A 452189-nucleotide genomic window follows, 5' to 3' on the forward strand; every position below is an offset into this window, starting at 1 on the left:
GGTGCCTGTAATCCCAACTACTCGGGAGGCTGAGGCAGGAGAATCGCTTAAATCTGGGGGGCAGAGGTTGCAGTGAGCAGAGATCGCGCCACTGCACCCCAGCCTAGATGACAGTGTGAGACTTCACCTGAAAACAAACAAACAAAAAAACCCCAAACAAACCTGTGTACCCTAAACCTAAACGTACTAATTGATCACATTTTGCCATATTTGCTCATCTGTACTCTCTCTCCCTGTGTGTGTGCATTTTTTCTCCCTAAATCATTTGAGAGCAAGTTGCAAGCAGGCTAGTTACCATTGTTACCGGTCTGGAGTTCCTTTCATATAAAACATGTGACCCAAGCTAGATCAATTGAACAGATTACTCTTCGGAATTTGAATCTTGGAATAGGGTAATGAGAGGACAGGATAAAATGAGTGGTCTTTTCTAGATCTACTGCTGGTCTCAGATAAGATGTTCAAGTATGGCCAGGCGCAGTGGCTTACACCTGTAATCCCAGCACTTTGGGAGGCCAAGGCAGGTGGATCACCTGAGGTCAGGAGTTCAAGACCAGCCTGGCCAAAGTGGTAAAATCCTGTCTCTATTAACAAAAATTAGCCAGGTGTGGTGGCACATGCCTGTAATCCCAGCTACTTGGGAGGTGAGGCAGGAGAATTGCTTGAACCTGGGAGGCGGAGGTTGCTGTGAGCCATGATTGTGCAATTGCACTCCAGCCTGGACCACAAGAACAAAACTCCATCTCCAAAAAAAAAAAAAAAGGAAAAAGAAAAAGATGTTCAAGTATCTTCAAGTATCTTCTCTTCCCTTGCTTTCTTTTTCTTTATTTAAATCTTTTTTTCTTTTTTTATTTATTCACTTTTACTTTTCTTCTTTTCTTCCCTTTGTTTCTGACATTTCCGACCTGGCCCTCCAGACTTCCCATTGATTCTTTGAGTTCCTGGATATCATTTTGCTACATTTCAAAGTCTATTGCTGTTGCTTGCAACCCAAGAATCCTAACTGGCACAGCTGCCCTTGAGGAAGTTCACAGGGCAGCATGTAAGTAGAGGCTTCATGCACTCAGAAATATTTGTAGGCAGGATCTCTTCATTTTTGGAGGGCTTGTTCTAGTTGACCTTCTAATCGTATCCTCAGAGAATTTGTGCCTTTGGGTCCCCTAGGTCAAGCCAATTTTATTGAGGAATAATTTCAGAATTTGAAATTATTCTTCCTACCTATTAAAAGTTCTCAGCCACAGTTCAACAAAACTTCACACTTACATAGTATTTCAATAATCCATTGCTGCATAGTAAATCACTGTAAAGATTAGTGGCTGAAAGAACAACATCTTTATTATCTCCCATGATTCTCTTGGTTGATTAGGTTTGGTGGGATGGTTCTTCTGTTCCAGTTCTTTTTTTTAAAAAATTATTTAATTATGATTTAGTTTTTTTTCTTTTTTTTTTTTTTTTGAGACTGAGTCTCGCTCTGTTGCCCAGGCTGGAATGCAATGGCGCGATCTTGGCTCACTGCAAGCTCTGCCTCCTGGGTTCAAGCGATTCTCCTGCCTCAGCCTCCCGAGTAGCTGGGATTACAGGTGTGTGCTACCATACCCAGCTAATTTTGTATTTTTAGTAGAGACAGGGTTTCACCATGTTGGTCAGGCTGGTCGCGAACTCCTGACCTCAAATGATCCACCTGCCTTGGCCTCCCAAAGTGCTGGGATTACAGGCATGAGCCACTGCGCCTGGCCATTTATTTTTATTTTTAAAAACTACCTATTTTCCTTTTTTATAACTTTTTTTTCACAATGTTCTGGTCAACACTATAGTCACCTGGGGCCTCTAAGGACTGAAATGTATGAGAAGGCTCATTTGCATGGCTGACAGTTACTGCAGGCTCTTGCCTGGAATCTCAGCTGGGGCTGCCAAGTGGAGTGCTTCAGTTTTTACTTCATGTAGCCTCTCCATGTGGCTTAGGCTTCCCATAATCTGGCAGCTGGGTTCCATGAGGAAGAAAGTGTAAGCTGCCAATCATCTTTATTTTATTTTATTTTATTTTATTTTATTTTATTGAGACAGAATCTCACTCTGTCGCCTGGGCTGGAGTGCAGTGGCACAATCTTGGCTCACTGCAACCTCCGCCTCCCAGGTTCAAGCGATTCTCCTTCCTCAGCCTCCAGAGTAGCTGGGTTTACAGGCATGTGCCACGGCGCCTGGCTAATTTTTGTACTTTTAGTAGAGACGCGGTTTCACCATGTTGGCCAGGCTGGTCTCGAACTCCTGACCTCAGGTGATCCACCTGCCTCAGCCTCCCAAAGTGCTGGGATTACAGGCATGAGCCACCCCAATCATCTTAAAGCCTAGACTTGAAAGTCCCATGACATCACTTCCACTATTTCCATTGGTCAAACAGTTACAGAGTCAACTCCAGTTCAAGGAAGAGGAAATAAAGCCTACCTTTCGATGTAGGAGTGGCCTGTGCAAACAGCAGGAAAGAATGATAGTGGGCACCTACACAGACTATCTTGTAGAGTGTGTCACTCATTTGGCTTAGATTTTGAGTCTAGAGCAGTGTTTCCACATGTCACTCACTACAAGATCACCTACAGGTTCCATCAAACTCTGCCAATGTTTGCCAGGCGCAGTGGCACACGCCTGTAAATCCCAGCATGTTGAGAGGCCAAGGAGGTTGGATTACTTGAGGTCAGGAATACAAGACCAGCTTGGCCAACATGGTAACACCCCATCTCTACTAAAAATACAAAAATTAGCCAAGTGTGGTGGCACGTGCCTGTAATCCCAGCTACTCGGGAGGCTGAGGCAGAGGAAGCCCTTGAACTCAGGAGGCGGAGATTGCAGTGAGCTGAGATCACACCACTACACCCCAGCCGGGGCAACAGAGCAAGGCTCTGTCTCAAAAAAATTCAGCTGAGCCAGAAGTTTGAGGTTACAGTGAGCCATGATTGTGCCACTGCATTTCAACATGGAGAAACCCCGTCCCTACTAAAAATGCAAAAAATTAGCTGGGCATGGTGGCATGTGCCTGTAATCCCAGCTACTCAGGAGGCTGAGGCAGGAGAATCACTTGAACCCGGGAGTCGGAGGTTGTGGTGAGCCGAGATCACGCCATTGCACTCCAGTCTGGGCAACAAGAGTGAAACTCCATCTAAAAAAAAAAAATTTCTAAAAAAATTCAGATGGTGTATGGTATGAATCATTGTGAAGACAAAGCAGGGTGATATGACTGTGTTTGTGCCTGTGTGTGTGTTTAGTGCTTTAGAAGTTCTATCCGAGAAGGAGACATTGCAGCAGAGACTTGAATGGCAATAGAGAGCAAGCCAGGAGGAAAGAAAATTCTAGGCAAAAGGAACAACAGGTGCACAGGTCCTGAGGCAGGAATATGCTTGGTGTGTTCAGGAATGTTAGTGTGACATGGGGTGAGATATAGGGAGAGATATATCACCTGAGATCAGGGAGGGGAGCAGAGACCAAATCAATTAGGGTCAGAGTAGTTTGTTTTCTTAAATGGAGTCAGGGTCTCCCTCTGTCACCCAGGTTGGAGTGCACTGGCACAATTACGGCTCACTGCAGCCTCGAACTTCCGGGCTCAAGCAATCCTCTCACCTCAGCTTTCTGAGTAGCTAGGACTAGAAGCGTGGGCCACCACACCCAACTAGGGTCTGAGTTTTATCCCAAATGCAATGGGATGCCATTCGAAGCTGTTTAGGTTGGAAGTTTTTTGTTTTGTTTTGTTTTGTTTTGTTTTTGAGATGGAGTTACGCTCTTGTTGCCCTGGCTGGAGTGCAGTGGCATGATCTTGGCTTACTGCAACCTCTGCCTCCTGGGTTCAAGAGATTCTCCTGCTTCAGCCTCCCAAGTTGCTAGGACTACAGGTGTGTGCCACCATGCCCAGCTAATTTTGTATTTTTAGTAGAGACAGGGTTTCACTATATTGGTCAGGCTGGCCTCAAAACCCTGACCTCAAGTGATCTGCCTGCTTTGCCCTCCCAAAGTGCTGGAATTACAGGCGTGAGCCACCGTACCCGGCCTAGGTTGGAAGTAACATGATTTAATACATGATTTTTCAAGGATCCCTCTGGCTACTGTATTGGGAGTGCCCTGTAGAGGATGAAAGGGAGAGAAGCAAGGAGAGTAGCTAGGAGACAGGTGCAGTTGCTGAGGTGAAAGGCCATACACGTGTGAGCATTTCATCTCTGGGTTCTCAGCATCTAACGCAGTATTTTATTTTATTATTTTTATTTTATATATATATATATTTGAAATGGAGTCTCACTCTGTCGCCCAGGCTGGAGTGCAGTGGTGCAAGCATGGCTCACTGCAGCCTTGACCTCCCCTACTCAGGCAATCCTCCCACCTCAGCCTCCTGAGTACTTGGGAATACAAGCAGGCGCCACCACACCAAGCTAATTTTAAAATTTTTTGTAGAGACTGGGTATCTGCTTTGTTGCCAAGGCTGGTCTTGAACTCCTGGGCTCAAGCAATCTCTCGGCCTTCCAAAGTGTTGGGATTACAGGCCTGAGCCACTGTGCCCTGGTGGAAATATATATATATATATTTTTTTGAGACAGAGTTTCGCTCTTGTGGCCCAGGCTGGAGTGCAGTGGCGCGATCTCGGCTCACTGCAACCTCTGCCTCCCGGGTTCAAGTGATTCTCCTGCCTCAGCCTCCCGAGTAGCCAGGATTATAGGCGCCTGCCACCATGCCCAGCTAATCTTTTGTATTTTTAGTAGAGACGGGGTTTCGCCATGTTGGGCAGGCTGGTCTGGAACTTCTGACCTCAGGTGATCTGCCCACCTTGGCCTCCCAAAGTGTTGGGATTACAGGTGTGAGCCACCGTGCCCGGCCCAGAAATGAGATATTTAATTTTTTAATTTTTACTTTTTTTTTTTTTGAGACGGAGTTTCACTCTTGTTGCCCAGGTTGGAGTGCAATGGTGCCATCTCGGCTCACCGCAACCTCTGCCCCCAGGTTCAAGTGATTCTCCTGCCTCAGCCTCCTGAGTAGCTCGGATTACAGGCATGTGCTACCATGCCCAGCTAATTATGTATTTTTAGTAGTGACGGGGTTTCTCCATATTGGTCAGGCTGGTCTTGAACTCCCGACCTCAGGTGATCTGCCTGCCTTGGCCTCCCAAAGTGCTGGGATTACATTCGTGAGTCACCGCGCCCAGCCAAAATGAGATATTTTAAATAACATAAGTAAACAGAAATATATCATGATTTTAATGATAATTCATGCTCTGAAAATAAATGAAGAAAGGAATAGGAGTAGGGAAAGCTGGGATCAGAGTGGGCAGGAAGTTAAAATAGAGCAGTTAGGGAAAGCCTCACTGAATAAGTGACATTTGGACAATGACCATGGGGAGATTAGGGAATGGGTTATTTGAATTTTCTGGGAAAATACTGTTCTAGGCAGAGGAAATAGCAAGTGCACGATCTTTAAGGCCAGAGTGTGCTAAGCACGTTGGAGAGGCCGAGTCCATTGTAGCTGAGTTACAGAAGTGAGTGGAAGAGAAGAAGGTGATGAGTTTAGAGAGGGAAGGGCAGGGCAAGAGACGGGCTGTATGGGGCTTTGCAGGTTACTGCAAGAATTTTGCAGGAGGGACAGAGACTGACTTGGTTCTTACCAGGATTCCTCTGGCTGCTGTGTTGAGTATAGACTCTAAGAGGAAAGAGTGGAAGCAGGCAGAACACTGAGGAGGCTGTTGCAGTGGTCCAGGTGGGAAATGATGGTGCTGACCGTGGAGGTGGTAAGTGGTCAGATTATTCTATTTTATTTACACTCAACACATCTAATACTGACTCAATATTATCTAACATACAGTCCACATTGAAATTGCCCCCCAAATTCTTTTTACATAAAAAAATCATCCTGAATCCAATCAAGTCTCACCTATTGCTTTTGGTTTTCACCTCTTTCATGCTGTCATATTTTAAAAGACTCCAGGCTAGATGTTGTGTAGAATGTCCCACATTCTGAATTCGTTTATTTTTTCAAGTAAGCTTTTTGTGTGTATGTGGCAAGAATACGACAGAGGTAGCAATATGCTTTCCCCACTGCATCATATTAGGAGACACATAACAACAGTCCTGACCCATTATTGGTGGTGCTAAGTTCGATCACTTGGTAAGGGGGTGCCTGCCAGATCTTTCCATTGTAAAGCAAGCTGTTCTTTATTGTAAGTCATAAATACGCTGTGGGATGATACTTCGGGACTAAATATACCCTGAATATACTGCTGCCCAACAACATTTCACCCAGTGACTTTAGCAGCTAAGGAACAGCCTCGTGGCTTCCGACCTTGTGCCTCAGTTCGCTCATCTGAAAAATGAGGATGATCATGGTCCCTACCGGATGCTTGTTTTGAGGATCCGTGCTTGGCATACCAGAAACGCTCCACAAATGTTAGGTATTACTGGACGAAGGCAAATATGAAAAAAATTAAGGGCAGGGCTAGGACTGCATTCCGGTTCTCCGGATCCCGAGGGAGCTCCCAGTCGATGCTGGGCGAAAGCGGCCGCACGAGCCCACGTCGCCACGCCCTCCGCCGCGGAAGCCAGGGTGGGGGTCGCTGGAACCCTAGGCCGGCCGCGCAAGGCCCCCTGGGACCGGTAGTGCTGGGCGTGGCCTCGGGACTACATATCCCAGTGGCCCCCGTGCGGCGACTTTAGCTGCTGCTGTCTCAGCCGCTCCACAGCGACGGCAGCGGCTGCGGCTTAGTCGGTGGCGGCCGGCGGCGGCTGCGGGCTGAGCGGCGAGTTTCCGATTTAAAGCTGAGCTGCGAGGAAAATGGCGGCGGGAGGTGAGTGGAGATAAAGGAGGAGGCGGTGGCGGGCGAGGGGGTGGAGTGCGAGGCGGAGGGAAGAGGGGCGAGTTCCCCAGGCTGCGAGAGCCAGCGGCTTCAGATCTGCCAAGGCACTGAGGGGCGCGCCGGCCGGGGGACGCGCTGAGGTAGTTTCGGGGTGTCGGGGCCGCGCCGCTTCCCCTCAGCCCGGGGGGCGGCCCGCGGCGGTAGGAGCTGAGACGAAGCTGGGTGGCAGTCCGCTTGGGGATCCGAGGGGGTCCCCGCGCGGAGGGGTCACCCGAGGAGTTTGCGGGGGGACTGCAGGGGCCCACTTTCCCCTTCTGTCCCTAAAGTTTTTTCTTCCTCTTGCCTCCCCCAGCCCTTTTGAAAGCTCCCCGCGTCGTCCTCCTGCTGCCCCGGCTCCTTAGCAGCTTCTGGGACGCACGGGAGGGAAAAGCCGCGGGGACCCCCCCCACCCCAGCCTCCCAGCCGGGTGAGATTTGGTTGCTGTGTTTCCTCCTCACTTGGGCATTTAAAAAATATTTTAACACGAATTGTCCGCGGAATTTTCATGTTGGGCTCGGGTAGCTTCTTAGTTTTCTCGGTAAAAAGGCGTTTTACTACCTCTGGTGTGAAGGCTGGGAAATGGCAAGTGGGAAGTTGGTTGATAAAATTAGGAGTTTGGCTGTCTTTATTACTACTTTTTTTTTTTTTTTGCTCTCCCCATCTCTCATTTTATGAACATCGACCCAGTTCGTCATGGTTTAAATAAACTGCTTGTCTTGTACCTGCCTTAACAAAACTAGCCATGGGTCGTTGGGAGACTTAGTTGCTTCCTAGGCAGTTTGAGGGCATCTAGGGTGGAAAAGTTAACCGAGAGAGCGAGCATCTACCTCACTGGCAGGATCTGGGATTCCCAAATGGAATGACACGGAAGCTATGAGATTCTCTCGAAGTCGAAACTTTTTTCCCCCTCCCGAATGCGAAGACTTCCTTTTTGCAATATTTGAGCAGGGCTTCAAAACCAACCTGTTTTTGTTATTAAGCCTGTACGGTAAAGAAACAGGAAGGAGAGTACCAGCTGTCTTGCTGCAGTGGTTTTAAATGGAGTTGAATGAGATGCGTGAGAGTGGTAGTAGTATTGAGTAAGATTGCTGCATCTCTTTGATTTAAATGCCTGGCCTCGGATCCACCTAACTGATCCCTGGCTGCAAAAAAGCTTCAGTATTTGTTGCAGCAGGTTGTTGAGAAGGTGATTGGAGGAATAAAAATCTTAGGTCTTCAGCGAATGCTGCACAAACGAAAATGTTAATGGAAACCTGTAAGTTTGTGAATTGTTTGTTCTTGAAAATATTTTAAATGTATGCTCATTTAGAATATGGTTCTACCGAATGATATCCAATTGGAAAGGTACAAACACATTGAAAAGTGAATCTCTCTTTCACGCCAAACCCTACAGTTTCCCCTTCTCAGAGGCAAAGACTGTTACTGGTTTTTAGAATATCCTTGGTCTTTGGAATAATTATTTTAAGATTTTCATTTGAAACCACTTCTGTTGGATACCAAAAGCAGGGAAATAAAATGAACAGAAGAAACAGAAAATGTGGGAATACTGTTTTTGCTCTCTTAAAAAAAATGTTGATAGCTATTGGAAAAAGCTCTTCAGAACTTACTGCTTATGTCACCTTATCTATTAATACCGTTAAATAACAATCTGTGGGGCTTTAGGATAAAGAACTCTGCCAGGGTTCATTGTTTGTATGTACAATGAATCCTCTGCTTGTAACATGTAAAATGATATTGAACACTATAGCTCCTGTCACTAGAGGTTGCTTCAGGTTCTGCATTTCAATGAGCAGAAATCTAAATTGCCTGTGATCCTAAATTATAGGGGCATTTTATGTATAGATGGAAATGACTTAATTGTCCAATCAGCATTTGAAATAAGAGGCATATACCAGCTTTTGGCATATAGAAGATGGGGATTGTGGACTAAGCGGGAGGCTGTAATATTTCTAGAGCAGTTATAGGAAATATTTCTGCCATAAGATATTTAATTACAAAGGCTTTGAAAATGTACAACTTAAGCATCAATAGCGAGATTTATATTTTTATATTTTAGAATGGTTGTTTTAACAGCTTGCCAACACTAACAATTTGCTAAGGAAATTCAGTGATATTAGAGCTAGGTTATTAAAGATTATATTAAATAATTTAACTGTATTTTGAAAATGATTATGCTGTGCATTTCCTTCTCTGTATAAAAATTATTTCTAAAAAGTGCCACGCACCTCCCGAGCAAATAAAATAGAATTCAGTAAGGAGTGAAGTACTGTTGTACGTGAGACCCTTTTTCTAGGCGATATGCAAATAAAAAGTAGTTTAAAAATGGTTGCTTACTAATGTCTTCTTGACTGGTCTTTTGAAATAAGCTTTCTTGCAGGGACATTACATTAAAGATAAAAGCTAAGTGTGTCTTTTTTTTTTTTTTTTTTTTTTTTTAACGAATTCAGTTCTTTCTGCCGGGCTGCAGTGGCTCAGGCCTGTAATCCCAGCACTTTGGGAAGCCAAGGCTGGTGGATCACGAGGTCAGGAGTTTGAGAACAGCCTGGCAAAGATGGTGAAACCCCTTCACTACTAAAAATACAAAAAATTAGCCGGGCGTGGTGGCGAGCACCTGTAGTTCCAGCTACTCAGGAGGTTGAGGCAGAAGAATGGCTTGAACCCGGGAGGCGGAGGTTGCAGTGAGCCGAGATTGCACCACTGCACTCCAGCCTGGGCAACAGAATGAGACTCTGTTTCAAAAAAAAAAAAAATTCTGTCTTGTGCATTAGCAGTATGATTCTGGAATAATTCATTTTAACTTGGAGTACTGTAATTGAAAAGTCTTTAAAAGAAAATTAAAAAATAAATTTTAGTTTGGACAATAGGGTAAGATTTAAAAACTCTGCTATTGTCCTATCCCAAATTGATGGTTAAAATAAATGGCTTTGGGTTTTTGGTTTTTTTTTTTTTTTTTTTTTTTTTTGCGGGCAGGGGCGTTTTTTTTTTTTCTTTTCTTTCTTTTTTTTTTTTTTTGAGAAGGAAATTTGCTCTGTTGCCCAGGCTGGAGTGCAGCGGCGCGATCTTGGCTCACTGCAACCTCTGCCTCCTGGGTTCAAGCAATTCTCCTGTGTCAGCCTCCCAAGTAGCTGGGATTACAGGTGCGCACCACCACGCCCGGCTATTTTTGTATTTTTAGTAGAGACAAAGTTTACCATGTTGGCCAGGCTGGTCTCGAACTCCCAACCTCAGGTAATCCACCTGCCTTGGCCTCCCAAAGTGCTGGGATTACAGGTGTGAGCCATCACGCCAGCCTGCATTTTTTAAAAACTATATAATTTCACACTTTGGCCAGAGGAGGTAGAGTACTTTTGAAAACTTTTAATTTGTTGCAAGTTTAGAATGCATATTAGCCGCCAGTGACTTTTGGTCTACAACAGCAAATTTGTCACAATTTAATACAGTTGTTACCCTGTAAAGCTATCTAGGATTAGAAAAAAAACAAGACTTGTTGATCATGATTGAAGAGATTACCTGTAGCAGTTTGGTTCATATCCTTGGTATAAATATTTGTTTTTTGCATTACTGAGCGGTTAAAGCTCTGAGAGCAGAAAATTAGTATTGGAAATGTATGTTAACTTTTTCTTATTTTTTTCTCATACTTCAAAAAATTGAAAAACAAGGGGACTATATTGGTTTGGATTCTCAGGAATAGCTTTGAGATTGAGTGCTGCAGTAAAATGTAGGCATTTTCTCCTTTTTTTTTTTTTTTTTTTGAGACAGAGTCTCACTCTGTTGCTCAGGCTGGAGTGCAGTGGCATGATCTCGGCTCACTGCAACCTCTGCCTCCCAGGTTCAAGCGATTCTCGTGCTTCAGCCCCTGCCCGAGTAGCTGGGACTACCGGCGCTCGCCACCATGCCCGGCTAATTTTTGTATTTTTAGTAGAGATGGGGTTTCATCGTGTTGGCCAGGCTGGTCTCGAACTCCTGACCTCAAGTGATCCTCCTGCTTTGGCCTTCCAAAGTGCTGGGGTTACAGGCGTGAGCCACCGCTCCCGGCCCATTTTCTCCCATTTTATGAGTGCTTCTTGGGGTTGGGGAGGGGTTACAAAATAAACACTTCAGAATTAAGGTGGAGGAGGGGCTTTGTGGTAATGAGGCATATTCCATGAGTTTGGTCATGTTTTTACTAGGTAAATTCATTTTGTCTATCATTTTTCTGAGAGGGTTTCTGGGAGAAGATTATTTTAGGTTAAAGATGCAATTTATCCAGAGCCTAACTTTATTTTCAGCCCCCTAACAAATTATGGAATTGAATTTAATTGCCTTTCCCTTTCCTACCTTCTGGTGGAGAGTTTTTAAATGAACAGGAAAATGGCCAGAAAATACACAGCAGGAGTAGGATGGGAGACCTGCAGTGTGTAGAAGGCCGATTTATCCACAAACTGGATAATCTTCTTAGGCTGCATACTGCCAGTACCAAACTTTGTTAGCATTAACTCAGTTTGGTAGGTACTGCCAGCCTAGGTCAGTTTACAGTGGGGGGCAGTAATAGGGTTTATTTAACTAACTGTGTAGTAAACTTTGTGGCCTAAAGGCAAAGGAAAGGAGTCGGACCTGACTGGCAAACAGGTTTTACCCATTTAAAGTAATATTCCAAGAGCAAATGGACTAGTGTCTATTTTGTTTGGCTTTTAAAATATTTTTGTTAGGAACATCTGTGTCTTTTTTTTTAAATTTTCTGTTAATTTTTTTATTGATATGTTCTAGGAAAGGGTGTGACATTTTTCATCTGTTATTCCTATGAAAAGGTATTCTGTTGAAATGTTTAATTTCCTTGGTTAGAGGCTATGAATGAGGGTTATGCAGCTTCACTTTTTGGAAACCAGGGTGACTAGATTACTGAATTTAACTATTGATTAGCCACATAATGATGAAAAGGGAATCTTGGCCTGGGTATCACACAGTAATGGATAATCTGCTTCCTGGGGCTTTGCTTTGGTGGCTATGGCAGCTGAGTTGGCGTGGTAGATGGATAGATGGGAAAGGACTGCAGAAGTCAGCATAATCCTCAATTAGGATAAGCCTTATGGTTAATTGAATGTTGAGTGTACAGGTTAAATCCCATTATAACGAACTCCAGGGGACTGGCCAAATTATTTTGTTGTACTGGGATTAGACTTTATTAAATATTGTTTAAAACAGTCTTTTTGTTAGAGGTGTTAGAGATTTTGGAAAAATTTCCATTTATTGTAACAATTTGACAAGTTGTTCATGAACCTTCCATCTTTAATGCTTTTACCTTTAAAAAGAAAAGAAAGCATGTTGAGCTGGGCAGTGGCAGAGCATGTATATCACCCCTCCACACCATGTTTTGAGTAGCTCTTGGTTTATGTCGACAACCTAATTAGTTTGTTAGTAAGTACTACCACCATCTAAGTGTGGTCAGAAGAATGGGAAATTCCCCAGGTTTGCAGGTGACTGGTGCTGTTAATTTTTTCTGTCCCCAACAACATGTATATATATTTTTAAATTTAACCCTGATCCTTAGAGCACCCAACAACTTTTTGTTGTTGTTGTTGTTGTTGTTTTGAGATGGAGTTTCACTCTTGTTGCCCAGGCTGGAGTGCAATGGCACGATCTTGGCTCACTGTAACCTTTGCCTCCCAGGTTCAAGTGATTCTCCTGCCTCAGCCTCGTGAGTAGCTAGGATTACAGGCATGTGCCACTACACCTGGCTAATTTTGTATTTTTAGTAGAGATGGCGGTTTCTCCATGTGGGTCAGGCTGGTCTCGAATTCCCAGCCTCAGGTGATCTGCCCGCGTCGGCCTCCCAAAGTGCTGGAATTACAGGTGTGAGCCACCACGCCTGGCCAACAACTTTTAAAAAATAAATGAATATACATCATTTTAGTGTGAAATTTAAGTCAGTAATAATTGACTTAGCCCCTTTCTCCTCAGCTATCAATGTAGGTTGAGATTTTTAGGTCTATAAATTGTATTGTTTAAAAAAAAGGGATAGTAATGATGTAGTTTTTAACTTCGTGATACTATCCATATAAATATGAAAATTTTCAGAAACAAGCTTAATTTATATACATATAAGAAAAAGACTGTTCTTATGCTTGGCCAGAAATATACTTCTTTCTGTCCTGTACTTTTATTAGGTTGGTGTTTGCCAAGCTTCAGGCATTTACATCCCACCTTCATATCTAAGGCTAGCATTTTTAGTTTGTTTAGAGAATTTGGATTGGGTGCAGCAAGACATTTTTGAAGTCATTCTTTTAAATAGATGTTCCATGAAGGAGGGAAAATCTGAAAGAAGGAATTTCAAAGCAACCCAAGCAGTGTTTTGAAAATTCTCAAGACTGAAGAATAATGACTGACTAGTAGGCAGGAAGCCTGCAGTTGTATTGTGGTATTGTTCCTCCATCTCATGCATTTGAGAACTTTAGTACAAAAGAAGAGAAAGCATGGGGAGGGGAAGAAAGGGTTTTAACAAAAAAGGGGGCACTTTTGGAGTAAATATTCTTTGCCCTTCTGTTTAAATGAAATCTAAAGCCATATTATTTTACTTTGAAAGAAAATGTGTATCATAATAGAAATGTCCTAAACTGACATTTTTATAAATGAAAGTTAATTGCTGTTGGTGGAAAGAGCAGCATGATCATATGTTCAGTTTCAAAACAGAACTTTGATTAAAAAGAAATCTACATGTGAAAACCTTTTTTTCCTTTTTGGTACCTGATCAATATATTTTGTTAGCTTGTTACTTTGAAAAGAAGACTTACCTAGGGCAGAGTTCAGAATAATTTGTAAGCATGTGCTATAAGCTTTGGACAAATCAATCTCTCTTGGCCAGTTTTTAAAATTTTAAAACAAAGGGTGCTCTGTATGGTTTTCCAAGGTTCCTTATTTTATACAATTCTATAAACTTAAGGCATTATGTAGATATGTACAATGCTCTTTTACTTAAATTTTGTTGATTGAACATAAATGAATTAAGCTCTTTATACCAGATAACCGTGTGAAGTTAGATGCAGCTTTCAGTGCTGACTTATAAAGAATTTAGAGGCTGGGTCCCATGGCTCACACCTGTAATCCCAGCACTTTGAGAGGAGGATCACTTGAGCCCAGGAATTTGAGACCAGCCTGGGCAACAAAGTAAGATCCTGTCTCTATAAAAAATAGGAAAAAAAAATTAGCCGGGCATGGTGATGTGCGCCTGTGGTCCCAGCCGCATGTGAGACTGAGCTGGGAGGATGACTTGAGCCCAGGAGGTTGAGGGTGCAATGAGCTGTGATTGTGCCATTGCACACCAGCCTGAGTGACAGAGTGAGACCCTGTCTCAAAAGGGACTTTAATCGCCTGACTTCATCACAGTATATGCTATAACTGGGTAAAAGTGTGTGTGTGTGAGAGAGAGGGATTTTCAGTCCCCTCCTTCTCGTGTAAGAAAAGCAAGTGTTACTTTCTTTACTCTCAGTGAAATTGCTGTCGTTGAAATGGATTATTTAAGTCATCTTGTGGAGTAGCTATATCAGCTTGAGTTTGTTTCCAGATTGAAATTTGGCAATTTTGGGGCTGAGTGCAGTGGCTCCTGCCTGTAATCCCAGCAATTTGGGAGGCTGAGACCAGAGACTTGCTTGAGCCTAGGAGTTCAAGACCAGCCTGGGCAACATAGCAAGACCCCCCCATCTCTATTAAAAAAATTTGGCAATTTTATTTGAAAATGTTATAAGAGTTACTCAGTACTGTTTATCAAATTGTCCCTTTAGTCTACTACACACTCTGTGTTCCATCCCAGCTCATCTATTTCCTTTTACTTGCTTGGTGGTAATTGTGTTTTATGACAATGTGTTAATCTCAATTGAGGTAGTTGTCTTCACCGCAGTTGGAACAGTAGTTGACTACATATAGGAAAATCTACCAGTGAAGAAACTCCACCAGTGAGAAAAATAACTCTACACATCTTGCATCATTGGAGGGTCAGTGATATCTTTGTCATATAATAAGACAGGACTGTTACCATATTAAGTTTAAAACTACTTTCATCAGGAATCAATAAAATGGAATCCAGAAAGCGACTTTAAACGTACACAGTCATGGCCAGGAGTGGTGGTTCACGCCTGTAATCCCAGCACTTTGGGAGGCCAAGATGAGTGGATCACGAAGTCAGGAATTGGAGACCATCCTGGCCAAGATGGTGAAACTCCGTCTCTACTAAAAATATAAAAAAATTAGCTGGGCATGGTGGCGGGTGCCTGTAATCCCAGCTACTCAGGAGGCTGAGGCAGGAGAATCGTTTGAACCCTGGAGGTAGAGGTTGCCGTGAGCTGAGATCGCGCCACTGCACTCCAGCCTGGGTGACAGAGCAAGACTCCATCTCAAAAAAAAAAAAAAAGTACACGATCATATCTAGAATGGTAGAAGCCTTGAGTGTATGGGTTCTAAGATTTGGCAAACCTGTAAGCATGAACTTGCCCAGTAACCTTCAGTTTCCCTTTTCTTTCCCCCAAATCACAATATAGTCATCCACATGGGACTTTTAAAAATTAATTCAATTTTTGGAGAGGGTCTTGCTCTGTCATCTAGGATGGAGTGTAGTGTCACCATCACAGTTCACTGCAGCCTTGACCTACTGGGCTCAAGCGGTCCTCCCAGCGCAGCCTCCCAGTAGCTGTGACTACAGGCACATGTCACCACTCCTGGCTGATGTTTTTAAGTTTTGTATAGAAGGTGTGTCTTTGGCTGGTCTTGAACTCTTGGGATCAAGCGATCCTTCTGCCTTGGTCTCCCAAAGTGCTGGGATTACAGATGTGAGCCATCGTGCCCAGTATAGTGAGTTTTCTTAAACTTAGTTTTCATACCACTCTTCTAAGTCTTGAGGCCTTAAACTTCAATCATCTTTAATTTGCTGCTGCTTGGTTGTTGTTGCCTACTCTTCCATGCACAGACATACTTAATCAGTGATTATTATGCCTTTACTATTTAAGGAACTGTGAGAGTTAACAAAGTTTGTGACCTCCAAGTGTGCACAATCAATCAGGTACTCATATCACTTCAGTACAAGGCAATCAGTGATAAGTCGGTTTTGCCTATAGAGATTGTAGAGAAGTTCAGAGGAGGCAAGGGACTACTACTGATCCAGGCCATCAGGGTACAGCATGTTGAAGAATAAGATTTAAACATTTTCTTTCTTTCTTTCTTTTTTTTTTTTTGAGATGGGGGTCTCACTGTGTTGCCCAGGCCAGAGTGCAGTGGCATGATCATGGTTCACTGCAGCCTTGACCACCAGGGCTCAAGCGGTTTTCCTGCCTCTGCCTCCCAAGTAGCTGGGACTACACGTGTCCACCACCATGCCTAATTTTTTTTTTTTTTTTTTTTTTGAGACAGAGTCTCTCTTTGTCACCCAGGCTGGAGTGCAGTGGCGTGTTCTTGGCTATATAGATATATAGCTGAGATATGTATCTCTCTCGAGATATATATATATATATATATATATATATATATTTCTTTTTTTTTTTGAGACGGTCTTGCTCTGTCACCCAGGCTAGAATGCACTGGTGCTATCTCAGATCACCGCAACCTCCACCTCCCCGGTTCAAGTGAATCTCCTGCCTCAGCCACCCGAGTAGCTGGGGTTACAGGCAGCACTACCACGTGGACCCAGCTAATTTTTGTATTTTTAGTAGAGACGGGGTTTCACCTTGTTGGCCAGGCTGATCTTGAACTCCTGGCATCATGATCTGCCCGTCTCCAAAATAAAATAAGTGGGAACTATGCTACACATGGACATATTGTGTGGAATAATAGACAAGAGACTAGGAAGGGTGAGGAGGGGGATGATGAGAGATTACTTAATGGGTACAATGTATGTGATTTGAGTAAATGATGCCCTAAAAGTCCTGGCTTCACCACTAGGCAATCTATGCATGTAACAAAATTACACTTGTACCCCATAAATTTATACAAATTAAAAAAAATCAGGCTGGGTGCAGGGGCTCATGCCCATAATATCAATACTTTGAGAGGCTGAGGCAGGAGGACTGCTTAAAGCCGGAAGTTAAAGACTAGGCTGGGCAATATAGTGAGACCCCATCCTATGAAAAAAAAATAGGAAATAATAAAATAATTTTTACAAAAAACAAAATATAAACACAAAAAAAGTTTTTCTTCTAGAAAAAATAACTAATTTACATCTCAATAAGATAAAAACAATCCAACTTAAAAATAGGCAAAAGAGACTGGACCCCGTAGCTCACACCTATAATCCCAGCACTTTGGGAGGCTGAGGCGGGCGGATCGTGAGGTCAAGAGATCGAGACCATCCTGGCCAACATGGTGAGACACCGTCTCTACTGAAAATAAAAAATTAGCCGGGCATGGTGGCACATGCCTGTAGTCCCAGCTACTCGGGAGGTTGAGGCAGGAGAATTGCTTGAACCCGGCAGGCGAAGGTTGCAGTGTGCCGACATAGCGCCACTGCACTCGAACGTGGCAACAGAGTGAGACTCTGTCTCACTAAAAAAAAAAAAAAAAAAAACACAAAAGATATATACAGAGACTTCACAGAAAAAAGGTACACCAGTGGCAAGTAAGTACGAAAAAAGATGCTCAACATCAGCCATTAGGGAAACTGAAAACTACAATGAGATACCACTATACACTCACTATGAGGGGTAACATTAAAAAGACTGACCATACCGTTTGTTGGTAAGGATGTGGAACAACTAGAACTGTATCATACGTGGATACATGGCTAGGAGAAATGTGAAATGGTACAATCACTTTGAGAAACAGTGGGCAGTTTCTTTAAATTTGTAAATATTGGCTGGGTGCAGTGGCTCAAGCCTGTAATCCCAGCACTTTGGAAGGCTGAGGTGGGGGATCACTTGAGATCAGGAGTTTGAGACCAGCCTGGCCAACATGGCAAAACCTGGTCTCTACTAAAAATACAAAAAATTAGCCAGATGTGATGGTGTGTGCCTGTAACCCCAGCTTCTCAGGAGGCTGAGGCATGAGAATAGCTGAGGCATGAGAAGAGCCCAGAAGGCAGAGGTTGCAGTGAGCCGAGATCCCACCACTGCACTCCAGCTGGGGAAACAGAGCAAGACTCTGTCTCAAAAAAATTAAAAAAAATAAAATAAACTTGTAAATATTATACACTTAGCATATAACCCAGCCATTCTACTTCTGGGTTCCCCCCAAGAGAAACACAAGCTTAGGTCCACACACTACCCTATACACAAATACGCAGAGAAGCTGCTTACTTACCATCAAATACATATGAGGATATTTACTTCCAGTTTTGTTTGAAATAATATGAAACTGAATAAATCATGATATAACCATACAATGGAATGCAGTGTAATTATTAGAAATTTCTAAGCAACTATTAGCCGGGCGAGGCGGCTCAAGCCTGTAACCTCAGCACTTTGGGAGGCTGAGGCAAGCAGATCATTCAAGGCCAGGAGTTTGAGACCAGCCTGGCCAACATGGCAAAATGCGGTTTCTACTAAAAATACAAAAATTAGCTGGGCGTGGTGACACACACCTATAATCCCAGCTACTCAGGAGGCTGAAACATGAGACTCACTTGAATCCAGGAGGCAAAGGTTGCAGTGAGCCAAGATCGCGCCACTACACTCCAGCCCGATGGAGCAAGACTCTGTCTCAAAAAAAAAAAAAAAAAAAAAAAAAATTATAAGCAACTGTAAATCAAACTGATATGAATCCTTCCCCAAGATCATTTTTAAAGTATGTACAGTGCAAAGCAGGGCTCTTGAGTGCCAGTTACTTAGGTGTGTTCATTTTATAACAATTTAGCAAGCTGTACTTGTGCCCTTCCATAAATATATTATACATCAATTTAAAGTTTGCCAAAAATATAGGCGAAATGCTTAAACTTAAAAACTTTAAACTATATGCATGTATATGTACCTAGACTAGGGTAACAATGGTTCCAGGGCAGGGAAGGAGGCAGCTAAGAAAGGACGGCCACTGTATACCCTCTGATAACTTTTAAATTGATCTGATGTGTACCTGTAATTTATTTCAAAAAGTATTTTCTTAACTGAGACCATTTGCAACTCTCTTTAAGTCAACATTTTCTTTTTTTTTTCTAGTATCAGAAGATTTTATTTTTTTACTTTTATTTTTTTGAATTTTTTTTTTAATTTATCAACATTTTCTTAATATAGAAATAAAGTAGAGGCAGAGATGGATTTAGGTCCATAACAGTTCTTCATAACCCAATTTCAAATTTTCTACATATCACAACAGTCTCATTCTCACTACTTTTATAACTGAAAAAACAGTATAAATTTCAAAAATAAACTTGTAACAAATCTTTTTTTATTTTTTTTGAGACGGTCTCTGTTGCCCAGGCTGCAGTGCAGTGGTACAATCTTGACTCACTGAAATCTCCACCTCCCAGGTTCAAGCGATTCTCATGTCTCAGCCTCTGGAGTAGCTGGGTGTATAGGCATGTGCCATCATTCCCACCTAATTTTTTTTTTGTATTTTTGGTAGAGATTGGGTTTCACCATGTTGGCCTGGCTGGTCTCAAATTCCTGCCCTCAAGTGATCTGGCCCACCTCGGCCTCCCAAAGTGCTGGGATCACAGGTGTGCTGTTTTTTTGTTTGTTTGTTTTGTTTTGTTTTTTGCTTTTTTTTTTTTTTTTTTTTTGAGACAGAGTCTTGCTCTGTCACCCAGGCTAAAGAGCAGTGGTGCAATCTCAGCTCACTGCAACCTCCGCCTCCAGAGTAGCTGGGATTACAGGTGCCTGCCACTATGCCTGGCTAATTTTTGTATTTTTAGCAGAGACAGAGTTTTGCCATGTTGGCCAGGCTGGTCTTGAACTCGTGACTTTAGGTGATGCACTTGCCTCAGCCTCCCAAAGTGCTGGGATTACAGGCATGAGCCACCACACCCAGCCTCTTGTATTTTAAATAGTGTTTTGTATAAGATTTCATTTGTGTTAAAAAAAAAAAATTCTACAGCAAAAGAGGTTTGAAAAACCGGGACTATGAATGATATAATGTATATTAAGCATTTAACACTGCCCAGGGACAGACACACAAATAGTAACTTTTAATAGCTATATATATATATTTAAAAAAAATTTTTTTTTTTGAGATGGAGTCTCGCTCTGTTGCCCACCTGGAGTGCAGTGGCACGATCTCCGCTCACCACAACCTCCGCCTCCTGAGTTCAAACAATTCTCCTGCCTCAGCCTCCCCAGTAGCTGGGACTACAGGCGCGCACCACCATGCCTGGTTAATTTTGGTATTTTTAGTAGAGATGGGGTTTCACTGTCTTAGTCTTGAACTCCTGATGTCGTGATCCACCCCCCTCGGCCTCCCAAAGTCCAAAGTGCTGGAAATACAGGCATGAGCCACCACACCCGAGCTTTTTCTTTCTTTCTTTTTTTTTTTTTTTTTTCTTTTTTTTAAGACAGGTCACTGGGTCACTCTGTTACCCAGGCTGGGGTACAGTGGCATGATCTCGGCTCACTGCAGTCTGCCTTCTGGGTTTAAGCGATTCTTATGCCTCAGCGTACTGAGTAGCTGGGACTAGAGGCATGCACCACCACTCCCAGCTAATTTTTTATTTTTTAGTAGAGACGGGATTTCACTATGTTGGCTGGTCTTGAACTTCTGGCCTCAAGTGGTCCGCCCACCTCAGCTTCCCAATGTGTTAGGATTACAGGCGTGAGCCACTGCCCTCAGCCTTAATACCAATATTATCATCAATCAATAAGTGGTAGCTTTTCTGTGGTATATCCAGACAATGGCATATTATTCAGTACTAAAAAGAAATGTGCTATCAATTCATGAAGAGATGTGAAGAAAACTTTAAGTTTTCACTTAGTGAAAGAAGCCAATTTGGAAAGGCCACATACTGTGTGATTCTAACTATGTGACATCTTAGAAAAGGCAAAATTTTGGAAACACTAGAAAGATCAGTGGTTGCCAGGAGTTAGTGGGGAGGAAAGAATGAGTAGACAGAGCACAGTACTCAGGGTAGTGAAACTACTCTGTATGATAGATACTATAATGGTAGATACATGTTGTTATAAATTGTTCCAAACTCATAAAATGCACGATACCAGGAGTAAACTCTAATGTGAACTACACACTCTGGATGATAATGATGCCTCAGTGTAGGTACAAATGTATCAAGATGGTGGGGGGATGGTGATAGGGGAGGCTACACATGGGTTTGGGCAGGAGGTATATGGCAAATCTCTGTATCTTCTGTTCAATATTGCTGTGAACCTAAAACGCCTCTAACAAAATAAAGTGTTAAAAAATAAATGGCAGCTTTTATCTTTTCTACCCAGGAATAGGAACTGAAATATAGATCAGGACACAGGGAAGAGAATTTTATTGGAATAAGAGGGTAGAAGACAGAGCAAGGGTCTAGACTATCAAGCAACTGACATATAAATAAGATACACACATAGAATTAGAAAGATGGTGGTTGAAATGAAAATTAATAGTCAGATTATGAAAATCTTTGGGAGCTCCATGTGAAGTTTAGTTTCGAATTTTAGACAATAAAAAACAAAGGTTCCAAGCAGTCAAGCAGGCTGGGTGCAGTGGCTCAAGCCTGTAATCCCAGCACTTTGGGAGGCCGAGGCAGGCATATCATTTGAGGTCAGGAGTTCAAGACTAGCCTGGCCAACATGGTAAAACCCTGTCTCTACAAAAAAGTACAAAAATAAAATTAGCCAGGCATAGTGGCACACACCTGTAGTCCAAGCTGCTCGGGAGGCTGAGGTGGGAAAATTGCTTGAACTGAGGAGGCAGAGATTGAGCCAAGATCACGCCACTGCCCTCTAGCCTGGGCAAGAGTGAGACCCTGTCTTAAAAAAAAAAAAAAAAAAATTTGCTGGGTGCAGTGACTCACATCTATAATCCCAGCACTTTGAGAGGCCTAGACGGATGAATCACTTGAAGTTAGGAGTTTGAGACCAGCCAGCATGGTGAAACCTCATCTCTACTAAAAATACAAAAATTAGCCAGTCGTGGTGGCACATGCCAGTAATCCCAGCTACTCGGGAGGCTGAGGCAGGAGAATTGCTTGAACCTTGGAGGTGGAGGTTGCCATGAGCTGAGATAGCACCACTGCACTCCAGCCTGGGTGACAGCGAGACTCCGTCTCCTCCCCAAAAAAATTACCTTATAATATTTTTTACTATAACGAAACAGTACAGAGTAAAAAGAGATGAGAAAGAGAAGAAACTGAAGCAGCAGTTAATTCCCTTTAGATCTATTCCATCTTCTTCAAGTATTCGCTAATAATCCCAGTTGAAAAGGACTTTTCTTCCTCTGAACTTGTGAACCACCTGCTTATGTTGATGCAATTACATTTTCTTCTTTTTTTCTTTTTTCTTTTTCTTTTTTTTTTTTTTTTTGAGAAGGAGTCTTGCTCTGTCGCCCAGGCTGGAGTGCAGTGGTACGATCTTGGCTCACTACAACCTCTGCCTTCCGGGTTCAAGTGATTCTCCTGCCTCAGCCTCCCTAGTAGCTGGGATTACAGGTGCTCGCTACTACACCTGGCTAATTTTTGTATTTTTAGTAGAGACGGGTTTTTGCCATGTTGGCCAGGCTGTTCTCGAACTCCTAACCTCAGGTGATCTGCCTGCCTCGGCCTCCCAAAGTGCTGAGATTACAGGCGTGAGCCACCACGCCTGGCCAATTACATTTATTTTTCAACTAGATTATAAACTCCTAGATCACAAAGGGATTCTAACAGTCACATTACTTAGCACAATTCTTTGAAAAACAGTGGTACTGAATAAAAACATTTAAATGATGTAAAGAAGGATCGTCCAGTCCTAGGGCAATTTAGAAAACATGGAATGTACTCTAAGGCTGATATGATTTTCCTGGGACAACTCTGTGAGGGAGACACAGGTCCCAAGCAAATCCCTAGGAATATTTAATTTTAACTCCATTTCCAGGTAGAAAAACTGACTCGAGGGTTGAATTCTAAAAACTTTCACATCCAGGCCAGCCATGATGGCTCACACCTGTAATCCTAATACTCTGGGAGGTCGAGGTGGGAGAATTGCTTGAGTCCAGGAGTTCATTACAAGTCTGGGCAACATAGGGAGACCCCGTCTCTGCCAAAAAAAAAAAATTAGCTGGGCATGGTGGTGCGCACCTGTAATCCCAGCCACTCAGGAGACTGAGGTGGGAGGATCGCTTAAGTCCAGGAGTTCCAGGCTGCAATGAGCCATGATTTCACCACTGTACTCCAGCCTGAGAAACAGAGGGAGACCCTGCCTCAAAATAAATAAATTAAATTGGGGGAAAAAAAAAGAAACATAATTGAAAAAAATAATAGAGGATTTTCTTTTTCTGTTTTTTTTTTTTTTTTGAGACAGAGTTTCGCTCTTGTTGCCTGCCCAGGCTGCAGTGCAATGGCATGATCTCGGCTCACTGCAACCTCCACCTCCCGGGTTTTCAAGAGATTCTCCTGCCTCAGCCTCCCGAGTAGCTGGGATTACAGGCATGCACCACTAAGCCTGGCTACTTTTGTATTTTTAGTAGAGATGGGGTTTCACCATGTTGGTCAGGCTCGTCTCGAACTCCTGACCTCAGGTGATCTACCTGCCTCGGCCTCCCAAAATGCTGGGATTACAGGGGTGAGCCACCATGCCTGGCCAATAGAGGATTTTTAAAGCTTATAAAAGGATTACTCCTTACCTTCAAGAAATAGACAATTTGAATCCACGCTACCAATCAAGAAGTACTGACTCACATGCACACGAACAATTAAGATTCATCTAAGAAATGACTGGTGCGGTGGCTCACGCCTGTAACTCCAGCACTTTGTGAGGCCGAGGTGGGTGGATCACTTGAGGTCAGGAGTTTGCAACCAACCTGGCCAACATGGTGAAACCTCATCTCTACTAAAAATACAAAAATTAGGTGGGCGTGGTGACGGGCACCTGTAATCCCAGCTACTCAGGAGGCCGAGGCAGGAGAATCGCTTGAACCTGGGAAGTGGAGGTTGCAGTGAGCCGAGATTGTGCCACTGCACTCCACACTGGGTGACAGAGCGAGACTCCATCTCAAAAAAAAAAAAGAAAAAGCCAGGCACGGTGGGTCACGCCTGTAATCTCAGCACTTTGGGAGGCCGAGGCGGGTGGATCACTTGAGGTCAGAAGATCAAGACCACCCTGGCTAACATGGTGAAATGCTGTCTCTACTAAAAATATGAAAAGCCAGGCGTGGTGGCGTGTGCCTGTAGTCCCAGTTACTCAGGAGGCTGAGGCCGGAGAATTGCTTGAACCTGGGAGGCCGAGACTACAGTGAGTCAAGACTGCACCATTGTACTCCAGCCTGGGTGACAGAGCGAGACTCCATCTCAAAAAAAAAAAATGATATTTTTAGTTTTGGTGTTCTGGTAATTTACCTACATTAGATGGTACCTGAGATGGGCCCAACAACTAGACTAGAAAGCAGTGGAGAAACAAGGGAGAAGATGGAGAAAAAACAGTATGTCTGAAACCAAGGGAAATTAGTCTGAAAGACTGATAAAAAGACGGTGATTAAGAACTGAATATCAGGTTAAGAAATTTGGAGCCAGGCATGGTGGCACACACCTGTAATTCTAGCACTTTGTGAGGCCCACTTGGGAGGATTGCCTGAGACCAGGAGTTCAAGACCAGCTTGGGCAATGTGGCAAAACTCTTGTCTCCACAGAAAATTTTTTTTTTTGAGAGAGTCTCGCTGTGTTGCTCAAGCTGGAGTGCAATGGCACAATCTCGCTCACTGCAACCTCTGCCTCCCAGGTTCAAGAGATTCTCCTGCCTCAGCCTCCCAAGTAGCTGGGACTATATAGATGCCCACCACCACGCCTGGCTAATATTTGTATTTTTAGTAGAACCGGGGTTTCACCATGTTGGTCAGGCTGGTCTCGAACTCCTGACCTTGTGATCCGCCGGCTTCAGCCTCCCAATGTGCTGGGATTACAGGTGTGAGCAACTGTGCCTGGCCAAAAAAAAAAAAAAAAAAAAAAAAAAAAAGGAAGGCTACAGGTTGTCAGTGGCCTCAGTGCTTTCGGGCTACACCCTTGTTTACAGTGACAACAAGGTGGTATTGGAGTGTTACAGGGTCACAGAGAAGACCTTCAATTATCAATTAGAGGTTTTAAATTTAAATTTACCCTGGCTTTTAAAGGAACAGGGTACACTGTTTTCTCTTTACTGCTTCTCTCTCTGACTCTGTCTCTCTCTTTCTCTCTTTGACTCCCTCTTTGTCTCTCTGCCTCTCTCTCTTTCCTCTGCTGGTCTTTCCCTGCCTCTGCCAGCCACTTATGCCGCTGTTCTCCCCTCTCCTTGCCCTTCCCCTAGGGGAGGAACCGGCAGGAGTGGAGCTACTCTTTCTTCCCCTGAGAAGAAAGGAAAGGGGAGTTCTGAATATTTTCCTTACTACCGGAGGTTTGTGTGAGGTTCAACCCCCTGAAATTTGCGGAAGGCTCAACCCCTCAAACCAGTGGTGTCTTGTCTTGGCTTTCCTGGAAGACTCAACCTCTCAAACCAGGGATGTCTTGCCTTGCCTGCCCTGGAAGGCTCAAACCCTCAAATTAGGGATGTCTTGTCTTGCCTTGCCTGCCCTGGAAGGCTCAAACCCTCAAACTAGGGAGTGTCTTGCCTTGCTGCCCTGGAAGGCTGACCTGTTTCCTCCCTTTCCCCCTCTGAAGGTCCTTTGCGCTCACTGAACTTGTGTTGTCCTCTCTGGCTGCTCCCCTGAGGGAGAATTAGGCCCCTCTTAGCGTTGGTGTGCTGGTATAAATCCCACGGCAGGATCTGCCCTAAGCCATATGAGGTAGCTATGGAACGCAGAGGGCACCCACTCACTCTGTCCAGCAGTAGGACTTGTCATCATCTACACGAACAACACCGCAAGTACGGTTGTTTGTGATCATTCACGCACATACACATTTAGCCCTTCAGAATTTGACCACCAAGGAAGTACTCTACCGGCTCCCACGGCTTCTCCTTCCTTGGTGTGTGCACAGAGTCGTCGCCGCAGTATGTGAAGATCTTTTACCTAGGTTGCTGGCCAGTTTCTTTCCGCCTTGCTGAGAGCTCAGCTTATTCGTCGCACTGCGTGGGTCCTGATTTGTCACCCCTGAGGCCGCCACAAGGGGGCGGGGTGCACCTCCTCACAAGAGAGAACCAGAGACCGCCCCCGGAGGGGAATGTAATCACAGGCAAGCCCCCAAATTTGTATAAAGTTTCGGTGCCACAAAAGAAATAGCACTCGAATATAAGATTTTCTTTTTTTTTTTCTCAGCAAGGCAATTTACTCTTATAGAAGGATGCACCTTCACAGATGGAGCAATGGTGAGCGCACACCTGGACAAGGGAGGAGAAGGGGTTCTTATTCCTGACGCACGTGGCCTCTGCTGCTGTGTCGTTCCCCTATTGGCTAGGGTTAGACTGCACAGGCTAAGCTAATTCCGATTGGCTAATTTAAAGAAAGTGTTGGGGTGAGTGGTTTGGCGGGAAAAATGGCTGTGGCAGAGCAGGAAACAGGAATGAGTCAAGATGAACAATGAGTCAGGGTGGAGCAGGTAATCAGAATAAGTCAGAGTGGAACAGGTAATCAAAAAAGGTTGCTCTACAGGGAAGTTAAGTTTAAAAGTAGAAGGCAAAGAATTGAACATACTGACATATTCTTTGAAGAGAAATTTAGAACTCATATCCAACACTCAGGCACCATACCATATAGATTATGGAGGTCTTGAAATCAGATAGAGTAATTCTTCTAACTTTATTCCTTTTCAAGTTGTTTTGGCTATTCTAGGCCCTTTGCATTTCCATATAATTGCTAGAATCAGCTTATTTCTGTGAAATTTCTGTTGAGATTTTGATTGTGATTGCATTGAATCGGTTGATCAATTTGGAGAGAATCAACATCTTAACAGTATTGTGCCTTTGCTTCCATGAACACATTGTATATCTTTTCATTTATTTAGGTCTTATTTAGTTTCCGTTAGCAGTGTTTTGTAGTTACCATTGTACAGATCTTTTTTTTTTTTTTTTTTTTTTTGAGACGGAGTCTTGCTGTCTCCTAGGCTGGAGTGCAGTGGAGCGATCTCGGTTCACTGCAAGCTCCGCCTCACTGGTTCACGCCATTCTCCTGCCTCAGCCTCCGGAGTAGCCGGGACTACAGGTGCCCGCCACCACGCCCGGCTAATTTTTTGTATTTTTAGTAGAGACGGGGTTTCACCATGTTAGCCAGGATGGTCTCGATCTCCTGACCTCGTGATCTGCCCGCGTCGGCAAAGTGCTGGGAGTGCTGGGATTACAGGCGTGAGCCACAGCGCCCGGCCCTTTTTTTTTTTTTTTTTTGTGGTTTTAAGGAGAGAGTTTAATAGGCAGAAAGAAAGGGAGAAGACGGAAGAAGCTCCCCCATACAGAGACAGAAGGAGGGGGGCTCCAAAACCAAAAGAGGAAGTCCCCACCTGCCACAGATACCAGCCAGGTATATATGCAGCGGCTGGAGGAGGCAGTGTTTGATTTGCATAGGGCTCGGGATTGGTTTGACTCAACAAATCATTCGCGTAGCCCGTGAAAAAGCTGACCCTCCCACCCTGGCCTTTTAATATGCAAATGCAGGGGCGCTATGATGTTCTACACACGTGGGGATATGTGGGGGAGGCCATGTTGCCAGGAACTTGTGGGGAAAGGGCAAGAAGGCTGAGGCAATCTCCATGTTTGGGTGGACCCATTTTCTAATGGCCTGCATTTGCATATCAAAGGTTGTTGGCCTGGCTCTAAGAGCTGAGGCTTTACGAGAAACTTTTCCAGAGATGCTTTAAAAAAAAAAAAAACGAGCCCGGCGCGGTGGCTCACCCCTGTAATGCCAGCACTTTGGGAGGCCGAGGTGGGCGGATCACGAGGTCAGGAGATCGAGACCATCCTGGCTAACACAGTGAAACCCCGTCTCTACTAAAAATACAAAAAGCCAGGCGTGGTGGCCTACACCTGTAGTCCCAGCTACTCCGGAGGCTGAGGCAGGAGAATGGCATAAACCCGGGAGGCGGAGCTTGCAGTGAGCCGAGATCGCGCCACTGCACTCCAGGCTGGGCGATAGAGCGAGCCTCCGTCTCAAAACAAAACAAAAAACCACGAAAACTTCCCAAGGACCCCTTTTCCTATAACATTATCCCCTGTGGAGATGCCACACTAACTGTTAGGGGGTTTTGGGCGATGACTCTTTCTGGCTACTTCCTGCTGAAAAGGGGCGTGGAATGGGAAACAGCAGCTAGGGCTCCTTCTGGGGTTGATCCAAGGGTCTTCGGAGGAATGGCTGGCCTGTCCATGTGTGGTTCAGTTTATGGCACCATTTGGAGTTTGATTGCTTCTAGGCGAGAAGAAATATTTCGAGTGATAGTATTAACTATACGGGGTCCAAATATTAGTACAAGACGTATAAGCAAGAGAGTGCTTAGTAAAGGGGTTAACCAATTCCATAAAGAAGACTGGAATTTATTAAAGAGGGGTTGTAGCCACTTGGAGCTGAATCTGGCATTTTCCCTGAGCCTGTCAATAATTTTGATTTTTAAGTACCTGTAGATTTTCCTCTACTTTACTAGAGGTGTTAATCCCAAAGCAGCATGTTTCGTTTAAAACTGCTTTACTAAACCCAATAAAAAGTCCTAGCGGACTCAGCGATAGTGAAACTTTCATGCTTCCTTTTTGTCAACTATTATCCCTGCTATAAGGATAATAATTAAGCAAAATATTACAGCAGTGGAAACTCTCTAATATTTCAGTTAGAAGGTGCTACCATGTATAACCCTATTGCAAATAGTAGAGTGAGGACAGCAATTCCCACAAGTGTGGTATTTTCATAGCCCATGCTAAAGCATTTACCCATAGAAGAACGGTTCCGGTTAACTTCTGAACTTAAAATCGCCTTACTAATTAAGTACCATCTTAATAGGAGCCAGAATAGATGGCTTAAAGGAATGTAGGAACCGAATGGTCATTTTCCTGTCAGTGGGACAATATTGAGACAAAAATTTGTCTACGGAAGACATTTTACTCCTGTTAAAAGCAGAAACTTCCTGTTCCCAGAAGAGGCCTACAGCCTGATTTCTACTAGGTGGCTTAGGAATACCATGTGTTTGCCAGAATGTAGAGAGAGAGAGACATTTATTGAATTACTGCCTGCCGTGATTCACAATCTTTTCTAACATACCTGTTTCCCTGAACTGTAAAGACTCCTGCATGTTAGACACACGGAGAGAGGGTAAGAGACCGAGGATAGAAAGAGAAAGAAAGTTTGGCGACAGGGTAGCTGGAAGAGAGCCTTGAAATTAAAGGACAGATTTAAAGTTGAAATCCATTCCATACCCACCACTCTGATGGTTGAATTTCCTTTCCTGGCCCATGCACCAAAATGATACGGCTCTAATGAGTGGGGGAACACCAGGGTTCTTGGTCCTCATGCCAGTTTAGATAAAATGACTTGGGCACACGTGGAGTGGTTTTAAGGAGCAGAAGGTTTAATAGATAAGAAGTGAAGGGACAAGTGAAGGGAGAAGACAGAAAGAGGAAGCTCCCTGGTACAGAGACAGAGGGAGGGGGCTCCAAAGCCAAAAGAGGAGGTCCCCCCAGTATACAGATCTTATAAAGCTTCTGTCAGATTTATCAGTAAGTTCCATATATATATATTTTTTGAGATGGAGTCTTGCTCTGTTGCCCAGGCTGGAGTGCAGTGGCACAATCTCGGCTCCCTGCAACCTCTGCCTCATTCTCCTGCTGCAGCCTCCCCAGTAGCTGGGATTACAGGCATGTACTACCATGTCCAGCTAATTTTTGTATTTCTATTTTATTTTATTTATTTATTTATTTTTTTCTTTTTTCTTTTTATTGATCATTCTTGGGTGTTTCTCGCAGAGGGGGATTTGGCAGGGTCACAGGACAATAGTGGAGGGAAGGTCAGCAGATAAACAAGTGAACAAAGGTCTCTGGTTTTCCTAGGCAGAGGACCCTGCGGCCTTCCGCAGTGTTTGTGTCCCTGGGTACTTGAGATTAGGGAGTGGTGATGACTCTTAAGGAGCATGCTGCCTTCAAGCATCTGTTTAACAAAGCACATCTTGCACCGCCCTTAATCCATTCAACCCTGAGTGGACACAGCACATGTTTCAGAGAGCACAGGGTTGGGGGTAAGGTCACCGATCAACAGGATCCCAAGGCAGAAGAATTTTTCTTAGTACAGAACAAAATGAAAAGTCTCCCATGTCTACCTCTTTCTACACAGACACGGCAACCATCCGATTTCTCAATCTTTTCCCCACCTTTCCCCCCTTTCTATTCCACAAAACCGCCATTGTCATCATGGCCCGTTCTCAATGAGCTGTTGGGTACACCTCCCAGACGGGGTGGTGGCCGGGCAGAGGGGCTCCTCACTTCCCAATAGGGGCGGCCGGGCAGAGGCGCCCCTCACCTCCTGGACGGGGCGGCTGGCCGGACGGGGGGCTGACCCCCCCCACCTCCCTCCTGGACGGGGCGGCTGGCCGGGCGGGGGGCTGACCCCCCCACCTCCCTCCCGGACGGGGCGGCTGGCCGGACGGGGGGGCTGACCCCCCCCACCTCCCTCCCGGACGGGGCGGCTGGCCGGGCGGGGGGCTGACCCCCCCACCTCCATCCCGGAGGGGGCGGCTGGCCGGGCGGGGGGCTGACCCCCCCCACCTCCCTCCCAGACGGGGCGGCTGGCCGGGCAGAGGGGCTCCTCACTTCCCAGTAGGGGCGGCCGGGCAGAGGTGCCCCTCACTTCCCGGATGGGGCGGCTGGCCGGGCGGGGGGCTGACCCCCCCACCTCCCTCCCGGATGGGGCGGCTGGCCGGGCGGGGGGCTGACCCCCCCACCTCCCTCCCGGACAAGGTGGCTGCTGGGCGGAGACGCTCCTCACTTCCCAGACGGGGTGGCTGCTGGGCGGAGGGGCTCCTCACTTCTCAGACGGGGCGGTTGCCAGGCAGAGGGTCTCCTCACTTCTCAGACGGGGTGGCCGGGCAGAGACGCTCCTCACATCCCGGACGGGGCGGCAGGGCAGAGGTGCTCCCCACATCTCAGACGATGGGCGGCCGGGCAGAGACGCTCCTCACTTCCCAGATGTGATGGCGGCCGGGAAGAGGCGCTCCTCACTTCCTAGATGGCATGGTGGCCGGGCAGAGACGCTCCTCACTTTCCAGACTGGGCAGCCAGGCAGAGGGGCTCCTCACATCCCAGACGATGGGCGGCCAGGCGGAGATGCTCCTCACTTCCCAGACGGGGTGGCGGCCGGGCAGAGGCTGCAATCTCGGCACTTTGGGAGGCCAAGGCAGGCTGCTGGGAGGTGGAGGTTGTAGCGAGCCGAGATCACGCCACTGCACTCCAGCCTGGGCACCATTGAGCACTGAGTGAACGAGACTCCGTCTGCAATCCCTGCACCTCGGGAGGCCGAGGCTGGCGGATCACTTGTGGTTAGGAGCTGGAGACTAGCCCGGCCAACACAGCGAAACCCCGTCTCCACCAAAAAAATACGAAAACCAGTCAGGCGTGGTGGCACACGCCTGCAATCGCAGGCACTTGGCAAGCTGAGGCAGGAGAATCAGGCAGGGAGGTTGCAGTAAGCCGAGATGGCAGCAGTACCGTCCAGCTTCGGCTCGGCATCAGAGGGAGACCGTGGAAAGAGAGGGAGAGGGAGACCATGGGGAGAGAGGGGAGAGGGGAGGGGAGAGGGAGAATTTTTGTATTTTTAGTAGAGATAGGGCTTTACCATGTTGGCTAGGCTGGTCTTGAACTCCTGACCTCAGGTGATCCACCTGCCTCGGCCTCCCAAAGTGCTGGGATTACAGGCATGAACCACCACATCCAGCCAGTTCCATATTTTTTAATGAGATTATAAATAGTATTGGATTTTAGATTTCAATTTGAATAATTTATTCTTAGTATATAGCAATACAGTTGATTTTTGTATTTTTGCCTAATATATTATAACTTTGCTAAATTAATTTTAGTAGCTTTTATGTAGTTTGCTTAGGATTGTATATATAGGTGATCATGTCTGTGAATAAAGACAGTTTAATTCCTTCCCTTCCAGTCAGCATACCTTTTTTTTCTTGCTCTATTGTTATGGCGAGTACTTCTAGTACATTGTTGAGTAGACATCTTTGTTTTGTTCTCAGTGTTCGGGGTGAATATTAAGATGTTATGGGTCTGCTGATCTGCTTTGTATTAGTATAGTATTGTTTCTAGAATTTCATATAAATCCCATGTAATCATAAAGTATGTTGTGTCAGCTTCTTTTTTTTCTTTACGTATATTTTGTTGCTGTTGTTGTGTCATACTTCTTTTGCTTAGTCTAATTCCCTGAGATTCATTCATGTTGTTGCATATATGAGTTCTTATTTTGTTTCTGAGTATGTATATAGTATATAGACAATACATATGGGCAGTTTGTTTATTTACCAGTTGAGCAACATTTCTTAGCTATTATGAATAGAGCCGCTGTGAACATTTGAATACAAACCTTAGCGTGGGCAGAAGGTTTCATTTTCTTGGACAAATATCTAGGAGGTGGAATTGCTGGATCATATGGTAAATGTATGTTTAACTTTATAAGGAACTGTAAAACTGTTTACCTGTCTGTTCCATTTTGTGTTCTCACCAGCAGTATAGCCAAATTTCAGTTTTGTAACCTCACCAACACTTGGTATTAATATTCTCCTATGTTTTAGCCATTCTGGTAGATATGTAGTGGTATCCCATTGTGATTTTAATTTGAAATGTCATTCAGCTTCTTTGGTGAAGTGTCTGTTCAAATCTTTTGCCTCCTTTTCCTTTCCTTTTTCTTTTCTCCTCCCCCTTCTGTTTTGAAAATCAGGTTGCTTTTCTGTTACTGAATTCTTAGAAAAAACTGAGTTCTTAGGAAAAAAACTCATTTTTTTAAATGTTCTCGATATCCATCTTTTATTAGATATGGTTTGCAGATATTTTCTCCCAGGCTTTGTTGGTACAATTCTAATTGATCAGCTGAGTCTCTGTAGTAATGCTCCATTTCTTGGTCATATGTATATTTTGAGGAATAACAAGTGTTTTAAAGCTCAAAATAACAGTTATGCTAACATATACTATAAGCTGCATTCTTTAATCCATATATAGGGAAAGAAAAACCTAGATTGTTAATCCGGAACATTTACATTCTTAAACATAGTAAATTGTCTACTGTACTTAACTATGTTAAATACTTTTAAATGGCCTAGAGCTTCATCTTTTTATCTAATAAAAATGAATAAATAATTCCTTGTCTGTTTCATTATTTATTATTACTAACTAAAATGAAAAACTATGAATATATTGGTCTGGTATAAACCTAATGAAAAGTTGCCAAAATAAAAAAACACTTAATCTTGCCTATAAGCTTTTGCCATTGTTCCCTCTCTAACCCTCACTGAAAAACCCAATCTTTATGGCTTACCTCTATTAGTATACAATATATTACTTTTGCATCAAGTATATACACATACTGTCTTGTCTTTTTGTTCTTTCTATGCGTAACTGTTCTACTGACTTGAATTAGGTTTTGAATGCTTGCTGTGTAAGCTGATGAGAAAAAAAAATCAGCTTTACAATGTGATATTTGTCACATTTAGCAATTATATTAAATTATTGTAACACTATATTACCTAAGTATCTACCTGGACACTTTTTTTTCTTTTTCTTTTTGAAACGGAGTTTCGCTTTTGTTGCCCAGGCTGAAGTGCAATGGTGTGATCTTAGCTCACTGCAACCTCCGCTTCCTGGGTTCAAGCAATTCTTGTGCCTCAGCCTCCCAAGTAGCTGGAATTACAGCCACCACGTCCAGCTAATTTTGTATTTTTAGTAGAGAAGGGGGTTTCTCCACGTTGGTCAGGCTGGTCTCGAACTCCCGACCTCGGGTGATCCACCCGCCTTGGCCTCCCAGAGTGCTGGGATTACAGGCGTGAGCCACTGTGCCTGGCTGGACACTTTTTTTTCTTACTCAGGGTGATACTCAACTCAATTTATTTATTTATTTAAAAAAATTTTTTTTCTTTTTTTTTTTTTGAGATGGAGTTTCACTCTAGTCCCCCAGGCTGGAGTGCATCTCAGCACTGCAACCTCTACCTTTTGGGTTCAAGCGATTCTCCTGCTTCAGCCTCCCAAGTAGCTGGGATTGCAGGCACCACCATGCCCAGCTAATTTTTGTATTTTTAGTAGAGATGAGGTTTCACCATGTTGGCCAGGCTGGTCTCTAACTCCTGATCTCAGGTGATCCACCCACCTTGGCCTCCCAACGTGCTAGGATTACAGGCATGAGCCGCCGTGCCCAGCATCTAAAAAACTTTTTTGAGACAGAGTCTTTGTCGCCCAGGCTGGAGTGCAGTGGTGTGATCTTGGCTCACTGCAGCCTCCATCTCCTGGGTTCAAGTGATTCTTGCGCCTCAGCCTCCCGAGTAGCTGGGACCACAAGCGCATGCCACCACACCTGGCTAATTTTTGTATTTTTAGTAGAGGTGGAGTTTTGCCATGTTGGCTGGGCTGGTCTCGAACTCTGACCTCAAGTGATCCACCGGCTCAACCTCTCAAAGTGTTGTGATTACAGGCGTGAGCCACTGCTCCTGGCCTTACCTCAATTTATTTAACAGTCCCCTCACCCAAATGTGAAGATGATAAACAATTCTTTCCTGTCTGAATTATTCTTTCTCTCATGCTGGAATTTTGGAACATTTTACAACTTACATTTAAGAAGGCTAGTTTAAAAAGAAACAGTGGAAATTTCCACCTTTTAAAAAAACTTAATTTCTGGTCTATTAACTGCTTTGCAGGAAGAAAGAAATATGAAGAAGAACCGCAGACATTCTGGATGTCAGCCTGTGAAATTTTCCACTATTTCCCATAATAACATGCAGGCACGCTTATACTGCTGGATTCATTGCAACTGCAGTTGCACTCTGAGTGGAATTTGAAGCTACTCTTATCAGTGATAAAATGGCATGTAGCTTTTAATGAGCAGTGCATATATTTTCACATCTAAGGTATTGTATGTTTGTTTCATCTCTGCCTGAATAGTGTGGCCATAAACACTGAAATTGTAAAATTATTTTTAAAACTTCTGATTCCAAAATTCCTGATTGTTTCAAATGGTTTTGATTGTTTTATTTCAGTAGATTATGTATCTGAGAAGATATATAATCATCCTTTTAGTTACAGTGCTGCATACATAAAATTTTACAGGGTTTTATACATACAGAAGAATGATGAGAAAATTAAAGTTTTAAAAGGATTTGTATAGAGGAGAAAATTGAGACAAAGTTTTAAAAAGATTTGCATAGCTCAGTATTTTGGTTTGATTCAATAAATTTTTAATGATTTAACTTTTTTTTTTTTTTTTTTTGAGACAGAGTCTTACTCTGTCACCCAGGCTGTAGGGCCGTGGCACGATCTTGGCTCATTGCAACCTCCGCCTCCTGGGTTCAAGCATTTCTTCTGCCTCAGCCTCCCAAGTAGCTGGGATTACAGGCTCCCGCCACCATGCCTGGCGAATTTTTGTATTTTTTTAGTAGAGACAAGGTTTCACCATGTTGGTCAGGCTGGTCTCAAACTCTTGCCCTCAAGTGATCCACCTGCCTTGGTCTCTCAAAGTGCTGGGATTACAGGCGTGGGCCACTGCGCCTGGCCAACAATTTTAACTATTTTAGGTTCCTGTTAATCTTTTAAAATGTCAGTAGACTTTATATTAAAATTGATGCTGTGTTTTTGTTTGGCTCCTTGAAATTTAAAGGCAAACAAGGTGTTATTATCCAACTTTTCTAATGATGTAAGTCCAGGTTTCCTAGATCTGTAAACTGGCGTAGCAGTAGGGTGAAGAGTAGATTACAAATACATTGTAATTATCTACCCTGTTTCATCTTTCATCTCTTCCATGGCTAATGCCTAACATTGGTATTAAGGAATAAAATTGAGGAATTTGGCTGGGTGCGGTGGCTCACACCTGTAATCCCAGTACTTTGGGAGACTGAGGGCAGGCAGATCACTTGAGGTAAGGAGTTCAAGATCAGCCTGGCCAACGTGGTGAAGCCCTGTCTCTACTAAAAATACAAAAATTAACCGGGTTTGGTGGTGGTCACTTGTAATCCCAGCTACTCGGGAGGCTGAGGCAGAAGAATCGCTTGAACTCAGGAGGCAGAGGCTGCATGCAGTGAGCCGAGATTGTGCCACTGTACTCCAGCCTGGGCGACGGAGCGAGACTATCTCAAACAAACAAACAAACAAACAAACAAAAAGAAATTGGGGAATTCAAGATATATAAATGAACCTTTAAACTGCACTTTTGCAGAGAGGAATTTAAGGGTTCAAAGTGATGAAACAGATGTATTACAGATATCTTTCTGTGTTTTTACACTTGCACATCACTGACATTTTGGAAGTAAAGCCATATTAATGCAGAAGTATATCTCTTCTGGACTGTTGGGCTAGATTTGAGCAAGAATAATGTTGTGACATAACAGTGTTCTCCATCCCTTCCCTGTGATCTGCTCCTCCCTTGTACAGTCTCATCCTTCCTCTTGACCTTTCCTGTATCTATAACTTTTCTCTTGACCTCTTCATGCACTTCCCCTTCTCAGCTTTCCTCCAGTCTGCAACTGTCTTATCCCTTCCCTCAGCCTAAATTTCCGTCTGGCTTGTAACCTTTTTACCTCTGTCAACTTTCCATCCTTCAGGTCCCTCACTTTTTCTGGTTTCTCACTGTTAACCAAGGTCTTTTCTTTACCTTTGGAAGCTTCTTTACTGCGTGTGTTCTCTGCTCCTGTCAGATTGATTTTTGTTTAGTCCTTGACCCCTCAAACGTGTACATCCTCACACCCTCCAAAATCCTTTAACTTTCATTTCTTCTTCCATGCTTTAATTTATTCTGCAAAAATTTATTGAGTGCTAGCCATGTGTTGCCTATTCCTTAGATGTTAGGAATATACCAGTGACTAGAAAGGTTACGGAAAAAAAATAAAACTTTGTAGGGGGGGACTTGTGTGTGTGTGTGTGTGTGTGTGTGTGTTGCAGGGTTTACGTTTTAGATATCATGGTAAGTTTTGCTAAGTAAGTGATACTTAAACAAGGACACCAGGAAGTAAGTAAGCCCTGAGAATATTGGGTTGGGGTAAGGTTGGGATGGGGAGCTTTCTGTTTAGAGGGAACTACCAGTGGAAAGGCCCTTTGTTAGGAGCATTCTTAGTGAATTTGAAGAACAGCAAGGTGACCAGTGTTTTGGAGCACAGTGTTTGGAGGACAGTGAACAAAGACGTAAGTAGCAAGAGAAATCTGAGAGGTAACAGTGAGGCCTTGCAGACAGTTGTAAGGACTTCAACTTTAAAAAAAATTCATTTTTTAAAAAATAGCATAATAGCATATAAATGCATGGTTTCCATTATTTTCTTTTTGAGATGGGATCTCATTATATTGCCCAGGCCCAGGCTGGTCTAGAACTGCTGGGCTCCCACCTCAGCCTCATGGGTAGCTTGGCCTACAGGTGAGTGTTAAGACGTGCAGCTAATTAAAAAAATTTTTTTTTCTTGTAGAGACAGGTCTTTTTTGCTGCCTAGTCTAGTCTTGAACTCCTGACATGAAGCAATAGTCCCACCTCAGCTTCCCAAAGTATTGGCATTATAGGTGTGAGCTATCATACCTGGCTTCCTGCAGATTTTTTAATTGTATTTTTGGTTATTCCAAAAAGATCATTTGGCTGGGCACGGTGGCTCACACCTGTAATCCCAGCACTTTGGGAGGCTGAGGCGGGCGGATCACTTGAGGTCAGAAGTTTGAGACCAGCCTGGCCAACATGGTGAAACCCCGTCTGTACTACAAATACAAAAAAATTAGCCACACGTGGTGGCGGGCGCCTGTAATCCCAGCTACTCGGGAGGCTGAGGCAGAGAATTGCTTGAATCTGGGAGACGGAGGTTGCAGTGAGCCAGGATTGTGCCATTGCACTCCAGCTTGGGCAACAGAGCAAGACTCTGTCTCAAAAAAAAAAAAAAAAAAAAAAAAAAAAATTAACCGGGCGTGGTGGCAGGCACCTCTGTAATCCCAGCTACTCAGGAGGCTGAGGCAGGAGAATCATTTGAATTTGGGAGGCGGAGGTTGCAGTGAGCTGAGAACACACCACTGCATTCCAGTCTAGGTGACAGAGCCAGGTTCCGTCTCAAAAAAAAAAAAAAAAAAAAGATCATTGATTTTTTTTTTTCTTTTTCCCCTTCAAATTAAAGCATTTCTTTTTTCTTTGGTTGTAAAGGTGATTAATTCATGTTCATGTGGAAAACATGGAAAATCCAGAAAAGTACAAAAAAATAAGGATTACTAGCAACCGCATCATCCATTATTAATAGATTTTGTATGTATATCTTTCCAGTCTTTTTTTCTTTGTTCTTTTACACATACACAGTGCCTTATACAGTATATGGGTTTAGCAGAGATTAAATGAACTCTATCAGGGTCTTCATAAGACCCTCCAGCAGTCATGTGAAGAGTAGCCTGTAAGAGTGCAAGGGTAGAAGCAGGGAGAGCTAGGCCAGGTGCACTGGCTCACACTTGTAACCCTAGCACTTTGAGAGGTCGAGGAGGGTGGATTTCTTGAGCCCAGGAGTTTGAGACCAGCCTGAGCAACATAGATCCTATCTCTACAAAAAATGCAGAAATTAGCCCAGCATGGTGGCAGGTGCCTGTGGTCCTAGCTTACTGGGGAGGCTGAGCTGGGAGGATTGCTTGAACCCAGGAGGTTGAGGCTGCCGTGAGCTGTGGCTATGCCACTGTACTCCAGCCTGGGCAACAGAGCAAGACCCTGTCTCCAAAAACAAAAACAAACGAAAAAACAAAACACAAAAAACCCAGGATGACCTATTAGAAGGCTGTTAGAGTAATCCATGTTGGTTTAGACTATGATTATGGCAAGAGAGGTGATAAGAAGTGGTCAGATTGTATATATCTTCTTTTGAAGGTAGAGCCAACAGGATTTTGTGATGGTTTCAGTGGGGGGGGCGGGGGGTGAAGAGGGAAGAGAAGAATCAAGCATAATTCAAAAGTTTTTGGCTTGAACAACTAGAATTGTTTGGCTTCATTTTCTTGTCAAACTACCCATCCAAGGCTCTTTTATTGTGTCCTTCCTGTCCATTTGAACTTGGGATTCTTTAAAAAAAAAAAAAAAAAGATTTATTTGCTCTATAGAGAAACCAAAGCATGAACTTGTGATTATTTCTTTCACCAGGCTTCTAGTTTGTGCTGTCCAACTTGGTACTTGGTACCCACCACAAGATGCTATATATAACAAGTGTTTCACTAGCATTAGTCTCCCTAACTGGGTTGTGAGCATCCTTTTACTGGATCATGCTGAATTTGAGTCTTTTCAGGGACCTGTAACTTTCTGAGTACGTTGTGGACGTTCAGAAAATGTCTATTTATTGTATGTTTTTCAGGCTTAAGAATAAGATATGAAAAAACCTCAAAGTAACTGTCTGCTTTTACTTTAGATTACTGACATCTTTTGAGAATGTGTTTGGGCCAGATGAGCTGGTTCACACCTGTAACCCCAGCACTTTGGGAGGCTGAGGCAGGCAGATCACTTGAGCTTAGGAGTTCAAGAGCAGTCTGGGCAACGTGGCGAAACCCCATCTCTACCAAAAATCCAAAAAATTGTCTGGGTGTGGTGGCGTGCACCTGTAGTCCCAGCTGTTGGGTGGCTGAGGTGGGAGGATCGGTTGAGCCTGGGAAATGGAAGTTGCAGTGAGTAGAGATCATGCCATTGCACTATAGCGTGGGTGACAGAGTGAGACTCCATCTCTCTCTTTTTTTTTTCTTAATTTATAAAAAAAGGTGTTTGGATAGTTATTTTCCTTATATCCAGTGTAAGAATCATTACAAGGTCTGGCTGTGTTGCCCAGGCTTGTTTTTTTTTTTTTCTTTTTAAATAATTAGCGTTATTATTATTCTTAGTTTTTGAGTCAGGGTCTTGCTTTCTTGCCAGACTTGAGTGCAGTAGTGCAGTGGCACAATCATGGCTCACTGCAGCCTCAAACTCCTGGGCTCAAGGAATTTTCCCACCTCAGCCTCCTAAGTAGCTAGGCTCACTTCTTCCGTGCCTCGCTGCCCAAACCCCTAGGGGGAGCATGCAGACGGACAGGTCGTGAGGAGTGTTTTTGGGCTTTGACTCCATAGCAGCATCTAGGGTTGAGTGTTTCCAGCTCCTGAAGCCCCAGTGGCCGTGTGTTACAGTGTGCTCTTTCAGTTTTGTGGTCTACAGGTGGCTTGTGCCAATCAGCTGAGTTACACTCTCTGCCTTATCGCAAGGATAGAGGGCTCTCTGTATCCCAGGTTCTTGCCCTAGTGTGCTGGAAAGATCGGATCACACACGGACTTGGAGAATGAGTGCAAGGTTTTTTTGCTTTTTTTTTTTGAGACCGAGTCTCACTCTGTTGCCAGGCTGGGGTGCAGTGGCGCAATCTCGGCTCACTGCAGCCTCCTCCTCCCAGGTTCAAGTGACTCTCCTGCCTCAGCCTCCCGAGTAGCTGGGATTACAGGCATGCACCACCACATCTGGCTAATTTTTGTATTTTTAATAGAGATGAGGTTTCACCATGTTGGCCAAGATGGTCTTGATCTCCTGACCTTGTGATCCGCCCATCTCAGCCTCCCAAAGTGCTGGGATTACAGGTATGAGCCACTGCGCCCGGCCGAGTGCAAGGTTTTATTGAATGGTGGAAGTAGCTCTCAGCAGATGGATGGGGAGCCATAAGAGGGATGGAGAGGGAAGGTGATCTTCCCCTGGAGCTGGGCTGCCCAGCAGCTGGACTCTACTCCGACCACCCCCTATCAAATTCTGCATCAACTTAAATGTAGATGGCTGGCTGGCGCTGCTGGTGTCTGTCAGTGTGCTGTTCTGCTCCTCTGTTCCTCTCGATGTCCAGCCGCTTGTGTGTGTGTCTGCTTAAGGTCCTGGGCTTATATGAGCACAAGATAGGGGGGCATGGCAGGCCAAAAGGCAACTTTTTGGGTGCGTAAACAGAAATGCTTGTTCTCACTTAGGTCCGTGAGCACAGGCCCGAGGGTGGAGCACTCACCATGTACCCTACTCATCTCTACCCAGCACTTACTTCCCTGCCCTTCTCCCATATCAAGACTACAGGTGTGCACCTACATGCCCAGCTAATATGATAAAATTTTTTTGTAGAGAGTGTCTTGCCACATTGTCCACACCTCAAGTGATCCTCCTTCCTTGGCCTCCCAAAGTGTTGGAATTACTGGCATGAGCCCCCTATCCGGCCAGTGAATGTTAATGCTTACCTGGTATATGCAAAGCATCCTAGGAGATAGAAAGTTTTGCAAGAAAAGGTCCCTGCCCAAAAAGGAGCTTATTTTTTGGTGCAGACAATATATCCTATACACATTTTGTCTCCTTTACAGGAAAATAATGTATTATCATTTACTGCAAAACAAATTGTTGTCATGCCTTTGTCATTCTAAAGCTTGTAGGGGCTCTTTGCCTCTTTATTAAGTGATGATTGATATCTGTGCTTTGAGTTCTTATTTATTTGTTTTTAAAATAGAGATGAGTCTCACTTTGTTGCCCAGGCTGATCCCAAACTCCTGGTTTCAAGCCATCCTCCTGCATGGGCCTCCTAAAATGCTGGGATTACAGGTATGAAGCCATTGTGCCCAGCCTCACTGTTTTTTTCTTTTTTTTTTTTTTTTTTGAGACAGTCTTGCTTTTTCACTCAGGCTGGAGTGCAGTAGTGCAATCTCGGCTCACTGCAACCTCCGCCTCCTGGATTCAAGCAATTCTCCTGCCTCAGCCTCCTGAGTAGCTGGGATTACAGGTGTGCGCCACCATGCCCGGCTAATTTTTTTTTTTTGTATTTTTAGTAGAGACGGGGTTTCACCATGTTGGTCAGGCTGGTCTCAAACTCCTGACCTTGTGATCCATCCACCTCGGCCTCCTAAAGTGCTGGGATTACAGGCGTGAGCCACCGCGCCCGGCCTGTTTTGTTTTAAGCAAAGAAGTTCTTCATATTTATAGATGCTGTCTGGTTTAGAGGATATGCTATCTATCCATATACAACTGAGTTCTCTACATTTCCTTGGTCTGGAAGGGACTAAATCTTTTAGACAAGGAGAAGGAAAGTTGGTAAAAGTAGTGCTTTTCAGTTACGTTCTTTACTTGTAGCGTTGTAAAGAACTTATCAGAGAAGTAAATTGAGTGTAATTTACTTTTGCCTGTGGTCATCACTTCTACCTCTTAATGGAGTGTTTTTCTATAGAAAGGTTATAGAATGTAACTCAAACTTTTATTTTTGTGATAATCGGCGGGGGTGGGGGGGGGAAGTGTTGGGAAAACAGGTGTGAGCCATTGCACCTGTTCTATTTTATATTCTGCTAGGAAAGAAAATGTAAAACTGCCAAATTAGCTAGTTCAACAAATGACCACCTATAAAAACCAAGGGGTTTACATAGGGTTTTTTTTTTTTTTGAGATGGAGTCTTGCTCTGTCGCCCAAGCTGGAGTGCAGGTGGCACGATCTCAGCTCACTGGAACCTCTGCCTCCCAGGTTCAAGTGATTCTCCTGCCTCAGCCTCCTGAGTATCTGGGACTACAGGTCCTTGTCACCACACCCGGCTAATTTTTTCTACTTTTAGTAGAGATTGGGTTTCACTGTGTTAGCCAGGATGGTCTTGATCTCCTGACCTGGTTGTGATCTGCCCGCCTCGGCCTCCCAAAGTGCTAGGATTACAGGCATGAGCCACTGTGCCTGGCTGTTTGTTTGTTTGTTTGAGACAGAGCTTTGCTCTTTCTCCTAGGCTGGAGTGAAGTGGCTCAATCTTGGCTTACTGCAACCTCCACCTCCTGGGTTCAAGTGATTCTCCTGTCTCAGCTTCCTGAGTATCTGGGATTACAGGTGCCTGCCACCATGCCTGGCTAATTTTTGTATTTTTAGTAGAGACAGGGTTTCACTATGTTGGCCAGGCTGGTCTTGAACTCCTGACTTCAGGTGATCCACCCACCTTGGCCTCCCAAAGTGCTAGGATTACAGGCATGAACCACCGCGCCTGGACTAATAGGTTTTTAAGCTCTAACTTTGGGGGAAAAAAACCCAAGATGATTAAAAATGTCCCATTTAGATGATCTTTAGTTGACTTGACACAAGTCTTTTGGTCTGGACTGCTATAGTAATTCACGATGTGGTTTTTTTAGGCACTGCGTTAGAAGCGAAGAATAATATTAATTTATTTGGGGTAGAGAGTAGTGGTGAACCTGACTTGTAACATTCTGTTTAAGAGAGTCTGATGTTCCAGTCTGTAACTGCAATTGGAAGAGCTTTGGAAAAATGATTTGTGGACACATAAGATACTTTTTAAAAACATAATTTTCTCTGCCTCCTTAAAGAAGTTTGTGTTTCTTAAATAACCAGCATTATTACTATTCTTTTTTTTTTTTCTTGAGACACCTGTCACCCAGGCTAGAGTGCAGTGGTGTGACCTCAGCTCACTGCAACCTCTGCCTCCCGGGTTCAAGTAATTCTCCTGCCTCAGCCTCCTGAGTAGCTGGGATTACAAGATTACAGGCGTGTGCCACCATGCCAGTCTAATTTTTGTAATTTTAGTAGAGACAGGGTTTCCCCATGTTGGCCAGGCTGGTCTCGAACTCCTGACCTCATGATCCTCCCACCTTGGCCTCCCAAAGTGTTGGGATTTCAGGCGTAAGCCACTGTGCCCAGCCACTATTCTTCTCTTTCAGATGAATCTAAAAGATGTTTAGTTTTCAGAAACTGGAGAAGATGTTATATTCTCACTTTTCCCTGTTAAGTTTCAGCATCTGTTCTGGCTGTTTTACTTTTTCTCAAACCTTTTATTTAGAACAAAAACTTGGATGAATTGATTTCAAGACTTCACTTTGCCTTTGGGTAAGGTTTTCCTTAGTGGTTTGCCTGAGTTGTGTTTTAGTATCTTTCTTGGGTTGCTTAGCTTTTTCAGCCTTTGGGACAATCTGTTGACTTAGTTGTGAATTTTAGCTTTTCATTTCTTGTGCCATAGAATTTGTATGTGCTGCCAGGCATGGTGGCATGTTCCTGTAGTCCCAGCTACTTGATAAGGTGGCTTGATAAGCTACTTGATAAGGTGGTAGGAGGTAGCTTGATCCCAAGAGTTTGAGGCTGCAGTGAGCTCTGGTCATACCATCGTACTATATGTAGCCTGGGTGACAACGATACCCTGTCTCCAGGAAAAAATAAAATAAAAGTTATGCTAATAGAACATAAACTATTTGAGGACTGGGAGGTATCTGTTTTGTTTACTGCTATATCCTTAGTGCTCAGAATGGTGGCAGACACATAGTAGGTACTCAAATATTTGCTGAATAAATTTAGAGTAGCAGTAGCAGGTTTTTATTTATTGAGCACACACTGAATGGCAAAGTGCTAAGCTCTTTGAATGGATTTGGTGGTTTTTCCATTTTATAGCTTGTTTTCTGTTCATATGATAGTTTATGAATGGGTGTGAGGGAGGAAGGAGGAGATGAAGCCAGCGTTGTTGAGGATGCTGCTAGCTATTACCAAATTTCATCAAGTTTAAGATACCATCAATTATAGAACACAACATTATTTTACGTATTACTAGGTCTCAAACTCCTGGCCTCAAGTGATCCGCCTGCCTTGGCCCCCCAAAGTGTTGGGATTACAGGTGTGAGCCACCGCACCCGGCCTATTTTATGTACTACTGGGAAAGAAAATGTAAAACTTTCAAATAAATAATTGGATACTGCCAATAACATGACATATTCTGATTTTAAAGATGTAAAAATATGAACAAACCCCAAAATATTTAAGGGATACTAGTTTTACATAAACTCTCATTTAACAATCATGAAACCTTCTAGAGTTGGATATTACTATCTTCATTTGAGAGAGGAGGAAATTGAAGCTCATGGGTTAATTACATAAGCTCTCCAGTAGAGGATCCAGATTGAGGTCTCTCAGATTTCGGAGGCCATGCCCTTTTTACCACCCTACATTGCCTTAGGAGTCAAGGAAATAAAATAGTACATTGGCCTGTATGTCAACTTTGGCTTGAAGATAGTCAACTTTGGCTTGGAGATACTTAGTTGGCATGGCTTTAAACATTTTCTTTGAAATGGATTTTTCCTATTTTTCCTTAAAATCAAATATCTTGGCTGGGGCGCGGTGGCTTACACTTGTAATCCCAGCACTTTGGGAGGCCGATGAGGGTGGATCATCTGAGGTCAGGAGTTCGAGACCAGCCTGGCTAACATAGTGAAACCCCCCTCTACTAAAAATACAAAAATTAGCTGGGCATGGTGGTGGGTGCCTGTAATCCGGCTACTTGAGAGGCTGAGGAAGGAGAATCGGTTGAACCTAGGAGGTGGAGTTTGCAGTGAGCTGAGACCGCAGGATTGTACTGCAGCCTGGGCAACAAGAGTGAAACTCTTGTCTCAAAAAAAAAAAAAAAATTCAAATATCTTTGTATTTACTCTGTGCTAGCTACTCTGTGGGTCTGTGTGTATACAAAACAATATAAGGTCTTATCTCTTCTTCTCAAGGAATTTATAGTCTGTTTGGGGAGATGAGAACTAAACATGAAAGATAACTAGAGAAGATTTAAATAACATTTCAGAGAATAATGCAAGAGGTTTAACAAGGCAGTGAAGGATTAATTGCCAAATAAATTGTACAAATAATTGCTTTTGGAGTTCAGAGGAAGAAATGATTGTTTGGGGCTGGGGTAATCTAGGGAAGGATGTAAATGAATTCCTGGGAGATATTTTCAGTTAGTGAGATTATTTACTTTACCTTTAAAATCATATTAATGTTTGTTACAAATGGAACTGCAAACTGTTTGAACATGAACTATTGTATCTTAATTTTTTTAAATCTCCATATGAGAGTGCAGGAGCTACTACCCCAGAGAAAAGTAGATCATGCTTTCTACATGTATTTGCTTCTATTGTATCAAGTAGATGGAGAAAGTACTCAGTTTTAGAAGAAAAATCTTTGGGTGAAAAAAAAGAGGAACTCCCTGTCCCTAAATTCCTTCAATGTCACTCTTGCCACGTTTTCAATCAGTTGTACTTTGTGAGTCATTGCCGAGGTCACTTTTTGTGACTTGTAGCATTCATGATTAACTTCTAAAGGGTGGAAACAAGCATTAATCCCCTTTACATCACTAATGTTCTCTCTGTCCCCCCTCCCCCTCCTTTCCCCACTCTCCCCTCCCCCCTCCCCTCCCCTCCCCTCCCCTCCCCTCCCCTCCCCTCCCCTCCCCTCCCCTCCCCTCCCCCCTCCCCTCCCCTCTCCCCTCCCCTCCTTTCTCCTCCCTTCCCCTCTCTCTCCTCAGGCTCAAAGGATCCTCCCACCTCAGTCTCCTGAGTAGTTGGGACCACAGGTGTGTGTCACTGTGCCCGTTTAATTTTTAAATTTTTTTGTAGAGATGGGGCCTTTCTATGTTGTTGCTCAGGCTGGTCTCGAACTCCTGGCCTCAAGTTACCCTCCTGCCCTCAAGTTACCCTCCTGCCTTGCAAGGCCTCCCAAAGTACTGGGATTCCAGGCAATACTCCTTCATACCGTTTTGAAGCAAATACTAGACATTATATAATTTCCTTAAGTATCTATAAAAGATACAACTGTCTTTCATAAAAAGCAAACTCTACATTATTACATCTAGAAAACCTGCATTAATTTCTTAGTAGCATCAAATACACAGTCACTTCAGTTTTCTAGTTCTCCTCATTTTTTAATTTGTTGGAATCAGATTCAAACAAGATGCAGACATTGCAATTTGGTTTTTATGCGACCTAAGTTTCTGTTAATATAGGTTTTCTCTTCATCTCTTTTTTCCTTCCAATTTATCAAATTATTTTTTGCCCTGTAGAGTTTTTTTTTTTTTTTTTTTTTGTTGTTGTTGTTGTTGGAGGGACAGAGACTTATTCTGTCACCCAGGCTGGAGTGCAATGCTGTGATCATAGCTTATTGTAGTCTCAAACTCGTTGGCTCAAGCGATCCTCCCACCTCAGCCTCCCAAGTAGCTGGGATTAAAGGTGCACACCACCATGCCAGCTACATTAAAATTTTTTTTTTTTTTTGGTGGAAAAGGGGCTCTTGCTATGTTACTCAGGCTGGTCTGGAACTCCTGGCCTCAAGTGATTGTCCTGTCTTGGCCTCCTAAAGTGCTGGGATTACAGGCACAAGTAACCGTGCCCGGCTTCCTGTAGAGTTTCTTATTGTCTGGATTTTGCAAAGTATGTCTTTGTGGTGGTTTTTCAGTGTGTCCTCTGTCCTCTCTCTCTCTATTTTTAAAATGGTAGTTAGCTTTCAAGTCTTGATCAGTTTCTGGTTCAGTTATTTTTTACAAGCATATTCATTATCTGTTGCTGTGTAACAAATTATCTCCAAACTTGACATCTTAAACCAGCATTTATTGGTCCCAGCACCTCAGGAAACTGAGGTGGGAGGACTGCTTAAGCCTGGAAGTTTGAGGCTGCAGTGAGCTGTGATTGCACCTGTGAATAGGCAATTCCTAGGCAAGACCCTCTCTCTAAAAATTGGCCAGGCATGGTGGCTCATGCCTATAGTCCCAGCGCTTTGGGAAGCCCAGGCGGGTGGATCATTTGAGCCCCGGAGTTTGAGACCAGCCTGGGCAACATGGCGAAACCCCATCTATACAAACAATACAAAAATTATCCGGGCATGGTGGCACATACCTGTTGTCCCAGCTACTTGGGAGGCTGAGGCAGGAGGGAGGATGTCTTGAGCTGGGACGTGGAGGTTGCAGTTGGCTGAGAACACACCACTGTACTCCAGTCTGGGTGACAGCAAGACTCTGTTTCAAAACAAAGCAAAATAAACCTCCCAAACTCCTTAGTATTTATTATCTTCCACAGTTTCTGAAGGTTAGGACTCTGGGAGTAGCCTAGCTGGGGAGTTGTGGTTTTAGTACTCTTAATGGGTTGCAGTCATCTGAAGGTTTAACAAAGGCTGGAGGATTTGCTTCCGAGGTGGCTTACTCAGTGACCATTGGTGGGAGGTCTCAGTTTCTGCCTGAGTGTCCTAAAGCTACTGCCAGAGCTAGTGATCAGAGAGAAGGAGAAAAGGAGGAGGGAATTTGAAATGCCTTTGTGACCTCAGAAGTGACAGCTTGTCACTTTTCTTTTGGTCACATAGACCAACTTTGATACAGTATGGGAGGGGACTGCTTAAGTTCATGAATACCTAGAGATGGGTGTCACTGGGGATGTCATCTTGGTGCTGGCTACTACAGTGAGACTACTTCCCAGGGAGTGTGGTTTATCAGAAGACACATGACGTCTGTTTTTCTTTGAGTTGTTAATATTAGCAGATACTATAAAGAAAAACTTTTTCTTTCTTTCTTCTTCTTCTTTTTTTTTTTTCCTTTGGAGAGAGTCTTGCTCTGTTGCCCAGGCTGGAGTGCAATGGTGGGATCTCGGCTCACCGCAACCTCCACCTCCTGGGTTCAAGTGATTCTCCTGCCTCAGCCTCCCGAGTAGCTGGGACTACTGGTGCGCACCACCACGCCTGGCTCAGTTTTGTGCTTTTAGTGTAGACGGGGTTTCACCATGTTGGCCAGGCTGGTCTCGAATTCCTGACCTCAGGTGATCCACCTGCCTTGTCCTCCCAGGGAGCTGGGATTACAGGCGTGAGCCACTGTGCCCAGCCAAGAAAAGCTTTTTCTAATCAAGTATTTGGTCACCTGGTGTGGGTACAGTTTACATAGGAAAGATGTGATATATGTTAGACTCTATTTACTAGTATTTAAAATAACAAGTTGGTTTACTAGTATTCTCCTGTGGTAAAAAACATTTTTTTTCTCAAAGTTTAAAAAAAAACTATTTTGAAATAATTTTAGACTTTTGGGAATGTTGCAAAAATAGTAGAGTTTTCCTGTGTACTCCACCCCGATTCCCCCAATTTAATAACTTGCATAGCCATGTTATAGTGATCAAAACTAAGGCTAACACTGGTATAATACTGTTAACTAAGTAGCAGATATTGTCAAATTTCCACTCTTGTGTTTTTTTCTGTTCCAGGATCCAATCCTATTCTTTATTAATCTCTCCCTTTTGTTTTTTTGGGGTTTATTTTGTTCAAGTTTTTTTTTTTCAGTTAGGTGTAGGATGGATGTTCATGATAATGTATCTTTATTTGTCTTTTATTTAATACTACTTTTTTTTTTTTTTTTTTTTTCCCTTAAACGCAGGGTCTCACTGTCACCCAGGCTGGAATGCAGTTGTGCTGACATGGTTCACTGCAGCCTCAACCTCCTGGGTTTAAGCGGTCCTTCTGTGTAGCTGGGACCACAGGCATGTGTCAGCATGCCTGACTAATTGTTGTGGGTATTTAAAAAAATTTATGAAGTTTGTATTTTGTTTTAGATGTTGCCTTTATATTAAAATCCTTATGTAATAGACTTAGTGCCCCCCCAATTTTTTGGTTATTTTCTGTTGGTTTCTTACTTTGAATACTATTGAAATTACCTAGTAACTTCTTTTTCTTCCCAAGCATTTGATTTAAAGTAATATCTTTTTCTTTCAGTTGATATCAGGTAATCAGCCAGTTTTTTTTCCAGTTTTTATCTCTTCATACTTCAGTTTATGGATAGTTGTGCTCTAGCTACAATGTTGGAACATATAGTCATTATGTAGTATAAAGTGTCACTTAGAACCCTCATTCAGGTTTTTACAGATAAATATATATTTAATGCCCACTACCATTTTTATGTTGATATGGACTTTCCAGTTATTTGGGTCATCTGGAATTCATTTTCTCTAATAAATTCCTCAGGAAGAGCTTATGGGAACAGTATTCCTTGTGTTCCCCTATGTTTGAGAAGTTTGTCTGCAGCTTTAATAGTTAAAAGCTGGCTTGGTGATGATAAAATTCTGTTCCACAGTATCTGAAATATGTCATTCCACTGTCTTCTGGCACAGAGCATAGCTGTTACAGTATGATGATGTCGACCTGTTTTTCTTTGAGCAATGTAGCTTTTTTTTTTTTTTTGTAATTGTTTAGATATCCATAGGATTTTTTTTTTTTTTTTTTTTGAGAAAGAGTCTCACTTTGTTGCCCAGGCTAGAGTGCAGTGACAGGATCTCGGCTCACTGCAACCTCTGTCTTCCGGGTTCAAGGGATTCTCCTGCCTCAGCCTCCCTAGTAGCTGGAACTACAGGCATGTACTACCACGCCCAGCTAATTTTTGTATTTTTAGTAGAGATAGGGTTTTGCCATGTTGTCTAGGCTGATCTCGAATTCCTGACCTCAGGTGATCCACCTGCTTTGGCCTCCCAAAGTGCTGGGATTACTGGCGTGAGCCACTGCGCCTGGCCTTTGTAATCTTATTGGTGTTGGTTGGTCTGACACATTTTTCCTTGGGCATTCAGTGAGTCTTTTCAATATGTATTAATAGTTTCAAGCTTCCTTCCCCTCTTCTTTTTTTGTCTCTGTTTTTCTCAATATCATGAAGGTTTTCTTAGTGCTGTTTTTTTTTTATTTGCTTTTTGTTTTTTTTGTCTTACTGCCTTGGTTTTCTTCTTTGGGATTCCTACTATACATATATTGGATCATCTTTGTGATATATATATGGAGACACGGTCTCGGTCTGTCGCCTAGGCTGAAGTGCAGTGGTGTGATCATGGCTCATTGCAACCTCCACCTCCTGGGCTCAAGCGATCCTCCTGCCTCAGCATCCTGAATAGCTAGGACTATAGGGGCATGCCATCATGCCTGGTTAATTTTTGTATTTTTTATAGTGATGGGGTTTTGCCATGTTGCCCAGGCTGGTCTAGAACTCCTGAGCTCAAGTGATCCTCCCACCTCAACCTTCCAAAGTGTTGGGATTACAGGCATGAGCCACTGTGCCAGGCCTGTATATTGTTTATGTGAGATAAACCTCTCTTTTGTTTCCTCACTTGTATATCCAACTGTCCTCTGAACCTTTTCATTTAGATTTCTAATGGACAACTGAAACTCAACATGTCCCAAACCAATCTCATCATTTTCCCTGTAAGATCTTCACTAAAGCCTTTTCTTTCTCATTGTTGGTAATTCATTCTTGCTGTTGCTTAGGCTTAAAAACCTTGACTACTCTTTTATCTCCTTGCTATTTTTAAGATATATGTAGTGTCTGGCCACATCTCAGTAATTCCATTGAACCAACATTTTCTGTGAGTTATTGTAATAACATCCTAATAAGTCTTCCTGCATTTTACTCTTGTTTCCTTGTATCCTGTTAGTAACGTAACAGCTGGAGGGATCTTTTACAATCCTAAACCGGTTTGTCATTCCTCTCTTCTAGACTATGTAGAGGTTTCTTATTTCACCCGGAGTAGAAATGAAAGTTCTTACTTTGTTTCAATGAGACTCTGTGACTTGCCTCTGTTTTTTTTTTTTTTTTTTTTTAAGACCGAATTTCCCTCTTGTTGCCTAGGCTGAAGTGCAGTGGCGCAGTCTTGGCTCACTGCAACCTCCGCCTCCCGCATTCAAGTGATTCTTCTGCCTCAGCCTCTCGAGTTGCTGGGATTACAGGCATGTGCTACCACGCCCAGCTAATTTTGTATTTTTAGTAGAGATGGGGTTTCTCCATGTTGGTCAGGCTGGTCTTGAACTCCCTAACTCAGGTGATCTTCCCGCCCTGGCCTCCCAAAGTGCTGAGGTTACAGGCATGAGCCACCGCTACCGGCCTGCCTCTGTTACATCTCTGATCTCACCTATCATTCCTGTCTTCCTTGTTCATTCTTGATCCAGTACCGTTCTTCATCCAGTGCAGGCACATTCTTGCCTTTGGGTATGCCCTTTCTTGGAATGTTTCTGTCATATGTCTGATTAAGTTCCTCATCTCTTTAAAGTCTCAATTCTTACACTCTTAATGAGGCCCACCCTTACCACCCTATTTAATACCGGAACCTCTGACCTTATAGCACTAATGCTCTAATATATTAATACTTTACTTATTTATTGTGTTTAATTATAAAGCATATGCTCCACAAGAACAAGAATCCTAGTCCCCATTGCTCACTGACATATCTCAAACACTTAGGTAGGTGTCTGGCATATGGTAGATGTTCATCATTCATTTGTCGAGTGAATAAACACACTCTGTATTTCCTTGAAAGGGTGACGTCCTAAAGCCCTTCTCTTACCCCATCTGTGGCGTTAAGATGTTTTTCTGGGTCACAGCATATCGTTTCTCTTTAAACCCTGTGGTGGGAGTACTTTAGGAAAGTTCCTAGTTTTTGTTGATTTTATTTTATTTTTATATTATTATTATTATTATTATTATTTTAGACGGAGTCTCGCTCTGCCACCCAGGCTAGAGTGCAGTGGTGCGATCTCGGCTTACTGCAAGCTCCACCTCCCGGGTTCACACCATTCTCCTGCCTCAGCCTCCTGAGTAGCTGGGACTACAGGCGCCCATCACCATGCCCGACTAATTTTTTGTGTGTGTGTTTTTAGTAGAGACAGGGTTTCACCACATTAGCCAGGATAGTCTCGATCTCCTGACCTCGTGATCCACCCGCCTCGGCCTCCCAAAGTGCTGGGATTACAGGCATGAGCCACCGCGCCCGGCCCGTTTTGTTATTTTTTGAGATGGAGTGTCGCTCTGTCACCCAGACTGAAGTGCAGTGGCATGATCTCAGCTCACTGCAACCTCCACCTCCTGGGTTCAAGCGATTGTCGTGCCTTAGCCTCCCGAGTAGCTAGGATTACAGGCGCCTGCCACCACCCCCTGCTAATTATTTTATTTTATTTTATTTTTATTTTTAATAAAGATGGGGTTTACCAAGTTGGCCAGGCTGGTCTTGAACTCCTGACCTCAGGTTATCCACCTGCCTCGACCTCCCAAAGTGCTGGGATTATAGGTGTGAGCCACCATGCTCAGCCTTTGTTGGTTTTATTTTAGCTTCCCGTCTCTTTAGGCTGGAACTGTTTCTAGAAATCCATTTAAGATGGAAGTTGACTCTGAAATTGGTTAAATAAAGTTAGGGTGATTTGTTAATATAGAGGAATTGTGAGTTACCACCTGTCATATATATAAGAGAATTTCTTATTTGTTTTCTTACTCTCTAAGCCTAATAAAAAAAGGTTCCTTTAAAAAAAAAAAATTCATTCTAGGCCAGGTGCGGTGGCCCACACCTGTAATCCCAGCACTTTGGGAGGTTGAGGCAGGCAGATCACCTGAGGTCAGGAGTTCCAGACCAGCCAGCCCAACATGGCGAAACCCCGTCTCTACTAAAAATACAAAAAATTAGCTGGGCATGGTGGCAGGCGCCTGTAATCTCAGCTACTCGGGAGGCTGAGGCAGGAGAATCACTTGAACCTGGGAGGCAGAGGTTGGAGTGAGCTGAGATCATGCCACTGCACTCCAGCCTGGGTGGCAAGAGTGAAACTCCATCTCAAAAAATAAAATAAAATAAAAATAAAAATTAAAAAAAAATCTTTTTTACTGCATTTTCAGTGGCAGTTTGAGAAGAAGGGGTGGTACATGTCGATAGACATTAACATGCAATTGAGAAATGCTTTTAAAAAAGTGTGCATGTATATTATGCCTTCTCAATGTTTTTATTCTGTTTCAGCAAATCAGTAGAGTTGCAGTAATCTAGAAAGGATTAATTATGTCATGATGGTTTACTGTGTAGTCTCCCCAAGAAGGGCCACTCTGTTCTGCGTACTGCTGTTAGGCACAAGATGTGAAATAATATCTGTGAGGTCTTCATTTGGTGAATATGATAAAATCAATAGCATTTTAAAGGGTCTCCTAAAAATACCATTTAATGAATTTTAAAAATTAATAGTGAATTATTATTATTGAGAACATTTGTTAAATTAGTGTTTTCTTGGTTTGGATTGGATGTAATGCATAAACTTCAAAGATGTAAAAACTGTATTTAAAACATTTTTTAAATTTTTTGTAGAGATGGGGGTCTCACCACGTTGCCTAGGGTGGTCTCGAGCTCTTGGGCTCAAGTGATCCTCCCACCTCAGCCTCCAAAAGTGTTAGATTACAGTCCTGAGCCATCATGGACTTAACTATCCTTAATTTTGTATCACCTATGGAGAACATGTATTAACTTTGTAATAAAAAAGTTTTTAGGCCTGGTGCAGCAGCTCTTGCCTGTAATGCCAGCACATTGGGAGGCTGAGGTGAGAGGATCACTTAAGCCCAGGAGTTTGAGGCCAGCCTGGGCAACATGGCAAGACCCCAGATTGACAAAAAATTAAAAAAAAAAATTAGCTGGGCATGATGTGGTTAAAAAAAAATTTATCTGGGCACAGGATGACAGGTACCTGCGGTCCCAGCTACCCGGAAGGCTGAGACATGGCAATCACTTGAGACCAGGAGGTTGAGGCTACAGCAAACTATGATCTGTCTGCTGCACTCCATCCTGGGCAACAGAGCGAAGACTCTGTCTCAAAAAAAAAAAAAAAAAAAAAGTCTTCTGTATTTTGTATAAATTGGTGGTGGTTGGATCTAGAGGCTTGAGCACAGATGATTTAATGAGATCAGTTTCCAGGTTTGCAGATTCACAAACCTTTGTTCTCTTAAATTCTTCTTCTTTCTTCTCTTTTTTGGGGACAGAGTCTTCCTCTGTCACCAGGCTGGAGTGTAGTGGCACAATCAAGGCTTATTGCAGCCTCTACCTCCCAGGCTCAAGAAATCCTCCCACCTTAGCTTCTTAAATAGCTGGGACTACAGGCGCACGCCACCACCATGCCTGGCTAATTTTTGTAATTTTTTGTAGAGACATGATTTCACCATGTTGCTTAGGCTGGTCTCAAACTCCTGAGCTCAAGCAGTCTGCCTACCTGGGCCTCCCAGAGTGCTGGGATTACAGGCGTGAGCCACTGTGCTGGCTGTTCTTTTAACTTTTTAAGTTGGCCTGAGAAAGCTTGCAGAGCCTTATTCTCCAGATGTCTCTTTTTACAATTATTCTTCTAACTGCCAAAAGAAGTAAGAAGTCTCCCGTTTTACTGTGTTGTATTTCAATTTTTTTTTTTTTTTAAAAGGGTTTGAAGTCCAGGCGCGGTGGCTCACACCTGTAATCCCGGCACTTTGGGAGGCCGAGGTGGGCAAATGACCTGAGGTTGGGAGTTTGAGACCAACCTGACCAACATGGAGAAACCCCATCTCTACTAAAAATACAAAATTAGTCGGGCATGGAGGCACATGCCTGTAATCTCAGCTACTCGGGAGGCTGAGGCAGGAGAATTGCTTGAATCCGGGAGGCAGAGGTTGCTGTGAGCTGAGATCGTGCCATTGCACTCCAGCCTGGGCAACAAGAGCAAAACTCCGTCTCAGAAAAAAAAAAAAAAAAAAGGTGGGGGGGTTTGAAACACATGGGCAATTAGAAATACTGGTGTCAGAGTTTAACAAGTGAATGACTCTCAATGACTGATTAACAAACGACCTATTAGTTGGTTTCTAAGTGTGTTTTCATCAGAATTGAGGTGGAAGTTAATCAAATTGCTCTCTGAGAGATCATGAAAACATAATTTTTGATGGTAGTTCACTGAGACTCTTATCATGTAATTAAGATTATACTGAAAGAATTGAATGACATCGCTTTCACATAACTCCTTCCATGTATTTAATCTACTTATGTCAGCACATTTTAATCTTACAAAAAATGAGTGCATGTCAGTGGTGGGAGAAGGACAAAACATCTTGCTCATTGTAGCGAACAGATTCACTGACAGTGAAAAGTGTATTTTTATGTATATATTACCCAAATTTGTAATATGTTTATGTTTTGAACAATTACATCCTAATAATGATCATAGTAACTCAGAATAAGATGTTTTTCAATACTTAGACCTTATGATCAGATGGAATTTAATTATTTCAGTTTATATATCTTTTTTCAGATATAGGATAATAAAATACATTCAAGCATAAAATGGCATTTCCTCATGATTAAATTCTGGGGAAGAAGAACGGAAATTTTATATTTCAGGAGAAAGGAAGAGTTGTAGAATTTCTGACTTGGAGATGATCTAGGTTCTTTTCAATATGTAAGAGTGATATAACACCTTATTAAAATGCTAATGCTCATAATATCTTGGAAGTGACTACTTCGTAACTAAATTGATGAAAAATTTAAATGTCAACTTGCAAATGTTCTGGGGCCCATAGTTTTTCAAGAATCTTCTGGTAGGTACTTGAGCAAAAACATTCAAGTCCTTTGGTACCTGTTTGTTGTCAGGCTCCGTGCTGGCTGTGTTGGTGATGTAATGACACGTTCCCTGAATTGACACATTCCCATCTTTCAAGCAGTAGACTTTCTACAACAACCAACTTAATTTATGTCTGAAGCAAAGACGTATAACTGTACACACTAAAGATCTTTACATTTCGTGTTTTTATAAACAGAATTACAAATGCATATTTTGTATTTGAAATTTTAAGACCCCTCACCTCCAGGATGTGTGTGTGTTTCTTTATGAAAGTGCAGGCTGGAAGATAAATTTTCTTACTAAGATGAATGTTTCTTTTTGACAGTGATTAAAAGATGATTAAAATAGTGGTGATTCTGTTGAAAAATTTTAAACATGTATTTTTTAAAAATGGAAAAACATTATTTGTGTATGCCATAGCAATTTATTTTGCCCACGTAGGAAACAGAAAGGGAAAAGAAGAATTTTTATATGGTTCAATATTTTACTGTTAAGATAACTTAATACGTATGTATCCTTCCATGAGGAATAAATAGGAAGGCTAAAATAGAAAGGTTAATGTAAACATTTTTTAAAAGTAAATTGTTAGGTTTTAAAAAAACTTTAATTTTACTGTTGTTTTTTGGGCTTTAAGGAAGCTCTGTATCTCTAGGTTTTTAAATCCTAATGTACCAGGTTGGCCCTTTTGCTGAGGATGAGGCACTTCTGTGGCAGTGTTGCCATGGTGACTGCTTGCCAAGTGCTGTCTCAAGGTCACTCATCACTCATAGCCCTGAATACTTGGATTTTGTTAAGGGAAAATATCAACACTCAGTTGATAAAATGAAGTTAATTATCATATCACATTACTGAAGCATATCTAGCAAAGTTATACTTATAAACAGCATTTTGTGTTAGTATTGATGAACTGTATGTTTTTGAATATTGAGTTTTAACCTGCCAGATTAGAAGGCCAATGGAAAATCTATAAATTAGCCATAGCCCATATTGTAATACTTTAATTTTATTCCATTTCTGACTTTAAAAAATGCAGCAGCGTAATTTTACTGTGGTTATGTTTGAAGATATCTAAACATATTTCCCTCAATATTTGCTTTTTGATATGAGGCAAGAGCAAAGATTTCTTAGCATTTATTTTATATTTTGGTAAACTTAGCTTGAAGTTGCCAGTTGCTGAAGCCCTTGTCCATATAAGAACAGGATGATCATTATATTTTCCCCAAACCAGATTGCAGGTAGATAGTAGATCTATCTACCTAGGTTCTATTTCATATATTCTTTGTCTCATACTGCTGTTAATTTTCCTTGTCCTTACTTTGTAGGTTTTAATTTTTTTTGTTATATACGAACATTATACAAGAAAAGCTGTTCATTAAAGGTTTTTGTTGTTTTTATCAAACCAGTTTTCAATAAAGGAATATATGAAAAGAAATTCCCCTTTGCATTAGCCTATATTTCATCTGGGTCTTGTTCTAGAGAGAAAATCAGAGCTATGTGTCTTCATTAGGATGAAAGGTGACTTTGAAATCAGAGATGAGAAGCATTACTGTAAAAGGGAAAAATGTGATTGAAACAAACAAAAACATGCTTTTCAAAATACATGGTTAGATTTTTTTTTTTTTTTTTAAGACAGGGTTTTGCTCTGTCACCCAGGCTGGATGGAGTACAGTGGTACGATCTTGGTTCACTGTAAAGTCTGCCTCCAGGGCTCAAGGGATCCTCCCACCTCAGCCTCCCGGGTAGCTGGGACTACAAGCACACACCACCATGTCCAGCTAATTTTCGTATTTTTATGTAGAGACGGGGTTTCGCCATGTTGCTCAGTCTGGTCTTGAATTCCTGGGCTTAAGGGATTTGCTCGCTTTGGCCTCCTGAAGTGTTAGGATTACAGGCGTGAGCCACCGTGCCTGGCCTGAAAATCTGGTCTTTTGGCTAATTAGAATCTAACTAGTTCCTCTGCTTTCAAGGGAATTGGATGAATTGGTTCTCCTAAAGCATTTTCATCTCTGCTTCTGTAGAGCAGACACCTTTGCAGTGTCCGATCAAGATACTTTTACACTCTTGAAAATTTTTTTTTTAAATTATTATTATTATACTTTAAGTTTTAGGGTACATGTGCACAATGTGCAGGTTTGTTACATATGTATACATGTGCCATGCTGGTGTGCTGCACCCATTAACTTGTCATTTAGCATTAGGTATATCACCTAATGCTATCCCTCCCCCCCTCCCCCCACCCACAACAGTCCCCGGTGTGTGATGTTCCCCTTCCTGTGTCCATGTGTTCTCATTGTTCAATTCCCACCTATGAGTGAGAACATGCGGTGTTTGGTTTTTTGTCCTTGCGATAGTTTGTTGAGAATGATGGTTTCCAGCTTCATTCATGTCCCTACAAAGGACATGAACTCATCATTTTTTATGGCTGCATAGTATTCCATGGTGTATATGTGCCATGTTTTCTTAATCCAGTCTGTCACTGTTGGACATTTGGGTTGGTTCCAAGTCTTTGCTATTGTGAATAGTGCCGCAATAAACATATGTGTGCATGTGTCTTTATAGCAGCATGATTTATAATCCTTTGGGTATATGCCCAGTAATGGGATGGCTGGGTCAAATGGTATTTCTAGTTCTAGATCCCTGAGGAATCGCCACACCGACTTCCACAATGGTTGAACTAGTTTACAGTCCCACCAACAGTGTAAAAGTGTTCCTATTTCTCCACATCCTCTCCAGCACCTGTTGTTTCGTGACTTTTTAATGACTGCCATTCTAACTGGTGTGAGATGGTATCTCATTGTGGTTTTGATTTGCATTTCTCTGATGGCCAGTGATGACGAGCATTTTTTCATGTGTTTTTTGGCTGCATAAATGTCTTCTTTTGAGAAGTGTCTGTTTATATCCTTCGCCCACTTTTTGATGGGGTTGTTTGTTTTTTTCTTGTAAATTTGTTTGAGTTCATTGTAGATTCTGGATATTAGCCCTTTGTCAGATGAGTAGGTTGCAAAAATTTTCTCCCATTCTGTAGGTTGCCTGTTCACTCTGATGGTGGTTTCTTTTGCTGTGCAGAAGCTCTTTAGTTTAATTAGATCTCATTTGTCAATTTTGGCTTTTGTTGCCATTGCTTTTGGTGTTTAGACATGAAGTCCTTGCCCAAAATCTCCTTAAGCTGATAAGCACTTCAGCAAAGTCTCAGGATACAAAATCAATGTGCAAAAATCACAAGCATTCTTATACACCAATAACAGACAAACAAAGAGCCAAATCATGAGTGAACTCCCATTCATAATTGCTTCAAAGAGAATAAAATACCTAGGAATCCAACTTACAAGGGATGTGAAAGACCTCTTCAAGGAGAGCTACAAACCACTGCTCAATGAAATAAAAGAGGATACAAACAAATGGAAGAACGTTCCATGCTCGTGGGTAGGAAGAATCAATATCGTGAAAAAGGCCATACTGCCCAAGGTAATTTATAGATTCAATGCCATCCCCATCGAGCTACCAATGACTTTCTTCACAGAATTGGAAAAAACTACTTTAAAGTTCATATGGAACCAAAAAGGAGCCCACATTGCCAAGTCAATCCTAAGCCAAAAGAACAAAGCTGGAGGCATCACGCTACCTGACTTCAAACTATACTACAAGGCTACAGTAACCAAAACAGCATGGTACTGGTACCAAAACAGAGATATAGACCAATGGAACAGAACAGAGCCCTCAGAAATAATGCTGCATATCTACAAGTATCTGATCTTTGACAAAGCTGACAAAAACAAGCAATGGGGAAAGGATTCCCTATTTACACTCTTGAAATTTCAATGAATGCAAAGCTCTATAGATATTGTTGCAAATATGCCAGGTAGTATATATATGCCAGCTAACGTTTGTTTCATTTTTGCATATTTATGAAGCCAAGTATATTATCTGATGCTATATTTGCTAATTTATTTGGAAAAAGGTGTTAATATAAAACTCTGTAAGCTATGATGTTAGGCAACATGATCTAGAAAAAAGAATATTGGAGTGGGAGGCCAGGGCCCTGCACTGATCTTCCATCTTTCTTTTACTGTGTGAACTTGGTTAAGTCACTTGTTGTGGTTCGTGTTTCTCATTTGTAAATCAAGGTATTTCCATTTCTGTTGTGACCATCCATAATTCCATTGTCAGTATTCTGTGTAGTAAAATTTGGATTATCTTCAATAATGGGGAGAATTGTAGTTCATACCAATCTAAAGTGCTGAAGCTTTCAAACTGATTCCTTTGATTTTGGATGCAGATTTATTTTGTTTTTCCTTAGATACTATTAAAGTGTTTTTTTTTTTTTTTTTTTTTTTTGGGACAGAGTCTCGCCCTGTCGCCCAGGCTGGAGTGCAGTTGCACTATCTCGGTTCACTGCAAGCTCCGCCTCCCAGGTTCATGCCATTCTCCTGCCTCAGCCTCCCGAGTAGCTGGGACTATAGGCGCCTGCCACCATGCCCGGCTGATTTTTTTTTTGTATTTTTAGTAGAGATGGGGTTTCACCATGTTAGCCAGGATGGTCTCGATCTCCTGACCTCATGATCCGCCAGCCTCGGCCTCCCAAAGTGCTGGGATTACAGGCGTGAGCCACTGCACCCAGCCTTTTTTTTTTTTTTTTTCTGAGGCAGAGTCTTCCTCTGTTGTCCAGGCAATGGTGTGATCTTGGCTCACTGCAATCTCTGCCTCCCGGATTCAAGCAATTCTCCTGCCTCAGCCCCCTGGGTAGCTGGGACTACAGGCATGTGCCACCATGCCTGGCTAATTTTCGTATTTTTATTGGAGACAGGGTTTCACCATGTTGGCCAGGCTGGTCTCGAACTCTTGAGCTCAAGCATTCCACCCGCCTTGGCCTCCCAAAGTGCTGGGATTAGAGGCATGAGCCACTGTGCCAAGCCTATTAAAGTTATTTTGTATTCCACATGTATATTTAACCAGGTTGTTTTGGAACAAGAAGGGGAAGAGTTTTTATGATGGAACTGTTTATGTGGCAAGTAATTAGCAGTTTTTAAAATGTTTTGTGACTAACTCCACAAGGTTAGAATTGACTGTAGAAATAGCTGCTGAAAGAATATAGAGTAGAAATTGATTTTGCAATATTTTGAACCTGGGCTTCAAGTAGACTCTGGACTTTTTCAGTGAGAAGGAAGGGTTAATGTGCAAAATATTTTGCTTTGAAGTTTTCTTTTCCCCTTTTTTTGTTTGAGATGGGGTCTCACTCTGTCACCCAGGCTGTAGTACAGTGGTGTGATCTCAGCTCACTGCAACCTCCGCCTCCTGGGTGCAAGTGATTCTCCTGTCTCAGCCTGCTGAGAAACTGGGATCACAGGCGCCTGCCACCATGCCTGACTAATTTTTTGTATTTTTAATAGAGATGGGGTTTCATCATGTTGGCCAGGCTGGTGAAGCTTTCTTTAACATGTCCCATTCTATAGCCCAGGAAAGCATTACAGTCTCAAAAGATGGTGGACATCAATGTTTATTAAAACATTGTTTTTAAAAGTTTACAAAGTAGAATATATGTGAAAAGTGAAAGCTTTAGAATTAAATCCTTTCATACCCATTTCCGTGCATATATAAACACACAGTTTTTACTTTGTTGGCTCACCTTGTACTTACTCTGCCATTGCCATCTTTTTGTCAGTATATAGAGATCTTTTTCATTTAAAAAATAATGGCAAATATGAATCTGTGGATAGTCTAATAATAAACCAGCTATTTGCTGTTAAAACAGTGCCACAAAGAACATCCTTTTTCTCCCATCTTTACCCACTCCTGCAGAAATTTCCATAGAACGGATTCCTGAAAGTCAAATTTTTTGGGTCTGTGGATGTCCAAGGGATATCTTTCATATTTGGCTGGATTTCAAAATTGCTTTTCAGAAAGCTTTAATAGCTTACAGTCCTGTCAACAGTAACACCTACTTTTTTCATGCCTATTTTCTTGGGATGATGATCTTATAGCAGCCATTTATTGAGTGCCCACCATGTGTTAGGAATTGTGTCAGGTGCTTAACTTGGCTTTCTCTAATCCTGATAATCCTGTAAGATATTATTTTCATCCCCATTTACAGTTGAGGAATTTGAGGGTCAGAGAGGTGAAATAACTTGCTTAAGGCCGCATAACTAGTAAATGGTAACACACTGGGGTTTAAACCGCCACCTGTCTGATTCCAAAGTCTGTGTTCCTCTTAATCACAAACTGTTTCTAATATTGAGAGGACCATCTGTAAATAGGTGCATATATACAAATTGAGAATGTACATATTTTCCTTCAAATTAAGTAATATAGTCAGATAATACATAGAAAGTTAATAGTCCTTCAAATCAGCCATAGCCCAAACAATATAGATAATTCAGTTTATTGACAAAGATATATATGAGATATAATTTCTGACTCTGGCTTTAGATGTTTAGGTTTTGGACTTTTCAAATGAGTATAATCCTTAGTGGTTTCAAATTTAACTTGAGGAACCAATGATTACAACTAACAATATACTGCTAGTCTACAAACCCAGTCTAGTTAAGGATGCCATAACAAAGTGCCACAGACCGAGTGGCTAAACAAATTTATTTTCTTAGAGTTCTGGAGGCTAGCATTCCAAAATCAGAAGTCAGCAGGGTTGCTTCCTTCTGAAGCCTCTTTCTTTGACTTGTAGATGGCTGACATCTCCCTGTGTCTTCACATGGTTTTCTCTCTGTTCTCTTTGTCTAAATTTCTTTCTTTTTTTTTTTTTTTGAGATGGAGTCTGTCTCTTGTTGCCCAGGCTCGAGTGCAACGGCGCAATCTCGGCTCACTGCAACCTCCCCCTGCTAGGTTCAAACGATTTCTCCTGCCTCAGCCTCCCGAGTAGCTAGGATTATAGGCATGCACCTCCACGCCCAGCTAATTTTGTATTTTTTTTTTTTTTTTTTTTTTTTTTTTTAGTAGAGATGGGGTTTCTCCATGTTGGTCAGGCTGGTCTCAAACTCTTGACCTCAGGTGATCTGCCTGCCTCGGCGTCCCAAAGTGCTGGGATTACAGACGTGAGCCACCGCGCCGGCCTAAATTTCCTCTTACAAGGGCGCCAGTCATATTGGATTAGGGCCACCCTAGTGACCTCATTTTGAATAGGATCACCTCTTTAAAGTTCTGTCTCTAAATATAGTCACATTGTGAGAGGTGAGGATTAAAACATGAAATTTGGCAGGGTGCAAAGAACTCTACCAGTTCTTCCACTGTTTGCATCAGTTTCAGTGTCCCTATCAGTAAAAGAAGTCACAAGCCGTCTTGAATAATTGGAACCCTTCTGCCAGATTGTCTAATGTCAGTCTCTTTTTTTTGGATGCTGCTTCTTCTAAGTCATCTTCCTCATTGTTTGGCATTGGTTCAGAATCCCTCATCTCCATCAAGTTCTCTTAATTCCTCTGGTGTGTGTTGTCTTTTAGCTCTTACATTTCTCTAAGATCCATATCTTAAAACCCTTCACTCCCTACTTTTTTCACTTTTTTTTTTTTTTTTTTTTGGCCATATCCACAACCTCCATGATTTCCTTGATAGGCTCTGTTTTAAATCCTCTGAAGTTATGCACGACATCTGGACACAGTTTTCTCCAGCAGGAATTTATTGTTTTGGACTTGATGCCTTTCACAGCTTTTTCCGTAACAGTGATGGCATCTTCAATGGTGTAATCTTTCCAGATTTTCATGATGTTTTCTCTATTAGGGTTCTTTTCCATAGCATCCATAATCCTTCCCATAGAGCACTATGTGTAATGAGCCTTAAAGGTCCTTATGACCTCCTGATCTTCAGACTGAATTAGAGTTATCATGTTTGGGGGCAGGTAAACCAACTCAATGCCTTCATTGTTGAACTTATAGGCTTCTGGGTGGTCAGGGCATTGTCCAATAGTAAAAGAACTTTAAAAGGCAGTCCCTTACTGGCAAGGCACTTCCTGACTTCAGGGACAAAGCATTGATGGATTCAATCCAGAAAAAGGCTTCTTGTTCTCCAGGCCTTCTTATACAACCAAAAGACTGGCAGCTGGTGTTTATCTTTTCCCTTCAAGATTTGGAGCAGGGGAGGGAGGTGGTGGCTAGCAGCTTCTTAGATGAGGGCAGTCCTGATCATAAACCCTACTGCATTTGTACAAAACAGTAGAGTTAGCCTGTCCCTTCCTGCCTTATATCCTGATGCTTGCTTCTCTTTCTTACTAAATGTCCTTTGCAGTCTTTTTTTCTTCCCCAGAATAGGGCACTTTCATCTGCATTAAAAATCTTTTCAGGCTCTGCGTGGTGGCTCACCTCTGTAATCCCAGCACTTTGGGAGGCCGAGGTGGGCGGATCACTTGAGGTCAGGAGTTCGAGACCAGTCTGGCCAACATGGTGAAACCCCGTCTCTACTAAAAATACAAAAAAATTAGCCTCCCAGGTTCCAGTGATTCTCCTGCCTCAGCCTCCCAGGTAGCTGGGACTACAGGCACACCCTACCACACCTGGCTAATTTTTTGTATTTTTAGCAGAGACAGGGTCTCACTGTGTTGCCCAGGCTGGTCTCAAACTCTTCAACTAAGGCAGTCTTCTCACCTTGGCCTCCCAAAGTGCTAGGATTACAGGCGTGAGCCACTGCACTGGCCAATTTTTGTATTTTTAATAGAGATGGGCTTTCATCACATTGGCCAAACTGGTCTCGAACTGCTGGCCTCAATCAGTCCACCCACCTTGGCCTCCCAAAGTGTTGGAATTACAGGAGTGAGCCACCACACCTGGCCTTAATTTTTTTTTGGAGACAGTTTCGCTCTGTTGCCCAGGCTAGAGTGCTGTGGCACAATCTTGGCTCACTGCAACCTTTGTCTCCTGGTTTCAAGCAATTCTCCTGCCTCAGCCACCCGAGTAGCTGGGATTATAGGTGTGCGCTATCATGGCCGGCTTTTTGTATTTTTAGTAGAGAGAGGGTTTCACCATGTTGGCCAGACTGGTCTCAAACTCCTGACCTGAAGTGATTTGCCCGCCTTGTCTTCCCAAATTGCTGGGATTACAGATGTGAGCCATCGTGCCCGGCCATGAGGACGTGCTTTCAAGTCAATTGGATAAATACCTGGAAGTGTGATTGCTGGATCATATGGTTAAGTTAGGTTTTAGCTTTGTGAAAAACTGCCAAACTGTCTTCTGAAGTGGCTGTATCATTTGTATGCTCACCAGCAATGAATTAGAGTTCCTGTTACTCTGCATGCTCACAACATTTGGTATTGTCAGTTTTTTTAGATTTTAGCCATTCCAATAGGTATGTCGTAGTATCTCATTGTTTTAATTAGCAGTCCTGTAATAACAGATGATGTTCAGCATCTTCATATGCTTATTTGCTATATGTGTATCTTCAGTGAGGTGTCTTTAGTCCATCTTTTAACTAGTTTCTTGTGTTACTATTTTGTCATTGAAGAGCTCTTTATATATTTTGGAATGTAAATTCTCGATGTGTTAAACATTTTTCTCACGATCTGGCTTGCTTTGATTTAAAAATTTTTTTTATTTCAATAATTTTGAGTTATAGGTGGTTTTGGTTACATTAATGAGTTCTTTTGTGGTGATTTCTGAGTTTTTAGGTGTACCTGAGCAGTGTACACTGTGCCCAATATGTAGTCTTATCCCTCATTCTTTTTTTTTTTTTTTTTTTTTGAGATAGGGTCTCTGTCACCCGGGCTGGAGTATAGTGGTATGATTTTGGCTCACTGCAGCTTGACTTCTGGGGCTCAGGCGATCCTCCTACCGCAGCCTCCAGCCTCCTGAGTAGCTGATATCACAGATGCATGCCACCATACTCAGCTACTTTTTTGTATTTTTTGTAGAGACAGGGTTTCGCCATGTTGCCCAAGCTGGTCTCGAACTCCTGAGGTCAAAGGATCTGCTTGCTTCAGCCTCCTAAAGTGCTGGGATTATGGGCATGAGCTACTGGGACTGGCCAATTTTTTTTTTTTTTCAAGTTGACTTTTTTTTTTTTTTTTAAAGCTACACGGTCTCGATCTGTTGCCCAGACTGCAGTGCAGTGGCATGTTCATAGCTCACTGCAGCTTCAAATTCCTGGGCTCAAGTGATCCTCTTGCTTCAGCTTCCCCAAGAAGCTAGGACTATAGGCCTGTGCCAGCACACCCAGCTAATTTTTTTTCTTTTTCTTTTTTTTTTTATTTCATAGAGACAGGATCTTGCTATGTTGCCTGGGCTTTTCTCCAACTCTAAGCCTCAAGTGATCCTCTTGCCTCAGCTTCCCAAAGTGCTGGGATTACAGGCATGAGCCACTGCACCTCGCTTAGGCTATTTTTTTAAAGAGCAGTTTAAGGTTATAGGAAAATGGAGAGGAGGGTACAGAGATTTCCCATATGTGCATGTCTTCCTCCATTATCAGCAACTCCCTGCCAGAGTGGTGGATTTGTTATAGTTGATGAATTTATGCTGACACATCATCACCTAGAGTTCATAGCTTACATTAGGGTTAATTCATAGAATGTTGTATATTCTGTGAGTTTAGGCAAATTTACAATGATCTACCATTAAAATATCATACAGAGTAGTTTCACTACCCTAAAAAATCTATGCCCCACCTATTCATCCCCTCCTTCCCCGTAATCTCAGGCAACCATTGATCATTTTATTGTCCCCATAGTTTTGCTTTTTTTTTTGACATGTCATATAGTTGGAACCATAAAGTATGTAGCCTTTTCAGACTAGCTTCTTTTGCTTAGTAATATGCATTTAAGTTTCCTCCCTGTCTTTTTATGACTTGATAGCGTATTTCTTTACAGTGCTGAATGAGATTCCATGTGCCACAATTTATCCACTCACCTATTGAAGGACATCTTGGTTGCTTCCATGCTTTAGCAATTATGAATAAAGCTGCCATAAGCACCTGTGTATAGGTTTTTGTGTGTAGGATGTAAGTTTTCAACTTTGGGTAAAACACCAAGGAGCATGATTGCTGGTTAGAATATGTTTAGTTTTTTAAGAAATTGCCCAACTGTCTTCCAAAATGGCTTTTGCATTCCTACCAGCAATGAATGAGAATTCCTGTTGCTTCACATACTTTCCAGTGTTTGGTGTTGTCAGTGTTCTAGATTTTGGCCATTCCAACAGGTGTGTATTAGTATCATCATTTCAGTTTGCATTTCCCTGATGACGTGTGATGTGGATCATCTTTTCATATACTTGTTTGTCATCTGTCCATCTGTCTTGATTTTTTTTTTTTTAATTTGTGTTGGCAAATGAGGGTCAGGAATTGGATTTGGGATCTAGCTTTAAGGAATTAGTTAGGGTTTGGTATTTTGAATGTAAAACGGCCTAGGAATGTATATAAATCACAACTGTACCATATACCTTTTATTATTTTGTGATTATAAAAGCATAGCAATCACTTTGGAAAATTTGGGATACTTTCAAAGCAGGAAAAAGTACTACTAGTAATTGTGGGGATTAACATTTTGTTATATTTTCTAAATTCTTCTTTTTCTTCTCCTATATATTCTCCATATATCTCTGTATCCTTCTTTTACATGTAATTATGCAGAACTTTTAATAATATTTTAGAGGCTACTTTTATGATTATTAAAAGTAATTTTTTAAAAATAATGATGAGGTCTTGCTATGTTGGCCGGATTGGTCTTGAACTCTTGGCCTCAAGCAGTCCTCTCCACTGGGCCTCCCAAAGTGCTAGGATTACAGGCGTGAGCCAACACGCCTGGCTAAAAGTAATGTTTATGTGAGCATCAGGTGCCACAAGCTTTGTCTACATTTCTCATACTTCTTTGTTTAGAGTACTGGAAGTAGATTCTGGATCGAAGACTACTGCTGGATGTTACGAATTATTTTCCTAATCTATCCTTTTTATATTACATTAAGGAGTTTAACATTTTGTAGAGCTTAAAAAGTTTTTTGGTGGCATCATTTTTGTTTTATTTAAAAATTACAACAAAATTATTTGTCATTTTACCACTTAAAAGTCAGTGATTTTGGGTGATGATAATGTGTCAGTGTAGTTTCACCAGTTGTAACAAACTCACCACTCTGATAGGGGATGTTTATGATGGGGGGAGGAGATGCATATGTAGAAGGAATAGATAGGCTATCTCTGTACTTGGTCTCAATTTTGGTGTGAACCTAAAACTGCTCTAAGAAATCAAAAAGGGAAAAAAATGGTACAGTAATTAAACCATGCCCTCAATTCAGTTGCATATTAAATTTGAGTGCAGGCTGGGCATGATGGCTTATGCCTGTAATCCCAGCAGTTTAAGTGGCTGAGGCATGGCTGGGCACAGTAGCTCATGCCTGTAATCCTAGCACTTTGGGAGGCTGAGGCAGGCAGATCACCTGAGGTCAGGAATTCGAGACCAGCCTGACCAACGTGGTGAAATGCCATCTCTACTAAAAATATAAAAAAATTAGCTGGGCGTGGTGGCAGGCGCCTGTAGACCCAGCTACTCAGGAAGCTGAGGCACGAGAATCTCTTGAACCTGGGAGGCGGAGCTTGCAGTGAGCCAAGATGGTGCCACTGCACTGTAGCCTGGGCTACAGAGCGAGATTCTGTCTCAAAAAAAAAAAAAAAAGAAAGAAAAAAGAAAAAGGCTGAGGTGGGAGGATCACTTGAACTCAGGAGTTTGAGACCAGCCTGAGCAGCATGAGGAAATCTTGTCTCTACAAAAACTACACAAATTAGCCAGGTGTGGTGGCATGCGCATGTGGTCCTAGCTACTTGGGAGGTTGAGGCAAGAGGATTGCTTGAGTCTGCCTGAGGGTGAGGCTGCAGTGAGCCATGTACTCCATCCTGGGGAAAGAGCGAGACCCTGTCTCAAAAAACGAAAAAAAAAAAATTTATGCACCTTTCTCCGTTTTTTTCCCCAAGTATGAGCAGATACATCTATATAAACATTGTTCTCACACATTAAAACAATCATGTTATTTTGCTTGCATTTTTTTTTTCAATTATTGTAGCATGGGCATCCTTTTAGGTAATTGTATATGGACATCTACTGCATTATTTTCAATGGCTATGTAATATACTGTTGTTGGATGTCCTTTATTTAGTCATTCATCTGTTAATTCAGCAAAGAACTATTGAGTACCTGTCATGTGCAAGTTACTGGGGATATATTCAACAAACAGAACAAACTGAAATCTCTCACCTCAAGGAGCTTGCATCAAGTTGGAGTTTATATTCCCCTATTGATGGTCATTATTTATTTCTCCTCTTTTTTTTTTTTTTAGGTAGAATATTGTAGTGAATATCCTTGTTATATTTTTCATCTTTGTTAAAACCCCAATTGGTATCTACATCTTTTGTATCTTGATGTACTTGTGCTGTATTTCTAGCCATGGACTTGTTGAGTCTAAAGGATATATGCATTTAAAGTTTTTAATTTTTGCCACAATACCATTTTCTTTATTTTACATTTCCTGAATGCTTGGAAGGGTTGTGCACGTTTTCATGTGTTTGCTGGTCATTTGTACTACTGTGAATTGCCTACTCTGGTTCTTAGTCCATTTTTCTTAGTAGATTGTCTTTTCTTGTCTGTTTTTCTTAGTAGATTGTCTTTTCTAATTTGTAAAGCTCCTATGTATCCTAAACTTTAATTCCTTGTTTGTTTATACACCAGAGATGTTTTCTTTCTGTTACTTAACTATAGGGTGGTGGTTTTTTTTTTAGAAGGAGTTTTACACTTGTTGCCCAGGCTGAAGTGCAGTGGCACGATCTCGACTCACTGCAACCTCTGCCTCGTGGGTTCAAGCAATTCTCCTGCCTCAGCCTCCAGAGTAGCTGGGATTACAGGCATGTGCCACCATGCCTGGCTAATTTTGTATTTTTAGTAGAGACGAGGTTTCTCCACGTTGGCCAGGCTGGTCTTGAACTCCTGACCTCAAGTCACACGCCTGCCTCGGCCTCCCAATGTGCTAGGATTACAGGCATGAGCCACGGTGCCTGGCCCCAGATGTCTCTCTTAATGAGTGGCTGAGCTGTATGTTTTTTTTACTCTCAGAGACATGGCTTTCCCTTATCCAGAGGCAGTGTCACTGGTAGGGAGGATCTCGATTATTTAGTCTTTGTAACTGCCCTGCTGTTTTAGATAGGTAGGGCAGGGCTGGGCACAGTGACTCACATCTGTAATCCCAGCACTTTGGGAAACTGAGGTGGGCAGATCGCGTGAGCCCAGGAAGTTGGAGATCAGCCTGGGTGACATGGTGAAACTCTGTCTCTACTAAAACCACAAAAATTAGCTGGGCATAGTGTCATGCACCTGTAGTCCCAGCTACTTGGAAAGCTGAGGCAGGAGGATCACTTCACCCTGGGAGGCAGAGGTTGCCTTGAGCTCTGGTCATGCCACTGCACTCCAGCCTCAGCCTGGGTGACAGACTGAAACCCTGTTCCAAAAAAGGAAGAAACTGAGGAGGGAGGTGGGGTAACATAGCTAGTAATTAGGACAGCTGGGATTTGAATCTTTTTTTCCTCCTTCCAGATCCATTGGAACAAGCATTATTTTTGATAATACTCCCATGACCATCCACTAACTTCTTATACTTCCTAAAAGTGATGTTGTATACTAGCTTTGTATGGTTCTTTCATTGACACCATTAAACCTAAGTTTAAAAATGAAGCATGTCATTCCCTCTCCCACCATTTAAAAATTTTTTTTTATTTGATGCTGAGTTTCTCTCTGTTGCCCAGGCTGGAGTGCAGTCGCACGATCTTGGCTCACTGCAACCTCTGCCTCCCGGGTTCAAGCGATTTCTGGCTAATTTTTGTATTTTCAGTAGAGATGGGCTTTCATCATGTTGGCCAGGCTGGTCTCGAACTCCAGACCTCAAGTGATCCACCTGCCTCGGCCTCCCAAAGTGCTAGGATTACAGGCGTGAGCCACTGTGGCTGACTTCTCCCACCCCTCCCTTTTTGTTCCCAGTTCTCATTGGTCTACAGTGTGAGTCCCAAGCTGGAATTTGGAAGAAGCTTGGGGCTATTGGACATAATGATAATAAAATAGTTAATTGATTAACTATAATTAACATGAATAATGAAATCCACCATTATATAGCGCTATCTGTCTGGAACAGTCGTGTGGTTGGTTCCTTTTAGCTCTTGGATTAAATGTTGTATCTTAGGAGAGCCCTTCCCAGACCTGAAATTACTTTCTTCTCCCTCTTCTTCCCCCTTATCTATATCACCTTATTTATTTATTTTTGAGATAGGGTCTTGCTCTGTCTCCCAGGCTGGAGTGCAGTGGTGCCATTTCAGCTCACCGCACCCTCAACCTCCTGGGCTCAAGCGATCCTTTCACCTCAGCCTCCAGAATAGCTGGGACCACAGGCACGTGCTACCATGCCCAGCTAATTTTTGTATTTTTTGCAGAGACAGGTTTTGCCGTGTGCCCAGGCTGGTCTTGAAATCCTGAGCTCATGCAGTTAACCCACCTTGGCCACCCACAGTGTTGAGATTACAGGCATGAGCCACTGCGCCTAGCCCTAATGTGCTTTTTAAAGAGTAAGCATAGCTGGGTAGAGTGGCGTGTACCTGTAGTCCTGAGTACTTGGGAGACTGAGGCAGGAAGATTGCTTGAGCCCAGGAGTTGGAAGCCAGCCTGGGCAACATAGCAAGACTGTCAAAAAAGAAAAAGAAGAAATTTAAAAAAGTACTATTAGTACTAACAGTTTACATGGTATAGTACTATGTATGTATGTATGTATGTATGTATGTATGTATGTATGTATGTATGTATTTTGAGACGGAGTCTTGCTCTGTCACCAGGCTGGAGTGCAGTGATGTGATCTTAGCTCACTGCAACCTCTGCCTCCTGGGTTCAAGCGATTCTCCTGCCTCAGCCTCCCGAGTAGCTGGGACTACAGGTGTGCACCACCACACCCAGCTAATTTTTGTATTTTTAGTAGAGATGGAGTTTCGCCATGTTGGTCAGGATGGTCTTGATCTCTTGACCTTGTGATCCCCCCGCCTCGGCCTCCCAAAGTGCTAGGATTACAGGTGTGAGCCACTGCACTCGGTTGTACTTTGTTTTGTTTGATGTAACATAAAATATTTGAGTACTTTTCTTTCTTTCTTTTTTTTTTTTAAAGAGCTAGGATGTTATACTATTGGCCCAGGCTAGAGTGCAGTGCAGTGGTGCAATCACAGCTCACTCAACCTCGAACTCCTGGGCTCAAGTGATCCTCTCACCTCAACCTCCCAAGTAGTTGGGAGTAAAGGTTCATGTCATCACACCTGGCTAATTCTTTTCTTTCTTTTTTGAGACTGAGTTTCATTGTTGTTGCCCAGACTGGAGTGCAGTGGCATGATCTTGGCTCACTGCAACCTCTGCCTCCTGGGTTCAAGTGATTCTCTTGCCTCAGCCTCACAAGTAGCTGGGATTACAGGTACATGCTACCGTGCCCGGCCAATATTTTGTATTTTTAGTAGAGACGGGGTTTCACCATGTTGGCCAGGCTGGTCTCCAACTCCTGACCTCAGGTGATCCACCCACCTTGGCCTCCCAAAGTGCTGGGATTACAGGTGTGAGCCACCGTGCCAGGCCAATTATTTTACTTTCTTTTTGTAGAGATGGGGTCTTTCTGTGTTGCCCAGGCTGGTCTTGAACTCCTGTCCTCAAGTGTTCCTCCAGCCTCACAAAGGATTGGGATTACAGTCATGAGCCACCATACCTGGTGGCTTTTAAGTCTTTTGTTAAAAACAACTCTGGCAGAGCAAGAAGACATACAGGCCACTATTTTGTTTGCTTTTGTTTTATAGTCAGTATTTCCTTTCAAGTTCTATTTTTGGCACAGAAGCTGCATTGGTCCTGGAAGAAGACCAGGCAACAAGCTGCTGTGGCTCCAGTTGAGTTTACTTTCCTTGACAAGTGAGGAATGCATTGGGTACTTGAATAAAACCAGGGAGGAATGATGGCACTTCCGTTGTGCCAGACCGTGGCAAGAAGCTAGGCAGCTACTGTAAGTCTGTACTTTTTTTCTGTTATCTTTGGAATAGTTCACATGGTAGAAGAAAAAAAAATACAGGCATACCTCAGACCATTGTGATAAAATGAATATTGTGATAAAATGAGTCACTAATTTTTTGGTTTCCCAGTAGATAAAAAGTTATGTTTACACTCCATTCTGTTAAGTGTGCAGTAGCATTATGTCTAAAGAAACAATGTATATACCTTAATTAAAAAAATACTTTATTGTGGCCTGGTGGGTAGCTCCATCCCAGCACTTGGGGAAGCTAAGGCAGGTGGATCCCTTTAGCTCCATGAGACCAGCGTGGGCAACATGGCAAGATTCCATCTCTACCAAAACGATGTAAGAATTAACCAGGCGTGGTGGTGGTGTGTGCCGGTAATCCCAGCCATTTGGGAGGCTGAGGTGGGAGGATCACTTGAACCTGGGAGGCAGAAGCTGCAGTGAGCCAATATTGTGCCACCACACTCCAGCTTCGGTGACAGAGCCAGACTCTGTCTCAAAAAAAAAAAAATTATTGCTAAAAAATGCTGATTGATCATCTTAACATTTAGTAAGCTGTAAATCTTGCTGGGTGAAGGTCTTGCCTCAGTATTGATGGATGCTGACTGATCAGGGTGGTGGTTAATGAAGGCTGGGGTGGCTGGGACAAATTAAAACAGTTTTTTTTTTTTTTGAGGCAGAGTTTTGCTCTGTTGCCCAGGCTGGAGTGCAGGGTGTGATCACAGCTAACTATAACCTCTGCCTTCCGGGTTCAAGCAGTTCTTCTGCCACAGCCTCTCATGCTGAGGCAGGAGGATCACTTGAGCCCAGGAGTTCAAGACCAGGATCACTTGAGCCCACGAGTTTGAGACCAAGCTGGGCAACATAGCAAGACCCCATCTCTATAAAATATTACAAAAATTAGCTGGGCATGGTGGCATGCGCCTGTAGTCCCAGCTACTCGGGAGGCTGAGGTGGGAGGACTGCTTGGGCCTGGGAGGCAGATGTTGCAGTGAGCCAAGATTGTGCCTCTGCACTCCAGCCTGGGCAACAGAGCCAGACCCTATCTCCCCACCCCATACCGTCCCCCAATAAAAAATAAATAATTTTGTTTTTTTAAAGGCTGGATGCGGTGGCTCATGCCTGTAATCCCAGCACTTGGGGAGGCTGAGGTGGGTGAATCACCTGAGGTCAGGAATTTGAGACCAGCCTGGCTAACATGGTGAAACCCTGCCTGTCTCTATTAAAAATACAAAAATGAGCCAGACATGGTGGAGGCGCCTGTAATCCCAGCTACTTGGGAGGCTGAGGCACAAGAATTGCTTGAACTCGGGAGGCGGAGGTTGTAGCGAGCTGAGATTGTGCCACTGCACTCCAGCCTGGGTGACGGAGAGACCCTGTCTCAACAACAGCAACAACAAAAGTCAATCCTCTCAAAACCCTGCTGCTCATGGCTGGGCGCAGTGGCTCACGCCTGTAATCTCAGCACTTTGGGAGGCCGAGGAGGGCGGATCACAAGGTCAGGAGATCAAGACCATCCTGGCTAACACGGTGAAACCCCGTCTCTACTAAAAATACAAAAAATTAGCTGGACGTGGCGGCGGGTGCCTGTAGTCCCAGCTACTCGGGAGGCTGAGGCAGGAGAATGGCACGAACCCGGGAGGCAGAGGTTGCAGTGAGCTGAGATCACGCCACTGCGCTCCAGCCTGGTTGACAGAGTGAGACTCCGTCTCAAAAAAAACAACAAAAAAAAAACCCTGCGGCTCCTTTAAGAACTATGTTTATGTGATATTCTAAGTCTTTTTTTATGATTTCGACAATGTTCACAGAATCTTCACTGGGGTAGATGCCATCTCATGAAACCACTTTATTTGGTCATCTATAAGAAGCAACTCCTTAAGGCTGGGTGTGGTGGCTCACACCTGTAATCCCAGCAGGCGGATTGCTTGAGCCCAGGACTTTGAGACTAGCCTGGGCAACATGGTGAAACCCCATCTCTACAAAAAATACAAAAATTAGCCAGGTGTGGTGGCACATGCCTGTAGTCCCAGCTCCTCAGGAAGCTGAGGCAGGAGGATTGCTTGAGCGTGGGTGGTTGAGGCCTCAGTGAGCTGTGGTACGCCACTGCATTTCAGCCTAGGTAACAGAGTAAGACCCTGTCTCCAAAAAAGCAGGGAGCAACTCCTCAAACTCCTCATCTGTTGAAGTTTCATCGTGAGGTTACAGTAATTCAGTCACATCTTCAGATTCCATGTCTTTTCCTATTTCCACCACACTTCCAGTTACTTCCTCCACTGAAATCCTGAACCCTTCAAAGTCATCCATTAGAGTTGGAATCAACGTCTTTCAGACTCCTATTTGTGTTGATATTTTGACCTCCTCCCGTGAATCAGAAATGTTCTTAATGGCATCTAGAATGGTAAATCTTTACCAGAAAGATTCACTTTGCCCATATCCATCACAGAAATCATTATCTATGGCAGCTGTAACTTTATGAAATATGTCTTAAATAGTAATACTTGAAAGTTAAAATTGCTCCATAATCCATGGGATGCAGAACAGATGTTGTGTTAATGGGCGTGAAAACAACATTAATCTCTTTGTACCTTGCTATCAGAGCTCTTGGGTGACCACGTGCACCGTTAATGAGCAGTAATATATATACACACACACACACACACACACACACACACAAGTATATACATATATGTGTGTGTGTGTGTGTGTATATACATTTTTTTTTTCCCATACAGAGTCTTGCTCTGTCATCCAGGTTGGAGTGCGGTGGCATGATCTCAGCTCACTGCAACCTCTGCCTCCCAGGTTCAAGCAATTCTCCTACCTCAGTCTCCCAAGTAGCTGGGATTACAGGTGTGTGCCACCACGCCTGGCTAATTTTTGTATTTTTAGTAGAGACAGGGTTTCACCATGTTGGCTAGGCAGGTCTAGAACTCCTGACCTCAGGTGATCCACTCACTTCAGCCTCCCAAAGTACGGGGATTACAGGTATGAGCCACCGTGCCCGGCTAATTTTCTTTTCTTTCTTTTTTTTTTTTTTTGAGACAGATTCTCGCTCTGTTGCCCAGGCTGGAGTGCAGTTGCGTGATCTTGGCTCACTGCAACCTTCACCTCCTGTGTTCAAGCGATTCTTGTGCTTCAGCCTCCAGAGTAGCTGGGACTACTGGCACACACCACCACACCCGGCTAATTTTTGTGTTTTTATTAGAGATGAGGTTTCACTATGTTGCCCAGGCTGGTCTCGAACTCCTGGCCTCAAGCAATCCACCTGCCAGCAGTAATATTTTGAATTTTTTTTTGGTGAGCAGTAGGTCTCAACAGTGGACCTAAAATATTCAGTAAATCATGCTGTAAACAGATGTCATTCAGGCTTTATTGTTCCATTTATAATGCACAGGCAGAATAGATTCAGTGTAATTCTTTTTTTCTTTTTTTTTGAGACAGGGTCTGCCTCTGTCACCCAGGCTGCAGTCTGCAGGCTGCAGTGCTGTGGTGCAATCTCAGCTTAATGCAACCTCTGCCTCCAGGCTCAAGCAATCCCTTCCACCTCAGCCTCCTGAGTAGCTGGGACTACAGGCACATGCCACCATGCTCGACTAATTTTTTTGTTCTTTATGGAGACAGGGTTTCACCATGTTGCCCAGGCTGGTCTCTAATTCCTGGACTCAAGTGATCTGCCTGCCTTGGCCTCCCAAAGTGTTGGGATTGCAGGTGTGAGCCACTACACCTGGCCCTTTCATTTTTATGTTATGTAGATGGGTTCTTTCCTTAAACCTCATGAAGCAACCTCTTCTAACTTTTCTTCAGCTTCCTCAACTGTCTCAGCCCTCATAGAATTGAAGAGAGTTATGGTCTTGCTTTGGCTTATGGAATATTGTGGTTGGTTTGATCTTTCCAGTCCATGAAAACATTCTTCTTACCAGCAATAAGGCTGTTTCACTTTCTTGTTATTCCTGTGTTTATTGGAGTAGCACTTTTAATTTCCTTTTAATAACTTTCTCTGAGGCTGAGGTAGGGGGATCGCTTGAACAGCCAGCAGTTCAAGGCTGCAGTGAGATGTGATTGCACCACTGCACCCCAGTCTGGGCCATATGAACGAGACCCAGTATCTAGTAAAAGAAAAAAAAACAGTACTTGTCTCTTCGCATTCACAACTTGGCTGTTTGGTGCAAGAGTCCTAGCTTTCAGCCTCAGCTTTTTGACATGCCTTCCTCACTAAGCTTAATCATTTCTAGCCCCCCCCACCTGCCTTTTTTTTTTATGAGACAGTCTCACTCTGTTGCCCAGGCTGGAGTGCAGTGGAACAATCTCAGCTCACTGCGACTTCCACCTCCCGGGTTCAAGTGATTCTCCTGCCTTAGCCCACCAAGTAGCTGGGATTGTAGGTGTGCGCCACCAGACCCAGCAAATTTTTATATTTTTGGTAGAGATGGGGTTTCACCATGTTTGTCAGGCTGCTCTTGGGCTCCTGACTTCAAGTCATCTGCCCGGCTCAGCCTCCCAAAGTGCTGGAATTACAGGGGTGCGCCACCATGCCTGGCCCATTTCTAGCTTTTGACTTAAAGTGAGAGATGTGCATTTCTTCCTTTTACTTACTTGAACACTTAGAGACCACTATAGGGTTATTATTTGGACTTATTTCAATATTGCTGTGTCTCAGGGAATAAGGAGGCCTGAAGAGAAGGGAGAGAGATGGGGAATAGCTATTGGAGCAGTGAGAATATACACAGCATTTACTGATTAAGTTTACCATCTTATATGAGCACAGTGCATGGTGCCCCAAAACAATTAACAATAGTAACATTGAAGAACACTGATCGCAGGCTGGGCATGGTGGTTCACACCTGTAATCCTAGCACTTTAGGAGGCTGAGGTGGGTAGATCACCTGAGATCAGGAATTCAAGACCAGCCTGACCAACATGGTGAAACCCTGTCTCTACTACAAAAATTAGCCAGGTCTGCTGGCAGGCGCCTATAACCCCAGCTACTCAGTAGGCTGAGGCAGGAGAATTGCTTGAACCCGGGAGGCGGAGGTTGCAGTGAGCCGAGAGCTGAGATCCTGCCACTGCATTCCAGCCTGGGTGACAGGGCAAGACTATTGTCTCCAAAAAACAAACAAACAAACAAAAAAACACTGATTACACATCACCATAAGAGATAAAATAATAATGAAAAAGCTTCTTGAGATAATAGGAGCATCACCAAAATGTAAGGGAGGCATACAAAGTGAGCAAATGCTGTTGGAAAATTGGCACCAGTAGACTTACCTGAAGCAGGGCTGCCACAAACCTCAATTTGTAAAAAGCGCAATATCTGTAAAGCACAATAAAATGAGGTATGCCTGTAGGGCCAGGAAAAATTGAGGAAAAATTCATTCCTCTTCACTGCCCCACAGGTGTCTTGGGGAGAGGGAGTATGAAAAACTAATTTAATTTTACCCTTTGTCTTTCAGGTTTGTCCTATTTCAAAGGCACGTGATGGGATCTTTTTGAAGTGCCTTTCTTAGCCACACCTAGGGATTAGGTTCTCTGAATTCAGGGACTTCTCACAGTATGTTTTTACTTGGTTGCCTTCCTTTTCCTAAAATGATTTAAGAAGTCCTTTGCACATACAGAATGCTCCGTGGCCATTAAATAACAACCCTTTTCCTGCCAGTCATTGACCTCCAAAAATTCAAGGGGTCAGTTTGTTTGAACTTGAGATCTAACACCATTTGTTCAGTTTTTTTGTTGAAATTACTGAATCAAACTTCAGAAAAAGGGTGGGGAGCACAACAGAGTGACAAAATTATGCTATTAAGTTGTGTAGAAAATAGAAAACACTTTTGAACATATAGACAAGATAAAAAGGCCACGTTTTGCGTTCGTCATACAACCGCTAAAAATACAGCAGTGCCTTGCTGCTGCTCTGTCTCTGTGGAATATCATGGTTAAAGTATAACCCCCATTTGGTGCATAGGAAAAAGGCACACAAAATTAATTTAATTTTTCTAAGATTACATATATAAAATTACAAGGAACGTGTAGATTTCCTGACTATACCTGGTATTTTATCAATGAATTGAAATGTGTAAAGAACCTCAGAGTACAACAGAGTAATTACTATGGTTTCCTAGCATGCATTGTAACTACTTAATACATTATTAATTATTCAGGGAGGTGGTTTTTTCTAGTTGCTACTATGTATATTTTGATTTTTTTTTTTTTTAGCACAGAGGCATAGTAATATTTGTATTAATGTTGGTGAAATGAAAATTTAAAATTTTATGTAAAATGAAAATTTAAATTGAATTTCAGAACAAAACTTTATCAAATATTTTCCAAAATAGGCTTTTGTGTTTTAAGTTTCTACCTTAATTAACTTTTAGGCCACCCTTGGTTTTTGAAATTTGAATCTGATTCTGTTTTCTTCAAGGGCCTGTATCTTCCTTTGTATACGCTTTGCATAGCAAGTACAGGTCATGCTTAGCATTGTGTTGAATGTTGAGTTTATTTCAGTGTAAACTGAATGCTTTAGCGTAAACTCAGCATTCAACACAATGTCTGGCATTAAATGATTTGCATAGTATTATGTAAAATGTTCTTGTACATTGTAGCAGTGAGGATATCTGATATAATTTTGACATCAGCATTATATATGTAATTACATTTCTATTTTTAAGTATTAAGGAATGGAAATATTTTAATCTTAATATACTTAGGAACTCTGGGATCTTCCCCAACCTCCCCACTTCCCCCAATAGCTGCTGCTGGAGATGGAATCCTATCTGAGGGTTAATAATAATGCCATCACCCATTCCCTTCCCCCAGCCTTATGCTAGAGCCTAGTTTGCCTGCAGCTGCAGTGCTAGGCATCTTTCAGGAAGTGACCTTGGCTTGTATTAATCAAATTCAGAACACACAAAAAAGCTTCTTGCTAACATGCTGACTTGATGTAAAATTTTATCGCATCCATTTTGTTTCAAAATGAGGCCATTTTGTAAAAAGAAGATATACAGAAGACCCCTAATTTATTATATATCTATATATACGTATATGTAAAGCTTTTGCAAACCATGTTGAAAAAACAACTAGGTCTATTTTAAAGTAGACTTTTTATTGCCAAATATGCATAAACTTAAATCATGAAGGCTTGGGAATTGTTACTAGAAAATTACTTCTTTTAATGTCGAATTAAGAAAAAACTATCAGCATCGAGTTTATTTACTATCTTAACTGACATTATATTGCTATATAAACTTTAAACACTGAAGTTATTTTGGAACCCTTCAGCAGTTATATTAAGTCACACACTTCTGTATATTTGCTTACTTTCACGTTTTCAGAAATAACTGGTATCTTACTTTGCTGGTTTGGATAAGAGCTAATATCCTACATGAAATCGTTTTCTTAGGCAATGGTGGTGCCTACAGGGTATTCTAAACGTAAAGGTAAATTTAAGTCAATGAGTCTGTTAAAATTCAACTACCTATTGTGTCAAAGAGAGAAATATTGCTAACTACAAATTTACAGTGTGTTCATTTAGGATTTGACTAATCATTTTAATAGTAGAGCAGTTAATACAGCGATTTCACTTTTATCCTGTGGTGCTTCAAAGGCATCTAGTTTTTAAATGTAGTCCAGTTAAGGTGTATGTAGTAGAGGTTTTCATTTTAGACTTGCTCAATGTTAAATATAGAATGTTGAAAATATTATTTAATGGATTAGTTTATTGGTTTCTGCATTTGAAGAAATTTACATAAATTAGTTAGGGAGCAGTTGTACCTACTGCCAAATGGTTCACTCCTGAGTTTATTGTACAGTTACTCCCAGGTACTGAAATATAAGAAAAGAAAAATTTAAACCTTAGCTAAGAGCTCTGCCTGCATTTCTGTGGATCCACATTATGAAAAGGATAGAGGAACATTACCTGTGTATAGTAATGGTTTGAGGAGAGGGTAGGGAAACTATGCAAATAAAAAAATTGGGGTATAGGCAAATCCTTCAGTTAGATGTCTTTATTATCTGAGTTACTTTTAAAGCATTTACTGGATACACAACCAGTATTATCTTTTTACCATCCTATAAATTGTTCATAGAATTGCAACCTCATGGAGGAAAATCCATCTCCTTTACCTGCCTAAATTTATTCTTTGTCTTGATACTAGCATTAATAATTGGTTTGTTAGATACTACAGGCTAAAGAAACTCAGATTTCAAGAAGAAAGAAGATAATTACTCGATCATTTCTCCCCTCAAACACCTGTTTAAAATATATTGTCTTGAATAAAATTGTCACCTTGAACTTATTGTGTTCTTTGCCTTCTCCACTCCCCTGTCCTTAAAAAAAATAAAAAGAAGGGAAAGCCTTATAAGAAAAGGAAAATGTGCAATCCTGGTAGCCAATGAGTTAATGTTCATTTGCAGCCCGAGGGGTCAGCATGCAGCCTGTGTTTCCTGATTGGCTGCTAAAAGGTGAAATTGAAACCACTGTAAACTTTTGACCCTGTAGCAATTCTTGTGGAACGCCTTCCACTGGTGGAGCCCAGAGCTTTGCTCACTTCCCCACCCAACTCTCCCACCCTCTTTCCTGTATTTATTTTGTGTGATCCTGCAGCACTGCATGCAGTTTTTCCAAAGTGGCAGGGAGAGAGAGGCAGAACAAGCGCAAGCAAGCGGCTTGCTTGAATGCCTGTTTTGGTAACCATTGGATAAGAGCTAATATTCAACTCAGCCAAAGATATCAGGCCTTTTATACTAATCTGCCAACCAGATTTTTAAGTTTTCTCCTTAATCTAAAGCTAATTTAAAAAAATTTAGGCTAGTTTAGTTCCATTGTTCATCAGTGGATAGTATCGTTGTATAAGCAAAAATGTATGGCATAATTTCCTGGATGTCTTGAATTAAAAATAAGTTTTAAGTTTTAGCTACCTTTACCCCATTTATGTTTCCTGTATCCCTATGTAATTTTTACACAAATGGCCATTTCATAGAAGGTTTTTTGTCTTTTGCCTTTATTATGAAGAAACTCAAATGGCATTTTGGTTATGACAACTCTGGACATAATTGCAGAAATTGTACAATTAATGCCTCCCCCTTTGGCTGAGATAAATGGTTTTGGATTTGTCTTGCTTTCACATGTAAATAGTGTTGAACAGTTAACAACCCCATGAAAAAGGCAGGGTAGTTTTTCTCTATTCTTTCCTTATACTCTCATGGGACTCTGGTCTTTTTAATTCTTCCTTTTATCCATGGTGTCTAGCACAATGTGGCACATGGATGCTTAGCAGATGCTTACTGAATGAACATAGCTTTCATTTTAGGAACTTTAGGTCTGTTTATACCTGCTTCCCTTTTCCTAATTAATTGATGGCAGCAACTGTGATTTGCTTATTTCCAAGTGCCAGTGCAGTGCCTGATTCTAATAGATACACAGCAAGCATTTAATTGAAATCGAATTAAAATCTAACACAAGATCATTTCAAGAAGCAGGACTTTACAAAATCTAGGTTTTCAGAAGCCAAGGCGTCTGTTTTCACTGCGTTATTATGAATTTTCAGGCTGATTCCGTATAGAACTAAATGTTTAATTTATTAAATATGTAGAATACATTATAAGTCAGCTTGATTCTTTCTAGTATATATCACAAGATATGTGGTAATACCTGTCTTTATTTTACTAGACATGCATATGCTGTAATTTGAAATAATTCCTTGTCCCCCACTCCCTTATCAAGAAGATTATAGCATTTAAAAAAGATTGTTATAAATGTCTTACCAATGTTCTCCTGGGAAGCAAATACATTTTTACTTAATTGAACATACAATAATGGACTAAGTAATGGGAAAAAAAAATTCTTAAACTGAGTTAAGTTTATATAGCTCAAAAAAAGTGGTACCATTTTATATAACTTTATTATTATTATTTTTTAAGACAGAGTCTTGCTCTGTTGCCCAGGCTGGAGTGCAGTGGCGCGATCTCAGCTCACTGCAACCTCTGCCTACGGGGTTCAAGCGATTCTCCTGCCTCGGCCTCCCGAGTAGCTGGAACTACAGGCGCCCACCACCACACCCAGCTACTTTTTGTATTTTTAGTAGAGATGGGGTTTAGCCATGTTGGCCAGGCTGGTCTCGAACTCCTGACCTCAGGTGATCTGCCCACCTCGGCCTCCCAAAATGCTAGGATTACAGGCATGAGCCACTGCACCCAGCCCCATTTTATATAACTTGAAATGTTCATATGATTTTCAACTTGCATTTGGTCTTCTCCTTTCATTATAGCTACAGATTAGCTGTAGTTGATTGTTGCAAGTGAAACCTGTGGTTAGAGTTTTGATCAAAGATACTTATCACTTGATAAATAATCCCAACTGCAAAAGTGTTGGATTTTGACGTTAAATTTAACACTAATATTTTGCAGCCTTTAACCTGAAATTCATTTGGTGACCCAGTCTACTCTGTAGTACTTTGAAGATTATTGAGCAACAGCTAGCTTTTCCCAGTGACAGTGGCTCCCCTTTTCTGTGATTTTAGGGAAGTGAGGAAGGAGATCCTGGGAGCAGTGCCAGTGGGAGCTTGGAAAGAACAATGGGTTTAATATGATTAATTGTAGAATCCTTGCCCCTTTTCATGTTCAACAGTAAAAGAAAAACATGTTTATAATATTCAGTGGCTGCTTTTTGCCCTGTTGGTGTTTCCAAGCATTATATATTATATAGTTTGGATTTTCCTGTGTATCAACTCCTCTCCCCAATTTTATTCTTTGTTCTGGCTTTGAGGCATATCTTCTCAGACTAGCTATTAACAAGGCTTAATTTGATGTTTGATTTCCCCTCACGTCCTTTTAGGTCTCTGGTGATGAAGGCTTAAAATAAAAACCTAAAACTAAAACAGGGGCCATGTTGTCCAAGATGGACTCAGATTCCTGAGCTCAAGCAATCTTCCTGCCTCAGCCTCCTGAGTAGCTGGCGTTACAGGTGTGCGCTGCCATGCCTGGCCTGGTGATGCAGGTTTTGGTAATGTAGATGTCATCAGTAAACCATTAATTCTACTAGAAAATTTAATGTCCCTGTTACCTTCTCAGATGTCTAATGTTTCTGGAACTTCTCACATTTAGTTTTATGTCAGTATGATTTGGTTTTTGTATGTGTGATTGATGAAAATCTGAATTGTGAAAAGGGATAATCTTGTTTTTGATAAAGAAAAAAAATACTGTCCTAAGAAATCTGCTAGGATTGTTGCCTTTGCAGAATCTTTTTTCCAGACAAGTTTAACTCACCAGCAAATTTACTAACAGTTCTATACTTACAGGATCCTGGTATATAGTAGTACTCCTTTCCAGGTTCCTGGTAGGCAAGCCAATCATTGTTCTGTGACTATTTGCGAATCTCTCTGGTTTAATTATACACTTCCTTGGAGGGGAGAATTTTGTACCTGGCTTGTCTTTGTGTTACTGAACTGAACTGGGTCTATTTTTCTGTGTATGCAATGGAAAGCTGAACACTAAGCACCAAGTTTTTGTAGGAAGAAAAGTTTATTGCAAGGCTGCTGTGTAAGGAGACAGGAGTTGGGCTCAAATCTGCCTCTCTGAACTAGAGTTTGGGTGCAGGTTTTATATTTGGAGAGTAATGAGGTGTGATCTGAGTGGATCCTGCCATGGGATGATGTCAAGGCTTGATTTGGTTGCATCTTCTGTCCTGCCATGTGGTGTCTGCTCTTATTCATTCGCTGTTCCTCAGTTTGATCATTTAGATTCCACCCATGGTTGCATTCTTTGTTCATCTGGGCATGCTGACTTTACATGATCTTCCACCTGGGGGTCCAGCAGTTAACATTTGGGTCCAAGGGTGCAGATTGGCAGGGTCAGCATTCCTTTGAGAAGTACGAAGACCAGCACTATAACACTGGAGTATTAATCTAGGCCCTCTCACCACCTTCTACACGAGGCAGCAGTAATTGTTTCCTAGGTCCATTATGCTACTAGATACTTTCTGACTCAAATTCCTTTCCTGGCCGGGCACGGTGGCTCATGCCTGTAATCCCAGCACTTTGGGAGGCCGAGGTGGGCAGATTTCTTGAGGTCAAGAGTTCGATACCAGCCTGGCCAATGTAGTGAAACCCTGTCTCTACAAAAATTAGCTGGGCATGGTGGCATGCACCTGTAATCCCAGCTACTCGGGAGGCTGAGGCAGGAGAATCGCTTTAACCCGGGAGGCAGAGGTTGCAATGAGCCGAGATCATGCCCCACTGCACTCTAGCCTGTGCAACAGAGTGAAACTCCATCCCCCACCCCCATCCCCCCAAAAAATCCTTTCCTTATCCCACCTCTTTTGTTCCTTAGGTGCTAACCCCACCCCATGACCCTCCTTCGTCTTTCCTAATAAAGGAAAAAACATAAGAGAACCATTTTAGAAGTCAAACCTGATTTAAAACAGGGCCAGAAGATCTTAGAGGTTCTTTACAGAAGTTCTGCCTACCTTTTCTCCGTTCATCTTACACGAATTAAATTGGATAGCATAAAAATTCAAGTTAAAAAACATAACATTCGGTCCGGTATGGTGGCTCACACCTGTAATCCCAACACTTTGGGAGGCCGAGGCAGACAGATCACTTGAGCTCAGGAGTTCAAGGCCAGCCTGGGCAACATGGTGAAACCCTGTCTCTACAAAAAATATAAAAATTAGCTGGGTATGATGGTGTGTGCCTGTAGTCCCAGCTCCTTGGGTAGTTGATGTGGGAGTATTGTTTGAGCCTCGGAGGTCGAGGCTGAGGTGAGCCATGACCATACCACCACACTCCAGCCAGTCTGGGCACAGAGTGAGATCCTGTCTCAAAAAGAAAAAGAAAAAAGCTACAACTTTGGTGCACAAAATTATTAAAAATATTATATAAAATTACCTTCAGGCTGTGTGTATAAGTAACATAAATGAATTTTATGTTTGGACTTGGGTTTCTTCCCCTAGATATCTCAGTATGCATATGCAAATATTTAAGAAATCTGAAAAAAATTCGAGACACTTATGCTTCTAAGCATTTTGCATAAGGGATAGTCACCCGGCACTACCTAGAGTTTTCTTTTTCCTTTGTTGTGAGCCACATGTAATGTGCCTCCCATTCCCTGCTCACTGATTTTCTCCCCTCTAATTTTAGTTTCAGAAACACAACAGACCTTTCCATAATGCAGCTAGATTGTGGTTGGCTCTCCCTATATACTGTCTGCAGACTACACTACGTGGAATGTCCATGGCTATAATATGTTTGTTACTTGTAACTTGTGAATATATCATTTTTCCTTTCCCCCATACCAACAGATCTACCAATTCCAGCATGAAAGCTATTAACTTTAGGGCGTAATTATGGTTGTTATCTTGGTTCGATACCATTGGAATTAGTGGCAATCATATTGTTGCTTTATTGTTAAATTTGGAAATTCATAAGGTAAAGTGAATGTTCTTACTGGTTCACTTATTTATTGCAGCAGAACCTGCACGCCATTTCTTCAAGTGCAAAAGCCTGCTGTTTATATGTTCATGTGTTTTATTGTAGATTATTTTGAAGAACGGTCTCTCATTTCCTTGCTAATATTTTGTTTTGGTGGTCAAAATGCATCCTTTTATAGAAGGCAAGAAAACATCTGAGCCTTTCCTCTGGCCTTTGCTTGTTGGCTTTATCCATCCCTCCCTCATCTGATAATTTTTGGACTAGGGCATTTAAGCATTTGATTCTGCCAGGGTATTAATGTTGTCTTTATTCTCTGTTGAGCACTGATTTTGGACAAATGAATACCCCCACAAGTTCAGAGTACCCATCTGTTTTGATCACTTTTCAAGATTCAGAACTGGTCTCCACCACCTCCACTTTGCATTATCCATTTTTACAAACTGTGACAGAGTACATATTATATATGCTATGCCTGACTTTTATTTTAATTAATTAATTAATTAATTTACTTATTTTTGAGATGGAGTTTTGCTTTTGTTGCCCAGGCTAGAGCGCAATGGCATGGTCTTGGGTCACTGTAACCTCTGCTTCCCTAATTCAGGTGATTCTCCTGCCTCAGCCTCCTGAGTAGCTGGACTACAGGCGCATGCCATCACACCAAACTAATTTTTTGTATTTTTAGTAGATATGGGGTTTCACCATGTTGACCAGGCTGGTCTCAAACTCCTGACCTCATGTGATCCACCCACCTCGGCCTCCCAAAGTGCTGGGATTCGAGGCATGAGCCACTGCGCCTGGCCCTGACTTTTGTTTTTTAATTTTTATTTTTTTGTGTGTGGAGATGGTGTCTTGCTATGTTGCTCAGGCTGATCTTGAACTCCTGGCCTCAAGCGGTCCTCCTACCTCAGCCTTTCAAAGTTCTGGGATTATAGGCATGAGCCACTGCGCCTGGCCCTATGCTTGACTTTTCAAACAGAAGTAGTGATTATATGGTACAATAAGACATCTACTCAAATTCCTAGGAAGAGGTGGTGTACTTGATAGCTTTTGTTTGTTTCATATATCCAGGGAAGGGAAAAATGGGAAGACTTAATTTTTTTGAGAGAGAATCTCGCTCTGTCACCCTGGCTGGAGTGCAGTGGCATAGTCTCGGGTCACTGCAACCTCTGCCTCCCAGGTTCAAGTGATTCTCCTGCTTCAACCTCCTGAGTAGTTGGGATTACAGGCGGATGCCATGTCGCCCGGCTAATTTCTGTATTTTTAGTAGAGTTGGGGTTTTGCCATGTTGGCCAGGCCAGCCTTGAACTCCTGACCTCAAGTGATTTGCCCGCCTTGCCTCCCAAAGTGCTGGGATTACAGGCGTGAGCCACCACGCCCGGCTGGAAGACTTAATTTGTGGGTGACTAATCATAATGCTTAAATGAAGAAAAGACAATAAAATTCAATCCCTCCTCTTCTTTTTGTCCTCAGGATCAAAATACTTGCTGGATGGTGGACTCAGAGACCAATAAAAATAAACTGCTTGAACATCCTTTGACTGGTTAGCCAGGTAATTCAGCTTTAGTTTGATTTGATCCTTTGTAATTTTTTGTCTTCAACCTTCTGAAGATATTACCCTCCTCTTTAATTTATGATTTAATTAAAACTATTTATGCTTCATGTTTTTCTCTTTAATGATTATTAAATGAATGTGCTTAGAGTACTTGAGTGAATACGTATGTGTATGTACAGTTGGCCCTTGAACAACTGAGGACTGGGGACACTGACCCCTTGTTCAGTAAAAAATGTGCAGAACTTTCGACTCCCCCCAAACTTAACTACTAATAACCTCCTCTTGCCTAGAAGCCTCACTGTTAATATAAACAGCTGATTAACACATATTTTGTATGTTACATATATTATATCCTGTATTCTTACAATAAAGTAAGCTAGAGAAAATAAAATGTTATTAAGAAAATTATGGCCAAGTGCAGTGACTCATGTTTATAATCCTAGCACTTTGAGAGGCTGAGGTGGTTAGATCACCTGAGTCCAGGAGTTTGAGAACAGTCTGGGCAACAGAGCGAAACCCCATCTCTACAGAGAATGCAAAAACTAGCCAGACATAGTGGCCTGTGCCTTAGTCCCTAGCACTAGAGACACTGAGGTGGGAGGATTGCCTGTGCCCATGAGGTTGAGGCTGCGCCTCAGCTGTGATTGTGCCACTGCACTCTAGCCTGGGCAACAGAATGAAACCCTGTCTCCAAAAAGAAAAAAAAGAAATAGAAAAAAGGAGAAAATTTTAAGGAGGCTGGACATGGTGGCTCACTCATATGCTCACAACTATGATCCTAGCACTTTGGGGATTGGAGGTGGGAGGATCACTTGAGGCCAGGAGTTGGAGACCAGCCTAAACAACACAGTAACACCCCCAGTTCTACAAAACACACAAAAAATTAGCTAGCAAGGTGGTGTGCGCTTGTAGTCCTAGCTGCTTGGGAGGCTGAGGTGGGAGATTGCTTGATCTCAGGAGTTTGAAGCTGCAGTGAGCTATGACTGCACCACTACACTTCAGCATGGGCAACAGTATGAAACCTTGTCTCTAGAAAATAAGTAAATAAATAAATAATTAAAAAGGAAAGACATGGCCGGATGCGGTGGCGCATGCCTGTAATCCCAGCACTTTGGGAGGCCAAGGTGGGTGGATCACCTGAGGTTAGGAGTTTGAGACCAGCCTGGCCAATGTGGTGAAGCTCCGTCTCTACTAAAAATACAAAAATTAGCCGGGCATAGTGGCGTGTGCCTGTAATCCCAGCTACTCGAAAAGCTGAGGCAGGAAAATCACTTGAACCTTGGAGGTGGAGGTTGTAGTGAGCTGAGATCATGCTACAGCACTCCAGCCTGGGCAACAGAGTGAGACTTCATCTCAAAAAAAAAAAAAAAAGTCATAAGGAAGAGAAAATATACATATTATTCATTAAGTGGATCATCATAAAGGTCTTCATTCTTTTCGTGAGGTTGAGTAGGCTTGAGGAGGAGAAAGAAGAGGAAATGTTGGTCCTACTGTCTTAGGCATGGCAGAAATAGAGAAAAATCTGCGTATAACAGAACAAATGCAGTTCAAATGTGTTGTACAAGGGGTTATGGTATTCGTATATATGTATATACATACAAATACAAACATAATTTTGGGGGAAGAGAAGAAATTCCCCCTCCTTATGTGTGAATATTTTAATGGCATTTAGTCAAACATCTGAATTAGCCTAACTTACATTTGCTGTTTCACCTTGTGAAGACAAATTTCCCCAGATTGCTTGTGCTGGCAAATAACATTTCATCTAACCCCTTTCTTAACTTTTTTTTTTTTTTTTTTTTTTTTTGAGACAGACTCCCTCTGTCACCCAGGCTGGAGTGCAGTGGTGTGATCTCGGCTTACTGCAGCTTCTGCCTCCTGGATTCAAGCAATTCTCATGCCTCAGCCTCCCAAGTAGCTGGGATTACAGGCGTGCACGGCCACATCCGGCTAAGTTTTGTATTTTTGGTAGAGATGGGATTTCACCATGTTGGCCAGGCTGAAACTCCTGGCCTCAAGTGACGTGCCTGCCTTGGCCTAAAGTGCTGGGATTATAGGCGTGAGCCACTACGCCTGGCCCCTTTTCTTAACTTTTAATATTACATCAGAATAGGAAAAATGAGAATAGAAAAAGCTGTCTAGTTGCCGAGAAAACAATCATGCTTTGCTTAGCTAAATTTCTTTTGGTAATCCCATCATTCTCTTGGTTAGCTAGGTTTGAAATCTGAGTTGTCTTTGAATCCCACCGTACTCTGATTCATTTGGTAAGCAGGCTTTATCTGGCTTTCTATTTTCATGTGTCCTGTATTTGTTCCACTTTCTGTTCCTAATTTTAGCTTCCGAGGCCAAGACCCCATAATTTCATGAGGGTGTTTTTCCTTGTCTCTACTGCTTCCTTGTCCACTCACTTAAAATTTAGCTAGATTTTCCTAAATGTATACTTTTAGCCAAGCTTATGTTGTGCTCTAAGTTTTGTGCTACCTTTCCTTGGCTTACAGAAAGAAAAAGTACAAACTCCCTTCTCTGACATTTCAAATGGTACTTTATCTGAGAATCTATCCAAGTTACCAGCCTTAGGTCTTGCAATTTCCCTGTAAAATCCCTCAGTTAATTGTGATATATACCCATTCTTCTGAACATGGCAGAGAACTATCTCCACAGGTTTTTTTTTTTTTTTTTTGAGACAGAGTTTGTTACCCAGCTTGGAGTGCAATGGCGCGATCTTGTTTCACTGCAACCTCCACTTCCAGGGTCAAGTGATTCTCCTGCCTCAGCCTCCTGAGTAGCTGGGATTACAGGCACGCGCCACCCTGCCCGGCTAATTTTGTATTTTTAGTAGAGACGGGGTTTCACCATGTTGGCCAGGCTGGTCTTGAACTCCTGACCTTAGGTGATCTACCTGCCTCGGCCTCCCAAAGTGCTGGGGTTACAGGTGTGAACCACTGTGCTCGGCCAATTTTTTCTTTTTTAAATACCTTTTATTTGGAAGTATACATTTACAAAAGTTACAAAAATATAGTATAAAGAACATCTGGATATCCGTTATCCAGACTTACCCACTTGCTTATTTGTATTTGTGCTGTCCTACTCTCTTTTCTCTTTTTCTACCCACGTAAACACACACACAATTTTTTTTTTTAACCATTTGAGGGTGAGTTACATATGTTATGCTTCTTTCCCCTAATACTTCTGTTGTATTCCTACAGATAGGGTCATTCTCTTATATAACCATGGTACAGTTAATAACTTCATAAATGGACATCGATGAAATCTATCGCCCATATTCCAGTTTTGTCAGTTGACCTAAGAAAGTCTCTTGTAGCATTTTCTATGCTTCCTGTATAGACTACAGTCTGGGGTCAGGTTCTGCATTCAGTTATTATTTCTCTTTGGCCTCCTTTTTCCTGGGATATTTTCACAGCCTGTCTTTATCTCTTATGACATTGGCATTTTTGAGAACACAACCCTTCCCTAACCCCTTTACTCTGTTCAGTGGAGATGTTCTTCATTTTATGTTGGTCTGAAATTTCCTTGTGATTAGATTAAGATGTTATGGATTCTTGGCAGGAATACTGCATCCGCAATGTGATACTCTGAGATGGAGTCATATGACGTCCGTCTGTCCCTTATTGTGATGCAAATTTTGATCCCTTGGCCAAGGTGTTGCCAGATTTCTCCACCATTTGGTTTTTTTGCCCTCTCTTTTGCCAAGCAATAAGCAGCTTGTGGGGAAACAATGCAGATATTCTGATTCTTTTCACGGTTTCTTCTAGATTTAGCATCCATTGACTCTTGTCTGATCCAGCTTTTTATTGTGATGATTGCAAAATGGTCATTTTTTTCTTTCCAGCATTCCTTTCCCATTACCCGTCGGATCTTGGCTGTATTCCATAATCAATAGCCCTATGTATTGGTGATGGATTCATGAATTCCTATTTTTTGAATGGTTTACAATTCACTTACCCTGCTTAATTATTTTAGTGCTCAAATTGTCCTAGAAGTTTGGCTAGTGAAACTCCTGTAAGTGGGCCGCTGTGTCCTTGTGGGGAATAAAAGTTTTAGAGACCAAGATCTCTCTGAGTGCTAGGTGTCCTCACTACTTCTGGGCTGTTTTCTCATCTTGGCCTTTTTAGTGGATAGAGCTAGGAAATAATATGCATGCTTATACACATACATGTACATATACATACTCATACAGTCATCCCTTCGTACCTGAGGGTGATTGGGTCTAAGACCCTTTGTGTGCACCAAAATCTGCTGATGCTTAAGTTCTTTAAACTATAAAGTAGCAATTGTATTTGCATATAACCCATGTTCAATTTCTTGTATGCTTTAAGTCATCTCTAGATTACTTATAAGAATCTAACACAGTGTAAATACTGTGTAGGTTGTTGTTAAACTGTATTTTTTAATTTGTATTTTATTGCTGTATTGTTTTTTTAAATTTATTTTTTGAGTATTTTTGATCCATGGATGCAGAATCCACGATACAGAGGGCCGACTTCGCATGTGTTCATTGAAACATACATATACATATTTTAGAAATCATGAGCTTATATCAGTATGTACGTCTTTATTCCATGTCTACAGGGTTCTTTGTACTTCATTTTTTATTTTTATGTCCCTTATTATTATGTGGGAATCCTGACTCTCAACCTTAGTACATTTACTCATTTGCCTAATCCTCTAATACATCTAAAATAATTTCAGAATTGGTTTTTTCATTTCACTGCAATAAACAAACTGAAAATGAGTGGAGCATTTGTCTATAATTCTTCTCCACCTCCCAATTTTACCCAAGACCGAGAGTAAACAGTTAAAATTTAAATTGCTTGGATTAGCCCTCCATACCCTTTCTCCACCCCACTTTTTTTTTTTTTTTTTTTTTTTTTTTGAGGCAGTCTTGGTTGCTCAGGCTGGAGTGCAGTGGTGCGACCTTGGCTCACTGCAACCTCTGCCTTCTGGGTTCATGGGATTCTTCTGCCTCAGCCTCCTGAGTAGCTGCAACTACAGGTGCGTGCCACCATGCCCAGCTAATTTTTGTATCTTTAATAGAGACAGGGTCTCACCACGTTGCCCAAGCTGGTCTCCAACTCCTGAGGTCAGGCGATCCGCCCGCCTCTGCCTCCCAAGGTGCTGGGATTACAGGAGTGAGCCACCACGCCCGACCTCCACCCCACTTTTACTTCCCACCTTACTTTCTGTATAAACTAGTTAGGGTATTCATTTGAAACAAAATTAAGTTTATTTACTTGTTTGCTTATGCTGCCTCCCATTCTGATTTTTATTTTTGTAATATGTAGAATAATAACATGCTTTCAAAAGTCAAAATTATACAAAAGGCATACATTGCTTTTGTATCCCTTCCATGCCATTTTTCTTCAGTTTTCTTAGGTAACCAACTTAAATGTTTTCTGTCTTATCCTTCCCATTTCTTTTTTTTGATGGTATCTGTATGTTTTATTTATTTATTTATACAAAAGATAGCGTACTATATATACTCTTGCACTTTGCTTTTTTTCCTACTTAACTGATATCTCCTGGAAATAATGCCCTATCATGCCAAAGAGATCTTTCCCATTCATTTATTTTAATTGTAGTAAAATTTACAGAATATAAAATACAACTTTTTTTTCTTTTAAAGACTGAATTTGGCTCTTGTCTCTCAGGCTGGAGTACAGTGGTGCAATCTCAGCTCACTGCAACCTCTGCCTCCCAGGTTCAAGAGATTCTCCTGCCTCAGCCTCCCAAGTATCTGGGACTACAAATGCCCAACAGCATGCCCGTCTAATTTTTGTATTTTTTTTTAGTAGAGACAGGTTTTCACCATGTTGACCAGGCTGGTTTCAAACTCCTGACCTCAGGTGATCCACCCGCCTCAGCTTCCCAAAGTGCTTGGGAGTAAGCTACAGGTGTAAGCCATTGTGCCCGGCCAGAGGACCAACTTTTGATTAAATTATAGATATCCAGTTCCAGGGCTATTTGTAGAAAAGATGTTCCTTTTTTCTTGGTTTGCTTTGGTAACTTGATTAATTGATTATATTTGCCAAAGTCTCTTTCTGGCCTCTATTCAGTGCCATCCTCATGCCCATATACATTGTCTGATTATAGGACTTTATTTATTTTTTTGAGATAGAGTCTCGCTCTGTCACTCAGGCTGACGTGCAGTGGCGCACCCTCAGCTCACTGCAACCTCTGCCTCCCTGGTTCAAGTGATTCTCCTGCCCCAGCCTCCTGAGTAGCTGGGATTACAGGTGCCCACTACTAAGCCCAGCTAATTTTTTTTTTTTAAGTAGTGACGGGGTTTTGCCATGTTGTCCAGGTTGATCTCGAGCTCCTGACTCAGGTGATACACCCTCCTTGACCTCCCAAAGTTCTGGGATTATAGGCATGAGCCACTGCACCTGGCTGACTTGAACTTTTAAAGTCTCTTTTATTTGTTCTTTTATCCTGAAACTAGGAAACAAATACAATACCCTCTCCACCAGATTTCACTTGGAATACTTATAAATTTGGATGAAGTCATCTCTTGTTCAGGTTCCCTAAATTTACTGAGTCATTGGCTGCCACTAAGTGACCTTCCATCTGTGAAGCTAGTCCCTGTAAACCAAGAACAGGTACCAGGCCCATAAACATTGACTTCTTGTATAATGTAAAATCTTTGTTTTCTTTTTAAAAAAATTTTTTAATTTATAAGATGTTTATTTAAAATGTTTTGTGGAAGTGAGGTATCACTATATTGCCTAGGCTAGTCTTGAACTCCTGGGCTCAAATAATCCCCCTGCATTGGTTTCCCCAAGTGTTGGTGCTGGGATTACAGGTGTGAGCCACTGTGTCCTGCCCTACTATCTTTGTTATAGTGGTGGACTTGTCATACGATTATATTATAATTATATGACATTATATCATTATATTGTTCTTAATTATAAGAAATAGTATATGACCTAGATTGTACAATGATTTGTCCAGTTATCCTGGTAAATTTTATTTACCTTTGTCTTGACGGAATTTGATTAAGCCTATGCAAATAACGTTATTAACATGAAAAAATAGACTTAGTTTTTACTTTATTTTGAGGTGGGGTCTCACTCTCTTGACCTACCTGGAGTGCAGTGGTATGATTGTGGCTCATTGCAATCTTGAATTCCTGGACTCAAGCAGTCCTGCCTCAGCCTCCTGAGTAGCTGGGACTACAGGCATGCGCCACCGCTCTCAAATGCCATTTAAAAATTTTCCTACAAAAGCATAATATATTAAATTGTGAGCTAGAGGTAGATGAAGAAGAAAGGAAAAGGGCTTCCTCATATAGCCATCAGAAAACAGAATATTAAAAAATAACACCAGCCTGGGCAATATGGTAAGACCCCGTCTCTACAAAAATAAAAAATAAAAACATTAACTGGGCATTGTGTGTCACATGCCTGTGGTCCCAGCTGCTGGGGAGGCTGAGGTAGGAGGATCGCTTGACGCTGGGAGGCTGATGCCTCAGTGAGCCGTGATCGCACCATCGCACCCCATCCTGGGCAAGAGACCAAGACCCTGCCTCAAAACAAAACAAAAAACGGCTGGGCATGGTGGCTCATACCTGTAGTCCCAGCACTTTGGGAGGCTGAGGCAGGTTGATCACCTGAGGTCAGGAGTTCAAGACCAGCCTGACCAACGTGGTGAAACCTCTCTCTACTAAAAACGTAAAAATTAGCTGGGGGTGGTGATGGGTGCCTGTAATCCCAGCTACTCGGGAGGCTGAGGCATAAGAATCACTTGAACCCCAGGGGGCAGAGGCTGCAGTGAGCCGAGATCGCACCATTGCATTCCAGCCTGGGAAACAGAGTAAGATTGTGTCTCAAGACAAAAAACAAAAGACAAAAGAAAAAACAAAAGAAAAAACCATAGTCTGAAACAACTGGTTAAATTTCTGCCACTAGTTCATTTAGTCCTATGCAGTTAATTCTGTTTCTCTTAGGCTTATTCTGTAGTCACTTTTAAGTTGTCTGCTTAGATGTTTAAGATACCTAGACATTTTGGCCTTTAGTATAGTTTTAAAATTTAAAAATGTTAGCTCAGTAGTTCATTGCCCAGAGTATTTCATAAATTATCAAGATTTAAAGGTACTTTGTACAGTCTTTTGCATGAGAATCTTCAACTGTCCTTTGAAGACAAATTATAGCATATGAGTCCTCAAGGGAAGCATCGGAGAGTAGCAGAAGCCATCACCCATTTGACAGTAAGACATTTCTGGTACTCTTCATTCATCTTTATAGATGTGCATTTTCATCTGATGCCCCTTTCTCTTTGGCCTGAAGGATATAATTTCATTTCCAGAATTGTTTATCACTGATTGTCTCAACTTTTATTTATCTGAAAATGTCTTTATTTCACCCTATTTTTGAAGGTTTGGTTCACTGGATAGAAAATTCTGGGTTGTTGATTTTTTTATTTCAGCACTTTAAAGTTGTTCTGTGGTGTTGTAACCTCCTCCCCTTTTTTTTTTTGAAGAGTTGATTTTTAATCTTGTTCTCAGTATGTGTGGTCTTTTTTTCTTGTGGATACTTTTAAGATTTTCTTTTTACGTTTGGTTTAAAATAGTTTGACTATGTATTTAGGTCTAGTTTTCTTTGTATTTATCCTGCATGGTATTCTTTGAGCTTCTTGGATTTGTAAATTTGTGTTTTCATCAAATATGGAAAGTTTTGGCCATTCTTCAAGTACTTTTTCTGCATCTCTGCTTCAATTTAATTCTCCTTCCTCTGGGACTCCAATCATACTTGCTAGGCCATTTGATTTTCTTTTGTTTTGAGGTGGAGTTTCGTTCTTGTACCCCAGGCTGGAGTGCAGTGGTGCTCTTTTGGCTCACTGCAACCTCCGCCTCCTGGGTTCAAGCAATTCTCCTGCCTCAGCTCCTGAGTAGCTGGGATTACAGGTGCTTGCCACCACACCTGGCTAATTTTTTTTGTATTTTTAGTAGAGATGGGGTTTTGCCATGTTGGCCAGGCTGGTCTTGAACTCCTGACCTCAGGTGATCCATCTGCCCCAGCCTCCCAAAGTGCTGGGATTACAGGTGTGAGCCACCAGGCCCAGCCGACCATTTGATATGTTTATAAGTCATTAAGGTTCTAACCATTTTTCTTCAGTCTTCTTCCTTTCTCTTCTTCAAATTGGATAATTCTTTTGATATCCCTTCAAGTTCAGTGACTTTTTCTGCCAACTCAATTTCTAAGCACTATTCAACAATGAAATACTTTTACCTCTTATTTCATTCCTACAGCCCTGTGTTGGGGTTGATAGAGGCTTCAGAAAAGGTAACAGGTTTATCAAAGTTATATACCTAGTTTGTGGCAGAACTGAAATTAGAACCTAACTTGATTGTTTACAAACTACAGACCATTTTCTTTCCATAATGCCATGATCTTTATCTTCTAATAAGTTGCTGTCAGTTAAAATGTTCATACTGTAACTGGTGTGAGTGGTGGTCCTGGTAGCGGATGCTACTTAATTAACAACATTGTCAAATTGCAGAAAATTGAAGTTCTTCTCATTTAAAAAACGGTTTTCAGTTGAAGAATTTAAGTATCCTGAAGTCAGTAATACCTTGAACTAATCTTTTTAGATGACATTCCTCCAGCAGTGAAAGTATGTCTGTGGTTACTCAACAGAAAAATTTAATTCTAATGACAGACTGTTTTTTTGAGACAGAGTTTTGCTCTTGTTGCCCAGGCTGGAGTGCAGTAGTGTGATCTCCTCTCACTACAATCTCTGCCTCCCAGGTTCAAGCGATTTTCCTGCCTCAGCCTCTCAAGTAGCTCGGGTTACAGGCATCCGCCACCACACCCTGCTAATGTTTTGTATTTTGTAGAGATGGAGTTTCACCATGTTGGCCAGGCTGGTCTTGACCTCCTGACCTCAGGTGATCCACCTGCCTCGGCCTCCCAAAGTGCTGGGACTACAGGCCTGAGCCACTGCACCCGGCCACCACATACGTTTTAAAATCAAGACTTTGGAATCCCAGACTGCGGTATCATTCATTGTCTCGGAAATTAACTCTTTGGAGTACCTCCTCTTGAGTTGATGGATTTTTTTTTTTTTTTTTTTTTTTTTTTTGAGACAGTCTCGCTCTGTTGCCCAGGCTGGAGTGCAGTGGTGCGTCGCGGCTCACTGCAAGCTCCACCTCCCGGGTTCACTCCATTCTCCTGCCTCAGCCTCCGGAGTAGCTGCGACTACAGGCGCCCGCCACCACGCCCGGCTAATTTTTTTTGTATTTTTAGTAGAGATGGGGTTTCACCATGTTAGCCAGGATGGTCTCGATCTCCTGACCTCGTGATCCGCCTGCCTCGGCCTCCCAAAGCGCTAGGATTACAGACGTGAGCCACTGCGCCTGGCCAAGTTGATGGATTTAACTTCATGAAAATTTTTAAACCAGTTTTTGTGTCATCTTAGTTAAAATAAGAACATTATAAAGTTTGGTAAAGGAATGAAAGCATTACTAAGCCAGGATAATTATCAAGTGCCTTTATATAAACATTTTCCTAAAATTCTAGTTTCTAAAGTTCTGTTAGAACCTTATAAGATAATTAGTAGTATGGGAAAAGAATTACTGGCATAAGAATGACATTCTTAGTTGTAGTAACCGTATATTTATATTTCTCCTTCAGTTTATTTTGAAATTAAATTTCTAAAGTTTAAAGGTAAACATTTTAATTATAAATTCTGCATTCATGCCTTCTAATTAAAATATGAACCAAATTCATAGAAATCCTATAAGGCAACGATTACTTAAAAACCAAACAACTTAAGTGAATTGTTTTTAGGTTTGTATTGCCTTATGTATAAAAATCAACATTTGTTGATTTTGCCTTGGATATAACACCTCTCATATTTAAAGCCAGAAAACACATGTTGCCAGATGGGAACTAGGAAGAGTAGTAGTCTCATCTTGGCATCATTTTCTTCATAATGACCAGTTCACTTGTTTTACACATAATCTCAGGTTCTTTCCAGCTTTAATTTTCTATGATTGACGGATCAGATTCTACATTACGGAACCTTTTAGTTACCTGCTAACTGCTGTTACACCACTCAAGATGCGTGATAACCAGTCAGATTAGAAGATGAAAGTCTTGGCCAGGTGCAGTGGCTCATGCCTGTAATCCTAGCACTTTGGGAGGCCTAGGTGGGCAGATCACTTGAGGTCAGGAGTTCGAAACCAGCCTGGCCAACATGATGAGATCTCGTCTCTACTAAAAATACAAAACAATTAGCCTGGCGTGTTGGCAGGCACCTGTAATCCCAGCTACTCAGGAGGCTGAGGCAGGAGAATCCCTTGAACCTGGGAGGTGGAGGTTGCAGTGAGTGGAGATTGTGCCACTGCACTCCAGGCTGGGCGACAGAGCGAGACTCTGTCTCAAAAAAAAAAAAAAAAAAAAAAAAAAAAAAAGAGAAGATGAAAGTCTTCATGATATTGCTGGGCACGGTGGCTCACGCCTGTAATCCCAGCACTTTGGAAGGCTGAGGTGGGCAGAATACCTGATTTTTTTTTTTTTTTTTTTTTGGAGACAGTTTTGCTGTTGCCGCCCAGTCTGGAGCGCAGTACCGCGATCTCAGCTCACTGCAACCTCTGCCTTCCGAGTTCAAGTAATTCTCCTGCCTCAGCCTCCTGAGTAGCTGGGATTACAGGCACCCGCCACCACGACTGGCTAATTTTTGTATTTTTAGTAGAGATGGAATTTTGCCACGCTGGCCAGGCTGGTCTCGATCCCCTGACCTCAGGCAATCCGCCTGCCTTTGCCTCCCAAAGTGATGGGATTACAGGTGTGAGCCACCACGCCCAGCCTTTAAAATGACCTTTTTTTTTTTTTTAAAGACACTCTCACTCTGTCACCCTAGTTGGAGTGCAGCGGCGCCATCTCGGCTCACTGCAACCTCTGCCTGTTGGGTTCAAGCGATTCTGCTGCCTCAGCTCCCTGAGTAGCTGGGACTACAGGCACGTACCACCATGCCCAGCTAATTTTTTATTTTTAGTAGAGATGGGGTTTCACCATGTTGGCCAGGCTGGTCTCAAACTTCTGACCTCAGGTGATCCGCCCGCCTTGGCCTACCAAAGTGTGCTGGGATTACAGGAGTGAGCCACCACGCCTGGCCTTAAAATAATTTTTTACAGGAGATATCTATAGGGATAGGTCAAGAATCTACAGTCCTTGGCTGGCGCTTAACTTGCAAAGGACCGTGATTTATAACTGGTTTTAAATTTTTTAGACTGGTGGGATCTTCCACTTGGTGTGGCTGGAAAAGAGTGATTTATTATTGGAAGTCCAGTAAGGCCAGTTCTATCTAAACTGTTAGAATAGCTGTAAGTGATGTGGCTTTACTGAGATTCCATGAAAAAAATAAAATATTTGATGCCATGACATAAGGCTTTTTTTTTTTTTAATTTTTTGGTGGGATTGGTTAAAAGCTTGGCTCTGAAGTTAGAATGACTTGGATTTAATTTCTAGCTCCACCACTTACTGGATGTATGACTTTGGGTTGAGTTTACCTTTCGATGTCTCAGTGTTTTCAAGTGAAGTAGGGATAATATTGAACTGTACTTTCATCTAGCTCACTATTCTGTGTTTCATAGGGCTGTCAGGAGGATTAAATGGGAGTAATAAGTGGAATGCATTTATCACAATACCTCACTCAGATGTTAGAGCAAGTATTTGTTCACATAGTGATTTTTTACTTTAAACACTAAAATTACACATTATTTTTATATAAATAAAGAGTATATATTATTTGAATTATGAAGTATACTTTGAAGGCTATTCTTGAACCCACTCCTTGAACTGAAGAACGGGACGGTCAGTTCGTATAGTGTACCTGCTCCCTGAATCTTTCTTCCCGAAGTCATCCTGCTTCTATCCTTGAAGTCACAGCTATCTTTGAGTTAATAATTAACTTCATTTAAAAAACTTTGAAAAAGTCTCATTTGGATGTGTCCTTGAACAATGTTTAGTTTTCTTGTTTTTTTTAGCTTTCCAAAAATATAATGGATGTAATGTGGTGGCTTTCTAAATTGTAAGATCCAACCATGTTGTGTATAATTCATTTTTACCATCCCTGTATTGTATTCTTTTGCATGGCTTCATTAGAATTCATTTTTCAAATCTGCAATTGATAAACATTAGAGTTTCTTCTAGCTTTTGAAGTGTGAACAACGTTGCAATGATCATTTTTTGTATCTCGTTTAAAATATTTTTATTGCTCTAAAGTTTTAAACAAACTTGATTTTAACTGCTAATATATTTGCTTTCAATGTGGTGGTACTACTTTAGAAAAAGTAAATTTTCTTTCTTTTTTTAAATTTTAGACAGGGTCTCACACTGTTGCCCAGGCTGAACTGCAGTGCCATGATCTTGGCTTACTGCAGCCTCTGCCGCCCAGTCTCAAGCGATACTCCCACCTCAGCCTCTTGAGTAGCTGGGACTACAGGCGCTTGCCACCACACTTGACTAATTAATATTTTTACATTTTTGGTAGAGATGGGGATTTCAACATGTTGCCCAGGGTGGTCTCGAACTGAGCTCAAGCGATCCACCTGCCTCGGCCTCCTGAAGTGCTGGGATTACAGGTGTGAGGCACCATACTAAGCCAAAAGTAAATTTTCTTACTGAAATGTTTTATACATTGTTTCTTGTTTTATTAGCTAAGTTATTTCATATCACTTTTTATTTATCATAGGATTAGCAATAAGCACTGTAATTTTCCTTAAGTACTTGATTTCAAAAAACCAACTTTATTAAAGCATAATATACATACAAAATATTTACCAACCTTACATTTACAATTTAATGAGTTTTGACAAATGTGACCATCACCACAGTCATGATATAAAACATTTCTACCATTCCCTAAAGTTCTTTGTGCCTCTGTGCAATCAGTCATCTCCACTGGTCCCTAGCAACCAGAAGAAACCTCCAACTGGTCTGCTTTATGTCACTACTGTTTTACCTTTTCTAAAATTTCATGTGAATAGTATTCCCATTTTGTGTGTGTTACACCTTTTATAATTGTCCCACCATTCTTGGATATTCTTTTCTTTTTCATTTTCTCTTTCTTTTTCAGTTTTGGGGAGTTTGTATTGATCTTAAGGCTCTCTGGTCTCCCACTCCTATGTTTGGTCTACTGATGAGCCCATCAAAGGCATTTTGCATTTCTGTTAGTCTTTTTTGATTCTAACCTGTGCTTTTTTTTTTTTTTTTGGGAGGGGGAGATGGAGTTTCGCTCTGTCGCCTAGGCTGGAGTGCAGTGGTGCGATCTCGGCTAACTGTAACCTCTGCCTCCCGGGTTCATGCCATTCTCCTGCCTCAGCCTCCCGAGTAGCTGGGATTACAGGTACTCGCCACCAAGCCCAGCTACTTTTTGTGTTTTTAGTAGAGATAGGGTCTCTCCATATTGTCCAGGCTGGTCTTGAACTCCTGACCTCAGGTGATCCACCGGCCTCGGCCTCCCAAAGTGCTGGGATTACAGGTGTGAGCCACCGCACCTGGCCTAACCTTTCCTTTTGATTCCTCCTTAGAGTTTTTATCTCTCTGCTTACATTACCCATCTCTTCTTGCATGTTGTCTGCTTTCCCCATTAGAGCCCGTTAACATATTAATCATAGTTAAGATTCCATGATTGGTTTTTAGATTTTTAGAATAAATGTTTTTAAAGAACCAGGCTTCTGCCGGGCGTGGTGGCTCACGCCTGTAATCCCAGCACTTTAGGAGGCCGAGGTGGGCGGATCATGAGGTCAGGAGATTGAGACCATCCTGGCTAACGCAATGAAACCCCATCTCCACTAAAAAATACAAAAAAATTAGCCAGGCGTGGTGGCGGGCGCCTGTAGTCCCAGCTACTCTGGAGGCTGAGGCAGGAGAATGGCGTGAATGTGGGAGGCGGAGCTTGCAGTGAGCCAAGATCACGCCACTGCACTCCAGCCTGGGCGATAGGGCGAGACTCTGTCTCAAAAAAAAAAAAAAAAAAAAGAACCTGGCTTCTTTACTGTTTACTAGCGAACTTTGGAAGCATCATTTACATGTATTATCAAACCTGTTTTTATTTTATTTTATTTTGAGATGGAGTTTCGCTCTGTCGCTCAGGTTGGAGTGCCGTGGCACAATCTCTGCTCACTGCAACCTCCACCTCCTGGGTTCACGCGGTTCTCCTGCCTCAGCCTCCTGAGTAGCTGGGATTACAGGTGCGTGCCACCATGCCTGGCTAATTTTTGTTATTTTTAGTAGAGACAGGGTTTCACCATGTTGGCCAAGCTGGTCTCGAACTCCTGACCTCAAGTGATCCTCCTGCCTTGGCCTCCCAAAGTGCTGGGATTACAGGCATGAGCCACCACACCTGGCTGAAACCTATTTTTATTATTAGTGCTCATGATTTCTCATTTAAGAATATACATAATCACACAGCTTACACACAAATATTCATAGCAACAGTATTCATAGTAGCAGAACAACAACTTAAATTTCCATCAGCTGATAGGTGCATAAATAAAATGTGGTGTATCCATACAGTGAAGTATTAGCCAGAAATAAAAAGCAATGAAGTACAGTCATGTAGCATATAACAATGTTTCAGTCAATGAAGGAATAGGACCACATATATGACAGTGGTTCCATAAGATTATACTGTATTTTTACTGTACCTTTTCTATGTTTAGATATGCTTAGATACACAAATACCATTGTATTACACTTGCCTGCGCTATTCAATATATTAACATGCAGTATAGGTATAGGTTTGTTGCGTAGGAGCTGTAGGCTATACCATATAGCCTAGATTTAGGCTGTATTATCTAGGTTTGTTAAGGGACACTCTGTGATGTTTGCACAATGATGAAATGGAATGAAGGCACATTTCTCGTAATGTATCCCTGTCATTAAGCTAGGCATGACTGAACCGATATGTGCTACAATGTTGATGTATTTGAAAACACTATGCTAAGTAAAAGAAGCCAGTCACAAAGAACTAGATATTGTGTGATGCCATTTATATTAAATGTCCTGAATAGGTAAATCCATAAAGACGCAAATACGTAAGTGGTTGTCAAGGGCAGGGGTGAATAGGTGGAAGGTTGGGTTATATGAGGTTGAGGGGGTGGGAATGGGAGCAGGGGGGAATAACAGCTAAGGGATTTTGAGTTCTTTTTGGGATAATGAAAATGTTCTAAAATTGATTACAGTGAGAGTTACACAACTCTGAAATATACTAAAAGCCAGTCGTGCACTTTAAGCATATAATATGTGAATTAATATCTCAGTAAAGCTGTTAAAGAATCTAGCTGATGTATGCAAAACTGCTAAGAACACTATGATGTCATACAGAAATTTTATGGAAAAATATTACTTTCCTCATGACACTGATCTCAAAAGGTTTCCTATCTCAAACATTGTTAGATTTCAAAAATAAGATGTTAATTGCACTCACTTCAAATTTTAAAAAACCTTATTCAGTCTTTTTATAGAGGTCATCCTGTAATTATATGGTCAATATGAATTCCAGCAGCATATCTTTTTCATGTGTCAAGAAAGTTTACATTGAAAAGATTGCATTCTTAAAAAGACCATACCCAGATCCATCTCCACTTCCTGTTTGTCCACTAAACATTTGTGAGATATTTATGGCTATCTTGCGCAATGCCTCCAGAAATCAATGTTTGCTCTCAAGTTTATAACTACAGTTTAAAAAAAATTCACCAAAAAATTCATAATCCTGGTGGATCTGCTGTTTAGGACTAGTTAGTTAAGTGCAGTATATACAAGTAGAAAAGCTCCAATTATTTTACTTGAGATGATCTGATGGCTAATTCTCTCACTTCCTTTGTGTGTGTGTGTGTGTGTGTGTGTGTGTGTGTGTATTTTATATATTTTATATATATATATTTTTTTATTTTTATTTTTTTTGAGATGGAGTCTTGCTGTGTTGCCCAGGCTGGAGTGCAGTGGCACGATCTTGGCTCACTGCAAGCTCCACCTCCCGGGTTCACGCCATTCTCCTGCCTTAGCCTCCCAAGTAGCTGGGACTACAGGCGCCCACCACCACGCCCAGCTAATTTTTTGTATTTTTAGTAGAGACAGGATTTCATCATGTTGGCCAGACTGGTCTCGAACTCGTGACCTCAGACAATCTGCCCGCCTCGGCCTCCCAAAGTGGTGGGATTTCAGGCGTGAGCCACCGCGCATGGCCGCATTTATAATTTTAAAAGCTTAAATGTGTTTTTTTTTTTTGGCGGGCGTGTGGGTTGGGGGAGATGGAGTCTCAGTCTGTCACCCAGGCTCTAGTGCAGTGGTGTGATCTCGGCTCACTTCAGCCTCCGCCTTCCAAGCTCAGTCCTGCCACCTAAGCCACCCAAGTAGCTGGGACTACAGGCGTACACTAGCACACCCAGCTAACGTTTTGTATTTTTGGTAGAGATGGGGTTTTGCCATGTTGCCCAGTCTGGTTTCGAACTCCTGGGCTCAAGCTATCTGCCCTCCTTGGCCTCCCAAAGTGTTGGGATTACGGGCATGAGCCACTGTCCCTGGCAAAAAAAAAAAAAAAAAAAGATAGAATTCAAAAATTGTATCTTGAATTTAGTGTTGCTCATATGACAACTTACTGTAAAAGGTAATTTATTTTAAGTATAGGTCACATACTATACAGGGGATGCTTTCAAAAGACAATTCCTATTGATAATTGTATTTTATTATTAAAGTCAAAGAATGTCTTAGTCTGCTTTCTGGTGTTCTGTTCTAGTGTTCTGGTCTTCTAGGGTTAGAAACTAGGTAGTTTATAAAAGAAAGGTTTATTTAGCACATGATTCTGGAAGCTGGGAAGTCTGAGATCTGGTCAGCTTCTGGTGAGGGCCTTGTGCCATGTCGTAACACCACGGTGGAGAAGAGGAAGGGGAAGCAGGCATGTGCAAAGTTACCAACACAAGAGGTGGTCTCACTTTGTAACAACCCACTCTTTAGTCCAAACCTGTGGGAGCAAGAACTCAAGGGAGTGAGAAAGGCATTAATCCATCTTAACGACTTACTTGCCTCTTAAAGGCACCACTTCCGAATACCACATCGCGGACCAAGCCTCAACATGAGTTTTGTGGAGATAAACTATATTCAAACCATAGCAAAGACCAAAGGTTATGGCGGTTTACTTTCTGCTAAGCTTTCAGATATAGACATGAAAATCGTTAGATCGGTAATAATATAGCTTTATAGTACTTAATTTTGTAACTTAATTAAGAAATAGAATTAGCCTAAATATCAGCTCAATAATCTAATAAAAGGTGAACTGCTGTACAAATAGTCCAGTTTGTATCACTGTTATAAATGAGCCTATCTCATGTGCCAAACTTTTAGAGTAATTGCCTTCTTACGATTTTGTCTGTTTCCAAAAACTTCTAATTGGAGTATGCTTTTGAATCTGTGTAATATTTAACATATAAAGCCTGCATTATTTAGAAGTTGATATTGAAAACCTTTAAACTTCTGACCTCAAATAGAATTTGCTTATGTATAACCATTACATGCAGCTGGTGGGTTCAAAATTGCGTTTTCTGGGTCTCTGCTCTGTGAAAAATAGTATGTATTGGACATGAGTACATGACAGCTGACATTTATCAAGGATAACAGGGGGAGCCATATTCATTTTCACATTTTAAAGCAACTTTGAAAGCTTTGCATGTGCACACATGCTCAACATATGTTCCTAAGCTTTAAATATATTTTCCATCATGTATTGCTTATCATTAATATAAGAAACTAAGTGTAAATCTTTAATGAGCTCAATATATTAAACTTATATGAGTACACAAGCATTTGGAAGATCAGCAATGCAGGCTACTTCATTCATTTACATGGAATTTATCTTTTATAGTTTCTGTGCTATTACAAATAATGTAACACATTCCAGATAGCCCTTTTGTTATATAGTGTTTGATTTGGCCCTTCTTTAATTTCATTACCATAAAATTTTGTCCTGTTGTAGAAGACTAAATGGTAGAAATTAACTTTTTTCTAAACCAACTATTGTTATATTGCTGTTCTCTTTGCCAAGCTATTTATAGGGCTATTTTACTGGAGGGTGACATAAATAGAATTGGAATGGCATAATTGTTAGTCTGAGTTCTTAGCCTTTAAAAATTTTCTTTAAATTGTGATAATTCAAAAAGAATTCTAGAATAAAACTGTAAAGCTCATAATGTTGCCAACTTGTTAATTAAAATAACACCTTTTGTGGTTGGTATAGGTTTCAGATACTGTGACCATTTAATATATTTATATGCAGATCACATTGACTTGCTGCAAGGTAACAGGAGAAATGCTTTGACTTCAGAAGATAAATTGGCCATGCACAGCTGTAATCCTACTGTCTTTTCATTTCCAGACATGATTCAGTAGTTTAAGGCTTTGATTCCTAGGCGCTGAGAAGAAAGTTGAAATTTATTTTTGTGTATGAGAATTTTTACTTAGGTTTTTGATAAGTCTAGTTTGTGGTGTGAAGGTACCATCTAAACTGTTGGTGTTTCCATACTTAAATAGCTCTCTCTTAATTTTATTTGAAATATGAGAAGCCTGAGTTTCTTTCCATTTTCCTTTTGGCAGTTGGAAAGGAAGCCATCTTATTAAGAGTGATGAATAGTGAAGGGTTTTTTTTAGGCTAAATTGCCAGTGTCTTTAGATTAAAAAAAATTGCAGAGCGATAAGTTATGAACGTTAACATGATTTTTCAAGGAAGAAGTAATCCTTAGTCACTTGTAACCCAAATGCCTTTCCTAATAAGAGTTCCGTTTCTACAAATTCTTTTGACAGAGAAGTGTATGATATCAGAGAGGTTTTTAGAAAACATTTTAAGTGCCATAAGAACAATTCAAGACCACTACCAAAACTTCATTTGAAGATCTTAGCATCTTTGAGAATTTAGTATTTCTCAAGAGACATCTCTTAAATTCTCCTGTAGGCACCAAGATTTAGACAATTTGCTTAATTTATTCAGCTAATTAAATGGGAGAGTTCCCTGACCCCCCTCACAGGACGTGCGACAGGGCTGTGGCTCATCTGTTCCGTGCTCTCAAACCCCTTTTGGGAGGAGGAGCATGCGTGCAGGCAGGTGCAGGATCTGGGGCGAGTGCCCCTGGGCTCTGTTCTCATGGGAGTGTCCAGGGGTGGGAGTCTGCAACTCCCCAAGCCCAAGTAGGCATGTGTTACAGTATGCTCTTTTTGCTTTGCCGACCATGGACGGCTTAAGTGTTAAACAGCTCAGGGCCTTCTTGGTATTCAGGTCCTTGTCCAGCATCGAGGAAGAATCAGGTCACACACGGACTTGAGGATGGTGAATGTGGGGATTTTATTGAGTGATGGAGTTGGCTGTCAGTTGGATGGATGAGGAGCTGGAAAGGGGATGGAGTGGGAAAATGATCTTCCCCTGGAATTTGGCCATCCAGTGGCCCATCTCCTCTCTGACCGTCCTCAGCCGAACTCCTCTTGGTGTTCAGATGTTCCTTCTCTTCTTTCTCTGCCGTGCCATTCTGCCATTCTTCTGCTCTTCTGTTTGTCTCCTTGTGGAGCCGGGGGCTTGGGGTTTATATGGGTACAGGATATGGGGGCGTGGTGGGTCAAAAGGCAACTTTTAGGCATGAAAACAGGAATGTTTGTTCTCATTTAGGGTCATGGGTTTTCAGGCTTGAGTGGGGCCTTTGCCAGGGAACTGCCTTCTTCTACCCAGTATTTCCCTGTCTCCTGTCTGTATCAGTAATATAGGAATTAGAAAACACAAATATCTTTTTTTGTAAACTAGGTTGTAGATCTGTTTGTAGTTAAGAGGCCAAATTCCATTTTTCTTAATTACCTTGATTCTGTCTGTAAATGGTACAGTTCTTGAGGGAGCCATTTTTCGAGAGCCTACCATTTGCCAGACATCACTGAGGTTTTGTTTTACCTGTGGTTTTTAATCCTCTCAACAACTTTGTAAAGGTGATGGATGTGCATTTTAGAGAAGATGAAATTGAGCTTCAGAGATGTAAATTTGGTAAGGTCATGCTGAGCTCAAATCAGCTGTTAAGTCTGTGTTCTTTTCCCCTCTTCACTATGCTTCATTTAAGTTGGATTCGTTGTTTTCTTGTTCACTAATGATGTGTGCTTGTGTGTCCAGTTTAGGAATTAACCTTGTCTATTGATTCTTGGTTTCAGACAAGTATCCCATGTCTGTCTAGAGTTTGGCTGTGGATAATTGATGATACTATCTTTTCAAATTATTTATAATTCGTGAAAGCTTATAGTTCTTTTAACATCCATTTATTCTTCTGTTTCTTTTTATCATTCGTAATGGCTTTCAATTATTATTTTAAAAATCGAGATGGGAGCTTGCTATGTTGCCCAGGCTGGTCTCAAACTCCTGGGCTCAAGTGAGCCTCCCACCTCAGCTTTCCAAAGTGCTGGCAATGTAGGCTTGAGCCACTGTGCCTGGCCAATTCTTTATCTCATTAAGGATCATAAACATTTATTTTAAACCAATTTCAAGATTTTTATTAAGCATTGAATTCATCTTTTGATATTGATGAATTTCTTGACTATCTTCCTTAGTTCAGTTATTTTTTATTTTTATTTATTTTTTTTGAGGTGGGGTCTTGCTCTGTCACTCAGGCTGGAGTGCAGTGGCGAGATCTCGGCTCACTGCAACCTTCACCTCCAAGGTTCAAGTGATTCTCCTGCCCTCAGCCTCCTGAGTAGCTGGGACTACAGGCGCATGCCACTACCCCCGGCCAATCTTTGTATTTTTAGTAGAGACAGTGTTTCACCATGTTGGCCAGGATGGTCTCGATCTCTTGACCTCGTGATCCGCCCGCCTTGGCCTCCCAAAGTGCTGGGATAATAGGCGTGAGCCACCACGCCTGGCCCATTAGTTCACTTTTTAAATACACTTTAGGATTTTAGTTTATGGTTTATATGCTGAGTGGGAAATAATTTTTTTCCCTTTATTTTGGTGTTCTTTTCTGTATGTCTCCCTGCCACCTATACCTCTGTTTTTGTTGCCTTCATACATTTACACCATGCTTTCAGTCTAGATCTAGGATTCTAATTCTGAGATATTATTGCAATGTTGGTGATATGCATTACTTAGGTTTTGTTTGTGTGTGTGTGTGTATGAGACATATATATATTATTATTATGTATATATTACCTTTTATTTATTTAGAGTACCTTTTATTTCCTCTACAACTGCCTGTGGCAGTTTGAAATAATAACTTTAGCTATTGATAATACCTTTTTTCACCTTCCTTTCATGAGTTTTTTGTTTGGTTTCTACCTATGAGATTTTTTCGTTTTACCTGTGAGCCTTGCTTTTGGTTTTCTTATCTTGTGCATGATTTCATTTCCTGACTGCCTTTGCTTGTTTCTTGTCCTGGAGCTCAGTTGGGTTCATGGAGTTATTAATTTATTGCTTTATATTTCCCCTCTGTCATGGTCCACAAATATATTTGTCATGTTTGAGCGTAACTGTGTCTTTTGAAGTTAATACAAAATTCGTATTTTATCTGTCATTATTATATTTGGAGCAATGGGATAAGGTGGTGTTGATTGATAGCAGCATTTCTCTGTTATCCTTTCAGGAAGTCTCCATGTTCTTTTGATCTCACAACATGGCTTGTTTATATAGGCCTGCAGATAGTAGATACTAAAGCATCTGTTTATTTACTTACTTATCTGCTTACTTGCTTTATTTACTTACCACCACCCCTGACTAATTTTTTTGTATTTTGTAGAGACAGTGTCCTGCCACATTGCCCAGGCTGGTCTTGAACTTCTGGCAAGTGACCCTCTACTGTAGCCTCCCAAAGTATTGGGATTATAGGCATGAGCCACTGCTCCTGGCCCTAAAACATTTATTACATGAACGTGGGGTATCTTGGAGAAGCCAGACCCAGTTTCAGGCTCTCAGCCCCAACCTTAATCTAATATAGTGGCTCTCAACGTGTGGTGCGTGGACTCCCGGTAGTCTCTGAGAACCTTTTAAGGGTTCTACATGGTTAAGACTATTCTCATAATAATGCTAATGTGTTATTTGCTATTTTCATCCCGTTGGTGTTTGCACCGATGGTGGAAATGCGGTGATGCATAAAATTGCTGACACCTTACCATGAATTAAGGCAGTGGCGCCAGACTCCGCTCCTAGGTAGACATTGCATTCTTCACTGCCAGGAGCTCATAAAGAAAAAAAAAAATCAGTTTTCCACTGAGGATTGTCCATGATGAAGCAGCAACACTACACCTGGCCCTCATTCCCTTTTTTCCTTAAGTACCTTTCACTGTACCCTTAAGTACTGTCGTTTTAATGTTCTGTGTGATGAGAATGGAAAATGTGCACAAAGACTTCTGCCTGCCAAAGTATGATGGCTGTCTCCGGGAAAAGCACTTGCGCAGTTTGCGTTGTGAACTGAAGTACCCACTTTTTTCATGGAACACCATTTTTACTTGGATGAGTGACAAACCATGGCTATTGAGTCTTGGTTATTTGGAGACTGTCTTCAAATTGAGTGAGGTGAACCTGTCACTACAGGGAAAACATCTGACTGTATTGGTTGACAGTGATAAAATTTGAGCTTCAAGTGAAATTATAAGTAAGTAAACTTGAATCGGCCACCATGAGCATAACAGCCTTTTATTACTTTCCTGATGAGATGGGTGGTGACATTAATGAATGTGGGTTAAAAAAATTGTGTAATGAAATGTACCAGCATTTGAAAGATCTACTTTAACTCAGTGAACCAGTATTATCTAAATGACCCGGTGTTTGATTATACAGTGATGCATGGGTTAAAGATCTGTTCAGAGTGCAAGTTAGATCCAATGCATTTTAATGAGACAGCATGAAAATTCATTTATATGGTTTCAGATTCCACTTTGCAACTGTAGGAGACTAGAATATACCACCCTAAAATATGCCTGTTTGGTGTAAGGATTATTTTGAGAAGCAGACACAGGAGAAGTTCTGAAAACAGAGTAGAAGTTACCCTTTTGTAAGGGAAAATTTATATCTATAAAGGAAATCTCCCTTGTAAGGGTGTCTTCCTCATTACCAGGAAAAGGATGACTCAATCACTAGAAACTTACTAATGGAGAAGGCATAGACTTAAATCTGTATAACAAGCCTTACTGTTGTTTACCATGCTTTTCTTGGTCACCTCTCCATAACTATTGCTCCCTAGCCCCTGTGCCCTTCTTTATTTGTTTCAGCTGAAGATGATATTTAAGTCTGAATTCTAAGCCACCTCTTAGAAATGAAAAGATTTACTCATTTCTCTGGGTATCTCTCATGGATACATGAGATATATTTATTATATTTCTGATTTTCTCTTGTTAATTTGTCTTTTGTTAAGGGGTCTGACCCAACTTAGAACTCAGATAGGGTAGAGGAAAAATTATTTTTTTCTCTCCTATAAAACTCACCTTTAAGAAATTACCAGTTGTTTTAGTGTAATATCAAGAAATATCCATAATTATTTATAAAAGTTTATTAAAATAGTCCTTCCTTTTACAAGTACATGTCTTTGTGAGGCCAGATTTTCTTTATATCCTTAAATCAAGATAACATTGCACCGGATTGAATGCAGAAGTAAATAACTGTTTTCTATTAAGTCAGGTAATTATATGCAAATATATGTTTTTAATTATTTTATAATTCTCATTGTTTCAGAAGTTTTGTTTTTTGCAAAAATTGTTATTTATGTTAATATATGATGGGCTTTAAAAAGTGAATGAGGGCCAGGTATAGTGGCTCATGCCTGTAATCCCAGCACTTTAGGAGGCCAGGCAGGTATATCACCTGAGGTCAGGAGTTTGAGACTAGCCTGGCCAACATGGTGAAACCCTGTCTCTACTAAAAATACAAAAATTAGCCGGGCATGGTGGCGGGCACCTGTAATCCCAACTACTTGGGAGGCTGGGGCAGGAGAATCGCTCGAACTGGGGAGGTGGAGGTTGCAGTGAGTCAAGATTGCGGCATTGCACTCCAGCCCAGCCTGGGTGACAAGAGCAAAACTCCATCTCAAAAAACAAAACAAAACAAATAAACCAAAAAAGTGAATGAGTCCGGCTTGGTGGCTCATGCCTGTAATTCCAACACTTTGTGAGGCCGAGGTGGGAGAATTGCTTGAGCCTAGGAGTTGGAGACCAGCCTGGGAAACATAGCAAGACCTGGTCTGTACTAAAAATTAAAAAAATCAGCTGGGCATGGTGGCACATGCGTGTGGTTCCAGCTACTCGGGAGGCTGAGGTGGGAGGATCACTTCAGACCAGCAGATCGAGGCTACAGTGAGCCGTGATCACACCATTGCACTCCAGCCTGGGTGACAGAGCTGAGACCCTGTCTCCAAAAAAAAAAAAAAAAAAAAGGTGAATGTTTCTTAAGTTTTAATTTCTAATATGGTGAATACTGACATAACCCACATAGCAGAAGTTATTACAGGTTTCCAGTTTTTAAGAGGTAAAGGAATCCTGAGATCAAAAGGCTTGAAATCTAGTGAATTTGGTTGGAACTCTAGAAGCATTTGACTTAAACCTTTCACCTTGTTGTATTTGGTATCTTGTAGCACACCCAGTTCCTGCTACAGCTGCCTCTATTCTGTGCTGCTTAAATACGGAGGAGGTCTGAGCTAACCAATCTGAAGTTTGGCCAATTTCAGGGGCATTTAGTTGTTAACCTGAATCTACTTCTTTTATTAGTAAGAAACATATCTACTATAGAGATTTAGGACTTTGAACAGCTGTATAACATTATAGGATATGTCTGGTACTCAGTTGTTTCTGTTTCTGAATCACAAATCGGCCATTAATTTTAAATAAAGACGTTTTGTAGCATATAATACAATTTCTGATGATCTACTTACTAGTTTGTTAATTCCTCACACCGAGTCATCAGCTCCTTGAAGGCAAAAAAATTCCTGTTTTGATCAACAATTCATCTACCCCAAGCACTTAGCATAGGGGATACTATTTCCTTTTTCTATGTGGATGACACCCGATATGTTGAACAGTGACCACTCTTAAGATACTTGGTGAAGTAGGTTTTGGTTTTAACCAGTTTAGGTGTATGGATGATTTTACAGAAGTTCGTAATAAAATTTTCTTGCCTCAGATATTCTCTAATAATAATGAGGTGCCCCCAGCTTCATTTACTAGACATGGATAGGCAGGTTTTGTGAAGTACAGAAAAAAAGTTCTTTAAAGTTATGGATCATGTCACGAGGTCAGGAGTTTGAGACCATCCTGGCCAACATGGTGAAACCCCATCTCTACTAAAATACAAAAAAATTAGCTGGTTGTGGTGGTGCACACCTGTAGTCCCAGCTACTCAGGAGGCCGAGGCAGGGGAATTCCTTGAACTCGGGAGGCAGAGATTGTGGTGAGCCGAGATTGCACCACTGCACTCCAGCCCGGGTGACAGGGCGAGACTCCGTCTCAAAAAAAAAAAAAAAGTTATGGATCATGAAACTAACATTTGAATAGCAACAAAGAAAAAACCAAGCTATGTTGTATTTTATTTTTTATTTTTATTTTTTAATGTTGTATTTTAAATTGAATGATGTACTTCTCCTCCTCTTTGCAGTATTTTATATTTTTGCTTACTGCACATTTCTTCCCTGAAGCAATCTTGACCTAATGGTATAAATGTTTAGCTCCACATAAGACGGTAGCTATTTTTTGGAGAGGAATGGAGAGGGTCAAGGGTTTTATTGAGTTTTCAGTTCTGATACCTTTTAACCTTTTTACCAGTGCTACCCCACCCTCCAGAAAGCAAATAATGTTGAAAGCTTTTTTTATTTTTTAACTTTTTGATATATATTTTCTTATTCATTATTTGTATTGTTGTCATCAGATGAATAATGGCTTTAGAGATTTATTTGAAAAGACAAATTCTATTATCAGACACATAACTTCTAGGGATATGGAAACTATTATTATTGTTACTGTTTTGAGACGGGATCTTGCTCTGTCCCCCAGGCCAGAGTGCGGTGATCATGGTTCACTGCAGACTTGACCTCCTGGGCTCAAGTGATCCTCTTACCTGAGCTTCCTAAATAGCTGGGACCACAGGCACATGCTGCCATGCCCAGCTAATTTTTGTGTTTTTTGCAGAGACAGAATCTCACTATGTTGCCCAGGCTGGTCTCAAACTGCTGGGCTCAAGCAATCCTCTTGCCCCAGCCTCCCAAAGCGTTGGGATTACAGGTGTGAGCTACTGAAACTGGCCCGGAAACATTTTTAAAAAAGGATTCTTTTGAATTTAAAGTTATTTAATGATTACTGAAGAGTAATAAGCTGTGAGGTCAGGAAAAAAAGGACTGAGCCACAGACTAAGCAGCAGTACAGATGATGACCTATTCAGGAAGTCTTGTGAGTCAGACTTGCCGTGTCGTGTTGCTAGAGTTACAGATCTGCTCCAACCTCTTTGCTTTATAAGAAGGACATCTCTCTGTTCTACCTTCAATATCTTTTCTTTGAAAAATCAACCCAAAAGTCTTTTATTAGCTTTACATTTATTTCTACAGTCTTAATTTTTGTAACATCAGTGTTGCAGGTGAACAAACTCATTGTAGCCTCTATTTTTGATATTGCTGGACAGGGCTAACTTTAGTACTATAGTGGGAAGTTTGTTATTTTGTTTTTTACTCTACAGGCACTCTGGTTTAGGAATATTTATCTGTCTTGCATTTGACCATGGTTACCATTCCCCCTCTTCATTGTTTACTTAGTGTACCATGGTACACTTTATGTACCATCCTTGCTGCTCTCAGCTGTTTGGTTACCAGGTGGCTAATGTTGTCATCTCTTAAGCTTTAACATTTACTTCTCAATACTGTCTTTTCCTCTGTGAGGTAGATGGAAAGAATAGATTAGAAGAGAATGGGGCATATGCTGTGATCATCTCTCCTTTACATCTTTATTGCTTATTAATTTAATTTATATCAGATTTCATTTCTGCTCTGTGCACATACCCACTGTCCCTCCTCACCACTCTTCTTTATCCAGTTCTTTCTCACTTACCTTAGCATGGCTAAAACCCTTGGTTTTTATTTATCTCTTTCTTCCTCTGCTGTTTTTATTTTCATTATATGCCACAGGGACAAACTTAGGTATAAGTACTACTTTTGATGTAGAGATACTTATGTCTGTCAAAGGAAAATTAAACTACAAACCCCAGAGGTAAAAAATGGTACACAATACTGGGGTTTAAAAAATCTCCTCCTCGGCCGGGCTCATGCCTGTAATCCCAGGACTTTGGGAGGCTGGGGTAGGTTGGTCACCTGAGGTCAGGAGTTCGAGACCAGCCTGGCCAACATGGCGAAACCCCGACTCTACTAATAATACAGAAATGAGGTGGGTATGGTGGCAGCTGCCTGTAATCCCGGCTACTTGGGAGGCTGAGGCAGGAGAATCGCTTGAATCTGGGAGGCGGAAGTTTTAGTAAGCCGAGATTGCGCCACTGCACTCCAGCCTGGGTGACAGAGCGAGACTCCATCTCAAAAACAAAACAAAACAAAATAAAAAAGCCCCACTCCTTCTGCCCCTCCAGACCAGGGTCTCACTCCCTTCACCCAGGCTGGAGTGCAGTGGCGCGAACCTTAGCTCACTGTAACCTCTGCCTCCTGGGCTCAGGTGATACCCCCACCTCAGCCTCCCGAGTAGCTGCGACTACAGGTGTGCGTCACCACGCTTGGCTAAGTGTTTTGTATTTTTTGTAGAGACGGCGTTTTGCCACTTTGCCCAGGCTGGTCTTGAAGTCCCGGGTTCAAGCTGTCCTCTCATCTTGGCCTCCCAAAGTGTTGAGATTACAAGTGTGAGCCACCACACCCAGCCAAATTATTTCTTTTTACCTCTGTAAAAGGAGAACCTTCTCTGTATTTTAAGAAGATGTGGAGTTGGTCAAAAGTACAGCTGATGGGAAAGCAAAGGAGAACTGGAGTTTGAAAAGAGAAGAGGAATGGTGGTAGTTAAAAAAAAAATTTGTAAAAAATAGAGTTACATACAAGTTTACACAATGGTTTAGAGCTTACAAGGTAGGAAGCAGAGACAGAAATAGTGTAATATGTAAAATGTTATAGTAAAAATATGGAAAATGCTTAGGATAAAGAAGGGAAAACTTTTGTCTAATTGGGAGAGTCGGGGATGGTTTTACCAGAGGTGACAAATTAATCTTGAAGGGCAGGAATATTCTAGATGGAAAAGCGATGTGGGAAAGATTAAAAAAAAATTAGTGACTTAAGGTTAAAAATAAAGGAAATGTTTCAGTTACCTTTATTAAAAACTTTTAGTATAAAGATCATTTTGGGGTTGCTGGTGGTGATTGATGAGGAAGAAGTATGACTGGTAACAGGTTGTTTAAACTGAAGCCAAATTCAGGTTTATGAAGCTCAGACTTAAGTCTGTTCTTATATATGAGATAGATTCAGTGTATTAAATTGTAGAAGTCAATGTAACCTTTAAAACAAAAGAGTTACCCGGCTAGTTAGTATGCTGTCAGGAGAGGGTAACTTGATTTGGATATGGATGGAATTGGCTCCCTTAACTCCCTCTGTACAGTGTATTATCTGTGAACTTCAACTCTGTTGCTCATGTAGAGGTTGAGAAGTCTCTTGGCAGCAAGTTTCCAGTTGCAACTAACACCTGAGTTGGCTAATTGGTATGCCCAGTTCTAGCACTCTAGTCTCTGGGGAGTTTATGTTTAAATTCAACTTCATCAGGTTTAAACTGGAACATAAATGTGCAAGAAGGAAGAGAGAATGGAACCTTGCGCATAAAATAATTTACATTCAGATGCTTTTCTGTTCAATTTATATATTAAAAATAGGATGTTTTACTTTATTGTTTCTTGCTAGCCCTTCACTCAATATGCTGGCATTATAAAGCAAAGATAGTGGAGAAGAAATTACCAAGAACTGAAGTTGTACTGTTTTCTTGTATACATCTCCACCAAGGTAGTTTCTTGTAGATACCATGTGTATGTTTTGTTTCTAAAAACTGTAGGCTCCTAGCTTTGCTATTCATTGTGTTCAAACGATTCCTTCTTTTTTTTTTTTTTTAACACTTACCAAATTTAATTGTTTTTCTGTTTTCCTGTTCTGCTAGCCTGAGAGTTCTAGTAATTGGTAGTGACATTTATCCCTGTTTTCTGGGGCTAAAATGATTCTGGGCATGCAAAACGTTTGAGCTGAAATGGAATTAAATTGAAAAAAAAAAAAAGGATTGTGTTATACTTTATCCTACAAAACATAATAGCAAATTATCAGCCACAAAACAAAAGGATATAAAAAATTTCCCTCTCTGACAGAGGATGAGGAAGCAAAAGAAAAATAAATAAGTAGGCCAGGCGCGGCGGCTCACGCCTGTAATCCCAGCACTTTGGGAGGCTGAGGCCGGTGGATCATGAGGTCAGGAGTTCAAGACCAGCCTTTCCAAGATGGTGAAACCCCGTCTCTACTAAAAATATAAAAATTAGCTGGGCGTGGTGGTGGGTGCCTGTAATCCCAGCTACTCGGGAGGCTGAGGCAGGAGAATCGCTTGAACCTGGGAGGCGGAGGTTGCACTGAGATTGCGCTACTGCACTCTAGCCTGGGCGACAGAGCAAGACTCTGTCTTAAAAAAAAAAAAAAATTAAAAAAAATTTTCTTTTCTTTCCCCTCCTACTTATCTCCTCACAGCTCTTAACTTCCTTACCAGCATTGAAAGAAACAAAGGTAGGAGGAGATACTAACTGGAAGAGTCATCCACTTGAGGAGGAAGCTTTTATAACAGTTCCACGTTATAAAAGCTCTTCCCTGCCTTCCCCTGTCCTTTACACACGTTATATTTGTCTTCAGTCCTTTCTCCGTGGTACCAGTTCTCTTGGAGCTCCTCTTATTTTATTAGTAAGGGTATGAATGACGGATTGAAAGAAAGAAGATTAAGAAACTTTTTGATATTTTTAGGGTAGAGAAAAAAACCTTGTAAGATTAAGCCCTTGTGTTAACTAGTAGTGGTTATTTTCTAAGTTGTCTGATTAGGAATTTGAGAATTTGGAATTTCAGTTTTGGGTAGAACTTTTATGTATGACTGTCTCATTCTTCCCAAGAACTTGTTTTTTCTGATTGACTTGAGCAGTCTCTGCTTTTGCATAGTGCTTGAAGCAGTTTTTAATAAACCAGTTCAGATCCATAGCTCTTTGAAAAAATTTCCATAAGTTACTGTGATTCTCAAGAAATACACCAAACCTCTCTCTAATTAGTGTATTTAATCATACCTTGTATAAGTTAGGGAAACAAGCCTGACAGATAAACTAAATTGCTGCTGGGATAGTCAAGTGGCTCCACCATTTAATGATAGCAAACCAAAGAATAACAATACTTGACTGACCATTTTAAGGTATAGTTTGTATATGTCGATCTCAAATTTTCCTTTTGCTGTGTGAGCCATTGACCATCTCAAGTGGAAGTAAGGGTTATGGGTAATATTAGACCACCACGAAGGGCAGTTTAGTGACATCGGTGGGTAATGGTTAGGTAAGGTACTTGAGGGGAGCATTAGTATCTGCTGAGCTTGAGCAACTCCTTGCCTCTGTCCCTAATACTGCATGCCCCTAAACTATGGCTGTCATAACCTCTCAGTGTTCTTACTGATAAGCTGAGAAATTTTCTGGCTAACTGGTTGGCTATAGTGTGATTCAGTAGTACAAATGGCTTGTTTTGGTGGTGGTGGGGAATAAAATGCCCAAGAAACATTTGATACATATTTTGTTGGTTATGAAGTCTGAAAAAATATTGTAGTTCCAGCTCTGCCATCCAGAATCTGTGTGTGCTCTAGTGGAAAGTTAGCCATTTCCTTATCTGTAAAATGGGACTATTATAGTAATACATACTCTGGAGGGTCATGGTAAATAAATTACAGTATATATGAGATGTCTAGTATTGTACTACCACAAAATTATCTCCTTATTTCTCCCTTATTAATTTAGGAAAAGTAAAATATTTTAGTTGGTTTCTATGTCAATTTAGATTTACTGGATAACCCATCTGCTATTTTGGCACACTATAGCTTTTTTTAGGTCCCTCAAAATAACTTCTTGCTTGCCTAATGAACACTGGTAGTGTTGATTGATATCTTTTCCTTTTGGACAGGGCGTAGTTCCTGTATCCTTGTCCATTTAGCTAATTTGCTGTGTATAATCAAACTTTTTCCCTCCTGTCTTAATCCCAAATAACCAAAAGGAAAGCTGATTAGTGCTGCTAAGCCATATACCAAAATTTTCATGGTTTTTGAGCTAGCAGGTATAATTCTTTGCTGCTTTTCAGCTTTAATTAGTTAGTTATTCCATGAAAGTTCATTTTCTAACAATTTATTATATATTCTGTTGATGTCTAAGCTTCAACATGTTCCATAGCTTGAATGTTACGTATAGAAAGGCCTATAGTATTTATAGGAAACATTCTATCCAGTTGTTGTAAGATACTTGTTCATTTTAAATCTTATCATGGATATACTTTGGACTTTTCCATATAATATAGAAATAGCGTTAGATTTTGATAGCATTGAAAGGTATTCTCATTGTTACTATTCTACATTAAAGTAATTGTGACGAGACGTGGTGGCTCACGCCTGTAATTCCAGCTCTTTGGGAGGCTGAGGCGGGTGGATCACTTGAGGTCAGGTGTTTGAGACCAGCCTGACCAATATGGTGAAACCCCATCTCTACTAAAAATAGAAAAACTAGGCCAGGGTGGTGGCAGGCGCCTGTAGTCCCAGCTACTCAGGAGGCTGAGGCAGGAGAATTGCTTGAATCTGGGAGGTGGAGGTTGCAGTGAGCCGAGATTGCACCACTGCACTCCACCCGCCCCCCGCCCCCACCCCCCGCCCCGCCAAAAAAAAGTAATTGCATGGAATATATTGCTTAAATGCAGGTTTTTTTTTTTGGACGGAGTTTCATTCTTGTTGCCCAGGCTGGAGTACAATGGCACAATCCCGGCTCACTGCAACCTCCACCTCCTGGGTTCAAGCAATCCTCCTGCCTCAGTCCCCCAAGTAGCTGGGATTACAGGCATGTGTCACCACGCCCGGCTAATTTTGTACTTTTAGTAGAGATGGGGTTTCACCATGTTGGTCAGGCTGGTCTCGAACTCCTGACCTCAGGTGATCCGCCCACCTCGGCCTCCCAAAGTGCTAGGATTACAGGCGTGAGCCACCCCGCCCAGCCTTTTAAAAATGCAGTCTTAAAGTGTGCATTGCCATATTTAATACATTTAAGTAGTGTAGCATACAACTTTTTTTAGTGGAAACATTTTAGATAAGGAAAATAATTGTAAAAATGGCTCATGGATCTGGATGATAGAGTTTATATTGAAAGATTGACTTGGTTTTAGCCTTTGAATTCTGATAAAATGAGAAGTTCTTCCTTCCAGTTCTTTTCTGTACTTTGGTGCCAGGGGCTTGAAAAGGCTTCTGAGACTGGATTGTGTATCTTCTTGGAAGTGCATTAGAGGTGCAGTGGAAACTTCAAAATATGGATGCATCTCACAATTGGATGTATGATGTAACTTCAGGAGGACAGATTACTTGGTAGCAAGTATAGGTCCTAATTTCTTTTCTATTCAACTATAAGTGATAATATCTAATTGTAGGGAGTCAGAATTAAGAAGGGACTCTATGTTAATAGACTGTTCTTTTTTTTCTTTTTTAGACGGAGTCTCACTCTGTCATCCAGGCTGGAGTGCAGTGGCGCGGTCTTGGCTCACTGGCAACTTCTGCCTCTCGGGTTTAAGCTTTTCTCCTGCCTCAGCTTCCTGAGTAGCTGGGACTACATGTGCATGCCACCATGCCCAGCTAATTTTTGTATTTTTAGTAGAGATAGGGTTTCACCATGTTGGCCAGGCTGGTCTTGAACTCCTGACCTCAGGTGATCCACCCGCCTCGGCCTCCCAAAGTGCTGGGATTACAGGCGTGAGCCACCGCGCCTGGCCTAGACTGTTCTTACAATCAAACTTAGTGTGAGACTGTTGTGCTATATTATTTGCCCTTTGAAGATGGCTTTTATCAACTACATATATTCTCCAAACTAGATGGGTTGTAATTTAAGATGTAAAAATGTAAGCTAGTCTCAGGTAGTTACTGTTCCATGTTTCTTACCGGTTAAGAACTTCATGGTCTTGGTACCTGCCTTATTCCCCTCTCTCATCTTCATTCTTGACTGTTGACTGAAAGTGATCTAGATCTATTGTGTCTGTGCTAGGCATTTACCTTTTATATCTTAATCTACCAAAATAGCATATCCTCCCAGTGAGAAGGAGATAACAGGCGTGGCAACTAAAACAAATGCCATTTTTGATTTTTTGTTTATAGCTAAGATTAATACCAAATAGAAAACTGTACCTGAAGGGTTAGTCATAGTCATTTGTGCTCAGGAATTATTGTATATATTGAAATTATTATTTTGGGGACCAGAAATGCTTTTTTATTTCTCATGTTGAACATTTTCTTTAGTTTAATGAAATTCAGGAGATGTTTGCTCTACTTTGCTTTTTGTTATAAAACAATTTGTCATTTACTCTTAGACATTGTGGTATCTTATACAGTTGTACAGTAAATGTACCTAAGTTTTGTCCATGTCTAATTAAGAACTACAAATCTGTCCAACCTGTTCCTAAAAAACCCAAGATAGAGACTGGACATGGTGGCTCATGCCTGTGATTGCAGCGCTTTGGGAGGCTGACGTGGGCAGATCAGTTGAGGTCAGGAGTTCGAGACCAGCCTGGCCATCATGGTGAAACCCTGTCTCTATTGAAAATACAAAAATTAGCCAGGCGTGGTGGCACACACCTATAATCTCAGCTACTCGGGAGGCTGAGACGAGAATCATTTGAACCCGGGAGGCGGAGGTTGCAGTGAACTGAGATCATGCCACTGCACTCCAGCCTGGGTGACAGAGTGAGACTCTTGTCTCAAAAGCAAAACAAAACAAAAAATAAGATAGAAATATTTTATATCTTAAACAATTATACCTTTATGTTCGGGTAAACACCTTTTTCATGATTTTAAGTTATTATTTTCCCTTAGTTTTTTTTTTTTTTTTTTTTTTATAGACAGAATTCACTCTTGCTGCCTAGGCTGGAGTGCCAATGGCCCAATCTTGGCTTACTGCAACCTCCATCTCCCAGGTTCAAGCAATTCTCCTGTCTCAGCCTCCTGAGTAGCTGGAATTACAGACATGCACCACCACGTTTGGCTAATTTTGTATTTTTAGTAGAGATGGAGTTTCTCCATGTTGGTCAGGCTGGTCTCGAACTCCCGACCTCAGGTGATTCGCCCATCTTGGCCTCCCAAAGTGCTGGGATTACATGCATGAGGCACCACACCCGGCCTTCCCTTAGTACCTTTTTGGATAATTAGGTTGGACTCTGAAGGAGTAAGTTTGGTAGCAGGAAGATTGCACAGGCTTATGTGTACAGTGTAGCTTGTTTTGTGAGATCAAGAGAAAAAGCTGCATGTGTCTATGGACATAGCTCGACATATTTAGGTTTCATTATATGCACATAAACATTGGCTTAACACAAATGATCTGCATTTCTGGTTTAAACTGATATTTGTGCTTATTAATTTTTTTGCATATTAAGAGATTGTCATGACTTAGTTTTTCTATTGATTTAATTTATGCTGTCAGAATTTATTGTAACACTATATCAACTGTAGAAGTAAACATTTAAAAAGTTTAATGCAGTAGGATTGCATTGAATGATTGTTATAGATCAGAATAAAGGAAATTTCTAAACTATGATTTAGTAGGTTGAATGTTGCTTTTATATTTATTCAATATTTATTCAAGACATATATTGACCACCTATTACATGGTAGGCCCCTTACTCCTTACTGAGTATTCAACTTATATTTAATAACAAAGGAAATAATATTGAGAATATAGGCAAAATTTTATCTTTCAAATTAAAGAAGTGCTGTTATCCATGGAATAGTTTCTCCATTTGTTTCAGGGATTCAGCTTATAAACAAAAGCCAAAGTAAGGAAATAATATCTAGAATGTGGAATAAATTACATATTTAAAATAAAGAAATGTAGGCTGGGTGTGGTGGGTCATGCCTGTAATCCCAGCACTTTGGGAGGCTGAGGCAGGCGGATAACTTGAACCCAGGAGTTCAAGACCAGCCTGGGCAACATAGTGAGACCCTGTCTCTCCAAAAAATACAAAAATTAGCTGGGTGTGGTGGTGCTCACCTGTTGTCCCAGCTACTTGGGATACTGAGGCAGGAGGATTGCTTGAGCCTGGGAAGCCGAGGTTACAGTGAGCTGAGATTGTGCCACTGCACTTCAGCCTGGGTGACACAGTAAGACCCTGTCTTTAAAAAAAAAAAAAAAAAAAAGTTATTACTCAATGGATAGTTTGCCATTCAATTTAAAAATCACCTTTGAATGAAACAAATATAAAACCAATTATAGAGACATAACAAGAATTATTCTATTTTTGTACTTAAGGAATGGAATCACTATTCTTTTTATTTTTATTTTTTGAGATGGAGTCACACTCTGTTACCCAGGCCTGGAGTGCAGTGGCGGGATCTCAGCTCACTGCAACCTCCGCCTTCCGGGTTCATGCGATTCTCCTGCCTCAGCCTCCCAAGTAGCTGGGACTACAGGCGCCTGCCACCACGCCCAGCTAATTTTTGTATTTTTAGTAGAGACAGGGTTTCACCATATTGGCCAGGCTGGTCTCGATCTCCTGACCTTGTGATTCACCCGCCTCGGCCTCCCAAAGTGGTGGGATTACAGGCGTGAGCCACTGCACCTGGCTCTTTAATTATTCAATTTATTATTATTATTGTTTTTAAGAGACAGAGTCTCACTCGGTCACCCAGTCTGGAGTGCATTGGCGTGATCATAACTCACTGCAGCCTCAAACTCCTCAAACAAGCAGTCTTCCTGTTTTATTCCTAAGTAGTTAATGCTATAGGTGTGCACCATGATGCCTGGCTTATTTTTAAAAAAATTTTGTAGAGACAGGGTGTTACTGTGTTGCACAGATTGGTCTCAAACTCAAGTGCCTCAAACTCAAACTGCCTGAGCCTCCCAAAGCACTGGGATTACTTGAGCTACTCTTTTTAAATATGAAAATTGGAAAATCAAAACCGAACATACCTTTAAGTTTAAAACTCTTTTATTTGAGGATAATTTTAAACTTAAAGCAAGGTTGCAAGAAAATAGTACAAAGAGTTTTTACGTTTATCTCCCCCCCGGGTCAGGATTCACCTAGTGTCAACTCCCTTCCTCATCCTTGCTCTGCCTGTCCCCATTCCCAGGTTTATTCACTCACTCATTATATATGCAATTTTTCTTAACCATCTGAGGATAATTTGCATATGTAATAGCCTGTTACCCCAAATATTATACTAAGAATATTGGTCTCTTAAATAACCGTCGTTCATTTATCAACTTAAGTGTATTAATATTGACAACATACTTTTATGTCTATTGTCCATATTCTAATTTTGTCAGTTGATCCAATAATATTCTTTATAGCATTTTCTTACCCTCTAGCACAGGATTCAGTCTAGGATCAAATATTGCATTTAGTTGTCATTTTCTTATAGCTTCCTTTAAAATCTGGACTGTTTACAGACTTTCTTTGTCTTTTGTGACATTGACACGTTTGAAAATACAATACCCCTGAGATTGTGTGATCTGACTGTGCCACTACTAATAATAGTGAGCCACTACTAATAAAGGTTATTTTAAGTCTTTTTCTGTCCTTCATTTAAACTTGTCATGGGGAAAAAACAAATACTTAAATCATCTCAGCTTTTTAGCCTTTCCATTTTACAACCAAAGTTATAGAATGAATTTTCTTGGTAATTTAATACATATTTAGTGCATCTGTAAAGACAATGTTGCAATCTAGATTTTCTGATTTATATTATGATCATGTGATTTTTTAAATTTTTATTTTTTTTGTTTTTTTGCTTTTGATTTTTTTTTTAAAGCTACACATTTGAAGTTTGATCAGCATCTTGAGTGAATTTTTTCATTTTTATAAATCTGTCTTCCTTCCTGGTAGCATTCTGCCACCTAGTGGAAATTTATGTCCTCCAGCATACGTCTCAGAGTTTAGTTGGAATGCAAGATGCATTTTAATATATAAAAATTAGTTTAGAATCGTTGAACTTCTTTGGTTGACATGTAATTCTTTACAACAGTGATCGTCTTGTTTTAAACAAGAGTTTAGTACAGATAAAATTCTTAGCAAATGAGGGCTTAGTAGATGTCTTAAATCATCTTTCTCAACAAGAAGTACTCTACATTTATCTTCTTCATCAATGAAATTTTAACCAAAGCATACTATTTTTCCATCAGTCAAATTTTTTTTTTTTTTTTTGAGACGGAGTCTAGCTCTTGTCACCCAGGCTGGAGTGCAGTGGTGCCATCTCGGCTCACTGCAACGTCTACCCCTCGGTTCAAGTGATTCTCCTGCCTCAGCCTCCCAAATAACTAGGATTACAGGCACCTGCCACCATGGCTGGCTAATTTTTTATTTTTAGTAGAGACGGGGTTTCACCATGTTGGCCAGACGGGATTTCACCATGTTGGTCAGGCTGGTCTCAAACTCCTGACCTCAGGTGATCCACCTGCCTCGACCTCCCAAAGTGCTGGGACTACAGGCATGAGCTACCGCACCCTGCAAGATACACATTTTTAGTAGGACTTGAGGAACATTTCTGTCTTGGAGTACATACGTTCTGCATAATTCATATTAGAATATGAAATCTGAGGTTGTCTTCAGTATAGTCATTTATGAAAAAGAATATTGAGAATTATCTGTTTAGAGAAAGTAGTTCTGAATTAAAAGTTGCAGTCATTCAGTCATATAACACCTTCATAGAGTCATGTATATTTTTTAATGTACTTATCTTATTTCTCATTATTCTCTCTTAGTTGCTGATGTATATTCAAGATGAGTGGATTAGGAGAAAACTTGGATCCACTGGCCAGTGATTCACGAAAACGCAAATTGCCATGTGATACTCCAGGACAAGGGTAGGTGACTTATTTCCTGGTGCTTTACCACACTTGTTGTGCCTTTGTTTAAGGATAACATTTTAACTTCTTGCCATTTACATTCTCTGGTTAGATTTTTTGGTGGTTTCACTTCGTGGTAAGTAGAGTGTTACTGATGAGATGGACATCTTTTTGATGTAATAGAAGTTTTTTTTTTATTGCTGATTCATATAGAAGGTAGAATATTAACAATTCGCGGTACTATAAGAATTTCTGAATGGAAGGAGGGGTAGGAGTTACGAATAGATGACCAAGGTTATGTCACGTGCGTCCGTGTGAAGAGACCACCAGACTTTGTGTGAGCAACAAGGCTGTTTATTTCACCTGGGTACAGGCAGGCTGAGTCCAAAAAGAGAGTCAGCAAAGGGTGGTGGGATTATCATTAGTTCTTATAGGTTTTGGGATAGGCAGTGAGTTAGGAGCAATGTTTTGCGGGCGGGGTTAGATCTCACAAAGTACATTCTCAAGGGTAGGGAGAATTACAAAGAACCTTCTTAAGGGTGGGGGAGATTACAAAGTACATTGATCAAGTTAGGGTGGGGCAGAAACATCACAATGGTGGAATGTCATCAGTTAAGGCTATTTTCACTTCTTTTGTGGATCTTCAGTTGCTTCAGACCATCTGGATGTATATGTGCAGGCTTGGTCTCAGAGGCCTGACAGTTATAAGTAAGAATCTTTGCTATCTTTTAAGAATGGGTTATAAGTTGATATTTTGTCATTTGTGAGGTTGCATCCTTTTTTTTACCAAGTGAAATGAGAAGCTTAAAAATTAGAAACAAAATAATGTAATCTATATAACACTACTCTATAGCTTTTAAAGTATTTGCCAAAGTCAGTGTCAATTGAAGTTTAATGTGCTAGTTGAAAAATATCAATCTACAATGAATAAAACTTCATCATTAATAAGTAGCTACCACTGTTTTTGTTCTTATTTGTTAGTTGTTTTATTATCTCTAAGAAGTAAAGATGATTTATTCGTATTTTCTAGATGAAGTAACTGAGGCTAACTCTGCCCAAGGCCACCTAGCTAACAAAGATGGAACTGAATTTAGGTTTACATGAATCTCTATTATGTTGTACTACTTCTCCAAGACAGCATTTTTGATAGTTTATATTGGCTGAGTTTAGTTTGTTTACATATGAAAATAATAGGCCGGGTGTGGTGGCTCATGCCTGTAATCCCAGCACTCTGGGAGGCCAGGGTGGGTGGATTACCTGAGGTCAGGAGTTCAAGACCAGCCTGACCAACATGGTGAAACATCGTCTCAACTAAAAATGCAAAAATAAGCCAGGCGTGGTGGCGCATGCCTGTAATCCCAGCTACTGGGGAGGCTGAGTCAGGAGAATTGCCTGAATCCTGGAGGTGGAGGTTGCATTGAGCCAAAGTCGCACCGTTGTACTCCAGCCTGGGCAACAAGAGCGAAAACTCTGTCTCGAGGAAAAAAAAAAAAAAGTAATCATGTAATAGTGTTGTATAGGGGCTGATTCTGCTAACAGCTCTTTTGTGATATATATATTATGTCTCCTTTCCCCCCTTTCTACGCCTTTTCCCTTAGTCTTACCTGCAGTGGTGAAAAACGGAGACGGGAGCAGGAAAGTAAATATATTGAAGAATTGGCTGAGCTGATATCTGCCAATCTTAGTGATATTGACAATTTCAATGTCAAACCAGATAAATGTGCGATTTTAAAGGAAACAGTAAGACAGATACGTCAAATAAAAGAGCAAGGTAATAAAAACACTCATGTCTTTTTGAACAGTGGTGGTTCCCAACCTTTTTGGCACCAGGGACTGGTTTTGTGGAAGCCAGTTTTTCCATGGACCTGGTAGAGGGGATGGTTTCAGGATGATTCAAGCACATTACGTTTGTGGTGCATTTTATTTCTATTATGGTTACATTGTAACATATAATGAAATAATTATACAACTCACCATAATATAGAAATCAGTAGGAGCCCTGAGCTTGTTTTCCTGCAGCTAGATGGATCCATCTGGGGGTAATGGGAGAAACTGTGACAGATCATTAGGCATTAGAGAATCATAAGGAGCACACAACCTAGATTCCTCGCATGTGGAGTTCACATTAAGATTTGCACACCTGTGAGAATCTAATGCTACTTCTGAGCTGACAGGATGTAGAACTCAGGTGGTAATGTGAGTGATGGGGAGGGGCTGTTGTTAATACAGATGAAACTTTGCTCACTTGCCCACTGCTGACCTCCTGCTGTGCAGCCCCATTCCTAACAGGCCACAGACTGATACTTGTCTGTGGTCTGGGGGTTGGGGACCCCTGTTTTAGAAGGAACTTGTTGCTATATTTGCCTTTTTGCTCCTTTGTTTGGGTAGAGACTACAACTGATGGAGGCTAGCAAGTATGGGAATAGACAAATGTGTTGACCAGCTGTGCTTTTTGTTATTTATGTATTTATTTATTTTGAGATGGTGTCTCGCTTTGTCTCTCGGGCTGGAGTGCAGTGGTGTGATCTCAGCTCACCACAACCTCCACCTCTTGGGTTCAAGAGATTCTCCTGCCTCAGCCTCCCGAGTAGCTAGGATTACAGGCACCTGCCACCACGCCCAGCTAAGTTTTGTATTTTTAGTAGAGATGGGGTTTTGCCATGTTGGCCAGGCTGGTCTCAAACTCCTGACCTCAGGTGATCCACCCGCCTCAGCCTCCCAGAGTGCTGGGATTACAGGTGTGAGCCACCGCGCTGGGCCTCCAGCTTATGCTCTTTAGAGACGGTTAACAGACAATTGCCTGTTATTTGGTAGTTCCTTTTCAGGAAGCTGTGGGATAGTACATTTAGTAGTGAAATGATTTAGGTATCTTCTGGCTTCCTGGGCAACTATGAAGTTTAGTTTTGATGTTATAATATTGTAGCATCATTCTCTTATGAGGAAATGTTTTGTATGTATGTATGGGCATGTGCATGTGTATCTTTATGTCTCTTCTGGGGACTATTCGAAGGTGATTTAATCTATAACTGATAGTGTGTTATTCGTTATACCACCTTCTGTCTTTTCAGGAAAAACTATTTCCAATGATGATGATGTTCAAAAAGCCGATGTATCTTCTACAGGGCAGGGAGTTATTGATAAAGACTCCTTAGGACCGCTTTTACTTCAGGCAAGTATAAAGATTTTAACTGTCCAGTAGGCTGTATTGCCCTTTGGTTTATTATAAAGTTATAAAAAATCGATGAAATTTTGGTTAGGAAATGAGAACAAAAAGAAAACATTTTTTTCTTTGAGACAGTTCAGTATTCTGAATATGATGGTAAAATGCTCTTATAATTACAATATACATAATTCAGGAAGCCTTGCCCCCCTAGTAAAAATATAGTTGCAAACTGAGGAACCACACATATACAAACATAAAAATATAAGCAAGCAGGAAAGGAAAGGTAGCCTGTAATTTCACAGAGATATTTGGGTACAAATGGCCCTTCATATCCATGGGTTTTGCACCACAGATTTGGAGGCTGAGGAAGAAATAAAAAATAATGTTAAAACAATAAAAAACACCTCAGTGTGATGACTATATAGCACTTACATTGTATTAGGTATTATAACTAATCTAGAGATGATTTAAAGTATATTGGAATATATGCATAGGCTATAGGCAAATACACCATTTTATATTGGAGACTTGAGCATCCTCAGATTTTGCTATCTTTGGGAGGTCTTGGAACCAACCTTACACAGATACTGGGGTATGATGACTGTACGTTTCGGCTCAGACATTTTTGGTGAATTTTTGCGTGATTGATCACATGGCACGCTATGGTTTTATATTCTTGAGGAATTGTTAAGACTTAAACATGTGCTTTGTATTTGTTTAGGGGCTGAAGCCCTTCATAAAGTTAACTTGTCAACTTCTTTTTGTTTCAGGTAGTTTGTTCCAACTACTTTTAGTTGATCAGTTTTGAAATTCCTCTTTGTAAATTCTCATTAAGGAATAGTAGAGCAGTTTCTGTAGCTTGACTTGGCATCAAATGGAAAAATGGGAAGAGCTAAGGATGCTTTTCTCATTTTTAAAAGCTCCTTTAAAGATATAATTCTTTAAAAATTAGGTTAGACATTAATTCAGATTTCATGCTGAACATATTTATGTACACACTCCCCCACCCCCAATTATTCTTCTTTTTTTTTCCCCCCAGTAAGGCCTGTAGTAATGGTGCTAATGTTAGTAGTAATGGTGGCTTATAGTTGTTTGCAGTAATTAAGTCAGCAGTAGTTTTTACACATTCTACTTACTACTGTGGTTGCTGTTTGCTGATACTACCATAACAAAATACCACAGACTTGGTAGGTGAAACCAAATAAATTTATTTCTTACAGTGTTGGTGGCTGGAAGTCCAGGATCAAGGTGTCAGCAGGATTGGCTTCTCCTTGGCTTGTCACTGTGTTCTCCCATGGCCTTTTTCTCTGCGTGCACATTCCTGGTGTCTTTCTCTCCCCTTATAGGATACCAGTCATATTGGATTAGGGTCCCCACCGTTATGACCTCATTTATCTTTAATTACCTCCTTGAAGGTCTTGTTTCCAAATACAGTTACACTGATGGTTAGAGTTTCAATTTAAGAATTAGAGGGAGGAGGATACAATTCAGTCCATAACAGCCTGTATTAACATATCCTATTTTAGGCATTGGATGGTTTCCTATTTGTGGTGAATCGAGACGGAAACATTGTATTTGTATCAGAAAATGTCACACAATACCTGCAATATAAGCAAGAGGACCTGGTTAACACAAGTGTTTACAATATCTTACATGAAGAAGACAGAAAGGATTTTCTTAAGAATTTACCAAAATCTACAGGTAGGCTTTTAATGTGTATTTTCTAAATAGGTTAAATTTTTTTCCTTGACCATTTCTTAGAAAATTGAATGTATCTTTTAGGAAGTCAAGCGATCAAATGAGGGTAGAAAGGCATGTGATTTAATAGCAGAATTTTCACATATGGAGTCAGTGAATTAAAAATTTGGTATACATTTTAAGAGGCATATAGTTACAAAATATGCAGTGAGATTTCTGTTAAAGTTGAAATTATTCACATGTTTTGTATATTGCCAGCCTGAAATGTTAGTATAGATATAACTATGGAAAACATGCATAATGAGAAAATGCAGCTTGAATTCTTGATGATGGTCATAGAATGAGTTACCAGCTTTTTAAAATGTCATTTCAATTTGTTTTCCAAAGTTAATGGAGTTTCCTGGACAAATGAGACCCAAAGACAAAAAAGCCATACATTTAATTGCCGTATGTTGATGAAAACACCACATGATATTCTGGAAGACATAAACGCCAGTCCTGAAATGCGCCAGAGATATGAAACAATGCAGTGCTTTGCCCTGTCTCAGCCACGAGCTATGATGGAGGAAGGGGAAGGTAAGAGCTATTATATGTTTGTGATGTTCATGAAACAAATAGTGGCCATACTTGGAGTTTTGAAACTTGTGTTGTAACCCTTCTTACTGAATTCCATGTCTTTGCTTGCCTATTGAACATATATATCCAAAAGTTAAGTATAATCCTTACCAGGGTGAATTTTTTATTGTAGATTTGCAATCTTGTATGATCTGTGTGGCACGCCGCATTACTACAGGAGAAAGAACATTTCCATCAAACCCTGAGAGCTTTATTACCAGACATGATCTTTCAGGTAAAAACTCTTTTTTTGTCTCTCTCTCTCTCTGTGTATACGTACATTTTTATTTTGGAAATTTTTGTAAATGTTACTATTTTTAATCTGTACTATCATAGAAATGTATACCTACTGTAATGAGTGCTTTATGTGTATCTTTTTTCATGTTGCTTATGCAACCTTAAAAGAATTTCACTAAAATTCTTGGCATTTGAATTGGGTATGTTTGGCATTTTAAATCCCCCAGATAAATTAAAAAAAAAATTTAGGGGCACCTGGTTTTCTCTCCAAATTGCATTTTGCGTCAGAATTTAGTATTTCTTTAACTTCAAGCCCATTTGTCATAAAGAAACATGTTTTAAAAAATTATAAGTAATTTAATGAGAATTATTGGGAGTAATTCCTTTTTTTTTTTTTTTTTGTTGAGACGGAGTCTTGCTCTGTTGCCCAGGCTGGAGTGCAATGGTGCGATCTCGGCTCACTGCAACCTCCACTTCTTGGGTTCAAGTGATTTTCCTGCCATGGCCTCCCAAACAGTTTGGACTACAGGCACGTGCCACCATGCCCGGCTAATTTTTGTATTTTTAGTAGAGATGGGGTTTCACCATGTTGTCCAGGCTGGTCTCGAACTCTTGACCTCAAGTGAGTCGCCTGCCTCAGCCTCCCAAAATGCTGGGATTACAGTTGTGAGCCACTGTGCTTGGCCGGGAGTAATTCTTGACGTCAACCTGAGTTTCAATCTTGGTCTGCCATTTTTTAATCATAGAAATAAAAAATTAAAGACATCGTGGTTGATAAGATGCATTAATGAAATTAAACACTGTGGCAATATTATTTTTATTTACCTTCAGGGTTACTCTTATGGTCACCTAAGTGTAAATGGGGATGCCAAGGGTTTGTCATATATGCCCCATCTCAGAGATAAAGAAACAGAAGCTTGGTGACAGAGATTGGGTTATTGTCCAAGATCATGGCTAATAAGAAAATTTATAGCTGAGTCTGCCTGACTTAGCCTGTATTCTTTGCTTTGTGTAACACTAATTTTACAATGTGGACTTTTAACAAGTGATATAAAAATGGAGTAGGTATACATAAAACATAGCTATCACTATTACATATGTATGTGTGTGTTTGTAATATGTATATATAATATACATAATGCAGAATATTTTTAAAGAAATATTGCTATTTTTGCAGTCATTCAATCATTTTATGCCATCAGTAACCTATCTTCAGGATTTTTGAGATTAATTTTCACAATTAAAAGTAGCAAAGGATTATTTTGACAATTCACAGTATAATCTTGTTTACGCTGATGGATGTTACTTTTTTTTTTTTTTGAGACGGAGTTTTGCTCTGTCGTGCCCAGGCTGGAGTGCAATGGCATGATCTCAGCTCACTGCAACCTCTGCCTCCTGGGTTCAAGTGATTCTCCTGCCTCAGCCTCCCGAGTAGCTGAAATTACAGGCGCCCATCACCACGCCTGGCTAATTTTTTACATTTTTAGTAGAGACAGGGTTTCACAATGTTGGTCAGGCTGGTCTCAAAGTCCTGACCTCAGGTAATCCGCCTGCCTCGGCCTCCCAAAGTGTTGGGATTACAGGCATGAGCCACCATGCCCGGCTGTATGTTACTTTATATTTGAACATTTTCTCTGTATTAACTCCCCTCAGATAAACATAGTGACAGCAATTGTTATATATTATTTTATCCTTTTAGAGTGAGTCTTTCTCTGCACCTCTTATGATTTGGCAGTGTTAATTTTCTACTTGAATAGCCATGTTTTACATTTGCTACTGAAGATACTAAATAAAATATCTTTAAGCAATTTAGCAAGTAGCATCTTTGAAAATTATCTCATCAGTATATAAAAGTGATACATGTTTATTATAAAAGTTAGAAATTACCAAGCATGAAAGAAAACAGGACATGATGGAGAAAAAAATTGCCAAGCAAGAAAGATCAAATGCTTTGTGTGATTAACATCATTTAAAACTGAGATCCTACTTACTTTTGACCTCTGGGGATATTTTATCTTCTGTCCCTGATGTGTTTCATTTAATAAACTTTTTATGGACATCTGTTTTGTATTTGTCATGTGGCCCAGGGCTAAACTCAGGAGAGGTGGTTGAGGACAAATCATGTCTATTTTGGGCACGAGTGCACAGGTATTTACTCTTTCCCAGAATGCGTTTATCCCTTTTCCCTAGTCTCCCCCTGCTACTAATAAGATTTTTGGTCACCATTAAAATTCTGAATTTTAAACAGATTATTGGACTGGTGGTTTATTTCTGTCAGCTTATTCAATATTAGTGCCTTTTAAATCTCCAGTAGCTTTTGCAGAATTACCTTTCACTATGAAGCCCCATGAGTTTTCCCAAACCAAACTTGGTTTTCTTCAGTATGTTTTCTAATGAATATGTCATAGAAAGGATAAATATATGGGCAAGACTTTTTTTTTTTTTTTTTTTTTTTGAGACGGAGTCTCGCTCTGTTGCCCAGGCTGGAGTGCAGTGGCGAGATCTCGGCTCACTGCAACCTCTGCCTCCCGGGTTCAAACCATTCTCCTGCCTCAGCCTCCCGAGTTGCTGGGACTACAGGTATGTGCCACCACACTCAGCTAATTTTTTGTATTTTTAGTAGAGATGGGGTTTCACCATGTTAGCCAGGATGGTCTCGAACTCCTGACCTCATGATCCACCCACCTCGGCCTCCCAAAGTGTTGGGATTACAGGCACGAGCCACCGCGCCTGGCCTGGGCAAGCCTTTTCAATGTCTTTCCTAATTTGTCTGGAGTCAGTTTATTGCCCACTTCTTTCAAGTTATTTGTCTGTACCTTTTGGGTCACAACTTCCATCATCATTGGGATTTGGCATATCTGTTGGTGCTGAGCATAAGAGATTGCCCAAGTCTGATTATTGCATTTCTTAGTAAAACCTATACAAAACAGATAACTATTGGCAATCTTGACATCAGCAGGAGCTTCCTATGAAGTCTGCCATGTTTAACCATGGAGCATATTTTGTCACAGAAAAGATTACTGAGGATGTCCAGGTCAAAAACTGTGTGACCAGTTATTATGGCTTGGATCATTCTGTCTGCATTCAAAGACATAGAAAAGGCCTGAAAGCTGATCCAAGACCAGCCATGGAAGCTGGTCACATAGTTTTTGACCTGGATGTCCTCAGTAATTAGTCTGAATTTTCTAAGGGCAGTTTCATCATTATGCAGATCAGCAAGGTTCATTTCAAAAACACAGTTCTTGAGGCCATCAGATGCAGTTTTGGTTCCTTGAGCCCTTTTGACTAGTTTGTTACCAATTAAACACAGCTGGTGCTTTCACATCATATCAGTCTTTTTTAGGAAATGGATTAACCACTTTCTTCTTTGCTCCCATTCTGCCACTTTTTGTAAGGCACTTGCTTTTGCCAACCACCCTAGTGCTGCTTAGAGTGAAAAGGCCTAGACAGTTTTTAAGGACCATCTATTGTCATGAAACCTTCTTTAATTTCATAGTATTTTTGAGTATGTATATTTGGTGTCTCCATTGTATTTGATATTAAGCAAAAGTTGTCAGAAGCTTCCAGCATTGTAGAAATGAGTATTTGGTTAACCCTCCAAGTTTAGGTATTAAGTGTACAAAAATGTGATCATCTCTCAGATGCAAATAATTGTCCCTGCTGGCTTACTTTAAGTAGGTATTTTCTCTTGCTTATAGTTGTAGGGACAGAATCTCTTCGGACAAACAACTTTCCTCATAGGCGTTATTTTTTCCCTTTACACGAAAATGAACTTAAGGTTATCTGGACATGTATATTCAGTACATTCAGACAGTAAAAGGAGTTTGTGTGATATATATTCTGTACAGCATTTGGGAAAACACTGTTTTTCTACACTGCCACACCACTTCTGACCCCAGATGTATTTTTTTCTACACTAACCAGCGCTCTGTCTGACATAAGCTGGGTGCCCTACAATTTTAGTTTGGACAGTTTCTACCTGGGTTTAGCATTAGATCTTACAAGGTTAAGGGTTCAGTCCCACAAGACTGCCTGTACTTTACTTCAGATGCCAGTTGCAAGTCCTGGCCTTCTGTACTTCTGACTGACTGGCTATAAATTGGGCTTCTGATCCTCTCCTTAGGTTTGATGATTTGCTAGAATGGCTCAAGAAATCCGGAAATGCTTTACTCAGGTTTACTGGTTTCTTATGAAGGGTACAACTCAGGAATATCTCAATGGGAGAAATGTATAGGAGAAGGTATTAGGGGGTGGGGATGAGGTTTGGAGGTTCCATGCCCTCTCTGGGCTTATAGCCTTCCCAGCACCTTAATGTACTCATCCTTTGGAAGCTCATCAAATCTCTTGTTCAAGAGGTTTTTTTTTTTTTTTTTTTAATTGGAGATGGAGTCTTGCTCTGTTGCCTAGGCTGGAGTGCAGTGGCACGATCTCAGCTCACTGTAACCTCTGCCTCCCGGGTTCAAGCAATTCTCCTGCCTCAGCCTCCCAAGTAGCTGGGATTACAGGTACGCACCACCACGCCCAGCTAAGTTTTGTATTCTTAATAGAGATGGGGTTTCACCATGTTGACCAGGCTGGTCTCGAACTCTTGACCTTGTGATCTGCTTGCCTTGGCCTCCCAAAGTGCTGGGATTACAGATGTGAGCCACTGTTGCTGGCCCGAGTTTTTTTTTTTTGAGATGGAGTCTCATTCTATTGCCAGGCCGGAGTGCGGTGGCATGATCTCGGCTCACTGCAACCTCCGCCTGCCAGGTTCCAGCGATTCTCCTGCCTCACCCTCCCGAGTAGCTGGGACTACAGGCGCACACTCCCATGCCCAGCTAATTTTTGTATTTTTACTAGAGATGGGGTTTCACCATGTTGGCCAGGATGGTCTTGATATCTTGACCTCGTGATCTGCCTGCCTTGGCCTCCCAAAGTGTTGGGATTACAGGCGTGAGGCACCGTGCTAGGCCAAGAGTTTTTTATAGAATTTAATCACCAGGCTCTCCTTCCTCCCTCATGCCCCATTCCTGGAGGTTAGTAGATGGAACTACTAACAGAAAGTTCCAATCCTTTAATTACTTGGTCTTTCTGATTATCAGCTCCATCCTGAGGTGATCTAGAGACCCCACCCTAAGTCTCCTCATCAGCATAAATTGAGGTGTGTTCCAAAGGGGCTCTTTATGAATAACTTGAAAATACTTTTATTACTCAGGAAATTCTGAGGATTTTGGATAGGGGCTCTGTGCTAGAAATCTGACAAAGACCAAATGTATTATTATACTCCTTAGCAGAACATGTAGGGAGAATCCTGTGGTGCTATGTCTTAAGGAGAAAAGCTGTGGATATAGTAGAAATTTGGATCAGAGAAGGTGGAGCAAAGATTTAATATCTTTTATTTTATTCTCCAGTGCTAAGCCATGTGTAGGCAGCCAGTAAATACTTGTGGGCTGGATATAAGTCTTTTTTTCCTTTTTTTGTTTAATAGGAAAGGTTGTCAATATAGATACAAATTCACTGAGATCCTCCATGAGGCCTGGCTTTGAAGATATAATCCGAAGGTGTATTCAGAGATTTTTTAGTCTAAATGATGGGCAGTCATGGTCCCAGAAACGTCACTATCAAGAAGGTAAAGAATTTTGGGGTTGATTGTTCTTATCATTTTATTCTTTAGAGACAGGGCCTTGCTATCTTGCCCAGGCTGGACTCGAACTCCTGGATTTAATTGACCCTTCTGCCTCAGCTTCTGAGTAGCCAAGACTGCAGGTGCACACCACCATACCTGGTTTTGTGGTTGATTCTTGATCTTGTTTGTCATTATGTTTGGTATACACATGACTGTAGTTGCTCTCTTGTTGGTGAGGGGTAGGAAAATGATGCCTGAGTGTTCTTATTTTACCCTGTTGATGATTTTGGTGCAGATCCAGTCTTTCCTTGGATTTTTAGAAATGTACTTGAAGTATATTTCCTCCCTGTCCCCTCCTATATATATTTGTTTTGCTGACTGTAGTTACCAGTGATGGGATATTTTCCCCAACAGCTTATCTTAATGGCCATGCAGAAACCCCAGTATATCGATTCTCGTTGGCTGATGGAACTATAGTGACTGCACAGACAAAAAGCAAACTCTTCCGAAATCCTGTAACAAATGATCGACATGGCTTTGTCTCAACCCACTTCCTTCAGAGGTAATGATAGATTACTGTGTATTCTAATACAAAATGCAGCAGTGTTCTCAAAATGCTTTATTATTAAAGTAAAAAGGGAAGGGATAAAATGAGACAAAATTTAGGAAGGTTATTGGGTTTGATGAAATGAGTTTAGATTCCTGGATTATGATATGTTTAAGGTTGTATTTTTATGTGAAAGTGATTATTTATTAAATACTTTACAGGAAAGCTAGGTGATGGGAAGGCTAATGGGTGGATAAAAGAGCACATAAAATCTGATTACATGTCTTACCACTCATTTCTGATAATGTGTGTTGCTTTGGGGACTGCATTTAAAATTTGAGGGTAAACTTCAAGAATAAAGGTAGTTACTGTCTGGGTTGGTAGTGGCAAATAAGAAATGCATGAAGGGGAGGATATTCACCCATTAATTATCTTGAGTAATTTGCAGGTACCCCCAGGTGAAGCCCTAGATAATGTGGCAACTCTAATAAAGCCCACCTGAAACTCCAGTTAACATAGCTGTTGGTCTTTCATAATACTACAGTGGTCTCACTCATAGATTCTGTGGCTTACTGAAAAATATGTTACTAGGTAAATAATTGATCAATATGTAGATTGGAACTGTCACTAGGTATTGGAATGCTGCCTAAAAAGTTAAGTTCCTGGGTAGTTAATTCATCCCATTTTTTTATTCCCTCTCCTTCTCTCTCCCTTCTTCCTTTCTTCTTCTTCTCTTCTTCTTTTTTTTTTTTTTTTTTTTTAAACAGAGACAGAGTCTTGATCTGTCACCCAGGCAGGTGTGCAGTAGTGCCATCACAGCTCACTGCAACCTCGAACTCCTGGGCTCAGGCGATCCTCCCACCGCAGCCTCCTGAATAGCTAGGACTAGAGATGTGTGTCACTATGCCTGGCCAATTTTTAAATTTTTTGTAGAGACATGATCTTGCTGTGTTGCCCAGGTTGGTTTCAAACTCCTGAGCTCAAGTGATCCTCCTGCCTCAGCTTCCCAAAGTGCTGGGAATATAGGTGTTAGCCACTGTAGCTGGCTGGTTTTTTAAAATTTTATTTTATTTTAAATCTGATTAAAAGCTTTCATGCATGCTTAGAATTTTTTAGTAAAAGTTTGATGTTTGTTTTGCAGAGAACAGAATGGATATAGACCAAACCCAAATCCTGTTGGACAAGGGATTAGACCACCTATGGCTGGATGCAACAGTTCGGTAGGCGGCATGAGTATGTCGCCAAACCAAGGCTTACAGATGCCGAGCAGCAGGGCCTATGGCTTGGCAGACCCTAGCACCACAGGGCAGATGAGTGGAGCTAGGTATGGGGGTTCCAGTAACATAGCTTCATTGACCCCTGGGCCAGGCATGCAATCACCATCTTCCTACCAGAACAACAACTATGGGCTCAACATGAGTAGCCCCCCACATGGGAGTCCTGGTCTTGCCCCAAACCAGCAGAATATCATGATTTCTCCTCGTAATCGTGGGAGTCCAAAGATAGCCTCACATCAGTTTTCTCCTGTTGCAGGTATTTGTGTTGACATTTCCTTTTATTTTTTTTCTTTTTAAGTAATTATTCTTTCCATACTACTATAATTCTTGTAAAGTTAATCTATTTTATAATAGAAACTTTGAAGAATTAAGTTGTATTTTGTTACAGTGTCTGGTAGTCTAATTCTTTTCCTAAATTTTTTTTCAAATTCAGGTGTGCACTCTCCCATGGCATCTTCTGGCAATACTGGGAACCACAGCTTTTCCAGCAGCTCTCTCAGTGCCCTGCAAGCCATCAGTGAAGGTGTGGGGACTTCCCTTTTATCTACTCTGTCATCACCAGGCCCCAAATTGGATAACTCTCCCAATATGAATATTACCCAACCAAGTAAAGTAAGCAATCAGGATTCCAAGAGTCCTCTGGGCTTTTATTGCGACCAAAATCCAGTGGAGAGTTCAATGTGTCAGTCAAATAGCAGAGATCACCTCAGTGACAAAGAAAGTAAGGAGAGCAGTGTTGAGGGGGCAGAGAATCAAAGGGGTCCTTTGGAAAGCAAAGGTCATAAAAAATTACTGCAGTTACTTACCTGTTCTTCTGATGACCGGGGTCATTCCTCCTTGACCAACTCCCCCCTAGATTCAAGTTGTAAAGAATCTTCTGTTAGTGTCACCAGCCCCTCTGGAGTCTCCTCCTCTACATCTGGAGGAGTATCCTCTACATCCAATATGCATGGGTCACTGTTACAAGAGAAGCACCGGATTTTGCACAAGTTGCTGCAGAATGGGAATTCACCAGCTGAGGTAGCCAAGATTACTGCAGAAGCCACTGGGAAAGACACCAGCAGTATAACTTCTTGTGGGGACGGAAATGTTGTCAAGCAGGAGCAGCTAAGTCCTAAGAAGAAGGAGAATAATGCACTTCTTAGATACCTGCTGGACAGGGATGATCCTAGTGATGCACTCTCTAAAGAACTACAGCCCCAAGTGGAAGGAGTGGATAATAAAATGAGTCAGTGCACCAGCTCCACCATTCCTAGCTCAAGTCAAGAGAAAGACCCTAAAATTAAGACAGAGACAAGTGAAGAGGTAATTTGTTTTCTGTATATTTCAGCTCATATTTCATCATTTTTCGGTGTTAGATAATGTGATATAAAAATTCTTCCATTTTAGGTTTATTTAAAGAAAGTTAAATCTTTAGCTCTCATTTCTTTATAATTATTTTGGATGTCAGTAAAATTATGATGTAATTTAGAAATAACAGATGTGTATGTTTTAAGATGTGACTATAACTCTTTAGTAGCCAATATGAAATTTTTTCATGGAGGTGTTTATTGCTGGAATGGGCAGATTGGGTCATTAAGAGAATGGTAGAAGTAATCAGGAAAAAAAAAACTTGTATTAAGCAGCATAATTTTTATTTTAAGGTAAAATCAAGTTTCATGCACAAGATGACATTCTGTATAAGCATTTCCCAAACTTATAGGATATATTAATATGCACTTGAGAAAATGAAAGGCTTAAAGTTAGGATGTGGGCTTAACCTACTGTTCACCAAATTTATTGACCGAAGCCCTTTTTAGAGCATGCCTATGAACATCCCAGCTTGCTCCTTTTATTATTAATCACACTTATTTTCAGAAGGTTTGTGTAGATGCAGATATCTGTTAGCTAATTATCAATGCACTGCTAGTGACTGTTACCTGCAAAATATTCTACAGTTTGAGAATTAAATGTCTTGTGTAAATTTAAAAAATGCCCCTTTGAAAGGACCAAATGTAGTGATTTAATCTCAGAGGAGGAAGATTAGAGATGGGGGTCATAATAAACTGGCCTTTCAGGTGGGTATTATCATTGTAGGTAGTTTTTGTATTTTACTTGCTTCTATTTCATGTATCATTTTTTCTGATGGGTATGTTTATACCTGTGTGTCTGGTAATGTATACAGGTTAATTTTTAAAACTTTATTTTCAGGGATCTGGAGACTTGGATAATCTAGATGCTATTCTTGGTGATCTGACTAGTTCTGACTTTTACAATAATTCCATATCCTCAAATGGTAGTCATCTGGGGACTAAGCAACAGGTGTTTCAAGGAACTAATTCTCTGGGTAAGAATGAACTAGGTTTTTTTTTTTTTTGCTGCCTTTGAAACTTTTCTGCATACCTGTAAACACTCTTACACTAAGACCAGGATATAAATAGCATTTATAACTTCAGAACATATATTCTGCCTCTGTTTTCTATACTAATTTATATGTGCTTTAGAAAGCTTTTTGAACATTTTCCTGTTTTTTAAAAATTAAATAAATTTCCCACTTCTAACTAATATGCCAGTAATCATGGCACTTATAGAAAAATATTCATGTTTGATTATTCCAGGTGAGTACTGTAGGTACTAGGGCATATATTTTTCTTAGCCACAGAGAACTGGATTAAAAAGCAACTCAGACTCTAGATTAAAACCTGTCCATTGGTGTTTTAACAGAATCTTGTCATTTAATTAAGATAGTTTTCTTTGGTGTTTGCTGGTTCTTATCTAGCCCCTCTCCTGTTGCTGTGTGTTGACTTCATCAATTTAACAAAGGTAGGCCGGGCATGGTGGCTCACACCTGTGGTCCCAGCTACTCGGGAGGCTAAGGCATGAGAATCGCTTGAACCTGGGAGGCGAAGGTTGCAGTGAGCCAAGATTGCGCCACTGCACTCCAGCCTGGGTGACAGAGTGAGACTCCGTCTCAAACAAACAGACAGAAAAACAAAGATATATTGTGTGTGTCAATTGAAAAGGCAGCATGCACAATTATTCAGAATGGTCATTATTCAGTAGCATTATTTCCTAAACTAGAATGGATAGATCAATTAAGAGTGGGGGGGAAAAAAAGAAGGTTAGAAGGGGATTTTACATTTTATTTCTTTTCGATCAGAAGGCAACTTATCTGGTTAAGTTGATTGTTAAAATTATAAACAGTATACTTAAGTACAAATATGCAAGAACCTTCAGGAGCTTGGAACATTTGTGAATTTTTCAATATTAAGTGAAGCGCAGAGTATCAGTGACCATATCAGGCTACAGAAAAGTTCTCAGTACTTCAGCCGACATGGAGATTGTTGTTTCTACTTTATTTGGAATATGAGACCCTTTTTTGGCTGGCAGGGGGGCGGGGGGTGGCGGTGGTGGGTGAGGGCCACTTCCCTCACTTATTTTGTAAAGGAAGACAGTGTTTGTTTTTGTAAGAAAGACATTCTTGGGTGGGGAGTGGTGGTATTTGTGTTTTGTACTTGATTATTTATATATTAAATCACGAAGAAATGTTTTTGTATTGTGTTTTCAACAGGTTTGAAAAGTTCACAGTCTGTGCAGTCTATTCGTCCTCCATATAACCGAGCAGTGTCTCTGGATAGCCCTGTTTCTGTTGGCTCAAGTCCTCCAGTAAAAAATATCAGTGCTTTCCCCATGTTACCAAAGCAACCCATGTTGGGTGGGAATCCAAGAATGATGGATAGTCAGGAAAATTATGGCTCAAGTATGGGTACGTTATTTCTAATTAGTATGTATGATTATTTTGGGAAAAGCATATTTAAAATACTTAAAGCCATCTAAATAATTGGGAGTAAATAATAACTTTTTGAATAACGTTAGTATGTTTCTTCCATGAATATCCTTCATTTATTCTATGTTTTGGTTATGTAAACTCTTCAAGAGTCTTTTGGTCTATGACATTTTCCAGCCTGTTGAATATATGAGAATAGTGGCCTATGTCTCCACAGTTGGCCAGCCCTTTTCTTACCATGACAAAGTGCTGTTTTGTCAAGGTTGATGTTGTGTATAATGGCTGTACTTACATGGTATAAGAAGGATTTCATTATAATATGGAAAAGACCTAAGTATGGCTACCTGTTTTAGGTGGGCCAAACCGAAATGTGACTGTGACTCAGACTCCTTCCTCAGGAGACTGGGGCTTACCAAACTCAAAGGCCGGCAGAATGGAACCTATGAATTCAAACTCCATGGGAAGACCAGGAGGAGATTATAATACTTCTTTACCCAGACCTGCACTGGGTGGCTCTATTCCCACATTGCCTCTTCGGTCTAATAGCATACCAGGTGCGAGACCAGTATTGCAACAGCAGCAGCAGATGCTTCAAATGAGTAAGTGTCCACCCTCCCCTCTTCATGAAAAAAGAAAGTTAGATGTTTCAGGATAATTTTTGCTCTTATTTGAGAATTTGTGCTTTCTTTTTGCTCCCCCAGGGCCTGGTGAAATCCCCATGGGAATGGGGGCTAATCCCTATGGCCAAGCAGCAGCATCTAACCAACTGGGTTCCTGGCCCGATGGCATGTTGTCCATGGAACAAGTTTCTCATGGCACTCAAAATAGGTGGGGTGTTATTTTGTGACTCTGTAGAAAATCTCAGCATTGGGTAGTTTAGAAAAGAGTTGGAGCACAGAAGCAAACGTGAAAGAGAATGAGAATTCCCTATAATTGAGGTACTGGGTTGCCAGCTGGGCATTTCTCGTGTAACTCTGTGTAAAAATGAGGCTGAAGCAGTAAGCAGTGCGTGTGGCATTCACAGGAGAGGGAGGAGATACAACCATGTTGTCCAGCCATTAGGGCCATTCAGTGGCCAAACCTCTGAGAGCCTCTCTGTGAGATGATTGTCTCTCTAGTCCCATGAGGAGGGGAAAAAAGATAAGTACATGTTTCTAGTGGTTTTATAAATGTTCTTCAGAGGGTTAGCCTCAGTTTTCCAGAAAATTAAACTTTTTTAAAAAAACTTTTCTTTTCCCCCAACCACCTGCTGCCTATTGAGAAAATTCTTTTAAGGATTGGCTAATTGTTTTCTAAAATTATTTTAAACATTTCAGTGATGATAGTGAAATAACTATATAGCATCTTTAAAATTTTTCATAAAATAAAGATTGTAGGCCCGGTGTGGTGGCTCACGCCTGTAATCCCAGCACTTTGGGAGGCCGAGGCGGGCAGATCACAAGGTCAGGAGATCGAGACTATCCTGGCTAACAAGGTGAAACCCCTGTCTCTACTAAAAAAAAAAAAAAAAAAAAATTAGCCGGGTGTGGTGGTGTGTGCCTGTAGTCCCAGCTACTCAGGAGGCTGAGGAAGGAGAATGGCGTGAACCCGGGTGGCGGAGCTTGCAGTGAGCTGAGATTATGCCACTGCACCCCAGCCTGGGCAACAGAGTGAGACTCCGTCTCTAAAAAAAAAAAAAATTGTAGATTGTATTTAATTTTTATTTAGCTTAGTAATTTACTTGCATGCAAGAGGCCATGGTCAATGTCAGCTCTAACAGGAATTCTACAGTAAGTTAAGCAAGGAAAATAAAAATGAACTGATCTATTGAGCAGACAGTGATGTAACTATATGAATTTATTTGAGTGCTTCTCTACTCTATATGAATTTATTTGAATGCTTCTCTACTCAATAGAGAGCAAATAGTTTCAAGTTAACAGAACTTTTCTGAGGCAGGATAAATGTTTAACTTCATGCCCTTGTATGTGTTGGAGAACTGAGGCAACTTGCTGTGGGTGTATGGGGTTTGTGTTACACTTGCCAATATGAGCTCTGTGGGCCAAGTGTGACAAAGTCATTTTGGTATTTCTCCAGACTCACGTCAGTGATAGCTCAACATTTCTTTTTTTTTTTTTTTTTTTTTGAGACGGAATCTGGCTCTGTCGCCCAGGCTGGAGTGCAGTGGTGCAATCTCGGCTCAAGGATCTCCTGGGCTCAAGCAATCTGCCCACCTCTACCTCCCAAAGTTCTGGGATTACAGGTGTCAGCCACCACGCCTGGCTCCCTTCTTTTTTTTTTTTTTTTTTTTTTTTTTTTGAGACAAAGTCTTGCTCTCTCTCCCAGCCTGGAGTGCAGTGGCGCAATCTCGGATCACTGCAAGCTCCGCCTCCTGGGTTCATGCCATTCCCGCCTCAGCCTCCCGACTAGCTGGGGCTACAGGCGCTCACCACCACGCCTGGCTGATTTTTTGTATTTTTAGTAGAGACGGGGTTTCACCATTCACAGGATGGTCTCGATCTCCTGACCTCGTGATCCGCCCGCCTCGGCCTCCCAAAGTGCTGGGATTACAGGCTTGAGCCACTGCGCCTGGCCATAGCTCAACATTTGTATCCTTCCTTTTATTCTTTTGATTTCTCTAATTTTCAAGTATTATAATTATTACCTCCTTCACTGTTTTTGTGAGGAGTATCTTCTCCCATCCTTCCCTACCCTCCCCCTGGCCCCCATTTCTGCTATACCCCAAATGCCTAGGGTTTGGCAATTACAATTTGGTGTTGGGATTGGGGGTTTAAGCTGTATATGGTGGTCTAAAGTGGCCTGGTGAAATTTCTAAATTGTGGGCCTTAAACTTAAATTGATGCCATTCACTCTTTTTTACCACTTGGTTTATTATTTGTGTTTGTAGCATTTGAGTTACTGTTCATTAAAAATACTATGCATGGTTGCTGTGATCTATTACTCTTAGAAAAAAAAAAAGCACCATTGACATTGATTGCAAGTCTTTTTCTAGGCCTCTTCTTAGGAATTCCCTGGATGATCTTGTTGGGCCACCTTCCAACCTGGAAGGCCAGAGTGACGAAAGAGCATTATTGGACCAGCTGCACACTCTTCTCAGCAACACAGATGCCACAGGCCTGGAAGAAATTGACAGAGCTTTGGGCATTCCTGAACTTGTCAATCAGGTAGGTTGCATTAACATGGAAGTAGGAGAGTGTATATTTGTGTGTGTGCGCGCGTACACATTCATGAAGCCACATACAAGAATGCCTGTGTGTGTCTCTCCTAGTACTTGTGTTATATCACTACATTCATGGATACCAGCATTAAATTTGGAAAATATCCTTTTTTGGTCTCAATTCGTATGTTAAAATAGAAAATATACTTACGATTGCGATATTACTTTCAACAACCCACTATTTTTGGCAATTGTAGAAATGATTTAGTTAAGCTACTGTACTGTTCTTAAAAATGTGACCTTTTATTCATGTTAACAGTTCTCATTTTTATAACTATCTTTCTCTACTACTTAGCCAAGCCGTGTGTATTCTGAGGCAAGCTTTTTTTTTGCTTGTTTGTTTAAACAAAACTTGTTTACAATGGCCAAGCTGAACATCCTAACATCATGGTGTCCTGTTCCTGTTTACATACCCCGCCTTATGAAAACATGCCATTCACAAATCTGTATTTCTGAAAGACACATTCTGTAGTGACTGTTTTTTCTTTTTTGAATCGGAGTCTCGCTCTGTCAACCAGGCTGGAGTGCAGTGGCACAATTTCATCTCACTGCAACCTCCACCTCCAGGGTTCAAGTGATTCTCCTGCCTTAGCCTCGCGAGTAGCTGTGATTACAGGCACCCGCCACCACGCCCGGGTAATTTCTTTTGTATTTTTAGTAGAGATGAGATTTTGCCATGTTGGCCAGGCTGGTCTCAAACTTCTGACCTCAAGTGATCCACTCGCCTTGGCCTCCCAAAGTGCTGGGATTACAGGCGTGAGCCACCGTGCCCAGCCATGACTGTTTTTATTTAAAGGCTATGGAGGGGCCACTGTATAGGTTTGTGCGTTCAACAGTAAGCAGGAAAGATCATCAGGGGCTGTCAGTTGTTGTTGGGGAAATAGATGTGTACATATGGAAGTACACTGCCATGTGGCAAATGCTGTCACAGTGCAGATGGGAAACGCTGAGCAGTCCTTGTGTACACCTTCAGGGATACCAGTGACATAGAACCTTGGCACTGAGGAGCCATATTTTATACTCCAACAGAAGTATAGAAGTTCTTTTTTATTTCTTTACTTGTTCAGGCACACTAAATAACCCATCAATTCCTTCCTTCCCTCCTGTAGTTCTCTCTGTTTTACTGTGTCCTTGTGAGGCAAGTCTAGAAATTAATAATTGTCACTATTCCCCTGTGTTGGACTCCTAGTATCCTGAATCTCAAATCGCTTTCTGTCTTGATTTACTCCTTTGTTTTGCTGCAACACAACTTCTATTAACTTCTTCATCCCTACTGCATGAAATAAAATGTTTTGGGTTCTATGTGTCTGAAAATATCTTTATTCCACCCTCCTACATGTCTGGCTATGTATTACATTCTAGGTTTAAAATAATTATATACTTTTGAAAGATTTCTGCCATAGTTTTCTGGCATCTAGTGTGGCCACTGAGTTGTATTTCTTTCTGATTTTGATTCATTTGCATGTGACCCGTTTATTCTCTTTGGAATGATTTAGGAACTTTTTCTCTCCGAAATTTTATGATGCTGTATCTTGGTATGGGTCTTTTTTCATTCATTCTGCTGTGTACTAGATACACTGATATTCCCTTTGGTTTAGGGGTGTTTTCTTGTATAATTTCTTTATTAACCTTATCTCTCCTGTGTTTTTTTTTCTGACCTACTTTTCTGGGATTTCTGTTGACATGTTGGGCATTAAATTCGTTCTATTTTTTTTTTTTTGAGACGGAGTCTCGCTCTGTCGCCCAGGCTGGAGTGCAGTGGCGTGATCTTGGCTCACTGCAAGCTCCACCTCCTGGGTTCAAGCCATTCTCCTGCCTCAGCCTCCCGAGTAGCTGGGACTACAGGTGCCCGCCACCACACCTGGCTAATTTTTTGTATTTTTAGTAGAGACGGGGTTTCACCGTGTTAGCGAGGATGGTCTCGATCCCCTGACCTCATGATCCACCCACCTCAGCCTCCCAAAGTGGGATTACAGGCTGGGATTACAGGCGTGAGCCACCGCGCCTGGCCCTTCATTCTATATTTTGAAGTCTTCTCTATTTTTCTTGTCTTTGATTTGCTTGAGTCACGTTCAAGCTTGGAAAGTGTTGGACGCTTTTATCAAGTATCTGGTGATCCCTGACTGTTCTTATATGTTAAGAGTGAGACATTAAGAAGCTGATTTGACACTTTGCAAGTGTGAGCAGCATCAGTTGTCTTTACTGAGGGTAATTAAGTGGGGAACTAGCCCTAGCCCTTTTATTTCAGGACTCCCCAAATTTTTATTTATTTATTTTTGAGACGGAGTCTCTCCCTATCGCCCAGGCTGGAGTGCAGAAGCGTGATCTCGGCTCACTGCAACCTCCACCTCCTGTGTTCAAGCGATTCTCCTGCCTCAACCTCCTGAGTAGCTGGGACTACAGGCGCACGCCACCACGCCCGGCTTTTTTTTGTATTTTTAGTAAAGACGGGGTTTCACCATATTGGCCAGGCTGGTCTCGAACTCCTGACCTCGTGATCCACCTGCCTCGGCCTCCCAAAGTGCTGAGATTACAGGTGTGAGCCACCGCGCCTGGCCAGGACTCCCCAAATTTCCACATGTAGAGTTGTTTTCAACCACCACTACCACTCCTGCCATCTGGTAATCTTTTATTACCTGGTTGCATTTTGGGAGCTGGGCTAGGGAGGCAAGTGTGGGATATTAAATTATAAAATATAAAATTTTATTTAAATTATAAATATGCTAAATATAAAATTTCCTGTTTTCAGCCTCTGCCTCACTCCTTTCTTAGGCTCTGCTTGGTGCCCCTGAACCCCTGTACCTTTGTCGGGTAGGTAGAAGGTACAGGCCTTTCGGGAGTCAGGGAGCAGGCAGGGAGGTAGTTGACCTCCTGCTCTATACTCAGACTCCTAACCAACCTCCTCATTTCAGCACCATGCTCTGATCCCCTACCACCCTCACTGGAGTCTCAATAGATCTGTGGAATACATTTGCTTGTTTTTCATATGTATTTTTCCTCTGTGGGCACATAAGTCTAAGTTTTTCTGTTCTGTTGAGCTGGTTCCTACTTCTCTATTCACTTTGTATCTTCTATTATAAATATGGAAATACTTGATCTTGTTGCGTTATTAGTGTTTTATGGATAAATACTACCTTTTAAGTATTTTTTTTTTAAATAAACTGGATACCTCTTAGTTCCCTTTATTGTCATTTTAGTAGGGTTAGCAAGTGAATGCAGGTAAGCATGCATGATCAGTCTGCCATGTTTAACTTAAAGTATAGTTTGCTTTATTAAGACATCTTCAGCCAGGCATGATGGTGTGTGCCTGTAGTCCCAGCTACTGGGGAGGCTGAGGTGGGAGGATCACATGAACCCAAGTTGATGGGACAAAATAGAAACATAGTTTCCAGTTACTATGGTAACAGTCCAAGAGGTGTCCTGGGAAGGGTCATAAGGGTGAAATGGAAAGAAGGGAGGGATACATGATATGCCCTGGAGGAAAAATTGACAGGACTTGGTGGTCACACGTGTTTACTCTTGGAAAGGGAGAATGTGAAGAATCAAATTGCTGGGTTTTGGTTCCTGGGCAGTGAATGGTGATGCTGTGTACCGTCACCATTTGACATCTGTGAGGGGTTGGTTTCAGGACCCCTGTGGATACCAAAATCCATGGATGCTCAAGTCCCTTATATAAAACAGTCTAGTATTTGCATATAGCCTATGCACATCCTCCCACATAGTTTAAATCAGCTCTACATTACTTATAATACCTAATACAATGTAAATGTTATGTATATTATATAGTTGTTACACTGTATTGTTTAGGGAATTATTATAAGAAGAATGATGACTGTGTGTATTCAGTCAGGTACAGCTACCGTTTCCTTCCCCTGGAATGTTTTCAGTCCCCTGTTGGTTGAATCCATGAGTGTGGAACCATGGATATGGAGGGCCAACTGTATTGTGATATAGTAGGGTAGGTTGGAGGAGAACAAGCCTGCTTGGGGGGAAGGGCTGTTGGGAATCATGGTGTCTGTTTTCTGCCTGTTAAGTTTGAGATACCTGAGACATCAGGGTGCGGATGTTAAGTAGGCATTTCCATAAACAAAACCAAAAGTTCAGAGATGTTTTGGCTGGAGACAAAAATGTGATCATTATCACCAGCGGATGAGAGCACCTAAGTAGAAAATATATCAAGAGAAAATAAGAGAGCCTAGGACTGAACCCTGATGAACAGTTAGCATTCATTCAAGGAAAGGCCAGAGAGATGGGAGAAAAATGAGAAGTGTTGCGAAGTACAGTGGGGTGAAGTATGCTTCAAGAGAGACATGTCAAGCATGCTGGCTGCATGCTTGGCATTCAGTGCCTGTGGATGAGAAAATAAAGGTGAATGCACAGTACACCTGGTTCTTGTCTTAGCACAGCAGGTTGTTCTCTTCTTCAGAATATCAACTTTTACTTCTTTTTCTGTCACCTGTGGGATGTTATTTTGAATGTATCCTTAGCATGTAGAGAAGTGATGCCTGGCACATAACAAGCATTTACTTAAATACTTGTTGAATGACTGGATGTTTTTTGCACTTTCTTTAGAGCATTTGACTTCTGTTGCTTTCATAGATGTTCTTCACTGTTCTTTTATGTGTTGTGTTTAAGGGACAGGCATTAGAGCCCAAACAGGATGCTTTCCAAGGCCAAGAAGCAGCAGTAATGATGGATCAGAAGGCAGGATTATATGGACAGACATACCCAGCACAGGGGCCTCCAATGCAAGGAGGCTTTCATCTTCAGGGACAATCACCATCTTTTAACTCTATGATGAATCAGATGAACCAGCAAGGCAATTTTCCTCTCCAAGGAATGCACCCACGAGCCAACATCATGAGACCCCGGACAAACACCCCCAAGCAACTTAGAATGCAGCTTCAGCAGAGGCTGCAGGGCCAGCAGGTAACCAGTCATGTGTTCTTCCCTCTGGCTTCTCCTTCTGTTGTTTTCAGACTATGTTTCTCAGTGTTCTTACCACTGGTGCAATCTATCCCTGTCAACTAAAGAAATTCTTTTTGTTTTACTTCTGTGTAAGGTTTTATTTGTACAAATGGCTCCTTGTTAAGGAGTAGTTTTATGAGAATATTCTATTTTACAGGTAAAAAGTAAAAAAATGTCAGGAAGGATTGCTCTTGGGGAAGAAAAATGTTACTTGATGACTTTGTAGTCTTAAAGGTAGATAAGGTTTTTTTTGAAAAAAATCCTTACTGCTAATAACCAAATACTTAAACCTTCTTGATTTCAGCATTTTTAATGGAACTCTTCTTTCTAGATGTTTTATAAAACTAGAGTTGTCTTTTAATATTCTAAAATATGACTTCTGTTTACCCTATTGTTTTCTTAGTCCCCAAGAAATGTTTTAAAATTCAATTGTTTTTATTGTTTATGTCTTCAAACCATATAAGTAGATGAATGCCTGAGGTTTTTTTTTTGTTTGTTTGTTTGTTTTGTTTTGTTTTTTTTTTTTTGAGGTGGAGTCTTGCTCTGTCGCCCAGGCTGGAGTGCAGTGGCATGATCTTGGCTTACTGCAACCTCCACCTTCTGGGTTCAGGTGATTCTCATGCCTCAGCCTCCCGAGTAGCTGGGGAGCCACGCAAGCCCGGCTAGTTTTTGTATTTTTAGTAGAGACAGGGTTTCACCATGTTGGCCAGGCCCGTCTTGAACTCCTGACCTCAGGTGATCCTCCTGCCTTGACCTTCCAAAGTGCTGGGATTACAGGTGTGAGCCACCGTGTGCGGCCAAATGCCTGAGTTTGGAATCCAAAGAGCCAGAGACTCCATTGCATAAATATTGTTAAAAGTCAGTTTAGGTACTCAGAAAAGCTGTGTTACTGTATTCATTTTACTTTCTGCCGTTTCTTCACTAAAAGTCATTTAGGGAAAGCTAATGGAGTTTATTCAGAATTCCTCTGATCAACTTAAAGGTATTTCCCCATGTGCCCGAATAATCCCAGAGAAAGCCTGACTATAAATCTTTTGAGTTTCTATTGTGTGTGTGTATATATATATAAAATTTATTTATTTATTATTATTTTTTCTGATACAGGGTTTCAGGATGGAATGCAGTGGTGCAGTCACAGCCCACTGCAGCCTCGACCTCCCAGGCTCAGGTGATCATTCCACCTCAGCCTCCCAGGTAGCTGGGACTACAGGAGTGTGCCACCACTCTTGGCTAATTTTTTGTAGAGATGGGGTTTCTTCATGTTGCCCAGACTGATCTCAGACTCTTGGGCTCAAGTGATCTGCCCACCTCAGCCTCTCAAAGTGCTGGGATTACAGGTGTGAAGATATTCTTTAAGCTGCAAAATTGCACTTTACTTTTTTTTCCCCAGTGCCAAACAGTAGCCCATCATATGCTAGCCAAAGACTTTTCAACATTGACCTTTTTGCAGTGTGAAAGTACTGGTTCAGTTTAGACGTGACTTAGCCAGGTTATTGTGTTTGGAGATATTACCTCATTGGCTGGTGCTGAGGGTCTGGAAAGCTGTTTTGGCAGACTGACGTGCTCTGCTTGCATTCTAACCAACTTGTCTCACCTCAGTTTTTGAATCAGAGCCGACAGGCACTTGAATTGAAAATGGAAAACCCTACTGCTGGTGGTGCTGCGGTGATGAGGCCTATGATGCAGCCCCAGGTGAGCTCCCAGGTGAGGATGATAAGCCTCTCCACATGCATTGCTCTGTGCTCAGGACAGGGCTTGGCCTGTGGTTGGCTCTCAGTAAATGTTTGTTAAACAAATGAAGGTAATTCTGAATTTCTTGTGTAAGAAAGCAGTCGCATTAAAGACTTTCGACTCTTCCATTCTTCTCTCTGGCTGGTGACTGGGAGGAATCAGAGGAGGGAGAGCTTTCTTCATTAAAACCATCGATTAGTGTTTTTTTAATTGGTTCCCTTTGTGATCAGTTGCTGTACTGTGAGAACAGCTATCACTTGGCTGTTTAGGAATTTAATAAATCTGTAAATGTTCCTCTGTTCCTGGATTATGAAACAACATGCACACTGGGTAAAATTCTGAAATTATAAAGAAGAAAATAAAGAATACATAATCCTGTTCTCAGTGATAGCCTCTGAGATGACCTGTTTCTTGTAGTAGGAGGGGATATTAAAATTCCCTTCTACTTCCAGCCAGTGGTGGAGACAGTATTGAGGGGTTTTTTTAATGTGCATGAGGCAGATGACCACACAGCAATCCTCTATTGTGATTTGAAATATCGTTTATAATTGTTTTTTAAAAAGCAACTGTGAAATGCTCGATTTTTATTGTCTTATGCCTACTTGGAAGTACTGATATTTACATTTTCTTGATAATAAAACATCTTGTGGAAGCTGAGCTAGAATGTCCTACAGAAAGATGATAAAAGCTTGCTTTTTGGAGATGACCCGTAGCTAGTAGAGCTGAAATCAGCTTCCTTGTTGTACTTCAGTTATGTCACCTTCTGAACCTCCAGATAGCTTCTGCTTGCCCCTTACCTCTTTCTGAAAGTTTAAAGAAAGTTCAAGATTTTCTGAGGTGGACCCCTGCTTATCTGAGTATAACCCCATCTTATTTTTTTTGGCTTCATGTTTCAGCCCTCCACCACCCCAACACACTGAATCCTCATTTTCCTGTAATTGTCTTTCATAGTTCCTGAAAAATTTGTCCTCAGATTCCACCCCTAAATGTTTTCTTACTTTGTGGAATGTTTCTAGTCATGTTAAAGCTTGACAGTGTGTTGTCTTTTGTCTTTTAACCCCAAATAATTTTCAGGTCCCTCTTCTTCAGTTCTCCCTCCCTCCCCTTGCAATAGCCAGAAAGCTTTTTTTTTTTTTTTTTGAGAGTCACTGTTGCCCAGGCTGGAGTACAGTGGCACGATCTCGGCTCACTGCAGCGTCAATTCCCTGGGTTTAAGGGATTTTCCTGCCTCAGCCTCCTGAGTAGCTGGGATTACAGGTGCTCATCACCAAGGCTGGCTAGTTTTGGTATTTTTAGTAGAGACAGGGTTTCACCATTTTGGCCAGGCTGGTCTCGAACTCCTGACCTCAAGTGATCCGCCCACCTTGGCCTCCCAAAGTGCTGGGATTACAGGCGTAAGCCACTGCACCAGGTCAGAAAGCTTTTATGTGAAGAATTGTATGTTTTGGCCGGCACAGTGGCTCACACCTGTAATTTAAGCACTTCGGGAGGCCGAGGTGGGCGGATCACCTGAGGTTAGGAGTTTGAGACCAGCCTGGCTAACATGGTGAAGCACTATCTCTACTAAAAATACAAAAATTAGCCAGAGTGGTGGTGCACGCCTGTAATCCCAGCTACTTGGGAGGCTGAGGCAGAAGACTCACTTGAACCTGGGAGACGAAGGTTGCTGTGAGGCGAGATTGTGCCACTGCGCTCCAGCCTGGGCGACAGAGTGAGACCCTGTTAAAAAAAAGAAGGCCCTGGGTGTTTTCTGTCTTATACCTGGTGTATTGTGGGGGTACTATATGTATGCAACTGGCAGGTTCTTGCTATATATATGTAATTGCACTCTTTCTTGGGTATTAGCAGGGTTTTCTTAATGCTCAAATGGTCGCCCAACGCAGCAGAGAGCTGCTAAGTCATCACTTCCGACAACAGAGGGTGGCTATGATGATGCAGCAGCAGCAGCAGCAGCAACAGCAGCAGCAGCAGCAGCAGCAGCAGCAACAGCAACAGCAACAGCAACAGCAGCAACAGCAGCAAACCCAGGCCTTCAGCCCACCTCCTAATGTGACTGCTTCCCCCAGCATGGATGGGCTTTTGGCAGGACCCACAATGCCACAAGCTCCTCCGCAACAGTTTCCATATCAACCAAATTATGGTAAATCTGACAATGAAAATGTGCCTTCCCCAAGTTAACATTACTAAGGACATAAGCTTCATTACATTTATTGCACATGAAAGACAAAAACACGATTCACTCCCTCTTTACTTCACAAGGAAAACCAAATTAATTTAAATGATTGGAAAACAAAAATGCTGCAGCACACAGGTAATTGAGACAGGTGTATCCTGTCATAGTTGAATATTTTTTTCAGTCCCACTCATTAAGAGTCCCCAAACTCTGGAAGAAACACTGCAAAGTTGTCCCCTTGCCCCTTCTTGTATGTTCCAGTATAGTAGAACTCTCTAATCTCTGAATGCTTGGTCAAGTCAGTGAGAGGAATGCACTTTGTGGGCTTTTAAGTTGATTTTCTTGGTGACTTGGATTTATTATTTTTTTTTTGAGATGGGGGTCTTGCTCTGTCACCCAGGTTGGAGTGCAGTGGTGCGATCTTGGCTCACTGCAACCTCTGCCTCCCGGGTTCAAGTGATTCTCCTGCCTCAGCCCTGAGTAGCTGGGACTACAGGTGCATTCCACCACCCCCGGCTGTTTTTTTTTTTAAATTTTTAATAGAGACGGGGTTTCACTGTGTTAGCCAGGATGGTCTCGATCTCCTGACCTCGTGATCTGCCTGCATCGGCCTCCCAAAGTGCTGGGATTACAGGCGTGAGTCACCGTGCCCGGCCCTGGATTTATTATTACAGTGATGCAGATACCTCTTCATTTCAGCCTTTGAGAGGTTCCAGGAACATGGTGGGAATAAAGGTGTCTATTGGGGAGCCCTGTCATCTGAGGATTATAACTCCCCTGCCCTTTAAAGAAGGATGGAGTGATGTGAGTTGAGTGATACGGAGTCCCTTTTCTACAGGAAACCCATTAAAGCAACTGATCTTTCAGTGATCCAGATGGTGCTCCTTTCTGTAGTAAGCCTGTTACTCTAGTCGTCATCTTGGTGAGAATCTAGAATACCTGGGGGGGCAGCATCTTATAGCACTCTGTATCTTACACTTATCACTTCCCTCCACCCCCACCTCCTTTAAAAAAAAAACAAAATTACTACAGAAATCTGATATTCTAAGGAGAAGGCATTTGGGCATTTTTATTTCTTCTGTTTTATTTTTGTAAGGAATGGGACAACAACCAGATCCAGCCTTTGGTCGAGTGTCTAGTCCTCCCAATGCAATGATGTCGTCAAGAATGGGTCCCTCCCAGAATCCCATGATGCAACACCCGCAGGCTGCATCCATCTATCAGTCCTCAGAAATGAAGGGCTGGCCATCAGGAAATTTGGCCAGGAACAGGTAAAGAACAGTGACTTATAAAGTTAGTCACATCCTAGTCCCAGAAGTCCAAGAACTTAATGTATTTTTCAGTCAAGCCTTTTTGGATGGAGAGGTTGAAAGGACTGGGTTCATATTAGAAGGTGTGATTTGGCTTGTCCATTTTGAGAGTCCTTCAAGCACGCACATATCTATTAGGGTGTCTAGTACAGAAAGCTGTGAAAAATGGATCACAGGCTGTCAGGGAGTTTTCTCTAACATTCCCAGCTTAAGTATAGCAATGTTTGACACAATTGTAGTAATTTCTGTGGGCATGCCCTTTGTCGCTAAAGTGACTTCCAGAGGTAATATTACCATTTGTTTACTTACAGCTCCTTTTCCCAGCAGCAGTTTGCCCACCAGGGGAATCCTGCAGTGTATAGTATGGTGCACATGAATGGCAGCAGTGGTCACATGGGACAGATGAACATGAACCCCATGCCCATGTCTGGCATGCCTATGGGTCCTGATCAGGTATGGGATCGATTCCTTACCTTTTTCAAAAAGTTTTTCTTGTTCTCTGGATAGAACTAAAGCCTAGGCTATAATCAGAATGTCCTAGGTATATTTTAACTTGAATGTATAACTTAAAATATAGTAATTGAAAAAACTTGGTTTGAAGGCATTGGGCCATTAGATACTTTTGGTAAGCCAGAGCTGCATTGTAAGATGGGATCTCAGGAACCTGAATCACTCAGCCAGAGCTGCACTGTAAGCCATGAATGTGGACATGGGTATTTTTTTGTTGTGCAAAGCATGTGTTTTACTCATTTTTTTTTTTTTTTTTTTTTTCCTGGTTGCTGACAGAAATACTGCTGACATCTCTGCACCAGGACCTCTTAAGGAAACCACTGTACAAATGACACTGCACTAGGATTATTGGGAAGGAATCATTGTTCCAGGCATCCATCTTGGAAGAAAGGACCAGCTTTGAGCTCCATCAAGGGTATTTTAAGTGATGTCATTTGAGCAGGACTGGATTTTAAGCCGAAGGGCAATATCTACGTGTTTTTCCCCCCTCCTTCTGCTGTGTATCATGGTGTTCAAAACAGAAATGTTTTTTGGCATTCCACCTCCTAGGGATATAATTCTGGAGACATGGAGTGTTACTGATCATAAAACTTTTGTGTCACTTTTTTCTGCCTTGCTAGCCAAAATCTCTTAAATACACGTAGGTGGGCCAGAGAACATTGGAAGAATCAAGAGAGATTAGAATATCTGGTTTCTCTAGTTGCAGTATTGGACAAAGAGCATAGTCCCAGCCTTCAGGTGTAGTAGTTCTGTGTTGACCCTTTGTCCAGTGGAATTGGTGATTCTGAATTGTCCTTTACTAATGGTGTTGAGTTGCTCTGTCCCTATTATTTGCCCTAGGCTTTCTCCTAATGAAGGTTTTCATTTGCCATTCATGTCCTGTAATACTTCACCTCCAGGAACTGTCATGGATGTCCAAATGGCTTTGCAGAAAGGAAATGAGATGACAGTATTTAATCGCAGCAGTAGCAAACTTTTCACATGCTAATGTGCAGCTGAGTGCACTTTATTTAAAAAGAATGGATAAATGCAATATTCTTGAGGTCTTGAGGGAATAGTGAAACACATTCCTGGTTTTTGCCTACACTTACGTGTTAGACAAGAACTATGATTTTTTTTTTTAAAGTACTGGTGTCACCCTTTGCCTATATGGTAGAGCAATAATGCTTTTTAAAAATAAACTTCTGAAAACCCAAGGCCAGGTACTGCATTCTGAATCAGAATCTCGCAGTGTTTCTGTGAATAGATTTTTTTGTAAATATGACCTTTAAGATATTGTATTATGTAAAATATGTATATACCTTTTTTTGTAGGTCACAACAACTCATTTTTACAGAGTTTGTGAAGCTAAATATTTAACATTGTTGATTTCAGTAAGCTGTGTGGTGAGGCTACCAGTGGAAGAGACATCCCTTGACTTTTGTGGCCTGGGGGAGGGGTAGTGCTCCACAGCTTTTCCTTCCCCACCCCCCAGCCTTAGATGCCTCGCTCTTTTCAATCTCTTAATCTAAATGCTTTTTAAAGAGATTATTTGTTTAGATGTAGGCATTTTAATTTTTTAAAAATTCCTCTACCAGAACTAAGCACTTTGTTAATTTGGGGGGAAAGAATAGATATGGGGAAATAAACTTAAAAAAAAATCAGGAATTTAAAAAAACGAGCAATTTGAAGAGAATCTTTTGGATTTTAAGCAGTCCGAAATAATAGCAATTCATGGGCTGTGTGTGTGTGTGTATGTGTGTGTGTGTGTGTGTATGTTTAATTATGTTACCTTTTCATCCCCTTTAGGAGCGTTTTCAGATTTTGGTTGCTAAGACCTGAATCCCATATTGAGATCTCGAGTAGAATCCTTGGTGTGGTTTCTGGTGTCTGCTCAGCTGTCCCCTCATTCTACTAATGTGATGCTTTCATTATGTCCCTGTGGATTAGAATAGTGTCAGTTATTTCTTAAGTAACTCAGTACCCAGAACAGCCAGTTTTACTGTGATTCAGAGCCACAGTCTAACTGAGCACCTTTTAAACCCCTCCCTCTTCTGCCCCCTACCACTTTTCTGCTGTTGCCTCTCTTTGACACCTGTTTTAGTCAGTTGGGAGGAAGGGAAAAATCAAGTTTAATTCCCTTTATCTGGGTTAATTCATTTGGTTCAAATAGTTGACGGAATTGGGTTTCTGAATGTCTGTGAATTTCAGAGGTCTCTGCTAGCCTTGGTATCATTTTCTAGCAATAACTGAGAGCCAGTTAATTTTAAGAATTTCACACATTTAGCCAATCTTTCTAGATGTCTCTGAAGGTAAGATCATTTAATATCTTTGATATGCTTACGAGTAAGTGAATCCTGATTATTTCCAGACCCACCACCAGAGTGGATCTTATTTTCAAAGCAGTATAGACAATTATGAGTTTGCCCTCTTTCCCCTACCAAGTTCAAAATATATCTAAGAAAGATTGTAAATCCGAAAACTTCCATTGTAGTGGCCTGTGCTTTTCAGATAGTATACTCTCCTGTTTGGAGACAGAGGAAGAACCAGGTCAGTCTGTCTCTTTTTCAGCTCAATTGTATCTGACCCTTCTTTAAGTTATGTGTGTGGGGAGAAATAGAATGGTGCTCTTATCTTTCTTGACTTTAAAAAAATTATTAAAAACAAAAAAAAAATAAATTTTTTTGCAATCCTTTCCTCAGACCTGGCTCCAGGCTAACTGGAAGGCAGCACTCCCTTTTTTATATAGTAGAAAAATGAAGTTTATTATAAGTTTTTATATTTTCTACTTGTTCATTTGGTGCAAACTCAAGATTTCTTTTAATAGGTGCAGTCTTTGAGATAATTTGTTTTTACCTGTATTGCCCTTTATCTTTTTTAGGTAATTCTTTGTACTCCTGCTGTCTACCTCTCCTCACACCCCAGCACCCCCCATTTTTTCAAACCTTGGTATCTGTTGGGTGAACAGTATAATCTTTTCATCTGCTTTTAGAATGTGGGATATTTCCAGTACCTACTTTTTTTTTTTTTTTTTGCTGAATCCAAAGATATATAAATAAAATATATATATTTTATAAAGATCAGAATGATATAAAGGAGATACATGTTTCTTCCTTTAAAAAATAAACGGAAGTTACATTGTTAATGTTCATATTATGATGCCACTTTTCTAAACTGCATCTGGATTGAAAGGTGTAAATATCAATAACAGTGCTACTTAGTTATCAGTATTTAATATCTGAGGTGAGTTGGGGGTATCTATATTAGGGGTAGGGTATTACAGAAGATAATTGGCTTGATGTCCTAGAAGTTCTTTGATCCAGAGGTGGGTGCAGCTGAAAGTAAACAGAATGGATTGCCAGTTACATGTATGCCTGCCCAGTTCCCTTTTTATTTGCAGAAGCTGTGAGTTTTGTTCACAATTAGGTTCCTAGGAGCAAAACCTCAAGGATTGATTTATTGTTTTCAACTCCAAGGCACACTGTTAATAAACGAGCAGGGTGTTTTCTCTCTTCCTTTCTAATATATGGAGTTTCGAAGAATAAAATATGAGAGCAATATTTAAATTCTCAGGAATTGACTTATACTCTTGAGAATGAATTCAGTTTCAATCAAGTTTACATTATGTTGCTTAAAAAAATAGAAATTATTCTTTATCTTGCAAAGAATTGAAACCACATGAAATGACTTATGGGGGATGGTGAGCTGTGACTGCTTTGCTGACCATTTTGGATGTCATTGTAAATAAAGGTTTCTATTTAAAATTGGAGCCTAAAGAGTTTTTTTTTTTTTTTTTTTTTTTTAAATCCCTGTTGGGTTAAGGGTAAAGGAGGTTAAGGAAGCCTATTTCAAATAATGGTAACAGTTTCTGAGAAGTTAAAAAACGCCACTAGGGAGTTGCTAGGGAGCCTTGGCCTGTTTGGGGCATTGAAACAAATGTGGGTGCTTTTAGGGATTATCTCCGTCATCTGTTAAATGAGAAATGGGTTGGACTGGTGATTGATAGTTGAAATCTGTCAACTACTTGTATCAGGTTAGACTACCTGATACACAAAGAAGGGTTGGCCAAGGCGAATTTCTTTGCAATTGATTAATACTTTTTTAAAAAATGAAGTACCAAAGCTGGTATACTATGAGACTTACCTGTAGTCCCTTGAAGTATGGTAGACTTTTTAGTCAATCTACAACCATCTACTCCCCTTTTAAGAAAATCTTCTAAACCCAAGGCATTTTCTTCCAAAAAGATGTTGACTGGTAGTATCTTGAATACTTTAAAAAAACAGACACACCAAAAAACTCCCAAGAAATGGCCTTTTACAAAATGTCAAAGGTTCTTCATACCAACTGCTGGTCATTGGCTGGGGTTTTGAACACTGTATGACAATACTTAAACTACAAAATTTTTTTTACAAATACAGTTTCATCAAAACTTGGGACATACATCAACTTCATTTCTTTTCAGTACCTTAAAAAAAAAACATCAGTTCTGGGACATAACAAAGAAATACTAGGAGAAATGGTATCTGGACAGGAACAGAAATGTCCACAACTGCGAGGGATTTTCTTTTACACTGGCCACAGAGCGTTTATTGACACCACCACTCCTGAAAATTGGGATTTCTTATTAGGTTCCCCTAAAAGTTCCCATGTTGATTACATGTAAATAGTCACATATATACAATGAAGGCAGTTTCTTCAGAGGCAACCAGGGTTTATAGTGCTAGGTAAATGTCATCTCTTTTGTGCTACTGACTCATTGTCAAACGTCTCTGCACTGTTTTCAGCCTCTCCACGTTGCCTCTGTCCTGCTTCTTAGTTCCTTCTTTGTGACAAACCAAAAGAATAAGAGGATTTAGAACAGGACTGCTTTTCCCCTATGATTTAAAAATTCCAATGACTTTCGCCCTTGGGAGAAATTTCCAAGGAAATCTCTCTCGCTCGCTCTCTCCGTTTTCCTTTGTGAGCTTCTGGGGGAGGGTTAGTGGTGACTTTTTGATACGAAAAAATGCATTTTGTGCAGCTGGTGAGGTATAATCCAAAGCAAAAGCAGGGGCAAAAATGGACTTCCTGAAGTTATCTCTGCTCCTGCTGGTTATCCTCCAGAATCTGTCATGTTGACTGAGAGTGCGTGCTTGCTTTCTCAGGCCTCCTGGCCAATACCACAGGTCTGCTGGAAATCACCCACATGGTTTTTCATTGCCTGTGCAGTCAGGTGATGCCTCTATGTTTTTGGAGGTCCACCTCTGTTGTTTCTTAACCTTCCCAGCCTTCCCACAGTTGTCCCCTAAAGAACAAAACAAACTCATCTTAGCACTTAGCTATCATGGTCTTTATCATGACTTCCTAATCGGTCCTATAGCTGAGGAAGCTTTGCTTCAAGGCTGCTGAGAATGAATATTTCTAGGTTACTTAGAACGGGATTGCCACCACCTAGTCACCTCAATTTTTTGTTTACTTATACACCCAATGCCTGGCAAGGATGGCATTTAAGGATCTGGACAGAATAGTGGCTAAGGAGATTGTGATATGTAAAGATTCTGTACCTTAATTCTAGAAGCACCGAAGAAAGGCTTAGGTGACCTGTTACTAATGTCCTATTAAAGCCACACAGGTTTATATGCATATAAAGGAAGAAATGAGTAGACCAGAGGTTGCAAGTGGCAGTTCACCAAGGGCGATAATTTGCCCACATGGTTAACTTAATGTCAAATTAGATGATAATGATAAAGAATTCTCACACATACTTGCATTTTTGGATTTGGTAGACGAATGAGAAAATCTGGCGAACCTCAGCCCATTCCTGCAGGGAGCAAACTGGCCTGCTCCCTTTAGAATAGAGGTGAACTTTACAGGTTGCCAGTCTCTTAGTCCCTGTCAGCCTCCAATGGCACTGGAGTGAGAGTTTGTAGCATGGGCTTTTTGGAAACCATTTAATGAGGCCATCCTACTACTGATGTTGTATATCAGTTAGCACTTTTGTAGCCACAGCCTTCAAGATGCCTAGCAATTTGTAATATTTAAATGCTTCTCAACCTCTAAGTAATAGCTCAAGTTTACCAAGCACAGATTATAGCGAGAACAGCAGTGTACTGGACAAGGCATTAATCTAAAACATGAAATGGATTCAAGTGTTTTCTTAGGGAAAGATGTGCATTAGTACTTCCCCCCCACCCTCATCATGAGAACAAACAAAGGGTGGTATGTAAGAAATGGCATGCAAATAGAATAGCATTGGCAAAATGAAGCGGTCAGAACCAGATTTCTATTTGTAAGCTGGTTCCTCAACTCACAGTGATTTGGAAGAAGGTCTCTTCATTTCTGGCCACTTTCGACGCTGAAACTGCCTAAGTTTTCAAGTGTCAAAGGAGAATGAATGTTAACCATCACCAAGAAAGAAAAAGTCCCCAAAGAACTATACAAAGAAGGTCTCCTAGGTGACACCTATCTTTGGTGGGTGATCCTGGTCTCGGGCAGACCAGAGGGAAGGGCAGTTTCTCAAGATAACAGGTGCAGACTCACAGAGATGAGACTGAAGGATGGGCCAAGATAGGAGAACTTTGTTTAGGCTTTAATAATAAAACGAAATACCTGTATTGCTCATAGCTTCCTCCATCTTTAAGTCCTAAATGAAGGAGAAATGAAAAACAAAACAGGAGCAGATAGTTTAGGCAAAACAACCCCAACACACCAGAAAACCATCTTATGCTTTTTTGTCACAATCCCATGATGCTGATAGTGTTCCCTACTCAGAGTAGACTGAATTATGAGGGGTAGACTGAATTATGAGGGGAACCTGCCCTAAGTCTCCTAGATAGCCTTGTAGATTGCCTAAAATCCAGTGTCACCATGATCAGTTTCAGGACCCTGATGGCTTCATTCAGCGCTGACCTTAGTTATGGTGAGGGAGGTAGATGCAGGCATGAACATCTGTGCTCCAGAGGACAGAAAGCCAAGAGCCCTGACCAAGTGCAGGAGGGAGTTCCCCTTTGGGCTCTGGGGAAGTTTTCCCGAGGATGTGGCAGGATCAAGTGCGTGGGCTCCGGGGTCAGCCCACCTTGTTCACCTTACTCCTCCATAAAATGAGGATAAGATTCACCTCAAAGCTTATCAGCTAACACATGTAAAATGCTCAGCACAGAGCCTGGCACACAGTGACTAATATGTCATTGCACTTTGATCACAAGAGTAGCAGCACTTGAGTGGCAGAGATTAGGAAGCTACTAGTGAAAATTCTGATCATATCAGGCTCCTGACCAGAAGTATTAGTGCAACATCTTGTGTAAACACATTAGCTCTTCCCTCTTCATAACTAGAGCCGACGGTAGCGTCTGAATTCCTCCTAAGCTGTGTAGCCATTTTCCTGACATGAACTCTAGGCATCCTCCTAGACACAGTCCCTTCCCCAAGGGACCTTAAATACCAAAGGTTTTTTTTAGGCCACTCTCTCTCACTAGTAAGTGAACTTCATTTTTCTTTTAGCTTTGTTTTCTTTTTTTAATATATTTTTTTTATTTTTAGAGATGGGGCGACAGCTCTGTCTCCCAGGCTGGAGTGCAGTGGTGCTATCATAGCTCACTGTAACCTTGAACTCCTGGGCTCAAGTCTCCTCCCACCTCAGCCTTCCAAAGCCCTGGAATCATAGGCATGAGCAACCATGCCTGTTTAGCTTTTTTCATCTTAAAATATCTATCTGGTTGGCATTCTAAACTTAAAACTGCAGATTTTGTCCTGTCCCAAACAAAACTCAGGATTTACCTGGGACTCCTAATCCCGCACCTCCCATCACCATGTTGTCTGGGGGCTTCACCACCTGAATCTGAAATCCATCATCTTTACTGCTCCCACCTCTAGTCCAAGCCACCACCATTTCTCCCTGGATAACTGGGCCATCTTCGCTGTTTTCTCCCATAAAGTCCCATTCTCCACCTAGCAAATGTCGGTGCCCAGGTTAAAACCCTCCATTGGCTTCCTGATACACCACAAATGAAATCTAAACTCTACCGTGGCCTAGGAAGCCCCACACAGGGTGGCCCGATGCCCTCCCGCCACTCTCCACTGGCCTCAGTTGTGTTGGCTGCACCCCCTGAGCTGCTTTCTGCTCCTCACACTTTAAGCTTCCTGGAGCGCCAGCCCTCCACGTTTTCTCAGTGGTCGATTGCATCCTACTTTTCAGGACTCAGTTCAGAGGTCTGACCCTGGTTTTATTTAGCAGTGCCCTTCCCCAGTCACACTGGATTCTACCATCCAGTTTTACCCTTTCCATACAAGCAAGAGGCCTCCTGCTGTGGACTGCTCTTCTTAGGACAACACTGGCTCCACACAAGTCAGCGAGGATGGGGTCATCTTTAGTCAACATGGTTTCAGGTGTAAGTTCTCAGGAAGTGTTTGTTGAATGCATGAGTGGACAAAAGGGAGGACAATGAAATGAGACGGAATTCCGTGTGTTTCCTGGGCAGTTGGTGCAGGTGTTCCTCTCTCAGGAATCACAGCTTGTTAAAGGTCATCTGCCTGCTATGGACAGGGGCTCCCATGACTCGTCTGGAACTGTATCACCTCCCAAAGCCTGGTGATTTCAGGCTCATTCTTGGGGTAGACACCACCTCCTGAGTCCCTTCCTTTGGTTACCCTGCTGTCCAAGGGCCCCACGTTGGGGTGCCTACTCACCCAGGTCCATGTTTCGAGTCCGGGGGTTACACTGCTTGTAACCCTTGCAGCTCCTCAGCTCCATGAGCTGTACGTGTAGCTGGTTGAGGACATCCCTGTCCAGTGTGTTCACTGCATTCATCAGCTGGTTGCAAAAAAGGTAGTCTGTCAACAAGGTAAGTACAGGGACTCTCGCCCTGCCCTTCTACCAACCAGGGGACATATTTCAGGCAGGTGGCGGGTGGAAGGTGCTAGGGGCTGGTGACCTGTTTACTCCAACTTCTGCAAGAGCCAGCGTTTGGAAGAGTTAGGTGACTTTTTGGCTTCAAGTCCCACCAGGTTCACTCTTCATGAGAGTGAAAACTCAGGAGAATAAAAACCACGTCTGTGTATTTAACGTTGGAGTTCTGCAGCCACTGGTCAGGAAACTTCCCAAGCTTGGAAAGAAAGCCTTCCAAGTCTTGGTTTTATCAGCAGCCTTCATTCAGGGGCCCTCAGCTCCTCCTGATTGCAAAGCAGCCATTTGATGAAAGGACGGGTAAGTGGCCTGGGTTCTTGTGTAGTCTGGGAGCTACCGGTGAGGGACTTAACCTACCCCTTTGGTAAAGTATGAGGGTGAACCTATCTAAGGAGAAAGACTGCACACCTATATAGTAATTAAAGCATTTGTGCTGCTGACATTTAAACATCAGATTTCATTTAAATTATTTCAGGCTTTTCTTGAAAGGTCAAAGCCTGGGCAATACCAAGGCCACAGTACAGGAAAGCTCTAGTGCTGGAGCTCAGTAGTGACTGTCCCTGTACAAGGGCCCACATGTTCCGATGACCAGACATGCCACTGCTCCTTTTGGTCTTGTGTGGTCCTGGGCCACTTCAGTCGCATGTGTGTTTAGATGGCTTACTGTACGGAAGCACTTAGCAGAGTGCTTGGTGCAGTGTGTTACTGTTATATTAGCTGCGCGGTCCGTGTAGGCCCTGCAGTGGGTGATATTTGGCTTGATCCTACAGCCTGACAGTGTTAGGAGTCTTCACAAGTTCCGGCAAAACCTGGTTGCATGCTGCATGTTAAGTTAGAGGGAAGAAGCCATATATATTACACACGCAGGGTGATGGAGGCAAAAAGCAGGGTGATGGAGGCAAAAAAGGCTGATTGAACACAGAACCCCCAATCTCAGCAGCTTCACAACTTACTCCCACCGGCTCAGGGACTCAGTGGGACTTGGACAATTTGTCATCACTTCCCTGAGGTTGGGGGGGGCCTACCTGGCAGCACTGGTGTACCCCACACCCCCATCCCTCTAGCTCGGGTTGCCTGTACCTGGTAGGGGTCTGTGTTGAGATCAAAGTACTCTAGGAAGCCAGTTGCAAATTCACAGAAGAGGAAATTGTGAGTCTCATTGATGGTCCTCATGCACCAGTACGTGTTATTGTTGGCGCTGGTGCAGGCACAGAAAGGCCCCACTGCCAAGGAAGAGAGAGCATGTCCTGAGTGCCTGCGGGAGGAGGCCCCATCTGCCAACAGTGATTCCTGTCAGGGACAGCCCCTAAAACCAGTTCGTCAAATGCCAAGAGGCTGTCCCGAGCACCGTGGACCCCTGGTGTTGGGGACCCCCTTTCTGAGAGAGGTCTGGGTCACTAAGTGGAGAAGTTTCTTGAACCCCTGGGCCTCAGCCTGTCCACCCCTGCCCTGGGCTTGCTCACGTGTCCAGAAAGGCGCCGTCTGCCAGTGCTGGTTGTCGTGGGTGAAGCACGTGAGGCCTGGCATGCTGCACGTGTCGTTGTTCTGCAGGCGCTTGAGCAGCTTGCGGAGTTTCTTCTTGCGCTTCTGCTCCCGCAACAGCCACACCTTGTCCTTCTCTTGCAGGCCCTTCCTATGGGCGCAGAGGGCCACACACACCTTGGGCCTCTGAGGGATCAGTGACCCCATGTCTCTGCTCTTCCTGTCCACCTAAGGGCTTCGCTGAGGCTTCTCCAACAGAGAGCCATGGGCATAGCAATTCAGGGTCCCAAGTCCCAGTGCTGCTCCAAGGCAGAGCCGGGACCAGAACCTGGGTCTTGTCATTCTACTTTAACTCCCAAGGGGGCACAAGCTGGGGACAGAACCAGGCAGCTACTGGGACTCCTGTTGACACCCCTTTCCCCTCCTTCCTGTGTCCTGCCCTGCTTGGTGGAGTTGCGGTAACCCCATTTAGCCACAAGGGGGCGTCGGAGGCCCGCTCAGTGTTGATTGGGAAGTAAGGCCTCTTCGAGGGCTACCGTGGACTTCCCAGGGAAGGGCCTGGACTTCTTTCCTTTTCTTCTGAGTTTTAGCTTAAGGGAGGGCCACCTCCTCATGCAGGCCTCTGCATCTCTTCCCCAGGACCTCAAGCTGCTCTTACCTGAAAGGATGCAGACTGGAGCCTCTGTGCTTGAGGCGGCCTTTGTGCTGGGTGTGGTAGCTGTAACAGACCCCCCCAGCCCCAGGCTTCAGGAGTGGCTCAGAGGGCTCCGCTGGCAGGTGCAAGCTGTGATTTCTGGGACTCCCATGTGTTGCTGCTGCCCCACCCCTGTCCCTCCTTCTGGGGTGGTGGTGGGTAGGGCATGACCCTATCCTCAGGGCAGCAGGTGCCTGCCTGAGTGGCTTCTTTCTCCAAGCATGAGCCAGGACTCTGCCTGGACTTTTGCTAGACTTTAGCAGGTTGGGTTAATTGTAATTTAGCCACGACTAGAAGCTGGGCCTGGCTTTAGGTGCATCAGCCTCAGCATCCTTTTTCCTTTCTTTTTTGATGGTTAATTTTACATGTCAAAGCCTCAGCATCTTGAGGTTGGTTCCCTCACCACCCTGCCTACTCACACTTGGTCGGGGTCAACACAGGGAAGCCTGTGTTTTGCAACACTTTCTGGAAAGACAGCAGGGCTTCTACAGCTGTGCTGTCCAGTATGGTAGCCACTGGCCACAGGTGGCTACTTCAATTTGAATTAAGCAAAATAAAAAATTTGGCTCCTTAGTGACACTAGCCAAAATTTTAAGTATGCACCAGCCACGTGTGGTGTAGTGCAGATATAGCCCATTTCCGTCAGCACAGAATGTTCTATTAGAGCTGTTCTAGAGTTCAGTCCTTTGGGCCAGGGGACCCCTAAGCCGGGAACATGGACCTCAAACCACATGGGGGATTTCTGAAAGGGCAATCGGCAGAGGCACTTTTCCGGCCTGGAGCCGGCTCTGCGCAGCCAGCACGGGTCTCTTGCTAGCAGTACTGGAATCTGGGCGCCAGCCTGGCTGAGGAGCAGGTCCGTGTGCCACACTGGCTGACAACAGGGAGGTAAATTACGGATTTTTTTAATGCCATGAGGGGAGAAGATAAAGATAAAAATAAAAAATGAAAGGGGTCAATCACGAGAGGGGATGAACTGAACTGTCCTGTAGGAGAGTGGGGTCTTAGGGAGGTCCCTTTGCTACTGCCTCACCTGATTTTGTGACAGTCACATTCTTCTGGCCGCTTTTTCTTCAGGTGACCTCGGACTTCCCTCAGGTTCTTAATTTTGTTCTGCAGGGTTTCAATCTGAGGGAGGGGCAGAAGAGGAGGCCTTGAAACCTTCAAGGCTGGACAACAAAGACTTGGCCTGGTGACTGCCCCCACGCTGCCGTGTCTGTGCTCAGCAGCGGCAGCCTGCACTCCCCGGGCCCCAGGGCAAGCACCGGCATGTCTGGGTGGGGAGGAGGTACTTGTTCTGCCTGAAGGAAGCCCGCCTTCTCCTCCAGCCAGCCCTTGCAAGGGAACCGAGTCATTTTTCCGGCCTGGCCTGCGCAGGAACCCGCTGAGCCCACTGAGGCCTCCAGTGTCTCCCCTGGGTTTGATGAAAGGCCTCCTGTAGCGTAGACTTCTTGTAAGTCAAAAGGGGGACAACGTGGCTAAGCCATCGTCCCTCAGACGGCCTGGGCAGGAAGCTATCTGTCTCATGCTGGGACTGACACCTATCCCCGCGTTGAGGAATCTGTGGGGACCTCACTTCACCTCTCCAGCCTCTTCCCTGGGTCTGGCCTCACTGCCCTCCCACTGTGAACCGGGGGTCCTGCCAGGCCCGTGGTGGCCGAGAGCATGCTCCTCTCCCGCTCTCCACTCACCTCGTGGTCGATGTGCAGCTTGTGGTCTTTCCAGGCCTGCAGGGACTTGTACAGGTCCAGGTCACACTGGACTGTGTCGTTCTCTAGGATGTAGCACCTGCTTGAGAGAAGGGATCACGTGTGGCTCGGAGGTGGTGGAGGGGGAGCAGCCCAGGTGCCCAAGAGGTGTGGGAAGCCCTTGCCGAGGTCTGTCCTGTCCCCTTCACCCTCGACTTCCACCTGGACACTCACCGATGTGTCACTTTAATGGGGTTGGCGGCTGAATAGTCGGGAAGGCCTCCAGTGCCACTGAAGTCCCCACCATCCTTGTCATCTTGGTCCTCAGGGGCCCAAGAGGTGTGGGAAGCCCTTTGCCGAGGTCTGTCCTGTCCCCTTCACCCTCGACTTCCACCTGGACACTCACCGATGTGTCACTTTAATGGGGTTGGCGGCTGAGTAGTCGGGAAGGCCTCCAGTGCCACTGAAGTCCCCACCATCCTTGTCATCTTGGTCCTCAGGGGCCCCTGGCCAGTGCCGCTTGGTGAGGTTTCGGGGCTGGGCGGCATCACCCAGGCCTACGTGGTACACCCTGCCGTCCACCTCGATGGCCACTGAGCGGATGGAGCGACTGCGGACATAGCTGGCCTTGTACTCTGTGGGCATTAGAGGAGTGGCAGAGTTAGGGAGGCAGGAAAGGCTGGCCAGGCTCCCAGGGCAGTGGGTCCTTCATCAAGATAGGGCCGGGCTTCCAAGCATGAGGCTCAGCTTTGCCTGCGACTCGAGGGGTCGTGGAATCTACCCGCCTGCTCGCAGATCCTGGACCGCAGGGGAGGGCCTCGAGGTGATCACACCGGCAAGACGGAAGTCCTGGAGCCAAGAAGCCACTGACTCAAGAGGATTTCAAGCGAGAGCTGCTTGCGGGTAAACAAATGGCGGTACATCATCTGTACAACGGAATATGCGACCAGAACCAGGAGCGAGGTTCTGATTCACGCTAGAGCGTGGATGAATGTCAAAAGCAGGCGGAGTGAAACCAGCCAGACACAAAGCGGGCTCGTATTGTTACATTCTATTTATAGGAACTACCCAGAATAGGTAAATCTATAGCGGCAGAAAGAAGATTGGTGATTGCCAGGGGCTGGGGGAGAGGGTAGTGAGGAGTGACTGCTTTGTGGGTACGGGGTTCCCTTTTGGGGTGATGAAATGTTTTGGAACTAGGTAGAGGTGTGCAACACTGTGAACCTATTAAATGCCTCTGCATTGTATATAATTGTAAAAATGGTGAGTTTGATGTTATCTGAACTTCACCTCAATTAAAAAGGAAAAAAAGTATCATGGATGTAAAAATGTTGATTTAAACTGGGAAAAAGGGGCCCTGCAGTGCCTGTCTCTGGGTAGAAATGGACGGGGACTGGGGAAGCCACTTAGCTTCTTTGAGTCCCAGAGAGCTGGAGGCTGCCCACCAGGTGGTAGGCAGGTGCTACACCCAGGTGGGCCGGCAACAAGGCTGAGGGGGGCTTTTGCATACGCCCTGACGCTGAAAACTCAGGGGTGCAGGCTGAAGTGACACCCCAGGTAGCCTGTATCTTCTATGTCTCAAAAACAAATCTGAGTTGGTAACATTAAAGAAAAAGGGGAGGTGGTGGCGGTGATGTAGGGATCCAGATTTCCAGCTTCCAGAAAGGAAACAGATGTCTCACGGGCCCACAGTTCCATATGGTCAGGACGGGCCGGGGATGGGCGGCCCCTTTGGCTGCCCACTGTCTTCCCTGTTGGCCACAGCCCCCGCCACTCCTTCCTGTTTTAAAACCTCTGCCCACCTGACACATGTCTGGCCCCAGCAGGCACGCACTGCAGTTGTCATCCTTCTCCAGATGTGCCTCATTTAAAGAGAAGGGCCTGGAGCCAGTTAGTGACCCAGGTTTTGTTGGATCCCAAGTGACCCCGAGATGGTGACCAAAGAGGACCAGCTGGAGGCAGGTGGTGGCGGAAGGCAGTGGAAGGAGGGAGGAAAGGGCTCCCTTCTCACGTGGCCCGGGTGCCACCCCCACTCTTGGGGGATGTTTTGTATCTTTCAGTTCTCAGACACCTTGCATCAGAGTCACAAGGGCCGAAGGATCCTGAGGGGCCGGGAAAGGCCTCCCCTCTCCAGCAGAGCCTTGGGCCTTTTCTGACACAGGGCAGCCTTCTCCTGGGCACTTCTCTCCCTCGGTTTAGTCTCCCGATGCAAGTACACAAATTGCCGAGGATGGTCCCTGTGCCAAGCAGGTCCTGCCCCGAGAGGCTCAGGAAATAGACCCAGCGTGTCCTCTCCACTCCTTTTGTCTCAGTCGGCTCATAAGTGAGCTGCTTTGCCTCTTTCCACCCTCCATCTCCCAGCTCTAGATTCAGGGGTCCCTAAACCATGGCCTAAGGGCCCAGGCCAGCCTCCATCTGTCTTTGTGAATACAGTTTCACTGGGTACAGCTGCTCGCATTCCCTTATACCTCTGCAGTCGCAGGGCTGAGTTGCAAAGCCCAAGACCTTTACTCTCTGGCTCTTCACAGAAGCGGTATGCCAGCCCTGTGTGAATCCTTTCCTGGACTGAAGCCACACTACCTGCTCTCCCCATCACTCTGTGTTCATGTCCAGAGTCCTGGAGGTACCCTTCCTGCCACACCAACAGGGAATGGGACAGGACTTCATAACCCGGCGGCCAAGAGCTTTGACTCTGCAATCAGATGGCTCAGGTGCAAACCCCTGAGCACATGTGTGGCCCCGGCGATTTGGGTAACTTCTCAGGATGGTGCCTACCCTACAAAGGCTCCTTGGAGGATGGCACGAAACGGAACTAGTGAAGCATTCATGCCTGATGAGCTGGTGTGGACCAGCTACTGCAGGGGGTGGGGACTCTGCCTGCAGCTGACGTCCTCACCTAAGGTGACAACCCTGGGCCCACTCCCTGCCTCTCCACGCCGGTGACCGCCTGTGTGATGTGGCTGCCCATGCCCATGGTGCTTCTCACCACCCTCGGCCACACCGGTCACCTCTCTGTGACTGGGACTCACCGCCCTGATTCTGAGCACAGGGTCTTTGTACTCCATCTTCCTCCTCCTCAGAACACTTGCTCTCTGGCTGGTCACAAGACCTGCTCCTTTCTGTACTTTGTTCTCATTAAATGTCCATTGAGCGCCATTCTGGAGCCGCCACCCCTCTCTGCTAGTCCCGCCACCGCTGCGTCTCCTTCATGCGTTTTTCACCAGCGGAAGTGGCCCTTTGTTCACTTGTTCACATCTTGTTTCATCCATGAGGTCCAAGTCCGTGTCTCTCCAGGTCAACTCTAATCTCAGTGTCTTGCACAAAGTTCAAGAAATGAATGAACCCCAGTCAGCTGGGCCCATCCCCCGAGTCCTCGTCCCCTTCTCCTGTTCCTGGGTCCCCCTTCTGCTGTGAGCTGGCTGGCTCTGCCTAACCTCCCCACGCCACAGCCAGGATCCCCGTGGATCAAGGTGGGCCAGGGCTTCCCAACCTTACCACTGCGGACACTTTGGGGTCAGATCAAACTCTGTGGTGGGGGCCGTCCTGTGCGTTGCAAGATGTTTTGCCGCATCCATAGCCTCTGCTCACTAGACGCCAGCAGCACCCCTCCATCACACACAATTGTGACAGCCAAAACTGTCTCCAAACATTGCCAAGTGTCCCCTGGGGGACAGAAAGCCCCCAGTTCAGCCTGCTCTAGGCTGACTGCTCAGAAAAGAGGGACAGAGTGTCTTGTCGGAGACTCTAGCAGGGGGAAGAATGCCAGGCAGGAGATGGGGCTGGAGTCCCCAAATCAGCCACGTGACCCAGTCTTTCCTGTCCATCATCCCCTGATGATCACCCCTGCCCTGCTCACAGGGCTGTTGAGAGGTGCAGGTCCCGGCTCTGACATTACACTCACATGAGGATTCTGACCAGGGCTGAGCTGACTCTCAGCTACTTTTAGGTATTTTTCTTTCCTCTAAGCATTAATAAGGGGAAAAGAGCTGAATTTCTCCCTGCCAGATCTTGTATTATTTAAAGATTATCGACTGTGCCACATATTGAAGCAAGGAGATGCTGGCTGTGTAATCCAATCTGGAAACCAATCATTCTGTTCAGCTAGAAAAGTTAATGTAGTAGTTCCTAATCAGCTGGTGAGGAAATGTAACGGAGGGTCATCAGCTGGGAAACGGTGTTTCAGGCAGTGGCTGGGCTGTTATGGAGAGAGACTTATCTGCTCCACGATGAAGACATTTGCTGCCTGGCTGGCTGGACCAGAGGAGATCACTGCGCCTGCCGTCAGAGACCTCAATCTCTAACTAGTCTGTGGTACAATATCATCCGTCTTATAAAGAATGGAGACTTTTTGTTTTTTTTGAGACAGTCTTGCTCTGTCACCCAGGCTGGAGTGAAGTGGCATGATCTCAGTTCACTGCAACCTCCCGCTCCCAGGTTCAAGCCATTCTAGTGCCTCAGCCTCCTGAGTAGCAGGGACTACAGGCGCCCACCACCATGCCTGGCTAATTTTTGTATTTTTAGTAGACACGGGTTTCACCTTGTTGGCCAGACTGGTCTCGAACTTCTGAGCTCAGGCAATCCGCCTGCCTTGGCCTCCCGAAATGCTGGGATTACAGGCGTGAGCCACTGTGCCCGATCAGGAAGGAGATTCCAACACAGGCTACCATGTGGATGAACCCGGAGAACATTATGCGAAGAGAAATAAGCCAGCCACAGAAGGACAAATACTGTACAATTCCACTTACATGAGGCCCCTAAAGCAGTCAAGCTCATAGAGAAGAAGAGTGGTTGCTGAGAACGGGTGGGAGAATGGGGTGACAGCAGGGTGGGAGAGCGGGGTGGGAGAACGGGGTGGGGGTGGGAGCGGGGTGGGAGAATGGGGAGATAACGTTGAATGGGGACAGTTGTAGTTTTGCAAGATGAAGAGTTCATTTAGCAGATAGGTTGCGTACTAGTGGGAATATAGTTGACACTACTGGATACTTAAAAATGGTTAAGATGATAAATTTTATGGGAATTTCACCATAATTTTTTTTAAAAACAACACCTAAAATCTCTCATTAGGCTTTGGCTGTCCTTAGGCCAGAGAAATGGGCTACGTGGGAAGCTGCCCAGCCTTGGAGGGCACACTTCTAGCCGGCGGACCCCGACGCCTCCACACATTTTCAGGGCACAGGCTCATTCTTGTTTTAAAGTCATGCAGGGACCATTCTTCCTGTTTGATGGTGGGAGCTGAGCCTCAGAATGGTGAAGCGATGGCCCAGGGTGGCGGCTGAGCCTTCTGGCTGGGTCTAGAAGAGTCCCTCTCTCCACTTCGCCTGCTCCCTGGCTTCTGTCTGACTGTCCTCTCCTCGGCCCTTGCCGAGAATGAGGTGTGAAGGTGTAGACACTTCTTCAGCTGAGTGAGGCTTTTCCCCACTCAACTATAGTCTATTTTTGTTCTTCAGGGTAGTTTATTTTTTATTTTTTTTGAGACCGAGTCTCACTCTGTCGCCCAGGCTGGAGCACAATGGCGTGATCTCAGCTATCTGCAACCTCTGCTCCCGGGTTCAAGCGACTCTGCTGCCACACCACACGCCCAACTAATTTTTTGTATTTTTAGTAGAGATGGGGTTTCACCATGTTGGCCAGGCTGGTCTTGAACTCCTGACCTCAAGTGATCTGTCCACCTCGGCCTCTCAAAGTGCTGGGATTACAGGTGTGAGCCACCGCGCCCAGCCCAGGGTAGTTCTATAAACTCACCACAAACACTGACTAATTGAACGCTGAAACATGGCTCCTAGGGGAAGCACAGAGCTGGGTTCCTGTGAACCTCTGGTCCTAGCATTTTCACCAGCCAATCAATACAGAACCTTGTATGTGTGTTTCTTCCTTTTTTTTGAGATGGATCTCGCTCTGTTGCCCAGGCTGGAGTGCAGTGGCACAATCTCGGGTCACTGCAGCCTCTGCCTCCTGGGTTCAAGCGATTCTCATGCCTCAGCCTCCCAAGTAGCTGGGATTACAAGCGTGAGCCACCACATCTGGCTAATTGTTGTATTTTTAGACGGGGTTTTACCATGTTGGCCAGGCTGGTCTGGAGCTCCTGACCTCAGGTGATCTGCCTGCCTCGGACTCCCAAAGTACTGGGATTACAGGCGTGAGCCATTGCGCCTGGCCTTATCTGTTTATTACTACTGCTCCCCACTAGAATGGGTGGCTCGTGAGGAGATGTGGCTGTGTCCCCAGCCCCTAGATCACCACCTGGCAAAGTGACAGTCTCTGTGGAACTGTCGGAGTGAATGAATGGGGCCCCCCAGGCATGGTCTCTCTCCTCCTGTCCCACTCAGCCAGGTTGTGACACTTACTCTTCTTGAAGAGTTTTTTCCGGCGTCCGGCCAGGCTGAGCTTGTAGTCCCCGCTGTCACAGGTGCAGGCCTCGCTGCCCTGCCCGTAGTACTTGGGCACGAGGTTGGAGAGGGCTCTGCTGCCGCCCAGCCGCATGGGGCCCTTGCACTTATGCAGCTTCAGCTTCCCCGTGGCGTCCTCCACACACTGCCACTTCTGAAAGACATGCCAGGGCCTCGGCCAGCTGCTCATCTGCTCCCCTAAACCCGCCTCTCCCCTGCCACCCCCATCCACCCTGGAGACATCCCTCTCCCTGCTTGCATCCAGCTGTTACCGAGCCCCACCTCTGCTATCTCCAATGCCGCTTCTCTCCACTGCCACTGCTTGAACCTTGGGCAGAGCTACCATCATCCCCCAGCGAGATGCCTCCGACAGCCACCACTCTCACGGTTACCTGCTTCTGTCTGCTCCTAAAATCCACCCACATGGCAGCTAGAGGAATCTTTTTAAAGGGCAAGTTGGATCATATTACTCTCCTACTTAAAACCCTTCAATGGCTCCCACTGTCTTTAAGACAAGACCCAAGCTCCTGATACTAGTCTTTGAACATCCTCTGCAATCTGGCCCTGGCCTACCCATCGGTCCTCCTCTCCCTCAGCCCTCTCTCCAGTATCCCCTGTGGGCTGCTGCCCCAGGGACTTGGCGCTCACTGTTCCTTCTGCCTAGAATGCCTTTTCTCCAGCCCTTCCTGCTGCTGGAGGCTTCTCTTCCTTCCCGTCTGCTCCAGCGCAAGGAGGTCTCCCCTGACCACCTTCCCAGACTCAATCAGTGCAGTGTGTGCAGAGGCTCCACGTGTGCACTCAACTCCAGGCCTGTGGTCAGACGCTGAATGTAGATAGAATCACTGTCCAAATCTCTCGTGTTGATCCTTCTGCTCTTCCCCAGTTCCAGCCTCCTGGATCCCCTCACGGGATTCTGCAACCACCTGTAAACTGGATTCTCTTCCCTTCTGTCCACAGCTGCTCCAGCCCATTGACCCAGTGACTCTTTAGGGCCTATTCTGTGCCAAAGTGACCTTTCCAGGCCATGGGTCAGATCTGTTCCCTGTGTCTCTCCAGCACTTAGCATGTGCCAAGCACTGTGTGTTAATATATTAACTTGCTTACTACACCTCACGCTACCCTACGAGGCAGGTGCTGTCATTACTGTGCCGATTCAAGATGAGGCACACGGAGGTAGAGAGATGTGTCCTGGGTCACACAACTGGGAGGTGCAAGAGCTGTAAGGAAAAGTGTGGAGTCTGGTGCCACCATCCCCCCCAACCCTCTGCTGCACCGTCTGCCCCCGCCCGCTGCCGTTGAAGGCCCTGGTGCCTTTCACCTGCTCATCTTGCCCCTGTCCCGCCCATCTGTTCTCACCTGGAGGCTGAATCTAATTGCATTCACAGCGCCCTGCCACCCTCCCATCCCCTTCAATGCATGCAGGCCCTTCCAGCAACCTGGATTCCTTAGTGCAGAAGTAGACTGATGGGCCAGCAGGCATGGCCCTGAATGAGGCCAGCCCAGAAGCGCCTGGGGGACCTGGGGAGGCTAAAGTGGGCACTGTGACCGGCTATACCCATCTGACTGTCGCCAGAGGGGAGCACAGGCCCAGAAGCCCAGGTCTGATTTTTCAAGAAAAGCCAGGGCTCTGAGTTCTGCGTGAAGCCCTGAGCTGTGTGCGCTGGCGAGCAGCCTCCTGTCCACTTAGCTCTCTCTGCCTGGAATTCTCCTTCCCCACTGCCTGCTCCCCGCTCCAACCCAACAAACTCAGCTGGGGCACGACTTGAGGGGTCGGCAAACAGCAGCCCTCTTGCTAGTCAACTCCAGCCCACAGCCTGTTTTTGTATGGCCTGCAAACCAAGGACGGTTTTTACATTGTACGTTTTCAGAGTTGTAAAAAGCAAGAACAAAAACAAATATGTGGCCTGCAAAGCCCAAACTATTTACTGTCTGATCTTGTGCGGAAAGGGTTTGCTGCCCCTGCAACTACTCATGTAGAAGCCGTGTCCACATGGCCCGTCCCGAGGCTGTCCTGGCGGGGGCGGCGCCTGAGCCCCACAGGGCTGGGCCAGTGTCGGCTTGACTTGGGGTCCCTACAGCTGCTGAGAACGAAGGTCCCGCAGCCCAACTACCTGGGTTCAAATCCTGCCTCCACCACTTGAAGCTGTGAGGCTGTGGGCAGTTTGCCTGAGCCCTGGGCCTCAGTTTCCCCGTGTACAGAACATACCTGCCAGATAGGGTGGCTGGAGGTAGAGCTTACACTCACGTGTTGCCCGTGATGATCATCATTACGAGGTGCCCAGGGCACATTTACTCCTGCCCGGCCTGGGCCCTGGTCTGGGCTTTGGCAATGATGACATGAATTCTAGCCGGGCCCTGCCCTTAGGATGTCCCCGTGTCACCGGGAGACAGACAGATGCACATGAGCTCGGTTCCTGGGCACGTTTGTTCAGCAAATGACAAAAAAACATCTACCACGTGGGGTAGCACGGACAAGGTACCCAAGACAATGCTATGGCTGGGTGTGAGGCCCCTAAGAGACGTCCTCGGGCCACAGGGTACAGCTTCTACACTGGGCAGGGCATTCCAGAAGGCACGGCACAAGCAGGGACATGGCAACGGCACTCGGGGAGTACCGGCTTGTGAGCAGGGCCGTTGCCTGGGATGGGGGGCAGACGTCTGAGCCTGAGGTCCCCAAAGCTCCGGGGCTGGGTCGGGGGCCGTGGGTTGCTGCCTCCCAGCTGGCCTAGGCTAAGTGCCCCAAACTCCGCCCTCAGCACTCTCTTCCTTTGGCTTCAGTGGTGTGCTCTGATTGTTTGGAAAATGCTGATACCTCCTCTTTCTTGGCCCCAGCAAAGAGGTCATTCTGGCTGCCCAAGCCCTGATCTGGGTCAGGGGAGACATCAGAAAGAACCAGTGGGGGACTTGACAACGTTCCCTCGTCGAGGGGCAAAGACTTCCTGGCCTCCTCATTTCACTCCTTTTAGCCCAGAACTAAAATCAGAACCACTTCTGGGATCTCGGTACAAAGTCAAGGCTGAACTCTCTCCAGAACATCAGCTCTGGGAGGGCAGGAGCTTCTGTTGAGCATGTTCGAGGCTGTGGCCCTGCGCCTAGGACAGTGCCTGGCAAGCGGGGGGACGCATTCATGCTGTACAACGGAGGGATGAAATCCACAGCTCCTGCCCGGTGGCAGATACGGGTTAATTGTGTGACTAAGAGGGGTCTGTGGGTTTACAAACACACACTGGGTGGGGAGGCACAGTCAGGCCTGTATGGGCCTGTACTAATTCTGTGTGCAGTGTTAAGATGGAGTCATTCAAATGCAGTCCATCAGAAACGCATCCACTTCAGGCCTTGGCCTTCAATACCAGGGCCCTGGTTTTGCTTTTTCTCATAGGTGAAACAGGCACACAGCTCCAGCCCCAGCTCAAAGTCCCAGCCTTTGACAGGCAGGGCAGGGACACACCTCCGGCACCCCTTGGGCCAGCCAAGGCAGAGTTTCCATCCCACTCCCCTCCCTGCCCTGCCCCGCCCCCGACCCTCCTCTCCAAGCCTGCCCTGGCTTTCCAGCCTCAGAAAAGCCTCCTTCAGGCTTTCCCAAACATGTCAGTTTCTGGCTATCTCTGATACTTCCCAGATAATTTTCTTTTTTCTTATGTTTTTAGAGACAGGGTCTTATTCTGTCACCCAAGCTGGAGTGCAGTGGCGCAATCATAGCTCACTGCAGCCTCCAACACGTGGGCTCAAGCCATCCTCCCGCCTCAGCTCTGGAGTAGCTGGGACCTCAGGCATGAGCCACGGACTGTTCCTGGCCATAATTTCCTTAATATTTCTCTTGCAATCAATTCACTTTTTAAAACCTTACCTATATTTATTTTAAAAAGCCATGTCTTATTACTCCTATAAAAGGAAAACCAGTCACAAAGAGGATACTGTCAAAGTGAATATGGTGAAAATAAAATAATTTAACTCCTGCTGGGGCCTTCGTGCAAGAGAGATCGGCAAGGGCTAGAGAGGCGCTAAGGGCATACACACACCCACGGGACACTTGGCCTCTGACACGGTCAGGGTCCAAAGGCTGCTGAGAAATGAATCACTTATTGTGAGCATCATCCTGCACCACCAAACAGCATCTTGGGCACCACACGGCAGCAAAGGACTACCCGTTGGGAGGCCCTGGCCCTGCTGGCTCAGCGGCTCTCAGAGCCTCGCAGGTCAGGGCCGGCTGCAGTCAGGAGGGGGAGCCGTTGGGAGGGAAGGGAGCCTTCTTACCTGTCCCAGCTGCTCACACGCCGTCTGGTACTCAGCACGCTGACACAGGTCCTTCACACGCTGGTACTTGGGCAGAAAGTTCTCCTCCTGGGCGTCCACCTTGTCATTGTCTCTCTTGTGTAGCAGCTTGCTATGGGGCAGAGAGCAGGAGCCGCGGGGCCGGCCTCTCAGCTCTGGAGGAGCCCCGGAGGCATGTGTGCCCACCTAGAGGGGTGCCCCCTCGGCTCCGGCTTTTCCTCACAGTGGAGGGCGCAGGGCCACCTGCCCGGGTCTTCTGATGTTTAGGAAACTTAAGACATTGGAATTTTATAAGAAACTTCCCAAATTGCATGAGTTGGCAATAAATTAAATAAATTGAAGACATTGTAGAGGCTGGACAAAGCATGCCAAAAGCGTACACGTGACCTCAGACCCCAATTCTGTGTCTATAGGAGCAGTGAATGGGCTTTGTGTTTAGGGGCCTTTGGACCAACTTCAGAGCCATGGGCAGCTCCTGAATAGCATGATGCGGTGGGGCTACAGAAGCTTCCTGGGCAGAGGGAGGGAGGTGGGCAGGGGTGTCCCTCCCAGGACCCGGCACTCACCCTCTCTCCACCAAGAAGGAGTCCCGCCAGACCCTCATCTTCTTTTTCAAGTGAAACCTGGAAAAAAGCACGGCTCCTGCTTCTCAGCAACATGAGGGCTTCCCACGACCCCCCGTTCCCCCAGGAGCAGGGACGGCACCAGGAGTCAGCCTTGGTTTACGGTCAGCCTGGACAGCAATTGTGGTGAGTGTGCCCAGCTGGGCACTAGAGCATTGCCCACCCTCCTCTGAGTTGAGCCACCCCTTCCCCAGAGACTTGGGTCTGGAGACACACACAGTAGAAATGACCCAGGTCAAAATCACTGTAAGTCCCACCCAAGTAACTGTGTGTGTGTGTGTGTGTGTGTGTGTGTGCGCGCACACACATCTCAAGCCCCTCCCAGGAAGCCCAGCAACTCCCCCGGCACTAGACGAGCTCTATCTCGAGTTCAGCGTCAGGCGCAGTGGTTCAGCATCAGGCGCAGTGGTTTGGCGTCTTGAGCTCTGTCTTGAGCTCAGTGTCAGGCGCAGTGGTTGCCTTGATGTCAGGTTAATTGCATTGGGTTTTGGGAGTATTTTCTTCTTTGGTGCTTTGCAGTTGCATGTATGTAATTTGTATGTTTCATCCAGTGCCACCTGGTCATTTCCATTTCCTAGATGGGGACTCTGAAGCTGAGAGGGGAAGCTTCCACCCTGTCCCCTGACCCCCAGGTGTCCTGGCTCCCAGGCCAGTGTCCCCAAACATGTCCATTTTATACCATTACAGCTTGCCTGGCCTCACAGTCAGGGGAGGAGCCTCAATGGACACGGTCCCCCTACAGGGCAGCCAGATGTGGGCACACAGTGCTCGCCTGGCTGGAGCCTCTGGGAGGCCACAGGGGAAGGGCTCCGCTGCCAGAGGTGCAAGCCAGGAGTTGAAGTAGCACCTGGAGGCCAGGAACCTGGTGGCTGTTAAGAGCGCTGGCCACCAGATGTCGCTGCGGCCACACCAGCCTCCCCGCCCTGACTCAGCCCACCTCCCACCTGTCTGACTTGCTCACCCTCACGGTTCCTATTCTGCCTCTCTGGACACCTAGGAATATGTTCCCATCACACCCTCCAGCATTAAAGTTATGGGGCGTGGTGAGTCAGCATCTGAATTCCCAGAGCTACATCCAGACTTGCTGGGATACCTCCGACACGTCACTCAATCGCTTTGGGATTCAGATTCCAAACTGGTAAAATGGGGATGATGATAATGTCCACCTCGCTGGGTTACTGTGAGGATCAAATTCCTAGATTTCCCTGCACAGTACTTAGAATAGGGCCTCACACACAAGCGCCGTGCAGTTAGCACCATCTCCTACCATCACTGCTGCTATCATTTCAAGCTTTGGGTAATTTTAGCTCAGAGAAGGTCCCCAACTGGTCACCTTGGCCACATTCCAGATGGGAAGACAGAATCTCGGAGAGGGGACCATGCTTCTCTCCCACAGCAGGTAAGTGGTTGGCATGGCGGGACCTGAGAACCCCAGCTCCCGACCCTTGGAGACCCCACGTTCTAGACCCACAGGGTTTTGCTCTGAGTTCCCGCAGGTCAATGTCCCGGCCCCCTCAACACCTGCCCTGCTCCGTCCTCACCGATTCACCGGCCGCTCCGTGTCCAGCAGCTTGAGGATGGATTTCCCGTCCATATCCGCAGGTATGTCCAGGCCTGCAATGTCCAGGATGGTGGGGGCCAGGTCAATGTTGAGGACGATGTGGGGATTCCTGGGGGAGGCAGGAGATCGGGGACTCAGTCACTCAGGTGGTGGTGCCTCAGCCTCGCGTGGGGGGTGGGGAGCGGTAGGTGGGCAGCAGTTTGTGGGAGGCTGACATCTGCAGGTATGGAAGCTGCAGTCTGGCACCTCAACCTCAGCAGCTCCCCTCTGCGGCCCAGATTCAGCTGAACCCCCACTCTGTGCTCGCCCCCCCTTAGTTTCTGTGTCTCAGCTCATGCCGTGAGCTGACAGCCTCACCCTGTCCCCCTCCTGCCCTTCCTGTCCCCACTTCCTGAGTGAAGGCGACCCCCCCTTTACAGCCAGCCCAAATCCTGGCCCTTCCTGAACCCTTCCCCTGAACCTCTGGGGCAGACACTGGCTCCTCGCTGTTCCTTGACAGCCCAGGCACAGTGCAGCCTCAGGGCCTTCTTCTTTACCATCCTCTCTGCCTGGAATGTCCTTTCCCTGGAGATCAGGGGCCACCGTCCCTCACCCCTTTAGTTCTTTGCTCTATGACCAAGGAGGCCCGTGACAGGCCTCAGTGGTCCCCAGAATCCCTGTCCCTGGTGATCACACCTTAATGTGACCCCCTCACCTTGGGTGTGGACCAACCTGCACCTGCTGCCAACCAGTGGGTTGTGAAGGTGATGGGCTGTCACTCCCGTGGTTGTGTTATGAGATAGTCAACTACTATCCTGCTAGCAGTCTGGCTCTGGTTTCTTTCTCCCCTTGCTGGCTTTGAAGAAGCAAGCCACTCTAAATCAGCAGCTAGACTGTGAGCAGTCTGGGAGGCAGACTGCATGGGTTCAAGTCCTCTGCTTGCACTTGACCTGCCCCATGAGCAGGGACGCAGATGCTCCCCAGTCAAGCCTCTGGATGAGACCACAGCCCTGGCCGGCACCTTGATTTCAGCCTAAGCAGACGACCCTGCAGGGCTAGGCCCAGGCTTCTGACCCTCAGACACTGTGAGTTTGTACATGTGTGTTGTCTTAAGCTGCTGAGTTTGTGGCAGTTTGTTCTGCAGCACAGATACCCAACACAAGGCCCCTCCTGAGGACCCTATTCGGAACTGCGCCCCCTCCCCACCCTCCCTGCTTTATCTTTCTCCTGAAGACTTATCACCATCTCATATGCTATATAATTTACTTATTTCTCTGGCTTATTGTCTATTGCCCAGTTAGACTCTAAGCTGCAGGAAGGCTGGCTCAGGTGGTCACTTCTGTATCTCCAGGACTTATACCCTTAGAACACAGAGGAGCTACTCAGTAAATATTGGCTAAGTGAATTCCCATACATCTGCCACCTTTCCTGGCTCCTGTTTCTTTTTTTGAGAGGTGTCTTGCTCTGTCACCCAGGATGCAGTGTGGTGGCATGATCCTGGCTCACTGCAACCTCCACCTCCTGGGTTCAAGCGATTCTCATGCCTCAGCCTCCCGAGTAGCTGGGATTACAGGCATGCGCCATCACACCCATAATTTTTGTACTTTTAGTAGAGGTGGGGTTTCACCATGTTGGCCAGGCTACTCTTGAACTCCTGACCTCAGGTGATACATCCGCCTCAGCCTCCCAAAGTGCTGGGATTACAGGCATGAGCCACCTCTCCTGGCTCTTGTTTCTGGCTGATGGCATTCCCAATGTAGGGTAAGGGACTTAAGGGGTGTGCCCAGCACAGGACCCAGGACCTGTTGAATGGTGGACAGTCCCGTCAGAGCATCTGAGTGCCTTCCCCGCTAGTTCCCTGGGGACCAGGGCAGGGCCTGGGTCCTAGGGTTTCCGTCATCTTTAACCCCTCATCTCTCCCCAGTCCAGTGCCCTGTGAACGTCGGGCAGGCTGCCAAGCATGTGTGCAGCTGCTGAAGATGGGGCTGTGTCATGGGGGGCTCGAAGGCCAGCGTGAGGCGCTACAACTGAATCCAGAGGCGAGGGAGCTGGGAAGACTGCTGAGCGACGGGCGCTCTGCAGAACCCAGCAACCGGCAGCTAATGGGGCTGAGCTTGTCCAGTGGTCCCGCTCCCCCAGGCTCAGGGGAAGGAGGACAGTGGTTGCTTTTCCTGGCCAGCACCAATGCCTTGCTCTGTGTCACAGCTTCTAATTCTGTAGGAACTACCTGGCCCCATTCAGAGTCCCCTGCCCAATGTACTCAGCCTGGTTACTCAAGGGTTTCTGTCACCTCTGGCTACAGTGAATGGTTCAGGGAAGGACACGTGACCTAAGTCAGGCCAGTGGGAGTCAGCCTCAGGTCTTCTGTTCAAAGCAGTTTGGCTTCCTAAACAGGATGGCTGAAAATCTGGAGCTGCTGACCCTGCCACAAGGAGAAAAACCCACCTGAGAATGAAGCCAATTCGGCGGAAGTGGGACTGAGAGATAAGAAATGAGAGCTTTCCAATGGCATTGTAAGACTGCTGGATCCAGCCATGCCTGAGGCTGGAGCTGTGCATGGACTTTTCAGTAACTATAGTTACTGTGTTCCTTTTATCTTACATGCCTTATCTGGTTCAAAGGTCATTTCTGCTTGCAACCAAAGGAGTCCTGGCTGACAGATACCGTGTGTCTTTGGTCCCAAACCTGACATGAGCACTCTCTTTTTCTTGACCATGTGGGATGTGGTTTTGGGCCCTATGAGTCAGATCACAGATTCCGAGGCTGACCAAACCCCCAATGTCAGTGTTTGTAGAGCCCTCAGTGGGTCAGATTCTTTCTGTTCACAGGGATGGTTTGAAGTTTCTGAGAGGCGTGGCAGATGGGAATAGAGACTGCCTGGTTTCAAGCCCCAGCCCCTTCCCTTACTTGCTGTAAACTCAGGCAACTTAACCTCTCCGTGCCTCAGTGGCCTTGGGTGTAAAATGGGGCTACTATGAGCATCCACGTCACAGGGCAGTTGTGATGCTGAAACGAATTATTAATTGTTTTTGAGATGGAGTCTCACTGTGTCGCCCAGACGAGTGCAGTGGCATGATCTCGGCTCACTGCAACCTCCACCTCCCAGGTTCAAGCGATTCTCCTGCCTCAGCCTCCTGAGTGCTGGGATTACAGGTGTACGCCACCATGTCCAGCTAATCTTTGTATTTTTAGTAGAGGCAGGGTTTCACCATGTTGGCCAGGCTGGTCTTGAACTCCTGACCTCAAATGATCTGCCCACCTGGGCCTCCCAAAGTGCTGGGATTACAGGCATGAGCCACAGGGCCCGGCTTGCAATGAATTATTATGTAGTTCTTAGACCAGGCCCTGAAGAGTAGACACTCCATACGTGTGGACTGTCGTTATTACAGCTCTTAGTCCAATGGGGACGCTAAGAGCCAAAGACGGGCGTGATCTGATAAGGTCAACAGTCAGTCATCACTTTCTCTGGCCTTGAACTCATGCAGCCTGCCTCCTGGAATTCTCGCAAAATGTCCAAGGCAGTGGGAACATGTCAGTCTGGAATTCCACACTGCACTGTCAACGCCTTTTCAGGAGGAATTCCGCAGCCAGCCCTGTGTGAGTGCTGGGTGTGTGTTCCCACATCTGGGCATGAGCAGAAGGCAGACCAAATGACAGTCTTAATAGCAACACATCTGCTTTTCAAAAACCTCATTTGAGCCAGCCTCCATAATATCCCAGCCGATCCAAGGAAGCTGCTGCCGGGAACAGTGGCCTGTCCGCTCCCCTGCCCCAGACGCAGCATGTTCGCTGCCAGAACATGTCAACTCAAAGGTTAGCCCGAGGAGAATGGCTGGCTGAGGGCTGCGGCCCACGTGGTCCTCCAGGAAGGATGGGAGGGAAGAGCATTTCCCTTTGTGCTGCTGCCCAGAGTTGGCTCAGCTGATCCCAGCTGACAACCAGCTGCCTGTGCTGTGGTCCGGGGTTCCTCCCTGACAACCTCCAGGCTCAAAGACTGCCCAGCCCAGAACAGAAATCCAAGCACCATTCCCACCCGCTGGTGACATGCATGTGCGCGCACACACGTATACAGCCCAGCTCCCTGGATTTCCTGGCATACGGCCCCACCACACCTGTTTCCACAGGTGCTAACAGCTCCCGGCCTCTCCTTCCCCAGCAGAGGGATATAACATGCATGACATAATTGCTTTCCGCTGGCCCTGGGGTACATCTGCGAAAACTGTGTGCCACCCAGGGTGGGCTTGGGTTTGGGCTGCATGGTTGAAGCCCTGAGCTGGGCCCAGGGGCCTCCCTGGGTCCCTGGGGGATGACACACTTACAGACAGCCGGCTTCCACGTTGGGGCCCCTCACGTAGAACGGGACCCTGATGTCAAACTCATATGGCATGGATTTCCCTTTCACCAGGCCAAACTGGCCGATGTGGTAACCGTGGTCGGCGGTGTATACGATGTACGTGTTGTCCAGCTCGCCCGTCTCAACCAGCATGTTGTAAATCTGCAACACGGGCGAGGAGGCAAGGGACAGTGGGGACTGGGTGCCTGGCCCGTCTCCGACCCGGGGTGACAGGCGCTTGAGATCTCAGGCCCCGTCCCTCCCCTGCTTCAGGTCTTTGCTCAACTTTCCCAGGGGCTGTCCCCTTTGTCACTGCACCTTCCTGCCTCTTGTCACCCCTGGCCCGCCCTCCCCTCCACGGTTCTTCATGGCCCTTCTTGGCATCCATCTCTTTTACTTATCTGTGGATCATCTGTGTCCCTGCCTTGGCATGCTGCCTCCATTAGGGCAGACACTTTTGTCATTTTGTTCCCTGCCTGCTGTATCCCACGTACACTGGCACTCAATAATGCTGTCAGGTGAATGAATGAATGAGTGAAACTTGGGCTGCAGCCTATGGCAGGATCTTGCGATCTGGAAGGGCGCCGTGTGGCAGAACTTTCTGCATTGGTGGCCGTGTTAATGTCTGCACTGTCCGATATGGACACATATTGGCTCCAGCCACACGAACCTACTGAGCATGTGAAATGAGGCTTGTGTGACAGAAGAACTGACTTTATAATGTTACTGCATTCAGTTTAAATAGCCATGGCTAAATAAAATGTGACAATACCCATACAATGCGATATTATTCAGCAATAACAGGGAATGAGGGGGACTGATTCATGCGACACCAGGGGTGAAGCTTGAACACGTGGCGCTAAGTGAAAGAAAGGCGCTGGGCACAGAAGGCCACAGCGTGTACGATTCCATTTATAGGAAGTGTGCAGAACACCAAATCTATAGAGACAGAAAGAGATCACCAGTTGTCTGGGGCTGGGGGTGAGGGAGATTTAGTGGGCCATCTAAGGGCTGTGAGGTTTCTCTTTGGGGTAAGAAAAATGTCCTAACATGGATGTGGTGATGGTTATACAACTCTGGGCATATTAAAACCACAGAATTGCACACTTTAATTGGGGGAATTGTATGGTATGTGAATTACATCCCAATAAATGTGTTCAAAAATGTAAATAGCAGGAAAAAATATAACTAGCATATATGGTTACCGTATTGGGCAACACAGATCTAGAAAATGTTTCATGAAGGAAGAGGCTTTTGTCTGGATTGCTCCAAGCTGTTCCCCAGGTCTAGCACATGGGGCCTCTTCATTCTGCCTTTGATTTCTATTCCTCCAGGAAAACCCTGAAGGGCCAGGAGGTCTCGGCCCTGGCCTGGCTGGGGGTTCGGAGCCACGCCCACCAAGAGGCATGCAGCGGGCGCCTACCGTCTCCATGGAGTCGTCCACCGACATGAGGGTCTGCAAGCGCTTCCGCTGGAGCATGTTGGTGAATTCCATGTGGATGGGCTTCATGGGCCCCGTGTAGCGCATGATCCAGTGTTTGTCCGGGTTGGGCGCGTAGTTGTAGCTCGGCGTGCTGGTGGGCAAGGACATACACATCGGTCAAACCCAGGGACAGCCTGGACCCTGCCTGGCCCCCGCCAGACCCGCCCGGATGAGCAGCCACCCTGTGCTGTGTCTGCAGCCCAGGGCCAGGTGTGATCTCCTGGTGGGAAAGGGGACATTGGCATGTCAGGGGCTTATCCAAACCCTGTTTCAGCGTTTCTCCACGTGTGAAGTGTGCACTTGGGAAGCTCCTAAGAGGCACAGCATTCAGTGACCTTGAGTGACAAAGTGAGACAGCCAGTCCCTTGTCGGCTCTCTCAGGGCAAAGTCTGTTTGGTGCTAGTGTTTCTTTAACACCTCTCTAGACTTTGCTCGTCTTCCTTTTGAAAAAAGGGAAGAAAGTCAAGTTCAGAGCCTTCATCGGGAACCAGTACCCAACTCAAATTCCATAGCATTGCTTTGTGTGCCTTGTACCTATTATTGGTAGATGGCAGTTACCTTTGGTGAATGGCAGGTGGCAGTTATTGTGGTTAAGGTAGGACCACGGAATATCCTTTTGCAATAGATTTTAGTTTGAAATAATAGAAATGGATTTAAAAATGAAATAAGTCATAGTTTTATGTGTAAGGCCAGAATTGTGAGGAAGGCACCTGAATGTGCACATTTGGGACATGCCACATTCTTTTTTATTTTTTGAGACAGTCTCGCTCTGTCGCTCAGGCTGGAGTGCAGGGGCGCAATCTCAGCTCACTGCAACCTCCACCTCCCAGTATGAGTGATTCTCCCGCCTCAGCCTCCCAAGTAGCTGGGACTACAGGCGCGTGCCACCACACCTGGCTAATTTTTTTGTATTTTTAGTAGAAATGGGGTTTCACCATGTTAGCCAGGATGGTCTCGATCTCCTGACCTCGTCATCTGCCCACCTTGGCCTCCCAAAGTGTTGGGATTACAGGCATGAGCCACTGCACCTGGCCTCTTTGTTTTGAGATGGAGTCTTGCTGTGGTCCAGGCTGGAGTGCAGTGGTGGGATCTCAGCTCACTGCAGCCTTTGCCTCCTGGGTTCAAGTGATTCTCCTGCCTCAGCCTCTTTAGTAGCTGGGACTACGGGCTTGTGTCAACACACCTGGCTAATTCTTGTAGTTTTAGTAGAGATGGGGTTTTGCCATGTTGGCCAGGCTGGTCTTGAACTCCTGACCTCAGGTGATCCACCCACCTTGGCCTCCCAAAGTTTTGGCATTACAAGCATGAGCCACTGCACCTGGCATGCTGCTTAATCGTGCAGCAGGAGTGTGTTGGGCAAAGTTCTGTCTGAGCACCTGTGATGTGAGGGATGGAGGGACCCCAAGCAGGTATCTATGATGATATCATGGCAGTGGTTGACTATACCAGCTGCTGGGGTTCGAGCCCCAGTTCTGTCTTTGGCCAGTTAGTCCCCTCCCAAGGCATCAGTTCCCTCATTTCCTACCCAAGGAGAATACAGACAGTGCCAGTTCCCAGGAAGGTTGTGAGCACTGAGGGAGAGGCTGTAAGGGGAACCCTTCTAACCATGGCCAGTGCGTGATGACTGCTTGGGAGAGGTTATCATTGGTGTGTCCCTTTGTCATTAGTAATCACGGGTGACTCCACGGCAGAAGTCAGGTACACTGGGTCTGTCACTCACTCCGTGAGACAGCGGGCAGGTCCCCAAACTTCTCTGATCCTCTCTATTTCCTGGTTAGTCAATGGGAGATTAAACCAAAACCAGAGGAAACATTGTGAGCAAACCAAGAGCACCTCCTTGTCACCTCAGTTTATGCCGGGCCCCTGGCTCCGAGCTACTGAAAACCGCAGCATGGGGGAGTCTCCTGGGTGGGGTGCACCATTGACAGGAGGCACTGTTTAAGGCCTCACAAAACGTGGGCTTCCTCGCCCTGGGCCTGATGGTTCTTGAAGGCCAGGTTCCCTGCAAATCTGGCCTCTCTTCCCAGTCAAGGCTGAAGTAAAGGGTGAGTTTCCACTGCTTTTCACAGTGGGTGTTCTGGGGGCAAGGAGCTCCCGCGAAGAAGAGGAGGAAAAACAAGCCTGGTCAGAGGGGCACAGACATGTCTCCCTCTGGCCTGGTACGTCGGGACTTCAGCAGCGTCTCAGATATCACAATCGTCCGGGGCAGAAATTGTGACGCTGCCGCTGGGGTAGCTTGGCAGCTGTGGACACCGTTGCTATGTAAGGCGGGAGGTGAGTCACTGTCTCCAAGGCTCCCCTGGACTCGGCTTTCTCAGCCCCTGGCTGATCTGCAGCCTCATGCCACTGAATCCATCAGGGCCCATGCTTCCTTTCATTACAGAACGGCCAGGCTCTCCTGTGGGCTGGCTCTGCTGTCTCAGGGCCTGACCCGCCATGTAGAACATTCCCAGGAACAAGCTCAGCTCCCCTCTCAGATCTCTCCCACCGAGGAACTGAAAGGGGGCTGCTGGGGGCAGCAGTCGGACAGAGACGCTCTCAGAGCAGCGAGCGTGTGGGAAAATTGGTCCCGCAGGCCCAAGGGCCCGGATTCCAGGATGCAATTTTCAGCAATCATCCCTGAATCCATGAGAAGTTAGGCTGACATCGGCCCTCGAGAACAGTGAGGGGTGACTGTTCAGAGGATGATGATTTCTGCAGCCCCGGCTCGGAGAGAGCGCTTTTGGAGAAGGACACTGAGGCCAGAAGGCAGCAGAGCCGGGTGGTGCTTGGGGTCGACGCCAGCTTGCTGGTTGCCTGTGTCAAGCCAGGCTCCCCCAGGGAGGATGTCGGCATCTTCCCATGGGCCCAGCTGCCTGTTCAACAAACATCTGAAAACTTCACCTCCTCCAGCATCCGAGGAATATCTGGTGCGTTCACAAAAGGGCGTGAAGAAGACCATCCCCCTTCCCTTCTGCTGGGGAAATGGCGGGAAGATGGTGGTGTCCTCACAGCCCCTCCACTGTGTGTCTGGGGCCATCAGCAGCAGCCCCAACATCCCTCGCCCCAAAGCCCTTGAAGCCACAATCAGCGCCCTTTGAAGGGAAGCTCTGAGGGCTGGTGGGCTGTGTCTGTGGGCACGCCTGTGTGTATCTTTGTATCTCTGCCTATGTCTTTGTTTGCGTGTGTGTATGTCTTTGTGTGTGTCTGTAACTGTGTATTTTTGTGTGTCTGCATGTGTGTGTTTTTTTTTTTCGAGACAGGGTCTCACTCTGTCACTCAGGCTGGAGTGTAGTGGCGCAATCATAGCTCACTGCAGCCTCGACCTCTTGGGCCCAAGTGATCCTTCTGCTTCAGCCTTTCCAGTAACTGGGACTACAGGTGTGCACCACCACCCCTGGCTGATTTTAAATTTTCTGTAGAGACAGAGTCTCACTAAGTTGCCCAGGCTTGTGTGTGTTTCATTGTGTGTATCTGCTTGTGTGGTATGTCTTTGTGTGCCTGTGTGTATTTGCATGTCTTTGTGTGTGTCTGTATGTATGTGACTGTGTGTGTGGGGGGGTGCATGGGGAGGGTGCAGGGCCCTGGGGTCTGCGGGGTGGATGGTACCACCATCTACCAACTTTTGCCAGAGTACACAAGGCCTGCCCCAGGAAAGGGCATGTGCCGGCTTTCTAGGGGAGAGATGGGATAGGAGACCCCTAACAGAAAGATCCAGTGCTCTAACCGTGCGCCCCGGCTCTGTCCCCTCTCCACCCCTTCTTGACTGTCATCATTTAACATCCTAGCTGCAGGACTTTCTCTTTTTTGGTTTCTTTCGGAAATGATTATACTCCAGAGATGAGACAGCCTTCCAAACATGCCCCTAAGAAGGCAAAGGGGGCTTCTCCACATAAGAGCAGACACTGCTCATTTTCAATTTCTGTAATTTTCATTTCAAAGGGAAAATAAACCAGCAGGCAATGCCAAACAATTTCATCATGAAATTCCGGCACCGCTCGCTGCTGTTTGGGGTGAAGCCGGCACCTCTTTTAGAGATGCTGCCGAAGCAAAGCGTCCCTTCCCTCACCCACGGCTTCTCCCTTAGACAGGGCTGAGTGGCCTCCACCCGCTGCAGGGATGAGTTCTAAGTGGCGGTAGGGCGGGGTGCCGGCTGCTGGGGGAGGCTGGCCTTCTTGGGTGGAGAGGAGTGGGCTTGGGTTTGGAGGGGGAGCCAGACAGATGTGCACAGCAGCAATGCTGCAGCCCCTGGGACGCAGCTCATCGTCTTCTGTCAAAGCCTCCTCCCCAGAGATCAGGGGATGGGAAGGTGAACAGTGCCTTCGGTACCCTCTCTGAGCTGCTTCGAGGTCTGTCAAAAAGTAATTACAGGAGGGGCTTGAGGAGGGCAATGTATTCAGATTGTAATGAAGCCAAACACCCTGAATATTCAGGCAGATTCCAAACCACCCCATCCTTGCAGCCCCAGAATGTCACAGTAAGGGCTGCTGAGTCACTGCTAAGCAGGGGGTGGTCTGAGGCAGAGAGAAGCAGGAGAACTTTCCAGGAAGTTTCCCAGCCAGCTGGATAGAGTACTACAGGGGTGGGCAGAGGCATGGGAAGCAGAAGTGGGGGGCTGGACTTGAATCCTGGCTCTGCCACTTAGAGCTGGGTGACCTCAGGTAAGTTACCTTACCTCTCTGTGCCTCAGTTTCTTCATCTGTAAAATGGGAATACCAAGTGTGACAGGCAGCCTCCAAGATGGCCCTTGATAATCTCTACTTCCTGGCCTTCACACCCCTGCGTAGACCCTCCACATTGTAGAAGGACCGGTCTGTGTGACCAATAGAATGTGGCACAGTGATGGTGCCACTTCCGAGATTAGGTTGTAAAAGACACTGTGGCTTCCTTCTTGGCCTTACTCTCTCTCTGATCATTTGCTCTGGGTGAGGCCAGCTATCATGCTGTGAGGACACTCAAACACCCTATGGACAGAGGCTCCTGTGGCAAGACCCAGCCATGGGACTGAGCCCCAGTCAAGCCTCAGGTGACTGCAGCCCCAGCTGACACCTTGATTGCAACCTCAGGAGACCCTGGGCCAGAAGCTCAGAACAGCCACTCCCAGATTCCTGACTCACAGACACCGTGAGATAATTTGTGTTTGTTGTTTTAAGTTGCTAGATTCTGGGATGATTTGTTACATGGCAATAGATAACTGGTACACCAAGGGTCACTGTGAATATTCAGGGACTGGACAATAATGCCAAGGGCTTAGCACAGCACCTGCTACATAGCCCACAGCTCAATAAATGGTGGCAAATAATTAGTCTGGTAAAACTATAGACCCCCTCCTCAAAAGAATGTTTTTAGATGTCTTAAATAAAATACACATGGCATTAAAAGGAAACCTATTCTATGCAGTTCCATCCACACACCTCTTGGTGGGAGGCCGTGTATCCCAAGTTAAAAATTCTCCTGCCTTGGTCTGTTGCCCAGGCTGTCTGGAGTTGCATCCCAGTTTCACCATGGACAAGCAGTATGTTCTTGGGGTCTTTAAACCAGGAGGATTAGAGAGGAGGCACAGTGAAGTCATGGTGGTGACAGTACTGTTGCTAAAGCCTGACCCTCCCCCTTCATGCTAAGCAGTGCCTCTGGCAGGCAGAGTGCTGAGGCTTACATGTGCTGAGATGCGTTTGGGAAGAGGCGTGAATATTGTGGGGCTGAATCCTCAGGGCCGTGGGGGGCTGCATGGCTGATGACCATGAGGACTGGCCTGTGCGGGTACATCTTCTTGGACGTGCGGAAGAAGCTCACGCTGTCATTGGTGATGAGGTCTGTGAGGTAATCCTGGGGGGTGGGGAGAGACAGGAGAACAGGTGAGGAGCCAGGTATTCATACTGGTGTCCACTACGTGCCAGGCACCCTGCTAGGCACTGGGGACACAATAGTGAACAAAACAATTTCTGCCCTTCTGGAGCTGACAGTCTAGGGAGCAGACAGACAAGAAATAAGCAAGTAAAATAAATGAAATGCCAGACAAATGATGCAAATGGTGCTAAGCTAATTGGACATAAAGCAGAGAAGTGGATAGGGAGAACAGGGCAGGAATTGCAATAGATCACTTTAGATAGATATTAAAATAGGCTGGGTGGGATGGCTCACACCTGTGATCCCAGCACTTTGGGAGGCTGAGGTGAGCAGATCACCTGAGGTCAGTTTGAGACCAGCCTGGCCAACACGGTGAAACACCATCTCTACTAAAAATACAAAAATTAGCCAGGCGTGGTGGTAAACACCTGTAGCCCAGCTACTCAGAAGGCTGAGGCAGGAGAATCGCTTGAACACAGGAGGTGGAGGCTGCAGTGAGCCACGACTGCATGATTGCACTCCAGCCTGGGTGACAAAGCAAGACTCTGACTCAAAAAAAAAAAAAAAGATATTAAAAGAATAATAGCTAACACTATTGAGTGCTTACGATGTGCCAAGGACTGTTCTGTGTTTACCTGTATTTGCTCGCTTAATTCTGACATAACTATAGAAAGTACGTATGATGATAATCCTTATTTTCCAGAACAGGAAATTAAGGCACAGAGAAGCTAAGTAAATTGCCCAATGGCACACAGCTAGTAAATGTTGGACCCAGCACTACATAGTCTTGGCTCCTAAGTCTGAAGTTTTTTCAAGGCTCTGGGGACACTGTCATGCAGGGTGGGTATATCCCTAAGTCCCTGGGGTGCCTACACTGGGGCAGGAGCAGACACATGTATAAATAAAGAACCAAGGTAGTTAAAAGTTATGACAGATGAAGGAAATATCATAAAACAGAGAGATGTAACAAAGAGTAACTGGGAGCTGAGGTGAGGGGCATATTTTAGCTGGGGCAGTCAGGGAGGTCCTCTCTGAGGAGGTGACATTTGAGTTGAGACCTGAATGATGAGAAGGAGCTGGGCATAGGAAGATATGTATCACTGGATTTTGCCAGAATCCCCTGGAGAGCTTACTGATACCTGGGCCCACCCCCAGAGATTCTGGTTGGATTGGCCTGCGGTTTGGCCCAGGTATCAGACTTTTAAAAAACTCCCCAGGGGATTCTAATGGGTACTCAGGATTGAGAATCACTGATCCAGGAAAGAGTTCCAGGCAGAGATAACGGGGTCTGAGGCAGGAATGTGCTTGCCATGTGCTCTAAAAATAGAAGAGAGGGCAGATGGCAACTGGCTCCTTGGAAAGAGGATAAAATGTCAGAGGGTAAAATGCAGAAATGATATAAGGAGCAGCACACACACAAAAAAGGGATGGGGATGCAGTAATGTCTCCAGGAAAATAAGGAACTGACTTACATATTGGGCAAGAGGAGAGAAGAGTTGGAGGAAAAGTAAATGGCCAGAACTGGAGGCTTTAAAAGCTCAGCTAAGAAGTTGAGGTTTGCCTATACTCTTTAATTTTTTTTTGGTCATGGAGCAAAAAATGGAGCAATGGTCTTGCTCCATTGCCTAGACTGGAGTGCAGTGGTGAAATCATGGCTCACTGCAGCCTCCATCTCCCAGGCTCAAGTGATCCTCCCACCTTGGCCTCCCAAAGTGCTGGGATTACAGGCGTGAGCCACAGCACCCATACAACTCTTCCTGAATTTAGTAAATATTTAGCTGCTAATCTTTCTTCAAGGTAATGACTTCTTGAAATATACCCTCTGCTAGAAAGCAGCTCTGCCCAAAACAATTACTTTCAAAAAGTGATTATTTTCAAGAAAAAAAGGTGAAGAGGTGTCTACAGCTTCCACCCTGAAGTATACAACATATATACATACCATGATGTATTCATATATCTACAGACACTCTTTCAGGTACACTCATCCACTATATCCATATGCACAAGAATGGCCACTGCAATATTGTTTATAAAACAAAAACATTGCAGTGACCAGCAGGAGGATATATGTTTAACAGTATGCATGTATATATATTATACACACACATACATATTAGAGACAAGGTCTTGCTCTGTCAGGCTGGGGTGCAGTGGCACAATCATAGCTCAGTGTAACCCTGAGGTCCTCAGCTCAAGTGATCCTCCTGCCTCAGCCTTCTAAGTAGCTAGGACTATAGGCATGTGCCACCACACCCAGCTAATTTTTCATTTTTATTCTTATTTTGTAGAGACAGGGTCTCTACAGACAGAGTCTTGAGTATCTAACAGTGGTTAGCCCAAGTAGATACAGCTAGCAAGTGGCCGCCCAGGCTGATCTTCAACTCCTGGTCTCAAGCAATCCTCCTGCCTCAGCCTCCCAAAGTGTAGGTATTAAGGCATGAGCCAACACACCTGGTGGCATTGCTTCCATACTATGCAATGCTGTGCAGACATTAAAAAGGCATGTGTAAAGTTGTCCAAGATACATGGTTAAGGGTAAGAGCAAGCAACAGAGTCAAACTCAGAAACATTCTATTTTTTGTGGGGGCAGAGGGAAGGGAAGGTGAAGAGGAGAAACCAAACTCTAACCTCATATATTTTTGAGCATCAAGGAAAAATCTGGAAGGATATCAAAATGCTGATTGAAGACTGGGAAGAGGAGAGAAGCGGAGAAAGTTACTTGCTTCTTTATATATTGCTCCTTGAATATTATTTATGGATTAATTTTGGGGAGTAAAAACAATTTTATAAGGGGGCTCTACAGAATTTATTACATAAAAATAATATATGTTATATAAATCAAAGAGCTGCTGCTATAGTTTTGGAACGTGATATAAAGGTATTAGAAAAGTTCTTAAAATGACAAAGGTAATTTACAATGGATCTAAAAATGGTGCAAAGCTCTGTACCCTGACATCAACAGTCAGGGCCTGAAGGGGTCAAGTCAGGAAATGGCATGAGAATGAGATGGAACCGCCAGTGGTGGACACTTGCTGCCACCCGCCAGTGGGGTGGGGTGGGAAGCCACCGTTGCTCTTCATAACAGACTCATCTTCACTACTTCATCTTAGAACTATATGCCTGTTTGGCCGTGGTTAAACTTTTTTAAAAATAAAGCTACCATTAACCTCCATTCCTAGGAGAAGATATACAATGGGATTCTAAAGCAGTGAAAAAGAACAGAGCTACGTGGATGAACACGGATCAAACGTGGATAAATCTTACAATGTTATATCGGGTGAGAAAAGCAGGTTGTGGAAGGATGTGTATGATATGATATCATTTATAAAAAGTCTAAGGACACAAACACAGCATCGTACATTGTTTGAGATATCCACCTATGGGATGAAAGAATAAAGGTATGTGTGGGTAGAAGCTCCAGGATACTGGCTACCTCCAGGGGAGGGCTCAGGCCGGGGCAGGAATGAGACCCAGGAGGGTGGGTCAGGGGCTCCCACAGTCTAATGTTTCAAAGTGTGTGGGGGGTGATTACAGTACCTGCCTCTTGAGGCTGACAGGCAGGTTAAAGCACCAATAGATGTGAAGCTCTTGCCATAGTGTCCTGTGCACAGCCAGCTCTCTGCCACCATTCAGCTAAGAATCAGGACTGTCTTGGTGGCTGGGCAGATTTCTCCATGTCTGAGAGCTCCCCTCCTTATCCATCCTCCTCAGTGGCCACTCCTCGGCTAAGTCTTCCCCGATCTCTGCTAGCTCCGCAATGCCACATGACACACCTGCCTCCAAAGCTGCCACCCTGCTCCACCAGTGGGCAGTTAGTGCCAGGCCAGCCAACAAGAGCCACCCATCCCTCCGGCCACAGGGCTTCAGCCATGCCCTGTTCTCTCTGAGGGAGAGAACAGGAGGCCTGGGCCAGGGTGGCGGGGGCAGCATCCAGCGATGCTCAGGGGCAGCCAGGACAGCCACTGGGTGGATGTGGGGTGCGGGAGGGGCGGGTGACCCCCACCCCTGTTGGTCTCTGGTTTGGGCAGTTGAGGGAAGGGTAGAGAAGGCCTGGGCCGGGGGAAAGGCTGAGTTCAGAGATGGGCAAACTGTGTTTGGGGTGCCCGGGTCAAGCCATGAGGAAGAACTCTGAAATTCAGACCTGTGAGCAGGAGGGTGAGATGGGTGGAGGTCCACAGGCCCAGGTGCATTTTCCAGAACCCGGCGCCCAGGAGTCAGGCTCTACCCAGGTGCTGCTGGCCTGCACAGCTCCACAGGGCTGAGAAGCCACAGCTGGGACCCCGAGGTGCAACCGGCCCCCTCTGGCAAGCACCCTCTGAGCCTCAGGTGATTCCTGCAGGCATCCACAAGCTTCACCGACTGAGTAGCTAGTGTCTGCGGAGACTGCCAGCCTCAGCCCTAGGCAAAAGCGTGTTTCCCTCGAGTGGGCACTCCGCACCGGGCTTCCCTCCAAGGCCAAGGCAGTGCGTGTGGGTGGCAGCAGCTCCACAGGCTCCAGACAACTCGTAATGAATGATCATAGGCTCTTCATGTTATCAAATACCTTAGCTCAGCTGATCGTCACAGCAACTTTGACAAGTGGACATTATACCCATTTTACAGATAAGGAAGTGAGGTCCCCAAACAAATAAGCCATGCATCCAGAGCTGGAGCCAAGGCCTTTGTATTTTTGGGTCAGGTCCATCTTTTTCTCCCCGCCACAGATAACATTATTAATGAGAAGCATACATAGTGGTTTAGAGCAAGTATGCACAAACCGTTCCTGTAAAGGGCCAGACAGTAAATATTTTAGACTCTGCAGGCCCCCTGTCTCTGTTGCAACTACTCATTACTGCCATTGCAGCTTGAAAGCAGCTATCAGGAAAATGAATGGGCATGTCCGTGCTCCAGTAAAGCTTTATGTATGGATGCAGTTTTAATTTCATGTATTTTTCACATGTCATGAAAATTACTCTTAAAAGCTTTATTGTGGTAAAAAAAAAATGAGCTGTATGCTTTTTAACAAAGTTTTATCTGTGAAGTAGAGTACTGTTAACTCTAAGCACCATGTTGTACAGCAGATCTCTGGAACTGTTTCATCTTGCATAACTGAAACCTCATACATCTTGAACAGGAACTCCCCAGTTCCCCCTCCCCTCAGCCCTGCCAACCACCATTCTCCTTTTTGCTGCTATTGTCTGACTAATTTAGATGCCTCATGTAAGGGAATCATGCAGTATTTGTCCTTCTGTGTCTGGTTTATTTCACTTAGCATAATGTTCTCAAGGTTCATCCATGTTGCTGCATATGATAGGATTTCCTTATTTTATTATTTTGAGACAGAGTCTCGCTCTGTCGGCCAGGCTGGAGTGCAGTGGTGCTACCTGGGCTCACTGCAGCCTCTGCCTCCTGGGTTCAAGCGATTCTCCTGCCTCAGCCTCCCAAGTAGCTGGACTACAGGCATGTGCCACCATGTCCAGCTAATTTTTGTATTTTTAGTAGAGATGGGGTTTCCCCATGTTGGCCAGGCTGGTCTCGAACTCCTGGCCTCAAGTGATCCGCCTGGTTTGGCCTCCCAAAGTGCTGGGATTACAGGCATGAACCACTGCGCCTGGCCGGATTTCCTTTTTAAAGGCTGAATGACATTCATTTTTGTATATACCATGTGAAAAATGCTCTTCTTTTGATTGTTTCTTCAATTAGTTGAAAATGTAAAAACCATTCTTAGCTCAGGGGCCATACAAAAACCACCAGTCTGGGCCCACGGGCTGTGGTTTAGTGCATGGACTTTGAAGCCAGATGGCCTGGGTTCGAATTCTGCTTTATCACTTACTAGGCTATGTGGCCCGGTTACATTACTTAGCCTCTCTGGGCCTCAGTTTTCTCATCTGACAGTTGGGAATAGACACAGTATATACCTCACAGACTATGATGAGAAATGCATGGGTTAATTTGTGTAAAATGATTCAAACAGTATCTGGTACATGGTATGTCTAAATGAGTGTTAGTCATTATTCCTCAAGAACCATATGCCTACATTTTCTTTGTGAAAATTAAAATAGTACAAAGGACAGTGAAGTCTCATTTGATTAGATTACTCCTTACCACCCCCCCACCCCCATAACCTTGGCTCTTCTGTCCCCTACTGGGAATAACCTTTCCAGTGTTTTGTTAGGTACATTATAGTATCACTTTATGCATCTTTTTATATTATTAATCACATCATACTGTACATATTCATTTATCTATCTGACAAATACAGCAGTGAACAAAACAAATGAGCATTCCTGCCTTCATGGGGCTTATATTCTTATGAGAAGAGACAGATACTTAACAAATGAATCAGTAATATACACAGGGTGTAATGCACCAGATGGTGATTTGTTGCAGTAAGGAGTGTGGTGGGGGTGCCCTTATACAAGGTGGTCCAGGAAGGCTAAAGTGAGGTGACATTTGAATAAGGACCTCAGGAGTTCTGGAACTTGCTTTTCCCACTCTGCCTGATGGGCTCAGGACATAAGGCAGACCGGCCTCATCCTTTGCCGAGGATCTTCCAGAGGAGGGATGCTTCACGGTCATTTAGTTATTTCGTGTATTGGTGGACTTTGCTAATTTCTTTCAGTAATAAACAGAGCTACAACCAGCTGCTCCATCACGCCGTCTCCTGCCTATGACTGAGGCTTCTCCAGATAGACAGAGAAGTGTACACGCTGCGGCAAGGGGCGGGGCACATGAAGTTCATAGAATCTGCCAGGTCGCCCCCACACTGGCCGTGCACTGCCATCACCTCCCTGCAGAGCCACCCAACACCCAGGCCCACTTTTGCCAGCTACCTGGAAGCCTCTTTTCGGGTGGACTCAACTCTAGGTCATTCTCACTTCCCTTCCCACTAACAACTGTCTTCCCCTCTCCAACCCTCTTCTGCCATTAGCGCTTGTCCTGTATCACTCTTTTCTCATCACCACTGCCTCTCTTTCTGCCCTTGACATCTGGACCCCTTTGGTGGCATGTGCCCATCTGTGGATTAGTGACTTGGGACAGAGTCCTCAGAGGCCTTCTGAGGGGGGCTTACGAAGGGTTGCCGCTTCCTCCCTGCCTGGGCCTCCCAACAAGGCCCGCCCGAGGCCAGCAGTGACATTCTGCCTTGCCAGAGGCATCTTACTGCCTGATCTAGGGCCCAGGGCACAGGGCTCCTGAGCTCTGCCTTGGCTGGAAACCCCGGGCTCACCCCTGTTCCCTTGACGCTTGGGCTCCTGCTGCCCACTGCTACCCTCAGGATTTGAACCCTGGACCTGAGCCAGTTCTGACTTCACCGCCCCGCCCTCTGCCCACGTCCCTGTTAGAGCATCTCTGTTCCCAGGCCCCTGGTAACTGGGGGGCCAGGAATCCTCTCACGCCTCCCTCACAGGGCTGTTCTCATTCACAGGGGGAGATGTGTGTGGGCAGGAAACAGGGCAAAAGGACGGACGTTCTATGTCCCCATGCTTAGCCCCAAAAGAATCCTGAGCACCCCGGGATAACTTGATTATCGGGCTGCTCTGAGATGAGGCGTGGATGTGGTGAAGAATTTTAAAAAGGAGGGAATGTATTTTTCAGGATATTTAGAGAATCCGCCTGCACTGAGGCTGGGAGGAGGGAAACAGCGTGCTTAGCCCTGGGACTGGAATTTATATTCCAAGGAGTCCATGCCGGACTGCCTCATCAGAACTTTGGAATTAATTCACTTGGGAGGCTGGAGGCCTACTATGTGCAGAATGAGACTTGAGGGCAGGCCGGGGGCGGCTTCTGCCACTTGGGCCTGGACCCATCAGACTTACAGGGAGCCCAGGATGACCTGTCGGAGGCAGAGGGATCTCCATGTGTGCCGGGGTTTCCAGAACAGAAGTGGGACAGAGTGTTTTTTGGCCGTTGAGCACCTAGTCAGCCTTCTCCTGGTGGAAACTCCATTCTTATTTGGGGCTCTATTCCCAGCCAACGTTCCAGCGTAGAGCTCCTGCTACCCCCATGTCTGGCTCAGGAGTGGAGCATGTGACTTATAGTCCAGGGAACCAGGCATCCTCCTGGCCACTCTGATTGGCTCAGGGACAGACATGGGACTGATCCAGAGCCAATGAGATGCACTGAGACTCTCTGGGACTCCTGGGAAAGAGACTCCCATGCTTGCAGCTGGCCAGGAAGCTGGGAGGATATAAGGAAGGCCGCACTGCTACCAGGAGGAGAGAGAGCTTCTGTGAATACAGTCGAGCAGACAAAAACAGAGCTGACAGTAGAGAGAAATCAACTCCTTGGGGGTTCATTTGAACTCCTGGATCCACCCATGCCTGATACCCCTATAGCTGGTTTTCAGTTAAATAGGTGAATATATTTCCTCTTTGATTAAGCCACTGGGAGTTAAATTTCTGTTCACAAACAACTTCAAGAGCCTAGTCTGATTAAAAAAAATTACCCTATAGTGGCTGGGTGCCATGGCTCACACCTGTAATCCCAGCACTTTGGGAGGCTGAGGTGGGTGGATCACCTGAGATTGGGAGTTCGAGACCAGCCTGACCAACACGGAGAAACCCCATCTCTACTAAAAATACAAAATTAGCTGGGCGTGGTGGTGCATGCCTGTAATCCCAGCTACTCAGGAGGCTGAGGCAGGAGAATCACATGAACCCAGGAGACAGAGGTTGTGGTAAGCCAAGATCATACCATTGCACTCCAGTCTGGGCAACAAGCACAAAACTCTGTCTCAAAAAACAAAACAAAACTGAGATGACTGTAATAACTAGCAAGCTTGGAGGTTGAAATGGCTCATACTGGGGATGACAAAATAGACGGGTGTGATGTGACTGTGTGTGTGTGCATTAATGATGTGTGCACATCACTTAACAGTTTATATCATATCTTCATGTGCCAGACTGTGAGCTCCAGGAGGACCATGATTGGGTCATCTGTTTTCATTCACCTTGGAATAGCCAGCACTTGGCATGGTACCTGGTACACAGCAGGCTCTCAATGAATACTTGTTGGGGGTGGTGAATGAATAATGGAACCAAATGTGACTAGTCCACTCCCCTCATATGATTGTTGTGAATATCAGAAGTACTACATGTTATCAGAAGTACTACTGTGTACCCCTGAGCACTACATAGTAGGTGCTCAGGGGTACACAGTAGGTGCTCAGTAAATGGAAGTACACATGATTAAGTATGCAAGGGTATGCTTGTTTTTCAGATTTGGGAGTTGAGGCTCTTAGGAGTACGTAGCATGTCCAAGGTCACGTAATATGTGTCAAGGTTGGGGCTCTCAACTTGATCCCACTGACTCCAAATGTGAAACTCACCGTACAGTCCCCGGAGGGTGCTGGCAGAAGAACGACATGGTGGGCTGAAGGGCTGCAGGCCCATGGGTCAGGCATGCTCAATTGATGCAAGATTTTAGAAAAGTCTGAATTAGTTGCCAATATTTACCAATCAGGAGATTTCATAGGTAAAAAATACAAATTTGTGGCTTCTGTTGAAAAATCAGGAAAAGTGGCCATCTGGGCCCACAGTTCTACCTGGGCCTGATCTGCCCCTTTTGGACAGACACCTTCTCCACCGTCTCCACCACTCCCTATTGTCCACACACTCCTGGCTTGCTACCCTCTTTCAGTGACTGCCTGTTCTCTAGTGACTTTAACCTGGGAAGTCACAGTAGGCAGGGCCCAGGACTGGTGGCAGTGGGGATGGGAAAAGAGAAAGAGGGATGGATTTGGCAGCTGGTCTGGGGAAAGAATGTACCAGCTGTGGGGGGATGTCAGAGCTGACTCTGAGGATTCAGATGGGGCAGGAAGATTTGTTCATTTCCATATTTCTTTTAAAATGGGACATCTGGATGAAACATCACTGTCAGCCTCTCCTCCTTCTCCTCCTCATCATCTAAGCCAGGGGTCAGCAAACTACAGCCAAGCAGGTCGACTGCCTGTTTTTGTAAACAAAGCTTCCTTAGAGCATGGCCATGCTTGTTTGTATATTATCTATGGCTGCTTTCACACTATAACGGCAGACTTCTGCAGTGGTAACAGGACTGTAAGCCTTGTAAAGCCTAAAATATTTAGTATCTGGCCCTTTACAGAAAATATTTGTTGCCCTGATCTAAGCTACTACATACTGAGTATTTACTACGTGCAAGGGGCGCTTCTAATGTTCTACATGTACTAACTCACGTGATCCTCAAAAACCTTTGTGGTAAAACCATAATGAAACACCGCTACATGCCCAACAAAGCAGCCCTGACAAAAAAGACAACACCAAGTGCTGATAAGGGATGCAGGGCAACTCCCATTTCCGGCTGGAGTGTAAACTGGTGCAACATCTTTTTTTTTTTTTTTTTTTCTTTTTTGAGATGGAGTCTCGCTCTGTCTCCCAGGCTGGAGAGCAGTGATGTGATCTCGGCTCACTGCAACCTCTGCCTCCCGGGTTCACACCATTCTCCTGCCTCAGCCTCCCGAGTAACTGGGATTACAGGCGCCCGCCACCACGCAGGGCTAATTTTTGTATTCTTAGTGGAGACGGGGTTTCACCATGTTGGCCAGGCTGGCCTCGAACTCCTGACCTAAAGTGATCCACCCGCCTCAGTCTCCCAAAGTACTGGGATTACAGGTGTGAGCCACTGCGCCTGGCCGGGCGCAACATCTTAACACATCCTATGTCCCAGCAATCCTTCTTTGGGTGTATAACCAAAAGAAATGGGTGCATATGTCCACTAAAAGCCATGGACAAAGATGTTCACGGCAGCTTAGTTTATAATAGACCCAAACTGGAGACAACCAAAATGTCCATGAGTTGTTGAATGAATAAATAATACAGATCTCACAGACATTGCGCTGGGTGAAAAAAGGCAGATGCAGAAGAGAACAGACTATACGATTCCATTTAGGTGAAGTTCTAGAATAGGCAAAAATAATCCACGCTGTCAGAAGTCAGAGTAGACGTCATCCCCAGGGTGGGGGGTCATGACTGGAGAGGGGTCTCAGGGAGTCTTCTGGAAGTGCTCTATGTCTTGATCGGAGCCGCGGTGAAATGGATGCACGCATATGTGGAAGAGATGCGCGGTGAAACAGATGCACACGTATGTGAAAATTCATCCAGCGGTCCACTTAAGATCTGTGCATGTTACCTCATGTCAATTCATCTTATGTTAAAAACAGAAAAAACTACGACTGAGGATCAACCACTGCTGCAGGTGCTCAGGCAGCACCCACTCACTCCGAACATGCACACGCCCTGTGCTCAGCAACGCTGCTGTGAGGAACGGGTATAACAGAAATGAGCCTCTATGCTCACCAGGAGCTAGGTTCTAGACAGTGCTCAGCAGCGCTATTTGTAATAACCCCAAACTGGAAATACCTAAATGCCCAATAAAAGTAGAAGAAATAAACAAATTGTGGTATAAGCGCATGATGGAATGCTGGGCAGCAAGAATGAACTCAACATAATACTAAGCAGGAGAAGCCAGATGCAGAGTGAATCTGTAACGCTAAGAGTCTGAATCATCGTTATCCTCGCGGGAGGGGTGTCGAGTCGGGGGAATTCCGTGAGGGGACTGCTGCGGGCGGTGGTGACATTCTCTTCTTGGCCTACCCGGGTGCTCATTACACATGTCCGTTCAGTGTGCGGCAAGCCTTTGAATGGTACACTCTGTGTATGTACTTTCTGTAAGAATATTCTGTCTCGGCAAAATGTTAAAAAACCAAACTCTTGGAAACAGACACTATTTTTTGAGAAATGAATACATTTTTCTTTTCTTTTTTAAAGACAGAGTCTTGCTCCGTCACCTAGGCCGAAGAGCAGTGGGAAGATCCTGGCTCACTGCAGCCTCAAACTCCCGGGCTTAAGCAATCCTCCCATTTCAGCCTCTCTAGTAGCTGGGTCCACAGGCATGTGCCACCACACCCGGCTAAGTTTTGTATTTTTTTCGTACAGACAGGGTCTCGTCATGTTGCCCAGGCTGGTCTTGAACTCCTGGACTCAAGTGATTCACCTGCCTTAGCCTCCCAAAGTGCTGGGATTACAGGCGTGAGCCACTGTCCCTGGCTGAGAGATGAAAAACTGAGGAGGAGGTGTATGTAAAATGCTCAAGGTCACACTTTTAAGTGCCTGAGTCACAATCTGAACCCAAGTAGTCTGGCTCCTGAGTTGGGCCTCTAACTGCTGGGCCACACAGCCACTCCCAGGCTGGAAAGGTTGCAGCTTACCTTGGAGTAGTCGGAGCCGTGCTTCTCTTTCACCCCGTTCCGACACAGCGTGTAGTTATAAAAGCGGGAGTTTTTAAGGAGTCCGACCCACTCCTTCCAGCCGGGTGGCACGTAGGAGCCGTTGTATTCATTAAGATACTTCCCGAAGAAAGCTGCGGAGGGAGATGGATCAGGAGGCCACGTGAGAAAGTGCCTGACGATGTTTATTAAACTATTGTGTGTCCGAGGCCTGAGCATGCACACCTGCTCTGCCATGGAGCCCTCTGGCACACAGAGCAATGGATCCCTTCTCCAATGTTATTACGTGCATTGAATACAAGATATAGGATTACAGAGAAAATCAATTGTTTGGAAATACGGTTATCAAAATACTAAACACATTTGCGATACAGTGTGTCTTTTATTTTTTATTTTTGAGATGGAGTCTTGCTCTGTTACCCAGGCTGGAGTGCAATGGTACGATCTTGGCTCATTGCAACCTCTGCCTCCCAGGTTTCAAGCAATTCTCCTGCCTCAGCCTCCCGAGTAATCCTCAGCTGGGATTACAGGCGTCTGCCACCATGCCTGGCTAATTTTTTGTATTTTTAGTAGAGACAGGGTTTCACCATGTTGGCCGGGCTGGTCTTGAACTCCTGACCAAAGTGTTGGGATTACAGGCGTGAGCCACCATACCTGGCCTACTGTGTCTTTTAAAACCTTGTAGAGAGCGATCATTTCAGAATAGTTATGAGTGAAAATATTATATTTTGCAGTATCTGCAAAAACTGCAATGGGATATTAAATACTGGTGATTTCTACAGATGACAAAGCTACAGATTCTGCCAACATACTGTGGTTTATGGCTTATGCTCATATTGGAAGCAAATGCTAAGTCTCAGCTGTAGGTTAGTGAAAACCAGAGTGTCACTTTTTTTCCCATTGAAGTTTGTGGATCCCTTGGATTCTGTCTGCTATACAGCAACCAGAATGGCTAACATTAAAGAAATGGGCAACACCTAGTATGGGTGGGGATGTGGGACAACTTGAGCCCTCACACACTGAGTGGCTGCCCCAACCGGTCCAACCACGGTGGGGAACTCTTTGGCTGTGTCTGCTAAATTTGAATGCATTGGTAACTTCTACCCAACAATTTAAATCTTGGGTATTTACCCAACAGAAAAGTATTCATACACTCACCTAAACTCAGGTACAAGACATGACAGCACATTTGTAATAGTAAATAGGTAGAAACAAATGAAATGTTTATCAACAAAAGGATGGGTAAAGAAATTGTTGCATATTTACAGAACGGAAGGCTACATTGAAACTTGAACGAAAGACCTAGTGCTACATTCAAGAACAGGGATGCATCTCAACAACCTAAGAATGTTAAGAGAGATAAACCAGATACAAAAGAATACATGCCATATGACGTCATCTATGTGAAATTTGAGAACAGGCCAAACTAATCTATGATGTTAGAATAAAAACAGTGGGTATCCTGGAGACTGGGGGAGGGTGGCTGGGAGCAGCAAGGGGAGTTTCTCGGGTGATGATCTTGTTCTATTTCTTGCTGGAGCAGGTGGTTCAGTTGGTGACACCTCATTGGCCTGGAGATTTGGGAGCCATGCACTTTTCCACATGCACGCTTTACATCAACAACAAAGCTTAAAGAAAATCACCCTAATTCATCAGGAAGGGGATGTGCCTAAAAGCTCTGTGATAAGGAGACAGACAAGACCTCTTCATGATCCTCTTCTGTTTTTATTTTGCATGTACATTTTTTTTTTCTTTGAGACACGTCACACTCTGCCACCCAGGCTGGAGTGTAGTGGCACCATCACGGCTCACTGCAGCCTCAACCTCCCAGGCTCAAGTGATCCTCCCACCTCATCCTCCCGAGTAGCTGGGACTACAGGCGCATGCCACCATGCCTGGCTTATTTTTGTAGTTTTTGTAGAGAAGGGGTCTCGCCATGCTGCACAGGCTGTTCTTGAACTCCTGAGCTCAAGCGATCTGCCTGCCTCAGCCTCCCAAGGTGCTGAGATGACAGGCGAGAGCCACCGTGTCTGGCTTGCATGTATAATTTTTAATAATTATAATCTATAAAGCCATATTTAAGAAATGGGAAAATTTGAGTCTAGAGACAGCAATCCTATTCTAGTCGTCTCTTTCTAGATGAGGACACTGCGGTTCTGAAATTTCTGACGAGTATTGCTGAGAGCACAGAATATGAGCGTTCCAGGAGGTTGTAGGGATGTAAGGAGATCTTGCTAACAGACAGCTCAGCGCTGGGCCTTGTGCACGTGAGTGCTTGGCCGAGAAGCCAGGATGAAGAGAGAAAGGCCAGGGAGGTGAACCCCCAGAGGAAGGAGGAGAGTGGGTGGGATGGGGCTCTGGTGCCCCTAGAGGAGAGGACAACCTATCCACCAGTGTCCTTGGAGAAAGCACAGAGCCACCTGGCCCTGGGGGAGCTGTGATGGAGCTGGCTCCCTCTGCAGCGGTTTTCCTGGTGACCTGGCAGATGGCTGACACTTTCCAGGAGTGGGAAAACCCCTTAGGAACCCAAGCGGCTGGATTCTGAAACCCCCAAAATACAAGGCAAAGGGGAGCACTTCATTAAATGACTTGCCCATCATGCAGGGCCGGGAGGTGACCGCTCCAGAGGGAGGAGCTGATGAAACACCTCCTGTAAGGGTCTGGGTACACAGGGGAGGTGAAAATAGGAAGGGAGGATCCCCCAGCAGCCTCAGGGGTAAGGTCCGGGATGGAACCTCCCTTTGTGTGGGAGGATGGAGCAAAAATAAACGGGAAGAACCTGGCGTTCTGCAGAGGAGGAGGCGGGGAACCGGCTGCAGTCTCTGAGTCTGAGTCATATCCAGTTTTCACAGAGTGAAATGTAATTAGGTGGTGGGTGCCTAATTAAACAGCGACTGGGCGTCCCTGGCTAGGTGTCAGGGAGTAACTGATGGAGTGGAGGCAGCATGAGATTCCCGGGCAAGCTAAAGGCCTGCACTTCTCTTTCTCTGGGACCTGGAATGTTGGAGATGCCTCAATGCATCCAGCTCCTCAAAGCAGTGGCTCTTGGCCAGAAAGGGGGTAATTTCTGTCCCCAGGAGACACTTGGCAATGTCTGGAGACATTTTTGGTTTCATCACAACTTGGTGTGCTGTTGATATCTGGTGGGTGGAGGCCAAGGATGCTGCTCAATATTCGCCGACGCACGTGACAGCCCCCACGCTACAAAGACTGAGCCAGGACAAAATGTCAGCAGCGCCTAATCCAAGAAACCTTTTCTTTTCTTTTCTTTTTTTTTTTTTTGAGAGAGGGTCTCGCTGTTTTCCAGGCTGGAGTGCAATGGCGTGATGTCGCCTCACAGCAACCTTTGCCTCCTGGGTCCAAGGGATTCTCCTGCCTCAGCATCCCGAGTAGCTGGGACTACAAGCGTGCACCATGATGCCCGGCTAATTTTTGTATTTTTAGTAGAGATGAGGTTTCATCATGTTGGCCAGGCTGGTCTCGAACTCCTGACCTCAAGTGATCCACCTGCCTCGGCCTCCCAAAGTTCTGGGACTACAGATGTGAGCCACCATACGTCGCTGAGAAACCCTATCTTATTTAAATAAACCTGCCTATGGTCCAACCCTCCAGCATCTCACCCCTCAGGTCTTTGGAGCCATATTGTGAGAGCCAGGAAGGCCCCTGGAGACCAAGTGTAGTTCAGGAAACAAGATTTCCTAAACCTTGTGACCTTGACCCCCACCTCTAACGCTGCCCTCCATGCGGGGGGGCTCCACTTCTGTAACACTCCTGGCCTCTCTCCATGCTCTCCCGTACCTCCTCCGAGGGGGACAATATACAGCAGAGGTCACCAAACCTTTCCTGTAAAAGCCAGATAGTCAGTATTTTAGGCTTTGTGGGCCAGAGGGTCAAAGGGTCTCTGTGACAACTGCTAAACCCTATTGTTAGAAAGAAAAAAAAGAAGTCACAGACAAGACATAAACAAGTGGGCGGGTATGTTCCAATAAAACTTTATTTACTAAAACAAATGGAGGGCCTGGTTAGGTCCATTGGCTGTGGTTTGCTGACCCCTAGCATGTGCCTAGTGGATTTGAAGGGCCGAAGTGGGCATGCATAGCCCAATCCCTTCCCTTGCTTTTCCTCTGGGGACTGAGCTGCCCCCGGGGAGGGCTAGTTTTCAGGAGGCTTGTCCTGTCTGCGCGGGGAGGAGAGGTGTGGACCTGCATCAGTGGGAAGTCTGTCACACTCTGGAGTTTAGTCAGGAAGCCCAAATGCTCTCAGAAGGAAGCCATGCCCTCAAACCCAGCCTTCACCAGATTCATCAGAGTGCAGTGTTGACTTTCATCAGCTGACTCTTGGGTCTGATTTCTTAATCGGCTCAGGACCTCAACAAGGAAGAGGGTAAAATTTAATAAGCCCCCACATAAATCGGTATTCCCATTTTTTCTAAGAAAAAGATGAGTTTTATTATTATTATTATTATTTTTTGAGATGGAGTCTTGCTCTTGTCACCCAGTCTGGAGGGCAGTGGTGTAATCTCAGCTCACTGCAACCTCTGCCTCCCAGGTTCAAGTAATTCTTGTGCCTCAGCCTCCTGAGTAGCTGGGATTACAGGCATGGCCACCACACCTGGCTAATTTTTGTATTTTTAGTAGAGATAGGGTTTCACCATGTTGGCCAAGGTGGTCTTTAACTCCTGACCTCAGGTGATCCACCCATCTCAGCCTCCCAAAGTGCTGGGATTACAGGTGTGAGCCACCCTGTCCGGCAGTTTTATTATTTTTTATTCTTCTTTTTTCTCCATTTTCCCCGTGCCCCACTTCGCCCTTTAGAAATGCAATTATAACCTTTTATCTCCCCTACACCAGACACTCTCTTCAGGGCAAGTTCATCTAATCACGTGCTTAGAGGCTCTGGAGCGGAACTCTCACTCACTGGGAGGTTGCCTCGAGAGACAATGGTCCACTACAACCCAAAGTATGCCTGCTGCGAAACTCCCTCCCAGGTGGAGAGCTTCTGGCCACCCTTACAACCTAGTTCCACCCACAAAGGCACCAGTGGCTGCCAGCTGACTTCCCGGTAGATGAAGTACTCGAGTGAGATATGCGGACCCCCCCAGCACTCAATTCCTCCCCTGTGTGCCATTCATGCCAGGCCCCCTTTTAAAAAGCAACTCCTTTCTGCTCCTAAAAGCAAAGCAGTACCCTTAAGGCAGGAAGACTGTACTTCTTCCCCTAAGCTAGCTTTGGAATAAAAAATCACTTTCTTTATACCAGATCTCGCTCTTATTACCTGCGTTTTTGTTACACCCCTACAGAGCCCCGACACTTTCTACTCGTGGCAAACAATACTGTCAGTGATGTAAAAGATTCCTTTTGAAACAACTGAAGTCCAGAGTGAAACAATCTAGGGTAAAATGTTAACAGAATCAGTGTACCTGGGCATGGTACACCTCATGATGGTGGCACTCGAAATTGCTGAATTTGGGGTCCCACTGCCCTAGGGAAGGTATGCATGCCTGTATCCATTCGGCAAGTGTTGATTAAACACCTACGGTATGCAGGGAGCTTCCCAGGCACTGGAATCACAGGAGTGAACAAGACCACCAGGATCCCTTCTGCCCTCGTGCAGTTGATGTTCTAGTGGGGAATGATGACAAATGCGATGAAGAAAATAAAGGAGAATGATAGGACAGAGTGGCCCCACGCAGTGCTGTGAGAGGCCTCGCTGGGCTGAAGAGCAAGAGTCAGAGGGGATAGGAGGAAAACTGTTCCAGGCAGAGGGAATTGGCAGGTACAAAGTCCCTGAAGCCAGTACAAACGTGGGGGCATCGCAGAACCCAAGGGGGACAGTGAGGGAGGGAGGAAATGACATCACGGGGAAGAGGGGACAGATCCCATAGGGTCCTGGAGACTGTCATGAGGAGTGGCAGGGTTCGTACCGCTCCTGGAACATTGCATGCCAGATTTTGCCTTTTGTGCATTTTCCTGGAAACAAGTCCACAGCTTTTGACACATTCTGAAAGGAGCCCAGATCACAAGTCATTTAAGAAGCACAGATTTTCACCCCCTCAGTTTGCAGAAAAGTGAACTGAAAGTCAGAGAAAAAGGCTTCACTGAACTCCCCACTGGGGAACTGGGTTTCCCGCTACACTCCCACATCTTCCAAATCTCCAGCCAGTGAACCTACTGGTTCTTGAAGACTTGGGCCAAGGTCTTTCTGATGAATGCTGGAGTTTAGCTTCTTGGCTTGGCTGCTGGGATATGAATTTCTTCATAGGGAGTGGGTGGGGGTCCTCCTCCTGCCCATTCTTTTCAGTGCCACGGATGTCAGCTTAATGCAAGCTGTTTCCTCTGCTAGCATCTCCCCTTTCACGTCTCTTTCCTTTCTCCAACCCCCAACCCTTAAAAACCCAAAAAGGGTGTATTATTCAGTCTCCACCAGGCCCTAGAAAACAGGGCTTCAGTCAGAGGCTTTTAGTGCCAAATTAGATTTTGCTCTCATTTGATTATATTTCCCCAAGGCACTTTTAAAAATGGTTATTCCGGCACCAGTGGAGGTGGGAGAAGCAAATTAGCATGGGCCCCGGGGCTCCTGGGCTGGGAGATACAGCCAAGAGAATGAGCTGGAATTAAAACCAAGATTAAAAGCCCAGCCCAAATTGTGGCAGGTGGCTGGTGCCTGGGAAGCTTGGATTCGCTGAGCTTTCGAGGCAAGGACAGCACAAGAGGAGGGGCAAGCTGGGGGCTGGCGTGGGGGTGGGAAAATTTGGCAGGCAGATTAAGAGGAATTAATGGCAGGCCAGGAAAGGCCATTGACAATGAGCTGGCTGGCGACTGCCCCTGGGCAGCAGGGCTGGCATCTGCTGAAAGGCCAGAGCACTTACTGCCTCCTGTGTGCCCAGCACTAGGTGGAAGCTTCACCTGCCTGGCTCTGTCATCCTTTGGGCACCAACACTTCCTTATTTAAGTTGCACGGGCTGACCTTGACTGTTGACTCCAGGAATGTGTGCAAATCCTTGACTCCCATGAGGACCGCATTCCCCTGGTGATCATGCACAAACTGGTTAGTTGAGGCAAAGGCATGTGACCCAAGCTGGGCCAACTGCAGCGAGTCAGCCCTGGGATTTTTAGGGAGCTACTAGAAAAGAGAAGGTCTTCTTCCTCAAGGCTTGGAACTGGTGGGATACATAACTGAAGCTGCTGGCAGCCATCTTGCCACCAAGAGGGAAGAGTCTGTGTGTGTGTGTGTAAAGCAATATGGAAAAATGCGGAGGTGGGAAAGATAGAGACAGAGAGACAGAAGAGATAGAGAGATACAAGAGATAGAGAGATAGAGAGATGCTGGTTTGAGGCCCTGGGGATCCACTCTTACCTGAAACCACTTTTTTTTTTTTTTTTTGAGATGGAGTCTCACTCTGTCTCCCAGGCTGGAGTGCAGTGGCATGATCTCAGCTCACTGCAACCTCTGCCTCCTGAGTTCAAGCGATTCTCCCGCCTCAGCCTCTCGAGTAGCTGGGACTACAGGTGTCCAACACCACGCCCAGCTAATTTTTTAATTTTTAGTAGAGACCAGGTTTCACCATGTTGGCCAGGCTGGCCTTGAACTCCTGACCTGAGGTGATCTGCCCGCCTCAGCCTCCCAAAGTGCCAGAATTACAGGCGTGAGCCACCGTGCCCAGCCTAATGTTTTAATTTTTAGTAGAGATGGGGTGTCACTATGTTGCTCACGCTGGTCTGGAACTCCTGGGCTCAAGTGATCCTCCCGCCTTGGCCTCCCAAGGTGCTGGGAATACACGCATGAGCCACCATGCCCACCATATTTTTACTGTACTCTATTAACATGTTCACGTATGTTTAGATACACAAATACTTCCCATTGTGTTACCACCGCCTACAGGATTCAGTATGGTCACATGCTGTAGGGGGGTTTGTAGCCTAGGAGTAATAGGTCACGCCACAGAGCCTAGGTGTGTAGTAGGCTATGCCATCCAGGCGTGTAATGCACTCCATGATGTTCGCACAATGACAGAATCACCTAACGACACGTTTCTCAGCATGTATCCCCATTGTTACGTGACACACGACTGTACATTGCTTGGAACTGGCACATAGCAAGTGCCTACTAAGGGTTATATTTTCATTATCCACCAATGGGCCCGTCCCCTGTTATAGCCAACTTCTTGCTGTTAACATCTGGTTTAATGGAGTCCCCCTGCCCCCTTGGAGAGGATCACTAGCTCCCCATATCCTTCCTGCACCCTGCTTCGTGGCCCAGCAGGTCGGCCACTTCCCCTGCAGGCAGCTCTACGGTGGAGGCTCCACGCGGCTGCTTCCCCATTTGTCTGAGTTAAGTGCTCCTGGGGAACGATTCGGAGCCTGATGGGAGGAGGAGACCCTTCTGTTTTCTCTCCCAGCCCCAAATCTAACTGAAATTGCCTTGTAATAATTGCATTTGTGGTCTGTGAAAGCTGTGTCTCGTGGCGACCAGGGACTGAGATTAGCTGGTGAAAAACCTGGCACAGGGGCACACACGGCATCACTGGGGATACTAAGCAAGCCACGGACAATGGGGGAGACAGAGGGCTCCTGCAACCAGAAACCACTGGGAACCTCGGCCACCTCTCCCTGCTGCAGACATGTCCCCGCCATGCCGGGCCGGCGTAGGAACACGCTGTTCCTCCCAGCATCAGTTCTCCCTTTTCCCAGTAACACAGGTGGTAATGTGGCAGAGTGCCCAAAGCGTCTCTGCAGTCAGACTGTCTGGGTTTGAATCCTGGATCTGCCACCTCCTAGCTGTGGGACCACAAAGGACTTTGTCCCCTGTGGTTGTTGGCAATGAAACGACAGTGCACCCCCACCCACTGCTATGCACGTGGATGAACTGACAGGCATGCGAAGGGTGAAACAGGACCTGATCTGTCCTAGGGGCCTCCCAAGAGGCAGCCAGCAGGACAGAAAGCACCCGCTGCTTTCGGAGGACTTTCTCTCCCCCACGACGGGCCATCTGGCTGGAAATACCAACAGGGCTTCTTTAAGGACATCAGCAACTTTCGGTACATGTTCATCCCACACCATTTCCACCCACACACTACATTAAAGGTAATCGACAAACAGCTCTCTAAGAGTCCAAATGTTCCAGAGCTGACTCGCTGAATCATGCAACACCATTTCATTAAATATTTATTCACTTTGATTTGGCAATTTGTCCTCATATTTTGGAACCAGCACACAAACACATCTACGCACCTGCATAAATATACAACACATACATATACACACATGCATGAATACATATACACAAGCACAAATACACTACATATACATACATGAATATACAACACACATATACACACGAGTGAATACATGACATATAAAAATACACATATGCATTAATATATGGCACACATACGCACATGCATAGATATACAACATTCACATATACACAATGCATGAATATACAGGTACATATGTACATATACACGATGCAGGAAAATACAGTAAAAGCACATATACACACATACACGAATACACAACATACACATATACACAGGATATAAAATCCCAAAAAAGACAGAAATGCATCTTGCTTCTTCACCTGTTTCCTTCTCACAGCCAACTTCCAACTGGACTTCTGCCTCCGCAGCCTTCCCAGAGCCCAGACTTCCCCAAATGGCCAGAGGGCCCTTCTGAGTCCAAGAGCCATCAGGCCGTCTCCCTTCAGGGACGCACTGCTGAGCTCACTCTGTTTCAACTTCTCTAGGTCTCACGCTCCCTAGGAGCCAAGCTCTCTACCCCACCGAGCATTGGCACCTGCTCTTCCTTCTGCCTGGGACGCCTGCCTCCTCCTCACCGTGGCACCTCAGGTCAGATGAGAAGTTGTCCCTGGTCACCCATCCCTCTATAGTCACCGGGCTGTTTATTTCCTCTACAGCACTCTGCACTCTCTGAAATTATCCTATAGATGCATTTGTTTTCTTGTTTATCCTCATTTCCCCAACTAGGGTGTGGGGTCCGTAAGGCAGGAGCCGTGCTGCACTGTAGCCCCAGCGCAGTACCTGGCCCAGAGTGTGCACACGGTGAGCAGTGGCCGACAGGAGGGCTGGGTAGGTGCACCTGATTGAGGTACACAGCTGTGCAAGGTGGGGCAGCGCCCTCTAATGTTAAGCGTCACACCCCTCGCCCAGGAGTGCAGGAGAGGTGGCAACTGCATGTCTTACTGAAAGGGATTCTAGGCCTGGTGTGGTGGCTCACGCCTGTAATCCCAGCACTTTGGGAGGCCAAGATGGGCAGATTGCTTGAGCTCAGGAGTTTGAGGCCAGCCTGGGCAACACGGAGAAGCCCTGTCTCTACCAAAAAACCAAAAAATTAGCCAGGTGTGGTGCTGCACGCCTGTCGTTCCAGCTACTTGGGAGGCTGGGGTGGGAGAATCGCTTGAGCCCAGGAAGTGGAGGCGGAGGCTGCAGTGGACCAAGATCCTGCCACTGCACTCCAGCCTGGGTAACAGAGCCAGACCCTGTCTGGGGGGCAGGGGTGGGGGGAGAAAAAGAAAGGAAGGGATTTCTATTATAGTGTCTGCAGCACAGTGCTACATGCTGAAAAAAATGGGTCAACGGAGCAGGCAGGGCTGCCAACCTGAAGCACATCTGTGTGCAGAATACACTGAACCAGGGGTGATTTTGCCCTGCAGGGGACACTGGGCAGTGTGTGGAGACATTTTTCACTGCTATGACCTGGCGGGGTGGGGGAATGTGCTACAGGCATCTATCGGGCAGAGGCCAGGGATGCTGCTGACCATCTTCCAGTGCATGGGATGGCCCTCCTCCCCCCGTAAAGAATGATCCAGCCCCAAAGTGTCACCAGTGCCGAGGTTGTGAAACTCTGTGTAAAGTGCACAGTTTAAAAAGTTGTCCAAATGTACCATTAACGACAGGGTTGCAGTGTGGCTTTAAAGAGCTTGGTTTGCAGAGTCAGAGGACTCTGACTCCTTGGGCAAGCGAGTGCTCCTGTCTGAGCCTCAGTGAATTCTTCTATAAAAATGGGGGCAGCAACAAATGAGATTGTGCATAAAGAACTCTGAAAAAGGGCCAGGCGTGGTGGCTCATGCCTGTAATCCAAGCACTTTGGGAGGCCAAAGTAGGAGGATCACTTGAGCCCAGGAGTTTAGGTCTGCAGTGAGCCATGATTGTGCCACTGCACTCCAGCCTGGGCAACGGAGTGAGATTCTGTCTCTGAAAAAAAAAAAATAATAAAAAACAAAAAAACAGAAACAAAAAAGAACTGTGAGTTCCCAAAATACAGTCTGCTTTCCGTTTTCAGGGAGGGGGATGAAAACTTGGACCTCTGGAGAAATAAAAATGGTTGTTAGAAACCAGATGTGACACCGTTTTGGAAAATGGCAAGGCCCCTCCGAGACTCCAGTAATGAGCTTGGGGAGGAGTGTTCATGCCGCACAGTGAAGTCGGCTGAGCATGACACACATCTATCAGCAGAGATGGGCTGGAGCGCGGAGCCGAGCCAATGACAATAAACAGTGTTTGCCAAAGCAATTCAGAGAGGTCGGCGAAAGATGAAGCAGAAGCCTGTGGAAAGTCCGTCCTTCCCAAAACAGACCCGCGCCATTTCGCAGGCACGGAGTCTGCGAAAACAAAACGGGGTCTTTGCCCTTCGTGGCATCATCTCAATTCCAGTTGTCCGCGTGCCTCTCACACACGTTTGGCCGTTTTTATGTATCATTTGGACCGCTGCATACTTAGTAATTTCCTTCAAATCACTTCATTTGGTGTCAAATCAGCACTTCACACCGGCCTCTTGATTTTCGCCCTGTGATCCATACATCCGTCAATGCCAGTGGGTCAAGGCTACGCACCATGGAGGGGACTTCAGCTCCTCTGTCCTCCCTCACATATGTCCCAGCAGCTTCACCCTCAGGACACATCCAGGTCTGACCACTTCCCATCATCCGCCTGTCACCATCTTGGTCCAAGCCACCACTGCCTCTGCCTGGACCTTGCTGGAACCTCGTCCCTGGTCCTCCTGCCTCCACCTTCAGCCCATCTTCCACAGCAGCCAGAAGGATCCCATTAAATCACAAATTTGATCAAGCCCCCCACTCTGTGCAAAGCCCTTCAGTGGCTCCACATCCACCTCAACTAAAATCCAAAGTCCTTGCCATGCCCTACAAAGTCCTATAACTGTCTCCTGTCCTGCTCCGTGACTGCATCTGCCCCCACTTTCCCCCCAGCCTCCTGTCCTGGGGTCTCCCTCTATCCTACCAGCACCCCAACCCCAAAGCTCATACCTGCCCCAGGGCCTTTGCCCTTGCTGTTACCTGAAAGAAATCACCTTCCTCAGATACCTGCATGGGCTGCTTCCTCACCTTTCCCAGCTATTTGCTCAAAGCTTTTAATTTTTTTCCAATACAGGGTCGCACTCTGTCACCCAGGCTGGAGTGCAGTGGTGCGGTCGTGGCTCACTGTACCCTCAACCTCCCCAGGCTCAAGCTATCCTCCCACCTCAGCCTTCCAAGTAGCTGGGACCACAGGCACAAGCCACCATGCCCAGATAACTTTTGTATTTTTTTTTTTTTTTTTTTGTAGAGACAGGGTTTCATTATGTTGCCCAGGCTGGTCTCAATGCCTGGGCTCAAGCGATCTGCCCACCTTGGCCTCTCTCAGTTCTGGGATTACAGGTGTGAGTCACCATGTCCAGCCTCAAATGTTAACTTACTGGGGCTCAATCCTAACCCTCCTATTCAAATGGCATCTCCCCACACCGCCCAGGCTCTCCCCTTTCCCCCGACATTGCTTCTCCACATATTTATTCACTGGTCATATTTATCTGTCTTCTAGTTTTTATCACGTGCTTCTCCCACCAGAGTACCAGCCCCATGAGGGCAGCGGCTTTCTGAGTCCCTTGTCCCCTGTGTCCTCACATCTAGAACAGAGCTTGGTCAGTGACGAGACCTCGATGAACGTTTGTGGAATAAATGGGTAAACAACTGAACCAACGAACACCTCGTAATGGGAGGCCTGTGGGAGACACAGCTGAGTGAGGGAATGTCGATTTTTTTTTTTTTTTTTGAGATGGAGTCCCACACTGTCACCCAGGCTGGGGCGCAATGGCACGATCTCGGCTCACTGCAACCTCTGCCTCCCGGGTTCCAGTGATTCTCTTGCCTCAGCCTCCCGACTGGCTGGGATTACAGGTGTTCGCCACCATGCCTGGCTAATTTTTGTATTGTTAGTAGAGACAGGGTTTCACCATGTTGGCCAGGCTGGTCTTGAGCTGACCTCAAGTGATCCACCCGCCTTGGCCTCCCAAAGTGCTGGGATTACAGGCGTGAGCCACTGCGCCTGGCTGAGAACGTAGATTTGTTTTTTTATCATCCGGTGCACACCCTCTGTGAGTGGAGGAGTGGGTAGAATTGTTAAATTCTTGTCTTCCTATTTGCTTGTATGGTGTTTGGCTGGCTGAACTTGGATCTATTTGGCCCACACGGGACATGACTTCCATTTGTGGATGTGCTTTATAAAACCAAAAAAGCACTCAAGGTCAGTGTAAGGCAACAGCAGTGCTTTTCAATATGGTCAAAATTTATTAAGGAACCCAGAGTCCTGTGTATGTTGGTTATATCTAGTGATAGTTATTATATTAGAGATGAAAACTGAGAAATTTAAAACATATTTGTTCACTCATTTAAATAATAAACTCACTACTTGTTAGCATACATTTAAAAAATGATAAATAGAGGCTGGGCGTGATGACTTATGTGGTCAGGAGTTCAGGACCAGCCTGGCCAATGTGGTGAAACCCTGTCTCTACTAAAAATACAAAAATTAGCCGGGTGTGGTGGCGGGCGCCTGTAATCCCAGCTACTTGGGAGGCTGAGGCAGGAGAACTGCTTGAACCCAGGAGGTGGAGGTTGCAGTAAGCTGAGATTGCACCACTGCACTCCAGCCTGAGTGACAGAGCAAGACTCTGTCTTGGGGAGAAAAAAAGATAAATAACTATATTTTTCCCAAACAAAATACAATTAATGAGAAGAGTTGCATTGTTTTACATTTTTGCCAATCTCTTCAATGTCTTGTTTACTGGAAGGCAGCAGGATTCTTAAATCTGTTTTGGCATTCAATCTGCTGAGATATATTGTTTTGGTTGTTTAACATGAAAAATCCAGCCTCACACAGACATGCAGGCCAGGGACAGTGGCTCACGTCTGTAATCCCAGCACTTCGGGAGGCCAAGGCAGGAGGATTGCTTGAAGCAAAAAGTTTGAGACCAGCCTGCGTGACAAAGTGAGACCTCATCTCTACAAAAACTAAAAAATAAATATATATAAATATAGCCAGTCGTGGTGGTGTGTGCCTGTATTCCCAGCTACTCGAGAGGCTGAGGTGGCAGGATCACTTGGACCCAGGAGTTCGAGGCTGCAATGAGCTGTGATTGTGCCACTGCACTTCAGCCTGGGTGACAAGCGAGACCCTATTTCTAAAAAATAAAATAAAATGGGTATGCAGATGGAAAAGGGAAGAGTATTTTAATCCTTTTTAGATAACTAGATATGCTATGTACCTGCTAGAAAACTCCACTGTCTACCAGAAGGAAAATGACGGTAAAAAGGTAAACAGTGTCCTGGTATTATCATGAAAATAGTTTTGAGTCTAGAGATCCTGGGACCACGCTTTGAGAGCCACTGGTTTAGACGATGACCTACAACATCCCAGTGAGGTAGATCCTTTTTTTGGTCCCTATTTTACAGATGGAGAAACTGAGGCACAGAGAGGCAAAGTCCCCTTTTCACCGAACATCCCACAACTGCCAAGTGTCAGAGCTGAAATGAGGCTCAATCCCAGGTTGTCTGTCTCCACCTGCCTTTTGGTGACTACCCTGTTCAGCCTCTCAGCAGGACTCCAGCGACCACAGACTGGAGCTCTTCCCATCCACGGGGACGCAGAGAGGCAGGGAAGAGGGAACAGCAGAGGGACTGCCCCATGGCTAAAGGTGGGGACACACACAAATGGGACTCAGCCTCCGAGAGCTCCTCCTCTCCGATGTGGCTCAGACTATCTCCGAAGTGCTTTCTGCCAGAATTCCAGGCAAAGGGAATTTCCACACTGAGGTTATCTTCCCATGCTGCATCCTCCCAGAATTCATCCGGCCGTGGGCTTTTGAAGGAAGGTCATTCCCAGGACCCGGGCACTTTGCCTTTCTTGAAGCATAGGTGGGGGACACAGGTAGGAGCCATAGTCGTTATCCAGATCAGTCTTTCCAGAAGTGTAGGGTTTCAGAGATAATTTTTTTTTTTTTTTTTTGAGATGGAGTCTCGCTCTGTCACCCAGGCTGGAGTTCAGTGCTGCGATCTCGGCTCACTGCAAACCTCCGCCTGCCAGGTTCAAGCGATTCTCCTGCCTCAGCCTCCCGAGTAGCTGGGATTACAGGCATGCGCCACCACCATGCCCAGCTAATTTTTTGTATTTTTAGTAGAGATGGGATTTCACCTTGTTGGTTAGGATGGTCTTGATCTCCTGACCTCGTGATCCACCTGCCTCGGCCTCCCAAAGTGCTAGGATTACAGGCGTGAGCCACCTGGCCTGGCCTCAGAAATGATTTTTATCCTCCGAGGCAGGCAGGTCTGAGGGCTGGGCATGGGCTCTGGAGCCAACAGCTTGCATTTAAGTTCAGCTACCTCTGCCTTCCAGCTCAGTTTTCTCAACTGCAAAATAGGAATAATAATAATATCCCTACATGACAAAGTTGCTGGGAAAGATTCAATGAGAAAATATGTTAACTGCCTCTAAATGGTTACTGTTTTTATCATAATATTATTGATCATGATGTTATATATTCATTCATTCAATCAGTAAACATTAAAGGAGGACTCCTGTGTGGCTGGGATGGCTCTAGGCACTGGGGATACCAGTGAACAAAACAGAAAAAATTAAAGCAGCAAAAAACCTGCATCTTCCTGGAGCTTCTGTCCTAGAATTAAGGCCAGTCCGAGGCAGGGAACTGGAATGTTTGGAGACTCTCACAGTCATTCAGGAGACAGACTGTGATGACCACAATCGTGGCAGGCGAAGGGCTTGGGTGGTTGGTTCCAGGCTATTTTTAAAGGTGGAACCAATGGGATTTGCTGATGTGGCATGCGAAAGAAGTAAAGAGAGTCAAGGATAACTCAAGGTTTTTGGTCCAAGCAATGAGGAGGACAGATTTGCCCTTATTTAGGAAAGGGACACTGGGAGGGGCAGAGTTGGGGATGGGGGTTGATAAAGAAATCAGACACATTAACCTCGAGACTCAGGTTAGACATTCAGGTGGAAACAGACCAGGTTCACAGAAAAGCTACGGAATTACAAACTGAGGAGCTGTAAGCATTTAGATGGCACTTAATGCCATGGAATCGAATCAGATCACCTGAGGAAGAGGTTCTTAATCTGTTGTCCCAAGATATAATTTCCTGAAATTGAATGGCAAAAGTATGTATTTGTTTATTTTCATTAACCTATAACTAGCATCCCCTTCAATTATGAATGATGGTCCCTGGGACTTTGTCACCAATGGGAATTACGGATATTTTCATATCACATTGTAGTCAACATGGACTTCTTAAAATATCATTTGAGCCAGCGCTACTTCGAAATCATGGAAGTTATCAGACCTATCCATTGTCCATTAAATAACTGCTTCATCGTGCCATTTTATGTGTAAAGAAGCATACATATCACAGTTTATAAAATATTTTGATAAATATGTTTTCATATAACTGGCTTCCTTTGTAATTCTCTGTATTTTCTATGAACTGGAGGGGTACACCAGGTGGTGTGTGACTTCTGGAAACTCCCCTCCAGGAAGGGAAGTGAGCTTCCCTTATAGTTTCTGTGTCCTGCTGGTTGGATGCAGACAGGATGGGATGCTGCTTTAGATAAGGACGATCGCCCAGGATGATGGAACGCCATCTGACCATCACCCATCAGGAGCCTGGGAGCCAACACCATGCCTGCCACATCATCTCTAGGCTGTTTATGCCCAAACTGTCAAATGGGAGAGAAATAAGCACCTATCATCTCTAATCCGCTGTTAATTAGGGACTGAAGTACCCTCAACTCCACCTATATTCTAATAAATCCTGGGGGTATCTGTGGCACAAATCCAGTGGGCTGGCGCCACTTAGGAGGGCTCAGCAAACTATTTCTGCAAAGGGCCAGACTATGTGTTTTCAGCTATGCAGCCATAAGGTCTCTATTGCAATGATTCAATTCTGCCACCGTAGAGCCAAAGCAGCTACAGACAGTACATACACTAATGGGTGTGGCTGTGTTCCAGAAAACTTTGTAAAACCTGGCAGCAGACTCCTGTAGGCCACAGTTTACTAATCTCCACCATGCAGGAATGTTACCAGTAATGGCAATACCATCATTATCATTATTATCTTTTTCAAATTTTTGTTTTATTTTTTGAGACAGAGTCTTGCTCTGTTGCCCAGGATGGAGTGCCACTGCACTCACTGCAAGCTCCACCTCCCAGGTTCACGCCATTCTCCCACCTCAGCCTCCCGAGTAGCTCGGACTGCAGGCACCTGCCACCACGACCGGCTAATTTTGTTCTTGTATTTTTTATTAGAGACGGGGTTTCACGGTGTTAGCCAGGATGGTCTCGATCTCCTGACCTCATGATTCACCTGCTTTGGCCTCTGAAAGTGCTGGAATTACAGGCTTGAGCCACTGCACCTGGCCTTTATTTTATTTTATTTTTTTTGAGACAGGGTCTCACTTTGCCACCCAGGCTGGAGTGCAGTGACATGATCTTGGCTCACTGCAACCACTGCCTCCTGGTTCAAGTGATTCTCCCACCTTAGCCTCCTGAGTAGTTGGGAGTACAGGTGCACACCACCACGCCCGGCTAATTCTTTTGTATTTTTAGTAGAGACAGGGTTTCACCATGTTGGCCAGGCTGGTCTTGAACTCCTGGCCTCAAGTGATCCACCCACCTTGGCCTCCCAAAGTGCTGGGATTACAGGCCTATCATAATCTTTTTTTTTTTTTTTTTAAAGAGAAGTTTGTAATCTGGGTATTTTTGGTTAAATTTCCAGATTTTAAAAAGCATCTTGTAACTCTGACAGAAATTTGGGGTTGAAGTGTAGACTCAGGCTGCCAGCTGCCATTTTGCAAGATCCATATTTGGCCCCCAGGGTCACAAAATAGAAACTGAGCTGGTTCAGGCTGAGTTTTGATCCTACCCCTGACACCAGTAGAAGAGTCCTCCACTGGGCCACTTTCATGATCTGTCATTTGGCTTCCTGGGGCTCCCGGTCTGGGCAGCAGAGAACAATCCCATTAACCTAGCAGGGGAGCTGGAGGTTCCTGAGGAACAGTGATAAATGAAAAGGAAGCCCTTTTGCAAACTCTAGAACAGCATAAATATTAGATGTGAAATGCCACAGGACTGAAGTCTTTGTTTTTTTGGCAGACAAATTGGCTGAGGAGGCAGGGCTGGCAAGAAATGCATTAAATAAACCCAGAGCTCCACAGCTCTCAGGGCTGGGGTATTTCTGATATTCTGTAACTGGATCCTTTTAACTTTGTGCTGCTTTGCAAGGTTACAGCCTGAGTCGAGTTCTTCTGCTTTTGAAAAAAAAAATACCAAATGCAAATCACTGCACGAAGTGATAAATCAATGCTATAAAAGTTCTGGATGCCAGAGATGGGATCTTGCTGAACTGAAAGCTGTGTGAAAACAAATGAGGAAGGTGGGGTCATGATTCCGCACGAAAGAGGCATCTTATGTTGGAAGCAGAGCGAGCTGGGGGCTGGGAGAAATGCTCTCCTCCCACTTGCCCTTTAAGAAGAAGCTATTTTTTTTTTTTTTTATGAGACAGAATTTCACTCGTTACCCAGACTGCAGTGCAGTGGCATTATCTTGGCTCACTGCAACCTCTGCCTCCCGGGTTCAAGAGATTCTCCTACCTCAACCTCCCCAGTACCTGGGACTACAGGCATGCGCTACCACGCCTGGCTAATTTTGTATTTTTTTAGTAGAGACGGGGTTTCACCACGTTGGTCAGGCTGGTCTCGAACTCCTGACCTCAACTGATCCACCCGCCTCAGCCTCCCAAAGTGCTGGGATTACAGGCGTGAGCTACTGCGCCCGGCCTGCATGTGGGTTTCTATAGTGGATATCTGTTTTATTTTTCTGCCCAGAATCCATTCTCCTGTCTTTTCATAATTGTGCCTTCAGTCACCAAAGAGGGAGGGAACCAATCTTTCCCCTTTCTCAGCCTTACATGTTCTGATGAGGCTCTTTCTAGCTCTGAATCCTGGACCAGGCCCATGAGGTTGGCCTGGACAATCAGGGTATCTCCTTTTGCCTGGCTGCTGTGATTGGGTGAAAGAGACATAAGACCCTAGATGAGCCAATGAGAGCTTTCCCTGGAACTTTTGCTGGAGCCCTTGGAAAGAGGCCTCTCTTTCAGCTGGGGTCACCACACTGGGGAGATGGACCTGTGGGGGCCATCTTGCCATCACAAAGAGGGAACCTTCCTAATAAAGCCAACCCAATGACAGAAAACGCAAGAAGCAGAAAGACAGGGTTCTGACAGCGTTTGAGCACTGGGACCTGGCAAAGTTTGCCTGAACTAATTTCGATTATGTTTCTTCATGCTGGATAAATGAGATAGTAATCTAAATTCCATTTTGTTTTTATTTTTTTGCTGACTTCAAGCCTAAGGCCCAAGAGTTCTCCATCTGTTCATTTTTTTTATTCGTTTGAGTTGAGGTTTCACTTGCCCAGGTTGTAATGCAGTGGCACGATCATGGCTCCCTGCGGCCTTAAAGGCCTGGGCTTAAGTGATCCTCCCATCTTAGCCTCTCAAAGAGCTGGGACCACAGGTGTGTGCCACTATGCCTGGCCAGTTTTTAAAATTATTTGTAGAGACAGGGTCTCTCTATGTTGCCCAGGCTGGTTTTGAACTCCTGGGCTCAAGTGATCCTCCCACCACAGCCTCCCGAAGTGCTGGGATTACACGTGTGAGCCACCGTGCCTGGCCTTGTTCAAATCTTTACTGAGTACCCAATACCTGCCTGGTGCTATTTTTGGATGGGCAGCAAACAAAACATGTAAAAAACAAGTTCACTCGCCAGGTGCAGTGGCTCACGCCTGTAATCCCAGCACTTTGGGAGGCCGAGGCAGGCAGATCACTTGAGGTCAGGAGTTCGAGACCAGCCTGGCCAATATGGTGAAACCCTGTCTCTACTAAAGTACAAAAATTGGCTGGGTGCGGTGGCTCATGCCTGTAATCCCAGCACTTTGGGAGGCTGAGGCAGGTGGATCACTTGAGGTCAGGAGTTCAAGACCAGCCTGGCCAACATGGTGAAACCCCATCTCTACCAAAAATGTAAAAAATTAGCCGGTTGTGGTGGCATGCAACTGTAATGCCAGCTACTTGGGAGGCTGAGGCAGGAGAATCGCTTGAACCTGGGAGGTGGAGGCTGCAGTGAACCAAGATCGTGGCACAGCACTCCAGGCTGGGCGACAGAGCAAGACTCCGTCTCAAAAAAAAACCAAAACAAAAAACGAAAATTAGCTGAGTGTAGTGGTGGGTGCCTGTAGTTCCAGCTACTTGGGAAGCAGAGGCAGGGGAATTGCTTGAACCTGGGAGTTGGAGGTTGCAGTGAGTCAAGATCATGCCACTGTACTCCAGCCTGGGTGGCAGAGTGACAGTCCATCTCAAAAAAAAGAAAAAAAAAAAAGTTCACAAACATGCAAGATAATTTCAAGGGGGCGAGAAGTCCTAAGAAGAACATAAAGCCGGGTGTCATGGTCGAGAATGAGAGGGTTGAGGAGTACTAACCGACACAGGAAGGGCAGGAAGGAAGAGAGAATGGATGGAGGAAGTTCTCCGCAGTGTGTGAACAACGCTCTAGACCAGGGATCCCCAACCCCTGGGCTGCAGACAGGTAGACAGGTAGCGGTCTGTGGCCTGTTAGGAACTGGGCTGCATAGCAGGAGGTGAGTGGCAGGCGAGTGAGCAAACTTCATCTGTATTTACAGCCGCTTCCCATCACTTGCATCACTGCCTGAGCTCTGCCTCCTATCAGATCAGCAGCAGATTATCATAGGAGCGTGAACCCCGTTGTGAACTGTGCATGCGGGGGATCTAGGTTGTGCACTCCTTATGACAATCTAATGCCTGATGATCTGTCACTGTCTCCCATTGCCCCCGGGTGAGACCATCTGGTTGCAGGAAAACAAGCTCGGGCTCCCACTGATTCTACATTATAGTGAGATGTATAATTATTTCATTACATATTATAATGTGATAATATTAGAAATAAAGTGCACACTAAATGAAATGCGCTTGAATCATCCCAAAACATCCCTCACCCCCAGTCCGTGGAAAAACTGTCTTCCACGAAACCGGTTGCTTGTACCAGAATGGTTGTGGGCCAGTGCTCCAGACAGAGGTAACTGCACATACAAAGGGCCTGGGGCAGGAATGGACCTTGGAAGTTCTGAGGAACAAAGAGGCTAGGCAGCCTGAGTGCTGTCACCAAGGAAGGGACAGATAGGAGATGTGGACAGAGAGGTGAGCACACCCAGGCCAAACAAGGTCTTGGCAGCCCTGGCGAGGAGATGCCAGTTTATCCAAAAAGCAGTGGGCAGCCGTAGGAGGTTTTCAGCCGGAAGTGATGTGGTCAGGTTTACAATTTTTAAAAGTGTCCTCCGGCTGTGGGTGGGGAGAAGGAATGGCCAGTTGCTGGGGACAAACAGGGACAAGCAGATCGCCAGGGCGAGAGGCGAGAGCTGCTTCTGTCTTGCCACTCCATGCATTCCTGTCTTCCGCCTGCCTGTTTTTAGTGAGGCTGTGGCTATTGAGGAAGACTGGGCTGCGGGGGACACCAAGGCCCTGCTGACTGGTTGTAGCAGGGCCAGGCGGAGCTCTGGGTGTTGGTGGCATGGAGGGCGGGCTGCCTGTGCCTAATTAAATGCTGGCTCCAGCCATCCGCTCCCTAGAAGGGTCTTGCAGCTCCTGCAAATGAGGATGAGGCCCATTCATTCCCTGGAAACTCAATTAGCTGGGTATGGAGGGCTCCATCTCTAGTGACAGGTTTTATTGCCTGCTGAGTCACCACGAGGACAAGCTGTGTCTTAAATATCTGTCTTGTGCCTTTTAAAGTGTGGTTTTGTTCAGAGGGATGGACTAGAGGAGGGGGAGAAAATCCACAACAGACCCTCAGAACAAGGCCTGTCACTCAATGGATATTTAATTATCGCCTTGGAGGAATCTGACACTACTTGCACCTTTCAAAGAGCTGTTCTCAGCGCCATCAGACTGACCTCCCATTTCTATGACAAATATTTTGTAGAGCGCCCTTGTTTTCTTGAAAGGAAATTTATAGGTAACAAAAGCTACCTATGCATGTCATTTCCACAAAATCAATATAATGCTCTAACTGCAATCTACAGGGAAAATAAAAGGAAAGCAATTTATAATGAAGATAAATTTCAATATGAAATTCCCCCAGCACATCCATCAAGAAGGCACAACACAGTAGTCAGGCAGACGCCTGCACCTAGACACAGATTCACTGGGAATGTGACAATTACAAGGGCAGCTGGGTGGGCGGGCGACATTTGCCATTCAAATCCTTTGGCGTAGCACTGTCATCGGGGATGGGACTTTCAGAAATAAGGAATGACTCTTGGGAAAGTTTTGCACTCAAGTATAATATTGCCTCCATTTTCTTATTCCGTACATTCCTGGGAATATGCAAAAACCCTCCAGTATTTACATATAAAATAGACGTAGGTTCAAGACTCAGATGACAATAAACATAAAATAATCTACCCATATGAGTGATGTGGTAGGAAACTCAGAAGCTATGTGGAATACAATGCAATGTGGGGGCCACGTGGACTCTGCTGTGCAGAGCAGGACATCAAAGTCCTTCTTAGTCTCCGCCCCCAGGAAGCCAGCAAAGTCAAATCCTTCACCATCACCGGCAATGCAGTCACAGAGTTTAACCCCTAGGGGGCGGTGTGCTCCCTTGAGAACCACCAGCTTAGAAAGAAGTTTGCAAGCCGGTGGCCTGCAGACCAATCCATCCCTCAGGTGTGTTTGCTGTGGGCCTGCCCGGTGTTTTCAGTTGCTCATTCTTAAAAAGTAGAGTGAACAGTCCACAGTTGAAATCTGGGCACCCCCTCCCCACCCAGCCTGCCTCTCTGCTTTGGGCTACCTGCCAGCCCTCTATGCATTTGGAGCCCCCAGGCTAGAACGGGTTCACACAGGGATGACAGAGGAAGCCCCGCTCCCGGCCTCGGTGTAGGAACTCGGTTTCCCTTCATTTGCTCAAATCCCCTGCGACACGGATGGATTCCCAAAGGACTCGCTGTGTGGGCTGGCACAACCTGCTGGCCCCGGGATGGATGGTGTCTGCTGCTCGGAGAACAGGAACCTGTCCTGAGACCCTGACCCGAGACCCAGGAAGGTTTGGGAAGACAGATCAAGGTACTGGGAGCATAAGGGGAAGTGAGTGCAGGGATGAGGAGGAGGAGATTGGATTACAGATGAGGAATCACGGAAAGCACTCACCTAAAGTTCGACAGCCACCACCCCCTGCGTTTTTATTGCCCCTTCTCAGTGCTGTGTGTCACTCCCCACTCCCAAAAGATTTTGTTTGATTAGGCTTTATTCTTCTTTCTTTTTTAGAGACAAGGTCTCACTCTGTTGCCCAGGCCGAAGTACAGTGGTGTGATCATGGCTTACTGCAGCCTCAAACTCCTAGGCTCAAGTGATCCTCCTGCCTCAGCCTCCCAAGTAGCTGGGACTACAAGCATGGACTACCATGTCCAGCTAATTTTTTTTTTTTCAAATTTTTTGTAAAGATACAGGTCTTACTATGTTGCCCAGGCTGGTCTCAAACTCCTGGCCTCAAGAGATCCTCCTGCCTCGACCTTTCCAAGTGCCGGGATTACAGGCCCAGCCATAGGCTCTATTCTCCTGCTGTCCAAGAGTCCTTTCTGTGCCAATGGAAACATTCTCTATGTGCATTATCCAGTACAGAACCCATGTGCGCCTACTGAATACCTGAACCATGGCTAGTGCACCTGAGAAACTGAAATGCTAATTGTAATTAACGTAAAGTTAAATAGCTCCCTGTGGCTAGTGGCAACGGTACTGGGCCATTTGGCTCCAGCCTAACTCATTCCAGAATGTTCAGGGAGTCACAGCTAGCACCTAGGAGAGGACTACAAAAGGTCTCATGCACTCTGAAACCCCCGGAAGCCTCTTGAGGCCCAGGAGACAGGGTGTGCCTGTCTGTCACCACAGTCACCCTTCCCTCACTTTTGACCCTGCAGCTGTTTCAACGCCCACTGCAGGTGGAGATTCCTTGAGAGAAACCATGGTTGGGAAGGGAAGGCTACGCATGGAGCTGATCTTCAGGGCGGCCACACTGCTCCCCACCCAGGACCACAGCTGGGGCAGTGAAGAGGGGAAGAGCGGCAGGTTTGCTCAGTTTGACATCGGCTCTGCAGCCTTTATGGGGGGGGGCGGGGTTTAATGTGTGAAAGAAACCAGCCGTCACGAGATGAATGTGTTCCCCAAAATATATGCTCAAGTCCTTGCCCAGGTACCTGTGAGGGTGACCGTGTTTGTAACATGGTGTTGTAAGATGAAGTTACGCTGGATCAGAGCGGGCTCTAGTCCAATCACTGGTGTCCTGACAGAAGAGGGAAATTTGGACACTGATTCAGAGAGGAGCAGGCCACGGGAAGAGAGGGACCCACAGGGAGGAGGCCGCATGAAGATGAAGGCAGAGGCTGGAGTGATGTGGCCACAAGCCAAGGGGTGCCAAGATTCCCAGCAACCCCCAGGAACTCAAGGGCAAAGGACCCTCCCCTGAAGCCTGCAGGGAAAGCGTGGCCCTGATGATGCTTGATTTTGGGGTTCTGGCTCCCGGAACTGTGAAAATCGCCTTTTGTTCTAAGCCACCCAGTCTGTGGTCCACTAGGGAAGTGGATACACCTGCTAAGGGGGTGGGACAGAGAGGGTGTCGCCTGGAAACAATCGGAAACCCTGCCCCATCGGCCTCACATCAGCTTCCTCTTTCCCCGTGGCCACTTCCTCTTACGGCGCAGGGAACCTCTCCTCCTGGGTTTGTGGGCACAGGTCACGTATCACTCAGGGTGGCGTCTTATCACAGGCACTGGGTGACTAGTGCTTAGATGTCACAACACTGCTGCACAGATGGAGAGACTGACGCCCAGAGGGGATGAGGTCTCAGCTCAAGGTCACAAGGGCGCTTAAGGCGGAGTCTAATTCTTTAGACTCTTGCTCAAAACAAGTGCTTCACTTATTTTGAAATCTGAGGTCTTAGAGAAAGGAAGTGACTATCAAATTAGAGGAAGAAATTTCGCTTGAAGATGTGCACGGAGGCGGCAAATCCGTGCCTCTCGAGGACACGCTGGGTCAGCCTGGGTCCCAGGAGGGGCTGTGCAATTCCCGTGGATACTCGGATCCCCACAGTGGGGAAGGCTGGGTGTTCGCTGCAGAGAGACAGGAAGGCTACCTGCTGTGAGCAGTGGATACACTCCACGGGGTGAATGGAGAGGCTCTGCTGTCCCCCCACAGGCCGGAGAGGGGGAGGGAAGATGGGCAGATGAGAGGCAGCTGGACCGAGGGAAGAAGGGAGCTGTGTGTGTGCGTGCGTGCGTGCACACTTGTGTGCACTCAAGGAGAGAGGAAGAGAGCAGGGAGCAAACCCAGGAGAAGAGCCAAGCAAAGAGAAGGCTGCCATTGTGAAGGCAGGGACAGCTGCACCAGGGGCCCAGGGACGGCATCCCGGGAATAATTTCAGTCTTCTCTTCCCTGTGTGTGCAGAGAGGCTGAGAAGAAAGAGGAGGAAAGGCTGAGATGGTGGGAGTGGGGGTGGAGAGGAGAGAAACGGGAGAGGAGAAAGGAGTGTGGAAGAGATGGGGGTGGGCTGCTGGCGGGGACAGAATGTGGAGACTTAGTCACCAGTCATCCTGGGAAGGTCTCCTGAGCACCTACGATGGGGTGGGCACTCTCTAGGCCTGGCAACCCGCGAGGGCACAGAACAGAGGCCGCTGCTTCCAGGGAGCTGGCATTTTATTTATTTATTTTTGAGATAGAGTCTCATTCTGTCACCCAAGCGACAGAGTGTAGTGGTGTGATCTCGGCTCACTGCAACCTCCACCTCCCTGGTTCCAGTGGTTCTCCTGCCTCAGCCTCCCGAGTAGCTGAGATTACAGGCTTGCGCCACCACATCCAGCTAATTTTTGTATTTTTAGTAGAGATGGGGTTTCACCATGTTGGCTAGGCTAGTCTCAAACTCCTGACCTCAAGTGATCCACCCGCCTCAGCCTCCCAAAGTGTTAGAATTACTGGCGTGAGCCACCACGCCCAGCCTGAGAGCTGGCATTTTAGAAACGAGACAATCAATGAGACAAATGGGCAGAATACACAGTCAGTGGTGTTCAGTGGTGATGGGGGCACTGGTGGGAAAAAACTGGGATGAACAGGAGGCATGGGGTAGTCAAGGAAGGCTTCTTTGAGGAGGCAGCATTGGAACACAGACACGAGGAAAGTGCAGACGTGTAGAAGTTTTGAGAAAAGGAAAGAAGTGCAAAGCACTGTGAGTGGGTGCATGTCAGGTGTGGCTGACTGCTTGAGAAGCTGTGGCTGGAGGACAGTGACTGAGGGGAGACCAGGAGGCTGAGAGGGTTCAGAGAGAAGGGAAGGATCACTGGGACCCTGAGGTGGCTGTCGGGGCCTCTACCCTGAGTAGGTGGGAGCCAAGGAGGGCTCTGCCCAGAGGAGAAAGAGCATCTGAACTAGGTTCTGACCAGACCCCTCTGGCTGCTGCATTGAAAACAGACCAAGGGGTCATAAACGCAGAAGCTGGGGGATCCCAGGAGAAACCTGGAACAGGGCAGGCGGGGAAGACAGTGGCGCGGATGGGCTGGTGGCAGCAGAGGGGACTCTGGGCATATTTTGAAGGCAGAGCTGACAGGGTTTGCTGATGAACTGAATGTGGAGTGTGAAAGGAATAGGAAAAAAAAAATCAAGAATGGTGCTAAGGTTTTGGCCTGAGCAACTGGAAAACTGGAGGTGCCGAGGAGAAGCCTGTGAGAGGCGCCGGGGAGGCGGGGGACCAGGAAGTGATGCTGGACTCATGCTTGATGTGCTGGGGAGAGCTCTGGGGCGATGGCCAGGAGGCAGAGGGGCCAGGGTGGATGGGGTTCAGGGCAAGGGGCTAAGGGTAGATCCAGAGAGTGGCAGGGAAAGAGGGGCATTGGGCCACTTTATAGCATTGCAGAGGAGGACGGCCCACGCAGCAGCCCTCCTGCCCCTGCGGTCCTGAATGAAACCGCTTTAGGGAAAAAACAAGTCTCATTTGTTGGGGATGCCAAAATGCCTAGCGGGCGCCTTTCCATCCTCCTGTGTGAGAGGGCGATGGGGTGCCCCAAGTGTAGTGTAGTGTAGATGGGGTGGGGTCATCAGGACACAGAGGCCCCCCAGACCCTGGTGAGGGTAGCTGCCCAAGGCTGATGGCCAGGTTCTGGTCCTCAGCTGACCTCTCTACCCAGCTTTGTGCGAGAAGAGTGAAAATAACTGGGGCGCTCAGGGCCAAACCCCAAAACAGGCTCCAACTGAGAGCCCTGGCAAGGCCTGGTCTTGTAAGGAGCATGTACCCCCTGCTCCCCTGACGCATTTTAGAACATGATGCAGAAGGGCAGAGGGCCCGCCACCATCTCTGCGAAAGTCTGGACCGGATGGCAGAAGCTGGGGCTGGGAAACAACTTCAGAACTGCCAGATTCAGGTGTGGAAGGAGAAAGGCATTATCCCAATGGGGAGAAAATGGCACTCCAATCTAGTTCACCAGAAAGAGCTGGAAAAGGTTGCCTTTTTGTTGTTGTTACTTTTTTTTTGAGATGGAGTCTCATTCTGTCACCAGGCTGGAGTGCAGTGGTGCAATCTCGGCTCACTGCAACCTCCGCCTCCTGGGTTCAAGTGATTCTCATACCTCAGCCTCCCTAGTAGCTGGGATTACAGGCGCCCACCACCACACTCAGCTAATTTTTGTATTTTTAGTAGAGACGGGTTTCACTATGTTGGCCAGGCTAGTCTCAAACTCCTGACCTTGTGATCCACCCTCCTCGGCTTCCCAGAGTGCTGGGATTACAGGCGTGAGCCACTGTGCCCGGCCAGCTGATGTTACTTTTTTTTTGTTTTTTGTTTGCCAAAGGCAGTGTAGTAAAATTGTGATCGGCACTCCAGTATGCTTTTCCTTATTCTTTCCAGCAGCCCTTGATTTCTACCTGGCAGTCCAAGTGCTGGGGAAAAAGGGACTCAGCCAGCTGCTGCAGAGCAGGTGATCCACGCTGGGCAAGTTGGCACAAACCATGTGCTTTATATGATGATTGGCTCAGGGGCTGGCATGTGACTCAGGGTGGTCCAATCAGAAGGGATCTCATGCCTTGAGCATTCTGGAAAAGGATGCTCTCTTGCTCCTGCCAGATGTGGACAAGGAGGCACACAGCTGCTGGAGTGCCAGCCACCATGTCCAGACCTCCAGCCTCGTGATATGATCATGATACTCGTAAACCACAAGATCCGACTCTGCCTGCTACTCACCTGTATCTTCTCTTTTTTTTTTTTTTTTTTTTTTTGAGACAGAGTCTTACTCTGTCACCCAGGCTAGAGTGCAGTGGTGCGATCTCGGCTCACTGCAACCTCCGCCTCCCAGGTTCAAGCAATTCTCCTGTCTCAGCCTCCCCTGTAGCTGGGATTACAGGTGTACATCACCATGCCTGGCTAATTTTTGTATTTTTAGTAGAGACGGGGTTTCACCATGTTGGTCAGGCTGGTCTTGAACTCCTGACCTCAGGTGATCCGCCCATCCCTGCCTCCCAAAGTGCTGGGATCACAGGCTTCAGTCACCGTGCCTGGCCTGTTTAGGGAGCAAAAAATTCAATGTTTTTGAAGCCAGCTGCAGTCGGGGTTCCTGTCCGTTGGATCTAAAGGGAATCTATTGCCATGAGCATCACACATCTTCAAGAGCAAACAGGGCAGCCAGGAAGTGTGTTCCCTTGCTCAAGCAGAACTCACACATCAACATCACCTCCTCAGAACCGAGGGGGACACAGCCAGAGTAAAATTGCTGAGTAGAAGGAGATGTCCATTTTCAGCTTTGCCAGAAATTGGCAAACTGTTCTTCAAAGTGGAGGGAACAATTTACCATCATGCTGCTGGCGCATATGATTTCCTGTTTTCCTACATTCTCACCAACATTTGGTGCGATGGGACCTCTTCATATTTGCTGTGGTCATGGCTGGGATGTGATAATGCACTGTTGGCTGCGTTTGCATTTTGCTGATTACCAGAGGCTGAGCACATGCTGCCACATTTTGATCCATGAGTGCAACTTACCATGACATTCATCAGAACACTGGCCTGAGGTGGGCTGTGTGATGTTGTGCTATTGTGCAAATCGTCATCGTCATTGCTAACTTTTTTTTATTACTGTTTTTTAAAAATTGAGAAGGGATCTCACTATTTTGCCCAAGCTGGTCTCGAACCCCTGGCCTCAGGTGATCCTTCCACTTTGGCCCCCCAAAATGTTGGAATTACAGGTGTGAGCCACTGCACCCAGCCATCATTGCTAAATTTCCCAAGTGCCTACCACGACCATGTACCAGACACTGTTCTAATGTATTTAATCTTCACAAAACTCTATGAGTTAAGTGACATTATTAACTGTGGTTGAGGAGGCCAAGACACAGAAGCTAAATAACTTGTCCAAGTTCATGCAGGCAGAAAGCAGCAGAGACTGGATTCAAACCCAGGCAAAGCTAATGCCCTCAACCACTCTGCAGAGAGCTGGGAGGTGTCTCATTCTGGGAACACTGTACAACTTTGACTTGTGGATATATAAGTGATCACAGGCAGGGCAACAGCACTTCAACTGCTGAACTGTGTTAAAGGATGACTATAAAACCTTTGTAAAAACTGAGGATGTGGCGAGGTGCAGTGGCTCACACCTGTAATCCTAGCCCTTTGGGAGGCCGAGGAGGGTGGATCGCTTGAGGTCAGGAGTTCGAGGTCAGCCTGGCCAACATGGTGAAACCCCGTCTCTATTAAAAATACAAAAAATTAGCTGGGCGTGGTGGCACGCACCTGTAATCCTAGTTAGTGGGGAGGCTGAGGCAGGAGAATCGCTTGAACCCGGGAGGTGGAGGTTGCAGTGAGCTGAGATTACGCCACTGCACTCCAGCGTGGGCAACAGAGTGAGACCCTGTCTCAAAAACAAACAAAAAAACAAAGAAAACAAAAAACCTGAGGATGCAATTGATCCTTCCAAGGGTATTCATATCTGAGATCCAAGTCCCTCAAGTTGTAAGAAGCCATACAGAGAAATATTCATGAACAAATTGATATTTATCCTGCTTAAACTTAGCTTCTCTCATTTTGTCTTTTGTCAATCTCCACTGCAAACATGGGGCCATGCAAAGCAAGATCACTGCAAAATGAAATTGCAAATATTTTAAAAGATGCAGGGTTTGTAAAATTAATTAAAATGACGCTGGAAGATAGCTCAAAAAACACATGCAAATCCACTGACGAATAATTACCTGGTCTATAAAGATACTACATGAAGGAGAAGAGACTATTGAGAAGGATGATGAAGTATGAGATGCACTTCACAGGGGAAGATTCAGATGTCAGAGAATTAGGAGAGGCCCTTGAAAAAATTGATCAAATCCTCAAATACTTTTGCAAAAATGTCCCTAGTGAAGTAAAGGATATCATCTTGTGCCATCCATTTCAATTTGTGAAACACATTATATTCCTCCCTACACTTCGTCAATTCACTTGCTTGAAGAATCAACTCATTAGTTGCAACTAGAGCCCAATATTTGTTAAATATCATTAGATGCAACCTAACAGAGGGCCGGGTGCGTTGGCTCATGCATGTAATCCCAGCACTTTGGAAGGCCAAGGCAGGTGGATCACTTGAGGCCAGGAGTTTGAGACCAGCTTGGCCAACATGGCAAAACCCCATCTCTACAAAAAATACAAAAATTAGTCAGGCGTAGTGGCAGGCGTCTGTAATCTCAGCTATTCAGGAGGCTGAGACAGGAGAATCGCTTGAACCCAGGAGGCAGAGGTTGTAGTGAGCTGAGACTGTGCCACTGCACTCCAGTCTGGGTGACAGAGCAAGACTCTGTCTCAGAAAAAGAAAAAAAGAGATGTAACATAACAGAGTTATTCTCGAAACATTGTAGTTTCATTTCAAGATCAAATACCTTACTAAATACATTAAAAGCACTATTTATTATGAAATGTTGGTCCACTTAAGTAGCATTTTTCTGGGGTCAGTCTTCCTCAGTTTGGGCTGATCTCCTCTATTCAAACGAGTATCACAAACACAAATGGCTAATAACTGTTAGGGTGGCCTAGACTTCACTTGTCCTTCAGTATCCGTTTTCTTCTTCTCCCACAGTAAAATAACTTTCATCTGGGCAAATGTCCACCTAGAATAAGACTACATTTCCCAGGCCCCTTTGCTGCCATGCATGGCCATATGACTTGTTTCTCACCAATGGGAAATAAGGAGAAATGGAGTCGGAGTCTCTGACCACTTCATAGAGCAGGGCCACCAGAACAACTTGGAATTTTATTTGACATCCCCGGTCTCTCTCACACACACAGCCAAACTTAAATCCAACTGAACCAACTTTGCTAGGTGGCCACGTGAACACAGGGTTTAACATGGCTGAAGACTCAGCAGGAACAATTTACTTTTGGTCCTTGGGGGATTAAAAATTTACAGTATATTCTAATATGTATGTACAAATCAATCTAAAAGGAAAAAATAATCTAAAAGGTTTTGAATTCATTATAGATTTTTGTCATTTTTCTTAGTCAACACTGATCAGTATAACATATCACGCAGTTGGATCTTTAAAAACATTTCCACTTTAAACAACAACTCAATATAAAACTCAAACCTGAGCTTCCTAGCTGCCAGGGCAAAGAGGGAAACTATACAGGGTATGTGGCTCTTATTATGTAATAACAAGGAGTACACCAGTTCATCAGACTAAACAGGTGTTTTCAGGGTCCTGAGTTCTGAAAGTAAGGCTGGAATGGGATTCTTTGTACAGAGTGGCATTCTAAATATAATGAATAAAATTCTCAGTGGCAGTTTTACAAAAACGTAAATGTTCTCGGTATCTGGCTCTTTACACTTGACATTACGCTCCCAGTCTTCATGAGGGTATAATAATGAATCATAGTTGAATAAAAGCACTTATTTAGGGAGACAGCTTTTTGGTGATTTGCATACATTCAAGGACAAGTTTGGGAAATCCACTTTAGAGAATGTTTATTCTTGAAATGATTGATTTTCTCATGTCGCCTGTAAGATTTTGAAACACTAGCCTTTAGCTCCCACCCTGAGCCCTCAAAATGGCACAGAATATATGAGTTTCCTTTCAGTCTGATGAATACTATTTCCATGCCCCCTCTGAATTCCCATGATCTTGCATTCCATTTTGATTATGCCACAAACACCTCACTTTGACTCTGGGCAGGTCTCTTTTTTGGGCTGCAGTGGCCCTGGCTGTGAAATGAGGGGGATTGATGAGAACAGGTCTAGGGTCTTTACTGATCTTCCAGCATCCAAAACGAAAGGTTTCTGTACAGACCTTTCACCCAGAGGTTGTGAAAAGAGAGTCTGTGAGCCACACACTCACTCCTCAGACATATTTTCTTTGGCCCCCAGTATACATTAAAGAAAAAATAAGCTGTGCCGGCATATTTTAAAATAAGATTTTCAGTGAAATATTCAGACTTTAAAACATTTCAAGGCTGGTCACTCTTGAGTGCATGGCTGTACTTTCTAGAGCCAAGTTGCAGGTGCATCTTCAATAAGGGCCCACTGCTGTGCTGCGGGCCTGCCTGTCCTGCTTCTGCTAGCAACATCCAGGCCCCCGCCAATCATCTAGGGTGGTGGCCATGGTAACTTCTGACACATGTGGCTTTCTGCAGAGGCTCAGGGGAACCAACAGGTGGTTGATTCTGCATAATGGCACGCACAATACACAGGAACAAGGTATAGGAACGAGGCCTTCCTAGTTCTCAGCAGAACATACTTTCTAGGTGATTCTGGCTATGGGATGAGGCTGTAAGAAGACACACCTTACTGGCTTGCTCCCCACACCAAAGCATCCCTGCCAGCCCACACTGTGTATCTGAGAGGAAGCTGCCCAGCCTCGAGGGCTGCAGGTCCAGCACTGCGGACAGGGCTGGAGGAGGAGTCCATCCTTCCCTTGCGGCACTCCCACCCAAACAAACCCCTTGTCACTTGGATGCAACTTCCTGGGGTTGCAACATCTGAGCCACAATATCTTGATTTCACAACCGCCGCGGCTTCTTACCCAAGGCGGGGAGTATTTATTTATTTTTAATTAAAGCAAGTTAAATGAATTGAGTCTGGAGGGTTTTGCAATGGCGCTACAGGTAAGTGACTATACTGTAATTGCATCTCTACCTCAGACAACCAGCCTGGCAGGTGAGCCTTCAGAGCCCACCAAAGACCTCCTGAAGGATAAGCAAACAGGAACTGGGTCGCCCTCCACCCAGGATGACACGGGTGAGTGTGGACAGTCAACCACCATGTCAGTTTCTGCACCACCTTGGTTACTGCCACGTAGAAAGCGACCACACAGCCCCATTATCTGTTCCCCTCCATGAATTCCCATCCCCCACCCCTATGTTTTGGAACCTTCTTCCAAGCTAATGGTTTGAAGTCAACGAAACAGTCCCTGATGGGCTTAATAACTATTAACAGAGGATGCAAACTCATGCATGGGCACCTTATGGCCTCTCCACACTATGATTCATAGTTTGAAAAGACTCACTTTTTTGGGGGACTCAAATTCCTTTGACAAGGTCACTTTACATCACTACTGTAGGCAAATAAATCTGTATTTCTTTAATACACACAGAAATAAATGCACAACTCTGAAATTATAAGAGAGTTGCTCTAGGGGCTATCCAGAATCAACTTGGGTACCGCAGTGGTGTGCAGACCACACCTAGGGACGCCCGCCCTGGCTGTCACTCCCTTCCTGCACCTGCCCCCGTCCCTGCTCACCTGTCCGGTAGCCAGTGCTATTGAGGTACACGGCAAAGGTGCGGCTCTCGTGCTGTGCCTGCCAGGAGGGCGAGGAGCAGTTCTCATTGTTGGTGTAGGTGTTGTGGTTGTGGACGTACTTGCCAGTGAGGATGGAGGAGCGTGAGGGGCAGCACATGGGTGTGGTCACGAAGGCGTTGATGAAGTGCGCCCCGCCCTGCTCCATGATGCGCCGGGTCTTGTTCATCACCTGCATGGAACCTGCAAGTCAAGGGTGGAAGTAAGGCGCAGGGCAGGAGACCCGGGCGGCACCGGCACCAGGGGGCTCTCAGCACGTGGCATCCCTAGGTCTGGAGTGGGCACATTCTGCAGACCTACGGGGCAGACGGGGCAGGGGCCACTGCTGCACGGTGGGACTGTCCTGCATAATCAGGAAGGACCCTGGGTCCCGAGTCCACCTGGACACTCCTGAGGTCCAGGTCTGGAGTCTGGAGGATTTTGCAATGGTGCTGGAGGTGAGTGACTGTAAGTGACTGTACTGTCACTGTCCGGTACTGTAATTGCATCTCTACCTGCAAGGCAGGTAAAAACCTGTTTATAAATGACCTGAGACTGGAATCAAACTGTTTTACAAATTTTAAACACAACATTGTTTTTGCAGGGTATTAATATACATTGTTTTGTTTTTTCTTTTGGAAACCAACCACCATGTAAATTGAGGGAAGATTATACTTTCTTTTCTTTGGAACTTTCCCAATAATTGTTTGCTCTTACTGAAATCTGGTCATGCCAACCTGGTGGCAAACCTTCTCCCTGAGTATTCCCTGGCTGAGGTGCTCTGCCATCAGCCACAAACCCTGCTGGCCTCTTGTCCACACTTTTCTTCGAGCCTGGAACCCACCACCCCTCACCCCAAATCCAACCCATCGGCCTAGTACCCTCTCGTAGGGAGCCTCTGGCACCACCCTGGGCTTGAGAGCTCTGAGCAGTCTTGCAGCATGTGTCCTGAGTACTGATCATACCCCAGGCTTCGAGGTTTCGGTCATGCCTGCTCTTGTTTCTTTCTTTTCTTTGTTTTTTTTTTTTTTTTTTTTTTTTTGAGACAGAGTCTTGCTCTGTTGCCCAGGCTGGAGTGCAGTGGTGTGATCTTGACTCACTGCAATCTCTGCTTCCCGGGTTCAAGCGATTCCCCTGCCTCAGCCTCCCAAGTAGCCCCTATACGCAGCTAGTTTCTGTATTTTTAGTAGAGATGACGTTTCGCCATGTTGGCCAGGCTGGTCTGGAATTTCTGACCTCAAGTGATCCGCCTGCCTCTGCCTCCCAAAGTGCTGTCATTACAGTCATGAACCACCTTGCCTGGCCATGCCTGCTCTTGTTTCTCAACCAAGCTGTAAGCAGAGCAAGACACTTAGGAAGAAAGGCAAGAAGGAAGGAAGGAAGCAAATGAACGTGTGTGGGAGCCCTACTGCGTGCAGGCCAAGGTCCCAGGAGGGCAAAGGCTGTGTGCTCCGCTCAGCGCTGAATCCTCAGCACTGCTGCCGTGTGTGACACACAGTGGGTACTCAACATAGGTGTGACGAGTGCATGCTCAATTGTATGCTGTGGTTGGTACCCAGACCCTTAGTGATTTGATGGAAATATTCCATGGAAACCCTCTCTCCTTCTTCTATGGCCATCCTTGGTTTTTCCCCTTTTCCTTGCAGTTCTTAAGGTGTGCAGTGGGTTGAACGGTGCCCCCGTCCCCTAAAGATAAGACCATGTCCTAATTTCTGGAAGCTGTGAATGTGACCATATTTGGAAAGAGGGTGATATGGTTTGGCTGTGTCCCCACCCAAATCTCATCTTGAATTGTGGCTCCCATATTTCCCACGTGTTGTGAGAGGGATCTGATGGGAGACAGTTGAATCATGGGGGTTGTTTCCCCCATACTGTTCTCTTGGTAGTGAATAAGTCTCACGAGATTTGATGGTTTTATAAAGGTTTTCCCTCTTGCTTGGTTCTCATTCTCTCTTGCCTACCGCCATGTAAGATGTGCCTTTCACCTTCTGCCATGATCCTGAGGCCTCCCCAGCCACATGGAACTAAGTCCATTAAACCTCTTTTTCTTTCTAAATTACCCAGTCTCGGGTATATCTTTATCAGCAGCATGAAGACAGACCAATACAGGGTGTCTTTGCAGATGTAATTAAATTGAGGCTACTGAAATGAGATTTGTTCTGGATTCCCCAGGTGGGCCCTAAATCCAGTGACAAGTGTCCACATAGGACACAAAGTGGAGAAGACGCACAGGCACAGAGGGGAAGGCCACATTCAAAGGGAAGCAGAGACTGGAGGGATGCACATACAAGCCAAGGAACAAGGAACTCCTAGGGTCCCCAGGGCTGGAAGAGGCAAGGAAGGGCTCTCCCCTAGAGCCTTCTGAGGAAGCACAGCCATGCTAACACCTTGATTTTGGACTTCCGGCCTCCAGAACTGTTGAGAGAGTAAATTTCTGTTGTTTTAAGCCACCCAGTTTGTGATCTGTTAGGACAGCAGTGGGAAACCAAAACAGGGTCTACCAGGCATGTGAAGGCTGTGATCCCAATCACCTAGCAACCCCCTAGAAACCTGAAAACAAGCATCAGACCCACTGCAGCCTCCTGGGATCTGGGGAAGGCCCTCTGCTCAGCAATCAGCTGCTTCTACTTTAAATTTTTACCACCAATCAAGGCACCAAGGTCGTGCCCCTGAGGTCCCAGTATTGCACATTGGCCGCCCTCCCACCTCCTGGCCCCTGCCTCAGCCGTACCCCCAGCCTGGGATGCTCTCACTCCTCCAATCACAGGGCTACCTCTGTCTCCTTCAAGTTATTGATCAGACACCACCTTCTTGGAGAGGCCTTCCCTGGCCTGTATTGAAACCACCTCCCGCAACCCATAGCACTCTCCACTCTGCTTCCCCGCTCCGTGTCTCTCCACAGCAGTTACTGTCCTCAAACATAAGTCATTTTGATTTCACTTATTTGTATGTTGCTGCCTTCACCACAAGGGCAGAGACTCAGCCTACTTTGTTCACTGCCTAGCACAGTGCCTGGCACATAATGTGCTCAACAGAGACCAGCTAAATTAACATATAAAATACTATCTTACACTCGGGTTTTCATATCTCAGGAATCCAAACCAGTTGGTGTCCACAGACCTGTGTGTTGGTGTCTTGTAGAGTGGGTTTTAAAAATGTGACATTAAATAGCATCACACAGGATATGTGCTCTCCAGTTTGCCACACTCCCCCGTGCTCCCTACAGTCTTACACCACCTGCACCCACTCTCATTACCTGCCCGACCCCTGAAGGCTTGGGTGTTGCAACCTTCTGATATAGCTAAGGAACTGAGAGCACTCCAACTTATTCCTGGGGAAGAGGGCAGTCTTCTATGCCAGTAATAATCATTATAATTAATAGTGGCGACTATCACTGGCTGAATGCTTATGGCTGGGCTGAAGACATTCATCACTTAATTCTCCCAATGGCCCATTTGACAGAAGAGGGAACTGAACCTGGGGAGCTGAATGACTGGCTAAGGCTGCACAGCTGGGAAGGCAGTGAAGACTCAAGCCTAGCAGAGGCGGGGTGCTGAGTTTCACGTTCACAAAATGTCACAGTCACACGGGAGGTGGTAACAGTGTCCTGAGGAAGTGCATAGAGGTCCCCATGCTCTTGGTCCACTCTTGGCTTCAGTTAAGCTCAGAATGGTCCCTTGGTGACCCAGAAGGGGGTCCTCTAGTGGTGACTTCATCAGGCACACCAGGGGTGGGGGTGGCCCAGGGTCACATCACCAAACACCAGGGATGCTGGTGGTGTGAAAGGCCACTGGGAGCTCCAGGCAGGGGGTGGCATTGCCTTAGATTAATTGCGTGGCTTGGTTTCCTTCTACTTAGGGCAAGTAACCTTAGCTTTTCCTTTAGGGTGGTGGAAATCCTCTTAAAACAACAACAACAACAAACAATTGCAGCCGATTTTTAAAAAGTAAATAATCGTACAAGTGGCACACAGATATATGATGAAAATTGTGAGGGAATGATTAGAATTTGGCAATCATTGGCTTGGTAAAACCCGGACCTGACATCCCTTGATGTGTGGCTTGGTACAACCCTGACATCCATTGATGTCATTCGGCTGTCGATTAGACCTCAGGTGCCACACCCACAGCCAAGCCCTGATGTCACCGTCCCTCCTGCTCCTCCCGAAGCCACTCCCCTTTCCTCCGGGTACTTGGGCAATCATCTTGGCTACGGTTCCTCCCATCTTTCAGTTCCCACATCCAATCCATCAGCAAAGCCTGTTGCCCTCTCTTCAACGTAAACACCCACGATCGTACCCTTGCCACCTCCCCCGTGGGTCAGGCGATCATCCTCTCTCCCTGAAATCAGGCCAGTTGCTTCCTGATTGGACTCCAGTCACTTATTCCCCACGGTGTAGCCAGAGTCTCCTCTCCTGACACTCTCCGGGGCTCCTGCTCACTCAGAGGAGCCCAAATCTTTCTGGCCATCCACAGAGTGTGGTGGGACCCAATCCCCTCCCCTCCCTAACCCCATCCCCCTCTCCGCCCACTCTCTGCAGCCACAGGGTCCCCTGCTCTGTCCACAGACTGACCAGGCGTGCTCCCATCCCAGAACCTGTGCCCTGCTGTTCCTTCTGCCTGGAAGACCTCTCCCCCGGAGCCCCGCAGCGGTGCCCTCACCCCCTTCTTGTCTTTACTCAAAAGTTCCCTTCTCCGTGGAGTCTTCCCTGGCCCCCAATATTTTCTACTCCCTTCCTTGCCTGACATTTTCAACCCTGCACTCATCATCTAACACATGATATACTTTTATGTTTTTATCTACTGATCCCGTTTGCTGTTCCCTGTGACTTTTGATGGCTCCACAGCTCAGCCTAGAACAGTGCCTGGCACGCAGTGGGTGCTCATAAATATTTCTTAAATGCACGAGTCCAGGGCACCCCAAGTGGAATCGATCCTTTGCTCCCTAGTCCCAAACACGAAGGAGAAAGGACGAAGCAGCTGGTAGTGAGAGCTCAGCCTCTCTCGGTCTCCAGACCCTGCAGAAAGGACAAAAGCTGGCCACCCACCTAACTGGTCAGACCCTTCTCCTGGAAGGGAACGCAGGGCAGGCCGTCACCTGATGAAATCACCTGCACTCCGCAGCCCCCAGTGCTGCCTTGGCAAACAGTGAACAGCCTCCAGAACCATTTCTTGTTTTTAATGGGCTCAGATCCAGGGTCTCGAAATGCTTAGATCTCCTTCCTCCTCATTCCAGAGGAAGCGAGCTGTGAGGTGCTCTTGGCCAGCACTCACCCTTCCCAAATCAGCTGGCGGAGGAGCGCTGTGTCAATCCACGAGTAAAGGACAACAGTGCCCCGGAATGACAGCAGCATCTGTGCATGGGCAGTGCTATGTGCTAAGCCTCCCCTTGGGGACAGTAACCTGCTTTATTAAAACTGCCATAGCGACGAGGCTGTGTAAACCTACCTCTGTAACACAAAAACATATGATCTCATCCCCTTGCCCAGCCCCAGCCCTAATGCAGAAGGACAGCTCCGACGGGAGGGAAGGACCTGAACGACACGGCCACACAGAAATGAAAAGGCCAGTTTTCAAGCTTTTCAATGCAGCTGGGCCAGCCAACCTCAACTTCTTTCGTCCAACATAAACCTGGGGACATGCAGACAAAAACAGACCCGGTTTCTTTCCATGACCAAACCTTCCCACCATACTGGGTTGAGGGTGAGGTCACTCTGACACCTCTGTGACTCTGATGGGCTGGAGAGGCCTCACCCCCAGGCCCATCTGTTGGGATTTAAACTTGGGGGCCCAAACCACCCAACTGCTAGAATGCAGTTTCTCCCATGACACTCCTGAACTGCCTCCCCATTCACGGTGGCTTTTTGGGGGCCTGTGTACCACTGTGCTATGATTTGTTTGATATTTGTATTTAACGTGATTTAAGAAAAAACCCTTTAATCTCAATCCAAGTTAACTACGTCGAGTTAGAGAATTAAGGTGTGAGTTATATATATATATTTTTGGATGCACCATCCAGTAAGTCCATCGTTGATAAAATCAATATTTTGCTGACCTGCCACAGATGACGACGTTGCCAGTGTCATAGGAAATGCTGAATGAATTTGCTCTTCTAAAGGTCTAAGTCAGAGCAAACACTATCTATGGGGACTTAGCAAGGTGCCAGGGAGTTTCAGGATTCAAAACATGATTTTTTTTTTTTTTTTTTTTTTTTTTTTTTGCCATTCCTGAGGCTTAGGTGGCTCCTATCTGTTGGAGGCCTGCTTCAGCTGGGAGCAGGGGAACCCTGTACCCCTCCCAGACAAATCCCTGCGGCCCTCAACTTGGGTGATTTTGATGTATAACTAGTGAGATGCCTTCCTATGGCTAGTTTCTTAAAATTATAGATATTATTAGAGTCTGTGATGGCAGGGCCTCCTAGGGAAAGCAGCAGAAGGAAGAATGGGGCAGGGAGAAAAATAAAGGCGGAGTCAGTAAACACAGGACCTTGACTTAAATTCACTCTAATCACTGTTTTCTCTGCCTGGACTATTGCAGTAGGCTCCCAAGCTGTTCTATTCTCCGTTTGGTGGCCAGAGGCTTTTTCTTTTGAGACAGGGTCTCACTCTGTACCCAGGCTGGAGTGCAGTAGTGTGATCACGGCTCACTGCAGCCTCGACCTCCCCAGGTTCAGGTGATCCTCCCACCTCCACCTCCTGAGTAGCTGGAATTACAGGTGTACACTACCACACTCAGCTAATTTTTGTATTTTTTGTACAGGTGGGGCTTCACCACGTTGCCCGGGCTGGTCTTGAACTGCTGGGCTCAAGTGATCCTCCTTCCTTGGCCTCCCAAAGTGTTGGGATAACAGGCATGAGCCACCATGCCTGCCTGGCCAGGACTTCTTTTAAAACAGTCAGTGAAATCATCATATTCGTTGCTCTTTGTCTTCCAGTGACTGCCCGCCTCACTCAGAGTAAAAATCAAAGTCCTCCCTCTGTCCTACAAGGTCCTCAGTGATCCGGATGCTCACTCGCCCCAACTACAACTCCTACTGTGCGCTCTCTCTCTAAGCTTCCTCTGCTCCAGTCACATTGACCTCCTCCTTGTTGTTCCTCGAACACACCAAGCACGCTTCTGCCTCAGGACCTTTGCACCTGCCACTCCTCAGCCCAGACTCAGTCCCTCATTGCCTTCAGGTTTCTGCAAATATCACTTTCTCAGCAAGGCTTTCTCTGGACTGTGCTGATTAGAATCATGCCCTCCCCTTCCTTCTTGCCTTTTGCTGCTCTTCCTGGTGCTTCCGTGTGAGTAAATGAAGAGTAAACATTCTTAGGGGACATGCAGGCTACAGATTCTTAGGGGACATGCAGGTGCCTTTGGGGTGAGTGGGGTACACGGTGGGTGGGGAGTCAAGGGCTATCTCTGCTTTGCATTACTTGGATATTTTAAAGTTTTGCTTGTGTAATTTTATTGATTGTTTTGAGATGGAGTCTCCCTCTGTCTTTCAGGCTGGAGTGCAGCGGCGCGATCTCGGCTCACTGCAACCTCTACCTCCTGGGTTCAAGCGATTCTCCTGCCTCAGCCTCCCGAGCAGCTGGGATTACAGGCAAGTACCACCATGCCCAGCTATTTTTTTTGGTGTGTATTTTTAGTAGAGACAGGGTTACACCATGTTGACCAGGCTGGTCTTGAACTCCTGAATAAATAAAAAATAAATAAATGCAGCAAGAGGGCCACAGGTTTCTAGAACAATGGGAGAGGGCAGGATTTGGCACTTGGCATTCCTGCACGGGTCTGCAGGCCTGTCTGTGTGCTACCCCTATGTGAAGCAGGCCCTGGGATTTAGGGGAAGAGGGCACACAGTGGGCTTTCTATAGATGACCGAAAAATCTATAGATGGTCTTGAACTCCAGGGCTCAAGTGATCCTCCTGCCTTGGCCTCCCAGTGTTGGGATAACACTGTTATCCACTGTGGCCACTGTTGTGGCCACATATCACCTGCTACACTCTACCTGGGGCCAGTCTGCTCCCAGGGGCCCCCAAGCTGTGCTTTCTTTCCTTGAGGAGAGGGGCATTAAAGTCCACCTGGCATGGGGCAGGCTGAGGATGAAGGGGGCACCACACACCCCTCTCCAGGCCGCGTCCTTCTCCTGATTCCTCTCTTACCTGTTTTGTTTTGTATGTTAAAAGGGTTCAGCTGCTACAAATGAATATGTGTGTGTGTGTATAACACACACACAAACAGATGCACATATACACTTCAGTCCTAGACTGAATCACCAGGTCCTTTTTCATCTGTAGACTTTGGGTGCCAAAGAGCACTGAATTGAGAGGCCAAGAATGAGGTGTGAACTGCCGTAAATCACTGACTTTGAGCTTCAGCTTCCCTGTCTGTAAAAACACAGCCCATAAATAACTTTAGGTATAAGGTTTGACTATGAAATTCTAGGATAGATTCTAGAACCTATCGCTATGTCACCATACTCAATAGGATGAAAAAGGTTTTCAGTCAGAAGGCCTGATTCCAAATCTTGATTTCTGCCACTTCCTATTAACCAGGTACCTTGTGCAAATGATTTAGCCACCCTGCACCTCAGTTTCCCCATCTGCAAAGCGGGAGAATAACAGTGCCTCCTTCTCAGGGTTGTTCTGAGTTTTGAGGGAAAAAAAAAAAAAAAAAAAAAAAAAAAAATATATATATATATATATATATATATATATATATATATATATATATACACATACACACACACTTTTTTAGTTCAATGCTTGACATACAGAAAGCACTTAATGCATGCCAGCTTTTATTTATTTATTTACTTATTTGAGACAGAGTTTCTCTCTTGTCACCCAGGCTGGAGTGCAATGGCACCATCTCGGTTCATTGCAACCTCTGCCTCCTGGGTTCAAGTGATTCTCCTGCCTCAGCCTCCTGAGTAGCTGGGATTACAGGCTCCCACTATCATTCCCGGCTAATTTTTTTTATTTTTAGTAGAGATGGGGTTTCACCATGTTAGCCAGGCTGTTCTTGAACTCCTGGCCTTAAGTGATCCACCTGCCTTGACCTCCCAAAGTGCTGGGATTACAGGAGTGAGCCACTGTGCCCGGCCACATGTCAGCTTTTCAACAAGTATCGTCTCACGCGGAGTTAAAAAACGGAGTCCCTCTAGACTAAATCTTGTCTGCATGTGTGTTTGATTTAGGTCTGCCCAAAAGGAAAGGATTTTAAAAATTGAATGGCCTTTTTCTTTAATTGCGAGATTTCACATCAATTCAGCTTTCTGGCTTTGCTTGAAAAATGCAAAGACCTGGCTTTGATGGGCCCACAGTGGGCTGGACCTGAGTAGCGAAGGCCCACTTGACAAGGTCCTCCTCTGGTCTTCCACCACCCCTACCATGCCGACTTCCTCCTTGCCAGCACGTGCCTAGCCCTGTGGGCATGGAGTTTGCAACCCTTAGCTGATTCAATTCCAAGTGAAGGGAGCAGCTAAATAAATCTGCAAAGGTAACGCTCTACTGGGGCCCAGAGACCTGCAGAGAACAGGCATTCAGTGGGGAAGAGAGGCTGTGGGGTCAGGTACAGGTTGGAACAGAGTCTTGACCTGGACAGGTGGGGGATGAAGAGGGCTATGAGGTCGAGCCACAGGCGGGAAAGAACCTGTGTCCTGCACTGACCTCTGGCTACTGGTGTCCACCTAACAGGCTGGAACTCATTCAGCAGCCCTCTCCTGGCCCTCAAATGTCCCTGGAATGTCCGCAGTGCTGTAGGATCAGCTTGTGAGCTCCCTGCCATGACCAAGGCAACACCTGCTAATGGGCTGCAGCAGGCTGGGCTCCATCAGACCTGACCAACTGCCCCAGAATAGCTCTGTCTCCAGCAGAGGGGAGAGAAAGGCCTGGGGCACAAACAGCAGAAATCGGGAGCCACACTTGGGCAAAAGAAGGATGAGTTCATGTCCTTTGTAGGGACATGGATGAAGCTCGAAACCATCATTCTCAGCAAATTATCACAAGGACAAAAGACCAAACACTGCACGTTCTCACTCATAGGTGGGAATTGAACAATGAGAACACTTGGACACAGGAAGGGGAACATCACACACTGGGGCCTGTTGTGGGGTGGGGGGAGAGGGGAGGGATAGCATTAGGAGATATACCTAATGTAAATGACGAGTTAACGGGTGCAGCACACCAACATGGCACACATATACATATGTAACAAAACTGCACGTTGTGCACATGTACCCTAGAACTTAAATAAATAAAAAAAAAAAAATATATATATATATATATATATATACACACACACACACATAAAAAGGGAATCTCTTATTTTTCACCTAGTATAGATGTGCTCACTGCTGCTGGTGGCAACTCTTGCTGTGCCTGTAACTCAATCCAGAATAATTACACTGGATTCTGGAGACCTGTTGCTCAGAGGTTGTTGTTTTTCTTTTGTTGGTGCAAAGGTGAACCATTCCTGACTCTTGGACATTACAAAATAAAGACAAATGTTATTGCTGGTTTCAGCTACGAAAAGCCAAGGCTCCAAATCGGTTCCTAAACCCAAAATCAATTAGGCAGATGTCGAGGAGGCAGGACTGAGATTCTATTAATAAGCATCGGGTTGTCAGAGAGACCATGCAGTTAATTTTTTCTCCGTTGCTTTCTGCTGCCTCTGGTTGCAGAAGTTCCTGGGAGAAAATTCTGCTATGGTCATCGTCAACCATAGCAGAGAGGTGGCAGAGCACACGTGGGAAAGGGCAGGGCTTGGGTGTAATTGACGAGGCTCTGCAATGATTGGTCATTTCCTCTCTGAGAAACTCCACCCAGAAATATTCCTCTAACTCAAAATGCTACAATCACCATCCCTGGGAGGGGATATTTATTCAATGGGGCAGGGCTTCCAGGGTGTTTTCCCCACTTTTCAGAAGGGGCTACGCAGAGCTGCTGCCCAGCCACAGGCCTGGTGGGTGATGTTTGCAAAGCAACCTAATGTCCCCCCCTTCCCCACCTCTCCCAATCTGTTCCTCCTGCCCCCGCCTTCCCATCTCTGTAAATGGCACTGCCATCTGCCCAACGGCTCAGCCAAAAACCTAGGAGTCATCCCCGATTCCTCTTCCCTCACCCACCCACTCACGATCCATAAAGCAAACCCTGCCGACCTTCCAAGCAGCACCGGAATCCACCCACCTCTCTCGCTCTGCAGTGCCCCGTCCTGCTCCGTACCACCAGCATCTCCCACCTGGACTGCTGCAAACACCACCTGATCTCCCTGCTTCCGCTCTTGTCCCTGGGCCACCCTCTTCACCTACAGCCGGGGTGTGCCTCTGAGAACATGCACGCATAGCTGACCAGCTCAGAACATTCTGGGGACCTTCCATCGGGCATGCAATCAAATCCAGACCCTGCTGCATGGCCTGCTGGGGACCACCAGGTCTCCCCTGTCTGCTCTCTGCCGCCCTCTTCCCCATCCTCCTCCCCTTCATTCCCATGTCCTGCTGCCCTCCTCCAACGTCCTGGGAAACCTGTTCCTGCCACAGGGCTCTTGCACGTGCCGTGCTTCTGCCTGCAGTGCTCCTGCCTCGGGTTTCCACATGAATGTCTCCTCATGACACAGGTCTCCCCAGTGTTAGGCCACACAACCCCACTTCCCACTGCTAGGGGAGCTGCCCTCACTGGGACCCTTGCTCCTGATCTCTGGTGTTGCTGAGACCCTCAGTTGCCCACAAATATCTCTTTCTCCTTCTTCCTCTGATCAGGCTGTGACTTTATTTTCAATGCACCCAGCTAGGAAACATTTCCCAGATTCCCTTATGGCCAAAGATGTGCCAGGAGCCTGCCTGCCGCCTTCCAGCCCTGCTCTCTGTCCAGTTCTCCACCCCAGGGCACTGGCCTGGAGGTGCTGGTTCAACAAGCCCCTTCGCTCTCTGGGCTTTGGGTTGGATTTGACTGACAAGGGCCCCTGGCAGGAGATCGGAGAAAGAAGAGAGTGAGGTTGGTGGACAGATTCCTCCACCTTCCTCTCTGTGGTGCCAACAGAGGGTGACAGCTCTTGTGGGGTGACCCTCTGTGTCCCTGGGTTCCAGTAACCTCTTGTCCCACTGTTGCTAATTAGCCTGGGGCACTGCCCTATCCCTAGTGGTTTCCTCGCACTTGCTCACACCTTAGCAAAAAACACTTAAACCGTCTTCCAATGATTCAAATTTGCATGTGCTTTATAATTCTCGCTGAGATCATGTGGCTAAGTAAATAAGATCTATTCGTGTTGCATGTGACTTCTGAAGTGGTTTTTTTTTTTTTCTTTTTCCTGCCCTTCTGCCTCTGCTTCCTTCTTCTTGCTGCCTAGAGTGTGGCTATGAGAGCTGGAGCTCCAGCAGCTGTTCTAACCACAAGGTGACTTTGCAGATGGAAGCTACGCAGTAAGTATGATGGAACAGAAAGGCAGAGAAGGAGCTTGGGTCCCTGATAACCTTGAAGCCACCAAGCCAGCCCTAGACTGCCTACCTCCAGACATTTGTATAATTCTGTCTTGTTTAAGCCACTGTTATTTTATGTTTTCTTTTACATGCAGCCAAACCTAATCCTGATACACTTAACTTCCAGAACTCAAGTGATCTCCCAAATGTTGCTGAATTGAAAAAAAATCATCTTACAGGAATGTGCTTGGCAAGCTGAACACCAGTGTGGGTCCGAATGAGCCTCTCTTCTTCCTGAGATAACCTGCATCCACATGTTTTTTCTCCTCTAGTGATCAGCGGCTAGAAGGCCAGGAGGTGGGATCTCAGAGAGGCTGAGCTGGAAGTTACCACTGATCTGGTGTCTGGAATCTGGGTATGTTGTCCTGGGCTTCCAGCCATCTGGCCCCTACAGAGAGTACTTGAGCCTGCGATTTGGAATTGATCTCCTGGATATCAGGCTGTGGCACAGGGTGTGGTTTCCTTGTGTTCACAGATGGAAAGTGGAAAACAGGAGGCCGGCCAGACCTCTGCTACATCTTTCTTTCAAAAGCCTGCCTCTCCCACTGGACAGTTCTCCAGGCTGTATTCCTGCAACTTTCAGGATCTGGGGAGGGTCTCAGATTCAGTAAAGCACAAACAAGCACACAGTTTGTATACGATCCCCACCGTGCCCTACTCTAAGTCCACCCAGGCCTGGGCCTCTCTCTTCAACGTCTGACTGATGTGGCTGCCTATTGGACAGTTCCTGTTGGCTTTTCACAGGCACCTGCAACTTCCCAGGTCCAGAACTGAGCTTTATTTATTGATTTATTGATGTATTGAGACAGAGTCTCGCTCTGTCGCCAGGCTGGAGTGCAGTGGCGCGATCTCAGCTCACTGCAACCTCCGCCTCCTGGGTTCAACCAAATCTCCTGCCTCAGCCTCCCGAGTAGCTGGGACTATAGGCGTGTGCCACCATGCCCCGCTAATTTTTGTATTTTTAGTAGAGATGGGGTTTCACTATGTTGGCCAGGATGGTCTCGATCTCCTGACCTCTTGATCCGCGTGCCTTGGCCTCCCAAAGCGCTGGGATCACAGGTGTGAGCCACCGCACCCGGCCCACAGCTTCTAACCATGGTTTTCCCCATCTCTGTACACAGAAAATCCATTCTCATAGTTTTTCAGGCCACAACCTTGGAGTCATTCTCAACTCTTCTTTACCATCCCTCATCAGTTCCATCAGCACTTGTATCAGCTCTACCTTTGAAATATGACCAGCACTTACTACTTTCCTCACTCTGGTCTGAACCGCTATCATCTCATGCCTGGACCATTGCAATAGACTCCTCATTGGGCTCATCTCATGCGTGGACTGTTGCAGTAGACTCCTTACTGGACACCCTGCTCTCATTACACCTATTCAGTCTATTCTTCTAGAGGGGTCCTATGAAGACACAAATCAGATGCTCAATGTCCTCCTCTGCTCAATGTCCTCTATTGGTGTCCATCTCACTCAGAAAGCCAAAATCTTCCTCCCATTCAAAGGCTCATGCCTTGCACGGTCCATCCAACCACCACCTCCCTATTACCGTTCATTCTTCCTGCTGCTCTTGTGCACGCTGCTCTGGCCTCTTTGCGGCTCTGAGCCTGCTGAGACCGCATCTGCCTCAGGGCCTTAGCACACACCGTTCCCTCTGCCTGGAGTGCTCTTCCCCAGGGATCCCCCTTGACTGGTTTCCTTACCTTCTTTGCTCAGATTTCCCCTTCCCAATGAGACCACCCTATAGAAAATCCCAGCGATTCTTTTCTCCACCTTTCTCCTGGTTGATCGCCCCTCCTGGCTTCCCCTCCTGGCTTTATTCTCCTCCTCACTTTCTGCTCTTTTATGTACTATAGATTCGATGTGTCTTGTTAACTCTTGCATTAGAATGTAAGCTCTGTTTAGTTTGTTTGCTGTTGGATCTCCTTTGGCATACAGTAGGTGCTCAGGAAACACCTGCCGAATGAATAAGTCTGGTCCACAGTTTGAGCAGCTGCTTCAGAGAGCGCCATGTGAGGGTGTCACGAGCATCTCTCTAACTGGACTGCACACCAGCTACCTGCCTTCTTCTGGCACTAGCTTCTGAATTTTCCTTTGGGGAATCTGCTCTATCCCAATCCCAGTCCTCATGGTTCAAGTGGGGTTGGCTCCAGTCCTGGCTCCAGGAATGTGCACCTGACTCCATCTGGCCAACCACTGTGTTCCATTCCCCTGAATCTGGTTGACCAGAAGTCCCAGACAGTGTCAGACCAAAAAGACTCAATTTGGGTACTCTCTTCTAGGTGAGAGAAGCTCTCTTTCCACAGGGATGGCTTGCACCTGTATGGTGTTCATGTGGGTCTAGTGATGCCAGGAATGCTGCCTGGAGAGCTGGCCTGAGAGTAAAGCCAACTTGGAGGAAAGCTGAGGTCAGGGAGATGGAGGGACAGAGGCCACCCAGAGACAAAGCTCCTAGATCCAGCCGCACCTGAAGCTCAATGTATACTTGGACTTATTCATATGAGTCCAATAAAGTCCCCTTTTTGATTCCTCAATCCTGCTCGAGTTGGGTTTACATCACTCGTAACTGAGAGAATCCAGGCTGACAGAGAGTGGTTGTGACACACGCGTTTTTAACACCCAGTGGAAGGCTGGTTCCCATGGCACTTTTGCAGGCCCCAAAACCACCACTCAGTTGCTTTTCAACAGCCATGATGGTGCAACTCTGTTCATCAGCAGAGGCAGTAATGGCAGAAGAACCCATGCCAAACTTGATTGACAAGTGTCACTCAAATTATGGGGTATGTAACCATGCCAGGCTCACATACCTGGCAGAGTGGGTGCCAGCTCACCTGCATGAGCGTGGACAGCACTCACCCCACTGTGTCAGCTGGGAGGAGACTCTAATGTTGCTGTTCAGTGCCATGAGACATTTAGATTTTAATGTCGTTTTGATATGCAAAGCTTGCTGTAGACAAACAACACTGTGGCATTGGCCCAGGGTGCTCTAACAGAGGATGGCTTTAACAACCCAAGTGAGAGCAAACTGTCACACATATGACAGGTGCCAGGTATTCCTCACAAGAATGCCAGGGAAACAGATCATCATCTCCACTTTATAGATGAGTAAACTGAGGCACAGAGAGGGCAAATCTTTCCCAAGGACACATGGTCAATGGTAGAGTGAGGATTTGAACCTGGTGGCTAATGAGACAGCTCTTACCCTTGCAACTTTACTCGGAGTATTTTCATTTAAAGATGTTCTGATAGGCTGGGTGCAGCGGCTCGCACCTGCAATTCCAGCACTTTGGGAGGCCAATGGGGGGCGGATTGTTTGAGCTCAGGAGTTTGCAACCAGCCTGAGCAACATGGCAAAAGCCCATCTCTAAAAAAAAAAAAAAAAAACCCCAAAAACTCCCAAAATTAGCTGAGTGTGATGGTGCGCACCTGTAGTCCCAGCTACTTCGGGGGCTGGGGTAAGAGGATTGCTTAAGCTCAGGAGGTCGAGGCTGCAGTGAGTAGTGATCACACCACTGCATTCCATCCTGGGTGACAGAGCGAGACCCCGTCTCAAAAAATATAAACAAATAAAAATAAAGATGTTCTGAGAGGCAAAGAATTCTTTTGAAATGCAAACATCAGGCCAGGTGTGGTGGCTCACGCCTGCGATCCCAGCATTTTGGGAGGCCGAGGCGGCGGACTGCTTGAGGTCAGGAGTTCGAGGCCAACCTGGCCAACATGGCGAAACCCTGAATCTACTAAAAATACAAAAATTAGCTGGGTGTGGTAGCGGGCACCTGTAATTCCAGCTACTTGGGAGGCTGAGGCAGGAGAATCACGTGAACCCAGGAGGCAGAGGTTGCAGTGAGCCGAGATTGCGCCACTGTACTCCAGCCTGGGTGACAGAGTGAGACTCTCTCAAAAAAAAAAAAAAAAAAAAAGAAAGAAAAGAAAAGAAATGCAAACACTGGATGCAGTCTCGTGGGGCACACTTCAAATCCGACAATCTGAGGGGCCTCGAAAAGGCACCCATCTCTGCCTGGTGTGAACACTCAGGAAAATGAGCACTGGGGAATCCGCTCTGATATTCTGGGGTTTGGAGTCTGGCTGTGTCCTTAACCCTCTGATACAAGAGCCACCACCAAGTGGTCCCCATGTAAGTGGGACCCCCACATCAAAAGCTTGAGAAAGTTCTTCTCTTTTCTAGTCTCTATCCTGCTGATGAGGCCAAGAAGAAAGTCTTGGCAGGTGCTACTTCACCTTTAATGCCGCTTCTGAAACTGCCCGTCACCCTCATTACAGTAGAGACACACTGGCTTTCTGGGAGGCAGCATCTTGCTGAAATTTAAAAACACGACTTGGTTTTCACTGTGTTTGGTTTTACAGTGATCCTTTGCCGAAGGCAATGGGTATTGGTTTTTTCCTTTACAGTCAGAATTTGGAGGTTCCTTTTAAAATAATATTTAAGCTTCAAAAATAAGTCCAGTTAAAGAAATTCTCAAGTCATAGATCAGAACTGGGATGCTGCAAAAATTCTCTTGCTCCAGGCCAGAACCATGTCTTAATCCTCTTGCTGTCTCAGAGCCTGCTGGAGCCCCAGAGGCTCCCCAGAGGTTTAGATCAAATTAAATCAGTAAACCCTGGCAGAGCCCAAAGATTCTACTGCCTCCCTGAACAAAGGACGTCTGCAAACGAGACCTTTACCTCCATGTGCTTCCCTCTTATTCTTTTGGAGCGGAAGTCCAGCAAAAGTCCGTTGGTCTCAGAGGGCCATTGAGACACAGGGATGTCCCCAACTACTTTAAACATGTAATGATAATTTAGGCCACTTACGAACTAGTATGGCCCTGGAAGCAGTTCCCCTGGGCATTTGATAATTCCAAATGACAGCTTAGGGAGTCAAATGCGTGCAGGGAAAGGAAAATTGAATATACGTGGTACAGCCCCGAACCCCCCAACCTTGCAATTAGGAAACAGAACAAGCCCCTCGTCTTGTGTATCTGGCACCAGTCCTCCCAACCGGACCCTAATGAGGATGGACGTCTGTTCTCTGTCCTGGGACTGGAAAGAATCCTGGGATTATCTCAGTCAAGAAGTCTCCAGCCCAGAGGGCTGTCAGAACTGCTGCACGGATGGGCAGAAAATAGCAAATGATAAATTTTTTAGGACCACCCGCTGCATGCCAGTTGTAGCAGAGACTGTGAGATAATGTATTGGGCTTTTTTGGGACATGCATTATTGATCTGGGTCTGTCTAGTGGTTTATAAAAAGCCTATCATGCCCCTCCCACAACCACCTTCCCATCCCTTGCCTCCTTCAAAACCCAGTGCTGCTGGTGGAAGAGGTCTGGCTTGTTTATAGAGGGCAAGACTTGTAGGCCCTAATCTATGCTGTGTAGTGCTATTGGGCAAGAGCTGACACAGGCCACTGAACACCAGGGGCTCTAAACCCACCGCATCCACCTCCTAGAATTTATCCTTCAGAAGCACTCCCTTGTCTGTGCAACGATGCCTGTTTAAATTTCCAGCAACAATATCCGTAACAGTGAAAAACTAACAAACGCACACGCTACCAATCTGAAAACAACTCAATATCCATCCCAGGAATCTGGCTAAATAGAGCAGTGGCTAAGATCACGCGTTCTGGGTTCAAATCTTGTTTTTCTCTTTTTTTCTAAGATGGGGTTTTGTTCTATTGCCCAGGCTAGAGAACAGTGGTGTGACCTAGGCTCACTGCAGCCTTGACCTCTTGGGCTCAAGTGATCCTCCACCTCAGCCTCCCATTAGCTGCTACTACAGGTGTGTGCCACCATCCTTGGCTGATTTTTACATTTTTTGTTAAGACGGGGGGGGTCTCACTATGTTGCCCAGGCTGGTCTCGAACTCCTGGCCTCAAGTGATCCTCAGGCTCCCAAAATGCTGGGATTACAGGCGTGAGCCACTGCACCCAGCTCAAATCATGTTTAATCACATTCTAGCTGTGCAAACTTGGACAAGTGACTTCTCTCTGCCTCAGTTTTTCCATCTGTCAAATGGAGAGAAGAAATCTCTGTATTTTAAGTCAGCCACGGCTTTCTTTGTTCCCCTCTCTCCTGTGTCTACTTCATACCTGCTATTGGTTTCCTTGTATCTGCATACGCTGTTGGTTTCCTTATATCTGCATATGCCTTTGCTTTCTTTTTATCTGCATACACTGTTGGTTTTATTCACAAGTCACAGATGCAAAATTCAGTCAGATTCAGACATGAGACTTAGCTGGATCATGTTGCAAAAATGTGTTGTTCCTAAGAGTGGGTATTCAGCCACTCACCTGTTGATTCGGGCCCCAAATCTAGCGGCTGCCCTTGAAACGTATCTTTTCCATAACCCACATACCTAACCCATTGATCAGTTTATTTCCCAAATATACATCAGGTGGGACCGCATCTCAGCACCCGGGTCTGAGCTTCCATCATCACTGCCCTATCACCCCATCGGCCTCTGAATGAGTGTCCTGTTTCTGCCCTTACCCCTGCGATTTAATTTCATCAAAAGAGCTGGGGGATCCTGTTAGAACCTAAGTGAGGTCACGGCCTTCCTCTTCTTAAGGCCCCCTCATCCATGTCTATTTTACTAAGAATCAAACTCAAAGCCCCCACCATGGCCACAAGGCCTGGTGCAACCCGGGCCAAGTCAGCTCCTCAGCTTCATCTCTCTCCATCACGGCCCCAGCTCCCTCCACTCCGGCTCCCTGGCACTTTTTTTTTTTGCTCCAAACCACCGAGCCCATTTCTATCTCAGTATCTTTGAATTTCCTGTTCTCCTCACCTGGAATGAGCCTCCCTTAGTTCTCTGGCTCCTGACACAGTGCACTGAATGCAACAAATGCGTAATAAACATCTGCTGGATGAATGAACAAACGTGCAGGGCATCGGAAATTCTAAGCATGACTATAGCCGAAACAGCGTCGGGGCTACACAATGTGAGACCAAGAAGCTCTGAGGTCCAGGTGCTGCCTGCAAGACCCCTCTGCAAAATTCTTCAAGAAACGAAACACACCTCTCTGGCCACAGTCTGCAGACTCCCCATAGTTATCAAATGCGCCTCATTCTAAATGCTGCCAGGAGATAGGTATCCTATGTGTCAAATTGTCAATAAAAGCTCTGGGCTCTGATTGCTTCCTGGCTACAAATTCTTTCTGCACTGAGAAGCTCCCGGAGGAAAAAAACTATACTTGTGATCATTAATACAAAGCATTGCAAGGAACAACTTGGTTTTATGTAAATTGCCTTTTCCTGGTAGCTAAAAGACAAATTCAGGTTGTCAAGGCTAACCTAGTCAACCTTCACATTTGTTGCCACCAACAACACGCTGTTATCCTTTAAGAGTGGACAGAGGCTGAGGGATCACCCTTCACGGGATCAATGATTGACAGTCTTTGCCACAACCCACAAGAGCCTCCAAAATTTGGCTCCAGGCTCATGTCTCATCTTTTTTTTTTTTTTTTGAGACAGAGTCTCACTCTGTCACCCAGGCTGGAGTGTAGTGGCATGACCTCCACTCACTGCAACCTCCTTCTCCTGGATTCAAGTGATTCTTGTGCCCCAGTCTCCTCAGTAGCTGGGGTTACAGGTGTGCGCCATCATGCCTGGCTCATTTCTGTAGTTTTAGTAAAGACGGGGTTTCACCACGTTGGCCAGGCTGGTCTCGAACCCCTGACTTCAGGTGATCCACCTGCCTCGGCCTCCCAACGTGCTGGGATTACAAGCATGAGCCATAGCGCCCAGCCTGTTCTCTTTAACTCTTTGGAGAAATCCAGGAACGGTTGTGCAACTGGAGAAGGGTAGAGACCCCTAACCTTGAGGACCCAGTTGTGACCCCAAACACGTGTGGGTGGCCCGTGTCTTGGTTTCAATGTACTCAAAAGTGAGCACGACGCATCAACACCACCGCCTTGCCTCAGGAGCCTCAGCCTAACCCAGGGACCCTGCTCCGAGGGGCCGAGGTGCCACCCTGGGGCCCCGAGGCTTACCCAGCTCCACATCCTGGTCGTCCGTCAGCACCAGGATGATGTTGGGGCGGATGTTCCTGCGGTCCCTCTGAAACCTGCCTTTCAGGCGGTGGTGCGACAGGAAGGCCGAGCTTCCACCCAGCAGGGAGAACACAGTTGCGGACAGCAAGCACAGCACGAGGCTCGGGGGGCCCATCTTCTTTTTTTGCTGATCTGGTGCTTCTTTTGGGATGCGGGAGTCTCAAGTTGCGTCTGTGGCTTTGTTTCTTTTCCCTCGTCCCTCTTCACTCGCAGATCTAGAGGAGGAGGAAGAATCAGGTCAATATTTATGTCAAGGCTGCCGGCTGCTCATTCTTGCATAATGATTTGTATGGCGGCTGGCATGAACAATGGGAGTTTCTTTGAACAGGGGTGGCTATGGCAGAGTGAAAACCGAACTCCGCTGAAGTTAGCAAAGTCTTTACAGTTTGCTTGGTCAACAGACTGGCAGAAAAGCCTTCTGTGGCCACTTCTGCAGAAACAATTTCTTCCCTGGATCCAGTGAGCCTCTGATGTGTCGGTGGCAGCCCAAGACCCGAGTCAGATAACAGCCGTCTCTGAATAATCCACCCAACTCCACAGACAAATCGTCCCCAGGGAGAGGAACAGCAGCGGGCTGGTCTCAAGGGGTGAATATTTGCCGTCCTCTTGCATCTGCCCGCACCGTGGGGTACAGAGGTGAGGGAGATGAAGTTCCAGCTCCCCAGCAGCGGGGGATTCAATCAGGGGTTTAAACGAGAGCCTGGAGCTGGATGTTTTGGGCTGGACAACTGGCATGTGTGAGTGGCAGATCTTCCACTCACTGGCTCAGTTTTCCCGTGAGCAAGCCCGTTTGGAACCTCGGTTTCCCCATGAACAAAATGAGTAGACAGGGCTGTTGTAAGATTTCAGTCTGCTGGGGATGCGTGTGAAAGCCCCTTGTTAAGGGATCTTGTAGTTGGGCAAAAAAGTATTCCTTTTTTTTTTTTTTTTTTTTTCCCAGACAGAGTTTTGCTCTTGTTGCTCAGGCTGGAGTGCAATGACGCCATCTGGGCTCACTGCGACCTCTGCCTCCTGGTGTTCAAGCGATTCTCCTGCCTCAGCCTCTAGAGAAGCTGGGATTACAGGCGCCTGCCACCACGCCCGGCTAATTTTTTGTATTTTTGGTAGAGATGGGGTTTCACCATGTTGGCCAGGCTGGTCTTGAACTCCTGAACTCAGGTGATCCACCTGCCCTGGCCTCCCAAAGTGCTGGGGTTATAGGTGTGAGCCACTGTGCCCAGCCTATTAGTTTTAAGTTGCAGAATAAATGAAATGACAATAGAGAAAATTGAGCGCTAAAAGGTGGAGGGGGAAGACCTGCCACAGGCCACTGTGCCCTCAGTCACCCCCCTGGCCCCAGGTCAGACTAGGTCACCAGCGAAGGTGGGTGCGGGGAGGTGGGGACGCGACTCTGGCTCAAGCAGGTCTCTAATCTCGCCCTGCTCTTTGCTCTCCGTGGTCATTTTTTCACTTCTTGAGGAAATGAGCCTTCAAGTCCTGTCCAGATATAGACTTTTGGTATCATTTATTTAAAACAAGAGAGCATGAGCGAGAGAGCCACAGCCTGCAGATGTGCCGGGAGGAAGCCAAGTGCTGTGGGGGTGGCTGTGTTGCTGTGACCTTGAAAGGGTCTGTTTGTCCTTGCCCTTCATGGGGAACCCCAGCCATCAGCTCAAAGTCATGACTCAGAGGCTCAGCAAGGTCTCCGGGTTCAGCAGGGGGATGTGCTGCCTGCTTCATCTCTCCTGGGGACTGCAAGGTGGCCTGAGGGGTCTCCCGCCTCCCTCTTCCCTGCCCCCATCCTCCATTTTCCCAGGGCAGCCGGAGGAATCTTCCTAAAATACAGATCAGATCACAGCACTGGGCAGGGGAGGGCACAGTGCCTCGTGCAGGTACAGACTGAAGGGGGTGCTCGCTCCCAGGCTGCACAAGTGCCAGGCACTCGCCTCACCTTAGTGCCAGTCCTGTGCTCACCTGCCGCACCTTCCCTGGCTGCTCATGGCTCACAGGATAAGATGCAAACTTCTTGCCAGGGCTGCCCTGGCCCGTGAGATCTGGCCCCTGCCCACTTCTCCTCGACCTCTCCTTTCCAGCCCTACTGGCTTCTTTCTGTCGAATGGACAAGTCAAGCTTCTCTTTGCCCCAGGGTCTTTGCACCTGCTCTTTTAAAAATAACTCCCGCAGCTGTGCGCAGTGGCTCACATCTGTAATTCCAGCACTTTGGCAGGCTGAGGCAGGTGGATCACCTGAGGTCAGGAGTTCGAGACCAGCCTGATCAACATGGTGAAACCCCATCTCTACTAAAAATACGCAAATTAGCTGGGCATGGTGGCACATGCCTGTAATCCCAGCTACTCGGGAGGCTGAGGCAGGAGAATCGCTTGAACCTGGGAAATGGAGGTTGCAGTGAGCCGAGATCATGTCATTGCACTCCAGCCTGGGTGACAGAGTGAGACTCCGTCTCAAAAACAACAACAACAACAACAAACTCCTGCTTTGTACTCCTGGCTCTTTCTGTCAAAAGAACAAACGTCATCACCTCAGAGAGGCCTGCCCTGGCCACCCTATTTAAAGCGGGGGCCCCCAACCCAGGCACTCTGCATTTTATAACCGGTTTTATTTCTCTTGTAATCACTACTGCAGCCTGCAATTTCTTATTTATTGTCCAATTCTTCCCCACTAGGGGGTCAGCTCCCTGAGGACAGAGACAGGCTTATGTTATTCATGGCTGTCTCCAGGCCTTGGCACAAAGAAATAGATAAATAAAGGAACGGAGGTTCTGCTAAGGTCCTTTGAGTTCTGCAGAGTGAGGGAAGCTGGACTTGGCAGGGCCGTGCCATAGCTTGGGTCTACATGGCTCAGAGGCGTCCATCACTGATGCCTTGCCCCAGCCACCCTCCATGGACACCAACGAGGAGCTGGCCACTGTGTTCTCTGGGCAGCGCTATGGTTGAAAAACCCCAGGAAGGGTCACTCCTGCTCCATTTCTCCCCCAGCTCTGCTTGGCACCCTGGGAGGCTGAGCTCTACAGATGGCACGGTCGGCACGTCCCTGCTCTCTGGCTTCCGGCTGGGAGGCTGCAGCATGGGAGGTGGTGGGAAGTCCGTGCATTTATTCTCCTCCCGCACGCAGTAGCTCCCCAGGCAGTAGCCTTCGTGTCTGTGTGTGTGGATGCAGCTCCTGCCTGGGGCCCCTCCTGGCTCTAGCGTCTCCCCAGTTCTGAGTTCACCTCTCCCTCCTCTTGCCCCATCAAGTCTCGGGAAAGTAAGGGCTCCTGTTGCTACCGGTTCCTCGGTGCAGCATCATTTCTTTGCTCCCTTTGCCCACCTGCCTCTGAAAACAGTGCTTTCAATCAACTCTCCCAGCTGCCCTGATGCGCACCCTAATTTACTTCATTCAGGGACCTGTATCCTATGTCAGGCTGGCCAGGACAGCAAGTCTCCCTTCTAGCACCTCCCCTGGGAGCAGGAAGCAGGCTCCGCTCAATGCCTCCTTCCCAGGTGGCTCTGAGAGTCACAATTTCAGGGGAGCTGGGGACACACTCGATGCAGTCGTCTGACATGAGAACTGTGAGTTTCATGGGACCAGAGGGTGAACAACACCTTCCTTCTCAATCTCTCGTCTGCAGAAACATACACCTCATGACAGCCAGAGCCACTGCGGCAACTGCCTGCTGGGCACCTGCTTTATGCCACGTGGTGTGATGGTTAAGGATGTGGACTTTGGAGTTACTTGCTGAAAGACCCTGAGCTAGTAACTTAACACCTTTGTGCCTCAGTTTCCTCATCTGTGAAATGGGTGTGCAGGATTAAATGTGTTGATACAGTGTGCTGGGACTAGAGCCTGGCCATAGTACTAACTGGGATACATATTCCACAATGTAAACCATTATTAGAGTGATCCTACCGCTGCAGCTGTCCTGCGTCAGGCACTCTGAAATCTCCTTCAACCTCCACCAAGGCTCCCTCCTGCAAGTACTATTATTAGCCCCAGAGAAAACTGAGGTTTCATTACTGTCCTAAGGCCACCCAGACAGAAGATGGCAGGGATGGGATGTGAATTCTGCCCTCCCTCACCGTTCAATGTGGGCTTCTCATCACGAAACTCGGATTTCCCAACTCTTTCCGTTCAAGGACCACGGCCCTGATTTCTGCTGAATCTGCAGAGCCCTTCAGTGATTATTTGCTTAACGTGCTTCTTTAAATGGCCTCATTTTAAAATAAAAACACAAACACATGTTTTGGGAAAAGAAAACTTCCTACCCAAAGATAAATGGAAAGTGGACATCGCTTCCCTGTAGAGCTAATTGTACAAATAAAAGTCAAAGAAAGCTGAATCAGTGGAACTTGATGCAAATAGCTTCCCAGGCTTCGCGTGCCCTCGCGCTCGCACTCTCTTTTGAAGTGAGATTAGCAGGTGTTGAAAGGAGTCAAAGCACATTAGCACCATCTGAGACTTTCTGCTGGAGGTAACTGGAGGCTGCCAGACAGCTGAAAAGGAGACAAACTCTAGCCATCGAATCAGTCCCTGAACCACCCCAAATCAGAGTAATCCTCAAACTATGTTGTGTATCTGATATGGTTTGGCTGTGTCCTCACCCAAATCTCATCTTGACTTGTAGCGCCCATAATTCCCACGTGTTGTGGGAGGGACCTGGTGGGAGATAATTGAATCATGGGGGTGGTTCCCCCATACTGTTCTCATGGTAGTGAATAAGTCTCATGAGATCTGACGGTTTTATAAAGGGTTTCCCCTTTTGCTTGGTTCTCATCTTCTTTTGTCTGCCATCACATAAGACGTGCCTTTCACCTTCCACCATGATTGTAAGGCCTCCCCAGCCACATGGAACAATGAGTCCATTAAATCTTTTTCTTTTAAATTACCCAGTCTCGGGTATGTCTTTATCAGCAGCGTGAAAACAGACTAATACATTATCAGTGGCCCATGTCCCTCCATCGGGAAACACTACGGGATGCTTTGCACTTGAAACTACGATTGCAGCAGCCAGCGTTCTAAGATGCACATTCACGTTCCTTCAGAGAGACAGACGTGGAGTGCTAATATTGGGAGAATTCCGATGGGGTGCCCTACAAATAGCAACTCTCTGAAACCAGAAACCAATCACAGGAAAACCTTTCTGAAAGCTTGCAGCACACTCCAGTCTCTGCTCTGAGCTGTTTGCAGGTGTCAACCCAATTAATATGCACACCCACCCATCAATATTTCACCCATTTTATGGATGAAGAAGCTGAGGCACAGAGAGTTAAAATCACTTTCCCCCGATCATATGGGTAAGTGGCAGAGAAGGGGTTCAAACCTAGTCTGGCCCGATTTGGGCAGCTCAACCAGGACCCCCTAGAAGCAGATCTTTGAACAAGTTCCTAAGAGTCTCCCAGCCTCAGTTTCCTCATTTGCCAGGTGGCCAGGTGCCCTCTGAGGGCCTTTTTGGCCCTGGGCCTGTGATGCCAGGGTACAGGGGGGCTGGGAAGGGCAGTCTTCATTGGGAGCCCTGGGCTGGGTAAAGATGGAGCCCGGGGCACAGTCAGCTGGACTTCGTTCCTGGCTCCCATGTTGGTTTCAGAGCACCCCCCACTCCTGGGCGGCTATCACCCGCTCTCCTCTGGATGGAAGTCAAAGCTCCGGCACCAGAAGCCAGAGAATAACAGGAGCTAATTATTTCATCAGATCAAGTCATCAGTGGGTCGATTTCTGATGAATTCCCCTGGCTCAGACTTCTCGTGGCCTCATGCCAGTTTCTCTCCGGATGCTGAAGAAATCAATTAAAGATGACACAAGGGATTCTGCCTTGTTTTTTTTCCTTTTTCTTGGTAAAATATTCAAAGTGGCTGAACCGAGAGAGCACCCAGTGAACTCACGCAGCACCAGCCGCCTGCCACTCCATCCCTGCTGTGGACAACACCTCTCCTTCCCACCAGTTCCTTTCCAGGTCTCTCTGGCTCCTCCTCTCCATCCTGAGTCTTCTCCAGGACCTTGGCAAAGGCTCGCCAGCCCAGGAGACATCTCTGGAAACAGCTAACGTCCTGAGCATTTAGAAACATCATTTTTAGTTCTCAATTTCTCTGCCGATCTGCCAAGAGGAACGGGTCTGAGTGACTGATGCCCTCACCTTCCCAATGCCACAAACCACAGCGGTGAACAAACACCTGGGACCTCATCCAGACCTGTTTAGAAAGACCCAGATGGGCTGTTTTCCTCTGAGGATCTCCAAATCCAACAAGAGGAGGAGAGAGAAGTTTGGGAACAATCAGGCAGCTGAGGTGGTGGGAGAGGAAGAAGGGGCCAGAGGCAGAAGGAGGCACTGGTCAGATGGTAAATGTCCATGAAAGGCGGGAAGAAAGCAAACTGTGGGTGTGCAGATACGTCCCACGGGCTGGGGCCAGAGCCCCGCAACAGACCTAGCGGCCTCCCCAGGTGGTCCAGAGAACCTGATCATTTCTCTCTCTTCCTTCTTTCACTTTACAAATACGTATGAAGGACCTCCTATGAGGCACAGTGTTCAGTGATAGGAGAATCCTGCCTGGATTCCAACAGCCTCCTAACTGGTTTCCCTGCTTCTACCTCGTCCCTTCCATCAAGCAGCCAGACAGATCCTGTTAAAACAAAAGCAAGGGCCTGCCTTCCTCCACTGAACGGCCTTCAATAACTTCCATCCCACGCAGAGTAAAACGCAAAAACCCTCCAAAGGGGCTACAAGAACCCACCCAACCTGCTCCATCACCTCTCCGACCTTATTGCCTTCCCCTCTCTCCCTTGCACACCTGGTTCCAGCCACACGGTCTCTGTACTGTTCCTTGCACATGCTAGCACAGCCCACCCCAGGGCCCTTGAACTTGCTGCTCCCTCTGCCTGGAGCCTTCATTCAGGTTATCTTCACCATCCCTTCTTCCCCCTCCTCAGGTCTTTGCTCAAATTTCACCTTGGCAGGTTAAAACCGAAATCTCTGCCCTCCCCAGTAGCACTTACCACCTCTCACAGCTAGCTCCTTTATTTCTTTGCGGATGTCCTCCAGCAGAATATCAGCCCCCTGAAGGTACAGGTTTTTGTCATTTTTGTTCAGATCTATATCCTCAACAATTAAAACAATGCTTGCGGCATAGCAGGCATTCAAAATATTTACTGGCTTAACAAAGAATTATCTCCTGTCTCCTGGTAACAGCCCCTGTTAGTGCTTTGAGGCCACAAGTGCTCTTATTTCCCACCCCCCCTTATATATGGTTTGACTGCAGGGCAGCGCATGTGAGCCAGGTGGAGCCAATCAGCAATTCCAGCTCTAGCTTCAGCGATTGGTCCTGGGGCAGACATGTGACCCAAGTCTGGCCAATAAGCGAGAGGGAGTCCTGGAGGCTGGAGGAGACTGTGCTGGGTGCCAGGAGGCATGAATATGGTGCTGATGGTGGCCGCCCATTGGATGGAGCCCGAGAGAGAGGATGCTGGTGACAATGGGGTGGACCAAGTTGCATCTTGTAGCCAGGTACAGACTCAAAAAAGTGCCCTTTGCTGCTTAAGAGAGTCCGAATTAGGGCTGTCATTTGCAACAGGGAGCACCCAGACCAACACAGGAAACACCCTAGAAGAACAATAATGAATGATAGCTAACATCAGGGGCCCTGCACAATTCTAAGCACTTTTAGTGTGTGACCTCACGCCACCCTTACAACCACCTTGTGAGTTGGGATGCTCCATTTACAGACAAGGAAGATAAGGCACGGACAGGTTCCAGAACCTGCCCAGTGTCGTGCAGCATGGGTGCTGAATACTGTCCCTTTGGTCCTCCCTTCCCATCTTCTCTCCACCTCCAAATCCAACAAGAGGAGGAGAGAGGGCTGGGCGCGGCAGCTCACGTCTGTAATCCCAGCACTTTGGGAGGCCAAGGCGGGCGGATCACGAGGTCAGGAGATCGAGACCATCCTGGGTAACACGGTGAAACCCCGTCTCTACTAAAAAAAATACAAAAAAATTAGCTGGGCGTGGTGGCGGGCGCCTGTAGTCCCAGCTACTTGGGAGGCTGAGGCAGGAGAATAGCGTGAACTCAGAGGTGGAGCCTGCAGTGAGCCGAGATCGAGCCACTGTACTCCAGCCTGGGTGACAGAGCGACACTGCCTTAAAAAAAAACAAAACAAAACAAAAAAAAAAAAACAGGAGAGAGAAGTTTGGTAATAATTAGGCAGTTGAGGTGGTGGGAGAGGAAGAAGGGGCCAGAGGCAGAAGGCGGCATTGGTCAGACGGGAAACACTCATGAGAGGAGGGAAGAAAGGAAATTGTGGGTGTGCAGATATGTCCCACGGGCTGGGGCCAGAGCCCAGCAACAGACCTGAGGGCCTCCTCAGGTGGTCCAGGGAGCCTGATCATTTCTCTCTTCCTTCATTTACTTTACAAATATTTATTAAGGGCCTGCTATATGTGAGGCAGTGTTCAGTGATAGGAGAATCCTGCCCGATTACAACAGTAATCCACTCTTCCCTGTCCCCTGGGAGGTTCACTTGGATGTGCCACCTCCAAGTGACAGACAAAACAAGCAAGCCAGCATGGCTATTTGCACACAGACATTCTGACCCCAGAGCCTACTCTTTTGACACTTATGCTGACTTGGAAAGCAACAAGTGATACAAGGGACTGAGGTTAAGTGTGTTGTATAAACAGCAAGAGGAAAGGGGAAACTGCTGGCCTGGGAGCAGTCAGGGAGGGCTTCCTGGAGGAGTACTTAGCATAAACTGAGCAGCCTAACAGGAGCAAAGTTCTGAAGAATCCAAAGGATTTGGATGGCCAGTGAAGAGGAGGGTGGAGGACAGGATGCTTCAGGCAGGAGAAACAGTTTGGGCAAAGAGCAGGCAGAGGAAACAGAGAGAGGCCCCTGGAGGGATGGGAAAGTGTGGTCCCAAACCTCACAAGCCCAGAAGCTGTCTAGACAGGGGATGACACACGCACATCTGTTAAACTTTACACTCCCCTGTGTCTCCCTTTCTTCCTGGCTACAGGCTTTCTCCAGCCTTCTCTCCTCCTCTTTGGGGCCGTCAAAGAAAGGACAGAAGCTCCTGTAACCTATGGGCCACAGCTTCTCCCTGTCTCCCCTACCTAGCCCAGGCCATCTTGTGGCTCTCCTTGCCTGTTCTTGGAATTCCAAATGGAGGCAGAGAACCAAGCCGGCTCTCAAGAACAGGGCAGGAGACAATAGAAGGGTCATTCAGAGGGAGGAGGGAAAGATCAGGTTTCAAGACAAAGGCTCAGGATCTGGAAAGGAAATTAGGGCATAAAGATTGTAGGGCAAAAATGCAGGGCTTAGGAACCCAGTTACCTGCCTAACTATTGATGTAACAAGACATTCCTGAAGGCTCGTGTGTGCCAGGCACAGTTCTTGGCACTGTGGATAAAGCAGTGAAAAGAAAGCTCCCTGCCCTCCTGGAAGTGATACTCTAAGTCAACATAGGAAAAGCTGGAGTTGAAAGATTCCAGCTACATGTGAGAATGATCAGAAAAGAGGACTGGAAATAATGGCAAACCACCGGCAAGCTGTGAGAACAGAGTGGCCATGGATTAAAGTTAGAGCACAAAGGAAATTTAGAAACAATGTATTCAAGTCTTAGGAAGCTGAGCACCAAAATGTTTTGTATGTCAAGTGGGTAGATGTTTGACAGGCCATATAATTCACACCCTCAAATACCTGAGCATCTGCCACTTGCTTTGTACTGTTTCATGATCAGTAGAAAAAAAAAAAAAGAACAGACAAAACTCTCGATTCTCAGAGAGCTGACAAACAGCGGACAGAGGTAAGCAAACAGCCTGATACTTACTTGGGGGAAAATGCCACAGGGAACACGCTGAGTAGGAGGAGGGTAGGATCTAGAGCTAGCCTGCCTGGGTTTGGATCTCAGCTCCGTCACTTACTAGAGGTTGGGCAAGTGTCTGAACCTCTTGTCTTCTCAGTGACTTCATCTGGAAAGTGAGGACACCTACAAGCACTTGCCTACAGAGTGGATGGTTTAACATGCACGGAGACTTTCAACAGATCTGTATGCAGCAAGTGCCCAATAAATGCTGGCTTGTGTTCTCTGCTAGGTTTGGGCCACCCAGGATTATCTCCTTTCTATAACAGCTCCCAATTTTCTTGGGAGTCTGAGGCCGGGTGTGGCGGCTTACACCTGTAATCCCAGCACTTTGGGAGGCCAAGGCAGGTGGATCATTTGAGGTCCAGAGTTTGAGATCAGCTTAGCCAACATGGTGAAACCCCATCTCTACTAAAACTACAAAAATTAGGCTGGGCACAGTGGCTCACGCCTGTTATCCCAGCACTTTGGGAGGCTGCGGCAGGTGGATCATGAGGTCAGATCGAGACCATCCTGGTTAATGCGGTGAAACCCCATCTCTACTAAAAATAAAAAATTAGCTGGGTGTGGTGGCACATGCCTGTAGTCCTAGCTACTTGGAAGGCTGAGGCAGGAGAATGGCGTGAACCCAGGAGGCAGAGCTTGCAGTGAGCCGAGATTGCGCTACTGCACTCCAGCCTGGGTGACAGAGCAAGACCGTGTCTCAAAAACAACAAAAATTAGCCAGGTGTGGTGACATGTGCCTGTAATCTCAGTTACTCGGGAGGCCAAGGCAGGAGAATTGAGCTGAGATCACGCCACTGCACTCCAGCCTAGGCGACAGAGCAAGACTCTGTCTCAAAAAAAAAAAAAAAATATTGGGGGATCCTTTTCTCCCCACCCTTGGTCCACAAAGTTCAAATTAGGCTCCAGTTCTGGAGCTACAATGCTAGATCGTGGGATCCTAGACCTGGGCCAATCAGAGCCTCCCCACCCCTTGCCTCAGTGACGGGCCAGAGTAATCCAGGCCCTTTGGCCTGACTGGTCAGGAAGAGGCATCCAGTCTTTACAACTGGCTAACTCACTCCATGTGGTTCCAATGTGAGGACCAGGGAAGACAGCGACGCCACTTTGTCTTGAGTGGGGTCGGGAATGAAGCCAACACACCGAACACAGCAGTGCTGTGAAATGCACCATACTTGGGACTTAACAGCACTGGACACCTGGGATCCAGCCCAGCCTGAAAGAGGAAGATTTGGGTTGGGTTCTTTGTTTCAGGCCCAATAAATTCCTCTTTAACTAGTTTCTGTTTTCTTTGTAGGTCAGTTTCCCCATACTTTTGACTCTTCAAGATCAGAAGTGAAATTCCCTTTTTTCAATTAGGTCATTCCTAGTTGCTCTCTCACTTGCAACCAAATGAACCCAAATTGGGGGGCGGGCTGGAGGCAGAGGGCTGACTCCCGTGGCTTCCTGGCCACCTCGTGCCTGTGTGAACAGAGGCCTCAGGGCACGGCCTACCAGCCCACGCTAGGCCTCCTTGGCCTGTGCCCAACTCTCCGCCTTACTGAGGGCCAACTCGCCCATCCTTCTTTGACAACTGATAAGAGAAGGTAGTGTGGAAAAGCGGAAGGAACGTGGGTGTGGGAATCACAAATTCTGGACCTGACTCGGCCACCCTGGCTGTGACTTGGGCCTTCCCTGGCCCTCTGTCCCTGAAGCAGGCCCTGCTCGGTCACCCCCACCCCCAGTCCCAGCACTGCTCTCTTCAGAGCACTTATCATAACTTGTGATTCCTCTATTTACTCTCTGGCCTGAGTTTGTGTTTGTGTGCGTGTTTTTTTTTTTTTTTTTGAGATGGAGTCTCCTCTGACATCCAGGCTGGAGTACAGTGGCATGACCTTGGCTCACTGCAACCTCCACCTCCCAGGTTCAAGTGATTCTCCTGCCTCAGCCTCCTGAGTAGCTGGGATTACAGGCACCCGCCACCATGCCTGCCTCATTTTTTTTTTGAGACGGAGTTTCACTCTGTCGCCCAGGCTGGAGTGCAGTAGCGTGATCTCAGCTCACTGCATACCTCCACCTCCTGGGTTCAAGTGATTCTCCTGCCTCCGCCTCCTGAGTAGCTGGAACTACAGGTGCCCACCACCACGCCCGCTAATTTTTTTGTATTTTTAGTAGAGACGGGCTTTCACTGTGTTAGCCAGAATGGTCTCAATTTCCTGACCTTGTGATCCACCCGCCTCGGCTTCCCAAAGTGCTGGGACTACAGGCGTGAGCCACCGCGCCCGGCCACACCTGCCTAATTTTTGTATTTTTTTTTTTTTTTTTTAGTAGAGACAGGGTTTCACCATGTTGGCCAGGCTGGTCTCAAACTCCTGACCTCAAGTGATCTGCCCACCTTGGCCTCCCAATGTGCTGGGATTACAGGCGTGAACCGCTGCACCTGGCCTGGGTTTTTATTTTGTAGAGGGGCATCCCTCCACCAGAAGCTCGCATGGGCAGGGGCTGTCTCTTGGTTGCCTGACGCCACGGCCCCAGCTCCTGGCAGAGCCGAGGTGCTAATTCTTCCAGATAGGCAGCCGAGATTTCCTGAGCACCTACTATGTTCCCGGCCCTATTCTTCAGTGCTGGGAATCAGGAAAAACAATCCTTCATGGATCAGACACCAAAATAAATTACACAACATATGAGGCAACGTGTCCCAAGGAGATCAAGTCCTAAGGAGGGAGGTTGGAGTGCTAGGGAGTGAGGGGGTGTAACTTTAAATAGGTTGGGTAGCGAAGGCCTGAGAGATGACAGTTGGGTGGATCCCTGCAGGAGGGGAGGGAACATGCCTTGTGGATATTTAGGGGAAGAGCATCCTAGGCACAGGGAACAGAAAGCGCAACTGTCCTGAGGTAGGAAGATGCCTGAGGGAGGGCCGGAAAGGGGGCACGCATGGCGGCACGGAGCTGAGTGAAGGGGGCTGGGGGGTTCTAGCTTGCGGGTGATGTGATCTGGTGTAGTTTTTTTTTTTTTTTTTTTTTTTTTGAGACAGAGTCCTGCTCTGTCGCCCAGGCTGGAGTGCAGCGGCACGAACATAGCTCACTGCAACCTCCATTTCCCAGGCTCAGGCAATCCTCCCACCTCAGCCTCCCAAGCAGCTGGGACTGCAGGTGAGGACAACCATGCCCGATTACTTTTTAAATTTTTGGTAGAGATGAGGTCTTGCTATGTTGCCCAGGCTGGTGTTGAACTCCTGGACTCAAACAATCCTCTCACCTCAGCCTCCCAAAGAGCTGGGATTACAAGCATGAGCCACCATGCCCAGCCCTGATGTAAGTTTTAACAGAATCCTTCTGACTATGTGAGGGGAACAGACTGCAGGGCATGAGGGTAGGCACAGGGAGGCCACTGAGATGACTAGGTGGGAGCAAAGAAGGGGCAAGAGGTGGACGGTTTCTGAATATTGTTCAGTGAATGAATGAATAACTGCACGGTGGGAAGACTGGAATTGGCTGAATGCTCCAGTTACTAATACTGTGTAACAATTTACCGCAAAACTTAGTGGTGAATTAAAATCTTTCTTTTATTCTCAGAGGCTCCTGATCAGGAACTTGCGCAGGACATGGCAGGAAGGGCTGGTCTCTGCTTTGTAACGTCTGAGGCCACTGCTGAGAAGGCTCAGCAGGGCCTTGGCTTGTCTGGCAGTTGTTGCTGGCAGTCGGTTGGGAGCTTGGGAGGGGCTGCGGAGTGGGCACCTCCATGTGGCCTCAGTGTGGCTTGGGCTTCCTCACAGCATGGCGGCCTTGCAGTGGGGTCTGATTTCTTACACAACAGCGAGGGTCCCAGTGATCCAGGGGGAGCTGGCTCATCTTTTCTGCTGTCCCATGGTGTTCCTTCCACCAGGGCTACGCACGTCTGGCCAGATTCAAGGGGAGGGGACACAGACCCACATCTCAACAAAGGAGCATCAAGGTCCCACCATGGATGAGCCTGCAGGGTACCGTGTGGCCATCCCGTAAAACAGTCAGTCCTGCTGGGTCACAGAGGCTGGCCAGGCCTGGGGCAGCCACGTGGGCCTCCCCTGCAGTACATCCTCCCTCCTAGGAAGTGAAACCCGATCTGATCCCTGGCTGTCGGGGCTGGGCGTTTGTGCTCACGTCCATTTCAAAGAATCTGTGAGCCTCGGAAAGTCCTGGGTGGGCACTCTTCCTTCTCACATGACCCAAGGGTGTTAAAGCCACGATGTCAGGTCCAGGGGGTTCTGAGCAGGGCAGGAGGGTGAACTGAAGGGCTCGTACCAGGAGCTAGAGTCACAACAACCTCTCCTCCTTATTCTAGATAACACATCTGCTCAGTTCTATGTACGCCAGAAACATTGATTTCTTCCCATTTTTTAACCACTCCCAGCTTATTTTTAAGTAGAAAGGAAGCCACCTAACAAACCCAGAAAACCCCACAGAAGAATAAGACCTCGTTTGGGGAAAAAGGCCCCAACCTCCCCCAGCTCTTCCCTTCTGCAGAGGCAAGAAATTTTCCAACTCAGCCTCTGCCCTTGAGCCCTGTGCTCAAAGCCGCCCAACAACATGGAGGTTGCCCTGGAGTCCAGGAGGGAAGGCTGCTGTCCCTGGGAGCCCCTCTCATCAGGCAGGTATTGGCTTGTCAGTGGCAGGATGGGGCGGGGGCGGGGGCAGTGATGATGAGGCTCTGCAGGCTTCAAATGGGGGTGCTGGGCCAGGGCTCCGGGGCCAAGCTTGGAAGGATGCTCATCATGCCTGGCTGGGCAGGAGACCTGGAAACATCTCCCAACCTGCCGGAACTCCGCCTGGGATAACACAGCTTTTCCACCTGGGCCAGAATCAACTGCTGCTAGAGTTTTTTACAGGCAGCTCCCCAGGAAGTTTCTGGCAAGATGGCAGCTTCCAGGGCAGGGGCTCCTGATTTGAGGCAAATGGTACAGCCTGATCTGCTCCGAAAGGGATGACAGGGCTGATCGTTAACCTCTGTGCTCCATCCCATATGCCAGCGTCTCAGAATAAATAAATGAATTTTTAAAAGTCTGGTATAAGTAGAATACCCAAATCTGGGCCTAAATTCATTCATTCATTCCCTTTCTTATTTCAATAAATTTATTTAGAAAGAAAAGTCTATCTTGGAGGAACCAGCACCCATTGCCATAAACCTGGGTCTCTCAACCTTGGCATTACTGCCGCGTGGGCAGGATCATTCTTCGATGGGGGACTGTGCTGTGTATCACAGGGTGTTCACAGGCCTCTGTCCATGAGATGCAAGTAGCACCTACCCCAGTTGTGACAATCAAAAATATCTCCAGACACTGCCAAATGTCCCCCTAGGGGGCAAAACTGCCCCTAGGTGAGAACCCCTGCCATACTTAGATGGCAACAGTATAAAGGCAATGACATTGTGGTTACATTCTTGCTTGCCAAGGCCTCTGCGCTTCCCCTTACATTGGGAGTAGGTCTCCTTGAAGACCATAAAGGAGGAGTTCACGCGATTCCCTCCTTGATGACCCAGAGGCTTGGAGGAGAGCAGAAAAGGAAAAGGGGAAAAAGGAAAAGTTAAAGGTTTTTACGTTGGAAATGGCATTTCCAATGTAGTCCAGGCCCTACCCCGTCTCTTATCCTGAATCTAGGCCACTTCACTCACTCAGGTCTCCTGCCCGACCCTCCTCCTGCCATGACCTGCTTATGATGAGATCAACGCCACTTACGCCCTGTGCGTGGACGGCTAAGATGAAGACTACACCTTGATCCAGTCAATGGGACCTGGTTGGTGGAGGCCACCGGTCTGGCACAAGACTTGGCAATGCAAGAAGTCTGGATGTTGTCTGGTGACCTTTGGAGAGAGATATGTTTGCAGTGGCCTTTGTCTAAAGCAGGGACAAATATGCAAATGCATCCAAGGGTCGGGCAGGAGACCTGAGTGAGTAAAGTGGCCTAGATTTAGGATAGAGATGGGGTGGCGCCTGGACTACACCGGAAACACCATTTCCAAAGTAAAAACTTTCAACCTATTTTAAGCACTGAGCGGGCTCCATAAAGCCCCGCTGGAGCTTGGCCTGGGAGCTATGTGCGACTCTTCCAAGCTATCCAATCTTTCCTGAGCACCTACTATGTGCCACATGCTAAGAAACAGCAGTGGCCACAAGGCAGGCCAGGCCTCTGTCCTCATGGAGCTGTGATACCTTGGTGGAGGAGAAAATGAATGAATGAAGATTGTCTTAAGAGCTTTGGAGGAAGCTGTCAGGTGATAGGATGGACAGTAAATTGGGAAAGGCCTCTCTGGCATGAGGAGGTGGCATAAGGAAATGGCATCTGAGCTGAGAGCAGAGGCGGGCGAGAAGCCAGTTGTGGGCAAAATGCTTTCTATGAACGGAGGAAGTAAGTGCAAAGGCCCTGGGGTGGGAATGTGCACAATGAAACCAACATGGTGCAGCCGAGCACGGCAGTGTGGCCCACAGGAGGCTGGACACCCCTTTGCCCCAGCCCATGCCTTCTGGGCAGGCCACACCCGCTGTCCTTTCTGGCTGTTTAGAGGAAGTAGAAATCAGATACAGAAATTCCCACCTCTGTTCTTTGTTCCTTTGTCTCAGCTGTGGACAAAAGCTTCCCTGGCAGGGAGTTACAAAGTTATTTCTGCAAAAGGCCTTTGGCCAAAAGCAATAAAGTCCGACTTGAACAGAGTCATTATTCACGCCTAACTGTGGGCTGGTTCTCAGTGTAGACTGCCACAGTGGGGACTGACAATTCCACCTTTTTAACCCCCTCCTCCTTTTCAGCCCCACATTTTCTTAGCCCTGCTTACCCCCACAGAACATGTATTTATGTTTCCAGAGATTGTCGTTTCCTTCCAGAAGAATATAAAAGGAATAAAAGGTATTTTGACGGCTTGGTATTAATAATCCAATTACTTCTTTCCTTTTCACCCAATCCACAGGCGAGCGTGCCGTCCTCAGCCAGCTTGCCCCTGCTATTAGCAGATGAGCTGTTCATTAGTTCACCTTGGAAACAGCCCGACACTTACAATTATTTTAGAAGCTGGGGGAAGGAGTCAGAATCAACTTTTACCAAATCACCTGCTACATTTGGAGATGCGAGTGGAGTGCCTTTGGAACGACAGGTCGGCTTCCCAATGTGGCTTGCTGTGCAATCTAATTAGCAGCCGGAAATAGACCGGCAAGTGGGAGGAAAGCCCGGGTCAGAGGCTCTGCGAGCTGAGATTAGTCTGGATCAGTTTTTCCTACTAGCAGCCTCCCCTGCTGCGGGGACTCACTGGGTGTCACCAGGTGTTGGGGTGGAAGGCAGTGTCACTGGTGAGGCGGGGTCTGGGAGGAGGGAGTGCAGGCATTGAGCCCAGGTCCCTCATTACCGCGCATGCTCTCCTTTCAGGAGCCAGAAGCAAACTGCCCCTATCTTCTGGAGGGGGATATTGAGGCATGGCAGGGGTTCTAGGAGTTGACTTTGCCCCGTAAAGTGGAGAGAAGCTTCCAGACCCCCAGCAGCACCTGAGCTATGGGGCCCTGGAGCTGGAGAAGCTGCCACACAGGTTTGGGCATTCTACTTATACTGGACTTTCAAAGTCCATTCACTCGTTTTAAAATGTTCATTGCTCTGCCAGGGGTGGAGTCACCTATGCAGGGGCGGTGCAGAGATTTCTAACAATTTTTGTCCATCTGGTCCCCTTCTTTTGACAGCACCCCAGCTTCCTTTTGAGGACTCCCTCCCCTCTGCCAAGATGCCCCCATCCTCTCTGCCAAGGGGTGATCATGTGACCAAGGTCAATCAGACTTTCTTACCATGTCCCCAACTGTCAAATAAAGTGTCAAGGGCAGAAAGAAAAAGCAGGGGTGCATTTGTCGCATTGGGATGGAAACTCTCCTTCAGGAGGCTGCTAGTAACTCCTGCGCCAAGGTCCCCAGAATTTCCTCAGTTCCTGACCTGTCCTTTCCTGAGCCCCCCAGTAAATCCTGTTCCAGCTTGAGGTAGTAAGTGTTGGGCTCTGCTACTTGCAGTCTGTGATGAATGGGTACTTTGGTGGACTCCAAAAAGCCACACTGCCTGGTATTCAAACCCTTGTGTGGGCCCCACCTCATGAAACCGGGCTGGCTTTGGGACCTGTTTTGACCAAGAGAAGGTGGCAGAAGTGATGCTGTGCCGGTTTTGCGGTTAAGCCTTAAGAGACCGTGGCAGCTTTCATTTTTGCACTCTTAGAAGTCAGGCTACCCTGAACCTGCCATACTGCGAGGAAGCCCAAGTAGCCATAGGGCAGAGCCCACATGGAGAATAACTGAGCTCCCATCTGGTGACCAGCAAGAGCTGCCAGCCATTTGAATGGGGTTGTTTTAGACCTGCCAGCTGATATCACATGAAGCTGAAGAACCACCTGGTCAAACCACAGAATCGTCCAAAATAAAATGTTGTTACCTTAAACCACTGAGTTTGGAGTGGTTTGTTATACAGCAGAAACACAACCCAAGAATCCTCAGTGACACTGATCAGAGCCCATTCCCCCAACAGAAATGTCACAAATGACTATGAGGTTAAGACTTTCAGCCTCTTCGGCTAATGAACACTTGGAGGAGAACATCATTCATTCATTCCTTTAGTCATTCATTCAAACAGCCAGTAAGCCTAGCACAGATGGTACAAAGATGAACAAGCTTCAGGACCTCCTGTTCTAGTGAGGGCATCACACACAGTGCCTCAGTTTCCTTACTGATAAAGTGAAGATGATATTAGTCCCTGCTTCAAAGGCTTGCTGTGATGATGAAATGCTGGGCAAAAAGTAATCAATAGATATTAGACATTATTATTACTACACACTTGCAATGCACAATGTAAGTGTCCAGGGACACTTGCAATGTCCCTGGAAGTGTAGCCATTGGGTACAAAGTGTCACAACGGGAGACAAACTCAAATGCCTACGTGGGCCAGGCAGATAATGTAAACGGGTGAAGTGGACGCATAAGAAAACTCCACACCCCACTTCCTCTCCAGCTCTCATCTGGCCACTTTTGGTAGAGATGGAACAGAGAAATATTGCTCCACAATGAGAAAAACAGAAGGGAAAGTGCAATGAAAAGCCAAATGAATTGGTTCACAATGTCAGGCTATAGGGGATGGTGGGGACCACATCTCCCCATTTTTCAGGAGAAGCTGAAAATCCAGATTTTTAAAATGTGAAATCTCGTAGTTGTTACAAATCTGACAGCTTTTTAGAAGGTTCAAACAAAACATTTCTGCGAGCTGAACAGAGCCCCTGGTTAGGTGGCCTGTGATGTCCTATTCTACCAGCATGGCAGAGCAAGGAGAGACTTCGTTGTGTCTCTTTCCTCCTTTGTAAAACGGGGTTGGAAGATCCCCACATCGCTGAGTTATTCCACATTCACAGGAGCGCGCACTTAAACCACCACTAGCCTGTACAAAGTGCTCGGTAAATGTGAGCTTTCAGGAGGGTAGGTTGGGGAGTGGAGGTTAAAGAGGCTGCTCTCCTGGGCTGTGACCGCTGTTCTTTCAGGAAGGGACAATTTAGGGAAGGGAGTTGTCTTTTCAAGGGCACATGCAGAAATATTTAACCCAAGAGCCCTCATTAGAATGTCACACCACTGACCTGGAAGACTAGCTTGGCCCCAGAGTCATCAGAAGTGGAGGGTTCCACCAGCCCTTCTGCAAGGCCGTGAGGTCCCTGCCGTGGCATAAAGGGGACGATCCTTCCTCTGCAAGCAATGCTAGCACAAAACCCCAGCTCTGGCACTGGGGAGCAAGTGAGTGTGTATGAAACCAATCCTCCCAGCCACCTGCTTAGCTTTTTGCAAATGACTAACAGGTTTTGACATCCTTGCCCTGAGCAGTCACCTTCGAGCAAACATGCTAGCCAGATGTGCCTGTAGCTCTCCAAGCCTCTTTCTTTTCTTGCTTCCTTCATTCAAAAAAAAATTTACTGAGTATCCAAAGAGTGCCACCCTGGTTCTCAGTGCTGGGGATACAGCGATGAACAAGACAGACAATGTCCCTACAAGCACAGAGCTTGCTTTTTAGTGAGGAGAGAGAAGACAAAGGACAAATAAGCAAACCAGGCTAATTCCAGAGAGTGATAAGTGTTATAAAACATAAAACAGGTTGTCCTTCCAGCATTCTAGGGAGGTGACATTTCAGCTGAGATCCGAAGCATAGGAAGGAGCCAGGTCCTTTCCCAGTGTTTGATTTAGAGGTGAGTGCAAAACCCAACTCCGGACCAATGAAACAGAAAGCAAAGTCTGCTAGGGTGGGAGTGTTCTGGCAAGGATTTTACTCTCTGATTAAAAGAGAGACAGCAAGGAGTCCTGTCCTATAGTCCCACTTTGTAGGGTGATGCGACGTCTGGAGCTGTGGCAGCCATATTGAGACTATGAGGCAACAAGGCCAAAGACATGATGAGGACAGAAGAAGAGGCTTGAAAGATCCTGGGACCTTGGATGACACTGTTGTACTGAAAAACCAGCGCCTGGACTCCCCTGCTTTGGACTTGGTGTTATGTGAGAATTAAATGTTTCTATTGCATAAGCCACTGTCAGTCAGAAATGTGATTCCTCATAATGAAACCATTTCAATTCACATTAAAATGATCAGGACTCTAAGCTACTAAGAATTATAGTAGGCTTTCCTGGTCTCTGAAATATCCAGATAAGTGGCCTGCAATCAGAAGTCTATGGATAGTATCTGTCTCGAGAGCAGACCAGAAATGTGGCTTTCAGATGGTCTGATTTTCACCAAGCAGGAACATCTCCAAGGCTTCTGTGAGCTAACAGTTTTTTCAATCTCTTTTCAAAAAGTTCCAGGCCAGGCAGGGTGGCTCACGCCTGTAATCCCAGCACTTTTGGAGGGTCACTTGAGCCCAGGAGTTTGAGACCAGCTTGGGCAACATAGCAAGATCTCATCTCTACCAAAAAAAAAAAAAAAAAATTAGCTGGGTATGGTGGCCTGTGCCTATAGTCCCACCTACTTGGGAGGCTGAGGTGGGAGAATCACTTGAGCTTGGGAGGTTGAGGTGGTAGTGAACTGAGACTGTGCCACTGCACTCCAGCCTGGATGACAGTGCAAGACCCTGTCTCAAAAACAAAAAAGCTCCTCTTCTCTGGCTACTGGGGTGGGTCAAGTCACCCGCTGGGGTCCTGACCATGAGCCAATAAGAAAAGCTATTGGCCACATTCTTCCCCTAACACATCTGGCTTCCACATGGCCAAACACATCTTTGGTACTATTTGTGGTCCCTGGGGATGGCCCTGTCCACCAACTTACACACACAAGACCTGGCCATAACAACTCTGAGTTTGGGATAGAATTTATCTAAGATTCAAGCTGGGCCCAGGTGTGCAGAGCAGTGGGCCAGGCCTTCTGTAAGATGACGCTCCATGGCAGAGGCCAGGGCCACTGGGCAACGTGTGCTTTGGAATCACATTAAGAGAACGTGGGGAATTCAAAACATTCTGGTTACAGAGAATTCCAAGAAGCCCTGGCCTGGGCTGGAGGAGAAGCTCTGAAGGCCATGCCAACAGCTGTTCCACCCAGAAGGCATCGTGCTGCCTACAAGGCCCGAGATCCCACATGACCTTAAGCAATTTCCCAAGGGCATCTGTGGCAGAGCAATGAATATTTAGCTCTGTCTGTTAATCACTGAGAAACCAGGCGATGAAGAAGGGGAGGCTCAGCCCGAGCCTTCAGGAACTTCTTGGAAATGTCAGAGAGGTGAGCATGTGGGATATGCTAAAAATATTCATCAAATAGATTCATGACAGGCACTAGGGGGAGGCTGGGGGGAGAAAACCACACTAGAAAACAAAACACATTCTCTCTGGATAATTGTGTCCAGTCCCACAGCTTAAAATAACATCAATATGCCGATAACTCCCAAACTTAGGTTGCCAGCCCCGACCGGCTGCAGACATCCACGTTCACCACCCACTGAGCTTTCAGACATCCAGGTGGGGTTCATCTCAAACCCAACATTTCCACGTCGGAATTCCAGATCACTCCTCCTCCCCAAAACCTTCTCTCCTATCTTCCCTATTTAGCAATCACCACGCACCAGGCTGCCTAGTCACCTTTGACTCCTTGGCAGGATACATCATGAATATTTGGGCTGAATCATTTTTCACTGTGGGGTCATCCCGTACATTGCAGGTTAAGCAGCATCCCTGGCCTCTACCCTCTAGATGCCAGTAGCAACCCTTCCCCAGTTGGGACAACCTATACTGTCTCCGGATAGTGTTAAAATGTTTTCTGGGTGTCAAAATCACCCTCGGTTGAGAATCAAAGCCCTTTCCCTCACTCTGTAATCCAATCCACTAGGAAGTCCTGTGGGCCCTACCTCCAAAATACATCTCCAATCCCCATTTCACTCCATCTCCATTGATACCACCACGGTCCAAGCCACTCTCGGGCCCTCTCTGTTGCCTAACAGTCCCGGTGATACCACTTCCATCTGCACAGCACGCCTCTCACAGGAGCCAGCAGGATCTTCTTGAAACACAAATCATATCATTCTCTGACTTAAAACCCTCCAATGGTTCTCCATTTTATTTTTTAATTTATTTTTGAGATGGAGTCTTGCTCTGTCACTCAGGCTAGAGTGCAATGGCACAATCTCAGCTCACTGCAACCTCCACCTCCTGGGTTCAAACGATTCTCCTGCTGCAGCCTCCCGAGTAACTGGGATTACAGGTGTGCGCCACCGTGCCTGGCTAATTTTTGTATTTTTAGTAGAGATGGGGTTTCACCATGTTGGCCAGGCTAGTCTTGAACTCCTGACCTCAGGTGATCCACCCGCCTTGGCCTCCCAAAGTGTTGCGATTACAGGCATAAGCCACCGCGTCCAGACAGTTATCCATTTTATTTAAAATAAAGTCTAAAATTTCTTAGCATGGCCTGTATTTCTCATCTCTGACGTGCCCTCCCCCACTTACTCCTGACCCTCTACCCTAGTTGACTTTTTTTTTTTTTTTTTTTGAGACAGAGTCTGACTCTGTTGCCCAGGCTGGAATGCAGAAGTGTGATCCCGGCTCACAGCAACCCCTGCCTCCCGGGTTCAAGTGATTCTCCTGTCTCAGCCTCCCAAATAGCTGGGACTACAGGCACGTGCCACCACACCTGGCTAATGTTTGTATTTTTAGCAGAGATGAGGTTTCACCGTGTTGGTCAGGCTGGTCTTGAACTCCTGACCTCCAGTGATCTAACTGCCTCAGCCTCCCAAAGTGCTGAGATTTCAGGCGTGAGCCACCACGCCTGGCCTACCCCACTTGACTTCTATTTGTGTTTGGGGCAGGTGTCTTGGACAGGCCCCTCCCACCGCCTCTGGGCCTTTGCACTAGCTGTTCCTTCTACCTGGCATGCTCTTCCCCCAGATCTTTCCAAGGCGGACTCCTTCCTAAAATCTAGGTCACAGTTCAAAGGTCACATCCTCACAGAGGCCTCCCTGACAGCCTGCCTAAAGTTGCCTCCCACCCCATCACATCATGCAGTCATTTTTCTTTTAAATTTTTTTTTGAGACTGAGTCTCACTTTGTTGCCCAGGCTGGAGTGCAGTAGTGCGATCTCAGCTCACTGCAACCTCCGACTCCTGGGTTCAAGCGATTCTGGTGCCTCAGCCTCCTGTGTAGCTGGAATTACAGGCAAGCACCATCACACCTGGCTAATTTTTGTATTTTTAGTAGAGAGAGGGTTTTGCCATGTTGGCCAGGCTGGTCTCAAACTCCTGACCTCAAGGGATCCTCCCACCTCGGCCTCTCAAAGTGCTGGGATTATAGGCATGAGCCAGCACGCCAGGCCTAGAGCATTTTCCCCGCCTTCTGACAGCCCCTGCATTAGGCAGGAAGACAAAGAGGCCCACGCTCCAGAGCTCTCTTCGCCAAACCCTCCTGCTGATATAGAATATACACATGACATATTGGTCATGCCCCCCAGCATCCAGGACCCTCCCTAGAAGTTTGATTCAACAGGATCTGGTCTTTGCCTTTTTAAACAAATACAGCCAGATGATTCTCATGGTGGGAGGTTAGACAAACACTGCCCCTGGCCCCCCGAAAGCACAGGATCAAGGCCAGGCCCCATCCTTCAGACAGTAAGGCAGAAAAGTCAGGCCTTTGATGCCTCCTGGCCCTGGTGGAAGGGAGAGGCATTGCCCAGGCAGCGTGTTTCCCCAGTCTCCACCTTGGCCAAAATGAAGATGGGTCCATCTGGCCAGCATTGCTCACATTAGTGGCCCATCATCGCAGGCACTGGCCATCTGCCTCTCCAGCAACCGGGCTTCCCTTTCACTGGGGACTCCCCGTGCTGTTTTATTCCAGGCTTTGGGGTCTCAGCAGTCAGCCTCCATCCAGCTCCAGGGAGAGGCCTGTGAGCCTGGCTTAAGCCAATTGTTGGCAACTCATTTCCTTAGCCAGTGACTGGTTTGGACAAAAAACAGTCCAATCAGAGGGAACCATGGGGCTCAGGTGTGCATTGCCAGATCAGAGGCTTGTTCTTTCCTTTTGGGCTTAAACCAGAGGGGATGAGACCCCTCTGCTCCATGACATCTGTCCTGACACCTAAGTTATGGTAACAGTCAATGCCTACTGAAGGCTCACCTGGGTCAGACGCCCTGCTAAGCACTTGACATTGATCATCTCATTTCATGCTTACCACAAGCAGGAGACAGGTGCTATGATCATCATCATTTGTTGGATGTGAACATCAAGGCACAGAAAGGTTAAGTAGCATGCCCCAGATCCCACTGCTGGGCAGGGAGCCAGGCAGTCTGGCTCTCCTAGCCACGGTGCCCACAGCTGCCAGGGACTGCCCGCCCCAGAGCTGGAGAGACATCAGCCTCATGGAAGGCAGAGGAGCGGTGGATAGGAATGGATTCTCATTACAAAATCTGAGCTGTGGGTCCAGCTGTGTCTGAAGCTAGAGTTAGTCACCTTAAGACTTTTGGTTATGAAAACCAGTAAGTCCACTTCTTTTCTCCTTAAGCTGGCTTGAGTTTTTTTCTTCTCTTTTTCCGTTGCTTGCAAGAGAAAGGAACCTGATTACTTTACAGTTCTTCTAGGCAAGTACCCCTAACTGATACTCCATTTGCAACTTGCACACAGCAGCTGCTCAGTAAACACCAGCAGATACGGATGGACTGCTCTCCCTTCCGGTCCATTCACTGCTGGATCTGTACCCTGACACCCAACTGTGGCCAGCCCAGCGCTTCTTCCCCTTTAGGCTCCAAGTGAGGCCTCGTTCCCTAGCAACCACCCCAATTAGGCAACCATGCCATTTATCGGGATGCCAATTAATTATAACGATCTTAATGCCCTCCCAATTAGACAGTGCCTTCAATCCGGCTGGGCCAGGGCTGTCTGTAGATCTCCACCAAGGCCCATTCCAAGGAGGCCCAGAGAAAGCAGGTTTCAGGGAGGGCCCCCTCACCTGCAGATCAGCATTGAGAGAGGCCCCCATCTTCCACATCCGCCCAGGCCTGACACAGAGCACCCTGGCACCACCCCCAGGGCCAGGCCATCGAGACTCCATCACCAACCACAGGAAGGTCTCACCTCTAGGAGAGCTTTTGCTCTCTGGCCACTGTGCTCTGAGTGGGCTGAAATCTTCACCATGGTTCACCTGGCTTTTCCATCAGCTGCATTTGATGTTTCCCTTTGCATTTTGACTGGGGGAGGGGACAGTGTGTCTGCTCATAAGCAGAAGAAAAAGCACCAGGCAGACACATGTTTTCCTTGGGGCAAAAAACCTCAAATACAAACCCGGACTCTCTGTCGGAACAGTGGGGGTTTATGGAAAGTTAAGGGCCTTTTACTTTGCAAAGTTTGACTGTCTGAAGGTGTTTTCTTCCCCTGCATATGTGTTTCTTCTACATCTGGGACAAAGGCCAAGGTCATGGAGGAGAGTCCAGTGGTTCCAAGTGGACCCCGGAGCTTGAGGGCCTCTTGAATCCCAGCTCTACCTGTGACCAGCTGTAGGCAAGTCACAATCCTCTCTGTGCCTGTTTCCTCATCTTTAATATGGCAACAATGGCAGTACTTACTTAACAGGGTATTTGTGTGGATTTAATGAGTAAGGTATAAGGGCTTAGATCAATGCCTCAGATCAGGCCCATACAAAACTACTTAAGTGTTACCAATTATCTTAAGTCTGGACTAAACCTTTTCTTTTAACTACAAGCTGGTCAGAAATGCTGATATTTTTCTGTAGGACAGGGCTTCTGGACTCCTTCTGCAGGACTAAAGTCTAAGGTCAGATAATGGCCAAAGCTTGACAGAGTTGGGTGATATTCTGCCTGGTTAACCCAGCTGCCCTCTTGAGGCAGGTCCAAGCAGATAAACTAACCAGTGCCAGAAAAAGTGAGAAGGAAATGTTATCTCCCAAATCAGGTCCAAATCAGGTGTGAAACTGCATATCAACTGGGTTCTTTGGACAGCAGCTGAACTGGGGGACATGCACGTGCATGCACACACACTGCTATGCTGTCCTCCTCCAAGACCAGACTTTTACAGTCAACTCATCACTCTACTCTCAAGTTTGAAAATTTAACATGTTATTAGGGTTTCAGAAAAAGCCATAAATTCAAATAAAAAACCCAAGAAGTACACACAAAGCCCAAACCCCAAACCCACATTGACCCTCAGCTGCAGCAGTGATGCCAACATCACGGCCTTTATGTATATAAATTTAGCTGGGGAAGGAAGAGGCCTTCATGTACAAAGGTCCAACATGCCATCTGCCAAGCCCACCACCTTCGCCTTTCAAGCTGCTTATTAGAACGCTAAATTACACATCCGACAGGCTGTCTGGATGAGTTTTCTCTTCTCTATGATGTGGGAGAGACGAAGCTGGGGAGAACATCTCTTACAGGGAAGGGGCCCCCTTCGTTCTGTCCTCCCTACCCCGTTCCTATACTTAACGATTGGCTCTAATTTAATTAGAACCCTCTGGTGGTTCTGTAATGGGAGGCAGAGGCTGTCAAGAAATCACCTTCACTATTCACTACAAGCTGAAATTTGGAGAGCGCGCAGATCCGGGGGTGTCCTCCAGAGAAAGCCCGTCTCTCCTGCTCCCTGTCTCCCCCTGAGAACCTGCTCCAGCGCAGCCTCCCCTTCTCTGCCCCAAAAGTGGGGGTGGACCCGGTGGGAAACAGGCAGGGGACAGATGGAGGGGCGAGAGGGCGGGTGTCCCAACACGCACAGATGAGCAAATACCCAGATTGAAACGTAAGCTGAATGTAATTACTTGGTTAATTAAATATTGACTTTTAACTCAAAAAGTGATTAAAACAAGCTGCAGGAAGACTTTCCAGAAAGGGGGGCAGGGAATGAATCAAAGCTTTCAAGGGGGAGGAGGAGGAGGAGAGGGTCGTCACAGGCAGGTCTGGCTTGCTCTTCCTACTGTGTGCTGGGCCTACTGCGTGCAGGTGGGGGAGTTGCGGACCGAGGCCAGTGTGCAAACTAGGATTGCAGGCTTCCCTTTCCATCTTCCACCCCGAGACGGCATCTCTCTACCCTGCTGCCCTCCCAGTGAACCGGCAGCTTCTGGCGCGCAGGAGCCAGATCCTGTTCAGCCGCGTTTCCCTGGAACAGAACGCGGTGCCCGGCACGAGGGGGTGCTCCAGAAATGCTTGTAGAACGAATGAACGAACTACTATAAGGAATGTTTGGAAAAGTGCACTCCTAGAATTCACCGCTAGACTTCTGAAACCCCGAGGAGCCGGGGAGGGGAGCATCCCTCCGCCAGGCGATGGAAACTCGTTCTGCCCTGGCCTGGGAGGAAGTCTGCCTTTTCGATCCTGTTTGTCCTTTCGGTGTCTGCGAGTTTCCAACCACTCTGAAGATCCGGCCCACTGCTTCCCCGAGTCCTGCCCGGACAAGCCCCACGTGGGCTGGCATCTACCGGTCCCTTGGGTCTAAACCCTAAGGGTCAACAAGGCCATGCCCCTGCGGATGGCCGGCCCAGGCGCGCTCCCCTACCCGGGGCCGCCTGTGCTCGGTGTGCCGTGTCCGCGGGTCAGGGGCGCGGCGGGAAGTCCTCGCCCGCCCGCCAGCCAGCGGGGTCAAACAGGTCATCCCTCTGCGGACGGCCGGCGCCGGAGCCTCCCTCCCGCCCGCCCGGACCCACCTCCGCAAGCAGCGCTGGGGCTGGAGCCGGGCGGTCCGGACCAGCCCCGGCTCACCTGGGCGGCGCTCGCGGCCGGGCTCACGCCGGGGAAGGCTCCGGCCGCCGCGAGCCCCCGCCCGAGCCCCGCGTCCCCCAGCCACCCACCTGCCCCCCACGCCCCACTCACCAGCGCGCACGGCCCCGGCAACCTCACCCGGAGCGGGGCGCCGCCGCCGCCTCTGCCGCAGCCCGGCCGGGCCGCTGGGCGCAGGGGACTCCGCGCCGCCGCTGCCGCTGCCGCCGCCGCCGCCGCCGCTGCCGCTGCTGCATCCCCCGGCGAGCGCTGCTGCTCCTCCTCCTGCCTCCTCCCCGCCCCCCAACGCCGCCGCCACCGCCCCCGGCCCCCTCCCCGCGCGCCGCCCCAGCCAAAGTCCGGCTCCGCACCCCGCCCGGACCGCTCTTAAATCGCCCCAGCCCGGCCGGCCACGCTGCCCCAGCCAGCCCCTTGGCACGGCGCTACCGCCCCCCGCTCGCCTGCCCGCCGGCCTCCACGCAGGGGAGGCGGGCGCGCTCCGGGGCGGGGAGCGTCGGGCCGGGAGCCGCGGACGGCTGGGGCCCGGGGCGCGGGGGGCCCAGCCGCGGTGCCCTCCTCGAGCCCTCCGCGCGCTAGCGCTTTTACCTCCGGCCTGGGGGACGCGCGGCCCGCGACCCGGCCCTGCCTGTCCCCGGCGCACGGCCCCGGCCCCGGCCCCGAAGTCCAGCTCCGGACGGGGCAGTGAACGCAGAGCTGGGGTCCCGGCGGCTCTCGACCTCCCGATGCCTCCGGACTCGGCTGGCCGCGCTCCCGGCGCCGAGCGCGCACCCTCGCCGGGACACACAGACGCACACTCACTCGACACACTCTCGCTCCTGCTCGCCCTCGGCGGAGAGTTGAAACAGATGTGGGATTCGCCCAGGAGCTGGAAACGAGGGAGGGAAGCGAGCCAGAGCCTTGTGTGCACGTGTGTGTGCGTAACACACAAACCAGGGGGCATCGCTAATAAATCAAATATCGTGATAAATTCAGGAGGGCCATCGATCAGGTCCACTTGGCTGGAAACGACGTGAATCTGCCTCTTTTCCGCTTTCTTCTTCTCCTCTCTCGGAGCTGGAGGGAGCCAAATGTTCCGCGGGGAGTGCGACAGCCCCGGCCGGGCGCTCCCCTCGTAATGACACGTTAATAAATGTTTTCTTTTATCTGCTTTCACAGGACTCGCCCCGGTCTGCAAACACTCGACTGCCTTTGCCGAAAGCCTCGCGCTCGCCTCCAGCCACACACATTTGCCATTGGAGAGGCCGGCGCCGGCCGCGACCCGCAGCTCAATCGCAGGGCAAACCGAGCTGCCTGTGCGCGCCCGAGAACTCCCCGAGAAATTAACTTCGGCTCAAGTGAAAATAGCAGCTGTTGTCCAGAAATGGCCCGGGAGTAGCATAGAAAGGAGAAACCGGCTTCCTCCGAAAGGGGAGGAATTGGACTCAAGGGGGTGCTGTCTACCGTGGTTTCCGCTGTCCCTCGCGCCACAGAAGAGGCCGGAGGGGGACCGGCCTGACGCGGGTGGGCAAAGAGCGGGCAGAGAACTCACCAGCAGCTGCAGAAAACACAGCCGAGTTGCTAGCTAAGGGGAAACAGACGCCGCTGTGGGAAAGCACTTGTAAACAGCAGTAACTTATTAAATCTTGTGACAATCTCACACAGTAAGTTACTATGCCCGTTTTACCATGGAAACCAAGAGAGGTTTAGTAACTGTCCGAAGATCACACAGTTATAAGTGGTGGATCCTGTGAAGCCAAGAAGCCTTAGCTCCCGGCTCATGCTCTTAAATCCTAGGATGTTTTTACTTTTCAACCTAGCATCTCCTTTCTCTGATATGATCCTCCATGGTAGAGTTGTCAGACTTAACAAATAAATATAGACATCCACGGGGAGGAAGTTAGTACTAAAAAATCATTCATTTTTAAATCTGAAATTCAAATCGGATCTCCTGACTGGGTTTGGAGCTCTAGGCTCCTCCCCATAACCTCTGTTAGCCACGCCAATCAAGTTAGAGCCTAAATAAATCAGAAAAACCTTGCACTTGCTTTTCCAAGTCAGGTGCTGGCCCTACCTTTGGCATCACTGATAAGGCTGAACAGCTCCCACCTTCTTTGCCCTGGGACAGAATGTCAGGCTTCACCATCATAGACCGAAAAATAATGGAGACCCCTCTCCTTCCGCCTCATCTCTGCAGAAGGACATATATATCATTTAGAATTTTCTAGTAGTGGCATTAGAAAGTAAAAAGAAACAGGTGAGGGCCGGGCACAGTGGCTCACGCCTGTAATCCCAGCAGTATGGAAGGCCGAGGTGGGCGGATCACTTGAGTTCAGGAGTTCCAGACCAGCATGGGCAACATGGTGAAACTCCATCTTTACAAGAAATACAAAAATTAGGCTGGGCATAGTGGCATGTGCCTGTGGTCCCAGCTACTCGGGAGGCTCATGTGGGAGGATCACTTTGAGCCTGGGAGGTGAAGGCTGCAGTGAGCCATGATTGTTCCACTGTACTCCAGCCTGGGTGACAGTCAGACCCTGTCTGAAAAAAGCAGGTGAAATTAATTTTAATATTAATAATATAGTTTACTTAACCTAGTATATCCAAAATCGATCTCTTCAACATGTAATCAATATAAAATTAATGAGATATTTTTACATTATTTTTTCTTACTAAGTTTTGTAATCTGGTGTACATTCTAAACTTACAGCACATCTCAATTGGGACCAGCCACATGTGGCTCAGGGGTCCCATGCTGGACAGTGCAACTCTGGCAGGTTCTGCGGTCAATGGCTGTTTCCACCGGGTCATTTCATGTAATCCTCCTGACAATCTTTCAAGCAAACTGATGCTCAGAGAGATAAAGGGTCTTGCCTATAGTCAAAAACTTGGCCAGTGGGATTTCAACCCTTTTGATGCTGTCCCTGGTTTGGGGACATGTACCCCACTGCAGAAGCAATTTTCTTACTGAATCCTCAGGGCCCCTTGGTGGTGCTTCTGGGGCCTGGGGTGGTGGAGGGAGGCCCAGGAATGGGATCTGCCTCCCTCCTACTTTTTATGTTGGGTTCTGGAGAATATTTCAGGGGTGGGGAAATTTCCACGGCAAAAAAAGTCTAAAAAAAACCCCACTGCATTACCACACTGTGCCCTTAGGTCCTCGAGTTCCTGAACATGGCTCTCCCATACCCATAAGGATCCTGCCCACAATGTTTCACTCCATCCTTCTCTGCTCGTCAGGTAACCCCAGTCAGAGAGGGGATGCTTACAATCCCTTCTTCTGGGGCTGTGGGCCTGGCGGACACGTGGCATTTGCTTATCTTTTTGGATATGTTGTTTCCATTGTTGCTGGACATTACCAAACATGGTAACGTCTATGTTGGCCCCTTATCCTTCCTTAAGTAGACGGGGACAGATCTTGTGTGTGCATGCATGTGTACCTGTGTGTCCGAGCATGTATGTGTGTGTTCATTGTAGGCAGGTGCTATGGGTCATGCGTTTTAGTCTGGACTTACTGGCTCAGACACCCATGAGGTCAGAGGGTCTGCAAAGCTCCTCTGGCCGTGTTTCTTCCCCATAATTCCCAGCAAACTCCCTGGTCCTCTGGGTTCAAGGCCTCAGCCTGTTTTCCAGGTCCTTCCAGGCCGGTGGGGACCGCAGGCCCCGTTACGGAGCTTGGAGCTCAGTGTCTGCCTGGGATACATGAGGGGCCCCGAGGGCTCACATGTCCCCCAGCCTGGGAAGTCACTCAGCCGGGCCTCGGTGGGGCTCAGCAGAATCCTGGGCACCCCCACGGCCTCCTGATACTCCAGCCCCTGCCGCCTCCACCCACACGGAGACAGCTTTTCTCCTCCCACATCCCTCATCCCCCATGACATCTCTTGGTATGATCCTGACCATCCTAGCTGGACAATCAAGCTTTTCAAGCTCCTCATGCCGCCCCATTCTCCCCAGCATTGTTGATTTAACCTCAGGGGGACCTTTCTCTTGACGCCTCCATGCCTCGTTTCTTCCCTCTGCAGATTCTTTGGCAGCCCTTTTGTGCAGAACAGCCATCCGGTTCTATCTCCCTTGCAAGGCCGGAGTTGCTGTTTTATTCCCTTGACTCATATATAACAATAAAAAAAATCATTCTTGCTATGTGTTTCTTTATCTCCATCAAGTGGTTGAAACTCAATCTGATTGTCCGAGCACTTCTGGCTGGATTTGGGTTGGAGTCGATGGGATTTTATGAGGGTTGTAAAAGTCAAGCTTTTAACATGTCTCAAACAAATTGGCGTGTAAAGGAGAAACGTTAGAAGAAGGAACATGGCTGCAGACGGGAGGCTTGGGAATGCTAGCCGTAGTACTGGGGCACAGGTGGCTTTAATAATGCACACAAGTTTGGCTGTAAGTTGCTTCTACAAGAGCAGAAGAGGCTGCAGAACCACTCTCAGGAGGTTGAGATCAAACTTCTCGGCTCCTGAGTGCACACAGTTTTGCATGGCTTTTAAAATACAGATTCCAGGATCATCCATAACAATATAAACCTGTGGTTAATTCTGCTGAATTTTCATTTAGACCCAAGCTGTGTTGTCAGTAGAAATGCAATTGCGTTAGAGAAAAACTGTTTATATTTCTTGAGATACTGTGATAATGAAAAACAGTACCATAAACCCCCATTAAGTAAGAAGAACATTAATTGTATTTCATGCTGCCTCCCTGGGCCAGCACGCTGACACAGACATGCTTTACTTCAGCAAAACACGGCTAATCTTTGCAGCACGGTACCCATTTTCCCCTTTAATTATACATAATTGTATAGTCTAATTTATTCTAACGCCTGACGCCGAAAAGTGCACATTTATGAATCAAGGGTTAGTTTGGGAGGGAGGAGAATTATAAACGGGTATAATTGCAGTCTCCTGGGGGCTGCTTATGAGTGATTTCAAAGAATGATGATGTTTATTCTGAATTCTTACCAGTGAAAGACAGTAGGGCTGCCTCCAGTTAAGATACTGTTCTAAGAACGCAGATAACAGGACAATTTGTCTAGTTGCTTACCACACTAGTGGTTTTCCTTTGGATAAGCAGGCAAGAAAGATTAAAGATGTGGGTTCCACATATTTTGTGATGTGATGAAATCCAGGCACACAGACAGCATCAGCAAATGTGCAATTGAATATTAAAATGAGTAATGTGGCCCCAGGCAGCACAGCTGCAGATCTCTGTGGACAAGGGAGAGTGCTTGGAACTCTGTTGGATGATAGTTTTCTCAGGGGGAAAAGCAGGATCCATTTGACCATTAGTGCAATTCACTTTAGGGCTCTCTCTGGAACAGTGCATCTAGTTTTGCAATCGTATTTCAGAAAAATCACCTTTAAGCTTTGATCATAATTAATTAATCAATTATGATGAATGTTGATGGTGATTTAGTAAAAGTGGAATGATGACTTAGGGCCCCCCCAGGGCTGAGGTTTCTAACGAACCTAGGCTCTGCCTCCACTGTCTGGCCCCTCCTTGGCTGATCTTCCCGGGCCTCAGTTTCATCTTAAGAATGAGGATAATATCGAGGACATTGCTGGCTGTCATGTGGATTAAGTGAGATTGATAAAGGTAAAACGCACACACAACGCCTGGCTGGAAGGTACACAATGAGTGTTCACTAAATCAGAATTGGAAACATGCTGTCTTGTGCTCCTGAGAGAGATACTCCTTCATGGTCTGCAAAGCCAGACTTTGAAATCCAGGGCAGTTGAGGCAATGATGCCAAAGGAAACCAGATCACGCCACTCTTCAGCCTAAAATCTCCTCCTCTTAGATGGAGACGCGATCCTGCTCCTGCCTGGCACTCCAACATCTTTCGCTGCTGTCTTGCTTCCATTTTTATTATGACAATTTCACATGGAAAAGTTGAAAGAATAGTACAGTGGACACACTTATACTCTCCACCTAGAATCAACAGTTGCTAATATTTTGCCATGTGTGCTTTATAAGTTGCAGAAACATTTGAGAGGTGGTTGCAGACATGATGACACATTACCCCTCAGGACTTGGGCAGGCATCTCCTAAGAATCAGTTGTTTTCCCAGGTGACCTCCCTATTATTATCACACCAAAGGAAAGGAACAGTAATTCCGTAATCACTCCCTTGCTCACAGAGACACAAAGGTATCTTTCACTTTGTTCCTCAAGCCTTTTCCTGCCTCAGGGCCTTTGCACTTTCTGTGGCCTCTCCCTGGCATCTCTCTCCCCAGATTGTGCTCCAAAAACTCTTTCTCATTACTTGGGTTTCAGCATAATGTCACCCCTTGGGAGAGTTTGTCCCTGTCTGTTTCACCTAAAAATGCTTCCCAATCACTCTATCCTCCCTCCCCATTTTAGCGTCTTCCTATGACATACCACTATCTGAAATTCTGGTTTTATTTTCTGTCTGTGACTGCGGTCTATGTCCCCCTCCCCACTCCCCACCCACACTACCTGCAGGAGAGCAGGGGCCGTGGCCATTTGTTCACTGTTGTAGCTGCAGTGCCCAGAACACTGTCTTGCATGGAGTAGACACTCGACAGATATTTGTTAAATGAAGGAATGAATATCCCATATGTGATGTTTTCAAACAGAAGAGGTGGTAAAATGGAGGGACTGGACCCTAGTTTTTAGAGATAAATCCACACAGCTTCAATCCCAGTGCTACCACGCACCAACTGTGTGTTACTGTGGGCCTGTGTTCCTTAAACTCACCTGCCAAATAGGGACAATGACAATCATCTCTCCACCTTCTAGGACTGTTGCGAGTTATTAATGAGCTTATATACCAAGAGCGTAGAACAGAATCTGGCATCTAACGCCAACCTTTCATAAGCACTTACGATTAATGTTGAATAGGCTGGCCAGAGGCCCATGATTTTAAGCACCACTGGCTGTTCACAGGCTCACACAGAAACTGTCTCCAAGCACAATGCCCCTGGGAGAACTTCTTGGAAGTGCTGATGCTGCCCTGTGTGAGACCAGCTAGGTCAACATTTGCCTGGAAAAAGCTCTGGTTGTTTACAGCAGGCATCTGGGCTGATGAGTCAGGGCCTGTGGTTAGACATTTTGATTCTCACCCCTGAGACCAGCCCTTGGAAGCTCACACAGGAGCCGAGGCAGGGAACCTGGAGAGAAGAGGACAAACAGAGACTTCCCTCTGCTAAATGAGAGTGAATCCGCTGGCAAAGGTCTGACTCTGCGGATTCCCTCCCACTCCACTCTGGTAGGTAGACTCTGTTGTGAATTTTACCTTATTACTGGCCTGTACTTTTTTTTTCTTTTTGGCAAGGTCTTGCTCTGTTGCCCGGGCTGGAGTGTAGTGGTGCAATCATGGCTCACTGCAGCCTCGACCTTCTGGGCTCAGATGATCCTCTCACGTCAGCCTCCTGAGTTTCTGGGACCACAGGTGCATGCCACCACGCCTGGCTATTTTTTTGATTTTTTTGTAGAGATGAGGTCTCACTACGTTGCCCAGGCTGGTCTCGAACTCCTGGGCTCAAGCAGTCCTTCTGCCTTGGCCTCCCAAAGTACTGGGATTATAGGCATGAGCCACCATACCCAGCAGCCTGTACATTTTTAAAAAGAGAATATTTGGTACTGGATGTCCATATGCAGGGGCATGTAGGTAAAGATGCTTTTCAGCTAAAGCTGCAATAAAAAAAAAATGAGTTAGGACTGGGCGTGGTGGCTCACGCCTATAATCCCAGCACTTTGGGAGGCCGAGGTGGGCAGATTGTCTGGGGTCAGGAGTTCAAGACCAGCTTGGCCAACATGGCCAACATGATGAAACCCCATCTCTACTAAAAATACAAAATTAGCTGGGTGTGGTGGCACATGCCTGTGGTCCCAGGTACTCGGGAAGCTGAGGCACGAGAATTGCTTGAACCCGGGAGTCAGAGGTTGCAGTGAGCTGAGATCGCACCACTACACTCCAGTTAGGAAACTAACAGAAGTCTTGGAAATTTTGACGATAAAAATTGCATTTAACTGGAAATAAATAAGGTAGTCTACCCAGGAAAGTGTGTATGTAATATAGGTAATGGGATGACCGGCTTTAATGCAGTTGACTCAGCTAGCATTTCTACTGTACTGGGTGGAACGGTGTCCCCCCGCCCCAATTCATGCCAATCCAGAAACTCAGAATGTGACCTTATGTGGAATTGGGGACCTTGCAGCTGCAGATAGTTAAGATGAGGGTGTAATACTTAGATTAGGGTGGACCCTAATCCAATGATTGGTATCCTTCTAAGAAGAGAAAGTGGGGGCCAGGCATGGTCGCTCATGCCTGTAAACCCAACACTTGGGAGACCAAGATGGGTGGATCACTTGAGGTCAGGAGTTTGAGACCAGCCTGGCCAACATGGTGAAATCCCACCTCTATTAAAAATATAAAAAGTAGCTGGGCTTGGTGGTGTGCACCTGTAATCCCAGCTACTAGGGAGGCTGAGGCAGGAGAATCACTTGAATCCAGGAGGCAGAGATTGCAGTGAGCCAAGATTGCGCCATTGCACTCCAGCTTGGGTGACAGAACGGGACTCTCTCACAAAAAAAAAAAAAAAAAAAAAAGAGACAGAGAGAGTGGGGACGTAGAGATACAGGGAAGAAGTTCATGTGAAGGAGGAGACAGAGATCAGAGTGATGCTTCTGGCAGCCACCAGCAGCTGGAAAGACCCTCCCTGGAGCCTTTGGAGGAGTGTGGCCCTGCTGGCACCTTGATTTTGGACTTCTGGCCTCCGGAACTATGAGAGAGTCAATTACTGCTGTTCTGAGTCACCCAGTTCATGGTTATTGTTATAACTGCTCTAGGAAATGGATATGCCCATCAATGAGTTGGGGCGGCGGGGGGGGCGGGGGGTCACTCCTCTTCTCCCAGGGTGAATGAGTGATGGTGACAGTGGAAAGAGATGTCCCCACGGTGACACCAGAGCAGGAATCTCAGCCCAGGCCCCAAATCAGAGATTCTGATTTAATGGTTCAGTGATAGATCCAGGCCTGGGTATTTTTTTTTTTAAAAACAAGTTTATTGAGGTATAATTTGCATACCATAAAATTCACCCATCTTAAGTGTACCATTGAATGATTTTTAAATGTCCCAAGTTGTGCAACCATTACTGTCATCTGGTTTTGGAACATTTTCAGCATCCCAGTTCCATCCCTTACGGGCATGGGTGGTTTTCAAAGCTGCCTAGGTGGCTCCAGCCTGCGCCAGGGCTGAGAACTCCCGCTCCCTGGGGAGTCCTGGGGGAAAAGGAGAGTGGTATAAGGTTTCCCCAGAGGTGCTCAGGACTAGTTGACCCTGAAATAAATGTGTAGGTAACTTCAAAACATGCCAGTAGGCATCCACAGAAGCAGTTTTGGTTGCGGTGGTGGGGAGAGGGTGGGAGGCCGGCTGCCGAGGTGCATGAAAGCCCATCTGGGCTGTGGACAGTGTCTGGGGAGGGGGTGACGAGGGAGGTGCTGGTCCCATTTCCACCTGGCTGGAGAGAGCACTGTGTCCACTCCCCAGTGCATACATCCTATCTGCCCTGGAAGTTAGGGTGGGGGGATGGGAGATGGGAACTGGGGTTGCTAGCAGGGAGTCAGTGGGTGTGAGGAGGCCCAGCCTGGCCCCTGCATGGCCCAGAGTCAGGTATGTGAGGCTCACTGTTCCAGAGGAGTGAAGCACCACCCCCAAGAACACATAGTAAGGCTAACACAGGGGAGAAGAGGACCCAGGGCTTTGACTCTTTTATTTATTTATTTATTTTTGAGATGGAGTCTTGCTCTGTCGCCCAGGGTGGAGTGCAGGGGTGTGATCTCGGCTCCCTGCAACCTCCGACTTCCTGGTTCAAGCAATTCTGCCTCAGCCTCCCAAGTAGCTGGGATTACAGGCACACGCCACCACGCCCAGCTAATTTTTGTATTTTTAGTAGAGATGGGGTTTCGCCATGTTGGCCAGGCTGGTCTCAAACTCCTGACCTCAAGTGATCTGCCCACCTCGGCCTCCCAAAGTACTGGGGTTACAGGCGTGAGCCACCGCCCCCGGCCTCTACTCTTGTTCCACCTTGGCGCAGCTCCCTGAGCCCTGTACAACCCTGGACAGAGGCTGGGGCCAGCTTGGTCCTGATCAGCACCCAGGGCCGGTCTCTGCTGGGCTCCTGCTGGAGCATTTCCTTGCCTGCCTTCCAGCAAGACCTTGCCTTGCCACGTGAGTCTGACCTGAGCAGTGTCTTCTGTCCGTCACAGCCTGGTCCTCTGCCAGGACTTGATGGAATCGCTGCCCACTTGGCACCCAGGTCTGTCCTCACCCTGCGATGGCTCTTGGGTGACTCATCAATTTGTGCTTATATCCGGTCGTCTGTGGCTCTGGCAGGTCCTGGTACCCACAAGGGCTGGGCTGCCAACCAGGCTTGCAGCAGAGGCCTCTGGGGTGAGCCTGGCTTATCCTAGTCGGTTCCCCTTCACCTCAGAGCGAGTGATTTATGAGTATCACAGCTACTGCTGATTGAATATTCACTGCACATATATGGGACGTCAGCTCTGAGTAGCAGATCCTTGTCGGTAAACGGACTCCCAGATCTCCCCCAGCCTTGGATCCTTTCAGGACCACTGCGTGGATCACATGTGAGTGTGAATGTAGAACAGAAGGATAAGGCATTTTCTTCTTCATTAATCATATTCCATGCTAGCAACCTTCCAGAAGTTTCCCCTGTGGCTAAGGAATATGTAACAGGTACTGGCTGTTTGCAGCTGCATTCACTCAGGGTCATAAGGCATCACACGCCTGGCTATTGGAGTTCTCAGCCGGTGGTGTCTGTTTAGGCGATTAGTGAATTAAGGGCTTGTTTCTTTGACTTCAACAAGGGACCACATCCCAGTGGGCAACTAACAGACACTATTTGGGATGGATGGCCACAGGCTCTCTGTGTCAGCGGTGAAGACCCCCAAACAGGCATTGTTCTTGGGTTATCCACAGGCTGAGTTCTGACCCTGCAGTGTCACTGCAGAGCAGGGAGCCAGCCTCCCCGGGAGGACAGGCTGACAGGGAAGACACCTGAGCTGCTTTGTAGGGGAGCTGCTGTCCTGGTAGAGAAGGGGCTGCTTTGTGTTTTGTGTTTTTTTTTTTTTTGTTGTTGTTGTTTTTTTTTTTTTTTTTTTTTTTTTTTGAGTCTTGCTTTGTCGCCCGGGCTGGAGTGCAGTGGTGCGATCTCGGCTGACTGCAACCTCCGCCTCCTGGGTTCAAGTGATTCTCCTGCCTCAGCCTCCTGAGTAGCTGGGATTACAGGCGCCTGCCACCACGCCCAGCTAATTTTTTGTATTTTTAGTAGAGATGGGGTTTCACCCCGTTGGCCAGGCTGGTCTCAAACTCCTGACCTCGTGATTTGCCCACCTCGGCCTCCCAAAGTGCTGGGATTACAGGTATGAGCCACTGTGCCCAGCCTGCTTTGTGTTTTGGAGGCTGCCTGCATGGGTTCCAGGAGGGTGTTTTGATCAAGGTGACTTGAGGGTGCAGCAGCCTTGGACATCTTTGGTGACATGTTCATTTATCCACTCATTTGAAAAATCTGTTTAAAGTTGCCACCAAGTCACAGTAACTGTATCAAGACCCCAAGGCCCAAAAAGGTGACTTTCGTGACCCCTTGCTCCCAGGGGGCCTAGAGTCTAGTGAGCAAAAAAGATACAAGTGAGCTCCACAGAGTTTGTGACAGAAAGTCTTGTATTTTCCACCACCTACCTCCTTTTTCCCTTTGATTGGTTTGGGTGGTCACGTACCCAGCTCAAGATCACTGAAGCCAGTGGTCCTCGAAGTGTTGTCCCTGGACTGGCAGCATCTGCATCACCGGGGAACTTGTTAGAAATGCCAAATCTTGGGCCCCATCCCAGTCCCACTGAATCGGAAACTCTGTGGGTGGGGCCCAGCCATCCCTGCTTTAACTAGCACCGCTTACCCTGCGCCAGTCATATGCGTGGGCACTTGACTGCTTCTTGCCAATGAGATGTCAGGAAGTATTTGCTGGGTTTTGGGGAAGTCACTTTCTTCCTGTTAAAAAGGCCAGAATCTTGGAAGGAGGGGGCCTGCCTCATGCCCCCTTCCTGCTGCTCTATGTGTGGTCCTGAGCGCACATATGCATGGCATTGAAGAGTCAACGTATGGCCAGGAAGGGCAATGTCACTGTCACCAATCGGCTGAGCCTGACTGAGCAGAAAAGACCAGCCCAGGGAGTTCTTATTAACAAGACAGCAAATGCTTTCATAACATTGCTACTTGTAGCCAAGAGCACCCCCAACTGATCCAAGTTCATGAGGTTGATAATGATGTAGGTATGACCAGAACATCTCCCTGGCTTATTATGATGTTGCATAAGTCCTTTTCTTGCTCTGTATCTTTGTGACATCTGTAGTTCAAAAACCTTGGCCAGACCAACTTACACCCTTTACGATGGCTACTGTCAAAAACCAGAAAATCACAAGTGTTGGTGAGGCTATGGGGAAATTAGAACTCTTGTACACTGTTGGTGGGAACGTAAAACCTTTGGGTGCAGCCACTGTGGAAAACAATATGGCAGTTCCTCAAAAAATTGAACATAGAATCACCATATGATCCAGCCATCCCGCTTCTAGGTATGTACCCCGAAGAACTGAAAAACAGGGACTTGAAGAGAGATTTGTCTCCCATGCTCATAGCAGCGTTATTCACAATAGCCAAAAGGTGAAAGCAACTCAAGTGTCTATAAATGAATGTTTAAGATGGTAAATTTTATGTTTGTATATTGTATCATAACTCAACATTTTTTTCCATGTCCATAGAAATGAAATAATAAACTTCTTTAAAATTAAACTTTTTTTTTTTTTTAAGAAACATGGCTGGGCCTGGTGGCTCACACCTGTAATCCCAGCACTTTGGGAGGAGGCCAAGGCCGGTGGATCACTTGAGCTCAGGAGTTTGAGCATGGGCAACATGGCAAAACCCTGTCTCTGCCAAAAGCAAAACAAAACCATAGGTTAACTGGGTATGGGTGCACGTGCCTGTAGTTCCAGCCACTTGGGAGGCTGAGCTGGGAGGATCGCTTGAGCCCAGGAGGTCAAGGCTGCAGTGAGCCATGATTGTGCCACTGTGCTCCAGCCTGGGCGACAGAGTGAGACCCTGTCTCAAAAGATAAACAAGTAAATAAAAATAAAAAAAGAAAAAAGAAACATACATACACGACTCTTAAAATCCACACCCTTTCCCTCATTTATGTCTGCAGGGCGATGGTCACTGTTGTTCTTGCCTCTCCTCTGAGTTCCGGTCTCATTTATCCAACAGACATCTTGACATCTCCACCTGGATGTTTTGAAGGCAACTCAAGCCAGTGTGCCTGGGTCTGAACTCCTGACCTTCCTTCCCAAACCTGCTCCTCCTGCTGTGTTTGCCTTTGGAGTGACTGCCACTTCTATCCATTATAAGTCAGAAATCACCTCCTCCTCAATCTCCTTCCCTGGCTTAATCCATTTCAAATTCCTTGTGATTGTCCTTCCTAAATACCTGCCAAGGGCGGCCACCCCTCCAGTCACCTCTGACAACTGCAGTGGTACCCGACCCAGCTCCCTGTGCAGACCAGGGCACCGCCCACATCCACGTTTCACGACAGGAGCCAGAGTGAGCTTTTCCAACTGCAGATCTGATTGATTTCATTCTAGTTTCACTGTCAGCAATCAATGCCATATGAAAATATTTCACAGAAAAATCCAACCCCTCCCATTATAAATTGCCATGCAGGCTTCTTCTGGGTTGATTTCTCATCTAGTTATAAGGGCCAAGCTGTCTTCTGGGTCTCTTTGGACTGAGTCTCTCAGGTTTGGGGTCTGACCTTGAGGGTGGGTGGGACAGATGTCACTGATGGTTGATGCCTTAGTTTGGGTTGTCCCAGGTGCAGATTCCGAGACAAGAATTTGAGAGCAAGTAGTTTATTTGAGAGGTGACCTCAGGAAGCTCTGGCAGGGCTTTAGGAAGCGCAACAGGAAAGGGAGGAGGCCAATTCAGGGCGTAGTATTCAGCCAGCTGGTGCAGAGGACAGCTGGAGTTCAGTCCCATGGAGAAATCACACACAATAGAGGAATCCCAGGAGCGAGGGACAGGCGGTATTTATACACCAACTCCTATGAGTTATTACTTGGGGGTTGTTGGAGGTGAGTGTTAATCCCCTGGCACCTCCCACCTGCCACAGGTGTGGGTAGAGTGGACTGCTGAGGTCATGGACAAAAGCCTGCAGGCAAAAAGAAGAAGATATTGGCAGTTAGAAGTGGCTCTGAGCCTGCTGGAGGGTTCCAGGGCTATGTGGAGGGCACGAACAGCATCTGCTCCCCTGGGGATGATGACAGGTGACACTGGGTGACTCAGATCTTCTTGCCATAACATGGAGACACATGGTTAGAAAGCCAGTCCATTGTCTCAAGGAGAAGAGTCCCAGTTTGGTGCTAATAATCTTAACACCTTTCCAACACTGTTCATCTCCATCTGGAACCAAGAAAGAGCCAGCCTTGGGCCTAGTGTCTTTGGTAGGCCGTCGTATGTACCTACCTGCAATTGATGATGTTGCTTTGGTTTCTACTTAATGTTTTCCAATAAACTTAAGCATATAAAGTTTGCTGTTGAAATAAATTTATATAGTTAAAAAATAAATTGATCTTTAAAGTGTTCAATGCCATCCCAGGCTGCCCTCCATGAGACAGGTGGCAGGCAATGCCTAAATCAAGGGGACATAGTGCACGCTCTGCCATGGGCATCTCAGGCCTCTGCCCTCTGGGTTCCAGCCCCTCTCTAACCTGGTTCTCACTTCTCCCTGTCCACTCTATCCACCAAAGCCGCCTTCTCGCTCCCACTAAGTACGTTCTTGGCTCTGGCTTTGTTCCCACCCCACCCCTCTTCCCTCCTTTCTTTTCAATGTCCTGCTCATGCTCGGAGGCCTGACTCCAACACCACCCCCCCCACCCCACCTGAGTCCCCGACCACCCCCTGCAACACACTCCCAGTGGGAGCTGAGGGCTTCCTGCTGGGGCCACCCCCACTCCAGGATTATTTCATGCTGGTGCTCTGCTATTGACTGTTGACAGGTGGGTCCCCCACCAGCCCCGGTGCTTTGTGGGAACAGAGTCCTGGCCCTCTCTGAGCCTGGCCTGGTGCTGTCTCAGAAGAGCCCATGGTCTGTGCTGAGCCAGTGCAAGAGCAGAGTGGACCGCAGCTTCCTCCTCCACGGCACTCCCGAAGCCCCTCGGGTGACTCCGGCCAACCAGGTGTTCCAGCAGAGAGAAGGAGGATTATGGGTGTGACTGTGGCCCTTGTCCTTCCACGGCTCAGGCCGCACTGTGGGAGCTGGTCGCCTTTTAGCCTTTTAGCACTGGTCCATCCGTTTCTTTCCATTGCCCCGTGGAGTCTGTGGCCTTTTCTCCGGGTTCTGACTGAGACCAGAGTCCAGCCTGCCTGGGGGCAGTTGTACACTGCCTTGAGTGCCTGGTGACAGGGTGACAGCACTGCCAGCGTCTCTGGGTTGGGTTTGGGGAGGCACCAGAGGCCTGAGCAGACGGCTGGGGTTGGTTATGGCTGCTGGGAAGGGCACAAAGCCAGGAGTGGGTGGGGCAGGGAGACCATGAGGAGCCTGTGCAGCCCGTTTTGTCTCAGCAGAGGGGCGAGTCCCAGTAGCTTCCCCGGGCCAGGGCGTCAGCTGAGTCCTGGCAGTGCAGGCAGCCCCCAAGCTGGGCATCTGGGCAGCAGGGAGGGGGGGGAGCTTCAGGGAGGACGCGGTGGGTAGCACGTGTCTCAGGGGACACGTGTGCGTGTGAGAGGGTGACAGTGTGTGTATATGTGCGCCTATGAATGTGTATGTGACTGTGTGCGTGAGAGTGAGGGTGTATGTGAGTCTGTACATGTGTGAATGTGTGTATGTGTGTATGTGAGTGTATGAGCCTGTGTGTATGTATGCATGTGTGTGTGAATGTATGTGTGAGTGTAGGTGTGTTGGGGCCTGTGTGCGTGTATGTGTGCGTGAATGTGTGTAAGTGTAGGTGTATGTGAACCTGTGTATGTGTGTGAGCCTGTATATGTGAGCATGAGCCTGTGTGTATGTGTGTGTGTGTATGAGTCTGTGTGTGTATGTGTGAGACTGTATGAGTGTGTGAGCCTGTGTGTAAGAATGTATGTATGTGTGTGTGAGAGTGTGTATGTTGGGCGTGAGAGTGTGCGCATGTGTGGGAGACAGAGTGTCTGGAGGAGGCAGACAGTGGGATATGGGAGCAGAGAGAGCAAGGCGACCTCCAAGGAGAAACGGTGTCTGGGCGACCCTGAGAGCCTGAGATGTGGCCTGGGGGTTACCATGGACGGAAGGGAAGTAGGGGGGTCAGGACGACTCACGCTCTGGTCCTTGTCACTAAAAGTCAGAGCAGCTGAAACTCACCAAGCATCACTCACATCAGACACTGGTCTAAGCACCTTACATGCATTCTCTATATTTTTATTTAACAAATACTTACATCGAGCTTGCCGTGTGGAGGCACTGCTCTAGTTGATTTACAAAACGAAACAAGAAGCGTCGAAAACACATCGAATCAACAAAACACCATCGTGAATTCTCGCAACTGCCCTGTGTGGGAGGCACTGCCGCTACCTCCATCTGCAGAGGGGTAGGGGAGCCTGGGAGCTGGTGGGCGGAGGGCCGGGTGGGGTGGAACTGGCATCTGCCTCCAGGGCTGGGCTCCTCCCATTGCTGATGCCTGGGTTTCACTGTGCTCGTAAAAGCCACGGGTCAATTATGCTTATTACCTGTTCTGCAGGTGAGAAAACGAGGCACACAGGGGTGAGCAATTCGCTCAGCTTGAAAGTGGTAGAACCAGGACCCAGCCCAGGCCATGGCTCGGGACCCACTCTGTAATCACTCACTGGGGGCCCCGCAGTAATGAGCTCTTTGAAGAAAGGTGAGTCACTGACCTTGGCTGTGCCTCAGTTTCTTCATTTGCCAAGTGGGGCTCTGCTGCCCCTGCCTCTGCCCTGCTGACTTGCAAGAAGAGTGAACGAATGGAATTGGATGAAGGCTTCCGGAAACTTCCATCAGGAAAGCGCCCTGGCCTGGGAGAAAGCCGGTCCTGGCCGGCTTTGCCTGCAATGCCCTCAGTGGCCAGTCACGTCCCCTCCTTGGCCTGCAGGTTCCTCACTGGAGCGGGGGTGGCCCGAGATGAACCCTCAGATGCACCAAGCCCCACACCTTGATTGTCCAGCTCTGTCCTGATGGACAGGGGAGCTGCCTGCGGTGACTGTCCAGGAACTGGGTGTCTGGAGACGGGCAGACCCAACCATTTGAGGCTCGTTCTAGGAAGTGTGTTCAGTGTGGCCAAGCTTGGTGACTCTGGGGCTTCTGGAATGGTTCCCATGCCAGAGAATTACAAAAAGATCCTTTGTACTGAGAAGAGAAAGTACAACTTATTCTCTTAGGGACACCTTCCTGGAGGGACACCAGACAAGAAGTCCAGGCCCTGGAATCAGATGCCCTGGGCCAGGCAGCTTCTGTCTCCCCGAGTTCTCTGCGGAGGCAGCACTCTCAGAAGATTCCACGGTTTAATCACACTCCAGCTCTTTTCAGAGCACCTTCTACGTGCCAGGCATGCTCTAGGCACCAGCGATGCAACTGTGGATGAAAAAGACCAAGGCCCTGTTCTCGGGGAGCTGGCGGGGTGGGAGGGGCAGTGAAAAACAAGTACAGCCTGCCCCCGCAAGTACAGTCACATAGACATATGTGTGTATGTGTGCACATATACTTGAAATATCAAGTGGCTGGAGGGTTTACTTTAGACTGGGGGATGTGGAAGTCCTCTCTGAGATGCGCCCCCTTTGATCAGAGGCCTGAAGGAATTAAATGAGTCTTCCATGTGCACATCCAGGGGAGGAAGTTTCCAGGCAGATGGACCCGCATGTGCAAAGGCCCTGTGGTGGAGTGTGCTGGGGGTGTTCTAGGAGGGTCAGCATGGAGGGAACAAGGAGAAGAGCTCGAGCTGAGGTTATGGAGGGCCTCATGGGTCATGGCAAAGACATCTGGGTCATATTCTGAGATAGATGGGGTGGGGTTTGGCACAGAGGACTTTATGTATTTTGCCTTAATATTTTAAAAGGATCCCTCTGGCTGCCTGTGAGCATGGATTGTGCAGGATCAATGCAGGGAGTCGATGTAGGGAGACCAGCAAGGAGGTGATTGCCACAGTCAAGAAGGGATGATGGACGCCCAGGCCTCCGTATTCGGAGCGGTGTGGCCAGGCGATAGCATGGTAGCCATCATCACAAGCTAAAGCCAGCAGGTTTGGTAGATGGTTGGGATATGGAGGAATAAGAGAAAGAGAAGGGTTATGCTGACTCTAAGATTTGGCCTAATCGCCAGAAGGTTGTAGGTGCCTTTTTTTTTTTTTTTTTAAATGGGAGTGACCGGCTTGGAGGGAAGATAAGGGGCATCAGAAACCTGCACAAACCTGCAGGAGTGTGCACTGTGTGACCCTGATGCCCAAAGGTGACCCTGGGGCCAAGCAGTGTCTCCACCCTTAGTCTCTGGGGCCCCTGCCCACCTGCAGAAGGGACCCTAAACACTAACCTTTGATTTAAATCCAAAACATTCTTCCCTAACGTAAAGTTGCCCAGGGCAGTATTGGTTTCTCTTTTAAAGACGCCACCTGGATTCTATTCTAATGGTGGGGGTGCATATCTAGAAAGGATGGGCAGCCCCTGCGGGGAAAGAATGAATGGGGCCAGGTGCAGTGGCTCACACCTGTAATCCCAGCACTTTGGGAGGCCGAGGTGGGTGGATCACTTGAGGTCAAGAGTTCGAGACCAGCCTGGCCAACATGGTGAAACCCTGTCTCTACTAAAAAAATACAAAAATTAGCTGGGTGTGGTGGCACGCGCCCATAGTCCCAGATACTTGGGAGGCTGAGGCATGAGATTTGCTTGAACCTGGGAGTCAGAGGTTGCCGTTGTGGTAGGAGTTATTAAGAAATTATTTTAGGCAGATAGAAAGGAAAAGGGGTCCTTGGGAAGTTTTCGTTTGTTAAAGCATCTCCGGAAGTTTCTGTAAAGCCCGGGCTCTTAGAGCCAGGCGGGCAACCTTTGATATGCAAATGCCAGCCATTAGAAACTGGGTCGCGAGCCTTCTTGCCCTTTCCCGACCTGTTCCTGGCAACATGGCCGCCCCCACATATCCCCACGTGTGTAGAACATTGTGGCGCCCTGTATTTGCATATTAAAAGACTAGGGTGGGAGGGCCAGCTTTTTCATGGGCTACCATGAATGACATGCCTGGTCAAACCAATCCCCTGAGCCCTATGCAAATCAGACACCGCCCCCTCCAGCCTCTGTATATATACCTGGCTGGTATCCATGGCAGGTGGGGACCTCCTCTTTCGGCTTTGGAGCCCCCATTCCTCTGCCTCTGTACAAGGGAGCTTCTTCCTTCTCCCTTCCTTCTTGCCTATTAAACACTCCGCTCCTTAAAACCGCTCCATGTGTGTCCGTGTCATCTTACCTAATTTGACATGAGACAAGAACCCTCCTCCCCTCATCAGAACTGTATCACAGTGAGCCAAGAGGGAGCCACTGCACTCCAGTCTGGGTGACAGAGTGAACGTTCATCTCAAAAAAAAAAAAAAAAAAAAGAATTAATGGAAGAAGCCCGGCCTGGTGGCTCACACCTGTAATCCCAGCACTTTGGGAGGCTGAGGTGGTGGATCACTTGAGGTAAGGAGTTCAAGACAAGGCTGGCCAACATAGTGAAACTCTGTCTTTACTAAAAATACAAAAATTAGCCGGGCTACTCGGGAGGAAGGCTGAGGGAGGAGAATGGCTTGAACCAGGGAGGCAGAGGTTGCAGTGAGCCGAGATCGCACCACTGCACTCCATCCTGGGTGACATAGTGAGACTCTGTCTCAACAACAACAACAACAACAACAACAACAACAACAACAACAACAAGAATGAATGGAAGAAGATTCCATGAGTACCCAGAGTGCTGCAGTCCCATGCACGAGATTTAACGTGGCTGCCACCTGTCCAGATGGGTTTGTGGGAAAGCACTACATCTGTTTAAGGGAGTTTGAATGTTAAAGAGGGATGTTCATCGCAGAAAGGAAATTACTGAGTCTGCAAATATCATCAAGTGGGAGAAAGACGGATGGGACATTTATGGACATGTAGTTTGTCCCAGTGAAATAAAGCATCTTCAAACCTGTCTTTACTGGCATAGAAGTACTGCAGTGTCACCTAACAGAGCAGTTTACATCACAGTGGTGAGTTTCTGAAAAACAAAAAACAAAAGAGTGCTTTCCACCCATCTATCCAGCTTTCTAAAGCAACCGCAATAAAATATGTTTTTGTGCGATGGAATTTACAAAGCACCTACTAATCGCAGAACCCTGGGCTAAGGAGAAGAGTGAAGAAACAGAGCTCATCCTCAGTGGGCCCATGGCTGGTGGGAGAAACACACGGACATAAATGGCACGCAGGATGCAGTGGGTTGGTGCGGTGAGAAAGGTCGCAGGGTCCAGAGAACGGAGAGGGTCAGAGAAGTCTTTTTAGGAGGGATTGTATGTGAGTCAGCTTGCTATTGGCTGCAAGTGACTGAAACCCCTAATGAATCTGGCTTACGCAGTGAGGGAGTATGTTATCTCCCATAACAGAGGTGGACTTCAGGGTGGGTTGATTCAGTGGCTCTGCAACACCACCAGTCTCCCTCGCCTGTTGTGGGATGTCACAATGTGGCTGCCACCAGCAACTGGCACATGTCTTCTTGTCCAGGTGAAGCAGGAAATTTTACCCGACCCCTTCACAGGTGGGACCTGGAGTATCGGAAGCTGGAGCTACCCGGCCACTTCGGTGCCAGCAGGGCAAACTCCACTCACTGTTGTGCTCAACCCCTTGTGGGAGGGAGCATGTAGATGAGCGGGTTCAGGAGCTGCGGCGAGTGCCTTTGGGCGCTGGCAGGAGCAAACTCTGTGCTGGCCCCACAGCAGCGTCTAAGGGAGGGGGGTACCTGCAAACCCGGAAACCCCAGAGGACGGGCGTCACAGTGCTCTTTTAGCTTTGCTGTCCGCGGATGGCTTAAGTGTTAAACAGCTCAGTGGGCCCTCTGCCTTTTTGCATGAGGTTGTTTCTCTCCACCAGCGAGAGCAGACGGTCAGTGTGACAGCCTTTAGTGTCCACACCTGTGGCACCTGAGCTCTTATTTTGCATCCAGGAAAAATCAGGTCGCATGAACGAATTGGACGGTGGTGAATATGGAGGATTTTATTGCCGATGAAAGGGGAGATGGAAAAGGGATAGAGCGGGAAGATAATCTTTCCCCGCTGGGGAACATTCTCTTCATCCTCTTCGAAGCAACACTGTCAAGCCGTCCCTCTGAAGTCAAGCTGCTTCTCTCCAACGTCCAGCTACTTCTCCTCTTCTCTGCTGGAGAAGCCTGGGGTTTTTATGGCACAGGATGGGGGGTGGGGCGTGTCATGTGTGGTTTTGGAAAGGCAACATTCAAGTCAGAAAACAGGAATCCGTGTTCTCACTTCGGGCCATGGTTCCAGGTTTGAGGGTAGGACCCTTGCTGGGGACCGCCCTCTTCTGCCCAGAGTTTCTCTGCCTCCTGTCCCTATCACAGGTCCCCTGGCATTGAGAGAGAAATCACTCCTTCAAGTGTGGGATGTACTCCTTGTCTTCAGTACAATTGGCCATCTTGGCCCATGTGTCCCTTCCGGGACCACTGACAATCACCAGGAGATTGCTGAATGTAGTAACTGTAGACTAATTGGGATGACCCTGAAGCTGAGGACCACGTCAGCATCCCCTGAACCAAGGGGCTGCATGGGGAACAGGTAGACACCAGGACAAAGTCAGGCTTCTGTCAGGAGGAGGAACGTGAAGAAGGATATTGGTTAGGCAGCCGTCTGAGCAGGGCTTTGGTGGAGTGGTGTGCTTTTAGACTAGCAGAGATGACAACAATTACTTTTTGCGTGCTACTCACTGAAATTAGAGCTTTCAATGCAGAGTAGAATCTTCTCTGTGCAACTCCCTTAACTCACTCCCCTGATGCTTCCAAGCCCTCCGTTCCTCTGTAAGTAGAGGGACAAGCCCACAGCTTGGGGCTATCTGCCACTCTCTGAAATGCCCATCGTGTTCTCTGCCTGCTGAAATTCAGGGGTTTGTTTCCAAACCTGTTTACTCTGGATATACCTGGCATTGCAATTGCAAAACTTAGTAAACATAGCAAACGGATAATTAGGAGGGGAAAAAGAAAGGGAGTTGCTGTTTTTATGAACACCAAGTTGAATTGTCTGGAAAGATCTCTTAAGGGCAAAAAGCTGAAAAAGAGATCAGAAAAATATTGAGAACTGCCCAGTAATTGCCCAATATAATAGTCATTGCTGCAGGCAGGGCACCATGGCTCATGCCTGTAATCCCAGAACTTTGGGAGGCTGAGGCCAGAGGATCACTTGAGCCCAGGAATTCAAGACCAGCTTGGGCAATGTAGGGAGATTCTGTCTCTACTTAAAAAAAAAAAAAAAATTAGCTGGGTGTGGTATGCACAACCGTAGTCCCAACTACTTGGGAGGCTGAGATGGGAAGATTTCTTGAGCCTGGGGATTCGAGGCTGCAGTGAGCTATGAATGTGCCACTATACTCCAGCCTGGGTGGGAGAGCCTGTAATCTCAGCACTTTGGGAGGCTGAGGGGAGCAGATCACTTGAGAGGTCAGGAGTTTGAGACCAGCCTTGCCAACATGGTGAAACCCCAACTCTACTAATAATCCAAAAAAAATTAGCCAGATATGGTGGCACCCACCTGTAGCTCCAGCTACTTAGGAGGCTGAGGCATGAGAATCGCATGAACCTAGGAGGCAGAGGTTGCAGTGAGCCGAGATCGTGCCACTGCACTCCAGCCTGGGCAACAAAGAGACTCTGTCTCAAAAAAAAAAAAAAGGGTTGAAAGAAATAGTCATTGCTGCATGTGACTACTGAGCACATTAAATGTGGCTGATGTGACTGGACGTGGTGGCTCACACCTGCAATCTCAGTACTTTGGGAGGCCGAGATGAGAGAATAGCTTGAGGCCAAGAGTTTGAGACCAGCCTGGTCAACATAGCAGGACCCCCATCTCTAATTTTATTTAATTTTATTTATTTATTTATTTTGAGACTGAGTTTCTCTCTTGTTGCCCAGGCTGGAGAGCAATGGCATGATAGCGGCTCACCACAACCTCCGCCTCCGGGTTCAAGTGATTCTCCTGCCTCAGCCTCCCAAGTAGCTGGGATTACAGGCATGTGCCACCACACCCAGCTAATTTTTTGTATTTTTATTTTTTTTTTAGTAGAGACAGGGTTTCTCCATGTTGGTCAGGCTGCTCTCGAATTCACAACCTCAGGTGATCAGCCTGCCTCAGCCTCCCAAAGTGCTGGGATTACAGGCTTGAGCCACCGCGCCCGGCCTCCATCTCTAACTTAAAAAATATTTTTTAAAAATGTGGCTGATGTGACTGAGAAGTTGAATTTTTAATTTTGTTCAATTTTAATTAATTTAAATGATTAAAAACTGATATGTGATTCAGTTATTGGAAAGCTTTTAAATATGTTTGGGGATAGTTGTTTATGTGAATCTACTTTTTCAGCTGTCAAATTTCTAAAATCGAAATAGAAGTCAAGTATATCTGATAAACATGGAGGTGCACTGGAAGGGTAAAACTCACACCAGAGTTTGAAGACTTAGAATGAAAAATGTAAATGACCTTCATTTTTACATTTATTGTATGTTGAAATAATATTTTAGGTATGTTGGGTTAAATAAAATATATCATTGAAATTAATTTATTCTGTTTCTTTTTAGTTTTTTTTTCCTAATGCGGTTACTGAAACATTTTAAATTATGTTTGTGATTCACATTCTATTTCTACTGGACAATGCTGGTGTGGAAGGATCCTGCACCCGGATTGCGTGGCAAGTGTTTTCATACCCTCATTCCACTTCAAAGAAGCCAAAACTGAACATTGTAGAATTATATAAAGAACAAAGACAATGGGAGAATCCAACAGCAGGCCCACATTATGAAGAAAGTCATTAGCCCTGGCATGAAAATATTCGTCAATTATAGGAGAGTTGCATGTTTTCTTTTAACTGTATAAAGCTGTGAGTGTAAACGGGTTTTTTTTTTTTTTGGATTCCCCACCCACTTTAGCATATTTAGCTTTCTTAATGAGCCCGCTGCTGGTCCCAGCTGTGCTGGGTTTTCTGGACAGTTTCTCCTGGTTTTATGGCAGCCCTTGGAGGTCAGGGCAGTTATGACGATTCTCACTCTGGAGCTGGGGAAACAGGCTCAGGGAGGGCGCGCGACAGGCTGAGGGTCCCACAGGCAGTGAGCAGAGAAATAAGGAGCGGCCAGCGGGGGTGCCAGCCTCTGTGCCCTGGGATTCTCTTCTGCATTTTGTGTTCATCGCCTGGCCCTGGTGGCTGTACCTTCCTTCCCCTCCATGGGCCACAGCTCTGGCTCTCATAAGAGGATGGCCCTGGGGCTCCTGGATCTGCCTTGCCTCAACAGAGAGCTGGTTGTGTCTGGAGTGCAGGTGTCCGGAAGCCCAGCTCCCTGCCCTGAGGCAGGACAAGGAGTGGCTGTGACTCACACCCTGGGCTGGATTCCCCTGCAGGGTGGGCTGAAGCCTGCCTCCCTCCCTAAGGGGCTTGGCTTAAGGCCGCACCCTGGCCCGGCTTCCTGCTCTTCCTGATCCCCTCTCCCTACCCCTTTCTCGTCTTCTCTGGTGCAGATCCTAGATCCAGTCCTTGCATGAAGGTCCTCCTCTCAGGATCTGCTTCAACGGTACCTGACATAAAATAGGTGCATGGGACGGTGGGAGAGGAGCATTCAGAAACACGCTGGGGCTCCATACTGCATGCTTTTCAGACACTGGGGCGCTGGGAATGCACCCCTTGTTGCAAACCTCACCTTCAATTCCTGCCCCATGTAAAGCCTTAGGGAACCCCCACTCAGCGGACCCCTTCCCAGATGGGTCCAGTCCAGCATCCCCTCTGCCCTCGGAGGTTCCCAGCACTCTTGGGGGAAGAATAGTCTGAGAGATGCTGTCCTGCTTGGAGAGTAGCCCAGCCTCTGCCGGTGGTTTCTCGAAGCCCTGCTCTTTGTCTTGGGCCAAAGTGTCTCCTCCTGCTAATTCCCTCCTAGAAATCTCCTTTCGAATGTCCCTCTTTCATGTTAGGGTGGTGACTGGTGGCTTTCATAGAGATTTCCACACTCTCTTTAGAACAAATTGGTTCCAACACTTCTAACTGTGGGAATGCAGCCAAAATTCTGAGAGCCCTGGAAAAGTCTGGTTCACTGGATTCACTGTCTCAGAAGAGGACTTTTTCCTGGAAAGAGGCATCTGGAGCAATATTGGTATCAGGGCTGTCACTGAGGCCCCTTTTCTGTCAAGAGCACCATCAGTGGGCAGTGGTCAGTGGTGTGGGCCTGGTGCTGGCCAGGGGTCCTGGAAGTGGCTCCGCTGTCCTGCAGCCATGGGCCCAGGGAGCATTGATTCTGCCCAGCCCGGCTCTGTTCATCTGTGAGCTGAATCCCAATAGCATCGTTGAGCTCAGTGAGGATTAAGCAAGTTCATGCACCCGGAGAGCTCAGAACTGCAGTCCCCGGCCCGCAGTAAGTGCTGTGTGTGTCAGCCCATCGTCGTCCGCTGGTGCCGGTCAGGGTCACAGATGAGCCTTGTCAAAATGCAGCCCGGGATCAGGGCTTTGGGCTTAGGAAGTGAGATTTCTGTAGGAGCGCTTTGAGATTTAGCCTGTAATGAGCAGCTTTGCTTCTAATCGCTCTTGAGAGACAAGCCATCAAACATTGGTTATCCCTAAACTGAGAGCAGAAAGGGCTGAGGGGAGGAACAATGGCCCTGGCTCCCCCTGCCATGCACCCACTCTGCCAGCTGATGACAGACGCAGACGGATGGAGGACGTTCCAAAGTCGAGGCTCAGGGCTGCTGCCTTTTCTCCTTCTGCTTCTTAATTTAAAAAAATTTATCCTAGAGTCTCCGTTACTATAGATTCCCTGACAGTCTGCTGTGGGCTAATCTTCAGGATAAAGCATCACCTTTTTTGAGTGTTTTTCTCCTTCAGGTTTTTCTCTTTTATCTTGAAACCAGGAAGAAACCTATGCTCTCATTCAATGCTGGAAAATGCATCCCTTGCTCATTTTTAAACCTTTTCATCTTCCCTTCATTTTCTGCCTAAATGTCTCAATTGTGTTTATCTTTCTCTTTCAGGGATGGCAGATGCTTAAGTACATGCAGGCTGTGAAGTGAGTTGTAAATAAGATATTGTTATTAGGACTATCCCTGATAAGAAAGGCATGTCCTCTGCACCTCTAATCCTGGGCCACTGCTATGCATCCCCACTTAGATGACCGACTGCAGTCGCTCAGAGCAATTGTAGAGGATGGCAAGGAATCAACCTATTTGGATGAAGACGTTTTGTGGGCGGGCAGAGAAGAAAACTCTTGAGAGAAGGAAGCATTGCCAGGGGCATGGGAGCCTACAACTGCTGGTGCCTCAGTCCCATCTTTGACCAATTCATTCAACAAACATTTATCAAGGAATGTCTTTGTGCCAGACCCCATCCTAGGCATGGGGCATGCAAGAAGGACAGGTCCCTGTACCCATGGAACCCCCGTGCAGGAAGCAAAACAGGAAATGAACAATTAAACAAATACACAGTGTAATTTCAGATCATACTAAATGGTGGAAAATAAAGTGTGTTGATGTGATAGCAAGGGACTGGGGACTAGGGAGCGTCCGGGATTGCTGTCTGTTAGGAGATCATATTTGAGTTGAGACTCGAATGCAGAGAAGGAATCTACTGAGCGAAAACTAGTGGAAGAAGCACTTCTGTTCAACATAGCAGTGGAACTCCTAGTCAGAGCAATTAGGCAAGAACAATAAATAAAAGGCATCCAAATTGGAAAGGAAGAAGTAAAATTATCTCTGTACTCAAGTGACATGATCTTATATGCAGAAAACCCTAAAGATTCTACAAATCCCCCTGTTAGAACTAATAAGTGGATTTGACAAGTTGCAGGATATAAAATCAATGTGCAAAAATCAGTGAATATGAACAATTCAGAAAGAAAATTAAGAAAACAATTCAATTTACTATAGCATCAAAAAGAATAAAAGACAGGAATAAATTTGAAGAGGCAGAAGATTTGTACCAAAAACTATAAAAAACTATAAAAATTGCTGAAAAATTAAAGCAGACACAAATAAATGCAGACACCAGATGATGCTCATGAATCAGAGGACTTAATACTGGTAAAATGCCCTTACCTTCCAAAGCGATCTATAGATTCAATGCAACCCCTATCAAAATTCTAATTTTTTTGTGGAAATAGAAAAATTTATACTAAAATTCATATGGAACCTCAAGGCACCTCAAATAGCCAAAACAATCTTGAAAAAGAAGAATGGTTAGAGACATCACACTTCCTGATTTCAAAACTTACTGCAAAGCTACAGTAATCAAAACAGTATCATACTGACATAAAGATAGGTGTGTAGACCAAGGGAACAGTACAGACAGCCCAGAATTAAACCCTCACATGTAGGGCAGATGATCTTCGACAAAGATGCTAAGACCGCTCAATGGAGAAAGAACAGTCCCTTCAACAAATGGTGTTGCAAAAACTGTATATCTACATACAAAAGAACCTTTTATCATATATAAAAATTAACTCAAAATGGATAAAAAACCTAAACACAAACCTAAAACTGTAAAACTCCTAGAATAAAACATAAGAGAGAAGCTTCATGACATTGGATTTGGCAACGATTTATTGAATGTGAAACTAAAAGTGTAGACAGCAAAAGAAAAAATAGATACATTGGACTACAGCAATATTAAACACTTTGCATCTAAAGACACAGCAGAGTGAAAGGTAACCTATGAAATGGGAGAAAATGTTTGAAATATATATAAGGGGCTAATATCCAGGATATTAAAAACAAACTCCTACAACTCAACAACAAAAAAAGAAATAACCCTATTATAAAATGAGCAAAGGACTTGAATAAAGATTTCTCCAAAGAAGATATACAGATGGCCCATAAACACAAGAAAAGATGCTCAGCACCACTAATCATTAGAAAAATGCAAACCCAAACCACAATGAGATACCATCTCATGCTCATTAGGATGTCTACTATCAAGAAAACAGAAACTAACAAGTGTTGGTGTCGGTGTGGAAAAACTGGAACCCTTGTGCACTATTGATGGAAATGTCAATTGTATACCCCTATGGCTATACCCTATGGAATTATACCATAGGGGTATACCATGGGGGTATAATTGTATACCATAGGGGTTACCATGGGGGTATAATTGTATACTATAGGGGTATACCATGGGGGTATAATTGTATACCCATATGGAAAACAGTATGGCTGTTCCTCGGAACATTAAACATATAATTACCATGTGGTCCAGCGATTCCTTTCTGGGTATATACCCCAAAAAATTGAAAGCAAGGACTTGAAGAGGTATCTGTACACACAGGCTCATAGCAGTATTATTTACAATGTCCAAAAGACGGAAGCAATCCACGTGTCCATTGACAGATGAATAGATAAAGAAAATGTGGTATATCCCTACGATGGAATATTACTCAGCCTTAGAAAGGAAGGAGATTCTGACACATGCTGCAACACGGATGAAGCTTGAGGACTTTATGCTGAACGAAATAAGCCAGTCACAAAAGGACAAATACGGTATGATTCCACTTATAGGAGGTACCTAGAGTAGTCAGATTATAAAGACAAGGTGGAATGGTGACCGCCAAGGGCTGAGGGGAAGGAGAATGGAGTCGTATTTAACGGATACAGAGTTTCAGTTTTGCCAGATGAAAAGTTCTGTTGAGGGATGGTGGTGATCGTAGCACAATGGTGTGAATGTAGTTAATGCCACTGAGCTGTACACTTAGAAATGGTTAAGGTGGTTAATTTATGTGTGTAATTTACCACAGTTAGGAAAAATGATCAGAAGAGAGTTCCATGCTTAGGGAACAGCAAATGCGGAGGCCCTGTGGGTAGGAATGAGCTTGGCAGATTTGAGACAAAGGAGTCCTGTGCTCTGGGAGCAAAGTGAATCAGGTGGGGGAGTGGAAAGAGGTGTGACCACAAGGACAGACAGGGGACAGAACAGGCTGGATCTTCTGAGTTTGCATTTGATATCAGAGATGTGAAATCTGAGATTCACAACAAAGATCCCCAGTAACTTGCCCAAGGTGAAATAGTCAGTAGGTGGCAGTGGCAGGGAGTCCAAGTGGTTCCCTAACAGATTAGCTGTTTCCCCTTCTTCCTTAGTAATAGAACTACTGCTGACTATCAGTTGTGCCTATGGTCACCCAGAGTCATGACTACCTTTCCCAGCCCCTTTGCAGCTAAGCATGGCAAGGGAACTTAGTCCTAGACAGTGGGAAAGTAGGCAAAATCATCATGTGCAACTTTAAGGGTGTGTCCTTAAAGACAGAGGTATTCTCTTCTTTATCTTTTGTGCTTTCCTGCTATCTGGAATGTCAGTGTGATGGTTGGAGTTTGGCAGCCATCTTAGACCCATGAAGCAAGGGAGAGTGACATGACAGATGGGAGAGTGTGGCCGACATTGGACTTGGGAGTTGGGAGGGCTCCTGAGGTGGTGTCACTTGACCTGCCTTGTCTGATGAGGAGGAGCCAGTGGAGGGTGGGCATATTTAAGTAAGGTCACTCCTGGTAGAAGGATCTGAGGTGGGACAAGCTGGGAGTAAGAGGGGGTGGTGGTTGGACACAGCAGGGAGGCTGGAGGGACTGAGGGCAGGTGTGAGGGGAGCTTGGGCAGAGACAGGAGCTGAGAGGGGGCAGGGCCTGGCCCATCAGTCCCGTGATGGGGACACTGGAAGGTTGTGGTCAGAGAGCTGCCCAGGGCTGATTCAGCATGAGAAGGATCCTTCTAACTGCTGTGTGGGGAAGGGGCTGCTCATGACCAGGACGGGAGGCCAGGGCAAGGCTGGGGAGCCATTCAGGGTCAGCAGATGCTGGAAGATGGAATGGGAAGCACATGTTCTGTAGAGTATAGAGTGGAACCACCTGCGGGATGATGGGCCAGCACCTGCCCTGGACTCAGGGACATCTGTGGCTGATGATTGTGATAAAGATGGGGGATGACCTCAGAGCTCCCTTCCCAGCCTGCGTTTCTGCAGGGAAATGTCAAATCCAGGGAATGGAATTGATCCCAGCATAAAAAACACATGACACTGTGGAGCCAGGAAGGAAGGTCATGAGAATGTTATCAGATGCCATATAATACTCAATATAAAACCAATCAATAATAATCAGAAGTAATCAATATAAAGCCAATAATCAATATAAAATTCAACGCAACCGTAATGAGGGTGATGATGCCTAACATTTTAAACCCTTGCATCCCATGGGCAGATGGTGTACTGAGCACTTTACTGGTATTTTCTGCCTTAACTTGTCTGATAATCCTATGTAACAGGAACTATCATTATCCTCAGTTTATAGAGGAGGAGACTCAGGCACAGAGAGGTTTAAATAACCTGCCCAAGGTCACACAGCTAGTAAGTGGTAGGCAGTGGGCTGGGATTTGAACCCAGAGAACCTGCCTCCCATGCAGGTGTTGTGTGCAAATTTGGCTCAGCCAATTGGATTCTCTTGTCTAGATCCAGGAGGTCTTCACCTTTCTGGATATCTGGCTCACTTGCATCCTGTGATTGTGCCCCCCCAGAGTGAGGGGGTGCATCAGGGCTGAGGATGCTGGTTTGAGTCTTTGAGCAGCATGTGAGACAAACCGAGCAGCAGATGTGGCCAGGTGGGAAAGCCGACACCTCCTGGACTCTCGAAGGCTGAACTGGAGACCCAGGGACAGGGACGGGAGGGTCCCATGGGAGTCCCCAACTCTTATCATCATTTCCGTGTTCATTTGTTCTTGGGAGAGGGGACATCAGAGCCTCCTTCCCCCATTAGAATTTTTGCTCCAAGAAGGGGTTTTTGTTTGATGTGTGTCTCTAGTGCCTTGGGCAGTTCCTGGCTCAATATGTATAGAAATATTATTGTAATAAAGATGAGGGCAGCGACCTTATCTGTCCCTTTCAACCCAGCACCTAGCAGAGTACCTGGCATGTGGTAGGACTCAATAAATATTTGTAGAATGAATGAATGGATGAATGAATGAGTGACATCTCTCAATCCTTCCCCATACCTGCCTCCTCTGTCTTCAGGACCCTTTCCTCCTCATCTCATTCCAACATCCCTGTTTTGGGGCTTTCTTGGGTGGATTTGGGGCCCCATTGTGCTCCCCCAGTGCCTGTTTTAACAGCCTCCCTCCTGCCAAGATGACAAATGTCTCTCAGCCCTGGAAGCTGAGGCTGCCTCCACTGTGAAGCTGATACCACTGTTGGAAGATGCTTCCTCCCACATTGGCACTGCTCTGCTGTGCCCCGGGGTTGCGGCACCTCCTCTGACTGGCCCTTCACTTCAGTCACACTCCTGGAAACAAGTTCCCAGGCAGACCCCGTCCCCAAAGTCTAGGATTCAATTGTCTGCTTATACCAGTGCTAAAAACAGCATGATTTCCCCCAACTCAGCTGCACCTGTGCAGACAAGAATAAGACAGCATATTTTTAGCAGGTAACAGACTGCACACATGCAGGCTATAATTAGCATTTCATTCAAAGGGAGGAGTTTCCCATCCAATGCAAGAGTGACTGACCACGGGGTCTTCTCACTGCAGCCTCTGTCTCAGGTGCCTGGTGCAGGAAGGAGCCAGCAGCACTGAGGGAGACCCTGGGGTTCCCTGGGCACCCAGGAAAGGGGTGGGGCCTTTTTGGATATTGCTCCCGTCACTGCTCATACCTTTCTCTCTGGCCTGTCCAGAGCCTTGGTCCTGCCCAGACCCTAGTGCTGTCCTCCTGTGAGGATGACCTGGCCAGGCCATGTGATGAAGGTGCCCTGTCAGGTTGGTGTGGGGCTTGCAGGTCCTCTGTCCTGCACTCAAGCTGCCCCATGGGGGACAGGGACAGGGCTGGGGTTACCCAGCTGTGGCAGAGACTGCTGGATGACCTCAGCATCCCTCCTGGTAGCAGTGAGCCTAGCTGCCTGGAATAAAGACTGCATTTCCCAGGCCTCCTTGTGACCAAAACATGGCCAGTGGGGTGTGAACATTGTCTTTTTTTCCTTCTCTTTGGATGGGAGAAAACAGGGTACAGATGTCTGGGATGAAGCAGAAGGCAACGGTCTCAAAAATCCGAGGATAAAGATAGAAGGAGGTGGGGCCTCAGTTTCCTCTGCTGTAAAATGGAAGAGTAATTATGTCTATGTTCTGTGGTTTCTGTAAGTTAAGATTCTTTCAGCTGCTAAGTGAAGAAAAATTAAACCCCAATGGTCTAAGGCAAAGGTGGATTTATTGGCTCAGGTAACTGGAAAAAAAATATTCAAGAAAGAGGCTGACTCAGGCATGACTGTTTATCCATAGCCTGGGGGACCTGACTTGCCTGAGTTACCCGTGGCTGTTATTTTCCCCGTAAATTTGTTCATGTGACCAGCAATTCCGGCTTGAAAGGACCATAGAATCTTATTGTAACCCCAGTGTTTAAATCCTGAGCGCACGGGATGTCCAAAATCATCATCGTCACGATTTCTGCCATTCACAGAGCTGACATTTTTCCTGCTCCTCCCAGCTCTTTTTTCTGGCCTCTGCTAAGGTCGAATTCTCCACTCTGCATCTCACAGCTGCCCTTCTTGCTTCTGCAAGGGTCCCTCCATCCAACCACATCGTGGGCTTCTTCTTCTGCTTTTCACATCTCCAAGTTCCACATCCCCAAGTAGCTAATAGAGACACATTTTACTGAACATTTTGGAGCAACCCAGGAGTGTGATTTCATCCATGCCCCGGTCCTTTGGCCATTTCTGCCAACTCTAACATCAGTGTATGTTGCTTAGCAACTCCATTTTTGTTTTTATTAAGAAACTTTAATTCAAAAGGAAAACTCTATCACCAGAGTAAATAGAAAACCAGCATCTTTTCCATGCAAAAGGATGATGACTGTAGAACTAAAAGCAATAAACCTAAACAGAAGGGCTTCATTCTGCAGGAAGCCCGGGGCCTGTCCTTTCTTTGTTCAAAAGGATGAAATGCAAGGTCTGGAAAGGAGCTAAAGGCGCATCAGCACCAAATCAAGGTGTTTTCTTTGAGGTGACTGAAGAATTGGAGAAGAACCACTACAGGATTCAGCGATCTTAGTGCTAGCCCCGTTTGCTTTGTCAAATCATCTCATGTTTATCCTCTGGGAGTTCCTGAGCTAGGAGGGCTGTTGCGGGGCTGGGAGAAGGGAGTTCCAGGCAGCGGGGCTAGCGTCACACAGGCCTGACAGGAGGTGGGGGCCCTGGTTCAAAGAAGTAGCAGAAGCCCGGGTGTGGTGGCTCACGCCTATCATCTCAGCACTTTGGGAGGCTGAGGCAGGAGGATCACTTGAGGCCAGGAGTTCCAGACCAGCCTGGCCCACATGGTGAAACCCTAACTATTTTTAGTCTCTATGAAAAATACAAAAATTAGCCTGGTGTGGTGGCACACACCTATAATCCCAGCTACTCATGAGGCTGAGGCGAAAGAATCGCTTTAACCCGGGAGACAGAGGTTGCACTGAGCCGAGATTGAGCCACTGCACTCCAGCTTGAGCAACAAAATGAGACTCTGTCTCAAAAAAAAAAAAAAAAGTAGCAGAGAGAAGCCAGTGAAACAGGAGGAAAGCAGAGGAGGTGGAAGAGGAGAGCAGGCAGGGGCCAGATGGCACAGAGCCTGGCAGCCACAGTCAAGGGTGCTGCCGGGCTGGAAATCTGGGGCATGAGGGCGTCAGGTGAGTGCTCTTAAAATCCAGGTGGCCTGGGAAAGAGATAAAGCATGGGGGACATTCAGCCAGGCAGGACCGGGTCCCACCCATGTGCCACCCCCAGTGTGGCCTCTGCCCCTCCCTCCCAGCAGGTGACCCCGCATCCCTCGGAGGCTGAGGTGTGGGGTAAGTGGAGGCTTTGAGTCTTTATTTCCTGAGCCCACGTGTCCCTGTCTCTCGGCAGGGACCCTCGGCCAGCTCAGGGGTAAGAATGCAGTGACAGTCAGCGGTGATGTCCCCTGTGAAGAGCCCTGATTGGATTTCCGAGGCATCTCCAGCCATGAGGGCCGCAGACAGGCCCTGGCCAGGGACCTTTATCCGCATGCCTCTCACTCCCCTGATTGAATCTATCGATTCCCTGTCTATCACCACCTTCCCCGAGACACAAGGATGGGATGGTTTAAATGATTTACTTATTTCAAGCCACTGGGGCTTGGCAGAAAAACCAATAGGTGAATGTTAGAATGTTTTCCCTTAATTATTCAGGCTCTCTGAAGAAGAATCTGAAATATCTCGCTGTGAATGGAGCCAAGGTAGAGATGAGGCTGCAGCTGCAGGAAGTGTTCTCTGAACCACCTGCCCTCCTGCCTGGGTCCCCCCACGGCACAGGTGTATTTAATTCACCTGTAGTCAGTGAATGTTGGTGGAGCACCTCTGCCACATTGAGCACTGGTCTAGCTGCAGAGACACAGAGATGGAAACCATGCAGCCTCGGACCCTTCAGCTACTCACAATCTATTGAAAGAGGGGGTGTGTTTGGGGCATGATTAGAGCTATAGTTTAAGGATGGATAGACCAGGTTAGGAGCGCAGTGAAGAGGAAATTCATGGAAGGGATACGGAAACAGAGCTGGAAATGTACACAAGGGTGAGGATATTTGATGCTTAAGAATTTTTAATAAATTATTTCCTTCTTTTGTTTCTTTGAATACAAAAGAAACCTTTACAAAATTTAAAAAATAAAGATTATAGGCCATGCTCTGATCATTACAAATGACATTAAAATAAATGGTAAAGAGATAGCCCTGGCCAGATGTGGTGGCTCATGCCTGTAATCCCAGCACTTTGGGAGGCTGAGGCAGGTGGATCACTTGAGCTCAGGAGTTCCAGACGAGCCTGGCCAACGTGGAGAAACCCCATTTCTACCAAAAATACAAAAAAATGGCCAGATGTGGGGGTGCACACCTGTGGTCCCAGCTACTCAGGAGGCTGAGGTGGGAGCTCTCATTTGAGCCCGGGAAACAAAGGTAGTAAGCTGAGATCGCATGCCACTGCACTCCAGCCTGGGTGACAGAGTGAGACTCTGTCTCAATAAATACATAAATAAATAGAAAAAAAGATAGCCCTGCTAGGAATGCTCTGTGTCTTGATTGGGATGATGTTTACTTGAGTAGACACATTTGTCAAAACGCATTGAATGGGACAGAGAACAGTGCCTTTTACTGGGGAAGGAACTCTCTCCCAGATAACTCCCAGATCAAAGCAGAAACCAAAACTAGAATGATGGTTTCTAGAAAACAACAAGAATAGTTTACACCAGCATCTGAGGGACTCGGCTAGTGCTGTACTCAGAAGAAAATTTATAGTCTTAAATGCTTGTATTGCTCCAGGGTTTCAAAAGGGCGATGGTAAAAGTACTGAGTTCTCAAAAAATAGGAAAAAACAAAAAACAAAACAAAACACAACCAAAAAAAAAACCCTAAATAAGCCAAGATAAAATGGGGAGAGGAAATTAAAGATAAGAGCCAACATCGAATATGCACAGGGTGTGGACGGTGAGTTTTTGGGGGAGTTAGTGATGGGAGCACGCCGCTTCGGAAGTGTATTTTTCCATTTCAGGAGCTGGAGGGTTTTTACGCAGTGGAGTGACCATGCGTGGAGCTGGATGGAGAAAGACCGTGGAGGCTGCAGGGTGGAAAGCTGACTGGGGAAGACTGATAGTCACTGTCTGCCTTGCCTGTTCTTGTTCTCTTCCTGGGCTCTAAGATTTCTTTCTTTCTTTCTTTTTTGACAGAGCCTCTCTCTGTCACCCAGGCTGGAGTGCAATGGCATGATCTCGGCTCACTGCAACCTCCGCCTCCTGGGTTCAAGCAATTCTCCCGTCTCAGCCTCCCATGTAGCTTGGACTACAGGCATGTGCCACCGCTTTCGGCTAATTTTTGTATCTTTAGTAGAGACAGGGTTTTGCCATATTGGCCAGGCTGGTCTTGAACCCCTGACCTCATGTGATCCACTTGCCTCAGCCTCCCGAAGTGCTAGGATTACAGGTGTGAGCCACCACGCCCGTCCAAGATTTCTTTTCCTTCTCTAAATCATTACAGGGGGTCTGGATGCTAGCTGTGCCCTGCCGCTGGGTTATGCAGCCCAGAAATGAAATTTCAAGAGAGTGGGTTCATCTGTGCCAAGTCACATCTTCACCAAAGAAATCTGGGCTCTGATGGGGTCTGCGATGGACTTGTACGTGTGCCATCTGGGGGATGGAGGGTGGGGTGGTGGCCAGGACGGGCCTGTCTGGGAAAGAGGCTTCCCTGAGCCAAGACAGTGGGGGCCACAGGGGACTCTGGGATGGGAAAGCCAGCCCAGCCAGGGTCCTTGGGGGATCTGGAGGGGACGTGACAAAGCAGGAGGGTAGGAGGGGAGCCAGGAGTGGGAAGCTGGGGAAGCCAGAGCAGCAGAGGCTGGAGCAAATCCCGTGGGAAAGAACCAGGAATGGGTGGTTCCTGAGGGAGTGGCTCAAACACCCTCGCAGGGGGGTGGCTCACCTTTAAAGAATGTCTTGCTCAGGCCGGGCACGATGTCTCATGCCTGTAATGCCAGAACTTTGGGAGGACAAGTGAGACGAGGTTGGTTGCAGTGAGCCGAGATCGTGCCATTGCATTCCAGCCTGGGCAACAGAGCGAGACTCCATCTCAAAAACAAAACAAAACAAAAAATGCCTTGCTCTTCCTCAATCAAAATCCCCCTGGGAGTAAAAGATACTGAATGATAGCATACATAAGAAAAGTGCCCAGGCCAGGAGTGGTGGCTCACACCTGTAATCCCAGCACTTTGCGGGGCTGAGGTGGGTTGATTACTTGAGGTCAGGAGTTTGAGACCAGCCTGGGCAACATAGTCAGACCTCATCTCTTAAAAAAAAAAAAAAAAGAAGAGGAAGAAGGGGTAGGAGGAGGAGGAGGAGGAGGAGAAGAGAAAGAGGAAGAAAAGAAACGTGCCCAGATCATAAGAGTACATTTCAATTAATCCTCACCAGGTACACGCTCCTGTGCCCAGACCCTAGATAAAGAAACAGCAATCTCACTACACAGAGTCCAACTGAATGCCTCTCAGAGGGCCACATTCTCCTCTTCAGTGTTGAGGAAATTGGATCCAAAAGAGCCTTGGGTCTCTTTTGGTTGTTTCATTTGAGTATTCTATGGGCAGATTTTTATGTATTGGACTTCTTGAAATGGGACTTACCTGTGCTTAATTTATCTTGATTTCAGCCCACTGGGTAATAAATACAATGGACCCTTGAACAGCACAGGTTAGAACTGCCAGAGACCACATATACGCAGATTTTCTTCTGCCTCTGCCACCCCGAGACAGTAAGACCAAACCCTCCTCTTCCTCCTCCTACTCCTCAGCCTACTCAATGTGAAGAGACAAGGATGAAGACCTTCATGGTGACCCACTTCCACTTAATGAAGAGTAAATGTATACTCCCTTCCGTATGATTTTCTTAATAACATTTTCTTTGCTCTAGCCGACTTTATTGTAGGAATACAGTATATGATACATTTAACATACGAAAACTGTTTATGTTATCAGTAAGGCTTCTGGTCAACAGTAGGCTATCAGTAGTTAAGTTTTTGCAGAGTCAAAAGTTATATGTGGATTTTTGACTGCGTGGGATTTGGTGCCCCCAACTCCCACATTGTTCAAGAATCAACTGTATTCCAAATGACAGAATGTAATGCCAGACATCTGGAAAAGACTGATACAGTTTTCCGACCACCAGAAGAAAATCCACCCAGGGAATTGGTCAGCGGAGGCAGGCACTCAGGTTTCACGGAGCCATGAGTTGGAGGGATTCTGCCAGCTTGGGTGATGAGGGGCTCACAGGTCCCAGGAAGGTGGCAGTAGCCTGGGAGCTGCTTCCTTGAAAACTCTGAACGGGCTGGGACCTGTGGAGAGGGACAAGCGAGGGCTCAAGGGATGGGTCTGAGCTGGTTTTTAAAGTTTATCTGTGTTAGAGAAACTGCCGCTCCAACACCAAGAATAAATCAGCTCCATTTCCCATCACCTCGGTTGCTTCTTTTTCCCATCTCTTCCTCTCTGTAAGTTTTGCCTAAGAAAAATGTATCATGTTTTCTGAAGACAACCGCTTCCCCCTCCTCCCTTGTGAACAGTCAGGCAAAGAATGAATTTAGATTTTTTTGTAGTGTCAAGGCCTCTCTCATTAAATTACTCCCACCATCTCTTGTCTCTCCTGGTGAGTGAGTTTAATGATCTCTTGCTCCTTACTCTCTTGAAAACTGCCTCGTGTGCTTCTGGCTTGGGCAATCTTAATGCTTTGGGCAGCTTTCAGTTTCCTGACTGTAGCTTGCACTCCAGACTTCATCCCCAGCCCGTCCCCATCCTCTTCTCCGCCCAGCGCTTCCCATCTTCCCACATTCCTCTTCTCATCCCCTGTTCTCTCTGCACTTATTTGCTCACTGACATTCCCATATTTTCTACTTCTACTGAAATCCTGATTGTATCCAGTCATGCTTTTTTGATTTTTTAAAAACACTGAAATGTCTGTAATTCCAACACTTTGGGAGGCCGAGGTGGGCGGATCGCTTGAGCCCAGGAGTTTGAGACCAGCCCAGGCAACAGGGCAAGGCCGTATCTCTATAAAAAATACAAAAATTAGCCGGGCATGGTGGCATGCGCCTGTATTCACAGCTACTCAGGAGAGCGAGGCAAGAGGATCGCTTGAGCCCAGGAGGTTCAGGCTGCAGTGGGCCATGATCACACCACGGCATTCAGCCTGGGCAACAGAGAGAGCGCCTGTCTTAAAGACAAACAAACAAACAACCCTGAAATTTTGGCTCACACCTGTAATCCCAGCACTTTGAGAGGCCGAAGTGGGCAGATCACTTGAGGCCATGAGTTGAAGACCAGCCTGGCCAACATAGCGAAATCCCGTCGCTACTAAAATTACATAAATTAGCTGGGTGTGGTGGCGGGCACCTGTAATCCCAGCTACTCGGGGAGACTGAGGCACAATAATTGCTTGAACCTGGGAGGCTAAGGTTGCAGTGAGCTGAGATTTTGCTACTGCACTCCAGCCTGGGCAACAGAGTGAGACTTCGTCTCAAAACAAACAAATACACACACACACACACACACACACACACACACACACACACAAACACAAACAAAAACCCCTGAAATGTGATGATGACCGTTGTGTCCTTATCAACAGCCATTGCTTGCCTGCTTACGTTAGTTGCAGTGGGAGGGTAGGCAGCCAGAAGTATTGGGCATTCCCCTGGCCTGTGCATTTTGAATGATGAATACAAAACTGCTCAATTCACCAAAAACAATCATGTAAGAAAGGAACGTTTCACTTCTTCTTATGGGCCCCTGATTGCATGTGATGCAGGTGACAATTACATATGTCCCCTTAACAGTTTGGAAAATTCTAGTGAAGAGAGGAGTTTAAGTCCCTTCACACTGAACTGAAACAATTAATTCTCTATAAAAATCTCCGCATGATGGATCATGTTGCATTTCAAACCTCTACAGACTGTCTCATATAAATATCTGTTTCTCTTTTTTGAGACAGAGTCTCGCTTTGTCACCCAGGCTGGAGTGCAATGGTGCAATCTTGGTTCACTGCAACTTCTGCCTCCCAGGACCTGCAGAGGTCCTGGTCTCAGAGTTCATGCCCTGCAGTTGCTGTGTGTCCAGCAGCTGGCAGGGCAAGAGGGTTGGGGGGTGGGCGTCACCCCCACAGACACACAGCACCCGGCAGAACCCTGGCCTAAAGGCGCGCAGCTCTGGGGTCTCCCAAGCCCACCTGGGAGTAGGCCCATGGGGACAGCTGTGGGGGACAGGGACTCCCAATGTACAAAACAGGCCATGAGCTGGGCAAGCTACTCCTTCTCATAACCTCAGACCTTTCTTCTGACCCAGTCAGGACCAGCTCCTGGGAGCCTGCAGACAATCCTGGGCCCAGAGAAGCAGGCAGATGTGGCTGTTGGTAGCACTAATATGGGTTGTGAATATCATCCTGTGGTTATTACTTTACTTACGTTACCTGCCAGTACACTCGATCCTGCATATGTCCCCTCACTTCACGCTCACGGGGTTTGAATGATGGGACGAGCACTCCCAGCAGGTGATGAGGGTGATAAATGGCACCTGACATTCCTGGAGCACCTGTTGGTGCGCAGGGCGGGGCTTAGTGCTCTGTTTGAGTCTGGAGACTTTACTCTGCAACAGCAGCTGTGTGACCCCCGGTAAGTGGTTTAACCTTTCTATGCCTCTTCTTTCTCAACTCTAAAGGTGGATAATAAAGTCCCTGCCCTCAAGCAATCAAAGATGTGTAAGAAGGGCCTGGCACATGGCAGGCAGGCAGTATACATGGTTGGGATTAACCCCACTATACAGATGAGGAAACTGAGGCTCAGAGGCACTGGCCTGGCAGGAAGTAGGACCTTCGCCCAGGCTTGTCTGATGCTGAGCGCTTTGGCCTCCATCCCTTATGGCTGCTCCCCACTCCACACTGGGACAGATCCTGGAGAGGCAAACCCCAAATACCCTCCCTAACCAGAAACCGAAATACCAAAATCCACTAGATCCCAGCCCTTACAGCTGCCTTCAGAAGGGACAGAGCAGAGGGCCACCCCCTCACACGCACACAGGGGCTGACCATCCAAGGTTGCCAATCACCTGGCTGCGAGCAGCCCTGTTCCCACGGGGACACTGACCGCTCCGAGTGCCCGGCATTCAGGCCTCGAGCCACCCACTCTGCACTGCACGGGGCCTCCTTGGAACGCGTCCCTCCCCAGAGGCCGTTTCTCTGTGGGATGGCGCTGCTCTGTGGGGAGGACCCCACCTCCCTCCTTCACGACGACCTGCCCTCACCTGGCTCGTCTCTTGGTAGACACTGTCCCACGCATCTCTGTCATTTGCATGCCACCGTGGTGACAGTCTTCCTGGCCACGGGTGTGACAGGGCCTTTTAGTTTCTGACTGACACAGTCACAGCCCGATTTCACCTGATTCCACTTACAAAGGCAGGTTTCCCTTCCCAGCCTCACATGGAGGTGGTCTCCGTGGAGTTCAAGAGGATGTGGGCTGGGAGGAGGGGCAGCAAAGAACCCCAGCACACCCCAAGCAGGAGGTGGCAGGGTCCGTCCGGCCATCTGGAGACAGCCAAGACCCTTGGCCACTGCAGATCCCCCCACTGAGCCTGCCCCCATCCCCACTCCACACTGGAACACATGCTGGAGGGGCAAACCCCAAATACCCTCCCTAACCAGAAACCAAAATACCAAAATCCACCAGATCCCAGCCCAGCATGGCCAGATAGTCTGACTTTCCAACGAAGTCGAAAATACAGATTTTTAGAATTAAAATGTAAATGCTGGCAACTAATTCAAATTCAATTTTGTGGTGGTGTTTTTTTGTTGTTGTTGTTTTTGCATGGAGGGCTTTCTGGTGAAAACCAGACCCCACCTGGGAGCAGGCCCCGGGGGGATGGCTGTGGGAGAAGGGGACCCCTTCCCCGCAAGTACAAAGAACAGGCCACGAGCTGGGCACAGATGCCTCTTCCCGAGCCCACCTGGGAGTGACAACCGGAAAACGTGCTAGACAAATTCTGAAAGAGCTGGAACACCTTACATTATTTTAAAAGTCCCCAGGTTGAGTTAATCCCAGACCCTTTACAGCTTTTTCCTTCTGATTGGTGAGGCCTCAGCTCAAATGTCACCTCCTCAGAGAGGCCCTCCCCCATGGCCCTATTTAAGTAGCCCCCACCAGAGTCTCAGTCAGCGACACGCACCCTTCATTTCCTTCTTGGCGCTGACCCCTACCTGCAAGTGCCTCGTCATTTGCGGTTGGCATCTGCACTGTCCGTCTCCACCAGCACTTAGGCTCCGTGAGGACAGACGCACGTCGCCTTGTGCCCTGGTGAATCCCAAATCCCTGCCCTGAGCGCAGTGCCTGGCACAGAACAGACACAGGCAATGAGTGCTGCTGAAAGTTCCCCATGGAGCCAGTGGTGATCTGTCCAGGCTCTACAGCCCTCCCGCTAAACGTGTTCAGAGACGGGGACGCTGGGGCCATCCTCCTTGCTCCACTCCTGGTGAAGAGCCCTCAGACCCATAAGATGGGCTTGTCCATATCACCTTCTCAGGTGAGCCTCATACATAAGCAGGTTCAGTGGGTTAACCAAGCCTACATCTTTAACCCACGTGATAACCACAGTACCAGGTTTCTGCCATCAAATCTTTTCTATCCTCAGTCCTGCCTTGGGAATTCAAACTCACCCAGAATTCAGAGTTTCACAGACTCAGAAGAGAATGTGATGCCAGATTGTTCTGAAATGTTTGGTTTTAAAGCAAGATCAAATGATTACATTTGTGATCTGAAATCATTTGATTGTATCAAGCCATATCCCCTTCCAAATTATTTTCTTTAAATTCTCCCCAGAACGGGGAGCAGTATTAATTGTTTCCAATGAAAAGACTGCCCCTTTCATCAAAGCCATGAGCTTTATCTGCTGTTTTTGAATATAACACTGGCTTAGTGAAAGTGATTGTAAATAGCAGGTCTTCTTTGTGCATTTTGTGCTTCCAAATGTGCTACTTGGAATAAAGAAGTGAAAAGTTTAAAAATCCTCTCTTGTAAATGTTTGGAAATTGCACTAGAGTTATTTCTTGCTCTTTGAGGGGAGAGGTCACCCTGCAAACATACAGTCACACCTGTTCGGCTCCCCCGGGTTTTGAATGTCACTAAACCCCCACTTCCCCCCTACCTTGGCAGGTCAGACTCTGTGAAGGACGCTCACTGTCTGTACGACCTCACACCAGGCACAGGGACTGGGGGAAAGAGACACATCTGGCTTGTGGGACATTCCTGCAAGGCCAGTTTTCTGGTAGGGAGGTGACACCTGCAAAGGAATCTCTCATTTCTCCCAGCTCCAGCCAGTTTCAACAACAGGTGGGGTTTTCTTTCCTCTCAATTGTTATAGATTTCTTTTCTAATAATCAAAGTCATGACTCATTTTGAAAGTTTTTAAAAATAGAAGAAAACAAGATTTTAAATCACACGTGATACCAACACCAAAGATAAGCAGCATTCGCATTTTGCTATGTAGTGCTCCTGTTAGACATACACACACATATGATCACACTTACACACTTATGCATTTTTGCTTCATTAAAATAGAATACAGCTTTATGGGCCAGGTGCAGTGGTTCATGCCTGTAAACACAGGCAGATCACTGAAGGTCAGGAGTTTGAGACCAGCTTGGACAACATGGTGAAACCCTAGCTCTACTAAAAATACAAAAAAATAGCTGGATGTGGTGCATGTGCCTGTAATCTCAGCTACTCAGAAGGCTGAGGCAGGAGAATTGTTTGAACCCAGGAGGCGGAAGTTGCAGTGAGCCGAGATCTCACCATTGCACTCCAGCCTGCACAACAGAGTGAGACTCTGTCTCAAAAAAAAAAAAAAAAGAAGAGCTTTGTTTACACTAAACAATATTTTGTGTCCATATTTACACATAGATAACAACAGATCACTATCATTTTTGGTATGGGCATATGTAGATATAAGTATTACATGAATTTCCTACTTTTTATCCAGTTATGGTCATATCACCTATCAGTGATTTAACTTCAGCCAAGACAGAAGTTTATCTCATGAAAACCAAGACTGGGCCGGGCACAGAGGCTCACGCCTGTAATCCCAGCACTTTGGGAGGCTGAGGTGTTTCACTTGAGGTCATGAGTTCGAGACTAGCCTGCTCAACATGGTGAAACCCTGTCTCTACTAAAAATAAAAAAAATTAGCTGAATATGGTGGCACGGACCGGTAATCCCAGCTATTCGGGAGGCTGAGGCATGAGAATCACTTGAACCCAGGAAGCGGAAGTTGCAGTGAGCTGAGATCACGCCATTGCATTCCAGCCTGGGCAACAGAGCAAGAGTCTGTCTCAAAAAATAAAAAAGTAAAAACAAAACTGGAGGTTCTCAGTCTAGGGTGGCGTTAGGGACTTTCATTTCCTTCCAGAGGACATTCTGCTATCCGCAGGGTAGAAGCCTAATCCTCAAGGTTCAAGGTGACAAGAATAGCTCCAACCATCATACGCTTATTCCAGGAAGCAGGTCAAAGGATGGAACAACTAAGAAATGACATTAAAGATATGTGTCAGTCCATCTGCGTTGCTATAAAGGAATACCTGAGGCTGGTTATTTATAGAAGAGAGGTTTAATTGGCTCACAGTTCTGCAGGCTGTACAAGCATGGCACCAGCATCTGCTCCTGGGGAGGCCTCAGGAAGCTTCCAATCATGGCAGAAGGTGAAAGGGAAGCAGGTACATCACATGGCGAGAGAAAGAGCAAGAGAGGGAGGAGGATGTGCCAACCCCTTTAAACAACCAGATCTCCCATAAACTCAGAGCAAGAATTCAGTCATTGCCATCAGGATGGCACCAAGCCATTGTGAGAGGGATCTGCCCACATCACCAAAACACCTCCCACCAGGCCCCACCTCCAACATCAGGGATCACATTTCAACATGAGATTTGGAGGGGACCAACATCCAAACCATATCAAGACAGAAGTTACAGAAGGGGGTCTCCAAAAATACCACCCAACACTTTTATTGCCTCCCATTGGCCAGAACCTGGTCACATGGCCACAACTCACTGCAAGGAAGCCTGGGAAAATGTAGCCTGTGCCCGCCCACTAGGAGAGGGGAGCACTGGTGCCAGGGTGTGGGACCACCAGTGGGCATTTATGCTTCCTACTTCTTTCTTCTTATAAAAATCCTTGAGATTCATCTTTGCATATTTTTCTGACTATTTCCTAGGGATCAATGCCTATAAATGAAATTTGGGACCAAAAGTTACGCACCTTCATTGGCCAGTTGCAAAATTGCCCTCTAGAAAAGTTGTACCAACGAACTCACCCAAGAGGTGGGGTTCTATTTCATGAAATGTTTCTCCACCCCACATTTCCTTTTAATCCACACCCTTTGGCCTTTATTAGGCTTAGACATCTCTTCAGAATCCGTGCTTCCTACATCATAATCTTGGGATTCAATACATGTTTTTCATTCGGGTTATTATTAATATCAGATTTATCTAACTATGCGTGAACCCAGCCACAGCCTTAGGGAAAGAGATGTATCTTTCAGTGCTGAAGAGAATAAAAATGAATAATCCTCAGAGACTTTGAAACTGAAGTGGGCAGGCAAGGGTGGAAAGAACAGATCTCATTCTACGAAGTGCATGGAGGGATATTCACAGAGCATGTAGTGCTGAGTAGAGCGGAACAGGCACCCGGGGACACCCAGAGAGCAGCCTTTCCTCAACAGAAAAGGAGTGAGCACCACACAGAGCTGCAGAAAGGGAATCCCAGACAGGGGTAACAGTAGATGCAAAGGCCCCATGGCAGGCACCAACTTGTCCAGGTTTGCCCAGAACTTTCTCAGTTTTAACACTAGAAATCCCATATCCCAGGAAAATTCTGAGTCTCAGCCAAGCTGGGATGATTTGCCTGAAACTGCCCTGTTATAAAACTGAGAGGTCTGTGCCCCATGACCCTCCTCAGTCCTGAGCAAGCTGAGGCAGTGGGTCGCCCTAGACTGGAACGACATGCATGATGGTGGGAAGAGCCAGTGACTCTCTTTCATGTCCTCTCTCCCCTCAACCTCAGGAGTCACCCAGGTGGGCACTGGCATCCAGGATGAAAACTTCCCAGCACCCCTAGCAGCAAGCAGAGGCCACGTGACCAGGCAGTGACCAATGCACATGAGGCCAGTGCACAGCAACTGCCATTAGAGGAAGGAAGATTTGTGTCCTCTTGTTCTCTTCTCCCCTCCCTGCTGGCTGGCAGTAGATAGGATGGACACTGTGGGGGAAGCTATACCCTAAGGAAGTCAGAGCAGCAAGATGGAAGTAGCCTAAGACCCTGAAAAATGCACAGAGAAGAATGACCCGACTGGCTTGGACTTTCATGTGAAAGGAATGAACCTCTGTCTTAGTAAAGCCACCGTCATTCAGGGTCCTTGTCACATTCACTGAGGCTGTAACATAATTGTTAGAAAGAACAGGAGCGGGAGGGGGGATGGAGTCGGAGAGGCAGGCAGAGGTCAGATCACATCGGGCCCGTAGGCCAAGGCGGAGGAAGAAACAGGCAACATAGGACTCAAGGACCACACCTGCTCCCAGGCAAAGGGAGTTTGCTGTGGGTGCCCCTCTCTGTCTGTGTGTCCAGTGTGTGGATATTCTTTATACCTTGCCCATATTGTACAAATACTTTTTTCTATTCAATATTTAGAAGACATTGCATTAAATAGCAAGATGGCAGATGAACATCAGGAAGGAACATTAGGGACATCCACAGTGTTCCATCCAGGAACCTTCACCGTGGAAACCCTTGTGCTCATGGGCGTGGTCTCAACACACAGTCAGCTGTTGGGGATCAGAGGCCGCACTCACCGGAGCAGTGAGGCAGAACTAACTGGGAGAGGGTCCTTCTGTGACACCTACTGCATCACCGGGCTGTGTGAAGTGACTCAGCTGCCAGAACTCACACAATATCATTCTACACCAAAACCTCATGGGAAAAATGGTAAGTTCTCAGTTTCTCCATTAATAGCAACTCTCAGATTAATCGCTGTCCTCCATCGCTTCTCCATGAAACAACTTTTTATAGCTTTGCTTGCGTCTATTTTTCCATTTTTTTTAATTTTGCTAACTGATTGAAAGATATATATTGTGTGTGTGTGATTTTGTCTCTGTCAGCCAGGATAATCATGGTTTAATTCTTATTATTTTTATTACCAACATCCTTTAGTTTTTTAAGCTTTTCAATTCCTAAGGGTATTAATCAAGATCTTTCTGTCTCATGAGACACAGAAAACAAATCCAAACTGTGTAAGAGGAAAAAGAATGCATTCATCACTAGCATTGAGGAGTTCCCAAGCTTAGCTTGCTTGGGGTACAGCTACGTCTACCATTTCCAGGGTCATCCTGTAACTCTCTCTCTCTGCTTCCCCAACTTTGGCTCCATGTTTAGCTCCACGACCCTCAGGCTTAAACAGCTGTACTGGCCGCTCCCCAGATCTCCAGCTCCCTGACCCTCAAACTCCAACTGCAGCACCAGCTCCGCCCCGGGTCTCCAGCTCCACAATCCTCAAACTACAACAGCAGCACCAGCTCCCCTGTGGATCTCCAGCTCAATGACTCTCAGACTTGGGAGGCAGCACCGGCTCCCCACCAAGCCTCCAGCTCCACAACCCTCAAACTAGAAAGCAGCACCGGCTACTCCCTGGGTCTCCAGTTCCCTCAAACTTCAGCTATAGCACTGGCTCTTCCCCGTGGCCACCAGCTCTGCAAACCTCAACTTACACAGTGGTAGCACCAGCTCCTCCCTAGGTCTCCAGCTACACGACCGTCAAAATTGAACTGCAACACCAGCTCCTCTTTGGCCTCCAGCTCCACAATCCTCCAACAACAACAGCAACACCGGCTCCTCCCTGAATCTCCAGCTCAACAACCCTCAGACTTGAGAGGCAGCACCGGCACCTCCCCAAGACTCCAGCTCCATGACCCTCAGATTTGAACAGCGGTAGCACCAGCTCCTGTCCAGGTCTCCAGCTTCACGATCCTTAAACTAGAACAGCAGTACCGCCGCCTCCGTAGGTTTCCAGTTCCATGATCCTAAGACATGAATGAAAGAACTGGGTCACCCCAGGGCTCCAACTCCAAGACCCACAGATTTGAACGGCAGCACCGGCTCTTCCTGGGATCTGCAGCTCCACAGCCTTCAAACTAGATCAGCAGCTCCGACTCCTCCCTGGGTCTCCAGCTACACAATCCTCAGACATGAACAATAGCACCGGCTCCTCCTTGGGTCTCCAGCTTCACTACTGTCAGGCTAGAACAGCAACACCGGTTCCTCCCTGGGTCTCCAGCTCAATGACTCTCAGATTTGAAAGGCAGCACCGGCTCCTCACAAAGTTTCTGGCTCCAAGGCCCTCAAACTAGAATAGCAGCAGCTGCTGCATCTTGGGTCTCCAGCTCCACAACCCTCAAAGTAGAAAAGCAGCCCTGGCTCCTCCCCGAGTCTCCAGCTCCTCAAGTCTGAGGGTTGTAGAGCTGGAGACCCGGGGAGGAGTCAGTGCTGCTGTTCTACTTTGAGGGTCGTGGATCTGGAGACCCAGGGTGGAGCCGGTGCTGCTGTTCTAGTGTGAGGGTCATGGAGCTGGAAGACCCCGGGAGGAGCTGCTGCTGCTGTTCTAGTGTGAGGGTCATGGAGCTGGAAGACCGCGGGAGGAGCTGCTGCTGCTCTCCTAGTTTGAAGGTCATGGAGCTGGAGACCCGGAAAGGAGCCATTTGAACAGCAGCACTGGCCCCTCCCCAGGTCTCAGGCTCCACGACCCTCAGACTTAAAAAGCTGTAGTACGGGCTTCTCCCTGGGTCTCCAGCTCTACAACCCTCAGACATGAACAGCACCACCGGCTCCTCCCCCTGTCTCCAGTTCCACGAACCTCAAACTACAACAGCAGTACCAGCCTCTCCCCAGGTCCCCAGATCCACGACCCTCAAAATAGAATGGCATCATCAGCTCCTCCCTGGGTCTCCAGCTCCCAAACCCTCAAACTTCAACGGACACAGCAGATCCTCCCCACAGTTAAACAGCAGCATGGGCTGTTCCCCAAAGCTCCAAATCCATGACCCTCTGACTTAAATGGTGGTAGCACCAGCTCCTCCCTAGGTCTCCAGTTCCATGACCCTCAAACTACACAGTAGCACCGGCCCCACCCCAGGTCCACAGCTCCACCAACCTCACATTAGACACTAAGACTACCTCCTCCCCACTCTCCAGCTACACAACCCTCAGCCTTAAACAACAGCAGCACCAGCTCTTACCTGGGTCTCCAGCACCACAACCCTCAGCCTTAAACAACAGCAGCACCAGCTCCTCCCTGTGTCTCAAGCTCCACAACCCTCAGACTAGAACCGCACCCCTCCTCCCTGAGTCTGCAGCTCCATGACCCTCAAACTAAAACAGCAACACAGGCTCCTCCCTGAATCTCCAGCTCAACAACTCTCAGACTTGAGAGGCAGAACCGGCAACTCCCCAGAACTCTAGATCTGTTCAGACTAGAACAGCAACACCGGTTCCTCTCTGGATCTCCAGCTAAGTGACTCTCAGACTTCAAAGGCAGCACCAGCTCCTCCGTGGATCTCCAGATCCACAACATTCAAACCAACATGGCTCCTCCCTGGGTCTTCTGTTTCACGATCCTTAAATTAGAACAGCAGCACCATCTTCTCCCTGGGTCTCCAGCTCCACGAAACTCAAGCTAGAATAGCAGCACCGGCTCCTCTGGGATCTTCAGCTCCACGACCCTAAGACATCAGTGGCAGCACCGGCTCCTCCCCTGGACTCCAGCTCCAGGACCCTCAAACTTGAACAGAAACACCAGCTCCTCCCCAGGCCTCCAGCTCCTTGACCCTCATAAACAATCCCTTCTCATGAAATGTAGCAGTCAGGAAAACTGTAGAGGAAGTAAATAAATAAATGTTTTCCTTTCAAATTGATGTTTCTTTTCTGTTCACGCAAGTCAGAAAACTTTTCTACTTTCCATCAACCTTGCAACCTGCTTGCATTCATTTGTAAGATGGAAATCCATCATTTGAAATAACCTTTAAAAACTTAGTAGTTCTTTTTTACTATGATCTTATCTCACAGCTCTAGAAACGATCTTTCACTTTGCCTGTGCAGAAGTCTTGTGAACATTCAAACTATGAATTTACTTGGTTGAGATTCCTAGAATACACATTATCCCCAGATGTTCCTGCCCTTCTTAAAATCTTCTAACACGTTCCCCTCACCCGAGCATACGTGCCAGGTCCTATCCACAGCCCACAGTGCCCAGCACGGCCCTGCCCTCTGCCCTGACCTTATGGTCTCCCCTCTGCTGTTACTTTCCTCCCAGACAGGCCTCTGTCACTTCCTCAAACCACACAGGTTCAGGCCTGACTCCGGGCCTTTGCCCCTGCTGTGCCCCCTGCGTGGAGCGCCTTTCCCCGGCTCCCCATCCTCCTCTCCACCGGCTCAGCTCCAGCCTGCTGGCTGCCCCTCAGTCCATGAACACACGAAGTCCTCCCCCCAGGCCTTTGCACATGCTGTTCTCTGTGCCTGAAACCCTTCCCCCCTCACCATCTGCGTTCACTTTTCTAATTTCCGTTCATCCTTGGAGTCTCCCCTGAAATATCGCCCCCCGCCTGCCCCCACCACTTGGACTTAACCTTGCTCAGGTTGAAAACCCCCATCTCCTGACTCCAGGAAGCTAGATGCTATCCTGGCACTTGGAACTTTCCCATCACAGCGTTTTGCGCACTCGTAATTTATTCTATTAGGTTGGTGCAAAAGTCATCACAGTTTTGTCATTGCTTTTAATGAATGGCAGCTCCGGCTCCTCCCGCTTTTGATTGCCATTACCTTTACTGGCAAAAGCCGGAATTACTGCTGCATCAACCTAATAGAATAATTTATATTTATTCACCTATCATCTGTCTTCCCCTCTAGAAAGTAAGCTCCATGAGAATAGGGACCAAATCTACTCCAATCACTCCACCTTCCTAGCACATTGTCAATAATTATTCACCGACTGACTGATGGAGAAATATCTTCATTGTTGCTGGGATGAGCCACATAACATGACATGCCCCTTTGAAAGTCAATGTCATGGACAGTTAGCATTTGCTTTTCACTCCTGCACCTGTGGCTTGGCTGGGCTTAGGCTGATCTAGTCTGGGCTTGACTCCAGGCTGAGGGTTGGAACCCTGCGTGCTCCACACGCCTCTCATCCTGCAGCTGGAGCCGAAGTTCCCTGGGGCACGCTCGTCTCGTGGGAAAAATCAAGAGCATTAGAGGGCAGGCCTGGCAGTGCCAACACATTCCAGGCTTCTGCCTGTGCCGTGTCTATGAAAAAATCTTGTTGGCATAAGCAAGTTACCCAGCCACGAGCAATACCTATGGGATGGATAAGTCTATCCACCCTCCCTCGGGCCCTGGTAAGGACGTGGATGTGTCATACTCTTACAGGGGTAGTGAAATAGTGAGGCCCAACATTAAATCACCTACAGCAAGATACATCAGCCTCTGTGTCCCCACGCTGGAATCATGTTTCACCAGCGGGTTTACCTGAGCTGACTCCCCTTTGCAATGGTGCCTGCAGGTTTAGGCCAATGCTGTTCCTTGTGGAAGACAGAGAAGCCTCAGTTGGCCTCTGACTGTTGGCAAGAACAACATATTAAGTTGGCACAAAACAACCAGAAGCCCCAGGTGGCCCGTGCCCAGTGAGATAGGAGAGGAGCAGGAAGAACTGTGGAAGCTCAGGGAGGCTCTCATCCCCAGCCCCCTCCCCACTAGTCCCCATCTCTGCTTTCTTTTTCCTGTTTTTTTTTTTTTTTTTTCTTTGAGACAGGGTCTGACTCTGTCACCCAGGCTGGAGTGCAATGTTGTGATCTTGGCTTACTCCAACCTCTGCATCCCAGGCTCAAGCAGTCCTCCCACTTCAGCCTCCTCAGTAGCTGGGATGACAGGCACATGCCACCACACCCAGCTAAATGTTTTGTTTTTGTTTTGTAGAGACGGGGTTTTGTTGTGTTGCCCAGGCTGGTCTCGAACTCCTGAGCTCAAGCAATCTGCCCACCTCTGCCTCCCAAAATGCTGGGATTGCAGACATGAGTCACTGAGTCCAGCCTGCTTTATTTTTTTTAACAGTACTTGGAACCTTCTAATGTACTAAGTACACATGTATTTTCTTTTTTTTCCTCTCTTCCCTAGAATAGGAGCTTAACGTGGGCGAGTATTTTTGTTTATCTCATTTATCACCCTATCCCCAGTGGCTGGAATAGCGTCTGGCACATGAATGGTGTGTTCTAAATAAATATTTTTAACAAATAAATGAAATATCCTACAAGAGAAAGCTAGTATTTGGAACTCACCCATCAACAGAACCAAAAAGCTGAAGACCTTCAGCCTGTCCCTACCTCTGAATGCACCCAGCCCCAGCAGATTAAAAACAGGAACAAAGTTGGGGAAGGGAGCAGGTGGTGCCACCCCGACCAAGGACCCCTGAGGCTTAGGCTGAATTTGAGCTGGAGAAGGGACTAACCTAGGAACTGGGCGTGAGATTAAAGTTGAGACTTGTCTGGCCTGGATTTTGTAACACCGAAACATGAGCTATTCCATTCATTTTTGTTTTTGTTTTTTTTGAGACAGAGTCTTGCTCTGTCTCCCAGGCTGGAGTGCAGTGGCATGATCTCAGCTCACTGCAGCCTCCGCCTCCCAGGTTCAAGTGATTCTCCTGCCTCAGCCTCCTGAGTAGCTGGGATTACGGGCACCCATCACTAGGCCCAGCTAATCTTTGTATTTTCAGTAGAGACAGGGTTTCACCATGTTGACCATGCTGGTCTCGAACTCCTGACCTCAAGTGATCTGCCCACCTTGGCCTCCCAAAGTGCTGGGATTACAGACATGAGCCGGCGCCTGGCCATATTCCACTCATTATTAGCAAGTCTGCTATTATAAATCAAGGTGACCAAAATCCTAGGAAAACTTCCCCAGATGTCATCAAGGAGCAGAGACCAGAGACCTATCAGCAGGATGGGGACTAGGGCGAGGCAGGGGAGGGAGGCGCTCATCTCTGGATTATCAGGATGCAGCAAATGAGGCATAAAATTTAAGGGGGCACCAAAAAATTCACGGATCAAAATAAATAATATTTTAGTGCAGAATTTTTTTCAAAAGTTAAATTCAATGCAAAAAAAAAAAAAAAAAACCCTAATGGGAAAGTTATCAACATTTCAACTAAGACACAATTTGACCCTGTATTTGCATGACTTGGCCTCACTCACTCACCCTAATCTGGCCCCTGCCTCACAGAAGCTGCTGGAATGCAGCGGCTAGAGAACAATGAAGCTGTTTTCTGCTCCTATCCAATTCAGACCTTCCATAAAGCAGCTACAGGTGAAATCGTGATGAGCCGCCTATGCCAACAGGACCACAATCTACCATTAGGACCACAGTGACCGGGTCCATGTTGCCTGTCCCCAGCTGTGCCCGGACGCTTTGGCTTAGAGGCTCAGGCCAGTGCTGCTTCTCCCGTTGACACCGGGCACTCATGAAGAGAAAACAGACAAGGCCGGGCACGGTGGCTCATGCCTGTAATCCCAGCAGTTTGGGAGGCTGAGGTGGGCAGATGACCTGAGGTCAGGAGTTCTAGACCAGCCTGGCCAACATGGTGAAACCCCCGTCTCTACTAAAAATACAAAAATGAGCAGGCATGGTGGTGCCCAGCTGAGGCACAAGAATCACTTGAACCCAGGAGGTAGAGGTCACAATATCGGGCAGCTGCACTCCAGCCTGGGTGAGAAAGTGAGACTCTGTCTCAAAAAAAAAAAAAAAAAAAAAAGAGAAAACAGCCTCGGTTATAGGAACTCAGGCCTCCACACAGACACAATCAAGGAGCTTAGTTATTTAAAACGCAGCTCCGTGTGGGGGTAGGTTGGGGAATGATTCTTATTTTCTACTTTATTCTCTTTCTCTGTTACTTGGCGTCTCTGGCCATGAGCCCGTCATTTCTGTAATTAGAGCACAGATTGTGGGGAGGGGAAGGACAGGCCGCCTGGCAATGTGGTCCTGTTTTTCCTGGACCAGCCTTTGTGTGAGGACCTGTGCCCAGCGGGCAGATTCGGGTCCCTGAGGAAAGAGGAGGAGCCAGGTAGTGGGACATTTGAGGTGACAGCCCTTCCCCAGCTGTCCAAGGCCCGCTTGGCACCGATGGTCATTCCCAGCATGTTGGGTTGGCCTTCGGGGGTCTGGTCAGGACTCTCAGGGCCATCAGGGTCTGGCAAACCCTGGTCTGGGTGTGAAGACACCTGGGGCATCTAGACCCCCTCTCTGGCCACTCACACACCCAGTACTGAGAGGCCACAGCACGTCTGCCCACGCCTCTGTCCTTGTTCACTTGGTGGCTGGCCAGTCATCGTGGACACTGACCGTAGCTCGAGTGTGGGGTCCTCAGGTTTCTGCTGGGCCAGCAATTGTGCCCCTTGTGCTGCTGTATCTTGGGGTGCCAGTACGGGGTCTCCATAGGGATAGAGACAGCATCTCTGCACCAACCAGTGGGCACACAGCTGTGTTTCAGTACAAACACCTGGGCCAGCTGGACAACGCAGCCTGGGCTGAGCAGCTCTGATTTGCCTGAATCCCAGAGTTGGCATGGTGGGGTCATTCTTTCCAGCCAAACCAGAGAGCACGTCCTTGGGCAGGATGAGGAGTGCTCAGAGCAGGTGAATGGAGCTCTGCAGGGAATGACATCTCCTCCAAGAAGTGAGGGCCCTGAAATCAATCCAGGGACACTCTCTGAGCATCCCCAGGGTACACACCAGGCCTCAGGGAGCAGGGAAATGTCAGCCAGCAAGGACAGGTCTGTGCTCTGTGGATGGGCCAGAAAGAGGGGGTGCAGCAAAGGAATCATAGTCGCAGAGGAGAAAACGGCCAGAGTCACAGCCTGATTTGTCCCTTTCTCACTGGGTGCTGCCAGGAGTCCAGTCCAAGCCAACAACCCCCGAGCACAGGTATCAAAATGGACTGAGACCCTCTAATCGCCTCCTGGTGTCTTGAGATAGCCTCCTACCCACTGGCCCCCAACGCGGAGCCCTGCACTGGCTTCTCCAAGAAGAAACTGGGGGGCTGAGGGGCTGACTTGCGGGGACACCTTTCATTCAGTGCCCGAGAACCTGTTGAATGTTTAACTTATCCTTAAAAAACATGCCTGCCTCTTTGCATGTCTAACTCTCTGTAAGGAGCATGTGTTACTTTGCTAAAGAAGGAAAACATCACTCCAGACCACCTGTGCATTTAGCAAACACCAATTCCTAGCCCAGAGCAGATTTGCTGCTTCAAAAAAGCAAAAGCTCAAAACCCATGTGGAGACTTCAGAGGCCGCCTGGCCCCCAGCTCACCCTTTGGAATTCACTGACAGGTGTGTTTGTGGCTCTTTCTTCTTGGCGTCTGGTGTCAGGAAAGAGAAGACACAGGGACACCAGTTGGGGGTTTAATCCCATCAGACCCAATCTTTGGTTCTCTGTGCCCCTTACCTTATCCCCATCGAGACGTCGCTGGAGCTGAATGAACCACGAGCTGCTGCCCTGAGCAGGGAGTTGAATCCACCCTTGATCAGATGGTTGAAGCTGCGCACACCCTCTAGGGCCCTGCATGGAGATGGGGAGTCACACCTCGGTTTTATCTCACAGCAAGGATGACCCCTCACTGGGCACCCCAGCTCAGACCTCAAGGGAAACAGGCCCGAGGAAAGATGGGTGGAAGGATGGGGCCCCTGGTGGGAGGACTCACAGGGTAAGAGACCCCACCCACTCAAGCGATTCACACTCAGGGTCTTTGGGGCTCTCAGAGGAAACATTGGTTCACAGTGAACACAGTTCCAGCTATTCAGGGTCACAATTATCTGCAGCAGGCACAACCACCCACTCTCAAAAGTTGAATTCAGTAAGGCAGAAACTTAAGCTCAAGATGGATTTTTATTGAAAATGATTTCTGTAATCATGTTTTATTTACCTGTATTTACAGATTAAAGTTTGAATATGGCACCTTAATTCCTTATCAAAGAGAAAGAATGCATATCTTGTGGTAATGGGGACCAGCAGCTCCATGAATCGAAGTTTTCTGTGGCTTGATCTAGTTCAGAGTCTGAGTGATACATGTGCCAGCAAAAGCCTCTGGTAAACAGGGAGCAGCGTTACAGCCAGCAGAGCCCAAGTGCTTGCGGAGCTGATGGAGATTTAAGGGAGCAGGTTCGAGCTCCTCCTGAGGCGGAGTGAGAGGAAGGCTCTCCCCATCTCCTGAGTGTCAGGCTGGACTCAAAGGGGAGAGAAAATATTTTAAATAAACAAAACACTGTCGTCGCAATAAAATGTGACAATTCTCTTCCCTTTCCTTTTTTTCTTTTCTTTTCTTTTTTTTTTTTTGACACAGGTTCTTGTTCTGTCACCCACCCAGGCTGGATTACAGGGGCATGATCTTGACTCACTGCAGCCTCAACCTTCCAGGCTCAGATGATCCTCCTGCCTCCTCAGTAGCTGGGACCTCAGGCATGTGCCACGTCTGTTTTTTTTTTTTTTTTTTTTTTTTTTTTTTTAGACATGAGGTCTGGCCACGTTGTCCAGGCTGATCTCAAACTCCTGGGCTCAAGCAACCTGCCCACCTCTGCCTCCCAAAGTGCTGGGATTATAGGTGTCAGCCACCACACCTGGCTCCCTTCTCTTTCTTTTTCACCTGACAGTGTCTCTGCATCCCCATCTCTTAGCACTCTCCTGACTTCTTAGATACCCTGGCCTCATCTCTGATCTGCCTGATCTCTGGCCTTAGCACTTGCTGTTCCTCCCACCTAGCACACTGTTCCCTCAAATCACCCATGGCAGCCCCTTCTTATCCTTCAGGACTCAGCCCACATGTCACCTCCTCAGAGAGGCCTTCCCAGACCACCCAAAATGAGACAGTAGCTCCACCCCCATGACTCTTTATCCCATCTCCCAATCTGTGTCCTTTGTTGTATTTTTCACAGTCTGAATGATGTTTATGTGTTGACCTGCATGCTGTCCATCCTCATAGACTGGAACTTCCTGAGAGTGTCATGAGATCAGATGGCTCTTACTCACCGCTGTGTCCCAGACACCAGCACAGCAGCCTGTGTTTAAAGGTGGTCCGTCAATGTTTGTTAAGTGACTGGACAGATACGGAAGTGGACGGTTACACTGACAGTTTTTACAGGGGGACGTGTTGCTTTGCCTTTGACTTGTTCCATTGTCCTCGTATGTAACGTGGGCCTGACCGGGAAGAGGTGGTGCCTGGACATGACGAAAAACTTTCACACGATCTGTCGGACAACAAACCACATAAGTATCCCTTCTCTATCCGTTATTCTATACCTTCATGGATAAATCACTAGACCTCACGTGGGCACAGGAATTTTGAAATATATTTTTAAACAAATTGCTAATGTAGACAGCGATCCTAAAATATAGAGAGACATATAGACATTCACCCGAGCCCTGCACACTCTACACATGACTTTGCAATCCATCCTTCGAGGAAGTCTGCAGTGAAGACGGCCCTTCAGAACTGCGAAGAATTGAGTCAAGGGGCTGGACCTTTAGACCCCTGTGTTTACTACTAGTCTTTGGAGATGGAGGGACCCCAGGAAGGGTGACTGGGCAAAGCAGCTCCTGTCAGCCAGGGGCATTTTCTGGGGAGGGTCTCAGCTGTGAGCTCTCAGCAGGCAACCCCCTGGGCAGTGGGGCATGCGTGCCTGCTCCTGAAAGGGGATGTGGGGGACACATCCCAGCATCTGCTCCAAGCCATGAGTCTTTCTCACCCGGGCCATTGTGCAAAAGCTTCCCGACAGGCCTCCCTTCTTCCACTCTTGCCCTATTTACCTATTTTCCACACAGCAGCCAGAGGAAGCCTGTGAAACCCAGGTCAGGTCCTGTGCTTCCTCTGCTCAGAACTCTCCATGGCTCCCGCGTACTCAGAGTAAAACCCGGAGCTTCATGATAACCATGAGGCCCGCAGCTTCTGCCTCCAAGGCTTCTCTGGCCTCACCTCCCGCTGCTCCTCTCCTCACTCGGCCGCAGCTGTGGCTCCCTCCCCGGTTTTCCGGGAACATGCCAGCACACCTGTTGCTGGCTTTGTACTCACTGTTTTTTTGCCTGGAAGGCTCCACCCTCGATGTCATCCTGGCCCGCAGCCTCAGCTCCTCCAGTCTTGGCTCAAATGGTGGCTTCTCAGCAGGGTCTTCCCTGACCATCCTACTGAAAATCAACAACCACCTTCCATAGGGGGCTGAACAAGGGCCCCCCATATGTGTCCACATTAAAACCCCTGGGCCCTGTGTGTATGTCCATTGCAAAGGCGCTTTGCTGGTGTAAAGTGAAGGATCTTGAGATGGAAAGATGACTCTGGATGACCTGGGTGGGCCCAGTGTAATCACAGGGTCTTTATAAGAGGAGGGCAGGAGGGTCTGAGTCAGAGGAGCTGTAGTGACAGGGCAGAGACTGGAATCATGTGCTTGAGGATGGAGGAAGGAGCCACGCTCCCAGGAGTATGAGGGGCTCAAAAGAAAATACAGGCCAGACCAGCACTTTGGGAGGCCGAGGCGGGTAGATCACTTGAGGTCAGGATTTCAAGACCAGCCTGGCCAACATGGTGAAACCCTGTGTCTACTAATAATACAAAAAACATTAGCTGGACCTGGTGGTGCGCATCTGTAGTCTCAGCTACTTGGGAAGCCGAGGCAGGAGAATCACTTGAACCCAGGAGGCAGAGGCTGCAGTGAGCCAAGATTGCACCACTGCACTCTAGCCTGGGTGACAGAGCGAGACTCTGTCTCTAAAAAAAAGAAAGAGACAAAGACAGAGAGGAAAAAAAAGGAAGGAAGGAAGGAAGGGGAAGGGAAGGGAAGGGAAGGGGGAAGTGGAAGGGGAAGGGGAAGGAAGGGAAGGGAAGGAGGGAGGGAGGGAGGGAGGGAAGGAGAGGGAAGGGGAGGGAGAAAGAGAAAGAGAGGGAGAGAAGAAAGAAGGAAAGAAAGAGAAAGAAAGAAAGAGGAGGGGAGGGGAGGAGAAGGAAGGGAAGGGAAGGAGGGAAGGGGAATGAAAGGGAGGAGAAAGAGAAGGGAGAAAGGAAGGGAGGAAGGAAAGAAAGGAAAGGAAGAGAAGGGAAGGGAGAAAGAAAGAAAAAGAAAGAAAGAAAGGAAGAAAGGAAGAAACAAAGAAAGGAAGGAAAGAAGGAAGGAAATACAGACACTGAAAATGCAAAGAGTCCTGCCCTCAGGGCATCCAGCAGGAGCCAGCCCTGTTGACACCTTGACTTAGCCCAGTGAAACTGACGGCAGACTCCTGACCTCCAGAGCTAGGAGAGAGTCCATATGTGTTGTGTGAAGCTATCAGGTTGGTGGTGATTCGTCATAGCAACCACAGGAAGCTAACACACCCTCCCACATACCTGGAGCTTCCTATCCCCAAGCCTGCTGAATGTCTCCCTGTAGCATGGATTAGCAGCTGACATGCATACCTTTCACTGATTTGTTTATCCCTCTCCACTTACTGAATGTGTGCTCCATAAAAGCAGGAATTTTGTTTGTTGCAAGATCCCCTGCACCTAGCACAGTGCCTGGCAGATAGCAGGTGCTCAGCAAACATCCTCTGCAATGCTGCACTTGAGTCCTGAGGAGGGAGACGGAGCAGATCCTGGGATGAGCCAGGGGACAGAGCTCCAGGCAGAGGCAGCACCAAGGGTAGAGTCTGAGTCACAGCCAATCCCATCCTTCTAGATGGCTGCTGTAGGACCCATGGATAAAATTCCTCCTAGCCCTGCCTCCACAGAGAAGTCCCTTCAACTGAAGCCATGGAAGCTGGAAACTCACTTAAGAGCCCCTACAGTGAGAGATTAAGAGCATAGACCCTGAAGCCAGGCTGCCTAGGTTCAAATCTCAGCTCTGCCACTCACTAGCTGAGTGACTCTGGGCTAATTAATTAACCTCTCTGTGCGAATTTCCTCGTCTACAGAATAAGGATAATGATAGTGCCCATCTCATAGGGCTATTGTGAGGATTGAAATAGCTAATGCATTTAGCACAGTGCCTGGCACACAGTACACATGATCTACTGTTCCTATTTGGGTGGAAAAGTCCAGCAAGTTGCAAAGATTGCTAAAAAGCAATGAGAATATACCAGGGTGTCTAAACTGACAAGCAAAGGGTATGATTAAAAGACAAGCCAGGTTGGCAGCAGAACATTTGCTTTCCTTGGCCTGGGCCACAGACAAGGAATTGAAAGGTAGCCTGGCAACGCTTTGAGAAAAATTAATCACCCCTGTTGCCTGCCTGCCCCTGCCCATCCCATTTAACCTGCATTCCCCCGCCCCCTACCCTACCCCTAAAGGGATCCTGGAGCCTCCTGTTGCACAGGCCGGGCTGTGACATCCACAACACACCCCAGCTGGGCCCAGCAAGTTGTTTTCCAGCCCCATCTGCCCAGACACAGCCCTGTGAAGAGAGGGCCGAATGCAGAGCCAGGGCTGTGTTGACTGCAGAAGGGACGGAAGAAAATAGATGGGGTGCGGTCTGCACAGTGGGAGGTTGGTGTGTCATGTGGGTCTCACATGTGGCTTCCCTCCAACAAGCCCCCTGCAATCCCCGCCAGACGTAAGGAGGGAGGGGTGAAAGTGGGGTTTCCGCCAGAGGCAGCAGAGCTGAGGAGGGGCCCAGGCTGCAGGGACCTGTGTACAGGGCATGAGATGTCACCGGGGGCTTCCTACATGAGATGCAGTGAGTCATCAGGGTGCAGGGTGGAGGCTCTGAAGGAAGAGCCCAGGGGAATACAGGAAAAAGGTGACCTGAGAATCCATCAGCCACCACCCCAGTCCTTCCCTCCTCTGTCCAGGAGCAGGGCCAGGGCCCAGGAGACAGGGTGAGCTTTCTGCAGGAGGGACACCCGCCCTGAGAGGAACCTGGGCTGTCATAGCCGCACAGACACTGCAAGCCAGGAGCAGTGGCCACACCCGTAGAGCAGGGGTATCAGAAGGGGGCAGAAACACAAGCTTGTCACCTGAGGGCTGGGAGCATCTGTCTTTGTGGTGACCAAGGGGAGACAAAGCAAGTGACGGAGACGCCTTCTCTTCAGCAGTGGTTCCCTCTGCAGGTCTCCAGGGACAGTGGGTCTGAGGGGCAGGAATGGTGGGGGGCTGTCATGGGTGCCGCATTAGGATGTCCCCTTCTACCCTGAGCAGCAGGCAGTCCCCTCGAGGATTCCACGTCATCAGCCTCTGGCCCGAGGGCTTCCCAGCGCCTCCCTTTCTCCGTTTTGGGTGACTTGGGCAGGCACTGGCGTCTACATCTGTGCACTCTTGGCACCTGGTGGGTGCGACCTGGGCCCTCCCATCAGACACACTTCAATCTCATCCCACACAGCCCAGGGCCAGACCTTGGCACCTCATGCAGACTCAGACTACGCACCTGGGATCCGGGCACTGAGACTGCACGTGGCCTCTTCCCAGTGTCTCAGAGGGAAATGAGGCTGGAATTTCTCCTGGGACACTGGACACCCCGCATCTCATGGTGCTGCATAAGAGGATGCTTGGCCCTGCATCCTCCCTGCAATAACCATCATTTAATCAGGCCAGAAGAAGTGGAGAAGGCGCGGCCCATGGGACAGCCATGTGTTCAAAAGCAGCCCCCACCCATGCACAAGCAGCCCTCAGAGGTGTCCAGGCAGCTCCAACCAGCAGATAACGGGCACCCAGAATGTGCAGAGCCAGCCCAGATTGCAGCCTGGATCTCAATTTGCAAGAAAGAACTTGCCAGCTTGAGCAGCTGCCACGAGTCCCAGCGGCTTGGCAGTTTCTCCTGGAGGCTGTTCGCAGAGCCAGACCAGGGACGGGGTCTTGGCCACTATGGGTCCCCGCAGTCTGCACCGAGCTTGGAGTCACCAGGCTGATTTCACGGATGTTTATGGAGCCTGCAGGAGACCATAGCTTAGTGTGTCCCCTGCTAATTAAAGGACAACAGCCAGTTGTTCCCCGTCAGAGATTACAAAGGATGAATGCTTTGGACCCAGGGAGCGGATGGGAGCATATCAGATGCCAAAACCTGGTGCCTGCCACCTGGCATTCTTTGGAAGTGACCCTTTGTGGAGCATTGGCCATTATCGGGGAGATGGGTATTGGGGAGCCTCCCTCTCAGCTCTGGGGTCTCAACTCTGCCCACATAGGGCAGGAGGACGATGTCCTGAAGCTGTGCCTGTCCTTGCCCAAGGAGGGTTGGGGGCTTTGCAGGGGGGTATGTGAATGCCTGCAGGCCTAGGGGTCAGGGGACCCGTGCAGGGCTGGAAGAGGGGTTCTCGGCCACAGGACAGCCCTGCTTCTGCCAGTGAAGCCATGTGTGGAAATACGGCTCAGCATTGCTCAACCTTCCAGCAGCCAGGACACCCTGGGTTTGAGTCCCTGCTACAGATAAAAGAACCGAATCTGACCATTTGTCTCCAGCCATTCTCAGCCTCTGCCTCTCTCCCCAGCCCCTCTACCAGGTGTTCAAGGAAAGCAGAGCCCAGAACCTGTCGTGTAGGGCCTTGGGCTTTCCACGGCCTGATCAGTGCTAGTCTCTGGGGAGCACTTTGGGGGACACATTCAGATTCTCTCGAATGCCTCATACCCGGACTGCAATCCCCCATTCCACCAGCGATTTCAGGACCATGTGGGAAATTTCATCAAATTTGCAAGTGTGTTGTTTCTTCTTTTACCCCCATTCTATCTGTGAGATGCTCTAGAATTCACCAGATGTAATATATCTTTGGGATGAATATTCTATGTTAAGTCCTTTGAAAGCAATCAACAACTGTAATCCAATTACTATTGGCTGTATCTTTCTCTTTTGCCCCAAACCTCATCCTGTGTGCCAAGCTCACCACACACACACACACACATACACCTCTCACAACAGATGCTAATTTTGTGCCTCGCTGCCTCACATAACGTGAGAGCGTTGAGTAGTGAACAGCTGATCTGCATGAATTAACGTGGGAGGTCATGTGGGCCCTGAAGCTTTCACACTCACAAACCAGTAGCAGGATGGGTTGTCATGGAGATCACATGGAGGGACACCAGAGTTCCCCCAGGACTCTGGGCCTCCTCTGATGAGCAGGTCACATGGGGATCTGGGGGGAGGCACAGGCACGAACTGCATATTAAATACACCTGACTCACTGTGTCTGTGAGTGCGTGGGCGTGTGTGGGTGTGGGAGAGTGCATATAGGAGTGAGCATGTGTGTGAGTGTACATATAAGTGTGTCTATGTGTGTTAGTGTGTGCATATGAGTGTGTCTGTGTGAGTGTGTATGTATCAGTGTGCATATATGCGTGGGCATTGTAGGCACACATGTGCATATATGTATATGTATGAGGGTATCTGTGTGTGAGCAAATGGATGCATGAGTGTGTGTGGGCATGTGTATCTGTGTGTGCATATGTGTAAGCGTGTTAGTTTGCACGCATACGTGTCCAGAGCCCACATGGGATGAAAACTGAATGGCTCTAAAGATCTACTGGACACATTTCAGATCCTAACAGAGCTCTTAAAGCTCCAAGGGGTCACTGAATGGACAATGAGTGTTTCTGAGTCCAGGTGGCACTGACTCAGCAATGCAGGAAGGCAGCTCCTTGAGTTCCAGGAATGACCTGCACCCCTTTTCTCTCCCTCCCGGTCACCCACCCCTCCCCACGTCCCTTCCTCTTCCTCTGTTTGCCTTCCGTGCCTCTCCCTTTCCCAGTCTCATTTCTTGCATGTTCATCACTTCTACTTCCTGCAGTTCAATTCCCCTCCACCCCTCAGCATGGACTGTGGGATGAGAGAGCCACAGCCTTATCCCTGACGTAACCAAAACTCTTGGCACCAGCTTAGACCTGTTTTTCAGTCTTATAAACAGGTCTCAAATCAGGGAAATGTAAGGTTCTGAGGAAAATGATCACCACCAGGTGATTCCCCTCTGTGTTACCGTAAGGCGGTGAGACAGAGATTCTCTAACGTTTTTAGTGCAACCCACCGTAAGAAACCCACTGCAAACTGCCACCCAGCACACACACAAGCACATCCATTTATACAGAAACGCAGCACGTTTCCCCAAACGGCACTCACCCCCGCTGCACACAATGCGCTCTGATGTCTCCTGACCTAGTCTATCCTGGTCTATTGCAGATTTTCAATGCGGGGCTCGACACTCTAAATTGATTTCAAGACCCACTAATGCATCACAGCCTGCGATTTGATAAACTCCACGCTAAGACACATCCTGTAGTGAGGTGTTCGACCCAGAGGCCATTTATCCTGCAGCGAGTGGGGTGAGGAGGAGGTGGGGAGGCAGGATTAACCCTGAGGCACCCCTCCTCCTGCTCCTCCCATGTATTTTTGGTAGAGATGGGTTTTCTCCATATCGGTCAGGCTGGTCTTGAACTCCCAACCTCAGGTGATCCACCCACCTCGGCCTCCCAAAGTGCTGGGATTACAGGTGTAAGCCACTGCGCCCGGCCCCTCAATAGGTAGTTTTTCAGCCTTTCCCCCCTCCCTTCTTTTCCCCTTTAGTAATCCCCAGTGTCCATCATTGCCATGTTTATGTTTATGTGTAGCCAATGTTTAGCTCCCACTTATAAGTGAGAACATGTTGTATTTGGTTTTCTGTTGCTATGTTAAATCACTTAGGATAATGGCCTCCAGCTGCATCCATGTTGCTGCAAAGGACGTGATTTCCTTCTGTTTCATGGCTGCATACTATTCCATGGTGTATATGTACCATAACAAATGTCTGTTTCTTTTCCCTGAGTCTTTTTGGGCCCCATGTAGAAGGATCTGCAGGAAAGTTAACCAGCAACAGTGTCAGGATTGGGGAAGGGCAAAGCTCACAGGGATCTTGGCTGGGGGGATGCTCGGGAAGCCCCCACCTTCAGCTGGGCCCAGGGCTCAGGCTGAAAGAGAAAAATGGAGTTGTTCCTGGAAGGCTTGGCAGTGGAGAGGACGAGACATTGCTAGATCACTATAAGAAGGTGATAAATGCTTGACCCGGCTCAAAGTGTTTTGTGCCAGGGTTATGTTCTGAGATATAGGAGGGTTAACTAAGCTGGGGCTGTGGATTAGTTATCTATTGCTTTGTAAATAATTACTTCCAAAACTTAGTAACTTAAAACAACAAACTTTTATTATTTCATATGTTTCTGAGGGTCAGGATTCTGGGAGCAGCTGAGCTCCCAGAATCCGTCACGAGGTTGCAGGCAAGCTGTTGGCTGGGGCTGCAGTCTTCTAAGACTTGTAAGAGCTCGAGGCAGATGGGCCTCCAGGATAATTTACGTGGCTACTGGGAGGAGTTTTTGGTCCCTAACCACATGGGCCTCTCTACCACATGGCTTCTGAGAGAGAAAGAGAGAGAGAGAGGATGAAGATGGAAACGGCTGCCTTTATAACCTAATATTGGAAGTGGCACATCATCACTTCTCCCAAATGCTCTTGGTCACCCCCACCAAATATGGTACCACATGGTGGGGGACAGCTGAGTTCCAGAAAGGAGGGCTCACTGGAGGCCAGTTACCAGAGGCTGGGTGTCTCTCACTGATTCAATCTTTTATTCAAATACTGGCCTGGCGCAGTGGCTCATGCCTATAATCCCAGTACTTTGGGAGGTTGAGGCACAGGGTGGCAGGGGTTGGGGGGTATAACTAATCCACAGCCCCAGCTTAGTTAACCCTCCTATATCTCAGAACATAACCCTGGCACAAAACATGCTGAGCTGGGTCAAGCATTTATCACCTTCTTACAGCGATCTAGCGACGTCTTGAGGTCAGGAGTTTGAGACCAGCCTGGCCAACATGGCGAACCCCCGTCTCTACTAAAAACATAAAACTGAGCCAGGCGTGGTGGTGCGCACATGTAATCCCAGCTACTCGGGAGGCTGAGGCAGGAGAATGGCTTGAACCCAGGAGGCAGAGGTTGCAGTGAGCTGAGATCGCGCCACTGAACTCCAGCCTGGGTGACAGAGCAACACTGTGTCAAAAACAAAAACAAAAACAAAACAAAAAAAACCCAACAACAGAAAAACAAAAAGTATGTAGTGAGCTCCTGCCACAAGCAGAGCATCGCTCTGGTCTCTCAGAAGTCAACAGGAAAATAGACAATGTCCCTGCCTCATGGAGTTCCCACTGGAGGAGTGAAAGAGACAGACAAGATACACGTAAATGTCTAATACCTTTCGTTGGCTCTAAGATGTGCGTTTTCCTGCATCTTTAACATCTCTAAAATTGCCATCTATCTTATGAGTTGATGCTGTGTCATGGCACATTTGACGGTGTTTTAAATCTTCTTCTCTTCAGGGTGGGACAGGAAAACCTCATGAAAAAGAAGAACTGGGGAGAGTTAAGGAAGAGACTGTTCAGCGACCATGAGCAGTGGAGCTGGGTTGCAGGGACCAAGGTGGGGGTGCTGCCCCTGGGACAAGCCCCAGCCTCCCAAGGCCTGAAGGGGCAAGAGGAGGAGGTAGTGTATCAGAACCTGGTTGAACGTGAGCCAGGGGAAGGGGCTGCAGAAGCTGCGGGTGTTGAGAATTGCAGCTACTGCCAACGCCACAGCTGTTGCCTGGCACCCTGGGGCAACTCTCTTTACTCCCGTCCTGTATCCCCTGCCAGAGTGCCTGTGGGCTGAAGCCAGGGAGGCTGGGGGAAGGTACCTAGAAACCAGGCTCCTGGGGCATCAAGTAAGGTGAATAAGGGGTATGGAGAGAAGGTAACCAGCTTTTGGGATAAAGGCATAAGGAGAGAGGGATATCCCAAGAGGACTGCTGGGAAAGGCCTCTCTATGAAGTCTCAGCTAAGACGCGGGCCATGGAAATGTCTGGGGAGAATGTCCCAGAGAGGGCAGGACCTGAGTGGGCCGAGCGTGGGCTGCAGGAAGCTGAGGAGCTGGTGGGCCTGGGTGGAGTGGGCAGTAGGAAGAGAAGTCAGGGATGAGGTCAAAAATTAGGTAGATTCTGGACCACGTGCAGGACCTTGTGCCATGGTGAGGAGTGTGGATTTGACTCAAGCATGACAGAGCCGCTGGGGGGTTTTGAGCAGAGAGAGGACGTGATCCAATGGGTTTAACAGGAGCCCTGTGGCTGTCATGGAAGAAATGGCCCCATAAAGGGTGAGAAGGAGGCGGGGGCAGTGAGGAGGCTCTGGAATATTCCAGGCGAAAGATGAGGGTGGCCTGGTGGTCCAGGGTGGGATGGTGGAGGTGGGGAGAAGCGGTGGGAGTCAGGACTGATTTTGAAAGTAGAGCTGGCAGGATTTTCTGATCAGTTGGAAGTGATGTGAGGGAGAAAGGAGTCAAGAGCAAATCCAAGGTCACTTCGCACTGTTCCTATGGAGATGCTCCAAACATGGGACTTATGAGCTGTGATGAATTTATAATTAAGAGTATGTCGGCAGATGCCTCAAGCTTCCAGGCCTTCTCTAGAATGTTCTCATGATCAAAAAACTTGAGCAAGACCCACACTCATGATGTTCACCCCTCAACCCATGAAGTGCGTGCTGCAATAGCCCACATGTATCACTGGAGTCCTCCTGTGGCCATGTATGTGCTGGGAGGTGATCAAGCTGCTTGCTACAAACCCAAAGATGTCGGCGTTGGGGGAAATAGGGTTGAGACAGGAAGATGGAGCCTATAAGGATGAATGAGCCCAAGAAAGGTGTCTAGCACCCTGTCTACAGAGGGAGGAGGGCCTTGTGGTTCCTCCAGCCCCTGGCTGGGTGAAGTAACATCACCCAGACCCTGCTGTGGTCGGTCAGTTCAGGAGGAGGCAGGGCCACAGGTGAGCCTGTCCAGAGGAGCAGGTGCCATGAGGCCCAGAGAAGGGAGGTCAGGAAGGTCTACCAGGAGGAGCTAACATGTGAGCTGGGCTGGGCTGGGCAGGGTAGGTGGGAGAGAGAGGAAGGAGGTCCCAGGAGGAGACAGCAGGACAAGGACATGCAAAGGTACAGCCGGCAAGGCCAGAGGGAAGTGATCTGGGACCTGATCCAGGATGATGGGACTGTCTAGAGCAGCGGTGCCCAAATTTTGGCAGCAGGGACCACTTTCATGGAGGACAATTTTTCCATGGACTGAGGTGGGGGTGGGGATGGTTTCAGGATGATTCAAGTGCATTACATTCATTGTGCTCTTTGTTTCTATTATTATTACATTGTAAAATATAATGAAATAATTATGAAACTCACCATAATGCAGAATCAGCGGGAACTCTACACTTGTTTTCCTGCAACTAAACGGTCTCATCTGGGGGTGATGGGAGACAGTGACAGATCATCAGGCATTAGATTGTCATAAGGAGCACGCAACCTAGATCCCCCTCATGCACAGTTCACAATAGGGTTCGCCCTCCTATGAGAATCCAGTGCTGCTTCTGATATGACAGGAGGCAGAGCTCAGGCGTTCACCTCCTGCTGTGCAGCCTGGCTCCTAACAGTCCACAAATTGGTAGTGGTTTGTGGCCTGGTGGCTGGGGACCCCTGGTCTAGAGCCATTTAGATCCATTAGGGCCCTTTGGCTGCAAGTGGCAGACACCTAACTCAATCCAAACAGGGCCTTCGTGGCTGGCTCTGTGTGGAGTTCTCAGACACAGGAGGGGCTGGGGACCAGGAGTAGAGAGGACAAGTCCGGGGCCACACCAGGAAGTCTCAGAAGCAGGAACTGGGGGGCAGCCTGTGCAGGCCCCACCCTCGCATCCACGACAAGGCTGGTCTTTGCATTTGAGGGAGAAGAACCCACAGGGCCATGGCGGCCTCATGGGGCGCTGAATTCCAAGGTCATGCAGCGTGTCCACTGTCACATGACCAGCAGGTGCAGAGGGAGGGTGCCTATCCCAACCTACAGGCTCCCAGGCTCAGATTTTCCTACTGCAACAGAGCTCTCAAATCTCAGACATTCCCGAACTGCTGTCATAATTTTTATCATTTGCATTATAAATCTCTTCTAATATTAATTTTTAAAATTCATATGTTTCATATGCTAGTTTTATTTTTGTCTAATGTCCGAGTACTCTTATACTATTAAAATAAGCAGCACAGGCTGGGTATGGTGGCTCATGCCTGTAATTCCAGCACTTTGGAAGGCCAAGGCAGGAGGATCGCTTGAGGCCAGGAGTTTGAGACCAGCCTGGGCAGTGAGGCCCTATCTCCATTTAAAAAAAAAAAAAAAAAAGCAGCATTCATTTGTGAAAGAACCAAATCATCTTTGGAGGTATGTGTACCTTGTTTTGGGAAACCCTGTATCATAACTAATGCTCCTTTCTATCTGGAGGATGATGTAGACTGATTATTTGCAGTCGCTTTTAGCAAAGAACACTTGCTGTTCACTGGAATCATTTGCAGAAGAATAGGGGTGGCTCTGCCGGGAGAGAAGCATGGGGACCACCCGTCCTCACTGGCTCAGAACTGAGGGGTTTCCTGGGATATGGGACTATTCGTGCTAAAACTGGAGAGTTTGAGGCGATCCTGGATAGTTGGTGACCATGGAGAGGAAGTTGGAGGATCAGAGTCCAGCCCACCTGGTTTTCCAGCCCTCACTATGTGGCAGATATGAGGATGCTTCCTTGGACCCTGATACATGAATGAAGGGGGCCTGCATCAGGAAAGCGAGGTCAGTGTATGATGAGTGCTGTGGGTGGGCACCTCCACCTGGTCAGCTTCTGGGGCTGCAAAGGCTGGAAAGCTGAAACCTGCATTTCCCAGGCTCTTGGACGTGGAGGAGTTGAGGCCCCCGCTTCAGTGAGTGCCTCCAGCCGGGGGCACAGTGGGAAGGGTTGGGTCTTCTGCATCAGGGTTCCAGGGCATGGCCATTCAGTTTGTGGGTTTGTTCCAGGGATTTAGGAGCTGAGCCGGGGAAAATCTGACCATGAGGTGGCAGTAGCACACACTCGCTTCACTGGGCAGTACTTTGACAGGTTTGCAAGCAGAGAAGGTCCCTCGCAGCAGAAGCCAGGGAGGGCAAGGGAAGTCTGGGGGCAGGAGCTTGTGTGACGAAGTGATGTCGTTCAGCAGCGTAGCCCAAGGAGTCTCTGGCTCAGGGTGCTCCCAAGGGCAGAGATCATTTGGGGGCCCTATAATGGCAAGGCTTTCTATCTTTAATGCATGAGTAAGAGCTGTCACGTGAGGTTTTGCAGGGTAGGCAAAGCAGGCAGGCTCTAAATGGCTAAAAATCTCTTTGGGTTATTTAAAAAATAATCAGGTGTGTAAAAATTTGAGTTTGGCACCAGTGGGCTTTCGAGGTAATGGGGCTCAGTTTGCTGTGAAGAAAGAAATGGGCCAGGTGCAGTGGCTCAAGCCTGTAATCCCAGTACTTTGGGAGGCTGACGGGGGCACATCACCAGAGGTCAGGAGTTCGAGACCAGCCTGGCCAACATGGTGAAACCCTGACTCTACTAAAAATACAAAAACTAGCTGGGTGTGGTGGCATGCGCCTGTAGTCCCAGCTACTTGGGAGGCTGAGGCAGGAAAATTGCTTGAACCTGGGAGGCAGAGGTTGCAGTGAGCCGAGATTACACCACTGCACTCCGGCCTGGGCAACAGAGTGAGACTCTGTCCAAAAAAAAGAAAGAAAGAAAAGAGAAAGAGAAAGAGAAAGAAAGAAAGAAAGAAAGAAAGAAAGAAAGAAAGAAAGAAAGAAAGAAAAAAGAAAGAAAGAAAGAAAAAAGAAAGAAAGAAGGAAAGAAAGAAAGAAAGAAAGAAAGAAAGAAAGAAAGAAAGAAAGAAAAAAAGAAAGAAAGAGACAGCCCAGGGGCCAATCCTCAGAGGTTATATTTGGCTCCTCTGTGTAACAGTGGGGTGGGGGTGCATTTTGGAGGCAGCTGCTTCTTGACCCCTGGTGTGTTCTTCAACTCAGCAGTTCCTCCTCATGCTCCCCAACCCCACAGCCCATTTCTCTGGAGTGCCTGGCTATGTGGTTTGTTTACGTCCCTGGCGGATCAGTTCCGGGGTCCTATTCTGGGTGTCTCTTCTGAGGACCCAGACTGCAGCCTGTGCCCCTGCCCTTCTCATGATTTTGGGGGGATCCTAGTCCCCTGTATTCAATCCCTTTCTGCCTAACATGGCTAATGTTGTTCCTGGTATCTGGAACTAAACCCTCCTGAGACAAATAATGGCTGACATCCGGTCTTGGTGCCAGGGAGACAGCGGCCAGCACCGGGGGCTCTGGAGGGCTTGGGAGGGGGTGGCCTCCACTCAGCTCCTGCCATGTAGGGTTGGCCAGTGTCTAGAGTTTCAATGAAAGAGATTCTTATGTAAAATAATTTGAGTCTTGAATGTTGGCTCATTTAACAAAAACAAACACAAAAGAGAGAGGGCCAAATGAAACATGTCTGTTGGTGAGGGTGCTCATCTGCAAGGGCCGTTGTAACCCAGTACCCTGGACTGGGCGCTTTGACAGCAGAAACGTATTGTCCTGCAGTTCTGGAGGCCAGGAGTCTGAGATCAAGGTGGCAGTGGGGTTGGTTCCTTCTGAGAACTGTGAGGGAATGCTGTGTTCCAGGCCTGTCTTCTTGGCTTGTAGATGGGCCATCTTCTCCTTCCATCTTTCCTCTATGTGTGTTTCTGTGCCCAAATTTCTTTCTTCTTCTTCTTATTTTTTTTAATGAGGACACTGGTCATGTTCTATGAGGGCCTACCCTAATCACCTCATTTTACTTTTTTTTTTGTTGGATTTTTTTTTTTTTGACAAAGTCTCACTCTGTTGCCCAGGCTAGAGTGCAATGGCATGATCTCGGCTCACTGCAACCTCTGCCTCCCAGGTTCAAGCGGTTCTCCAGGCTCGGCCTCCCGAGTAGCTGGGATTGCAGGTGTGCACCACCACGCCCAGCTAATTTTTTGTATTTTTAGTAGAGATGGGGTTTCACCATGTTGGCCAGGCCAGTCTCGAACTCCTGACCTCACATGATCTGTCTGCCTCGGCCTCCCAAAGTGCTGGCATTTCAGGTGCGAGCCATCATGCCCGGCCCTTATTTTACTTTGATTACCTCTGCAAAGAAGGTCACATTCTGAGGTACTGGAGGTTAGGATTCCAAGAAAGGAATTTTGAAAGGGACACAGTTCAACCCAGGGCAGTGAGACGTGTGGAAAGGGCCCCAGGTCACAGCTGCTGGAGGATCCAGGGCTAATGAGCAGCTAAAGGAAAGAAGGACTGGAGAAGAGCAGATTTCCACAGGCCTGGGCGCCCTCCCGTTTAGGAAGCCTGCCCCAGAAGTCCCTTTGTGGCAGCTTTGAAATGCACCTTTCTGGCCCAGGCCAAGGGCTGTGCTATTGTGATGATGCGTGAACCAGAAAACACCCATTGGTGTGCCTGTAACACAGCTCACAGACCCGAGACCGTCCTCTCCTCCCAGAAGTGAGTCAGCGAGTTTCAGGATCAGAGCAACTGGGCAGGTGACAGGTCAGCGATGTCCCCTCTGCACAGTTCCCAGGGTGTCTGGGGCAGATTAGCTGGGCAGCGAGATCACAGAGCAACCAGGCCATAAATTGCTCCAATGAGGAGGCAGGACTTTTCCTCCCTGCCCTTTTCAAACTTGCTGTGGTGGATTCCTTTTTTTTAGTTCAGGGAAGATTGATGATTTCATTACTTGTGGCACTCAGCAACAAATCTCAGAGTTGCAGCTAAAGTGAGCTCTTTCACCACGCTGCATCTTCCGCTCTGCTATTCATCATGTTTAATCATTCGCTTACCTCGGACCGCTGCCGGCCTCGGGAGGGCAGGGTATTACGGACTTGGGACAGTTTTACACTTTAGAGGCTGAGGGGAGGGGACTGTGTTAGGAAGGAACAGGGCTGGGGTGGGAGGTTCATGGCTCAAGGTGGGCGGGAGCCAGTGAAGCTTCAACAGAGGCAACAGAATGACCAATAAAGGGAAGTGACAGCAAAACCCTCCTGGGACCTCAAAGGCTGGCCCTGTTTGCCAAGAAAATCTCTCATAAAAGGGGTGAGACTTAACGCCAAAAAGAAAAGGAGAGAAACGGCCGGAGGGTTCTCTGCCAAGGGAATGTTGAAGAATTTAATTCGAGATGAAATGTGCTCTTGTTTGTGTACAATTAATTTTCTCCCCAAATGAAAGGTTTTGTCTGTCACTTGAGTGTTTCAATAGCAACCGCGTAATTAAGGTAGCATGTGCCTCTTCAGTTTGGGAAGCGGCTGTTTGTGTTAACATGTTGGGGAAGCACACATTGCTTGGACTGGTTCCTGGGTCTAAGAAGGTAAAAAACAAAACAAAACACACAAAGAATGGAAGAAAACACCTCCAACTAGAGCCTTGGCTCCTGCGGGGATGATGTCATCTGGAAACTGTGAGCAGGACCTTCCCTGAGAACCAAGAGGCCTGGGCTTCCTGGGATGGGAGGCTGTGAGGAGGAGAACTTAGACAGTTTCCAGAAACTCTAAAAACGGAGTCATGAATTCAAACGCCCACGGGGGCCAGGTAGGAGGTGTATGTCCTGGAAGGGGTTGGCTGTAGTTTTTCAACACAAGTGTGTTTTGTTTGCGTAGCAACACACAGGTGTGAATACTTTAGTGCCACAAAGGAGTATGCACTCTCATTTGTGTTGAAATACATGGGTCTCCTAATTTAAGTTTCATGGGTTTTTTTTTTCCTGTTAATAAAGAGATGGTGTATTACTTCTCTACTGCTGTGTAACAAATTGCCACAAATTTAGGGGTTTGACACAGCAGCCATGTCTTATCTCACAGGTTTTCCAACATGATGTGGCTGGATTCTCCTCTGAGGATCTGACCAGGCTAACATCAGGGTATCTGCCAGGCTGTGGTTCTTATCTGGGACTCAGGTCCTCTTTCAAGTTTCCTGGTTGTTGGTAGAATTCATTTCCTTCTCATGTTTTCCATGTGGTCCTCCCTATGTTCAAGCTAGCTATGGTGGGTGGAGTCCTACTCATGCTTTGAATCTCTCTGCCTTCCTTTTTAGCTTTTAAGGGTTCCTGTAATTATCTTGAGCCCACCTGGATAATTGAGGATCATCTTCCTATTTGAAGGTCAGCTGACTATTTAATCTTAATTACATCTACAGAGTCACTTTTGTTCTGCAGTATAACATGATAATGAAAGTCACATCTGGTGGTGGAGGTTATGGAGACCAACTCAATGTTGAGAAGTGAAAAATCTGGTTAAAAAGAGATGAGAGATCTGAACAGACATTTTACCAAAGAAGATATATGAGTGGCAGCTGAGCATATGAAAAGATGCTCAATGTCTTTGTTGATGCAAAGTAAAATCACCATGTGATGCCACGACACACCCAGTAGAATTGCTAAATTGAGAGAGACTGACAAGACCAAGTGTTGGCAAACATTTGGAGCAGACGGAACACTCCTACATGATTGGTGGTTGTTCCAATGGTATCACCACTGTGTCAAAACAGTTCCCAGTTTCTTACAAAGTGAAACTCACACTGTTTGACCCAGTGATCTCACTCCTCGGTATTTATCCAAAAGAAATGAAAACATATGTCCACACATAGCAGCTTTATTCATCATGAAACAACACAAATGCGCATCACCCGGTGAATGGGTAAACACACCAGTGTATGCAGTTACAATGGAATATGATACTACTCAACAGCAACGCAAAAGAAATGATTTACCGATAAAAGCAGCAGGAATGGAGTTCAAAAGTATAATGCAGCCGGTCCCAGTGTGCTGTGGCTCCACGTGGCCTGTAGTCCCAAGTCCGTGCCCCACATTGCCTGCCTGCCATGGAGCCTGACCCTAAGGGCCCTGCTGCCTCCAGCCTCACTGCCATCCCCGAAGTCTCGTTCCACCAGACGTGTAGCCTGTGGTCCGGGCAGGCCTTGTCTCTGCTCCACGACCAGCACTCGCACTACCAGAACATCCTTGTCTTCTGCAGTAAAACCTACAGCAATATGCTGGTGTTGGATGGCATCGTCCTGGGCATAGGGAGGGATGAGTTCTCCTGCCAGGAGATGGTAGCCATCCTGCCTCTCTGCAGCCACCCCAAGCCACGAAAGGTGCTGATCATCGTGGGCAGAGATGGGTGTCTTGCACAAGGTGGGGAAGCACCTCTCCATGGAGTCTGTGGTCCAGTGTGACATTGACAAGGATGTCATCCAAGTCTCTAAGAAGTTCCTGCTAGGCATGGCCAGTTGCTACTCTAGTTCAAAGCTGATCCTTCATGTGGGTGACAGTTTTGAGTTCATGAAGCAGAACCAGGATGCCTTTGATGTATCACTGACTTCTCAGACCACATGGGCCCGGCTGAAAGCCTCTTCAAGGAAGCCTATTGTCAGCAGATGAAGGTGAAGGTGGCCCTCGCGGAGGACAGCATTCTCTGCTGCCAGGGAGAGCACCAGTGGCTGCACCTTCACCTCATAAGGAGATGTGGCAGTTCTGCCAGTAGCCGTGGTGGGCTACACCTACTGCATGGTCCCCATCTACCCCTGCAGCCAGACTGGCTTCATGCTGTGCGGCAGAACATGATCACCCGTGACCGGGAGCTGGTGCAGCACCTGACACAGCAGCAGGTGGGGCAGATGCAGCTGAAATGCCACAGCCCAGACACACACCGCACAGCCTTTGTGCTGCCCAGGTTTGCCTGCAAGGCCCTGAATGGTGTGAGCTGAGCCCCACTGCCACCACCAACACCACCTGGGACCTCGGACAAGGGAGTCTCCAGGGTGCCTGGGTGCCTCCAGCCCTGGGCCAGACCTCCTGCCGGCTCTCACTGATCAACCGAGTGTTACAGGCCCCAGAATGCTGCCCGGCCTGCCCTGCTGGGTGGACTGTCTGTCTGTGTGTCTGTGTTGCTCTGTGTGGCATTCAGCCTCCAAGCCTATACCAGCTGTGCACACCGCTGTCTCTCTCACTTCTGTTACCCTCCTCACTCACCAAACACATGTATTAACAACAACAAAATAGTATGTTTAGGAAGAAGCCAGGCACAATGCGGTTCCATTTGCATGCAATTCTAGAAAATTCAAAACAAAAGTGACAAAGAGTAGTGGTTGCCAGGGGCTGATAGTGGAGAGAAGAGATTGACTGCCAAGGGGTGGGAGAAAACTTTTTTGGGATGAGGGAACATTCTGGATTACGATTGTTATGGTGGTTATTTATATGACTGCATACAATTGTCAAAACTCAACAAAATGTTCACTTAAAATTGGTGGCTTTTATTATATGCAAATTATACCCTCATAGAGCTGACATTATATCATTACTATAATGGAAAAATCAGTGCTCCCTGCCAAAATTTCAGGCAGCTGTAAAAAGAAATACACATATGTGGCTGGGTGCGGTGGCTCACTCCTGCAATCCCAGCACTTTGGGAGGCCGAGGTGGGTGGATCGCTTTGAGCTCAGGAGTTAGAAGCTAGCCTGGGCAACATGTCAAAACCCCATCTCTACAAAAAATACAAAAATCAGCCAGGCATAGTGGCTTGCGCCTGTCATTGCAGCTGCTTGGGAGGCTAAGGCTGGAGGATCGCTTGAGCCTGGGAAGCAGAGGTTGAAGTGAGCTGAGATTGTGCCACTGCACTCCAGCCTGGTGACAGAGTGAGACCCTGTCACACACACACACACGAAATACATATACGTAAAAAGTATATGAAAAGTATATAAAAAGAAAACAGACATCCCGGGTGTTGTGTGTGCCTCCTTGCACCCCCCAAACCCATACTATGGCTTACTAGGCACTAGATTCCAGCTATGGGTTACATCTGGAGAGCCCCCTATTGCCCCCAATAGATGACCACAGCTGTATAGATTGTGACTATGAAGATATTTGTATGCATTGTAGAATCAGCTTAATATGTGAAATGGTAGATGTTATTCAAGGGTGCTAGTCTAAACCCACAACTGGAGGTTTGTTCAGTGAGAAGTGATTGTACACACGGTCTGTCAAATAGGACCACACTTTGCGCCTCCAGGACTTTGCACATACTGTTCCCTCTGCTGGGATTGCTCTTCCTGCAGCTCTTTGACCAGCCGGTTTCTTCTCTTTCTTGGGATTTTGGCATCAAAATAGTCTCAGAAAAGCCCTCACTGACCACCAGCCGTGCTAATGCAGCCCCCACCCCAATTACTCTCTGACTCAAAGCCATGCTCATTTTTTTCAAAGTCTTTTCCTAACTAGCTTGTTTATTGATTTAACTGTTTTTTTTTTTTTCAGAGACAGGGTCTCACTCTGTTTCCCAGGCTGGAGTACAGTGGTGTGATCATAGCTCATTGCAACCCTGAACTCCTGGCCTTAATAAAGGGATCCTCTCACCTCAGCCTCCTGAGTAGTTAGAACTACACACATGGTTTTTTTTTAATCTAAAATTTTTTGAAATTTATTTTTTGTAGAGATGGGGGTCTTGCTATGTTGCCCAGACTGGCCTGGAACTGCTGGCCTCAAACAACCTTCCTGCCTTGATTTCTCAAAGCACTGGGATTACAGGTGTGAGCCACCATGTCTAGCCACTGATTTAAATTCTTGAGTGTAGATTTTCTTTCCAACCAGACCATGAGCCCCATGAGGTTAAAGCCAGGTCTGGACCATCCCATGCAGTTTCTCCACAGCCTTGAGTGGGGGCAGTCACAAAGCAGACTGGATTAGTTTTCCATTGCAATGTAATAAATTGCCATAAACTTGGCAGCTTAAAACAATGTGCTTTTATGATCTCACAGTTTCTGCAGATGAGAAGTCTGGGCATGGCTTAGTCAGGCCCTCTGATCAAGGTCTCCAAGGCGGCAATCAGAGTGCTGGCTGGGGCTGGGGTCTCATTTGAGGCTTGGCTCCTCTCCCATGCTCCTGTGGTGTTGGAAGAATTCATTTCCTTATAGCTATAGAACTCACAGCAGCTTGCTTCTTCAAGGACAGTGGGAGAGCATGTCTCTGGCTTCAAATCTCTTCCTTCAAAAAGCCTGATATTCTCTTTTAAAGAGCTCACTTGATTAGGTCAGGCTCAACTGAGATAATCTCTCTTTGGATGAATTCAGGGTCAACTGATTAGGGACCTTAATCACATCTGCAACATAACATAATCTAATCACAGGAGTGAAATCCCATCCTATCAGCAAGTCCCACCTACATGCAAAGAGAGGGTGTTATACCGGGTGTGTTCGCTGCGGGGTGGAAATCTTGCAGGCCATCTAGAAAATTCTGCCTACAACACTGGCTCTCAATACATTTGTTGAATGGATAAAACACCTGCCCTTCCAAATGCCTTCCTTTGTTTAAGATTATTTCCTTTGCCAGGAGTTCTTTCCATCTTGCTGCCGACTTTGCTTGTCAAAATCTTGTTTATCCTCTGGCTCAGATTCCCTTCTCATTCCTGACTTCCTCACTGTTTCAGGCAGACAAAGGTTAGGATTTACCTTCCTCACTACACATGTGAGGCCAGATGGTTTCTTAGTTGTAACGTTCTTATGTAGAGACACACATGTACATTTACGTAAAAGGGATCACATGACTCCTGTTGGAGTGTGGACACTTTTTTCTTCTCTACCTTTCCCCTCACATCTGTCCCTCCATCTCCAAATATAACTTGTATTTTAAAAAAAACAGGATATCCTTCCATGTTTTCCTTTGTATTCCTATAACCCCATAACCCTGCAAAGCTCATTTCTTTCTCTAGAACTCCTTTCTCTTTCTCTTTCTTTCTCACACACACACATACAAAGGTATAAAAGGAACTTTTTTTAAGGGAGGATGAGTCATTGTTTTGAAAAAATGGTATTGTATGACATACATTTTTCTGCATCTTGATTTTCTCACTCAATATCTTGTAGGAATATCTTCAAGTCATCTTGTATAGTTCCAAATTAAAGTTAGTTCCTTACAACAGATGTGCATTATGTCACGAAGTGAATATACTCACAAAGTGCTCAGCCATTCCCCTGGAAATGGGAATTTGTTTGCTTCTGGTTCTGCACCACTATGAACAACGTTGCAGTAAGTATCTTTGTACATTTTGGTACAAATAGGATGGATTTTCAACGGTTCAAGAGCTGGGTGCATACACAGGGTATATGCACTTTTAACAATTTTACTAAATGCTGCCAGATTGCCTTCAGAAGAGATTGTATATTCCATGTTTCTACTAGACTGTAGGAAAGTATATCTTCCCCACAGCCCAGCTGCAATAGGATTTATGGCACTTTTAAATTTTTGCCAGTACGCTAGGCATAAAGCCATAACTCAGGGTTGAATATGAAATTTCTTGAATACTGAGGAATTCAAACATCTTTTATTTTCCTTTACTTTCTTTCTTTTTTCTTTTTTTTTTTCCTTTTTCTTCCTTCCTCTCTCCTTCCCTCCCATCTTTCCTTAATTTTCTTTTTTAAATATTGAGATTTGCTCTTCTGGGAATGGTCTCTTTATAACCTTTGCCTCTTTCTGGTTAGTTTGTAAGAGCTCTCTGTATATAATAGAAATTAACCCTTTATCATTTGCCTTACAATAATTTTGCAGATTTATAGTGTATATGTATATTTTATTTACATAATCTTGCAATGTACAAAATTTTAATATTCAAATATGCTTTTTTTTCTTTTATTGCTTCAGGATTTCCATTCTTGGTTTGTAAGATATCCCTAACCTTTAGATTATATCTGTAGTATCTTAGATTTTCTTGCAAAATTTTAATTTAACTTCGTACAATGAAGTCTTCGTCTTGTTAGAATTTAACTTTGTAGAAGACATGAGACAGGGATGCATTTTAGTTTTAGCCTTAATTTTCTGGCAAATAGGAAACCAGTTGTTCTGGCATCATTTGCTAAACAAGTCATCCTTTTCCTGTTCGAATGAATTGCTGTCTTAAGTTACCTGGTGGTTTCTTGGGAGCTCAGCCAGCATCGTGAATGTTGGGTATAAGTTTTGTTTTCTCTCTAACCAGCTTGAGTGAACAGAGCATCCTGGGGTGCCTCTGTTTAATTTGTTTACTCATTCATTTAACATTAGTTGTCATCTATTATGTTCCAGGCTGAAAAACATGCCCATTCTATGTCCTCAAGGCCTTTTTGGTTGAATACGAGATATAAGAAAAGTACAGGAGGTCTTTGTCAACCAAGAAAAATAGTCCCTTAAAGTCAATTTACTTAAGACAGGGACACCATATTTCAAAATAAAGAGTGGAAAGAGTGATTGAGTCTTTATCTTGAGTAGTGAAATGAAAAGTTTTAGAGAAAGTGTATTTTCTTATCTCAACAAAATTGATGCCATAATTGCAATGAAGGAGGCATTGATTTGGGGGTATCATTTTCCTATAAATCCCCTGCACTTCACGTTTAACGTTCACAGTTCTATAAAAGAAATTCAGTTTTGCAAAATATTTCATAGCTCATTCATTTCCACAAAGGACTCAATTCTTTTGTATGCAAATAATTCTCTTTTTAAGTACCCATCAGGTAGTGTGTCGTTAACTGGTCTAATTACCATGTCTTCATGTGCCCATGGCTTCATGAGCTGTTCTCACTAATTTCACTTTCATGAAGTTCACGAAATCCCATAGTCTTTGCAAGATTTGCATTTCCATTCGGCACTGGTTTTCATCTACTTGCATGATGTGCACAGATGTTTTCACGTCACCCTCAGGAAACCTGGCCTCTGAGGACCTGTTGGGGTTGGCACAGGGGAGAAAAGTGCAAAGTGCAGCTGAGACTGAAGAGGTGGATTTTGGAGATGAATGTTGTAATCGGCCAGTTCATTAGTGAACTCTTGGACTGTGATGGCTTTATCTCTCTATGCAACTTTGTAATAACTATGGGGACTCCATTCATAAAGATTTGGACCATGTGAACGCCTTTATACAAAAAACTGTGATCTACAAAATAGGAGAGAAATATTGCTGGAACACTCTGGGAGTTCTGAGAGGGAAGTGGCTACGGCTGGGTGAGAGGCTCATGGGGAACAGGTGACGGGGTTTGCAGGAGTGGCAGGAGCCCGCTAAGTGGTTCCTGAAGGATGAGTTGGGTTGGCAGAGGGCATTCTAGCTAAAGGGAACAGCATGACCAGATGCAGAGAGGAAGACACGAAGAGCAACATACGGGTCTCCCTTCAAGGAAGGATTTGCTGCTGGGCTGTGGCAACATGTGGTCAGCAGACGGTCTCCAGCTGGCAGCTGGAACCACCTCTACCATAATCAATGTCTCCCCGTGCCTGGCCTGTCTCCCACTTCCTTTCACAAATGTTGATCCCTAAAAACAACTTCCACTGAAAACTCCGTCTCAGTTTCTGCTTCTGGAGACCCCAGCCCGAGGCAAGAGCAATGGGTTGGTGTGGGGGCTGCAGTGGGATCCACGTGGTTCAGCTCCAACAGCAGGAGTTCCCCACCTGGTTCCAGGTTTTCACCATCAAGTCCATGCATTCCTCAGATCGAGGGGTTCCACGGTTGACGAAAAGTATCATGTGTCATGTTTTGGGGATTTTGATGAGATTTGCCTGTGACATCAGGAGTAGCCTTTTATTTTTATTTTTAAATGCTTATTTCTGTGCCCAGCCCAGACCTTTACTTGATGTCCAGGTTCATGCAATCAGCTGTGGTTGGGCTGTCTCCAACTCAAATAGTCGTGGGTTTCCCTGGCCGCCTTCTCCCTGCATCCCCCACCTCCATGATGGCCCTTCTTCCTGCCCAGGTGCTCAGGCCGGCATGGCCAGCTCCTCTCCTCCCCTGGCACCCACCCTCTGACCGCTCAGCACCTCTGTCCATCTGCTGTCCACATGGACCAATTCCCGAACTCCGGCCTCCTGTCTTCTCCCGCTGCAGTCCCTGCCTGGCTGCTCTCGGAGGATGATCACACCGCGGCCCTCCCTGGTCTCCCTGCTCAGCCTCCACCTCAGTCTATTCTTTTTTTTTTTTTTTTTAACTTCTTAAATGCACAAATTTATTTTTTCTCAACAAACACACATCTTAATGCCTTTACAACTTTTATCTCCCCAAATATATCTTGCTTTTCTTTATACATGCTGTATACAGAGTTGTTTTCCTTATATTTAGTAGTTATTGCTTTTTTGTGCCCTTTTGGGTCCTGAATTTACACATCAGGCATAGAGCTTGGGACAGGAAAGAGCTGTGAAGCAATTCCTGGAAGATCAAACCCCTTCCAGCATGGCCAGGTAGCACAGCTGAGCCAGGGATGATGGGGCCATATTGGGTTTGGCTCTGCCTTGCAGCTGGCAGTCCAAACACACCTCAGTCTATTCTATTCAACGATTCAGATCAGCCAGGCCAGCACCGAGCCCGGGTCTCCAGCCTCGCTCTGTGCAGCCACAGCCTTTCCCCGGTCGACAGGGCCCTGAGCCTCTGGCACCTTCCACCTGCCGGTCTCTTTCCTGCTTCTCTCCCATGTGGCCTTGCTCTGTTCAAGCCAGGAGCTCCCCACCTCGGGGTCTTACCCTCTGCCCCATCCGTCCTGGGATGCTCCTTTCTGGGATGTCCACCCACTGTGCCCTCACTGCCTGGGCACCTGCTGCTGAGACTGCAGAGGTGGATTTTGGCCCCCTTCTCCGGGGGCTCCTCTGATGTCCATGAGCAATCACAGCCCCCACCGCCACCCCCTCCCTTCCCAGGGCTGTCTTTCTCCAGCGCACTTCCCACCATCTGACATAGTTTGCGTGTCGCACACCTTAGGTTGGATTCTGTGCAGCAGAACCTGAGCACCCATGTGTGGGAGCCCGTGCAACCCTCGACACAGCAGCAGGTGGGGCAGATGCAGCCTCAGATGCGCACCGCGGGGCCTTGGTGCCTTTGAGACTGGGCGTGACTCAGTTCATCTGGAGAAGTCCCCGGGAAGAGAGGGCAGGACCGCGGGGAGGGAGACGGGAAGGAAAAAACGCCCATCCTGATGGGATAAGGAGCAGGTGCCCACGGTGGGCCACTGGTGCTCAGCTGTGCTGGGGACCTCAGGGAGACGCTGAGGAGCGGCCTCAGAGGGGTGCACTGGAGAGGCGGGGAGGCCAGATCTGCTCCCCTGCAGCTTCCATTCGCCCAGGGCAGCTTTCCAGGACTCCACTCCCAGGTCACACAGGCTCCTGCAGCCCGAGGAGGCCCCGCAGGAGAGCAGGGGCAGCAAGAAGCCATGGTAGGGCAAAGACGGTGAGGCTTGCGGGACCCACGCGGCACCACCAGCTTCTGCTTTGTGCACTGTCTTGGGCTGTCACCTGCTTATCCTCTGGGTCATGAGCTCCCTGAAGACAGGGGTCTGTTTTGTTCTTTGCTGTGGCCAGAGACTACAACTGTGCCTGGAGCACAGTCGGCCTTGCTTAAATATGCGCTGAGTGAGTGACGCCTCCTGGGTCCGCCTCTGCAGGCTTCTGAGATGGATATTTGGCATCTTTAAAGAACCCAGATCCCAGGCAAAGTCGCCCCTGATTTGGCTGATGCAGACTCCATCTCCTGCTGCTTCTGGGCTGACTCCGAAGCCTGTTGCTACTGTTTGCAGCCAAGTTAGTGTTCCCAACAGCGGCAGCTCCAGAGAGGGACTCAGACCGCTGATAAAAGCTCCCATTACACCGGGTGTTTTTCTGATGCTTTTGTACAGCTACCCTTTGATGCTGCAGTCATGAATCCTGACGGCAGAGTGACGATAATGGTCCCTATTACCCCTGGCATCTCACTTGATAGGATGACCAAGAGCCCACAAATCGCTCCTGAGTGTACCTCTAGCGACACATTTTTTTTTTTTTTTGAAACGGTTCCACCTGGTTTGTTCAGGAGAAGAAACAACAGATACGTGTATTTTCATTTCTTCCTTTAGTGGAGGTGTCACAATTGTTTTGGAAGTTGTCCAAGTGCCCAAGACCCCGGTCACAGACTCGACCATCTTCCCCATCCTTGAAAGCAAAGCATCCATCTCCACATCTCCAGCACCAGCACAGGGCCTGGCAGGAGATAGGGCTCAAAGCAAAGCGTGTCTATGGGCCACCCGAGTGAGGTTAGATGGGAGCCCGGACCGCTGGCCTGCAGGAGGGCCCGAAGTCTGCGTGAGTCTCCTTCTTTCCCTGGGGGAGGTTCAGCCCCAACACCGTGGCCAGGATTGCTGCAGAAGGAGCCTCCGCCTGGCTCATCGCAGCCAGGCGATGATGTCTCGTGCTGAGTTTGAGTTGGGTGCTTGGTTAAGGTGCTGGCCATCAGAGTTCTCTGTTGTAAAGGATCCCTTTCCCTTTGAAATTGCCAAATAACATGTGTGGTGATATTTTGGGACCTTGTGGACACCCTGTTTGTCAAAATCTTCCCCCAGTGGTTTTGCATCCACTGATGGTCTACGTACAATGATTACATTGAAGGTTGCAAATGGTCTTGTACATTTACCAGCAGGCCTTCCTCCAGGAAGAACTGTCCGTTCTCTCAGTCACTATTTTCAGTATGGTTATGGACTCAGGGATTCTTTTTTACTCCATGCATTCACAGCCACCACCGAAATTGTTTTATGTTCTTACGTTCCTACATCTGGCCAGTGGGAGCCCTATTCTTCCAGCTTCTATTTTGTGGTTTGTTCTGATTGCCCCCTTTGAGGACTTTCTGATTTTCTGGTACAAGATGAAATCTTAACAACACGTCAATATCATGAGAAACAAACGAGGAGGGTGCACTGTTCTAGGAGATGGGTCATGACAACCAAAGACCATGCATGACCATCCATGGGATCCCAGAATGAGGAAAAAAAGCTCGAAATTTGGACTTATAAGCCAGGGATATTCAATCTTTTGGCTTCCCTGGGCCACACTGGAAGAAGAAGAATCGTCTTGGGCCACACATAAAATACACTAACACTAACAATAGCTGATGAGTTTTAAAAAATTGCCAGAAAAAAAATCTCATAATGTTTTAAGAAAAAAAATTGTGTTGGGCTACATTCAAAGCCATTCTGGGCCACATGTGGCCTGCGGGCCATGGGCTGGACAAGCTTGGTATAAGCTATATTTCTGCATCAATATTACATTATTGGAGGTGAAAATGGTTTGGACACTTTGTAGATCTATTTTTTTTTTTTTTTTTGAGACAGAGTCTTGCTCTGTCGCCCAGGCTGGAGTGCAGTGGCACGATCTCGGCTCATTGCAAGTCCTGCCTCCCAGGTTCACGCCATTCTCCTGCCTCAGCCTCCAAAGTAGCTGGGACTACAGGTGCTTGCAACCACGTCCTGCTAATTTTTTGTATTTTTAGTAGAGACAGGGTTTCACCATGTTAGCCAGGATGGTCTCAATCTCCTGACCTCGTGATCTGCCCGCCTCTGCTTCCCCCAGGTTCAAGCGATTCTCCTGCCTCAGGCTCCTGAGTAGCTGGGATTACAGGGGTGCGCCACCACGCCCCGGCTAATTTTATGTATTTTTAGTAGAGACGCGGTTTCGCCATGTTGGCCAGGCTGGTCCCGAACTCCTGACCTCAGGTGATCCACCGTCCTCGGCCTCCCAAAGTGCTAGTATTACAGGCAGGAGCCACCACGCCCGGCCAAAATTTTTCTATAGCTTTAACATTTTTCCAAATAGTAAGTTGGAGAAAATAAAAATAAAATCAAATAAATCAGACAAGAAACACGTATTGAGGTTGGAGGCAAACCTTTGGCCCTTTGACTGCTCTGTAAATATATCTCCTATCACTGCTGCCTGTGTGTGCCATTGAAAGCAGACACTTTTTTTTTTTCTGACTAAAGGATAAATGTGGACAGACTGAAAAGCAATTGTCTCTCTGTCATTCAGGAGAAGGATAATAAGGCAAAGAGGAGGGAGGAAGGAAAGGAGGGAAAGAAAAAAAGAAGCAAATGTGGAAGGCAGAATGGAAGGAAGGGATTTATTGATTAGCATGTCTGAACCAGGCACTGTGTTAGGTACTTGCTTTTACGTTATTCATCTCCTTCCAATGGCAACCTTTAAGAGGCAAGAAAATCAGGGCTTAGAGAAGCCGCAAACCTGTCCCTTGGCCACAAAATAAACACTGGGCATCTCAGATAATGATGTTCAGCAAAGAAATATGATTAAGCTAATTAGCCATAAGGTGATATTGGTGGAAAGCTTCCTGGACATAGAGATTTAAAAAATCCTTGGCTGGGCATGGCGGCTCATGCCTATAATCCCAGCACTTTGGGAGGCCTAGGCTTGAGCCCAGGAGTTCGAGACCAGCCTGGGCAACATAGTGAGACCCTGTCTCTACAGAAAATAAGAAAATTAGCTGGGTGTGGTGGTGTGCACCTGTAGTCCCAGCTACTTGGGAGGCTGAGGTGTTAGGATCACTTGAGCCCAGAAGGTAGAGGCTGCAATGAGCTATGATTGTGCCACAGTACTCCAGCCTGGGTGACTTAGTGAGACCCTATCTCAAAATAAAAATAAAAGCAAAAAATAAAAAACCCTGACCAAGGTTTATCTGTTTGTAAAAGGAAGCTTTGTAGCAGGAAGGGTTGTGTCCCTTGAGCTGAAACATGAGTAGGGACAGCCTGGCCCTCTCACCTAAGTTGAACCTTGGCCCATTGGACAGGCCTTGGAAAGCAGGTGCTGTCTCCTTTGCTTCTTACACAGTCTGTGGGACATGACCCTGGCAGGACCCTACCCCATCAGGGTGCTCCACTCCTTGCTTCACAGTGAGGAGTGGAGGCCCTTGGGGGACTTGGTGGCTGGGGTGAGCCCTGAGTGGAGGGTGGGGCTGATCTGGGCACAGCCTCCCCACCCCTGGCCAGCCCTTTACAGGGTTCAGAGCACCATGGGCATAAACTCAGGGGCTTCCTCTGCAATTTGAAGATGCTCCCGAGAAATAATCTTAGGCACAGGAAGGCTTTGCCCTGTGCTCTTACAATGGAGTCAGCGGCTGGGTGTGGAAATTAGGGTGAGAGGGTGGGAATATATTGCCCCTTCCCCAGCCCCAGCCACCCATGACACCGGCAGCTCTGGGAGGGAAGGACACTTTTGCAAACTTAAACAGCACTGACAAGGACTCTTTCTGATTGCTCTCCAGTGAGACATGAGTAAATTAGCTAATTAAGGCAGCTCCACTGAATACATTCTACATGCAGGCAATTTGCTGTTTATTTCCCACATGGACAAAGAAACGAAAATAGGAACTAAATCAACATCTCAGAAAGAAAAAATACCTTTGATGAATGAATTATAATGAAAGATTTCTTGATTATTGAAAGTGTGTGAAATGGTTCTCACCCCAAGGTCAAAAATTTAATAGCCCCCGTCCAAACCAAAGTGTCCATCATTCGTTCAGGAAAGTATTTGTTTAGTGCCTGCAACGTGCCAAGCCTGTGGCTGGGCCTGATGATGAAATGGTGGGGAAGGCAGAGCAAAGGAGGATATTAATCAAATAGTCAAACAGATGAGACAGATCAGAGCCCTTCTGTCCACATTTCCTGGGGTCTGGCATCTCTTGAGATTCTGGTAACAACAGGCCAGGAAGGAGGCAGACGCTGTTTGTGCAAAGAAGACAGAGTCGGTAGATGGGACTTGCTGGCAGTTGAAGCCTCACAAGGCTCTGATATGTTTCAGACGCTCTTTTTTGAGGCCACGTCATCCTGCGGGGTCCTGTCCTCCCCCAGCTCTCACCCTCCTGGGCAGTTCTGGACCAGACAGGAATGACTGACTGTCACGCCACAGTGGGGGCAGAAGAGATAAGGTCTGGGGCGGAGTGGACAGTCCAGGGAGTTGAGGAGTGTCAGTGGAGGAGAGGAGAAAGTGAGGGGGTGAATGGAGAAAAGGGTGGGGCCAGCTTCCTGCCGGCCGAGGGGGGGTCTTGTGGTTCTCCCTGACAGCTTGGGATGGAGGTGCATTCCCATGGATAAGCTTGGGAGGCAAGTGGCCAGAGAACTCCTATCCCACCCCGTTCCTGTGTCACAGGGAGGATGCCACATGGGTTGCGATGTGCCTGAATCCGGGTGAAGTACTGGCTGTTCACTGTTTCTTCTTTGTGTGTCCCTGGATGGCAAAGGAGAGGCCTATTTTATTGCAAACTGTTGCACTCCTCTCCTCTCTGATGAGTGCATTCAGCCAGAGTGTGCGTTCTCACATGTCTGAGATCCCTGAACTACTTGGTGACCAACCACTCCCAAGAAAATTGCTCTAGTTCTTAGGACAGTCCTTGGACACATTGAGCATTCAGTAAACATCTGTGGACCCACTGAATGCGTGTCTTAGGACTCAGGCAGGGGCCCTGTCAGGGGATGGTGCTGTTGGCTTCCTGCTCAGAAGCTAAGCAGTGTTGGGCCTCGCTGGTACTTGGATGGGAGACCGCCTGGGATGGTGCTGAGGAGCAGGAGTGGTGTCAGCATAGGGGCTTTGGGATTCAGTGTCCCCTTTGAGGGAAGCAGGTGAAGAGGAGACAGCTGGGGCCTGGATATTGGAGTCCCTGGGTAAGGTGCCCCCAAATTTGGTAAATTTGATAACAAGTGCCTCATCTCAAAGTGAGGGCCATGGGTGGGTGTGACTGCAGTGGGTGCTGGTTAAAAAAAATGTAAAAAGCTCTTCTGGAAAAAAGACCCCAACAACCCTGATTTGTAGCAATTGCCAGTTTCCCTGGTGTAAATATTCCCACCATGGCTGATTTCAAGCTACCAAAGATGTAACCACAAATTAGCAAAGTTTCTGAACATTTCACAGTTGGCTCTCAGAGCCAGCTGCCTGCACTCCACTGGGTGTGAGGGACTGTCTGGTCCCTACTAGGGGTCTCACAGTGGATGTGGGGTGGGTGCACCATGGGGCTGTGGGTGAGCCTGTATATCCTGCCATGCAACGGGAAGCATTACTTGAATCACCCACAAAGTCCAGCAGTGAGGACCTGGCAGATGTAGACCAATAAACACTGAAGAAGTGGAACCAGCAGGGATGAGGATGAAGCAGGATCTCCCAAAGGGAACACAGACCATGTCAGGAGGAGGAGAGACCCCTGTGGAGGCTCTGAAGCCCCTAACGGTTTTTGAAAATGTCTCCTTTGATCAGGCTGCAAAACTCAAACCTGGGGGGAAAGAGGTTGACTGTCGCTACAATTTTATTAGAAGAATTATGTTGAAAAATGAGAACTTGATTCATTCTTTGATTAAGAATTAGGGCACAGGCTGGGCGTGGTGGCTCAGGCCTGTAATCTCAGCACTTTGGGAGGCCAAGGTGGGCGGAACATGAGGTCAAGAAATGGAGACCATCCTGGCCAACATGGTGAAACCCCGTCTCTACTAAAAATACAAAAATTAGCTGGGCGTGGTGGTGTGCACCTGTAGTCCCAGCTACTTGGGAAGCTGAGGCAGAAGAATCACTTGAACCCAGGAGGTGGAGGTTGCAGTGAGCCAAGATCGCGCCACTGCACTCCAGCCTGGCGACAGAGTGAGACTTTGTCTTAAAACAAAACATAACAAAAAAACAAAACAAGAATTAGGGCACGTTTGCCACTATAACCTAAATGTTGTTGAATAGGAGAGAAAAACTCATTTTCGCCAATTTAATTTCATATTTTTTGATAAAGCTGTAGTTAAGCTTTTCTCTTTTCTTTTTTTCTTTTTTTTTTTTTTCAGAAGAGGTGGTGAGTGTGTGGCTGACAGCAGGGGCTCTGGTGCAGGGTGACCTGATCCAGTCCTGATGATGCCAATTTCTACACAAGCAACCACCTTTCTGTGCCTCTGTGTTTTCATCTGCAAAATGGGGACGGTGAGGTAGTAGTGCCTGTGTTTTGGAGAGTATATGATTTAATACACATGGAGTACGGGGAACAGCGCCTGGCCTAAAGTGAGTCCAAGGTAAATGTTTGTTAACTAAATCACAAAGCATTTGTTGTGAAACTTTGGTACTCAATTTAATTGAATTTACCTTGAATGGGCTTTTTAGTTGTACGGGTTGTCCTCAGATAACAACGGCCTTGTTTCATTACACGTGGTCCTGGCTGGGAAGAAAAGACACCACAGTTTGATAAGAGGGGCCTTGGGGGACCTGACCTGGGCCCTGGGCCTGGGCGAGGAGGTGATGAGGACACAGGAGAATCCCCCCAAGGAGGTGACATTCATCTGAGATGTGACAGGTGACGAGGCTCCTGGAGGTAACTGGGTGAGGATGGGGTTGGGGGTGGGGGCACATTCTAGGAGGAGGGGCCAGCACGTGCCAAGACCTTGAGGTTCCGGGAAGCCTGGTCTGTCCAAGACCAGCGGAGAGGCCAGTGTGGCCATGACCGAGTGGACACAGGGGTGAGTGGTGGGAGGTGGGACTGGACGGGGGCAGGGACCTGTGGGGGTTTGGTCCAAGGGCAGCCTCTGAGGTTTGATGGGTCCGATCTTTCTCTTTGGACGTCCCCATGGGAGGGCCTCCTTGTCTAAGGCTGATCTTTTCCTCCCCATTCCCACCATGGCCTGTTTCACAGGTAAGAACCCGGGTGGGAGGGGAGACCTCTGTTTCAGGGCCTTGGCCACATCTCAGGAGAAAATCTGTGAAGACTGATTTTCAGGAAATGCTTGGCTGGGAACTCTGCCATGGGAAGCAGGGGTCTGAGAGCCAGGTCAGCGATGCTGTCTTGTACTCGTGACTGAACTGGAGGCCGGGCAGCCAGGAGAAGCCCCAGGACCCTCCTGATTCATGCGGGCCTATGCAGGAACTGCCAGGGGTCAGAATGAAGGCATCTGGCTTCGGGAGCATCCAGTGGGAAGCAGCCCAGGCTGGGAAGTGCAGATTTTACCGGAGCTGTAGGTTTTCATGAGGAACCTGGGGGTCACTCAGGCATCTCCCTGCAAACAGCTGCCTGCCCACGGTGAACATCCAGGGGTCAGGTCCCAGGGCTTCTCCTGGCTTCCCTGCCTCCAGTTCAGTCCCAAGAACAAGATGGTGTCACTGACCTTGCTCTCAGACACCCGCTTCCCACAGCAGAGTTCCCGGCCTGCCTGCAAAGTGCTAACCACACTGTTGGAATTCCTCAGGGGTGAGCACGAGCCTCTCCGTTTCATCTGTGCCTATCGTGGACACATTAACTATTTCATGAAGTAACACAAGTAGCATCTGGAGTAAAAAAATTAACTAAAAATAGGTGAAACAGTGAAATTCAGTGACAAGGATGCTCATGAATAATTAAGAGGCCGACACAGGACCACGTTTTAAGGAGATTCTCATTCCTAAGCCTGTTGCTTTTCCCTGCACAGCACAAGCAAGACCTGATTTCCCAGCAGGAAGGTTGTCTTAATTAAATCTTATTTGTCAAGAAGGCAAGATGTATTTGTGTTTCCTCAGGCTCCCATTATTATAAACTTCGCAATGTTTTCTCTGAGAAATGCTCCTTTTCTGCTCAAAAGAGCTGATTGTTGCTGTTTTTCTCTCTTCCATTGTGAGAAGGAAATGCTACAAGTTCTTTGTCAGGTAATCAATTATCCTCCTTAAAGGATCCCTGAAGTGTCATTTGAAAATTATGGCTCCTGAAAAATAATAAAATGGCCACTTTAACATATTGTTGCCTGTCAGAGTGAGTTTCTCTCCCCTGCAGAGTCACAGAGCCTGTAAATTGCCCGTGGTAATGACCTCTGGCTCCAAATGCAGTCACTGGTCTCTGCACAGATAGACACTGTCTGTCACTTCTGGGGTTTCACTGTTGACGCTGTGTCTCTTTTAGCTTCTAGGAAGCCCTGTAATGATGCTGTAATTAGCAATGCATCCTTCCCTCTCTCCCAACTCCAATTGCTGTAATTTATGTCTCTCAACAATACTTACACCAAGCACGCCATCTGTACCACTGTGTGGGGAAGGAAGTTCTCAGGTTCAAGGTCTCAGGGAGATAAACACAATTTTAAGTTCACAGACATCCTCAGCAATCAACATCAACTACCACACCAAGAAAGCAAGACCTTGGTATTGTTGGCGAGTAGCAGGTAATTGATGATCTTGTCAGCATGATCTACTGTCCCTGATCTGTATCAATATGAAATAAGAAACCATTTAAGAGGTGTCAGGAAAACATGTCAGGCCCCCCTCCTCCTCCTCCTACCATTTGACATTGACTCATTCACATATAAAATTGAGTCTTTGTGATGGTGAAGTGTTAAAGACCCCGTGTAGTCAAATTACTATCATGAAACCAGTGAGTGGAAACAAGTTATTAAATGTCCCTGGTTCCTCCTCATTCAAACAGGTGGAAGAAAACAAACAGAAAGCTTAGATGCAAATGTGACTTCATGCCCAAGTGTTCGTGAGAACCAATATACGCCAAGAAAGAGAAAGCCGGGTGGTGCCCCAGATAATTCGGGTGAAAAAGACTTCTACCAGAAAATCAAAGACATCCAGGCACAGCTTGAGGATGCAGCCGTAGTCCATCCATCGTGTCTTCTTGTGAATGAGCCTCAAGTTTCTTAGCAACACAGGACACGCTAAGTGTCCCTGTGACATTCAGTGGAAATGTTGAAGCATCACTGAAATTCCTTGAGCCAAGGTGCACCTGTTCAGGTCTCAAGACCTTTTCTGAGAGCTGGGCAGACCACCTTCCCTCACTGGGCTTCAGCTTCCTTATTTAAAACTACACATTCCTTTGGACATTCCTTGTTTCTGCCCAATGCAAGATAAAGGAGAGGTGGCAGAAAAGTTGAACTTGTTTCTGCTGGTGTTCCCGGAAGAAAAATCTTGATCTCAGGGCATCCTGAGGTGTGTCCTTGGGAGAATGGATCCTTGATGTTATGAATGAATTGTGTAGGAATCGCACCCTCTAATGGAAAGTCGAACTTTCAGACTCGCCAAAAATCCAAAAAGAGGGTTCTGAAGTGTATGTGGAATCTTCATGTGTCTTTTTGCAAGGACATTACTCATTCATTCCCAAGGCATTGGGCCGTTCCACTGTAATTCACAGTTAGTTGGTTAATTGCTGGTGTAGACCCCAACATTTAGATATCCTACTTCCTTGCAAGCAGAGCCCTGGTTTTGCTCAGATGCTGGGAAGCAATGTGCTCTCTGACACCAGGGAGTGGATTACCATTGGTCTGAGCCCAGCATGGCAGTCTCACTTACTTTTAGTAATTGGCTTGGAGGGGACATTGAGTCAGGGCTAGTCAATGAGATGTAATTTGGGAGTCTATTGGTGGGGGCTTCTGGGGTCTCTAAGGGGATCTGTGAGGAGCAACTCTCTCTTTTCTCTCTTCTTTATTCTGGTCATGGTTCTGAGTGGATGTCTTGGCAGGTGAGATGGCAGCCATCTTGTCTCTATGAGGGCACAAGGCAGAGGAGAAGGCTGGCACACAGAGGAAGGGAGAGCAGAGCCAGGGGGCATCAGCAGCAAGTGGCTGAGGTGACCAGCAGGGGACTTGCCTACGTGTGGCTCTCAGACCTTTCCTTATTGCTGCAAGCATTTCCCTCTGAGAAGGACCAGCTCTACCCACACTCTACCACTCCATCTGCAAGCCCAGAGGTGCCCAGGAGTCCCTTGGCCTCCATATGAAGCTACCCCTTCCCTGGCCCACACCTCAGCTGACAGGGGCTGATAGGAAGCTCCACAATGCTGCGTGAGCCTGGAAAGATCCCCACCTTCCTGCTCCTAAAGACACACCTTCCCCACCACATTCCACCCTGAGAGCATGGAATTAATCACCGGATACCTTCTATTCCTGTTGAAGTCCATCTCCTCGTGAAGCCCGCCTCCTGGGTCATCCTTTGTCCCCTGGACTCTCAGCCCTACATGACCCAGTGGGAAATGAGGCCTGAGCCCTATTTCTCTGGCCCTTCCTGCCCTGTTTCTGTGTCAGTTTCCTTTGTAGCATTGTCATTGTCTGACTCAGTCTTTCCTGGGGATCCTGGAGACAATCATCTTAGCCCAGGTCTCCTCACCCAGAGCCAAGGCCAACTGAAAGAGTCAGTGCCTTTGGGGCGCAGTGCCTTCGGGGCAGATGCAGCCCCAGGGGTCCAGGGTGGGGAAACGGGAAGCGAGGTGGGGAGGCTGGGAAGTGATGACTGAGCTGATGACAGCCTCCCAAAGACCCAGCTGGTCACCAGGTCACGTGGAGCATTTCCAGACAAGCTGTGCAGAAACGCTCCCCACAGGATGGCCCATATGGGGATGGTTGGGAGGGGCCATTTATAGCTAATCTCTCTTTTTTCCTCTCCCTTGAGGGTGCAGGTTTGCTCTTCAGGGAGTCGTCTCTTTCTTTTCTTTTCTTTTCTTTTTTTTCTTGTTGAGACTGAGTCTTGCTCTGTCATCCAGGCTGGAGTGCAGTGGCATGATCTCAGCTCACTGCAACCTCCACCTCCAGGGTTCAAATGATTCTCCTGCCTCAGACTCCCGAGTAGCTGGGATTACAGGTGCCTACCACCATGCCTGACTAATTTTTGTATTTTTAGTAGAGACGGGGTTTCACCATGTTGGGCCAGGCTGGTCTTGAACTCCTGACTTCAAGTGATCCACTTGCCTCGGCCTCCCAGAGTGCTGGGATTACAGGCATGAGCCACCACACCTGGCCGAGTCTTCTCTTTCTTAACACCAGGGTGCATCACCCAGTCCCTTGGCAGCTGCTGGGGAATCCAGATCCCACGCTCATTTTTGTGGCAACTTAGCTGAATCCAGAATTGGTGGAGGATCCAGAATCTTGGGGCGTCGGTCTCAGGCCGTGTGTGGTGTAAGGCCTGAAACTGAAGTGTAATATTAAGTACGGCCTTGATGTCTTTGAGCTTCACAGGGCTGCAGAGGCCAAACTACTAGTTCCCTTCCCTCACCAATATGCTCCCAGCTCAGTGGGAAAGACTCCCACCTGGTAGGTTTACCTGTCAACTGGAGCAGCCACGCTCCACCTGGTCCTCAGCTTAACTGGCTTCACCTCTCTGCCCACAGGAACCAGGGGTACCTCACCCCGTTGTTACTTCAAGGTCTGCCTCCCACAGCCCCTCCTGTTCTCTCTGTTCCCAGGTGCACACCCTGTGGCTCTGCAGGGCGCGTGTTATCCTCCCCTGCGGGCTGTATTTGTGGCCGACCCACTGCCCGTCTCATGTGTGCAGCGCTGGGTGTTGTGTGCTCGGCCATCTCATACTATTTAGGGCGAGGATGCATCCCTCACCGATGGGGTGAACGGGAGGTAGTCGGAACACAGTGGTGTCCTGTGGACCTGCGCTGAGTCAGTTCCTGCAGTGGAAGCTGGGGAAACCAGAGGTGACACGCTGCATGGGTCTGATACACAGCCCGGAGAGTTTGCATCTCATTTGCTTGACAGTTTTTCTCTAGTGGAAAATATACTTATTTTTTTTTCTTTTTCTTTTCTTTTCTTTTTTTTTTTTTTTGAGATGGAGTCTCACTCTGTTGCCCAGGCTGGAGTGCAGTGTCACGATCTTCGCTCACTGCAAGCTCCGCCTCCTGGGTTCACACCATTCTCCTGCCTCAGCCTCCCGAGTAGCTGGGACTACAGGTGCCCACCACCACGCCTGGCTAATTTTTTGTATTTTTAGTAGAGACGGGGTTTCACTGTGTTAGCCAGAGTGGTCTCAATCTCCTGACCTTGTGATCCACCTGCCTTGGCCTCCCAAAGTGCTGGGATTACAGGCATGAGCCACCGCGCCTGGCCCAAACTACTTTTTAATGAATGGCCTCTTCGGAAACTGCTCAAGGGGGAAAGATGACTCTGGTTCTTGCAGCCAAAGTCTGTTTCCCTTTGCACTAAGACTGATTTGTAATACTCATCATAGCCGTTCATTTTACTTTTGTGGAATGAATTCCAGGAGAATTTCTCTTTTACAAGCCTATCAAATATTAGGTGGTTTTGAGCAAGAGCTTTCATAAGCAGTGTGTCAGGCTAACCCGCAATAATGTGAGAAATTTAAAAAATAATTTGATTATTTTCCTTACCTCTGCCTCCCCAGTGAATGGGATGACGTGAAAAGTGTGATGGGGATGACTTCAGAGGCAAGGCTCCGTCTTCACAGAGAGAGGCCATGCAGCCTGGCTTCACCCAGTCAGACCACATCTGTGATTTTCTTGCTCTCCTTTTAGCCTGACACACTTTGTTTCTTCATTTCACTTTGATTTTTGAGATATAAATCGAAATCCACATACAATTCACACTTTAACAGTATAAAATTCAGTGTTTTTTAGTATTTGCAAGGTTGTGCAACCTTCAATATCAAATCCCAGAACATTATTATTGCCAAAAAGAAACCTTGTACCCATTAGCAGTCATTCTCCAACTGTCCTAGGGAATTACTAATTTATTTTCTGTCTCTATGGACTTGGCTGTTATGGACATTTCATAAATGGGACCATATACGATGTGATCTTTTGTGTCTGGCTTTTTTCACTTGCTATAATGTTCTCAAGGTTCATTCACATTGTAGCATGAATCAGCATTTCATTCCTTTTTATGCCTGAATAATATTCCATTGCATGGATAACTGTCATTTTTGTTTGTTTGTTTTATTATGTGTTTTTGAGACAGGGTCTTGCTCTGTCACCCAGTCTGGAGTACAGTAGCATAATCTCAGCTTGCTCCAACCTCCACCTCCTGGGTTCAAGCGATTCTCATGCCTCAGCCTCCTGAGTAGCTGGGATCACAGGCATATGCCACTACACCGTGCTAATTTTTGCACTTTTAGTAGAGATGGGGTTTCACCATGTTGTCCAGGTTGGTCTTGAACTCCTGGTATCAAGTGATCTGCCTACCTCGGCCTCCCAAAGTACTGGGATTACAGGCATGAACCACCACACCCAGCCTACTCTTTTGGTTTGAAGTGAGGAACAATTCAAGTTACCTTAAACAAACAAACAAAAGAATGTTAGGCCTCACGTCACTGAAGAGTCCAGAGGTGTGGTGGGCAGATTCCAGAATGATTCCCAATGACCCTTGTCCTTGAAAAGCCTCTTCCCCTTGAGTGTGGGTGGAGCTTGTGAATAGGCTACTACTCCTGTGACATCATATGACAACGGGGATTGTGCAGATCTAATTAAGGCTATTAGTCAATTGACTTTGAGGTAATCAGAAGGCAGATTAGCAGGTGGACCTGACCTAATCACACTAGCTGTTTGAATCTGGGCCTAGAGATCAGAGACAGAAGTTAGGAATTCATATCACAAGAGTGATTCAAAATGCCATTGACTTAAAAATGGAGGGGCCCAAATGCCAAAGACTCGGGAGGCCTCTAGGAGCCGAGAGTGGTTCCTGGCCAGAAGATGGGAATCTTGGAACCTTAGTCTTTTCATGTTTTGTTTTGTTTTGTTTTGTTTCTCTGCACCCCCATGTTTATTGCAGCACAACACACAATAGCCAAAATATGGAATCAACCTAAGCGCCTGTCAGTGGGTGAATGGATTTAAAAAAGTGTTCTATACACAATGGGTTATTATTCAGCCATAAACAAGAATGACATCCTGTCATTTGCAGCAACATGGATGGAGCTAGAGGCCATCACTTTAAGTGAAATAAGCCAAGCACAGAAAGACAAATATCACATATTCTCACTCCCATGTGGGAGCCACAAAGGTGAATCTCGTGAAGATAGAAAGTAGATTGGTGTCTACCAGAAGCTGGGAAGGGTAGGGGGTGGGGGCATGAAAAGAAGTTGATTAATGAGTATGAATCCAAAGTCAGATGGAAGAAATATTTAGTATTGTGTAGATCAGTAGGGTGACTACACTTTACAATAAACTATTGTACATTTCAGAATACCTAGAAGGGGGAGCCTTAGTCTTGTAACCAAATGGAATTAAATTGTGCCAACAACATGAACTAGCTTGGAAGCAGATTTTACCCCCAGAGCCAATAAGAACTCAATACCTTGTTCTCAGCCTTGTGAGACTTTGAGCAGAGCCCAGTACTGCTGGGCCGAACTTCTCACCTGCAGAATTATGGACTAATAAATGGGTGTTGTTTTGAGCCATTAAGTGCATGGCAATTTGACACAGGAATAGAAAACTAACACAAAAGGCCAGCTGCCTTCAGGTACTGCTGCATCCGGGTGCTCAGATGACATCAGGAGGCCTTCCTGTCTCTGCGTCTCTCCAGGCTCATTTGCTTAGACTTGTTGGTGCATTTGGAGGATGGCTCTCTCCTTGTGGTGATGACGCCTCCAGGAGCCCCTCTTCCTTCTCCCAGCTTACCTATCCCAGGGGAAAGGAAGCCTCCTTTGCCATTCATACAACAGCCCTTGGATAAAGTTTCATTTGAAGGGTGATTTTCACAAGCTCCTCCCTAAACCAATTGCCACAGCAAGGCTTAAGCCCTGGACTGAGCGAGCAGGGCTGGGTCCACCCCACCCATGGATGGAGAGCTGGGGAGGGGTCGCTTTTCCAAAGGGGACTCAGGACCCAGAAGGAGCAGCAGGTGCTGGGTGGGAAAACCAAGGGTGTCCCCCACACTCATGCATCTGTCTCTCCTGCAGCTCATGGGGCACAGCCTGCGCTACCTCCTCTGTCCTGGAGGACCCAGTGCCCATCCTCCATGGCTCCAGGATGGAGCTGGCCCTCCCACAGCCCTCACCATGGGCTGTGGAGGACAGGGTGTTGAAGGGACAACGATTCAGGTCCTGATCAGACATCCGGCTGGAGCCCTGACACTGGGCATCTCCTCATCCTCCTCGGCCATGACTGACTCTTCCTTGTCATTTCTGAGATGGTGGAAGGGAGACTTTGGAGCATCTGGGCAGGCCCTGGTGAAATGGCTCTACTCTAGACTTTTTGAAAAACTAAAAAATCACTTTAGGGTCTTAGAGAGCCATGCAAGGGAGAGACTTCAGTGTAGCTGGATGAAGACAAACTTGGGCACTTGGTTGTCCCTTCAGAGCTGGGTCTCGGAGCTTTCATGGAGTGCCCCGGGGAATACACAGGCTCAGGAGTCAGACCCCATGGGCTCAGGTCCCAGCTCTGCCTCTTACAGCGCTGCAACCTTGTATAAGTTACTTTAGCTGTGCCTCAGTTTCTTCATATGTAAAATGGATCTGATAATAATGCCCACCTGAAAGTGTGGGTGTGAGGATGAAATGAGCGAACATGTGCTTAGTGTGGTACATAGTGAGTGCCTGCTGAATGCACCTGCCATGATGCTGAGTGTGAGTGCCTGCTGAATGTGACCTGCCATGATGCTGAGTGTGAGTGCCTGCTGAATGCACCTGCCATGATGCTATCTGAGTGTGAGTGCCTGCTGAATGTGACCTGCCATGATGCTATCTGAGTGTGAGTGCCTGCTGAATGTGACCTGCCATGATGCTATCTGAGTGTGAGTGGCTGCTGAATGCACCTGCCATGATGCTGAGTGTGAGTGCCTGCTGAATGCACCTGCCATGATGCTATCTGAGTGTGAGTGCCTGCTGAATGTGACCTGCCATGATGCTATCTGAGGTGTGTGAGGATGAAATGAGCTAACATGTGCTTAGTGTGGCACATAGTGAGTGCCTGCTGAATGCGCCTGCCATGATGCTGAGTGTGAGTGCCTGCTGAATGCACCTGCCATGATGCTGAGTGTGAGTGCCTGCTGAATGTGACCTGCCACGATGCTGAGTGCACATTTCTGCTGAGATAGTTAATTCTTAGGTCCATTTCAAAGATCAGGAGCCTGTGACCAAATGTTCAGTACTTCTGGAAAACACTTCCATTTATGCTGTCTCTGAATTGGCAGCATTAGGAATGAAAGAGAGATAAATTAGATCATCCAAGATGATTGCTCTGAATGCCCTCCTCAGGAGCTCTTTACAGTGTTACCTCCTAATGTACACTGAAACCGTGCTTGGTGCTGTCCTAGCCAAGGCTAGGGAAAGAAGGGAACTAACCTCCTCAGTTATTGGCCTAAGCATCTCATAACCTACCAGGTAGGGCACAAGATGTTATATCTGTGCCGTTTCCTTTACTGTTACATCAACTTTTGCGGCATCACATGCATTTTGTGGATGAGTAAACTGAAGTCCAGGGAAGTTAAGTAACTTGCCCAAGGTCACCCAGAAAGTATCGGAGCTAGATTTGAATCTATGATGGTCTGCTTCCAAGGGCCAGAGGATTTCAGCTCTACATCAGTTTTATTTTTTCCCAGAGAAACAAGAGAGAAGCTGAGGGCACCATCTGCGGTGGATTCGGGCTGTGGGATTGCTGAATAGTGTCTACATTTGTATTAAGGAGTCATTTTGAGAGAACATTTCGAAGGCTCTCCAATCCATAGCACAGTGTTTTACCATCATTTGTCTCCAGGTGCATTGGGAACCATGTATTCACTCCAGGTGGTTTGAGAGGGAATGTGGCATTGCCCTTTCCTTGTTTCTCAGAATCCTTATTTCCTCTCCTCATTTTGCCCCTTTCTCCACAACGTTCTTTTCAAGACTTTGAGTTTGGGCAAGAATCGGGCAATAGGTTGCATTGTCAGGGGCTTAATGCCTCAGATTTTCTAAGGCAGTCCTGCTTGCCAACCTTCTGTTCCCGGCTCATTTCTGATCTGAGACCCAGGTTGTGTTGGTGGCTTTGGTGACTGCAGAACCACTGCTCTGGAGCCATTCACTCCACAGTGAGGTTGACACCCTGAGTCCCACAGGCCCCCTCTATTGCACCCACACTCTGTTGTGTTGGTGTGGCCAAAGAAGAGGAGGACAGAGAAGCTTCCCCAGAGATCTCTCCATGCTCCTCACAAGTGGTTTTTTTTTTGAGATGGAGTCTGTCACCCAGGCTGGAGTGGAGTGGCATGATCTTGGCTCACTGCAACCTCTGCCTTCTGGATTTAAGCAATTCTCCTGCCTCAGCCTCCCAAGTAGCTGGGATTGCAGGCGCCCGCCACCACGCCGGTTAATTTTTGTATTTTTAGTAGAGATGGGGTTTTGCCATGTTGACTAGGCTGGTCTTGAACTCTGACCTCAGGTGATCTGCCCGCCTCAGCCTCCCCAAGTGCTGGGATTACAGGTGTGAGCCACTGCTCCCGGCCACAAGTGTTCTTGGCTTTGTTTGTCTCTGCATTTGTCTCTGGGGAGGTATCACATTAACTTTCCATGTTTGTGGACTTGTACCTGTAATATGATTACAGTCTATACTTTCTAGAATTTTCTCAGATCCTCCATAGAACGACGTTTTTCGTGGCAGAGATTGTGTCTTCAGTGTGTCCCAACAGAGCTTGATCTGGAACCTCACCCAGAGTAAGCGTGGATTTGAAGCACCAGGGTCTTGGAGATCCTGGAGGGGCTTGGCCCTCTTAGCCAGGCCTGTGTGGTGGGGATGCCGAGGGGAGGAATGATGGATGGGAGAGATCACGTGACAGCACAGGACACTCTCCTGGGGCTAAAACAACTTCAGCGTCTGCTGTTGCAGTTTGGCCAGCCTGGTGGGGATGGAGGTTTGGTGGGAATTTTTTTGTAAGATTCATTAACCTTTTTCTCTTCTTGTTTCCCCCTTTTCTTTTCCTCCATTTTAAGCAGGCAGGCAGTCTTGCTAATGTCAGAAGTTAGGGTTTGGGGTGATGTGAAAGTTAAGGTTAATGTTTAGCAGATAGTCAATCCCCTCGCTCTCTGACTGTGGTTAAAGAACTCATCCCTGCCCCACTGACTTTGGGCTTGGCCATGTGACTTGCTTTGGCCAACAGAATATGAGCGCACATACTGTGAGCAGAGGCCGTGAGTGCACTGCCACGAGAAGCGTGTGTCCTGGGGAGCTGCTGCCTCTTGTGCCCGGGTCTAGAAGAAGTCATGTGTCGTCAATCCAAGCCCAACCCGTAGCCTGGAGCAGAGCTGCCCTTAGACCGCCCCAGATCATCCAAACCTTAGTCACCCTGCAGACTCCAAGTGTGAGGACAGAAGCTCGTGTTATAAGCCATTGAGTTTGGGCGATGGTTTGTTATGCAGCACCACTGTGACAACAGAAGACTGATATGGGTGGTGTCTGCTGGGAGGAACTGGGTGGCAACGGCAAGTGAATCGAAGAAGGCCGAAGTTATTGGCTTTTGCAAAATACTGAACCAGTGAAGAGATTTGCCCAAGTGTCCAGGAGGGTGGGAGCCTTTGGCCAGCAGCCAGGTGGGCCGAGCCTTCTGCAGAGCTGCGCAGGCTTGCTGACGCCTGTGTTTGGACAGTGGTGGAGACCTGGCTGATGCCTGTGTTTGGACAGTGGCGGAGACCTGGCTGAAGCCTGTGTTTGGACAGTGGCGGAGACCTGCATTGCGTTCCCTAGAGTGTCAGGGGTATTGCCAGTCTTGGGCCTCAGACAGAACAGCCTCTACTGCCTGAGGAACCCCTGTTTGCCAGGGATTGGTTTAAGCATCTCCTATGACCTTACTGTACCTCCTCAGCAGGTGGGTGCTGTCACTGGACAGATGAGGAAACTGAGGCATAGAGTGGTTAATCACTGCTCAGGGTTGCACAAGGGATAGGTGGCAACACGTGGCGTGGAGTCTAGGCAGTCCGCTTCTGGATGCTATGCTCATCGTCGCTACACTGCCCGCCCCAGTGCACCTGAGGGACTGCAAGGGCCGAGTGGCATCTCATGATAACCAGGGACTGAGAGCAGAAAGCTTGGCTTCCCTCATTCCCAACGTTAGACCCTGGCAAGGCCTGTGATGTGGACCTCTTCTCAAGTTGGGAGAGGAAGAATGGCTGAGATGGCATTTCCTAGCAGCCCAGGGGGACGGAGGCTGCAGTCACAATGCAGTGGACTTAAAGAAAAGAAAGAGACACAGCCTCTCTTACACCCCGGACTCAGCACAGATGTTCACCCTTGCAGCCCATGGCGTTGGATGGCAGGCTTGATGCCACCTGTCTGGCACAGGCAGCATTTCTGTTGGACTCAGGGACCACAGGCTCTAGGTCCCTGCAGGATCCTTGGACATCACTGGCCACAAAGAAGGGGTCTCCCAGATGTCACATGCAGGTGGCCTTGGGCTGGAGCCAGGGCCAGGGTCTGACCTGGAACTGCAGAAAGCAGTATGTCCTGAGCTTGCTGCTGACTCTGGGGAGGAGGCGCAGCTGGCCACGGAGCTGCCCTGAAGCCGTCGGAGGTGGGGGGACCACGTGGCTGGAGCACAAGATGCACATTTCCTGAGAATACTTTTTCCCCAACACTCCCATTGCTTCATTTTTAAACACCCCACTTAATTCATGTATAGATCTGAAATCACACTGAACGGGAATGTGAGTTTTCTGGGTTTGCCAAAAGGGGACCTGGGTTAGCAGCAGTGGCGAGGGGGCCTGGCCTTGCAGGGGTGAAGGTGAAGGTGTTGGTGAACTCAGCTTCCCTCCTGCATGTCTCGGGAAGATCATTTCCCGGCCCCCATGGTTGAGGAAGAGCAATAAAGAACCAAATCTCCTTTGAAAGGCATTTGACAACATTTAAACTCCGTCAGGCAGCCTAAGGATCATTTTCAATAAATTCATCTTGAGCTAAAGTTTCTGCCTTACTGAATTCATCTTTTGGGAGTGGGTGTTTGTCCCTGCTGCAGATAATTGTGACCCTGGATGGCAGGACCTATGTTCACTGTGAACCAACTTTTCTTGCGAGGGCCCCAAAGACCCCGAGTGTGAATCGCCCGAGTGGGTGGGGTCTCTTGCCCTGTGAGTCCTACTACCAGGGGCCCCATCCTTCCACCCACCTTCCCCCGGGTCTGTTTCCCTTGAGGTCTGAGCTGGGGTGCCCAGTGAGGGGTCATCCCTGCTGTGAGATAAAACCGAGGTGTGACTCCCCATCCCCATGCAGGGCCCTAGAGGTCATGCACGGCTTCAACCATCTGACCGAGGACGGATCTGACTCCCTGCTCAGGGCAGCAGCTCGTGGTTCATTCAGCCCCAGCGGCGTCTCGATGGGGGTAATGTAAGGGGCACAGAGAACCGAGGATTGGGTCTGATGGGATTAAACCCCCAACTGGTGTCCCTGTGTCTTCTCTTTCCTGACACCAGACACCAAGAAGAAACAGCCCCAAGCACATCCGTCAGTGCATTCCGAAGGGTGAGCTGGGGGCCAGGCGGCCTCTGAAGTCTCCACATGGGTTTTGAGCTTTTGCTTTTTTGCAGCAGCAAATCTGCTCTGGGCTGGGAATTGGTGTTTGCTAAATGCACAGGTGGTCTGGAGTGATGTTTTCCTTCTTTAGCAAAGTAACACATGCTCCTTACAGAGAGTTAGACATGCAAAGAGGCAGGCATGTTTTTTAAGGATAAGTTAAACATTCAGCAGGTTCTCGGGCACTGAGTGAAAGGTGTCCCCACAGGTCAGCCCCTCAGCCCCCCAGTTTCTTCTTGGAGAAGCCAGTGCAGGGCCCCGTGTTGGGGGCCGGTGGGTAGGAGGCTATCTCAAGACACCAGGAGGCGATTAGAGGGTCTCAGTCCATTTTGATACCTGTGCTCGGGAGTCGCTGGCTTGGACTGGACTCCTGGCAGCACCCAGTGAGAAAGGGACAAATCAGGCTGTGACTCTGGCCGTTTTCTCCTCTGCGACTATGATTCCTTTGCTGCACCCCCTCTTTCTGGCCCATCCGCAGAGCACAGACCTATCCTTGCCGGCTGACATTTCTCTGCTCCCTGAGGCTGAGTGTGCCCCCTGGGGATGCTCAGAGAGTGTCCCTGGATTTATTTCAGGGCCCTCACTTCTTGGAGGAGATGTCATTCCCTGCAGAGCTCCATTCACCTGCTCTGAACCCTCCTCATCCTGCCCAAGGACGTGCTCTCTGGTTTGGCTGGAAAGAATGACCCCACCATGCCAACTCTGGGATTCAGGCAAATCAGAGCTGCTGGGCCCAGGCTGCGTTGTCCAGCTGGCCCAGGTGTTTGTACTGAAACACAGCTGTGTGCCCACTGGTTGGTGCAGAGATGCTGTCTCTATCCCTATGGAGACCCTGTACTGGCACCCCAAGATACAGCAGCACAAGGGGCACAATTGCTGGCCCAGCAGAAACCTGGGGACCCTACACTCGAGCTACGGTCAGTGTCCACGATGACTGGCCAGCTGCCAAGTGAACAAGGACAGAGGCGTGGGCAGACGTGCTGTGGCCTCTCAGTGCTGGGTGTGTGAGTGGCCGGAGAGGGCGTCTAGATGCCCCAGGTGTCTTCACACCCAGAACTGGGTCTGCCAGACCCTGATGGCCCCGAGAGTCCTGACCAGACCCCCGAAGGCCAACCCAACATGCTGGGAATGACCATTGGTGCCAAGCGGGCCCTGGGCAGCTGGGGAAGGGCTGTCACCTCAAATGTCCCACTACCTGGCTCCTCCTCTTTCCTCAGGGACCCGAATCTGCCCGCTGGGCACAGGTCCTCACACAAAGCCTGGTCCAGGAAAAACAGGACCACATTGCCAGGCGGCCTGTCCTTCCCCTCCCCACAATCTGTGCTCTAATTACAGAAATGACAGGCTCATGGCCAGAGACGCCAAGTAACAGAGAAAGAGAATAAAGTAGAAAATAAGAATCATTCCCCAACCTACCCCCACACGGAGCTAGCTGCATTTTAAATAACTAAGCTTCTTGATTGTGTCTGTGTGGAGGCCTGAGTTCCTATAACCGAGGCTGTTTTCTCTTTTTTTTTTTTTTTGAGACAGAGTCTCACTTTCTCACCCAGGCTGGAGTGCAGCTGCCCGATATTGCGACCTCTACCTCCTGGGTTCAAGTGATTCTTGTGCCTCAGCTGGGCACCACCATGCCTGCTCATTTTTGTATTTTTAGTAGAGACGGGGGTTTCACCATGTTGGCCAGGCTGGTCTGGAACTCCTGACCTCAGGTCATCTGCCCACCTCAGCCTCCCAAAGTGCTGGGATTACAGGCATGAGCCACCGTGCCCGGCCTTGTCTGTTTTCTCTTCATGAGTGCCCGGTGTCAACGGGAGAAGCAGCACTGGCCTGAGCCTCTAAGCCAAAGCGTCCGGGCACAGCTGGGGACAGGCAACATGGACCCGGTCACTGTGGTCCTAATGGTAGATTGTGGTCCTGGTTGGCATAGGCAGCTCATCACGGTCTCACCTGTAGCTGCTTTATGGAAGGTCTGAATTGGATAGGAGCAGAAAACAGCTTCATTGTTCTCTAGCCGCTGCATTCCAGCAGCTTCTGTGAGGCAGGGGCCAGATTAGGGTGAGTGAGTGAGGCCAAGTCATGCAAATACAGGGTCATATTGTGTCTTAGTTGAAATGTTGTTAACTTTCCCATTAGGGTTTTTTTTTTTTTTGCATTGAATTTAACTTTTTAAAAAAATTCTGCACTAAAATATTATTTATTTTGATCCTGAATTTTTTGGTGCCCCCTTAAATTTTATGCCTCACTTGCTGCACCCTGATAATCCAGAGATGAGCGCCTCCCTCCCCTGCCTCGCCCTAGTCCCCATCCTGCTGATAGGTCTCTGGTCTCTGCTCCTTGATGACATCTGGGGAAGTTTTCCTAGGATTTTGGTCACCTTGATTTATAATAGCAGACTTGCTAATAATGAGTGGAATATGGCCAGGCGCCGGCTCATGTCTGTAATCCCAGCACTTTGGGAGGCCAAGGTGGGCAGATCACTTGAGGTCAGGAGTTCGAGACCAGCATGGTCAACATGGTGAAACCCTGTCTCTACTGAAAATACAAAGATTAGCTGGGTCTAGTGATGGGCGCCCGTAATCCCAGCTACTCAGGAGGCTGAGGCAGGAGAATCACTTGAACCTGGGAGGCGGAGGCTGCAGTGAGCTGAGATCATGCCACTGCACTCCAGCCTGGGAGACAGAGCAAGACTCTGTCTCAAAAAAAACAAAAACAAAAATGAATGGAATAGCTCATGTTTCGGTGTTACAAAATCCAGGCCAGACAAGTCTCAACTTTAATCTCACGCCCAGTTCCTAGGTTAGTCCCTTCTCCAGCTCAAATTCAGCCTAAGCCTCAGGGGTCCTTGGTCGGGGTGGCACCACCTGCTCCCTTCCCCAACTTTGTTCCTGTTTTTAATCTGCTGGGGCTGGGTGCATTCAGAGGTAGGGACAGGCTGAAGGTCTTCGGCTTTTTGGTTCTGTTGATGGGTGAGTTCCAAATACTAGCTTTCTCTTGTAGGATATTTCATTTATTTGTTAAAAATATTTATTTAGAACACACCATTCATGTGCCAGACGCTATTCCAGCCACTGGGGATAGGGTGATAAATGAGATAAACAAAAATACTCGCCCACGTTAAGCTCCTATTCTAGGGAAGAGAGGAAAAAAAAGAAAATACATGTGTACTTAGTACATTAGAAGGTTCCAAGTACTGTTAAAAAAAATAAAGCAGGCTGGACTCAGTGACTCATGTCTGCAATCCCAGAATTTTGGGAGGTGTAGGTGGGCAGATTGCCTGAGCTCAGGAGTTCGAGACCAGCCTGGGCAACACAAAAAAACCCTGTCTCTACAAAACAAAAACAAAACATTTAGCTGGGTGGACAGATTGCTTGAGCTCAGGAGTTCGAGACCAGCCTGGGCAACACAACAAAACCCTGTCTCTACAAAACAAAAACAAAACATTTAGCTGGGTGTGGTGGCATGTGCCTCTGGTCCCAGCCACTGGGGAGGCTGAAGTGGGAGGACTACTTGAGCCTGGGATGCAGAGGTTGGAGTAAGCCAAGATCACAACATTGCACTCCAGCCTGGGTGACAGAGTCAGACCCTGTCTCAAAAAAACAAAACAAAACAAAAAAAAAAACAGGAAAAAGAAAGCAGAGATGGGGACTAGTGGGGAGGGGGCTGGGGATGAGAGCCTCCCTGAGCTTCCACAGTTCTTCCTGCCCCTCTCCTATCTCACTGGGCACGGGCCACCTGGGGCTTCTGGTTGTTTTGTGCCAACTTAATATGTTGTTCTTGCCAACAGTCGGAGGCCAACTGAGGCTTCTCTGTCTTCCACAAGGAACAGCATTGGCCTAAACCTGCAGGCACCATTGCAAAGGGGAGTCAGCTCAGGTAAACCTGCTGGTGAAGCATGATTCCAGCGTGGGGACACAGAGGCTGATGTATCTTGCTGTAGGTGATTTAATGTTGGGCCTCACTATTTCACTACCCCTGTAAGAGTATGACACATCCACGTCCTTACCAGGGCCCGAGGGAGGGTGGATAGACTTATCCATCCCATAGGTATTGCTCGTGGCTGGGTAACTTGCTTATGCCAACAAGATTTTCATAGACACGGCACAGGCAGAAGCCTGGAATGTGTTGGCACTGCCAGGCCTGCCCTCTAATGCTCTTGATTTTTCCCACGAGACGAGCGTGCCCCAGGGAACTTCGGCTCCAGCTGCAGGATGAGAGGCGTGTGGAGCACGCAGGGTTCCAACCCTCAGCCTGGAGTCAAGCCCAGACTAGATCAGCCTAAGCCCAGCCAAGCCACGGGTGCAGGAGTGAAAAGCAAACGCTAACTGTCCATGACATTGACTTTCAAAGGGGCATGTCATGTTATGTGGCTCATCCCAGCAACAATGAAGATATTTCTCCATCAGTCAGTCGGTGAATAATTATTGACAATGTGCTAGGAAGGTGGAGTGATTGGAGTAGATTTGGTCCCTATTCTCATGGAGCTTACTTTCTAGAGGGGAAGACAGATGATAGGTGAATAAATATAAATTATTCTATTAGGTTGATGCAGCAGTAATTCCGGCTTTTGCCAGTAAAGGTAATGGCAATCAAAAGCGGGAGGAGCCGGAGCTGCCATTCATTAAAAGCAATGACAAAACTGTGATGACTTTTGCACCAACCTAATAGAATAAATTACGAGTGCGCAAAACGCTGTGATGGGAAAGTTCCAAGTGCCAGGATAGCATCTAGCTTCCTGGAGTCAGGAGATGGGGGTTTTCAACCTAAGCAAGGTTAAGTCCAAGTGGTGGGGGCAGGCGGGGGGCGATATTTCAGGGGAGACTCCAAGGATGAATGGAAATTAGAAAAGTGAACGCAGATGGTGAGGGGGGACGGGTTTCAGGCACAGAGAACAGCATGTGCAAAGGCCTGGGGGGAGGACATCGTGTGTTCATGGACTGAGGGGCGGCCAGCAGGCTGGAGCTGAGCCGGTGGAGAGGAGGATGGGGAGCCGGGGAAAGGCGCTCCATGCAGGGGGCACAGCAGGGGCAAAGGCCCGGAGTCAGGCCTGAACCTGTGTGGTTTGAGGAAGTGACAGAGGCCTGTCTGGGAGGAAAGTAACAGCAGAGGGGAGACCATAAGGTCAGGGCAGAGGGCAGGGCCGTGCTGGGCACTGTGGGCTGTGGATAGGACCTGGCACGTATGCTCGGGTGAGGGGAACGTGTTAGAAGATTTTAAGAAGGGCAGGAACATCTGGGGATAATGTGTATTCTAGGAATCTCAACCAAGTAAATTCATAGTTTGAATGTTCACAAGACTTCTGCACAGGCAAAGTGAAAGATCGTTTCTAGAGCTGTGAGATAAGATCATAGTAAAAAAGAACTACTAAGTTTTTAAAGGTTATTTCAAATGATGGATTTCCATCTTACAAATGAATGCAAGCAGGTTGCAAGGTTGATGGAAAGTAGAAAAGTTTTCTGACTTGCGTGAACAGAAAAGAAACATCAATTTGAAAGGAAAACATTTATTTATTTACTTCCTCTACAGTTTTCCTGACTGCTACATTTCATGAGAAGGGATTGTTTATGAGGGTCAAGGAGCTGGAGGCCTGGGGAGGAGCTGGTGTTTCTGTTCAAGTTTGAGGGTCCTGGAGCTGGAGTCCAGGGGAGGAGCCGGTGCTGCCACTGATGTCTTAGGGTCGTGGAGCTGAAGATCCCAGAGGAGCCGGTGCTGCTATTCTAGCTTGAGTTTCGTGGAGCTGGAGACCCAGGGAGAAGATGGTGCTGCTGTTCTAATTTAAGGATCGTGAAACAGAAGACCCAGAAAGGAGCTGGTGCTGCCGCTGCTCAGATCTGAGGGTGTTGGAGCTGGAGACTTAGGGAGGAGACGTCTTGTTCTAGTTTCAGGGTCGTGGAGCTGCAGACTGAGGCAGGAGCATTGTTGTTATAGTTCGAGGGTCAGAAAGCTGGCGACCCAGGGAGGAGAGGTCTTGTTCTGGTCTGAGGGTCGTGGAGCTGCAGACCCAGGGAGGAGCAATTTTGTTGTAGTTCGAGGGTCAGGAAGCTGGCGACCCAGGGAGGAGAGGTCTTCTTCTGGTGTGAGGGTCGTGGAGCTGCAGACGCAGGGAGGAGCAATTTTGTTGTAGTTCGACGGTCAGGAAGCTGGCGACCCAGGGAGAGGTCTTGTACTAGTCTGAGGGTCGTGGAGCTGCAGACCCAGGGAGGGGCAATGTTGTTGTAATTCGAGGGTCTGGCAGCTGGCAACTCGGGGAGGAGAAGTCTTGTTGGAGTTTGAGGGTCGTGGAGCTGCCAACCCAGGGAGGAGCAATTTTGTTGTAGTTCAAGGGTCCGGAAGCTGGCGACCCAGGGAGGAGAGGTCTTGTTCTATTGTGAGGGTCGTGGAGCTGCCGACCCAGGGAGGAGCAATTTTGTTGTAATTTGAGGGTCCGGAAGCTGGCGACCCAGGGAGGAGAGGTCTTGATCCGGTCTGAGGGTCGTGGAGCTACAGACCCAGGGTGGAGCAATGTTGTTGTAGTTCGAGGGTCTGGTAGCTGGCAACTTGGGGAAGACAAGTCTTGTTCGAGTTCGAGGGTCGTGGAGCTGCAGACCCAGGGAGGAGCCATTTTGTTGTAGTTCAAGGGTCCGGAAACTGGCGACCCAGGGAGGAGAGGTCTTGTTCTAGTTTCAGGGTCGTGGAGCTTCTGACCCAGGGAGGAGCATTGTTGTTTTAGTTCGAGGGTCAGGAAGCTGGCGACCCAGGGAGGAGAGGTCTTGTTCTGGTTTGAGGGTCGTGGAGCCGCAGACCCAGGGAGGAGCAATGTTGATGTAAGTTGAAGGTCCGGTAGCTGGCACCCTGGGGAGGAGAAGTCTTGTTCGAGTTTGAGGGTCGTGGAGCTGCCGACCCAGGGAGGAGCAATTTTGTTGTCGTTCGAGTGTCAGGAAGCTGGCGACTCAGGTAGGAGAAATTTTGTTCTAGTTTCAGGGTTGTGGAGCTGCAGACCCAGGGAGGAGCAAGGTTGTTGTAATTCGAGGGTCAGGAAGCTGGCGACCCAGGGAGGAGAGGTCTTGTTCTGGTCTGAGGGTCATGGACCTGCAGACCCAGGGAGGAGCAGTGTTGTTGTAGTTTGAAGGTCAGGAAGCTGGCGGCCCAGGGAGGAGAGGTCTTGTTCTAGTTTGAGGGTCGTGGAGCTGCAGACCCAGGGAGGAGCCATGTTGGTTTGAATGTTGTGGATCTGGAGATCCACGGAGGAGCTGGTGCTGCCTTTGAAGTCTGAGAGTCACTGAGCTGGAGATCCAGAGAGGAACCGGTGTTGCTGTTCTAGTCTGAACAGATCTAGAGTTCTGGGGAGTTGCCGGTTCTGCCTCTCAAGTCTGAGAGTTGTTGAGCTGGAGATTCAGGGAGGAGCCTGTGTTGCTGTTGTAGTTTGAGGGTCATGGAGCTGCAGACTCAGGGAGGAGGGGTGCGGTTCTAGTCTGAGGGTTGTGGAGCTTGAGACACAGGGAGGAGCTGGTGCTGCTGTTGTTTAAGGCTGAGGGTTGTGGTGCTGGAGACCCAGGTAAGAGCTGGTGCTGCTGTTGTTTAAGGCTGAGGGTTGTGTAGCTGGACAGTGGGGAGGAGGTAGTCTTAGTGTCTAATGTGAGGTTGGTGGAGCTGTGGACCTGGGGTGGGGCCGGTGCTACTGTGTAGTTTGAGGGTCATGGAACTGGAGACCTAGGGAGGAGCTGGTGCTACCACCATTTAAGTCAGAGGGTCATGGATCTGGAGCTTTGGGGAACAGCCCATGCTGCTGTTTAACTGTGGGGAGGATGTGCTGTGTCCATTGAAGTTTGAGGGTTTGGGAGCTGGAGACCCAGGGAGGAGCTGATGATGCCATTCTATTTTGAGGGTCGTGGATCTGGGGACCTGGGGAGAGGCTGGTACTGCTGTTGTAGTTTGAGGTTCGTGGAACTGGAGACAGGGGGAGGAGCCGGTGGTGCTGTTCATGTCTGAGGGTTGTAGAGCTGGAGACCCAGGGAGAAGCCCGTACTACAGCTTTTTAAGTCTGAGGGTCGTGGAGCCTGAGACCTGGGGAGAGGCCAGTGCTGCTGTTCAAATGGCTCCTTTCCGGGTCTCCAGCTCCATGACCTTTAAACTAGGAGAGCAGCAGCAGCTCCTCCCGGGGTCTTCCAGCTCCATGACCCTCACACTAGAACAGCAGCAGCAGCTCCTCCCGGGGTCTTCCAGCTCCATGACCCTCACACTAGAACAGCAGCACCGGCTCCACCCTGGGTCTCCAGATCCACGACCCTCAAAGTAGAACAGCAGCACTGACTCCTCCCCGGGTCTCCAGCTCTACAACCCTCAGACTTGAGGAGCTGGAGACTCGGGGAGGAGCCAGGGCTGCTTTTCTACTTTGAGGATTGTGGAGCTGGAGACCCAAGATGCAGCAGCTGCTGCTATTCTAGTTTGAGGGCCTTGGAGCCAGAAACTTTGTGAGGAGCCGGTGCTGCCTTTCAAATCTGAGAGTCATTGAGCTGGAGACCCAGGGAGGAACCGGTGTTGCTGTTCTAGCCTGACGGTAGTGAAGCTGGAGACCAAAGGAGGAGCTGGTGCTGCTATTCTAGTTTGAGGTTAGTGGAGCTGGAGATCACAGGAAGAGCCGGTGCTGCTGTTTAAATCTGTGGGTCCCCGAGCTGGAGCCCTGGGGGGAGATGGTGTTGTTCTTGTTCAAGTCTGAGGGTCATGGGGCTTGAGGCACAGGGAGGAGCTGCTGCTGTTCAAGACTGAGGGTCGTGTAGCTGGAGAGCGGGGAGGAGGTAGTCTTGGTGTCTCGTATGAGGGTGGTGGAGTTGTGGACCTGGGGAGGAGCCGGTGCTGCTGTGTAGTTTGAGGGTTGTGGAACTGGAGACCTAGGGAGGAGCCGGTGCTACTGCCATTTAAGTCAGAGGGTCGTGGATCTGGAGCTTTTGGGAACGGCCCGTGCTGCTGTTTAACTGTGGGGAGCATCCGGTGTGTCAATTGAAGTTTGAGGGTTTGGGAGCTGGAGACCCAGGAGGGATCCGATGATGCCATTCTATTTTGAGGGTCATGGATCTGGAGACCTGGGGAGAGGCCGGTACTGCTGTTGTAGTTTGAGGGTCGTGGAAGTGGAGACAAGGGTAGGAGCTGGTGCTTCTGCTGTTTATGTCTGAGGATTGTAGAGCTGGAGACCCAGGGAGGAACTGGTGTTGCTGTTCTAGTCTGAGGGTAGTGAAGCTGGAGACCCAAGGAGGAGCCGGTGCTATTATTGTTCATGTCTGAGGATTGTGTAGCTGGAGACCCAGGGAGGAGTCGGAGCTGCTGATCTAGTTTGAAGGCTGTGGAGCTGCAGATCCCAGGAAGAGCCGGTGCTGCCGTTCAAATCTGTGGGTCTTGGAGTTGGAGCCCTGGGGTGACCCAGTTCTTTCATTCATGTCTTAGGATCATGGAACTGGAAACCTACGGAGGCGGCGGTACTGCTGTTCTAGTTTAAGGATCGTGAAGCTGGAGACCTGGACAGGAGCTGGTGCTACCGCTGTTCAAATCTGAGGGTCATGGAGCTGGAGTCTTGGGGAGGTGCCGGTGCTGCCTCTCAAGTCTGAGGGTTGTTGAGCTGGAGATTCAGGGAGGAGCCGGTGTTGCTGTTGTTGTTGGAGGATTGTGGAGCTGGAGGCCAAAGAGGAGCTGGTGTTGCAGTTCAATTTTGACGGTCGTGTAGCTGGAGACCTAGGGAGGAGCTGGTGCTACCACTGTGTAAGTTGAGGTTTGCAGAGCTGGTGGCCACGGGGAAGAGCCAGTGCTATAGCTGAAGTTTGAGGGAACTGGAGACCCAGGGAGTAGCCGGTGCTGCTTTCTAGTTTGAGGGTTGTGGAGCTGGAGGCTTGGTGGGGAGCCGGTGCCGCCTCCCAAGTCTGAGAGTCATTGAGCTGGAGATCCACAGGGGAGCTGGTGCTGCTGTTGTAGTTTGAGGATTGTGGAGCTGGAGACCCGGGGCGGAGCTGGTGCTGCAGTTGGAGTTTGAGGGTCAGGGAGCTGGAGATCTGGGGAGCGGCCAGTACAGCTGTTTAAGCCTGAGGGTCGTGGAGCTAAACATGGAGCCAAAGTTGGGGAAGCAGAGAGAGAGAGTTACAGGATGACCCTGGAAATGGTAGACGTAGCTGTACCCCAAGCAAGCTAAGCTTGGGAACTCCTCAATGCTAGTGATGAATGCATTCTTTTTCCTCTTACACAGTTTGGATTTGTTTTCTGTGTCTCATGAGACAGAAAGATCTTGATTAATACCCTTAGGAATTGAAAAGCTTAAAAAACTAAAGGATGTTGGTAATAAAAATAATAAGAATTAAACCATGATTATCCTGGCTGACAGAGACAAAATCACACACACACAATATATATCTTTCAATCAGTTAGCAAAATTAAAAAAAATGGAAAAATAGACGCAAGCAAAGCTATAAAAAGTTGTTTCATGGAGAAGCGATGGAGGACAGCGATTAATCTGAGAGTTGCTATTAATGGAGAAACTGAGAACTTACCATTTTTCCCATGAGGTTTTGGTGTAGAATGATATTGTGTGAGTTCTGGCAGCTGAGTCACTTCACACAGCCCGGTGATGCAGTAGGTGTCACAGAAGGACCCTCTCCCAGTTAGTTCTGCCTCACTGCTCCGGTGAGTGCGGCCTCTGATCCCCAACAGCTGACTGTGTGTTGAGACCACGCCCATGAGCACAAGGGTTTCCACGGTGAAGGTTCCTGGATGGAACACTGTGGATGTCCCTAATGTTCCTTCCTGATGTTCATCTGCCATCTTGCTATTTAATGCAATGTCTTCTAAATATTGAATAGAAAAAAGTATTTGTACAATATGGGCAAGGTATAAAGAATATCCACACACTGGACACACAGACAGAGAGGGGCACCCACAGCAAACTCCCTTTGCCTGGGAGCAGGTGTGGTCCTTGAGTCCTATGTTGCCTGTTTCTTCCTCCGCCTTGGCCTACGGGCCCGATGTGATCTGACCTCTGCCTGCCTCTCCGACTCCATCCCCCCTCCCGCTCCTGTTCTTTCTAACAATTATGTTACAGCCTCAGTGAATGTGACAAGGACCCTGAATGACGGTGGCTTTACTAAGACAGAGGTTCATTCCTTTCACATGAAAGTCCAAGCCAGTCGGGTCATTCTTCTCTGTGCATTTTTCAGGGTCTTAGGCTACTTCCATCTTGCTGCTCTGACTTCCTTAGGGTATAGCTTCCCCCACAGTGTCCATCCTATCTACTGCCAGCCAGCAGGGAGGGGAGAAGAGAACAAGAGGACACAAATCTTCCTTCCTCTAATGGCAGTTGCTGTGCACTGGCCTCATGTGCATTGGTCACTGCCTGGTCACGTGGCCACTGCTTGCTGCTAGGGGTGCTGGGAAGTTTTCATCCTGGATGCCAGTGCCCACCTGGGTGACTCCTGAGGTTGAGGGGAGAGAGGACATGAAAGAGAGTCACTGGCTCTTCCCACCATCATGCATGTCGTTCCAGTCTAGGGCGACCCACTGCCTCAGCTTGCTCAGGACTGAGGAGGGTCATGGGGCACAGACCTCTCAGTTTTATAACAGGGCAGTTTCAGGCAAATCATCCCAGCTTGGCTGAGACTCAGAATTTTCCTGGGATATGGGATTTCTAGTGTTAAAACTGAGAAAGTTCTGGGCAAACCTGGACAAGTTGGTGCCTGCCATGGGGCCTTTGCATCTACTGTTACCCCTGTCTGGGATTCCCTTTCTGCAGCTCTGTGTGGTGCTCACTCCTTTTCTGTTGAGGAAAGGCTGCTCTCTGGGTGTCCCCGGGTGCCTGTTCCGCTCTACTCAGCACTACATGCTCTGTGAATATCCCTCCATGCACTTCGTAGAATGAGATCTGTTCTTTCCACCCTTGCCTGCCCACTTCAGTTTCAAAGTCTCTGAGGATTATTCATTTTTATTCTCTTCAGCACTGAAAGATACATCTCTTTCCCTAAGGCTGTGGCTGGGTTCACGCATAGTTAGATAAATCTGATATTAATAATAACCCGAATGAAAAACATGTATTGAATCCCAAGATTATGATGTAGGAAGCACGGATTCTGAAGAGATGTCTAAGCCTAATAAAGGCCAAAGGGTGTGGATTAAAAGGAAATGTGGGGTGGAGAAACATTTCATGAAATAGAACCCCACCTCTTGGGTGAGTTCGTTGGTACAACTTTTCTAGAGGGCAATTTTGCAACTGGCCAATGAAGGTGAGTAACTTTTGGTCCCAAATTTCATTTATAGGCATTGATCCCTAGGAAATAGTCAGAAAAATATGCAAAGATGAATCTCAAGGATTTTTATAAGAAGAAAGAAGTAGGAAGCATAAATGCCCACTGGTGGTCCCACACCCTGGCACCAGTGCTCCCCTCTCCTAGTGGGCGGGCACAGGCTACATTTTCCCAGGCTTCCTTGCAGTGAGTTGTGGCCATGTGACCAGGTTCTGGCCAATGGGAGGCAATAAAAGTGTTGGGTGGTATTTTTGGAGACCCCCTTCTGTAACTTCTGTCTTGATATGGTTTGGATGTTGGTCCCCTCCAAATCTCATGTTGAAATGTGATCCCTGATGTTGGAGGTGGGGCCTGGTGGGAGGTGTTTTGGTGATGTGGGCAGATCCCTCTCACAATGGCTTGGTGCCATCCTGATGGCAATGACTGAATTCTTGCTCTGAGTTTATGGGAGATCTGGTTGTTTAAAGGGGTTGGCACATCCTCCTCCCTCTCTTGCTCTTTCTCTCGCCATGTGATGTACCTGCTTCCCTTTCACCTTCTGCCATGATTGGAAGCTTCCTGAGGCCTCCCCAGGAGCAGATGCTGGTGCCATGCTTGTACAGCCTGCAGAACTGTGAGCCAATTAAACCTCTCTTCTATAAATAACCAGCCTCAGGTATTCCTTTATAGCAACGCAGATGGACTGACACATATCTTTAATGTCATTTCTTAGTTGTTCCATCCTTTGACCTGCTTCCTGGAATAAGCGTATGATGGTTGGAGCTATTCTTGTCACCTTGAACCTTGAGGATTAGGCTTCTACCCTGCGGATAGCAGAATGTCCTCTGGAAGGAAATGAAAGTCCCTAACGCCACCCTAGACTGAGAACCTCCAGTTTTGTTTTTACTTTTTTATTTTTTGAGACAGACTCTTGCTCTGTTGCCCAGGCTGGAATGCAATGGCGTGATCTCAGCTCACTGCAACTTCCGCTTCCTGGGTTCAAGTGATTCTCATGCCTCAGCCTCCCGAATAGCTGGGATTACGGGTGCGTGCCACCATATTTAGCTAATTTTTTTTATTTTTAGTAGAGACAGGGTTTCACCATGTTGAGCAGGCTAGTCTCGAACTCATGACCTCAAGTGAAACACCTCAGCCTCCCAAAGTGCTGGGATTACAGGCGTGAGCCTCTGTGCCCGGCCCAGTCTTGGTTTTCATGAGATAAACTTCTGTCTTGGCTGAAGTTAAATCACTGATAGGTGATATGACCATAACTGGATAAAAAGTAGGAAATTCATGTAATACTTATATCTACATATGCCCATACCAAAAATGATAGTGATCTGTTGTTATCTATGTGTAAATATGGACACAAAATATTGTTTAGTGTAAACAAAGCTCTTCTTTTTTTTTTTTTTTTTTGAGACAGAGTCTCACTCTGTTGTGCAGGCTGGAGTGCAATGGTGAGATCTCGGCTCACTGCAACTTCCGCCTCCTGGGTTCAAACAATTCTCCTGCCTCAGCCTTCTGAGTAGCTGAGATTACAGGCACATGCACCACATCCAGCTATTTTTTTGTATTTTTAGTAGAGCTAGGGTTTCACCATGTTGTCCAAGCTGGTCTCAAACTCCTGACCTTCAGTGATCCGCCTGTGTTTACAGGCATGAACCACTGCACCTGGCCCATAAAGCTTTATTCTATTTTAATGAAGCAAAAATGCATAAGTGTGTAAGTGTGATCATATGTGTGTGTATGTCTAACAGGAGCACTACATAGCAAAATGCGAATGCTGCTTATCTTTGGTGTTGGTATCACGTGTGATTTAAAATCTTTTCTTCTATTTTTAAAAACTTTCAAAATGAGTCATGACTTTGATTATTAGAAAAGAAATCTATAACAATTGAGAGGAAAGAAAACCCCACCTGTTGTTGAAACTGGCTGGAGCTGGGAGAAATGAGAGATTCCTTTGCAGGTGTCACCTCCCTACCAGAAAATTGGCCTTGCAGGAATGTCCCACAAGCCAGATGTGTCTCTTTCCCCCAGTCCCTGTGCCTGGTGTGAGGTCGTACAGACAGTGAGCATCCTTCACAGAGTCTGACCTGCCAAGGTAGGGGGGAAGTGGGGGTTTAGTGACATTCAAAACCCGGGGGAGCCGAACAGGTGTGACTGTATGTTTGCAGGGTGACCTCTCCCCTCAAAGAGCAAGAAATAACTCTAGTGCAATTTCCAAACATTTACAAGAGAGGATTTTTAAACTTTTCACTTCTTTATTGCAACTAGCACATTTGGAAGGATAAAATACAGAAAGAAGTCCTGCTATTTACAATCAACTTTCACTAAGCCAGTGTTATATTCAAAAACAGCAGATAAAGCTCATGGCTTTGATGAAAGGGGCAGTCTTTTCATTGGAAACAATTAATACTGCTCCCCGTTCTGGGGAGAATTTAAAGAAAATAATTTGGAAGGGGATATGGCTTGATACAATCAAATGATTTCAGATCACAAATGTAATCATTTGATCTTGCTTTAAAACCAAACATTTCAGAACAATCTAGCATCACATTCTCTTCTGAGTCTGTGAAACTCTGAATTCTGGGTGAGTCTGAATTCCCAAGGCAGGACTGAGGATAGAAAAGATTTGATGGCAGAAACCTGGTACTGTGGTTATCACGTGGGTTAAAGATGTAGGCTTGGTTAACCCACTGAACCTGCTTATGTATGAGGCTCACCTGAGAAGGTGATATGGACAAGCCCATCTTATGGGTCTGAGGGCTCTTCACCAGGAGTGGAGCAAGGAGGATGGCCCCAGCGTCCCCGTCTCTGAACACGTTTAGCGGGAGGGCTGTAGAGCCTGGACAGATCACCACTGGCTCCATGGGGAACTTTCAGCAGCACTCATTGCCTGTGTCTATTCTGTGCCAGGCACTGCGCTCAGGGCAGGGATTTGGGATTCACCAGGGCACAAGGCGACGTGCGTCTGTCCTCACGGAGCCTAAGTGCTGGTGGAGACGGACAGTGCAGATGCCAACCGCAAATGACGAGGCACTTGCAGGTAGGGGTCAGCGCCAAGAAGGAAATGAAGGGTGCGTGTCGCTGACTGAGACTCTGGTGGGAGCTACTTAAATAGGGCCATGGGGGAGGGCCTCTCTGAGGAGGTGACATTTGAGCTGAGGCCTCACCAATCAGAAGGAAAAAGCTGTAAAGGGTCTGGGATTAACTCAACCTGGGGACTTTTAAAATAATGTAAGGTGTTACAGCTCTTTTAGAATTTGTCTAGCACGTTTTCCGGTTGTCACTCCCAGGTGGGCTCGGGAAGAGGCATCTGTGCCAGCTCGTGGCCTGTTCTTTGCACTTGTGGGGAAGGGGTCCCCTTTTCCCACAGCCGTCCCCCCGGGGCCTGCTCCCAGGTGGGGTCTGGTTTTCACCAGAAAGCCCTCCATGCAAAAACAAAAAACAAAAAACAAAAAAAACCCACCACACAATTGAATTTGAATTAGTTGCCAGCATTTACATTTTAATTCTAAAAATCTGTATTTTCGACTTCGTTGGAAAGTCAGACTATCTGGCCAGGCTGGGCTGGGATCTGGTGGAGTTCAGTATTTTGGTTTCTGGTTAGGGAGGGTATTTGGGGTTTGCCCCTCCAGCATCTGTTCCAGTGTGAAGTGGGGGTGGAGGCCCAGGCTCAGTGGGGGGATCTGCAGTGGCCAAGGGTCTTGGCTGTCTCCAGATGGCCGGATGGACGCTGCCCCCTCCTGCTTGGGGTGTGCTGGGGTTCTTTGCTGCCCCTCCTCCCAGCCCACAGCCTCTTGAACTCCACGGAGACCACCCCCATGTGAGGCTGGGAAGGGAAACCTGCCTTTGTAAGTGGAATCAGGTGAAATCGGGCTGTGACTGTGTCAGTCAGAAACTAAAAGGCCCTGTCACACCCGTGGCCAGGAAGACTGTCACCATGGTGGCATGGAAATGACAGAGACGTGTGGGACAGCGTCTGCCAAGAGACGAGCCAGGTGAGGGCAGGTCGTCATGAAGGAGGGAGGTGGGGTCCTCCCCACAGAGCAGCGCCATCCCACAGAGAAACAGCCTCTGGGGAGGGACGCGTTCCAAGGAGGCCCCGTGCAGTGCAGAGTGGGTGGCTCGAGGCCTGAATGCCGGGCACTCGGAGCGGTCAGTGTCCCCGTGGGAGCAGGGCTGCTCGCAGCCAGGTGATTGGCGACCTTGGATGGTCAGCCCCTGTGTGCGTGTGAGGGGGTGGCCCTCTCCTCTGTCTCTTCTGAAGGCAGCAGTAAAGGAGGGAGGCCAAAGAGCTCAGTGTCAGACGAGCCTGGGTGCAGGTCCCACTGCCTGCCAGGCCAGTGCCTCTGAGCCTCAGTTTCCTCATCTGTATAGTGGGGTTAATCCCAACCATGTATACTGTCTGCCTGCCATGTGCCAAGCCCTTCTAACACATCTTTGATTGCCTGAGGGCAGGGACTTTATTATCCACCTTTAGAGTTGAGAAAGAAGAGGCACAGAAAGGTTAAACCACTTACCGGGGGTCACACAGCTGCTATGGCAGAGTAAAGACTCCAGACTCAAATGGAGCACTAAGCCCCGCCCTGGGCGCCAACAGGTGCTCCAGGAATGTCAGGTGCCATTTATCACCCTCATCACCTACTGGGAGCGCTCGTCCCATCATGCAAACCCCGTGAGCGTGAAGTGAGGGGACACGTGCAGGATCGAGTGTACTGGCGGGTAATGAAAGTAAAGTAATAACCACAGGATGATATTCACAACCCACAGTAGTGCTATCAACAGCCGCATCTGCCTGCTTCTCTGGGCCCAGGATTGCCTGCAAACTCCCAGGAACTGGTCCTAGGTGGGTCAGAAGAAGGGTCTGACGTTATGGGAAGGAGCAGCTTGCCCAGCTCATGGCCTGTACTGTGCATTGGGAGTCCCTGCCCCCAACAGCTGTCCTCCAGGGCCTGCTCCCAGGTGGGCTCAAGAGGCCACAGAGCTAAGCAGCTTTAGGCCAGGGTTCTGCGGGTTACTGTGTGCCTGTGGGAGTGACACCCCCACCCCCAACCTTCCTGCCCTGCCAGCTGCTGGACACACAGCAGCTACAGGGCATGAACCCTGAGACCAGGACCTCTGTGGGTCCCATGGCACAGAGCCCCCTCCTCCCTGCCCGACTGAGAAGGAGGAGGCGCGCCTCAGGGTGAATCCTGCCCCCCCTCCCCCGCTCACTGCAGGATAAACGGCCTCTAGATCGAACACCTCACAACAGGATGTGTCTTAGCGTGGTTTATCAAATCACAGGCTGTGATGCATTAGTGGGTCTTGAAATCAATTTAGAGTGTCAAGCCCGGCATTGAAAATCTGCAATAGAACCAGAATAGACTAGGTCAGGAGGCATCAGAGCGCGTTGTGTGCAGCGAGGGTGAGTGTCGTTTGGGTAAACGTGCTGCGTATCTGTATAAATGGATGTGCTTGTGTGTGGTGGGTGGCAGTTTGCAATGTGTTTTTAGGTGGGTTGCACTAAAAACGTTAGAGAATCTCTGTCTCACCGCCTTACGGTAACACAAAGGGGAATCACCTAGTAGTGATCATTTTCCTCAGAACCTTACATTTCCCTGATTTGAGACCGTTTATAAGACTGAGAAACAGGTCTAAGCTGGTGCCAAGAGTTTTGGTTACGTCAGGGATAAGGCTGTGGCTCTCTCATCCCACAGTCCATGCTGAGGGCTGGAGGGGAATTGAACTGCAGGATGAAGTGATGAACATGCAAGAAATGAGACCGGGAATGGGAGAGGCTTGCAAGGCAAACAGAGATGGGGAGAGGAAGGGACGTGGGTAGGGGTGGGTGACTGTGAGGGAGAGAAAGGGGGTGAGGGGTTATTTATGAAGCTCTAGGAGCTGCCTTCCTAGAGTCCGTGCCACCTGGACTCAAACACTCATTGTCCATTCAATGACCCCTTGGAGCTTAAGAGCTCTGTTAGGATCTGAAATGTGTCCAGCAGATCTTCGGAGCCATTGAATTTTCATCCCATGTGGGATCTGGACACATATGCATGCAAACTAACATCCTTACACATATGCACACACAGATACACATGCCCCCACATACTCATGCATCCACGTGCTCACACACAGATACACTCACACATATACATTCATGCACATGCATGCATACAATGCCCACACATATATGCACACTGATACACACTCACAGACACACTCATATGCACACACACACATAGACACACTTATATGTACGCTCACACACATGCTCACTCCTACATGCACTCTCCCACACCCACACATGCCCACGCACTCACAGACACAGTGAGTCAGGTGTATTTAATACGCAGTTCGTGCCTATGCCTCCCCCAGATCCCCATGTGACCTGCTCGTTAGAGGAGGCCCGGAGTCCTTGGGGGAGCCCTGGTGTCCCGCCACCTGATCTCCATGACAACCCATCCCGACACCGGTTTGTGAGTGTGAAAGCTTCAGGGCCCACAGGACCTCCCACGTTAATTCATGGAGATCAGCTGTTCACTACTCAATGCTCCCAAGTTATGTGAGGCAGCGAGGCACAAAATTGGCATCTGCTGTGGTGTGTGTGTGTGTGTGTGTGTGTGTGTGTGTGTGTGTGTGTATGTGGTGAGCTTGGTGCACAGGTAGGATGAGGTTTGGGGCAAAAGGGCATGAACGATACAGCCAATAGTAATTGGGTTACAGTTGTTGATTGCTTTCAAAGGACTTAACATAGAATATTCATCCCAAAGATATATTACATCTGGTGAATTCTAGAGCATCTCACAGATAGAATGGGGGTAAAAGGAGAAACAACACACTTGCAAATTTGATGAAATTTCCCACATGGTCCTGAAATCGCTGGTGGAATGGGGGATTGCAGTCCGGGTATGAGGCATTCGAGAGAATCTGAATGTGTCTCCCAAAGTGCTCCCCAGGGACTAGCACTGATCAGGCCGTGGAAAGCCCAAGGTCCCACATGACAGGTTCTGGGCTCTGCCTTCCTTGAACACAGGGGTGGAGGGGCTGGGGAGAGAGGCAGAGTCTGAGAATGGCTGGAGAAAATGGTCGGATTCGGTTCTTTTATCTGTAGCAGGGACTCAAACCCAGGGTGTCCTGGCTGCTGGAAGGTTGAACAATGCTGAGCCGTATTTCCACACATGGCTTCACTGGCTGAAGCAGGGCTGTCCTGTGGCTGAGAACCCCTCTTCCAGCCCTGCATGGGTCCCCTGACCCCCAGGCCTGCAGGCATTCACATACCCCCCTGCAAAGCCCCCAACCCTCCTTGGGCAAGGACAGGCACAGCTTCAGGACATTGTCCTCCTGCCCTATGTGGGCAGAGTTGAGCCCCCAGAGCAGAGAGGGAGGCTCCCCAATACCCATCTCCCCGATAATGGCCAATGCGCCTCAAAGGGTCACTTCCAAAGAATGCCAGGTGGCAGGCACCAGGTTTTGGCATCTGATACGCTCCCATCCACTCCCTGGGGACCTAAGCAATCATCCTTTATAATCTCTGACGGGGAACAACTGGCCGTTGTCCTTTAATTAGCAGGGGACACACTAAGCTATGGTCTCCTGCAGGCTCCATAAACATCCGTGAAATCAGCCTGGTGACTCCAAGCTCGGTGCAGACTGCGGGGGCCCACAGAGGCCAAGGGGAGCCCCCGCCCCCGGTCTGGCTCTGAGAACAGCCTCCAGGAGAAACTGCCAAGCCACCCGGACTCATGGCAGCTGCTTAAACTGGCAAGTTCTTTCTTGCAAATTGAGATCCAGGCTGCGATCTGGGCTGGCTCTGCACATTCCAGCCACCTGTTTTACCTGCTGGTTGGAGCTGCCTTGGTACCTCTGAGGGCTGCTTGTGTGTGGGTGGGGGCTGCTTTTGAACACATGGCTGCCCCGTGGGCCGCGCCTTCTCCACTTCTTCTGGCCTTATAAAATGATGGTTATTGCAGGGAGGATGCAGGGCCAAGCATCCTCTTATGTAGCGCCGTGAGATGTGGGGTGTCCAGTGTCCCAGGAGAAATTCAAGCCTCATTTCCCTCTGAGACACTGGGATGGGGCCACGTGCAGCGTCTTAGTGCCTGGATCCCAAGTGTGTCGTCTGAGTCTGTGCATGAGGGGCCAGGGCCAGGCCTTAGGCTGTGTAGGACGGAATTGAAGCATGTTTGATGGGAGGGCCCAGGTCACACCCACCAGGGGCCAGGAGTGCACAGATGTAGATGCCAATGCCAGCCCAAGTCACCCAAAATGGCGAAAGTGAGCTGCTGGGAAACCTTCGGGCCAGAGGCTGATGACGTGGAATCCTGGAGGGGACTGCCTGCTGCTCAGGGTAGAAGGGGACATTCTGATGCGGCACCCGTGACAGCCCTCCAGTGTTCCCGCCACCCAGACCCACTGTCCCTGGAGACCTGCAGAGGGAACCACTGCTGACGAGAAAGTGTCTCCGTCACTTGCTTTGTTTCCCCTTGGTCACTGCAAACACATGCTCACAGCCCTCGGGTGACAAGCCTCTTTCCGCCCCCTTCTGATGCCCCTGCTCTATGGGTGTTGTCACTGCTCCTGGCTTGCAGTGTCCTGTGTGGCTATGACAACCTGGGTTCCTCTCAGGGCCGGTGTCCCTCCTGCAGAAAGCTCACCCTGTCTCCTGGGCCCTGGCCCTGCTCCTGGACAGAGGAGGGAAGGACTGGGGTGGTGGCTGATGGATTCTCATGTCACCTCTTTCCCATATTCCCCTGGGCTCTTCCTTCAGAGCCTCCACCCTGCACCCTGATGACTCACTGTGTCTCATGTAGGAAGCCCCCGGTGACATCTCATGCCCTGTACACAGGTCCCTACAGCCCGGGCCCCTCCTTAGCTCTGCTGCCTCTGGGGGAAACCCCACTTTCAGCCCTCCCCCTACTCCTTACATCTGGCAGGGATTGCAGGGGGCTTGTTGGAGGGAAGCCACATATGAGACTCACACGATGCACCAACGCCCACTGTGCAGACCGCACCCCATCTATTTTCTTCCGTCCCTTCTGCAGTCAACACAGCCCTGGCTCTGCATTCGGCCCTCTCTTCACGGGGCTGTGTCTGGGCAGATGGGGCTGGAAAACAACTCGCTGGGCCCAGCTGGGGTGTGTTGTGAATGTCACAGCCCGGCCTGTGCAACAGGAGGCTCCAGGATCCCTTTAGGGGTAGGGTAGGGGGCGGGAGAGTGCAGATTAAATGGGATGGGCAGGGGCAGGAAGGCAGCAGGGGTGATTAATTTTTCTAGAATCGTTGCCAGGCTACCTTTCAATTCCTTGTCTGTGGCCCAGGCCAAGGAAAGCGAATGTTCTGCTGCCAACCTGGCTTGTCTTTTAATCATACCCTTTGCTTGTCAGTTTAGACACCCGGTATACTCTCATTGCTTTTTAGCAATCTTTGCAACTTGCTGGACTTTTCCACCCAAATAAGAATCATGTGTACTGTGTGCCAGGCACTGTACTAAATGCATTAGCTATTTCAATCCTCACAATAGCCCTATGAGATGGGCACTATCATTATCCTTATTCTGTAGACGAAGAAATTGGCACAGAGAGGTTAATTAACTAGCCCAGAGTCACTCAGCCAGTGAGTGGCAGAACTGAGATTTGAACCTAGGCTGCTTGGCTTCAGGGTCTATGCTCTTAATCTCTCACTGTAGGGGCTCTTAAGTGAGTCCTCAGCTTCCATGGCTTCAGTTGAAGGGACTTCTCTGTGGAGGCAGGGCCAGGAGGAAGTTTATCCATGGGTCCTACAGCAGCCATCTAGAAGGATGGGATTGGTTGTGACTCAGACTCTACCCTTGCTGCTGCCTCTGTCAGGAGCTCTGTCCCCTGGCTCATCCCAGGATCTGCTCCTTCCCCCTCCTCAGGACTCAAATGCAGCATTGCAGAGGATGTTTGCTGAGCACCTGCTATCTGCCAGGCACTGTGTTAGATGTAGGGGATCTTGCAACAAACAGAATTCCTGCTTTTATGGAGCACACATTCAGTAAGTGGAGAGGGATAAACAAATCAGTGAAAGGTATGCATGTCAGCTGCTAATCCATGCTACAGGGAGACATTCAGCAGGCTGGGGGATAGGAAGCTCCAGGTATGTGGGAGAGTGTGTTAGCTTCCTGTGGTTGCTGTGACAAATCACCACCAACTTGATAGCTTCAAACAACACAGATGGACTCTGTCCTAGCTCTGGAGGTCAGGAGTCTGCCGTCTGTTTTACCGGGCTAAGTCAAGGTGTCAGCAGGGCTGGCTCCTGCTGGAAGCACTGAGGGCAGGATTCTTTGTGTTTTCAAGTGTTTGTATTTTTCTTTTTTCTTTTCTTTTCTTTCTCTTTCCTTTCTTTCTTTCTTTCTTTCTTTCTTTCTTTCTTTCTTTCTTTCTTTCTTTCTTTCTTTCTTTCTTCTTTCTCTTCCTTCCTTCCTTCTCTCTCTTTCTCACTTTCTCTTTCTTTCTTTTCTTTCCTCTCTCTCTTTTTCTTTTCTCTCTCTCTCTTTCTCTCTTTCTTTTTAGGCAGACTCTTGCTGTGTCGCCCAGGCTGGAGTGCAGGGGTGTGATCTCGGCTCACTGCAGCCTCTGCCTTCTGGGTTCAAGCGATTCTCCTGCCTCAGCTTCTCAAGTAGCTGGGACTATTGGCATGCACCACTATGCCCAGCTAATTTTTGTATTTTTTAGTAGAGATGGGGTTTCAGTATAAGTTGGCCAGGCTGGTCTCAAACTCCTGACTTCGGGTGATCTGCCTGCCTCGGCCTCCCTAAGTGCTGGGATTATAGGCATGAGCCACCGCACCCGGCCTGTATTTTCTTTTAAGCTCCTCATATTCCTGGGCTTGTAGCCCCTTCCTCCATCCTCAAGCACATGATTCCAGTCTCTGCCCTGTCATACAGCTCCTCTGACTCAGACCTTCCTGCCCTCCTCTTATAAGGACCCCTGTGATTACACTGGGCCCACCCAGGTCATCTAGAGTCATCTTTCTATCTCAAGATCCTTCACTTAACTACATCAGCAAAGCCCCTTTGCAATGGACATACACACAGGGCCCAGGGGTTTTAATGTGGACACATATGGGGGGCCCTTGTTCCACCCCCTACAGAAGGTGGTTGTTGATTTTCAGTAGGATGGTCAGGGAAGACCCTGCTGAGAAGCCACCATTTGAGCCAAGACTGGAGGAGCTGAGGCTGTGGGTCAGGATGACATCGAGGGTGGAGCCTTCCAGGCAAAAGAACAGTGAGTACAAAGCCGGCAACAGGTGTGCTGGCATGTTCCAGGAAAACCAGGGAGGGAGCCACAGCTGCGGCCGAGTGAGGAGAGGAGCAGCAGGAGGTGAGGCCAGAGAAGCCTTGGGGGCAGAAGCTGCGGGCCTCATGGTTATCATGAAGCTCCGGGTTTTACTCTGAGTACGCGGGAGCCATGGAGAGTTCTGAGCAGAGGAAGCACAGGACCTGACCTGGGTTTCACAGGCTTTCTCTGGCTGCTGTGTGGAAAATAGGTAAATAGGGCAAGCGTGGAAGAAGGGAGGCCTGTCGGGAAGCTTTTGCACAATGGCCCGGGTGAGAAAGAATCATGGCTTGGACCAGATGCTGGGATGTGTCCCCCACATCCCTTTCAGGAGCAGGCATGCATGCCCCACTGCCCAGGGGGTTGCCTGCTGAGAGCTCACAGCTGAGACCCTCTCCAGAAAATGCCCCTGGCTGACAGGAGCTGCTTTGCCCAGTCACCCTTCCTACGGTCCCTGCATCTCCAAAGACTGGTAGTAAACACAGGGGTCTAAAGGTCCAGCCCCTTGACTCGATTCATCACAGCTCTGAAGGGCCGTCTTCGCTGCAGACTTCCTCGAAGGATGGATTGCAAAGTCATGCGTAGAGTGTGCAGGGCTCAGGTGACTATCTATATGTCTGTCTATATTTTAGGATCCCTGTCTACATTAGCAATTTGTTTAAAAATATATTTCAAAATTCCTGTGCCCACGTGAGGTCTAGTGATTTATCCATGAAGGTATAGAATAACAGATAGAGAAGGGGTACTTATGTGGTTTGTTGTCCGACAGATCGTGTGAAAGTTTTTCGTCATGTCCAGGCACCACCTCTTCCTGGTCAGGCCCACGTTACATATGAGAACAATGGAACAAGTCAAAGGTAAAGCAACAAGTCCCCCTGTAAAAAACTATCAGTGTAACCGTCCACTTCCATATCTGTCCAGTCAGTTAACAAATATTGACAGACCACCTTTAAACACAGGCTGCTGTGCTGGTGTCTGGGACACAGCAGTGAGTAAGAGCCATCTGATCTCATGACACTCTCAGGAAGTTCCAGTCTATGAGGATGGACAGCATGCAGGTCAACACATAAACATCATTCAGACTGTGAAAAATGCAATAAAGGACACAGATTGGGAGATGGGATAAAGAGTCATGGGGGTGGAGCTACTGTCTCATTTTGGGTGGTCTGGGAGGGCCTCTCTGAGGAAGTGACATGTGGACAGAGTTCTGAAGAATAAGAAGGGGCTGCCATGGGTGATTTGAGGGAACAGCATGCTAGGTGGAGGGAATAGCAAGTGTAAAGGCCAGAGATCAGGAGGATCAAATATGAGGCCAGGGTATCCAAGAAGTCAGGACAGTGCTAAGAGATGGGGATGCAGAGACACTGTGAGGTGAGATAGAAAGAGAAGGGAGTCGGCCTGGCACGGTGGCTCACGTCTGTAATCCCAGCACTTTGGGAGGCTGAGGCAGGTGGATCACGAGGTCAGGAGATCAAGACCATCCTGGCTAACACGGTGAAATCCCATCTCTACTAAAAATACAAAAAATTAGCCGGGTGTGGTGGTGGGCACCTGTCGTCCCAGCTACTCGGGAGGCTGAGGCAGGAGAATGGCGTGAACCCAGGAGGTGGAGCTTGCAGTGATCCAAGATCGCGCCACTGCACTCCAGACTGGGAGAGAGAGCGAGACTCTGTCTTAAAAAAAAAAAAAAAAAAGAGAGAGACGGGAGCCAGGCATGGTGGCTGACACCTGTAATCCCAGCACTTTGGGAGGCAGAGGTGGGCAGATTGCTTGAGCCCAGGAGTTTGAGATCAGCCTGGGCAAAGTGATGAGACCTCGTCTCTACACACACACACACACACACACACACACACACACACACACACACACACACACACACACACAAAGCCAGATGTGGTGGTGCATGCCTGTGATCCCAGCTACTTGGGAGACAGGAGGATCACTTGGGCCTGGAAGGTTGAGGCTGCAGTGAATCAAGATCATGCCCCTGTAATCCAGCCTGGGTGGGTGACAGAGCAAGAACCTGTGTCCAAGAAAAAAAAAAAAAAGGAAAAAAGAAAAGGGAAGAGAATTGTCACATTTTATTGCAATGACTGTGTTTTATTTCAGTTAAAAAATTTTCTCTCCCCTTTGAGTCCAGCCTGACACTCAGGAGATGGGGAGAGCCTTCCTCTCACTCTGCCTCAGGAGGAGCTCGAACCTGCTCCCTTAAATCTCCATCAGCTCCGGCAAGCCCTTGGGCTCTGCTGGCTGTAACGCTGCTCCCTGTTTACCAGAGGCTTTTGCTGGCACATTAAATGTATCACTCATACCCTGAACTAGATCGAGCCACAGAAAGCTTTGATTCATGGAGCTGCTGGTCCCCGTTACCACAAGATATGCATTCTTTCTCTTTGTTAAGGAATTAAGGTGCCATATTGAAACTTTAATCTTTAAATACAGGTAAATAAAACATGATTACTCTACAGAAACAGGACCCCAAGGGAAATATGTGTTTAATAGCTCTAGCATTTGGGGCAATAATTTCCACATTCCATTCTGTTTGTATAATGTATTATACTTTCCAAAAATATTTTCTCATGCACCAGTTCATTTGTGCTCATTTAATATGTGGAAGGTATTTACATGTTGCACATATTTATAGCAGTTTTCCCAACCAAGTAAAAAGAGAAAAAGGGAAAAGAAAAATAAAACGCCTGCAGGTCCTCAGTTGCATGTACTTTCTGGTCAGTACAATGAACTCACATTTGCATTCTTTCCTTGTCTCTTATTTCATCCTTTTCTTTCTCCATGGTGTGTGTTTAACATTAACCATAAACCAGTTCTTCTCCTCTCTCTTTCACTCATAAACATGTAGGGGTGGGCAGCTTTTGCTCTTGTCCATCCAACATTCATTCCTCCTTCTAATTGCACTGCCCTAATTTTATTCTCAGCAATGACCCCTCCCCTCTTCAATCCACGTGTGTGTGTTGACTTTACTAAGACCCCAGCCCTAGATTTGGTCTCATGCCCCAGACCTGGACAATCAGTGTATTCTCTCTCTCCACCTCCACTTTCATTCTCTTAGGTCAGAGTGATTCCTGGGTGGCCAATGAAACTTTGGTTTGATTTACTAGACTTTGGTTTGATTTACTAGAAAGAACACCTCTCTTTTTATTGGATTGGTTTCTGTAAGAGTGTAAGCAGGGCCACAGAGCAGAAACTTCTTGTTTGTGAAGGCACTGCACAGGAAAATAGAGCCTTGTAGACATCAGTCATTTGAGCGGCTGGATGCAGCCATGCCTGAAGCCATCACCCTTAGGGCAGGTTTTCTCAACCTTGAGACTATTGACAGTTTAAGCTGGGCATTTCTTTGTTGTAGAGACTGTCCTGAGCATTGCCAGATGTTTAACAACATCCCTGACCTCTACTCACCAGATGCCAGTAGCATGCCACCCTCCCACCCGCCACTCCCATCGTGACAACCAAAGATGTCTTCAGGTGTTGCCAAATGTCCCTGGGGAGAAATTTCCTCCACTAAGAACCACCATCCTAGACTGCCCATAAGTTATGCAGGTCAATAATTATCCGTTTTGCTTATTTCTGCTTGAGTTTCTGTTCTTGTCTTCAAGGGGCTTTCTGCCCGAAGGAGAGCTGTACCTTTAGGATGGACCTTCCAAAGGAACTTTCTCTGAATTGCCCAGTGTGGATGGTGAGAGGGACAGTCTGCATTTGGTCAGGTCCATGAGGGAGAAATGTACCAGAGAGAAAGTGTTGAGTGAGCACTTGTTTATGAGGTCCTGAAGGATCAGGAGAGGAATTGATCCCCGTAGCCTCTCATGCTTAGGGAAGGCTTCCTGGAGGAGGTGAATCTTACAGGGTTCATAGGGGTAGTAAAGAGGGAGGACAGGTTTGTGTATGTGTATGTGTTGGGGGGAACCTGTGAGCATGAAACAGGATGGAATGGGGTGGGTGGGTTGGCAGGAGGTGCTGAGGAGATCATCTGGCCAAAGCCAAAGAGGGGTGTGTCAGGCAATCATTTGCATTGGGCTGACAGATGGGTCCAGAGTCAATGCCAAGCTAAATAAGTTAGAATTTAAACGTCCAAAACATATTTACCACCATCACCATGTGTGGTAGAAAAAATGATGGTCCCTTAAAGATATTCATGTCCTCACGCCCAGAATCTGTGACTATGTTACACAGTGTGATAAACGGGACTTTGCAGAGGTGGCTAAGTGAGGGACCTTGGGATGGGGAGATGGTCCTGGATTATCTGGGGGAGATGAATGTAATCACAAGGGTCCTTGTAAGAAGGAGGCAGGAGGACCCGGGTCAGAGGTAATGAGATGATGCGAGCAGGGCGAAAGAGGAGGAGGTATGAGGACGAAAGTGGAAGGGGGAGTGATGTCGTTGCTTCCTTAGGAGTGGGAAGAAGGGCCATGAGCAGTGTAATGTGGCAGCCTGCAGAAGCCAAAGCAGGAAAGTCAGCAGCTTCTCCCCCAGAGCCTCTGGAGGGATGCAGCCCTGTGGACCCCCAGATAATAAATTTGTGTGTGATTTTTCAAGCCACTAACTTTGTGGAAATTTGTTACAGTGGCAATAGGTAACTCATATACTGTGCTTGCCCAATTAGCATGCAATTTGTATGTTATTACTTGATTTTTTTTTGTTTGAATTGACTCTATTTACTTTACTCCAAATGAAGATTTCACCCTCGGTGTTCATATCTGTGAAAACATGGGGTTGATGGCTGAGTATACATTTTTCCCCAAAATGAATGGAAATAAATACATGACTTAAACATGACTTTAAAAAACTTGTTTGTCCATGTTACGTGTGAAATCATCTAGTGTCTTGCTGGTGGTCTGGTCACATATACTTTGGACTCATTAGTGGGATAAGGAGAGTTGTGGAAGTCTTCTGAACAGGGGAGGGAGGTGATGGAAAGTGCCACAGTCTTAGTAGACTCCATGTAGATGGAGTGCTTTGGATGTGTTGGCAAAGGGAACTACAGCCAGGGTCAGCGGGGAGGGGTTCCAATAGTTAGCAAGAAGACATGAGGTCCAAACTGTGGTGGAGGATGGGAATGAAAAAAGAGCAAAAGAGCCAATGGGAAACAAAGGAAGAATGATCAGGATCATTACTGATCATGAAACTGACCCAATAGTCCCACAGAGAGTTTTTTTTTTATAAACATGGAAATTGGCCTTTCTGGTCTTAAAGCTTGAAACTTATATTTGTTTTATCTGAGTTCCTTCCTCAAGAAAGGATCCCTAGGCCTTCAAAAGTATCAGAGAACTGAAACTCACAGATTGCCACATGCAGACAATGAAATACATTCAAGATGATTGTTTCTTTGCCCCTCCCTAACTCCTGTTTGCTTACTCATTGTTACATTTCTTCTCTGCTGTATAAAAACCCCTAGTTTTAGTTGATCAGGGAGATGGATTTGAGACTGAGCTCCCATCTCCTTGGCTGCAGCACCCGATTAAAGCCTTCTTCCTTGGCAATACTCATCATCTGAGTCATTGGCTTTCAGTGTGGCGAGCAGAAGGACCTAGACCAAACCCCTGGTGTTTTGGTAACAGTCAGGTTGCTGAAAGGTCCAAAACTAAGTCAGAAGGAATTGCCAAGGAACAATGGGGCTGAAAGTGTCAGGAAGGATTGTCTGATGGCAAGCAACAGAACTCAACTTGGGCTGTACTCACAGAGGAGAATTGATCGGTAGGCTATTTGGCAGCTCAGAGAATCAAAAGAAAGGCAAGAAACCAGGTTTAGAAAAAGAATAAGAACCGAAACCATGTCAGGGCATGGAGAGTAGGAAGTTATGGGCAGGCCCGGAAGGGCATCACTGGTCATATGAATAGTTCTTGGTTGTTTCTGTAGCCCGTGCTGCTTCTGTTAAGATCCAAGGTCCAGAGAGGGCTGGGACCTCCCAGCTGAGGTCTCATGCCTATTGTTTGGTGAGGGGAGGGCAGGGCACTTCAATTTACCATCTGCCTCAGACTTCACAACAGGGAAAGTTAATTCTCCAAAACAAAGTCTGAATGTCAAGCACAAGGTGAGGTAAGGCTGAGTCCTGAAAGATTTGGCCGATGAAGGAACAATGAGCCCTGTTTAGATTCAGCTGGCTTTTGACTTACCTAGAGTAGCCAAGGGTGGTAGTTCTAATATGGTCTGGATATTTGTCCCTGCCCAAATATCGTGTTGAAATGTAATCCTCAATGCTGGAGGTGGGGCCTGGTGGGAGGTGTTTGGATCATGGGGTCGGACCCCTCATGGCTTGGTGCTATCTTCATGATAGTGAGTTCTCATGGTATCTGGCATTTAAAAGTGTGCGTCACCCACTCCCCCTACTCTCTCTCCCTCTTGTTCCTGCTTTTGCCATGTGGCATGTAGGCTCCTGCCTGGCCTTCCGCCATGACTGTAAGCTTCCAGAGGCCTCCCAAGAAGCAGATGCTGGTGCTATTGCTTCCTATACAGCCTGTAGAGCCACGCACCAATTAAACCTTTTTGCTTTATAAATTACCTAGTCTCAAGTATTCGTTTATAACAATGCAAGAGCAGCCTAATGCAAGCTCCTAGGGCCCTTATGCAGATGACACCTAAATAGGGCCTGAATGACTGCCATGATTAACGGGACACCCTATGCAGAGGAGCCAGTCCTAGAGTGCAGCCAAGTAGTTTTATGGTCTGCAATGATGTTCTGAGGGGCAAGATGGAAAACATACTGGAACCTGCCTGGTAGTGAGAAACTGTCCCGTGAGCCTCTCAGGGAGAGAGGGAGGTGAGTGGAAGATGCCTGGGGTACCTCATGTTCCTGGAGGATACTAAGACATTCTGCCAAGAATCCAATGAGCCATGGTTCAAGCCTTGCCTGCATGGCTTATGTTGATATGTGCAAGACCATAAGGGTGCCATGGCAGATTTGTTCCCCTGCATTATTTTGAAAAGAAGGGTAATATGTGTTGGGAGGTTAAAATAAAATTTTGCCACTATAATAACCAGTCCAAAACAACTCCAGGGCTTCAGTCATCTGGGAAAATGGTCGGTAGCTGGCCAGTGGGATCCCTTACCCAAGTAGACATTTCTAGACATTCCCACATGTCTGAAGGGTTGGCATTTTGGAGGGCACATATCCAAGATTTGTGGCTGGTATTTTGTGTAGATGTGGCAGACACTTAAGGGCACTGAGAGTGACAAAGCTGACTTTTACATCAATCTCAGAGCAGGGGAGGGTAGGGCTGAGCAGGATCACAGCTGAATCTGAAATACTTTCCTGGGAAACCCCCACCCTCTCCTCAGGTGTGTGTCTTGTGTTCACAAGGATGATACTGGGATCCTGGTATTTGGGGGTTTCATCTGAGAGACCCTCACACAAAGAACTTTCTGGCACTCTGCTGTTCTGATGTGGAATAATCCTGAAAGTGCGATGCCAGCCACGCCACATGTCACAATGAGAACACAGAGAGAGAGGGGAAAAGAGAGGGTAAGACAGGTGGTGGGAAGTGGATGGCATGTATCAGTGGCTCACTTGGGATTTAATTCCTGACGTCAGTAAGCTTCAGGAGAGCTGAGACCTGCGGCCAGCTACAAACTCTTAAATCTTCCCTCTTTCCAAGACAGAGCTGTATTAGTCCATTTTCACACTGCTATAAAGAACTGCCTGAGACTAGGTAATTTATAAGGAAAAGAGGTTTAATTGACTCACAGTTGTGCATGGCTGGGGAGGCCTCAGGAAATTTACAGTCATGGTGGAAGGGAAGGGGAAGCAAGGCACGTCTTACATGGAGGCAGGTGTGTGTGTGTGTGTGAGAGAGAGAGAGATAGAGAACTTTAAAAACCATCAGATCTCATGAGAACTCATTCACTATCAGGAGAACAGCATGGGGGAATCTGCCCCCATGATCAAATCACCTCCCACCAGGTCCCTCCGTTGACACATGAGGATTACAATTCAAGATGAGATTTGAGTGGGGACACAGAGCAAAACCATATCAAGATCCAAACTCACCATCTCAATAAGGGAAAGGCTGGGGGCCCCTAAACTTCTGTCCTCAGAAGGGGACCCCTAAACTCACTTCACCCTTGGGCTTGAAGTAAATTCTGGAATGGGACTAAGATGAATCAATTAACGTTCTTCCCCTGGGCTTTCTTGAGGGGGGATGCCAAAACTCTGAAAAATCAAGATAAATATTATTGTAATGGAATAGTTTACATGTCAAAACCAAAGCAAGAAAATCCACAAATAACAAAATGTTAAATCTTTAAGGACAGGATCTGTCGTTGAGATTGATGCCTCTAATTTCCTGATTGCTAAACCAATCCTATTCTTAAAAGTACTATGATGAGAACCATGGCTTATTAAAAAAACAAAAAACACCCATCGTGGTGGCTCATGCCTGTAATCCCAGCACTTTGGGAGGCTGAGGCGGGTGGATCATGAGGTCAGGAGTTCGAGACCAGCCTGGCCAAGATGGTGAAACCCCATCTGTACTAAAAATACAAAAAAATTAGCCGGGCGTGGTAGTGGGCACCTGTAATTCCAGCTACTCGGGAGGCTGAGGCAGAGAATTGCTTGAACCTGGGAGGCAGAATTTGCTGTGAGCCGAGATCGTGTCACTGCACTCCAGCCTGGGTGACAGAGCGAGACTCCGTCTAAAAACCACAACAACAACAACAACAACAAAAACACAAAAAACAACCCTAACGAACTAATTTATATCAGAAACAAACCTGTGATATATTTTCTAAAGCAACTGAACAAGATTTTCACAATATTCAATCATCTGAATAGATACTATGTCTGAGTCATTGAGGGGAATGCCCAACTGAGTTAACAGGAATGATCAAACCCGAATTCCCAAGGCAAACCCTTTTGGGGTTCATAAATCCAGCCCCCAGAAATCTTGCAAATTGCCCTCTTTGGGTCGACGCCTGCCCATCTGTCAACTCGGGATCCTCACTCTTTCCTCTGTCCCAAAGGACCCTCCTCTGTGTCTTGCAACACGTTCCAGAAGAGAAGGGTATTTCTCAGGTCTGCAGAAACCCAAAGAAGAAAATTCGTGTTATGATCTGAAGGGAGATGAAAAGCATATTTTAGCAGGGCATTGCAAATGCATTCCGTGCTCATGACAGAAGCATCCAAAATACCTACATTATTTAGAAAGCTGCAGGAGAGGGAAAAATGAATGCAGAATATGTGAACGATTCATTTTGTTTTTTAAAAAATGCAGCCGAGCCAGAAAAAGCTTCACAAATGATCCAAAGACAATATAAAATCTCTTCTGTTTGCAAAGTCAACACGGTAAAGAGATGATTAAACGAAAGCAAACCTGAGACTTAACCTTAAAGGAATTGAGCATTTTAATTTTTTAAAAGGTGGAAAAAATGCCATAAAAGCATGTCTGAAGGTTAAGGAAACTGTTATTAAAATGAGAATTATGAGCTCGGAGCTGTTCGCAGCTCTGTCCCTGGAGTGTGAAATTAGTGACTGAAGGCAGATTTCACAGGCACTTCGTTGGAGCGTGTTGGTGTGGCAGTGGATTTGTGATGGGGCCTCGCCGCCAAGTCCTGCCCACTTGCAAGCTGCTGTCGTTATTCATGCACAGCACAGATAATCATGAATGTCTGGAGCATTTTGCATTTATGTTGAATGCAGCCTCTCTCCTTCCCAGCCGGAGTGAGTTTCGGGCTGTGTGCACGGGTGAAGTGCAGGGGAGGAAGCAGCTGCAAGACCAGCATTCCCACCAAGGCCATATTTTCTCTTTGAAGAAAAAAATCCTTCCATATGGATTACATTCAGCAGAAATGTTGGAAAATATATAGAAAATAGGAATATGGTTTAAATTTTAAACCTTAAAATAGCTCCAAGGGCAACAAGGAATTCTCTGGGTCTGGGTTTCAGGTCTGAAACAATTGATGCTAATGATGTCCACATTCCCCATCACACCGTGATTTTGGAAAGTTGGTTTGGGGAAGTTTAACAGAAGAGAGAAAACTCAGGAAACAGTGAATTGGGAGAAGTTGTTGCATTTCCTCATTCTCTCTCCGTCTGTCTCGTTCTCATCCACTTAGTCACACACGGCAACCAAGCAAAAGTGTAAATATTACTTTTCATGCATTTATCTAGGCATAGTTAGGCAAGCAGAATTGAGCAAGGCCCCAGGTAAAGGGACCCTTTGAAGTAATAGCACTTTTTTGGCTGTTTTGTTGGTCAATTTTTGGGTGCATTATGCTTTTAAGATAGAACTTAATACCAACCATTAAAAAACCACCTCCTTTTCAAAATGAATATTCTCCCTTGTATGGCTTCTTTGGTGATGGTAAGATATTTGGCACCTCCCAAGTGTGGTTTGAACTTTGAACACTCTTGTTGAAAATGTGAGAGGAAATAAAAATCAGCTCACAGCTCTCCAAAGCATACTGCAAATTAACTGTGTATCGGGATGTTTTTCGGAACAAATAACAGAAACTCATATGGCAATTGGCTTAAACAATTACAAAATATGTTGGTTCATATAATCTAGAGGTGATCCAGCAATCCCAAGATGTCTTCACGGATCAGACCCTTTCCATCTCTGCCCTGCTGTTCTGTGTTGACTTTATCCCAAGGCTGGACTTCCTCCTGGGTGAAGAAGAAATCAGGTAACCTTTGCAAGCATTCTCAGAAGAGCAAGCAGGGAGTTTCCTAGAAACCACAAGCGAACCCATTTTTGAATCTTCTTGACCTCAGTTGCATGATATGTGTGCTCTTGACCAAAACCCTATCAATGGAATGACTGGGATCACCCTTAGAACAGTGTTGTAGCTAGGATGGGAGCAGGATGAACTTTCTTGAATCCCTGGGATGCAGGGAAAACAGGATTCCTGAAAAGTGAAGAACTGGGTGTGTGTGTGTGTGTGTGTGTGTGTGTGTGTGTGTGTGTGTGTGTATGGCATTGAAATTTTGGGTAGGCAGTCAACAGTATTCACTACACCTATCAGATTCCAAAGGTATCTTGGTCACCTTGATTAGAACTCTAAATGTGTTTAATGTGTGTATGTACGCATGTTCACATTGTGCTGAATTGGTTAGAATTTCAAATGGATTTGGCATTGTTCTGTATGGACATGGCTTCCTCTTAAAGTTCCTCAATTGATCCACAGGGATTAAAACCATTCAAACCATGGGTAACTTTGGGCTGGAGGGAATCAAATCTCTGTTCTTCTTGGGAGCTTCTTGGAGCTTCTCTGTAGACTGGCTTCCCTTGCTTTCTGGAAGCCTCTGCCCTCACTTCACTCTGTCTTGCCTATGATTTGGGCTGAGAATGGCACAGGGAAGCCTCCTCTTCACATGAATTTAAGCTCCAGAATCTACCACTTACTGGCCATGGAAGTATTGCCCGATGGCTGGACTACTCACCTACATGGAGTTGGGGGTAAGGGGTCAGCTGAATGCACACATCTTGATTCCACCCCCTCAGCTGGGCATGTGACGTAAGCATTATACACACCTCCAAATTGCTCCACCTTAGCTGAGAGCATGTCTTTCTTAACTTTGGAAACCCTAGAGCTGATAGTTGCATACTGGTCATTTAGTAATAACTCACTTAGTGAATAAATGAATGAATTTATTGACCCATGTGGTCTAGGACTAGAATGTAAACTTAATGAGAGCAGCAGTCATGTTTGTTTTTCCTCATTACAACCCCAGTGCCTAGCACAGTGTGTGGCACCCAGTAGACAGCTAATGAAAGTTATGGAATAAACAACCTGCAGGGCAGTCAGAGGATGGAGGTTGAGCACCTGGAATCAAGTCAGAGAGCAGGGTTGAATCCAGACCTCACCACTTTCTGGCTTTGTGACCCTGGGCAAGTTTCCTAAGGTCTCTATGCCTACTTTTTTCCCACCTGTAAACTGGGGATAATAAGAACACCAGATTAGAGAATAATTCCGGAAGATTTCACCAGAGAACACTTGTAAGGTACATAACCTATCGCATGGCACGTGGTAAGTGCCATAGAATTATTCACTATTATCACTTTCTTCTCCATAACCCAGCTTCCATGGCTGTAAACTTTTCTCTGTCTTGTTCACTGCTGTGTCTTCAGTATGCAGCACAGCACCTGGCATATAGTACATGCTCAGAAAATATTTGTTCAATGAGTGAATGGAATTCTGGAGACATACAAAATGAGGATGTTAAGGATTAGACCAAATAAAATCCACCATTCTAGAATTCTGTGGATTGAAATTCTAAGAGCTACTCAATGAATGTGTTGAGTTGAAAGTATTTCTTTGGTTAAATGGTAACTCTCCCCCTCCCCCATTTGTCTGAATGCCCAGATGTTGACGCACTGGGAGAATTTTGGGAGGGCACAAAACCTGTACAGGAGCCACTTCTTTCACTTTCGGGCAACTCTCCTGAGAGACCAAAATCTACCCTACAAAATCCTATATCAACCCTTTGCTTTGTCATTCCAGTTGCGATAGGCGGGAGAGAAATGTTCCGTTTTAATTCTGTGGAAGGTAAAGCAAAGCAATACCCTGGGATACTTGTAACAGTCCAAAACATTCCTGAAATAAAACATTGGTTCTCAAGAGTGCAGGAAATCTTCCATTTTCTTAACATGTGGGAAATCATTTAAAGGCAGCCATCTTGCCGCTTAATTTTGAACTTCCATTAGCCTTTAATAAGAAGATAATCAGTCACTGCAGATCTTGTCTTCCCTACCTCCATAGGAAATAGTCCTCCTGCCATTCAGAGAGAAAAACTATTTATTACATCTCAACTATGTACTTGTCAGACACCTTTCTATGCACTGGGGATGGGAATGTGAAAGTAAAGCTAATTCTTTTTTCGAAGACCCTCAGAATCACACAAAAGCCAAGGTCATGTGTAATGTGTGGCAGATGCTGTTGGTACCCTGCCCGCCTCTCCTAGGTACTCACTGTTCCTATAAATAAATGCCAGTGACATCTACTGTGAGCACCTGCGGCTCTCCGCCTAAGAACTTTCTTTGGTTGTTGGAGTGTGCTCAGCCTGTGTGTGGGGCAGGCTGGAGGTGCCAGAGAGTTAATGCCCCAGGGACAGCCCCTAATCAGTGATGGAAGTGAGCTGGTGGCTCAAAATCCCAGTTTCTTTGCCCTTTGAGTGGGATAATTCACCATGTTCTTCACAGCCTTCAACCTGAACTGCCTATTCTAGAACGTCGTGCCTATTAAGTCACCTTGGATGGTTTCCTTTCTTTTTCACATCTCAATTTCCTATTCCCCTACTGTTCCTTTTATGGCTCCCAAATAAATGACTTTCACTCAAATTTGTCTTCATGCCTGCCTCTGAGAGAACCCTACATAAGACAATCAGTATGGCTCTTCCTACTCAAGGGACGAAAATCTCAGCTCAAGGTTGCTTGAATAAAAGGATTGCTTGAATCATGCTGTGATTCACAGGAAAGCCCGGGGGACATATTGGCTTCAGGTATGGCTAGATTGAAGCACTTAATCGTGTGAACACTGAGTTTCTCTCTAATTCTGAGGTTTTCTTTCTGTTGTATTTGTTTCTTTCTCAAGTTCTATTCTGTGGTCCTAGGAAGTTTCAGTCTCTTCCTTTGGTTCAAAGGAATTGCCTGAGAATTAGCTTCACATTTTGTCAAAGTCTTTTCCAATAGCTCACATAGCAATTCTGAGTTTTGCTCTAATTTTGATTTCCTATCTATTCATTCCTTATGAATGGATTTTCCTTTATGTCCTTTAGCATACCTATAACAGCTACTATAAAATCTTTGCTAATTTGAACATATGAGTTATCTTCAGATAAGTCTCTATTCTTATTTTTTTATGTTGAGTCTTTGTCATATTTTCCTGCAATTTTGCATTATATCCAGAATATTGTGACCAATACAGTAATTCTTGATTCCGTTGTTTTCCTGTGAAGACTGTTGATTTTTTGAGCAAGTGACTAAAGTGGCTGAACTCAAATTGAAAAGATCTTGCGTTCAGTTACTAAAGGTAAAAGAAAAAAAAATGAAAAGGTTTGTGTTTCCTGGAGTGGGAAATAGCTCAAATTTCAGTTCAATTCTGTGGCAACCCTAGCTGGGCTACTTGTAGTCTGCCTACACATATGTGGTTTAGGGACCAGCTAGACATTTGAAAAGTTTATACATAAAATTTGGGGCTCCCTGTCTCTGATGTCTCTCTGCATTTGTAATTTCCCTGCTCCATTCCAGTGGCTATGGTTTCCCAGAGCCTGGTCCTCTGGTTCTTCAAGTGGGTGAGATGACTGATTTTTAGTTGGAGTTTTAGTTGTCCCTCTTTTGCAGACTGAAACCTCCTCTCAGGTGAAAATCTGTCCAAGCATCAACTCCCCTCCCATATCTGTCTGCCTTTCTTCATTGTCCTGTGCTTTCAGGTCGTTGTTTTTAAAATTTTGTCCAGAGTTTATAGCTGTTGTATGTGAGAGGACTCGCCTCCCAGAGGCTTACTTGGCCATAAAAGAAGCATAAGGCCTAGTCTCAAGATTCATTCTGATTGGACCAGCTTAGGTCACATGACTATACCTGGACCAATCACTGTAATCAGAGTAATGATATATACCAATTGGTGAGGGCTTCATTCTTGAGGCCAAGGGACGGGCCACACCAGGTCATGTGAACTGGAAATTGGGAAGGTAAACATCCACAAAAGCTAATAACGTTGAAAGAAAAGAGAATGGATACTGGTCAAGAGACTACAAAGTGCTCTGGATGTGTTTGCAGATGTTCAGCATATATTAGCATTTGTCCAGTGATGGACGTCTGACCACTGCTCTCGTAGGGTCTGAGAGAAGACATCTCAGAAGAGGGATCACTCAAGTAGGGCCTGGAAGCTCAGATCAGGAGCTGTCAGTCAAGGATCGAGGACAAAGCATGCAGTCTAGGAAAAAGCATGATATTTTCTACCTCAACCTGTCAGATTCCTTTTAAACATGGCTTTACAGCTCACACTCATGAATCTTCTTTCCACGTTTTTGCTTCACCTAAGACCATGATATTTGAAAAAAATAGAAAAGAAAGGAATAAATAAACCTCTGAGGCAGGATGAGTCAGAATGACTTCATTGTCTCTCCTCTCAGTTCCATATATTGAAAAGAGGATGAACAACACCCTTTGCATTTCCAGATGTGGAATATTTTGCTGTATCAATTTGTGTTCTCTCCTCTGTGATGACAACTCTTATGATTTATGATAAACAAATTACAACTTAATGTACCAGGTAGGATTATCTGATCCCGATTACTGCTGTGAGTAATAGTGCTCCCAGTCACAGACATCTGAACAGACGTGCATGTACTTTTCTCCCACGTGGTAGTCTGGGCGATAGCTCAAGGCTGGCATGTGGGCACTAGTTGACCAAGCACCCAGGGACCTGATTTCTTCATTCGGGTTTCCCTGCCAGGTGTGGCTTCTATTCTCAGGAACAGTACATGGTCCAAGATGGCAGCTCCAGCTCTAGCCTCAGCCCCAGACGTGTTGCCCCCCAAGCAACCAGAATGAAAGAAGGTATGAAGTCAAAAAGGCTCAAAGCATCAGGTTTCTTTTCAAGGAACATTCCAAGAAGCTGTCACACCTCACTTCCACTTACACCCTATTAACTCTGTTAAATTAAATAAGTAGGAGGTCATTAGCCTGAGGCTTTCTCTGTACTTTGAGTTCTTCCATAAAGCTCTGCAACCTAACTTAGTATATAAACAAACTGAAACCTAATTTAGGAGTGTAGATTTTTTGTAACAGATACCCAGATCTCAGCCAATCACCAGCTGCCAAGTTTCAGCCAATCAGAAACTGCTGAGCTTCAGCCAATCAGAAGTAGCCAACAGGTCAGACCATGTCCAAATAAGGCAAATGCCTAGGTGTAATCAATCAAGTTAATTTTCTACTTTATTTATATCTTCTGTCTATAAACACTTGCTCTCCACCTTGCTGAGTTGAGCCCTCAGAATGTCTTCAGGTTCTGAGTGCTGCCTGATTCTTGAATTGTTCTTTGTCCAAATAACCTCTGTTAAATTAACTTTGTCTACAGGTTTTTTTTTTTAATGCCTTCAAAGCCAGGGAGAGCTGCAGCATGTTTTTTGGATGACTTCAATATTAAAAAAGATTCCTGAATACTGCGTAGTACTGTTGGCGCTATTGCTTCCACCACTATGACTACTACTGGGATAATGATTGTTGTGCTAGATACACCTCTAAGCACTTAACACGTTGAATCCTCTTAACAGCTCCAGCATGTAGATACTATTATTGTTATTCCAAGTTACAGAGGAGGAAATGGGAGCAGGGAGAGGATAGGTAACTTGCCCACAGCCATGCAGCTGGTAAGTGTCAAAGAAAGGATTCAAACCCAAATAGTCTTGTTTTAGAGAGTACACTCTAAAACACTACTTGCTATAATTACTGCAAACACTATCTGATTGGAAATTCCTTTGATTTATTTAGGAGTTTTGATCCAGTAGTTTTTTTCCCCCACAGGTCTTTTAATTTAATTAATATAAAGTATATTATGAGTATTTTCAAATACACACGAAGTATAGGAGAAAGTGTAAGAAACTTCCATTTATTTACCCATTACCCAGCTTTAACATGCGTGGTAAATCTCATTTCATCTCTATGTCACCTTATACTAGTTTATTTTCTTTTGGATTATTTTGAGGCCTAGACCTTGTATCATTTTTATCATAATACTTTAGTATGTGTCTCTAAAAGCGAAAGACTCCATATTAAAACACAAATATAATACCAGTATCTTGCCTACAAATAATAAGCAATAATTCTTTTAATATTATCAAATATCTAGTCAACGTTCAAATTTTCCTGATTATCTCATAAACTTTTCTTGAGCTACTTTTTAAAATAAAGATTCAATGAAGGCCCATACTTTGTTTCTTCCATCTGTTGTTAGTCTGTAACTTTCCTAACATCCTGTGTGTGTGTGTGTGTGTGTGTGTGTGTGTGTGTGTGTGTGTACATTTATTTCATGTTCTGATGAAAACTTCGTGTCTTATAATGGATCCTTCTTCAAAAGTTTGGGGGAAAAAAACCTGCTCTAGAGAATTTGAACACTGCTTTTTTTTTTTTTTCCATAGCCAATTGGATTACTTCCCCCTTGCAAACTTCTCTGACTCAGATGTCATGAAAATCCTGGCCCAGGAGTCCTGTCTGACTCACAGGGACCAGGAAATTCTACCCCTCTCTAGGGGACAAGGAGGGATTTGTGTGATTTTAGGGAGCAGATGATGCTGTGGAAAATACTACAGGCCTCAACTCTTCCCCTAGTTATAAAGTCTGCTGACTCCAAAGTGTGCCCCATCTGCTCTTCCTTTGATTCTAGGGGCAGACATAATTACATAAAGTAGGACATTGATCTTTTTGCATTTTTAAAGCCAGAGTCATGTCTGGGAAAGCCAAGTCTGCCGTATCTGTAATAACCACCTTAAAAATGCAGGAAGGAGAAGGGACGTGCATGGAGTTGAAAAGTGTCGAATGCAAAGCAAGTCAGTAATTATGGCACAGAGTGAGGGCAGTAAATGTGCCTGATTATGCAAATCCAGGTGGAATGTGGATGCCAGTGGTGTTCTCATCTCCAGTTAAGAGGGTGGCTGTCAGCACGAGAGTCCTGGACTGAGGGAGTAGGAGAGAGGGGCCAGGCCAGAAGGGGCAGGAGCCCCGGAAGCTGGATGTGGTCCTGGGTGGGCACAGCCTCAAGCAGTGAGGGCCCTGCATCCAGGGACAGCTAGGTATGGAGGGTGTGCAGGGGCCCCCAGATGGAAATAAAGCCCCACCAGCATCTGGCAGGCCACCCAGGTGAGTAGACTGGGGCCCCAGGTAGGAGGCACCTGAGGCTGGGAAGATGCTTCCCAAATTGTGATCTGCCTGTCCGTGGTGGCTCATGAAATGAGTTAGACAGCAAGAAAAATCTTGCTATCTGATGGTTATGGGTGTATTTGAATGTTATTTCACTGAAACACAGGGGACTGGTGATGGGTGTGAGCTCTGCAGCTTGAATGCCTGGGCTTGAATCCTGACTCTGCCATGGACTTTTCAGCTGCGTGACTCAGCCCTGCTGTGCCTCAGTTTCCTCACCTATTATTATATGCATATGCATATAATAATAGACCTACCTCCAAGAGCTGTGGGGAGAAATCAATAATGAGCTAGGAAAGTGTCTGAAATGTAGCAAGAAGTCGATAGATACCAGTGGTTATTGTTGTTGTTCAGAGAGGTAGTTGAGAATTTAGACTCTGGAGTTGGACAATAGCGAGTCAGGTCTCACCTCCCTGGTTTTCTAGCTGTGAGGCCTTGGATAACCTCTTTGTGCCTCATTGTCATCATCTGTAAAATGGTGACAATAATAATATCTTCCTCATAGGGCTGTGGTAAAGATTAGACAAGCGACCGTATGGAAAGCCCTTAGAGCTATGGATGGCCCATGGTAAGTGCTCAGTCAATATGCACAGCCATCATTAGTATTACTAGTTCTTAGTAGCAGGCTACATTATACAAATGATCCAACTTTTATAGTCCATTTGAAAAAAAAACATGTTAAGTAATCGTAGAGGTATTATCCAGGAGTGGCAGAGAAACTGTTCTTATGGTAGGCTAGCCCTGAAGTTTGGGACATAGAAAAGCAGGCACATTTGAAGACCTAGCTGGTAGTTCATATCAAGGATGTAGGTAAAACATTTGTCTATGAAAGCACCATGTCTCAGTTATCTAGAGCCACATAATAAACAACCACAAACTAGTGGTTCAAAACAACAAACATTTCATTATCTTTCATGGTTCTGTGGGGTAACTGGGCTCCGCTGGGCAGTTCTTCTGGCTGCTTATTTTCAGCTGGTGCTGCAACCAGAGAAAGGGAGGAGCTAAGAAGACACCCAGGGTTGTAGCCAGAGTAACTGGAATGGTGACATTTCCGTTTGCTGAAATGGGGTAGACTGTGAGAAGAATAATTTTGGGGCCTGAGGTTGAACAAGAGTTCAGCTTTGTTAAGATCATGTTTGAGGAGTCCAGTGGGCAGTTGGATATACAAGTAGAGATCTCAGGAAGAAGTTGGGGTAGGACTGAAATATTTTAGAACGCTCAGCATAGAATGAGTATGTAAAGGCTTCAGTCAGGATGCGATCGCCTGGGGAGTAGGAGGCCTAGGAAGACACAGATGTGGAAACTGAAGCAAAGGGGTTCAAGGAATTGCCTTGTCCACAGACTGTTGTGGAGGAAGCTGCACTTTGAGTTCAGGACGTCTGGGCTCTCTCCCAAATGATGACCGAAAGGCAGTTGGGCCAGGATGCCTGAGGATGTCGGAAACTCATGCGCTTCTGAAGGCTCTTCTCAACTAGCAGCAAACCCACAGATGAGCTGGTGTCTCTGTGTTCCAGGCCAGGGAGAATGTCTTCAAATACCTCTTATTCCTTCCTGGGTGGATATCTAATCTGATATGAAAATAGAGTCCAGGCGTGGTGGCTCACACCTGTAATCCCAGCACTTTGGGAGGCCGAGGTGGGCAGATCACCTGAGGTCAGGAGTTCGAGACCAGCCTGGCCAACAAGGTGAAACCCCGTCTCTACTAAAAATACAAAAATTAGCCAGGCGTAGTGGCAGGCGCCTGTAATCCCAGCTATTCGGGAGGCTGAGGCAGGAGAATCGCTTGAACCCGGGAGGCGGAGGTGCAGTGAGCCAAGATCACACCACTGATTCCAGCCTGCGTGACAGAGCGAGACTCTGTCTCAAAAAAAAAAAAAAAAAAAAGAAAAATAGAATTCCACTTTTCCTTAAACTTTTATGATGTACACCTTATTTATAGAGACAAATATGCCTGGCAGAGGCTGGGAGGTGGGTAAGGGCAAGGAGGGCCTGGACAAAGAGGAGGCCCAAGAGCAGTGGGGAAGTGTGGGGGCCCTGGCTTCCACCTGCCTGGGTCCCAGTCCTGGCCCTGCCACCTCTGGGCTGTGGACTTTGGGTGGGCCATCTCACTTCTCTGCTCCTACATTTCCCCATCTCCATCCTGAGCATAATTAATAATACCTGAATCAGATGTTTGATGTGAAGACTGTATTACTTTATGAATGATGTTTCCCAAACAGTGGCACATAGAAGGCATCTTTATGTGTATTTTAGGAGCATTAGCTTACAAAGCGGGGAGCCAAGAGACATTGTCCACAGTTGGACAACGAAATAAAGATGTTCAAATCCTTAAAATGACCAGGATACCCCAAAATAGAATAATAGTAACTAATAGTAACTAGAATAACAGAATAGTAGTAACTAACATTTATTGTTTACTACATATCATACAGTCTTCAAATTGGTACTTTTGACATTATGGAGTAGGAACTATTATTGTCCCATTTAATGGATGTGGAAACAGAGACACAATGAAATGCAACAGCTCCTCCAAGTTTCTACAGTAGTAAGTGACAGAGCTGACCTTCAAATCTGTGCAGTTTACCTTCACAGAGCCATCTTTGCTACTTCCAAAGTAGGCGGTAAAAATTATGCTACTGGGAAGAGCCCTCTGCTAAATCCTTCGTATGTTACAGCAGCAAGCCAGCAACCGATTTCTACAGCTGGCCAAATGAGAGTGTGGAGCAACTGGAAGTCCCATACATTGATGGTGGGAATGTGAAATGGGATAAGCCACTTTGAAAAGTGTTTTGGCAATTAAAAAAAATTAAACATGCATCTCTCCTATCACCCAGCAATTCCACTCTGAGGTATATCTACAAGAGAAACAAAAACATGTCAACAAGAATGTTCATAAGCAGCTTTATCCATAACAGCCCCACACTGGAAATTACCCAAATGTCTACCGACAGGGGAATGAGTGACTAAGCTGTAGTCGATTCACGCCGTGAAATACTACTCGGCAATAAGAAGGAACACACTACTGATCCACGCAACACCATGGATAAGGGCTGTTACTCTTGAGATGTCTTGCTTTCAGAAATACGGACATGGTTCAGAAACTATCAAAAGTGGTTGGCCCTGGATGTGACGGAAGGTGAGGGGGCAGGGGCCAGGAACGGTTGTTTTACTCTTCCAGCCTTTCTGCACTTCTGGTAATTTGAAAAACTGCATGCTATTTAATTTCATCATGCTTCCAAGGTCTGTTTCTGCTTTTTAGCCAATTGACTGCCAGCTGAAGTCTAGTTAAATAACTGGCAGCCCCACTTCTTAGGTTCAGTTTGGACACTTAGCGTCCAACTTGGAGGAGATGAATATCAAATGCATGTAATTACATAACTTGGCCCAAAGTGAAGGAAATGAATTATCTAGGTGACCAGGACTGGGTGGCTGTGGTCCAAGAGTGGCGGGGCAGAAGAACTCATTCCCGAGGAGGGACGAGTTGGGGGCATCTCACATGAAAGTGACCTTGAGAATAAAGCCCCACATCTGCAGGTCACCTGTGTCCTCTGAGAATGTGGCCATTAGTTTTGACAGCGCCTCAGCCAGGAGCCTATAAATGAACGAAAAAGACTACTAGAGAAGGGTGCTGTTTTACATAAATTGAGGATTGTATGAGAAAATAGTTTCTCATGCTGATTGGCACCGCAGTCTCTGGTGTATTCAAAATGCAAATGAAAACAACCTTTGCTGAACAGGACTCTTTGCATCTGGAATGCTTCAGACAGTAAATCCAGAACTTCAAAGACAAGAGAAATTAGGGGTTGGCTGCCCATATTACATAAGATTTATCATTTTTACAAAGTAGCAGATCTTGGCATGTGATTTGTTTCACAAAAACTCTATTTAGACACCTCCTTCCGTCCTCTTATAAGGCCCGCCTGCAGTAGTCAACCTGGCCATTTCCTGTGTCCTGTCCCCCCATTGCCATCCCATACACTCCATGGGGACAGGGCTCTTCTCTGGGTCTGTCATCATTTTATTCCCACTGCTCAGCACAGGGCTTGCCCCGCTTTAGAAGCCCAGGATATATTTCTTGTGTGAACAGTGTTAAAGAAAAAATTATTCCCATGCTTGTTAAAATAATAAGGAAGACTTTACTCAGGACAACTACAATAGCTGTCAAGATGATTGTAATAGGGAAAAGATTGAGCTCAATTCTGAATACAAGAACACATTTGGGTTTATAGCCAAGGAGCAGGTTGCAAGGTTGTGGATGGAAATTTACCAAAGAGACATCAAGATTGGAGGGATTCTTGCTGGACTTGACCAAGTGAGGTTCTGGCTGACGGCAGGCCAGGGTGACCAGATATCTAGGGTGGGCGTTGAGGGGATGCTTTCTAAACTGACTTATCAGGATTCTTGCTGAAATTGGGCTAGGCAAGCCTGGCAAGGATGGGGCCGAGGTAAAGGTCTGGTTGAGAAGAAGGCTTAGAGGACCTGATTAACGTTTGGTTAAGGAGAGAGTCTTTGTCAAAGGCTGAATGCAAGGTTTCTTTGTCTCGAACTAGTTCTTTAGGTTTTCAAGTGCATCATTATTAATATTTTAGGTCGACATTCCAGTAAGACTTGTCTTTTATTGGGTTTCTGCTTGTGGTTTATTTTCTTTGTTATGTGTTGGGTTGGGGCTCTTCGTAAGCAACAGGAACTGACTCAGGCTGCAGAGTAAAGCAGTTTCAACTGCATTTGATGTTTTGGTCACCCTACCTAAGATGCAGCTTCTAAGAGGAGAGCACAGATTGGCCAGTACGGGACTTGTCACCTTGATTGGCAGGTCCTCCAGACTGTATCCAAGGCGGCAAGCTTTGTTCCCCCAAAGAGAATTGGGATGCTGTTACTGGAGAAACAGAAACAACTGAGGAAACAGTGGTTCTCAACCCTACCAGACTAACTCAACAGCCACCTTTATGACAAATATTGTATAAAGCCTCCTTACACTTCTGAAATGAAATTCATAAACAATATGACCTACCTATATACAAAATTGAAGAAATCAGACTATTGTCCTCGCTATAATGTCAAGGAGAAATAAAAAGGAATCTAACTTGTAGAATATTGCTTATAATAACAATAACAAAACAATAGAATTGCACAAAATTAATGCATATATGTGCTTGGGGACAGATGTGCTACAAGGCATAAAATACGAGTGAAATATTTGCTTCTACCATTGATGAATATGTCTGGACTTAAAAATGCAAGATAACCAAAAGTCATCCTGTCTAAGAAGTACAGAAAATTAAAAGGCAGAGGAGGAGTGAAGAAAACACATTTAATGTGCATTAAAAGATGCATCAAATGCTTTGTGTTCCTATGGAGTTAGATTTGAGGCTCATTTATTATAAATAGAGTTTTTGTCTGCGGGAATATCCAGAAAGACATTTAAAAGTCATGGAGGATGCAAGATAATTATTTGTTGTGTGGGATTGTTTTGCATGCGATGGTAGTGATAGCGTCCTGTGCTCCTGTCTACTAAATGCCAGGAGCCCTCGTAAGGAAAATATGGGGAAAATTTTGAAGTTTAGTGTGTGTCTTGACTAGCTCATCAACCCAGGTGATCTTTGTCTTCATTGTCTCTAACTAGACTATTTTCTAGTTCTTTATAGATACAAGTCTATTTGTAGCAAATTCAGAGCAATGCAATTCCTGTCCATAGAGATGTACATTATGTCTAGTCGGGTTCAATGCACTCCCTTCCTCCATTATGAAATAAGCCCGTTTTGCATCTACTAATCAAATGCATTTCAGCATTCCTAATAGCCTATAAATGTGTCTGCTCTTTGAATTTCCTTTTGAATTGGTTTTAAAACCTTTCTACTTCCCTCATCCATTACTGAGTTAAATAAAACTGTTGACACATATTCTTTTAATATTTGTTTGAGAGTCATGATTTTATCTTTAAAAATTAGGCTTTGATAATTTCAATCATTGTGGAACCAAAAATTCACCCCTCATAATTTCAAAACTCCCTAGAAAACAATACTATGCCCACTGTGAGTCACTGCATCTCACACACACACACACACACACACACACACACACACACACACACACACACACACAGAGAAATGATAAACCTACAGATACTGAATTTATTTTCTCTTCTGTGTATCGTGTGACCTGGTAGTTGACTGAATGCTATATCGCCCCTGTTTTACAAATGTTCTACTTTGGAATTTTAGGGTTTGAAACTGGAAGCTCAAGATGGGCACCTGCAGATCACACTTTATTCATAGCCATTTTTCTTTAACCAAAATCCTCGGCTTTTTGGCTTTCGTACGAGGAGAGGAAAATCACAGTTCCAGAGATGACCGGACACTCTTCAACACTTTTATGAAAGGGAATTACATTTTGTATAATTCTAATCTTCTCAGCCATGGTTGTTTCTTTGTTGTGGGGTATTTTTAAGCATCAAAAGGAAGAAGAAGGAAAAAATCCAGAGACCACCCCCAAGCCTGAAATCCTGTTAAACCTCACACAAAACCAAAGCCAACAGACCTTGACAGAATAAGCTCATAAACGAACAGAGCACAGTCTTAGGGGTGAGATCCTGTGCGGTCCTTCATAAGCTCAATTCCTCCCATCTGGACAACGGGGGACAGAGCAGGTTTCCTATTTTCCAGGTATTCTGGTTGGCTACTTGCCACGGAAAGAACCATTCTTTGATCTTTGGGTTTAGTGCTCGTTTTCATAGCTCCGGTCCTTTTACAAGGAAGGGGCAGAAATCATCACTCAAGGTAGGCAGCAGAACACGAAAGAGGCGTGGATGTTTTTTGTGCCCTGTTGGATGAAATTAGCATCCTGACAAAGAAAGTTCTTGCTAATAGATCAGGGGGTCACGGTAGGGAGGATGAGATCTCTTTCCTAAAATACTTATACCCTGATCAATGTAGGACATATTTCCAATACTGAGAACAGCTTCTAAAGCATTTTTTTCTGAAGGGTTTTATGATATTAGAATACTAATAATTGCTAGCAAATACTCAAAAATACTAAAAAATCCCCCAAAGTGTGGTGCGAATGCACGATGGTGTGTGACCCGTGCATCAGCTCCCATGTGTTGTGGGTGTGCACCTCCCGTGCTCCCCGGTATGCCTCTGGGACCACCTGCTTCCCCTCCTGGCCTCCTTCCCTCCAGCCAACAACCCCGGCCCCTTATTCTTCCTCTAAGAGGCCAAACTCATGCCCATCTTGGCTTGTTTCTACTCTCTGTTTACACCTCTGCAATGCTCTGTCCCTGGGAGCCAAATGACATACTTTCCCTCCCTGTGATGAATTCAGGTTTCTTCTCCAATGTCCTCTCTCTCAGGAGGCCTTCCTGACCACCTGTCTAAAGTAACTCCTTGGCCAGGTGCAGTGGCTCATGCCTGGAATCCCAGCAATTTCGGAGGCTGAGGTGGGTGGATCACTAGAGGTCAGGAGTTCAAGACCAGCCTGGCCAACATGGTGAAACCCCGTCTCTACTAAAAATACAAGAATTAGCCAGGCGTGGTGGCGGGCACCTGTAATCTCAGCAACCCAGGAGGCTGAGGCAGGAGAATCGCTTGAGCCTGGGAGGCGGGGAGGTTACAGTGAGCTGAGATCACGCCACTGCTCTCCAGCCTGGGCAACATAGTGAGAATCCATCTCAAAATAAATAGGCAAGTAAGTAAGTAGATAAATAAATAACTCCTCCATCCCTCTTGATCCTATTATCCCACCTTATTTTTTTCATAGCACTTTTCATTTGACGTTGCAGGTGCTTCTCACGATACAATGAGGCCACGTCCTGACAAAACCACTGTAAGCTGAAAATGTATTAAATCAAACAGTTGTTAACTCCAGCTGCTCCTTGGGTTATGATGGGGTTATGTCCTGATAAACCCATCATAAGTAGAAAATATTGTTAATTTGAAAATGCATTTAATACACCTAGTCTACCAAATATCGTAGCTTACTTATCCTAGCCTACCTTAAACATGCTCAGAACACTTTCACACCATTGTAAAGTTGAAAAATCATTAAGTCAAGCCATCCTAAGTTGGGGATCATCTGTATTGCATATCTATTTTTTAAAGTTGGTTATTGTCTTTCTTCCCATTAGAAGGTCAAGTCCAAGAGGGTAGGGATTGTGTTTTGTTCACAACGCTGTTTTGCTCCAGTGCTTGGGACAGAAGATGGTACATAGTAGGACCTCAACCAATATTTACTGACTGAATGTGAGTCTGCTTTTCTTTGAAGCACCAGCCTAGACCTGCCTCCTTCTTGATCCTCTTAGGATGCCCATCAGACTCAGTTCCTCTTCCCTCAGTGGCCTCATCGTATGTTTGTGGCCAACACATGCTTTTTGAGGCCTATGGCTGGGAGGCTAGATCTAGGAAGACAACAGAATTCCTGCCTCCCGGAGCCGACATTCTCACAGGGGAAAATGGATATTAAACATGTGGTTTGTATCTCCATCTAGTTCTTAAATTTCCTTCTACCTCATTTTATATTTACTTTGATCATTTGTTCAAAAAGCAATTTCTCTGTGTGTGTTTCTCTTACCATTTGAAAAAACTGGGTGAAGCACTAGGGAAACTGAACTATAATAGAGACGGAGGGATCAATGTTTGGGCTAAGGATGGGAGTGGGACAACAAGGGAGAAATCAGAGAAGGCTTCACGGAAGAAGTGACAGAAATAGAAGGATGAGTAAGAGTTCACCAGAAGTGGGACTGAGAGGGAGAGGCACCTGGGCGGAGGGAGTGGTCTGTGTAAAGGTGTACAGGCCAAAGAGCTGCTATTGATGGAAGAGAGCATCATTTGAAATACCCTAAAACTGATCAAACTTTCTAGATGATAACTCAGCTTCTCATGTCCCAATGCAACGCAATCCAACCTGATCCAACCCAAACTGACCCAATCTGATTCAATCCAATCTGATTTGATCCATCCAATCCAATCCTGGGGTATCTTTTGAGAGCTGGCCAAGTGCAAAGCATTGTGGAGGATGCAGAGAGGCACAGAGCACACCCCTTGCCCTCAAGGCATTCTGGGTCTTTCCAGGAAGGCTGGTATTTACAGGCAAATAAGAGGAAAGAATCTGATTTGTGTTTAAGGCATCACAGGACGATGGGCAAACACACACGGCTTGGAGATTTGTGCCCAATTCACTTGGTAAGTGAAAAGTAGCAAACCTTATTAGATAGTGGCCAGGTCATCCATCCATTCATTCATTCATTCACTCACTCACCTGACAAGGATGTATTGAGCACCTACACCACGTACTTGGCGCATTCTAGGTGTCTGGGAGAGGGAGGTAAACAGGAACGATGAGACCCTTGCTCTCATGGGGCTTACCCTGAAAATTCACCAAAATATAGGTGAACAGCTGAGTAAATAAGACCTTTTCAGAGCGTGACTGTGCTGTGAAGAAAGTACAGCGGGGCAGTGGACTAGTGGGGTGTGGGAGCAGCAGGATGGGTCCCCCCCTTCAATGCAGTATCTGGGGAGAAGCCCCTCTGACCTCTATTAGGGCTGAGACTTGCATGTGGAGGACAAGGTGGGCATGTAAAGGTCTGCCAGAGGGCACAGCGAGTTCAAGGCTGGGAGGTGGGGACAGCCACCTGGGTGTATTTTGGGGAACAGAAGGGCCAGAGAAACTGTGGGGAAAGTGACATGGCTTTATTCTAACTGGAGATGCAATGAAATAAATTTCTCATTTTCAACTCACTGCTTGCAGGGATCCATTCTTCCCCTAACTGGAAGACTGTGATATGTAGAAAGCACTGACAAGGTTTAATTTAATTTAGATTGTTGAAGCCCATCAAATTATTCCATTCCCACCCCCTGGGCCCTTTTCTTTCCTGCCCTTGAATCTCATCTTCCACTTGGTCCTTTGACAGGGATGACTCGCCTTGTGACGCAGAGTCCCTAAGCCATCCAATTTCCTGCGCATTATTAAAATTGTTAAAACACAAAATCCAGGTACAGTTGTTATCTCTCTTATTGATCCATACAGAAAAGAAACAGCCAAGAAAAGGAAAAAAAAAATCACGTGACCTTGGATCCATATCAGCTCAGCACAGCTGAACAAAGGCTGGGGAAATTTTCTGGTTGATATGTGAGATTTCATTCTTGGAACAATGATGCTTCCAAACAATGATACCACCCATGGCTTTTGTATATGGAGGGCTCATAGAGGCTGTCTGGTGCTGAGGGGTCAGGGAAGGAACTGCTTCTGCACAGGACATTCTTTGTTTCAGCGGCACTTAGTGAGCACTTGGTGTGTACCGAGCATGGCTCTAAGCACTTCACAGGTGTGATCTCATTGAATCTGCCTGACAGCCCTTGGAGAAGTGATGTTATTAGCTCCATTTCACAGATAGGAAAACTGAGGCCTGGAATGGTGAAGTGTTTCCTGTTCATCATAGAGTGAGTAAGAGATGGCACCTGGATTAACAGCAGTCTGTTTCACAGCCCGTGCTGGTCAGCCCACCTGGTTGACTGATGCAGCTGGGCGACCTTGGTCCAGGTGTTTCACCTCCCTGTGTCTCAGGTTTCTTCTCTGGAAAGTGAGGACGATAGTCACACTTTCCCGATGAGGCTGTTGAGAGGATCAGATGGGCGCCAGGAGCCTGGCAAGGGCTGCACAGCTACGAGCTGTCATTGCATCTGAAAACCTGCCATTGGAAAAAAAAAGGCAGATGATCTTCTGTGGGAGCCACAAAAATCAGGATTCCAAGATGCCCCCACCTCTGCCTATACACGGGGCTGTAGCTCCAACAGTCACAGTTAGTTCACTGAGATCAGCCTCCCAGATATCACATAGGCCGTTCTCCGTGGGGGGTTAACAGTCTCCTAGTAAGTGCTTCACTTGCGGCTTCTCTGGAGTTGCTGGTGTGTGTGTGTATTTGTGTGCTTGTATGTGTACATGTGTGCGTGTGTATGTGTGTATATATGGGTGTGTACGTGTGTGTGATTGTGTTTGTGCATGTGTGTGTGTACCCGGGTTACAGAAGGGGCTCTGGGGTCAGATGGCCTGAGATTTAACCCCACTCTTCAGCTACTCATTAGCCCACAACCTCAGGCAAATGACTTAACCCCGTGGTGCTTCTGTGTCCTCCTTCATGCTGTCGTGACTATCATAGCCCCGACCTATAGGGTTGATGTGAAGATTAGATGAATTAGTCTGTATGAAGCTCTTAGAAGGGGCCCTGGCACAGGACTGGTGCTGGACACATGTCATTACCACCCATGATCCCCAGGCGTCTACCGCACACCAGCTCTATGCAGGACCCTGGGGTGAATGCCACATAGACCCCTTCCCCTCAGGCAGCGCCAGCCTGGGTGGAGGGGGAGTGTTCCAGCCCCACTGGTAACTAGCTGGGTGGCCTGGGCCAGCTTCTTCACCTCTCTGTGCCTTCACTCGCCTCCGGAAAGTGGGGACGATAGTCACACTTACCCGAGGATGACATTGAGAGGATTCAACAAGCGCCAGGAGCCCAGCTAGGGCTGGTTAGCTATGAGCTGCCATTCCTATCATTGTCATGTCTCTGTTTGTTCTCTGTCCTTGGCCGCTTCACTGTTCCTCCAGCAATCTAGATGCGTTCCTGCCTGGTGGTCCTGCCGCTCCCTCTGCATGGCCCTCACCTCCCCTGGATCTTCATTTAGTGACTTCTGGTCACACATTGCTCCCTTGGGAGGCCTCCCAGCCAGGCCATCCAATGGAGCTCTTCATCCACCACTGGCCACTCTCCAGCCAACAGCAGCAAACTACAGCTGGGGGACAAATCCAGTCTGCTGCCTGTTTTTGTCAATAAAGTTTTATTGGGATACAACCACTTGGATCTGCCTGCATATCATCTATGGCTGCCTTCTTGCTTCAGGGGCTTGGTTGACTACTTGCGACAGAGACTATATAGACCAGAAAGCCCAAAGCATTTTCTATCTGATCCCTCTGGCTGCATGGAGGAGATGGGGTGGATGTTGGATGTTGGGTGAGGTTGTGGGGAGACCTTCTGTCCTTGCACAGCATAGAGAATGCTGAGGGTTCCCAGACACTGGGCCTGCAGGCAGAGAGATTATGTAGAGCAAAGCTGAGTCTTAGAGGCCAGGTAGGCCCTGACCGTTCCAAGGGTGGGTCACATTTCTGGCCCCCAGCATTGTTCTCTGAGAAATGGAAGATTTAATACTCTGGGACTCAGATAAGGGCCCTTCTGCCTCTAAAGTCTTGCGTGTCTGCCCAAGGTCATGCTGCCCATGACTTCACAGAAAGTTCGTTGGCTCCTGTTCTGTTCTGCTATCCCATTTGATTTCCATCAACCCTGAGTTGGGTTCCCAGAAACAGACTCTGGGATGAGGATTTGAGAGTAAGAAGTTTATTTGGGAGGTGATTCCAGAAAACCCTACAGGGGAGTGGGGCAGTGAGATGGGACAGGGGGTGTGCTATCACACAAGTCCCCTGCTTCACATCCATCATTGGCAGAGGGCCGCATCTGGGGCGTCAGCTCCCAGCACTTCCCAGGGGCCAAGAGAAGCCCTCAGCTAGAGCCTGGGGCTTGTGGTCAGATACCTGCCCAGCAAGGACTCGCTGTGTGTCGAGGGCATGTGGGCTACGCCAGCAGCTCTCACACCATCACAGCAACGATTATTTTCCAAAGGCATTTAGTTAAGTGAATTGCATGTCTATGCCTGTTTCCCTGTCTGATTGGGGCCTCATCACCTGGGCCTTCATGGAGGGTGGGCATCGACGAACACTGGCTGAGGGCAGCAGGGGTGTTTCTCTCCTTCGGTCTCTCTGCCTTCACAGGATTCCATGCTGCCCCTGCCCCTGCTTATATCTGATCTTATAAGCAGGACCGGATGTCATGATTCTACCACTCCTTCTGTTCATTTCTAGTTCTTTTTGGTTCAGTAGTTGTGACAGAGACAACCTTTTCTTCACTGATTTCCCCTTTTATACGTGCAAATTGGGAGTGACCCCATGGTCTCCAAGGCTGTGTCTGTCCCAGATTTGTAGCACACAAAACTCTTCCAGGCATAGCCACATTCAGCCTGGAAAGCTGAATGCATTGAATGATTCCTCTGGGATCCTTCTTCTTCTTCTTTTTTTTTTTTTTTTTTTTTTTTTTTGAGATAGAGTCGTGCTCTGTCACCCAGGCTGGAGTGCAGTGGTGCAATCTCACCTCACTACAATCTCTGCTTCCTGGGCTCAAGCGATCCTCCTACCTCAGCCTCTTGAGTAGCTGGGACTACAGGTACATGCCACCACACCCAGCTAATTTTTTGTATTTTTTTTTTTTAGAGCCATGTTACCTAGGCTAGTCTTGAACTCCTGAACTCAAGCAATTCATCTGCCTCAGCCTTCCAAAGTGCTGGGATTACAGGTGTGGGCCATCCTGCCCAACCTCCTTCTGTTCATTTCTGACCAGGCATGGTGACCTTGCCTGGGATAGTGAATGAGCCAAGACACTGAGCAAGAAACTCAGACAGCAACATCTGGTTCAAGATTTACCCCTCATGGGTTGTGGGAGCTTGGGCAGACACATAAGACTTTAGAGGCAGAAGGGCCCTTATCTGAGTCCCAGAGTCTCAAATCTTCAAATTTTCAGACAGGGACGTTGGGGTTTGGAAATGTGACTCACCCATGGAACAGTCAGGGTCTACCTGGCCTCTAAGACTCAGCTTCACTCGACATAATCTCTGCCTGCAGGCTCAGTGTCTGGGAAGCCTCAGCATCCTCTATGCTGTGTGAGGACAGAGCATCTCCCCCCAAACCCACCCAACATCCAACACCCACCCCACATCCAACACCCCCCTCCCATCTCCTCCATGCAGCAGAGCGATCATTCATTGCATCAAAACTACACATCACTCCTGCTGTCTAAATGCTTCTATGGCATCACCTGGCCCTAAAAATAAAGACAGAAGCTCCTGAATGTGCTGTGTCAGTGGAATTGGGTTTGATTGTGAGCAGCAGAGACCTAGAATGATAGAGGCCCAAATAAAGTATAAGAAACAGAGAAAAGGCCCCCGTGCCTGGGCCCAGTCATCAGGGCTGAGTGTCAAGAGGACAATCAGAGAGGTAGGCAGGAGCTGCATCTCAGGGGGCTGGTAGGAGGCTGGATTGCACTCTGTGTGTGTGGGATGAAGTCATAGGAGGATTTTGAGCAGGGGAGCCACATGATTTTATTGTCTTTAAAAAGGTGTACTTGTCTTAGTCTCCATATTACATCTGTTTCAATGACTATTAGGTTAATATCTCCCCTCCCCAACCTCTACCCCAAATGAACTGTCCATGGCTGTAGGAAGCACAGCTATGTTTTTCTCAGCTTCTGTATGTATCTGTGTATGTCCTGCTTCTAGCACATTGCTTGGCCTGTGGCTGATACTCAGTGAATATTTATAAAGGAGAGAAGGGAGGAGAGGAAAGGTGAGTCTCGAGCCAGGGCAACCCTTTCTTCACTGATTTCCCCTTTTGTACATGTAAATTGGGAGCGACCCCATGCTCTCCAGGGCTGTGTCTGTCCCAGATTTGTAGCACATAAAACTCTTCCACATCGCTGCTGAGGTTGACTGTATGTTGAGCAAGAATAAGTAACGACGGGAGTCACGTTGACTGCAATTCAACCATCTAAAAAGACAGGGGCCTTCAGTCATGTGGGTTTGGCAACATTTGTCATCACTGAGGAGAGAGGTAACTAGAGGATGATTTATTGCAACCTTTTCTGGTGTGATAAGAGCCAGTTGCTTAAAGGGGGAAAACAGATCATCCATGGCTGCTTGCTTAAAGAGTTCTGTGAGTATTTGTTCTTCTTTTCAGCCATATAGAAACTTGGAACTACTTTCTTGTGTTCAGCAAACTTTACATCTTCTGCAGACTTCAATTACTCAGTTATCCGACCCACTGGCTTACTCTGGAAGGGCTAGGTCCAATGGCTCTGGTTGTTCTAATCCTGTGTACCCATAGACATTCATTTTGAACTGGAATCTTGTAACTTTAAGAAACAGCAGCCTCATTCAATCATTTCTCAGGATGGCCCATTAGTGGGAGGAGCTGCATCCAGGTCCACAGGATATACTGACAGGGGATATGTATCAGACGTGAGAGTCCCATATTGGTATTTTGGGTAGTAGATGCTATAGTGTTGGTACCCAGAGGTATTTTCATGTGAACAGCTCTGTGGTAAGATTTGGACCAAGTTCCTGGCTATGTAACTTTAAGTCTAATTATCTAGCCCTTCTGGGTAGATCTCCTAGTTACCTGCTATGTTTTAGCAAGTTTCTGCTTAAATTTACTGGACAGAGTTCTGTTGTTTGCAACTAAAGCCCTGACTCATACATGGTACAGGTGTGTGAAGCTGCCTACGGAGTACCAGAGAGGAAGATGGGAATAAAAGGGGGCACATGTACTTGGACTTAACTGGGACCCTGGAACCAGGAAGCTGGCACACGAGGTGGGCTATCTGCAATTGATCATACACATTTCCTTTTATTTAGTCATTGAGCAAATATCTATTGTGCACAAACTATCCCAGGCGCTGTGCTAGGCACTGGGGGTAAAGTACTGAGCAAGACAAAGGTCCTGTTCTCACTGAGCTTCCATTCTGGTTGGAGAGATAGCAAGAGATGGAAAATGAATAAATAAGGTATTTTCAGATTGTGATAAGTGCTTTGAAGAATGGTTTGATAAAAAGCGATGACTGTGGAAGGCTGCTTTAGCCAGGGTGGTCAGGGGAGGGTTCTGAGGAAGCCAACCTTGGGGATGTGGAGGAGCCAGCCATGCCAGGTGCTGGGGAGCACGTGTCCCGGTGGGAGAAGCAACAGCCCGGAGCAAGAAAGGTCTGCATGTTAAAGGAACACTAAGGGCCAGATTGTGCAGGGCCTCTCGGGCGCAGTAAGGAGTTTGGGTTTTATTTCACTACAGTAGGGGGTCATTGGTGAAATTTAAGCAATGGAGTGACATCACGATGTGAATTTGTGAAAGCAGAGTTTGAGCCTGTGGGGGTGGCAGGGAGCAGGGGCACCTAACACGAGTGGAGAGCTGCTATGGAGTGGATGTTTGTCCCCTCCAAACCTCGTGCTGCAATTTGATTCCCACTGTTGGAAGTGGGGCCTAATGGGGGGTGTTTGAGTCATGGTGGCAGATCCCTCATGAATAGATTAATGTGCTCCCTTGTGGGTGAGGGAGTTCTCACTCTGTTAGTTCCCATGAGAGCTGGTTGTTAAAAAGAGCCTGGAACCTCCCCATCTTGTTCTTGGTTCCTCTCTCGCTGTGTGATCTCTGCACACACCAGCTCCCCTTCACCTTCCACCATGAGTGGAAGCAGCTCGAGGCCCTGATCAGATGCAGATGTCCAATCTTGAACCTTCCAGCCATCAGAATCATGAGCCAAATATTTTTTCTTTATAAATTATGCAGATTCAGGTATGCTTTTATAGCAACACAAAACAGACTAAAACAGGAGCTGTTTAGAGACCTAGCACCCAGGGTTTTTACTGGGGCAGGTCCCATGGGCACCCTCTGCTTAGCACGCACCAGGATTCCACACACATGGAATGAAAGTAGATGCCCAGCCTAAACCACATTGTTTGCAGCAAGGAGGCTATTGTAATTTTCCGACTAAGAGATAATGAGGGCTTGGATAAACGTGGGGGTGATAGAGAACAGAAAAGTGAGTGGATTAAGAATCTACTTTGGAGGTAGCGCTGTCAGAAAATGCTGATGGATTGGGTGTGGGGTGTGAGAGAAAGTGAGTGCCAGACTTAGCCAAATGGGCACAGATTATCATGGGAGAATCCAGCACCATCATTAAGCACTTTAGAGTTCAAGAAATGCTGCTTCATACATACCCTCTCTCACTTAACCATGGGCAATTCACAGTAGAAAGGATCTCAGGGGACATCTAGTGTAACTGTGTACTTTGACAGGTGAGGAAACTGAGACTCAGGGAGGGGAAGTATTTTTTTCAAGATTAAACAGAGAGTTCATTGCAGACACCAGCTTGGAATCTGTGTTCTTTGATTTCCAAGTAAGTGATCTTTCAATATGCCATTTTTATGGGAGGATTGGAAATATTATAAACAATAGAATGTTAAAGCTGGAAAGGATCTTGTGCTGGTTCTTAAGCTACTGTTTCTCATCCCCAA

At 46.6% G+C, this 452189-nt stretch overlaps 2 protein-coding genes, 5 long non-coding RNA genes and 5 pseudogenes across 28 annotated transcripts, besides 53 other annotated features; 7 read left to right on the top strand and 5 right to left on the bottom strand.

The window, feature by feature from the left end:
• Nucleotides 5589-5661: a transcriptional cis regulatory region, noted in NCBI's record as "candidate enhancer chr20.2047 targeted for multiplex CRISPR interference". NCBI's record gives its function as "positively regulates SLC13A3 gene expression with high confidence in K562 cells {active_cell/tissue: K562}" and the evidence as "EXISTENCE:mutant phenotype evidence [ECO:0000015][PMID:30612741]".
• NCOA3 (nuclear receptor coactivator 3) lies at nt 6673-161658 on the top strand. Of its 4 annotated transcripts, none has more exons than NM_001174088.2 (23): nt 6673-6805; nt 87969-88047; nt 127015-127116; nt 128697-128869; nt 130167-130267; nt 131788-131962; nt 132347-132535; nt 132708-132809; nt 138282-138422; nt 138804-138981; nt 140108-140499; nt 140677-141548; nt 142434-142569; nt 143794-143988; nt 144408-144608; nt 144711-144837; nt 146999-147170; nt 151859-152152; nt 153791-153883; nt 155768-156062; nt 157192-157366; nt 157717-157858; nt 158192-161658. In NM_001174088.2, exons 3-23 carry the CDS (start codon nt 127034-127036, stop codon nt 158201-158203), a joined length of 4248 nt encoding a protein of 1415 aa, NP_001167559.1. In that variant the 5' UTR covers nt 6673-6805; nt 87969-88047; nt 127015-127033; the 3' UTR covers nt 158204-161658. The 4 variants fall into 4 exon arrangements, with proteins under 4 accessions (NP_001167559.1, NP_858045.1, NP_001167558.1 ...); NM_181659.3 differs by having other exon boundaries at nt 138834-138981; nt 144363-144608; nt 153791-153895; NM_001174087.2 differs by having other exon boundaries at nt 138834-138981; nt 144363-144608; nt 153791-153895; nt 155771-156062.
• Nucleotides 6913-7032: a silencer, noted in NCBI's record as "silent region_12980". NCBI's record gives its function as "represses an Ori minimal core promoter by ATAC-STARR-seq in GM12878 lymphoblastoid cells {active_cell/tissue: GM12878}" and the evidence as "EXISTENCE:reporter gene assay evidence [ECO:0000049][PMID:35858748]".
• Nucleotides 28805-29572: an enhancer, noted in NCBI's record as "H3K27ac hESC enhancer chr20:46152763-46153530 (GRCh37/hg19 assembly coordinates)". NCBI's record gives its function as "activates a minimal SCP1, AML or CMV promoter by ChIP-STARR-seq in naive H9 embryonic stem cells {active_cell/tissue: H9 hESC(naive)}" and the evidence as "EXISTENCE:reporter gene assay evidence [ECO:0000049][PMID:30033119]".
• Nucleotides 34229-34729: an enhancer, noted in NCBI's record as "H3K4me1 hESC enhancer chr20:46158187-46158687 (GRCh37/hg19 assembly coordinates)". NCBI's record gives its function as "activates a minimal SCP1, AML or CMV promoter by ChIP-STARR-seq in primed H9 embryonic stem cells {active_cell/tissue: H9 hESC(primed)}" and the evidence as "EXISTENCE:reporter gene assay evidence [ECO:0000049][PMID:30033119]".
• Nucleotides 66152-66334: a silencer, noted in NCBI's record as "fragment chr20:46190110-46190292 (GRCh37/hg19 assembly coordinates)". NCBI's record gives its function as "represses an EF-1alpha promoter that drives an FKBP-Casp9 reporter gene in an ReSE screen in K562 erythroleukemia cells {active_cell/tissue: K562}" and the evidence as "EXISTENCE:reporter gene assay evidence [ECO:0000049][PMID:32094911]".
• Nucleotides 94478-94678: a silencer, noted in NCBI's record as "peak4234 fragment used in MPRA reporter construct". NCBI's record gives its function as "represses an SCP1 promoter by STARR-seq MPRAs in K562 erythroleukemia cells {active_cell/tissue: K562}" and the evidence as "EXISTENCE:reporter gene assay evidence [ECO:0000049][PMID:32103011]".
• Nucleotides 135551-136224, bottom strand: LOC100419565 (ribosomal protein S3A pseudogene; annotated as a pseudogene).
• Nucleotides 152939-153656: an enhancer, noted in NCBI's record as "H3K27ac hESC enhancer chr20:46276897-46277614 (GRCh37/hg19 assembly coordinates)". NCBI's record gives its function as "activates a minimal SCP1, AML or CMV promoter by ChIP-STARR-seq in primed H9 embryonic stem cells {active_cell/tissue: H9 hESC(primed)}" and the evidence as "EXISTENCE:reporter gene assay evidence [ECO:0000049][PMID:30033119]".
• Nucleotides 153657-154374: an enhancer, noted in NCBI's record as "OCT4-NANOG-H3K27ac hESC enhancer chr20:46277615-46278332 (GRCh37/hg19 assembly coordinates)". NCBI's record gives its function as "activates a minimal SCP1, AML or CMV promoter by ChIP-STARR-seq in naive and primed H9 embryonic stem cells {active_cell/tissue: H9 hESC(naive and primed)}" and the evidence as "EXISTENCE:reporter gene assay evidence [ECO:0000049][PMID:30033119]".
• Nucleotides 155857-155943: a tandem repeat.
• Nucleotides 155857-155944: a biological region, named in NCBI's record as "nuclear receptor coactivator 3 repeat instability region".
• Nucleotides 155858-155944: a repeat instability region, noted in NCBI's record as "repeat instability region; instability of the polyglutamine-encoding CAG and CAA repeats has been observed in some somatic cells". NCBI's record gives the evidence for it as "EXISTENCE:nucleotide sequencing assay evidence [ECO:0000219][PMID:14684685, PMID:16670003]".
• On the bottom strand, nt 162192-291413 carry SULF2 (sulfatase 2). Of its 18 annotated transcripts, none has more exons than XM_047440296.1 (22): nt 290834-291413; nt 261975-262249; nt 241489-241728; nt 207305-207456; nt 194912-195081; nt 189217-189367; nt 187780-187955; nt 183462-183590; nt 181864-181920; nt 181280-181409; nt 176984-177179; nt 171116-171274; nt 170874-170943; nt 170643-170739; nt 169985-170079; nt 168916-168975; nt 168239-168408; nt 167856-167998; nt 166559-166682; nt 164483-164516; nt 164185-164238; nt 162192-163178 (listed from the first exon to the last, which is right to left on the bottom strand). In XM_047440296.1, exons 2-22 carry the CDS (start codon nt 262147-262149, stop codon nt 163148-163150), a joined length of 2613 nt encoding a protein of 870 aa, XP_047296252.1. In that variant the 5' UTR covers nt 262150-262249; nt 290834-291413; the 3' UTR covers nt 162192-163147. The 18 variants fall into 18 exon arrangements, with proteins under 18 accessions (XP_047296252.1, XP_047296251.1, NP_940998.2 ...); XM_047440295.1 differs by having other exon boundaries at nt 170643-170742; NM_198596.3 differs by lacking the exon at nt 170874-170943 and having other exon boundaries at nt 164483-164507; nt 171046-171274.
• Nucleotides 167992-168041: an enhancer, noted in NCBI's record as "active region_18000". NCBI's record gives its function as "activates an Ori minimal core promoter by ATAC-STARR-seq in GM12878 lymphoblastoid cells {active_cell/tissue: GM12878}" and the evidence as "EXISTENCE:reporter gene assay evidence [ECO:0000049][PMID:35858748]".
• Nucleotides 168852-168991: an enhancer, noted in NCBI's record as "active region_18001". NCBI's record gives its function as "activates an Ori minimal core promoter by ATAC-STARR-seq in GM12878 lymphoblastoid cells {active_cell/tissue: GM12878}" and the evidence as "EXISTENCE:reporter gene assay evidence [ECO:0000049][PMID:35858748]".
• Nucleotides 169022-169071: an enhancer, noted in NCBI's record as "active region_18002". NCBI's record gives its function as "activates an Ori minimal core promoter by ATAC-STARR-seq in GM12878 lymphoblastoid cells {active_cell/tissue: GM12878}" and the evidence as "EXISTENCE:reporter gene assay evidence [ECO:0000049][PMID:35858748]".
• Nucleotides 169605-170590: an enhancer, noted in NCBI's record as "H3K4me1 hESC enhancer chr20:46293563-46294548 (GRCh37/hg19 assembly coordinates)". NCBI's record gives its function as "activates a minimal SCP1, AML or CMV promoter by ChIP-STARR-seq in naive and primed H9 embryonic stem cells {active_cell/tissue: H9 hESC(naive and primed)}" and the evidence as "EXISTENCE:reporter gene assay evidence [ECO:0000049][PMID:30033119]".
• Nucleotides 170591-171574: an enhancer, noted in NCBI's record as "H3K4me1 hESC enhancer chr20:46294549-46295532 (GRCh37/hg19 assembly coordinates)". NCBI's record gives its function as "activates a minimal SCP1, AML or CMV promoter by ChIP-STARR-seq in naive and primed H9 embryonic stem cells {active_cell/tissue: H9 hESC(naive and primed)}" and the evidence as "EXISTENCE:reporter gene assay evidence [ECO:0000049][PMID:30033119]".
• Nucleotides 172157-172386: an enhancer, noted in NCBI's record as "active region_18003". NCBI's record gives its function as "activates an Ori minimal core promoter by ATAC-STARR-seq in GM12878 lymphoblastoid cells {active_cell/tissue: GM12878}" and the evidence as "EXISTENCE:reporter gene assay evidence [ECO:0000049][PMID:35858748]".
• Nucleotides 173367-173536: an enhancer, noted in NCBI's record as "active region_18004". NCBI's record gives its function as "activates an Ori minimal core promoter by ATAC-STARR-seq in GM12878 lymphoblastoid cells {active_cell/tissue: GM12878}" and the evidence as "EXISTENCE:reporter gene assay evidence [ECO:0000049][PMID:35858748]".
• Nucleotides 179245-180210: an enhancer, noted in NCBI's record as "H3K4me1 hESC enhancer chr20:46303203-46304168 (GRCh37/hg19 assembly coordinates)". NCBI's record gives its function as "activates a minimal SCP1, AML or CMV promoter by ChIP-STARR-seq in naive H9 embryonic stem cells {active_cell/tissue: H9 hESC(naive)}" and the evidence as "EXISTENCE:reporter gene assay evidence [ECO:0000049][PMID:30033119]".
• Nucleotides 183573-184073: an enhancer, noted in NCBI's record as "H3K4me1 hESC enhancer chr20:46307531-46308031 (GRCh37/hg19 assembly coordinates)". NCBI's record gives its function as "activates a minimal SCP1, AML or CMV promoter by ChIP-STARR-seq in naive H9 embryonic stem cells {active_cell/tissue: H9 hESC(naive)}" and the evidence as "EXISTENCE:reporter gene assay evidence [ECO:0000049][PMID:30033119]".
• Nucleotides 192754-193304: an enhancer, noted in NCBI's record as "H3K27ac-H3K4me1 hESC enhancer chr20:46316712-46317262 (GRCh37/hg19 assembly coordinates)". NCBI's record gives its function as "activates a minimal SCP1, AML or CMV promoter by ChIP-STARR-seq in naive H9 embryonic stem cells {active_cell/tissue: H9 hESC(naive)}" and the evidence as "EXISTENCE:reporter gene assay evidence [ECO:0000049][PMID:30033119]".
• Nucleotides 193305-193856: an enhancer, noted in NCBI's record as "H3K27ac-H3K4me1 hESC enhancer chr20:46317263-46317814 (GRCh37/hg19 assembly coordinates)". NCBI's record gives its function as "activates a minimal SCP1, AML or CMV promoter by ChIP-STARR-seq in primed H9 embryonic stem cells {active_cell/tissue: H9 hESC(primed)}" and the evidence as "EXISTENCE:reporter gene assay evidence [ECO:0000049][PMID:30033119]".
• Nucleotides 193436-193605: an enhancer, noted in NCBI's record as "experimental_60491 CRE fragment used in MPRA reporter constructs". NCBI's record gives its function as "activates a minimal promoter by MPRAs in K562 erythroleukemia cells, with activity observed for both the introgressed and non-introgressed 20:46317479 variant alleles {active_cell/tissue: K562}" and the evidence as "EXISTENCE:reporter gene assay evidence [ECO:0000049][PMID:34662402]".
• Nucleotides 202248-202752: an enhancer, noted in NCBI's record as "H3K27ac-H3K4me1 hESC enhancer chr20:46326206-46326710 (GRCh37/hg19 assembly coordinates)". NCBI's record gives its function as "activates a minimal SCP1, AML or CMV promoter by ChIP-STARR-seq in primed H9 embryonic stem cells {active_cell/tissue: H9 hESC(primed)}" and the evidence as "EXISTENCE:reporter gene assay evidence [ECO:0000049][PMID:30033119]".
• Nucleotides 206500-206559: an enhancer, noted in NCBI's record as "active region_18005". NCBI's record gives its function as "activates an Ori minimal core promoter by ATAC-STARR-seq in GM12878 lymphoblastoid cells {active_cell/tissue: GM12878}" and the evidence as "EXISTENCE:reporter gene assay evidence [ECO:0000049][PMID:35858748]".
• Nucleotides 215382-215882: an enhancer, noted in NCBI's record as "H3K4me1 hESC enhancer chr20:46339340-46339840 (GRCh37/hg19 assembly coordinates)". NCBI's record gives its function as "activates a minimal SCP1, AML or CMV promoter by ChIP-STARR-seq in naive H9 embryonic stem cells {active_cell/tissue: H9 hESC(naive)}" and the evidence as "EXISTENCE:reporter gene assay evidence [ECO:0000049][PMID:30033119]".
• Nucleotides 215883-216383: an enhancer, noted in NCBI's record as "H3K4me1 hESC enhancer chr20:46339841-46340341 (GRCh37/hg19 assembly coordinates)". NCBI's record gives its function as "activates a minimal SCP1, AML or CMV promoter by ChIP-STARR-seq in naive H9 embryonic stem cells {active_cell/tissue: H9 hESC(naive)}" and the evidence as "EXISTENCE:reporter gene assay evidence [ECO:0000049][PMID:30033119]".
• Nucleotides 216164-216333: an enhancer, noted in NCBI's record as "experimental_60494 CRE fragment used in MPRA reporter constructs". NCBI's record gives its function as "activates a minimal promoter by MPRAs in K562 erythroleukemia cells, with activity observed for the introgressed 20:46340207 variant allele {active_cell/tissue: K562}" and the evidence as "EXISTENCE:reporter gene assay evidence [ECO:0000049][PMID:34662402]".
• Nucleotides 217201-217270: an enhancer, noted in NCBI's record as "active region_18006". NCBI's record gives its function as "activates an Ori minimal core promoter by ATAC-STARR-seq in GM12878 lymphoblastoid cells {active_cell/tissue: GM12878}" and the evidence as "EXISTENCE:reporter gene assay evidence [ECO:0000049][PMID:35858748]".
• Nucleotides 257129-257630: an enhancer, noted in NCBI's record as "H3K4me1 hESC enhancer chr20:46381087-46381588 (GRCh37/hg19 assembly coordinates)". NCBI's record gives its function as "activates a minimal SCP1, AML or CMV promoter by ChIP-STARR-seq in primed H9 embryonic stem cells {active_cell/tissue: H9 hESC(primed)}" and the evidence as "EXISTENCE:reporter gene assay evidence [ECO:0000049][PMID:30033119]".
• Nucleotides 257631-258130: an enhancer, noted in NCBI's record as "H3K4me1 hESC enhancer chr20:46381589-46382088 (GRCh37/hg19 assembly coordinates)". NCBI's record gives its function as "activates a minimal SCP1, AML or CMV promoter by ChIP-STARR-seq in primed H9 embryonic stem cells {active_cell/tissue: H9 hESC(primed)}" and the evidence as "EXISTENCE:reporter gene assay evidence [ECO:0000049][PMID:30033119]".
• Nucleotides 262180-262937: an enhancer, noted in NCBI's record as "H3K4me1 hESC enhancer chr20:46386138-46386895 (GRCh37/hg19 assembly coordinates)". NCBI's record gives its function as "activates a minimal SCP1, AML or CMV promoter by ChIP-STARR-seq in primed H9 embryonic stem cells {active_cell/tissue: H9 hESC(primed)}" and the evidence as "EXISTENCE:reporter gene assay evidence [ECO:0000049][PMID:30033119]".
• Nucleotides 262938-263696: an enhancer, noted in NCBI's record as "H3K4me1 hESC enhancer chr20:46386896-46387654 (GRCh37/hg19 assembly coordinates)". NCBI's record gives its function as "activates a minimal SCP1, AML or CMV promoter by ChIP-STARR-seq in naive H9 embryonic stem cells {active_cell/tissue: H9 hESC(naive)}" and the evidence as "EXISTENCE:reporter gene assay evidence [ECO:0000049][PMID:30033119]".
• Nucleotides 263697-264453: an enhancer, noted in NCBI's record as "H3K4me1 hESC enhancer chr20:46387655-46388411 (GRCh37/hg19 assembly coordinates)". NCBI's record gives its function as "activates a minimal SCP1, AML or CMV promoter by ChIP-STARR-seq in naive H9 embryonic stem cells {active_cell/tissue: H9 hESC(naive)}" and the evidence as "EXISTENCE:reporter gene assay evidence [ECO:0000049][PMID:30033119]".
• Nucleotides 266187-266725: an enhancer, noted in NCBI's record as "NANOG hESC enhancer chr20:46390145-46390683 (GRCh37/hg19 assembly coordinates)". NCBI's record gives its function as "activates a minimal SCP1, AML or CMV promoter by ChIP-STARR-seq in naive H9 embryonic stem cells {active_cell/tissue: H9 hESC(naive)}" and the evidence as "EXISTENCE:reporter gene assay evidence [ECO:0000049][PMID:30033119]".
• Nucleotides 270446-271218: an enhancer, noted in NCBI's record as "H3K27ac hESC enhancer chr20:46394404-46395176 (GRCh37/hg19 assembly coordinates)". NCBI's record gives its function as "activates a minimal SCP1, AML or CMV promoter by ChIP-STARR-seq in primed H9 embryonic stem cells {active_cell/tissue: H9 hESC(primed)}" and the evidence as "EXISTENCE:reporter gene assay evidence [ECO:0000049][PMID:30033119]".
• Nucleotides 270446-271385: a biological region, named in NCBI's record as "Sharpr-MPRA regulatory region 8498".
• Nucleotides 271091-271385: a silencer, noted in NCBI's record as "tiled region #8498; HepG2 Repressive non-DNase unmatched - State 10:DNaseD". NCBI's record gives its function as "represses a minimal TATA promoter and a strong SV40 promoter by Sharpr-MPRA in HepG2 cells {active_cell/tissue: HepG2}" and the evidence as "EXISTENCE:reporter gene assay evidence [ECO:0000049][PMID:27701403]".
• Nucleotides 278876-284440, top strand: LOC124904922 (uncharacterized). Its single transcript, XR_007067620.1, has 3 exons — nt 278876-278956; nt 279226-279382; nt 279531-284440. It is a non-coding gene; the product is annotated as an uncharacterized LOC124904922 (long non-coding RNA).
• Nucleotides 287226-287285: an enhancer, noted in NCBI's record as "active region_18007". NCBI's record gives its function as "activates an Ori minimal core promoter by ATAC-STARR-seq in GM12878 lymphoblastoid cells {active_cell/tissue: GM12878}" and the evidence as "EXISTENCE:reporter gene assay evidence [ECO:0000049][PMID:35858748]".
• Nucleotides 290540-291671, top strand: LOC124904920 (uncharacterized). Its single transcript, XR_007067618.1, has 2 exons — nt 290540-290948; nt 291191-291671. It is a non-coding gene; the product is annotated as an uncharacterized LOC124904920 (long non-coding RNA).
• Nucleotides 291385-291554: an enhancer, noted in NCBI's record as "active region_18008". NCBI's record gives its function as "activates an Ori minimal core promoter by ATAC-STARR-seq in GM12878 lymphoblastoid cells {active_cell/tissue: GM12878}" and the evidence as "EXISTENCE:reporter gene assay evidence [ECO:0000049][PMID:35858748]".
• Nucleotides 291672-292125: 454 nt separating the features above from the next.
• Nucleotides 292126-302035, bottom strand: LOC124904921 (uncharacterized). Its single transcript, XR_007067619.1, has 3 exons — nt 301944-302035; nt 301730-301826; nt 292126-292202 (listed from the first exon to the last, which is right to left on the bottom strand). It is a non-coding gene; the product is annotated as an uncharacterized LOC124904921 (long non-coding RNA).
• LOC107985401 (uncharacterized) lies at nt 296921-304657 on the top strand. Its single transcript, XR_001754648.3, has 2 exons — nt 296921-297238; nt 303243-304657. It is a non-coding gene; the product is annotated as an uncharacterized LOC107985401 (long non-coding RNA).
• Nucleotides 305013-305632: an enhancer, noted in NCBI's record as "H3K4me1 hESC enhancer chr20:46428971-46429590 (GRCh37/hg19 assembly coordinates)". NCBI's record gives its function as "activates a minimal SCP1, AML or CMV promoter by ChIP-STARR-seq in naive H9 embryonic stem cells {active_cell/tissue: H9 hESC(naive)}" and the evidence as "EXISTENCE:reporter gene assay evidence [ECO:0000049][PMID:30033119]".
• Nucleotides 308280-309234: an enhancer, noted in NCBI's record as "OCT4-NANOG-H3K27ac hESC enhancer chr20:46432238-46433192 (GRCh37/hg19 assembly coordinates)". NCBI's record gives its function as "activates a minimal SCP1, AML or CMV promoter by ChIP-STARR-seq in naive H9 embryonic stem cells {active_cell/tissue: H9 hESC(naive)}" and the evidence as "EXISTENCE:reporter gene assay evidence [ECO:0000049][PMID:30033119]".
• Nucleotides 309235-310189: an enhancer, noted in NCBI's record as "OCT4-NANOG-H3K27ac hESC enhancer chr20:46433193-46434147 (GRCh37/hg19 assembly coordinates)". NCBI's record gives its function as "activates a minimal SCP1, AML or CMV promoter by ChIP-STARR-seq in naive H9 embryonic stem cells {active_cell/tissue: H9 hESC(naive)}" and the evidence as "EXISTENCE:reporter gene assay evidence [ECO:0000049][PMID:30033119]".
• Nucleotides 313810-314391: an enhancer, noted in NCBI's record as "H3K27ac-H3K4me1 hESC enhancer chr20:46437768-46438349 (GRCh37/hg19 assembly coordinates)". NCBI's record gives its function as "activates a minimal SCP1, AML or CMV promoter by ChIP-STARR-seq in naive H9 embryonic stem cells {active_cell/tissue: H9 hESC(naive)}" and the evidence as "EXISTENCE:reporter gene assay evidence [ECO:0000049][PMID:30033119]".
• Nucleotides 314392-314972: an enhancer, noted in NCBI's record as "H3K27ac-H3K4me1 hESC enhancer chr20:46438350-46438930 (GRCh37/hg19 assembly coordinates)". NCBI's record gives its function as "activates a minimal SCP1, AML or CMV promoter by ChIP-STARR-seq in naive and primed H9 embryonic stem cells {active_cell/tissue: H9 hESC(naive and primed)}" and the evidence as "EXISTENCE:reporter gene assay evidence [ECO:0000049][PMID:30033119]".
• Nucleotides 330880-331580: an enhancer, noted in NCBI's record as "H3K4me1 hESC enhancer chr20:46454838-46455538 (GRCh37/hg19 assembly coordinates)". NCBI's record gives its function as "activates a minimal SCP1, AML or CMV promoter by ChIP-STARR-seq in naive H9 embryonic stem cells {active_cell/tissue: H9 hESC(naive)}" and the evidence as "EXISTENCE:reporter gene assay evidence [ECO:0000049][PMID:30033119]".
• RNU7-173P (RNA, U7 small nuclear 173 pseudogene) lies at nt 331755-331830 on the bottom strand (annotated as a pseudogene).
• Nucleotides 342875-343376: an enhancer, noted in NCBI's record as "H3K4me1 hESC enhancer chr20:46466833-46467334 (GRCh37/hg19 assembly coordinates)". NCBI's record gives its function as "activates a minimal SCP1, AML or CMV promoter by ChIP-STARR-seq in primed H9 embryonic stem cells {active_cell/tissue: H9 hESC(primed)}" and the evidence as "EXISTENCE:reporter gene assay evidence [ECO:0000049][PMID:30033119]".
• LOC105372636 (uncharacterized) lies at nt 345770-348055 on the bottom strand. Of its 2 annotated transcripts, none has more exons than XR_936785.3 (3): nt 347965-348055; nt 346926-347143; nt 345770-346121 (listed from the first exon to the last, which is right to left on the bottom strand). It is a non-coding gene; the product is annotated as an uncharacterized LOC105372636 (long non-coding RNA). The 2 variants fall into 2 exon arrangements; XR_936784.3 differs by lacking the exon at nt 347965-348055 and adding an exon at nt 347703-347891.
• Nucleotides 346798-346998: a silencer, noted in NCBI's record as "peak4235 fragment used in MPRA reporter construct". NCBI's record gives its function as "represses an SCP1 promoter by STARR-seq MPRAs in K562 erythroleukemia cells {active_cell/tissue: K562}" and the evidence as "EXISTENCE:reporter gene assay evidence [ECO:0000049][PMID:32103011]".
• Nucleotides 362063-362172: a silencer, noted in NCBI's record as "silent region_12981". NCBI's record gives its function as "represses an Ori minimal core promoter by ATAC-STARR-seq in GM12878 lymphoblastoid cells {active_cell/tissue: GM12878}" and the evidence as "EXISTENCE:reporter gene assay evidence [ECO:0000049][PMID:35858748]".
• Nucleotides 362303-362492: an enhancer, noted in NCBI's record as "active region_18009". NCBI's record gives its function as "activates an Ori minimal core promoter by ATAC-STARR-seq in GM12878 lymphoblastoid cells {active_cell/tissue: GM12878}" and the evidence as "EXISTENCE:reporter gene assay evidence [ECO:0000049][PMID:35858748]".
• Nucleotides 362763-362822: an enhancer, noted in NCBI's record as "active region_18010". NCBI's record gives its function as "activates an Ori minimal core promoter by ATAC-STARR-seq in GM12878 lymphoblastoid cells {active_cell/tissue: GM12878}" and the evidence as "EXISTENCE:reporter gene assay evidence [ECO:0000049][PMID:35858748]".
• Nucleotides 364503-365745, top strand: SRMP1 (SRM pseudogene 1; annotated as a pseudogene).
• Nucleotides 372729-373259: an enhancer, noted in NCBI's record as "H3K4me1 hESC enhancer chr20:46496687-46497217 (GRCh37/hg19 assembly coordinates)". NCBI's record gives its function as "activates a minimal SCP1, AML or CMV promoter by ChIP-STARR-seq in naive H9 embryonic stem cells {active_cell/tissue: H9 hESC(naive)}" and the evidence as "EXISTENCE:reporter gene assay evidence [ECO:0000049][PMID:30033119]".
• RNA5SP486 (RNA, 5S ribosomal pseudogene 486) lies at nt 377977-378059 on the top strand (annotated as a pseudogene).
• Nucleotides 399172-400108: an enhancer, noted in NCBI's record as "H3K27ac-H3K4me1 hESC enhancer chr20:46523130-46524066 (GRCh37/hg19 assembly coordinates)". NCBI's record gives its function as "activates a minimal SCP1, AML or CMV promoter by ChIP-STARR-seq in primed H9 embryonic stem cells {active_cell/tissue: H9 hESC(primed)}" and the evidence as "EXISTENCE:reporter gene assay evidence [ECO:0000049][PMID:30033119]".
• On the top strand, nt 409134-409209 carry RNU7-92P (RNA, U7 small nuclear 92 pseudogene; annotated as a pseudogene).

Source organism: Homo sapiens, chromosome 20, assembly GCF_000001405.40.
Source record: "Homo sapiens chromosome 20, GRCh38.p14 Primary Assembly".
Lineage (NCBI taxonomy): Eukaryota > Metazoa > Chordata > Mammalia > Primates > Hominidae > Homo > Homo sapiens.

Bases quoted from the DNA above. Each gene is read 5' to 3' on its own strand.
- NCOA3 (NM_181659.3), top strand. From the start codon at position 127,034: ATGAGTGGATTAGGAGAAAACTTGGATCCACTGGCCAGTGATTCACGA. The intron at 143,989-144,362 runs GTACGTTATTTC...TACCTGTTTTAG, and splicing joins AAATTATGGCTCAAGTATGG to GTGGGCCAAACCGAAATGTG. The intron at 147,171-151,858 runs GTAGGTTGCATT...GTTGTGTTTAAG, and splicing joins TTCCTGAACTTGTCAATCAG to GGACAGGCATTAGAGCCCAA.
- SULF2 (XM_047440295.1), bottom strand. From the start codon at position 262,149: ATGGGCCCCCCGAGCCTCGTGCTGTGCTTGCTGTCCGCAACTGTGTTC. The intron at 183,591-187,779 runs GTAAGTGTGTCA...TGCCTCCCCCAG, and splicing joins AACGTGGAAGCCGGCTGTCT to GAATCCCCACATCGTCCTCA. The intron at 170,743-170,873 runs GTGAGTGTCCAG...CCTTCTCTCAAG, and splicing joins CCCATTAAAGTGACACATCG to CAGGTGCTACATCCTAGAGA.